This window comes from Trichosurus vulpecula, chromosome 3 (genome assembly GCF_011100635.1).
Source record: "Trichosurus vulpecula isolate mTriVul1 chromosome 3, mTriVul1.pri, whole genome shotgun sequence".
In the NCBI taxonomy this organism is placed as follows: Eukaryota; Metazoa; Chordata; class Mammalia; order Diprotodontia; family Phalangeridae; genus Trichosurus; species Trichosurus vulpecula.
Genome location: NC_050575.1, coordinates 277,961,883 through 278,449,469, shown reverse-complemented (window position 1 = coordinate 278,449,469; position 487,587 = coordinate 277,961,883). Strand labels below are relative to the sequence as shown.

Genomic DNA, 487,587 nt, shown 5'->3' with positions numbered 1-487,587 from the left:
AGTCAGCCATATTTATCAGCCATATTTAAACACATTTCTCCAAAAATGTGCTAAGTAGTTCTGGCTCGCATTATATGGCCAAATAGTATTCCCACTAATTTGCCCATAGAAACAATAGAAACAAATACACAAAAGCCAGGATTTCCTATATAGCTTCTATTTGTCCCGATCTGCAGCATGCTGATGAATCTACAATCTCCTTGATAGAAATACTCCCTCTAAGGATGCAGATCAATCCCCTTCTGTGCCTTCCAATCTTGTATAGCTTTCATGCATATTGACCCATAAATTTGCCACAGGAAGTCCACACACTCTTCAGGATGAGCTCGTCAGTCTTGGCTATGGGTTCTTGGACCTCCATATTATTGCAGGATGAGGAACTCAAGGAGACAAAAAAAAAAAGAGACCGACCTGAAATTCTCTCCCTCCTCATCTCTGTCTCTTGGCTTCCCTGGAGTCTAAGCTAAAATTCCACTGAATCTTTGAAATATTGTGAAGTTGATGAGGTTTGTGTTCAGCCCTATGGAATAGGGCTCTGTTAAAAAGTTTAAAAACACAAATTATTAATAAAACTCTTAAAAGCTTTGAGCCCCCAAGCAATTTTTGGCTACCAGAATGGAATCAAGCCTTTCCAGCTATTTAGATTCTTTGTAGTCAATTATATTGACTTTTGCCCTTATCTACACTCTGCCAAAGGCACTAACTTGAGATGCAATTAAAATTACCTTTATCAAGAAAATAAAATCCTTAAAATATAACCAGAAGACAAATTTAAAAGAACAGAAAAAGCACTTAGTAGGAAAAAAAGTCAACTGTTTATGTATGGCAATAAAATAAAAGGGGGACCCAGAAAGTGGATTCACCATTGTTAAGGTAGTTTCTTAAAGTAGGCATAGTTCACTTTCTGTTAGATTCTCTTAAGGTAAAGAAATGGACCAGGAAAAGAAAAATAGTCCAGCCAGTACAAAGCTTAGGAGTTCGTCAAAGCATTCTCCATTAGCTGTTGCTGCTTGCTGCTACTGTGGTTACCACTCCCTGTCCCTCTTGTAGTTTCTGTTTTTTATTGTCTCTTGCAGAACAATTAAAAAATGCCACTGTAGCAGAAAACTCCAGCTCCAGTTCTATGATAGCTCTTTCCTTTCCTTGGCCAGGGAAAAATCACAAATTCCAGGATCTTTTGCATGGCAGCCAGTCTGGGAATCACCTGAGTGACTGTGGCATATGTTAGGCAAAGGATCTAATTCATGCTGGGGGTGGGGGTGGGGGTGGGGAGGTGCCGGTAGGATATGTGTGTATGAAAAAAGAGTATAATTAGAAAGGAGATTTATCACATGTTTTTCTCAGGTGTTCTGCTTCCTTCCCTGATTAAGTTCTAGTTGCTGATCAAACTGTTGGAAGTGTATCTCATTATCCATGACTTTTTATCAGGAACTAGAATCCTCCGTACTCTAGTTATGGTAGATGGCAGGGAGCCTTCTATCTAGACCAGTATTTCTCAATCAAAACTAAGCCCATGGATCAGTAAAATATATACATTCTCTACTGTGATGCCATTTCACTGCCTCTGTTTTAGTGTGGTGACTCAACATCTCAGAGCATGGGAAGTTAGGGTGATGGAGGGAAAATTAAGCAACTGAGTGTATGAAGAGTAGCATATAAGGAGAAGTATGGGTCTTCTGATTCACTAAGAAGTCAAGATAGGGAAGGGAAACAAGTGTAGCTGATATACAGGTGATGGCCTGGGGTGGGGAGACTGACGTGTAAAGGGATTGGAAGTCATAGTATGGATAAAGAATAGATTTAGAAGTCATAAGGCAGAGGGAAAATGGAATGCTAAAAGGATATGATCAAATGAAGGTAATTCATGGTTCATAAACATGGAGGAAAAATATTTGTGGGTGATGACAAGCTAAAAAATAGGACTATCTATGTAGCTGAGGTAAAATGAAGGAGTATGTCATAGGAATTGAGTAGGTTAAAGAATTGGAAAGTTGGGGTATTTAAGGGAGTATCAATATGCATACTGAAGTCCTTTAGTAAGAGGAGAAGAGTTGGAGTGGAGAGAAAGACTGTGAGCTAGGCACTAAGCACTGAAGTCACTGAGGAAGGAATGAGAGTGCCTTGTGGATCATATCTATCAGAATCTGGTCTGGGTGATAAATTTGATTAGTATGAACTTTAAAGGAGGAGAGGTTGCTAAGTGATGGTGGTACAGGAAGAGTTTGGAAGTAATCATGGCTAACATTCCTTTATATGAAGTCCAGGATGTGGAGTGAGCTTCCTGTGTAAAGAGGTTTCTGTGGCATGGTAGAAAATTCCAGAGTCAGGAGTGCAGGATGAAGAGGAATGAAAACCAGTAAGTAAGAGGGTATGAGTAAAAGTACAAACAGTACTGGAAAAATGTGGGCAGGGATACACTGTCATCAGGAGGGAGCCAGAAGACAAAAGGAGTAACTCCACATATTTTCACAAACTATCTCACATGCCTATCTCACAAGCTAAAATTCCACCTTCTACAAGTAACCATTCCTAATCTCTCTTAACAATAGTGCCTTCCCTCTGAATTACACTCAATTTACCCTGTACTTATTTTATTTGACCATGGTTGTTTGCAACTGTTTTTACCTTTTACTCTCCAGTGCTTAGTGCAGTGACTGGCACATAGAAGGTGCTTAATTTGAAATGTGTTAATTATGGAGTAGGCATACCAGAGAGCACATGGAAGGGATAGTTAGATCTGGTGTGGGACACTGAATCACTGGGATGAGGAGAATAAGAGGGTTTGGGAACATAAGAACCATTGAGGAGTTTCAGTGGTTGAAGAAGGGAGGCATGTGGTTAGATTGTGGAAGATCCTCCCTCAGAAGAGGTAGTGAAGTTATGTCTTGGGAGGCCAGGCTTCCTCTCTCCCCCTAAAAGCAGGAGCAAGTGAAGGCATGGCTTGGGGCCATGTCAAAGGAAGAAGGTAAAAGTGTGAAGTAGGCCTAGCTGGGAGATATCCCTGGTATCACTAGAGAAGGTCCTGGAGAAGAGACAGAGGGCAGAAGAGGGTGGTCAGAATCAGGGCTGGTGTAGGAGTCTCAAGTAAGGTCCTGAGAGTCATATGGCATTGATCTCACCAGTGCCTTTTTCTCTCTTCCCATACCTGATACTAATAAGAAACAGTTTGCTTTTACCTGAGAAGGAGTTCAATATACCTTCACTGTCCTTCCTCAGGTTATTTAAATTCTCCTTCATAATATCACAGTTTGGGGGGCATGCTCATCATTTTATTGTTGATATAATGTTGACAGGACTAGATGAGGCCATGGAGGCAGATACCTACAATACCACCTACAATAGATGGTAGATGGTAGTAGAAAATTGACCTTAGAGATTTCAGGGTCCAACTCAGTCAGTTAAGTTTAGGGGGAACACAATGGAATAGAGAATCCTGATGATTCTGGATGTTGTCTCTAATAAACTACTTATAGTTTATAAAGGAAGCTCAGAGGCTTATTGGATTGTCTATATTCTGGAGAGCCCATAATCCCTACATGGGGATAGCCTCTATTTATTGAGTTACTCAAAAGTCTTCTTCCTTTGAATGGGGCCCAAAACAGGCCATAATTCTGTAACAGATGGACTGTCCAGCAGTTTCTTCCCCCGGTTATGATTCCATGGTGCCTATATTTTGGAGGGAACTAAAAACCATTCCCCACATGGTCAAAGGATATAAACAAATAATTCTCAAAAGAACAGCAAATAATTAACAACCTTATGAAAAGATGCTCTAACTCACTAAAAACAAGAGAAACGCACATAAAATAACCGTGAAGTTTTCCCCCACTCAACAAAGTGGCAGAGAGGTCAATGTTGGAGGGCTTGTGAAAAGACAGACAAACTAACGCACTCTTGGTGGAATTGTGAATTAGTCCAAACAATTTAGAAAGCAGTTTGAAATTCTATGGAGATAACAGCTAAAATATCCAAAATTTTTGACTCAAGAGATTCCACTGTAAGGTACGAATCCCAAGGAAGTCAAAGATAAAAAGATAGGGCCCACATACACCAAAATATTTCTGGTAATACTTTTTGTAGCAGCAAAGAACTAAAAAAAAAAGTAGATGCCATCCACTGTTGACATCTCATGTCTAGACTATCAGAAACGGTAGAATTCATGGGCCTTAACCACTAAAAGGTGGAAGATGTCCCATTGGAGGACTACTGGGTGTAGGGGGGAGAGAACTCCAAGAGTTGATGCCAGACATTACTGTAACTACTAAGCACTCAAGCCATTGGGCAATCATGACTGGTGGTAGGAGGGAATGTGCTAGGAACTATTGGGAGTAATGAGCTTTTAAGTTTTTTGCTGTTTTTGTTTCTTTGTAGCAATAACCTTGTAATGATTTCTTTCTTTTCTGCTCTGCTTTCAGCTATTTTTATTCTTCTATTTGGCTTATTTCTTGTTTTGAAGTATTTAGAGAGAAGTGGTCTTAGAGGCATTCTCTCACTCCAGCAAGTTGTTTGAAGTCTCCAGTAGTAACTGGCAGCATGTGAGTATGAATGAAGGTGGATGTGGGAATTATCCAGAGTTGAGATTTGGCAAAATCTGAATAGGACAAAAAGGCAAGGGAGTCAGGGTCTAAAAACTCAGGGTTAAGACCAAGAATAAAAAAAGTGGGGGGCATCTAGGTGACACAGTGGTTAGAGCACCAGTCCTGGAGTCAGGAGGACCTGAGTTCAAATCTGGTCTCGGACACTTGTGTGACCCTGGGCAAGTCACTTAATTTCTGATTGCCTCCAAAAATGAAAAGAAAAGTGTGACTCTATCCAGGGTGATGTATTGGGACAAGAAGAGCTGGAAATAAAACTGAGAATGAAAAATATGTTTAGGAGGAGTAAGACACATGAAGAAATGTAAGCATAGGAAGTCATATTTAAAGAAGAATTTCAGAGTTAAATATCCTGGATGTATTATAATTATGGATGATATTGAGACCTAAGATACAACTATAACTATGGTTTCCCAACGTAGAGTTAAGATGGAGGTCATAGGGGTCGAACTGGAACACTATGGTGTTGGAAGATGCATCAGTACATATAGTAAAGTCACTGAATATGAGATTAAGGTTTGGGCTTGAAATGAAGACTGAATCAGGTATTACACCCCTTGAGGAATGAGGACAAACAAGCTGGAAGCCAGTAGATGGCTGTGATAAGATTTATCCTGGGTGATCTAGATGAATGGAGTGGACTTCAAAGGAAGAGAGGCTGATGAGTGATGGTAGGGTGGCAAAAGGATGGTCTAGAAATAGCAGTGAGGATGGCATACCTGCTTCTCCTTCTGCTTTTTTGGAGAGCATGAGAGAAGCACTTGAGCCTGGAAAGGGTGGTTAGAGATGTAGCACATTCTACTGGGAGCTATATTTCCATTAGTACCACAAGATGGACAGATTATGAGAATATATATGATAATGCAAAGTTTGTTAATAATAGAGCTGGAGTTGTAGAAGGTACAGTGAAATGGTAGGATAGAAGAGCACATGGACTATGGAGTGGGCAGGATAGAGTGGACAAGAGAGAGGTAACAAAAAGAAAGGATTTTGGCCTTAGCATACAACTCAGATCACAGGGATCATAGGAATCACAGGGAGCTGAGTCTGTCCCCATCATAGGACGGGGAAAACAATAGATAGATAGATAGATAGATAGATAGATAGATAGATAGATAGATAGATAGATAGATGGATAGATAGATGGATAGATAGATAAATTATATATAGGTAGATAGATAGATAGATAGATACATGATACTTGCAACTTGCAGAGTAGGAGGATAACCTTAGAGAAGGCTTGAAGTAAGAACATGAAAAGCCTCATGAAGAAGAGGGTATTTGAAATAAGTCTTGGAAGAAGCCAGGGATGTCAAGAGGCAGAAGTAAGAAGGGAAGCCATCTCAGGAATAGGGAAGTCAGTGCAAAGGCCCTTAGATGGGAGATAAAGTGTTGTCTATGAGGAACAGCCGAGCAAGTAGGTTGGATTTAGAAGACTGGAAAGGTAGGAAGAGGCAAGGTGGTGAAGAACTTTAGATACTAACCAGAGGATTTCATATCTGATCTAGAGACAAAAGGGAGCCACTGGAGTTTACTAAGAAGAATAATGGAGTTTATTAAGAAGAATAATACTGTCAGATCTATGCTTTAGGAAGATCATTTTGGCAGCTGTGTAGAGAGAGGATAGAATAGAGTAGAGAGACACTTTGAGGCAGGGAGACCAATTAAAGGCCTATTGCAGTAGTCCAAGAGGTGATAAAGCGTGAACTAGAGTGGTAGTTGTATGACTGGAAAGAAAATGGGATGTGGTAAAAGCGGAAACAAGATTTAGTAACTGAATGAATATTTGGGGTGAGAATGAGGAGTCCAGGATGAAGCTTTGGTAGTGAACAACCTGGATTATTGGGAAGATTATGATATAAACAGTAACCCAGGTTCACTACCAAAGCTTCATCCTTTCATTCAGTAATAGGGAGATTCAGAAGGTGGGGGGAGGTTTTGAATTTAAGATGCTTACAGGACATTCAGTTCAAAATGTCCAGAAAGCAGTTGAAGAAGTAGGTTTGGAACTCAGAAGAGAGACAAGTACTAGCTATATAGATTTTGAATCTTCTGTACGGAGATGACAGTTGAACCCATGATTTGCTGATGATATCACCAAGAGAGATAGAAATACATAGAGAAAAGAGAAGGGCCAGGACAGAGTCTTAGGAAACACCCACAGTCACAGGGCTTAAGAAAGATAAAGATTCAGCAAGAGACTGAAAAGGGGTAGTCATTTAGAAATCCATTTGCCTTTTGGAAAAACATATTTGTCTGTTAGCCCTTAACTTCAGAGTGAGCTACTGCTTTTAATCTGCATGACAGAGATTGATTACACATTAAGCCAATAAGCGTTTACTAAGTACCTGTTGTACCAGGAACTACTAAGTGCTGGAGATAAAAAGTAGTCTAAAAAGGTCTCTGCTGCCAAGGACAGCTGAATCTAAAAGGAGAGACAACAAGCAAACAACTTTGTGCGAACAAGTTATACATAGGATAAATTAGGGGTCATCTCAAAAGGAAGTCTTTTGGTGGCAAGTGAGACTTCAGCTGAGACCTGAAGGAAGCCAGGGAAGCTAGGAGAGGAATGCAGGGAAGATCAGTGTTCCAGGTATGAGGGACAGCCAGTGAAAATACTCCAATTTGGGAAATGAAGTTGTGTGTGTGAGGAACAATAAGGGACCCAGGGTCACTGGATCGAAGAGTATGTCAGAGGGAGAAGGATCTAAGATTGGACAGGTAGGAAGGGGCCAGGTTATGAAGGTCTCTGAGAGACAAGAAGAAGATTTGATCTTAGAGATAATAGGGAATCATTGGAGTTTATTCATTGGGGAGTGGAAAGGTGACATGGCCAGATATTCTCTTTATAAAGATCGGTTTTTAGGTGAATTGAGGGTGGATTGGAATTAGGAGAGACTCGAGGCAGGGAGACCAACCAGCCAACCATTGCAATAGTTCAGGCATGAAGCGATGAGGGACTGCACTGGTCTCAGTGTCCAGAAGGAGTCCATACAAGAGCTGTTATGATGGTAGAAACAATAGGACTAGGCAATTAATTGGATGTGGGTGGGGGAGGGTGAGAGTGAGGAGTCAGGGATGACACCTAAAGTGAGAGGCCTGGATGACTGGAGGATGGTGGCATCTGCAATAGTAACAGGAAACTCAGCTGTAGCTCTTCCAGAAACCATTCACACATATATATCCAAATCTACAGGAATCTTGACACTTGGGTTTTTGTATCTTTAGCTAACATATGGTGGGAAGATGGCAGGATTCCATTGTTTTGATTAGTCTTATCTTAATGCATAACAAAGGTCTCTCTTATTTCAAGAGCTGTGTTAGATAAAAGACATGCATTTCCACGTATTACTAATAGGTTTTTGGTGATTTATTTTAATGTGGCATAGTGGAAAGAGGACAGGACTTGACATTAGAGGACTTAGATTCAAACCCCAGTGACTCTGCCCCTTGTTGTTGCTGTTGATTTCAGTTGTTTCAGTCGTGCCCGATTCTTTATGACCCCATTTTCCATTTCCTTGCTCAGTTCATCTTACAGATGAGGAATCTTAGGCAAACACAGTTAAGCCTTGCCCAGGGTCACACTATGTTGTAATCTCCTTCCTGGACTTCACTTTTAGCATCTGTATGTAACTAGCAGGTAGAGCTATCTGGCAAGGTTTGCAGGTTGACGGGGAAGGCCTACTTCTTTCTCTCTTAAGGTACTGTACTCTCTTAGGGTACTTACCACCCCTCCACCTGCTTCAACTACTCTCTTAGCCAGGCTTGATTCTCTTTTAGTAAATGCCTCTACTCTTGGTCAGTGCCTCACAGGGACAAGGAACACACATTAGCTTCAAAAGGAAAGGATAATGATTTATAGCTGAGGCTCACTGCCTCTGAGAAAAGCTTCCAACTTTTCTCCAAACCTGCTATACCATGTTAGTCTATTTACTCAAGACTTCTGCATAGTTTAGGATAATCTCCAATCTATATTTAATATCTCTAGCTACTCAGCAGTTTGAGTTATTAATAATAAAAGTCAAAACTGTAACATTACCTCATGATTTTTAGCTGGGAGATGGGGGAAAAAGAATTCCTTCTACCCTGGGACTGCCTTTTACCTTCCTTTGTATCTCCAGTGCTTAGCAGTTTCTGAAACATAGTTGGCATTTAATAAATGCTTGTTGGCTGATATTTAGACAGATTTGTCCTTTATTTCTACATATCATGCATCATTTACTAGCCTTTTCTGATTCAGGCCTTCTGTATACAATTAATTATAGACATGAAGTTTTATGTGAAAAATATCAGGGATTAGGAACTACTTAAAGAGAGATGTTTGGAAGTAAATCTCTGCCATCTGCACTCAGAGGGAGAAGTTAATGCACTTCCTCAACTTTTTGCAGATCCCAAGGAGGAGTAACAGTTCAACAAGTTTCTGCCACACCCATCAGTTTTTTTAAAAATAAGATTGCTGGGTCTCTGAAGCCAAGCCTGCAAATCTCTGAACTCACAGCACAAAGTACCTACCCGTTCTTTGATGGTTATTGAGCTATGTTCTGTAGAGGAAAACAAATGCTTATTTCAAAAGCCTCTAAGAAGAGGAGGAGAAAGAAAGGGTGCTGTCCTTTGGCACAACCTCATTTTAGGGCTCCAGTTGCTCCAGATAAACATGGTTCCAATTGATACATACATTAGAACAAGAAATCTAATGATCCATAGACTGAAACCTACCAAAAAAAAGACATTCCTTCTTTCTTAGGAAGGGTGAAGTCAATTTGGCTTAGTTGCTTGGGATCTGAATTTATTGTTCTCTTGTGAGACAGGCCGTCAGAGGTAGAAGAGAAGGCATCTTCATTATCGTCCACTTTCCAATGCGACCAGGAGTCTCCTGGGTGGAATGTCAAGTTCCTCTGGCTTAGTTGTAGAAATGACAGACGTGGACTAGGAAAGGGTGTGTTCTGAACCTGGACCTAGAAACCAAAGTTTTGATCACTGATTTATCTTGCTTTTTGTAGGAGAGCTGCCTATCTACTGTTGAGTGCATCCTTCAGAGAGAATATGTCTCCATGTACTCTGGCTGGTCTTTTTCCATCTTCCCTAGCAAACCAAGAAAACAAGTGGGACTACAAATTCCAGAATTCATGTCATTGGGTTTCAGAGATTTTCAGAACTGGGAAAGTCTGTTTGCATCCATAGTTATATGTAAAATGAGGGGGTTGGTCCCTTCCAGCTCCCTAAGATTCCATGATCTTATTTGGCCATCATAACCCTTTGAAATAAGTGCTGATTATACTCATTTCCAAACAAGTAAACTGAGGCTTGAACTTAAAAATCTTACTCAGGGATAGTTATTAAGTGTCTAAGGCAGGATCTAAACTCATACTCTAACAACTGCTTTTCATCTTGCATTTCAGTCATGTGTTTCTTAACCAATTGTTTTTAATGGTAGTTTATGAAAAAAAAAACACCTAATGTATTTCCGTGTGCTACTGGAATTTTCCTAGGTCTAAGGCAATTGACATTCATTTTTGTCTAAAATGGTCTCTAGGAGTTTATTTTTTTCTGTTCATATGTTCACATGCATATTTGCTATGGATGTACATTTATATTAAATATGAAGCAGTGTGAAATATATTTGATGTTTAAAATTTCAGATGATTTTTATCAAATTCTTTTAGCACATTATTGGAGGGAGGGGGCCAGGGCTCTAAAGTTTAGAACTTAATCCTGAAGAAAAGCCATTGGGTTGTATATCTTTATTTTGTAGTGTTGTGATCTTTCTGTACAATTCTTTTAACAGTAATGTCTTTGAAAGTAGGAGTATCAGGAAAAGTAAAAGAAGTCCTAACTAAAGAAATAACTTTCAATTGTCATTCTATTAATGAGCTGTCAGATACCGCTAGAAGAACTTGGATAGATAAAGCTATGATGCCATCGAGTATTTCTTAGTATTTGGGGAATTTATTCTCTAGAGACTTCTGGCATTACAAAAGGGACCACATGGATCATTAAGGCATTCTTCCCTACAATAGTGGTAAGTAGAGATAGCCAGGTGGGACAGTGGATAGGGCACTGGGCCTGGAGTCAGGAAGACCTGCATTCATATCAGGTCTTAGACACTACTTCTGTGTGCCTCAGTTTCCTCAACTGTAAAATAGGGATAATAATAGTATTTACCTCCCAGGGTTGTCATGAAGTTCAAATGGGATATTTGTAAAACACTTGGCACATAGTAGGCACTTAATAAAATGCTTGTTTCCATCCTTTCCTCTAGTAATGTCTGAACAAAGTCCTAAGCTTGAAAGAAATGCATTGGAGGCAAGTTAATGAATGAAAAGTTACCATTTGCATTTCCTGACTTTGTTTTTTCTCTCTAGAGTAGTAACTTCCACATTGATACTAAATTGTTTTAAGCAGTTGTTAGGGTTTGTTTTTAAACTTCTGGATCCTGAGGGGGCATTATCTGACAACATACATGGTATCAAAACGTTCTTCTGGTCTGTGTCCAAATTTCTTAACATTTTTATATTCAGTGATTCATTCTCTTCTTTCACCCGTGCGTGCGTGTGTGCATGTGTGTGTGTGTATTTTTACTATCTTTTTATCTCTTCCAAATTTTACTAAAGCCTGTTTCCTGGCAATTTGAGAAGTGAGAAATGTCTGCATGGGGGAAAAAGTAGAGACACATGTTATGTTGTAATTTTAAAAAGGAAACATTGCTCAATGGCAGGCAGATCAAGGAATGGTCTTGTGATGTTTTCTTCTGCTCACAACACGTTCTCCTGTTTTGATCTCTCCATTACATTCTATTATCTATCTAAGATTCTTTAGGCCAAGTCTTGAAATTCATTAGTTATTTCTTGACTAAATGCTATATTCAAGGCAAGGTTATTTCACCTTTGTTTTCTCATCTGTAAAGTGGGAATACAGATAAGAAAACAAATGCAAGCTCTAAATTCCTTTCCAGCTACAACATCCTATGATTCTACTTTTCACATTCTTTATGTTAATGAATGTTTCCCGAATTGGATGTTTTGAATGATAAACATGAATTTATAAATGATAAACATTAATGGTAGAAAAGATGTCATTTTACATTTGTCCAGAAGAGGGCATCCCAGTGCTGGAATCTCTAATACAGAGCCTAAATGTTACACATACAGCATGTCCCAAAAGCCTTAGGGCAATTTTGAGTTATTAAAGCTTTAAAACTACACTAAGACTTTTTGGGACACCCTGCTTTAAAAGAAAAAAAGTACATAGCAAAATAATGTTGATTCAGGGCTTGGGGACTAGGATTTTCATTTAATTTGTTAAATATTAAGTGTGAACACTTCAGAGGGTAGAGATATTAATTGGTGTAGAAACAAAAGCCCTTCTGAACACGTGCCCTGATTTTGAAATACTGCTGAACTACTTGTTCCTGAAATATAATTACTGAGATCATATTGACCTTTCATTAGATTTGTTTTCTGATGCAGTTCTGACCATAGATTTCAACCACTCTGGGAACTTCCAGGATACAAAGTCCTTTCATTGTCACAGACTGGCAACTCATCCATAATTTAGAGAGTTGTCCAAGGTACTGAGAGTTTGAATGATTTTCCTGTTGTCTCATGGCAACAGCCAAATATGTGTCTGAAAAAGGACCAGAACCTAGGTCTTCCCAACTCCAAGGCTAGGTAGCCCTCATTTCACTACAGCATACTGCCTCTTTCTGCGTACTGCATTTGGATTAATCATGATTTTCTATAACAATGTTAAGTAACGTAGTGAACAAAATCAGAAATCCTTTTGCATCCCAAGTTTTCCTTGAGCTCCTTCATTCCACATTTCCCAAATTCTATCTTTCCCCTATGTATACATGCTTCATGTGTTTTCTAACCACAAACATTGGAAAGGATTTCTGATCTGTTACATTTGTATGGTACATAGTTATGGCATATTGCTGAAGAAAATGAAGCAACCAACAGAACTATTTAAAAAAAAACCAAATTTCCACACATGACTATTTATATAGTATTAAAATGTATTATGTGCAAAATCCATTCTTTATCATTGACACAAGGGAACACAGAATGTGCTGAAGGTTTCAGATATGTGACAAAATCAATGTAAAAAAAAGGTACAGATCCTTCCAAGTAATAGACAGCTACAAATCTTTACATGTAGCAGAGTTTTCTTGTAACTACTTGGATTGTACACTGACAGAAGAACCATAACTGCACTCTTAAACAGGTCTTACGAGCATATGCAAATTTAATTTCAATGTACATTTTTGTAACTCAAAGGGATTTTTGCGATGGCTTTCTAGGTAGCCTTTTTCTCCTAAACAGCATCAATCAGTATGTGTCCTTATTTTCAACTCAGAACAATTTGATGCTGTTAGCTTTGATTTACTGGGACAGAACATTAGTGTTATCATTGATTTTCTTGGTTGGTTTCTGAAAATTCTTTATGAAAGTAAATTACATTCGAGATGGATATTGCCAAGTCACAACGCATATTTACAGTACTTTAAACAGACATGATTCCTTCCATCTCCTTCCCCCACATTCTGTAAGGAGCCTGAACCAGCAGACTAACATTCATTCCTAGGTTATGTTCTATACATTCTCCCTCTTTCTTTCTCTACATTCAGTTCTTCCATTACTCCCAGCATCATTTGTTGGTAAAAAACAAAACAAAACAAAACAAAACATATTGTGCATGAACAAAACTCAAGATAACAGTACATCAGACTTATCTACAGGCATTCAGAGGCCAGTGTCAGTGATACAAGTTGCTTAAAGAAACCCAGCAGTCTCTCCTTTAAAAAAATTGTCCAAATGTCCAGTTATAGAAAAGAGGAACTTCTTAATGCAATACTCTAAAACCAGCAAGAGATTTATTTTTTGTATATTAAATGTTAAAAATCACATGCATAATTATAGAATATTTTATAGTTACAAAAATATTTTAAAAACCAACCCTGACAGTTTACCTGCAACTGCTATAAAAATTTCTATGAAATATAAAAACAGAGGCTTTTTATAAAAAAAAAAAATTAGTTGTAGGAAAGGATGATGCAACCATCCACAGAACTGTGAGAGTTAATTGATGCACTGCATCGGACAGTCTTGTCAAACACCTGCTGGTGAAATCAAGAGAGTACTAGCCTAGACAACAACAAATTTATCCAGCATATACACATATGCTTACATCAAAATAAACCTGTCTAAAGGGTAGATAGAAAATAGACCTCACGATGCTGTGGAAATCAAGTGTCTGAAGGACACTGAAGGAGAAATCCTAACATTCCAAGAAACTCAGCTTGCTTTGCTTGCATACAGTGTAGCTGAAGGTAATCACAGCCACCACCACTGTATGCCTATTCACAATAAGCACTACTCACAGCTTGGCCACTAAGCAAGAGACTGGACACTACTCACAGCTTGGCCATTGAGCAAGAGACTGGAGCCTGCCTTTCTGAACCTCAGGCATGTGGCTGCCAAGAAAGTGACATTCCCAACAATAGCTCATGTGTACTACTGGGAAGAACCCTGCGATCTTCTATGATGTGGGGACGTTTACTTCTTCATTGTTTGGGAAAATGACTCCATATGGATCACTCTTGATTCGCTTGTAGACAAAATGGAAGACGTGAGGTTGTGGCCGACTGTGCAATTCGGCCTTGATTTTCTGGGGGTAAGTGTCTTCTGCCAGCTGCTGCCAAGTTTCATCCACGAAAAGAAAGAGGCTGTACTCCTCAGGGTCCTGTACTTTAAACTTTTCCGCACAGAGTTGGCACACATCCTCAGTAGTAATATAGGGCCTCACCAATAAGGTCTTTCCTGTGCAACCACTGTTAACCTCCTGGAAGGCAACTCGGAGGTAATTCTGTAGCATGAAAAAACAAACAAGCAGAAACAAAATCAGTTCAGGTAGAGAACATCAATAGCCCATTTTCTTAGCTCCAATTGTACAAAGCAGTCATTAATCATTAGACTAAACCATATCATGGGATGTGAGTGAAATGAGTTTGAATGTCAAGATGTGCCTGAGAAGTTCTTTCTACCAGGTGAGCAATGCTTTTCAGAATTTCAGTGTCTGGGGAGAGAAAGTATTTCACTAGAAGGAAAAGTATTTCTGGGCACACTTATGGCCTCGGTTATTTCTTTCCCATATCAAAACCTTAATTTGTAAACAGAATCAACAAAGGCAGTGAGACATTTCAAGGCCCTGCTTGGTACTGAACTCCTCACTTGTCAGACACTTGGTGCCCAAGTTACAGGCCTGGGAACCTGTTCCTATGCTGCCGCTTTTCTTTTTTTTTAAACTTTTTTCCCCAAATTTAAGTGGGGACCTGAGGAAATACGTTTCTACTTTGTGTACATTATGGCATAAAGTATCATCTGCAAGCCTTCTTAAACTTTTTGTACTTATCTCATTTGATCTGAAAACAGTCCTATGGTGTAGACAAGACAGGTATAATTACTGTTCTGATTTTGCAGATGTGGAAACTGAGGTTTTGGAAACTTTAAGATATTCATCTAAAGTCCCAGGGCTAGAAATTTGCAAAAACTGAGACCAAAACCTAGTTCTTTTGCTCCATTTTACTTGGCCAAGTTACTTTCTATTTAATAATAACATAAGGCTTCTGGTCAGGCTTATTGCACTTTTCCATTTTCTCATGTAAAGCACACAAAAATCATCTGGAGGCCTGTAATGATTGCATATGTAATGTCAGTGAAGTCAAAAGGAGACTCTGTGGGAGAAGTGGGTGATTCCACAGAATACAAATTGTACATGCTGTGTTTCCAAAACCTCAGTTTCCACATCTGCAGAATCAGAATCATAATTATACCTGTCTTTTCTTCACCATAGGATTATCGTCAGATCAAATGAGATAACATTTGTGAGAGTTTTTTGAAAAATATAAAACATTATCTAAACACAGAAGTGGCATGCCACAGTGTCTGTAAAGCCGGCCTTCGAGACAAGAAGACCTGGACTCAAGTCTCACTTCTGATCGATACTGACTTTGTGACCTTGGTCAGGTCACTCATCCTCTGAGTGCCTCAAGTAACTCTCTAAGACTATAAGTTGCAGAGATTGTGTAGACCTACGTAAGGCAAGGGGATTTCTTTATTAGTCATAATCTCCATCAATGAAATCATAGGCCAGATCAGAGAAAAAAAGAAAGAGATTAGTAAATGTTTTGTACTACCATCCAGACTAGTTTGTTAACAAAACAATTTAGAGGTTGTAAAGTGCTGCTTTTGCATTGAACTTTTTCCTTGTTGAGCAAGCTAAATCATCAAAACAGCTATTTTAAATCTAAAGTTTCACAGTCTCCAAATCATATTTGACTTCTCCAGGCTGAAGATGCTTTTCAAAGAATGGCAGGCTCTTCAGCTTCTCTGTCTGACAAAGAGCCGTGAAAGACAATTATAGGGAAGAAACACCAGATAATGAGAGTAGCGCTAAAGGCCGGGAATACATATGGGGAGGGGGAGGGAGCTTTACTCAATTCCTCTCTTCTTCTCTATGAAAGACATATGTCTTACAAGATGTAATCCCAGGAAGAAGAACATATTGCAAGATCGTGAGTGTGTTTCTTAAGTCATCAGACATTTGGAGCATTTCTTTTTGCGACCCTCAGGGGAAAAGATGTAGCCTTCCTTTTCAAATTCACGTGCCTGTTAAGAAATTTCTTAGAAGACAATTTTGGTATTTAACTTGCTGATCTTGACTATTAAAGGAGAGCCAACTCTGATCAAAAGTGAACTCTCAGCTATTTTAAGAGGGAGGGCAGGTCTAAAAAAAGAAAAAATAAGTGGGGCAAGAAGCCAGGGAAACAGACGGACAAAAATCTTTCATTCAGTTCAGTTCCATTCCTTAGTCTAATTTAGACGGAGCAGGGATAAATACAAATACCACCCCCTTAGGGAATTCTAGAATTCAAACTAAATCTCAAAAATACATTATGTCTGTATCTTTATAGCAGATTAAAAGTCAAAAGTTGACTCCCTCTTCCTTCCCCTTCTTTCAACATTAATTCCTCTCTTCCATTTTAATGCCCATGTTACCAGTTTGTTGTTTATGAAAAAAAATTCTAAACTAAACAAAAAGCCCAGTTTGCCCTTGATAATGGAAAATCCTAAACTGGAGACTGTAAGAAAATCTGGGGAAGGAGGTGTCTCAGGAACTCCCTCATCTATTTCCCATCACAGCTGCAACCACAGCTGTTACTCCCCCAACATCACCAACATATTAGGAAACTAGTCTAAGGTGTGGGAAGGCAAGGTGAGGAGCAATCACAGCCTGCTGCCAGCTCAAAGAGAGGGGATGGCAAAAGTGACTAAGTTTAGGTGCTGGCACCTTCAGAGACCTATCCCATCCCTCACGCACTGTAGGTGCCTCACTCAGTCTGCTCTTCAGCTAACACCCCAAATGAACCAAATTCTGCCTTAGCTTGACTTAATTTTTAAGTGAAGCAAACCCAGTATTTTATTTTTAACAAAGAAGGAAAGAGAGAAGTGAAACTCAAAGAGAGAGGGTAGCTTCAAATACTTCTTCCCTCTTGGGCATTTTAACAAAAGCCGGAAACACATGGAATTTAATTTCCAATGTACTGTGTGAGCCAAGCCCTGATTTAACACTGGCTGCCTCCCTAGTGGGCTGAAAATGAGACAGATAAGTAATCTATTTTCCTTCATCACCAGCCCCATACCTGGAAGTCATCAACAGAAGGGATGGTTCTATTCGTCGTTCTCCTCTTATGCCACTGCCTGAGGGTGTCTCTGGTCTCTGAGCTCAGCAGGCGAGCTGCTTGTTCCTCCTGGAAATTCTTTATTAAGGAAAGTGCTCCATAGGCACTGGTCAAGTAATAGCCTCCTGTGAAAGACAGCAATGGATGATAAAAATATATAAACTGCAACCAAAATGAGCACCCCCCCATTTCTTCGACAGTTCTCTTTACTCATATAAGTGGGGTATACAGGAGTTTGCCTCATTGAAAAGTTGCCCAGCAGAATCACTCACGACCACACACTTCTCTTGGTCACACAAGCCCCTTTTGGAAGGAGAAATGATTACTTATTCACTGGTTGTGGAATCACACATTCCCAAGAGTTGAAAGGGGCTAGAGAAGCCATCTAGTCTAACCTGGACTCAAGGGGTGTGGGAGTGTTTTAACAACTGGGTCTATAAAAATTCCTAATACAATTTTAAGTTTAATCTACATTATAATATTTTCTCCACTATTTTCTTAAGTCTAGATGTCAACAAAGCAACAAATCAAACCTTGATTTGTGACATTTGCTGATTTTTTTGGCCTAAACGTTCACACTGAAAGAGCCAGTTTAAGCTGGCTTCAGTAGACCCCTGTCCATACCTGAGCTAAGAGTCATAACAACAGGGCTAGCGCTTTCTCTGCACTCTTTTTCAGACTCTGGCAGCTCTTCCTGCTTGTATATTGTACTGTATTGTAAATTAAATGTTATTTTTTATCAGTAGGTATTTAATAAAAGATGTGCTAGATCTTGTATAATTGATATATTGACTCACCTCAAGGAATGGGGCAGGGAGAGCAAGGAAGGAGAGAATTCGGAACTCAAAATTTTTATAAATTAATGTTAAAATAAAAAAATGTAATTGGGAAATGCTTAATGAAATAAATAAAAATCTCATTCCCCCAAAATAACTTAACTCTAGACTTCCCTATTCTGGTGATAGCCCCATTCATTATTGTGGTCACCCAGGCTCAAAACCTCAGCTATTTTTAAGGTCTTTCTTTCCTGTTTCCCTCCCACTCAACCCTAATTTGGTCACCAAATCCCATCATTTCTGCCTCCAGAAGCACTCTCAAAGCTATCCTTTCTTTTCTGTTCTCATTTCCCGCTACCTTAGTTTTTGCCCTCATGATCTATTTCTTGACAACCGTCTCCCTGGCTCCATTACTTACAACCTCCAATCCTACATATTTCAGATTCATCTTCCCAAAGACACATTAGACTGTCCTGTTTAAAACCTTTCTCTAGCTCCAAGTCACCTGCCAAATGAAATTATCTGTACTTTCCAAATGTACCAACCTTCAAGGGTTTGAAGTCAGGGAACCCGAACAAATTCCAGCTTGATTACTGTCTGCTACCTTCATGATCTTTGGTAAGCTACTTAAACTTTCTGGGTCTGTTTCCTCATTTCTAAACTGAAGAGCTTGGATGAGATGTTCTCTGCAGTTTCCTCTTGCTCTAACTTCTCATGGAAGCCTATCCAGATCCACCTCAATTTGAGCTGATTATTTCCAGTTTACTTTGTATAGAGCTTGTTTGTGCATACTTGTTTGCATTTGTCTCCCCCACTAGATCGTGAATTCCTTGAGATGGGGAACTGTCTTCTGCCTTTGTTTGCATCCCCAGTGTTCAGCACCATGCCTGGTTCAAAATAGGTGCTGTTTACTATGTGTCTCTGACTTACAATTCCATGATTTTTTCCCTCTCTCATGTACCCCTTGTCATTCCTTAAGCAAGCTTTCCTGCTTGCTCATGCCATTCCCTATGCCTAGAATGCTCCTCTTTTCTTCTCTGCCTGCCCATCAAAATACATCCCCCTCTCAAGTCCCAGCTGTTACCTCTTCCATGAAGTCATTCCTGATCCTCTGAGCTAGAAGTGATTTCTCGTTCCTCTTAACTATTGCAATACTATGCATTTCTTTTGTATTCTATCCTGCCTTGTATCAGTTGCAGTTTTTTGTTTTGTTTTATTTTGGGGGTGGGGACTATATGCCTTGATAGATCCCTTTTGCGTAACATTCTGAAGTTTACAGTAATTCTGCATGTTAGGTAACATCTTATTTCCACCACCGGGATGAAAGATCTTTGAAGGTGAGGATCCTAACTTATTATTTTACTCCCTCCCCACTCCCCCAGCTCTAGGCCAGTGTCATCCATAAATGGTGCTTTAATAAAGGCAACAGAGACTGAGCCCCATCTCCTAAAGTGACCAGCACAGTGTCCTGCACACAGTAAGTACTCAAGAACAGTGAGTGAATCAGAAGGACCACATGGCACAGACCAACAAAGCTCTAGGAGTCCAGAGGATGAAGAAATGAGTGTGGGCTGTAGTAACCAGGAAAGACTTTGTGGAGAGGGTGGAACTTGAACTAGACCTTGAACCAGACTTTGGGTTTAGGGAAGTCAATAGGGTGGAGAGAAGCTGTTTTTCCCTCATGAAAAGTTTTTTTAAACTTCAAAACTTATCCAAGGAACAAAGGGGGATAATACAGCACAAAGGAACTAAGTTTGAAAAGCTTAAAAACAAAAAGGTTATAATTTCAGCAAAACTACTACCCTGACATTAGAATGTATTTTAAAAGGGATTTTTTTCACATGATATCTTTTCAATAAAAGTTCAGACATGCTTAATCAGCAGGAAAGAATTGTAGTCTGCTGCCCAACAAACTAATGAAAGGTTTAGCTTTGCAATATAAAGATTAGGATGAGTAATTCATGACCAGTGGCCAGCAGCCTTGAGCTCAAGCCTCTATTTTAAAGGAACTCTTGCTGTCTACAGTGGCTTCAACTAACTGCTCCTATACTTTAACCAAAATGAATCAGACAGCACAAGGGAGGGTAGCAGAAAGGTAGAAAGATAATGAAATGTTACTAGGAGGAAAGATGGGAGAGACAGACCCCAGATGAACAGGATACACTTTAGTAAAAGCACCCTCTAATTTTCTTCTCTTTCCAATTACTTCAACCCCCAATTTGAATACAGGAAAATAAATAAGAGACATAAATGTCCTTAAAAAAGAGAATGGCAATTTCCTTAGTGAATCTTTATTTTTTCACACACTACCCCCAACTGCACAAGAATCTCACTTTCCAAACAAACATTTTGAAGGCTACCCACTCCACACCCCCTAACTTGGCACTGTATTGTAGTAATGAAGTGGGAGAAGAAAGGAAATGGAATCATAGAAATTACTGTGTCTTTCTTTTAGTCCCTAGAGACAAATCCACATAGCTTTTTCCTGTCCAAAAAGGGAGGGAAGATGAAAACAGTGAGGGGAAGTCTCTTCATCATTCATCCCTGAATTTCTGATTCCAAAGTTACAAGTACTATTTGGGGTTGGGAGAAACAGGTGAAAGCCAGGTCAAGAGGAAGAAAGAGGCTCAGTATTAGCTGTGGAACAGGAACTAAAGATATTTATTACTAAGTCTGAATCAGTATAGGATGACTTCTTGCTCTCATCCTACTGTTAGGGTTAGCTATGGGTGAAGTGAAATAATTAGAAGGTTGTAGAAGAGGAGGAGTCCCACTTAAACCAAAATCAAAGGCTGCTTTCCAGCTTTAACTGCTTGAATTTGTGAATGTGTTTTGGAGGGTGGGAAGGAGCAAGCACATTTTGCAATGATGACAGATGCTATTGGCCCTTTTGGGCCTGGTCTATTTTCAGTGGCCCTTCAGTGCTGGTGTGACACATTTCCTAGCTACTGTGGAAGAATGTCGACATCTTTCCTTAACCAACCCAAAGCAAACCTCATTGTCACAAAGAACACCCTTTTAAAAACCACAGAGAACACCACATGGTTCTGAACTACACATATAGATAGAATTGAAATGGCTAGAGTAGAAACCTACCTGATTTCTGATCACTTACTAAAGACAGTACCAAATCAAGCTTTAGCGGTTACAAATCAATGAATTCAGGTTTTCAGGTGGTCCCTGTTTTAACTGTAAGATACCCAATCAATGTATAAGTGGGAATCCTATTCTGTCTAGGGTGAGGAGAATGCAGGAAGAAAATTGAATGGCCAGGAATATTTCTCCTGGTAGAAATAAGTAACTTACTTTAAAGCAAGGGTTCTTAACCTGGGATGTGTGAATGTGTTTTTAAACAATTTTTCTGATAGCTGTATTTCAATATAACTGGTTTGCTTTGTAATTCTATATATTTTATTTTGGGCATTTAAAAACATTACTGTAAGAAAGTGTATCTAGACTTCAGATTACTGAAAAAGTTCATAACAAAAAATGAAATTAAATACTTGTGCTCTAAAAGATGATCCTAATTTCTTCCTCATATCAAGCCCTGTTATTCTCTATTTTCTGCAAAGTATTTTCCCTTAATACAAAATATAGTAAGCCATCATGATTTAAAGAGCACCATCCCAAATGACTTTGTTAACAAGTTTTTACCTTCTCCATGCAACAGTGATGGATCTAACAGCTCCATCATGTACTCAATTTCTGTATCCAGTTCAAGCATGTCACATTGTGCTATTACATAGGTCAACACTGGTAAGAAGTCATCTGCACCATACATCCTCCCTAGGATGGGGAAGGAAGACAAAGAGAAAATCATTACCAAAGGTCATTTTTCCCCCTCAAAATGTATATGCTGCATATTGATTTTAATAGACTAATGTCATTTTGGGGAACTATTCCATTTATGTATTTGGTGATGGGTGTTTCTGAAATTCTCTGGAATTATTACACCCACACACATACCCACCCACCCACATATACACACAGAGTCTATATTCCCATCAGCTACTATTGCAATCCACAAATTTCACCAGGAGATTCTACAAGTGAATTAAAAAACATAAAAATGTGTTTTCTTTCTTCTAGGAATCTCAATTGAAAAGTTTTCTGGACTAACTTCATTCTATCAGAGAGAACATTCTGTATGACAGAAAACATAGCTGAGGGCTCTTTCTGCATATAAAACAGATAGGGTCCCATTTCTGTGAACTCTGACAATTATCACAGAGTCTTTAACATAATATGTGTTAGATAAATTCGTGTTAAATTGAAGAATGACACTTAGAGTTGAAGAGTCATGTAGATCAACTCCTATATTTTAAGGATGAAGAAACCAAAGTCCAAGGCTACAAAGCATAAGTAGCAGAATATGGATCTGAATCCATTCTGACTCCAAATACATTATTCCTTTCAATGCACCAAGACAGCTTTATTTATACACTTGATCTGGATAGTTGATATAGATGTCTATGTAATCTTTAGATATCTTTTCTTTAGAAGATCTCATATTATCACAAAATATTATTAATAACAACTAATACTAGATAGGCAATTTGGTGTAGTGGATGGAGTGGTTGGTCTAGGAGTAAGGAAGACTTGGCTTCAAATTATACACGGGGCTCTTGCTGGCTGTGTGACTATATGAACGTCACTTTACCTCTCTAGGCCTGAAGGACCTCCTTACAAAGTCTTGAGGCTACTAGTTGGAGCAGTGGATAGAGCACTGTGTCTGGAGTCAGGAAGAGCTGAGTTCAAATCCAGCCTCAGACACCTACTAACTGTGATCCTGGGCAAGTTGGTTAACCTCTGTTTGCCTCAGTTTTCTCAAATGTAAAATAGGTGATAATAGCACCTACCTCCCAGGGTTGTTATGAGGATCAAATGAGATCCTTGTAAAGCACTTAACAGTGCTGGCATAGAGAGGCACTTAATAGATGCCTGTTTCCATCTCTCCTTTCCATCTACTAAGTTATGGATAGGTTATGATTTACGTTCATGGAGATTCTGGATGATGACATTTATAAAGTAAGTAATCTTTATAATGACATTTAATACTTTCAACAACTCCATGGGTTGTACACAGTTATTCCCATTTCATATTTATTTAATATTTTAGTTTTCAGCATTGATTTTCACAAGAGTTTGAATTACACATTTTCTTCCCATTTCTACCCTCCCCCCCACTCCAAGATGGCATGTATTCTGATTGCCCCATTCCTCAGTCAGCCCTCCCTTCTGTCATCCCATTCCCCCCCATCCCCTTTTCCCTTACTTTCTTTTAGGGCAAGATAGATTTCTATGCCCCACTGCCTGTATATCTTATTTCCTAGTTGCATGCAAAAACTTTTTTTATTTGAACATCTGCTTTTAAAACTTTGAGTTCCAAATTCTCTCCCCTCTTCCCTCCCCACCCACCCTCCCTAAGAAGGCAAGCAATTCAACATAAGCCACATGTGTATCATTATGCAAAACCCTTCCACAATACTCATGTTGTGAAAGATTAACTATATTTGCTCCTTCCTATCCTATCCCCCTTTATTCAGTTTTCTCCCTTGACCCTGTCCCTTTTGAAAAGTGTTTGTCTTTGATTACCTCCTCCCCCTATCTGCCCTCCCTTCTATCATTCCCCCTTTTTTTATCTCCTTCCTCCTTTCCTGTGGGGTAATATACCCAATTGAGTGTGTATGTTATTCCCTCCTGAGGGCAAATCCTATGTTATTCCCATTTTAAAGATGAAGAAACTGAGGGCCAAAAAAAAAAAAAATAGGCAGCGTGCTCAGGGTCACAAAACAAATAGTGGCAGAGCCAGAATGCAACCTTTTATTATGTTCTGGCCAAGAATCACACATTTATGTTTTCTAATGTCATCTGGGTCCTCATTGCTATCAGACAATCCTTATGTGCTATTATGATTAACTATTATTATCTAAATCGCCTTCTCTTGACCCAAGCTCCTAGTGTTACCCTCATCTAGCTCTCAGTAAGGTATCCCACATTCTGTTTTTCTGATAAAAGAGATCATCCACTGTAAACTCTCTTATCTCTCCTACTCCATACCACAAAACCTGTTTATATCTTCACCCCTCCACCTATCCTTTGCTCCATTTTTAGAGGAAAAGGTGGCTCTTCTCCTACCCAAGGGGGAGCCCTCTCTACCTGTGTACCTTCCTGTTAACACATGCCCAGTTCTTTTCCTTAAAAAAAAAAAGACAAAAAAATCATAAACCTTCACCTTCCTTCACTGTTCCCTCAAAACATAGCCCTACACCTTTCACTGACAAATTATTAGAGTAGTCTATACTCATCGCTTCTGTTTCCTTATAACTAACTTACTTCTCATACCTTGCAACCTGGCTTCTGACCCTAATTTACTGACATTGGTCTCTCCAAGTTATCCATGTCTTAACTGCTAAACTTAATGGCTCTTTTCTTATTTCTTTTATCATTTCTGTGGATTTTTGATGGTATTGATCTTCCTTTTCTTCCTGTATACTCTTTCCTTGACTTTCATATATGGCTTTTTTTCTTATTCTAGTTTTCTTCATATCTGACTAATTTGTCTCAGTCTCCTTTACTAGAACATCACTCACCTACTGTCTCATAAGTATGTACACCTTTACCCCCCCACCCCGCTCCTCCCCTGCCCAGCTCAGTTCTCTATTCTTTTATGTACATTATCTCTTTTGGTGATGACATCTGCTCTGATGGATTCAATTTTCATCTTTGTGCAGGTGGCTCCCAAATCTACATATCTATCCCTAATACATCTACCGAACTCCAGTTCTACAGTGCTAACTGCCTGTAGGACATCCATACCTGGACGTCCCATCAACCTTCCCACACTAAACTCGTCTTAAAGTAGACATCATTTTCCTTCCCTAACCTCATCTCCTTTCAAACTACTACCATTCCAGTGACACAGGTTTGTAACCCTGGAACAACCCCTCTCACATTCCCCATATCCAACCATTTGCCAAGTCTTTCCCATTCTGCCTCTGAAACATCTCTCCTATTCATTTCCTTTTCCTTACTCACTTCCAAGGCTATCACCTTAGTTTAGGTCCATGTCACCCCTTGCCTGGTCCCCTAATTACATTTATTCTTTTCTCCATTATACCTTCCATAAAGTTGTCAAGTCTTCCTAAGTCATAGGTCTGACCATGTTATTTCTCTGCTAAAACCGAACCAAAGCGAAGTCTTAAATGCTTCTGTATTGCCTAGAGTATAAAGGGCAGATTCCTCAGATTGGTATATTCTGAATAGAACCTACCTTTTCCAGCTTTCGTTTTTCCTTCTACCAACCAAACTGGACACTAGCACAAACAATCCTGTCTCCTGTTTCCATGATTTCACACAAGTTATTCTCCATGCCTAAAATGCACTATTTCTTTGTCAAATTGAGCTATAGAATCTCCACAATTAAGAAACCTTTTCTTCCTTTCAGGCTTAGCTCAAGTGCTAGCTTTTCCATGAAGCTATCCCTGATTTACTTGAATTTTAGTGTTTTTTCCTTGCTCAAGTTACCTTGTAATAAACTTATCGGTATACTTCTAATTGTTATAGCATCCTTGTAATACAGCCCACGTATGTTCCCTATTTCTTCTGCTTAAAGCAACTTCACTACGTAGAAGTTTTGTAATGATATTCAGAATGATATTACATATGTAAATCAGGGATCCATGGCTTTGTTCATCTTTACTAATAAGTAAAATGAAATGCGTCTAATTTTAGACCCAATGTAAGCGGTGTTGGAAAAAATCTTAATTTGCCCATTTTCCAACTTTGTAATTCATAGAAGGTGGTATCTAATTTCTTTGCCACAAAGAGAGTTAGCCAAGAAACAAAAGTTTCAGGTTGATATCCCTAAGTTCATTATTTCCTCTGAATTATATTTGTAGTTCATTTCTTTGAATATTGAGATACATGATTTTAAATAATTAAAACAAATGCTCATTTGACAAAATATTTTACTAAGGCATATTTTGGAAATTATATAGCTTTGATCTATGTACAGTCCTTACCTGAGTTATTCTCCATGACTGTGTAAATTAGTTTACAGACCCTCAGCAGCAGCATGACTTTCTTTTCAGGTGAATACATCTTTTGCATGGTCATGAATTTGACCTTGATTTTTTCGACATCTACAAAATCTGGAGTTGGGGCAAACACACCCAGGTCCTGAGGGCTCCTCTGTCGGACCAGCTGTAGGTTCTCTTTTAACTGCTTCCATGAACCATCAGCAGTATGGAAATCCTTTAGCATGGCTTCCACATGGCTCTTCAAAGGTTTTAGAATACACTTGTGCATGGCCTTCTCCAGCACGACATCTGCAGAAGAAAATGCAGAGAAGATCAGTTTCATGGTCTCAAAAAGGAAGAGATGCCACACTATAGGGCTCTAGCAGAGACAGCTAAAACTTTTTCCATTAACAGGTAGAAACTAAACATTCTCACACAGTATTTACTAATAGACTAAACGTATTTAGTAAATACATTTTAAATGCACTCTTTTTTGTGGGGGGAGGCCATCGGGGTTACAGCTGGTAAGTGGCTGGGGCCAGATTTGAACTCAGGTACTCCTGACTCCAGTGCTAGTACTCTATCCACTGGGCCACCTCTAAATGTATTTTCAAAGTGAAATGAAAGATGAAAATAAATGCATTTGGAACTTAGATTATACTAGATGCTATGGGGATATATTCTATTTACAGCCAGGAAGTCCCTGAAAGCAAAGGAGATGATACATTTTTTGTTCTCTATCATTTTAGAGTTCACGCATACCCCACATAACATCTCACAAGACCTTTTCACAATCTCATTAATGCAGTATAACTGTACCTACTATCAAGACTATAAAACCATATGGTACTGTTTGGACAATCATCCATTTACAACACTGGTCCTTTGGAAATAACTGTTCCCTATACTGCTGTTTTACCTAATACTGTTCCCATGAAATCATTTGACAACAGCAGATAGAGTATCTGACCATAAAACAGCTCTCTCACTCAGGCAGCAGAATGATGATACTAAAAACATAGTAGGTGTCATATAAAATACTTATTCCCTTCCCCTACCTCACCTCGCCCCAAGTCTCTGGACTCCAAATTTAGTCCTCTTTCCACTATACCATGTGGCTTCCTTAAAGTCTAATTTATGTAATTTCAGGAGCTTAAGTTATAATATTCTATTAACTTGATTCCCCACAAAGTTGTGCCTCAGGCCACAGTATATAAGCCAATAGTATTAATATGAATTATTCCCACAAGATCACATTTGGTTGTTCTAGCTAGTGACTCTAACAACAGAGAAAGGAGGTGGACTAGAAGGCTTGACTAAGATGTCCAGTGTTTCTACGCTGCTAATTCAACTGGCCTCAGCTCTTTTTGTAAACCCCATTGCTCAATTCATAAAGCCTGAATGCAAACATTTTATTTTGAAAGTCAGCTTGTTCTCTTCATCCTGGGAATAGCTGTTGAAAATCACAAGTCCCCATGTTTGTGAAAGACTAAATACTATTTTTTAAAAAATCATCAGATTTAATATAATTTGACTATATTTATTGGGCAGTATTGGAAAATAATTTTGTTTTTGCTTCAGGAAATGTGAGTTTTATCATTTTAGTGGGGAGGGGGAACAGAAAAACAGACAAGACCACAAGAAAATGGTAAGAATGTTTTTCTCTGATTCTCTCCTCTTGAAAGCACAAAGCCTCACACTTTAATGTTTTTTCTTACCTCTAATATCTGGACACCAACATTTGTATTCCGTCAATGTATTTCAACGCCCAAAGTGTTCCTTGGCCAAATTGGTTTGGGGAAATACTAAACTAACAGAGATGGGACCTAATCAATAGGACTGATAAAAAGAGATAACACATATGGTTTTGTGAAATTTAAACTAAATGACCACAAGATTAATTCAAGAAATCACCCCAAAACTGAAGTAAAAACATTGACCACAGTTACTTTTTACTTTTTTAACTTAAGTTCTAACTTAGTGTTCTTTGGGTCTCTTGCTTACACCTGAGAACAAACTTTTCTCCTCCCAGTCTCAGAGGATATCCAACTTGAGAAAAGTAGGTCTATATATTATAAACCCTAGTGTTTGACATTAAAGATAAGCAGTTATTATAATTTTTTAAAAAATCCAAACTTTCCTCCTGACTTTATTAATGATCTATAGGTACTCCAGGCTATCACTGGTACCACCTTTATTAATCTCACTTTCCCCCCCAGCTGACTGTACTTAGTATTTCTTACCATATCTTAAGATTTACTTGATAACAATTATTTTAACAAAAAACTGAAATGTTTTTAAGGAAAAAGTTTTGGTAAGGAAAAAGTCATCATAGGGTTGAATAATAATATAACAATGCCTTCTATAGTTAAAAGAAACTGCTTGTTTATGGTTTTAACGTTCATTCATTCTTATAATGCTAATCAACCCATGTGATCGCAGCCTCATCCAAGATGTTACAATGAAACTAATGGTTGTAACTTCACAGATATAAATAGATTAAGTCTATAAAAAATGAAACAAAAATAATTCACTCTGGTTTCAGGTTGACTACACTGCTTCTGTATTAACTGTGGTCTTGTTTACCTTCAAAAGGGAATTGAAAATATTTTGATAAATGATTGAAAGGCAGTCTAGTTTCCTGTTCATATTGCTGCTACATTGTCTAGTTGTTTTTCAGTCACATCTAACTCTTTGTGACCCTCTTTTGGGGTTTTTCTGGCAAAGGCACTGAAGCGGTTTGCCATTTCCTTCTCCAGCTCATTTTACAGATGAGGAAACTAAGGCAACCAGGGTTAAGTGATTTGCCCAAGGTCACAACTAGTAAATATCTACAGCTGGATTTGAACTCAGTATCCACCTACTGCTATGACCTATAATGAAACACTCTTCCGTGATTCTTCAAAATCTTCCCAATTACAGGTGCTAATGCAGAAGACCCAAAAGACCAACTCTCATTCAGCATCCTTCTAGTTCTTTCTTTTCTAGAAATCCCTCTCCTGGGTTTTTTTTGGGGGGTGGGGTGGGAAGTTGTCTTGCTCCCCACTCTAATCTACAAAAATTGGCTGTTTCTTGAAAGATGCTGAGCTTCCCTTTCTCAGACCTGTCTCCAAACAAAGGGATACACATATACCTACACATACACACGTGTGTAAATATAAAAAATATATATGTAATATGTATGCATATGTGTATATATAGTCACACATATACATATATACCCACACATATTTATAGGCGTAACCTTATTTGATCCTCAAAACAAACCTTAAAATAGGTCTTGGGGATGATTATCCCCATTTCATAGACAAAGAAACTCCCAAGTCACCTGTCTAAGGTCATGAAGCTAATAAGTTTTCTGAGGTGGGATCTGAACACCTAACTCCCAAGTCCAACACTTAATCTGCTATACCAAGCTGCTTCCTGCTACACACTAAGATGAAGTACATCTTTTCTCAAATAACCATTGTGCAAACTCCTATAGTTGTCCAGGCCCTTTTAATCATACTCTCTCCCCCAGCTTCCCAGACAAAATTATAATAAAGGTAGGTGTGTACATGTGGGGGCAAACATATAATTTTCCTGCTTATCTCCTTTCTGTGCTTGAGGTATAACTATAAAGTAAGGAGACTGACAGTCATGGGTCTTTCTGCCTCAAGGGATAAGTCTTTTTACATTAGTCACCCCAGAAGTTCCAAGACATGAGGGTTCCTTCTGTATATCACAGAGTCAGTACATTAGAAGTATCCAGGAAGGAAAGACACAAGTTTATTGAACTTGTTCCATTTGCAGGCCTTCATCATCTTACCAAAGGGTCTGATGGCCAACTCAAGATTTTGTCTTTCTTCTTCAAATTGAGACCAATGGTCATGATTCATGAGTATTTTTACAGTAGAGAGCAAAACCTTCCAGGTACAGATGAGATATGACTGAGGATCATTCAACATAAATAGGGCCCCAAACCTAATATTTTGCAAACATAATGCTGATCCCACAGGAAATCTGAAAATAATGTTATCATACAATGTGTTCTTTAAACAGATTTTTATTTGCATTTTTGGCTTTTATATTGTTTCTATTCCTCCCCCTGCCCCCTACCCCAGCTCTTCTCAGAAAACCACCCCTTACAATAACTTTAAAAAAAAATGTGAGGAAGATAAAAACAAACCAGCAAGACAAATCAACATATTGAAAAATCCGACATATATGCAATGTTCCACACTTTCAGACTCCCATTTTCTCCAAGAAGGAAGGGAGGTGTCTTCTCGAACTTTTCTTAATGGGGTGAGTTCAAGCTGGAATCCACACGTTAGTTAGAGCCTGCTAATTTTCTCTGTGTGGACCATTGAACTGATTCTGATTTGAGGTAGGCTGATTTTGCAAAAGCTGGTGAAAGGCAGGTAGGAACAAACAAAAGGATTCAAATACTCCTCACTCTGATCTAATACGTGTGCAGAGTAAGAATTCTATGACTTCCCCCTAGCCCCCCCCCCCCCCAACCTCCCTGCCACTTAGAAAATATTCCTAGGAGTTAAAACAACCCAGCTCACCTTCTTGTTAAGAACAGCTACTATTTTATTTGAAGACTAAAATAGTCCAGGCTATGTCTCATAACTGACTCAGTTTACATGCAGACTATTTAAATAGGTCTGATCCCTCTGTGGGTGAGCCATTTTGCTTTGCTAATAAAAATAATAGCTAGCATTTATATATCACTCTAAGGTTTACAAAATGCTTTTCCAATATTATCTCATTTTATCCTCAACTCTGAGAGGCAGCTGCTATACAGATAAAGAAGTTGAAACAAAGGTTAGATGACTTGCCTAGGGTCACACAGCCATTTAAGTGTCTGGGGCTGGATCTAAACTCGGGTCTTCCTGATTCCAGGTCCAGCACTTACTGCCCTGCCTAGCTGCCTCTGTTCTTTTCTAGGACCTCATACACTTCTAAACTCTGCCATCCAACTTAATAATCCTTATTAATTAATCAAATAAATAAATTAACAAGGATTATTTAAGTAAGAACTATGTCCTAGGCTGTGGGGACACAAAAACAAAGAATGAAATAACCTTAGTCACAAAGACTTCCATGTACTTACAACAAGTATATACATGATCACACACAAACACTAAATGTAAAGTGAATAAAATAAATGCAAAGTAGTTAAATATAAGGAAGCTTGGGAGGAAGGGTGCTAGTGGCTGGGGATGGCAGGTGGCAGTGTCAAGAATCAATGATCACAAAACAGTCTGAGGAGTAATGAGTAGAAAAGATGAGAGCAAGTCTAGAAATACTCCACTTTCAAAGCAATGCACCCATCTTTGTTTGTGAGGGGAGAAGAGAAATTGGGGAGTACTCTACATCCTGTCTTACTTAAATGATGTGTTGGCTAGTTTTGCCAAATTGACCTTTTTCTCTTTTATCATTTGTTATAAGGGATGGGAACAGGAGGGAACATGCTGTGATGCAAGTGATGTAAAAACAAGATAGTAAACACACAAAACATGTGCCCTGTAATAGTGGGTCAGCAGTATCCCCTAAGATGAAAGAATATAATTATTTGTTATTAGTACGATCTAGGCAGCATGGAGTGTCTTATTTGGCTAATGGCTACAAACTGTCACAGTACCCTTTTCTGCTAAGTAGAAAGACTAGTTATTTAAGCAATGTGGCTAAATTGCCTGACGACAGAAATATATTTTAGAAATTAGATATAGGGTTAGAACACTACACTATTCTATATTGTCAGGCACACTTTGTCTTTCAGGTGCATGTGTACACAGAGAGATGTATCTATCTGTTTATCTCTCTAATGCAAAGTTTTCTTCTCTTAGAGGCAAGGCAGCTAGGCGGCACAGTGGATAGAGTGCTAGGCCTGGTGTCAGAAAGACCTGAATTTAAATCTGGTCTTAGTAGCTGTGTGACCCAGGATAAGTAATTTAATCAGTCTGCCTTTGTTTCCTCAATTGTAAAACAGGGATAGCAATAATACCTATGTCCCAAGGTTGTTGTGAGGGTCAGCTAAGATGTACCTGGCACATAGGAGATATTTTGGCAAAACCTTCCAAGTACAGATGACTTATGACTGAGGATCATTCAACATAAATAGGGCCCCAAACCTAATATTTTGCAAACATAATGCTGATCCCACAGGAGATCTGAAAATGTTATTCATATAATGTGTTCTTTAAATAGATTTTTATGGGCATCTTTGGTTTTTATATTGTTTCTATTCCCCACCCCGCACCTCCCCCTCCCATCCCTCTCCCCCAAATCTTCACAGAAAACCATATGTAGGATCATAGATCATAGATTTAGACCACTAAGACACCTTAGTGGTTATCTAATCCAACTTTATTTTATAGATAAGGAATCTTAGGCCCATACAGGCGAAATAACCTGGCTAAATAGGTAGCAATGCTGAAATTTGAACCTGGGTCTTCTGACTCTAAATCCAGCCCTTTCTCTCCTCATCTTAAAGACTTGCCTGCGGTTAAGTGATCTGCCCATGGCACACACAGCCAGTATGAACCGTAGGCAGCACTTGACGCTAGACCCTTTCTTAACATGACATTGTCTCTCAGTTCAAAACATAACTATAAACAACTAGCAGGAGTGATTTAAACTAGACAGTGATAAACAGAGCCCACCTAGAAGTGCATGTATATAGGAAAAGTGGACAGAGGGACAATGAGTGCCCAGAGATCTGTTCTTTCTGGTCCATAACACACCAAGAAAAATGTATTTGAAATATCTTGGGCATCAAATGCAAAAACAAGGCCTCAAAAAAGGTCTGAAAAGTGAAACTGAACCAAAATATCTTCCTACTCTGGCACCAAGTATATTACCTGCAATAACATCAGGGAACTTAGTTTATTTATCTAGATAACTAAAATATATCACTGAGGGGGTGGGGGAGGATAAGGAGAGAGCTATGGTGTTTTTGGTATGTGATGTGATCATTTACATCACTCATTCATCATCACCTGTCTAATGCCAGTCCTGTATTTCATGCCCACCCCTTTCAAAGAATTGAAAATTTACAGAATACAATGTCTGAGGGATGGATAAGATGAAATTGAAAATCAATGTGCCAGTATTTCAGAGTGGGAAGAATTTTGTTTTTCTTGAAATAAGACAGAAAAATGAGTGGAGTAACGAACTAAGTGGGATTTCATTTGCATATGATCACGACAATATGTATCTGCACTGAGTTTTTCTAGCATGAGATTCTACCGTTGGAACTTCTGGATTATTATTGTTTGTTAAATTAATAAAACTGAAGGCATAATCATATTATAGAAAGCCACAGTCACCTAAACTCAAAAGTTAGTGCTGCCAAGTATAATGATACATTCTAAACCTCATGTGTGCATGTAGCTGAAGTCATGCTAGGAAAACTAAAAGGAATATTAGTATTAATAATAACAGCTTAGTGCTTTATCACATCTTATTTCATTTTCTTGTCTCAACCACCACGTAAGATATGTAGCACAAGGGTTACCATTTTACAGATGACTGAAGTAAGGTTAAATGACTTAAGTGTCACAATTAGGCCTAAAATTCTTTGGTCTCCAAATCCAGTTCAATTTCCACCAGACCATGCTACTGATCATACAACTAATCCACTATCAGTTGGATATAAGCGTTGCTTATTTATTTTTTTTCCAGATGGTCTGGTGAGTTTCAATCCATTTAGCCACTCTTTCTTACCTGGGCCACATTTTGGAAATAGCTGGCTGGGTCTCAGGTGAAATTTATGGTCAAGGAATGATGGGATACAGAAGCATGGAAAGACTGACATGAAATGATGCAAAGAGGAATAAGCAGATAAAATCAGGAAAGTGCTATCTACTTCGAATTTTTTGATTCTTTTACATAAAATCTTGGTGAACCAAGTATACATTCTATAGCTATAAATAATTCAACCGATTAGAAAATTGTACCAAGATTATATTTATGCAGCTTTATTTTTTTTGGCTCCATATTCTACCATATTGCCAAAGTCCTTGGCACCATCAAGTGATTCTATATCAGAAACTGGTATCCCTTTATCAATAGAAATAACATTAAAGAAGAGGCACTGACATCTACTTTGCTGCTGATTCCTAAAGCCCATGGGACCTTCCTCATTAGAATGTGAGCTCCCTGACAGCAGGGACCTTTTTCTTTTCTATTTGTATCCCCAGAGGGTAGCACAGTGCTTTGCACATAGTTAGTGATTAATAAAAGCTTCATTCATTCATTTATTCATACCAGGAAAGGAAAAACAAACTGTGGCTTTATTAGAAATGCTCGACTGTTCCTAGATATGACCCAGATTACTAGCTCTGACAAATACAGAATATTTTCTAGGTAGATATTTCATTTCTAAAGTGGGGTAAGTTTGGTGGTCACAACTTATTTATTTTGGCTCAAATGGCTTTTTAAAAAAAAATCGAGCATGCCATTAAGTGGGAGAGCATTGAGCACCACTGGACACTTGTATCCTAATCCTGACTCTTTCACAAATTAACTGCAACTCACAATCTCCCTGGATCTCAGTCTCCTCATTTCTATAATTATGAGGGAGTATTAGATGGCTGCTTAAGTTCTTTCCAGCTCTAAAAATATTCTGTGAATCTATGATTCTAATGCTACTTCTCTTTCCCTCACTTCATTAAATTAGGGTTGAGCAACATAGGCTGTGTCTAGACAATTCTGACCAAACCAAAATTTGGTTGGTCTGATTTGCTGTGGTTCTTAATGTGGTTGTGTTACCCACCTGGGACTTGGAAGCACTGATTTATTCATCAGTCCAGTCAAACAGTCCAGCCCTTGCCATGTGTAATGAATGTATTACACTGACTTGGCTATAGGAATCCCAATGTCATAACAACAATAATAATGAACCTCACCTTTAAGCGATGCCTCCTATTTTTCATGTTATCTCATTTAGTCTTCATAAAACCTCTTCTCTGAGAATGGTTGGACTGCTTATTAGTATCCCCATTTTACAGAAGGAGGGCATTGTAGCTGTAGCTAATGAAACCTCCTTTTTCCCAGTCCATTCCACTAGATATGATATGGGAGGGGGGTGCAATGTTAACCTGTTCATATTATTTTGGGTACTGCAGCAAAATGACAACAACAAAAAAACAATAATAGCTTTGCTAACATTAGCAAGCACCTGTTTGGAATACATTTTGAGGCCGGGCATTCTTTGGATGGTTTGCAAGGTGAAACTATCTGCAGCTCCACTTGGGACATTCTCCATGCCACTGGAGAAGTGAGGGTGGGTAGGAAGAGCAATCAACAGGCTACTTGATGGTATTGTTAGGAGAGTCCCAACAGCTCACTTATGTTTTGGGATTGACTAATTATCTAAATGTTTTGGGTCACAAACTTCTTTTGCCATTGTATTCATCATGAGAAGGTTTTATTTTGGCTGGGTCTTGTCTACTCTTATTAATAAGGGCAGCATTTTCACTGTGTTTTAGAAGCTGGGCAAGTTTAATTCTTGAAGCAGCAGGCACGTGAACTGCCTGCTTTAATTAAGAAACAAACAAAAACCACCACCCCCACCAAATTGCATAGATTCCTGCTGGGTGCATGCTCTATAGTTAGACAAAGCTTTAATTTGGTCAGATTAGATAGAACTTTACAGATGCTTCCCAGGAATTCAAAGTAAGTTCTCTGTGTATCTGAGGGGAATCTAATACTATAATACTAGGTCTTAAATTAAAGACAGGGTTGCTTCTAAGATAAAGGTTTCGGGCATATTTTCTGCACATACTAACTCTGTAAGCAGGTAACATTTTGAGTTTCTGCTCGATAGAACGCTGACAGAAATGCTTCCTGAGGCAATGGCTTTGGTTGGTGTTCCCAACAGGAGCAGTGAAATGAAACACAGGCCAGAAGATCAGGCTGGGATCTTGGTTTCTTTGTAAGGATTTTCTGTGTAGGACGGCTCAATCAGTCTGCCACATAACTCTCTGCTTAGATCAGCCACAAGCTCTTACTGTTTGCAGGCAGGGTGAAGGAAACACACCGCTGAGATGCAAACTTCATGTTTCCTTAAACTGCCTCTCCACATAAACTATCCCTGAGAAAGAAGTTTGGGAGGCACGCAGAAAGAGGATGCTTGTCTAGGTACTGCCCTGCCTTCTCCTTGAATTCTTTCTAAAGAGTAACAGGGCAGCCTCCTTTTTAGCAACTTACTACAACTCATCATCTTTAACCACACCCTAACAAAGAACAGAACAAATCAAGATCCCAACTAGGCCAAACCACAAACAGGGAAAAAAAAAATCCACAATAACAATGCTTTAATTTCTTTGCGTGGAAATTGAAACTTTCGTTTCAATAAACAGAACTGCAGAAAAGACCTTGTGTGCCACACAATGTTTACTACTTCTTGAAAAAACAACACAGACCCTATTAAAGGAAGAGAGTTTTACTTTTATGAAATGCCTTATAGTGTTTGGGAGTCCTTTTCTCTGTTGCTGTCCAACAAATGTATTCCATGAAATTAGCATTTTTTGTACAGCTTTCTAAATAAAAATTTTCAATGCCACTGGCTTCACTGTATTAAAAAAAAAGGCAGTCTGCAAATTCTCAGTCACCTTTCCATACCTTGGCTCAAGCTGCCAACAGCAATTCAGCCTTGGAATGAGCTTACAAGGAAAGAATTTCTCCTTCAGAGATGTTTACCCTTTATATGAGACTGACAAAACATGCCGCTTACATAGTCAAGGCACAAAAAGGCAGAAGAAAAGATTCAGGCTGCCAAGTTTTCTTGCCTATTTTTGTGCTTAAATTATAACCTTATTTTTTTTTAGGGTGGGGGGTATCTCTTCCCTTTAGGGAGAGAATCCAGAAAGAGGTAATCCAAGAAATCACTGAATAGGAAGGGGACATTCCAAGAACAGGAAGGCAAAAATGCAGTCATTCAGACCTCAAACTAGAACTTGCTCTTCTTGGAGGCAGAATCCTTATCTGACAATGTTCACCAAATGCACCAGAAATCTTTAACAGCAAGCAGCATACACTTTTACCTTATTTCCAAACCTTCAATGTACTGACAGAAAATTTAGGCAAGTTTTATTTTAAATATTTTTTGTTGTTCTGATTTTCCCCAGAAAAAGGATAACCTATCTAAAATGTCCCACAGGGGTTGAGCCTAGCTAGAAGATTATAGTACATAAAATACAATTTAAAAACAAAAAGCAAACACAGTAAATTCTTACCTATTTGGTCTTCCGGAATCAGTGATTCAATTGGGGGATCCAGTTCTGAGCTCTGAGACAAATAGTTCTTTACTTGAGTCATGAATTGTCGGATGGTCTGTAGCATGTCTGTACTGGAAACGTGGCATTCCTTGTTTTCTTGCAGAAAACTTACATAGTCCTGTACAAGGCACCCAAAATAAGTACGCTTGTCCCGGGACAGTTCAGCAATTTTCTTGATCATCCGCTTCTCAGGGGTCATGAAGGAGCTGAAAACCCCACTCACTTTTCGTAGTTGAGATTTGACAATTTTGGGGAGGACAAACGAACTACTCCTTTTCTTTTTGGATTTGATGGGGGGTGCCATGCTCTCTTGGTCACTCTCTCCTTCATAGTCTTCCAGGCTGCTGTTGGTATCCCCTTCGTAGCCGAACAGTGGCATGCTCCGGTCAAACTCCAGTGAGTCGGATGAGGAAGTAGATATGCTCATGTCGCTTAGTCTCTGCCTGCCTCCATTCCACTGGAGTTGTGAGTCAGAGCTTGTAGGCAGAGTCTTTTTGCAGCCTGCTAGATTCTGCTCAGGCGGGGCATCACCTGGGCTGCCAGTAGTTCCCGACGTAGGCTCTTGGCTAAGACGAGGTCGAATTACTGTCAAGGTCTTTGCATTATTACCTTCTCCTTCCAAAGAAGAAGCCTGTTTCTTCAGACGAGGTGGAGGGATAGGGGTCGGTTTCTTTCCCAGAAAATCTACATTTCCATGTTTGTTATGGTTGACTGTTTCTGGCATGCTCGCCTGAGTTTCAGTCCTGGACAGCTGAGGGCTTGTGGGGAGACTATTAATAGATGGTGGTGGGGGTCTGGGTGGGGGAGAGCGAGGACTCTCAGTGCCATTCACTTCTGGAGTTCTTGTACTCTGCCTTTTCAGGCTTCCACTGAGGTCCTGGCTGTGCACTTTTAAGAAAAGAGGATTAATAAAACACAGGGCCCCGTTGGTCTGGCTGCACTCCAACTCTGAAGGCCTTCTGGTTCGTATAGAATGCACTCCATTTATAAGGCAAAGCTGACGCGAAGCTCGACAAACTCCGTCTGAGGGGAGAGGCCTATGAGGAGGTGGAGGATTTAGGGGTTTGTTGTCAGCCGGAGAGTTCCAAAAATCTGAAAGTCATTATTGGTTAACACAAGAATGTAAATATGGTGGTTCTTTTGCAAATTTAGAAAAAAAAAGGCACAGTGCAGCATAGCAAGCATCTCTTTGAGGCATAGGGCTTTTTCATTTGGGAACTGGCTTTTTTTACTAAATTTCTTACTGGAACTTGGAGAAGGATGCCAAACCCAGCTGCAGGCTCACATTGGGGCTGCAGAGTAGAGCTTTGCACCTATAAAGATTTAAATGTCCTGGGCCAACACAAATCATCAATGTGACTTTTACTGAGATAGGCAAACTTGAAAAACATAGAAGAATGATGCTATTACAAGTTCAGGCTTGAAATGAATCGTAAACTAAGCCCACAGCTTGACTATAAAATAGAAGAACTTGCAAAGAAACAGCATCCTTCCCAAATAGCTTTTTCTGCTGTGCCCCCAGGCAGATGTAGCTCTAAGCCAAATGATCATGTCCTCACAGTTCTTCTTTAAGTAGACAGGACAGGCAGCTGTGTGTGAGTGATTGTTACACAATTAGTTTGAGATTTGACATGCTCAGCACTAAAACTCCAAAGAGGAAAAAAAAAGTGTATGTGTATGTATATATGTATGTTCATAAGCTTAATCAGGGGCAAAAACTCCTAACCAATGGAAAAAATTGAAAATTTAAATGTAGATTCAACCATCTATTTTTGTGGTCTGGTAAACGTCCTTTCCAGATTCTGTAGCCTTCCTGCCATTGCCATAAGCATTCAACACTCTTCGGTTGCCCAAGAGGCAAGGGGATGGCTATTTATAGAATTTATACAGTCTATTGCCATTTACAATCAGTTCTCTACTACGTGTGTTAAGGGAGAGGAGTGACATAGATAATAAGCATTCAATTTGGGTTTTTTAGATTTTCATTTTTCCTCTGCTATACCAAATCTTTCTATGTTTTACCAGGTTGTCATTAAAATGGGCTTATATGTCTAGAGCACAGACTAGCTGGTAACAGATACTCTATGTTGGCTGGTGGCGAGAAGCCAGCAAAGGACCAGAAGATGAAAAGATTCTGTAGTTGATGGGTTTGGGCTGGATGATTTTCACATTCCTCTTAACTCGTAAGATTCTATGATCCCTGAAAATGTGTTGTATATAATATATCAAGAGTTACATGTATGTCCATCTTTACTAATGTTGCGTATCAGATTACCAGCCACACTTCTAAAGAAGTCTCTCTCTTTGGACAGCGTCAAGTACAGTTGAGTGTCTACTTCATGATAAGTTCTGTAGCAGGCACCATGGGGAAGTACAGATATATACAGAAAAGGAAAATCTAGTCTCTATCCTCCAGAAGGAGTTTTCAATTTAGATAGGACTCACTCAAGGTAGGTCTAGGTAGCATGAAGGAATGAGGGTTGACTTTGGGGTGAGGGGGAGGGCAAGGCACAGGAAGAGGAAGGGAAAGGATGAATGGTACCCTGCTGGCAAAACATGATGACTTTTTTGCCTAATGGGCAAGAACTGGATCACCATGGTACCAAGCTGTACTATAGCAGAGGAAGTAGGACAGATGTTACTATATAAACACATACTGGCATTTGCCTCATAGTGCAGACAAATGCTTTCAAAGCTTGTGCTTCACTAGAAATAGAAGAACTTGGATTAACGAATTGAGTGAAAATGGAGCCATTCCCTTTGGGGTCAAACCTTGCCCTTTTCCTTAGAAGGCACTATTGAAAAGGAAGGAAACATGGAATGTACAGAAAACTGCATTAGAGAGAGGCCAAGGTCAGCTTAGAGAGTTGGAATCTGCACACATCTCCACACAGGCTGGTAATTTTTGCTGCCTGATCCTTGCCAAAGTTTGCCAGAGTAGCTAATGGAGCAGCCAGACTACATTTGGCCCTCCACTTTCATTTCTTGCTTTTAAGGTGGGAGGTAATAATGGCCACAAGGCAGGTAGCAGGAGGAAGGACGAGGGAGAGGCTAGGAGGTTCAGATGTATGTGTATGTACCTGTATATCTATCTAGTCACACACATATACACATACACATATAGACGTACACGTGTATGTACGTCATTGTTTCTCCTACTGTAAGGATTGTTTTATTCATTGTATTTTTCTCCCCAATGCCTAGAATAAAGTAGTTGCTTGATAAGCCATGCAACCTAAAGCAGCCCACAGATGTTGATTTTTATCCATCATTTTATGTGACAATAAATATGTCCCAAAATCTGAGGAATGAAGCATACTTACTCAATCCCAACTGAGCTAGGTCTTCCAGTTCAGCCTCTGTCTTTGCTGTTGAAATGGCATGAGGCAGCTTCAGGGTGAATGGTAGGACATCCCTTTATTTTTAAAAAATGAAAAAAATTTGTAATTCTATTTGTCATCTTTTTCTTAAATTTCCAATGAGGCAAAAGCCCACGGTTCTCTGTGGTTTCCTTTTTCTTCTAGTCTCATTATAGCTAACTATGAATGGCAGTGGATCTTAGCACTTGCTGTCACTTACTGTCCCTGTTGCCACATTCAGAGTGGGAGAATCATCTATCGTTTCATTATCCTCTGGAGGGTTATTCCCACTACCAAAAGCTCTGGAGGAAAACGGTGGCTTTTCTGACAGTTCAAAAGTTAGTCAACTGACCAGAACTCTGAATATTTATGTATAAATTATGTATGTGAAAAACTCGTGCTCTTTTCCTGGGTGGAATTTTGGCACTGGGGGCTGGGGCATTCAGCTCTCTGGGCAGAACACCCTTCACCCTCCCCTTGCCCTGTCTAGTACAGCAGACACTGACTTGAACCTAGCTCGGTGCTGCTAAATATTTATTGATCTGAAACAAAACAGAACAATAACAAAAATGCCAGTCACTTCCTGCGAGCACATATCACCTTCAACATGATACGAAAACACAGAAGGAAAAAAAATAGTATTGGAGACAGGGTTATACATGCCTCAACACAGAATCAGAATTATTTTAGAGCATGTGGCATCTCATCCAATGCCCTCATTTTACAGATGAAGAAAACTGGGACCCCATGAGGTTAAGTGATTTGTCCAAGATCACACAGCTAATTATAGTCAGAACTCCAGCCTGGGTCTTCTGACTCTTAGGCTTTATTTATTTATACCAAACTGCCTCTCCAAACAATGATTGTTGCAGAATACCGATCTTTAGTGTTAGTATATAACATGCATTATGGACTTACAGTCATAACAATTTGCAAGAAGAAATGGTCCTGACATGGTAGTGGACTTGTAAGCTTATAAGTCACCCTTTCCAACCCTACGAGATGATGCCTTGAAGCCAAATCAGAAACAAGTGAGTGTTCCCTTATATAAAGATACTTCCTGGTCACCCCAGATGGCAGGGCCTCCTATTCCCCTCCCCACCACTGCCCCCAAAGACACACCCACCCACCTACCACCACCACAACCACCGCTCATATTTATTTTGTAAATGCTTGGTTTGTATGTACTTTACGTACAGGTTTCTTAGGATAAAATGTAAGAGCCAGGAGTCGTTTTATTTTTGTCTTTTTATACCTAGTAGGTGCTCAATAAATTAAGTGTTGACTGATTAACTGATAGAGGCAAATGGGTTAGGATCATCAGTCTTTTTTTCAAGTAGTCCTGTTGCTCTTCTACTGGGAAAGCCAGCTGGTACAACAGATAAAGTGCAGGGCTTGGGGGTTAGGAAGGCCAGAGTTTGAATCCTAGCTATGTGATCCTAGACAAGCCAATTACCCTCTCTATGCCTTAGTTTCCTTATCTGTAAAAACAGCAATAATATCAGCATCTATCTTTTGGTTGTTAAAATGATAAAATGAGATGACAACGTGAAGAGCCTTGCAAACTCAGGTTCTAAGTGTGAATAAAAATGTCAGCTTTTCTTACTTATTATGACCAACTACACATATCCGTGAGATTGCGCAGGCTAGATGAGAAGGCTGGGACGCATTCCCATAATGCTCTAACTGTGCAAACACGTCCTTACAAAGGCTAATTGAAATCGCCAACATTATCTGAAAACAGAGTTCACAAAACCTGAATCTTCTCCGGTGAATCCATTTCATGGCTTTAAGGTAGGACGAGTTTCCCTTTACAAAATATTGTAAGCACACAGCTTCTTATTCATAGTCAAGGCAGCTAGAGTTTTAGGGAGTGCCTAATTAAGCAATCACAAAGCCTGGGGCATTTGGCACTCTGGCCCTTGGTGCTTTTAACAATGAAAAACAAATCAGTAAAATGACAGGTAAAAGGATAAGTATAATCAAATTTAATATTTCCATATAAGGACCATATGACTGAGCCAGAAGTGACCTTAGAGATCATCTGGTCCAATCCTCTAATTTAATGGACACCCACAGAAGGGACATGAGTTATCCAAGTTGATAAAGGTCAAAAGTCACCAGAGCCTCTAATTAAACAAAACAAAAAACCGCACTGGGTTCTAGTCTTAGGTCTGCTGCTAACTGCATCTGAGTGATCTTGATCAAGGATCTTTCAGCATAATTTTGCATTTCCAGCCTCACAAGGCTGTTGTACAAATGTAAAATGGTCTTATAAGCCGGGGAAACTTCTTTAGTAGGATCTAGTGCTTAGGTGACCTTCTATCTAAGCCCTTCTGTACTCTTTCATTTCCTTTAAACCAGGGGCTGTGAACTCGTTTGAAAAAAAAATGGATAATTGGTTTCCTTTTTAATCCTACATCTTATTTTTATGCATTTAAAAACATTATTCTGAAAAGGGGCCCATAGGCTTCACTAGACCATCAAAGTAATAAGTGAGAAGCTTGTAAACCCCATAGTATCCGTGTTTTTAACAGGCTTGAAGTCCAAATCAATCTTATAAGATGTTACCAGCAAGACACTAAGCTGGAAGGAGAAACCATCCCTGGCCTCAAGGGGATTACATTCTACTGTACAACAGTAACTTACATTGATAGGGCATTTCAAAGTTTGTAAAGGGCTTTACAATCATCTCAATGAAGCATCACAACAGCCTCGTGAAGTAGGTTCTACAAATACCCATTTTACAGGTGAGGAATCTGAGGCTCAGAGAGGTTAGGCGTTTTGCCTATGGTCAGCTAGTAAGTGTTAGAGAGAGGATTTGAACAGGGATCTTTTTTAAAAATTAATTAATTTATTTTTAGCTTTCAACATGCACTTCCGTAAGTTTTAAATTTTCTCTGCCTCCCTCCCTTCCCCCTCCCCAAGATGGCATGCAATCTGACATAGGCTCTACATATGCGTTCTTATTTAACATATTTCACATTAGGCATGTTGTATAGAAGAATTAGAATTAGAATGAATGAAAAAGAAAAAAACAAAACAAAAAAAGAGAGCAAATAGTATGCTTTGATCTGCATTCAGACTCCATATTTCTTTTCCTGGATGTGGATGGCATTTTCCACCGTTAAGTCTTTTGGAGTTGTTTTAGGTCCTTGCACTACTGAGAAGAGCCAAGTCTATCAAAGTTAGTCATCACACAATGTGGCTGTTACTGTGTACAGTGTTCTGTTGTTTCTGCTCATTTCACTCAGCATCAGTTCATCTAAGTCTTTCCAGATCTTTCTGAAGTCCACCTGCTCATCATTTCTTATAACACAACAGTGAACAGGAATCTTTTTGATGCTAAGTCCAATAATACTACCTAATATACTAAGCTACCACTTTTTAAAAAATGTCCCTTTAAATCCTCTGCATGTCTAAGTTCGCCATGTGTAAAGTCCTGAAGAAACAGATAGTATCTTTGATGTGTCATTATAAAATGAAAACCATATTATTGTTCTCTGGTTGTATAATAACCCTTTGTGGCAGGAACAATATCTTCCATGTAGTCTAGGTTTTTCCTTAAAGATATTGCAACTGAGACTTAATTGGTTCAGGGGCTAAGACTTAGGCTGGTGGCCTAAGAACAGAGATGGTGGGGAGGAGGCAGCTGTTGCGACCCCTCAGTCTTAACCTGCACTCCAGTATGGCCAACAGAAGGGCAGCAGTGAAAGCTGTGCTTAGTTGGATCAATACTGTCTCCTTTTTCAGAGTCTCCTTTCCATAATATGGCTACGTAAACTTTTTATTAACTAGTAAAGGATCTGGGATTTAAAAAAAATCACAATAATGTTCCTTGCAAGATTCTTTACTATAGTTACTTAAAATGTCACATGATATAGTTCTAGTGTCTCTCAATAATTTATACTTTAACAGGAAACTATACCTACTTTTCTTAGGCCAAAATTTCATTCCATTTCCAAACTTGAAGCACAAGACAAGCCTGAAATAGGCATGGCCTACATACATAATACATACATACATACATGTATATATGTACATAGATACACACTCACAAAAAAACCCTACCAATATACATAATTTGAGTGTCCATACCAGTCAGCCCTCAGCTCTGACCCATAAAACAAGATGGGGCACAGTAGATGAGTCAAGAAGACCTGAGTACAAAGCCACCCTCAGACACTTGCTGTGTGACCATGACCAAGTGACTTAACACCTCTGTTTACCTCAGTTTGCTCAGCGGTAAAATGGAGATGTTTTGTTTATTTGTAGTGGCACCTACCTCACAAGGCTGTTACAAAGATCAAATGTAAAGGGCTTAGCACAGTGCCTGGCACATAGTAGGTACTATATAAATGCTTATTTCCTTCCTCACTCTCACTCCCTACCCTCATTTAAACATAACTGATATGAATTAAGTTTTTTTAAGGGCAAGGCTTTTAAAAATCCTGCTCATCTTTTAGGAGGGCATCGATGTTTGTTTACCGGTTATTTAATACCTTCCATCATGTAACTTACTATGTAGTTCAGTGGCCTAAAACTTAACATAATTCTAAGAGCAATTTATTTCCTTCTCTCTGGAATAATCTGGTCCATCAGTGTGTGACAGAACGCTGGACCCGAAGTCAGGAAAATCTGAGCTCCAGTCTTCCCTCAGACACTTACTGAATGACCCTAGACTAGTCACTGGACTTCTTTCTCCTCGTCTCAATTTCTTCATCTGTGAAAGGGGGGTAGTAACAGAACCTACCTCACAGGGTGGTTGTGAGAATCAAATGGAATTACATGTAAACATTTTGTAAACCTTAAGGCACTATACAAATATGAGTCATCATTTATAACTATAAGAAATTATTACAATTGAGAAATAAACTTCTCTTCACCCCGACTCCAATTAATCACTATTCTAGTGTGAGGCAACCTGCCCATAACTGAAATTCTATTCTATGCTCTCAACATCTGCATGCATCCTTCATGCTGGTCCTTATTATCTATCAAACAACATAAAATAAAGTCAAGATGAGTTCTGCATCACAAAGAGGAGTGCTATAAAATACTGTGGAAGAATTCACTGGGGAAAATATTTTGTTTTTTACAATCACTGATGTGATATTGGAAACTGGGGAGGCTGGTTTGTTTAATAAAAAAAAGACCCCTCCCCTTCCCACTTTGCCACCAAAAACATGCTCCCAATCTCTGGGCCTTAATTTTCTCACAACATGAAGCAGTTGAGCTAGATGTCTTTAAGGTACCTTCCAATTCTAAATACCTTGATTTATCAACTCAAGCTCTTAACCAGTTGGTATTTCAAGTTAGATAACGGGTGATGTTAAGTAATTCTAAAAGCTTTCTGGTTATGAGAAAAAAGAAGTGAATGAGCATCAAAATCCCCCTAAAGTACAGCCACATTTGAAGAATGATTTTCACCTTTTAATACAAGTATTCAAAAAAGGACCAGGGACTTTTAAACATACATCTTGATATCATTCATTCCAATCTCCTTTGGTTTTCCTGCCTTTTGGTTCTTGTGGGTAAAATTAAAGAAGGCTCAGAGTGATGGAAAGTCCCTTATGAAGCCACCATATTAGGAATTTACACTTTAGGAAGCCAAGGGAGAACAACTGAGTTTCTAGTTGGAACTGGTCAGACTTTCTTATTAGTCAGATTTATATTTATAATGACTTCTACTGGCATTTACATGTTTGAACAGCTGTTACCCTAACCTGTTTAATAACTAGGCAATCCTCAAATAGTGCGTCTCACATGCACGGTGGTCTGACTGATGCTACTCATGACCCTGAGGGGTAAGGAGAGTCTTACCTGCTAATGCAGTAGAAAGCAATGAGCCTGAATAAATCTGCAAAACTGATCCCAGAGCCTTCCAAGGAAAAAGCTAAAAAGAGAGATGAAAGAAACCAGGTCATTCCCCCAAAGTGCACCTTGAAAATGGGAAAGGCTCACATACAAAAGCCCTCTAAACATTGTACCCCGTAAGAAAGACTGCTTTTGCCATCTTCAACAAACTACTGTTTAGTTTAATCAAAACCAACTGTGCAGACTATGTGTGTCAGCCAGAAACAGACTAGAGAATATCTGGCCACATGAAGTTCCGGCCTTCCATTCCAAGCACATGTTCTAATGCTTGGTAAATAGATCAAAACAGATTCAATTGCACAACTTTTTACTAACAAAACAAGGCTGAGGTAGGGATGGAAAGATATGGTAGAGGGAAAAGCTGACCAACATCAGAAGAACATGACAGAGAATATATTGGGTCCCTCTACTCTTTCTGAGTAGACTGGGACCCATGGCTCCTTGGCAACACTTCTCAAAGCCCATTTCAGAAGGGCCAAAAATGCCCCAAGTTTTGTTACAGGCCCATTTTAAAGCTCTTGGGACATCAAAAAAGCTTTGAAGAAGCAGTTATCTGATGAACTCAGTGAGAATGACTCAGACACCCACATATTTAATATGCCCTCAAAACAGAGACACTTCCAAGTTACTGGAAAAAGTCTGAAATTTAATTGAATCCAAGGTGGATCACAAGATCATAGTCTGATCAAAGATTTACTTAGAGCTGGAAGCAACCTCAGAAATAGTTTAGCACCTTCCTTTTACAGATGAGTTGAAAAAGGCAGTGAGGGGGTTTAAGTCCTAGGAAATCATATTACCCAGATTATATATTGCAAAATAATTCTCTATGACAACATTTCCTTTTCACAGAAAACATCTTTCATTTAAGCAATAGCAGAGAACTATATGGAGATTGACTCGGATTGGACAAAACTATTTGGGCACAGGGTTGGGAGGAAGCAGAAATAGCACAACTACTAGGGACAAATGCTTCCCTTGTGCAGATCCATCGTATCCCTCTGAAAATTATCCTAGATTCTTATAGAGAAGCCTGGGAGTTAGTGACTACAAAACCACCCCTCCCCCAACAATATTCCAAATAACCAAAAGCAATTTATATCATATCCCTTTATAAAGAATTACAAGAGCCTCTCCAAATTCTTTTGTTGCATTAAGTGTTTAGAAATACCAAATATTGCTTAAAATAGGTTGACTGTCAACTTGACTTGGAAATATGTTTTGTAATGAAAATATTTTTGTTGTCATGGTGTTTGGGAGCCAGCTCAAATCTTTCTCACTCTCTTAACACCCAACATTCCTCAAAGGGCCATCTGGGAGACCAAGTTTCAAAGAAGCCAGTCTAGGAGGGCTAAAGTTGAGAGGTGACTTTTGTCTCTCCCCAAACAGAATACCGAAATAAAGTGCTCATTTCTTGAGGATCTGTCCACAGGGAGTCTGGGACAGCCTGTTAGAGAAGAAGCAGTATCTTATTATTGGCAGAGTTGTGGCCATATGGCCACTGAGACTGCAGCCAGTGCCCCCAGTGACCATGAACTAGTACAACTGAGTGATGTTTTCATCTCTAAAGATGAAGTAAAGAAAGAAGGGAAAGTTTGTAAGTTGTGTCTTTTGCTCTCCTTCCTTTTACTCCAAGTTATTCACCTGCTGTTGCCCAGAGAAGACCAACTTCTGATCAACTAATCCATAAAGGTATTAATGACTTAACATGTTTGTTACTCTTGTAGGCCTATTTACATTTTAATAGAAGAACACAGAAAGCACAAAGCACACTTTTGCCAAAGGGATGAATCTCCAATGATGGGGGTTGGGGGCACTTTAGGACTTCCATGTGAATCGAAGGAATAAATAATTTGTGGCACGAGATCTTCTAAAGTAAGGATTCATTAACCTTATTTGGTGTCACAGACCTCATATGCACTCTAAATGCAAGCCTATGGACCCCCTTCTCAGAATAACATTTTAAATGTATAAAAGAAAATAGGGTTACAAAGGTAACTAATTATAGCCAAAGTTAAATATATTTTAAAAAATGTTCACAGACCCTGGGTTAAGAAACTCTATAGACAGATTTCAAATCCCCAAACATAAAGTAGACCCTGGTTATTCTAGATCTATGTTGCTTGTGGAATAGGATAGAATAAGAGCGCTGGCCATTTCCAGGGAAAATTCTCTAGTCAACCTGATCAAACCCCTGGGGAAGTGTCATAGAGTATACTGCTCTTCTACTTTGTGCCATATAACCTAGTTGGGAAAAATGAGGTATCATGGGACCTCTTGCCAGCAGCATGGAATCTTAAAGAGCAAGAATTTGTATCTTCTATAAAACTCTAAATTAATTTACAGTAGGAATTAAAAAAGAATTTTTTTTGGCTAAATTCTTTTGGATATCGGGAAGGATATCACAGTTGGTAAGAATTACCATTTCTTGATTGGCTTATCTGGTGAACTTCAAACACTGATTCATATCTTCTTTCATTTTATATTGGGCCCAATATCATCACATTTGTTTAGCTAATACATCTATTTTCTCCATTATAAATAATAAATGAATCAGTGCTATTTCATTTAAGTTTATGCTCCTAATAATACTTTGCATGTATCTTTACATGTCAATATTTAACATAGGCGTGGTCTTATAAGATACTTGACATTTACAAATCACAACATTTCACAGCCAAAGTTGAAGGTCATTTGGTCAGAAAAAAGCTATAAACACAGAAGCTGAGTGTTCTAATCTCTACCATTAACTTTAGAAAAGTAACCTGATTCCCCGCCCAGAAAACTGACAAAGTTGGGAAAAATAAATGTTGAAATGTTGTGAAAAGGCACATGAAAATAATTGGTGGAATATCAAATTGGTACAACTGTCCTGGAAAGCAATTTGGAATTAAATAGTTACAAAAATGCCAATAACCTTTTACACAGAGGCACCCCTGCTAGGGAAACACCCCAAAGTGATCAATGAGAAAAAGAAAAATTATAATGACCAATCTTGGTTCCAAAGAAGATAAATGAGAAGGAACCTTTCCTTACTCCTTTGCAGAGGTGGGAGTCTACAGGGGTGTTATATTGTATGTAACATAAGACTTCTTAAGATGGTTGGTTTGGCTGGAAAATTTTCTTCTCTTCCTCTTTTTCAAAAACTTTTTGTATGAAGGAATGGTTCTGTAGGGTGAGTGGGAGCAGTACAAGGTGTAATGTGATGTAAAAACAAAAGATATCAAAGCAAAAATCTGTTTTAAAAAGAAAAAAAAACTTCTGTTTCTGAGGTAAGGTCAAACAATGGGATAGTGTTAAACTTTAGAATCTGAGTTTCTGAAGCTCTAGTGGAAAGATGAGATTACACCCATAGGACAAGTTTAGCCCTAAAAGGAAGGCTGTGGGACTAGAACCTGGTTGCTAACTTTACATATGATTTCAGCTCAGATGAATCTTCTCTGGTCTGCTCTATCTTGCCTTCCCTTTCTGGTGTCTGGCAGATCAACGGAACTATCTGTCCCCTCTTTATTTAAATCTGTGGCTTTTGTGAAGATGATCTATAATGAGGCTTCACATACCTAATAAGCAATAAGTACAAACCAAACAGAATCTCAGCTTTGTCTGGTTTAAATAGCTTGAAAAGAAGTTCAGGAAAAAGAGATAATTTCCCACACAGACCTTCAAGGATTGAATTCTACCTTTGATAAGCACCACTTAAAAGAGTAGAGGCTTATTGGGAGGCAGACTTCAGTCCCAGAACATCTGTGCAACTCCCTTTCACCTTAGATCACAAAGAAGTTAAATATTATGATAGTCATGCAGTGAACCAGCGTTAGATCTGAGAATATTTGATCACCCTGCGGTCCTATACTCCAGCCACAATTCATAGCCTCTCCTAAAAATGTTAGGGAAGCCCCCAAAATGGTGACAGAATTCACACAACTGATGACTAAAACACACACCAGCTACTTACTATATGTGCTTTCCTTTATTGTAAATTCCTTGAGATATGACCCAAATTCACTGGGCAGACGAAGCGAGAGGACTTTCTTTTGCATTTTAGAAGATTTTCGAACCAGGAAGATCTAGTTGTGAGGGGGAAAAAAGTTTTGTCAATTAAAAACACTCCAAAGGTCATACTGTACGTGACTTGCTTCATTGCAATTTTTATGTGAGAGGCTTAAAATGCTCCTTAGCAATGTATACAGCTCATAGATGAGCGTTTGAGGTCGGCTACTCTAAACTCATTATTTTATAGTTGAATAGACTCAGGACCAGAGGTTAAGTGACTTACCCAAGGCTGAACAGGAAGCAAGTTGCAGAGGAAACATTTACTCCACTTATTATTATTTATTCCACTATAATTTTTTAATGGTGAGGGGCTCATGTCTAGTTTCTGATATATAAGCTTTGTGACTGAGAAAAAGTAATTGAACCTCTCAGTGGTTCAGGCAACCTCCCTGAGATTATAAGTTACAGAAGTTTCCAACTAGGAGTTCCCCATACCATGAATTCACAGGTTTGAATCAAAATAAAATAAAGTTACGCTGACATCTCTCTTGAAAAACACCTAAATTCTATCCAATGTCTAAATCTTCTTTTTAGCTATATATATATATTATATATATGTTTTGAAAAATACAACTTTAAATTCTGATCCTTAGACAATCATTACCTCACAATCCCAAACTCCTTTTGTCCTGTCTTTTCTCCCTATTACACATGTTCTGACCCTTTAACTGTCTCTCATATTTTCTCTGCATGTAGCTACTTTACACTCCACTTCTCCGACATCCTGTAGACTTTCATTTTATACACTTTCCCTAATTTGAGTTAGTAAGTCCTTTGTTACTCTTTAAAAAACGGATGGCTGGTTGTCAGGAGTGAAATGGTGTTGCTGAGCGGTAGCAAGGTGTTAATGGGAATGGGAAGTACACTTGCACTGGCATCAGATCACAGTTCTAGTCTGTTTCTGCCACTTATTAGCTATGTGATGTTGGACACATGAAATGCTCTTAGCCTCCAATAGCCTTAGATTTTCCCTTAGTAAAATGAGGATAATATATGGAGGACCTATCTCTCAGGGTCACTGTAAGGCCTACCTCTAGGAAGGATGGATGGGGTGCAGAGCAGACGTGAAAAATTGCTGGAAGGCAGCTATGAAGCTGTAAGAGAGGAAATTAATTCTCTCTTCTCTCACATGTGGCAGGAAAGAGGAATCTACTGGACAGAAGTTTTAAGTTAATTTGATTTCAATTCAATAAACATTACTAAGCACGTACTGCATCCAAGATCTTGCGCTACTGGAGAGGAAGCATATGAATTGGGCACCATTTAGTAAATGACTTTCAGGGATTGATTATAATTAGCATTTATGTACCTCTTTAGGATCTGCAAAGCCCTTTACAATGTTATTTGATTTGATCCTGACAGCAACCCTGAGAGGCAGACACCATTATGTTCCCCATTTTCCATACGGTGAAACAGGCAGGCAGAGGTAAGGTGATTTGCCCAGAGTCACACAGCTAGTAAGCATCTGAATTCAGGTCTTCCTGACAGTGGGTCCTGAGCTCTGTCTGCTCTGCCACCCAGAGGTTGTTAGAATTCAGGGGTGGGGAACTTGCATAAATTACTAGATGGTAGTTAAATACCAGGGTTTCACAAAAGCTCACTGAACATCCCAGAAGCAGTTCCACCTGTGACCAGGCATCAGTGCACTGTCCCTAAGGCGTTTAAGGGTGTTTACTGCTAACTCTTTCCTATGAAAATTCCAAACCAGGCTAGGTCACATCTGCCATGCACTGGACTTGGTCAAAAGGCATATACTTTAAAAAGCAGAAAAAACTTCCCCACCTATTTTCCTTTACTTTACTATCAGAATACCGTGCTCATTTCTCCCCACTGCCCCCACCCCCACTCAATTTCACCTAGCTTTGGTGTCTCTTAGACACACCTGTAGAATAAGGCACAATTGTGAAACTGCAAGACATCTTACCTCCTTGCTATCCCATTCCTGCCAAGCTGGCCCGGCAGCTCTTCTCTCTAAGGACAAGTCACACCTGAGCCACAGCTTCTTCCCCATCAGTTATGGATATACATACTTGTCCATTAAGAGCCCGCCCCTCCCAAATGTTCTATGTCCCCACCAGCCAGGGCTGCAAGCAGGCTAGGCTTATGTTATGATGAGGTAACATGGAGAGTACTTTGTAAATCTGTATAAAAGTGCGACCTACTATGTAGGCAGCTATGTGATATAGGAGATAGTGTTGGAGTTGGAATCAGGAAGGTTAAAAGCTGTCCAAAACTTACTTGCTGTATAAGCCTGGTCTTACCCTCTCTCTCAGTCTCTGTTTTCTCATCTGTAAAATGGGGGTATGTAAAAGAACCTACCTCACATGGTTGTTGTGAGGATCAAATGTGATAAAGTGTGTAGAGTGTAAACGTTAAAATACCATATAAATGGAAGTTATTCTTTTTGTGTGTGGTAATGAAAGCAGTTTTCAGGCTTCAGTTCCACGGGCATTTTCTGTGCCCTGCACTATTCTGGGCACTTTGGCAGGGAAAAGGAGAATTAGTTTTCTCAAAGTTTTAGGGAAAGGCTTTCTATACATTCTTCCCCATCCTACTATAAAGTCTTTCATGATCTTCAACTTCCCAAGCTGTTAATTTTCTTTGGCTCTTGAAATTACTTTTTATTACACTAAATTGACATCTAGGCATATGAGTAAGATTCCCCCATCACAATATAAGATCTTGAGGGTAGGGACTGTCTTGTTTTTGTCATTTGCCAGAATGCCTTGCATTGCTTTATAAATATTGAATTGTTTTCTCAAACAACTTTTCCCTCTCTATAATTCACTTCCTTTTGCTAAGAAATATATTCCTTGGCCTTCCTCCATTCTCTGGCTATATCTGATACATATTTCCTCTGCCTTCACTCCAGCTCATAGTGTGCCAATGGTGGGGACCTCACCAAGGCCCACACCGAAGAGGGAAGAAAGACATCTGTCTGAAGGGCTGACAAAAGAGTCAGTTTGCCAGGGATACTCCTTACACAAGTCTCAGCAGGTGTGCACGCGCCTTCCTTACCTGCTGTAGGTGAGGGAAAGGGAAGGGCAGTGTTGCCTAGCAACTAGGCAAAACCCACTTGTTTGAAGGAATGCAGCACAGAACTATCAACTCCACGGGCAAGTGTAGGCGTCCACAATATTTTTTTTTCTGGGTGATTTTTTTTTTTTAAATTTCTTTATTTATTTTTAGTTTACCACACACGGTTCTACATAGTTTTGAGTTCCAGATTTTCTCCCCTCCCTCCCCCCTCCCTCCCCAAGACGGCATGGAATCTCATATAACTGTCATGTATAACTTCGTATTGAATTAATTTATGCACTAGTCAAGTCGATCCACAATATTTTTGATAAGAAATATAATACCCAAATTGGAGGCCCACAATACCATCTGCTACACAGGATTACTTCCTTCAAAGATAAAATCAACTATGATAACTGTGTTTTCAAACACAATTTGTGGTAAATTACTCTAGTAGATCTGGGTACCTCATCCCTTTTATGGATAGGAAAATCCAGCCTTTGATCCCTAAATCATTCTCTGCAACACAAATCACTAAGAGGCATTTTCAGGCTGGAAAAGGAGAGGTCACAAAGTTCTAGCAGGGGCATAACCAAAGAGGTTTAGAATCTCCAAAAAAAAAAAAAACCTCTCTACCCCTAGACTGGGGACCTGACATGCATTATCAGCCTCATGCCAGAGCAGCAACTGGGAAATTCAGAAGAAGGCTCATTCTGAATTCCAAGTCATGAAACTTTCAGTCCCTGCACTAAGGAGAGTGGGGAGGAGCATGCATTTATTAAGTGCCTACTATGTGCCAGGCACTGTGTTAATTACTTTACAAATTTAATCTCATTTGATACTTGTGACAACTCTAGGAGGTAGATGCTATTATCATCTCTGGGAAATTGAGGCTGACAGAGGTCAAGCAACCTGTCCATGATCACACGGCTAGTATGTATCTGAGGCTAGATTTGAATTTAGGTCTTCCTGACCCCAGGGCCAGTACTCAATCCACTGAGCCACCCAGCTGCACCAGCTCTTCAGCCTTCCCTATTCCCCTCCCCCATCCCAGGGCTAGAATCCTCCTTCAAAGTCATGTTAATTAGACTACTGGGATCTTAGCCTTCTTTACAGGGGACTCACATAGCTCTAGCTATCTGCTCAGACAGCTACTTACCTTCCATTATAGGGACAAGATTCACAGTTAACACACAGTTAACACAGCAAGTATCATTGTCTCTGAGTTACAAACCTAACATTGGTTAAAAAAAACAAAACAAAGACCTTTCAAGGTGACTAAGGTTTGAGGCAGTGTGGTACTGTGAATAAAGTGCTGGACTTGGGAGTCAGGAAGACCCTGATCCAGATTCTACTCCAGATACTCATTACTGTGTGATCATGGGTAAGTCACACCCTTGATGAGCCTGTGGCAACTCAGACTTTAAGTCACTGAATTAAAGTTGATATCTATGATAGTGCTGGGCATTCCCACCTTCCTCATGAAGTCACAGGACCTTCATGTATGTAAAAGGCAATGGGTCAACCCCTTTTGATCAGCAATCCAGATCATAAGAAATTCTTCTGCTGAAGCTTTCTTGCTTACCCCTGGAGGCTGGGACTGAAGTATTCCTGCTACCTCTTCATCACTTAAACTCAGCTGTAGCCATATGGGATGAGTGTGCAGAAGGCGATCCAATATGCTGAGTCTGTTGGAGAGGCTGTCGTAGCCAGAATCCCGGGGGCAGCTTTTTAAATCCTTTTTCTCAGGGCAGACATTATCCATGTCTTTCAGTATACTAGAGGGAAGAGGAAAAACAAATGTTTAAAGGGCTGTGATAGGATTTTTTTTTCTTCAAACCAAAACTCTTCACAGAAAGATAGAGTCTCAGAGTAGGAAGAGACCCCAGAGGAGAGGTTAGTCCAATCTGCTTCGAGTCTCTCTTCTCTCCAATACATCCTCCACATGCTGCCAAATTTATTTTCCTAATGCCAGCACTACATAGCAGCTGGGCAGCTAAGTGGCAAAGTGGATGGAGTGCCCAGCCTGGAGTTAGGAAGATCTGAGTTCAAATCTGACCCCAGACACTTACTAGCTGTGTGACCCTGGGCAAGTCACTTAACCCTGTTTCCCTCAGCTCCTCATCTGTAAAACGAGCTGGACGAGGAAATGGCAGACCACTCCAGTATCTCTGCCACAAGGAGTTGGACGCAACTGAACAACAAGATGTAGGGCCTACTATGTGCCAGGCACTGTGCTCATCGTTTTACAAATATTATTTCATTTGATCTTTTCAATAACTCTGGGAGTTAACTCCTATCATTATTGCCATTTTACAGATGAAGAAACAGGCAAATAGTCGCTAAGTGATGAATCTAGGGTCCTACAGCTAGTAAGTATCTGAGGATTTGAACTCGTATCTCCTTTACTCCAGGCCCAGGGCTCCATCCATTGTGTCACCTAGTCACAAATCTTAAAGCTTTATTTAAATGTGAGCTATCCTTATCTTAGCATCATATGGAGCCATAGAAGAATGTTGAATAGGGGAGTCACTTAATACTTTTATTTAAACCAGTAAAACCTTCATTTTAGGGAACTTAGGTTTTGGGTTTTTTTATTTTTATTTTTTTTTTATTTTTTATTTTTATGGTTTTTTTTGTTTGTTTTTTTGGAGGGGAGAAGGCAGGGCAATTGGGGTCAAGTGACTTGCCAAAGGTCACAGAGCTAGTAAGTGTGTCAAGTGTCTGAGGCCAAATTTGAACTCAGGTCGTCCTGACTCCAGGGCTGGTGCTCCACTCGCTGCGCCACCTAGCCCCCCCTGGGTTTTTTTAAACAAAGGCCACACTCTGTAGGACTTTATGTCACTCATACGGTGCCATACTGTCTTTGGCATACTTTAGAGGGAAAGGACAATCGTGGTGTTATGCCACTCTCTGTGTAGCTGCAGGAATATCATCCTAGGCCTGCTTTAATGAAATGAAAAAGGGAGAATACTGAAGATCTTGTCAAACCCTCCATTCTTGCTCACATTCATCTCTCTTCTATCTTTAGTAGGCAGAGGCTTATTGGGGGAAATGTCAAACCTGAAGTATCTCCAGAAGAAGAGTATGTTGGCATCTTCAACTTTTGCTCCTCATACACTATTTTGCTCTTGGTAATTTGAACATGTATCTGTCTTAGAAGCAATTAATTTCTGTCAGGCTCTGCTGGCTCCTATGTTTAACTTAGCCTCCCAATTTTAAAGACGTAACTCTAGGCTTAGATCAGTTAAATAAGCTACTCCTATAATTATACATCATAGACCGACGTGACTGGTCTAAATTGAGGGGTTCACTTAGTCATTTACAAAGGTAAGACCTTTATGGTTATTCCTTTATATGGCCTCACTTGCTGTCTGTCCTTTTCCCAACCCTGGATTTTATCCAAGTCCTTTGTATTTATTTGAAAAAAAAAAAATAAAGGATTCACTTCTTTGAAAAACTGAAAAATCCCAAGATGTATCTTAGTATGAAAGGGCAGCTAGGTGGCACAGCAGATAGATAGAGTACAGTGCCTGGAGTCAGTAAGACTCATCTTCCTGAGTTCAAATCTGGTCTCAGACAAATCTGGCTTGTGACTCTGGGCAAGTCACTTAACTGTTTGCTTCAGTTTCCTCATCGATAAATGAGCTGGAAAAGGAAGTGGCAAACCACTCCAGTGTCTTTACCAAGAAAACCCCTAAAAGGGGTCATAAAGGGTCAGACATGATTGAAAACCTCTAAACACCACCACCACCACGGTTTGAAATTATGAAATCTGCACACAATACAAGTAGGATCATAGGCAATGAGCTTCAATATTGACCATGGTTAAGACTGTCAAATTCAAGAAGGTAAATTACAGTGAATTCCTCAGAGCTTTCAGGTCCTTGTACCAGAGGTGACAGGTACCAAACATTTTACTCTTTGGCTTCTGTCTAAAATTTCTTCAGTGGCTTCTTCAACAATCAAGCACATAATTTACTAGACTTTCCTCCTTTCTTACAGTTCTATTAACAGTACATGGTGCAGTGTTTTGGAGTCACAGAATTTAGGTTTGAATCCTGCTTCTGGTACTTGCTACCGGTGTGACCTTGGGGCAAGTCACTTAAGTTTGCTGGCCTCATTTTCCTCATCTCTAAAATGAGAGTTTAGAATACATGATCTCTGAAATACCTTCCAGTCTAGCTCTGTGATTCTTGACCAGACTTGTATTTATTTAGAAAGGATAAATAAAGTTGCTGCTTAGATTTGGGTCTCACACCTAGAAATCCACATCAATTACACAAAGTACATTTTGCAACTTACGAGGAAAGTGAAAAAAGTTGGAAAGAGACAAGGGATATTGTTTTGCTCATATCAATGCCAAATAGGTGAGGCAGTGGGGTTAGGGGTTAAAATGACTGTGGCTCTTTCATTAGCTGCCAAATGTTACATTTGGGGTTAGTGCCTTCTGCTTCTACTCCCACTCCTTTTGGGTGGAGTTGTGTTCAGAAATATCACACCCTTTCATTTCTCAGATCTTGCAACTCTCAATTTATATCTCATTGACTCAGGAGCATTTTTCTTATATGTTCTGTAAGGTAACTTCATCTGGTTATTTGTGTTCATAGTGAATTTCAGCAGCTGGAAAAGAATCACCGTGTATCCCAAGCCCCAAGTCAAAACCTCCTCCTTTGAAGATTCAGTTCTTTGGAGCCTGAACCACTGCTATTTTGCAGCAGGCTGCCAGCAGGAATGACAGTTCTTGACAATTTTCAGACTCGTGTTGATAGCATTTTTTTTTCTCCGAGATGTAGAAAATGTAATAATTCTGAGCCAGTTTTGAATTTCAGATTTCCATCGGAAACTGCAAAAGCCAGACAGAAAGTCTCACAGAGTAGAATTTATCCCTTACCGATGGCAGTAGCACTGAGAGCCTGAGACCTGCTGTAATCTGGGAGTATGCCTAACAATAACAATAGCTAACAATAATGATAGCTGGCATTTACGTGGCAATTTAAGGTTTGCAAATTATTACCTAATTTTATTCTCATAATCACTTTACAGATGAGGAAACTGCAACTGAGAGAGGCAAAGAAATTTACCCAGGGTCACACGAAGTAAGTGTCTGAGGCAGGATTAGAATACCTGACAGGTTTTCCTGGCTCCAGGTCTAGCATTCTATACACTACATGACAAACCAACAAATGTACCACTCCCCCCCCCACCAAATAAAAAACAGAAACAAAAAACTTAATTTTTACAGATTGCAAGTGCTTGGCAATATAAAGCTGGACATACATTCTAGCTTATGTTATGGAGGCTGTCCTTAATAAAGTGAATGGTTAAATAATTTATGATCCTTGTGCCTCTACAGCAGAAAGTATCACAAAAATAGGATGCAAAGTTCTGTCCTAATAATAAGACTTATAACAAAAAGACAGAGGCCATCTCAGAAAGCAGAACTGTTGGAATAAAAGGATTGAGGCCATCTTAGAAAGATACAATTTCTTAAGTTTTCGTTGTTGTGAAATTGTGTTCATGGTTGAAACCAGTTTGTCATCAACAGTAGGATTCTGGATAAACTGGACTTTAGGGGGACTACTAGGACGGTGAGGAGACTGGAAACTATGACAAAATTCTGGAACTGAGGGTATTTAGCCTAAAGAAAAGATTCAGGATGGACATAATGAATGCTATCTTTACACATCTGAAGAGTTCTCATATTAAAGGGCTAAGATTTGGTTTTTTTTTTATGCTTGGAGGGTAGAATTAAGGTAGGAAGCTCCTGAAAACAAAACTTCAGCTAAATATGAGAAAAACCTTTCTGATTACAGCAGTTTAGCTAGCCAATCAATAAGCATCTATTAAGATTTTACTACATGCCAAGTACTGTGGTAAAAGCTTGGGAATAGAAATGCAAGCTGAAAGAATGCCAGTGGGGGAGAGGGGCACTAAGTAGGGGATGTCAGGTTGGTAAGGCCAAAACCAAGCAGAGAAGCTGGTGGAAAATGAAGAGTTGTTCCGGGGATGAAGCCAAGATGGTAGCTGGAAAGCAGGGACTAGCATGAGCTCCCCGCCGAGTCCCTCCAAAAACCTATAAAAATGGCTCTGAACCAATTCTAGAACTGCAGAACCCACAAAACAGCAGAAGGAAGCAGGGCTCCAGCCCAGGACAGCCTGGATGGTCTCTGGGTGAGGTCTATCCCACACGGAGCTGGGAGCTGGGAGCGGAGCAGAGCAGAGCCCAGCATGAGCGGCTCAGACCAACCAGACCAGGAGCCGGGTGGAGCGGGCCCTAGCGCCCTGAATCAGTGAGCTGCAGCAGTTGCCAGACTGCTCAACCCACAAACACCAAAGAGAGCGGAGAAGGTTAGTGGGAAAAGCTGTGGGAGTGGAAGGAGTTCGAGGGGCAGCGGAGGTGGGGCAGATACTACTGCTGTTGCTTTTAGCCCCAGGCCCACCTGGTGGGAGGAATTAAGTGGCAGATCAGAGCAGGAGTGAACAGCTTGCTGAAGATCTAAGCCCAGTCCGGGTTGGGGGTTCTTGGGGAAGGAGGAGTGCTGGTGTGGCAGAGCTGGCGCATCCCCCCCAAATGTGGAACATAGAACTCTTTAGTCTATAAGCAGTCATACCCCACTGAAAAACTCAAGGGTCAAGATAATTGGTTGGGAATATGGCCAGGCAGCGAAAACACACCCAGATTCAGTCTCAGACTTTGGATTCTCTCTTTGGTGACAAAGAAGACCAAAACCTACAGCCTAAAGAAGACAACAAAGTGCAAGAGCCTACACCAAAAGCCTCCAAGAAAAACATGAACTGCTCCCAGGCCATGGAAGAGCTCAAAAAGCATTTGGAAAAGCAAGTTAGAGAAGTAGAGGAAAAATTGGGAAGAGAAATGAGAAGGATGCAAGAAAACCATGAAAAACAAGTCAACGACTTGCTAAAGGAGACCCAAAAGAATACTGAAAAATAAACTGAAGAAAACAACACCTTAAAAAATAGATTAACTCAAATGGCAAAAGAGCTCCAAAAAGCCAAGGAGGAGAAGAATGCCTTGAAAGGCAGAATTAGCTAAATGGAAGAGGTCCAACGGACCACTGAAGAAAATACTACCTTAAAAATTAGATTGGAGCAAGTGGAAGCTAGTGACTTTATGAGAAATCAAGATATTATAAAACAGAACCAAAGGAATGAAAAAATGGAAGACAATGTGAAATATCTCATTGGAAAAACCACTGACCTGGAAAATAGATCCAGGAGAGATAATTTAAAAATTATTGGACTACCTGAAAGCCATGATCAAAAAAAGAGCCTAGATACCATCTTTCAAGAAATTATCAAGGAGAACTGCCCTGATATTCTAGAGCCAGAGGGTAAAATAGAAATTGAAAGAATCCACCGATCGCCTCCTCAAAAAGATCCCAAAAAGAAATCTCCTAGGAATATTGTCGCCAAATTCCAGAGCTCCCAGATCAAGGAGAAAATACTGAAAGCAGCCAGAAAGAAACAATTTGAGTATTGTGGAAACACAATCATAATAACCAAAGATCTGGCAGCTTCTACATTAAGGGATCAAACGGCTTGGAACACGATATTCCAAAGGTCAATGGAGCTAGGATTAAAACCTAGAATCACCTACCTGGCAAAACTGAGTATCATGCTCCAAGGCAAAATATGGACTTTCAATAAAATAGAGGACTTTCAAGCTTTCTCAGTGAAAAGACCAGAGCTGAATAGAAAATTTGACTTTTGAAAACAAGAATCAAGAGAAGCATGAAAAGGTAAACAAGAAAGAGAAATCATAAGGGACTTACTAAAGTTCAACTGTTTTGTTTACATTACTTCTTAGGGAGGGTGGGGGGGAAGGGAAGAGGGGACAGAATTTGGAACTCAAAGTTTTAAAAACAGATGTTCAAAAACAACAAAAAAAAAAGTTTTGCATGCCACTAGAAAATAAGATACACAGGCAATGGGGCGTAGAAATTTATCTTGCCCTACAAGAAAGGAAGGGAAAAGGGGATGTGAGGGGAGTGGGGTGACAGAAGGGAGGGCTGAATGGGGAACAGGGCAACCAGAATATACGTCATCTTGGAGTGGGGGGGAGGGTAGAAATGGGGAAAAAATTTGTAATTCAAACTCTTGTGAAAATCAATGCTGAAAACTAAATATGTTAAATAAATAAATTTAAAATAAAAAAAAAGAAAAGAAAAAAGAAAAGAAAATGAAGAGTTGGCTGGAAATTCCTGGCCCTCCCTTTACATAAAGGAGACTTTGGGAGGAGTTTTTTAACTCCACCCTCCAGTCCTCCAATCAGAGGGGCAGAGGCAACTGAGGGCTCCAGATGAGATGTGAATACCAAAGCTAAAACAATCTCTATGATGAGATTTCTGGTGATGAGCTTATCCTGGGGGACCTTGAGGTTGTCAGAGGCAGTCCAGGGGTAGAGTCAGCTTCCAGGGTGAAGGTTTCTATAGCATGGTAGACAAAGTCCTGTGGAAAGTCAGAGGCAGAGCCTGTAGAGGAATTCAGTCTAGAAATGGAAAGGGCTTCTTAGTGATATAAAGAATTTCATGATATCAGAGAATAAAAGGAAAGTTGTAGAAGAAATTTATGCTTCATGCTTAATGAACCTACTGTGTTCAAAGACAACATTTATTTTTTTGATATCCTTTTTTTTGTATTTAGTATTTTTCACCAGTTACATGAAAAAACAATTTTTAACATTTGTTTTTAAAACTTTAAGTTCCAAATTCTCTCCCTTCCTGCCTCTCCCCTCCCCCATTGAGGGGGCAAGCAATTTGATATAGGTTACTCATGTGCAGCCATGCAAAACATATCCATAATAGTCATCCTGTGAAAGAAAACACAGACAAAAAAAAACCTCAAGAAAAAGGAAGTAAAAAAAGTTATGCTTCAATCTGTATTCAGACACCATCAGTTCTTTCTCTGGGGATGGATAACATTTTTCATCATAAGTTCTTCAGATTTGAAAGACAACATTTATTAAGCACCTACTATGTTCCAGGTACTGTGTAAGAACTAGAGATACAAAGGGGGAAAACGACAATCCCTGATTATAATCACTTTCATAACTTTTCAAACCAAAATATCCTCCTTGGTCACATTTCCCTATTTCTGCTGTCTCTTCCAGTTAGAATGTATGCTCTTTGTGGGCAAGTAGTACTATTTTCCCTTTTGTATTTGTACTCCTAGCACTTAGGGCAATTGGTGCCTAGTAATTACTTTGTCCATTTATTCATTCATACAGATAAGCCCACGGTACCTATTGAATAGGAAGTGTATAGGAGAATTGCTCTATCTACTACTGCTTTCCTGTGCAGACTGGATGAGTTGTTCTTCAACTTAAACCTATAGAAAGCTGCCCTGGAAGACTCATTGCTCTATAAATGGTACAGAGTTCAGTCAAACATAGTTCCTTACATGAAACAGCACTAGAATACAAGCCTAAACTATACACATTTGTTAAGCTAAACAAATAGGTTATTTTTTCTCAAATTGGGAAATAGTTAAGATATGAAGTATGGATTCCCAATTGATTGTAAGGTCCTTGAGGACAAGGACTTTTAGTTTTTTTGTTTTTGAATCCACAGCACCTTAACATAATGTCTTATGTAACAGGGGAAGGGAGGAGTGGAGAAAAAGCATTTATACAGAGCCTACTAAGTGCTATGCTAAGCAGTATACAAATATTATCATGTTTAATCCTTACAATAGCTCTGCAAGGTAGGTGCTATCATCATCCTCACTTAGAATTAAAGAATCATAGATTTTGTCAGAATTTCAGGCAGTACAGGGAACTCTAGGCATTATGCAACTCAGACCAGATCTTTATCAGATTCCAGGCCAGGGTGGCTGCCTGAAAGAAGAAAGGAAGATCAGCTCACCAACACTTAAGTCCAGCAAAAAACCTAAAAATCACACTAGGCCAAATAATGATCAAGAAATCCAATGAGAAAACATACAGTGAGTGACTTATTCTACCCCAGTACTGAATAAGAAGTCAACAGGTCCCCAGACAGTGAGAAAGGGCTTCTCCAGCAAAGCCAGAGCCCAAACAAGCAGACAAGTCAGCAGCTTCCCAGTGCAACTAGACAGACGAGAAATGTGGATAGTCTGAAGGGTTCTGGGATGGGAGGCAACAAGAGCGGAGTGCTTCCTGAGAAAGTACCAGGTGGTTGGAAACCCACTGTGGTGGGGACCTTGCAAATGACTTAGAGCAATGGCAGTGCTCAAGTCAGTCGACACTAGGCCCTTGAGTTCTGGGACCCCTAGCATTCATAGGTCAGCTAGGTGGTGCAGTGGAGGGTGCACTATACCTGAAGTGAAGAAGACCTGATTTCAAATACAGCCTCAGACACTTACTAGCTGTGTGTCTCTGTGCAAGTCACTTTGAAGAAATGGAGCAAGATAAATACCAGAACAAAAACAAAAGATTAAAAAACAGAAAATTCAAGATAGCTGGTATCAAAACACCTAGAAATCAAAAAACCTGGAAAACAGGTCAAGGAGAAATAATTTAAGCATCATTGAACTCCCTGAAGACCATGCTTTTTCTAAAAAGCTTGGACACTATATTTCAAAAAATTACAAATGCCCAGATGTGTCAGAACCAGAGAGTACACTGAGGACAGAATCCACCTTTCACATTAAGAAAGAACCTTTCCGAATGCCTTGAAAGGCAGAATTAGCCAAATGGAAAAGGAGGTTCAAAAGACCACTGAAGAAAATACTACCTTAAAAATTAGATTGGAGCAAGTGGAAGCTAGTGACTTTATGAGAAATCAAGATATTATAAAACAGAACCAAAGGAATGAAAAAATGGAAGACAATGTGAAATATCTCACTGGAAAAACCACTGACCTGGAAAATAGATCCAGGAGAGATAATTTAAAAATTATTGGACTACCTGAAAGCCATGATCAAAAAAAGAGCCTAGATATCATCTTTCAAGAGATTATCAAGGAGAACTGCCCTGATATTCTAGAGCCAGAGGGTAAAATAGAAATTGAAAGAATCCACTGATCACCTCCTGAAAAAGATTCTAAAAAGAAAACTCCTAGGAATATTGTCGCCAAATTCCAGAGCTCCCAGATCAAGGAGAAAATACTGAAAGCAGCCAGAAAGAAACAATTTGAGTATTGTGGAAACACAATCAGGATAACACAAGATCTAGCAGCTTCTACATTAAGGGATCAAAGGGCTTGGAACACGATATTCCAGAGGTCAATGGAGCTAGGATTAAAACCAAGAATCACCTACCCAGCAAAACTGAGTATCATGCTCCAAGGCAAAATATGGACTTTCAATAAAATAGAGGACTTTCAAGCTTTCTCAAAGAAAACACCAGAGCTGAATAGAAAATTTGACTTTCAAACAAGAATCAAGAGAAGCATGAAAAGGTAAACAAGAAAGAGAAATCATAAGGGACTTACTAAAGTTCAACTGTTTTGTTTACATTCCTACGTGGAAAGATGATGTGTATAATTCATGAGACCTCAGTATTAGGGTAGCTGAAGGGAATACACACACACACACGCACGCATATACATATATGTAGAGAGAGACGGGGGCACAGGGTGAGTTGAATATGAAGGGATGATATATAAAAAAAAAATCAAATTAAGGGATGAGAGAGGAATATATTGAGAGAGGGAGAAAGGGAGAGATAGAATGGGGTAAATTATCTTGCATAAAAGTGACAAGAAAAAGCAGTTCTGTAGGAAGGGAAGAGGGGGCAGGTGAATCTTGCTCTCATAGGATTTGACCTGAGGAGGGAATAACATACACAATCAATTGAGTATCTTACCCCACAGGAAAGAAGGAGGAAGGAGATCAAAAGGGGGAAAAGATAAAAGGGAGAGTAGATAGGAGGAAGAAGTAATCAAAGGCAAACACTTTTGAAAAGGGACAAGGACATGGGAGGAAACTGAATAAAGGGGGATAGGATAGGAAGGAGCAAAATATAGTTAGTCTTTCACAACATGAGTATTGTGGAAGGGTTTTGCATAATGATACACATATGGCCTATGGTGAATTGCTTGCCTCCTTAGGCAGGGTAGGTGGGAAGGAAGAGGGGAGAGAATTTGGAACTCAAAGTTTTGAAAGTAGATGTTCCAAAAAAAAAAGTTTTTGCATGCAACTAGGAAATAAGATATACAGGCAATGGGGCATAGAAATCTATCTTGCCCTACAAGAAAGGAAGGGAAAAGGGGATGGGAGGGGAGTGGGGTGACAGAAGGGAGGGCTGACTGGGGAATGGGGCAACCAGAATATATGCTATCTTGGAGTGGGGGGGGGAGGGTAGAAATGGGAAGAAAATTAGTAATTCAAACCCTTGTGAAAATTAATGCTGAAAACTAAAAACATTAAATAAATAAATAATCCAAAAAAGAAAGAAAGAACCTTCCCAACAACAACAACAACAACAAAATATCATAGCCAAAATCTGGAGTTTCCATGTCAAAGAAAAATAATGCAAGCATTCAAGAAGAAGCCATTCGAGTACCAAGGATCTACTGTGAGGATCAAAGACCTGGTAGCTTCTAAAAGAAACAAGAGATCTTGGAATATAATGTTCCTAAAGACCAAAGATATGCTTGCAATGAATTATAACCTACCTTGCAAAGCTGATCTTCTTCCAGTGGGGGAACAATGGACCAGTAATGGAAAAGAAGACTGTCAAGCATTTTTGATGGAAAGCCTAGAGTTGAGTAGGAACTTTGAAAAACAAACAGTAAGAGTTATGAGAAATCTAGAAAAGTAAGTTTACTTGAGCAACTGAAGAGGATGGATGTATGATGATACAGTGCTAACATTCTAATGAGGAAGAAGAAACAGAACCATAATGTCTTCAAAGGTATTGTGGAAGTTAAATTAAAAACAAATGAACAACCAGAGGACCTGGGAGTAGATTGATTTTGTTCTGAGGATTCAAAGGAGCATAAAAGGAATACAGCAGCACAGAAAGGAGGATGAGGGAGTAGAACTTGATAGTTCTCATAATGGGAGAATGGGCATTGGATAAACCTAACTCTTACTTGAAACAGGCAATGGAGGCTTAAGTGTATGTGAATGTACAAGAGTTTTGTTTAGAAATTGTTGTAACAATTTGGCTAGCAGCTGCTGTAGGGGTGTAAGACCCACCAACAACCAGCACGCAGAAAGGTGCCAACACAGGTTCTTTTGATCTGCTTTACTAAGGAAAGTAGCGTTAAGGGGGTTAACAATCTTATTTCAATCCAACATACACATATCATTCACTTAGTTCAGGGGGAAAAGCCAGCACCCTGAACTTCAGGGAAATACAAACAAATTACAAACATCAACAGACAGACCTTGTCTGATTCAAATCTCAATGCATAGTTACCAGGGTTTAACAAAGTCCCAACATCTGAGTTTACAAGCTGGAGGGCTCTTAACTACAGCTGCCCAGAGTCTCCACATCAACACTCCTCCAAGAGTGAGAGTCCCAAGCAAATAGCTCTGTTCTCTCTTTTTATACACTCTTTAGCCATCATCAAACGACCAGAACTCAGGCTCCTAGTATTGGCTCTTGTCCTAGCAACTCCCCTTAGTACCCTGAAGGCTTCACGCCCACATAAGATAAGCACCTAGTAGATAGGGTTTGGTCCTGGGGTTTAGCACCTAGTAAGACTCTATCAAAGATACCCAACTTAATTGATATTACAGAAATACATCCAACTCAACAGAAAAATAAGTAGGCACAGGAAGGGGATTAGTTAAAAGGGAGGATAGTGCCAAGAATGGATTAATTACAAGCAAAACAAATTTCTTGATCTAAAAAAAGGAGAGGGGAAGGGGGGAGATTAAAAGAACTGGAATCTAAGGGGTGGTAATCTATCAATACAGGAATAGATGAACCAATTGTGGTACATGGATGTAATGGAATGATTATAGAGTAAGAAATAAGGAAAGAGAAGATTTCAGAGACTCCTGAGACTTATGAATTGAAACAGAGTGAAATGACCAGAAACAGGAGAAAAATTTACATAATTACAACAGTATAAAGAAAATCAACTCTGGAATATTTAAGACCTCTGATTAAAGCCATGATCAACCATATTTTCAGAAAACCTATGATGAAGCATGTGACCCATGCTTATTCATGCTCTATTTCATGACAGAGAGATGACAGACTCAAGGTGTAGAAGAAGCAAACATTTTTAAACAAGGGCATTATGTTGATTTGTTTTTGCTTGACTATGCTTATTTGTTAGATGGTTCCCGCCCCCCCCCCCCATCCATTTTTAATTGGGGATTAGGGGCTGGGTTGTGTGTGGGAGGCTGGGACAGAAAGAATGACTTAGCAATAGTGATTCCACAAAACACCGAACTGAAAACTGAAAAAACACTGAACATTAAAAAAAGATGAATAGAGAACATAAGCTCTGAAAGAAGAATAGACAAGAAAAACAGTCTTGAAAAATAGCATGTGATAACTATGATTACTTGAAACTGAAAAGCTTCTGCCCAGACAATATCAATGTACCTAAGATAAAAAGGGAAATGGTCAAATGGGGGAAAAAACCCTTCATATCAGATTTCTCTGTTAAAGGGTTGATATCCAGGATATACAAACAATTAAGAAATCTCTAAGACTAACAGCTATTTCCTAATAGTTAAATGGTCAAAGGGCATGAACAAACAGTTCTCAAAAGAAGAATGGCAAAGCATTCACAACTACCTGAAAAAATGCTCCAAACCACTAATAATAGGAGAAATGCAAATGAAAGCAAACCTGAGGTTTTACCTCACACTCTGCGAATTGGCAAAAATGACAAAAAAATGGCAACAGTCAATGTTGGAGGGGTTGTAGAACAATAGGCACACTAATATGCTGTTGGTGGAGTTATGAAATGGTAACAACCATTTTGGAAAGTAATTTGCGATTATGCAAATACAGTAACTAAAATGTCCCTACCCTCTGAACCAAAAACTCCATTACTGGGCTTATAACCTCAAGGAAATCATCCATAAGAAGAAAAGTCACCATATATCTCCAAATATTTATAGTAGCACTTTTTGATAGCTAAGAATTGGAAATATGCTCATTGATTGGGAAGTGGCTAAACAAATATTGGTATGTGCATATAATGGGATATTACTTTGCTGTAAAAAATGACATGTGAGATGACTGCAGAGAAGCATGGAAAGACTGACATGAACTGATGCAGAGTAAAGTAAGCAGAGTAAAGTAAGCAGAGCCAAGAAAACAATATACACAGTAACTATAATAATGTAAACAGAAATAACAATGACACCAAAAAAATCAAAAATAATTGTAACAAAATTATAAAAATGAAGACAAATGAGAAGAGACTCCCAACCTACCCTTTTGTGGAGGTTAGAGGTCCACAGGTGTTACCTATTACACATATTTTTGGACTTTTAAAAAATGTATCTGATGAGGTTTAGATTGTGGGAGTCCCCTTGAACTCCTCCTGAATCTTACTCTTAACCTAGCCTAGCCTAGCCCTCCATTGTCTGGCTATTTTCCATCCTTGATCCTATCAAAGCGTCTAGGCCCAAAACTGTTACCCTTAAACTAGCCTAGCCCTACATAGTCTGTTATCTCCAGGTAGCCTTCAGCTACTTCCCACCCTTAATCCCATTCTCTTGGTTCCTAGAGTCTGACCTCAACCCGGTCCCATCAAGCTCCTCCTTAGACTCCTCCTCAAGACCCTCCCTAAACCCCTCCTCCCATCACCCCAGGACCACCCTAGATCCATCCTGTATATAAGTTTCATCTTGCCTCCATGAAAGTGCTCAGATTCCATCTACCTCAATCTACCAAATCTGTAATAAACTTTGTCTCTCTGGCTGTGAGAAGGCTTGAGTCTAATTCATTCGAGCACGACCCAGTGTGTTGGTATTTTGGGGTCTCAAGCACCCCTAAAAGCATATAGTTCCCTGACCTCTTCATATCTATCAGTTACCCTGGGTTTTTTTCCCCTCTTCTCTAGAAAATACAATGCCATATAAGATGGGGGGAGAAAGGGGAGGAATACTTGGGATAACTGGTGATTCCTGGTCAACCCTATAGGAGTTAATAAGGACAAATAATGACTTGTAATCAGCCTGAACTATTCTTCCTCAATTAACTAGAGTATAAGGCTTGCAATAAGAATCAGAGAAGCTGAGTTTCTCAATTACTAGAAAAATTTCATCAGTGTCTTAATGAAAGCCCTGTGTCACAACTGCATGTGGCCTTTCGTTAAGGCCCATAGACAATAGGACCCAGCTTAAATCTAATGAGACAAAGGATTATTGTTTCCATGTTTAGTAGCAAACACCTTAAAAAATAATCAGCACTAAGAATGTCAAAGGCAACATTGGCTACTAGCCACAGTCCACAGGCCTAGGGCTAGAGAGGAAGGCCAGAGCATTCCCTCTGCTTTGATTCTTCACACCAGTAAAATCAGTGCCACTCAATAAGGAGGAGGAGGTCAGAATATCACAATTCTAGGCCTGAACACAACAACCATGTGCATCTACTATGTGCTTGGCACTGTGCTTGGTGCTAGGGATATGAAAACAACAAGAAACATTCTCTGCCCTCAAGAACCTTACATTCTATTGGGGGAAACAACATGTACAAAGAAAATTTAATATAAAATACACACAAAATAATTTCTAGAACTCTGAGTGGAACCACAGGAAAGTAGACTGGCCTGTCCTTCACAGTGGCAAAGGTAATGTTGATGTGATTACCAAATCTGATATAGCCCAGAGAGTCACCTCCCACAAAAAGCTCTGCTCTGTATCCACATGGACCTGGATTCTCTAAATCTGGGGATATCTCTAAACCAAAGCTTTTGGTTAGAGTCTCTCACTTCCCCTTAGATGCTGATGCCCAAGAGCACTAGGAATAGCAGTTGGTGTGCACCCCCTTTCCCCTACCCCCCACCATTAATCTTGCTTTCAACCAGACTCCCAAAGCCTTCATCCAGAGAAGCAACCCTTGTAGAGATGTGACCTGGCCACTGATTCTGCAGGTATTCTGTAGTCCCTGACTCTTCAGCAGCCACAGCCACTGAAGACTCAAAGAAAGCTCTGACCAAAGTCTTTGGTGCTATTGAATGGCTCAGCATCAGAAATGGAGATAGTTTTTACATTACCATCAGGTCGGTCACTGTTTCCTAAGGACCCTTCCATCTGACTTGTAGCTAAAACCTCCTCCCTATTTTTGTTTCACCCCTATAAGAATAAGAGCCACCTGAGAACAGGGATCATCTTGCTTTTCTCTTTGTATCTGCAGTCCTCAGCACAGCGCTTTGTGCATGGCAACTGTTTTATAAACCTTTTCATCCATTCGTTCTGTCACTACTGGGTGATCCCAGTGACAGCCATCTTTTCAACTGCCACTCACTGCACAGTGAAACTCACGACAGGATTGGGCAGCCAGGAGAAGTGTTACTCTCAATTTTCAGAAGACATTCTGTTCTATAAGGAACGGAATATTTGTGATATTAAAGGAAAGGTAGCCTGAGAAGTAATTGGAAAAAAGCAATAAATATCAGTCAAGTCAATAGGTCAGAAGCAGGAACAGGAGAAGCCTAAGACAGGTGGTCAATCGCTGGAGGCACCAAGAAGTCCCAAGCTGACCTGCACTCAAGAAGTAGCATATGTAAGGGATAGAAAAGAAGAAATGTGTGACTGGAAAAGAACTAAGTTCTCAACAGAAGTGTAAATCCTATATACATTACAGGTCTAAAATAAAGAAAGCGAATGACCAGAAATGCCAAACGGTGGTGAATTTTGTCCTCTGTCCAAAGAATAAATATAATAATAGCTACAACTTATATAGTACTTTAAGTTTTAAGTGTGCTTTACTTTTAACAATAATGATGATGACGATGATGATGACAGCTAACAACATTTAAGTAACACTATGTGCCAAGCACTTTACAATTATTACCTCATGTGATCCTCACAAAAATCCTGGGAGGTAGGTGCTTTTATTATGCTCAGATATAACAGATGAGGAAACTGAGGCAAACAGGTTAAGTGACTTGCCCTGGGTCATACAACTATTAAATATCTGAGGCTGGATTGGAATTCAGGCTTTCCTGACTGCAGGTCCAACACTCTATCCAGCAACAGATAATTATCGAATCCAGCTTTAGAAAAAAATCATTTTGAGGTCTCTGAAAGTTCTCTTGAATGATTAAACCAATTAATGCGGCCATGAGAATTTGTTTTTGTTGTTCATAATTCCAGAAACTACGGTAAAAGATGACAATGCAATAAACAAGTCCAAAGTGGATAGAAAGGATTTTGCTGATAATGTAGTTTTACATGTTATCAGACCATTGTCTATTTGTATGCTCAGTTTTATCACCTAGCCCATCCATGACCTTATTCCTATATGGCCTTATATCCTATAACAACAACTCACATTTCTATAGTGATTTATGGTTTGCAGAGTGCCCTATATGGATTATCTCATTATTTCATTAAAGCAGGTGCTATTATTACCGTCATTTATATGAAGAAATCAAGGCTTAAAAAATCAAGTGACTTGCCCCTAGGTTAATGTTTGAGATGGAATCTGAACTCAGACCTTCCTCATTCAAAGTTCAGAATTTGTCTGCTATAGCATGCTTATGCATCTTTAATCATTCACTCTCCCCCCTCAGCCCACAAATGTACTGTATCCCCTCTGAAAAAATATTCCTTTGATACTTTCATACCTTTAAGCTATATTTAACACCTACCTCCACTGCTCCACCATCTATTCCTCACCCCCTTGTAATCTGGCTTCCATATCTAACAGCAACCTGAATAAAACTGTCTCCAAAGTCACTAATCATTTCTTTAGCATCAAACCCATTTTTTTCTCTCATCTTCCTTAACCTCCTTGAGCATCTGACATTGGCTCCTTTACGATACCCTCTCATAGCTTGGAAGGAGGCACCTCCTCCTTCTCTGACTTTGATTTCCCATGATTCTCTTATTTCTGGGACTTTTCTCTTTCACTGGCTCCTCCTTTTCCCCTTGCCCCTGAAATACAAATTGTTCCCCAATGTTTTGAACTAAGTCCTCTTCACTTTCCTCTTTATACTCTTATCTTGAAAAAGACTTTCTACTTCCATGACTTCAATTATCACCTCTATGCATAGGAGTACCTTCTTTTTGGAGGCAGTCAGGGCTAAGTGACTTGCCCAGGGTCACACAACTACTAAGTGTCTGAGGCCACATTTGAACTCAGATCCTCCTGACTCCAGGGCTGGTTGCTCTATCCACTGCACTATCTAGTTGCCCCTTGCAAATAAGTTCTAATTCTATCTCCACCCCCACCCCCCTTACTCATTCTCCCTACTGTTCTACTCTTTTATTTCTAACAGCCTCTTCACTTTGATACCCCACTGTCATCTCAAACTTAACATGGTTAAAATGGAACTCTACATTTTTTTCTCCAAATCTGTCAATCCCACTAATTTCTTTAGTTTTGTTAATGGCACCTATAACGTTGCCCGTAACTTTCATGCTTGTAACTCTGGAATCAACATTTACTTTCGCTCTTTCACTCTTTACCTCTCGTTGATGGCTAAATCTGTCACTTCTACAGTATCTTTCCTATCTAACTCAATGGTCTACTGCTGCTGCAACTATATTCCTTCAAACTCTCTTCTGACCTAGACTAGTATAACATCTTCCTTTGGAGATTCCTGACTCTTAATCCATTCTCTTTCTAATTCATCCTCAGCATCACTTCTTGAATAATCTTCCTAACATATTACTATGACAACGTCATTCCTCTTGTTACCGTTGTTCAATTGTTTCAGTTGTATCCAATTCTTCGTGACCCCATTTGGGGTTTTTTCTTGGCAAAGATATTGGAGTGGTTTGCCATTTCCTTCTTCAGCTCATTTTACAGATGAGGAAACTGAGGCAAAGAGGGTTAAGTGACTTATCCAGGGTTATACAGCTACTAAGTGTCTGAGGTTGGATTAGTAGAGGAATGGCTAACAAACAGTAACAAAAACTTTCAGTGGTTCTACATTGCCTACTGAATAAATTATCAATTCTCAGTCCTAGTACGCACAATCCTTTCCAACCTGACTCCAACTTACCTGTCTAGCTTTATTTTAGTCAAACTGTACTACTCTCTATCTCTTCCCATCCTGTTCTATCCCATCTCTGTTCCTATATTCGTTCTGTCAGTCATGCTGGAAATGTACTGTTAAAGTCCCCAACTTGGACACTGCCTCCTACGTGAGGCCTTCTCTGGCCTTCTCTGGCTCGCACCCCACAACAGTGCTTTGTCTCTTACTTTCCCTTGAATGAATTATTTATGTACTTCTCTTTCCCCCAGTAGAATGAATGGTCTATGTCATGGCTAGCAGGGCCTATTCTATAGCTATCCTTTCCCAATGCCTTGTATGTTGTAGGCATTATTTAATAGTATATCAGTAATTAAGGTAGGAATTTTTGCTGTCCTTCTCTTAAGTGCTTTTAATGATTCTGGTCTTTGTTCGAATCGGGCAGATAAAGTGGGATCTTGTCTTGGAATGTTTCTCAGCACTAAGACAATCAGGAATCACTGACTAGTATTTAACTTTCCTTCACCCTAAATGGGGTTTTTCACTGCTCTTTATTTGAGTGCTTCTCAGCACTGAGGTAATCAAGTGCCCCAGGGCCCTGATATGGGTATTTAAGATCCTAGCTTGGTGTTTGACTTTTAGGGCTCTCACTCATTGGAAGAGGGTCGGTGTGGAGATTCTGGGTAGCTGTTAAGGAGCTCCCCACCACGCATCCCCCCCCCCACTTTGAAAGAACCCAGATGTTTGGTTTGGGGGCTCTCACTCATTGGAAGAGTGGCGCATGACTCTGCGCAAGCCATTGTAACTGCCCCCCCCTTTGCTAACCCAGATGTTAGTTTGTATTTGGTCTGTTTATATAATGTATGTTTGTAATTTGTATTTGCTCTGAAGTTCAGATTGCTGGCTTTTCCTCCTGAACTATGTGAGTTATATATGTATGTATAATTAAAGTGAGATTGTTAAGCCCTTGAAGTTACTTTCCTTAGTAAAGCAGATCAAAGAACCTGTGTTAGCAGCCCTTCCTGTATTCTGGTTGTTGTTGGACTTACACAGCCGCAGTAGCTGCTTGAAGATTGTTGCTACAAATACGATCACAGATCTGGCACCAGAAGGGACCTTAGAGGATGCTGAGTCCAATAATGGCTGTGGATAAATGAGTGGATAAATGGCTTGCCCAGGATAACTCAGCTAGTGTCTGAGGTGGGAGTTGAACCTAGGTTTTCCTTACTTCAGGTCTATGGCTTTATCTACTACCCCAGTCAGTCAGCCAGTCCAGCAGTATTTTTTAAGTGCCTACTATGTGCCAGGCACTTTGCTAAGTACTGAGGATACAAAGAAAGGCTCTCAGGGAACTCACAGTTTAATGAGGGAGATAACATGTAAACAGTTTTGTCCCCTTGTACAAATAAGCTATATATATATAGGATAAATCGGGGGTAGTCTCAGAGGGATGTCACTAAGATAAAGGATGACTGGGAAAGGCTTCTTGAAGAAAGTGGGGCTTTAGCTGAGACTTAAGGGAACCCAAGCTAGCCAGGGAGCAGAGATGAGGACAGAGAGAATTCCAGGGATAGGAGACAGTGAGGGAAAATACACTGAGTTGGTTGATGGAGGGTCTTGTGTCAGCATTGGATCATAAAATAGCTTAAGGGCAGTATGGTGTAATCAGAGTGGAAAGACAGAAAGGGGACAGGTTATGAAGGGTTTTACAGAGCCAAACAGAGGATTTTATATTTGATCTTGAGGACAAAAGGAGTCACTGAAGTTTCCTGAATGGGGAGTGTAGTGATATTGTCAGTTCTGTGCTTCAGGAAGTTCATTTTGACAGCTGAGAATAGATTGGAGTGGAGAGAAACTTCAACCAGGATGGTTGTAGTGTCAGGAGAGAAGGAGACATATCTGAGGGAAGTCAGTAAACAGGACTTGACAACTGATTGGATATGGGGGGGGGGACAGATATTAAGAAAGAGTGAAGAGTCAAGAGTGATACTTACATTACAACCCTGGGTGACTGGAAGATGGTGGTACCCCAGACAGTAATAGAGAATTTAGGAAGGGGGAGAGTTTGGGGGGAGGGAGAGATTCATTCAATTTTGGACACTTTAGTTTAGATATCATGTCTAATAGCTAGTTGAAAATCAGGAGAGAGGTTGGGTCTGGACAAGTAGATCTGAGTCATTTGCATAAAAATTGTGATGGAAACTATGGGAGCTGATGAAATCACTAAGTGAATTAGTATAAAGGGTCCAGGACAGAGCCTTGGGATATATCCCTACATTCAGTGGACATGACATAGACGAGGATCCTGCGAAGGAGAAAGAGAAGGAGCCGGCGGAAATTAGGAAGAGAACCAGGAGAGCAGTGTCATGAAAACCTAGAGAGAAGAGAGCATCAAGTCAACAGCTGCAGAGGGGTCAAGAAGAATGAGGAATGAGAGAAAGCCATTAGGTTTGGCAATTAAGAGATCATTAATGACTTTGAACAGCATAGTTTTGGTTGAAGGATGCTGAGGTCAGAAGCCAGACTACAAGTTAAGAAAGAGGTGAGAGGAAAGGAAGTAGTGGTACCTACTGTAGCCAGACTTCGGTAGGTAGGGATGGAGGAACGGAAGATTTTTTGAGGATGAGAGAGGCATGAGCATGTTTGTAGGTAGTAGTGAAGAGGCTGGCAGACATGCCACCTCCAATGTGTGCTGAACTGAACTCATGGAAGTTAGTAGCAATAGTAACACCTGACTTTTATTTAGTGGCTTAAAGTTGGCAAAGAGCTTTGCATTACATCATCTCCTTTGAATTTACAGTCTAGTAGGGAGGTCAGACAATAACAGATAACAAGAACATACAATCTGGAATGATGATAAGGACATTAAAGGAAACAAAGTACTCATAAAGACATTAAAGGGCACACAAAGTACTATGTGAGGCCCCAGGGGAGCCATTACTATTACTCATGAGACTTTATTACTGTCTGTATGGATTAAAACTTTCATATCCATTGCCCAACCAATCATCTGGATACACAGAATTTCCAGGGGTAAGGATGTAAACAGTTCTGCTAGGAAAATAAGATTTGTAAAGGAAATTATAACAACCTTTTAACAGCAGAAGAGCTCCCTGGGGCTGTGGTATCTCCCCCTCACACTACCTCAGCAAACAAGTCTGGCTGGTTTGAAACCTGCTAGAACACTTGGGTTTTTCTTCAGTGTTCCTCTTGCACTCCACTTCTCCCTACTGGTCAGAACATCCACACTCTATAAACCTGATCCTCAGGAGATGACCAAAGTGTCAGTACCAGCCCAGGCAAAAGATTCAGCTGCTGATCTAAGGGTACTGTCCAAGGAATCATGGTTACTAATATCTCTAATTCTAGTGTTTCCCCTTATTCTAATACGATTGTAATCCAGTTTCCTTCTTTACCTGGGGAGGATTTTACACTAGAAATCCAAAGAAACAAGACCTCCACTTCACATATTTCCATCACTAACAACACTTCAAATATCAACGGTGTGCTGCGGTATTCTAAGTCATTCCTAGCCATACTCGGTGCTCTCCAGTCCAAGCCCTGTACTGTTTTATTGGTAAGCAAACATTTTGGCTTTGGCTGATTATTCCAGGCAGACCACTAAATGATCTGTTTTGATTGATTCTGACCTGAAAATGCAAAAAGACTCCTCTTTGGGCTTTCCTTTAAATCCCCTCAGCATTAACAATAACCGGACTTAACTCTAATTAATTAGCCTGCAAGAACCTATCTGAATTTCTTCCCCCAAATGGACTTAATTAGCTGAATACTCCAGATGTAACTCATGATTTCTCTGTGCCAGTGCCAGGGAACATCGGCAGGGGGCAAAGTTCAAGTGTATGGAGGGCATTCAAAGCAATTAAAACAAATATACAACATCCATTCATAAGCCACTCCCACCTCCAAGGACTAATGAAAGCTGTATGGCTCCCAAGGAACACAAACCTAAACTCTTCCTAACTAAAGCTTTCTTTATTCCTTCCCCTCCATGAAGAGACTTTGGGGTCACCTGGGTATTTCAGTGGGTTCCAGTCCATCTTCCAGGCTGACATCTGTCTGCACCATCTCCTGTTTCAGTTCTCCAATCTCCGAGGCGATCGTGTCAATGAGCTATACAAAGACAAAATAGTATGACGTCAGAAAGTGAAAGAGGCGTGGACATGAGGCTTAGCCAAGTTGAGTCACTTCACCTCAATAGGAACTAGAAGGAGATTACAAATCTTTTCTTTTTTCTTTCCCATGGGCTATAGGAATTTCCTCTAACAACAGGAAAAACAAAGGGGTCTGGGCAAGCTTTAATTGAGAAAGGGTAGCTCTTAAATTTCTTCAGCTTTGTACTAAGCTGTATGGTGAATTTAAAAAAAAAATTCAACCAGTTGGGTTTCTCAGTAAGGAAAAAAATGTTTAAGATTGCAGTAAATATATTTCAAATCATACTTTGCCAAAGGAAAGATAGAATTTCATTTTCTTTATTACGATTTCTTAAATTTTGCTATTTCAGAAAAGCATTTAAAAATCCAGTGTGGTAACAAAACAAAACATCCTTTGGCTCATTATTAATGATTAGCCTCTAATTCTGGCATTTTCCTGGAGAGTGAAATACATTTATTTGGCATGTAATTAGGGAGATGCTCACATTTTGACAGTATAGCACAACAGTTAATGTAGGATAAAACAGAATGCTGACATCTCTTATAAATCTCATGGCAAAGTTAGAGTCATTTCAGTGAAAGTGGCCTACTACTACTAGTTCTCCAAACTGAAGGGCCTCTAAGCAAAGGCTTGACTGACTGCTTGTTGGATATGAAATAGAGAACTCTTGTTGGACAAGATATGGATAGGTTGGACTAGATGGTCTCTGTGGCCTCTTTCAACTACAAGATTCTCTGATTCTCTGAAGATTCTTCAGTTGAGGCATGGCGTATATGAAGTGTGGGACCTGGAATCATAAAAACTTGTGTTCAAATCTTGCTTTAGTTTCCTCATCTGTGTGAGAATGAGGACAATAATAGAACCTATCTCACAGGGTTGTTATGAAGATGAACTGAGATAACATATGTAGAGCACTTCATAAACCTAAAAGCGATATCTAAATGCTAGCCTGTTATACTTCTGAGTAGCTGGCATTACAGCTTAGGTAGCAATTATCCCTGCAGGATCTTCCTCAGGCTTAGAATATGCTCCTTCCTTGCCTCTGCATCTCAGCTGCAGGGCTCAGCTCAAGTGCCAAGCTCTTCCTTTCCATCAATCATCGAGTATGTGTTGACTTCCTATTTTTGGAGAAGCAGCCTGGCATAGTAGAGAGAGCTGGCCTTAATACTAGGAAGATTCGGCTTCACACCCTGCCTCTGGCAGTCAAGTAAAGGGTGGAGACTGGAAAGGGAGGAAGGTGAAGCCAAAGCAGGGATGATGACTTAGGAAAGTTCTTCAAGGTGGATGGGATTGGAGAGAAACAAAGATGCAATAATAGGTTATGAACAGACTTCTCAGTGCTGGTAGAAGGAAGTGTACTAGTAAGTAATAACACTTAGTAGTGACATATATCAATGAAATGAAGAACTGGCCCCTAATCTCAAGTACAAGGAACTGTTCAAAGTGTTGGATAGATAAAGGCAAAAATGAAATAATATCATTTCCCAAGAAACTTACACGCCATTCAGAGGAATCAAGATGTACATATATGTATATATATATATACACACACACACACACACACACACACATATGTACATGCATACACACATTATATGAGATTGCTATATTGACTAGACCTCTGATTTCATCAGTTTTTCTACCAATGTACCTTTTTTTACATTTAAAACCTAGAAGTTGCTTGAGTCACTGACAGTTAAGTGATTTGTCCAGGGTTTTCATACAGTTGATATGTGCCAAAAGTAGGAACTGAAACTAACTTAGGGGCCAGCTCTTCTACCCATTGGACTACTCGGGCCCCAATCGCAAAGTAACTGAGTGGGGAGGAGGCATTGATATTAGGGTGGAGGGGCAGGGATGATTTAAGAGCCAGCACTTGAGCTGAGCTTCTAAGGAAACCACAGATTCCAAGAAGGGGAGATGAGTGAATTCATTCCAGGCACAAGCAAAATCTTCCCAGATTCTTCTTCTCCACCCCACCTCTCCCAAATAACATTTTATTATACATATTATCTCAGAACTAGTATTCTTCTAGAAAAGGGGTGAAGAATCTGCAGTCTTGAGGCCACAGCCACACGTGGCCTTCTAGGTCCTCAAAAGAGGCCCTTTGACTGAGTCCAAGTCTTACAGAACAAATCCTTTTATTAAGGGGAAATATTTGGTGAAGTTTGGATTCAGTCAAAGGGCTGCACTTGAGGACATAGAGGGACACATGTGGCCTTGAGACCACAGGTTCCCCAGCTCTGTGCCAGTAGAATGAATGTCTTTTATCTTTTGATCCCTAGTGCCTTGAACATAACACATTTTTTGGAATTAAGGTGGCAGAGCCAAGATTTGACCCAAGTCTTCTTTCTACCTACAGCTCCAATATTTGCACCAAAACACCATTCAATCCCCCTTTATTTCCCTTCCCACTTTTAAAAAAAAAAATTTCCTTTTTAGGTGATAGAATAACGAAGAGGACAAGAGAAGAAAAGAAGAAAAAAAACTAATTCAAGGGAAAAGGGAAGGAGAGAAAGGAGAAGAGGCAGAAGAAAAGGAAATGTTCAATAGAAAAAAGTAGCGGGGAGAAGGGAGTGTATGGAAACATTTACCAAAATGAATAGGGATGAAGAAGAGGGCAGAGATGAGCAGGCCAATGATGATCCTGTGCTAAATTTAATATATACTTTAAAAACCCCAAATATATAGTTACATGCTTTTTAAAAAGCTACAATAGAGATTCATGGTCTCATATATAATTCTTTTTTTCTGTTTTCTATGGAAAAATTTACTGTCATATGATTCAAGAAATCAGAAGGGCAAACACTTCCTTTAAATGAGATTCTTTTATCATTAATAACAACAGCAGATGTACATTCTGTAATGTACATCTGCTGTTGTTATTAATGATAAAAGAATCTCATGGTTTTACATTTAATAATATTTCTACATTTATATAGCTCCTTAAAGTTTTACAAAATGCTTTCTTCACAATAGTTCTTCAAGACAGGTAAAATTAACACCCAAACTTGACATAGTACATAAAGTGCTGGCCCTGGGGTCTAGAAGACCTGGCTTCAAATCTGGCCTCAGACACTTAGTAGCTCAGACCCCAGAAAGCACTTACCCTCTTTTTGTCTCACCTTCCCCACCTGTAATGGAGATAAAGTCAGGGCAGCTAGGTGGTCCAGTGAACAGAACAATGGGCTTAGAAACAGGAAGACTAGTCTTCACAAGTTCGAATCCCATCACAGAACTTACTAGGTGTGTGACCCTGGGCAAGTCACTTAACCCTGCTTGCTTAGTTTCCTCATCTGTAAAATGAGCTAGAAAACGAAGTGTCAAATCACCCCAGTATCTTTGCCAAGAAAACCCCAAATGGGTTCACAAAGAGTCAGACAGGACTGAAACAACTGAGAAATAAAAATGCGAAGATAATAGCACCAGCTCATAAGTTGTTGTGAGGATCAAATGAGATATTTGTAAAGTGCTTAGCATAGTGCCTAGTAAGTGCTATATAAACACTAGCTATTATTATTATAAGCAGCTAAGTGGTGAATGGGTTAGCACGCCAAGCCTGGAGTCAGAAGACTCCTCTTCTTAGGTTCAAACTAGCTGTGTGACCCTGGGTAAGTCACTTAACCCTGTTTGCCTCAGTTTCCTCATTTGTAAAAAGAGCTGGAGAAAGAAATGGCAATCACTTTAGTATCTTTTCAAATTTTTTTCCCCATGTTTTGGTCATCTCTACTATAGTTTCAATAGCCTAGTACCTAGTTCAATAACCTTTTTGCTTAGACTGCTCTCTTGAAAAGTGATTAAGGTTATTGTTATGGTAAAGACAACTTTGAAAGAATCAGGAACTCTGATCAGTTCCCAGGCAACTCTTATCATGCCTTCCCCAGATAAACAGATCTCGGGAAATCTCATCACCAGGCCTGACGGCTCTGCTGGGTTATAACCCCAGCCCTCCCTCACTCAAATCAACGTCAGCTGCAAGTCATATCATCATTTCCCTGATGTCAAGGACAAACACAACCACCTACAACCCGTCTCCCTCCCAACCTCTTTGCCCTTTCCACTTTCCTTTTGTTATGTCTTTCTACGCTATGTCATAAGCTCCTTAAGGGCTGGAACTGCCTTTTCTTATTTGTATCCCCAGCAATATACTTGATAAATACTTATTGAATTGATCATTGCAATGACCAATCACAGAAGACTAATGATTATACATGCAACCCACTGGATAGACAGGATTAAGTGACTTGCCCAGGGTCATACAGTCTCACTGCAGAATAAGTCACCTTTTTTTTTTGACATGGCCATTGTGGAAATGTGTTTTGCTTGTTTTCTCCCCCTCAACTAGAGTGTGTGTGTGTGTGTGTGTGCGTGGTCAAGTGCAAGAGGAAAAAAGGATTTTTGCTAATTGAAAAGATACATACTTTTAAAAAGGTTATTGTTATCATTAAAGAGGTCACAGCAATTTTAATGAATATTCCTCACTATCACCTCTCCCATCTCCCCTAGTGCCTAGGACAGGGCCTAACACAGTGATCAATAAATATCTATTGGTTGATTAAATACCTTTTCCCCTCCTTGAACACAGTGATGTTAGTAATTGCTGTTAACCTACTCTCATGACGAACTCCTACCTTTCCCAAGAAAGAAGGCCTTGGTTTTGAAATCTTCTCCTTTGAAACTCTTCCCTTTTTACCTCCAGCCAAATTGTCAAGTCAAATAAACAAGCATTTATTAATTTTATGATATTCATTTACTATATAATTTTTCTATATCAACATTACTATGAGCCAGCCATTATGCTAACTACTGGAGAGACAAAGGGGCAAAAACAAAAAAAAAAACCAAACCCCCAAACAAACAAAAAAATTACCCCCCCCCCCAACAAAATAAGAAGTCCTTGCTCTCTAGGAGCTCACAAGCAGCTATATACAGAATAAGCTGGAGTTATCTTAGAGGGAAGGTACTACCACCAATAAAAGGGGACAGAAGGTGAGACTTTAACTGGTATTTGAAGGAGGCCAGGGAACCTCAGAAATAGAGAAGAGGAGAAAGAGAATTCTAAGCATGGGAATGGGATGGAGGGGATCCAGTAAAAAGTCCTGGCATTCAGATATGGAGTGCCTTGTTTGTTGAAACAGTAAAAAGGCAAGTATCGGTGGGTCACAGGGTCAAAAACCAATGGACCAGGGTTCTTAAACCTTGTTGTGTCACACACATCTTTCTCAGTCTGGTGAAGCCTATCAATCCCTTAGCAAAATGTTTTTAAATACATAAAATAAAATGCAATTATGATGGAAACCAATCAAATGAAAATAGTCATCAACATATTAAAAATAAAAGTTCATTGACCTGAGGTTAAGACTCTGAATACATAGTACCTTGTACACAGGGATTACTAATGTTTGTTATGTATAAATGAATGACTCAATTTTCATCCTAAGAAATACACAATTTCTCTTACTTGGTGGCATGCCTATACCAACTCCAAAGATGGTAACAGACCTCAAGACAAGGGTGAAAATACACATTTCAAGAGAACTTAGGGCTATAATGTATTTCTGGCAATAATGAACTTAGGGCTATAATGTATTTCTGGCAACAATGAACAATGAACCACTCAATAAACCTTGAGTGCAGGAGCTACATTTTATATAAACCTCATACCTTTTATGTAAACTTTATGTTTTTCCCCAGGTTAACACCTTGCTCTATACACAGTAGCTCTTAATAAATATTTGTTGAATTAAATTGACTTGAAAACACTTAAATTAAATTGAGTCCCAGACAGGAGCTGCCCGTAGCCTGCAGGCCTAGCTCTTCCAATGCCCAAATCTCTTTTTATTTCTAGCATCTAGCATTCCTTTCTCCCATGCTCCTATCTCTTCTTCCAGGATGGGGAATGATGCAACTTCTGTTGTTCAGCCACCATTACTTTCTCCTCTACTGAGAAACTGAGCTCTTCCTTAAGAAAAGCTCCTCCAAACTCCTCCCTCCTTTAAAGTATCAGCCAATGGCCTTCCCTCTCTAACATTCTGCCTAGCTATTCCACTTTGTAAGTAGTTTGTCTATCAGTCATTTCAATTTAAATTAAGTACTTAATCAGTTTGAGTCCATAACTCAACTTCTTAAGATCCTTTTTTACAACTAGTGGAGAGGTAGTAAAGTCCTCACACAGAATCCTCAATTCATCACTAATCTCCAGCTCTGGGCAAGGGCTGTGCTAAGCCCCGAGGGTACAAAGACAAAAATGAAACAGTGCCTGCTTTCAACCTCCTCACATTCTCTAGGAGGATACAAATAGAAACATCTAACCAAATAAAAGGCAATCTACCCTCTCCCTTGGAAATTACTTTGTATATATTTGGTGTTTATTTGTGTATATATTGTTACCACCCCTCCTAAAAGAATGTAACCTCCTTGAAGAAAAAAGGGCAATCAGGTAAGACAGGGCTGACCAACTTTAGGTTATCTTAAGGCCTCATTAAAATAAAATAATTATTCGAGGGCCGCACCTAGAATAAAAAATACAAGACACTAATAGAAAGTGGGGGAACGCCCATCATCAATATGTCAGGCAAAGGCCCAAAGCAAACAAAAAACAACAAAGTGACAACATAACAATATAAAGGTAGGTGCATACTGACTAGTGGGCATCATACAGACAGAACCTGTGATATGTTCCATCCATAACACTGCTTAAAAACACCAAAGGAAATTAACATCAATGAGATTATTTGTTAGCGATGGAATTAAAAAATCGAATAGGCATTCCGTGCAAATTATTATTCCCCTCCCCCCCCCCAGTGAAAATTAAAACCCACAGGCCGGCCCCATAAAATCGCACTGCAGGCTGCATGAGGCCCATGGGCTGTATTTTGGACAGCCCTGAAGTAAGATTTCTAGGAATAAATGCCACTTAGTCTGAGGCTCAAAGTAGTTTGAGAGGGGAAGAGATTTGTAGAAGGGAGAGAGTTCTAGGCATGGGGAGGTTCACCTGTGTGAATTCTCTATGTATTTGAGATTTACAAGTAAGGAAGGGAAGGAACATGTGCCTAGTATGAGCCAGGCATTATGTTAAGAAATTTATAAATATTATCTTCACAGCCATGTGAGGGAGGTGCTATTATCCCTACTTTACATTTGGGGAAACTGAGACAGAGGTTAAGTCACACAGCTAGTGTCTGAGGCTAGATGTGAACTCAGGTTCTCTTGACTCCAGGCCTCAAACTCTGTCCACTGTGCCACCTAGCTGCTTTAAATAGGGAGGGGAAAAGAAAACAGAAGAGGGTCACTTAAAAAAAATCCTATAATCTTTTCTCAGTTTCTCAAGGTGAGCTATATATGAAAAGCAATATATAAAGAGCAAGCAAGATTGCCAAAGCTTATTTTACACTAAGAAACAAATGATGACAGTATAAAGTGTTTCCCCTCCAAAAGCTATCTGTATTTTAGCTAGATCTCCAAATCTTGAAGATGAAACTCTGAGGCTGTTGTCTGAGTAAGCAGCCAGCTGTTGGTCAGAGGAGATGTGGAACCTTGAAGTCACACCAGTCCCTGTTAGAGCTTCAGGACTAATTACCAAATCACATAACACACTTTGTTCAATATAGTTTCACGTGTCTCCCCAGTGGACTCATAAACTCCTTGAGGGCAGAGACACTCTTCTGCATTCCCCAGAGCAACATACACCTTGGAGCATACAAAATGCATTTTCAGTAAATATTTTGATTTGATTCAATATTTGATTAAATTTATGTCCTAATCTAGACTGGCCACAAACCACTGAACTCAGACACAGCCATCTTCTATTTTCCTTTGCTTAGCAAAGTTCTTGGCACATAGAAAGCCTCTAATAAAGGCTTGTTGGGTGATTGAATATATTACCAATGACTTCAGTAGCCCTCCTTACACACACACACACACACACATATATGCACATGCACAAACATCCTCCAATTCCATTCCTCTAGAAAAACTTCCCTCAACTACAGATATAGACTAACATTAACTCTGTAAGAAATGGGAGGAGTTTTGTTTCCACAGAACTAAAGGTGTGCTTCCCTGCCCTCCCCCACCCCAGCTTTAGCAGAGACCAGGCCTCAAGGTCGGTCAGGTGAGAGGTCAGAGTCTTGTACGCATGTGCATACTTTTTGAGAAGGCAGTCTAGGGAATCAGAGGCCAAACCCACTTGAACCAGTTCAAGCTTATCTAGGTCTTGGTCAAGAATCCAGGCCTACTGATTTGCATAATTTGCGTATGTTAAAGAGGGAAAGTAGGGAAAGTAAAAGAATATAGTTTAATCCTAAACTAAGACAAGGAAAATCTAATTAACTTCACTTTTGCTTCTGTATCCTTATTATACTATTTATATAAACTGTATAACCTAGGAAAACTATGTAAAAAACAAAGATTGTAAACTAACCATGACTCTACTAGGAGTGGAGGGAATGGTTACCCCTGCTCCTGCAGCTGTATCAGTGTGAGTGTTCCTGTAAGCACTACACCTGCTCTCTCAGGGAACTTAATAAAATGCCTTCCTCTACCCACTCTGGTCCTGAGTTCTTTGGGTGTGAATGGGCAAATCAAATGGATTTTCCTAGGGCCAAGTAAAGGGAAGCAACAGGCAGCAGAAGCTTGCCTGTGGTCTGTGCCTCCTTGGGACTTCTAGCCCTGTCTTGGGAGCCTTGTGATCTTATCACCATCCTAAGGGGCCATCGCTTGGGTCTTCCTTATGGTCTGACCCCTAGGAGGCCCTGTGGTCCCCCCAGATTAAGGGATAGGTACCACTTGGTCTTCCTCTGGGAGTCCTGTGGTCTGTACAGCCTTCCCTAGGGATTATCACAGGGTTCTTCCTCAGGACTTTGGCCCTGCCTAGGAAGTCCAGTGATCCCCAAAACCACGTTTCTCACAATTCTAAAGAACTTTCTTTCCTTGATGGAAAATAGGGCACACAAGGCAGAAAAGGAAAAAGAAACCAAAACACTACTTTTGGGGGGCAGAGAGAGAGAATGCTTGTGCTTATCATAAAACGTAAGTTTTATAGGCCTGTCACATTCCTGCTGTTATCAGTTAGTTTGGGAGAAAAAAAGTAGAGCTGACAGGATATAGTCTTTAAAACAGGAGTGTGAGAAAAGTTAAATGGTGCTCAAGCATCTAAAAGTGAACTAGGGGGCCTTGCACTTTCTTCCACTCCTGCAAGTCACCCTATCTATATCTATTGCTTTTGAACAGGTCACCTTTAAGTTTAAGAAAGCCCAGAAAAGGATTAAAGATGATTGGTAAGAAAATTCACTCTCTCAAATTCTGGAGACCTGCCATTCATTTAGGTTTTATTAAGGAGATCATGGGGATCCTGCAAACTTTGAAAAGAAGACTTCACCTCAGAAATGATTAGGGAGAGAGGGTCCTTTACACTGATAAGTGGTGAAGGTGAGAGAATGCTGGCCCTTGAGTCAGGAAATCTTCAGTCATTTCCTGTTCTGTGACCCCATGTGGGGTTTTCTTGGCAAAGATACTGGAGTGATTTGCCATTTCCTTCCCTAGCTCATTTTACAGATGGGGAAACTGAAGCAAAAAAGGGTTACGTGACTTGCTAGTAGTGTGCTACGTCACACAGCTAGTAAGTACCTGAGGCTGGATTTAAACTCAGGTCTTCCTAACTTCAGCCCTGGAACACTATCCACTTCATCACCTAGCTGCCCCTGAGTCAGGAACACCCGAGTTCAAATTCAGTTTCAAATGCTTACTTGCTATATGGCTTTATGGTCATGCTACTTAACCTCTCTCAGCCAATTTCCCCATCTGTAAAATGGGGATAATAATAGCACCTATTTCCCAGGGTTGCTGTAAAGATCAAATGATTTGTAAATTACTTGGCACATAGTAGGCCCTTCATAAATGCTTGTTTCCCTTCCCTCTTCCCCTCTCTCTCATTTCCCCTTTTTCCTTTAAATATTTTGTTTTTTTCCAATTACATGTAAAAGCAATTTTAATATTCCTTTTTTTAAAAATTTTAGTTCAAATTCTCTCCCTCCCTCTCAACTGTCCCCCACAATTGAGAAGGCAAGCAATTTGATACAGGTTATACATATATAGTCATGCAAAATATATTTCTATACTGCTCATGTTGTGAAAGAAAAGATAGATTAAAAAATTAAATTAATTTTTTAAAAGTGCATCTGCATTCAGGCTCCACCAGTTTTTTCTCTGTGGGTGGATAGCATTTTTCATCTTAAGTCCTTTGGAGTTATCTTGGATCATTTGATTGCTGAGACTAGCTAAGTTATTAACAGTTGATTGTCATACAATATTGCTGTTACTGTAGGCACTATTTTCTGCTTACTTCACTCTGTATCAGTTCATGGAAGTCTTTCCAGGTTTTTCTGAAAAAGTATCCTGCTTGTCATTTCTTATAGAACAAGAGTATTCTGTCATAATCACATACCACTACTTATACAAACATTCCCCAATTGATGGACATCCCCTCAATTTTCAATTCTTTGCCACTACAAAAAATACTTTTGTATACATAGGTCCTTTTCCTTTTCCTTTTCTTCTCTTTAATTTCTGCTATTGTTGGGTCAAAGGGTATGCAGTATTATAGCTCTTTGGGCATAGTTCCAAATTGTTCTCCAAAATGTCTGGATCAATTCCCAACTCCACTAATAGTACTTTAATGTCCCAATTTCCCCACATCCCCATCCAATACTTCATTTCCTTTTTCTGTCATATTAGCCAATTTGATAGGTGTGAGAATATAACAAAACTTTTTTTTAAGGGATAGATTATAATCCAATTTGGCTAAATCACAGAGCATGTAAAGAGTCAGAGTCTGAGAATAGTTTAGAAATAAGACCAGGCAAAGAAATCTGAACTTCGTAGAGTAGGTAATTTTGTTGCCGTCCAGTCATTTCATTCGTGTATGACTGTGCGATCCCATTTGGGGTTTTCTTGGCAAAGATACTAGAGCTGTTTGTCATTTCCTTCTTCAGCTCATTTTACAGATGAAGAAACTGAGGCAAACAGGGTTAAGTGACTTGCTCGAGGTCACACAACTAGTAAACCATCTGAGGCCAGCCTTGAACTTTGGAAAATGAATCTTCCTGACTCCATGCCACCTAGCTGCCCCATAGTAGATAATAGGGAACCACTGAAGATTTTTGAGAAGAGTGATTATCATCAGATATATATCAGATATCAGTATGAAGGAGATTATTCTGGCTCCTAAGTGAAAAATGGATTGAAAAGGCATAAGTATAGGGGCCTCTGCACTTTAATTAGTGGGCACCAATAAAAACAGTTCTATTCATACCATCTTACAACATCCAAAGTCTCAATGACTGCCCAGGAGTGTTTTTGAGTAGCTACACCCACATTGGGTCACTTTTATATGCTGGCAGAAGCAATTCCTATTTTAGGTCTTTAAGAAGACTGTGTTTTTAAAGCTAACTATGTCTATCCTGAGCAGTATTTAACAGAGAACCAAAAGGATGTTACTGACTTCCAACTGTTGTGTATAAACAAAACTATTCACCCGTGTTCAGTGATCACTGAAATCCACCAAACACGATTTTAATTAATACAGTAATTTCATCTTCTTCCTACAGTAAATCTAGCAGTACTGACTAAAGGACTGAATTTTGACCTGGTCTATCCTTTGTTAGAGGTGCAAATTAGCAATGAGACTAATAGGAGAATAACCAGAAGCTAGGAGAGAATGAAAGCAAATCAATTTTTTGAAAAAATCCTGTGTAGAGAATGCACTATGACTAGAACCTGTGGCAGATAAAGAGGTAAGACCCTAGGCTCCAGCCTTAAGAAGATTATGTTTAGCAGGGATAATACACAATTTAAGAGGAGGGCACCGAAGAGCAATGGAACAGTAGTAATGGACTGTTTCAAATTCATGTCATTCTGGATAGGTCATTTTCTCTGTGCTTGTTTCTTCATCTGAAGAAAGAGGGAGATGGACTAGATTATCTCTAATGTCCTTTCTAGCTTTGAATTCTCTGCCTTGCATACATGAATTCTTCTTGGTAGATGGGAGCTGGGTTAAACATGCAAGATCTGAGACAGTAGTCATTGCTCTGGAAAATTTGGAGGGAAGCTTTGTGGAAGGGAAAACATTTGTGCTGGGCTTCAGAGGATTGGTAGGAATTCCCCAGATTCACTGAGACAAAGGAGAGCAGGAAGTCCAGGCACAGGAAGGAAACTGCCCCAGCCCTGACACACAGATAGGTATCAATGTTGGGCAGCGTCACTTAGTCTGGCCAGAGCATTGAATGTGTGGAGGGGGAGGGTCTGAAAGAATAATAATAGCTAACCTTCATACAGAGCTTCAAAAGTTGACAAACAACTCATACTCAAGCACTATTTGCTTCATAAAAAATTTGGATTTACACCAAAGTACATTCAACCAGCCTGTGCCATACCCTGCAATTGAGAGATCCTCTGAAAAGTTACTTCAAAAGGCTAATTTTCTTTTTCACAAAAGTCAGTCAGTCAACCAGCATTTGTCAGGCACTATGCTAAGGCTGGAAATATAAAGATAACAGGGAAACAGTCTGCCCTCAAACAGCTTACAGTATATTGGGAAGGACTTTTTTGTGGCCAAATATAGAAATAGAAGAGTATCAGAGTTGTCATTCTCAAAACAAGAGAAATCTGGTCATTTACCTTTGCAGGCTCATAGAACAATCCTTGTCAGCTATATTACTGGACTCATCAGAAGGTCAAGGACAGTGAATCATTCTAATTTCTAATATTTGGCCCATTAACAGGCATTTATTAAGCTCCTCCTGTGTGCCAGGCACTGTGAACTCCGTGAGAGCAGGGACTGTCTTTTGCCTTTCACAGCACTCAACACACAGCGGATGATGCATTGACTACTGACTACCTTTGCTACTAGGTGATGGGGCTACAAATACAAAATCAAAACCCTCCCCTCTCACAAAGTGATGATTGCCCAAAACAAGAGCTGTTACAGAGGTAACCCAGTATGGGAAAAGAGCAATGGCTTTAGAATCGGAGGGTCCGCGGTTCTGCCACTTACCATGGACAAGTTCTTTAATCTCTAAGGGCCTCAGTTTCCTGTAAAACTCAAGGAGTTGGACTAGATGGTCTTCTAAAGTCCCTAGCTCTAAATCTGTAATTCCTTGAACTATTTTCTCCAAAGGTATTTTTTGCTCTGTTTAGTGTCTGCTCTTCTTTTTGGTCCGTGTGCTTTCTTTTGGTAGGATTGGTCCAGATGTCAAGTGAAGGAAAGAAGAGAGAGAAAGAGGAGAGAAAGGAATGAAGGAAGTGAGGAAAGAAGGAAAGAAAGGAAGGAAGGAAGAAAATGGATGAACTAATGTTGACTAGATGCTAGGCACTGTTATGGTCTGGAGACACAAATACAAAAGAGCAACAGTCTCTGTCCTCATGGAGTTTGTATTTTAATAGGGGATACAACACATACTGGAGGGTGAGGGTGGCCAGGGAAGGACCAAGTCACAGGGATGGTAAGTGGAGCAAAGGGGCAATCAAATGATGTATTCTCTTCAGAAGCAATAGTAGGATTAGTTTGGTTCTTGTTCCAGGAGCAAGCCGTGGAGGGGGCGTGTGGTAGAGACACTTACAGTGGAACAGCACAAAGATGGTGAGGTGGCTGGGCCTAGCTAGATATAGTGAGTGCCCACCAATCAGCAGGGCTTCTTGGGTGGGAGTTGGAGGTCTGGTTGGAGAGTACAGGCTATAGTAGCAGGAAAACTCAGCAGGAAAATAACAATTAGGGATTTGGGGCTGACTAGAGTAGTGAGTTTCCACCAATCAGCATGGCAAAAATAACCGATTTTTTCTTCTAAGGTTTGTGTGTCATGTCCCTTTACCAGACAATAAGCTCAAAGATGGCATGGATTCTTCTTTATTCCTTCCCCGCAACTTCCCTCAGCATAGTCCCCTCTCCGCAGGGTGGGTGCAAACAGATGTTAGTTGAATAGAAGCCCAAAGGACCTGTCACATGAACAAATCCAATCGAGCTCATCTGTTTCAGTTCTAACTGGAAGGCTCTATGTCAGTAATGCTGGCTCCTGGGTCCCTTCCTACCTGACTGTTCCTTCTCAGCATCCTTTGTTGGGTCTTCCTATAGGTCACAGACATTAATCATGGGTCTCTTCTAAAGGTTTGTTCTTGGAACTCTTCTATTCTCCCTCTACACTGTCACTTGGTCATGTCCTCAGCTCTCATGGTGTTCAATTTATCTTCTCTATGCAGGGGATTGTCAGATGTTTTTGACCTATCCCTTACCTCTCTCCTGACCTCCAATATTGTATCATGCCTGACACAGCCACCAAGAAAGCCCAATGGTTTTGCATATACTGAAGAAAGGCTAACAGATTTCATTTATAGAATGCTCTACAGATTATGTAGGGTACATCCTTCACTACTGTGTGAGGAGGTTGTATAAGTTGCAATTGTTCAATCATTCTGTTGTGTACAACTCTATGTGACCTCATGGATATTTTCTTGGCAAAGATACTAGAGTGGTTTGCCCTTTCCTTCTCCATTTTACAGATGAGGAACTGAGGCAAATAGAAGCTATGTGACTTGCCCAGGGTCACACTGCTAGTAAGTGTCTTAGGCTGGATTTGAATTCAGATCTTCCTGACTCCAAACCTAGCTACCCATTTTACAGACACGGAAACTAAGGCTCACAGAAGCTCAGAAATGAGGTGCTGAAGACCTCACAGTAAATGGCAGAGATAGGACTTGGACATAGGTCCTTTGACCCCAATTCCCAGGTTCTCATATTCAAAGAGACAGGGATGTGACCCCAGTAGAGCAGTATATTCAGTTCCAGGATCACTTGTGATTTTATTGCTGAGAATCATCTAGGGGAGGTTAAGTGAGGAAATGAGAGGAAGGGAGGGAGGGTCAGAAAAGGAAAGGCCCAAGCTGATGGGCAATTGCAACATAAGAGCAGAATTCTGAAATGAAACTTAAAAAAAAAAGATTTTCTGTAAGTTGGGCATTACGGTATTTCTAGGGACATCAACATTTGGTTTGAGGAAGGAAGAAAACAAAGGGTGAAGAAAAGGGATTTTGGGATGAAAAAATGTAAAGCTCAGTCATTTTCATAGTCTTGTGAAGATGATTAGTGACTCTAGGATGACTCACTGTGGCTAAAACAGCTGAATCCCTTGAAACTTTCTAAAATGCAAAATAAATGTTCCTCATTCAGAAACGCTACCCTGGCTTAGATCTTCTCCGAAGTGCCCTTGGCTTGTTAGGACTCATCCAACATCCAATATTCTCTCAACAACTATGGGACCTAATAATTTGTTGTTCAGCCGTATTCGTGGTCTCTAAGACAAAGAAACAAAAGTCTGGGGCTGGGAAATGGCTAAACAAGTTGTAATACATGAATGCAATGGAATATTGCTGCCATGCACAGTAAGAGTTTGGAGATGCAGGAAAAGACCTATATGGACTGGTACAGAGTAAACTGAGTAGAAGCAGAAAAAACCAATATACCCAATGCCTGTGACAGTATAATTGGGAATAATGGCAACAAGTAAAACTTTATAGACCAAATGACCAAGAAGCATGGCCCAGAAAGAACAGAGACATAACACTTGTTTTCCTTTATTAAACAGGTTGGGGGACCATGGGTATGGGATGTTGCCTACACAACCAGACTCAGGTGACGTGTTCTTCCTTTTGCTGAACTGTTCCCCCATTCCACTTTCCTTTTAAAATAGGGAATGGCTCTCTGGATAGACGAGATGGGATATATTTAGAAATGGAGCTGATGGAAAAAATAGAAGGTATCAACAAAAAAATTAAAAAAAGAATTCTTAGAACCTCATCTCTCTCATCTCCCTGTCATTATGCGGCCATCTAGTTCAGGCCCTTATCAGTGCTAACATGGACTAGTGCAATAATCTCTTTACTGGTCTTCCTATCTTAAGTTCCTTCCTTTTTACTCCACCACCCCCCCCCACCCCAGCTGCCACCCACAATTTGGGTGTTGTCTTCCCCCATTAGACTGTAGGCTCCTTGAGAGCAGGGACTGTCTTTCTTTTTCACATATATACATATCCACATACACATGTGAATAGTATTTAGAATTTAATATATACACGTGTGTGTACATATACATACATACTAAATGCTTGCTTAGCACACTGCCTGGCACATAGCCAATATTTATATAGTGCTTCATCAATATTATCTGTTTATCCTCTCAAAAACCCTGAGAAGCAGGTGCTATTATTCGCCTCCTTTTACCAATGAGGAAACTGAGGCTGAGTGGATTAAATGACTTGCCCAGGGTCAAATGTCTACTAAGTGTCTGAGGCTGGTCTTAAACTCAGCTCTCCTTGAGTGCAGGCTCGGCACTCTCTCTCCCCACTCAGCCATCTGACTCCAAACAACCATTTCAGGCTTATTGTATGTTACTCCCATTCATGCACTGGACTGGGAGTCATGAGATCCTTGATCTAGCCTGGGTTCTCTCACTAATGAGATGTATGCCTCCTCTGTCAAATAAGGAGGGTGGACACTAAATGCTCTCTAGGGAAGGGAATAAGCATTTACATGACACCTACCAGGTCTCAGGCACCAGGCTAAGTGGTTTACAAATATTACCTCATTTGGTCCTCACAGCAACCCTGGGCTGTACTTAGCCTCATTTTAGAGTTGGGAAAATTGAGGCAAACAGAGATTAAGTGACTTGACACAGCTAGAAAGAGTCTGGTGACAGATCTGAACTCCCGTCTTGCTGACTTCAGGCCCAGCACTTCAGCCACTACGCCACCAAGCTCTAAAGCCTCCTGCACCTCTATATTTCTCTAGGTACCTGAATGTGATTGTGCATCGGGCACCCAGGCTCTCCTTTCATTAGGAAAATCCCATTCATCTCTTTTAGGAGAATGACCCTAAAATGTATTTTTGTAAAATCACAAAATTTAGAAGATAAAGGTTCCGGATGAAGATCATCTAATCCAATGCTTTCATATATTTATAGATGAGGAGAGAGATAGAAAGAGAGTGAGATCTAAGACACAGCTAGTTTGTGGTGGAGCTGAAATGTGAACCCACTTCTCTTGAGACAAATATTTATCGCACGTTTCCCAGCGACATTTAAATTAGAAAATGTTGTCATGAAGATGTACAACATCCACCTTGAACTGAACACGTCCTAGGAAAAGGTTAATCTGTAACAGTGGCGATGCATGTTTTCATCCATAGCACTCCAAAATTAGTAGGAGAGGAGAGGGGAAGGGGCAGAACAGCAGAACTGACCTGGATTTCAAAGTTATTTCATTCCAAGTAGCCAGAGGATTCATTCAAATGGAATTCTAGAAATATTCATTAAATATTACTATGTACTAGTTACTGGGGATAAAATGACAAGAGTGAAACAGTCCATACTTTAAGAATTTTAATTCTATAGGGAGTATGTCATACACACAGACTAATAAATACAAAGTCATCGAGTCAGTACACATTTATTAAGTGCCTATTATCGACCAGGTACTGTGCTAAGTGCAGGTGGGTGGGAAACAAAGAGACGGGCCACCTGGGCACCCTCCTTATGTGGAGACTTTGGAAGGAGCTCTTTGACTGCCTTCCAATTAGAGGGGCAGAGGGGATTGATGAGGTGTGAGATGCAATCTTACAAGATTATGAGGTTCTGGGGAACATGGTAGGGAAGTCCCAAGGCTAGGCTGGAAGTGAAAAGCATGAACAGCATCCTGCACAATGTTCAACACACAGACTGGGTGGCATAGCGGATGGCCCACTGGCCTGGATTTGGGAAGATCTGAGTTCCAATCTGGTCTCGGACACTACGAGTTGTGTGACCCTGGGCAAGTGACTTAATGTTGTTTGCCTCAGTTTCCTCTATAAAATGAGTTGGAGAAGGAAATGGCAAGCCACACCAATACCTCTTCCAAGAAAAACTCAAATGGGGTCATGAAGAGTTAGCCATGACTAAAAACTGTGAAAACTGAACAACAACAATAAAAGTGTTTAATAAAGGCCTATTGGATTGAACTGAATGAGGAGATCAGAAAGAGGTCCCTGAGGGAGCACGTGAGCTAAGCCTTGAAAAGTGAGAGACTCTCAAAGGTTAGGGGTAAGGAGGGAGCTCCTTTGAGACTGTGCAATGACATTTTGATAATTATCATCTATACTGTTATTACTGCCTTGCTGATACAGGGTACAAGCAGGCCAGTTTGGCCAGAACTTGGGGAGTAATATGAAGTGTCTAGTAGGGTAGGCTGGAGTTAGACTATGAAAGACTATATAAATGCCAAACTGATGGATTTGAATTTGATCCCAGAGGCAATAGGGAGCCACTAAAGGTTCTTGAATAGGAGAGTATCATCATCAAAATGGTGCTTTAGAAAATAGATTCCAGGTAAGGATTGTTTTTAATAAAATATTTTTGAATGCTAATTGAATGAAAGATGGGATTCCTAGTAGGTATCCCATGCCTGTATTTTCTGAACTCCATTCTCTACTCAATATGGTCAATATAGTTTCATCAGGTTGAGTGTTCAGAATCTTAGAATCACAGGACTTGGCAGATAGTGCAGTTACATGGCCCCACAGATGGCACACTGGGCCTGGAGTCGGGAATGCCCGAGTTCAAATCCAGCCTCGGACACTTGCTAACTGTGTGGCCTTCACTTAACTGCTGCTTGTCCCAGTTTCCTCAACTGTGAAACAGGTATACTAATAGTATCTGTCTCCCAAGGTTCTTCTCAGTCATATCCAACTCTCCGTGACCCCATTTGGGTTTTTCTTGGCAAAGACATTGGAGTGATTTGCCACTTCCTTCTTCAGCTCATTTTACAGATAAGGAAACTGAGGCAAACAGGGTAAAGTGACTTGCCCAGGGTCACACAGCTAGTCAGTGTTTGAGGCTCAGGAAGTATCTGAACTTAAGAAGACAGTCTTCCTGACTCCGGGCTCAGCAACCTCTCCACTGCAACATCTACCTATCCCAAGCACACAGCAGGCATTATATAAATGCTAGCTCCTATTATTATTGTTATTGTTAACTTGAATGTTGGAAAAGATCTCCGTGGCCATCTAGTCCCGCCTGTACACAAAAGGAAAACCCATTATGACACATTCAAAAAGTAACTGTCCACCTGAAGAACTCTACCTCAAGTCTGGTTATTCCACTTTTCTTTTACTCCCTCCACTGTTAAAATTTGCTACCCCTCCACAAGTTTCATCCTATGTGAATATGTCCATATCTTTCTATAAACCTCTCATAGAGAATCTACCAAGTGAGAGAGGCTTTCTGGAGGGAATTATTAATTTCTCAGGGGTATGAATGTGCCACTTAACTAGAGACAATACTCTATCTCCTTTTTCAGGTCATATAGGTTCTCTATAATCTCTTCTACACTATCAGTCCTAGATGTATGGGGTCCCTTTCCTGTTCCCCTTTCAGCTGATAAGGGTTCAGATGAGGGATCTGATAGATTATGGAATTTTCATAGGTATGCAGGTGATGGAAAAGAACAATGCCACATGTAAAGCGTGCCAATGAAGACTCTCTTCTAACCTGCCAAGGGAAATCGCAAAGGGAGATGAAAGTGCTAAGAAAGGCAGCTCCAAAGATCACAGTGTAAAAGCCAAGTCATCATATTCTTCTAGACTCCGAAAGGCTACAGCTTTGTCCTAGCTCCAACATCATATGACAGTGATTCTGCTAATCCAGGGTTCTTCTTTGACATCATATTAGCCCCTTTTAGAAGGGTGGCATTTCTGATAATACAGTAAAACACACATAAACCCATTGCCAGTAACCAATTCCTGATTCATCTTGATAATTGTAAAGCTTTGTAATTTTGCAACTTTACACTATTGGGAAACTCTGGCCACATCTGAGTCTCTTCTGATAAAAATGCAAGTACTTTTACTTAAAGCAGGGATTCTTAACTTTGGGCACATTAACTGTTTTTTTAAGTCAACAAGCATTTATTAAGTGTCTACTATGTGTTAGGCACTGGGATACAGAGAAAGGCAAAAGACACAATCCTTGCCCTCAAGGAACTTAAAATCTAATGGGGGAGACACATGCAAACAACTATGTACAAGGAAGACACGTACAGGATAAATTGAAGATAATCTCTGAGCGAAGGCACTAGCAGGGGAAAGGACCCTTTTTTTTTTTAATTTTTAGTTTACAACACTCAGTTCCACAAGTTTTTGAGTTCTACATTTTCTCTCCCTCCCTGTCCTCCCCCCATCCCCCCAAGACAGCATGTAATCCGATATAGGTTCTACTTATACCTTCAAATTAAACTTATTTACATAATAGTCCAGTTGTAAAGAAGAATTATAACCAATGGAATGAATCCTGAGAAAGAAGAAACGAAACCAAAAAAGAAGGAAAAATAGGAGAGCAAATAGTTTGCCTCAATCTGCATTCTGATTCTGTAATTCTTTCTCTGGATGTGCATAGCTTTTTCCAACATGAGTCTTTTGGAGCTGTCTTTGAACCTTGCATTGATGAGGAAGAGCCAAGTCTATCAGAGTTAGTCCTTAGAGATACCATGTATCTATAATAGTGTATAATGTTCTCCTGGTTCTGCTCCCCTCACGCAGCATCAGTTCATATAAGTCTTTCCAGGTTATTATGAAGTCCATCTGCTCCCCATTTCTTATAGCACAATAGCGTTCCATTACATTCATATACCACAACTTGTTTAGCCATTCCCCGATTGATGGGCATCCCCTTGATTTCCAATTCTTTGCCGCCACAAAAAGAACTGCTATAAATATTTTTGTACATACAAGTCCATTTCCCACTTGTGTAATCTCTTTGGGATACAGCCCTAGAAGTGGTATTGCTGGGTCAAAGGGTATGCACATTTTTATAGCCCAGAAAGGACCCTCTTGAAGGAAGAATAATTTTAGCTGAGTCCTAAGGAAACCACAGAAGCCATGAGGCATATATGAAGAGAAAGAAATAGTCTAGCATAGGTAATAGTCAGTCAACATTTCTGGCATCAAGCCAAGCTCTGGAAATATCAAAAGAGGCAAAAGATAATTGCTGTGCTTAAATAGCTAAGTCTCATGAAGTAGACAATAAGCAAAAAAAAAAAAATACAACAAGCAAATACATGATAAAAAGGAAATAATTAAAAGAGGGAAGGCAGCACAATTAAGAGGGGTTGTGAAAGGTTTTCTTTAGAAGTTGGGATTTTAGTTGGGACTTAAAGGAGGCCAGGGGAGCCAGGAGGTAGAGATGAAGTGGGAAAGCCTTCCAGGTCTGGGGAGACTTTATCAGAGAAAATGTGCAGAACCAGCACAGCCAGGAGGCCAGTATCACTGGGTCAAGTGTAAGTAGAATAAGATGTAGGAACTGGAAAGGAATCAGGTTATGAAGGGCCTTAAAAACCAAAAAGAAGATTTTATATTTGATACTGAAGGTAATAGAAGTCATGGCAGTTTATGGAATGTGGAGGGAGTGGCATACTTAATAAACCTGCAATCCAGGATGACCAATCTGACATGTGAGTGGAGGACGGACTGCAGTGGGGAGAGACTTTAGGCCGGGAGACCAATCAGCAGGCTACTCTAAGTGTCCAGGTATGAGGTGATGAGGGCCTGCCCCAAGGCGATGGCAGCAACAATAGAGAGAAGAGGCATGTGGGAGAGATGTCTCAATGGGAGAGTCCATGCATGACCTGGCAACAGATTGGATATGGGATGTGAGAATGAGGAAGTGAGGATGACACCAGGGGTGTGAGCCTAGGGTGTAGTGGTAGTGTCTTCAAGTGTAATAGGGAAGTTAGAAATGAGAAAAGTTTTGGGGAAGATGAAATGAGTTCAATTTTGGAAATGTTTAGTTTAAGATATGTATGGGACACTGAGTTTGAGATGTCCAAATGGCAGTTGGAGATGAGAGACTGAAAGTCAGGAGACAAGTTAGAGCTGAATAAACAGATAACTGTATTTCAATATGATTGGTTTCCTTTGCAATCCTATGTATTTTATGTACTCAAAAACATTATTCTGTGAAGGCTTCAGCAGATTTCCAAAGAGTGACACAAAATAGGTTAAGGACCTCTGACATTATGTCTACGGCTAAGGGATGTCAACTGCACTCTTCTCTCTTAAAAGGGTCATACCTTTTCCTAGTGTCAAGTTTGGCTTAAAAGTGGGAAATGAAGGCATAGCTTTCCCATTGCCCAGGAAGAGGAAAGATTATGTTCAACTAGAGAGAGCCTAGATCAGGGTTGCTCTGTTCCCTGCCATTATGGAGACATGATACTGGAGCAACTAGGAAATTAATCAATCAATAAACATTTATTAAGCACCTACTACGTGCCAAGCACTGTGCTAATTTCTGGGGGTACAAAAAGGGGCAAAAGACAGTCCCTGCCCTTGTGGAGCTTACAATCTAATGGGGGAGACAACATGCAAACAAGTAGATGAAGCAAGCTATATACGGGATAAACAGGAAGTAATTAACAGAGGGAAGACACTAGAATTAAGATAGGTCGGAGAAGGCCTGCAGTAAAAAATGAGGTTTTCAGTTGGAAGCTAGGAAAGCCAACAGGTGGAGCAGAGGAGGCAGAAAGTTCCAGGCATGATAGATAGCCAGAGAAAATGGCCTGAGCTGAGATGGAGTGTTTCCTTCATGGAATAGTCAGGAGGCCAGTGTCACTGGATCGCAGAATATGGGGCTGGCTGGGAATAAAGTGTAGGAAGACCGAAAAGGCAGGAGGGGCTAGGTGATTAGGGGCTTTGAAGGCCAAACGGATCAGGAAACAGCGTCAGGGTGGCTGAAAGGCAGTCACCCAGCCAGTCAGACATCAATTTGTGGTGAAGCATGAGGGAAAAAGATCCAAGGACAATGACAGAGCACAACTTACCTTGTATCACATATTATATATCATTCTTATTCTCTCTTCTGAATTACAAAGCCTTGAGGCCTGTCTCCTCCATAGAGCACCCAAGACAATCCTAGTTGGTGTTCAATAAGCCCTCGTTGAACTAAGCCCAAGATTTTCATTACAATCACCTTCTATTTCTTTACCTTGATTTGTTCAGTGGTGTTCCCCACCCCACCCACTAGTCGTATCTGACTCTTTGTGACACCATTTGGGGTTTTCTGGGCAGAGGTACTGGAGTAGTTTGCCATTTCCTTCTCCAGTTCATTTTACAGATGAGGAACTGAGGCAAACAGAGTTAAGTGACTTGCCCAGGTTCACACAGCTAGTCTGAGGTCAGATTTGAACTTTCAAAGATAAGTCTTCCCTACCCTAAGCCCGGCCATCTATTTACTGTGCCACCTAGCTGGCTAATCACCATCTCTGTAAATTTCTGGACCAAAGGGTCCCTCCATAACCATTATGCCCCTATGTGTGTAGTTTCCATTAGAATGTAAGTTCTTTGAGGGCAGGGACTATTTTTTGTTTAAGGGATCTATCTGTATCTCCTGTATTTAACACAATCTTGGCACACAGAAAGTACTTAATAAATGATAATTTATTCATTGCATTCCCCACCCTAAAGCCTCAGAATAAAGATAATCCTGATTAATTTTTTTAAAACTATTACATGAATGAGCCTCTTTTTCCCTCCTTTGTTTCTTTTATCCTAAGAGAGAAATGAGGAGGTGGGTGGTTAAGCTTATTGTCTCAAAAAATAAACAAATTCCTGTTAATGTGGAATTCAGACTATTTGGGTTCCAGTTAATCAAAGTTTTACTGTATCACAAAAGACTGACTGACAGACCACCAGGATAGGCCTTCAGGATGACCATGGTGCACAAGCCCACATTGAGAGCCACTGAGTGGAAGTACTGGCACACATCGCAGTCTTTTGTGGGGATAGACTTTCCTTGACGCCCTCCCTCCTTTTCCCCATCGGCATCAGTTCTTCCTGGAGCCTTGAATCTTTTCTGATTTCTTGGCTTTTTCTTCCTGTTTTGACAAACTGCGTGCAAGGACTTTCAAAGAGTCCCCTGTTTAAGGCTTGACCAGGAGCCAAGACTAATGGTTTAACGGGAAGTTTCTGTTGATCAGGGCCTGGGGTAATTGCCCTAGTTTTTATCCCTGGACAGACTCTGACTACATTATAGTCCACAGGTGGAAGGGGAGCAGCTGAAAAGCTGCCTTCACGGCATTCAATCAATAAACATTTATCAAGTATCTACTATGTGCCAAACACTGCACAGAGTATATATGTTCCAGCTAAATTAACAACTGAGCGTGAAGAAATATTCAGGGATTATAGCTGCAGTTCCCAAATTTAATGGTTTATTATTACACAAAGAAAAATGAGGCTTAGGATTAATGTTTACATCCATAGAACAGAATTTAAAAAACCCCCAAGTCCCTACCTTCTAGGTCATTTTTTAATAGTACCTGGCACAAAGTAGCCATTAATAAATGCTTATTGAGTATTAGCCTCAGAAATGGAGGAGTAAATGTAGAAACTATTTATTGACTGTTCTCTGAAGCTCAACAGAGGCATCATCTATTGATTTAGACATTTGCTGGAGGTTAGAACACAGGATCACAGACCCTCAGAGTTGGAAAAGACCATCAAGTCTGTCTTACATGTATCTCCTCTCCAAATTATCCAACAAGTGCTCATCCAGCCACTGCTGAAAGAACTCTAGGCAAGGAGCACCCCTGGCAGGCTGAGGTAATCCATTTGGCTTTTGGATAGATCTAATCATCCATCATTCACTTCTAAATTCACTTCTCTGCAACTTCTATAGTTGTTGTTTAGTAATTTTCAGTTGTGTCCAGCTCTTCATGACCCCATTTGGGGTTTTCTTGGCAAAGATACTAGAGTCGCTTGCCATTTCCTTCTCCAGCTCATTTTACTGGTGAGGAAACTGAGGCAAACAGGGTTAAGTGACTCGTCCAGGGTCACACAGCTGTGTCTAAGGCTGAATTTGAACTCAGGTCCCCTTGACTCCAGCACTGGTGCTCTATCTACTGCATCACCTAGCAACTTTCTCTGTTATCCAGGGCCACAAAAGAACATTTGAATTTAGGAATGACCAGATCTGAATCTGAATCCTTACTTTGTGTCCTTGGTTACGTTCCTTAACATCTCTGAGATTATTTCCTCATCTATAATATGAAAAAGTTGGACTGGATGACTGCTAAGGAGATATGTATATGCATACACATATATATGTGTGTATGTGTACATATACACACATATATACATGTATATATGTATATATTACATGTATATCGACAGAGATACATATTTTTAAAAATTTAATTTATAAATTTGTTTATATATAATTGTTTGCATGTTGTATCTCCCATTAGAAAGTGCACACCCTGAGGGAAGGGGCTGCTTTTTTTTTCTTTTTGGCCTTTCTTATATCCCTAGGCTTAGTACCATATCTTCTTTATGAGAAGCAGTTAATAAACACTTGTTTACTTTGCTAATCCCTCTTAAAATCCTTGAAGATAACTATTACCTCTCCCACTCTCTCCAGCCCACACCTCAAGTCGTCTACTGGCCATTCATTGAACTGATTCTGAGTCTGCAACATTTCATCTTGTTTATAAGACACCATGAGAAACTTTACTAAATGCTTCTCTGAAATCTCTCCCTATGTCATTGACTGACTGACCAATCTAGTGACCCTGTCTGAAGAAGAAAATGATTAGTCTGGTGTGATTTATTTTTGATGAATGTGAGCTAGCTCGAAGTAATCATCACTTCCTTTTCTGAATGCTCACAATCGATCCTTTAATAAGAGACTCCAGAAATCCTCTAGGAATCTAAGTTAAAGCTCAGTGGCCTGCAGCCTACATATGCTACTCTCTTTCAGTTTTGAAAATTGGGAAATTTGCCATTCTTTAGTCCTAAACACCTCTCCTGATCTCTAAAATTCCTCTGCTGGCTCTGCTTCTGAATTTTCAGACTGCCATCTTGCCTCAACTGCAGTCTCACCCTGGAACTTACTTTAGTATGTGGGGCCTCCTCATCCTGGAATACCATGATCCCCTAGGGAAGCTTTCCCACTCTAGAGCCCTATTCAATTGATCCCATTCCATCCTGTCTCCTCCAACAGATTGTCACTTATTTTCAATCTCTCCCTGTCTACTGGCTCCTTCCCTACTGCCTCCAAACATGCCCACGTCTCCCACCTGCATCCTTAAAAAACCCTCACTTAATATTTTCATCTCCAATAATTATCCTCCTAGATCTTTTCCGCTTTTTGTGGCTAAACTCCTTGAAGAGGCTTTCTGTAACAGGGGCCTACAAGTTTTCTTTTCACACTCTCTTCTCAGCCCCTTCCAACCTGATTTCAGCATTCCACTGAAGCAGCTCTCTCCAGTTACCAATGCTAAAATCCAGTGGCCTTTTCTCAATCCTCCTTTCTCCTGAACCTCTCTGCAGCCTTGGACATGGTTGATCACCCTTTCCTCCTTGATACTCTCTTCTTTCTAGGTTTTTGGGATACCATTCTTCTGGTTCTCCTCCTACCTATATGACTGCTCCTTCTCTGTTCTTTTCTAGATCCTCATTGAGATTACACCTTCTAATATAAGTGTCCCATAAAGTTCTTTCCTTGGCTCACTTTCCTTCTTCTACATTACCTCACTTGGTGACTTCATCAGCTACCATGGATTTGACTACTATCTTTGTCCTTTCGATTCTCTCTCTCTTTCTCTTTTTCTTTCTCTCTCTCTCTGAGGCAATCAGGATTAAGTGACTGGTCACACAGCTAGTAAGTGTCTGAAGATGGATTTGAGCTCAGGTCCTCCTGATTCCAGGGTGGGTGCTCTATTCCTTATGCCACCTATCCTAATCTAATCGCTCTGCTTACTTCCAATCTCTCATCTCTAATTGCTTTTCAGACATCTCATACTGGACGTCCATTAAACATCTTAAACTCAGTACGTCCAAAACAGAACTCCATCTTTCCTCTAAAACCTCCCCATCTCCTACCTTCCGTGTACAGGGCAACACCAGTCTCCTAGTCCCTCAGGTTTACAACCTAGGCTTCACTGTAGACTCACCATTATTCTCTCGCCTCCCATGTTGACAAGGCTGGTTGATTTCACCTTTATAACATCTCCCAAATATGGCCCCTTCTCTACCCTGACACTGTCACCTCTCTGGTGCAAGCCCTTATCCCCTCACGCCTGCACTATTGCAATAACCTGCTGGTTGGGTCTGCCTGCCCCAAGGCTCCCTCCAACTCCAGTCCATCTTCCAGTCAGCCACCAATTCGATTTTCTTAAAGAACAGGTGCAGCCATTTCACTCCCCTACTCAATAAACTCCAGTGGCTCCCTATACCCTCCAGGATCAAACGCAAAATCCTCTGTTTGGTGTTCAAAGCCCTTTCATAACTCTCCTACCTTTCGAGTCTTCTAGTATGCTACTCCCTGCGATTTTCTCTGGCACCATCTCTCCATGTCTGGACTGCTGTCCCCCATCTCTGTCTCCCAGCTTCCTTTAAGTCCCATCTTCTACAGAATCCTTTCCCAACTTCTCTTTGCTTCTAGTGCCTTCCCTCTTTCATTTATTTCCTATTTATTCTGTATATAGTTTGTTTGTACATACATTTGCTTATTGTCTGCCCATTAGATTATGAGCTCCTTGAGGACAGTGAGTATCTTTTGCGTCTTTTTTGTATCCCCAGACCTTAATGCAGTGCCTGGCACATAGTAGACACTTAATAAAGGTTTACTGACTGACAACAGCTCTCTGCCATGCTAGCTCCTTCAAACAATCAATATTAAGCATTTATTAAAGGCCTTCTCTTATGGCTGAGTTCCTCCTGGAACTTCCATTTTGGAGAGGGGTCCAGGATGGCCAGTCTTTTTGCTATTAACTTCCTGGATTTCACTGACATCATTCCCCAACATAGTTACCTTTCCTTCCCCACTTCAGCAGTTCAGACTCTCTTTTTGTGTATTGTCTTTCTCCATTAGAATATAATGAGGGTAGACTAGGGTATTAGAATATAATTGAAGATAGAGACTGTTTTTCTTTTTTCCTTTTCCTATTTATAATCCCAGCACTTAACACAGTGCCTGGCACATGGAAAGAATTTAATTAATTCATTGCCTAAAATTTTTAAAAGATCAATGAAAGTGATTCAGAATCCTTTCTGACAATTCCTTCAGTGCCTTTGGGAGTAGTTCACTTGGGTTTTGTAATTTGAAGTCATTCAAGGTAGCTAGATAACCTTTTAAGATCTTCTCACTTGGGTTTCAACTCCCTGTTAATGACTTTGTTCTAATGATCATTCTTTTTGGCAAGGAAAAGAGAAAAAAAAAAGTTCTGTCATCCATATTATTGGGCAGTAAGAAAAGATGATTTTTAAGGGAGTCAAAATAAGTATAATAATTTAAACAAAAAAATATTAAAAGGAAGGTGAAATCAGAGTAATTGTAATGACTAATCTTGGTCCAGAAAACAGATAATAAAACCTATCTGACTCATCTCAACAGAAAGGTGGCATGAGGGGATAACAGTGTATATACCCTCAGGGTCAGCCACTGTATTAGTTGTTAACTGTTTTTTTCTTTGTTAAAAGGGAGAGTTGAGTTGCAGGTAGTATATATCTGAAAATGACCATGATGCAAAAACAAAAGGTGTTAATAAAACTTAGTCTTAAAAATATATATGAAGCAGCTAGGTAGCACAGTGAATCCATAGAGCACTGGACTTAAAGTCATGAAATCTGAGTTTAAGGCCAGCTTTAAAAACTTCCTATTTGTGTGGCCCTGGGCAACTCATTTAATCTAACTGCCTCAGTTTCCCCTTTTGCAAAATGGAGATAATAACAGTACTTATCTCCCTGGGTTGTTGATAAGACAAAATGAGATAATATGTGTAAAGCAATAATTTGTAATTAGATAATAAGATCTGTAATGAGATAATATTTGTATTATTTGCAATCCTTAAAGCACCCTATAAATGCTATTATTATAAGCGCTGTTATCCATTACCTGGACTTTACCCTAATATCTCATTACCCCACGCAGTGGTATACTAATTCTTCTTTGATTATCTCATTATCCTCAATAGAGTTGGAGGGAGAACCCAACTTGTTCTTAATCTTTCCTCACCAATCTGAGTTCTTTCAAACTTTGGCACTCTTGACACTTTTTATAGGACTAAGCCACGATTTTATACTATTATCCGCCTTGAGTTCCACCTTCTGTACATGTCTGTAAAAATCTAAATTGATTGATGATTTCCTCGGATATACACACTGGCCCCTTTAGACAGCTCCTTAATTTCTTCACTGGGACTATTTCCCTTTGTGTCTTCAGAATTCTGTTCCGGAGAGCTTTACTTTTCTCTTGGGTTGCTTTCCTGTCCTACTTGAAGATGGCATTGCTATTTTTGCTTTGTAGGTGTCAGTCTGGTTGAAAAGATCAACGTGATATCAACATTCCTTTCTTTGTGTGCATGTCGCTCATCCTTTGCTCCGAATTTAAAGATGGCTTATGGTGACAGAGATTATTATGAATGTGTTTGGGTATTATCAATAGCTTCTTCTCCTTTTATATTTTAAAGGATTAATTTATCCCTTTAACATTATAGTTATCATTGTTTAGTCCCACTGTGCAGACAAATCACCGGAGTTTCTAAAGGGCTAAAATGCATTTGGGTAGGGCTATCTGTGCACTTAACCGTCCGGACGGATAGAGCATTGAACTTGGAGTCAGGAAGACCAGGGTTCAAATTCCACCTTGGACACTCAATGGCTATGGGATCCTGGGCAAATCATGAAAATTTGCAGAGCTTTAGTTTCCTCACCAGTAAAATGGTTATAATGTTACTAGTAGTACCAACTTCACAGGGTTGTTTGGGGGATCAAATGAAGCAGGAGATCCAGCATACAACCATTAGTTATATACAGATGGGGTGTAGTGGTCTTCATTAGTGACTGAGTGCAAACCAGTTCTCCCGGCCCACTTTATCTAGCTGGTTCCAGACACTAGGATATGCTTCACATCTCATCCAGACTGACACTAAATGTACCTTCACGCTCTCAGTTTTCGACTTCTTTCTCCGGGCAAAGTATTAATAATACAATTGCTTCTGGAGAGGGACGGTCTTATGAATCAATTCACCATCCCTTTGCCTTCCTATACCAAAAATCTAGATGGCGCAGTGGTTAGAGCACTGGGCTTGGTATCAGGAAGATTCATCTTCCGGAGTTCAAATCTGGCCTCAGACACTTCCTAGCTGTGTGACCCTGGGTGAGTCACTTAACCCTGTTTGCCTCAGTTTCCTCATCTTCAAAATGAACTGGAGAAGGAAGTGGCAAATCACTCTAGTATCTTTGCCAAGAAAATCCCAAATAGGGTCACCAAGAATTGGACATGACTAAAACGACTAAAGAACAACTAAAAATCTCTTTCCTTGAACACCATTCTCCTTTTTACGCTCCCTTCCTCTATTAAAAATGTAAACTCCTTGAGGAGGGAATCTTTTTGTTTTCTATTCCCAGAATGTAGTGCAGTGGTCAGCACACAGTGCTTAATAAATGATATTTCATTCATTCGTTCATAAAGGCTCATAACATTTAGCATTTATATAGCACTTTCAGATTGACAAAATGTTTTACAAATGTTCTCATTTAATTCACCTACATAGGAGGGAGGTGCTATTATTATCCTCATTTTATAGATGAAGAAACTGAGATGGAGGTTAAGTGACTTGCCTAGGGTGACACAGGTAGGAGGAATCTGAACTCAGGTCTTTAGGACCCCAGGTCTGCACTCTAACCATCCATGTTTGGATCATGTCATCCTCTAAGTCAGTGGTCTCTCAACTTTTTAAAAAAAATATTTATTTTTAGTTTTCAACATTCAGTTCCATAAGTTTTAAATTTTCTCCGCCTCCCTCTCCTCTCCCCTCCCCAAGACGGCATGCAATAGGCGCTACATATAAATTCTTTGGGTTTTTTTTTTTTTGGAAAGGGAGGACAGGGCAATTGGGGTTAAGTGACTTGCCCAAGGTCACACAGCTAGTAAGTGTGTCAAGTGTCTGAGGCCAGATTTGAACTCAGGTCCTCCTGACCCCAGGGCCAGTGCTCTACTCACTGCGCCACCTAGCTGCCCCTACATGTAAATTCTTATTAAGCATATTTGCATGTTAGTCATGTTATATAGAAGAATTGGAAGGAATGAGAAAGAAAAAACAAAACAGAACAAGATTGCCTTCAGATTCCACAGTTCTTTCTCTGGATGTGGACGGCATTTTCCATCATGAGTCTTTTGGAGTTGTTTCAGGTTCTTGCATTGCTGAGAAGAGCTAAGTCTATCAAACTCATCATACAATGTGGCTGTTACTGTATACAATGTTCTCCTGGTTCTGCTCGCTTCACTCAGCATCATCAGTTCATATAAGTCTTTCCAGGTTTTTCTGAAGTTCACCTGCTCATCATTTCTTATAGCACAATAGCACAATTCCATTACATTCATATACCACAACTTGCTCAGCCATTCCCCAACTGATGGGCATCCCCTCAATTTCCAGTTCTTGGCCACCACAAAAAGAGCTGCTATAAATATTTTTGTACTTGTGGGCCCTTTTCCATTTTTATGATCTCTTTGGGATACAGACCTAGAAGTATTATTGCTAGGTCAAAGGGCATACAAATTTTTATAGCCCTTTGAGTACAGTTCCAAATTGCTTTCCAGAATAGTTGGATCAGTTCACAACTCTACCAACAATGAATTAGTGTTCCAATTTTCCCACATCCAGCACTCCTAATTTTCCTGTTTTGTCATGTTAGCCAATCTGATAGGTGTGATGTGGTACCTAAGAGTTGTTTTGATTTGCATTTCTCTAATCAATAGTGATTAAGAGCATTTTTTTCATATGACTATAGATAGCTTTGATTTCTTCCTCTGAAAACTGCCTCTTTATATCCTTTGACCATTTATCAATTGGGGAATGACTTGTATTCTTAGAAATCTGACTCAGTTCTCTATATATTTTAGAAATAGGTCTCCCAACTTTGTTGATCATATACCCCATCAACAAATACTTTTGTTCATGAACCCCAATATGTGCATTTACTATTATAGTAATAATTATATAGATTATAAATTACAAAATGATGAAATAAAGATGAAATAATTTTTGATCCTAGAGTCCACAGGGAGCCCTTGCAGTTTATTGAATAGGGAAGTGACATGGTCAGATCTGAGCTTTAGGAAAATTACTTTGACAGCTAGATTGGAAAGGGGAAAGGCTTGAGGCAGGGAGACCAAACAGAAGATTATTACAATAGTCCAGATAAAAGGTGATGGATGAGTTTCTGAAACAGAGTGGTGTGTATGTAAATAAAGAAAAAGGGACCAATTTGAGAAATGTTGTGGAGGTATAATCTAAAACAGAGTTGTCCAAAATGTGGTCCGCGGGCCGCATGCAGCAGTACGTTTTATGCACCCATCTACAGGCATAGAAATTTACATAAATGCTTTAGTAAAGGAAGCCAAGCTAATGCAGGGCTCTCACTAAAATGGCAAATCAAAATACATCGTCTATTGTTTCAATAAAAACCTAAGGTTGGACAGCCTTGATGTAAAAGATCTACTAGCAAGTGATTGAAAATGCGGGGTGAAGGAAAGTGAGAAATCATAGAGAAGGCCAAGGTAGAGAACTAGCAGGATGATGGATGGTATGCTCCACATGAATATGGAGGTTCAAAAGAGAGGTGAGTTTGGGGAAATTATAACGTTATTTCAACCAGACCATGCCTCTTCATCCTGCGCTACTTATATCTTCTCACTAAAAAATTAAAATTGCAGCTGTGTATGTCTGTATTTGGGCAGTGAAGTGCTACAGTAGATCTGGAGTAAGGAAGACCTGAGTTCAAATCTAGTCTCAGACACTTACTAGCTGTGTGACCCTGGGCAAGTCACTTAACTCTGTTTACCTCAATTTCCTCATCTGTAAAATGAGATGGAGAAGGAAATGGTAAACCACTTCAGTATCTATGCCAAGAAAACCCCCAAAAAGGTCTCAAAGAGTTGGACATGACTTAAATGACTGAACAACAAATATGTATATGCATGTGTGAAGGCAGCTTACTTAATGGCCACTGTCTCAGAGCCCAGAGTCATTCCCCCATCCCCCACTCCCACATGTAGTGGGTGTGCATGTATGTGGGGGAAGGTTGGATGTGTGGAAATTTGACTGTTCAGCTATCTAGATTATATTAGGTAATAAGTGCTGTAAGGGGCTAACAAAGCCTGGTAAAGTGACTCAGGGCAGCTGTGAGACTGGGCACAGTAGGGGAATGTTGAAGGGGATAGTGTAGTTATATTTGGAGACCTGTCACTGTTGCTGTTGGAGGAAGGGTGAGATTCTATCCATTTCCCTGCCCTCTGATTAAATAATCACTTGCCCCTTTTGGGGTCAACCACAGATCATAAGGAGGCTCCCACCTCTACTTTAGTGACAACTACAATAGCCATGCTAACTATCTGGAATTCTCTCCTCCCTCTTTTCTATTAACATCCTACTGAATCTGTAAGACCCAGCTCAAATTAATCGCCTCCATTTATTGTTCTCTGGTTCTCCTGGACCCTCAAAAATTATTTCTCCTTCACTTTATGCATTTACTATTTCTAATCTTTATAATTATCATTTTTCTTAGTTACATATATGACTGATTCGTCTTTGTAGCTCTACTGTGGCTTAGCACCGTGCCTTTCTCATAGTAACAATTAAAAAATATTTGTTGAATGGATGAATGAAGAAATGGCCTGAGGTGGAAGACTGTTTTAGAACCCTTCAGGATCGCCGAGTCTTCCTTATAAAGCATCGCTCAAGTTTTTAAATGAATCACTGGAGAGTCAAACAGTAGGTAAAGAATGGAGGAGGCAGGAGCAGGTTTATGGACTCTTTGGGCAAAAAGACAGTAAACTATAATTTTAAACTTAGAGCCAAGTTGTTATCCTATTAAAAGGATGATAAAATTCTGGCTCTGCTTATTCTTTTGCTTTTTATGCTAACAGTCATATATAATTTTGAAACACAAACACTACTAGTCATTTGTTATTTACCCCTGAACAATAGTTAGGGGGCAGAAGAGTCACACACTTCAAGTCTCTGAATTTTCCTATAGGTATGAGGAGACCAGTGGTGATGTCATGTAGGCAAGGGGTGGGGTGGTAATTCCACTTCCCTCATTTATTCAAGATCTCTGACCAACTATGTCATCATATATATTTGAGGATGTAGATTAGTGTGTCTAATATGTTAATTAACATTAAAGAGAGGATGTGCAATAGAAAAAAAAAGATCAGAAGACATACTGAAACAACACTGCATCAGACAGTCATAATGACACTAAAGGCTTACAAAGAGTTTTAAACAATTTTCAAAGCACTGGATCAACATTCACTGATTGATGTTCATAACCTGGCTGGTGAAGTATTATTTCCATTCAATAGGAAGAGACTTGAAGATGGGAATAGAATGAAAAATTTCTTAACTTCTTAGCTTTGCTACAGACCACTGCTTTTCTTTCCTATCCAGGTTATCTAAAGTGAGTGTGTGTGTGTGTGTGTGTGTGTGTGTGTGTGTGTGTGTGTATGTGAGAGAGAGAGCGAGAGAAAGAGAGAGAGAGAGAGAGAGACAGAGACAGAGAGAGCCACAAATCCTGGAGACAGAAGGAATCTTAAACCTTATCTTGCCTAACCCCCTCCTCATACGTGTGAGGAAGCTGTGATTCAGAGAAATGATGTGACTTTTCCAAGGTAACATCACTTTCTAAACAGACAGAACTGGGACAAGAACCCAACCTCCCAAATCATAAAACAATGGCCCTTCCACTCTAGCCATTAAGGCTCCACCATGTAACATATAATAACCCAACACAAACCTTTTTTTCCCTTTGGCTCACAGGGTTGCTGGGCTTTATGCCTGGAAAGCTTCCCGTGTTTCTGTACTAGATAATATAGTTAAAGTACTCTGTACACCCCAGAGCACTATGTGTCAGCTATGACTACTGTTGTTGTTCTTGGGGTTGCCACTGGTGAGTCAGTTCACTTCAAAGAGGAAAGGGTGGGGCCCGAATTTATAACCCTGAGCTGGACCTTACAGGCAGAGTACTAACAAGAATGGCAGCGCCCACTGATGGAATGTTCTAGAGAGACAAAGTACCTTCTACACAATATTTCATTTGATCTTCACGATGACCTTACGATGTAGGTGGGGAGTATGTTATGACAGTTTTACTGAGGAGGACAATGAACTCAGAGTCTGAGTGACTTGCCTAAGGTTGTACAGTTAGCAGGGTCCCAGTGCTAGAGTTGGGATGAGGGATACACGGAGGTCATCTAATTGAGCCCTTCCCTTAATGAAAATTTCCTGTGCCCATCACAAGTGGTTATTCAGCTTTTGTTTGAAAACTCTAAGGAAGAGCCCCATTCTTCTTCTGGAGATCTTGGATAGAATTTTTAAGTGTCTGGGGCCATATTTGAACTTAGGTCTTCCTGACTCCAGGCCTGGTATTCTATCCACTGTACCACTTTAGCCTTTAGTACCTACCAGCTCTATTTTCCACATAATGTAGTACATGCTTATATTCCTTTGTCTTTATTTATTTATGGAGGGGGGAATGGCGGGCAATTGGGGTTGAGTGACTTGCCCAAGGTCACATAGTGTGTCAAGTGTCTGAGGCTGGATTTGAACTCAGGTCCTCCTGACTCCAAGGCTGGTGCTCTACTCACTGCACCACCAGGCTGCCCCTTGTCTTCTATTTATTTAGTTATTTCATGTATTAGTTTGATTTCCCCAACTAGATCCTAAGATTTTTGAGAATAGATATCTTGCATTAGATGACTTCTTTATTCTACATTGTGTTGGCACAGTGCTGAGCACATAATAGGCACTCCATAAATTGTTGCTGATTTATAACTTGTCAATGACTCAGTTTTTCTACTTGGGGAAGAGTGGGCACAGGTGGTATCCCTCTGCCTGATGTAGACAGGAAATCCCTGGGGATCTGGAGAATATAGGCAGAGTTGAAGCAGCTTTCCTTCCTTGATTTTCCTCCCTAACTTTAATTGAGTTTCTCTGATCTCACCCTTTTTTTCAAGATGTAGCTCAAGCCTTATTTCCTCCATTCATCTCCTACCCCTGCTCAGCCTTTGGTAATGACTTCCTCCTCTGACTACTTATAACACTAACTATCAGTACCATATTTGTTACTGACTTTTTTTTTTTCAAATATATAGCCTTTCTCCATGACTATAATAAAGCCTCCTAAGGGCAGGAATCATTTCAATCCATAACCTAGCGGAGTCCTTCTTGTACACTGTGTCACTGAATCAAAAGATCTCAGAGGTGGAAGGGACCTCAGAGGCTACTGAGAGCGGCCTGTACCTGATTAAGCTTTCCTTCTACCGCATTCCTAACTGTCCCCAACAATAGTCATTCAGTCTTGCCTTGAAGACCTCAAATGAAAGGCAGCCCATTCTACAGTGGATCATTTTCATTGTTAGGAAACTTTTCTTCCATTGAGCATGTACCCAAAAGAGGTTTGTCAGTGGTGACAATAAATTATCTCCATCTAGCTGAGCTTTATTTTGTGATGGTGTGACTATCTAAGGAGAAGACAAAGCTAAATGCTAGCAACGCTACTGTCACCCATGACATTATACAACGGCCATGTTTCAGACAGGCACCAACACACAAGCAAACAGACACAAAAGTATTGAAAGCAGATGGTCTCTCACTTCTTTCTGTACCCTGACACAGCGGGTATTTTTGCAAGCATAGAGAGATGTGTGGGCTTACAAGAGGAATGGGAACCGTTCCAATCCTAGTATCTGAGAATCCCAGACCTAAACTCAAAAAGCCCCACTGACAGCAACATAGGAAGGCCTTCAATAAAACTTACACAGACATCATCATCATCAATCATAGTTGCAGTTGACATTTATATGGCACTTTAGGATTTTTTAAAGCACTTAACACACACGACCTCATCTGACTTGTATATTCCTGCAACAGCTTCTTTACAGGTCTTCCAACCTCTAATCTCTCCCCTCACCAATCCGTTCTTTTAAGTATAGCTCTATCTGGTCATGTTACTGCTCTGATTGAAAACAATTTTTTTTTTCCCGTAACTTCCTATGGACCACTGTACAAAATTCACCACATCCTTTGCCTGGCATTCGAAGCCTCCTAAATCCAGGTACCTCACTACTTTTTCAGGCTTATCTCATATTACTTCCATCTATACATTCTAAGTTCCAGCTAAACTGGACTATTTCCTATACACTGGGCCTAGATTAGCAAAGGGTCATCTGTGAAAGTTCAAATCTGACCTCAGACTAGCTGTGTGACCCTTGGCAAGTCACTTAACCCTGTTTTCCTCAGTTTCCTCAAATGTAAAATGGACTAGAAAAAGAAATGGCAAACCACTTCAGTATCTTTGCCAAGAAAACTACAAATGAAGTCACAAAGAGTTGGACATGACTGAAATGACTGAAGAAATTCTATACTACAAAGTCTTTGCTTCTAACACATTCTATAGGAGAGAGGAAACAAAGATAGGCTAGCACACACTACCAAAATGTTACGACGTCTTATTTCTTTTCGGAAAAGGTACTGAAAGTTGTTTTTTCAATCATCATGGCATTCCTATACACCCAGAATTCTGAACACATGGCCAATGCTTGATAAGCTTAGAGCAATGGCAAAAAGAAATATTAAATCACAATCCCATTCAGTGAAACAAGCATTTATTAAACACTTACTGTATGCAGAGCTCTGTGCTGAAGATTAGGGAAATACAAAGTTTAAATAAGGCCTGGTCCCTGCCTGGGGAAATAAAAAGTTTAAGGAAGATTTGAAGAAAGGGATATGAACAGAGAACTCATTCAGATACGTGGTTTTTATGAAACCAGACAGAAGAAAAGGAAATGTGAGAACATCAGGGTTAGAACATAAGCTCCTGGAGACCAGAGACAGTTCTATTTTGGCTTTGGATCTGCAGTGTTTAGCATTTAGCCTAGAACACAGTAAGCACTTAATAAATGACTGTTGACTGAACATCAGTGAGGCAATGGCAGGAGACCTGAGTTCTCATCTTGGTTCTGCTACAAAAAAGCTCTGTGACTTTGGACAAATTATTTAACCTCTCCAAGCCTTCGTTTGTTGCTGTTTAGTCATTTCAGTTGTGGCTGTCTTCATGATCCCTTTTTGGGGTGTTTTTGGCAAAGATACTGGAGCAGTTTGCCATTTCCTTCAGTTCATTTCGCAGATGAGGAAACTGAGGCAAACAGGGTTAAGTGACTTGCCAAGGGTCACACAGCTAGTGAGTGTTTGAGGCTGGATTTGAACTCACGTCTTCCTGACTCCAAGCTGGGTGCTTTATCCACCGCACTACCTAATGTCTCAAAAGTCTCAGTATGTTCATCTGTAAAATGAGGGAATTTAACTACCTGATGACCTTTAAGGTCTCTCCTAGCCATATGATTCCTTGAAAATACAATAAAAGTTTACTTGGTGGAAAAAAGTCCATCAAAAATACCTGGAAAAGGCAAAAACATCTGCTGCTATATATGAAATCACTCAGAACTTGTAGCTTTATATTTCAAGATATAAAAAAAAATTAAAACCCTTTTTAGACCACTAATTCAGTTATGTTACAGTTACTTAGGAGGCAAGCGATCCACCAGAAAAGCTAATGCAAACGTAGTTTCCAAGGCTTGGAATCCAGAACAAGGAAGGTGAGAGTCCAAGGGTGCTGTTATTAACTTTTTGCCAATGAGGGGCAGCATGTCACAGTGGACAGAAGGCTGGACTTTATCGAAGAGGAAGCACCTACGTAGGAATATCTGGTTCAAGTCCATTTGTTTCTCTCAGCCCTAAATAGTCCCTACAACTTGCTTGGAAATTTTCCAGTTTTTTTTTTTTTTGACTAAGAATTCACTTCATTAGGTATGAAATTAGGAGACTGTGTTCATATCCTGGCTCTACTGCTAGTGTGTGACCTTGGATAAGTCACTAAATTTCTCTGGGTGGCAGCTAAATGACATTTATGGTCCTAATTTAGGAGTACTATGTTCAGTTCTAGATGTTTCATTTCCAAAATAACATTGGTAAGCAGAGATCATTAAAAAGGGAGTGACTAGGAGGAGTGGAGAGCCATTCCATTTGATGAAATGCTGAAAGAATTGAGTATGAAGGAGAAGACTTATGGGAGTTATGATGACTGTCTTTAAATATGTATGTATATATAAATATATATATATATATATATATGTATATGAATATTCCCCCCCCATGCATATTATCTCATTTGATCAACAACCCTGTGAGGTAGGTGCTATTCTTACCCTCATTTTACAAATGAAGAAACTGAGGCTGAAAAGTTAAGTGCCCAGGGTCACACAGCTAGTGTGTGCTAGAGGGAAGATTTGAACTTGGGTCTTCCTGACTCCAGTTCCAACACTCTAACTACTCCACCACCCAGCTGCCTCTTGTCTTTAAATATTTTCAGGCAAGCCATGTGGAAAAGGGATCAGACATTTTACGTAAGGGTAGAATTTGGAGAAATGGGCAAAATTTAAATAGAGGCAGCTTTTGGCTCAAGCATCAGAAGAATTTAACAATTTGAGCTTTCCAAAAATAGAGTTTCTTATGAGGAAAAATATTTTGGAAGGTAGACGACTAGATGTCAGGAAGAATACCTGCCTATGGTGGAAAGTTCTATTAGGTGATGTCTAAAGTCCCTTCCAACTTTAAATTCTTTAGCTGTATGATCTTTTGGCAGGTATTCTCTTTGGAGCATTGCTCAGAGTTTCTACAAAGGAAATAAAAAGAATTGAAAATCAAGCAAATCTCTTTCACTCCTTGGCGTCTCTGGGTAAAGATTTGGAAAGGAACGGAAGAGAAGCTGTTAGTAAAGACAAGTTTTTCATATTATCTACGAATTTCAGTCCCTTCTTTATGTCTGTTCCCTGGTAGCCTGAGTAGTTGAGAGTTAGCTATCTATACAATGAAATTAATTCCTCTTCAAAGAAAAACTTGAAGAGCTCCAAACAAGTTTTAGGGATTGCTTAGGTCTAACATAAATGGACTGAAGCTGGCATTCACACAGGGATACTTCCTCATCCACAAATGACTTCCTGAATTTTTGTAATTTGGATCATATTTTAAAGATCTTGAAGTGATTTGCCACTTAAAGAGATCCATAGGCTATAAAGTATATTATTACCCCACCCACTGCTAATTTATCTACTTTATAAATCTACATTGTCATTTGTTGGTAAGTAGGTCCATGTTCATTATCCAACTAAGAAATATTTTCAAAATTTAGTTGTTATTGTTGAGCTGTTTTTCAGTCATGTCTGATTCTCCGTGACCCTCTTTTGGTGTTTTCTTGGCAAAGTTGCTAGAGTGGTTTGCCATTTCCTTCTCCAGCTCATTTTACAGATGAGGAAACTGAGGCAAACAGGGTTAAATGACTTGGCCAGAGTCACTTAGCTGTTGTGTCTAAAGCCAGATTTGAACTCATGAAATCCTCCTAACTCTAGGCCTAGCATTCTATCCACGGTACCCTCTAGCAGCCCCATGATTTAACTGAAGCATAATTAAGCTTTTAACCAAATGGTGGTGCTTTTGGTTATCTAAGCATCCTATAATAACCAGAACAGCTCCCAAATGGAGATGCTGTTGCAGCTGCCTAAGCAAATCCTCAAATAACCCTGGTTTACTTGTGATACTATGAAGTTCAGAAATTTCCCAATAGACTACGGGATTGTGAGGCAGAAGAGGGTTGTTTTGGGGCAATATAGGCATACTTTCTCTCTGATCAGATAAAGCCAACTATTTGGATAACATAAAAGTAAATGAGTTCTAATTTGAGTCCATAAGACTGCCCAATTCTCCAGGATGGACCAGGGAAGTGAAAGTCAAAAACAGAAACATAGAAAACAGAAATAAAGAAACACAGGGTATCAAAACCAAAGCAAAAAAAAACCAACAACAAAAAAACAAAACTAGCCTTTTGTGTTGGTATAGTTAAAGAGCCCTCATTCTTGGAAGTAGAATTTGGTGATAGAAAGGCAAGAGAAAAGGTGACTTTGAAGATAAGGTGACCTGTGTTCATGTCCTGTCTCAGACATACCAACAAATAGTGTGACCATGGAATGTGGTCCAATGTGACAATCAGCGTACACCAGGAAATTCTCTTACACTGTATGTTACAAATGAGTTGTCAATCTGAATCGGTGTGGGGAGTTTCTGTGCTAGGAATTCCCAACGCTGATTAAATCAGAAGTACAGACTGGAAGGAAAAAAAGAAACAACTCATACTTGGACAATGTAAATTTCTCATTATAAAAAAGTCAGGTCAGAAACCAATTTTGTAAACTTAAACTTATCTGTCCAGTGGATTTGGTGCTGTTTCCTCACCTGTAACAGGCCTCTTTTACAGCTTTTAAGTTCTGATGCTATTGATTCTAAGATAAATTTCTCCAGGTTCATACAATTAGGAATTTTTCCATCTGCAGCCAAAATCCAACCCACAGTTCTTGGGATACACCCAACCACAAGTGTGTCAAGCCATCTTTTATGTTTCTCCTTCTGGCTGTTTCATGCATCTGTCCCCTACTGCTTTTACTGGGTCAGAGAAGGACCTTTCATCCACTTCACTTTTGACAGCTGTTCGTGGCTTCCGTTGCAACTTTCCTGTGATGAGACTGGGCCATAGCACATGATTCCAGGGATTCCCTGCTTTCCACCAACTAAATTTTGGGTTCCCTTATTGTAGCAAATCCCAAGGTTGATTCTTTCCATCAAAAGTCATACCCTAGAGTTTTAGGCTCTTTCCCCCATTTCTTTTCTAATTTATTTTAGGAAGGCCCAAACCTCCCTTCCTGACCGCTAAACTCTAGCACTCGCAGACATCCGTTCAGAACAACTAAAACTTTCTGCCCAGTAAAGGAGCTTCAGAGTACAAACCAGGCCCTGATGAAGAATATCAATACCATTTCATGCTATTCAGTAAGCTTAGCTCAAGTTGAAAAGCACTTAATCATTCTGCCACTGAGCTGATTTAAATGCATGAAGAGTCCCTTGTAGGTACCAAATGTCACTGCTCTTCCTTTATTCCCTGAGATGCTTTCTAGTTTGTGAAAAAGGCCTGGATGAGCTTTTGTACCTCTTCTCACAACCTCCTCCCTGTTCTGACTTTTATCCATTCATTCATCATTCATTCACTCTGCTATGCAGAATAAAATCCCAGCAGCACAAAGGAAATGTGAGATGTGCAAAGTGAGAGACATCTCCATCCCAAATGTTCAGATGGACTATTTGTGCCTGACCTGTGGTAGAGCCTTCTGGGCTCATACTGGACCAATCAGTCACAGTTGTGGACACACTGTACCTTGACCCCCAACTGCAGGAAGAATTCACTGGTATGACAAGGGGAGAAGGTCTATCACAGGAATATTCCAGAGCAAGCAGGCCACAAGGGTTAAGCTTAATCCCTAATCCTAGGGAAGCTCCAGGATGAGCTCTCAGTAGAGAAGGCCAGAAAGTCAAGGACAAGGTTGTAAGGGGAATGGGGTAATACTAGTGGTGGCAGTGAAAATGGAAAGATGCCAAAGACATTTCCAAGGCAGAACTGAAAGGACGTGGTGTGCTGGTGGGAAGGTGGAGGTAAAGGAAAGTTAAAGCTAGAGGCCGCCCCTTGGTTCCATGACTCTCGTGTGTTACTTATTTTAGCTGACGCTAAATATTGGTCTTTTCTCACCCTGGACACTATATTTTCTTATGAAATTGCTTTCGTGACAATATCTTACATAACTACAATTTATAATTAAGTCCCAAAGACTTATATTACAAAAACATGTGAATATTTCCTTATTGCTTACATGCTGAAACCCAACTTCCTTAACCTGGCATTCAAATCCTTCCACAATATGGCCCCAATTCCCCTTTCCAGTCCTATCTCTAACTACTCTTTGGTATGGAGTGTCCTCCACCCCTTTTTGGGGAAAGGAAATATTCTTTCTAGAAACTGATGGTCAGTGGGTAAGATTGTGCACATCTGTTTTAAAGTTTTTAATGTATTATTCTACCTGAACAACAGCTATGGTCAGTTATCCAAGGGAAGGTAATAGGATCTCCATAATCCTGGCCCTTTATGTATCTTCATTCTTTCAACTATCTCAGGAAGAAGGGGAAAAGGAGAAGTTGGATCATAAATCAATCTTTATAGCATTTGATAGGAGCATCGGGGAAAAAAAATGCTACATAGGGAAGGGTTCAAATGATCATCTTTGGATTTCAGAGATACACAATATCAGAAACCCTTACTGCCTAAAGCAGGAGATAAATGGACTGTGTAAATAAATGATAGAGATAATCAAAAAGCTTATGGAATTAATTCACCCTTGAATCAAAAACATAACTGAAAACATTTTATATATTGATATCATTAGTTTATCAAAGCACACCTGCACAGCATGAGAGATAGAAGAAGCATCAAAATATTATGATAACTAAAAAATTCACTTCTGACAAAGGGCATGGCTATTCTAGAATAGTGGTATCAACCTGCAAGCCACAAATTGATGTTGAAAATGACAATTTAACACTGTTTTGTTGTATTTTTATTTATTTTATTAAACAGTTACTAATTATATTTTAATCTGGTTCAACTTGGGAGTGTCGCTGGTGGATGGGCATGGGGTCTATAGGTCAGTTTTATATCTCTGTTCTAAAACATGGTTTTTCTTTCATGACAAAACATTTTAGCAACAACTACAATTTTTCATTTATGACTTTGACCCTGGAGTCTATTCACAACCCAAAACTGTGGCCTCAGGACCATTTTACACTCTTGAAAATTAAGCATCCCCTTGAGAACTTTTATTTATGTGGTTTATACTCTATCAATATTTGTTGTATTAGACATTATTATTATTATTATGAAAATAGCTTTGACCTCATTGACCCCTTAAAAGGGACTTGGGGACCTCTAGAGGTCCTGGACCACACTTTGGGAACCATTACCCAAGAATAAAAGCTACTTACTGTTTGAGGATTAAATAGTGAGTTCACAGGATAGTTAACTTTGAGAAAGTAATTGACTTCATCTTTGTAAACAGAGCCAAATGCACAGTGACAGTGTGTTAGCAATAAAGTATGCTTTATTTTATTTTATTTTTTTTTCTTTTTTTCAAGGGAAAGGATAAAGTTTATTAAGAGTTAGCCAAATAAGCCTGCCCCAAGAGATCCCACCCCTTGCGACGCCTGTAAGGAAAAAGGGCCAGACCCATCTGAGCTAGATTGGTTCTGACCAACCTCATGGAGGCAAGATGGAGATTATATACACAAAGGTTGTGGGAGGGATTGAGGGGTGGTCTGGGGTGACCAGAAGAGGGGTCTAGGGAGGGACTTAAGGATGAAGTCAGACTCCCGGGTGGGGGAAATAGCTGAAGGCTATATGGAAATGACAACCCATCAAGGGCTGGGGTAGCAGAGCTAGGGTATAGATATTTTGATCAGGATTAAGGATGGGAAACAGGATTAAGGGTGGGAAACAGCTGGATAATAGAGGACTGGGCAAGGTAGGCATTTGGGCTTAATGATTATAGCCTCAGGCCAAGGCCAGGTCGAGTGGGAAGATTCAAGGAGAGTTCAAGGATTCAAGGGGTTCCCAGAGACTGTGCCCTCATCATTCCCCCCTCAAACAAAAAATATGGAACGCTTCACGAATTTGCGTGTCATCCTTGCGCAGGGGCCATGCTAATCTTCTCTGTATCGTTCCAATTTTAGTATATGTGCTGCCGAAGCAAGCACCTTTATTTTATTTTTTAAAGAGAGATTTACTCTCTGTGCAGTACAAATCGGTAACTGGCTAGTAAAATCCTTGTGTTAACCTTCAGGGTTTAGGGACCTTGGTTTATTGCAAGATCCTGGTTGTGTTAATAGTCAGATAAGGTATCTTTGGCCAAGCGAGCAATGCAGAGACCTGGAAGACAGGTCAGGAGAGCTCTCTGATCAACTCTGTGTCCTGACTATGCTACACTTCCATTTTACCTATTTCATAGCAATGGTGTGAAAGTTAGATTGAAAAGAAACTAAATAGAAGAAAAATCAGTAACATTCTGGGCTTCTTAAGACCAAATAATGTCACTTAATCACTTAACCTCTTTGACATTCAGTTTCCTCATCTATAAATTGGAGAAATAATACAGTGTCTACTTGACAGGAATGTTCTTAGACTGTAATAACATAATGCATGTAAAGAATTCTGCAAACTTTAAAGGGCTATATAAATATAAGTTATTATTGGTACCTAAAGGAGGCATCAGAGCATTATAACATGTAGGATAGGCATAATAACTAAAGAGAGATTCTTTTTCTCAGCAAAGATGACAAACATAATAAAGAACAGTTATTAAAACACAAGCCACAGCTTTCTGAATTGCCTTCTAATGAGCTGATATCATTAGGTCATTGCCAAGACCTACTAATGACAGATTTCTTCTAAATATCTTCATTCTGAACTCCTGGTTAGACATGTCTAAATGAGCATCTTAAGTTTTAAAAAATAAAAACAAAAAAATCCACCTTGCACAATTCTTTGTTGCACAATTCTTAAAAAACAAATCCAAAAATCTCCCATTAAATAACCATTTTGTTTTTCATCTCATTAAACTGGCAGTGAAATTTGACAGAGCCACCATACTTGCCAGTGAGGGTAGCCCACATCTTTAGGTATGTAAGGACAGCTATATGTAAGTTGCTCATTGCCCAGGCATATATGAAGGAAATCCAGATTTTAAACAGACTCCCTTATAAAACTGTCAAACACAGGGGGTGGGGGGAGGGGGAAAGTCACCAGTTTACAAATAAAGTTTCATAGAAAGAATGTCATATACATTGCAGCATCCCTTTCAGCCTCAGCCATGTGTGTTATGTTTGTATTGATATATTAAATTATAAAAAATCCCAAACTACTGTAAAGCAGGATAACAAACAGCAGCTGTGTGAAGGAACTGAGCTCAGCAGAAAGCTCCGGGAATTCCTTTTGTGGCTGGGAGTCAGGCAGGGACTGCATGCAGACCTCCATTTACAGAGCAAAGGGAACCAGCCTGCAATGAGTGAGTTGAATCAAAGCTTCCCTTTACCTTAAAGAAGCTTCCTCTCTTGTCCTGACAACGGGCAGCCATTGTCAAAGAGGCCATTCTCCCGAGGCAGGTTCCTCTGCGCACTTCGGACTCCTAAGAGGAGAGACATTTTTAATGGTTAGTCCAGTCTGTAGGAAATTCCTTTCTAAGCCACAGGAACAGTCACAACAACAGCTCTGCCAAGATCTTTCTTCCGTCAACAACACAGTGCCATTTATTTCCCACCAAAGCCCTTCCATATCCTTTTCGTCTATTATTTCCTGTAACCATTCTGCTTCAAAAGGCACAACTACTGAGGACTGCTCCCCATCTCTCTACTCCTCCTCCTCCCCACTTTCCAATGGACACAATATGTCTCAGAGTACTTTTAATGTACTTGTTTAAAAGGAGAAAATGCCAAAACATAATGATGTCTTTGTTTGTTTGCTTGACCTCCATCTAAAGTACAAATATGACAAATGTTAGATGTCACCATTGACTGCTCCCAAAGATTACAGATTTAATGGGACTAATTTGAAGGGAGGAAAGGCTAAAGAATGAATGGCACTGTATACCTAGAGTGGGGGGAAGGGCCTACTTGATTTTAATTTGACAATCATTAACTCTACTTAGCCCTGAACTCCAGCAAAGTCCTCAACTTGGAAAGAAAATATCTTTATTTTCTGTTCAAAACTTGAGAGATTTAAGTGAAATGTGATCCTATACTGAAGTAATAAACTGTTTTCATTTACCAGCAAGTATGTGGAGCTTCATGCAAAGAGCCTTAATGGCAAACCAGGAGGAAAACCAAAGTTCTCACGAAAGTGTAGGGGGGGAATCTTAGATTTAGGATTAGAAGGGACAGATGCTAGGGGTCATGAAGTCCAAACTCTTTATTTTACAGATGAGGAAAGTGAGGCTTCAAGACTTGCCCAAAGCAACTCAAGTATAACTGCAGGATTTGAACCCAGGCCCTTCTCCAAGAGCTTTTCATAACCCATCACACAGCCCAAAGTAAATTTACAGGTAGGACAACCATACATCTCTGAACAACATGACTTCAGCAATTCTGGTTTAGAATTCTTCTAACCATGTCACCAGTTTAGTTTTCAAAAAGCTCTCAGTTTTCCTTCCTAACAAATACACAAACACGGATACACACAGTAAAACACATGTTTTCCCTCACCCATGTATATTTTCTTTGAAACTGGAATCACTTTTTTTCCCCCAATTCACTTTTTCCAATGAAATGCAGCAGTGAATCATGATAATGATAAAAAATGATGAGTATCACTTTTATTAATGACAAAAGTATCATTGCCCCATTGCCTATCCAAGTTGAGTCACTATGTGCAATCTGAGTGAATCCATTTGAGTCCTGATGAGCACAGTGGAGAGACCCTAAATATAATACAAACTAAAACCCTTTTAAGTTAAAAGTGTCCCAGCTGTAGTGGGAAAAGGGGCTTTCAAAGGCAGGACCAGCTGCATTACCAGTTGACTAAAAGGGTTTGGAACAGCTTTGTTTCCATTACTGGCAGTGTTAAGGAGAGCCAGGCAGGACAAAAAAGATGATGAAGGCAGAGTTAAGATGTTCCAAAGCACATAAAAGCAGAAATAAAGTTAATAGAAGACTGTCTCGAGAGTGAGAGATCAGTCAGCATGGATGACTTGTTGGGGTATCTGCCCCCTGCTATTGACATGTCCATTTTCATTTGTAGTTATGAGATGATAGGTGAACTCCCATTACGGAAATAAATAGAATCCACCCATCCATCCTTCCTGAACTTTCACCCATTTTTAGTAAACTAACTGAGTTTCTTTAAAAGTTCTGAAATGTCGTTCTGTATTTCTTTCCACTCGGTGATACAGCTGGGATAAAAGCCAAAGTTCCAAAAACCTCCTGAGAAAACTCGTTTAGATTTCCAGTCCAATTTTGCTGACTCCAGAGGTTCAGATTATTCAACTCAACATCTGAAACAAGACTAAACTCTGAACCCTTTGAAGTTCATCATTTAATCGAGGGAGTCCATATGCTGGAGAGATGCCAAAGAGAAAATGTAGCTCAAGATTAGAGCACGATAGGTTCCACCCAGTAACCTTCAGTAGCAAGGAATTATCCATTGACACACAGAGGCACATCAGTAAAGAGTATATACTCATTCCAACCAAGCTGGCTGCCTCTAATTTTTTTTTTTCCCCTGCAGACATTCGAGTGCTACTCAATTTAGGCCTATAAAGAGCCAAGTAACCAATGAGTAAGCCTGGGGTAGGGAATCATTTCTCTTCTAGATCTAAGTCTCTCAGGTCTGTTAAAAAAAATAACTTTTTTAATTACTAACTCCTTTTGATGAGGCATAAGCTGATTCACCTATTGGTCATGGGGCTATGTTTGTATTCGAGAAGTAAAATCTTTTACCTGATTTTAATTAAATAACTAAAAGATAAACACATAAGTTAAACCATGCCTCAGGTAAACATGTTGAACTTAGAAGTTTCTCTCTCATATCCTGTCTTGTTCAATTTAATTCAACAAGTATTTATTATTATTCATTAGCAATTATATTTATTAATTATTATCTATGTGTCAAGCACTGGGTATATGAAAACAAAATTGTAACAGTATTTGCCCACAAGAAACTAGAGGATACAAGTAAATAAACAAAAATAAATACAAGATCATCAGATGATGAGGAAGAGAACTCCAACTTACTAGAGTGATCAGGAGAAGCCTTCCCGGAGGAGGTGGCACATGAGTTGGCCCTTGAAAGACAAAAGGAAGTGCAGTGTGGGGAATGTTCTTCAGGCAAGGGGTACAGTACAGCCTGCCTAGGCACAGAAGCAGGAGATTAAAGGTCAAGTGTAATCAAGTAGGAAGAAAGGAAGATAAAGATAGGGACTGGAACTACACTGAGATGGAACTCCCAGAGAAGTAAATTCTCTCTATCAATGCAAGCTGGAGCCTTCTCTGAAATTTATAATCTCAAAGAGTGCCTACAGCACTGATTGTCCAAGTGACTTGTCCAGGATCACACCACCAGGATGAGTCCGTCAGAGGCAGGACCTGAAAACTGGTCTTCCTGTTTTTAAGGGCATCTCTTTAGTCACAGATGCATGAGAATGGAAGCAATGTGAAAAGAAATAAGTATATGAAGGTAAGCTGGAGCTGGATGAGGAAATTATCTGTGAATGTGTTTTGTTCTCTTAATAGGCTTTAAGCTCCATAACAGCAGGGGTCATGCTTGTCCCAAGCATCTAAGTACATCGCCTTCTTAGATAGTAGGTAATAAATATCTGATAAACTCAACTAAAAAAAACCTGATCCCAGCTATAAAGGAGGAGGAAATTAAAAAAAAAAAAAGGCCTCTGATTTTAGAGCAACAAGGTGAATCCCTAGTGAAACAAGAGTCAAGCTCAGTAGAATTTAAGGGAGATCAGGTCACAGTGAAAACAAATTCCTCCCCCCCCCCACCCTTTTAAAAAAAATGTGGCATTAGCTGTTAAAATTCAGGATTTGGAATGGAGAGGTTTTTAAGGAGGACTAGACTGTTAAAAGTGAAATTCTTACCAGAAACCTCAAGCTACTATGTTTTGGATCAATCATTAACAGGGACTTAATTTTAAAAGATCTCAGATTCTTCTCCCTTCCACCAGTGGCCCCAAATACTTTCTCCTAGAACTTTCATTTGAGGATCATCCAATAACGTGCTAGAATCAAGAATAAAAATGTAGCACGTTGGGAGTTCCTGTGCCAACTCTCCCCACTGATAACAGCATTTTACCTTTCTTTTTCCCTTAATTTTCTTTGAAGGGTACCACTAGTTCTTGAATATGGAACATGAGGCATTCAAAAGATTTTTCTAGATGCTAGGCATTAGCAAAAAATCTTAACCAGAGCTAAAAGACACCAAAAAGCTGCCATGTCACTTCCAATCAGGCTACTGAAGTAACCTAAACTGATCTTGCTGATCTGCTCTGATCCTAAGGACCAAGAGAGGAAGAATGCATTTGCCACCCTAGCCATTCATTCAATAGTCCCACAATATCTTCTCTCTCTGGCAAACCAAGCTATCTCTACGGACGGAGTGATAAAATACACCTAGGATGCAAAACACTGACTGGTTCCTTAAACTATGTAAAAAAAAAAAACCACACCGTGATCAAACTCCCCACTTCACTGAGGGTCCCTTGGCTTATTCTTTTTTGAGTAAGGCAAAGTCAGGAAGTGAGCCAAGGTTAAGTGCTATGCCTGAGGGTACCCAGCAAGTCGTGGACAGGCAGGGATTGGAACTCTGAGTTCCTGAATTTCTAGTTCACACAAATCAACAGACCGTGAAATGGTCTAAGGTTAAAACACTGGAATCTCTCCATTTTTCTCTCTCCTTGGCTGACTGCCCACCAACACTGAAAGCATACGGAGCAAAATGCCATGGAAGTTCTGAGTCAAATTAAGGTGCTTCCCTATCTTTTCTTTTTCAATTTTTCAAACTTCATCCTTTACCTACAATTTGTTGCAGCTTAAAAATACAAAATCAAATAAAGGTGATGGCTCAAATTATATTAAAAACAACAGCTTACAGGTCCCATCCCTATTTAATTTGAATGTAATTTGATGCAGGGGATGCTGGACCTGAGAGTCAGAAACCTGAGCTCAAATTTGGCCTCAGACACCTACTAGTTGTGTGAACCTATGCAAGTCATTTAACCTCTGACTTCCTCAGTTTGTTAAACTGTAAGATGGGGGGACAATGATAGCACCTACTTCCCAGGGTTAAGACTGTAAGTAACTTGAGGACAGGCAATGTCTTTTGCATCTTTCTGTATCCCCAGCATTTAGCACAGCACCTGGCTCATAGCGGGTGTTTAACAAAGATTTACTGGTTGATTAAATTAATGTTTGTAAAGTGTTTTCCAAATCTTATAAAGGCTATCCATACAAATGCAAGCTATTACTGGTTTAACGGTTAAGAAGCTCCATCTAAAGAATTTTCTAATCACTTTCAACAGCCCTTCACTTTTTGCTACAAAGCCTTCTATTTTCATTTCTACCAACCTTAAGCACACCCCCATATAAGATATAATAGGCTTCACCCACATTGTCGGTTTTCCTTGATCATAATGCAATGGCTTATTTCCAACCTCCCCTTTTAATAAAGTAAATTGATACTGAAGGCCCTTATATAGTGACTTCCTGAGACAAAGGTAATGTGTAAATACAATTACAAATATTGTCTGTCCGAGGTCGATGGAACAGAAGAGAGCAATTTACTCAGGCTGTCATATCAGAACCAAGTCTGGGAAATGAACATCTTCTTTCTCCATCTGTTCCTATAAACAGCCTGAGCAGCACAGCATGCACACATTTTCCCCTTTCACCCCCCGAATGCTTATGATTTGAAAGTTTAGGATTTTATTAAGTGAGGCAAAGCAAGCTAGGAAACGCTTTAAGTGCCTGTTCTTTGCACAGACACAGTTAAGGGTCTGTGAATGTTTCTGTGATTATCTTCCTATAACCATGGATTGTACAATTTGGACAGAAAAATTCATTCCAGGCTCAAGCTGAACATTCCAGTTATGATTCAAGTTATGTGAATGTGTAAAAAAAATCCTGTCTATCTGCAAATGGCTCAACATCTTTTTCTTTTTTTTCCATTTCTTTTGTTTTTAAAAGAAAGTTTGAAGCTAAATTCAAAACTTGTACAGAAACTTGGATAAAAACATTATTTGACAGATAACTAAAAGACAAGATTAAAAGACTTCTTTCTCAGCTCCACTGTTATCTCACTGGGTCTGTGAATATTTCTCCTACATTCTTAATGTCTCAGTTGTCCTAACAGTATGATGCAAACAGTAATACTACAGTGTTTACTCTAGGAGGGCAACAGTATTCACTAAAACATTCTGTGTTTTGGTTCCTTCTTTGAATGAGGAGGGAGTTAGGTACACAGGAACAATGTGCATCCATACATAGGACGGAATATGGCCATGACCAGCAGAATGACTCTCAGAGGAATTATCACTGGGGGGGCTCAAAGGCTCTTTGGATTAATGCCAACCCTCCCATCTTCTTATCAGGGGCTCAGCTCAGGGGTGCTGCAGAGCACTTCTGGGACTTTGCAATGGGCTTGGTTGTAGCCTATTAGAATGAAGTAACTGCACAATGACAACAACGGTCAGGATATTCTCTGGTATACAGCTCTCTAGCTGTCACATTTCACTTGCTCCCAAATGTTTCTGCTTCTCTCTTTATCCTCCTACCCCCCCAGGCATCTCTGAGGCAATTGTTGATAGTCTGGCAAAGGGGTAACAGCTCCAGTGCAATATTTCTGACAAGGGGGTGGTGATACGATATGGAACATGGCTACTAGTAGTTCACTCCCTTCCTTCTCGTGGGAATTTATCAAGCCGCTGTTACACAGAGGGCGCTGTGCTAGGCTCTAAGGAGATGCAAAATTTAGATAAGACATAGTCCCTATCCTGATGGGGACCATTTTAATTTTTTGTCCTTGTATTCTCAGCACCCAGCACAGTGCCACAGTGGCACATAAGTAGGCACTTAATAAAAACTGGTTTAGCTGCATCAAAGGAAGCAAATACAGATAACTATAATGGAAAGTATGATACAGTATATAATACGGATGTGGAGAAAAGTGCCATGTCTGAAGGGAAAGCCCATTGCCAACAGGAGGCATTAGGAAAAGACAATGCATGAGGGTAGGAGGATGGGAAAACAGGCATTGAGGGGGAAGGAGGACATTCCAGGTGTAGAGAACTAAGTAAGCAAAATTTTAAAGGCAGGAGAGCCCTGGACATGTCTAGGCAATCCAAAAAAAGTCCATTTTGACTGAACTGTAAATTAAAAAGATGAGAATGCAGAAGCAGGGTGTTGCCCAGGTGTGCAGTGCCTCGAATACCAGGAAGAGAAGTCTGAACTTCACTTAATAAGCAACAGGCAGCCACTAAAGATTTGAGCAAGTTAGCATGACTAGATATAAGCTTAAGAAAGAATAATCTAGCAACAGTACAAAGGATGGACTGCAGGGAAAAGAGGAGAGATGCATGAAACCATTAAAAAATTTAATTTCTGATATATGTAGTACTATGGATGATAGGCCAGGCATGTGTTAATTAGAGACTGCACCAGGGTGGTGGCAGTGGTAGAGAGGAGGGAACAGATGGAAGTTCAGGACTGACAGGAGTTGCCATCAGTTCTATATATGAAAGACAAGGAAAAAAGGGAGAGTCCAGGATAACATCAATACTTTAGAGATACGAACTCCTCACAAGTGAAAGGGGAACAAATTTTGGGTGAAGAGGAACAGTTTTGGATCTGCTGTATTTGAGGAACTAGTGGAACAATCATGTGGAAGTATCCTGTAGGAGTTTGGAAATAGATTTAGGACTGATTCATAGAGATGATAGTTATCATTGTGGGAATGAGTAAGACTGTCAGGGAAGATACTATGGGCCAGGAGGCACCGTGGTTGAGTGGGAAAGGTTCCGGATCTGGAGTCAAAGCATCTGAGTTCAAATGCTGGTTCTGCTACTTATTACCTGTGAGACCACAAGCAAATTATTTTATCTCTTTGGGCCCCAGTTCTTCCACTGTAAAATAAGAAGGTTGGACTAGATGGGCCACATACAAACCTGCAAGACATATTTATGTAGGAGATAAAATGAGAACCTGTAAATAGCTTTATAGCTAGAAATGTCTAGAATATGAGCTAGAAGTGCCAAGAACACACCCTTCCCTGGTGTGTGTGTGTGTGTGTGTGTGTGTGTTCATAGCATCTAAGTGGCTTTAGTGTATTGAGCTCTAGATCTTGAGTCAAAAAGACAAAATCCAGCCTTGGATACTTACTAGCTGTATGGCCTTGAGCAAACAACATAGAATCTACTTGCCTTGGTTTCCTTGTTTGTAAAATAGTACCTATCCCCAAAGGTTGATGTGAGGATAAAATGTGATACTATCTGTAAACCATTTTGTAAACCTTAAAACACAATATAAATCATATATGCACACATATATGTGTATGTATATATATATTATACTTCCCTCTTATACTTTAATATCACTGTCAAATAGAATTGTAGAATTACAAAGGACAAAAGGTATCGCGTAATGCAACCTCCTTGTTTTACAGATGAGGAAATAAAGAATACTGGAGAAACAGAGTGGCTTATGAAGCAGCCTATCACACAGCAAGCAAGTGGTAGAATCAGGACCATAACCTAGGCCTTTTGATTTCTAGTTCAATGCCCTTTCTACTATCCTATCTTTTTTTCCCCTAGGAGTAATGAAATGACCCACAGCAGGTAGAATACAAGAAATACCACATTTTCCAAGTGACTTAGCATCTTTATTTCAAAGAGGATCAGAAGGTTCAGACACCTCAAGCCACCACTACACATAGTGGTGTTATAACGATAAAGCGACAAACTCACCTTCTGTAGAAGTCAGTCAGTCAGTCAGTCAACAAACATTTATTAAAAGCTTACAATGTGTCAAGTACTGTGCTAAGCTCTGGGATAGAGATTGGCTGTTTTCTGTTAAAATTTTCATACTTTCCATGTAGATCATGCCCATATAAATCTTAAATACTTAATTCATTCAAAATTCATGCAACAAGTCAACAAACATTTTTTAGGCTCCTATGTGCTAGGTACTGTGCTAAGCACTGGGGATATAAAGAAAGGCAAGCGATAGTCTCTGGTCTCAAGGAGTTCCCAGTCTAATGGAGGTAACAATATTAAATACAGGATAAATTAGAGGTTATCTCAGAGGGAAGGCACAAAGATTAAGGAAGACTTCTTTCAGGAGGTGGGGCTTTAGCTGACACTTGAAGGAAGTCAGAGAGGCCAGAAGGTGATAATTCCAGCTGTGGAGACAGCCAGTGACAGCTGTGGAAAGCAAGTGCCCTGAGCTGAGAGATGGAGTGTCTTGTGTGAGAAACATGAAGGAGACCATAGTGTCACTGGATGACAAAGCATGTCAGGGAGAGTAAGAAGACTGGAGAGATAGGAAGGAGCCAGGTTGTGAAGGGTTTTAAAAGCCAAACTGAGGGTTTTATATTTAATATTAGAGGGAATGGGGAGCTACTAGAAGTTACTGAATGGAGGTAGAGGGCTGAGACATGCATGAGACTTGGGCTTTAGGAAGATCAAGTTGAAAGCTAAGTGGAGGATGGACTGGAGATAAGAAAGACTAGTGGCTGGATGACCAACCAGCAGGCTATTCTTAGGTGTCAGGAGATGACAGCGTCATCAGGCTGGGGGCAGCATCAGAGACGGGGCCACAAAGGTAACATTCCAAAGATAGGAATATTTATGAAGTGTCTCCTACGGGAGGAAACAATATGTATATAAAAAGTAAATGCAAAGTAATTGGGAAGAAGGCACTAGAATCTGGAGGGAATCAGGACAGGCCTCTTATAGGAGGGAGCACTTCCCAGGAGCTTTGAAGGAAGCTAGGTAGGCTAAGACACAGACCCAGATACCACCTTCTAGAAGAGGCTTCTCCTAATCTCCCAGTTGCTTGTGCTTTCTCTGCCTCTCCCCAACTCAAACTTCTGTATATATTTTTGGATTTTCTTTATGTGTATATGTCTTTACTCCCCAACAGACCTTAAGGTCCTTAAGGAGAAATACTCTCTCCTCTTTGTATTTGTACTCCTACTACCTAACATGGTGCCTTAGACCTAGCAATGATGTAAGAGATACGTGTTGAAACTTGGCCCTGAAGAAGAGATGAGAAAGTTTATCTCCCTTCTTCCTTTGAAATCTGTTAGTCAACAAGTCAAAAAGAGTTACTATGTGCTAGGCAGTGTGCTGAGTACTAGAGACACAAAGCAAGACAAAAAAGTAGGGAACTCTGGGAGTGTAGAACATTGCATATACGAGACTTGGGTGATGCACTGTTTAGTTTGCTGAACTGCTTTCCTCCCCCATCCTTTCTTTTTTATTCTTTATTGCAAAAACAGTTTGATGGGCAGGGGAAAGGACAGAGATATATGAAGAAAGGAAGGTGATGTAAAAAAAAAGATATAATATCATCTAGGAGAGGTCAAAATTAAATCAATCAGAAAGTCTCAAAGGAATCCTTGCAGGGGTAGTGGGGTATGAAAACAGTGTGTGAAACAATCCTATTTGATTTTTTAGAACTGAACTAGAAAAAATTGGGAACAAAAGACATTTTTCCTTCTGTGTCAGTCCAGCTCTCCAGTAAGTATAACCGTGCTTTTGTAAGCAAGTCATTTACACTAAAACAGAGAATTTTTTAAATTTATTTTTTCTCAAAGTTACAGTCAAGATCTATGAAATTTTTTTTAAATGGAATATAAGTTTGAATATCATGCAACAATGTATGTAATAAAGCTGACCCACATTCTAGATCTGAGAAACATTTTACGCATCATTTATGATACATGAAGAAGACTGGTCCAAGGAACCCTAGGGCTCCATTGATCTTTTCTTCAGAGATGCCTTGGAGCCAGCATGATATAGTGAGGAAAAGCACTGCTTATGAAGAATTAAGGAGAACTGACTGGGTTCAAATTCTATCTCTGCTATTTATGATGAAATTGGGCAACATGGAGTACCGGATAGAGAGCCAGTCTCAAACTCAGGAAGACCTAATGTCTATTCAATAAACATTTATTAAGTGCCTACTATGTGCCAGGCACTATGCTAAGCACTGGGCCTCTGAAACATGCTGGCTGTAATTCCTTGATCAAGTCACTTAATTGCTCAGTGCTCTAGGCAACTCTCCACAGCTATAAATGACAGGGAAGGTGCTGATCTACATTAGCAGGGGTAGTTTTTTGATCCAGACCTCCCCAGTACTAATTGAAATCATAGGTCTCGACTCTATCCCTAGCCCCTATTACAATGAGCAAGTCATTTTAACCTCTCAGCCTCAGCTTCCTTACCTACAAAATTAGAGAGTTGGACTAAATTAACTCCAAGCTCCCCTCCAGTTCTAAATGCTATATAGAACCCAACAACCCTTTGCCCAGCCCTGTTTTTTACTTCATAATCTCCTGTCCAACTACGCTGCTAAATTTTTACTGTATTCAAAATGCATTTTTAATGTCAGAGATCTCAAGGCACATGTAGAAACTATCAAATCACTATTTCATACGCAATAAACAAAAGAATGACCATTAAAATCAAGCCAGTCAAACAAATCAATTTCTCCCAATGGAGGTGAGCTCAAAAATTCAGATCTAAGCAAAAACCGGGGGCACTGAGATGTGGAATGGGTAAAAAATTCCAAAGAGTTATATTACTTGTGAAAAATGTAATGTATCTAGTTCTCCAAGTTTTTTGGCGCAGGAATCTCTTGGCAGAGTCACACTTACTGGTTGATTCCCAAACAAAATAAAAATAACAGGGCAATGTCTGTAAATGTTGTATAAACATAAAATAAACAACAAAACCCAGTAAACTGCCATGAGGAGGTAAAGGAAAAAAAAAAATATATATATATATTTTATGATATATATATATATCATGGCTATGAGAATACAGGTAATGTCAATATCCAGTAGTAATTACTTAGAAATATTTTAATATGCCAAACAATTTCATATTAAAAATAGGTCAAATTGCAGGTGGATCAAAGTACCAAGGAGGTGGGGATGTAGCTGGAAATCATATTTCCAATAATAGAGAAATAAAACATTTTAAAACACATATATGCCAGGCAAGCTGCTAAGTGCGAAGGATAAAAATACAAGCAAGACAGCTCCTACCCTCAAAGAGTTTACATTCTAATAAGGGGAAAACATATACAGGAGCTGGAAAGGGGAGCTGTGGAGGACTGGGTAAGGTATAAGGTATCTGGTGAAGAGATAGAAGAGTCTGGGAGTAAAGGGAGAGTGTCTGGGGCCTCTCATGAAATGGTGGTCTAGGCTAGGGGCTCAACCAATCTGAAGAATAGGCCTTAGAATCTGAATGACTTCAATAATGACCATCTAAAGAAGGAATAAAAGACATCAAGAAAACATGTGATGGGAAAAGGCACTGGGTTTGCCATGTCATGAGAGGGAAGGATGACAGATGAATGCTGCAACAGTGTCCATGAAATGCTAAAATAACTAAAAGAAGGTCTTTATTATGTTGAGGAGATCTCCACAGAGGAGGAAGGATATGGAAGATTGGGATAGGATTTGTACTCTACCAGTATAGGAGGGAGCCACACTGATGAGAGATCACAGGTTCATTTAAATACTGAAGAATAGAAAAGAGGCATAATACCTTCTATTTCACTACTCTGAGTCACTCTGGTCCCTCACAAATGACTTTCAATTAAAATCTTTAGTGAGGAATAATCCATTATCTGGGCAGCTAGGTGGCACAGTGGAAGTTTAGGCCTAGAGTCAGGAAGACTCTTCTTTTTGAATTCAAATCCTGCTTCAGACACTTACTAGCTGTGTGACACTGGGCAAGTCACTTAACCCTGTTTGCCTCAGTTTCCTCAACTGTAAAATGAGCTGGAGAAGGAAATGGCAAACTAGTCCAATATCTTTGTCAGGAGAATCCCAAATGGGTCATGAATTATTGGTCAAGTCTGAAAACAACTGAACGACAACAACAATCCATTATCTCCTGAAGTGACTCTTTCCAATTGGGGAGAATTTTGTTAGGACACCTTACGGAAAGACAAGATCTGTTTCCTTCCAAGGTTCTGAGTTCTGTCCACTGGGGTGGAATAGGGGCAGTCAAATCATGTCTAACCCTTTGCCCACAAGACAGCCCTTGAGATACCTGATAACAGTTAATGATATCTTCACTGTTTTCTCCAGGTTAATGTCCCTAGTTCCTTTAACTGACTTACATACAGCATAAACTTGAGGCTCTACACCATTTTGTTTACCCTCTACTGGAAAGTCTCTACTTATCAATGTCCTTCTTAAATGTGGCACCCCAAACTGAATACATACTCCATATGTAGTCTGACCGGGGAAGAATACAATGGGATGATCGCTTCCAGCATTCTGGATATGATAGCTCTATTAATTTAGTAAATGATTACGTTCACTTGTTTGGCAGCCTTGTACTAGTTGCGTGACATTGGGCTAGTTGCGACCTTTTTTAGCCTCAGTTTTCTCATCTGTAAAATAGGAGGAACCAATGAGAAAACATGTAAAGTACTTTAAAAATCCTAAAGTGCTATCTATATAAATACTAGTTTTTGTTCCATTTCGGTTCTGTCGCAGCTGTATTCTTCTTCTTCCATTTACATTGTTGTAGTCGTGAATATTGTTTTCCTGGTTTTACCTTGCTTTGCAATGAATTTTCTTATACTTCTCTATATTATTTATATGCACCATTTATTGTGGATCTGCCAGATTCCATCACATTCCGGCTATCGATTACTGAAACTAACTTAAGCATGGAGGCAACTTGGTACAATGAAAAGAGCCCTGGCTAGGAGTCAGAGGGCCTGGGTTCAAATGCTGCCCTGATATTTACTTCTTATGTCACCTTAGGTAAATCATTTAGCCTCTGTTTGTCTCAACTTCCTCATCTACAAAAATAGATTGGCTTAGCTGGCCCCTGAGGTCCATTTGGCTCTAGCTCTATGAAACTTTGTTCCAGACAGCTGGTGGCACAATGGTAAGAAAGTTGTTGTTGCTTAGTCATTTCAATCCTGTCCAACTCTGTCTAGATCCCCTTTGAGGTTTTCTTGGCAAAGATACTGGAGTGATTTGCCATTTCCTTCTCCAGCTCATTTTACAGATGAAGAAACTGAGGCAACCAGGGATAAATGACTTGCCCAGGGTCACATAGCTAGGAAGTGTCTGAGGCCAGATTTGAACTCAGAGAGATGAGTCTTTTTGACTCCAGGTCCAGTGCTCTATCCACTGAGCCACCTGGCTTACCATAGTCAGGAAGACCTAAATGTAAATCCTCCTTAGCTTCTAACTGTGTGACTTAGGTTTTGTCATTTAACCTCTGTCTGCCCCAGTTTCCTCAACTATAAAATGGGGATAATAATAGTACCTACCTCACAGGGTTGTTGTGAAGATGAAATAAGATAATAATTATTTTATTAAAAGTGAAAATTAAAACAATATTAAATATGAAAATGTATTATATTAAATTCAGCATTAAATTTATTATATCAAAAATTAAAGATAATAATTATAAATGTGCCTAGCACATAGTAGATGCTTAAAAAATGCTTGTTTACTTCCTTTCCTCCTTAAGGACAGGCACTGGGCTTTTTGTTTGTTTTTTTTATATACTTCAGTAGTTTTCTCAGGAAGAATAACAGTTGAAATTTGACTCTAATTCCAAATAAAAAAGAAAGGCGGTGCTTGAAAACTGTATGAAACTACCTTGTAAATCTAAAATAACTGCCCATTGTCTCCCAGCTTACCCAGCTATCCTCGAGGAGTTACTTGGGAAAGATTATTCAAGTGAAAGTAGCTTTCTTTAGTCCTTCCTAGGGAAGTCAACTCTACATGAAGACTCATGTTCAGGAGTTCAAATCTGGCCTCAGACACTTGCTGTGTGACCCTGGGCAAGCATTTAATCCTGTTTGCCTCAGTTTCCTCACCTGTAAAATAAGTTGGAGAAGTAAATGGCAAACCACTCCAGTATCTCTGCCAAGAAAACCCCACATGGGGTCATGGAGAGTCAGACAGGACTGAACAACAACAACAACAACAGCCCTTCTGGACTCCGGGCGGAGCCTTTTATCTTCCAAAAAGCTCCTTCTATCAATTAATCAAGTAATCAAGAAAACAAGCAGTTATTAAGTGCTTACTATGGACCAAAAAGTAATCAAAGTGCTGAAGATACAAAGACAAATGTGCAAAACAGTCTCATTCTCAAAGAACATGCACACACATTAGAGCACAGGGAACACATACAAAATGAATACAAGTTTGGAGAAGGGATACCCTAGCAGCTGAGGGGTCAGGAAAAGCCCCATGGGTTAGGTAGAGCTTGAACTGAGTGTTTGGAAGAAACTAGGGATTCCAAGATTTTGAAGGTGAGAATTGAATATTTTCTAAGATATGGGGGATAGCAAGTATGAAATCACAGACAGAACATGGAGAACCCATGAGGTCGGGCAAAGAAGTAAAGTATTAGAACACAGATACCTGCTGTTTCTGACTCTGTTTGGGACCAGCTCCAAGGAGGAAAGAAAAAGTATGGAAGTATAAATATGTAGAGGAAGCTGGGACCTTAACGGGCCTCTGAGTTTCAGGTGCTTCCCTAGAGACTTTGAGAAATTACCACTTGGCTGGTTTACCTATGGCTTCTATCTTTCCCGTGGATTTCCCCCCAGAGCATGACATCCCCACAGAGCATGACATCAGCCAAAGAGACTGAGTAGGTCATCTGTCTTTGCCCTTCCATGAGCCAGGGATCCAATGTACCCACCTGTGGCTTCCTCATTCCTGTCTTTCCAAGTTGCCCTTCCCAAGTTAGCACCAGATCCAAGGCCTCAGACCCTCTGATGTCAAATTATCAGCTCTTGTCTCCTGTCCAGAATCTTTGAGGCTACACCCTTGCTTGCTTCTATTGGCTGTGCAGGAGGCCTCCTAACCCTCACAGGACTCATCACCATCATGTGCACACAAGATCGGATATTTAGAGAGAGCCTTGAATAGTCTAATCTCCTCTTTCTCTTAGTGGACCTCTCTCAAGTCCCTGATAATCTGCCCAAACTCATTCCTCAATGGCTAGCATATCATATGTTTCCCATCCCAGGGATCCTGAAACCCTGTCACTGTACAAATCCCATTCCCCAACCAAACCCACTGTCCATTCCATTAATTCTAAATGTCCCTTGATCCAATTACCTCCCTCTCAAATACTCCTCTTGAGACCTGCCCACTCCTACCACTGTATGCTCTGGAAAACCCTATAGTTAACAAACTTGCTTTCATTCCTTTATCACTCTTTCCATCTTCTGGCATTTACTGAGACTTAGTTTCGTTCTGATTAAACTGTATCACTCACTGCCCATCCTTTTTTGTAATGGATGCACTTTCACATATCCCACACCACCTACTGCTAACAGTGGAGGAGTTAGGTTTGTTATCTATAAGCCCCCGCAAATATTATCCTTCCTACCCCAATTATTCCAGTGGTGAATTCACCTGCTTTCTTCCCACCCCAACTTTTGCCGTCATACTAGGCAACTTCAACATTTATACCAGTACTTCCTCAAACACTCTAATTTCCCAGTTCCTCAATTCCTATGAACTCTTCCTCCATTCATCTCAGCTATCCACGGAGATCATAAAAATGGAGATCACATCAAAGTCATACCCTTGATCTTGCCATCACCTACAAGTGTATTCCACATCTATGTTTATGAGTTCAGAAATGTCTCAATCAGATGAAAATCTTCCATCATTCCATCTTTTCCCCTGGCTTGTGACCTCTGACTCTGTTCTTTGTCCTCGCTATCACCTTCCATCTCTCCACCCCTCAGTTCTTCCCCAAACAATCATCCCCCTTTCTCTACTTTCACTCTTTGGGTAATCAGTTCAATTTTACACACTATCCTCTTCACTTGAATCCCTCTAATCCTATTCCCAGTCATGCCCCAACCTTAGATTACTCCCAATATTTACTATTTTTGTTGTTTTTTGTTGATTTAGTCCTGTTTTGTTGTTATTTTGTTGATTTATTCCTGTCTGACACTTGGTGACCCCATTTGGGGTTTTCTTAGCAAAGATACTGGAGTGGTTTGCCATTTCCTTCTCCAGCTCATTTTATAGATGAGGAAACTGAGGCAAACAGGGTTAAATGACTTGCCCAGGGTCACACCTAGTATCTGAAGCTGGATTTGAACTCAGGTCCTCCTAACTCCAGAGCCAGCACTCTCTCTACTGTGCCACATAGCTGCCTCATTCACTTTCTTTATTTCTTGAGAAACCATGTGGATTGAGTATACTCCAAATTTATGTTACATAATCTCAAAAGAGTCCTCGCTGGAGCAAGGCGATCTTTTTATACCTTGCTAATCAATTCACTATTCCACCCACCATGACAGCTCTTCCAAACCATTTTTTCTTTTCTTCAAACCTCTCATGGCATCCCTTCCCCATAACTTGTCAGTTGAGAACCTTGCTTCAAATTTTACAGCTAGGTCACACAGTGGATAGTGTGCCATGCCTGAAGTCAGGAAGACTGATTCTCCTGAGCAGAAATCTGGCCTCTGGCCTCTGAGTATAAAACTAGCTACGTGACTCTGGACAAGGCACTTAACCCTGTTTGCCTGTCTCCTCTCTATAAAATGAGCTGGTGAAGGAAGTGGCAAACTACTCCAGTACCTTCGCCAAGAGAACCCCAAATGGGGTCATGAAGAGTTGGACACAACTGAAAAACCACAAAATTGAGACCATTTGCCAAGAGTTTATTTTCCTCCATTCTTCATCTCCTATTGCTCATGTGTCTTCCCCAACTATCTCCTTCTTCACCCTTTTAAAGAGACAGCTCATTTCCTTACCAAGGCAAACCCCACTACATGCACAAACGATCCCATTCTAGTCCATCTTCTCCAGCAGATTGCTCTCTTTATCATCTCCACTCTTTCACTTATCTTTAATCTCTCCACATGGCTGTTTCCCTGTTGCCTACAAATATACTTTTTATTCCCATCCCCAGCTTTAATCCACCTCTCCCTTCTAAATCCAAACCCTCACCTGATCCATCCATCCCAGCTAGTAACTGTCTCCTAACTCTCCTCTCTTTTCTGTCTAAACTCTTTGAGAAGGTTATCTACAATAGATGCCTCCACTTCTTTGCTCTCTCTCTCTTCTTAATTTTTCTACAGTCTGGCTTCCAACTTCATCATTCACAGAAATTGCCTCCTCCAAAGCTGACAATGGTCTCTTCACTGCTAAATCCAATGGCCTTTTCTCAGTCTTCAACCTTCTGGATCTCTCTGCAGCCTTGGATACTTTCAATTACCCTCTTCTCCTTAGTACTTGCTCTTCTCTAGGTTTCCATGACACTCCTTGATCTCTTTTTCAGTTTTTCTTTGTTGGATCTTCTTTGGGGTTAAGTCCACTGATTGCAGATGGTCCCCCCCCCCCCCCAGCCCTATTCCAGGCCCTCTTCTCTTCTCCACTATGTCACTTGGTGATCTCATCAGCTCCCATTGATTCAACTACCATTTTTATGCAGATGATTCTCAGTACCCAACTCTAACTTCTTTTTTGTCTTACCTCTCCAACTGCCTTTTAGACATCTTGAACTGGATGCCTATAGATATTAAACTCATCACGTTCAAAACTGAACTTATCTTCTTCCTCCCCGCCAACCCCCACCAAATACTCTCCTCTAACTACTACAGAGATAGCTTGTTTTATTGTGCTTCACTACTGTGCTTCAGAGATACTGCATTTTTTGCAAACTGAAGGTCTGTGGCAACCCCGTGTCAAGCAAATCTATCAGCACCATTTTTCCAACAGCGTGTGCTCACATGATGTTTCTATGTCACATTTTTGTTAATTCTCACAATCTTTTAAAATTTTTCATTATTATTATATCCATTATGGTGGTCTGGCATCAGTGAGCTTGGATGTTAGTTACTATTGTCATTCTTTTAAGGTGCCACAAACTGTGACTGTATAAGACAGTGAGCTTAACTGATGAGGTTTGTGTGTGTTCTGACTGCTCCATCAACCATCCATATTCCCTCTGTCTCTCTTCGAGCTTCCCTATTCCCTGAGACACAACAATGTTAAAATTAGGCCAATTAATAACCCTACAATGGCCTCCAAGTGTTCAAGTGAAAGGAAGAGTCAATAATTGTGGCAAACTTAATTGTTATCTTATTTTAAGAAATTGCCACAGCCCCCCCAACCTGCAGCAACCACCACCCCAATCAGCCAACAGCCACCAAAAACGAGGCAAGACCATCCACTAGCCAAAAGATTACGATTCACCACAGGCTCAGATTATGGTTAACATTTTTAGCAATAAAGTATCTTTTAATTAACGTATAAAAAATTTAATTAAGGTATAAAAAAAATACAATTTAACACTTAATAGACTACCGCATAATGTAAACATAACTTTTATATGCACTGGGAAACCAGAAAATTCATGTGATTCACTTTATTGCAATACTCACGTAATTGAAATATTCCTTTATTGCAGTGTTTTGGAATAGAACCTGCAATAATTTCCAAAGTATGCCTGTACTGGTAAGTATGGTGCAGGATACCACAATCCTCCCAGTCACCCAGGCTCACAACCTTTGCCCCCAAACTCTCCCTTTTTACAACTACCATCCTTCCAATCCCCAAGGCTTACAACCTGAGTGTCATTCTTGATTCCTCACTATCTCTAGCCAGCCCCCCCACCCCATATTCAATCTCTTGCCAGGCCTGTCAGTTCTCCCTTTACAATATCTCTTGTATACACCCCTGACACTGCTGCCACTTTGCTACAGGCCCTCATCACCTTTTGATCTATTACAATGGCTTTCTGTTTGGTTTCCTTACATCCAACCTCTCCTTACTCCAGTCCAACCTCCACTCACCTGCCCAAGTGATCTCTGATCTTCCTAAAAAATAGTCTGACCTTGTCCCTCCCCTACTCAATAAACTCTGATTGCTCCTTCTTAACTCCAGGATCTAATACAAAATCCTGTGACCTCTAAAGCCCATCACAACCTGCCCCCTTTCTACCTTGCCAGTGTTCTCACATTTACTCTCATCTGTACATTCTGCAATCCAGCAATGCTGTCCTCCTTGTTGTTTCTCACACAAGAAACTAAAATCCTACTCTGCCCTTCTGCCAGCTGCCCTCCACGCTTGGAATGCTCTTGTCTCTGCCTCCTGGACTCCTTTAAGGTGCAGCTAAAACTTCAACTTCTTCAAGAAGCTTTTTCCAAAGCCCCTGTAGCGCCAATGCGATATTCAGAGCGCCTGCGGAGGCTGTGAACGTGTCGGCGTAGTTCCGAATCGCAAAATATAACAGACCCTCCATAAGAAAGATAGAACCAAAACATTTATTCAAACACCAGAAAGTTGAATCCCAACACCAGATCACAGCAACAAAGAAGTCTATACACATTAGCAATGCAGGGACACCACCCTCCCCAAGCCTTCCCACAAACAACACCCTCAAGCAAAACACTCCCTCTCTCACTCACGCTAGTTCCTCTGCCTGCTCTTGCCTTCCCAGCTCTGACCAACTTCCTCTCAGCTCTGCTCCGCTGGTTCAGCAAGCTCCTCCCACCACAGGCTTCATGTGACCCAAATTCACTGTGACTTAAGCAGGTCACATGGGCCTATTACTGGATGGGAAAGATCTTCCCATTTATATTACCATTAAGGAGAAAAAGTGCAGTCATCTATCATAACTGAGTTTAGCCACAAAATGCATAAGAGATGGAGGACAACAGCAGGGATGGAAGAACCAAGGAAGGACTTTCTGAGGATGGGGAGACATGGGCATGTTTGTAGGCGGTAGAGGAGCCAATACACAGGGAGGGACTGAAAATAAATGAGAGAGTAGGGATGACGGAGGGGACAATCTGTTGGAGGAGATGGGGATCACCACACAAGGTGATGATGTAGTGTATAAAATGCCCTAAATGGTGGGTTATAGTACTTTGCGTTAAAATGACATTTTCATTTTAAAAGTTGTCTAACACTAAGGCCTCTGGTTGACTGGAAGAATGATGATGCCCTTAATCAAAAAATAAATTTTAAAGAGGGGCCAGCCTGGGTGGGGATGACATACAACTCTAAATTCTGTGATTCTTACTCCAATGAGTACATTAACCATGCCTTGTCCTTAACTTTCCATCTGTCCTAATGACTACCACAGAGGCACAATACTTTCCTTATGGTATATTCTTTTAAAAAGTTTTATTGGTGCCTTTGTTTTCCATCACAGTGATTTCTGGGTATTTTCCCACTCAGTGAGTCTTTCCTTGTAACACAGAAAACGGTCAAGTAAAATCAATGGACATAGTGCCTGGTCTTATAGAATATGTGCCATTCCTCATGTATAAGTCTCCAACTTCTCCAAGAAACTGAGGAAGGCATATCTTCTACAGGGCCAAGAATGGTTGTTATAACTGTACAGCATGTGGATTGGTTTGAGTAATCTTTTTCTTACATTACTGTGGAAGATTATTTTCCTGTTCTGCTGACTTTGTTCAGACCTTTGCAATATGGCATCCAATTTTGCCACTCAAACCACTTTCTCTTAAGTATCCATTAATATCTTAATTGCAAAATCTGATGGTAGTCTTTCAGTTTTCATGGTTCTTGTCTTCTCTACTGTACTGACACTGTTGGCCACTCTCTACTCCCATTTACTCTCTCTCCTGGGTTTTTGTGATGCTAATCCTCCTCCCTCTCAAGCCACTCCTCAGTCTTCTTTGCTGGCTCATCATCTGTATCATGACCTCCAATGTGGATATGTTCCAAGTTGCCTTCCCAAAGCCCTATTCTTTATACACTCTGCAATCTCATCAGCCCTCGCCCTGGTTTATTATCTGTTTTCTCTCTGCAGGTATTATCACACCGTATTCTCTCTAAATACTTAAAAGTTTCAAAATTATTTTTTTTTCACTCTGAACTTAAGAAACATCAAAAAATGAATGTTTTCATATATAAAATAGAACAGAAAAAGAGAATTAGACATGAAACTGTGAATCTATTATATACAACTTTTTTCCTTTTAAGTATGTATGTCTTATTCTATACCTTGAGGCTATCACCTCTACCTCAGATGGTATGTTCTCTCCAAATACTAAAGAATAAATAAGAGTCAGTGTATCATACTCAGTGCTATCTTCATGAACAAAGACATTAGAGCATGCCATCCCTTTCTAAATAATCGTGCTAAACTTGCATTGCTCTGTTCCCTTCCTGAGTGATAGCATGAATTTTCAAGGTACACAGTTGAGGGGATTATACATTCTGAAAGAGCTGACCACATATAGATTAGTTAGGGGTAGGTATCTTTGTTTTATTTCCCAGATGAAGAAATCAACACAGGCCAGGTGTGGTGGCACATGCCTACAATCCCAGCTCCTGGGGAGATTGAGGCTGTTAGAGCTCTTGAATTCAGGAGTTCTGAGCAACAATTGATTAGGTGTTTGCACTGTCTGGCATCAATATTATAAGCCCCTGGGAAGGAGGGGAAGGGAAAACAGGCTGATTAAGGAGGTTTAATTAGCCCAGGTCAGAAGCAGAGCAGGTCAAAGATCCCATACTGGTCAGTATTGAGATTGGACCTGTGAGTAGCCCCTGTACTTCTGGCCTGCGTAAGACAGGGAGACCCAGTCTTTAAAAAACAGACAAACAAATAGACAAATAAAAGGAACCAATGCAGAAAGACTTCCCAGGCTTCCACTAAAATGCAGTGACAAAATCAGAACTGTTTGCTAGGCCTCCTGACTCTAACATGGTGCTTTTCCCAAAAACTATGTTGTCCCTACAGGCCCTTTTGGTGTTCTTTCTCCTTTTGTCTGTTTCACATCTAATTAGTACTTCTCCCTAGAGGAACATGAGATAAAATTCAAAGCTTTATTACTACTATTTCTTAACATTTAGGTAAAGTTTGGATGAAGGAAAGGGATTTTAAGAATGAGTGAATTATCTCTGGATTTCAATTTTTAAGTCATCTCTGATCCTAATCAAAATGAAGTTAGTTATAGCTTCTGTCTCTTCCCACTTGCTTTTCATAACTCAGAAACTGGTATCCATAAAGTGGTTGGGAGGGAATTTTAGGACTTATTCATTAAAATACTACCTCAAATTCTGATCTATGTCCTTCCTTTTTTTAAAATTGCCCTATAAACTAGCTTCCTCTTCTGACTTCCCTATTCCTATTCCTAATACCACCAAAGTCCAAGTAATCTGGCTTTTAAGATGAGTCATTTTCAACTTGTTTCTCCTTTGTTTCTAACATTCTTTAATTCTTTAATTCTCCTTTTTAGTAGGCAGGGTGGTGTTGCACAGTGGAAGGATTGTTGCATTGGGCATCAGGAGAATAAGGTTCAAATCTCAGTTCTGTCACTTATTACTTGTGAAATCTTGGGCAACCTCTCTAGGACTCAGCTTTCTTATATGTAAAATGATGGGACTAAACTAGATGAGGTCCCTTCCAGCTCTAAATCTATGAACCTAAAATGCTTCTTTCATCTACCCTTTTATTTCTCTTCTGTCATCACATAACTATTCATTTCAATGAACACTTATTAAGTGCCTATTTCAGGCTAGCTGCAGCGGAGAGATACATAATTTTGACAAGATAAGACCCCTGATCTGGGAGACTGAGAGGGTGATAGACACAAATACCTATAGTAAAGAATGATCCAATACAACAGAACAACCCAGCAAAAACAGAATGCTGCAATCAGAGTGCTTTGTGAGACAGGAGGAAGTAAAGGCTATTATTGCTAACTGGTAACTGCTAACTGGACAGCTTCTTGGACACTGTGGCTTTTCAGCCAGGTTTTAAAAGATGGGCAATAATACAACAGCAAAGAGGTGGGGGAGAAGAAATTTTAGGGGAAAAGGGAAGCGTATAAGTTAAGTCACAGACCTGTGAAAGTACAGGATCTACATGAAAAATTATGGAGGCAGAATGGTACAGCAGATAAAGCAACAGATTTGAAGTCCGGGTGCCTACATTCAAGTCCCAGCTCTGCTAGTCATTACTGTGTTAGCTTGAACAAATGGCTTGTGCTTTTAGAATGTCAATTTCCCTATCTGCAAAATGACTGAGTTGACTAGATGATTGCCAAAATCCCTTCTGGGTCTGTATCCCTCCATTCTTTTAGAGTGAATTGAGAAGAGTAGTAAAAGAAAAGTCTGAAAGGTGGGTGAAGGGGGTAAGAAGGGGAGCAGCAGCCTATGGAGGGGCTTGAATTCCCATCAAAGAAGTCAGAACTTGACAGAATGCCAAAAGTGGTCTTTAGGGGATTTTGAGCAGCAAAGGAGTAATATGATCAGGATTAAGCATAAGTTACAGTGTGAAGGACAGTTTGGGGACATGTGGGCAGAAAATACCTATTAAGAGGTCCCCCACTCATTCAAAATTCAGTGGACATTCAACAGCTATTGAATACCTAATATGTTAAATACAGTGGAGAATATAAAGATGAATAAGAATGATCTCTGACCTCACACTTTTTGGATGCTATTAGAGGAAATGAATGACATCTATGATGACATCCTTACTTACATAAACAAAACCAGAAGACATAAAGAATTTGTAGGGAAATGAACGGCAGGCTTTGTCTAGAAACACTTAAGAGATAGCCATTTCTTTAGAGAGCAACATTGCCAAGGGCCTGTGGGAGCTGTCCAGCTGCAACTGATTTAGGGGAGGCTGCAAGATAGGAAAAGACTCAAGAGGCCAAGCATAAAAATAATTTACATTAGATAGAACTTTAAGGTCCACAAAGGAGATAACCTCATTTGATCCTCACAGCTTTCATATATACTTCCCTTCCTACATTGTGGGTTCTAGCCAAGCTGGCCACCTCTGTGCCTTCTCACAGGTTGTCAGTCAATCAATAAGTATTTATTAAAACCCTACTATGTGCCAGGCACTGTGCTAGGCTCTGGTAATACAGAAAGAAAAAATTCCCTGCCCTCAATAAGCAGACATTCTAATAGAGGAGATGTATTAATAAATTGTTACATACAAGATACAAAGTGGATGGAAGGTGGCCTTAGAGGTGAGGACTATAGTAACTAGGGGGGCATGAAAAAAACCTCCTGCAGAAGATGGCTTTTCAGCTGTGTTTGGAAGGAAGCCAGGGAGTCTAACAGTTAGAAGTGAGAATTCAGAGCATTCCAGGCATGGAAATGCTCCAGAGCTGAGGTATGGAAAAATGAGATGGAGTCCTGAGGGAGCATCAGCAAGTAGTCCTATCTGATTGGTTCACAGGGCATGTGAAAGGGAGTCAAGTGTGAAAAGACTGGAAAGGTGAGAAGGGGCCAGGTTTTGAAGACCTTTAAATGCCAAACTTTATATCTGATCCTACAGGTAATAGGGAGCCACTGGAGTTTACTAAGTACAGAGTAGGAGGGAAGACATGGCGAGGCCTACACTTCAGGAAAATCATTTTGGCAACCGTTTGAAGGATGGATAGGAGTGGGGAGAGACTAAAATGAAGGAGAATCATGAGCAAAATATTGAAATGATCTAGGTGAGAGGTGATAAGAATTTGGTGGCTGTGTGAGTGGAGGGATGATGTAAAGGTAGAAAAGACAGTATCTGGCAACTGGGTGTGTTGATTGAGAGTGAAGAGTGGAAGGTATCATGGAAGTTACAAAGCTTGGTGACTCAGAAGATAATGGCTTCCTGGACAACCAAATCTAATAAACATTTATTAGGTGCCAACTATGTGCTAGGTACTGGAGCTACAATTAATAAAGATGATCGATCCATGCCTTCGAGAAGCTTATAATCTAATGGGGGTGGCGGGGCAAGGGAGAAGACAACACACAAAAGGAGGAAGGGGAGATGAGAGGATACCAGGGGGTAACCAAGGGCATCTTATTCTGTGGAGCTAAAGCCAGGCAGAGCAGCAGATGCACAATGGAGCTAGATAAAAACTCCAGTTTCTTCCCTTTATAAGGAAGGCTTTGAGAGAAGTTCAGTACACCACTCTCCAGTCCTCCAAACAGAGGGGAGAGGAGGCTCAGGGAGGTGGTGTCAAGCTTGAGTTAGCAGCATGGTGATGTGATTAGAGGTGATGAGCTTAACCTAGGTCCTTGGGTGAAGCCTGTTGACAGAGCCCAAGTTTTACAGAACAAATCCTTTTATTAAGGGGATTTGTTCTGTAAAATCTGAATTCCATCAAAGGGCTGCAAGTTCCTCAACCCTGGCTTAACCTGACAATAATAATTAAGAGGGAAGGGTTTGAGGGAGGGTGGAACATAATAAGTTTTATTTTGGACATGTTGAATTAGATGTCTATAGGATATCTGGTGGTCAGTTGGCTATACTTCATGTCTGGAAAGCATGCCTTCCTCACCTCTGTTTCTCAGAATCCTTAATTTCCTTCAGGGTTTAGGTTGAGTCATCTCCTAGGTGAAGCATCAAGTTCCTTCTTTTCTTCCTCAAATCATTTTCCTTTTTTTACATTTTGCGTCCTCCAATAGAATATATGCTTCCAGAGGGCGGAGACTACTTCTTACTTAATTTAGGTTTTGTTCATCAATGCCTAACATGGTGCCTTTCATACACTGTGCATTTAATGAATGTTTATTAAAATGAATTGTTTGTGCTTCTCCCCGTTTCACATTCAATTAGCCTGTCCCCTCAACTTTTATCTTTCCTTCTCAGTTGCTGCTTAAATTTGGTTAAGTGACACTTTTTAAAGAACCATCTTTTACTACTTTAGGAAAAGAACAAAAGGATCTATTTTAAATGTCTTCTGTACATCAGAGATGTCAGACCAATTTAAAATATCTAAACTGAAATTCATCTTCATACCTCAATCAGCTCTTTGTTCTGACTTATTGTAATAACAATGCTGCTTGCCACTACCATGGCTGTGCAAGGCCGATAACACCAGCACGCAGAAGAGCTGCCAGCACAAGTTCTTTGATCTGCTTTTCTAAGGAAAGAAACCTTAAGGGGTTAATGATCTCACTTTAATCAAACATACACTTCTTTAGGGTCAAAGGGTGTCACAACCATGTGACTCAAACCCATGTGAACTAGGCCTTACCTTGATGTAAGGAGGTCATCAAAGACTCCTGATTCAATCAAAGATTGCTCAGGGCTGAGAAGCACTCCAAAACAAAGACAACAAAAAGTTCCCTTTGCTTGCCATTACATTTGAAAAGCAAAATTCATCAAAGGTACTTGATTACCTCAGGATTCCAAAAGAGAAAACAGCAAAAAAAAAAAAGTCCCACCCTAATTACCATAACACTTATCTATACTTGTTAATAGCACCACTATTCTCTCAATAACTTGAGGCTCACTTTTAGTCCCATATCTCTTACGTATCACAAACTCTACAGTTTCTTTCTTAAAATATCTCTTATATTCATTTATTCATTTGCATCCTTATTGCCATTTCCCAGTCCATTATGTGTCCAGATAACACAATAGGCTACTACTGTTTCCCAATCTTTAGTCTTTCTCTTCCCCAAACCATCTTGCATAACACTGCTATATTAACCTTTGCATAAAGTTTAAATCCTGGGATAAGCTGAGCGAATATAATAAAAATGGCAATATTACATAAATTAATTTATTTATTCAGTCACATACCAATCAAAATACCAAAGGATTACTTTATAGAACTAGTAAAAAATAATGACATTCACCAGGAGGGACATACGGTCAAGAATTTCAAGAGAAGGGGAAGTAAAGCATGAAAGAATAGAGCCTAAGAGTACCAGATCTCAAACTATACGACAAATTAGTAATCATCAAAACAATTTGGCACTGGTTAAAATACTAGCTTGCTTAAAATTAGAAGTCATTAAGTGAAAATAGATTAGGTACATGATATGTAGTAGCAAACGAGCCCAGTAGCTCAGTGTTTGATGAACTCAAAGACCCCAGCTACTGAAGTCAGGACTTACTATTTGACAAAAACTGCTGGAAAAACCAAACAGCAGAAATTAGCAGAAATTGGCAGAAATTAGATTTGGACCAACCCCTCACACCATATACCAAGATAACCTCCAAATAGATACATTTCAAATCTATTAATAACAAAGGGTTTCATCACCACGCAAGGGATGGAAAGGTTCAAAGAAGATTATAAGGGATAATTTTGTTATTATATAACATTAAAAAAAGGCTTTGCACAAATAAATTCACGTCAGCAGTTAGAAAAGAAATGATTAATGATACAAAAATCTGTGGCAATTTTTATGATAAAGATTTCATTTCCAACATACATAACGAACGGATTCAAAATTATGAGCGTAAGAGCCATTCCTAAGTGATAAAATAGTCAAAGGGCATGAATGGTTTGTTCTCAATGGAAGAAATCCAAGCTATATATAGTGACATTAGAAAAAAATCCGAGGTCATTAATAATGCAAGAAATACAAATTAAAGTAATTCTGAAGTTCATTATCACAACTATTAGACTGGCGAAAATGACAAAAGAAAATGACAAATGTTAGAAGGGTTTCAGGAAAATTGGCACATATATTCACTACTGGTGGAATTATGAACGTGTCCCAAAGTTACTAAATTGTGTGTACCCTTTGACATGGTGATATCATTACTAGACTTATACCCCAAAATGATTAAAGAGAGAAAGGTCCTATACATATAAGAATCTTTATCATAGCTCTCTGGGTAGTGACAAAGAACTAGAGACTAAGGTGAAGCCCATCAATTGGGGAATAGATAAATTATGACATAAGGATGTGCTGAAATACTATTGGGCTGTAAGAAATGAGAAAAGTGTAGGTTTCAGAGAAACTTAAAAAGACTTGTATGAACTGATGTAGAGGGAAGTAAGCAGACCAGGAGAACAATTTATAAGCTGAAAGATTTAAGGACTCTGATGAATGTAATGACCAAGTGTGACTTCAGAGGACTGATGGTGATGAAAATTTAAAAAAAAAATCACAACTCCAACCAGTGCCTACAGCAAAAATTAAAAGTTCTTAGCTTCAAATTCAAGATCCTCAACAGCCTGGCCACAACCTACCTTTATAACCTCATTTTCCCACTACCCCCAGTATAATTCTTCTGTTCAAAGCAGGACAATGTTCTTGTTAATTTTCCAAATACTGCAAGCTCATTTTCACCACTATGCATTTGGCCATCCTCTTTCTCCTGTCATGTATACCTTCCCCCTCTCCGCCATTTACCTGACTCCTCTCTGAACTCTTATAGTACTTCCTATTTACTGGACTCAATCATATCCTGTTGTGGATTGTCATTTGCTTTTCAGCAGTGCTATAACCAGGGTCACTGGCCAACCCTTGGAGGAATAGTACAATGACCAACAGAGGCCATGGATCTGACTCTAATCTTAATTCCTGAATCCCCTGGGTGTCAAGCTTCCCCTCTGGCCTCAACAACTCATTCCTGATAAGGTGACCCTGCCAAAGGATACTATGAGTAAAAGAACCTGGTGATCTCTCAGTAAGGACCCCTCAAATCCCAAGGGGCGGGGTAGGTAGTGAGGTAGGAGGAATCAGTGATAGGTAGACATGAATTTCTTCGCCTTGAAAGACATCAGAGAATATTGTGATTATTAATCCTTTGTCTCCCCCCCATTAGAATGTGAGCCTCTTGAGAGCAGGGACTATTTATTTTTTGCCAATTTTTATATCTCTAGTGCTGAGCACAGTGCCTGGAGCTTGGTAGGCACTTAATACATCCTAGTTCATTGAGTAACTCTGAGCCCCGTCTCTGAGGCAGGCTTGACAGTACCTTGAACAAAGGGTGTTACAACTTTCCTTTAGGCTTGCTTTCCTACCTGGACTCAGATTGGAATGCTTTTACATTATCCATAACATTTAAATCCCTGTGACCTAAAACTAAAATCTTTAGCCCCCAACAGTGGATACCTAGCTACGATACCATGCAGAGTTATAAGTATCTCACAGGATCAAAGAACGGCAAGTTGAAATTTTAGAGGAGTCACTTTCTCTAATCCAAATAATTCATTTCACAGTTGAGGAATCTGAGGCCCAGACAAGCAGCAAGATTTGGTTCTTAGGATGCTATAGTTGGAATTAAGAAAACTGAGTTCATAGGATTATACCTCTTGAGCTGGAAGGGCATTCAGAAGCCATCAAGTCCAATCTTCTCATCTCACAGATGAGGAAAATAAAGCCAAGGGGCGGTCATTTGCTCCAAGTCACATGGATAATGAGCATCTAAGAAGGGATTTGAATTCTGGCTTATGATTACAGAGTCATTATTCTTTCCTCTACACTACCCTGCCTTCTTCGAATGCTAACTACTTGTATGATCTCAGGCAAATCATTCTATTTCTCAGTGATCTCAAGTGAAAATGGGGGAAAGTCTACACATACTACCTACCTCCATGGTATTTCCATATGTCAGTTTTACCACTGCCCTAAGATCACACTATTAGTGACAGACCTGGGACAAGAACCGAGGTTTCTCGAGGATAGGGCTCTTTTCATTCTAGCAGCAGGCTTAACATTTTTAAAAATCCCTGTCGGTGCCTACTAAAATAGTGAGATCGATAATTATTTGTTGAATTTAATTCAATAAAAGGTATAGCCCCACCTTTCCCATAGACAAGCACATTAAATTTGAGATGAGAAATACAACTTTTTCCACAAGTTAAAGCTCTGGGGGTAAAAGACCATTCTTTAATTTAGTCTGTCTGACATCATTAAAAAAATAACCTTACTTAATCTTTTCAATGTGTATATGTACTGACTTCCTGTTTTTCTCCTGAGTGTCTACCAGACTCGGTTATGTAAGGCAGGGTTTGTGGCACTGTATTTCAGGAATACTGGCTCAACAGAAATATTTCCTTCACTTTATAGTGAGGATAGTGAGGAAACCATAGAAAGGCCACATTGCACAAATATCCCATTACACAAATACAGTCTATGTACAGGGGAAATATCTCCATTCAGCAAATATTCTAAAGCCAGAATGAGTGTTAAGTTTCTGTGATATAACTTAGTTCAGCTTTTCACTCACCAAGGTCTACCAAGAGTTTAAGACGTACAAACACTAATGACTTTCACATACGTACACAGTTAAATAGCAGGGTTACTGATGCCTCTCTCTTGCTGGCCAGAAAATAGCTCACAAAGCTTATAGAGCAGCTTGTCTCATCCAACTTGATGGCATTTTCAGATGGACTGCCGAACTGCCATCCAGACGAGGTCTGAACAAATCTATCCTTTCTTCCATCTTTCTTTTTCTTCATACTCTTACCTTCAAAGAACCCCATACTTAGGATCATAGATTTGAAGCTAAAAAAACATTCTGGAGGCCTTCTAATTCAACTCTTCATTTTATTAATGAAGACACTGGAGTGCACAGAGATAAAATGTGCTTGTGTGCCAGTGGTCATTTGGGAGTACGGAACTGAGCTAGGACTTGAACCCAGTTCTTATGGTTAGGGCTATTCCTACTTATACCATACTGCCTCTTCTTTAAAATCTCTTATACTCTAACATTTATATACTTTGAAAGAACTGTGACTTCATCTGTATGCATACGCCTTCCATCAAAGCAGATTTCAACCCCTCCAAGCTTCAGTAGATGGCTTCCACAAGTTAATGCAGCCTTTTTGTACAAACAAAGCTAATGCAACAAAGATCAGGAGGGAAGCAGAAAATTGAGAAAGAATCTTTATAACCAGTGTCTCTGATAAAGGCCTCATATCTAAAATATACAGGGAACTGAGTCAAATTTATAGGAATACAAGTCATTCCCCAATTGAGAAATGGTCGGAGGATATGAACAAGCAGTTTTTGGAAGAAGAAATTAAAGATATCTATAGGCACATGAAAAAATACTCGAAATCGCTACTGATTAGAGAAATGCAAATCAAAACAACTCGTAGGTACCACATCTCTCCTGTCAGATTGGCTAACATGACAAAACAGGAAAATGATAAATGCTGGAGAGGATGTGGGAAAATTGGAACATTGTTACATTGTTAGTGGAGTTGTGAACTGATCCAGCCATTCTGGAGAGCAATTTGGACCTATACCCAAAGAGCTATAAAAATGTGCATACCCTTTGACCCAGCAATACCACTTCTAGGGCTGTATCCCAAAGAGACCACACAAGTGGGAAATGGACCAGTATGTTCAAAAATATTTATAGCAGCTCTTTTTGTGGTGGCAAAGAACTGGAAATCAAGGGAATGCCCATCAATTGGGGAATGGCTAAGCAAATTGTGGTATATTAATGTAATGGAATAATACTGTACTATAAGAGATGAGGAGCAGATGGACTTCACAGTAACCTGGAAAGACCTATATGAATTGCTGCTGAGTGAGAGGAGCAGAACCAGGAGAACATTATACATGATTACAGACACACAATATCTGTAAGGACTAACTTTGATAGAGTTGACTCTTCTCATCAATGCAAGGTTCAAAGACAGCTCCAAAAGACTCATGAGGGAAAAAGCTATCCACATTCAGAGAAAGAATTACAGAGTCTGAATGCAGATTGAGGCAAACTATTTGCTCTCCTGTCTTTTTTTTTCCTTCTTTTTCGGTTTTGTTTCTTCTTTCTCATGATTCATTCCATTGGTTATAATTCTTCTTTACAACTTGACTATTATGTAAATAAGTTTAATGCGAAGGTATATGCAGAACCTATATCAGATTACATGCTGTCTTGGGGGGAAGGAGAGAAAATTTGGAACTCAAAAAACTTGTGGAACTGAGTATTGTAAACTAAAACTAAAAAAAATTAAAAAACAGACAAACAAAAACAAGTGCCAGCAGAGTTCACTGTGCAGTGATCAATCTCCTGGTAATGAGCCTGAACAAAATTAGTCAGGCTCTTCCTCAGAGACAGACACATACTCCATATCCAAAAGAGTACAACAGAGTAGAACTTTGTTGGAAGAACTCAACTGTAGGTCTTTATTAAGAATACTGCCGGACACTCTGGGATTAATTTAAGGCTCTTCTTTCTTCAAACTACTTCTCTTTAAAAACAAACAAAAAACCCCAAACAAATCCAGAAGCTAACAAAAAATTATGTTCTAATTTCTGAGTAGGAACATTGTGGGTAAAATTCCTGCCTTTAAGGAAATGCTACCTATCTTTTTCCCCCTTTTGTTTCTTTCAGACTTTGAGTTTTATATGAAGTCTCATTCCCACGGTGAAGAACAAGAGAAGCAGAGGGCAGCCCAGTTGTTTACTTACCCTGTACTGAATGCCTTTCTACCTCCCTCTTGTCAGGTCACATCATTATTTCCTTGATGACTAACTAACCTCTAAAAAAAGAAAAGACCAACACTCTATCTTACTATTTATTTGCTCTCTTTGAATTTCATAGAATCTACATATAGTTTGATCTAAAAAAGAACGTCTCTATGCAAGGCCATGTTCTTGCTTTTCTTTACATTCTCCAACACTGAAGCACAGTGCCCGGCACACAGTATATGCTTAATAAATGTTTGTTGACTGATTGACTACGCTAGGCACTGGAGTGTATGCAAAGATATTAAGAGGCAGTCTCTAATCTCAAAAAATTTACAATCTAATAGATTGAAAGAGTTCCCCTTGGATAGTAGCTGAGTTGGGGAGAGAACGTAGGTACCCTGACTGCTAGGCCAGTGCTCTTTCTTTTTTCCACTAACATCTCTAGATTTTAGGTTCCTCTTATTTAAAAAGAACAGATAAAGTATTTGTTAAGCACTTACTAGGTGTCAGGCATTGTCCTAGGCCTGAGAATGCAGAAAGAAACAAGTAAGATAGTTCCTGCCCTCAAGAAGCTTACATTCTAATGGAAAGTGACAACATATAAAGGGGAAGTGAAAAGGGAATGAATGGGTACTCCTGCAATATCATGGTGTGGAGAGGATGGGAAGTGACATAGATGCCTGGCCCCAGGGAAAGTTGAGGCAAAAGTTTACCTGTCAGAGTCCAGCATCCCAGTGGAGTATCCAAGATCCAATGAGGATGATGCTGGGATAGCAGACAACATGGTGTGGAGATGGCCAGGGGTAACCTCTTAATATCCCTTCCAGCTCTAAAATGCTGTGATTCCATAAAATAACTATTACTGGTTGCTAGTAGTACCCCAGTGACCTAACAGTAAATGAAGCCTCCTAGGGCTAACACACACCAGGGGAGTAGCTTAAAGACTCCAATTATATGTCTACATCATACCTAATACAGGTGGCATAGTGCCCAATGTTTATTGTTAGAGAACTGATATTCTTAGAAAATTTATTGGTCTTTAATTTTTACATCACCTTCATTTTCTAACATAGCTTCTCTTCCCTAACCAAAGAGCCATCCCATAGAATATAATTTTAAAGATAGAAAAAAAAAACAGTTCAGCAAATCTAAGCAACACATCAACCAAGTTTGTAAATATATGCAATGTTTAACACCCACAGTTCCCCACCTCTGCAAAGAAGAAACTACATTTTCTCAACTCTTCTCTGGGGCCAAACTCGGTCATTATAATGACACAACAGACAGCTTAGATTCTAAGAGAAACAGGAAAAGCCATGCTTACCTTAGAAGGAATCTTCCAGAAGCCCTAAAAGCAAAATGAAACATGAAAGCACGTCATTTCTTAGCTAGAGGGGTGCTAAATATTTTCTTATAAGTTTCTGAGATGTCTGTTAAATATAATGATGTTGGTCGTGACGTCTCTTTCCAGCATTCAACGTGCTTTGTTCTTGAGGGGGGAGGACATCAATGTACTGCTCAGAGGATGGCATGGCCCCCTGTGGCTGGCTGTTCTAACCAGCTGTTGTAACAGAGAGCAGCTTACCAAGCCACACAGTTCTCAAACTACAACCAAGTCTAGTAGTAATAGGAGTCAGGAGAATCATAACCACAAACAAATGTATGTCTTGCCAAAAGTCGATCATACCCCTGGGCAAACTTAACCAAACAACACTGAACGTTCAACTCTTAATTCTCTAGTCCAGGAAATAGGGCATGAACCCAGCTCACAAAACACCAATGGCATGACCAAAAGCCAGAGTCACAGACATTGAGACTTTCTCCTTTCTGGTGCAAACTAACCATTTCTGAAGTTCTAGCCAGCAGAGCTCACCAAGGTTCTGTCTCCCAGGAAGAACTTCTAACAGCACTGTGGAGATGAGAATATTACAAAGAATACTTCCTGGACCATCATGGTTGAAGTGTTCCATTCACCCAACTAATGGAAACTAGTCTGCACTCTGACATTAACTGTACTAGATGCAGTGGCTTGGTACGGAATTCAAGGATATCCCAGAGTAGTGCAGCCAGGTGAGAAATAAGGGGCTGTTCTGAGTTATTCCTTTCCTCATCTCCCTCCTTCTAGACTGCTATCACTCAATCAAACAATCTAACAATCAATTAATAAGTATCTACTTAGTATCTAGGTTGGAGGGAAACTGGGTGACTAGAAGGATGGGGGTGGCCTCAAATATGGAAGCAGACTATGTTTTAGGGGAAAGATAATGAGTTCTATTTTGGAATTGTTAATCTTGAAATGCCTAAGGGATGTGCAACAGGAACTGTCCAATAGGCAGTTGGTGATGTGAGACTAGAAATAAAGAGAGGTTTTGCTGTCCTTCAATCATTTCAGTTGTGTCTGACTCTTTGTGACACCATTTGGGGTTTTCTTGGCAGAGATACTGGAGTTGTTTGCCATTTCCTTCTCCAGCTCATTTTACAGATGAGGAAAATGAGGCCATTTCCTTCTCCAGCTCATTTTACAGATGAGGAAAATGAGGCCAACAGATGAGTTAAATGACTTGGCTATGGTCACGCAGCTACTAAGTGTTTGAGGCCGTATTTGAACTTAGGAAGATGACTTTTCCTGATTTCAATCCTGGTACTCTATCCACCGAGCCACCAAGCTGCCCCAAAGAGAGAGGTTAGGGCAAAATATATAGATTTTTAAGCCATCTGCAGACAGACGATAATTAAACGTTCAATGTTCACTCACATTGACCACTTTTCGCACGAAACCACTGCCTTGCCATGCTTCTTCCATTCTGTGCTTGTGCAGCTGAATTTTTTTTAAAGCAAGCATAGGGCTTTACATTTATATTTATTAAATTCTATCTTATTAAAGTCAGTCAGACCTGGTAAGCCTGGAACCAGGAATGTATGCAGACTTGTCGGATTGGGCAAAGGTTGAGGATTTAAACAAGAGCGCACAACCAGATGTTGGCTATTTCTAGGTTCAAGTCAGAAGGCAGATCCAAGATTAAAATACTAGCCCAAGGGGAAAAGACTAGTATAAGTAACAATAACCAAGGTTGAAACAGAGTCCGAAGTCTGAGGTGTAAATCTGTTCAGTGGTAGAGCAAATAGTTATTGTCCTTCAATGAGGAAGACAATTGACTGGGCTCTAAATGGACATCAGAAGGTCATGGGTTTTAGGGATCTATTTATTGAGAGACTGACAGGGTTAGAAGACCAAGTCCATGTGGGGACAAAGCAGGGTGTCCAACCGCTGAGATATTGGGGTGCAAGGCAGAAACACCCCAAATTAAGGAACTGAAATGCAAATCAGGAAACCAAAGCACTGAGCACTGGGGTACAAATAAAGAACCCACTGCATTTCTTTGGTTGAAGGGGTTCCAGAGAAGAAGTGTCATGCTTAATAAGCTGGCTGTACTGGATAGAGTATAGAATCATAGAATTTTAGAACTAGAAGGAATCCTCGACATTAAACATATAATGTGTTATACAATATTATCGTTATTTTTGACATACATCTGTCTCAATGGGCCAATTTGAGCATAGGCTTCTGAAGTGTACAGAAGTGCCTGAGCCTAAAATGGGACCTTAAGGATCATGCTGAAAAGAGGCCAGTTAGGATGTACAAAAGAGGTGACAGCAGTGGCTGGGCTCTGAAACTAAATGTGGCCTGAGCCACAACAGCAAAGGTGAGAAAGGATCTGTTGCAACCAGTGCCCCCAGGCTCCTGGGGCTTCACCAAATTTGCATTAGTCTTTGCGGAGTCTATGTCTGGGGCTGCAAGGGAGTCAATAGAATGGGGTGATGGGGAAGGGATTCCTATTCTTTTTCCTCACAACTCACTTTTAAGCTACCAAACCTCTGCTATGATCCTAGGTGGCAGAGGACCGTAATAGCTTTTATATTGTTTCTGAGATTCTCTAGACTAAAAATCCACAGCTAGGAAATGTAGTTTGCTCATAATTCCTTGCCTAGGTTTGAGCCAAGTAAACATTTGTGAGAAGAGATATTTAGCATTCCTCCTTACAAATGACTATTGTTAATAAAAAAATCACAACCTACCATTTATAAAGCCAGAGAATCATACGAGAAGACAGCTGCAATAAAATCATTCCCACCTCATTATGGAGTCATTGTTTGATAATGTGTCTGGAAAAAATTATTGATGACCCGGCCAGTGGTATTCTAAGTTGCATTCCACAACTCAGGAAAAATGGTAGGGTTGTCTTAGTTATAATTGGTGAGGAAAGTGATCTGTATGTGTACTAAATTAAATCCATCTCCACCCAAGGGACAGCTGCCTGCTCACCACCACCTCTGGGACATTTTCTCAATGTCCAGGCAAGTTGTTAGAAGACAGTTTCAGCTATGGAATTCTATTTAATGGAAACAGTAACTTTGTTTTAAAAAAGTAGAGGTGAGGGGGGTGAGGGAGGAAGGGATAGAAGGGAATGCAGAACAAGTTAAAGAAGGAGAAACTTGTCCTCCTGAGTAAAGTGAAAGACAGTAAAGTAAAATTTCAAATCTTAACTCCCTTCTAAATAGCCAAATGTATTATACCTTCCATTTTCTTGATACTGCTATGTGGTGGGGCTAAGAGAACTGTATTTTAATATCCAAACCACAAAGCCCTGGCTTTTCTCTATGTCATGCCATTATTTGGCTCTTGGCAAAGTTAAAATTCTTCCTTTTGAAACTACTATTTCCTTTTGGAGGTCAGCTGAAAGCCCAGTTCAAGCACCACATTGATAAAGCTAAACACAGGACCACTCTCAAAAAAATCTATCATTTATGGGCTCCAGCATAAAAACTCCCCTTGGTGCCAGGGTTTAATAGACATCCTAGCTCAAAGGTGGCTTTGTGTTGGTGCAGCTGTAGCCACAAGTAAGAGTTAAAAGACTTATTTTAATGTCTCCCAACTTCCGTCAGTCCCCATTGCCTTTTCTGTTGTAGTTGTTTAATTTTTTACTTCGGAGAATAGGGCCTTATCATGCAATTGAAGAAATACTTAAAACCTGGCTTACATATTTATTTTTACACGTTCCCTGTTAGGAGATTTTTTTTTTCCCCAGTGAGCAGAAGCATTTTTAAATCCCAGGCCATCTAACTGTTTTCTAAGTATTAATGATTTTCCATCCAGCCTATAGCAAGCATTCAAATGTATTTCTATAAAGTAGCAACTGGCTAATAACCAGAGACTGAGATGGAAAGTGGTGTCTCAGTTGTTATCCTGATTATATACGATATTAAAATGCATTTACTCATTTTGCAGATGGGATGAAATAATTTAAATTTATTTTATTACTGAAATGGGGCAGCTTAAACATATGTGCTGTTTAAAAAAATGCAATTTGGGTATTCTAGTGAAACCACTCTCTTTTGACTATTTGTAGTTCTCCTAATGAATGCCAAATTGAACAGGCTGGCATACTATGATACAATATGTGGTTGGAAAGTCCAATTGGGTGAATGTCTCTCTTTCAAAAGTGCCTGGTATTAAAAGTTTCATTCTTAAGTGAGAAGTTTATAGATTCTGACTACATGAAGATTATTTATTCTATATAATTTGATTCTTCCATTATAATCATATCATACATTTATATAGCTCTTTACACAGTTGACGAAGCAATTTGACTATACGTATCCCACTGAAAGTAGATAGCTTTGCCACCTCTTCTATGAAGCCTTCCTTGATAAACCCAGTTAGGAATGATCCCTTCTTCATTTTAATATTCAGGACATTTGTGTGTCTCTTATGCACTTTTACACTCTGTAATATATGTGTGTGTGTGTGTGTGTGTGTGTGTGTGTGTGTATTAAATATATATATGTTTCTACTTGTATATATACCTTACCTCCTGCTAGATGGGAAGGCCCCCAAGAACAGGGACTGGGTCATCTCTGTATCCTCCATCCCCATTCTGGGGCTTAATGTAGTGTTTTTATATAGCAAGTGGTTAATAAAATTTTAATTAAATTTTTTTGACTATTTCATTTGGTCCTCATAATAACTGTGTGAGGCAGAGACCATAATACCCAAACTTTAAAAGTGAGGAAAGTACATCGAGAGTGGATGACTTGTCCAACATCAACGAGCTATTTATTGGTACATCTTTGACTAGAACCCACGTTTTCTGACCTCCAGTTCAGCAATCTTTCCACTACGCTATCACCTTCAAGTTCATTAACCAGTATTCCCAGCTAAAGCTGGATGATCACATGACCGTGTAATACATCTGCTCTGTGACCACATGCACAGTTTGTGATACTGACTTCTCTTATTTCCATTTTAAGGTGAAAATGCTATTTGACCATGACCGATTGGGAATGGTTAAGGTCATTTTTTTGGCTAGAACACTAGTTTACCAAGCAACTGTTTGTACTACATATTGGGTAAAATGATTCTGAGGCCTTTGCTTTCTTGCTCATGTAGGCGTGGGCTTGAGCATACACTAGAGTGTGTCTGAAATAGCCAAAGAAGGGAACACTAGGCATAGTGAGATATGTACCCTAGACATTAGGAAATAAGATTGGACAAGTTCAGAGAAAAATTGAGATTAAAAGCTTCATTTGGAGTCAGATAAAAGGCGAGAGAAACAGAAGAAATACTGTTGTGGTGGTAAACCACCGACCACCCAGCCAGACAGAGGACATGAGTCTTGGTATAATGAAAAGGTCACTGGGCTAAGGGTCAAAATTCTCCATCAATACCACTTGGACCTCAAAAGCTTCAGCACAGTGGCTCTGGGGTCAGAACCCTAACATCCGGATGGGAACTTACAAGTCCCCTTATTTTATAGGTGAGGAAATTCAGGTTTGGAGAATTGAACTGTCCAAGGACACACAGCAGGTGAGGGAGAAAGAGCCAAGATTTAAATCAGGCCCTTCTCCAAATCTTTCCACCACAGCACCATGTCTCTGTCACTAATTCACTATGTGACCAAGAGCAACTCTAATCTTCTCTGGGCTTTAAGCTCACCTTATCTGTAAAATAAGGGAACTGGGAAGTTTCTTTTTACTTTTCCTTTGGTAGTGATCTGGACACTAGTTCTACGCAAGGAAAACATTTCTAACAACTAGGACAATAAGCAATAGAATGACTGCCCTTTCAATAATTGCCTGTCACTGGAAGTGTTCGAGCAAAGGCTCAATGACTTCTTGTTAAGTATGATGCGAAGGGGTATTCTGTGTAGTATGGGGGCTGGAACTAAAGCTCTTTCCAGCTTTAAAATCCTATGACCAGAGGACCACTAAGGTCTCTTTCATCTTTTTTTTTTTTTTGTGGAGGCAATCAGGGTTAAGTGACTTGCCTAGGGTCACACAGCTAGTACGTATCTGAGGCCGCATTTGAACTCAGGTCCTCCTGACTCCAGAGCTGGTGCTCTATCCACTGCACCTCCCAGCTGCCCCTAGGTCTCTTTCATCTTAAGAAAAAATTACCTGATTTTATGTTTAAATTAAGCATGAGAGGCGGCACCATTTAGTTGAAAAACACTGGATTTATAGCCTGAAGATTTGGGTATGAGTCCTGGTACTGTCACCTGTAACCCTGGTCATCACTTAAACTCTCTAGGTCTTGGGGATGATACTCCTCAAATCACCTACCTCACAGGGTTGCTGTAACGAAAATGCTTTGTAAACTTTCGTGTGCTCAAGTAACGGAAGCTGCTGCTGGTTGTTATTATTATCATTATTATTATAGTCACAATCCCATGAGCCAATGCTGTGAAAGGGGAGACAGCTCAAGGAGCACCAGAGATTCTCAGAAGTGAAATTCTAACAATATAGTTAAAAATAATCCCGAAGAGGAAAAGAGTGACATGGAAGGAGACCAATGTGAGAGCACTCTGATGAGAGCAAACAAAAACCACAAAATACCACACCACCCTTTGCCAGTTATATAGCATTACGTAGTTTATAAAGCACTGTACATGTTAATCTCATTCAATTGTTACAAACACCCAATCATCATATTGGTAGGATAAGTGTTTTACTGGGTCCTTTTCAGATGAGCAAATAAAAGCTGGGAAAGGTTAAGAGATTTATTGCCACAGAGACACATGGCTGTGGGGTGGAATCTGAATAAGATTCTGAATCTTCTGATTTCTAGTTCATTGCTCCTTCCACTGCACCCTGAAGGGCACACGACCTGGGACAACAAATACAAAAGATTGGTGAGGTCATGTAAGAAGGATTTCAGGAAAGCTGGCATAAAGAATGAGCTAAGGCTTCCAGAAATGCCAGAGACAATAGGAAAGGCTTCCTTGTTAGGTGAGTTCGGAACAAAAAAAAGAGAGAGAGGTTCACTGCTTGAGGCGCAGGTAATGTAATATTGGAATAATAAGAAGAGCTGAACTACTCAAGTTCTTTTTTTGGTGGCTGTTTTCCAGCCAGAATGATTTTGAAGTTGTAAAGGGTAAAACAATGAAGGGGGTGGATGACCCAATTTCAATAGAAAAAGACCCCGAGTGGCTCAACAATGGACTGAAAATAAGATGATGAAATTTAATATGAATAATTATGAAATCCTATACTTATGTTCAAAAACTTCTATTGCATAAGTATAAAGTAGAGGAGACCTAACTGGATAGCTAGAAAGCACAGGGAAGAGAGAGCACTGGTCCTCGAGTCAGGAAGACCTGAGTTCAAATCTGAGTCCGGACACTTACTAGCTGCATGACTCTTGCCCAAGTCACTTAATCTCTGCCTGCCTCAGTTTCCTCATCTGTAAAATGGGTGTAACGAGAGCACCTACTTCCCAGGATTGTTGTGGGGATCAAATGAGATAATATTTATAAAGTGCTTTGCAAGCTTTAAAAAGACCAGATAAATGCTATTATTATTATTATCACTTGCATGCAAAAAAGAGTTTTAGTGGACTGCAAGCCTCGGTAGGTAGCAGAATGATGTAAAATGACTGCCCAAAAAAGCTACGCAAAATTAGATTGTATTGCTAGAAGTACAGTCACGAAGTCACAGCATTTGAGAGTAAGAAGGGTCATCAGTGGCTATCTAGCATTCCCACTATAACACAGCTGCCCAGTGGTCATCCAATTTTTGCTTGAACACCTCCAGCGAGGATTTCGAGGAGCAGGGAGACTAATACAGGCTCCGCTAAAGGCAGCTCATTCTGCTCTTTCATTGCACTAAAATTGGTAGAAAGTTTTTCCTGATAATAAGCCTAAATTTGTCACTTTCCAGCTTCTTATCTACTGCTCTTGTTTTTTACCCCCTGAAACTAAACATAACAAGTCTAATCCCTCCACTAAAAAAAAGCCTTTTCACAGATAGCTAGTGTACCTCCAAAATATTCTCTTCTCCAAACTAAACATCCATAGTTCTTTTCAACCACCCATCCCCATAATGCATGGACTTCACCATTGTATTTTTTTTCCCTTGCATGCTTTCCAGTTTGTCAGTGTGCTCTCTAAAATGCAATTCCCTGAACTGAATACAATAAGGTAAATGTAGTCTGAGCAGGGCATAGTACAGTGGGATTACCACCTCACTAGTCCTGGAAGTTATTTTTCTCTTAATGTAACCCAAGAACATAGACGCTTTTGTGGCTGCCATAGCACAGTACTTACTGACTCATAGTAAGCTCACAGTTCACTAAATTGTCTTATCTTTTTCAGATGAAAGGTTTTCCTTCCATGTCTCTCGTACTTGAAAAGTCTATTTCTTGAACCCAAGTGTAAAATTTTATAGTAATCCTGGTGAATTTCAACTTGTTAGATTCAGCCCAATTTTCTGACCTGTTAAGATAATTTCAGATTCAGGCTGTGTCCCCCAATGTTAGCTATCCCTCAAATCTTACAATCATTGGAAAGTTTGATAACAGTGGCATCCCTCTCAATCTAAATCAATGATGGCATTGTAAATAGCATATAGACCTAGGACACACCACTGATAAATGAATACCTTGCAAACTGACAAAAACTGGAACCATTTATGACTACTCTGTATCTGACCATCATCCAACTAGTTCCAAACATATCTAATTGTACTATCATCTAGCCCACAATACTTCACCTTTTCCATAAGAATAGCATTAGATATCTCACCAAACACTTTCCCAGGGAAACTATATTTTCAGCATTCCCCATAACAATGACCTTGTCAAAAAAGGACATAAGATTAGTGTAGCATGACCTGTTTTTGATGAAGCTGTGCTGGTTCTTTGTGATGACCATTTTCTTCTCCAGATAATCACTAACCACCTCTTTAATAATACAGTCTAGAAATTTTTTTCAGGAGTTGAAGTCAAACTCACTGACTTAGAGTCTGAACATTCCGTTCTCTTCTTTTAAAAATCAGGACAAATTCATCCTTCTTTTGCCTTAAGGTACCTCATTTGTCATCTATGATCTTTCAAATAATACTGATAGCAGTTCAACGATCACGTCAACTAGTTCCTTCAGTATGCAAGGATGATGTCACCTGGGTCAGGTGATATGAAGTGCTCTTTTATTAGCCATCTTTGGGCTATCCTTTCAGGTCCAAAGCTCATTTTCCTTGGTAAAAGAATAGAAACAAATAGAATTAAGCATTTATGCCTTCTCACTATTGTCGGTTATTGCCCCATTCAACCCAAGCAAACAAACGTCAATATTAGACCCTAAGCTCCAGCTGAGCAGGTGTGTCTTAACTAAACATTGGGTTCCTTTGTCCTCAGTGGCTCAATGGATAGAGTGCTCAGGAGATAGTGCACACAGCCTGGAGTCAAGAAGACCTGAGTTCAAACCCAGCCTCAGATGCTGTGTGACTCTGGGCAATTCTCTTAACTTTGTCTGCCTCAGTTTCCCCAGCTGCAAAATGGGCCTAATAATAGCACCTGCCTCCCAAGGTTACTGTGAGGATCAAGTGAAATAATATTTGTAAAGTGCTTAGTATAGTACCTGGCTGGAAGTACACTTAATAAATGCTAATTCCCCAGTGTCTAGAAAGTGTTTTGCACTTCTCAGAAGGTATTCAATAAGTATTTGTTTAATGGAACTGACTACAAGTGAGTTTCCACAGATAATATTAATTTAATTAAAGTTCCTTTCTAAATTTTCCACTCCATGATTGCATATAGCAAGGCAAGAATTATAACTAGATGCTATGTTATGAATTTAATTCCAGCTCTAACAGTAAGTTGTTTTATGTCCATTTCTTCAGGCATCTCAGTATTATTACTTGCCCATTTAAGATAATACTTAATTTCTTTATCATCATCAGCTGTCTATAAGACAGTCTAGTCATGAGAAATATTTCACACCCTTTAAGGTCTTCCTGTAGCTCTGAGTTATTGGGTTAAATATAAAGCAATTAAACAACTTTCTATACATGTGACACCATGAAATTATGTACAGGATTTTAGACCCCTTCCTTCTGTGACTCCTCAGCAATTCACCCAATGTGTTCATTTGATAAAGGGATGAATTCAGTGACTGTTTTCTTATCCCACAGGGTACTTGCGACCATACAGAACATGACACAAGGAGTTACTCCCTGTCCTGTGTTTGTTTATGTGATATTCACCCTAATTTCTTTCATGAAAAGAGTTGTGCTCTTGAGTCTTATCTCATAAAGAGTCTGAGGATGTGGAACTGGAAGAGACTTGGGAGATCATTTAGTCTAACCTCCACATTTGTACAGAAGAAGAAAATTAAGACTCAAAGATAGTAAGCAATTTCATACAGGATTTCACCTTCTGTGATAAGAACTGCTGGGAGAAGTGGAAAGCTGGCTTTCGAAAGAAAGTTGAAATTGGCATCTTACACTACATAAAATGGATACTCATGTTAGAGAATCGTCGCCAACGTGTGAGACAAAAAGACCTTCCTCACTAGAAATGTGGTCAAAGAATACGTATCAACAGTTCTCAAATGGAGAACTGCAGACTATTAGCAACCATATGAGAAAGACTGCTCAAAATGACTAATAATAAGGGAAATGAAAATCAAAATAATAACAGTAATGATGATGATAGCCAATATTTATACGACGCTTAGCACGTGCCAGGTACTTCACAATTATTATCAAATTTGATCCGCACAACAACCCTGGGAGGTAGATGTGATTATTATTCCCATATTACAGAAGAGGAAACCAAGGCAAACAGAGGTTAAGTGACCTGAGGCCAAATTTGAACTCAGGTCTTCCTGACTCCAGGACTGGCAGCACACTATATGCCACCTAGCTGCCAAATCAAAAGAACTCTGCTGTTTTCTCCAAGCAAATCACTAACAATTGAATAGCCAATGCTGGAGATACTGCAGGAAAGCCAGGAACACTTAATACATTGGTGATAGATCTGTGAATTAAGTCATTCTGAAAAAAATTTGGGATGATGCAAAAAATGTGACTAAAATGTCCGTACTTTTTTACCTGGAGATCCTAATGTACAGCATATATCCAATGGAAGTTAAATATAGAATGAAAGGTCCCATACGTGCAAAAATATTAACTGCAGCACCTTTTTCGGTAGCAAAAAAAAACCAGAAATAAAGTAGCTTCCTATCCATTAGGGAATGGCAAAGCAAATTTTGGTATATGAATATAATGTAACGTTAATACTCAGTAATAAACAATGAATATGAAGAACTCAGAGAAACACGGGAAGACACATGAAACCAGTAAACAAATCCAGGAAAACTAACACAGTTACTCTAACAATATAAAAACAGAAAGAATGATAAAATGAAATTGAGGATTGTGTAACTTTGATGACCAATCTGAAGAAAAGTTAGTAAGAAAATGCATCTTCTCTATTCATTGTAGAAGCTGGGGAATATGGGTATGTGACATTGCATATGCTATGGGCTAAGAGAGAAACGAAAGTTTATATTATATAATTCAACAAAAGTTAGTGATGCTGTTCATAGTGATGAGGATACAAAGCCCAAAACAAACACCGTGCCCCCCTGCCCAAGACCAACCAACCTAGAAGTTTATGTTCTACTGGGATGATAATGGAAAAAGACAGGTACATATAGAATAAAAAATGAAGGGAAAAAAGAAGGTAACAAAGAGCTCTAGTAATACTTAGGAAGAGGAAAAGCATTAATAACTGGGGGAGGTAGGATGGTTAAGAAAGGGAGGTAGACTTGCATACAATGTGAAAGAAGGAAAGTAAGATGAAATAAGACTGGAAAAGTCAAGTTGTAGCTGGATTGTTTAAAATTTCAAGTGCTACTTTGAGGAATAGGGAGCCACTGAAGGATTTTGAGCAACAGAATGACCTGATCATTCCTGTGCCTTAGGTAGATTATTTTACAGCTATGTGAAGAACGGATTAGAAAAGAAAAGTTTTAGAGATAGAAAAGATGGACCTTAAACTTGACAGGATATGAAGAATCAAGGATGAGGAATAGTTAGAGAATTCTATAAAGACTGCAAATCTGGGTCAACTGTAAGGATAGAAATAGGGATGAGCTTAGTGGGGAAGATGAATTCAATTTTGGACATAGTATATTTGAATGGTAGATGGGACATCCAGGTAGGTGGGACAAACATCAGGCAGTTGGAGATATGGGACTAGAGTTTAGGGCTGGATATATATATATATATATATATATATATATATATATATATATATATATATACTTAGATATAGAGAAATATCTATATATTTGGGAGTCAGCCAGATAGAAGATAAATGAACCCACAGAAACTGATGAAATCACCGAAAGAGAAGAGGAGACAATTGGGAACAAAGGATGGGACACATACATCCATCACAACAAACACTAAAAAGAATGGCAAGTAATACATATAGAGGAAGGTACAAATTAAAAAAAAATATCAAAAATCCAAACCAAGAAGGATTATTTCTAATTGAGGAGATCTAGGAAAGCATTTAAAATAAATCTTAAAAATGGATTTTAATAGGCTAACATTGGCAGGGATGAAGGTGGAAAGGAGAATCCAAGTACAGAGAATGGTGTGAACAAGGCCATAGAGAGGTACAATGGGAGACATGGGGTCCATGAATAATCCATCTTGACTGGAACATTAAAGTACTTTGTTGGGATTCGTGAAAAAATAAGGCTATAATTACACGTGGGCACCTACTCTGACAGGTTTAGACTTAGACTCATGAAATGTTAAAGCTAGGAGGTGACATCTTCTCCAACACTTTTATTTTAGTAATGAGAAAACTGAGGCCCAAAGGATAAGATGGCATTCTCAAAGTCCCACAGCTATTCAGTGACAAAGCATAGACTAGAACCAAAGTCCTCCTCCCCCCCGCCAGCCCATGTTATTTCCACTGCACCATGCCAATAATGCCCTATCCTGAACTTTGTGTACTTCTGGAAAGGAAAAAAAAAGATCAAAGATGAAATGGCAAAGGGCAATGAAATATAGTCTCTTTCTCTGGATTACTAAGGATTCATTCTGGTTTGAAATAAGTAGATATAAAAAGTTATTTCAACAGAAGACTTTAATACATTTAGAAATAGTATTCTAATTAAAGATGGTGACTTTTAAGAGAATATTTTCTATGCCTATAAAACAGATATTGTCTTAGATCATTAACTATTAAAGCTTTTAATATAAAACAATTATATTCATGCAACAAGCATAAACACAATTTGTCTCATTAACATTATTTTCTCCTGTTGATGGTCAAATTAAACTTCTGAAATAGGCCCAGATATAAGGTTATAATGCAATAAAACAACAGTCTAGCTGCTAGGAGTGATGTAGGTGGGGTATTTTTCCAGTTTGGCTGGTAAGAATGGAAATCCAGTGTAATGGCAATGTAACACTCTCCTTCGTGGTTGTGAGCTGCTCTATAAAATATGTCAGAATTTTAGAGGAGAGGAAAAAAAAATTACTCAGTTTTCAAATCTAAGAGCAACCTCATTCTTCTACTGTCCAAGATACCATGCTGAGAGTCAAACTTACTCATAAAATGTCAGCACCACAAATATAAACCTATCAGCTATTAGTTTTCACTTTGATTTAAAGTTTCTCACCATTAACAGGGTTCATTGGCAAGATATTGAGTTCTGTTTTAAGTATGTGGAGTTTGGGTTTGAAATGTGGGAGCACAGCTCTAAGGGAAGACTGGGGATAGATATATAGGTCAGTTGGTCACCTGGTAATACCTAAACCCATGGGTTTAATGAATTAATTAAAGCTAATGAATTAACTGAGGAAAATAGAGTGAAAACAGAGTCTATGACAGTAGGGGGAACACCTAGAATGAGGGGACATGATATTGATGAGGATCTAGCAAAGGTGCCTGAGAAACCACAGTCAAACAGGTAGCAGGAGAACCAGGAGATAGTACCCACTACACAAAGAGAAGATAAAGATGACAGAGAGAGAGAGAGAGAGAGAGAGAGAGAGAGCGAGAGAGAGAGAGAGAGAGAGAGAGAGAGAGAGCGCGCGCGAGCGGGGATGATTGCAGAGGCGATCTGATGGCCACAACAAGAAGGGATGGGACCAAGGGCACATGTAGAGAGGTCATCCTTGGCCAGAAAGGTCATCTCATTACCTGAGCCTGCAGGAAAGGAGGTAAGAGTGAGGAATGATGTTCTGAGATGAAGAGGAGGACAAAGAGCATATTTTTTTCCATAAATAAGAGGTGAGGCTCTCAGCTAAGAGGGTGGGATTAAAGAGAAGGAAAGGTATTGGTGGCTTGAGGAGAGACATTCTGAAATAACCTGTGTGGAGAGTGAGCTAGGAAAGCAACTAGGGAGGAATAAATGGATGGCGTTGCTGCAATGCAGGGATAGTTGAGTCTAGAAGACACAAATTTGTAGTATGCCCAGGTGGCACAGTTGTGTGACTTTTCCTAGCTTTGTTAAGCAGTGTATTAATAGGAACAGAGGAGGTGAAGGGTGGGAATAATCCAAGACTGGAGTTTGTCAAGAGATACACAGTACAATGAATGGGCAAGGAGTTAAGTGATTAGAATTTAGAGGCACTGTGGCCTCTTACCCCTTCATAAAAACTTCCCTATTAATTCCAGCCTATACCAATTTCTCCCCTCCAGATCACTTTGCTGGACTCCCTAGATCTTGTTAAAGGCCAGGCACTATACGACAAAAACATAATCTACGGTCTTTGTGGTACCTAAGTGAAAGAAGCATAGTACAGTGGAAGGAGCCCTGGATTTAGAGTTGGAAGACGTGGGTCCAAATCCCAATTCTTCACTTACTCTCTGTGTGTCCTTGGTCAAAGTCAGGGCCTCATTTCCCTCATCTGTAAAATGAGAGGATTGGCCTAGGTGACTCTGCATTGATGATTCTTTGCTAGGGCACTCATTAAATAGTTGTGCTACTCCTAGCACCTCCTTCTTTTACCAAAAACTGTCTATAGTTCGGAGCCTTCAAAGATCAAATCTATCACAATATTTGGTCTTCCATAATAAGGACGCACAATGTCCTCTTCCAAAGCAATTATTGACATTTATTAAAACAGAAGCCTCTGTCTGGATGGCTCAGATTACCTTACTTTTCAATTTTTCCTTCTATTTTATACACAGATGGACCCTTTGTTAAAAGAATTTGTCCTAGTGGTAAATGAAAACACAGTCTATTCATTTCCATATGGAGGAACAAAAGTCAACGTGGGATCTAGGCAGGGCTGACTAAAATTTACAAGGAGTTCTTACACAGTGCTTGGAAAACACTAAAGATTTTAAGTGTCATCCAACCATTTCTGTGAAACAGAAATCACTTTTGTGATTTTCATGATAACAATATCCAAGTCTCAACAAGAACAAAATATAGATAAGTACTTTAACCAACTTTAAAAATAGAAAATACAAAAATATGGAAGGTTCAGCGTACAGCTGTGCATTAATTGAAAAAAGACTCGATAAAGAAATACTTGTCTGGTGAACTCTGATGAATCCGACATCATTTTTTAGCAATATTCAGTTCTGTCATGATAGAATACTCTAGACAAAGCACTAGCCTGGAGCTCAGGAGATCTAGGTTCATCTGCGTTCTTCAGCTAACTAACTACATATCCTTGAGCCAATCCCTTCACCTTTTTGGCCTCAGTGACAATGGCCTTATTACTAGCCCTAACATACGGTTATCTCTCATAAGACACTCTCTCTCAGATCCAGGGATATTCAGTAGCTGTCCTCCATGCCTGGAATACTTTCCTCATCGCTGCCTTATAAGTTGCCTGGTTTCCTTTAAGTCCCAGCTAAATTTCCACCTACAAGAAGTTTTTCTCTATTCTCTTAAATGCTAGTGCTTTTCCTCTGTTACCAATCTCCAATTCATCCGGTACATAACTTGCTTATGTAGTTATTTACATGTTGTCTCCCCCACTAGACTATAGCCTCCTTGACATCAGGAACTGGCTTTCTTCCCTCCCCTTTTTGGGGGAGGCATTCAGGCTTAAGTGACTTGCCCAGGGCCACACAGCTAGTAAGTTTCTGAGGCTGGATTTGAATTCAGGTCCTGCTGACTCAGGGCCCACTGCTCCATCCACTGCACCACCTGGCTGCCCCTTTTCCTTTTTTTTTTTATCTTTAGCACTTTACACAGTGCCTGGTATATGATAGGTACTTAATAAATGCTTGTTGGCTTTAGGAGTTCTCACCTGTAAAAGGGTGGGACTGGACTGGACTACACAGAGCTTCTTTATGCTCTAATACGCTGAAATTCTATGTTCAAAGAATTATTTGGACATGTGATAGCATAAAATACAGATTTTTCTAATTCTATAAAGTTGGTATTGAAGCTCAAATTCAAATACTGCCTCTGACACATAGAGGCTAGTGATGTCAAACAAATTATTTAACTCCTCAGTGGGACAGGAAATTCTCTAAAAGTATAAGTTAACAAGTTCTGATCTGCAAATGTGGAAGGTGTTTTCCTCACTGGGAGTGCTCTACAACAATGAAATCACAGGTGCAGCTCCCCCAGATGTATCTATGTCGTATGTCTAAGCATGCTTGTTTTGTTTTTTAAACTTGAGGTGGTTCCCTTTACTGTATGACTACACTACACTCTGCACTGGTCAGACTACATTTAGAGCATTGCATTCAATTCTGGGCACTGGAAAGCTAGAGTCCATGCAGAGGAAAATGAATATGATATTGAAAGGTAGGAAAACTCCATATCAAATGGGAAATGGTGGGGAGATACAAAAGGATCTTTGGCATGCAGATGAGTAAGGGAAGAAGTAAAAGCCATGTCCTTGTATGTGAAAGGCTGTTGTATAAAGAGTATACACATCCCGCAGTGCTCTAGAAAGGAAAATTAGAACCAGTGGATCAAAGCCACGAGGAGGCATATTTCACCATAAGAAAAGACTTTCAATTATCTATCTAGGACTAATAATTAGACTGAATGGTATAGGAGACGAGGTGAAAATATTATCAGAGATGAAGGTCTGAAAAAGGAAGAAGTTTGTTCATGTGGCAGGAGCGAGGGACAGCTTATGGGCTGCCCACATGCTCCACTGGTTAAGGGACCCAGAGGAAGGCTGCTAGCACACTGGATCAATCATTTATGGGAGGACTTGGACAAGAAGAGCCAGACTGATAAGAAGATATGGCTGGGTTTTAATCTGCACCACTGGGTGAGAACCCAAACTGATTAGGGAATGTATCTATCAAATTACTGAAGTAACAACAGATGCCTCAGGAGACACTGAATTTCCCTGAACTGAAAGGGTCCAAGCAAAGCCTGGATGACTACTGTTCAGGACGCTACTGTACTATAGAAGAGATACACGTGGATTGGAAGGGGGGACCAGATAGCCTTTTAGGTCTCTTACAACTTTCAGGTCCCACCTACTTCTTAGTCTGCCTTGGTTTCAGTCAGTGAATTGACAATGATGATAGCATTTCTATAGCACAATAAGGTTTGCAAAGCACTTTACAAATAGCATCTCATTTGATACCTGCAACAACCCTGGGAGGTAGGTGCTATTATTATCCTCATTTTACAGTTGAGGAAACTGAGGCAAGTAGCGTTAAGTAACTGGTCCAGGGTCACACAGATAGTTAAGGGCATGAAGTGGAATTTGAACTCAGGTCCTGACTCTAAGTAAAGCTTTCAACTGTATCACCTAATAAGCACAAGCAGCAAAGAAAAAATCATTAAAAAGTCTATAAAATGCCTTCTTTGGTTGAGAGCTGAGATGAGTCCTTACAGTGCAAAATGGGTTAAGCAAAGAGGCCCTTCCCTCCAGATCGCTGTCTCCACTTCCGTTTCCTGCACAAATATTTATGTAATTTATAAGATGCAATATGCTGCTTTGCCCTGTTATTTCAGGCTATAGAAAACATGTGGGTGTGAAGGAAAATATATATCAAAAACCTTCAGCAAATTAATAACAAGAGCACATACAGGGCTGCAATGATGCATGAAGCACAAGATGGCTTAGCATCAGATCCGGACCCCTCCTTGTGGGAAAACAATGATGACTGACAGCCACTTATAGAAAGCATGCTGCTGTTAAACAGGGCAGTCCACTTCTTATGCCAATAGCACATTATCGCAGGAGCTTTAAAAAACTCATGAGCAAAAACCAGAAGATTCAAGACCAGCAAGTTAAGTGAATTTCCATGAGGTCAGGATACACAGTAAAATTTCCCAAAATCAGGAATCTCCTGTGAGTGATCTCTAAGGATGGGGGCAAAAAGGTAGGGCTGAAGGTAGAGCACAGTCACTAACCAGCTCTAGTAACCACCAACTACTCTCCACCTATGGAACAATGGCCCAAAGCTTGCCGGGATAGACTATTTCACCAAGATCACAAGCAGAACCAAACCTAACACATGAGAGACCTGACTGTACACTATGGAGGGCAGTAGGCTTACAAAAAAAAACAGAGGGATAGCCTTAATTTGAGAGTGCCAGGCTTTAAGGTGGGTAATGGAAAAGTAAGTGGGCAAAGCTTACAATTTTTCCCATTTTTCATTAGTTCCTACCTCAGATTTGCTCTGTCTAAGCATCTCCTACATTCAACTTCTCAACATCTGTCAGACTTTCCCCACACCTAGAATGTACTCGTATCTTCTCCATCACATTGTTCCCCTCCTTTATAGAGGTGCAGGATCTCAGAGCTGGAAGGGAATTCAGAGTCCAATCCAATCCAATCCATATCTGACCAAAGGGCACTGCAGTAAGCTAATCCTCCCTGAACACCCCATACACCCTGAACTCAAAAGGGCTGCTTATCCACCTTCAGCATCCACCCGTCACCCAGCTCTCACCTACGGCCTCAAGAACCTGTAGCACGTGCAGCGGCCACACCCCAGGAAACCATCTTGGCAGACAGGCTAAATGAGGGTGAGGGTAACCAACAGGCCTCAAACCTGTCCGTGAGTTAGAGAGAAGTCTAACCCCAGCACGTGAAGACTTTCTCCAGCAGAATGGGCAGATGAGAACAATTTGTTCCAACAGCCACGAAGGCAGCTGAAGCAGGCACTGTGGAGCGCTAAGAGCTTGGTTAGACATGGGAGATGCCAAGGTCACCCACTGCCTCCTGGGCCATGGACAGTCATCCTGATGTTTGTTCTGCCACTGGACTTCAATGACTGGAAGAGAGAGGGAGGCTGATGACTTTGCATAGCTCTGCCTCCCTTAAATCCAATTCACACGCAAGTCAAGTTATCACCCTGTGACGTCATCGCTGCTCTTTGAAAACAAAGGACAGAGAAGCTCAGTAAGCCCTCAAATTAAACGTATGTCATGCCCTGTCCCCTCTGGGAAACACTCCCTGACTAACCTTCTACTTCCCATCCCATTCCACCCCCAAAACATTGTGACAATACGCTATCTGCAGTGAGGGTTCAGGAAGTGGCACTACTGTTTAACTGAAAAACTTACCCTTCAGTTTCCAGTGCTCCTACTACAGACAGTGCCCACATTACGCCAATTAGCATCTGACTGCTCCACTAATGGACAGCTAGGTGGCACAGTGGACAGAGTGCCGGCCCTGGAGTCAGGAGGACCTGAGTTCAAATCCAGCCTTAGACCTTTTGCTATCTGTGTGACCCTGGGCAAGTCACTTAACCCTGTTTGCTTCAGCTCCTCATCTGTAAAACGAGCTGGAGAAGGAAATGGCAAACCACTCCAGCGTCTTTGCCAAGAAATCCCTAAATGGGGTCACAACGAGTCGGACAGGACTGAAATGACAAAACATTAACAAGCTTCACTAATGCTGCCCAGCAAAGACCCACAATCCTTTTTTTCCTCCCTGTAGAATGTGAGTTTCTTGGGCAGAAACTCTGCTTTTGCCTTTCTTTGTACCCCTAGCACTTGGCATAGTGACTGGGACATAGTAGGAGTTTAATAAATGCTTGATAATGATGATACAGAATTTTATTATTCATAAAAACATGGGAAGACTTGCATGAACTGAGAGTAGAACCAGAAGAAGAATATATACATATATATCCAATGACTATAAAAATATAAATGAAAACAATGTTCCAAACTCAGATTAATTCATTGCAATGGCCAGTTTTGACCCCAAAGAACAGAGGAAGCATACCTCTTTTTTTCCTTAGCAGAGAGGTGGGGGGTGGGATATAGAAAGACTGTCACTTGCAATGGCTTTGTCAGCTGAGCTTTTAACTTTTTCAGTGAGGTCCAGGGTGGTGTTGGGAAATGCTCTTTACGTTTAAAAAGTAGCATAAATGAAAGATATTACTTGGGGTAAGGACAGATGCAGTTTCCAGAAACACATTTCATCTCAAAGTAGATTTGTTTATTTCAGCAAGAAGAGTGACATTTTACCTACCAGCCAAGTGCTATAGCTAGAAGAAAGGTCAAATTCAGAAGGAAGGAAAAATAAATTGGAAAAGAAATTCCCATTCCCATTTAGATCAGCCCTGGCTGGTCATAATGAGAGCCCAGATGCACAGAACAACAGAGGAGTTGTTTGAGTTGGCTGCCTTTCTCATAGACGCTCCCTTGTGGTGACTGGGCTTTCACCTGTATAGATTATTAGGGGGTCATTCTGTCCTCTGCCTTACTTTCCCAAAGTGATCCATAGCAAGGGGGAGTATTAAGCCTCTTGGAATGAAACCAGGCCAGGCCAAATATCACTAACTCAGCCACGCTAGGGGGCTGACCTTCAGTACTATAAAAGGAAGAGAGGTCCATAAAAATAGCCAGAGGAACTTGGAAGGTCACACTATATTCAGTAAAAATTATCTGTGGCCTGGTTTTTAAATTACTGAACCAGATGACTGAGGTTCATAGCAGTCATTAAAAATAAAAGGTGAAGGCAACCTTCAGACCTGATGGTGTTGGCATGACTGGCCTTAGACAGAAAAGCAACTAGTAGAACTGGTTCCCAGATTAATGAAAATTTCCAAATAGATTAGGACTGTAGAATTTAGAGCTGGAAAAGACCTGGAAGAACATTCACTCTGAGCCCCTCCTTTTGTAGATGTGTACTCCCAAAGAGGATTAAGTGACTGATCCGAGGTCATTCAGGTAGAAAAAAACTAGTCAGGATTAAAACTCAGGCCCCTCTGGGCTTCAAGTCCAGTGTGCTTCCTCTTTCTAGGCCTCTCTATTATCTTACTTCCCAGATACAGGAATAATTGCTATTGGTTAGTCATTTTCCGTTGTATGTGACTCTTCATGAGGGTTTTCTTGGCAAAGATACTGGAGTGGTCTGTCATTTCCTTCTCCAGCTCATTTTACAGATGAAGAAACTGAGGCAAACAGGGTTAAGTGACTTGCCCAGGGTCACACAGCTAGTAAGTGTCTGAGGCCAGATTTGAACCTAGGTCTTCCTAACTCCTGGCCCCGCACTCTATCCACTGTGCCACTTAGCTGCCTCACAAGAATGATAGCTGCCGTGTAGCATTCGGAGTAATGAGAGATTTTACAGATGAGGAAACTGAGGCAAATAGGTTAAGTGACTTGCCCAGGGTCACACAGCTAGTAAGTGTCTGAGGACAGATTTGAACCTAGGTCTTCCTGACTCCTGGCCCTGTACTCTATCCACTGTGCTACTTAGCTGCCCCACAAGAATGATAGCTGCCGTGAAGCATTCAGAGTAATGAGGGGCAGATGTTTTAAATGTTCACCTGAGTCATCCCTGTTCAGCACAACCACTTTGTCTGATAATATCAGAGAACCTGGGTTCAAATCCCTACTCCAACATTTACTCCTTGTAGGACCTTAAACAAGAAATTGGCTTCAGTTCCCTTATTGGGAAAAGGAGAGGGTTGGATTAGATGGTCTCTCAGGTCCCTTTGATATATGATCCTCTGACTTAGGACTGAGTGTTGAATGAATAATTATCAGGTTCACAGTGACCACATAGGACACCTAGCTGATACGCCAAATTCATCAGTCCCCTGGTGAAGAGCAAACAATGGAATTTAAGAGCCCAAAGACCCAGGTTCAATTCATACCTCTACCATCTATTACTAGTCTGACAGTTAACCTATCCTCTCTGAGTCTGTTGCCTCATTTCTTTGTTTGTTAATTTTTGTTTCCAGTTCCCAGTTCTTGATGTTCTCCTCATTTGTAAAATGTGGGGGTTAGATTAGATGACTGCTGAATCTAGTGCTGAATCTCTGACCCTCGAAAACTCTCAGAAGTTAATTTTTCTCAAATTTGTAAAGAACTTTTCATTCCATTTTGTTCCTCTTATGCCTTTGGAAGCCAAAATGTACACGGATTTCCCTATGAAGCCAGGGATGCCATGGAAAAGTCACATACAGGAGCTCAGAAAGAAAAGAAAAGGCGTATCAAGCTTTCTGCTTTTGGGCTGTCTGGGGAAGAAAGGGGGTCCTCCCCACTGACTGGGGAATCTGAGGCAGGAATTCCAGCACATGCCTGTGAGTCTCCAAAAGGTAAGAATCTGCTCCTGAGATCCTGCCGCCAACTCCTTTACAAAGGCAATCTGTTGTTTTAACCAAAATGTTTTCTATTTTCTTTTTATATATCAAAACTGGGAAAATATTAAAAAAGGGAATGAACCAAAAAGGAAAATAAAAACATCATCTATGAGGCAGTATGATATGGTGAAAAGGGTATTTGCATTGGAATCAGCAGACCTAGGTTCAAACTCTACCTCTGATTCTTGTGTGATCTTAAGCAAGCCATTTAGCTTCCCTCAGCCTCAGTTTCCTCATTTGCAAAATTAGACAATTGGATTAGGTAGCCTCTGAGGTTTCTTTCAGAGGCTGTTGGGTGGCTCAGTGGACAGAGCACTGAACCTGGAGTCAGAAAGACCTATATTAAAATCTGACCTCAGATGCTTACTAGCTGTGGGACGCTGGCTAGTCACTTAACCTCTGTTTGCCTAGGAGGCAGCTAGCTGGCTCAGTGGATAGAGAACTGGGCCTGGAGTCAGGAAGACCTGAGTTAAGATTTGGCCTTAGACACCTATAAGCTGTGTGAGCCTGGGTAAGTCACTTACCCTCTGTTTGCCTTAATCCACTGGAGAAGGAAATGGCAAACCACTCCAGTATCTTTGTCAAGAAAACTCCATGGACAGTATTGGCATGCTATGATACACAGGGTCTCAAAGAGTCAGAAATGACTGAACAACCAAATAACAACAAAAAACGTCTCTTTCAGCTTTAGATCTACAACCCTGGGTTAATACTTCTGTATTTTCCTCCCAGTAATGAAATCTTTAACATAAAAACTTCTTCCAGTTAGGATCAAGTGTGGATAAAAAAACTTCACCGTATAAGCCAACGATGAGAAGTAACTATTGTATTAAATCAACAAGAAGCACTTTTTGCCATTTAAAGTCATGTTTAAATTCTAATTAGTGGTAACAATAATTCACGTATTAGATGGGCTATAAAAATGACCATAAATAATTAAAACTTAATTATCTTTATCCAATAATGTGCCTGGTTCCCCAAATTCCTAAATTTTTAATCTTATTCTCTAAATGAAACATTGATCTGCATAATTAGTTTGCCACCACTATCATTAGTGTGCATGAGTGAGTACCTTCTTGCCCTCCAGGTCTCTGTCATTCCGACACTTGTGAAAATTCAGGAATGTACAAAAGAAGTAAGAAAAGAAGAAACCTGAAACAGAGATGTATGAATAGGACACTAGACGTGGAGCCATACGAATGACCTGGCTCTGTTATGTGGGACTGTAAGAAAGTCACTTGATGTCTTTGGGCCTCAGCTCTCATCTGTCAAACGAGGGTGTTGGACTAGATGCACTTTAATATCTCTTTAGGTAGCTCTTAATCCTATAATTCCATGAAAACTTACCATTCTCAACAATGGGAGGAAGAGTTCAGAGATTTGATATATTTGCCATTTACTTTATAAATAATTGCTTCCTAGAAGGCACATTAATTATTAATTATTCAGGTGATCACTACTCAAATCCTCATTCAACCAACAGTGTGTTCTAAAATGCAAAGCCCATTCTCGAGCCAGGAAAACAACTTCTGCCGTAACATCACCACAGTAAAGACCAACAACTCTGAAAGACTTCAGAATGAACAATCATGATTCTAGAGAGCCACTGTTGAACTATGCTACCTTCCTCCTAACAAAGGAATAGATTCAAGATGCAGACTGAAGCATGTATTTTTGGGCAAGGCCAATGTGGGATATGTTTTGCTTAACTACAAATATTTGTACAAAAGTTTTGTTTTTCTTTTCTTTTTTAAATGGAGGTGGGAGAGGACGAGAGGAAGAGAAAAACAATGGGTGTTAACGGAAAACAAAAAGCCATACATTAGATTTGTAATCTATAGAGGTAGAAGGAATCTCAGAGATCATTTCTGTCCAACCACCTCACTTTAAAGATAAAAACAATGAATGCTTGTTATTTAATGGAAACTCAGGAAGTTCATTAGTGAGGGACAAAGCCAAGGTCCACTGACATCAAGTCCAGGACTCTTCCAACCACATTACAGGGCCAATACTAAATAATGAGAAATCCCTAAGCAAACAGATGATGTCGTTCTACATCAATAAGACCTTTCAGCTTATCATCAGTTGTAGGCAAGGTTTTAACTTTTCTGATTCAATTTAGAATTACCTAAACCATGGGAACAGGTCTCAGGAGATCTATTGGTATACTAACTTGATCAAAAACTACCATCAGTAATGTGACATAATGCTTTTTATTAGGGGCTTTTGGACTTACAGCTGTTTGTAACTCATTTTAATTTTTGATTGTTTCTGTTTCAAAGGGTCTATAGTCTCCCTCATCAAAAGTTCAAAGATTTTCATTTTTCTCCTAACCCTAAAACAGCATGCATTCATGAGAGATTTGATCAAGATTGATCCTAGTATGTACACACCTCAACCGCTTCTACTGTTCACCCAGGGTTCAGCTCTTCTACCTCTCACTTCCTTGCATAGGATAGTTATCACTTACAGTTTTCCTACAAAGGATCTTGATTATTGTTTTATTTTGGAATTGTAAGGGAAGACAAATGTTTGAAACATCTCTCAACAAAAGGAATCATTTATCTTTTTTAACATCAAAGTTATTTTCCCTTCACACACAGGAGATTAATAATACATAGCACAAACTAGCATCTTCATTACAAATCTCAAGGTAAAATTGATGGCAATCTTTTATTCTCCACTGAACATTCACTTTGTGTTTTTTCAAAAATTATTGTCTTTAAGATTCTTTGCAAAAACACAATTGGTTTCTCCCAGGTCACACATGCTTCTAAGGACACAGATAACTCTGTGTGAAGAAAATGAATCAGGATTCACTGACAGGAAAACGTAGCTATGAATCACACTACCAGAAAGGAGAGGTTCAGATTTGTTCAAACCACAGGCACGCACCCCAAAATGCCACACTGGGTATGTCACTCTAACTTCTGCTTTTTCATGGAAAAGAAGAAGAATCATTTTCCAGTTAATGAAAACAAAGTTTGAATGTTTCCAAACTTACCTAAAATGTCCTCAAAACAAACTTAACTAGGTTTTAATGATAGCACATTAGGGAGAAAGCTTTGACTTCTAAATTTTGTTTTCCTGCTTTTGTGCCATGAGACAACTAAATAAGTCAAAATGCAATTAAGAACTTGATACCTATCACAATGAAACAATACTCAATAAATCACTTATTCATTTTGCCTAGTCATAAACATCTATCTCCTCCATTCCCCTTCGGCCTTCAAATAACAAACTTTTAATCAACTTTTCAATTTCTAAAGTTTTATTTAAATCATATTTTTATCTTACAGAGACAACAGTGCTAAGTATGTGGGTGCTTAATGTGTTTGTTTTGAATATATTTGTTTTTACTTATGAGTGTGCAAGAATGAATTGAAAAAGCTTTTTTAGGAAGAGCTTACTAAATACTAGGCACATTCCTCTCCAGGCTGCACTCCTAACTCTACTACTGGACATGTCCCACAACGTCCCCTCACTCTCCTTCATCCTGCCCCCTCTCAACCTTTCAGTTTCTTAATATTGCCTTTTCCCATTAGAATGTAAGCTCCTTAAGGGCAGGGATTATTTATCTTTCTACTTGTATTTGTATTCCCTGTGCAGAGCACAATGCCCGGCACATGATAAGCTCTTTATAAATACTTTCTGATTTGACTTAAGTACCGGGATACAAACACAAAAATAAGACAATCCTTAAGCACCACACAATGAGGAGAATAATGGCAGGGGAAAGGAGTTGTGGTCTAGGAGTCACAGGGTTAACAGGTAGACCAATAAGGCAGTCCAAGGATACAACCTTTCTAGAAGTAACTATAGCCCATAGCCCTTAAGAGCAAAAGGTGGAAAGGTGGTAGGAAAGGGGGCACACTCATGGGCAAGCTGAAAAATGGCCAAGGTCAAAGAGCGTGGTTGGGTTTGGGACTGGCTAGACATAGTGAGGTTAAATTAACACCCTGTTACAAAATAATTGGCTAAATTTAAGCCTGGGGGCAACATAATGGCCCTACAAAGTTCATTTTAGATGAAAAGTTCTGCGTTCAGTTGGAGTCCCTGTGAACCCCTTGTTGAGAAGGTTTCTAGGCAGAGGTTGGGCTCTCTGCCTAACCTTACATTTATATCTGTCTCTAATTAAAGGCAGGTAGGTGTTGAAGTGGATAGAGCACTGCACCTGAAGTCAGGAAGACTTGAGATCCAGTCTGGACTCAGATACTCAGATACTAGCTGTATGATCCTGGGCAAGTAATTTCACTATTTGCTTCAATTTCATCAGGGGAAATTGGGGGAAGACTTGACTTGGGAATTCCTTCACCGTGGGTCCTCTTCTCCAGAATGCTGTTTGAGCCAATGATTCTCTTCAACATTTCTCTTCTGCGCCAAAGCTCAGTCCTTTCTAGCACCTCAAAGGTGTGCTAAAAATCCATGCTTGCTCCAACCTCCATCTCTTGACTCCTGGCATTTTCTCTTGCTGTCCCCCATGCCTGGAATGTTTTCCCTCCTCTACTCTGGCTCCTGTTAGTCCCAACTAAAATCCTACCTTCTGTAGGAAGTCTTCCTAACCTTTCTTAATTCTAGTACCTTCCCTCTGTCATTTTCTACTTCTCCTGAATATAGCTCACTTTGTATATATTTATTTGTATGTTGTGTCCCCCATGTAAGTTCCTTGAAAGCAAAGACTGTCTTTTGCCTCTTTTGTATTCACAGTCAAACTCACACACACTAGGAAGACAATATGCAAATAACTATATACAAATGAACTATATGCTGATATATCCTCACTCTCCTTTTATTGACGAGGAAAAGGAGGCTTAGCAAGGGGATAAAGTAACTTGCCCCAATGAACACAATTAGAAAATGTAGGAGCTCGGTCTAAATCCAGCTCTCTATCACACCACTGATGCCTCCAATTATGAATGTACTCACACAATCTCAGAGTTCTTTCATTACAATATAACCAATATTTTTTTATATTATTATCAAAAAGAAATATTACATGGTTATGATACAAAACAATGTGAAGTGGGTAATGTGATGAATGTAGACAACCAAACAGGTGAATCTAAACAAATTAAGACTCATAGCTTTTCAAAGTGAGGGGTCAAAATTTTAATTCCTGTTCTTCTGGCAGCACAGAGGGTTGCTGAAGTAAAGGGTGGAGATGCATCAGCTCTCATGACTGAAAGTAGCAGGAGACTATAAGATTGTCACTAGGATTGTCTTTAGAGAGATGGTAATGCAAAGGCAAATTAAAATTAAAATTAAATTAAAAGGCAAAGGCACCATTTAAAAATCAGTCCTGAAAGCTTTGTAATAGATTGCCAGTTTGTTAGGTAAAAAGTCCACTGGCCTTGACATAAACAGGTCTTGACAGGCCTTTTTTGGCCTATATTTCCTAGTTTAATTTGAACAAAACAAACTGACTAGATGTCTGATAAATTTCCTCTTCATTTTACCCACAGACACACTCCCTCCCCATTTAAAAAAAGTGACAAATGTCAACATTACTTTTTTTAGTTTGTTTTTGTCCTTGTCATTTCAACATTACAATTTCCTTTTCTAAACTGTTTAGCCGGTTTTTCAATTCATTAAGATTTGATATTCATCCTTGAAATGAATAACTCTTGGAAAGCCTTTTTTAAACAAGTCTGGTTTTCTAAACTGACATTTTTCATTTCAAACTTGGAAGATTCCTCAAGTGTGCAGAAATTATTGCCAAGAACACGAAGGGAAGGAAAGTAAGTGCTGGATTTGGAGTTAAAGGACCTAGGTTCAATTTTTAGATGATTATGACTGATTGTGTCAACTTGGACAAAGTACTTAATATCTTTAAACCCTTTTCTCATTTGTAAAATGGTATAGTATTTGCACATCTTAGCACACAGGGTTATTGTAAAGTAATAAAGTCTAATGGAATGAATACAGGATTTGGATTCAGAAGACCTAGGTTTTTATTTCACTTCTTCTAGGAGGTACAGTGGAGAGAGCACTACGCCTGAGTCAGGAAGACCTGTGTTCAAATTTAACTTCAGACACTTACTGGCTGTGTCTGGGTTGGACACAGTGACTAACTGGGCAAGCCACTTAGCCTCTGTTGGCTTCAGTTTCCTCAATTGTAAGATGGGGATAACAGGATAAAATGAGATATTTGTAAAGCCTTTAGTACAGTGCCTAGCATGTAATAGGTACTACATACTTGTTTATTCTCTTCCTTTCCCCTTCCCCAGAAAAGAAAACCCAGAGGGAGAAGAGTATGCAGGAGAATGTCACCAACCGTATCAAATGCTGCGGGGAGGGCAACCCATGATGACTGAGAAATGACCAGATTAAGAAATCACTGGAAACTTTGCAGAGAGCAGTGTCAGTTGTGTGAACAGGTCAGAAATTAGACTGCAGAAGATTTAGAGAAGGAGAAGCAAATGGAAGCATCCAGGATAAATAGCTTTCTCAAGGAGTTTAGTTGAGGAGAGGAGAGAAAAAGGGTGAGAACTAGCAGAGATGGAAAGATCAAGTGAGGTTTTTTTTTTTAACACGTAGGGAAGAAATGGCATAATTTTAGGCAGCAAGGAAGGAGCTAGTGGCCATGGAGATACTGAGTATAAGGGAGGGTCATCATACTGTAGGTGGTCTACTGGAGAAGATGGCAGAGGAAAGAATCAAGGATGTGGCCAAGCAGTTGACCTTGGCAAGAAAGGGCATCTCTTCATCCAAGGTAAGAATCAGGTAGGAGACAGTGGAGGAAGATGCCTGAGTGATAAGGGATGAAGGGGAGGGGGGAAGGAGCTCTCTTTGCAAACAGCATTTTTTTCAGTTTAATGAGGCTGAGTAGGTGAGGGCAGAAGGTGACATATGATAGACTAGAGGAGAGAGGTTTGTTAAAGCCGCTGTGGAAAATGGAATGTTGAATCAACCAAAAAGGAGTAGAAGATAGGTCTTGCTGCAGTGAGGGCCCAGTTGAGATTAGATAACATAAATTTGTAGTTAACCCCATCAGCATGGTTTTCTCCAGCTCCATTCAGCAGCACATGAGCAGGAGTGCAGAAGGATCTAGGGCTGGCATCTGGCAAGTTGTGATGAGCAATAAGACAAAAAGGCAAGGGATTGCAGAAAATGGTGGAGAATTAAACTGGTTCACCAAGGGCTCAAGACAGGGAAAGGAGAAGAGGATGGTTGGTTCATGGGTTGGGTGGCCTGGGAAAGACCTGAGAGGTGGAGGAAATGGAGGTGACGATGAAGACAAAAATAAAATTTGGAGGTCATAAGGCACAGGGAGAGACAGAATGATAAAAATTATGATGAGATAAAGGAATTTTAAAGTTCATGAATGTGGAAGTGAAATATATGTGGGTGACTGCAAAATCAAGTCTGACCATGTTTCTGTATGTAGCTGAGGTGGAATGGAGGATTAGGTAATGGGAAATGAGTAAATTCAGGAACTGGGAAGTTAAGAGTATTTGAGCGAGCATTCATATGCATCCTGAAGGCCCCTAGTATGAGGGCAGGAGTTGGGCAAGGGGAAGAAAAACTCCAAGTATGGTACTGAAACTCATTGGGGAAGGAAGGATGATGTCTTGAGTTTGAAAGATAACATCTAATGGGATCTGGATTGAGTGATAAATTTGAATAGCATCAACCTCAGAGAAAGAAAGTTTGCAATATGATGGTGGTAGAGGGACAGTCTGGAAGCGGCAATGGGGGGCAAGGAATATTCCAATTCCCCCATCACAATCAATGAAATGAGTGTGATATGAGGAGAAAAGTACTAGCTAACTGTTACTAAAAAGGTTGGTGAAGGAAGTAGTGTCATTAGGAGGGAGCCAGGTCTCAGGGAATGCCCCCCAAAACAGAAGGGGTGAAAGAAGTTTAAGAAAAGTTTATTAATTATGGAGCAGGCATTCTATAGGGGAGAATAGAAACGGCGGGCAGATCTGGAGAGGGACACCGAAGCAGCACTGAGGTCGATGGGAATAAGGCAGCAGCTGGAGATGGGGAATAGTTTACATATAGGCAGTCAGGAGTTCAGAATCACTGGGACAGGGTCAGTATAAGTGAGTACATTCACTATTGAGGGATCTATACAAGCAGAGTATCAGTGGTTAGAGAGAGATCTGTTGAGGGAAGCAGGTAGTAATTAGGTGGTCTTCTTTCAAGATCCACCCTCACAATAGGTGGAGAGGTTGTGAACTTTGAAGCCCTGGAAGACCCATTGCACGACAGACAAAAGCAGGAAAAAGCATGGCCCACGGAACCTGTGAGCCACGCCAGCAGGCAAGAGGTGGGAATTCTAAGTAAGCCCAGGCGTGGAGAAGGCCTCGAGGATGGACAGTAGCCAGTGGGTGAGTGGCAGGTTCTTATCTCCAGCAGCTCTGTGGGCCTAGCCCTGGGGAAGGCCAGGAGAAGTCCAACTGGGAGGTAGGTTATGAAGGTCTTGTCTAGGACATCTGAAATACGTATCTTTCTTCTCTCATGCATCATCACTCCTTTCTACTGTGTCTGTCCTTTGTGAGTTTTCACAAAAATCTGTGAGTTAATTCAGCATAGATGTATTCTCTAAACCTCATTATCTGGGGAGTCATGTTGCAGGAAGTGAGTTTGGTGGCCAGAGGATTATAGATGAGAGATGACAGCAACTATGTCACTGCAAGAGAACCAGATCTATAGTGATCATCAGAGCAGGTATACAGCCTGTTTCTGTCTATGTGTTGGGATAAAAATTGACAACAACTTTGTCAAGCTTCTCTTATTCTTGCAATATAAAGGACCTTATGCAGACAGATAACAACTATGCGGTAAACCAAACAAAGGGTAGAACTGAAGAAGTTGAAAACTCTTGAAATGACTGAACAAAAATGGCAATATGTTTTTCTTTAACTAACAGCTAGACTTTAAAAAAGTCACACATATTCCATTTTCAGAGGACAATCTGTCTCAACAACAACAGCTAATTCTTATATAGAACTTATCGTGTGCCAAGCACTGTGCTAAGTTCTTCATAATTATCTCATTTTATCCTCACAACAACCCTGAATAAAGAATAAGTAAGGAAATCATTACAGAACAATATATTTCTAGCTGAAGATTTAAAATGTACTGTGTATTCTTATCCCTATTCAGAGCATGATATATTTAGAACTGCAAGAGACTGTATGTACTCAATTGGTGTCTGTGAATTTAATTGCATCGACTCCAGGCCCCTCATTTTGCAAATAAAGAACTCAAAAAGGGTTAAGTGATTTGTCCAAGGTCACAGTGGTAGTGACTACTGTTACTACTACTGTTACTACTACTACCACCATCACTACTATCACTACTACTACTGCCACCACCACCACCACTACCACTACTACTTGGCATTTATGTAATGCTTTAAGGTTTGAAAAGAGCTTTATATATATTATCTCATTTAATCCTCATAACAATCCTGTGAGGTGGGCGCTGTTACTATTCCCATTTTACAGAAGAAGAAACTGAGGCAGACAATGATTAAATGACTTGCCCAGGGTCACAAAGCTAATAAGTGTCTGTGGCAGTATTAAAACTCGGGCTTCTGAATCCAGGCCCAGTGCTCATAACGCCAGCAGAGGATAAGTTATAAACAAAGTTCTTTTGCTGCGAATCTGGCAGTCTTTCCACTATAATATAACGTCCCCTCAAGAACAGAAGTACTTATATAGGAGAGACATGACACTATTGTAATTTTATGAGGCACGAATGTTTTGGTGTATGGTGGCCTAAAAAGGATTGTTAGTGTCTATGCAGGGGGGAGCTGGGGCTGGCTTGTAAGAGCTGATTGTTAAATTATCAGTGTGAGCGTTTACCTCTCAGGAACTGGTACAATTACATCTTAAGGACTTACCCCATCATAGAATCATATGTTTAGACCTGGAAGGGGCCTTAAAGATCACCTAGTGCTGCCTTCTCATTTTACAGATGGGGAAGCTGAGGCCGGGGAGTTTAAGTGAATTAACAAGGTCATACAGGTATTTATTTAGTAAGCAGCGGAGTCAGACATCAAACTCAGGTCTCCTGGCTACAAATTCAGTGTTCTTTAAAGGTACTATATACACGAATGACAATATATTCTTTCTGCACTTATTTACACCATTGCGATGAGCCTGAATGATCAATATCTACTGAATCCAAGTCAAGCCACTTTAGACAGCTGCTGAAATTGTAACGACTCGTCCCTGATGGAGGACAAAGTCCAATGACTTCAAATATTTTACAATTTTATGATAGACGGAGTCGTGGTAAAAGGTATTCAAAAGAACATTTTTTTTTTGGTACTTACTGGGGACCTGTGGCTTAAAAATTAATTGTTGTTGCTGATTTCCAGCCTAGCCCTCACAACATCTGGGGAGGTCAAGCCTGTGGAGAGGGCGTTAATTGCCACTCACCAAGCAGACAAGCCAGCCTAGTCGAAACATCCTTAGGGAAAGACAAGAGGCAGTATGTTCCAGGCAAGTCAAACCACCGCTACCACCTTGACCACCTTAGACCCTGTTGGAGGCAGCCCAGGATGAACTCAAGAGCCTTTGGAATAGCAATTCTTCCAGCCCAGAGTCTGAAGCCATCACCCTGGGAAACAACTTTATGGAGCTACTTGTCACATAAGCCCTTGGCACTATCAAATGGCTCAATGTCAGAAACCGATACGATTTTATCAATGAAGACATTAAAGAAAATGAATCACCATCTGCTTTACCACTGTACCCTAGGAACCATGCAACCTTTCCATTTTATCTCAGCTGAAACCTTCCATATATATAACATTCTCCATTAGAATGTGAGCTCCTTGAGAGCAGGGACTGTATTGCTTTGGTATTTCATATTTGCTTAGCTTTACGTATAGCATTAATGAATGATTTATTTATACATTCATTTGTTCCTAACTTACTTTCTACATTACCTTCTTTTCCCAAGATATCTCTCCTCCCTTCTACCCTGAGAACCATTCCTTATAATAATAAGGGTTCCCTAAAAAAAAAAAATAAAAAAAAATAATAAGGGTTCCCTTATAATCAGAATAAAAAAAGAAAGAGAAAAATAAAAGTTCAGCCAAACTAACCAACACTCAATCAAACCCAACAGTACAGGCCATGCTCCATAGTTCCCCCCTTACCTCTACAAAGAAGGGACAATATTTGCATTATTTATTCTTTGATGCCAAGCTTGGTCTAACACAGAGCTCAGTTTCAATGTTTGCTGTTCCTTTCATTTATAATGCTGCAGTCACTGTGCATATTGATTTCCTAGTTCTACCTGCAGCTTTTAATAACCGCTTCATATTTCATTCATAATAAATTAAGATTAAATGTAATATTTTGCCTAAAATGACCTTGGTAGATGTTTCTCTCATTTGTTTTTCTCAGTCTATGTAAAAGACTGTAGCATAGAGGAAGAAAAACCAGCTGCCATTTAGTTTTCCTCTTTTTTTCCTACCCATAAAAATAGGTAGCAACATAAAAGATAAGTTCAAAAATTTCCCATAAGCTTTAAATAATCTTCAAAAAGAAAATCCTGTAAATTTTGGTTTGGTTTATCTTTGGATCTAATCAATTCCTGTATCAAAGTTGATGTGAATCCCTTCAGATACCAAAGACAGGGGTGTCAAATTTACTGTCTATAAACTGAGCCAGATTAAAATGTAATTGGGAAATGTTTAAAAAATTAAATAAAATATAACACAACATAGATAATGTTAATTTGCGCTTTTCTAAGTCACTATGTGTCCCTCAGGGATCTGTTTCTATTTGAGTTTGACTCTATTGCATAGAGCAATGTAAAAAACCCAAAGAGCCAGAATTCTCACAAGAAGAGGCATTAAAAATTCTTCTAAGCCTTTTCTCCTAGGCAATTTAACAATTCAGCTGGGTGGCATAGCAGATAGAGTGCTGCGCCTGGAGTCAAGAAGTCTCACCTTCCTGAGTTCAAATCTAGCTTCAGACACTTACTAGCTATATGACCCTGGGCAAGTCACTTAACCCTGTTTGCCTCAGTTTCCTCATTTGTAAAATGAGCAAGAGAAGGAAATGGTAAACATTCCAGCATCTTTGCCAAGAAAACCTCAAATGGGGTCATGAAGAGCCAGACAAGACTGAAGATGACTGAATAAGAACAAACCACTACTTGCTAATTGTTTCATGTGTGTTGATCTTGTCTTTCCATGTAGATGTTAAGTTCCTTGAGAGCAACTATCATGTCTTAGACTTTTTTCTCATCCCTACAGTCTCTTACATAGGCTGACCATGGAGTCAATAAACAGCTGGTGGATGGGAGATCAGTGACTATGGATAGCAGGAATTAGGAGGCTCTAGTTTTCATTCCTTTATAAACCAAAGCCCCACATATAGGATCTCTACGGTCTCATTCTCAAAGAAATCTTTCTGCTTTTCACCAAAGGCTCAACATATTTAGAGTAAGAGAGCACTCAATTATTCCCACTTCTGAAGCAAAAAAAAGAGATATAATAACAGAGACAGGATAAGGTCTCTGTAGAAGTTCCAGAGTATTGTCCAGCTCTACCTTCTCACTTCTGGAGGCTAATTATCCTCTAAGTTTTGACAAGGAAAACTTCTTTCACCTCTGCAACCAGGCTTCCTGATAACAGTTGGTGGGACTAGATGAAATTTGAACAAGGGTAAAGAGTATTAGAAAAGTGAAAGAGATAAAAAACATAGGATAGAAAAACTCAGTGCTGGGTACAGTGACTTTAAAATTGTCAGCCAGATGATGGCAACATCTGCCTTCAGCTGAAGAGGGAATGCAGAGAACAGAGGAACTCTGAAAATTCTTTATCACTTAATATATCTAGAGAAATTTCATTTCAGGTGTGGGGGGGTGGTAGAGAAAGGGGGTGTCAGTACAGAAGACTAGGAACCACAGAATGTATAAGAAAGGAACCTAATAATAATGGCTCACATTTCTATAGAATTCTAAGGTCTGTAAAACACTTATCTCATAATTACCCATTAAGGTAAGTAATGAAACTAAGGCTCAGTGTGGTTAGTTGACTTGAGAAGGATCACAGGGCTAATAAGCATTGGGCTCAAAATTGAAGGCTAGGTCTCCTGATTCTAGGTTAGCACTCTTCAAACCCAGCAGTATCATAGTCTAGCACAAGATACCAATTGGGAAAAGGGGAAAGATGGTGATTTTAAACTCAGATGTCTGGAGCATGGGAATGATTTGGAAATCATTTTATACCAAGTATGATTTTATATCAAGCAAGAAACTATCTTAGGAGCAGAACATTAGAAGAGGGCTGTTGTTTCTGGTGTTACGTATATCCCTGGAACATTTCCTAGAGCCCATACTCTAGCATAAAGGGACTGGTAGAAAGCAGAGTTTGGTCAAAATTACAATCATCTGGGGGATACAGTTTATCTTGGCTAAGCTTAGATCTCTAACTCTGCTTTGGAGCAACCTGGCTTCTGGTGATGTAGCAGCGATTCAGAAAATTAGCTAGTACTATACCTGTAAATATTGCAAGCTACCAGACAGCTGGCTCATAAACACTCCTTCCCCTTCCCCCAATATCACAAAATAATGGGGGTAAGACTGTCTCTGACTTTTCCATATATTTCTTCTCTAACTTCTTTTCTTTTTTAAGGCCATCCTTGATATTCATTTTCTTCAGTGTATTTTTCAGTATTTTTTTGGGTCTCCTTTAGCAAGTCATTGACTTATTTTTCATGGTTTTCTCATATCCTTCTCATTTCTCTTCCCAATTTTTCCTCTACTTCTCTAACTTGCTTTTCCAAATCCTTTTTGAGCTCTTCCATGGCCTGAGACCAGTTCATGTTTTTCTTGGAGGCTTTCGTTGTAGGCTCTTTGACTTTGTTGACTTCTTCTGGCTGTATGTTTTGGTCTTCTTTGTCACCAAAGAAAGAATCCAAAGTCTGAGACTGAATCTGGGTGCATTTTCGCTGCCTGGCCATGTTCCCAGCCAACTAACTTGACCCTTGAATTTTTCAGCAGGGTATGACTGCTTGTAGACTAAAGAGTTCTATGTTCCACGCTTGGGGGGATGCGCCAGCTCTGCCACACCAGCACTCCTCCTTCTCCAAGAACCCCCAACCCGCACTGCACTTAGATCTTCAGCAGGCTCTTCACTCCTGCTCTGATCTGCCACTTAACTCCTTCCACCAGATGAGCCTGGGGCAGGAAGCAAATGCAGCTGTAGTTCTGTAGCTGCCCCACCTCTGTTGCCCCTGGGGCAGTAGCTGAACCAGGAACTCCTTCCACTCCCGCAGCTTTTCCCACTAACCTCTGTTGTCTTTGGTGTTTGTGGGTTGAGAAGTCTGGTAACTGCTGCAGCTCACTGATTCAGGGGTGCTGCCCGGCTCCTGGTCTGGTTGGTCCGCGCCGCCCACACTGGGCTCTGCTCCGCTCTGCTCCCAGCTCCGTGCGGATAGACCTCACCCAGAGACCATCCAGGCTTTCCTGGGCTGGAGCCCTGCTTCCCTCTGCTATTTTGTGGGTTCTGCAGTTCTAGAATTGGTTCAGAGCCATTTTTTTATAGGTTTTTGGAAGGACTAGGCAGGGAGCTCACGTTAGTCCCTGCTTTCCAGCTGCCATCTTGGCTCCGCCCCCCGCCCCCTCCCCCATATTCATTTTAATCTAATTTAGTCTGGGAATTATCTTTCTTTGATTCAGTGCCTCTATTACTTTGTCTCCCTCTCTCAATCACAGTACTGTAGATTTAGAACCGATACAGCCCTTAAGAGGTCACTTAGGTTGGTCTTCTTATTGTAGAGATAAAGAAAAAGCCTCACACGAGATAAGTGACTTGATCAGGGTAGCAAATGGAAAAGTCAGGATTTGAACAAGGTTATCTGGCTGCAAATATAGTATTCTTTTGACTATAACATGTTACCTTAATGACTCCCTTAGATTCATACCAATTTTTTTCCCCTTGACAATCCCTTCTAAACTGTAGTCAGAGTATGCTTTCCTCTTTTGTATTTGTGAGATTGGAACCATTTGAGGCAAGATACTTGCTCTTTGTGTATAAGAAACGGAAGAGAGAGTGTATGTTCACCAATATGTGCAGCAGAATAAGCATGGTTTTTGTAGCATCTTGGAATTTTGTGTATTTCAACTACGTATTTCCTGAATCTATTTTAGTATTTCATTCTGAAAATTTACCTAAAATAGAAGCCAAAAGATATTTTATAAGTATTTAGCAGGTCCCAAGTGCAAAGTAACACTTATTAAATTAACCAAAAAGCTCGTTAATTTTCTTGTTCTGGCACCAATTAAAATCTAGGCTTTAAACAGAGATTGTTCTATCTTGAAAGTTTTTGTACTGAATGCTGGAGCACAACAAAGATGATTATTGTGATGGAAAGAATACTAGACCAGCAATCAGTCGGTTTTAATTCAGGATTCCTACTTTAGTTCAAATTTGGAGTTCATTAGTATGTTGGCTGGCTAGTTAGTTGGTTGCTGTCCTTCGTTGTTGTCTCAAAGAGGACCAAAATGACATCATCACCGTGCTAGAGTCAAGTTACAATATGTCCAACTGTGGCTGATCGGACCAATACGAACTCGGAATGTTCTACCACAGGTCAGGCACAAATAAGCCATGTGAACATCTGGGGTGGATTCCCTAAAATTGTTACTGTGTTTGCTACTATGTGTGACCTTAGGCAAATCACAATATTGTATGGGAATAATCATAAGAGCTAACATTTATACAGCATTTATTACATGCCAAGCACTGTGTTAAGCATGCTTTACAACTTTTATCTCATTTGGTCTTCACAACAACCCCGGAAGGAAGGTGCAATTATCATCCCCATTTTACAAATGAGGAAACTGAGGCAAACAGAGGTTAAGTGACTTGCCCAGGGTCACACAGCTAGGTGTCTGAGGTCATATTTCAACTCGAGTCTTCCCGACTCTTGGCCCAGTGTTCTATCTACCGCACCATCTAGATACTGCTAGGGACTATCATTTCCCTTATTCTGGATATTATACTTTTATTAATGCAGCCCATGACTGAATTAGCCTTTTTTGACAGAATTAATCAAACAAGACCCATAAGATGCACGTCACCCTGAAACTCACACCCCCTTGTCTTTTTCACCTAATACTCCTTCCAGTCCTATCTCCCCTACTTCTATGTGTGTGGTTGACCTCTGAGTCCAAGTCTGCGTGTGCCCCTTGCTCTGATTCCGCATGCTCACCAAGCAGCTTTTAGACCTGCAATTGGGGTTCTGGAAAACAGACTGTAGAGTGGAGACAGTATAACCCACATTTATAGTGCAGTTAGTAGTACATATTTATAAAGGACTTGTAAAAGACTTGTAAAATGACCTCTCAATATTTCTGTTTTTTAGGGCCATTTTCAAGACCCACACCTTCCGTGATAATTACCAAATGTTTTTCTTTTCTTTTTGCTTTAATAATATTTTCCCCAATTACATGTAAAAATAATTTTTAACATTTTTTAATGTTAAGTTCCAAATTCTCTCCTTCCCTTCCCTCCCTCCCTCCCACTGGAGACAGGTAAGCAATTTGATATAGGTTGGGATAGTTCTTACAGATATCTGAAGATCTAGAGAGCTCAAGGGCTAATTAGACTCAGACAAAGAGATCTAGGGGTCATTTAATTAGGGATCATATTTGAAGCTGTAGGAACAAATGCATTTAATAAAAGAAAGAGTGTAAAAAGGGGAAAATGGAAGGACAAGGTCAGAACTTTGAGGAGTACTTACTGGAAGGAAGGAAAGTGAAATAGAAAGAATAAGAAAGAGAGGTAGGAACCAGGAGCAGGTGGTGGCTCTCATGCAAAGGGATAAATTATAGAATCATACAATCTTAGAATTGGAAGACACTTCAAAGTCAACTAGTCCAATGATATCTGAACAGGAATCACCTTTACACCATTTCTGGGAAGTGGCCAACCAGCCTCTAATGAGGGGAAACTCTCCACTGACCTTGGCAGCTCATTCTGCTTTTGAACAGCTCTAATTGGGAGGAAATTATTATTTGTATTAGGCCAAAACCTGACTTTCTAATTTCTATGCACTGTTTCTAGTTTTGCTCTCCAGGACCAAATAGAATAGGGTTACAGTGTCTTCTCTCTCAGAAATAACTTACTACCTAATTTTTTTTTGTTTCTGAGGCTTCTGAATTGTCTCTTTCTCTCACCACTCACCAACAGATGAACCACAAAACCATAACACGGTCTCTGGGCAGACTGAGAAAAATGGCTCATGCTAATAATTAACTTCTGGGAACCCAAAATAAATCTTGAAAAATGACATACTACAATAAAAGAGTCATATCACTTAGTCCCTATCACTTTAGAAACAGTTCAAACAAACAAGTAAATTATAACCACAACAAAAACCAGGTCTGGGGCTGAAGCTAATTTGGTTTCATAATTTGTTCCTTACATACCTGCTCATTCCTGCATCTCTCCTCCTGGTCTGCGTCACTCACAGTCCTGGATACCCTAAGACCTGTGGCAGGTTACTCCACTCTATCTTCTTCAGTGAGGCCTAAGTAGACAGGGATTCTTCTTTATGTACAGTTCACACCTTATTTTGGTCTTTCCAAGTCTGTAACACACAAAGGTAGGCATTTAATACTTTGTGAGGCTACAAACAAAACATACTTTTTATCCCACCTCTAGGGAAACTGACTAGTTTTAGTCTTGTAAATTCTGATATCCACTCTCTAAGCAAATGCGAAAAGGGTTTCTCCTTACAGAGTCTGATCGTACCCTCCCAGGTTGAAAAAACAAGCTCTCAAATGGTTCTTTCTATCAGGGAAAGGACACCAAAAATGTTTTCCTTGCTTTCTTCCATTTAGGTTAATTAGCCTTCCTGGGTTTTTCTTTTTTTCTTCCACTTTATGTTAGTTCTTATTTGTTTAAGGAAAAACCTATAGAAATACAGCTAGACCCTGTAGATATCCTATCCTATTTACATACTATTCCCAAACAACATTTTAACCATTTGCTTTACTTTCCTTTTCCACCAAATCTATTTTCACCAGGGCTGCCAGCAAATAATTTTCCTTCTAATGAAAGACCTCCTTTAATGAAATGGTTCTTAATCTGGGATCCATGAACTAGATTTAAAAAATCAGCACTTAATAGTTGCATTTCAATAGGATGAGTTTTCCTGACTCGAAGCCTAGTACTCTATCCACTGTACCACCCATCTTGTACTATTGGGGCACAACAAATAATCAGGTAAAAAAATACTCAATGAACAAAACTTCTTTACAGAAAAGTAGAATGAACTAATTGCAAGATTTAATTCTCTAAGCAGTAATTCCCAGAGAAGATTTTGATTTATTTACATTATCTTTGTAATCACTTGATGTTTGGAGGTACTGGGAATGAACCAATGCCAATAGGTGTATCATGTTATTACTTCTGTTTGCAGTACTTCCAACTTTGGAAATGGATCAATCTGAATCACTCTAGAATTTGTCAGAAACAAACATTCAAATGTTATAGATAACAATACATCTCTCTCTCTCTCTCTCTCGCCTAGGGCAGTGTCTGGTACGTAGAAGGTACTTAATAAATGCTTAGGGACTTATTGACAGGCATTAAATCATAGGATCATAAATTTAGAGCTGGAAGGGCCCTTAAAGGTGTGTTAATCCACTTTCCTCATTTTACAGATGAGAAATTAAAGCCCATAGAATTTGTAACTTGCCCAAGGTAATGTCACTCAGATACTAAGTAGCAATGCTAGAATTTGAACCCAGGGCCCCTGATTCCAGGACAGCTAGGTGGCACAGTAGATAAAGTATCAAACCTGATGTCAGGAAGACTCATCTTCCTGAGTTCAATCTGGCCTCAGACACTTACTAGTTGTGTGACCTTGGGCAAGTCACTTAACCCTGTTTGCCTCAGTTTCCTCAAATGGGAGAACGAAGAGTCAGACATGACTGAAAAAAACAACAATAACCCCTGATTCTAGATCCATCACTCTTTCCCTTGCCCCATCCTGCCTTCCTTCATGTTTTGAAGTCTTAGAAAATTCCAGAACTGGTATCAGAGTTGGTAAGAAAGGCTCGGGCTTAAATTCTGCCTCTGATATTTCATGGCTACAAGACCCTGTACAAGTCACTTACCCTCTCAATACTCTCAGGCAACTAACTCTAAAACTATAAACTGGAGAGCAGGTACAGATCAGCATTGGTAGAGGCAGTCTCCTCCTACACCAACAAAATAACAGTTCTGATAAAAATATTCACAGAAATTTTTACTTGGGAATATAGAAGAAATAACTGACCCCCAAGAGAATATCACAACAGCTGTTGCTTCACTGATACATATAAGAAGCTGAATTAAAACGGTTCTTACCTTCAGATACTTAAAATAATGAAACCATTTTAAGAAATACTCAGAATGTAAGGCAGATATAGCTCCATCTTAGGTCAATAAAATCACACCAATCTATAACACAGTCTTGGGGTGATGCCGAAGGTTCAGATAAGAAATTGGCTCACAGTTATACGGCTAGGAAATGTCAGAGAAGAAATCTGAATTGGGGTCTTCCAGGCTGGAACTCCAATTTTGTATTAACATGACTCATTTCAGCTTACGCAAATATTTTAAAACCAGATAGAAAAAAGACCCACTGCCCTGGCTGTGATCCAATAACTGCTACAACTTTTCACTTTTCTACTGCACTGACATTTTAGTAACAACCCGTATCACAACAACCAATTCAGTTCACTGCTTTTGTTTAGAACTGGTTGTTTCCCTTTAAAGTAGTTGAGTTCTTAAGAGCAACGCTAATTAGTTTTAGGTTTCAATTGAATTTCTCAACAAAGTACAATTTCTCTGGGGAATGGTTAAGCCTTCCTGACCTTGAGAAGGTTAAATGAACAAGTTTAGATCTAGCTTCCCCACTGGCAAAAGCTAAATCAGTATAATTACTTTGTCATAATTCATTAGAAGCTCCATTGCCTTGGCAACAATTATTCATTCAACAAATATTTATTAAGCATGTACCATATGCAAAGCACAGTGGGGAACACAAAGATGAATGAACTTCTAGATCCATCAACCAGTCTATGAGCCATGAAAAGAAAATTAGAAATGAAAACTTCTAAATAAAGACAAGCATAAAAGTTAAGAACTGCCAGATAACTTGGTGGCGTTCTTTTGGATTAACTCAACAGTGACAACACTAGCTAGAAACCTGCTCCACTTAGATCCTTATGTGCTTCTCTGTTCTTTATCAGAGAATCTTCCATGTTCAAGAACTATGCAAAGGACTAAACTATACCTGGAATCCCACTCTTGATAGAGCTTGTTTCTACCCAGAAATTCTCACTAGAGATTTTTTTAAAACAATTAACTTGAAGGTCATCTCTATGTTAAGAGTGGTAATGGGAGTAATGAAGGGGATTATTATGTTCTTTTTGGTTCAATTTGATTCAGTTTAATAATTTAACACTTACTATTAATTACCCACCCAAAACTGCAAGGCTTTAAATTTATCCTACTAAATTTCAACTTATTATCTCTGGCTCAACATTCTTTTTTTTGTTTCATGTTTTTAAATACAAATAGTAAACAGCATTATAAAACAAACCAATTATATTGAATATATAGCAAAAAAACAAGTTTATGGACCCCAGGCTAAAAACCCAGGTTCTAGTTCATCAATATCTTTTGTATGTTGACTATCATAAATTGCATTAGCCTTCTCCCCCAGCTTTATGCCATTTACAAACTTAACAGGGTATGCCTTTGTCTAAGACATCTGTGAAAAAGGTTAAGTGGAAAGGCTCAAAGACTGATCACTGAATCACCTCATGAGAGACCCCCTGCAAGTCTATATCAAATAATTAATGACTACTCTTTGTGGATAGTCATTCAATCATTTTGGGGATCCATCTAACTATGGTATTGTATATACTACATTGCTCCAACTTGTCCATAAGAAAATTTGGCTAAATCTAGCTAACCTGTGGCCTTTTTTTTTTGAAGGTCTGGACTCAAATAAGCAGGGTTCAAAAATGGGGGTTGTTTGCTAAATAACTCTTTCGCTTATACGCCCACCTGAGGTTTCCCCTGGGAGCATAGGAATTTTTGAGCCCAAGCCCAGGTCTTCACTAAACGAACAAATCAATCAATCAATCAATTAATGAATAAAAAGTTCAATGGAATTCAATTCAATTAGCTTTTACCGAGTGTCTATTATGTGTGTCAAGTACTACACTAGGTGCTGGGAATACAAGCAAAAAGGAAATATAAATACACACAAAATACATGCAGAAAAAATACAAAGTGATTTCACCGGGGGAAGAGCACAGTTGAGGAACTTGGAAAATGCCTCTTGTAGGATGCTCTGCAGGAACCTTGGTATCGGAAGAAGCTGAGGTGGGGAGGGGAAGTGAGGGACAAAGGTACAGACAGAAGTGGCAAACAGAAAGGAAAAGAGCCTTTACTTCCTACATTACCTACCCCAAGCTAACAAGGCATGAGCTAGAGAGCACATTCTATCTAACCCAACAAACACTGCAAAAGACTTCTACCTGAATCTGTAAACAGTGATGGTAACTTGTCCCTCCTCTTCAGTGGACAGTCAGGGTCATTGTTGTTCAGTCACTTTCAGTCCTGTCCGACTCTTTGTGACCCCTTTTTGGGGTTTTCTTGGCAAAGATACTGGAGTGGTTTGCCACTTCCTTCTCCAGCTCATTTTACTGATGAGAAAACTGAGGCAAGCAGGGTTAAGTGACTTGCCCAGGGTCACACGTGAGGCCAGGTTTGAGCCCAGGTTTTCCTGACTCTAGGCCCAGCACTCTATCCACTGTGTTACCTTGCTATCCTGGAAGTCAGGACACCTAGGTTCAAATCCTGTCTCAGGAACTTAACAGCTGTGTGACTCCAGTCTGACTATGCCACAGTTTCATCATCTTTAATGAAAGTGTTGGACTCCATAATTTAAGACCCCTTCTTGCTCTGGATCTGTGACCCTACGGATCCTCTGAGAGAGGCTTTGAAGGTTTTGTCAGGAAAATATTTCATTTATTTTCATCAGTGAGTATCAATCTCATCCTGTGCATTGTTCTGGATCTAAGGTATTTCCTCCTGTGGTTGACAACCAAAAACAGGTTACAAGCAGAAAAACAAAGTAGAAAGGCAGAAAAAATTACATTTGTCCTCCTTGTTAACTAGTGAGGGTAATATCAAAGTAAATATGGCAGATTCAAGAAAACATATACTTAGGTTCTTAGGTTATCCTGTTCCTTATCTATTTATTGTTTTAAATGGATAGCTTTCAAAAAAGAACAAAGGGTTTTTGCTGCTAAATTGAGAAGAAGCTATAAAATCTGGCATTTACTTTGAAAAATTAGAAATTTCCGTAATTCCATTCCCATTAGTAAATCTTCTCTGAATAGTAAACTCTATGGTACAATATTTTAAGAAATAAACAGTGTCTTTTTTTGACAGAAGTAAAAGGCCAACTTTCCAAGTGTAAATTGGGGGAGGCATGGCTAGACAGCAGTTCATTTGAAAAAAGATTTCAAGGCTTAGTGGGCAGCAAGGTCAACATGAGTCAGTGGTACGATATAGTAGCCAGAAAAGTCAAGAAAACACCACCTTATATTACACAAAGAGAATAACAACATCCAGGAACAAGGAAGTGACAGGCCCACAGCACTCTGTCCTAGTCAAACACTATCTAGAGTTCAGTTATGGGGAATACATTTTAGGAAGCATATTTACAAGCTGGAGAGTATCCAGAGAAGACAACCAAGATGTTAAGTTGTTGAATTTATGTCATATATGGATTGACTGAATGAAGTGAAGAATTTGGCCTGCAGAAGGTAAGACTTGGCAGGCAGTAGAGAGGGGGAACAACGGGACATGACAGCTGCTGCCTGCAAGTATCTGAAGGGTTGTGCTGGGGAAAAGGGATCAGACTTTTTCTGCTTAGCCCATTATTGTCAGTTCTTTGAGAGTAGGGACTGTTTCTTCACATCTTTCTTTATATCTCTAGTACTTAGCACAATTCCTAGAATCCAGGAGGCACTTAATAAATGTTTGTTGACTAACTGCTTGAGCCCAAAGTGCAGAACTAGGGGCAAAGACAAAGACTGAAAAGGGGCCAATTTAGCTTTGATATAAGGAAAAGCTTCCCAACAATTGTATCTATGAAAAAATGCAATGGGCTGCCTCAGGAAGTGCTAGTAGGTTCCCAGTCATTGAAGGTCTTCAAGTAAAAGCTTATTGACCTCTTGTCAGGTATGTTGTAGACTAGTGGTGTCAAACCCAAATAGAAATGAGGTCCACTGAATCACACATAAAGATCCTCTGGGACACATATTAACTTAGAAACTACATATGTTTATTGGTACAGATATAGGTAAAGAGATTATTACTATTTTTGTGACACTGGGTAAGTCATTTAACTCTATTTGTCTCCGTTTCCTCTTCAGTAACATGAGCTGCAGAAGGAAATGGCAAACTATTCCAATATCTTTGCCAAGAAAACCCCGAAAGGGGTCACACAGAGTCAGACATGACTGAAATGACTGAACAATGATTATTAATACATCAATACATTAAAATCAGATAAAAACACATTTTAATCTGGTGCAGGCTTAACTCGAGTGTTGTGTGCTCCTTGTGTTTGATGTGTATTGCAGAAGGCTTTCTATTCTTTCTCATGTACTTGCCAGATGACCTATGTCCTCAAGGTGCTCACAATTCCAAGTGTCCAGTTGAGTAACAATACTACTGTATTCTGCTAAGTCAAACCAGATTCAATCTCAGGAAATATTTTTCTAGTAACCTTGGTACTGATGCAGTGCTTGGGTGCCTGTCCTTGGACCCCAGTTCCAAAATCACATCTCTCTCTAGTCTCAAAATACTGTCCCTAGCAGTTTCTCTCTAACAAAACAGGACAGCATGCCCTAGCAACACGTTTATCTCTCTTCCTGATACAATGGCCAGCTGTACTTATAGAATTTATTAGTTTGAAGCAGCTGTGTACTGGATGAACTGGCTGTGTACTGGGTCATAGAGACATTTACTACTCACTGACCTATCACATGCATGCTAGACCTAGACATACTCCCTTAAATTTATCTTGTCTAGCGAGACATTGATGGGTGCAGCCTGGGTATTTCCCAGTCAGCCCCGACCATTAGTTGACTTAGTGACATTTCAGGCCTAAAACCACACCTTCATATAGCCCCCACTTTTGGCTATTTCCCAGTGAACTCTGGGTAAAATACCTGCCCAGTAGATACAAAAAGTGTATGTTCCTTTAAGAACTGACCACTCCTTAACCACCCTCTAATCCTGCCCTGAATCACCTAATTAACATATCTGGCACATGTCTTACTAAAATTTAACCTATATAAACTTTACCTGCACCCCTGTAAGGTTGCAGGTTCCCTAAGAACTCCTGCCCACTGAAAAGCATAATAAATCTTTGCCATCTTGACTTAAGCAATGTTTGAGTCCATAAATTCATTCCAGACAGCCTCAACCCTCTCCAACATTTCTGGTCCTTGAGGGGTACCCCACCTCAACGACCCTGTTTGGAAACTCCAATCTTGGGGTTAAGGGACTTTGTCTCAACTTCAACAGCATGGCTTGTATTCAGTCCCAACCCCCTCATCGCTCTCTCTTCCTCCTCTCTTTGCCTGTCATTTTCCCTCTCCCTCCTTCTCTCCTCCCCTCCTCTCTCTGTCATCTTAGATTTAGCTCGTTTTCTAGGATATTCAGTTCACCTACAAGAAATCAAGGCTTTCAACAGACATTTGAACACAATGTACATTTATTACAAACCACACAAGAAGTAACTCAACTCTGAGAGCATTAGCAAAGAAAAAGACATTTCCTTCCTCCCTTCCCATTAGAGTTTTTCCTCATCTCTGTATAAACAAATTTAAAACACCACCAGGGGAAGTCCCAGTAGCTTGAGTGGAACTGAGACCTGGGTAAAGGCATCATTTGCTTACATCTCTGCTCCAATCCTGCATTCCTGCTTATTATTCCCAGATTATTGTACCTCCTATGCTCTATTTGGTCCAGGTTCTCTCTGGCACTGCTCTAACAGTCAATGCGTCAGTGGTGGCTGCTGATGCTGCTGCTGGAACCATGTTCCTGATCAGAGCCTTTACTTCTTAAATTAAGTGCCATCACCATGTTTGTGGCTCATCTTCCCTCTCCCATCAATCCCTGCTCTTCTTCAAACAATACCCCTGCCTAGGATCCAGAGGAATTTTAGGAACTGGTTTCCCATCCCATTAGTGTATGTTCTTTATATGTCCCAAATGAGAATTCCTAATAAATTCCCAAGTGCTTAAATGTGACCAATGTGTCTTTTTAAAAGATCATGATAGTCCCTATTTTAGTGACCCTTTTCTTACCTTTTAGAACAGCTGATAATTCTAAGAATATATTTCTAATAGTATCTGTTATTGTTTCTGATTTTATTTACTCAAGTGAGTAAGTTAAAGTTGAAATAAATGACAAAGAAAATGTCAACTCAAACAAAAAATAGCATTTCTGAAATGGATGGCCCATACACATAAAATAAACAATAGGATATCCTTTTCCTGCATCACTGCCAGCTATTATGTGAACTTCCAGACTTTGCACGAACCCTTGACTTATTGGGCACATGCTTGTAGCAACATACTAACTAAAGTAACAATCACAAATGACCAGAAGTTAGTAAACTCTGCCACCTAAAAGAGGTTTCTATAGGTTACCACCACAAGGCTACCTCATACAAAGTTGGTTTTAAAGGATATTAGAACTTGTACAGACTAGGAGAGACTTAGAAACCAGGAATAAGAAGGTGATAGTTCCACATGCCCTGATAAGACCACATCTGCATTTTGTTCTGAGCACCACAGTTTAGGAATGATATTGATAACTGGTAAGGCTGCCAGAAAAGGTGATGAGGATGGTAAAGGATCTAGATTTAATGTAATATGAAAATCATCTGAAGGAAGTGGGCAGATATAACCTGGAGAAGAGAAGACTTAGGGAAATGATGCTTTTTTCGAGTATTTGAAGAACAATCACATAGAAGATTTGTTCTGTGTGTGCCTGAAGGACAGGAATGGGAGCAATAGGAAGATGTTGCAAAGAGGCCAAACCACCCCCGCCCCCTGCCTAACAATTAGAAACCGATCTAAAAGTGGAATAGGCATCCTTGGGATGTGATGGGTTCCTTCTCACTTGAAGTCTTTAAGCAAAGGTGGGATGGCCACTAATCGGGTAGATTTTATATGGAATTTTTCTTTTTTAAGAAAAGATATGGACTCTACTACCTGGTCTCTGAGATCTCTTCCATTTCAGATTTTGGGAATTCCAGAATTCCTGGTATTATGTGATTCTGAAATATATGTTCTTCTATAACAGTGTTGAACAGAATATGGCTATAGTAAAAAAAAAAAGATCGATGAGGATAGGAAGGAACTTATCCTGGATGAGGAAAATAATGACAGTGATGATGATGATGGTGCTAGTGGTGATGGTGGAAGTGATGATACTTCAGTGGAGCCATGATCTCATCAACGGTAGTATTCCTTCCGGTGATGCTGATAGCAACCTATCCATGACTTCTCGTCCTATGAGATACGTGGTATATCCTGCCACAGATCTAGGTGGATACTTGGGCTATTCATCTTCTATAACAAATCCTTCCTGATCACCCTGGATGCTAATGCTTTCCCTCTGCGGACTGTTTCCAATTTATCTCGTATATATTTTATTTGTACATAGTTGTTTACATGTTGCATTAGACACCCATTAGACTGTGAGCTCCCTGACAGCAGAAACTGCTTCTTTTTCGTCTTTTTATTCCTAGCAACGAGCACTGTGCCTGGTATGTATCAGGTGCTTAATAAATGTTTATTCACTGAATGACTCATTTTTGATGAGGAGAGAAATATAATATGAACTCACTCCACTGACCTCTGGATTGCCCATAAAAATTCAGCAATTGTGATATCACGCATATAACATCACTAGCACAAAATTAGTCTTTAAAAAGATCTAAAAATCATCATATTACATTCAACAGCAAGGCAGCGGAATGGATAACTGGGCCTGGAATCAAGAAGACTCATCTTTCTCATCAGTGTTTGTTGCTGGGAATGAAGAGGCAAAGAAAACCTTCAAATAACTTCACAAGAACTTCCAAACCGAATTAACATATACACATACACATGCATAATAGTATGCAGACATATAACTAAGCTTTTTAATCTATCCTTACCATTGAATAATATTTTAAAGTCACCATCCAAAGAAGTTTTTACTTTAAAAAAATGAGAAAAATGCAAAGAAGAACCATTGATTTTCATTTTCTTGTCAATGCTTGAATAATTATCTGGAATAGAAATGTAAGGTTTGAAGAACTCAGAAAAAAATATTACATTCAGGAATTATTTAAGTCCCAAAAGTCCGGCCAAATTTGCAAGCCCGTTGTATCAGTGAGAACACTGAGGCATAGACAAATTAAAAGGTACATAAAAAATTAAAAGGTTCACAACATAAAAATTGAGTCAGTAGTAGGGCCTTGCTTAGTAACTCAAAAGGTTTAAAGATTTCAGTCTTCATTAGATGGTAAATCTTATTCAAAGATTTCAGCAACAGATCAGTGATGTTTCTCTTTTGAGCAGTATGACAGTGGGGGTAGGTGCTTGTTATTGAGAGCAGATCAGAGGGGAAATGAGGAAAATGAAATCGGGGACTGGGTATTGGGCCAATCCCAGTTGAAATGCATGGCAGAAAGCCCCATGAATTAATCTTGGCACTCTGGCACTCTTTCTCGGTCAGATGCTTTTATACTTTACAAAAGTGCCTGGGTGGTTTCTGCTTATGCCCAAAAATTTAACAGCCATTGAGGTTACTTTATTTTATTATTGCCGAGAATGCTAATTGGGCTTGTTTGCCCACAATGCAACAAATTTTGAGAGCTAGTCTAAGAGCCCCATTACTCCACCTTGGTAATGACTGCTCTGCCCTACTTACTGTGTTGTTAACAGCCTTCAAGGACAAAGTAAACATTCAGCTGTCTCCAGTACTACCTCACATCATTTTCTTTTGCCAAAAGAAAGACATATATAAATCGTTGCAACTTAAAAAGATGATGAGCACCAAAAGTAACTTGTGTCTTTTCCAGTAAAAGTTACTTTGCAAGCTAAATTGAGAGCAAAACTCAATTCCCCTTCTCTAAGGGGATACGGTGTTTCATTTCTCCACATGAAAAAAATTCTCCAGAGAAACTACACAAAAGAAGACCTGGAGAGCAGAAACAGTAATAATACCTTGAAATAAGGTGGAAAGTATTCATTTTGTAGGTAAATAAAATGAAGCCTGGATTTTCAAGTTGGGAGGGGGAAGTTTTTTTCTTCTACCTCAATCAAGCCCTGATTTGATAGAAGTATACTCTCCTTACATCAGTGCATCCTGGGCAAAGTTTGTCTTTCTCTTCCTCATGATCTTATAGAGGGATATACCCCATACCTTGGTAGACCTAAGTCTTTTAACATTTTGTTGGTATCAATGTAGCACTTGAGCTATCATATTTTATGATTTATTGATTCCCCATGCTCTTTTAAAAATCTCTCTTGTATAATTATTCATATAAATCCCTCTTAGAGGGAACATGATACAATGCGGAGAATTCTGAAATCAGGTGACAAACCTGCCTCTAGCTATGTGACAACTTCTCTAAATCTGAATTTTCTCACCATTAAAATGGAGATAATGATATTTATACTACCTACTTACAGGGTCATCCCAAGATTCAACTGAGATAATGTATCATAAAGTACTTTTGCAAATCTTAAAGCACTATACAAATGTCTATTATTATTAGAAATGATATTTTCTCTATTCTTCCTTTTTCTCTAATACATTTAATATGCCATCTCTATCATGGTCTTGCTAAATACCATGCCATGCCAATACTTCCAATAAATAAACCACCTGGGGTGGGGCCAAAAACAGAAGTATAGTGATACTGAATTCCACATCATAGTGGATTATAGTCAGTGAAGCTACAGTTAAAGACTAAAAACGCTAGTTTTTTTTTTGTTTTTTACTGAGTTTTTTTAAGCAGTAATATCAAAAAATTATTTTATATTTAACCTATTCTCAGATCTCCTGGTAAGAGCTTGGGCCCTTAAAAACCCCATGAATTGACTAAAATAGTTTTCTGTGCCCACTGAGGGAGAAAAAGAAGGAGAAGCAGAGGGTAGAGGTTGTTGTGTCCTCAAAAGCTAGAAGGGTAAAATCCAGCTGATGATTTTCCTTGACCAAATAACATATTTTCTCATTTTCAATTTCCACTGTAGAGATTCTCAGAGACCACTTATTGCTCACCTGTTTTCACAAGTTAACCTTTGGAAAACTCAGAGTAAAGGATTCATGTCAATACTCTTCCACCATTACCTTTCACTCAAAGGTCAAATGGTCATCCTGGATAACTTATTAAATAAAATTCTGGTTTAATGTAAATAGCATCAGTGTAGTCAAATACAATATAGCACAACAAATTATACTGTAATCACCAAAGCATATAAATATATGTGCATAAACACATACATATATACATACATACATATACATGTGTTATGTATACATAGTGTCTGACATATAGTAGATACTTAAATGCTTCCTGACTTGACTATATGGTATACAAGATGGAGCTCATAAATCATTATTTTTATAAGGAACACAGAATGCCCTCTTAGCAGCAGAGCAAACTGAACCTAACAGGAGGGCATGGGTAAGACCCCAAACTCCAGTGTGTATAATTTCTGGCAAGTCCAAAGTATAAGACTATATTTCCTCTTCCTGATCCCCCTAAGATTTCCTGTGACCGTGGCTCACTTTGTTGACTGTGAACCAACAGATCTACTTCAGCATCCTTGTTGGTAACTAAAATCTTGCTTATTTCACATGGATTTTGAGAATTTAACTGTTATCAACAATAGATGAAACCATAAAAGTGTATAAAATGACAAACACAATGTCACCTTTATTCTCACAGCATTCCTAAGACGAAGGCAGGCACAGATTTTAAAATTCACCCTGTACAGAAGACACAACTAAAGTGAGTAGTGTCCCCTCACTCCTCCCCTCCAAATCCAGCTCTCAGGCCAGTTCCCAAAGCCATTATTCAGGGAATCAGCTCTTACAGAAAAGGGGCCAGCCATCCACACCAACTGCCAACCAAGTGCCACTGACAGGGCAGGCAAGTTAGCCTGGCTGAAGCAGCAGTAGAGAAAGACACAAAGACACACACACACACACACACACAGAAAGTGACATGTGCTGGGCAAGTCAAACCACTGTCACCATGTCATCTACCATTTCCCTCACCAAACCTGATGAAGAAAATTATTCAGGACCCTGAATCCCAAAGCCGCAAGAATAGCAACACCCCCTAGACCACCAACCCTGCTTCTATCTCAGCTCCCAAATCCATCATTCAGAGAATCAGCCGTATGGTGATGTGACCCGGCACCTGCTTCTGTACGTGCTGCAACTCCTACCTTCTATGGAAAACTGGGAAAAAGAAAGTTCTTGCCAAAGTATTTGGCACTGTCAAATGGTTCAAATTGGTATGCTATTATCAGTGGAAATAACATTAAAGAAGATTAAAGCAGATTAGTATCTGCTCTGCTGCTACAATCTAGGAACCATGAAGCTTTCTCATTTTTTTCCACATAGCTAAACCCTGCCCCTCCCCCCCCCCCCATTTGTGGTATCCTCATGCCAGAATGTAAGCTTCTTGAGAGAGGGAACTGTATTGTTTTTATATTTTATTCCTCACTGCTTAGTACATATTAAATGCTTAATAAATGCTTTTTTATTAATTGATTTGTTCATTAACAGATTAGTACAAGGTTGTATAAATTGGGGCTAGGATAAATCAGGTCTGACTCATAATCAGTATTTTGTCAGATTAATTTCACAACTTCTAAATTAGATATTCTGTAGAATGAATGCAAATGATCATAACACACATGCAATGCTATTCTATCAAAGTCTGAAGTGAGAATAATTTTGAGTCTTTGACCCATTGTGACCCAACTCATTATTATTCTCTTTCAAAAAAAGGGAATAGACTTGATTTTGCATAAAACATTAACATCACCCTGTTTCTTTAAAATAATATGTATTTCTACTGGAATTTAGAATGTGGTGGTGGAAAATTCGATTTTATTCTTTGCTGATGAAAGAAATACCATTTTATGAAATAAGTACTCACTTCCTCCATCAATGTGGGGGTTGATTTGTTCTATAGCTTTGGTGAATGGTTTCTTGTTTACCTTATCATGCTTCTCTTGATTCTTGTGTTTGAAACTCAAATTTTCTATTCAGCTCTGGTCTTTTCACTGAGAAAGCTTGAAAGTCCTCTATTTTATTGAAAATCCATATTTTTGCCTTGGAGCATGATACTCAGTTTTGCTGGGTAGGTGATTCTTGGTTTTAATCCTAGCTCCATTGACCTCCGGAATATCATATTCTAAGCCCTTCAATCCTCTTAACGTAGAAGCTGCTAGATATTGTGTTATCCTGATTGTGTTTCCACAATACTCAAATTGTTTTTTCTGGCTGCTTGCAGTATTTTCTCCTTGATCTGGGAGTTCTGGAATTTGGCAACAATGTTCCTAGGAGTCTTCTTTTTGGGATCTTTTTCAGGAGGTGATCGGTGGATTTTTTCAATTTCTATTTTACCCTCTGGCTCTAGAATATCAGGGCAGCTCTCCTTGATAATTTCTTGAAAGATGATATCTAGGCTCTTTTTTTTTCATGGCTTTCAGGTAGTCCAATAATTCTAAAATTATCTCTCGTGGATCTATTTTCCAGGTCAGTGGTTTTTCCAATGAGATATTTCACATTTGTCTTTCATTTTTTCATTCTTTGGTTTTATTATATCTTGATTTCTCATAAAGTCACTAGCTTCCACTTGCTCCAATCTAATTTTTAAGGTAGTATTTTCTTCAGTGGTCTTTTGGACCTCCTTTTCCATTTGGCTAATTCTGCCTTTCAAGGCATTCTTTTCCTCATTGGCTTTTTGAAGCTCTTTTGTCATCTGAGTTAGTCTATTTTTTTATATTAACTGTTTTTAATTTTTATTTTCATTTTTATCTTCAATTCCAAATTCTTTCCCTTTTCTTCCTCTCCCCCACCTATTTGGAAGGTAAGAAATATGGTACCAATTATACCTAAGAAGGCATACAGGACATATTTAGTATTATTAACATAAGCAAAATTGCAAAAAGAAAAACCCCATAGAGAACATAGGCGAAAAAACTTGCTTCAAACTACTCAGAAACCACCAGTTCTCTCTCTGGAGGTGGATAGCATTTTTCATCATAAGTACTTTGGAATTCTTGTGGATCATTGTGTTGATCACGGTTGCTAAGTCTTTCACAGTTGGCTGTCATTACAATATTGCTGTTACCTGGGATGTCTTTCTGCACAGTACAGGGGCACAGCCATTAGTCTATTTTTTAAGGTGTTATTTTCTTCAGTATTTTTTTGGGTCTCCTTTAGCAAGTCATTGACTTGTTTTTCATGGTTTTCCCACATCACTCTCATTTCTCTTCCCAATTTCTCCTCTACTTCTCTAACTTGCTTTTCCAAATACTTTTTGAGCTCTTCCATGGCCTGAAACCAGTTCATGTTTTTCTTGGAGGCTTTTGATGTAGGCTCTTTGACTTTGTTGACTTCTTCTGGCTGAATGTTTTGGTCCTCTTTGTCACCAAAGAAAGATTCCAAAGTCTGAGTCTGAATCTGAGTCCATTTTCACTGCCTGGCCATGTTCCCAGCCAACTACTTCACCCTTGAGATTTTTATCGGGGTATGACTGCTTGTAGAGTATAGAGTACTTTGTCCCAAGCTTGAGGGGCTGTGCTGTTGTTTTCAGAGCCTTTTCTACACAGCAAGCTCTGCCACACCAGTGCTCCTCCACCCCCAAGAACCGCCAACCTGGACCGTAACTCAGATCTGAGCAGGCTCTGCACTCCTACTGTGATCTTCCACTTAATTCCTCCCACCAGGTGGGCCTGGGGCCAGAAGCAACTGCAGCTGTAGTTCTGTAGCTGCACCACCTCCACTGCCCCTGGGGCAGTGGCCAAACCACGAACTCCTTTCACTCTGTCCCTGCAGTTTTTTCCCACTAACCTTTTCTGTTGACTTTGGTGTTTGTGGGTTAAGAAGTCTGGTAACTGCCACAGTTCACTGATTCAGGGTGCTAGGGCCTGTTCCACCCGGCTCCCAGTCTGGTTGGTCCAGGTGCGGCCCACACTGGGCTCTGCTCTCCTCCACTCCCAGCACGTTGCAATAGACCTTACCCGGCAACCATCCAGGCTGTCCTGGGCTGGAGCCCTGCTTCCCTCTGCTATTTCATGGGCTCTGCAGTTCTAGAATTTGTTTAGAGCCATTTTTATAGGTGTTTAAAGGGTCCTGGGGAGCTTTAGGTATGTCCCTGCTTTCTAGCCGCCATCTTGGCTCTGTCCCCCCCCCCCCCATGTTAACTTTTTAATAAAACTTTTAACTTAAATATTTAAAAATAAAATTGGTCTAAAATTTATACTAGAAAAATGAGTAAAATTCTAATTACTAGACAAGACTATGTTGTACAGTCGGATTGGAACTTCACTGAGGTAGTCCATCAGTAAATACGTCTAGAAAAGGCACTGCAAATGTATAATAATCTGAGGCAAAACTGAAAAGTGATGGATGTCCTGCATTTGTGAAACTATGGGCTCTTCAAGTTCCCACACTGTGCCATGACCGCCAAACTCATCTTTTAAATAGCAATATATTCCTAGTGAATACTATATGGTCATGTATCATGGAGAACCAAAATCACCAAAGGATCAAAAATGAAGGTGACTCAAAGGGCAATGGAGAGGCATATGGTGTGTGAAAGCAGACCAGTCTATTTCCAGTGATGGGTGACTTATGCATAAATGGATGACAGGATATCTTCCAGGAAAAAGATCAGAAAAGGAAGTGGGCCAGAAATCTGGTGAGAGCAAAGGATAACAAATGGACATCCTGAATACTGTACTGGTACTCATGTAAGAAAAAATCCTACAGAAAGCTTTTTACACATCAGGTAGACAGATGCATTAGAGAGGATTTGTGGAAGGACACAGACAAGAATCACACATGATGAGAAGGTATGGATGGATTGCAATCTGCTTCACTGGATGAAATAACACATCCATTCATATACTGAAGTATATAGTATATATGCCCATCCATGTTATGGTACAAAAAGGTCAGATTAATTTCTTTAGCTCTTATTTTTTAATTTCTTATTCATGCTCTTAAGTATTTAATTTCTATTGCTCTTATGTTTCAATAACATCCAAATTAAGAGAGGTAAAAGAACAATTTATATATCATGTGATATATGTTGAAGAAAAAATATATATATATACATACATATACTTTATTTTCATCATTGCTATGCTCAAAAGCTGGACCCAACTACAACCATGTCTCATACAACTTGTGGTTTAAAGAGATACTAAATGCCAAGACGAACTCATCCTAGGTTCCCATAACAGTTCATTAACTTATTAATTCTTCCTTTAGTCTATTAGTTTTATAAGGGACACCTCTGGTTAGAATAATGTAATTCCTTTATTGGAAAGAGTTCTAATAACTAGAGATGAAGACTGTGTGTACGATTAACTTTATATCTGACCATATATGACAACATAGTGTTGATAAGCAGTATGGTGAACTGGAAAGAGCTAGACTAGAAATTAGATGATCTGCGTTCTATTCTTTATTTTATCAGCTGTGTGACCTTTGGCAAGTCACTTAACTGCTCCAAGTTTAAAATCTCCTCAGCTGTAATAAAAGAAGGCCTCTTAGCTGGATGTGCTGTTTTATAAATGACTTAAGTGATAAACAGTTAAGTTAAACTGTTCTTATCAAGAAGAAGCATTCCAGTTATGGCACCCTAGTAAGCAGGGATCAAAATGGCCAGTAGGTGGCCCTAAAAAGTAGAAACCCCATTGAAGACTACAGCAGAGGTCCAACAGGTGGCAGCATTAAGTACAGCTCAATAGATAAAGATGGCAAAGACACCACTGCTCATACGTGTGGGGTAGCTACACCACACGTTTTCCCTATTTATTTGACCCCAACACGTAGTCTCTGTGTAGATCCAATCTTTCTACTGATGGTGTATCTTGTTAGACAGTATACCTAAAGTTTATGCTACTTTCTTTTTCTTACTATACTACTGCATTAAATGCTTAAAAAAAATTATACCTTCTGATTGACTAGTAAGAATAAACACACTGGGGGCCTTATGAACTATGTTTTAAGTGGATCTAGCCACACAGGGTACCCTGAACCTAGGGCAGTTTTTAATGAGGTGAAGCCATGTGCAATAGAGAGCCTCTGAATCTACAAAAATAGAAACTCCCATTTATAAAGTACTTTTGCATTTTGCAAAGTGCTTTCCTCATGCCAACTCTGTGAGTTATGTATGGTAAGTATTATCATCCATATTTTGCAGAAGAGAAAACAAAAGTTGAGAAAAGTAAAACGTATTGTCTTTGATTATACATCAAATGTATGCAGTGAGAGTGAATCTAAGTCTCTTCATTCCAAGTCCAGCTCTCTATCATCAATAAGTATTTGTTAAGCACCTACTATGTGTCAGGGACTGTACTAGTCACTGGGAGGTAATTACAAAGAATGAGACAATCCCACTTACATTCTAATGGAGGAAATGAGTACATATATAAATACATACAATACAAATATAAAAAGAATAAATACACATAAGTAATAACAGTCAAATACCAGGTTATTTCAGGAGAGAAAGCACCAACATTTGGGGGGAATTAGGAAAGGATTCATGTAGACAATGCTGCTTTAAATGCAACTTAACAGAAAAGAGAGACTCTATGAGGTACAGCTGAGGAGGCAATGGAATGTCACCTGTATGAAACAGAGAGAAATCCAATTCGGGTTACATCACAAAGTGTGGGAAGAAGAATAATATCCAATGATCCTGGAGAGAGAGGCTGGAGCCACTCTGGTTTGGGGCTTTAAAAGCTAAGAAGATGGGTTTATATTTTATCCTAGAGGCAACAGCAATCCACTCAAGGTGACTAAAGAGAAGGAATAACATCGTCATATTTGCACTTAAGGACAATTACTTTAGCAGCAATATATAGGATTGAATGGAGAAGTCAGAGACAGGGAAACTAATCTGGAGACCACTACAATAGATTAGGGGTGATGAGGGCCTGAATTAAGGCTATAGCAGTAAAGACTGGAGAAAAGGGGTCAGATTCAAGCAATGTAGTGATGGTAGACTTGGTAAGAATCAACAACTAATTAGATATGTGATATGAGGGAGAGGGAAGAATCCAGGATAATATTGAAGTTACAAACTAGGGAGACTGGAAAGATAGTGATGCCTTTCACAGAAGCAATGCTCTAACTGAAAGGGTTGCAAAAAAAGGGGGCTTTAAAAAAAGCTAAAGGGGAATATGAATGTAATGGACTACTATTGTGCTATATAAGAAATGATGAGCAGGCAGACTTTTGAAAAACCTGGAAAGACTTATATGAACTGGTGCTGAGTGAAGTGAGCAGAACCAGGAGAACATTGTATACAGTTACAGCCACAACGTGCGATGACTAACTTTGAAAGACTCAGCTCTTCTCAGCAATGCAAGGATCTAAGACAACTTCAAAATGCTCATGATGGAAAATGCTATCCACATCCAGAGAAAGAACTATGAAGTCCAAATGCAGATTGAAGCATACTATTTGCTCTCTCTTTTTTGTTTTGTTTTGTTTTGTTTCTTCTTTGTCATGGTTCATCCCATTGGTTATAATTCTTCTTTACAACATGACTAATGTGAAAATATGTTTGATACGAATGTATATGTAGAGCCTATATCAGATTGCAGGCTATCTTGGGGAGGGGGGAAGGGAGAGAGGAGAAGAAAATTTAAAACTCAAAAGCTTGTGGAACTGGATGTTGTAAACTAAAATAAATAAATAAATTTTTAATAACTATATAAAAAAAGCTAAAGGAAATGAGGCTATTTAACTTGGATGAGAGAAAACTGAATAGAAAACCCATAACATCTTCAAATATGTGATTATTATATATACCTACTACTGGTAATATGTAATTACCCATTTCCACTGGAGGCAAGAAAGAAATATGCTGTCTCTCCAACTAGATAGAAACCACAGGGTAGCTGGGAGGACATAGAGCCCAAGGGACATGACGAAGATTTTTTGGGGAAGATTTGGTCTATTGTTTTGGGAAAATATAGGAGAAGTAATCAAAAAGTAAATAGATAAGGAAGATTTGAATGCCTCTGACCTTAACTCCAGTGTCTTTCAGCCAGGAAGGATAAGAGCTGAATCACTGGAAACAGGGTCAAATGGTTGGGGTGACCCCAAAAATGAGGACACATGGTTTGACAATTGAAATTTATTCCTTATGCAAAGCCTCATTTATTTTAAAATTTTTATTCTGAACTTAACAAAACAAACATTTCCATAACGGTAGAACAGACAAAAAGATGATTGTATATGAAACTGCAAATCTATTACATACAGCTTACTTACTATTCTTTTTAAATATGAAACAGTTATCATGTAACTTTTTTCCTTCCCTCTCCTCTCCTCCCCCATCCCGCCCTTGAATAGAAGGTAAATGGCTACCATTAGACACAAATACGTATATATATGCAAAATCATTCTATACATAATTCTATTTATCAGCTCTTTCTCTGGATGCAGATGGCATCTTTCTTCATATGCCCTTAACAGTTAATTTTGGTATTTATAAAAGTCAAAACTACTTAGATGCTCAAAGTTGTTCTTAAAATAGTATTGCTGTTACTGTATACAAAGTTTTCTTAATTCTATTCATTTCACTCTTCATTATTTTGTGCAAGTCTTTTCTTGTTTTTCTAAGATCATGGAGTTCATCATTTTTCCAGCATAGTAGTATTCCATCACGATCACATACCACAATTTGTTCAGCTGTTTCCTAATTGACGGGTATCCCTGCAATTTCCAGTTCTTTGCCACCACAGAGAGGGACACTCTATTTTAGAACATATGTGTTCTTTTCCTTTTTCTGTGATCATCTTTGGAAACAGAGCTGGTAGTGGTACTGGCAATGCCTTCTTTTAAAAGTATGCTTACTTTTTTTGAAATTGGGACTATCCTTTAAAGCATGTACTGTTGACATACATACATACATATGGTAGAAAGAAGCCCTATGGAAATTGACTGGAATGGATGGTGATTCAGTCCAATTCCATTCAGTTCCTTTATAAAGAATCTACTATATTGTCTGGAACTATGCTAAGCGTTGGTGGGAAAAACAGAACCTGACCTCAGGATGTTTATGTTATAGGATAAAAGTACGTAATGGACAAAAATCTGTATTTTTGCCTTTCAGTAACAAGCATGCTTAGTTCCCTCCTTCTTGTTCTCTTTCCGCTTCATTATTTCTCCTCTTCATCCTACTTTTCCCTTCTCCTTTATTTCTGTCACAACCCTAACCTTTAGGGGATTTGTGTGTTTCATCTGAGAAATAAAAAACTTTTATTAGCTTCCCTGCACATTTTTCAGGAGAATATGAGTGATTGTATTTCCCCTGTAGCTGTGGTGGGAAATCTGTTCGCCTAAAATTATACCATGTAGAAAATAAGCCTTAGCAGGAGTTCCTTGGTGTGAACAGCATGTCTGAGGGCAGCAGGGACATCTTTTCCTTCAGGGCTAGCTGACACAGCTATTTGCACATCTTCCTTCCCATTCATTTTTCCTTTCCTACATTCTTCCACTCTCTCCTTATCTCCAAAAAGATATACTGTGTAACAGTATTGACTCCTCCAGTGAGTTTGCTGGATAGACTAATTATGATTTTTTGGTTTTCATAGCTCCCCTCTGGTGACTGAAAAAACTCTCAGGATTGCCAGTTTCATAAAATGAATCATGATATACAGTAATGAGCTAGCTAACTATGCGACTTGGGCAAGTTATTTCACTGGGGAGACTCTCATTTTCTTCACCAATAGCACTGGACTATCTTTAAGGACTCTTTCAGGTTTATTACTATATGATTCTAAAATTCTTCATTTTAGAATGAACAAAAAGGGATGTGCTCAAAGAACAGAGTGGCTAAAATGTAAATTTCTCAAGACTGAACAGGTGGTATAAATTATTTTATAGTGACAGAGCTTAGTTAGAAATACATCCAAAAACATTAGGTAATAATAATCTGAATAGTCTGGGAAGGTCTTAGGCTTGAATACGAACAAACAAATAATTAATCTATGCATCACATAAATCTGAGAAGAACCTAGCACTAGACAGACTTACTAGTCCTAGGCACAATCTAGAAAAATACATATTACTGACTGTTTTGTTTCTAGTAATTATTTGAGCACACAGTGTAGCAGACAGAGAGTATGCCTTATCACCAAGAAGATTTGGATTCAAGTCCTGCCTGTGGTACATTCTGGCTATTGGACCTTGGGCGACTGTCCAAGGCAACTCTATGAGTATAAGTTACTGATGGGTTGCCAGGTGGCATGGAGAAGGGAGTTCCCCAAACTAATGAAATTACGGGTCCAGATGAAAAATAATAACTAATATGCATAGTGATTCTAGTCCCATATAACCTTAGATTAACCTTAGCCTTGGAGTCAGGAAGATCTGGATTCAAATCCACCTCTAACACTAGTTATGTGACCATGGTCAAGTTAACCCCTTTGACTATAACCATAGTGAATGGAGTAAGTTCTTGCACAAGGGAGTCACGGGGCCTTTCTAGTCTTCTTATACCTTACACTTCATTCCCTTTCATATACTCTGTGATCCATTGGCACTGCTCTCCTTGATTTTCCATCTCCGGTTCTATGCATTTTCACTAGCACCCCCATGCCTACCTAGCATCCTCTCCTTCTCTGTTCCTGTCTCTTGGCTTCCCTCGCTTCCTTCAAGTCTGAGTTAAAATTCTACCCTCTGCAAGTGGTGGGGGAGGCCCTTCCTGGTCTCCCTTAATGCTAGTGTCTTCCCTCTGCTATCTCCAATCTATCCTGCATGTATCTTGTTTTTGCATAGCTATTTGCATTTTCTCTCCCTCCCCCACCCCAAGGGCGGAGACTATTTCTGCCTTTCTTTGTATCCCCTGTGCTTATTAGGGTGCCTTGCATATAGCAGTTATTTATTAATGCATGCTGACTTGATGCCAAATCTATCCACAAATCCTTCTCCACGTCCCAGGGGCTCTATCTCCTCCCAGCTACCCCTATAATTCCTGCTCAATGTCAGTGCTACTGACTCTACTGGGCATATTTGTTGTCTGTTTTCTTTTTACCAGCTGACTTTCTGCCATTGTTTAAAGGCAATGTGGGATAGCAGATGGAAATCTGGACTTGTCATAAAAGCCCTAGGTTCACCACCTCTGTCATTTACAAGCTATGTGACCACGGGCAAGCCACTTTGTTTCTTAGAATCCGAGTTTCATCATCCGTAAAAAGATCCTAATACTGCACTCTCTCTCTCACATGGCTATTTTGCAGAATCTACATCTTTAAAATTCTCTATAAACATGCCTAGTGACTAAGCGCTAAGTAAATGTCAGTGAAAATACTTTATGGATCAGACTTCTGTATTCCCCTCCAAGCAGCTCACCTGACTTACTTGGTCAGTACTGACCAATGATCATGGGTTTCTCCTGGAGTCCCTAGCATATGGAGAGAAGTTTTTAATCATTCAGGTCACTTAATAACACACATAGACACTAAAATAACAAGCATTGTTTATTTATAGAAAACCATAGTAATACATAGTGAAGGCGGAGTAACAAACACATGAATCCCATAAACCTCTCTAAATTTTCTAATGCAATACATGTTGTTATTTTTTAGCTTGCTGATAAAAAAAAAACTTTCAGGAGCTACCGAACAATTCTTTTGCCAGATAAAACACCCTATAAAAAACGGATGCAATGTGTACAAGAATCCCTGCTGCTTTCGCAACTCTACTTTCTAAGGATGAGTAAATCATAGGCACCATTAGTATGACTGTACAGTTCAACTTTACATCTCTGACTGTACATCTCAACCATACAAAACTGCCAAAGGTGTGCTACCACCTTTCATGTTACCAAAGATCAAAAACGTTTGTCTTTCATCTGTACCCCTCCACTCGGAAGAATTTAGGACAGAAGCTTGCAAGAATTTATCAGGACTCCTGACTCTGTCTTTGACTTGGTCTAGCCAATACACAACATTTAAAAGGTCTACAAGGCTCCCGCTGGAAGAAGCAGATATGCACCTGAGAGCATTCTATTAAGTTAAATGTCCCCTCTGTTTCCTTGCTCTGAATTCTCTGTAGCTATAGTAACACCACCAATAATATTAATAGCTGGCATTTATATAGTACCTACTATGTGCCAGGCCGTGCTGCTAAGCACTTTACAAATACTAACTCATCTGATCCTCACAACAACCCCCGGGGAAGTAGGTGCTATTATTATCCCCTTTTTACAGATGAGGAAACTGTGGCAAATAACTATTAAGTGACTTGCCCAAAGTCACACAACTAGTAAGTGTCTGAGGTTGGATTTGAATTCAAGTCTTCCTGACTCCAGGTCTGGCACTCTATTCACTGCCTAAGATAGCCAAGTAGCATGTATTAAGCTCCTACTTTGTTCCAGGCACTGCACTAACCATTGGCGATACAAAGAAAGGGAAGAAGGGAAAAGTCAAAAACAGTCCCTGCTCAGTCTAATGGGGGAGGCAGCATGAAAACAACTATGAACAAACAAGATATATATATATATGTTTATGTGTGAACACATAATATATACACATGTGTATACACGTGTGTATACACACAGTGTAACTGAATCATAGAATACGTGGAAGGAAGAAAGGAAGGAAGGAAAGAAGGAAGGAAGGTATAAGAAGGCTGGGAAGGTAAAAGGAAGCCAGGTTATGATGCCAGGAAGGCCTGGGTTTAAATCCCTTCTCTAATATATACTGTGTGACCCTAGGCATGTCAGTTAACCTCTAAGTGCCCTAGGCGACTCTCTAAGATTGAGCTGAAGAGAAAGGGCCAACTTGTACTATTAGAGTCTTCCCCCACCAGTTCCCTATACCAAAGACATCACAGATTCAGGTCACTTACCTACTCCATAGTTTTGATGAATCTTACTTGACACAATCATACAATCTGAGAGCCTGGCTTCAAGGCCAGCTCTCTATACACTACTTCATTCTGTCTCTCATCAAAACTGTAGGTTACTTAAAATTTAAAATCATATCCAGATACATAATTTTCATAAACTATAGGGGACAACCAATAAGTAAGGTGAATTTTCAGTTTTCACAGATATAATACCTAAACTTGAGGAATGTGACAAATAAAGTAATAAAACAACAACAAAAGGGAGAGAAAAAACAAAGTATTTCCCCACACTGAAATTCTTGTGCGTGGGGCCAATGAAAAGCTACATTAGGGGCCCACCACTCCTCACTACTTCCCCTCCCCTGTCTGCTTCCCAGGGTTCAAACTCAAGGTACTACACAGCTACAATATTTGTTGTTTCCTCTCAGTCTTTCCTGGTCCATGACACAAACTCACACTTCCACCCCTTACCAGAGAGAGATCACTGAATATTCTCCTAGCACTGGACAAGTAGGTGGCAATTATCTGCAAAAGAAAGAAAGAATCTCCTACCAAGACTTAGGCAAGAGAGAGGTTGAGAATAAGCCCAGATGCCACTAAGTATCCTCAAATAATTTTAAAAGTATGAAATAACTAAGGTGGGGGGGGCAGACAACAAAAACAGGAAAGACAAAAGGAACAATCGGCAAGATGGCTAAGTGAAAGGTCAGATTTAAGTACAAAATAGCAAGCAATAGTCCACAAAGAGTCAAAGAATAATTATAAACAGGAAAAAAAATAGGAAAGACCACACCAGGGAAAGGGCTCTAGAGATTAACTAATAATAAAACTGATAACAAAGGAAAAATAAAAAACAATATAGGAAAGTACATAATACAGTAAGTACTACAAAGAAAAGGAAAACTACTCAGAAATCCCTGTGAAAGGGAAAGCAGATAATAATACGTTAACGGTTTAGGACCTCTAAAAAACACAATCAAAGGCAACATGGTAAACTGAGCAAAAGCACAAAGGATGTATGAAGGGAAGCTATCTGCATTCAGAGAAAGAATTGATAAATAGAAGCATGTACAGAATAATTTTACATATATATGTATATATATATATACACACATACATATACATATATACACATACATATACACACACACATAGATGTTTGTGTCTAAAGAAAGCCATCTCTAGGGTGGGGAGAAAAGAAAAAAAAGGAAACTTACATGACAATTTTGTTGCATATTTGAAAGGAATAGCATATTGTTCATAGTAGATTTGCAGTTTCATATACAATCATCTTTTCATTGTACTGTGCTATGGAAATGCTTGTTTAATTCCATAAATTGAAAATAAAATTAAGAAAAAAAAGCATGAGGATGTCAAGAAAGCAATTGATTTTATACCTACAATTTATTTTACATGTGATCATGGGCAAATAAGTTGGCCTTCCTAACTTAAAAACTCACTCCACCATCTTTATGCTGCTATTTATCTAGTACCTACTAGAAACGTGACACCAAGGTAGGTACTATTCATGGAGAAAATGTACAGGTTTTTGGGAATGAACAGGATCTCTTTATCAGAGAGCTCCTTGATTACATATCTCAGAAAGTTATTTTTGTTATTTTTGGTTTGGTTCTAATAGCACAACTTGTGTGTGTTGCATCTCATATTATAGTTACAGTTTTGTCTGAAGATTTATGAACCACCCAAATGGTCGTTGGCATAAACCTTAACATGCTATTATATTCAGCTTCCTGGATATTACCCAACTCAGTAATGCATTAAGAGCTTTTATTTTTTACTTTTTTAAGACAGAAAACAGGAATGGTAAATCTAATATGTCTATCATAAGATAGACTGGTAGTCTATCAGAAAATAGCATACTGATTTCACAGGCTACTGAACACCAGTGCATTAATATCCTGACGACACTGTCTGAGAGAGGTCCCTAGAAATCTGTCTTTGATCCTGTGCCATTCAATAGTTTTATCAATGTTTAGGATGAAGGTATAGATGTTAATTGCCAAATCTACAGATACACGAATCTGTGAGGGAGAGTGAATACCTCCTACAACAGAGTTCACATTCAAATGAATATTTAATTGCTAGATTGATGGGCCAAATGGAAAAAAGATTAAATTTAATAAAGGTGTATGTTTTCACATTCGGATTCTCCTCTTACCCACTACCCATCTGACTTCTCTTTCTCAGTCTCTTTGGCTGGATTTTCATCTATGCGATGCTCACTATCTATGAGTGTCTTCCAAATGCCTGCTGACGGACTGACTCTGTCCTGGGACCTCTTCTCTTTTCTCTCCATATTCTGTCTCTTGGTGATCTCAATAGATTCCATGGATTCAAGTATCATTTCTATGCAAATAATTCTCAGAGCTATATATACCTAGTCTTAGCCTCTCCTATGAGGTCCAATTCCATATCACCAACTATCTACTGGCCATTTCAAACTGTGTGTCCTGTGTGTAGTTTAAACTCATTGTGTCCAAAAGAACATTATCTTTCTTCCCCAACTCTACTATTCCCAAGCGTACCATCATCCTTCTAGTCATCCTTGGTGTCATATTTGACTCTTTGGTCTTGCTCAGCCCCAAAATTCCAATCAGTTACTAAATCTTTCAATTTCTTTCTTCAGTCCTTTCTCTCCCATCACTCGGCTGCCACTCTACTTCATGACCTCATCACCTCTTGCCTAAACTATTGTAACAGACTCATAAGTGAACTCTCTGCTTTAAGTGTCTCCCCACTCCAATCTATTCTCCACATAACTGCCCAAAAGGCCTTCTAGTGTAAGTTTAATCACGGTATTCCCCCTATGCTATCTCCATTGCCTTCCTCTTTCCCTTTATCAAATATAAATTCTCCCTCTGGTATTTAAAGTTCTTACAATCTGACCCTTTCATCTCTTCCATTCGTCTTATATATACTGTCACATAGCCAATCTAAGGTTCAGCCATTCAGACCTACTTGGTGTTTCTCATAAAAGTGTTCCATCTTCCATGTCCATGTCTTTGTCCTTACTGGGTAATCCCTCATGTCTGGAACGCTAGATTCACAGCCTCTACCTACAAGAATCTCTGACTCGTGTTCAGCCTCAGCACAAGTGCCTCTTCCTTCAGAAATCCTGGCCTAGCTTCTTGAAGGCTGGGTTTGGGGTATTTTTTTGCTTGTTTTGCTTTTTATTTGTATCCCTAGCACTCAGCACTAGGCCTGACAGAGTAAAGGTTCAATAATACTTACTGATTTATTGAATGATTGATTAAAAAGATGTTCATTCTACCAGCTCTGGTCAGACTGCAACTATAGTATTATGTCTATCTCTGAGCAAGACATTTTAGGAAATTTATAGACAAGCTGCTTGAGCTTTCCAGAAGAAGGTGACTCGGGTGGCGGTAGGATTGGAGAACAGGGAACTAGGGATGCTTAGCCTTGCGGGAAATGATGATCATCTTAAAATATTTCAAGGGCTGTCATGTGAAAGAGGAATTAAATGTGTCCTGGTCAGTCCTAGAAGACAGAATTAGAAGCAATAGGCGGTTGTTGTAGAGGTCGGTTTGCATTTTAAAAAAAAGTAATAAAACGAAAGTGTAAGGGAAAACTTCCCCAAATTAGAAGCATTTAGAGGTAGAAAGGCTACCCTCAGAATTAGATTCTCTTCCTCATTAGAATTTTTCAAGCAAAGGCTAAATTTTTAATTCAACTTTGAATTCATCTTTGAATTTCAATATCTTGTTAGAGATGTGATAGGTAACCTTAATCAGATACAAGTTGAAATAGATGGTCTCTAAAATTCCTTCTAGTTCTTAAAGTTTGTGCTTCTATGAACTGATACTGGAACAATGATCAGAAATTCCAGGATGTGTCCAAAGAAAACATTTAAAAGTTAAAAGAAGAAATACGGATGGGATTTAGGGCAGAAACCAATTTTCTCAATGAAGAAATAAAAGATAAACAAGAATAAACAATTTGGAATATATGATAGAGAATTTCTCGCCCTAAAAATGCCAGATTTAGAATTCCAAACACAGAGGTGAAAGAAAATTTTACAGAATAGAAGCAAAAGCCAACAAAATTTTTTTAAGAGAATGTAAAGATAATCTAAGAATAATGGGTTTTCCAGAAAGTGAAAACATTCACAAAACAGCAACAAAACTCCTCAAAGTACCCACAAATAAAATTTAATAAACTCACAGATCTTCCCTTAATTTGAAATCCAATTACCTTCTAAGTACAAGACTCATTTTTAAGACATTGGGAATTTACCTATTCAAATGTGGCCTGCTGAACGATGCAGAAGCAGATCATATACATATTCCTAAAACAAAACTGAGCCTTTCTTTCCTCTGATGTGTTTACTACTCTTTGTGAACTTGAAGAAAGAAATAAAATCTGCACTAGCATAATTGATCAATCAAAAACCCTAACCTTATGCTGTGAGGTCTGGGCCCCATAATTATGGTCGAGATATAGTTCACTTCACAGTATTTATTCCTGCATGATTTCCCCCTAAGTTCCAATACAAGTCCTGGGAAGATGGGTCAAGCCACATAGAAACATTTCAGAACAGAATTTACCAAGAACAGAGAGTCTCAGTAGCAAGAATCAAGCATTTTGTTGGGGTTTCTACTTGTCTTTATTTTCAGGGACAAGGGAAGGGCAGAAAGCTCTTTCATGTATGGTAAAGACATTACAGAAAAATCCTTCAAGTACCATTCATTCAAAATGCAAACAGCATCATCACAAAGCTTTCATTCATTGCCTGCATGAACAAGAGACTGCCTGGTGTAAAGGATAGCAAGCTGGATGGAGGCAGAAAAATCTAGGTTTAAATCCCACCTCTGATACTAAACCATGTAACCAAGGATAAGGCACATAAGCTCTCTCAGTCCCAGTTTCCTCATCTATAAAATATTTATAGAGTGAATGACACAAAGTCGTTGTGAGGCTCAAATGACATAATATGTGTAAGGTGCTTTGCAAATTTTAAAACACTAGGTACCTATCAGCTCTTGACACATTATTCATGTGGCACAGGGCCATAGGAAGGAGTTATTTTCTATATTCTAAGCCAATAGGTTAAAAATTCCCATTGTGTGCATAAGATATAAAAATTCATCATTTGTCATATAACATAGGCTCTTGGAGCAGGAAGAGTCCTTGGAGACTACATGGTACCACAGGCTCAGAGATTTAATGCAGCTTAGTTACCGATCCCCTCTCCTAGTAATCAATTCTAGGGAGGTAAAAAACTGTACTGTATTATTATCCTTGATTCAGAAGCCCTGGAGTTGAATCTTATCTCTCTCATTTGTTAGTAATATAGAATTGGGCAAATCCCTTTGAATCTTAGAGCTTCAGCTTCTTCATCTGTAAAATGAGGTAGCTGGACTAGATAAACTGTAACCTCCATCCTGGCCCTCAATGTATAATCACATCGCTCTCTATATAAAAAACAAAACAAATCACTGTCAGTAGCTCATTACCTAGCAAATAAAGATCATGCTCTTTATCTGACACCCAAGGCCTTTCATAATATGTCTCCAACTCTATTTTCAGCCTTATCATACTACCACCCCACACAAATTCTATGTTCTTGGCCAGTGGTTCTCATAATGTGGGGTCCAGTCCAGTGAGGGTCTCCGAGAATTTTTCAAGGATGCTTGAGGCCAAAATCATTGTCATAATAACACTAAAATATTTTAATTTCTAATATGGCAAACACTGAGATATAACAAAAACAAAAAGCTCTTTTGGGTGAGCTCCTCAAAAATTTTTAAGAGTATAAAGGGGTCCTGAGATCAAACGGTTTGAGAACTGCTGCTCTAGTGAAATTCTAGTGAAACCCTTGTTAGTTTCTCAAACCAGGACTATGCTTTCATACCCCTATGTACTTGTTTATGTTGTTTTATGGAATTCCCCTCTCTCCCTTTTATTCCTCCAACCATGCCTGTTGACATCTTTCTCTCCAATCCAATAGCAAGGCCCTGGAGGTTAGTGACTCATTTCCTTGCCAACTCCTAAAACAACCACAGATTTTTAGTGTTAGAGAATCTAGTTTGGTTCAGTTCAATCAAACTCGACATACTTGTCTTAACTGCCTACCTGTACAAGACCCTGGGGACACAAAGAAAAAAAACAAAAGCAGTCCCAAGAATGCTAGATTTGGAACCAGAGGTCCTAGGTTGAAATTCCTGCCTATTTCATGTTGCCACATTTCACTTAAAATTCTCTGGACCTCAAGCTTTCTCACTTGTAAAATAAGGAGGTTGAACCGGATGCTCTTTGAGGTCTTTTCAAGTTTGAAATCTATGATTCTATGATCCATTCCAGCTCTAAATCTATGATCCTGTGATCAAGGAGCTTACATTCTTCTGAAGGACTTTAGAGATCATCTTTTGTCCAGTCCTCTATATACCAATGAAAAAACTAAGACCAACAGGGTTTTTAAAGAGTCAACATGCCCCAAATAGGATGTATTTTCTTTCCCTAGACTCTGTTCCTCCTTTGAACTACCCTAGCCTTCCAGTCCACCTTAGCATTACCCCTAGACTCATCGTTCTCACTAATCTGTATTATGCATCCAATCAGTTGTCAGATCTTGGTTTTTCTACCTCTCTCATATCTATCCCCTGCTTTCCACTCACGGGGGCCACTGTAGTTCAGATCCTCCTCCTCTCTTCCCCTGAGCTATTCCTCATTGTTAGCTTCCTCGTTGTTCTTCCTGCCTCAAGTCTCTCCCCACTGCATTCCATCCTTCGCAGAGCTGCCAAAGAGATCTTCCTCAAGTACAAGTCTGAGCAGGCCACTGAATAAACTCCAGTGGCTCCCTGTTGTAGATAGAATCAAATGTAAAAGCCTCTCTGGCTTTAGAACCCTTCACAACCTGGTCCCAACTCATATTTCTATTCTGTTGTATGTTAATCCTCTTCCTTTGCAGAGTAGCCCTGCCCTCTCCCCTCTCCCCACTTTCAAACTGGCTATTAGCTGCTCTAAGCTTAGAATGCAACCCCCTCCTCACCTCTGAGTCTTAGAATACCTTGTTTCCATCAAAATTAGCTCACAGGACACATTCTACATGAAGGTTTTCCTTCCTCTCTTCCTTTCATTTCTAGGGTCCTCCCTCTCCCGATTTACCATTTTTTAAAAATCTCCCCACCAACATGGAGAACTCAACACAGATAAGTACCTTTTCTGTAACTTAGAATTCTAGAGTACTGCACAGGGCACTAAGAGGTTAAGTGAGTTTCTTAGGGCACATAGCCGTGTGTGTCAATGGAGACGTGAACCCAGGTTTTTCTGATTCCTTGGTCTGCTCTTTAGTCACTATGTCACGCTGCTTCTCATATTTATTTTGTACAAACTTTTCAAACACTTTTATTTGTACATGTCTTCTACTCTGATAGAAAATAAGCTCCCTGAAGGCAGAGACTGCTTAATTTTCATCCTTGTATCCTCAGTACCTAGCACAGTGCCTGGCAGATGACTGGAACTTAGTAGGTGCTTGCTGACTGACTGATGGATTATTTCTAAGTGATTTTCCCAATGCCATACAAGCAGTTAGTGGCAGAGCTAGAAGCAGGGTCCACATCTCTGATCCCCAGTGTTCTTTCTGTATCCTCTATGGTGGCAGTAGAGAGCTTGGCCTAAGGACTCACTGACTATTTGTCAATTTTAATTAAGTTCTTCTGCATACTAAATAATATCTCTAATGTAGTCCTCCTCCAATGCCTCATCGTTTTGGGGGCAAACCTGGGATCTGGGAGGCTATAAGTACAAAATCTGGCAGATCCTACAAGATTGGAAAGACTTCCAGTCACAGCCTAGTGACATTCTACATCTGAGTGAATTGGTGCACATTTATTAAGTACCTACTATGTGCCAGGCACTATGCTAAGCACTGGGGATACAAAGAAAAGCAAGACAGGTCCTGCACTCAAAGAGTTCACAGTCCAACAGAGGAGACAACATGCAAACAATTCCGTACAAACTACATACAGGATAAACTGGAGAGAGTCAACAGAGAGAATGCACTAGAATTAAGGGGACTAGGAAAGGCGGATTCCTATAGAACAGAGGCATCAGACATGTGGCCCACCACAACACTCCTGAGTGCAGCCTGAACTAGATTAAAACGTAGTCCTATCTGATTTTAATGTGTTGATGTGTTAATAAAAAAAGAAATACATACACATGTGTGGTTTTCTAAGTCAATAAATATGCAGCCCAAAGGGACCCGTGTGTACAGTTCAGTGGCTCCTGTTTCTATTTGAGTTTAAACGCCACTGCTGGAGAAAGCGGGATTTTAGCTGAGACTTGAAGGAAACCAGAAAAACCAAGGGGCAGCTATCATTTGAGGATTAGCTAAAATTTGGAAAGATGCAATATCAGGTGAGGAATTTTTTTCAGCTAGAGCAACTCATGGAACCATTTACTGTGGCACAAAAGGGCTATAATTTGGGTTGGTGGAGAGGGGGAATACATCAATTAAATAACTGATCCTTGAAGAACTGAAGTACTTGGAGAAGTGAGCCAACAACAGCTCTCTTACTGAATTGGCAAGAAGCAGGGGGATGAAGGAGGGTTTTTTTTTTGAATCTGGAAGTCTTTTCCAACCACATACCAGATACTACAAAGAAATACAGGGGTCCCCAGAATCTTTTGGACCTTTTCATGAAGTGGAGAAGGGAGGGCACGGAGGGAGAGAGGGCAATGTTGGTAACTCAGAACCAATGAAGTGAATGGGGAACTTGCTTCATTCTTGGACTGAGAACAGGTTGACTTGACCCCACAAGGAACATAAAGGAATATTCTCTGGAATTTTTCTTATTAGAAGGAAAATTTTATAGAAGAGTTAACACAGGTGACACTATGATTTTATTTTTTTCCTTTTAAATGTTATTTTATTTTTTCTAATTATACATAAAGAAATTTTTTTAACATTTTTATATAAAAAATTTTGAATTCCAAATCTTCTCCTTCCTCCCCTCTCCTCCCACTTCTTTCCTAGCCTTCCCCTAAGACTGCAAGTAATTTGATATAGGTTATATATCTGCAATCATGTAAAACATATTTCCATATTAGTCATGTTGGGACACTATGATTTGCAAAGCATGGACAAAGAACTAAAGGAAGGTGAGGCTAAAATTCAAGCCCAGGAACTTGCTTAAAATTCATTAAGCACTTAAGCATCCAGCATATGTCTAGCTAACTGTGTCTAGCACCATGTATTAGCAAGGCAATAAACACAACATCAACAATAATAGTAAATATGCCTATGTAATTCTGTATCGAAAAATATGACAGATTCTCCATATAGAAGGTAGAAGAAGTAAAACATTTATTCAGACACCAGAGAACCAGATCCCAAAACCAATGAGCCCAACCCATTCAAGCAGCAAGCAACTCTCAAAACCAGTAAGCCCATTTTATCATAACAGCAAGGAACTTAAAGCACAGTATCACATCATGGAGCCTCGCCATCCCATAACATTCCACCCCCCTGCTGGGGCCTTGCCACCTACAATCACTCACAGCACAGCCACATCTGTTCTCACCCTCAGCTCTAACTGCTCTCCCTCTGAGCATTTCCTATGACACACTTTCCTTTTCCTCTCAGCAAGCTCCTCCTACCACATGTGACTTAGGCTTCCTATGATGTAAGCAGGTCACATGGGCCTATTAATGGATGGGAAAGATCTTCAAATCCAAATTGTCATTATGCACCATAAAAGGCCATCCTAGGAACCCACAATCCATTTGGGGAGAAACCACTTTCTATAAAACAATCCATATGGAATCTCTTCATTAGATATGACAGGGCCTGATAACCTGTGCTGGACATGAGTAATTTAGTTCTCTCCCAAATGAGGCAGCTAGATGGTTTGGTGGACAGAATCCTGGGTTTGTTGTAAGGAATACTTTACTTCAAATCCTATCTCAGACATGTAACTAGCTTAGCTGTGTGAACCTAGACAATCTAGGTTACAGTCTAAAGGGGGAGACAGCACACAAAAGGAGGTAGAAAAGGGAAGTGGGGATGGACACCAGGGGCCATTTTGTTCCATGGGGCAGAAACCAGGCAGAGCAGGAGTTGCAAGGTGGAGTGAGCTGAGAGTCTGGTTTCTGCCTTCTATAAATGGCATATACCTAACCTCTCTCAACCTCAGTTTCCTCATTTGTAAAATGATCAAGTTAGACTGGATGATCTGTTCTAAATCTACATTTCTATTATTTATTACCAAAAAAAATTACCCAGGAAAGACTGGGACAGAACAATTAGAGTACACTAATAAATTTAGTACAGAAGAAAACTTTAATTGATGGGGTCAAATGTCAGTTTTAACCCTATAGTTAAAATCTTGCCAAACTTTTACTAATAACCCTTTTACTCGGCACATTTAACAAACTTCTGCTGAACCCTAGAGTTCCAAGAAATGGTAATAGGATTCTTTGAGAATATTTTAATGTTAATGACATTTTCTTCTCTCAAAATATCTAATACGTACCATAAATTTGGGGCATGAAATAGGCCTAATCTGCTCCATTTGCACCAACATTTCCCTAATCCTTACTCCCAACCTCCACATTATCCAATTACTGAAAACCCCGAGGACCCATAGACAGCATTAATAGGTTCTGTCAAGATATTGCAAATCCCAAAGTGCTCGATGGCCGAAGTGGTTCAGAAATACTGCTTTAATCAATTGTTTCATTTCTGCTTTGTTCATTTCCTCTTTATTCCTTTTAGGCCCAGCATTACGACGCAGTGAATATTCAGGAAGCCATCTAGTTTTTATATATCTCGTACATACCCAGTTATTTATATGCTGTGTCCTCCCATTAGAAAGTGAGCTCCTTGAGGTCAAACACTGTTTTTCCCTTTCTTTGTTCCCCAGTGCTTAGGTAGCACTGTGCCTGGCCCAGAGAAGTATTTGATAACAGCTTGTGAAATGGGCAGAAGCAAGCAGTTTTCCATTGAGAACAAGGAAAAGATAGAGATATAGACTGGGTCTAGCACAATTAAGCCCCCACTTTTCACTGTTGCTTGATAAACACCTACAAATCCTTCACTTTTCTCATGCATTCCAAAGCTCTGTAGAGTTCCAACACTGCGGGCAATAATACAAGGACAGTCAGCACTTTGCCTTATAGGAACATAGGTGTCAGGGATCCCCTGAATCTAAAAACAGGGACCACATATACACTCTTGGATGGAATGGTCAGATGCTACTCCCTGTCCCTCCCATCATTTCCTTCTCACTCTTGTTAACCTAGCATAGGACTTATTCCCCACACCTTGATACCTGCAGTAACTTAACTACCTACAATCTCTTACTCCTCCATCCCATCTATTGATTGTGGAAAGATGAATTTTCTGAAACAGAGCTCTGATAGCGTCCCTTCCTCCAGTCCAAAACCTTTGATGATGGATCTGAGAATTTTAATTTAGCGCTCAAGGTCCTACACAATGTGTTGCAAATCTGCCTTTTCAGCCAACCTATTCCAGTAAATCATGGGGTCTAAACTTTTTTGGCATGCAGGACTCCTTTGGAAGCCTGGTGAAGCCTATGAACTCTTTCTCAGAATGATTGTTTTTTAATGCATATAATAAAATCCATAAGGTTATAAAGGAAACCAGTTATGTTGAAATAGTTATCAAAATGTTTAAAAGACAAGTTCACAGACTTTAAGTTTCTTAACTTGCATTGTAATACCTGCACTCGATTAAAGTTTGACAAACAGGTGTCCTCACCATTGCCTGAACATGCCTTATACTTTTCCACCTTTGTGACTTTCATGCCTGAAATGCTCTCTTCACAATACCCCATTTCTATACACATATGTATATATTTATGTAGATATGTGTCTACAAATACATATGTATAAGTGTATATATGCACGTATATACAGTCACCCCTTCTATATCGTGACTTTCCCTATCATGATACATTGCAGGTCGGCATAATAAATGGGAATTTTAGGGGAATTTTGCGGATTCCACAGACAACATGTGTAGGTGAATAGATGACACAGAAAAGGTATCTTTACTTAACATTAACCTACATATAACCTATGACCAAATACTTAACCCAAGTTTTACAATAAGGTACGGTAAAAACCTCAGAAAAGGAAAAAAATAGAGGACTTCTCTGGTATGCAGGGGCAAAAAAAATCTTATGTGGATTTTCCAGATTGCAGGGGCACCACACTCCAACCCCCCACAATGTGGAAGGAATAACTATATACACACATAGATGTGCGTATATGTATAGAAAACTATCTACCTCTATCTTTACCTCTATTTCTACCTCCTACCCCTCTTCTAAAGGTCAATTTAAGTTTCACCTTTCTCATGGGGCCTTCCTGAACACAAGTGGTTGTTTCTTCTTTTGAATGTCTAAAGTACATACTGTCATTACTGTTTACATGTACCACATTTTGTCTTGTATTTTAGGGTTGTTGGTTTTTTTTAATGAATCTTAATTCTCTTATTTGTTTAAAAGCTCCAGAAAGTCGTAGGGGTGGGGAACCTGCAGCCTCAAGGCCACATGTGATCCTCTAGGTCCTCAAGTGCAGCAGTCAAAAGGGCCACACTTGAGGACCTACAGAGTCACATGTGGCCTTGAAGCCCGTGGGCCAGGCCATGCTCTCTACTGCTTTGTATCACCCATATACCTTGAACACGGGAGAAATAATAAATTATTTATTGAAAGCATAAATTCATTACTTAGAATGTCCAATAATCTTTTATATCTTTATATTTAAATCCCAGGTACCAAAATGCTTATTTTTATACCGAAGATAACAAGAATAGGAATAATTAACGTTGAAATGTTAGGTTTCCTTTATTTAAGTTTCAGGAAAATAGATCCGGCATACAATTATACTACCTCATGGCCATATTATTCACCTATATAACATTCTTCAGATGCCCTAGAGCTGCACAAATTCCTATGGGATTAGGAGTATCTTTTGTAGTTAAGCTCTCTGATCCTGTGGGACTTTGGTAATGAAGCAAGGCAGGCAGAAGCCTAAACTGAGATCTAGGAATACTGTTTGTCTAGTTCTATGTCTCCTGGTGAGCAGGTAAACTCGAGCACTAATTTCTCTGGACCCCAATGCATGAGGGATGATAACGCTGTTATCCCTCATTTTACGTAGGAGAAGCATCCCTGAAAACTCATATAAAGATAGTCTTTGAAAAAATATTTTAAAGATTTGGCTATTTGAGGGAAATCTGCGGTTGAAGACTTCATTTTTGCATACTGAACAATCACCACTTTATATTTTGTAAATTCAGATTTGGGGATACTGAGTTTTCCTAAAGCAGGGCACACGTGTACTTAAGAAATGAGATCATGTATGAAGGCATATGCTAATCATTAAAACATTTCTGTCTCTTAAAGAGAGAGTTATTGCTGCAAAAATAATAAGGGCTAACATTTATATTCTAATTTGCATACATAATTTCCTTTGACTTCCCTTTTCAGACAGTGTACTTTTCATTACTTTGCTTCACACATGTTTCAGTCTAACCAAAATGGCCTTTCCCCCCCCATTTCCTCACATGCATCATCCTACTTCCCTTCTCCATAATTTTGTACAGGCTAACTTTATTGACCACAATATATTCCTTCTTGATCCCTACCTCATGGAATTTCTAGTTTCCTTGAAAGCTCAACTCAAATGCCATCTCCTGCATGAGCCTCTCCTTAGCTGCTGGCACCCTCCCCGCAAATGACCTTGTATTTAATTTGTATATGCTTATTGTATACATATTGTTTCTCCCTATAGGGTGAAGGCAGGGCTTGTTTGTGTCTCTCTGTTCCTGGTGTCACATGTAGTAGGTGCCTGTTTCTTGACTGACTGCTTCTCACAAATGCCTAGAGAAATAATCACTAAATGTATTATTACCCCCATTTTATAGATTAAGAAACTAAGTTCCAGAAGTTAAACGATTTGCTCTGCCCTGCTACCAGAAGGTGGGATTCAAACCCAGAGCTCTCCTGATTCCAAGTCCAGGGCTCCTCCCACTACATTATTTATGCTAATACAATCAAAGAAAACTGTATGCTATACAATCATACGTAACTTTTCTAAGTAAATCCTTTCAATGCACCCATTATTTTTAAGAAAGAAATCAACCAATTGGGGAGATGGAGTAGCAAGATTATTCTAACTCCTCCAGCCACTCTACCCCCACCCCCCAGTTCAAGTTAGGCTATTTTTTTTTAAAAGGAATGAAGACCTTACTCACAACTTGGCTGGCCCAGGGGACTGAAGGACATCACTTGTTCATCACTGAAGTATAAAGCAGTTACAAGAAGTTCCAGGAACTGTCAGATGTATGACTGGTGGAATACAATGTATAAGTAACTCAGACAAACTCAGCCAAGTCCAGGTGTCTGTCCTCAATGCCTATCCTCGTTGAAAATCCTCCCACTATAGCTAAGTAAATACTACTATCACTATGTAAAGGTTGACACTCAGCTGGAAGATGTGACTTGGAATAATTTAGCTATCCCTGATACCTAGTGCAGCAGAGAAATTGAAGAAGGCTGTCAAAGTCCACCAGGATTTATACATGGGTCCTGAACATCTGGGACTTAGCAGGTAAGAGCTAGGCTATGGTGGCTTTAATAAGGTAATGAGTCTCACAGGTAAAACACATTGTTATCCATTTAAAATGTTTAGGAAGTGGGTAGGGTAGACACGTGAATGGCTTTCCATGTTAAGTCTGAGGGCATTTCTTTTCTTTTTCTTTTGAGTGAAAAAAATCAAAACTCATAAAAAATAAAGTAGTTCATCTAACTGTCTGGGGTGGGGGGGGGAAATGGGGGTTGTTGGATGACCTAGTAAGGTCTCATTTTGTTCTAACATCAAATCCAAACTACCTTAGGACTGGTCTGAGTCATGCATAGCCCAGAAAGGAGATAAAAATGTTTCAGAGACTCTCTAAGTAGAAGACTTTAAGAGGTCACCTATTCCAAACTTTCACTTAAATATAAGAATTTCCTTTACAATGTACCTGGGACAGGGTTATCTGCCTCTACTTGAGCACTTCATAGGATAACTGCTTTAGACCTGGAAGAAACCTTAATCAAGTCAATAAATATTTATTAAGAACCTATTCTGTGTCAGGCACTGTACTAAGTACTGGGGCTATAAAGAAAGGCAAAAGACAGTCCATGCTCTCAAGGAACTCATGATCTAATGGACCTCAGAGGTCATCTCCCTCAAACCCTTCTTTTTAAAGATGAGAAAAACTGAAGCTTAGGTTAAACAACTTGCCCCAGGACTAGGAGCTCATCACTTTGAAAACCGGCCCATTTTATAGTTTTTTTCCAAGTCTTTGGAGTCCTTGACAATATCCTATGTAGGAGAGGAGGCAATGTGGTATACTGGAAAGGGCAATAAACCATGGAGTCAGTAGACTCAGCATTACCGCTAACAAGATGTGACTAGAGACTTTTAACTTTTCTAGGCCTCTCAGTTTTCAGTGTTATTGAATAAAAACAAGAAATTCTGTTTACATATTGCTTAATGGTATGTGTGTGTTTAGGTACATACATGCATTGTGTAAATGTAGGCATGTACATGTATTATATGTATATATAGATATATATGCATACATAGATATATGTGTATAGATGCATATACACATATGTATATGCATATGTGTCTGTACACACACACATATATATCTTGAAAATGTAAATCCAACCCCACCCCCATGCTTCCAAAAAACCACACTAAATTCATTCCAAGGGAATATGTACTTAAGACTGCAGGGATTCTTAACCTTTTTGGTTATGGGCCTCTTTGGCACTCTTGTAAAATCTATAGACCCCCTTTCAGAATCATATTTTTCAATGCATAAAATAAAATATGTAAGATTACAAGGGAAACCAATTACCAAGATATTTGGTTATCATCTTTAAAAACCCCATTTATAGACCTCAAGAACTCCTGACTTAGAAAATAAGGGGGGGCTAAAGCTCTCACTAATCCTTAATCCTCAACACGGCTTGAGGGAATGGAAGAAAGGTACAAGGCCCAAGAACCAGGTGGGGGCACAAGCTCACTGGAAGGGTCCAAGCAGGGAAGTTTTATACCCTAAAAATGGGCTCAGCTTAGAACAGGTAATTAATGCCAGATGCGGTACTCCTAACCAGACCTAGATGTAATGGGGAAATCTCGGGAATCACTTATCTATGCCAGACTTGGGTTGGGGGAGTTTCCTTATCAGCGCCAGAAATTGGATGAGGGTTTGAGTAGGCTTGAGGCAGCAAGATAAGGGCAGCTCGCAGGCCACTACAGTTGGCCAAAAATCATATCCAATCAGGAGCTTCAATCATTAACTGCTTGACAGGGTCAGAATGGGTCAGGGCAGTGGAAAGTGTCACTGCTAATATGTCTTATAGGCATTAGGACCACTTAGCCTAAGTGATCCATGGTGGAGTCTTATTATTACTACAGCATCAATCAATATATTAGTACAGGTATCAAGACAAAAGTGAATCAGTCCTGTAATCTACCATCTTACATTCTGAGGAGACAGACTTGTGCATATGAGTATTTACAAAACATGTATAAACCAAATACAAAGTAAACTGCATATGCGGGGGGGGGGGGGGAAGATCTTAGTAGCTTGGAGACCAAGAAGGGTCTCATGAAGAAGCTGGCAACTGTCACCTTGAAGTATCTTGAAGGAAACCAAAGATTCTAAAAAGAACTAAGTGAAGAGAAAGAGAATTCCCAGCATAGGTGATAGCCATTGTAAAAGAGCACTGAGAGATGATGGCGTGTCATGTGAGGAACTGTAAGTCTGTCATTATGGCTAGACAGTAGGTCCATAAAGGAGGGCAGTGGGCAGCAAGACTGGAAAAACAGGTTAGGGCCAGGAAGTGAACAGCTTTAAATATCAAAAAGAGGAGTCTGTATTTGATCCTCATGGCACTAGGTAGCCACTGGAGTTTATGGAGCAGAGAGAGAGCTTTAAAGAACATCTTTTTGAAACTGTATGGGAGACTGATTGGCATGGGAAGAAACCTGAGGCTGACAGAGCAATCAGGAGGTTATTGCAGTAGTCTAGGGTGGTTGTCTCCAAAGCACAGTCTAAGGCTCCCTAGGCCATGACACAATTCCCAAAGGGTATGTGTTAAACCATTCAGAAGGTGGAAAGATGGGGTTGATCCTCACTCTTTCTGCAACAGCCAATTGTGGGGCTTGTCACCAACACAACTACACTTAGCATTCACCCATTACCTCCCAATACACTTCCCATACAATCTCCCAACTTCCCCTTTTCTGGCCATCCTTCAGGACAATTATAATGTAACTGCTATGTGAATGCCTACAACAACTGCGTATGTATCACTGTGAAAATCCACAACCCCACCCCCAACAGTATATGAACATAGAATATTATTAAATCATAAGAAATGCCAAAAGGGATGACTTTTAAAAATTCTAGAAGTTATGAATTGATAAAGAGTAAAGGCAGAAGAACCAGAATGATTTATATAATTACAACACTATAAAGAAAAAAAAAACTTTGAAAGACTTACTAACTCTGACCAAGCATGATTCCAGAGGACCTATGGTGAAGCATATATTATCTACTTTATGTCAAAGAAGTTAGAGGATCAGTAAGGAAGAAGACATACTTTTTTTTTTGAACAAAGCTATTTTGTGTATTTGTTTTGCTTGTGTATACTTATTTGTTACAAGGGTTTTTTTTTTCATTTTTGGGATGGTGATTGAAGGAATAAGAGTAGCAATTGTGATGCTCCAAAAAATAAGAGAAGAAAAAAGAGATAGTCTAACATTTTAAAAAGTATACAGAGGAGAACAGAAAAAGATTCATAAGGAAAAACAGATAAGCAAAAGTTTTGAAAGTAATGCTAAATTTATTATATACTTTTTAAAAAATGTAAGTAGCATAGAATAAAAATTCAGTATTTTTCTTTTGGGGTTCTGCTTTTTGTACGGAAATATTTATTTTTTTGTTGGGTGTTTGTTAAGTTTAAGATAAAATTTTTTTAAAAAAACGGAAGTTCCTCTTCCCCTTCCAAACCATCTTTGTTCCTCAGATGACCTCATGACTACAGCAGTCACTTTTTGGAGTGTGGGCTCTGGGCTCTAAAATGCAGTAAGAGTCCCACCTCCCTTCTGATTTTGGGTAGGAGAGAGTACCTAATGAACATAAAATATATATGTAACTAATAGCATATGTATATAATTTATAAATAAATGTACATGCATTGGAGGAGAGGGCTCAAAAATTTACTAATAGGGGTACCCAATCAAAAACATCTAGAGATCAATCGTCTAATGTGATAAGGGCCTTAATGACAGTGAGTGGAGAGAAGGGTACATATGTGAGATGTGGAGACGGGACTCGCATTAGCTGGCAAATGACTAGGTATGTACGACGAATGAACGTGAAGATTTAAGATGATGTTATGGTGACGTTATGAACCTCTGTGACTGCAATGACGCAGGTGCCCTTAAAGATAAGGCAAGGATAAAGAAAAAGGCAAGTTCAGAAGAAAAGTCATCTTTGGAGAAAAGACAATGTATTCTGTTTTGGATGTGCTGAATTGAGATGTCTAAGGGCTGTATTGCCTAAGGCAGTGAATCTAATATTGAGAAATTTCAATCTTTTTTATATATGTTTATGCACATTTTGCCTGTGATGCCAGAAATCATATCATATATGTTACCTGGCTACTTAGTCTGAATAGTCCTGGCCATAAAAATAAATCTTAGCATTACACAGAAACTTAGAGATCATACAGTCAAACCTTCATTTTACAGATGGGGAAACCAAGGCCCAGAGATATCTAAACTAGAATATAACAGTACTTATCGGAACAACTCATGAATTGCCAAACCACAAACCATGAAACTTTGCAGTATGACTCAGTTTAGCCTTGCTGGTGTTTAAAAGCAACCACCACCAGCCTGTAAAATTTTCTACTAGCTTTTCTAACATTTCTCAAATTCCTATGTATCTAATGACGATGAGCTTGGGAATCTGCTCATTGTAATTGTTCATCCAACCTATCTTGTCGCCACCTTACTTTAGAAAAGAAAAAGTTCACATCAGGAGTACATCCAGAATGACCAAACTACTAAGTTCGTCTGTTCCGAGGATCCTCAAGTCACAGCATTTAGAGCTGGAGGAGCTTAGACATCCTCTAGTCTAACTCTCTCATTTTGTAGATGAAAAATAAAACAACTGAGGTCTTAGAGAGTTCAAGCGATTTGCCTAAGGCTGCACAGTGGTAGGTAGCAGAGCTGGAATATGAACCCCAAAAGAGCTCTGTTGAGTTGTGTGATGTTTTCTTCATCACAGGTAGTTCATTTTCTGTCTCTATAGCATGCTGCATCCTAGGACTGGAGAGATGGAAATCCTTCTTCCTCAAGGTAATAAGTGCCCCCACCTATCACCATGTATACATGATCCATATAGAAACAGAATTTCTGGAAAAGGCAACCAGTGTAAGTCTTCACTAAATGTTTTGAAATTAGCATGAAACTCAAATCAAAAACCCACTACTATGTCAACATGATAGTACTGGTGCACTGAAGGAATAAAAAAGATTATTTCACTGAACCGACCAGTGTTTCACTGACTTAAACTGTCACAACTCATTCTTAGTTGTGAAATTAATATAACCTCTCCATTTTAGTGAGAAGACTATAGCTAATCAGTTACATAATTTCAAAGAAATGATGTCATCCATATAGGGTTTGGTTGAAGGAAGTGGCTATATTTAACCTGGGATACTTCCTTTTAGGAGAAGACAATGGCAGATATCACTGTGTATTTTTAGGGCAGTTATGTGGAAAGGAGATTAGACTCACGCTCCTTGCCCCTCAAGGCAATTCTGCAGAGAACTTAAAGTGGCAAATTTTTCTTGTTATAAGGGGGAAAATTTCCTAACTATTAGAACTCTCCAAAAGTGGAATGGGTACCTTTGGAGGTCAGGGGCTTCCTTTCATTAGAGATCTTTAAGCAGAACCTGGATGACCATTTGGGAATGTTTGGAGAAGATTCCTGGTCAGGTATAGTTTGGGCTAAGTTTCCTTACAACTCTGAAATTCTTTAAATTTGGACTTTGTAACCTTACCTCACGATTATAAATAGAATGGGGTAGTCTGGAACATGCTACTCAGTGAAAGAATTTTTTCCTCTCCTTAGCTTTTTCCTGCTGTATCTGGAGAGTAACCAAGGGCATTACCCAGTAGAAGGCTAATAATAACCAAATAGTGGAAAGGATAGGAAAGAAACAATCTTTAAAAGATCAACAATAACACCCTTCTCAGGATTTTTTTAAAAATAAGAATTCTCTACAAAAAATAGTTTTATTTAGACTGTCAACCAACAAACCTTATGAAACCCAAATCTTCAATCACTAGTGAGGTTTTTAAAAAATATCTTTCTAAAAATGTGCTTACCATAGATTACTGATGTGATTGACAAATCATCTGTTTTTATATGAGCTGTTTTTACATGAGTTATGATTGATTTGTTCTGCTTTCTCCTTCATTCACTCTTTATTAAGTGCTCAGGTGACTAAGAGCATGCATTTGTAAGACAGCTCAGGTTAGAGATGTGACCTATGCTCATGGGGCTAGGATCTAGCAAATTAACCCACGTTAGATAATAGGATTTGGAACTAGGGAGAAACATTACAAATCTTCTAGTCCAACTCTTTGATTTTATACATGAGACTAGGCTCAGAGGGGTTAAGTGACTTTCCCATGGTCACATAGGTAGCAGGGAAACAGAGCTGAACTCTGAACCCAGCAGCTCTGGCTCCTACTCCCAAATTTTTTCTTTTATATTTTGTACCATGACAGAAGCAAGCCCCAAGTGAACAAAATTGTACAGAAAGGATTTCCACTACACACTTATTCATTCATTCCAGCCCCCAGCAAAGTACCAATGAACCTGTAGGTACTTAATAAGTGAGAGGCTGTGTGGTATAGTGGGAAAAACACTGGGTGCTACAGTCATCTCTGCTGAGCTAGGTGGCACAGAGGATAGTGTGTGGGGCTCAAAATCATGAAGACGTTCAAATCCAGCCTCAGATACTTACTAGTTGTGTTGCCCTGGGCAAGCCACTTAACCCTGCTTGCCTCAGTTTCCTCATCTGTAAAATGAGCTGGAGAAGGGAATAACAAATCACTCCAGTGTCTTTGCCAAGAAAACCCCAAATGTCATGAAGAGTCAGACATGACTGAAATGACCAAACAAAAAAGTCATCTCTGCCACCAAATACTTGTGTGACCTTGGGCAAGTCTTTAATTTTTTCTGGGTCTCATTTTCCTTCTCTATAAAAGAAGGGGTTAGACAAAGTCCCCTAGAGTCCTAGAAGGGAGCTGTTAACAGTCTAAAAGTCTCTTTCAAAATACTTTTTAATAATGATATTCAAATTCTTAATGAAAGATAAAATTAAATGAGATTTTTCCTTATTGCTCTACACCTGAACAAATGAAACATTTATTGAGAAAACCTTGCGAGAGGGCTATTTAGTAATACGTACAACAGCAGCTTCTGTTGCTTCTTTAAGGTTTATAAAGCACTTATCCCACAACAGTCCAGTAAGGCTGTATTACTGTTCCCATTTCATAGATGAAGACAGTGAGGCTCAGAGGGGTTCAAAAGACTTACCTCTCCAGAGTCCTCCGGCTAATAAGAGTGGAAGCCAAGCTTCCAGCTCAGATTTCCTGGCTCCCACTGCTGTGCCCTTTCCCTTGCATCCAAAGAGTGAATGCCTGAAGCTGAGTGGAATTAAATTAACTGCCATATGATAAGTGGAAAATGTATATCTGGGATAGGCAGTATCTGTGGACAATGAGTCGGGTCTGAGGTTGAATAGAAGAACGAGAGTGCCCCGGATTACCTGCGGGAAACTGTAAAGCAAAGGTCCATCCTTTTATTTATTTTCAAAAATGTATTTTATTTTCAATTCATGGAACAAAACAAGCATTTCCATAACACAGTACAATAAAAATGATGATTGTACATGACACTGCAAATCTACCAAGTACAACTTGCTATTCCCTCCAAACGTACAACACAGTTATCCACTTCTGTTGTTGCAATGCGAGGAGAAATTAAGGAAAGACTCTTTCATGTTGGGTAGATCATCCTGCCTGTGGTGAATTTATGGGAGGGGACTGACAAGAGTCACACCAGAAGGGTGAGATGCAATCTGAAGCAATGATGCAATCCATATCATTGGAGGAAACTCCTGAAACAATGGGATCACAGATTCGTTTGTGTATCTGATCTCTTTCCAATACACATATTTTAATTTGCATTATGCATTACCTGCCTGTTTTATTACCTTTGCTTAATTATACACTCACGCACGCAGAAGTAAAATGGTAGGGCCAGTAAGACGTAGATTCAAATCTGACTTTGATATCGACTAGCCATGTCGTCCTGGGCACAGCTGCTTAACCTTTCAGTTCTTTAGGCAACACGAGAAGGATATAGTACCTACTATGTGCATCTGTACCTCACATCCATAAAATGAGCTGGAGAAAATGGCAAACCACTCCAGTATCTCTGCCAAGAAAACCTCAAACGGGGTCATGAAGAGTGAGACACAACTGAAATAACAACTATGTGCCAAGTACTGTGCTAAGCATTTTTCAAATATCCCATTTTATCCTCACGGCAACCCTGGAAAGTCGCTGCTATTATTATCCCCATTTTAGAGTTGAGATTAAGTGACTAACCCAGGATCACAAGGCTAGTAAGTGTCTGGGGCTAGATATGAACTCAAGTCTTCCTGACCCTAGGCCCAGAGCTCTATCTGCACTGCACCATGAGCTGTCTCACAACACTGCACAGCTTACTTACTAATCTGCATGCATCAATATTGGTGGAGAGAGCTTCCCAAACTTACCAAGTCATAGAGCCTTCATATAATATAATATGCCACTGTTATATTATGAACTTTTTGAGGAGAGGGATAATATATTTATCATAAAACGCAAGTCTCCAAAGACTGCAAATGAATATCATTCACAGAACAGGTTGGAACAGGCCTATTACACATCATTCCTTCACTCTGTGTTCAGCCAAACTGGCCAATTTCCCCCATAAAAGACTTTCTAAGTCCTATTTCTTTGCCCTCGTCTAGACCGTTCCCTCAGACACTAGCTGTGTGACCCTGGGCAAGTCACTTAACCCTGTTTTCTTCAGTCCCCTATTTGTAAAATGGGCTAGAGAAGGAAATGGCAAACCATTCTAGTATCTTTGCCAAGAAATTCTCCCCACCCCATTCCCACCCTGAAAAAAAGGGCATCAGGAAGAGCCAGATAGAACTGAAATGACTGCACAAAAACAATAGACCATTCTCTATGCAGAGACTACAATCCTTCCTCACCTCCCTGACATGAAATCTCTGAGTCCCTTTAGGGCTCAGCTCAGGGACCATTTCCTACAGGAAACCTGTCCTAATCCCCCAATTGCCAGCACCTCCCCCAGAAGTTTTACCTTCTTTGTAGGTATTTTTTTGTATTTAATTTTCTGTGTACATATTGCCGTCTATATACATATTGTGTACACACCATCTTCTTAAGGGCAAAGGGCACTTTTTTCTGTCTTAAATTACTTACACACAGGTGTTTAATGTTTGCCAAAATGAATCAAACATAAAACAAATAAAGGATTATGGAGAACCACAATAAAAGATGACCTCAAAGGTACAGAAGATCAAGAAGATGGACTGGCCACACAGATCATGATAATGAGGTACAAGCAATGGAGACTCACGTGCTGCACTTTTCTCCTCTCAGTGTTAAAAGTAATCAAGGAGGACCCTCAGCACACTGGGCAGACCCCCTTGCAACTAACTAACCAGGGAGGGTGTGAACAAGAGTTGCAAAGAATGGGAACTTTACATACAGGGAATAATCACATTGTGAGAAGATAGATTCACTTGGGTATTTGAGTACACAGGAAATGCAACAGAAAAGAAGGATGAGTCAATCCCTGTTCTGCAAGGATGTCCACTAACTTTGAAAAAGACGGGAAAATTTCCAACAAGCTTTTGTTACCTTTGTACAGAATCTACAGGACAACATAACCAAGTCATAAAGGAAAAGAGGGCATGGATGGGGTTGCAATCTGCACTGTGGGAGGGAACATTCATATAGAGGAGACAGCAGATTCACTGAAGCATTGAATTATACCTCCTCCAGCTTATAGCACAATGCATTGTACACAAAGTAGAGGGCTTGGACATCCCTGTATTAATTCAGATTTTTGTCTATATGGTTGGTTTGCCAAATGTACATCCCAACTTTAACTTTGTATATATTTACACGTGTAGATGTTGTTTCCCCAGAAATAATGTAAGCTCTTTAAGGAAAGGGACTGTTTCAATTTTGTCTTTGTATTCCCAATGTCAGCCCAGTGCCCAGAATACAGCAGGTGTTTAATAAATGCTTCATTATGTAAGCCCTTGTTTCTCAAACTGTGCTGCAAAGAACACTGAAGGAAAAGTTTTGAGAACCACTAGTGTAGGCAACATAATTCAGTCAGCAACTACCTGATTGTCAGTTCACTATTAACACCTTACAGTTAATGATCAGAATAACTAACACCTGTTTCTCAGATCTCCAGCAGGAGAAAAAAAGGTGATAGTGGAGGCACAAGGGATTTCATACAGCTGAATATGCATAAAGTACTGTCAATCTGCAGAATGCCTGATGAACATTTTTAATGATTTTTCCTAAGAGAGGAGATCAAAGTACTGACCAGATTGCAATTCTGTAAGCAACTTAACTGTGACGAATTGTTACTGAGTTTTTTCAAGCGGCCTCTTCAGCTAATTGTGAAAAGCCTCAAAGTTCTGAACCTCCTCCTCCCCTCCCCTTGATAATGTTACTAAGCTTTTGGGGCTGTTGCAAGGTGAGCTTCCCCCAAAACTTCTAAAAGGCTGCCGCTTGGGAGCTCTGAAAATTTTCAAAGCCTGTAAAAAATAAATCTTGACTAAGGCGGAGGAGAACTAGCGAGTCACAGCAACGTGGGATCTGCCTCTGTGGCCCTGTCACGGTCTGTAACTGAAGCCCCTAGCCTTTTAGGACTCTCTCTAGGCCCCCCTAGGGCGGGTCGGGGTCATAGCCTCTGCACTTCGTGTGAAACCCTGAAACCAGGCACCAAAGCCAAGCCGCTGCGGGCGGGCAGAAAAAAATGCTAACCCCTGGAAGCCGGCGTAAAGAGGCGGACACCAAGCTAAGAAGAGGGAGTCGGATCCTGAGCCAAGTCCACAAGGTTGGAAGTGGCCCCTTCTGGGGATGGGAATCCGGAACAACAGAATCCTCTAGGAAGGAGGGGCCCCGTCGTCATCAATCAACATGACAGGGAAAGGAACTGAACCCAATCTTCGGACCGAGGCACCGACCTGCCGGTCTCCAGACTCCTCCGATGGGCAGAGGCTTCCAGCCAGCCCTAACGTAGCAACTAACCAGGAGGCTTCGGCCTCTCACTTCTTGGACATGTGCACCTAGACAAGCGTTCACACCCGTGCAACGTAGCTCCTGAGACTGGGATACACACTCAGGGTCCAGCCACACAAACGTAATCAGCCAACAGGCATTTAGGACACGCTATGCGCCAGGTGCCGTGCTAAGTGCTGGGGAAAGGCAAAAACAGCCAGTCCCTACCCTCAAGAGCTCACACCACAACGCGCAAGTAACTATAATTACACAAGATCTATATACACAGTAGATGGAAGGTAGTATCAGAGGGAAGGCAGTAGCACAGGCACAAAGACGTGAGTCTCTGAAACACCGCCCCCTGAATCCCGGCTCCTGGACCCTCCCTTCCTAAGGGTATTCCCTCCACCCCAGGGTGCCTGCGCACACTGGGCCATTCTCACGCGCCGCGAAGTCATCCCAAGTTCCCAGGACCTTTGCACACACTGCGACAGAAATGATACCTCGCCGTCTCTTCCTTAGGGATGCAAAGGGCCAGAGACTTCTCCCCCACCCCATTGCCCCGTACCAAGCTCTGCGGTTCTTCTCGACACCTTCCTGCAGCCCTCTCCAAGCCCTCCTTTGTATCCCCAGGAAAAACAACCTAGAATTTTGGTACCCCCCGCCCCCCCCCCCGCTCTCCTGGCCAGAGAAGGAAAAGGGCAGAAAGGGATAACAAGGGAGAGAAGAAAGCGAGCCCGAGCCGGGAGTTGCGTCCGGCCCCTTTAAAGAGGCAGCTACCCCGCTCCGAGCTGCCCTGCTGACAACCCCCTCTCGGCGCCCGAGCCCAAGGGAGCAGGGAGTGGGGTCTCGCGCTGTTGCTGCCCCTTACCTTGCACTGCCCTCGCTGCAGGTCGAGAGGTCTGGGTTGGGGTTGTTTGGGACAGGAGGAGAGCCTCGGCCCCGGGCTGACACCAGAACACGACTTCCGAGCTGAGAAGAGGAGGAGGAGAAGGACACGGAGGGGGAGGGCCCAGGCTTTGTGTCTGCCTCCAACCCTCCCTTTACAAGTGCATTGGCGTCCCACAGGAGCTGAGGCTCCGAGCCCCGACAGGGGATTGGGGGCGGGGGGTGATGGTAAGAGGTGGTGGGGAAGGCGCCTGCGCGACGCTAGAACACCCCCCCCCCCCCCGCCTTCCACACACCCCCATCTCCTACTCCTCCCCCCTTCTCCTCCTCACAGTCCCTACTCGCCCCTTCCTAGCCGGAGTGGAAAGCCACAGGGAGGAGGAACTGGGATCAGAAAGTTTATCTAATACCAGAGTCAACTTGGCTTCAAAATTCACATCACGCATTGGCGCCGCCGCTTCTCCCCGAGGGTGGTCTAGACAAGCATTTCAATTCAGTTAGACAAACATTTATTAATGTTTGCAAGGTCCTGTGCTAGCCTTTCTTTGGAACACCCCCCCCCCCGCCCCCATTCCCGTTTTATAACTTGAAAAACTAAACACAAACATGCACATCCTTCTGGCAAACAAACAACCTTGAGAGCTTTCTGGAATTTGAAGGGAAGGTACAGAAAGGGCAAGTTATTCTTGGAACGCTTCACATCCCAGTATAGCTCTCATCAATGTCCTGTCTTTGTTCTGGGTTCACTTTTTTTTTTTTTTTAAATAAAGATGCTGCATTCTCTAGGGATAGGGACAGGGTCAAGTTTCTAGCATTGTTGTTTTGCTTCGTCATGATCAATCTGTTTCCCCAGCAAACCTCAGCGGTGCCAGACACATGGTTTGCTGAAAAAGGCTGAGAAAACTTTAACCTGCTTTCCTGGGCTGTGCGAGAAACTTTTGACAACTCTATTTTATGGATCATGGGAATTCGAGGAAGCAGTAAGTAGCTGGACCAGAAAGTCATCAGAAAATAGTAAACACCTTTTGGAATCCAGGGCTATTCACGGAGGTTTAGCTCCGTTTTTATTGCCCTCGGTGCAAAGAGCCTTTTAGGAATTAGAAACATTATTCTAGTTAATTACTGTAGGATTTAGTCCCTCAAAGGTGTGTGAAAAGATATACTTCCATTCTGAAAGATACAGCCTGAAAGCCCACACTGAAGCAGAAAGACAAGTTAAAATTTATTACAAGATATTTCTCTTACAAATTTATCTTCTAGATTCTAACTCTCTAATAAAAAAAGACGAAGGCATAGAAGATGAAGATTTTACTGTAGTTTTCTTCCTACATGTGGAGGAAACTCCACTTCTAAAGCCAGCAGGTGACTTTATAATCTGCTCAGCAGCAAAGGCTATACTTCCGGTTTCCCCACCCCCCACTCTCACTGTCCTTTAGGAAAGAAGGAATTGGGCTCAAGGAAGACACACGTTCAGAAGTGAAAGCTGATACCCTCTCACTCTTCCCTCTTCTTTTCGGGCAAAGCAAATGCTTAAGAGTAAGGAGAAAGTTCATCTGAAGTAAATGCTCCATACATATTCTCCTATTCTCCTATTTTTTTTGCCTAATGTTTTCTCCCCCTCAATTTCCCTTCCTTGTCGCAGCTCAGCTTAATGACTTAAATTCCACTATGTCCCAGAGAGTCAGATCCACTCTAGATCATGGGGGTCTAGTTTGGTGCCTGGATTTAGAGTTGGAAGAGACTTTAGATATGATCTAGGCCAGTCCCCTCATTTTAAAGAGGAGGAAACTAAAACCAAGAGAAATTACCTGAGTCCCCAGTGTTTGGACCCAGGTCCCCTGACTCCAAATTAATTGGTTTTTACACTATTTGCTGCCTAGATGTGGATTTAGCCATAAGATGGCCATCATTCAATTAAACTCAACAGATAATGACTAAGTAGGCACAAAGCATAGGTGACTAGGCCAACTGAAGATACAACCTCACTACAGCACTGTATGTAAGTCCCCATTTTTCAGATGAGGGAACTAAGGCATTAAGTGTCATTGTTCAACTGTGTCACGCTCTATTTGAGTCTAATTGGGATTTTCTTAGTGAAGATACCAGAGTGGTTTTCTATTTCCACCTCTGGCCATTTTACAGATGAAGAAACTGAAGCAAACAGCGTTGTTACGATATTAGGAGACACCCTGTTTTCCAGAGCTAAGGCCCAGCAAGCAAGCTGTACCCTGAGCTTAGCATAACAACAATCCTTTGCACTCACCCTCTGGATGATCTCTCCTTCTGGCAAAGTTACATAATTATTGTATTACTTTGACCAGGACCAGATGTTCTCTGAGCTAGGACAAGCACCCGACAAGTACCCATGTTCCTGCCATGAAGCCTTGCTATGAATCAAACTTGTCCTATTGTTGCTGTTACCCCTCATGGTCAGGGCTATGGCTCACTTGGAAACCATTGGTACAAGTGTTGAGATTTGGCCACACTAAAGCAGGTCCCCCCACTAGGGGTGGCATGTATGTCTAATTTGCCTCCTTGCTTGGAAGCCCTTTCCCTCACTTTGAAATTAAACTTCTGGCTTGATTGCTGATTCTTCTGTCTCTAGCCTGTTCTGTTTGGCTCTGATCACCCATAGGTTAAAGGCTGGATTAGTCCAGTTGACAGGGTTAAGTGACTTGCCCAGGGTCACACATCTAGTAAGTGTCTGAGGCTAGATTTGAACTCATGAAGATGAGTCTTCCTAACTTCCCGTCCAGCTTTCTATCCACTGGGCCACTTAGCTGCCCCTAAAACACTGAAGAGCAAATGTCGAAGGAATAATTTATCTCTTCCTGACTCTGTCTAGGGCTCTATACACTACATCACCTAGGTGGTCATGAGCTCCATTGCTATTTGCTCGATCTTTTCTCATCCAATCTCACTTTAAATTCCTTGCCCAGGATATTTCCTGGGCCTTGCTTGATGCTTCCCTTGAAAACTGTTCCCCTCCTCCATGGAAAGACCAAAATGTTGTGAGGACATTAATAACTGGGGGGATCATGGTCATTTCTTCATCAAATATTTTCAGACAAATGTTTCATGCAACAAATATTTTAACTATTATGTGGAGAATCCTTATTCCCATGGAAATGGACTTGAGGGAACTGGGAACTGGATAAAGCAAAATACTGAGATATTTGAAAATATTAATCTTGAAAATTCTGTTTGCCTTACTTCATGTTTTGCTTGTATGACCTCTGACCTCGGTTACCCTGGTGACAGGAATGGCCAAGCAGGTCAGAAGTTGAGAGCCTCCCATGACACATCCAACAGCTGGTTACCAGCTTGGCCAAGAAAGTGTCATTTCTAAAAGAATAAATAGTTTTCTCTTTAAAGAATGCATAAGAATTTTAGGCAAATTCCAGAGAACTGATAGCTCAATAACATTTTTTTCCCTTTCCACAGCACAGGGAAGTAGTGGTGATTGTACTCATAGCAGGGTTCAGAGTAAAGAGAGTGGTGATGCATGGTGAGAATTGTATTCCTGTGTGGTACTGGAAAAGGCTATAATGTCATGCTCATAGTAGGCACTTAATTTTCAGTCTTTCTCTATTCACTAGTTCCTTCCCTACTGCCTGCAAACATACCCCTTTCTCCCTCAACCTTAAAAACAAAACCACTTACGTGACCCTATCATTCCCTCAAGTTCTTCTTTTCATAACCAAGCTCCTAGAAAAAAACCAATGACTGTCTCTATTTCTTCTCCTCCCACTTCTGAGCACTAACACTCAACTAAAGCTACTTTCTCCAGTGTTATCAAGATTCTCAAATACTAAATCCAGTGGCCTTTCTCCCTTGTCCTCCTCCTTGACCTTTCCAGCATCTGATACCACTTCCCACCCTCTCCATGTAGATTCTTGCTCTGAAGTTCAGGTTGCTGGCTTTTCCTCCTGAACTAAGTGAGTGATATTTGTATGTTTGATTAAGCTGAGTTTGTTAACCCCATAAAGTTACTTTCCTTAGTAAAGCAGATTAAAAGAACATGTGTTAGCAGCCTCCTGTGTGCTGGTTACTCCATAGATTTGGGTAAAGAGGTACCCAGGTCCTATACAGGCACTCGAGGTAACATTGCATATCAGGTACAGGACAGCCTTTATTTGACTACACACAAAAAATTGAGAAAACACAAAAAGCTCACAAAACAATCAATGTAATTAACTTCCTTCGCTAAGAAACTCAAACTTCCCCAGAGCCCAATCTCACAGCACTACTCTGTGGTTTGAATTCCCTCTGGCAGATAAACAAACTTGGGGTTGTTAGAGGACAACTCCTGACCTTTCTTATGAATTTCAGTTTCACTTCAGAGACCCATATATACATTCAAACTTGAGGTACTAAGTCCCCAGTGAGTTAGACTTCCCTGAGAAGGAAAATGGACTTGGGCTTCCCATCAGAATAATTCTCAGGTGGAGGGGAAGGTCTTTCACAGCCACTGTAGCTACTAGCCAGATTGTTGCTACACTTTGAAACATAAATTTAGAATCATGTAAAATATAGCATGTAAGTAGCAATTTAAAAAATGACATGAGGATCATGAAGCATCATTTGATTAAACATATAGTTTACATAGTATATTAAACTACTTAATATAAATAAGAAGTGCTAGAAGTTAGAATCATAGAATATTAGAGTTGGAAGAGGCCCTGAAGACCACCTAGTCCAACTTCCCCTGCAGTGAAGGAACTTCCACTATAACATCCCTGAGAAGTGATCATTCAGTCTCTCCTCAAACAGTCAGAATGACAGAGAGTTTACTACTCATTAAGGTAACCCTTTCAATTGTTAGATAGCTCCTACTACCTGAAAGTTCTCCATCAGTTAAACTAAAATGTGCCTTCTGTAACCCCAACCTAGTCCCTTGACACAACAAAGAAAAAGTCAATACCTTCCCACAGGTGATAGATCTTCAAATATTTTAAGATCCTCCACAATCCTCTTTTTTCCATACCAAATGATCAATAACACCGTCGACCATTCCTTATCTAGCATAGTTTCTGGTCCTTCATCGTTCTGGATACCCCCTCTCTAGAAGTATTCTAGTTTATTAAGTGTCTTCTTCAAATGTAGTATCCAGAACTAAACACAATAGTCTAGATAGAATCTCTCCAGTGCAGAGTATTAATGGTACTAAAACCTCTTTTTGTTCTTGACATTTTATTTCTTATTAATGCAGCCTCAGGTTGAATTAATTTTATTAGTAGTAGCATTATACACATTCTTGGCTCATATTGAATCTGGTGATTTGTGAAAGGAAACACTATCTTTATCATGCCAACCACAGTCAATTCAGGTCTTCCCCATTCTGTGTGTAATTGACTTTCTGAACCTAAATGTAGCACTTTACATTTATTCCTATTAAATTTTGTATTATTGGTTTCAAATCAGTATTCAAGCTTGTTACAATAATTTTGAATCTTGATTCTTTCATTTATATAATTATTCCTTCCTCCCAGGTTGTATCATGAAAGGAAATTAGTGTATTGGATAGAACACTGTTCTATCTGTGTTTGAGGTTAGGAAGACTTGGCTTCTCAATCCCACCTGACGATAATACCCGAATGACTAAGGACAAAGTCACTTTACCCTTCTTCCCTCCCTCTTTCTTTTTTTCCTTCCTTCCTTCCTTCCTTCCTTCCTTCCTTCCTTCCTTCCTTCCTTCCTTCCTTCCTTCCTTCCTCTCCCTAGTACCTAGCACAGTATCAGCATACAGTAAATGCTCAATAAGTGTTTAACTTAGTTGAAATTATTTAAATTTGCCACTCTCAACCTCTCTTCCTATTCAATCATACAATTCAGTTATACAATAACCAGGTTATGAGTGCTCATCCTGTGTAAAATGAAAGTCAGGTGGAATAGTGGTTAGAGAGCTAGCCTCAAAATTTGAAAGATCTGAGGTTAAACTCCTGACAAATACTAGCAATATGACTATTCAAATTACCTAAACTTTCAGTGCCCCAGAAAATTCTCTAAAATGATAAATTGGAGAATCATTACTGATTTACATTGGTAGAAGTTTCCTCACCAAAAGTTCTCTATGTCAATATAACAGAAAGGCAGGACAAAAAGTTTTTGCAAAGTACCACACTCATTAGTGTATGGGCAATATAAAAATAGTTAAGAAAGTCCTTGTTCTCATGGAGTTTGAAATCTAGCATGAGAGCTGTGATTTAAGGCTTCAGCATTCCTCTGCTGGGCAAGTCATTAACATATTTTTCTGTTTTCTAGCTTGTAGCAATGTGGTGATAAAACAACATACAGAGAGGAGATGAGTATATTTATAACTTCCTATAACTGGAGATATAGAAGGAGATAGTTTGCAAACTGGGTGATAGACATTTTAATTCCTTGTTACTTATTTTGAATTCTATTTCAAGTAAATATATTCCTTCCTTAATATAATTTCATATGTTTAATTCTGGTCAGGAGTTGAAGAGATCCAGTGTTAAAAAAGCTTGTCAGTAGTGGTTTTAAATAGATGACAGACATAAACAGATTCTAGGACCATAAATGTGTCAGTGGGGCACCACATTACTCTCTAGACCCAAATCTCTGCTCCAGATTGCGATATCCAATGGCAATCCTTTTCTTAATCCTCATCTCCGCAGCCTTTGACATTGTCAATCAGCTTCTTCTCTTCTATGTTCTCTTCTCTCTAGGTTTTCATGATACTGCTTTCACCTGGTTCTCCTCCCACTTATCTGATCAGTCCCTTTAGGTGAATCTTCATCCTAGTCACTCCTAATAATCATGGATTTTCCCCAAGCCTCTGTCCTGGGCCCACTTCTCATTTTCCTTTATCCCACTTGGTTTGATGTCCTCCTTAGCTCCTGCAGATTCAATTATCGTCTCTGTGCTGATGATTCTCAGATCTATTTGGCCAGGCTTACCCTCTCTCCTGATTTCCAGGCCTACTATCTTGACCTGAATGTCAAATAGATATCTTAAAATCAACATATCCAAAACTGAACTCATTATTTTTCCTCCCAAACCTTCCCCTTTTCTAACTTCCCTATTATTATCATTATCATCATTATTTTCTTTCTTCGTAACATTCCCCTGCCTCTTATCAACATTGCTACTAGCCTGGTACAGAACCTCACCACCTTCTGCCTGTACTATTGTAATGGCTTTCTGATTGGTCTCCCTGCCTCAGGTCTCTCTTCATTTTAGTCCACCCTCCACTCAACTGTCAAATTGATCTTCCTAAAGCCCAGGTCAGACCATGTCACCTCCCCTATTTATTAAATTGTGTTCCAGTGGTTGCCTGTTGCCTCCAGGATCAAATGTAAAATTCTTTGTTTGACTTTTGAAGTCTTTCATAACCTGGCCCCTTTCTGCCTTTCCAACCCTTCTTATGCCTCAATATTCTGATTCTGTGCATTTGTACTGGTTTTCTTCCATGCTTAGAATACTCTCCCTCATTACCTCTGCTTCCTGGCTTCCTTTGATTCCCTCAAGTCTAAACTGAAGTCCTACCTTCTACAAGAAGTCTTTCCCAGTCCTCCTTAATCTTAGTGTTTTCCCTCAGGGAATATCCCCAATTTATCCTATATATGTCTTTCTTGTTTATATATAGTTGTTTGTGTGTTGTCTCCCTCCATTCTATTGTGATCTCCTTGAGATCAGGAACCGGGTTTGGTTTGGTTTGGTTTTTGGCCTTTCTTTGTATTCTTGGTGCTTAGCACAGTGTCTGACATATAGCAGGCACTTAATAAATGCTTGTGGACTGACTGACATTCAAGCAAAAATCTTGCCATTGTAGGGGGTTAATCCAGAGAGTCATATGATCAACTCCATGAGTTTATAGGGCTTGCTTGGGAAATTGATTACATCTCCTTATGGAGGGTATAGATTACCCATTAGTGCCTGTAGATCCATGCATACTTCATTGAGGTTGTGATTTAGTGATTTAGTCTTTAGGACTAATTCAGACTATTTATGGGTCAAAGATACCCTGATAAACTAGCCTATAAGAAAGGGCATTTGCAAAGTTGGGTCCCCTCTGCCCATTTCAGACCAGAGAGCAGTGGAACTAAGAGCAGACCAGAATCCTGGAGGGATATCCCTCCTCCCAACTTCTATCCCAGGAGCCACTAATGGCTGCCTTGAGGCAAAAAGTCGTGTGCTCTCAACTACTTTTCCCAAGTAGAGGGTTTCTAGACCCTAAATTCCATTGAAGGAAGTGGGAGATTCTAGATAACACCAGCATCAGAACTGAACCCTTAAAATTGAAGAATACAGAGTAGAGACAAAGTCCCTATAACAGCCTCTTGGAGAGAAGAGATTTGTTCATGTGCCTCCCCCATCCCCACCAGCCGGAGGATCTACAAAGGACTGAAGCCATGACTTCAGAGAACAAAAAACTTTGATTTTGCCTTCCCTTCCACCTGAGAATTATTCTGATGGGAAGCCCAAGTCCATTTTCCTTCTCAGGGAAGTCTAACTCACTAGGGACTTAGTACCTCAAGTTTGAATGTATATATGGGTCTCTGAAGTGAAACTGAAATTCATAAGAAAGGTCAGGAGTTGTCCTCTAACAACCCCAAGTTTGTTTATCTGCCAGAGGGAATTCAAACCACAGAGTAGTGCTGTGAGATTGGGCTCTGGGGAAGTTTGAGTTTCTTAGCGAAGGAAGTTAATTACATTGATTGTTTTGTGAGCTTTTTGTGTTTTCTCAATTTTTTGTGTGTAGTCAAATAAAGGCTGTCCTGTACCTGATATGCAATGTTACCTCGAGTGCCTGTATAGGACCTGGGTACCTCTTTACCCAAATCTATGGAGACCAGGATATAAATCATATTTGGAAACTGCTGAGAGGGAACGCTGGGTATAGGCAAAAATAGGCAAAAAATTTTCTGATTCTTGGATCCACTCTCAAGATTGGATCTGCTTAATGTAAACTCAGAGATTATATCATTTTCCTGGGAAACTGTGGATTTATTCTCATTCCTGTTGATTGGAAGATGCTTTCCCCTCACCCGTATTGCTCTCTTCTATCATTTCTGACAGGAAATATAGGGAGGAGACAAGAGGGGTGTTTGTGTGTGTGTGTGTGTGTGTGTGTGTGTGTGTGTGTGTGTACGTGTACTATATGTTTACTTGGTTTACCTCACTTATGTGACTCAGGAAGCTACAGCCTTGTCACCAAATGTTTGAACTGAAGGGAATCTTAGAAATCATCTAGCACAACTCCCTTATTTTGTGTATGAAGACACTGAGGCCCAGAAAGGTTCTTTGGCCTACCTGAAGTTACATAGCTAGTAACTGAGTGACAAAGGCAGAACCAGAACCCAAGACTCTTAACTCTCAGGTCAGTGCTGTTTCCACCGTGATACAACTGCAAAGCAGAGCAAACTCACAGGCCAGGGATACTGAGGCAGGGATGGCAATCAGCAGAGTTTTGAGAGCCTTGCCCAGCCCCCAATTCTGGTCACATGCTGGCAATTACAAAATCCTCTGATCATGTCCAAATGCTAATCTAGTCAGGAAACATTGACCACTGCATTGGAACTGTGGATATGGGCACACTTGCAGGGGGTCCTTTAAGAAGATGGGGGTGGTCCTGACAGGACCAGGACAGCAGTCTTTTCTATATATATGTATAGAACTTTTTTTTAAAGCTCTGAGCTGTCAATGAGATGTTTCCTACTGATTAAAAAAAAGTGGGGCCTACTATATTCATGCCAGTTTCCATGACCTAAGTTATTTTTTCTGAGCAAGTCAACTTCACTTATCTGAACTTCTATTTCCTCATCTGTAAAGTCAGGATAATAAATTATCTACTTTCCAAGTCCGTGAGGAAATCACTGTATAAGATCTTTAATAACTATAGAAATATGAGCCAATCTATTTCTCTAACAAGGAAGTATATAGTGGCCTTCTTTAAATAATGTGATAATTAATTCTATTGGTGATTTCCATACAATAAAGGTCCACACCATACTACTTAATATTTGAAAAATCTTCCTGGAAGGATTCCAGATTACTTTATTGATTTTTTTTCTATGTACGGAAACAGAAACAAGGGAAGAGTGCCTTAAGACTTCAGAGTGAGTCAATGATAGCACAGAGCCAAAATTTTGAGGCCTTGAATAAATATTGCTGTATTCCCTTTTGTGATATAATCATATCCTACCCCTGATTGACTAGAAGTTATAAGAATGCTGTAATTTACTCTAGGTTTTACTAGGATGTACCTTTCCCACTTAGCATATTGAGTCTGATATAAAAGTTAACTTAATCTGCTAAATGTAGGATGTTAAAAAGATTACTCTTATGATGATAGGTAAATCCTTTCTCCTTTCTGGGCCTCAATTTTTTCACCTATAGATTAAAGAGTATGGACCAGATGACCTCTAAGGTCCTGTATACTTCTAAGGATCTATGATTCTAAATAATGCCATCAGTAGGACATTGCTTCCTCTTCACATATACCAATGTATATAATACGTTAATTTACTGGGTAGTAGTGAGAAATCAATAGTGTGTCCATTTTAGTCAAAGGTCAAACAGATCAAGCCTTACAACAGAGGCACAAAAATGTGATTCATATTATGATTTCAAAATAAATGATGAAAAAAGTACGGACCCAGCACTAATTTGACCACACGAACATTCCATTGTAATTCAACCCAATGACGTTCTGTTATCAAGAAAAGACGTCCTCCCGGCTGGTACACCAGATGGCATTGCTCCACAACATTAGAATATACTACTTCAAAAGAAATGACATCCTTATCAGCTAAAGCACACATGAATTTACTAGTCATTTTGAATGACAAAACTAAAGAAGATGTTCTGTCTTATGCAGGGAAATTTGATGTCATCATCCAAACCTGAATACTCCCAGTTCGTCCGCATTAATTCATCTGACTTGATTAATTAGATACGATGGTTTTTCATGGAGCCTGTCACACCCTATCATTTCTCTGCTATTTTACCTGAGAAATAGTGACATAAAAACAACAAATTTTGGAGCTGTCTTGAAGGTTTTGGGTAGAGTACTGGGCCTGGAATCAGGAAGACTCATCTTTCTGAGTTCAAATCTGGCCTCAGACAATTATCAGCTGTGTGACCCTGGGCAAATCACTGAACCCTGTTTGTCTTAGTTTCCTCATCTATAAAATGAGCTGGAGAAGGAAATGGCAAACCACTCCAGTTACCAAAACATGACAACACAGTCCACTTATAGCCCCTATTCAGTAAACTTGTTAAATATGGAAACTGGAATTAGTTGTGAAGTTTAAATTAGAGATCTGAACTGGATCAAGTTATCAATTCTAGTCAAATTTGATTAGGAAAATATTTTTTGGTTCCCCTTTTCATTAAGTTTGGTTTTGATCCAAATTGGCTCAGTAGGTATTTGATCTATTTTTTTTTTTAATTTGAGTTCAGTTTTAAAAAAATATGTAGTTTGATTTAGGCTTCGACACATTCAAATGGTTCATTCATTTTGTTTATAGTTCACTTTGTTTCGTGTTTTGAGTTCAATGGACTACAGCAGCGTGACAAAGTTTGAGTTAATTTAGGTTTATAGAATTAGAAAAATCACACAATCTGAGAATTGGAAGAGACCTCAGAGATAATTTCATCCAATTCATTTCCTGAATGAGTCCTCCACATAATTTATATGGCATATATCAGTCAGTCATTCACTCAACAAGGGAGTGAAGGAAAGAGAATAAGTATTTACTAGTACCTCTTATATGGCAGGTACTGTGGTAAGAGCTTTACAGTTATCTCATTTGATCCTCACAACAAAACTGGGAGGTAGGTGCTATTTTGATCCTCATTTTAGAGAGGAAGATGACCCGCCCAGGATCACACAGCTGGTGTGAGGTCAAATTTGAACTCAGATCTTCCCTACTCTGGTTCCAGTGCAACAAGCTTTTGTTAATCATTTACTATGTGTCAGTCATTGAGTTAATCACTGGGAACTGAAAGAAAGGCAAAAAGCAACCCCTGCCTTCAAGGAGTTTGTATTCTAATGGGGAAGACAACATGCATACCTGTTTGACTGTTCCTCCTCCATCTCCTTTCCTAACTCATCATCTATAACATATCACCTAAATGAGGGTGACTGTCTGTCTGTCTCTCTCTCTCTCTCTCTGTTTCTCAGCCTCCTCCACTCTATAGGTTTAACTATTATCTCTATGTTGAGTAGAAATTGGATAACATAAAATTTATAATGTGCACAATCAGCACGATTTTGTGATTTGGAGGAGGCAGACTGGTAAGAGTAAGCCAGGGCTGAAATTTGGCAAGAAATGAACAGTGATAGGATAAGGAGATAAGGTATTCAAGAGCAAAGGAGAGAATAAAGTTGAAAAAGCTATAGGCAACTATGGGGTCAAAATTTGAAAGTGACAGAAGTGATGCTCAAGCAGAGATAATGGCCTAGGAATGTACTCAGGGAGAGAGGGATTGGAATTCTCAACGAGGGTGAAGGATAGACTTATGAGTAATGAAGCACTGAGAGAAAAGGGAAAGTTTGGGGTAGGTTGTGTTGGGTGTGAGATAGGGAATCACTTAGGGAGGAATAAAAGGAATGCTTTACTGTAGTGAAGGCCTAGTTGAAGTTGGATATCATGAATTTATCATGTATCCAGTTAGCATAGTTGTGTAATTTCTTCTAGAAGGAATAAGACTATAAGGTAGGACTTCTTCAAGTGAATTCCAGGGAAATCTAGTTGTCAAAGAAAACTGGAAACTTGAAGTGTTATTGTCTCTCAGAGACATAAAAAAAGAGTGCTAGTCAATGAATGAGGAAAGTTAGGGACAATGTAAATCTGGCTCCTCCATTTACGAGTGAAAGAATAGGATTAGTTTTTAAGACTCCTGTAACCTTGTATACACATTTCCTTCCTTCTCCCCCCCCCCCCATTTAAATGCATCTATGTACTTGCCATAAAAGCCTATAAAAGACTTAAAGGAAATAATAATAGCTAGCATTTATATAGGTTTGCAAATATTGTCTCATTTGATGCTCACAGCAACCCTGGGAGGTAGGTGCCATCATCTCCATTTTATAGATGAGAACACTGAGGCAGACAGAGGTTAAGTGAGTTTCCCAAGGTCACATAGCTATTAAGTGTCTGAGACCAGATCTGAGCTCAGGTTTTCTTTAGCTCCAAAGCCAGCATACTCTCTACTCTACTACCTAGTTACCTCTAGTCATGTATTGTATGCTTATATCTGGACTGGAGGGGTTGGGGAGAAGATGGGAACCTGTGGTTCCTTCTGGCCATATGGAAGTGAAAGACATGAAGGACAGAGAGAAGATGGTGGTGGTATTTAAGATATGCCTAACAAAAATAAACAAAGGAGTCAGTAGAAGGAAGTCTCAGGCTTACAGGTCAACTAAATTGGGTTCTGGAGAGCCAGCCCAGGCTAAGGTTAGCTGAAGTTCTCTATCCTATTACCACACACACAAACACACCCACACACCCACACATCTGTATCTATATAGTTATTAAGCAAGGTTGGCCTTGGTCTATTGGAAAGTGCTCCACGTTTGAGATGAGAGGATCTGATGTTCCTCTTTATTATCTGTAAAATTAGAGAGTGATACTAGATAAACTCTAAGATCCTTCCTGCCTATAAAATTTGATGATATATGATGATACAAGAATCTTTGGTACTTTCCAGTGCCTAAAAAACCCAGGTTCCTTTACAGTGACCCCTGGATTCCCAGGACCACTGTAGATATCCTCCCCAAGCCAGGAAGTGACCCATGCCTTCGGCCTTTTATTATTCTCTGTCTCCAACCAAATGGAACTATTCTAGGCAGTGTTGGGTCTAAGCATAACTGCATAGTAGGCAAACATTCTCTTTGGTCCCCAAGAGCTCTTTTTGGTGGTCCCAGATGTCACTCTCCCTCATCTATCAAGGTACTCAATGCCCTTTGCATTCTCCCCACTACAAAACAAACAAAATGCTTTCAGAAAAAGATATGTTACTAATTATTTATACCTCAGTGTCAACCTTATTCAACTCTGAACGTCTTCCAAGGGATTTTCATCTATAACTGTGGAATGAAAAGCTTTATCCCCTTATTAGTGGAATTTCAGACATCAGCAAGCAGATAGGTATTAATTTGGATAGAGGGCATTCTTCATATACCCCTTGAAATCATACTAGACATTGCACCTATGTGTAATGCCAGCTTCAGTTTTGTATCTCATTTCTTTAGGGCTACTCTCACTTGTTAATTTATTAGCCTTACCTATAGTGAAGCCTTAATCTAAGGAGTCCCTAAGAGATCTTGTTATCTGCTAGCTCTCCAAACTGTTTACTATACCACACCCTACCCTATTGTCTTGATTCCAAGCTACCTCTTTTCTATAGAGTTTACTATCAGAGTTATCTTTGTGTCTCGAGGCTTCAGGGATGCGACAGGTTTTTTCTTCTCAAGAAAAGTTGGACCCCACTGTCTTAATCCAAAGGAATGACAATGGTACAAATTTCAGGATTTAGAAGAGCATGTTGTAGGGGACATTGTGGCACAAGGGGCCCTTTAAATCACATAGGTACCTGCTCATTTCATTTTTTATATAGCAAGCCTAATTCTAGTCCAAGTATAGAGACTCTAAAATAAACAGGACTACTGACCAATAGAAATTAATTTATTTTCGGGGGTGGTGGTTAGTGGCACTATATTTTCTTGTTCACCACGTATCTAGCCCATTTCTACTAGCTGTCCCTTTTAAGCTCATAGAATTTATATCTGTAAAGGACTTCAAAGATCGTCTAGTCATCCCCACCCCTCCCCTTACTAGAAATCCGAGGCTGAGAGTAATTAAGGGACTTGTCTCAGGTTGAGATTGAATTGAGGTCATTTGACTTGAAATTCAGGGATCTTTCTGCTATGTAGGGCTGGATCTCAAGCATTTCATCTCTAGTTATCCAAAGATATCCACTGTCTACCCTAGGTCCACAAGGCATCGTCTTTGAGCATCTTTTTCTGCAAAGATTCTTTGACAATTAAATTTATATTCAATGCCTCACTTTTGCTTTACATTTCTTGCCCCTTATTCTTCCTCAGGCCTCTCTACTCTGCTTGAGTCCAGCTAGTTAAAGGCCTCAGAACCACAGATTTAGAGCTGGAAGACATTAGAATGAGAAGAATCATCTAATAAGTGCTTCAAAGAATAGAATAGGAGAGATAGAAGTGACTTTAGAGACCCTGAAAAATGATTTATTCCAATCTCCTCTTTTTTTAGTGATCAGGAAAGTGGATTCTAAGAGGAAGGAATAAGCATTTATATATATAGCCTACTATGTGCTAGGCCCTGTGCTAAAGGCTTTTGACAAGTACTATCTCATTTGATTTTCACAACAGGGAGGAAGGTGCTGTTAATATGCCCATTTTACAGATAGGGAAATGGAGGCAGAGGGTTTTTTTTAAGTTACTTGCTTAGAGTCACACAGCTATTAAGCTTCTGAGGCTGGATTTGAACTCATCTTCCTGAGTTCAGACAGAGTGTTCTATCCATTTCGCCACCTAGCTGCCTCTAGGTAACAAGAGAGGTGAGACTTGACATCTACGTTCTTATAGTGTCAATGCCCTGCCTAGAACTCAATTATCCTGGCTCTCCCTGAGTGGCCCCCCCCACCCCAACTATCCAAAAAAGTTGTAGAATTTTAGAAAGAGTCTTAGAGAATACCTACTCCATCTGTTTTACAGATAAAGAAATTTGTTGTTGTTCAGTCACTTTTTCAGTCGTGTCTGATTCTTCGAGACCCCGTTTGGGGTTTTCCTGGCAAAGGCAGTGGTTTGCCATTTTCTTCTGCAGCTCATTTTACAGATGAGGAAACTGGGGCAAATAGGGATAAGTGACTTGCCTGAGGTCATGCAGCTAATAATTGTCTGAGGCCAGATTTGAACTCAGGAAGATAGTCTTACTGACTGCAGGGGTGGTACTCTATCTACTTTACCACCTAGCTGCCAAAATAAAGAAAAAGATATCCCTAAAAAGTGAAGCAGCTTACCTAAGTTTGGTCTGCTAGTGGTCAAACAGTCTAATCCTCATGGAGCTTTTCTTGAACAAAAAACTTCCATTTTGACTTAAACTCAGTGAATTTGGCATTGTTCTATCAGCATTTTTATAAACTAAAAAAAAAAAAAAAACAAAAAACCAAAACCTTTTAAAAGTGTGTCACAAAGAAACCTTTTAAAAAAATCCAATATTGGTTGAGATTCCAGGCCTGATCTTACCTGGAACCAGTCTTCCACATCACTTCCAGGTTATGTGTAGACCTTGTTGGTTGCACTCTGGCCATTCCTCCTCCCACTGGGGAACCACCTGTTTTCACCTTATCTTGCCCAGAACCAACTATATCACTTCCTGGCCATTTCCAAACCATATTGGTACCATTATACTTCCTTCCCCATGTGTTCTTACCCCATTAAGTTGTAAGATCCTTGAGGTGGGAGACTGATTTGCTTGGTTGTGTGTGTAGATAGGTAGGTAGGTAAGTAGATGGAAAGATAGATCTCTCCATCAGTCGACCTGTATCCCCAATGCTTAGCACAGTGCCTGGCATATAATAAACACCTCATAAATGCTTTACCATTCATTCAGGGTTCTTAGGGCTTACAATCGTTCGTAGAGCAGAGTGCTTACTATGTTCCAGGGATTATGCTAAACACCAGGGATAAAAAGACAAAAAAGGAATGAAGTGGCAGAAAATTGGAGTGTGGAAGAGAACCAGAGAGGCAGCTCAAGTGGCTATAATGGCCCAAATTCCATCTCTTAATAGCCTGCAGATCATGGACCCAAAGAATACCTAGAAAAAGAAAACCAACACGATGTATTATTAGATTGTGAGCTCCTTGAGGGCAAGGAGTCTCTTGCCTCTTTTTGTATTCCCAATGCTTAGCGTAGTGCTTGGCACACAGTGGGTATTTAATAAATGTTTACTGACTAACTGTGTCCCAGCAGCTTGTCTGAGGATGAGCCCCAACCTTATCACTTTTGTTAGATTTCAGCATTTTCTGGAAGGAGAGATTAGGTGGAGTATAGATGAAGAATTTGAATAAATGTGCAATTGGGTGGGACTGTGAAGAGGAAACAAAGGGTATTGGGGTATAGTTATTAGCCCAAAGTGTGAATGGTGGAATGTGAACTATACTCCTTACTCCTTGACTAGGGCCATTTCTAGTATACTAGGGCTTTGAGAACTGACTAGCATTTTGGGATTTGTATATTTGAGGGGCAAGCATTCCCTCTGGACCTGAGAGTGATTTGGGGCTTTCTCAATCTTTGAACCAGCAGGGAAATGTGAGTCTAGCATGGGATTTCTTAAAGGTACACTCGTAGTCTCTGTGAGAAGGACCAAGAGGAAAGGGTGAGAAGCATAAGGACTGAACAGCCCCAGCTGTGGGGAGAGGGTTCCCTTAGCCCTGCCTGTAACTTAACCAATTGAGCTACAAAGAATCAGGGGCACAGAGGCAACAACTAGAGAGAGAAGATGTAAAGGAGAAAGCAGAAGGTGGGCCTAACTGGGGCCAAGAAAGGAGAGACAGATGGGCCTTACAATAGGGTATTCAGATAGAAGCCATTGGTTGTACTGACCTCTTCATGGATTGAGGCAAGCCCCCCAAAGTCTGCTCTTTCCCAAATTCCCCTCCTTGTGCCTGGCTAGTAACAGATACTGTAATTGTGGAAGCTAGGTGGATATAGCGTTGGACTTGGAATCAGAAAGAACCAGGTTCAGGTCTTGCTTTCAGACTTTTATTATCCGGGCAAATCACTTAACCTCTCTGCCTCAGTTTCCTCCGCTTCATCCGTAAAATGGGGAAAATAATAGCTCCCACCTCACAGGGTTATTGTGAGGATCAAATGAGATGATGTAGTTAAGAGTGCTTTGCAAAATTGAAAGCTCAATATAAATGCTATTGATTATTAATATTAATAAAAACAAATTCTGCCCACTTCTTATCAAAATGTTTTCTTTATCCTGACTTTTGACTTAAACATAGATGTTATCTAGAGATACACAAGACTTTAATTTAGGACAGAGAGCCAACCCTGTCCACATGTCAGAAATTTCCCTAGCTGGAGGCTCTAACTTTTTGTCTGATAGAAGCTCCTTTAAACAGCAGAAAAAGGCCACACGGACCATCATAAGGCCTAGAAAAGCTGTTGTAACAGGTTATGGCTAATTAATCTCTAGCTTCCAACGTGAGAAAGAAAAGAGGGCCAGGTGGAAACAGGTCTAGGTGAATGGGTGAGGCCTAAATGAGATTCAGCCCTGCCCTTCCAGCAGGGAGGAAAGAGCAGAAAACTGTATCACCACTCTCTGGTGCTATACTAGTACCCCTATTTGTGCCACTATTGTATGAATGCCTTCTTTAGTTGTTTGTATTCTGTTTCCCTAAAATTGTACTGATAAATTGTCTAGAACTCAGCTAGTAGTGCTATCAGAACACAAAAGATTTTCTTTGACTCATATATGTGTATGTGTGTGTGTGTGTGTGTGTGTGTGTGTGTGTGTGTTTTCTTTACTATCATAGAAAAGGGTCTGTGATTTCTTCAATGTGGTGAATTCCCTCATCTTCCTTGGGAGATAAACCTAGGAAGTTGCCTGAGGCTTATGGAGTTTAAAATGGTTGTCAGAGTGAGTGAGATTTGAAAATATGTCTTCATAACTTCAAGAGTTCTAACTACTCTACTGCATTGTTAACTTTTTTCTTCACAATCATAGAGGATATACGTTAGCATCACTGAGGTTTGCTATGCATGAGATGTGTTCATTTGTACATTTTGCAGTTTTAATGTCTTCAATTTCATTGAGACTTCTCTAGCAACCTTGCTAATAGAACCATTCCGAACATCTAGTTAGGATCAATTAATAAGCCCGTTGGGCAATGACTCATTGGAGATATATGGAGTGCTTGGGGGTGGGTGTAGGAAAGTATTTTTTCATTCCTCTGGAGGGTGGGGATAAATGCCAACATCAGAGGAGATTTGTAAGAGGGATGGGAAAAGACAACTGGGTACAAAGCCTAGTGGCCTCATTGCCTGGTCTAATTTTTGCTTCTCCTCCTCTAGGTTTCCAAGGGATGAGTCTCCAAGAGTTCAGAGACATGATTCATAGAAATATATAATATTAGTGATGAATCATCTTCTAGTCCAACCCTTAATTTAGTGCTGGGATTGAGGTGGTGGAGAAAGTCCTCCAAGGTCACACAAGTAGTAAGTGGCAGATCTTGGCACAGAACTTAGCACAGTACCTGGCACATGGTATGCACTTAATAAATGTTTATTGGCATTTTGAAATCCAGGACTCAGACCAGGTTTTCTGGTTTCAAGTCTAGCTCTTTCCACTCCAGTGCAGCTGCCTCTATGGTTTTAATTTTCTTGACAGATAAAATGAAGGGTCTGAACTAAATGGTCCTGAAGGTCTTTTCCAGACTCAACATTCCTATTCTAAACATACTGAGCCTGTGTTTCCCTGTTTCTTGGCTTTACCTCAAACCCCTGTCAGGATAGTAGAACCCAAATCTTTTAGGATCTTGTCTACTGTATAATGTAAAGTAAAGAATCATGATTCTTTACATTTTTAAAGCATTTTCAGTTAAATTATCTCACTCAGAATAAACCTGTGAATTAGGTTGCAATAGTGAAAACAAACAAACAAACAAAAACAACACCCCTAGCGGTCATCTTTCTGGTGGTGAATCCTTCTGCATTTAGGCTGTGCCTCAGATAAGAGACAAAATTTGTTGCTAGTACTCTACTCAGATCTGTGACTGTTGCTGTTCAGTCCTTTTTTCAGGGACCCCATTTGGGGTTTTCTTGGCAAAGATAGTGAAGCAGTTCGCCATTTCCTTCTCCAGATCATTTTTCAGATGAGGGAACTGAGGCAAACAGGGTTAAGCGATTTGCCCGGAGTCACACAGCTAGTACATATCTGAGTTCAGATTTGAACTCTAGAACTGCGACTAGCACGAGGTGAATAGGGTTTTGCCCCAAGAAGCTGGCATAAGGGTTGAGGGTGGGGCCTACTTACACTCCACCAACAGAACCTTCAGTAACTTGGAGTGCCCTCCATACCATGGTGACACATCAGAGTACAACTTTTGTAGCTTAGTTATTGTCCCTATTAGACAGAGGAGAGTTCTGAGGCACGTGGAGGACAAATGGAGGATTCTGGGCTAGGAAGCAGTAGAATTGGGCTGCCAATGCAGGCAGTGTTTTTTCCATTACACGATACTGCCTCTCCAGCATGCATTATGGATACATCTATTATGAAATGACAACAGTAACATGGGGCAGGGGCATGGGGAGAGAAAACTTGTAAAACTTATGTGTGTAACCCATGGTGCAGGGCCTCTCTAGGACCCTGGGCTCACATGGATCAGGTCAGATGTTGGAAACTAGGATCAATTTCCCTCTTAGCGTTTTCCTCTGGCCTAAAGCTAATTCGAGAAAAATATCCTAAATTGAAGCTTACATGTGCCTGAGGTCTTGTTTTCCTCAAATAGGGGTAATAAAGTCCCTGGCTTTTACACAGGGCCCTCACTGTACAATATAGATACCAGACACTTTTTATTTTACTCCATGGAGAATACATAAGATGCTAAGGAGTTATGTCACTCAGATCAAGAAACATAAAGCTCTGGAATATGATATTCTGGAGGTCAATGGAGCTAGGATTAAAACCAAGAATCATCTACCCAGCAAAACTGAGTATTATGCTCCAAGGCAAAATATAGATTTTCAATAAAATAGAGGACTTTCAAGCTTTCTCAGTGAAAAGACCAGAGCTGAATAGAAAATTTGACTTTCAAATACAAGAATCAAGAGACGCATGAAAAGGTAAACAAGAAAAAGAAATCATAAGGGACTTACTAAAGTTGAACTTTTGTTTGCATTCCTACATGGAAAGATGATGTGTGTGATTCATGAGACTTCAGTATTAGGGTAGCTGAAGGGAATACACATACATATATATACATACATATGTGTATATATGTGTGTGTGCGTGTGTGTATGGACAGAGGGCACAGGGTGAGTTGAATATGAAGGGATGATATCTAAAAAAATAAAATCAAATTAAGGGATGAGAGAGGAATATATAAGGGAGAGATAGAATGGGGTAAATTATCTTACATAAAAGTGGCAAGAAAAAGCAGTTCTGTTGGAAGGGAAGAGAGGGCAGGTGAGGGGGAATGAGTGAATCTTGCTCTCATTGGATTTGACTTGAGGAGGGAATAATATACACATTCAATTGGGTATCTTACCCCACAGGAAAGAAGGAGGAAAGGGATAAAAGAGGGGAGATGATAGAAGGGAGGGCAGATGGGGGAGGAGGTAATCAAAAGCAAACACTCTCGAAAAGGGACAGGGTTAAGGGAGAAAATTGAATAAAGGGGGACAGGATAGGAAGGAGCAAAACATAGTCTTTCACAACATGAGTATTGTGGAAGGATTTTGCATAATGATACACATATGGCCTATGTTGAATTGCTTGCCTCCTTAGGGAGGGTGGGTGGAAAGGGAAGAGGGGAGAGAATTTGGAATTCAAAGTTTTAAAAGCAGATGTTAAAAGAAGTTGTTTTTGCATGCAGCTGGGAAATAAGATATACAGGCAATGGGGCATAGTAATCTATCTTGTCCTACAAGAAAGTAAGGGAAAAGGGGATGGGGGGGAGTGGGGTGACAGAAGGGAGGGCTGCCTGGGGAATGGGGCAATCAGAATATATGCCATCTTGGAGTGGGGGGAGGGTAGAAATGGGGAGAAAATTTGTAATTCAAAATCTTGTGGAAATCAATGCTGAAAACTAAAAATATTAAATAAGAAAAAAAAGAAACATAAAGCCCTCAGCCAGTGCCCCAACTTTTCCCAGAAGAGAATTGAATTAAGTATCGTTAGTGGGGCAACCTTCATCATCCTGGTGAGTCTCTCTTTCCCCCCAACTCCTCCATAACTTCCCCAAAACTTTCAGTACCATCCTGATGTTTAGATTCACTCTAAAAGTCAACTTACTTTGAAGTTTGCTGAGTAAGCACATCCCTTCTCACCAGAAACACTGATGAGTATTACCCGCACTGTCCATACCATGGGCCCTGCTCTCCAAGTAGGATGCTGTACAGGAACCACAAAGATTGTCCTCTTCTTTCTTCAAGGAGCACATTGCATCAGAAAATTTTACTTTTGAACATAGAATTTTCGACTTTTTTGTGTCATGGACGCCTTTGGAATTCTAGTGAAGCCTATGGACTCCTTCTCTTAATTGTGTTTTTAAGTCATTGGAGGACATGCTAAATTCCCATCAGAGGACAGTGAAAATTAAGATGTAATCTTTTTTTCCCCATCCAATTTTCATGAACCCTCTGAAAACTATTTACAGATCCATTCAGGAGCTTTGGACCCTGAGTTAAGAACTGCTCTGGAACATTTGATGCCCAAACTCAGAAACTCTCAAACTCCCAAAGCTGGTACTGTCAAGGATATGTTCCTGTTCTTGCTAAAAAGCTAAATTCTGGGATCACACTATCTATGGAGTTCAAACTTCCTTCTCTATACAGGAGGTTGGCTTTCAGGCATAGTGTCTTTGAACTCCTGTCTCAGGCTGTGACTCCATATGTTTCTGTTGTAAGTCACTATTACTGTTTCTTTCAAAAGGGACAATATTCTTAAATTAGTCATGTGATATGATAGCTTAGAATGCAGAAAGTGTGAGTTTGCCTTCAACCCTCAGAGGAATAGAAGCCTCAGGCTACAGATTTGGATTTGCTTTTATTTAACCTGACTAGACTGAAAATAGTGGAGAAAATGGATACAAATGTTTTTTCTTTTTCTTCTGAGATTGAAGCACCCTTCCTGGCTCTCTGCCAGACCAAAACCCATTCTGTGGTTTTTCTACAAGACCTTTGGCCAAAGCAGGCCACATCTTTTTTTTCACTTTCTCTCTTTTAGTCCATTGGTGTATGTGGGTATAGACTTTTTTCTTCCCCTCCCCCTTCTCTTTTCTGTTTGACTTTGTGACCTCATATGAAACAAATCCATTGTAGCCCCAGGAAAAGTATTAGTTTATAATAGAATTCTATTTTATTTGAATGAATGCTTATCTTCTCAATTTAAAAGGCATTTTGGATAGATTTATATGTTTGTGTTGAACTAGAAATTTTCCTGAAAGTTCATGTGTTCATTAGTCTTCATTAAATATTAAAAGTTATATCTATTTTATTGGGTGAGATTCAGTTCATTACAATGCTCAATTAGCCACTTGTCCAAGATCAGGAAAATTGCTGGCTAAGAAGGGGAATAAAACTGAGTTTTGATAGCTCTTCCCAGAGAAATGTTAATAGATCTCCTTTCCTGCTGAACTCCTCTGTCCGAAGTAGTAGTAGTTCCCTGCTATATGATTCCTGGCCTACAGTGTCCGGGATCAGACCTTATTTCTTCCTCCATCATGGCTCCCTACTCCTCCACTCCCACCAACCTCCAGATTTCAGGACAGAGCTAAAGTAAAGCAGAGAGAAAACTCAAAAGAAAAGAGATGAACTTTGTTTTTTTTTTGTTTTATTTTTCATAAAATTGAATGTGGTGGGAACAGCAAGATTGAGCTGAGCACAGTAGGTTGAATCTTAGGCAGGATTGTCAAATATTAGGACTTTGCCCTATTTTTAACTTTATCTTAATGGGTCTTTTCCTCCACTTCCCGGTGACATCCTGTCTTCAGGGCCAGTGTCCTCCTGCTTGCTCTTTGTCTATTCCCATTCACAGGAGAGGATTAGATACCTATGGTTTGTACCTTTGTGTGAATGTGGTCCCCAGTTTTTCAATTTCCTCTCTCAGGGATTCAGTACTGCATTTTAAATCTTATCAAAAATTGTGGAATATTAAAGAAATTATCTTCAAGGGAAAGGAAGGCTTATGCTCCTCAAATAAAAGCATAATTTGCTTACCTCTATAGCCAGACCTGGCTTTTTCTCAATCCTCTGATAGTCCCCTTGAGTTATGCTGCTCTGATTGGGGAGCGTCGCTAGTTTTAGATTTAGTTTCCTCATCTGTAATATGAGAGGGTTGGACAAGAGGACCTTCGAAGTCCCTTCCAGCCAGCTGATGCAGCAGAGAGAGAAGTGGGCCTGGAATCAGGAAGTTGTTGTTGCTGTTCAGTTGTGTCTGACTCTTCGTGACCCCATTTGGGGTTTTCTTGGTCAAAGATATTGGAGTGGCTTTTGATTTCTGTTTCCAGTTGTTTTATAGATGAGGAAACTGAGGCAAACAGGGTTAAGTGACTTGCCCGGGGTCACCCAGCTAGTAAATGTCTAAGGCCAGATTTGAACTCAGGGAGATGAGTTCTTTCCTGACTCCTGGCACTCTATCCACTGTGCTACCCAGCTGCCCCAGTCAGAGAATCAGGAGGAAGGGAGCTCAAATCAAACCTCAGATAGTTTCTAGCTATGACCTTGGGTAAATCACTTAATCTCTGTTTGCCTCAGGTTCATCGACTATAAAATGAAGATAATAATAGAACCTGCCTCAGGGGGTTTTTGCAATGGTCAAATGAGATATTTGTAAAGCACTTAGTGCCTGGCCCATAGTAGGTGTTTATCATTATTATTATTATTCCACCTCTAAATCAATACTTCTGTGATATAACTGAGTGGCTGTTTTTCTTTTAGGGCAGGACCAGCGGTTCAGAGTGGACATTAACCTAGGCCATCCCAGGGACTACCCTAGCTTTCTGGGAAGCTTCTATGATAAGGATGCTCAAAAACTTCCAATTTCTTCAATCTTCACTGTTTCAGACCCACCCCCAATGCTGGGATAGAATCAAACCCGAGACACTGAGAGCATCTTGCTTTTTTGCTGCTAACATTTATTCTCATTACAGTGTTTTCTACACATTGGGTTGCTGAGGCCGATGTCCTAAGTTGAAATAAATTCATGAAATCCTAAGGAATAGCTCTGCTCTAGGGGCAGCTTAGAGCATCCATCATTGTGAGAATCACATCTGTTGTGGTCTAATCTCTTTTTCCTTGATGCTTTTCCTACCCATAGCAGGTTCTCATTTCAAGACTGTTGATACAGATGGTGATGAGTTCATCAAGTTAGAAGCTCTCATTGAACCCAGATTTGAGAGGAACATGTGGCACACAGCCACGAGAACAGACTTGCTAGGAATACAACACACAGTGATGTATAGGTACTCTAGAGATTATCTTTTAAGTAGGAACACGACTTGTGAACAACCCACATGTCACTGGCCAGGACTTTTCCCTGGATACCTCTACCTGAGACAGTTTGGTGTGGTGAACACGGAACTGGACATGGAATCAGGACACCTGAGTTTAAATCTTGATTCTGACACTTGCTGTGCAATTTAGAATAAATCACTTAAACCTCTCTGGACTTGTTTCCTTATCTGTAAAATGAGAGGAATATCAAGGCCCCTTTTAGTTCTTATTTAGGTATTTATTATTTATTTATGCATTTATTTATTGTTTTACCTAATTTGATCTGCCCACAGTCCTCTGGCCATTGTTGCTTTGAGGGTCAGAACTGATGTTCCCACATTGGGTTCTCAGAGTCCCCCATTCTTTCCTCTCTGGGAACTCTAACAACTCCAGACTTACAACACAGCATAGTATGTAGGTGGTATGTAGTACTGGGATTATATATAGCATAGTATATAGATTTGGAGTCATGAAGACTTGGGTTCAAAGACTTACTAGCTATGTGACCCCTGGTTAAATTATTTGACCTTTTTATGCCTCAGTTTCTTTATTTGTAAAATGAGGGGATTAAATTTTATGATCGCTTAGGACACTTCTAGATCTAAATCCATGTTCCTATAGTCCTCACCCTGAGCCAATTAGAAATCCTAAGCAAAGTTTCTATAGGGAGTTTTCTACCTGCCTGCTCAAGTGGAAACTCCCTTGTTCAAGCTCCACTCAAAATTGCACCCAGAACCTTTGTGCAATGGAAAGTGTTTGCCCTCATATCCTCTCATCTGGAGTTGCCAGGGAGCTAGGGTCAAAGGAGATAATATTTGTAAAGCACTGAGCATGGTGCCTTAAATGTAGTAGGTGCTTAATAAATGCTTGCCCCCTCCCCCAAGTCTCATAGTGGGGATGTGGCATGGAGGGAGTGCCCGCTAGTGATGAGTGTTCATGAAAGCTTCTTGTCATTTAAGACTGGCAGAAGAAGTGTTTCTGGAACCCCAGCTGGTTCCAAACAAGCTCCCTATGGGGGGTTGGGCTCTTTGGTATCCATCATGAGCTAAAATTTTGTAGGCACCCTGAGAATGTATAGGGACCCTTTTTTATTTGGTTTTCAAGGGAAAAAATGTCTAAATTATTTCATAGTCCTATTATTATCTGTGTGATTTTACACAAGTGACTATCTTTCTGGGTCTCAGTTTCCTCATTTGTAAAAGGAAGCAATAGACTAGACGAACTCAATATCCATTTCTAAATCTATAAACTTATTTAGGGGCAAAGTTTAAAAGTTAAGGGTTGCTCGTAAACTTCTAGAGGGCAGAGACCCATATACTAATAGCTTTAGGTTTTCTACTATAATTCTAAAATAGTGAGAGATTTGTAAAGTGTCACCAGGGCCTTGGTTCTGTTATCTGATCCTTCCCAAACTCAAAACCAGAAAGTTGTCACTTGACCAGCAGTTAGTTCCCAGTTCACTCTGATTCTGTCATGTCACAAGCCCTAGGGGTTTAAGTTAGAGCCAAAGAGAGCTGATTTATTCATAAATCTGTATTATTTTTGAGTAGACGGCTCACACATTATCAAATCAAATGAAAAACCATGTAAAATAATTGAATCTAATAAAACTTTTTTTGTTTTTCTTTAGACAATGTCATTATTTTTTCATGTTTACCAATAGTTATAACACTTTAAAACACAGAAATACAAGTATCTAAATTCATAAGGTTATCAGAAAACAGAGAAATGCATGCTCTCAGTTCTGTTAAAGATCTAACTAACACAGGCAATTGGGACAGCTCTGCATACAAGTTGTACGTAGTACTTTACAACAAATTGCAAAACAAACATGGAGAAAGACAAACGGTTAATAATACTCATACAGGAATGACAAAATTAGCTGAACTCAGTTAAAAAGGTAAATTTTTTTTTCCTGTGGCTTCATCATTTGTACATTTCAAAACCACATGAAGGGAAAAAAAAAACCACGACCTATTAGAGAATAAAACCCCTTTATAAACTTTTAATTTCTCCGTCCCTTTGAAAACTGAAGAGTCCCAGAGTCTGTACACGAATAAGAACAGGATGGGCATTTTCCAATTGCACACTTCCGTCTGCACCTTCTTTGCCATAGCAGGAAGCATCATGGCACCTTTTGTAATTTAACAGACCAAACTCAGAAAATATTACGGCTTGACTCTGAACCGAATGCAAAACATAACTCAGCTCTGCTTTTATTGCTGCGTTCCCTGTGATGTGGTATTGGATCAGGGACATCCAAAGCTAGGCATGCTCACAACTGTTAGGATTATACTGAGAATGAAGCAAGGTTGACCCCCAAAAAGTGTGGGGAGGGAGAGAAGGACAAGCTTTTTAGAATGACACCTAGGATATCAAATGTATTCTTCTCATACTTCCTTTTGTACTAAATTCAATCTGTAATCTTATTCCAATCACCAGAGCATGTGCTATTAGTATAAGAAAAGCAAAAAGAGGACTTATCTTCACCTTTAAACATTTGAACGCATACTTAGGTTGTGAGCCCTGAATACATTTAGAAGCCACAATGTTATCCCAATGGTGTTGGACCCTTGCAAATACTCACAGAACCATATGGATCAAAATTATCTTTCTTTCTTTTCTTTCCTTCCTTCCTCTTTTTTTGCTGTCTCTTTCTTTCTTCCTTTCTTATAGTGTGATGTATTCTTTAAAACCATATTTAATATTTTATTTTTACAGAATAAAATTGATAATTTCCTCTTTTTTTTCCTTCATTCTAAGATAATCACCTTTTTGGCTTTTGTATCTAAAATAGGGCCTCATTGTTTTTATTAGATAGAAGGATGTGGGGCAGAGAGGTATGGAGAGTATATTGGTTTTCAAAATTGAACCAGTTGCCTGATTTCCTTATGACTACCTCAGTAGCAACCTGTGAGGATGAACCCTTTATAACCATCTTTTCAGTACTAGTTATGGAAGAGCCTAATTCTCATTCTAGTTCACATGGCCATGTTTGATGATGCCCACGCAGCAGATGACTTGGAGCATCCTCTAGGTTAGGAAATGCTCTCAGCCTCCCCATCTCCAATGTTGTGATTCATTGTCCACACTGCCCCCCCCCCCCAACTTCCTGCCTATGCTACTGGCACTGAATCTTGAAGGTATCCAGCTGTGTCCCAATTATCACTTCAGACAAATCCCAGCCTGCGTGCTATCCCTGTGGAACTTGCCCACTCTAATTACAGAAAACTGCTGCTATTCTCATTCCTAGTTACTAGCACTGTTTGCTATATGACAGGCATCTTTCTATATAGGCCCTTCTCTCCCTCTCCCTCTCTCTCTCTCTCTCTCTCACACACACACACACACACACACCCCACCACCACCACCACCACCACCACACACGCAGGATCTCAAAGGACTCAAATTCCAGGAAATTTTTCTGCTGTTTACTTTGAGGGGTTGAGGTGAAGAACATGGGAAGGACATTTAAGGAAGAGAAAAAAGAAATGCAAGTATCAAGAATGGAAAGGAGACTGATGTGTTACCTTTTTAAGTCCAAATCAATTATGATATCTGTAAGATGGTGAGAAACATCTCTATTGGTCACATCTAAATGCATTTAGCATTCTAGGTAGATGTGGTTTTTCTGGCCAGATTCTCTCCTCTTTATCTTCCAGTTCTAAGGCATTTCATTATGAAGAGTTGGATGGAATATATGCTGAGTAGTGATATGGCTTGGTCAAAGGGCATGCACGGTTTAGTAACTTTTGGGGCACAATTTCAAATTGCATTCCAGAGTGTTTAACACTTCATGACAGAGAGCTGATGAACTAATATGCAGAATGAGAAATGCATTTTTGGACATGGCCAGTGTGGGGAATTTGTTTTGCTAAACTATAGTTTTATGATACAAGAGCTTTCTTTCTCTTCCTTCCTTCCTTCCTTTCTCTCTCTCTCTCTCTTTTTTCTTCTCTGTGTCTCCCTCCCTTTTATCCTCCCTTTTTTCCTCCCTCCTTCCTTCCTCACTCTTTCCCCCTCTTTCCTTCCTGCTTTCCCCCTTCTTCCCCCCTCTTTCTCCCCTCTCTCTTCCCCCTCCTCCTATTTTCTCCCTCCCTCTTTCTTTTTTTTCTTAGTGGATAGGGCGGGGGAGGCGAGGAAATGTTTGATAATTGAAAAGAAATTGAATTTTATTTTTTAAAGAAGAAATGGGTGAGGTATTCTTGAATATTTGATGTGATCCTTTTCTGGGAGGATCATTAGGATATGGAAGAGTTCCCCTGAATTCATTATTTGCTTCTGCTAGAGGTCTGCTTCATTAAATTGTAAGCTTTTCCTGAACGAATTGCTAATTTTGTACTTCACTAGATTAAGTTCTCTCCCTCTTGTAATGTGTCTCTTTCACTAATCTGTGCTCTGATTGGTGGTTTCCGTAATGTACCATAGATATAAAAAACTATAAAAGTTACTGACCTCCTTAGGAAGAGAGGCATAACAGCAAATTGGTTTGCATTATCTTTTGAGTGTGGCAGATATTTCAGGGGATGACATAAAACATTTTTTCTGCATCATGACTTGGTAAATGTATGTGCTTCGCCTTGCCCAAAAGTAGCCACTAAAATAATCTATAGCACTCTTAATATATTTGTTCAGACAACTGATTCTCATCGATGGCACCCAGCCTGTCACTGGAGAGGGGAGGGGTAGTGAAAATGTCTTGGGGCTTGTCAGGGAAATGATGACTGCTGGGCTTTTGGCAGGTCTAGCTGCAAAGCTGGGTGGGGGACTATCTCATCACATTTGCATTCACTGCATGTCTTTTGAAGTGATGCCGATAAAATCAGCTTATATTTAACCAATGAAATGCCGGATATAAATACAGAAATACCACCTAAGCAGACCCTTCATTTGGAGATGAGTGAGGCACTGGAAAAAAGCCTTGGAAAATATTAAGAGGGTTTTCTGATATTTATGTTTTGAAGCTCCAGAATTTAAACTTGGGATGCTAAGCTGAGAAGAATTTCTATGCAAGACAGACAGGAGATAATAGGATCTCAGAACAAGAGGTAGCCCAGCATAGGAGGAAAACACTCTACTACCAACATGTGATTGCTTGGAGCTTCATTGATTTTCAAAGAGCTGCAAGGGACTTTAGACAACATCTATCCCATTTTACAGATGAGAAACAGGCTCAGAGAGGCCTAAGTTGTCCCTTGTTCACAAATTTGCAAAGATAGTAAGCATCTGAGCCAGGATCCAAACCCTGATCCTCTTAATTCCCAATTCAGCCCTCTTTCTACTGTGTATCACACACCTGCCCCGAATGGTTTAATAAGTGTCAGGCAAGTGGGCAAATGAGAATAACTAATTTGATAGGTTTCTCCCTGATAGAATGTAAATTTCTTGAGGGTAGGGACTATTTTGCTTTTGTCTTTGTAGACCTAGTGACTTGACCACAGTCAGCTCTTCATAACAGTTTGTTGAACTGAGTTGAACTCAAATTCTAGAAGTTCATAGGATTTAGAATTGGAATGGACCTTAGAGATCAGTTAGTCTAGTCTCCTTATTTACAGATGAGGAAATTAAGGTCCAGAGAAGGGAAATGACTTGCCTAAGATGTCCCAAGTAGTAAATGGCACAGCTAGGACCCAAATAACTCTTTAGATTTCAGGACCAGAGTGCTTTGCTAGGATAACTGTTGTTAGTGTGCAACTTATCTCCACTAGGAAAATAATACATTAGACCAGCTCATCCTATTTTAAATTCTCTAGATCTGCAAATACATAAAGTATATATAAATACTGTGGTGCACATTTCTTGTTTTCTATTTATGCTGGCGATACAAATGCAAGCAAGATTGTTCCTGAAACTTAAAATTAGGAGGACAACACATAGAAGGAAGCTTTTTGGGGGGTGGGGAGGATGGTGTGTAAAGTGTCATGGTATGGAGATGGCCAGGACATGGTTTAAAGGCCAGATTCCGGGCAATGTGAAAGCTCAGCTGTCAGAGTTGGGGGATCTGGGGAGCAGAGTCCAAGATAGGGCAGGAGGTGAGATGAAGGCTGGTAAGGAGATGGACAAAACAAATATAGCATAGAAAGAACAGGTTAGAAATGTTAGTGAATAATATAAAGACAGTTTAGACATGGGGATGAGATTGAAATTCAATTATTTAGGGATAACAGAAAAATTTGCTAGAAACAATCTTTTGTACGCACACACACACACACAGAGCTAGCCTAAATACTAATATTCATTATTATCTTTTCAATAGATTCCCTTTCTTCTTTTGTTGGCAGCCAACTACCATTGAGCTTTGCTTTTTAAAAACTTTAACCATATTAGGTATGTTGTAGCTGAGTATAAATCTCAATTTATCTCCGTCTCTAAAAATAAGAATTAAAATTTGTTAGAGAAGACAGGCTACTATTAGATGCCCATTTTGGCCCATAGTTGCCTATGTGATGATTGGCATTTCAGAATTGTGAAGATGATGCTTTTGTTATCTAACATTGGGATACCAATACACTAAAACACAAGTATAGGTGTGCTCTTCTCACCTTGGTTGGTCAAAAATAGGCTATTGGTCCCCCTCTGTACTTTATGGTAATCAGAATTTTATGATCTCTAATAAATCATATTGAAATCCCCTTAAAGTAGTGATCAAATACTGTATTTGCAGATTGTCATGGCTAAAGACCTTATTTTCTTTAGGAAAAATAACATAGAAAGAGCTTCCTAATGGATTGTCAATTTTTCAAAATGGTACCCTCTATCTGACACATCATTCGGTATGATTATGTTGCTAAATTGGGTGAATTGTATCCTATAGGGCCAAGGAACTAGCAGATTCACTCTTCAACCATCAGTCCTACTTTTCTTTTCAACAAATATTCCTGGGACTTAGAAACAAACTTTTAAAAGTCATTAGGTTCCTATGATGCTTGAGATGCATTTATTAAAAATCCAGGGGAAAAGTGACTTTGTGCTTGACCTTGCCTCTTGGTTTCAAGAGTTCAGTCCTCTCAGTTCACTTCCACACACACGAGAAACTGTCCCAGATCCTGTGCCACAAGTTGACACTATTTAGAAATGGAGGGGTTGTCTTGGGCATTTTTTTTCAGGGACTCAGCAACTGTTGAGTAGTAGTTATTGAAATCCCATACCTTTGCGATGTAGGGGAACAAATTCAATCAATCCCTTTTAAAACACGGAGTCCAGTTTTTGGCTCCTGAAACTCTAGTAATTTTCCCTGAGATTAATATAGGATAAGACTCTGGCAAATGTCTCTTTTTCTAAAGAGGACTGCCAGAAAGATAAGGATTCCAAGCGCAGGTGTACCAGTGATTCTAAACTACATGTTAACTATTGTGTCTCTCTATCTTTATAATTCACCTCTCTGGGAACATAGAGATAGTTCTACCCAAACATTTCACAAATGAAACTCAAGGAAATAAAATTACTTGCCCAAGGTCACACATCTAGCAAGTGGCAGCAAGCGCCCTGGTCTCTAGACCCCCAGGCCATCGCTATTTCTATCCTATCACACAGTCCTCACTGAATGCCTGCATTCAAGGGCAGAGGAATCTTTTTATTGCTACCATGCCTATCCAGCAATTGTGAGCTAGTACATAAAATTTTCTCCCCTCTTAACCCACATTGTGTTGGTGTTAAGTGAGCTATCCACCCACGCCAATATCCACTTTTGATTCTTCATAGAGACAGTCACTATTAAGCCTAGGCTGATTATCAGCACCAAGTAACAGTATTCTGCTTGGGTACCTTCAACTCAGTGCTCAAGTATCATCTTGGAAAGTTGGAAAAATCTGCAAAGCCGATTACATTGAGGTGTATCAGCACAACCTTCAGTGAGGCATGTGGTACTAAAGAGAATAAGGGAAAAGCAACGTATCAGCTTTTGAAAGGGGGAGATGATTACTTTCCAGACCTGCTGAATGATAAGCAATAACTCTGAGAAGAAATTATAATATAATTGACATCAATTTCCCTGAGAATGCACAGGAGAAAACTAACTACTGGCTCTAGACATAGTCTTGTCTTGGACTTAGTGTATACAACAGTAAGTGGTGTGTTATAAGTAGCCTGTCAACTAGTGTTAAAATATTTAAGGAACATAATTCCTTTCTGTTAAAAAAAAATAAAAAGAGTTAAAAATTTTGGTCAGTATTATACTCTTGGATAAATTCTTAAAAAAACCCCTATAAGTTGTTTTAAAATTTATTTCCATTTCCATTCAAAGGCACATTAGGTACAAACTTTTCTGGTTGGATTCACATGATTTTTAACTGATCTAGGTTTCTCCATAGAATTTCTAGGAGTGGGAATCTTTTATTGCCTTTTTGTTGTTGCATTTATTTTTTCCTGAAAGACTGCCATTATCAATGCTCTAGGCAACAGGGAAATTGGAGGATTATTCAAAAGATTACCTGTATCACTTTGGCCCATGGGAATTGAAATAACTCTTGGACATTTTAATTTTATGATGGCCAGCTTCTCAGGTTGGCAATAATTTCCAGGGAGTAGATCTTTTCCCCAGGGAATATGCTACTCTTAAGGGAAAGGAAATCATCAGAGCATTTTAGGGCTCAAAGAGACTTTTATGGATAACCTAGTTCATCATCTGACCTTCAGGCAGAAGGCTAAGCCAGGCCTGAGGATATTATATCCTGCTTTAAAAGACCTCTGCTTAAAAAAAATCCTTTGCTGATGCACAGCATTAACTAATTAAAACTCTCACTTTCATTTCTACCTGACACAGAGCAAATGATAATATGGATCACATCATTGTATCTCAGTACTTGAGACCTCTCTATAGTTGGTGAGACCATTTGGGCAGTACCCTTGCATGGTACACATCTGAATTATGGGCAGACCATCTGCAGCTGCAAAGTTCTACCTTTCCTCACTTCTTGTTTGAAGAAATCCTTTTCGATTTTTCCTCCGACCTGCTATTAAGCTTTCTGAGCAGCGGAGTATGTGTGTCTGGTGTGTTTACCACCAATGGCGAGATGAGCCTCATGACTTTGTGAATCATTTCGATCATGAACACATGGCCATTCATACAAACCATTTATTTTGTCATGGAATTATAACATCCCTGCCAAATAGGTTAACATGAGCATACCATTTTATATTGGAAAAGTACAAATGGTTATGTCATGTAAACAAGAAAGTTTTCCTGTGATTCATCTGAATGCCTTATGCAATAGCGTAAGTCCAAATATTTTCCAACGTGAATTAAGCTGATAACAAAATGCTCTATTTCTTTGCTCCGAAGTTAATCTACTGCAATTTTGCCTTTCCAATATCTTCATCATGCTCATATCTTTGTGGCTTCCCCCCCCCAACGTCATCAAACACAACAACCTTGAAGAGTTGATTTCTGCCAAAGAGGATGGTATTAAGATGTTCATAATCTGTTTGTACAATTCTATATAAAATGATGGTAATTTAATATTTCAGTAATTAAAGATGTGAATCATCAAGAATGGACCATACCTCCTTTTCCCACAAGGGAGTAATGCTACAGTTCACAGTAGACTAGAAGGTCCTTTAGGGCAGGGACTATATTTTGGCTTGTCTTTTCATACCCAGTGCCTGGAACATAGTAGACATGTAAAAAAATGTTTGTTGGATGGGATTGGATTTGCAGGCCTCAGTAAGTAGCAAGGAAAGATAATACACTAAATGTCCATTTTCTTATGAATCTATATGTGTATGGTCTGCCTCAGGTAGAATTTTTTATTGAAAAGTGAAATAATTTTTGACTAAATGTAAATAGAAAAGAATATTTAACTTTTCAGCAACAAGAGAGGAATATTATGGATGCTTCAGCAATAAAATTATAGCTATGATGGAAATCATATCTTACCTGCTCAGAAACTGTAGAGTGATTAAATATTTCTGGAAACAAACCACAGTAAATATTTTCTTTCAAGTACATGGAAGCCTGAAGGAATATTAGTGAGTATGGCATAATGGTTTGGTATTTAGCATTTGAAAAACAGGACTACCTTCACAAGCTATGATTTTGAAACAAAACTTCTGTTTTCAAAAATAAAGCCACGATGAACCTGAGAATGCAGTTTGGTTTTTTCCTGTTTCAAAAAAAAAAAAGATTAGTCCTGATACCAAAAACTCATTCTCATGCAAGTACACACTATCTTTTTAGTTATGAGCTCTAGGATTCCTCTTAAGAAACTTGCCTAAAAAAATAAGCACATGGATTCCATAAGTGCCCAAGATTCGACTCATTTCATTGCATGATTGATATACCATTCTACTGAACCAGAGTTACTGGGCTCCACCACACCCAGAAAACCAGACGAAGGTTAAACTACTCTCTGTTACCTAGGTCTGGAGGGGAAATTTACTAATCTAAACCCCATTTCTAATGAGTAGAAAAATATTTAACATATAAGCATAACTGTATGTACATATATAAGCTTAATTTTATGTACATGTTAATTGTTTATGAAAATCCAAGTAGGGAAATTATCCTTCTTTTAGATAGCAAACCCTTAAAGAGATCATCCTCTCCTTAACCCCTTACAAAAAGAGGCAAGAAAACTTGTAGCTCTACACAGCCTCCGAAGAATGTTTAATAAATTTCAGTAGTCTTATTCTCACAACATTCAATGCTGCATGCTCAAAATTGAGCAATTGGAAAGGGTGTAGTGGAATTTTAATGTCCTAATGTCTTCTGAAAATTTTTACTATGGGGGAATCATCATTTTATGCTGTGTAGTTATGTAGGTCTACCTTTCCACAGGATCAGTTCCCAGGTTCTCTCCTGCTTTGACTAAGATGCTCTGGGAAAGAGTTCCTATGAATTTAGGACTGTGCTTTTATTGGTTACAACTTTATGAGGAGAGGCAGTTTGGGGTAGCAGATAGAGGGCTGGCTTTGGGTCAGGAAGACCTGGGTTCAAGTCTTGCCTTTGACTCACAGTGGCTGTATGAGCATGGACAAGTCATTCAACTTCTCAATGCCCTACAAAACTCTCCAGGATGCTAAATTTGAGAAGAGTTGCTGATCTGCATTGAGGGAGAAAGCTTCCACACTGGAAGTCTTCTACTTGGATGAAATCACTGTCCTGAACATACAAATCTTTTGAGAAAATACTTCAAAATCTTCCCTACGGCAATAGTTGCATGATGCAATGCATCTGGATGCTTAGAAACAACCAGTATGATTGACCAAGTTTTAAGTTTTCACCCAGAGGTTTGGCATCTTATGAAACTCTGTGTGTGTGTGTGTGTGTGTGTGTGTGTGTGTGTGTGTGATGTTGTCTTGGAGATTTTAAAGGGAAAATGAGACTCACAATTCTAGACCATGCTGTTCAAAACACAATACTAATATGTCACATCTATTACAGAGTAGTTATTATGATGAAATGAACAATTAATTGGATCCACCCAATTCTTTGACATCAATAGAGTTAGTAAACGCATTTGGCACAGAGCAATATATTTGCTCCACACCCATCAAAACCATCCCCAGCTTGTATTTTTTCATTCTTACTACCTGAATATTTTTCATGAATAATTAAGCAGAAGTATATAACTACCCTTGATATATTCACTGCAAATTAGATATTACCCCTCTTTTATGTACCCCAAATTGACTGAGATAGTATGTGTTACTACCTGCATTGGTCTAAAATTTTCCATTTTCTTTAAGAAAAGAAACCAACAGAAATGCTTTGGGAATTTTCTTAGGCTACATGCTTATAATATTGGTTGTTTAACATATACAAAACCACAAATCCAGAGCATGCATACGCATGGCCTTAGAGCGCTTAGAATACAAAGGCCGAGGAAAAACACCATTAAAAAACATCCTTCACCCAACCACACTTCACCCCCATGTTTTCTGTTGTAAATACAAAACATGTATCTACAGAAAAGTGCACTATTTCTAAAAATGCAGGTACAGAGTTTTCCTTTGGTAGGGGCAAAAAGCTATCTAGTCCCTCTATCAACTTTCTCCTATCAGCTTCTTAATTCTTCCTCAGGGCCCAAATCCAACTGTCTATGTTTGTGACCACTGAAGGGGCTAGTTACTGGATCTCACATTTGGTTTAGCAGCTTGGTTGAGGGGGGCCAAGCACAGAAATTAAAGCATTGTGTTCTTCAGAAACAAGGAGCTAGATTTTGGTTTGTTGTCTGTTCTCTTGTTTCACTCTTTAGGGTTTTCTCAAGGATTTGCTTAGGAGGAAAAATCAAGATTTATAGGCCAGTATGTATCTCTTCTTGTCTGCAATGACCGAATTGTTTCACTTGTGGTCATAGCCACTTAAAGAGGAAAGTCCCCCAACAATCTTATCTGGAAATTTTCTCTGTGGGAATATTCTCAGTTTTAGGAGTTTAAAAAGGTTTCCCCTGCCCTGCCCCCTCCCCAAACAAGTTAAGAAGATGATGATCAACAGTCCATACTAATATTGTGAGCCTCCTGGGCTTTTTTTGATTGTTCCTCTAGCTGCATATGAGAGAGAGGCTCACATTTTGGCTTCAATTTTTGTGGTTAATTTTTCAAGTTTCCTGGGAAGGTGTGTTCAACCATTTTTTCAGATGGGAAAATTAAACTTTTCATTTTTACTCTGTGTGACCACTGTAGGATAGCACTGTCAGCATGAGAATGTGGGAAATGGGGATTAGCACTAAATTTTCCCATTGGGTGAGTTAGCATATGAATATGGTTTTTGATGGTTTTACAGTGACAGCAGACACATTTAGACAAAAACAAACCATATCAAGCATCTACCCTTCAGAGCAAAAGAACAACTTCTTCAAAGTGTACTAACCAATATATGGATTCTTCTAAGATAGCTCGTATAAGTACCAACCAGGAGACCTGTAACTGGAAGTTGGGGGTTTTCTCCAGGACATTGAAATTTAGAGGGCACTTGTTCATAATCTAGAAATAGTTTAGCACCTAATTAGTAAGTATAATTAGTTGAAATAGGAAGCTAACAGATGGGGAGCTTCCTTCCTATGGCCCCAGAACCCTAGCCTGCCCCTGACTTCCTCTCCCTTCCATCTCCAGTCTTCTCAGCAGCTCCTCCATGGTGTCTTTACATCCCTTTTCACTCTTAATTGATTTCCTCTTTAAAAGTTGGTCTGAGGGCATGTTCCATGCTGCTGCTTGCCTGGGGCAGTGAAAATGGTAATTATACCTTTTATAACAAGTGAAACTGAAATATCTTAAGTATGTACTACTTCTAGGATTCACGAATATGACAATGATGTCATTTATGGCAAACACTCAGAACAAAGGTAATAGGGATGCCATAGGGATGGAATATTTCCTAAAATAAGCCACATATTGCTGCTGTGAGATAATGGCTGTTTCACAGATAAAGCTCTAAACAGTCTTGCTAGACCCCATTAAGATGGATACTGGTAGACCAATAGCATAAACACTTAAATCAAACCTTGTTAATTTTTTTCCCCAATTATTTTTTTTCCCAATTGAGCTACATTGAATTTTAGGTGAGGAACAGGTTGCATGTTGAAGTTGGCCCAGGAATTCATCCTAAGCTCTTCAAACCCTAGGGAAATTATTCCTCCTGATCTACATCAGTTGCAAATATGGCTTTTTATAATGATGGTCTCAAGGTCTTTTTTTTGGGGGGGAACAGTTTTAGGGAGATGTTAGGGAGACATGAATCATGTCATAACTAAACACTGGCAGAATAAAACGAAATGGACTATTTGAACACAGTAAAAGTTCTAAATCTTATCAGTGTTAGAACATCATTTCCAATTTGCATAGCCACACAAATGGAGTGCAGTGTTAAACATACTGCCATGTAACAGTAGAGTTTAGAAGATAATGGGTATAAAGTTCCTTTATGATTTAAAGGTATCCAATCATCCATGCTGTTCACTTCTGCATTCTGCCACAATCACCACCATCTTGTTTATTTAAGGTTGCTAATTATATACATCTATTTCTGGGTAAATCAATATGGAAGGCAGTTGCAGATGTGAATATTTGTCCATATGATGAGTATGACAGCTTTCGCTAGTTGGTGCCAAACTAGTTGATGCCAAATGGATTCTGATCTGGATAGAAAGCAATGTGTTGTGCTTTATGAAGACTAAAGATCAGAGAAGTTTATTGTACACTATCTATCGAAAGAAAACCAATCTCAAATAATCAAGTGCAAATGTGCAATACAGTCGATAAATGCATCAGCTCTGTGAACAGGTTTCCTGTTATAATTAAAAATAAGTGATTTCTTTGTTTGTTTTAAAAAATAGGCCTTATACTCTCATTTACTAGTATTGGCCACTGTTTGTACCATAGACAAAGACATTCAATCAGTATGTAATATGCCATTACATTTCATACCAGAATGTGTATGGGGGGAGAATTGTGGGGGGTGGGGTGAAGAGAGAGAAGACTGTCCTGAATGAATTAGAAGTGATCAGTGCTTAAAGTAAATACAAGAATTGGCATGGGGAATGTCCACAGTTTCAATAAATACAAGTGTTACAAGCATAGGTGTTTCTCAACTTGGTGGAATTTTTCTGCATATTAATACAGTATCATACAAAATAGCAGGGCTATCAAGAGCAGTGATTGGCAAAAACTTTCACAAGAACTTATGCTCATGAGCGAGTCTTCATGGAACATATTCTGCATTTTAAGAAGTGCCATCTCTCTGTTCCTCTCATCCTCCCTCTGACCCTCCAGGGAGTGGTGAGTCAGCTTGGCAGTGTTCTGTTAGCAAAGTTCCCCCATTAGCAATCTGGCTGGGTCCAGTGTACTCATTACTGAGTGGCAAATTGCGACTTCATCGACAACGTCTGTGCAAAGTACGCTTCTTTCTTTTCAAAGAAACCAGTGTCTCTAACTCATTTACGAAAGGCTGAAGCCTTTTGTTTCTATCCGGGTTGCCCTGAATGCGATTCTAACAAGAGGAAATCACAAGTTAGGTAGGGGAGCTTATGACACAGACTGTACCTGGTACCTTGTGGATGGTGTGAGACAGGGCTCCCCTCATCAAAGGCTCAGGCAGGCTGGAACTATTGCTTGGAAAACTAGAAATATCCTAACAATAAATTGATGGCCATAACGGACACCAGAAAAGTGTTGTCTTCCCTCCAATGTGCTTTCCCTTCTCTGTTTCCTATAAGACTTTAAGAGATGTCTAATTCCGAGTAAAAAGTCATTCTCTGTTGCCTCATCAATTCCTTTTAATAAACAGTAAAGCCACTCATACTCCAAAGTACCTTGAGGTTTAGTTCCCATAAAACACTGCATTTATGACCTTTGGATCACTGATTGTAATCCAAAATGCAGGAGGAAAAGATGTAAGAGAGGCTCTCTGGAAAAAGGAAAAAAAAAAGAACAAAACAACCCCAAACCCAGAATCCCATAATTATCCTCAGAAAAACACCCCATACAATCAGTGTAGCCTCTTCTCTATGTCACCCACAATCTCAAGTCATAAATTAGATTAGTCTTCCATCAAATAACTTAAAAAAGAGGAGGAATTGGAACAAGTTCTGTCTGGCTCAGCGCCAGGTAGCAGCCAGTGCTTCTAAGATCCCAGTCACTGTTCGGAGAGATAGAGATTGAAAAATCATACGAACGTGGAAAGTCTTCACATCGACACAGGAGTTTTCCCGATGGGGGTGAACAGGGTGGAGGTTGGGAGTGAGAAAGAGGGAAAAATGGAGGGGAGCCAGGGCTAACCAGAGAGGAGAACAGCGAGCAGGATAGACTGTACTTCACGGCCCTTCGGAAGCACCCCGTGCTCTTGGTGGGGTGCCGGCCATGTTGAGTATTGCACAGAAAAAAGAAGGAAGTGGCACCTCAGCCTTGCCAAGTGGATCAGTGCTCCCTGCACATGGGCAAGTTCACAAAGGTGAAAACGTTGAATTCGGTCATGATGGAGAAACACAGGAAGATGCCATACAGGAAAAGGCACACAAACCCCAGCTTCTTGTCCAGCTTCCACTTGTTCATGTGGACACCAAATACCTGCAAACAGACACAGAACACTGGCTTTGACATGGGGAAGACATGAAAAGCCTTGGGTGGAATCAGTGCAAGTCTACTTTGAAAATCCCTCTCTTGGATCATAAATGATAAAATGACCAAAGACTTACATATCACATATAATAACCAAAGACTGAAATGATATTGGAAGCCTCATTCCTATTGTCATGATCTGGGAAGATTATGATTAATTTGCTATTAAAACAAGCAGAGTCGGAATCTTTATCTGAACTCTAGTTTTAGGCAACAAATTAGTAAGTATATTGCACATAGTGGGTACCCCAACAAATATTTTTTGAGCTGAATGTTTATTACATTTGGTTAAAAATACCAACTTTTTACAGCTTAGTGAAGATACAGTACAACTTTCTAACTTTATGGTACTGATCATTGAAGTTTATAGTGTTGACTTCAGGATCCTACAATGTCCTGAAGTACCTTCTGAATCTCCAGAGGAAGACTGAATTATTTTCAGTATCATTTTAGCGCATATGTTAAGCCTATCAATTGCATCTAATTCTTTAAGAGTTGGTTATCAGCATGTGCAATATATGAGCGTTCTCAGTTAACCAGAATATTCTACTAACTAAAGAATACCACCCCCCAACCTTTCTAGACAGAGGAATGTGCTGTCTTAAATTTCAGTGGGTGACTCGCCTATTTTCTTGATAAAGCTGTATGTGCCTGATGTGAGACAAGACCGCTTCCCTGTAGGAGGCCTGGCTTTATTTCAGGCAAGGATAAAAGATTGTTAGTGTGTTGCCAGGGCCTACTTCCAGAAAAGAATGGAAGCTGGCTGGGTCTTGAATAAGATTCCACCGAGTCACCATGAAGCACAAGACCATAAGGAAAATGCTCTCAGCAGAAGGCGTCCAAACAAATATAGGCATGAAAGGGTCAAGGGGAAGATGAAGAGAAACAGTCCATAGAGATGAAAATACTAACTGGGAAGTTGTATACATACCGTGACAAAAACCGAGGCTAAGAGCAAGCCAACAGAGTAGATCAGTCCCCTGCTATTCAGTCGAATCTGTAAGGAAGGAATTTCAAACTGAAACATGGTTTTATAAAAGCCATTTTCCCTTTCCTTGGCACACCGTCAACTTTAAAATAGCATTGTCTGTAAGAATCCTCCTAAAACAAAGAAAAGCGAATGGTCTTTATGCCTCTCCCAACACCCTCCTTCAGGCAACCTTGATGAGGAGAAGAAAGATTAATCAAAAGATTTAATTAACTAGAATTCTCTTCTGTGCTCTATTTCAATGACTTCTCTCCCATATTTCCCTAGAGTGGTTATTAGCACAGTCCTGGGCCCAAAATTAGATGCTCAATCAATACCTGTTGGTCTATTGATGACTTGTACAATATTCAGCGATGTTCAGAAAATTACTCTGCAGAACTAAAAGGTGTGCAATTGTTACAGAAAGATTCAAATGTTCTATTTACTAAGCCAGTATAGTAGAGCTTTTAGAAAGATCTTCAATAGTAAGTGTCTTCGGTTAGCCCTCGAAAAACTCAATAAATGTTATGATGTAGAAGGTGAAATGGCATAGTAGTAGAGATGGGCCTGACCTTGCCATAGGAGGACTTAGGCCTTAGTCCTTCCTCCTGACACACAGCAGTTGTGGGACCACCAGCAACATTTCAGTGCCCCAGGACTCTAAGTTACAGATGCATGGTGGGAATTCCTACACTGAGAGTTCATCTTGGTAGAATCACCCTGCCAAAAATTCTTTTTTACATGGCACTATGCTATGTGTTGAAGATAAAAAGATAAAATGGAAATGATTTCTGTCTTCAGGGGATTCACATTGTACAAGGGGATATATGCACACAGGTAAGTAAATAGAAAATTATACTAGGTAATTTCAAGAGAGAGGAAGCACTAACATGCACTAACAGGGCATGAGGAAATGGATCTCCTGGTGCTGTTAAAACTTGTGTCTGAGACTAGAACGATCCATTTCCAAAACTGGGTGGACTAATATCCCATTCTTAATTACTCAGTGGGGCTCTCAGATGATGTAAAGCTTCCACAGTTTAATAGAATACGATCATTGGTCCTTAACCATAAACAGAGGATGAAGAAAGTCTTGAGGTTAGCTGGTGCAGCTCTGGCAATATTTGCTGTTTTCCAACAGCTGGATTCCTTCTGGTTTTTAAGACTGCTATTAATGACACAAGAATTTCCATTTGGAATCTGGCTAAAGGCACCAGGGACTGAAATGCCAGCACGGGAAATATGCTTCTCTTGGGTCAGCAGCCAATGTGTTAGTTGCAATGTGGCTTTTCTGAAGGATGATAACCCAAAGCAAAGCAGAAAACTCTTGGTCTCTAACTCTACCATTAAGAAAAAAGAAGATGCCTTATCCCTGCTTGAGGTTGTGAGCTTCTAGAGAGACTGAGACTACCTTGTTCATTCTCCTGCGCCCTCAGTAAAGGGGCTTACAGAACTCAAACTAGAACTCAAAAGAATGTTTGTTGGGCTGAAATAATTGATTTAGCCAGGCCACAACAGTATCCCAGTGGCCTGAGGTGATTTGTAATTCTTGAGTCACTTGTGGTTGTCGTTCAGACTTTGAGTCTGTGTCTGACTCTTTGTGACCCTGTGTACCATACTGCCCATGGGGCTTTCTTGGCAAAGACACTGGAGTGGTTTGCCCTTTCCTTCTCCAGTGGATTAAGGGAAACAGAAGTGACTTGCCTAGGGTCACACAGCTAATAAGTATCTGAGATCACTTTTGAACTCAGGTCTTCCATAGCGACTTTTACCTGCTACAATTTATATGTATGTATATATGAGTATGTATATACATGCATATACATACCTACATATATATACCCCTTACAAATGGAAAGCCAATCATGGCAGCACTGTAATCATCAATTACTTTAACACCACATCTGGAAAAAGCAACATGTTTTCTAAAGCAATCACAGGTCACAGATTCCTTATTTTATATATACCACCTGCCCGAGCTCCAGGGAAATGAAGTAACGTGCCTAGATTAATAAAATCTCAGAATCAGAGAATCTCTGGAATGAAAAGGGCCATCTGTTCTAACCTATGCCTAGCCAAGAACACTGTCTGTACTATCCCTGATAGGTGGTCATTCAACTTGCCCTCTTAGCATTAGAACCCAGGAAAAGGAAATGAACAGTTCTCTTTGCATCTGGCACTAGGACCCTTAAGATTAGGTGCAGGTGTATTAAGTAGGCCTATCAAAAATTGGTAACAAACACAGCGCAGGTGGGGTAGGCAAAGAACTACTCAAAGTTCCCGTGTAGGCAAAGCCTCAGTTACTGCATCCTAGCTATTCTAACTTTTGAGAAAAGCTTGGGTTGAAGTCTTTGTCACTCTCTACTTAGGGTAAAGTCCTAATGGGAAACTTTTTTTGCCTTTGGAAGATCATGGAAAATAGAATATCTAAGGAAACATTCATTTTAGACATGGGTTTACACTTTAAAATTGGATCATTTTTAAGAGATATTTTTAAGGGGTATTCTTTATCAGCAGAGACATTTCATTAGGAAACCATTAAACAGACCTAAGTCTGTACTGTAGTGATTTGTGGAAAACCATTTAATCTTCCCAAAGGGACCTAGTTGAAAATATGAAAAGTTCTTTTATGAGTTTGATGGCATATTTAAATCTATTGTAACAGCCTAATTGATTTCCTTGCCTCAATTCTCTCTCCTCTTCAGTCTGTTTTCAACATAGCAGCAAAAGTGATGTTCTTAAAGTGCAGGCTTGTCATGCCTTGTCACTCCTCTGCTCAAAAAGTCTCAGTGGCTTCCTATCACATATATAATCAAATATAACCTCCTTTGTCGGGCATTTAAAGTCCTTTGCAACCTGGCTCTAATCTACTTTTCTAGGCTCTTTGCAAATTACTTGCCCTGTATCAATCGAGCCAAACTGGCTGACTTGCTGTTTTTTGTATGTGGCATTTAAATTTAATTTAAATTTGGGTCAGCATTTGGGTTATCATCCTTCGGAAAAGCCACATTGCAACCAACATATTGACTGCTAACCCAAGTCTGGTAGAGAAACACATTTCCTGTGCTGGCATTTCAGTCCCTGGTGTCTTTAGCCAGATTCCAAATCCTTGCATCATTAACAGCAGACTTAGAAACCAGAAGGAATCCACCTGTTGTCAGACTTTAATAAAAAATTTAAGATTTTTCATTTATGAACAGATTCTGTGCAATAAGGTCTCAGGAAAGGAAATACTTTACAATTCAAGAGTATGTTCATTAAAGTAAGGGGAAGGGGGATGGGGGGAGTGGGGTGACAGAAGGGAGGGCTGACTGGGGAATGAAGCAATCAGAATATTTGCCATCTTGGAATGGGGGGGAGGGCAGAAATGGGGAGAAAATTTGTAACTCAAAATCTTGTGGAAATCAATGTTGAAAAGTAATATATTAAATAAAAATTATAAAATTAAAAAAAGAGTATGTTCCTTATAGAATGAACAAATAATAACAGGTTGATATAAACCTCACTGTGGATGACCTGCCCCTAACAGTCTTGTGTCTTACTTGAAGTAAACTCATGATTTTGTTTCCATGATTTGAAAGGTAGTTATAGAGACACCAAAGGAGCTAGTAAAGTTTTGCCATTTCTCAGCTACCCACAATCTGTCGATTGCTGCTGTGTATTTTTTGGATTTCCATCTCCTGATCCAGTGTTTTTGAATAGGCTGCCTATCCCTTGTCCCAGCAGTGAATTCCTTCTAGAACCTCATTTTCTTAGAATACTTAGCTCCCTTCAGAGCTCAAATTCCATCTCAATTAGCCAATTAATAAATATTTATTAATAACCCAGTATGCCCATGACACTGTGCTAAGGGCTGAGGATATAAAGACAAAAAAGAAATATTTGAAGCCTTTTCTGATTTCCTTTCCTACTCTGCACCTCCAATTACTTCATATTAACTTTTTATATATTTGACATTTCCTTATACATGCACACGTTGTTCCCCCGATCGAATATAAGGCCATTGTGGGGGCTGTTTGTTGCCTTTTTGTCCCCAGCATTTAGGCACGGTGCCTGGAATACAGAGGGTACTTAATAAATGCTTGTTGAATTAATTGATGGGGAACTTCAAGGACCTGTATTTACTAAACTAGAATGCTAGATGTGGAATCAGCAAGACATGAGTTCAACTCCATCCTCAGACATTTATTAGCTGTATGACCCTGGGCAAGTCACTTAACCTCTGCCTCAGTTTCCTCATTTATAAAATGGAATAATGGCACCCATCTCACAGGGGTTGTTATGAGGATCGAGTGAGATAACATGTAGAGCACTTCGTGAACCTTAAAGGGCTGTATAGATGCTAGCTATTTATTATTATTACTACTATTAATGATGATTATCACTACTAATAGTTAGCATTCATTATTATTGCTGCTACTAGTGATATAACTCCTACTAAGAGTAGCTAGCATTTACATTGCCCTTTAAGGTTTGCAAAGTACTTTGCACATGTTATCTCATCTGATCCTCTTAACAGCCCCTGTGAGATGAGGTGCTGTCACCATTCCCACGTGTAACTTGGCCAGGGTCACACAGCTATTAAGTATCTGAGGCAGGATTTGAATTCAAGGTCTTCTTGACTCTAATTGCAGAGGCCATCTACTGCCACAACGACTACTATTGACACACTAGTCTCCCTGAAATCACTGGAAAAGAAAGGAGTAAAGGAAATGTAGTTGAACTACCATTATATCAACATAATCATGGGATAATTCTGAAGAGACTTTGCTGAATTGGATTGCGTTCACTTTGACAGCCAGACACACGCAGTTGCCTAATCTGTTATGAACGGATAAGTCTAAAAACAAAATTGTTGTTGTTACTGAGTTATTTCAGTCTTATCTGACTCTTTGTGGTCCCATTTGGGGTCTTCTTGGCAAAACATATTGGAATCGTTTGACATTTCCTTCTCCACCTCATGTTACAGATGAGGAAGCTAAAGCAAACAGGGTTAAGTGACTTGCCCAGGGTCACAGAACTAATAAGTGTCTGAAGCCAGATTTGAACTTCTGAAGATGAATCTTCCTCACTCCAAGCCCAGTGCTCTACCCACTGAGCCACCTAGCTCTCCCAAACACGAAATGGCCATCCTCTAATCAATATTGGACAAATGGTCCCTGGAGATAGACATTTCATAAAATTGGAGAGTTTCACGAGACACTAATTAAAATCATGATTTCATCATAATTTCTATTTATGTAGCTCTTTACAGTTTTCAAAACCCTTTCCTCCCAACAATCAGATCAGATCACTGCTGCAAATATTCTTATGCTCATTTTACAGAAAGAAAAATAGTTGATTTGGGATGTTCATCAGTATTTGTGAAATTCTACAGCTGGAATCACCTACAGAGATAATTTAGTCCCATTCCCTCATTTTACAGATGAGAAGGAGAGGATCAAAGAGTGACTTTTGTTCACTTAGTGTATAATAGAACAGAGACATGAACTCGGGTCTCCAGGGATTTTGTTCAGTGGTCATCCTACTATACCAGAATCATCCAGTACCAAAATTTCAGAGTTGGAAGGGAAGTCAGAAGCCATCTAGTCCAAGCCATTAAAAAAAAAATCTACGCTCTAACACCCCAAATGAGTCCTTATCTAAGCTTTTGCTCCATGACCTTGGGTGAAAGAGAACCTCTGGACAGTTTTAACTTAGCAAGGAAGTTTTTCCTTCCAGCAAGCCTGAATTAGCCTCTTTGTGATGTCTAATCATCGCTCCTAGTTTTGCCACAGTGGACCAGACACAATGGGTCTGGTTCCTCTTCCACACACCAGCTTTCACATACTAGAAGATAGATCTCTTGTTTCCCCTGTTTTCTCTTCTCCAGGCTATATACCAGCCTGGTTTCCCTTTGTTGTTGCTGAGTTGTTTTTCAGTCATGACAACAGCATGAACTAAATAAAGGCTCTTTATCAACCTGGCTATTCTCTGTATACTCTCAGGCTCACCGATAACCTTCCTAAAATATGGTAACCAGGACTGAACGCAATAATCTATATGTGGACAAAATACTGTGTAACTCTCATGTCCTTTTATTGTGGATTCTGTCTCTCTCCTAATGCAACCCAAATTTGCATTTACCTTTTTTGGCTACCTTATCAAATTGTAAATTCATATTGAATTTGCAGTCTGCCAAATCTCCTAAATCTTTTTCAGATTTATTGCTATCTTGCTGTGCTTTTCCCAATCTTGTACACAAGAAGTTTTTTTTAAATAGCTAGCTAACACTTATATAGTGCTTTAAAATTTGTGAAACATTTTACAAATATTATCTTATTTGATCTTCACAATTCTTGGAGAACAGAGGTGCTATTAAAACTCTTATTTTACCATTGAGTAAACTGAGACCAATAGAAGTTAAGTGACTTGAGTACAGTCACATAGCTAGTATTTGGGGTTGGCTTTGGACTCATCTTTCTGACTCCAGATTCAGCACTATATCCACTGTGTCATCTAGCTGACTCTTTAATCTACATATAAACCTTTACATTTGTCCCCATTAGATTTGATTTTATTAGATTCTGCCCAAAGTTACAGCCTGTCAAGATCTATTTGAATTCTAATTTGTCTTTCAGTGTGTTAGATGTCCCTCCCAGCTTGGGGTCATTTGTAAATTTGATAAGCCTGTCATCTATGTCTTTATCATTCATAAAAATCTCAACTAATCACAAATCACAGAGCAGCCTGTTACAAGCCTTCTTCCAAGCCAACACTAAACTATTAGTGACTGCTCTTTTGGTCTAGCTGTTCAGACAGCTTCATATCCACCTATCTGGGTTATCCTCTAACCCCATATCTATCCATCTTTTAAAAAAAACAAACAGCAATAGCTTTAGAGACTTTATTAAGTGATTTTCTAAATCACAGGCAAATTATATTATTCCCCATTTACTGGTATAGTAACTGATTTAAAAAAAAAGGAAATATGGTTAGTCTGGCATGATAGGTTCCTGACTAAACAATGCCACTTATTTGTAATCACCGTTTTTTTTTTTCTCCTAAGCATTCACTAACCAGAATACAGTTGAGGATTTTGCTAGGGAGTGAAGTGAAGATCGCTGATCTAGAATTTATAGATTCTTCTCTCCAACATATACACATGCAATATACACACACACGTACGCACACACACATATATGTATTATATATATGCATATACAGACATGTATGTATATATAGTCAATTAATATCTTTACATATGCATATATAATATTTATGGTCTCCCAAGCCAACACACAAACATTATGTTTTGCATTTGTGTGTTAACAGAAATAATTATGGAAATATTAATCATATTTACATAGTAATTTAATTCATAAAGTAGGCCATATGCATGATCTCATTTGATCCTCACAAAAGCCTGTAAGGCAGGTTCTACAGAAATCATCACCCCCATTTTGTAGGTAACTAAGGCCCAGAGGTGTTAAGTCCAAGATCAGGTGGTTCTTTAGTGTCAGAGCCAGGATTAGAACCTAGACCTTCTGGATTTCCAAGTCAGGGCCGTTTCTACTTCACCTGACTAGCCCCAGCAATAGTTGGGAGTGCTTATTCTCCTTCAGGGTCTCTTCTATTTTTGCCCAATACTCTGAGGCTTTCTGCATGCATGTAAAAAATGAACCACTGCTATTTCTTTATTTTCATAGACTCGTAGGAGCTTACATTTGGCAGTGATCTAAGATGTAATCGAGTTCAAATCACTCTGATAAATATTCATCATAGTTTCCCCATAGGAACAAAAGGAAAAAAATAAACCAAAAAGTAAAATCATGACACGAACATTGGAGAGCTCAAAGACGTAGCATGAGAAAGTGGGCGACTTGAAAGCATTTTGTATATTCTCTAATCTGCTAAACAAGAAATTTTGAATTCATTTATCTGAACACTGCACACTATTTAGATAGTCTCTCATTAGAGCTGCATGGCACAGTTAAAAAACCTTCCCTGTAAGCAGAAATAATCATTTCCTTGGAGAAATGAGGCTAGTACTTAAGTAGGAAACTGCTGGCTGACAGTATGGTTTAACTAGAGTAACAATCAACAACAAAGAATTATCCATTGAACACCATGATGTTGTGCAAAGCACTATGCTAGGCAGTATTGGGAACACGAAAGTTCAGAAAATTAGATTCTCTGTCGTCAGAGACTATATAAAATAGCTGGGGAGATGTGATATGAAAACGTGTCCTTCTAGGAAAAGAAAGCTAGCCATACAAGGTGGTAAATAAATTCTAGGTGACTGAGACCGTGAGGGAGGGGGGGGAAGAGGTGAAGGCAGAGAGAATGACCTAAGCAAAAGGCACAGAGGTAGAATAGTTAAGAGTGTGCAGGGAATAGTGAAGAGGCCATTTTGGTTAAAACAATGGCCATGAGAGATAAGGGCTATATTGTGAAGGGCTTTGAATGCTAGGGTAAAGAGTTTGGATCTCTATCTTCTAGGCAGTAGGAAAGCAATTAAGATTTTTTGAGCAAGGGAGTGTCATAATGAATTTTTTTTTGGAGAAAGATTAATCTGATCTCCAATTACTTTTTAGCCAATCACCAAAACCTTTAAAAAACACACATAATTAAACTCTATTCACTACAGAAATGTTAGATCTGAAAGAAGTGAACCTTTGGAAATTCAAGCCCTAAAAATAAAAACTAGGCCTCTGACCATAAATAGAGCAGGAACTCAAAGAGGTAGAGAGTCATGAAATCCTCTACTAAAAAAACTTATCTGAAGTCATTTGATGGATAAGAGTGCCTTGGGCCACTCAGGCACCCAAAGGTGGAATTTAGGGACAAATAGAAAGTGGGATTTGCATGTTTTCTCCCACCTGAATGCACACCAAAGGTGAAATGAAGCATTTGTCTACAGCCAGAGGAAGCTGTAGTAAGCTAACTGAATTTAGGGCATTGAAGAAGACTGACAGCTTGGGTTCTACTCTTTTTTGCCATCACGGAGTCTCCATCTATAGTGTGTGGAGCCCTCTATCAATTGGTTACTTGTGCCTTAAACACTAGGTCTGCTCCTGCCCTGGGGCCAAATTAATAGAAATGTGAAGGACATGACAATCCTACTGAACTCTGACCTGGTCAGACCAAACCTGGAGCAATATGTTCAGTTCTGAGAAGTCTATTAGGAAGGCTATTAATAAGTTTCAGTGTGTCCAGAGGAAGGAGGTGGGGAAATATTTCATTCCTTCTCTAGATACTTGTTTTGTTGTTAAAAATAAGGCCAAAATGATTTTGGGGGGCAGCCAGGTGGTGCAGTGTATAGAATAACTGGCCTGGAGTCAGGAAGGCCTGAGTTCAAATCCAGTTTCAGACACTTTATTAGCTGTGTGATCCTGGGCAAGCAACGTAACCCCGTTTGCCTCAGTTTCCTCATCTGTAAAATGATTTGGAGAAGGAAATGATGAACCACTGTAGTATCTTTGCCAAGAAAATCCTAAATGAGGTTAGGAAGGGTCAGCCATGACTAAAACAACAGAACAGCAACAACTAAATATTTGTTATAGTGATACATTGTCTTCCTGTAGATTTAGGAAGGCAGCTTACAGACCACCTTGGGGTGCCTATTCTGAAGTGCCCATCACATGATTTACACATAGAGTGTTAAAAACAGTCCACTGGTGGGGACTGGGATGGCAAGGGATAGCTAAGTGATGTGAAATTATGCTATGGCAGGATTGGTTGCAAGACCTGGAGAAGAGAAAGTTGGATGGACGTGACCTGATGGCTGTCTTCAAATCTTCGAAGCACCGTCATTGTTAAGGCTCTCTTGCATACACTTAGCCTCACTGATGTAAAACAAAACAAAACCTCTCAGTCCTCTTGAGCCCACTGACCAACTTACTCACCCACCTCATCTCTCACCACTCCTGGCCAGGCTACATATGACTGCCAAAGTAATTTTCCTTAAGTGCTCATCTGATTTTGTTACTGCCCTACTTAATAAACTCCAATGACTCTCTATTGCCTCTTGGATAAAATATGAATAGCTCTGTTTAGGTTTGAAAACCCTGGGAAGACTAGAAAAGTTAGCCATTTAAATGTAGATTCTGACCTGGTTTTCTCATTTGGGTTGCCCAATACTGGTATTGCGGTATTGCTCTGTGTGTGTGTGTGTGTGTGTGTGTGTGTGTGTGTGTAGAAGTACAGCAGAAGGACACCAAACACAGCCCAATCTTTCCACTCACATTGTCGTACCTGTTGTGTTATAGAACTAGTCTTTCCTTTTGACTTAACCCAACTCATCCCCTCACTTCTCTTTGTCTTCCATTTCCCCTTCTTTCTCATTCACAGGTTCACTGCTCCTCTACACTCATGCAGACATTTCTGACACTTTGTTACCCTTCCTGAAGGGACTCTCCTATTTATATTACCACCTTCTTTCTCATTCACTCTACAATTCTCTGCACCAACGTGGACTTGAACACTGACTGTATTCTTCACCACACTCAAGGGAATCATTCAACCGATATTTATTAGTTACCTACTATGTTTCAGGCACTGTGCTATGTACTGGGGACACAAGAAGGAATCCACCCCAGTCTGCAAGGAACAAGAGAGAAAACAAATATACATATAGCACACATATAAAGTATATAAACATAAGTATTAGAAAGCAAATACAAAGTAGTTACTATAAGGTAGTTTGGGAGGGAGAACATAAGCAATTAAGGGCAAGGAAAGGTTTCATGCAGAAGGTAGTGCCTGAGATGCATCTTAAAGGAAGACAGGCAATATATGAGGGAGAAGTAAGGAGGGAATGCCTTCCAGGCATGTCAGGTAGCTAGAACCAAAGGATGGAAATGGGAAATGGTGTGCTGATCTATGCTTAAAGAAAATCACTTTGGCAGTAGCATATAGGATGGCCTGGAGTGGTGAGACACTTGAAGCAAGGAGACCAATATTAGGAGGGAATAGCAACAGTCTGGGTGGGAGGTGATAAGAGCCTGAACTAAAGTGGTAGTGGTAGTGAACAGTGAGAAGGGGCTGGAGAGATATTGTGAAGGTAGAAATATCTGGCAACTGGTTGAATATGGGAGGTAACGGAGAGTGAGGAGTGAAAGTGATGGTGGTGCCTGTGATAGAAATAGGGAAGTTTGTAAGAGTGGAGGGATTGGGGGAAACATGAGTTTGGTTTTATACGTGTTGTTTGGGATGTCTCTAAGGCATCCAATTTAAAGTGCTTTTAGGCAATTGGTGACATGTAATAAATGTTATTGAATGAATCTCAGGAGAGAGACTAGGGAGGCAGGTGGGTAGGGGTGAGGAAAAGAGGGGGGTGGGGAAAGAAGGGGAGAGGGGGGGAGGGAGGGAGAGAGAGAGAGAGAGAGAGAGAGAATGAATGAGAGAATAAATGAGAGAATGAACCCGAACATGAGAACCTAGGACAATACCTTGGGGAATACTCACATTTAGGAGGCAAGACATGCATGATGATGAGTTAGCAAAGGAATTCTAAGTAGGAGTGGTTAAACAAGTGGAGGGAAAATTAGGAGAGAATAATGCCATGAAAACTCAGTGAGGAGAGACCATCTAGGATAAGAGGGTGGTCAACAGTGTCAAATGTAGCAGATATGCTACTAGTAAGGATGAGGACTGGGCTAACATCATCAGATTTAGCAATTTATCTTTTTTTTTTGGAGTGGGGAAGCCAGGGCAATTGGGGTTAAGTGACTTGCCCAAGGTCACACAGCTGGTAAGTGTGTCAAGTATCTGAGTCCACATTTGAACCCAGGTCCTCCTGACTCCAGGGCTAGTGCTCTACTCACTGCTCCACCTAGCAGCCCCAGATTTAGCAATTTAAAGATCATTAGTGACTTTGGAGAGAGCAGTTTCATTTGAGCAAAGAGGTCAGAAGCCAAACTGCATAGGTTGAGAAGAGGAGAGGAGGTTGAGGCAGAAAATGTAGACAGCTTTTTTAAAGATGTTTGGCTGAGAAAAGGCCATGGCGTGAAGACATGAAAAGGGCCTCTTTGAAGGCAGTAAGAAAAGAACCAGTTGATAAGGAGAGGTTAACAGTTCTCAAGGTAGGCAGATGATTGAGGATGCAATCTACTGGAGAAGATGGAAGACCAAATGCAAACATAGGAGAAGGGTTGTCTTTTTGTTAGGGACTTGGGGGAGGGGGGAGAGACTGGGAGATGACGTCAATGTGTTTTGAGGCAAAGATAATGGGAGAAGAGGGAGCTCACATTGTATAATCTCAATTTTCTCGGTAGAGTAGGAGGAAAGGGACTCAGCTGGGACAGTGGTGAAAGACCTGTGAGGCTTGAGGAGGGAAGAACTTCTTTTGAAGAGAGATAAGGAATGAATTAGGGCACAATGAAATAATAGCTGCCTTGCTGCAGTGAAGACCCAGTTGAGGTTGGATAATATAAATTTGTAAGCACATTATTGCCAAATCCTGTGAGGTAACACAAGTATTATCTTTAGGCAGCTAGGTGGTGAAGTGGATAGAGTGCTGACCCTGGAGCCAGGAAGACCTGAGTTCAGATCCGACCTCAGGCACTTAACCTCTGCCTGCCTCAGTCTCCTCAGCTGTAAATTTGACATAATTGTAGCATCTATCTTGCAGGGTTGCTGTGAGGATCAAGTGGGCACTTAACATAGTGCTTAGCACATAGTAGGTGTTTAATAAATGCCTGTTTTCTTCTTTCCTTTTAAAGATAAGGAAATGGGCATAGAAAGGTTAAATAACTTACCTATGCTTACACAGCTAGTAAGAACTGAAGGTGGGATCTGAACTCAGGTCTTCATGATTCCAGGGCCAACACTATCTAAAAAACGTTACACTACCCCTAATAGATAGATTGCTCCTTTAGCCATGGAATGATCATTTAATTTAGCAAGGATTTATTTTAGTACCTACTTTGTACAAATGACTGTGTTAGATGCTGGAGATACAAAGACAAGGCTTTAAAAACAGCCCCTCACAGGCTGCTGGGGAATGCTAATATGACTACAGGCATTTCCGTTAGTCTAAGATAACAACTTTGTCCAGAACGAGGTGAATATGTTTTGCCCTGGTCAGCCACATATGGAATATTGTGGTTTTTCCCTGCTGGGTGCTTAGAAAGGGCACAGACAAACTGGAATCATGTAGAAGAGTTTGACCAAGATGGTGAGAGTACTTGAAACTATGCCTTAGAAAGACCAGTTACTAGAACTAGGGATATTTAGTCTGAAAAATTAAAGACTGGGGTAGGGGTGGAAATACTATATCTGTCTTCAAGTATCAACTAGGAGAGGAATTAGAATTTCTTTGCTTGGCCCTGGGAAGGCAGAACTAAGAACACTGAGTGGAAACTGCAGAGTCAAATTTGGGTTTGATATAATGAGAAATTTCCTAACAATTAGAGGTCTCTAAAAGTGGAATGAGTTGTCTTGGTTGTGGTATATGAATGTAATGGAATATAAGAAATGATGAGCGGGTGGATTTCAGAAAAACCTGGAAACACTTACATGAACTGATGCTGAGTGAAGTGAGCAGAACCAGGAGAACATTGTACGCAGTAACAGCAACATTGTGAGATGATCAGTTTTGATAGACTCAGCTCTTCTCAGCAATACAATGATCATAGACTATTCCAAAAGACTCATGATGGAAAAATGCTATCCACACCCAGAGAAAGAACTATGGAATCTGAATGCAAATCAAAGCATACTATTGTCACTTTTTTTGTTTTTCCTTTCTCGTGGTTTTTCCCTTTTGTTCTGATTCTTCTTTCACATGACTAATGTGGAAATATGTTTAATATGATTGCACATGTATAACCTATATAAGATTGCTTGCCATCTTGGACAGGGGAGAGGGAAGGGAGTGAGGGAGAAAAAAATTTGGAACTTAAAATCTTGTAAAAGTGAATGTTGAAAACTATCTTTACATGTAATTGGAAAAATACTATTAAACAGGAAAAAATAAAAGCATTTATATTAAAAAAAAAGAATGAGCTGCCTTGGGAGTGAATAGGTTTCCCCTCATTGAAGGTCTTTAAGTAGAGGCCCAATGTCCACTTGCTGAGAATTTTATAGTGTAATTGGTCCTCAACCCTTTTCATATCATGCACCTCTTTGGGAGTCTGGTAAAGACTATGGAATCTTGTGTAGAGTTTTTTAGATGCTTAAAATAAAATAAATGGGATTACAAAGGAAACCAATTATACTGAAATTCAGTTGTAAACATTTATGTTTTAAAAGTTCCCTGACCCCAGGTTAGCTCTCGGGTTCTATGTGCAATTTCCTGGAACACCCAGAAGGAGTGAAAGTAAGGACAGGAAGCAGCAGTGAAACAACTGAGAAACACCAAGACATCTTCACCCTGGGGTCAGGCTGGGACCTCAGAACTTTGAACTCACCTTCTTGGCACACTACTGCTCTGATCTAGGGCTATTCTTTCACCTGGCGCACCCACCGATGGATGTTTACGGTGGTAGTTTTGTCTCCCTCTCGCTGATTCTGTGCCTACTTTGACAACCCAAGTCAGTTGCATTTACCTGAGATGTAAGAAGACCCAGTTATACCTGTGGCCTCACAAAAAGTTCCGCTTGGCCCCAGATGACAGAATTGGGAGGATTTGGTGTAAGTTGTGAAGAGGAGAAGGACTTGATTTAAGGAGCCATTTCTAGCTGTTCCAAAGTGGAATAATAGATTCCCTGGCTTTCAATGGAGGTTTTCAAGCAGGGGCTGGATGACCACTGTCACAGATCTGAGGTGCATCCTCTGAGATCCTTTCCAACTTTGAGATTTTTTGATTGTACAAAATGTGAAGGGAGTATAAGCCAACTGGCCACCCTTATAACTTAATTGGCCAAGAGGTTTGTGGCTTCCAGTATAATGAAGCAATAGGAATCACAGATCTAAAGCTGGAAGGCCATCTAATCTAACCCTCTCCTTTTACAGATTCTGGGCATCAGAGCAAATGTCAAGTCCTCCCTCTTGTTGCTCATGTGACTTAAAGTCCTTATTTTACATATGAGGGTACTAAGGTCCATGGACTTTAAGTGACTTGCCTATGGTCACACAGACTGTAAGCATCAGGTCCTCTGATTCCACAATCAGAAGTCTTTCTATTGTACCAGGCTATCTTAGTCTCTCCTGCAGTCTTCAAACTGAGCAATTGGCCCATGGCCACTTGCGGCTCTAGGCAGCTGGCTGGGACTGGAGGCCAATTCCAAGGTCTTCAAGAACTGTTAATAGTTGAATTGAATCCAGAAGGGGAAAGGGGGAAAGGGAGGGCAGGGGAAGGGCTCAGAGCAAAGCTGAGTTCAAGCCCTAAGTCATGTGTGGAAACCAACTCAGCCACACATGGTCAGCCTCTTTCTGAAACAGCTAGAGGTAGTCCTATAGAAACTTACCATCAAAGAATAAAACTTGAAAATCCTTTGCCTTTTAATTCCTACCCTGTAGCAACTCTTTCAAAAAATCAAGGCAGGTACTCTCTACTATTTGCATCTCAGAATCCTTCTCCCTTCACTGGCCCTCTCAAATGTCCTCAAAGCTTTACTCAGAATTAGCTTGGAGTCAGGAAGACCCAAGTTCTAATCTGGCCTCAGACACTAGCTGTGTGATCCTGGGAAAATTCCTTAACCTCCCTGCCTCAGTTTTTTCAACTTTAAAATCAGGAGGATAATAGCATCTACTTCATAGGATTGATATGAAGATCAAATGAGGTAATATTGGTAAAAGCATTTAGCACAATGCCAGGCACATAGTAGGCACTTAGTAAATACTCCTCCCCTTCCCTTCCCAACAATAACTTGTAATTCTGAATCTGGCCACTAACATTAGAGGCAGACTCTTGTGGAGCTTCTGAATGTGTGACTACTCTTTTCACTGCCTCTTGTCCATTTCCCTATGATCTCTCATTGTTATCAAAGTCCCTACATTTCTATTTGGTTTATACCAATGATTTCATCATTGTAGGATGGGGGTTCTTAAGCTGAAGCCTGTGAATAAATCTCAGGGAATCCATGAAGCTGGATGGAGGACAAAAAATGCAGTTTCATTTTTTACTAATCTCTAAATAAAATATAGCAGTTCCTTTATTTCAAAGCATTCTGAGGAAGAATGGGTTGTGCGTCCATATGTTTTATGTTGTGTGTCCGTAACACAAAAACAGGTAAGAACCTCTGGTGTAGGGAATTGCTTTGTGGAAATTCCCTTTGCTCATGCAGACAACAACAACAAAAACAGGTTTCTCAGAGCACTGAGAACTTACAAGGATCATGGGCCATAGAAGACCAAATGAAAAACAGTTACCTGCTTTCAAAGAATTTACATTCTACCGAGATTATACAAAAGGGTAAACTGATGATTAGGTAGGCAGATGAGTAGTGGATCTGAGCAGCTTCAGAGCTCTAACAACCAAGGGGATTTGAAAAGGTTTGCAGGGAAATCAGGGATTCTAAGTGGTCTGGGTACAAAAAGGGAAGCATAGCTGTCTCTGGCCCCAGGAAACATACATTCTACTGTTAGTACAGGGTAGCTTGGAACACAGAGAGATGAGAGGCAGGAGGGTCCTCGATAGCATTGGGCTGCTTGAGGAGGCAGGAATGGGAGATAGGAGGGAGGGCAGCGGGCTTCCAGTCACTGGAGGTCTTTAAGCAAAGACGATTTGTTAGTATTTTGTAAGAAGGCATCTAGGTGGTGCAGTGGATAGAGTGCCAGGCCTGGAGTGAGGAGGATTCAATTTCACGAGTTCAAATGTGGCCTCACACATTTTACTAGCTGTGTGACCCTGGACAAGTCATTTAACCTTGTTTACCTCTGTTTCCTTATCTGTAAAATGAGCTGGAAAAGGAAATGGCAAATTACTCCAGTATCTTTGCCAAGGAAACCCCAAATGGGGTCGAGAAGAGTCAGACATGATTTTTGTTAAAGACTGACTGAAGTAGGGAGGCTTTTTTTTTAGGTCGAGTCTTTTCAGAGATGGATCAGTCTAAGGTCCTTTCCAGTTATGAAATTCTGGAGATATTACATGTAAAACATAATAAGTACCAAAGTTTTGTTTTCTTGAGCAATACTAAGCTGACCAGAGAGCAGAATGAATGCATCTCTGGCTTGAACAGGAAAAGTTAAAACTGAAGAGAGATGAAGAACAGATTCTCCCCTACTTTCCTTTTTTTTTTTTTTTTTTGTCTTGGAGATACAGAGGACGCTAATATAAATGCCAAATATCTCCTTAGCATTTCTTAGCCAAGAGTGAGTGCTGAAGACTGCCTGGCTTGTATGATCTTGACATTTAACATTGTTTTTGTTTCTTCGTTTTATTTAAAAAATCATTTTCATTTTCTTTATTCTCCACTCCCTTCTCCTTTCCCCTCATTGTTGTGGAAGAAATAGGACATTGGCTATTTCCAAAGTCAACACTTTAAGCTTTAGTATACTTATGGTGTAAGTTTCTTTCTATATATGCCAGGAGACCACAAACATTCAGTAACTGCCTACCCAGATGCAAGACATATGCACAAATCCCTAAATTCATCTTTGCCTATGTATGTAGTATATGACATATACTCTTGGACTTCAAAGTTTACTGGCATCCAAATGCACCATGGCAAAGATCTTATATAGAGTTTCTTCCAAACTTCATGATTAATCCTCTGATCACTGCAGGGTCCAAGGTCAGCTCCACCCAACTAGTGAACTCTTGAAAGCCCAAAGATCTGGGAAGAGCCAACGGCAACTAGTCACCTCTCCACCCCTACAGATTATCACTAATTAAAATGTAATTAATTCAGAACACATGTTGTATGCCATCGGGCATTTCTTTGCTCTAGCTATTTGAATATTCTTCGGAGACTGGGCTCCAAATCCATGTGAATTTCTTTGTATCATTACTACTTAGGTTTGGAATCTGCCTCTAAATGCTTTACAGAATAGAATGAAGGTTGAATTTAAGAAAACCTACAATATTTTCCCTTACCTTTTTCCATCCCAGTGATAAGGATGGAAATGATGTATCTGATGGCAGTGGCCACTGGCAGCTGGGAAAAATACAATGTCCTGCCAACATCATGGAATTTTACTTCCTAGTTTTATACAAATACATTACAGTTGTGTGTTTTCATCAGTGTAGGGGCCTCACATGGGTACCTTCTTTACATATGACCTATGCATATCACAACCTGTCTGAGCCACATAGGGGCTAAGTGATTTATTTGGGATCACAAAGTAAACAATAGCTGGGGCCCTTTATCTGTTATGTGTGGATGCCTCTTTCTTATTTTTATTAATACACTATTTTTTCTCAAATCAATTAGGATCAGTTTGATTTCTTTGAGGACTTAGACCTTTGAGATATCCAGTTTCTCCCCAGCCACTTTAGGAGGAAAACCAGAATTTAGCATCCTATGTAATAATAATTTAATAATAATAGCTAGCATTTATATAGTACCTGCTATGTGCCAGGCACTGGGCTAAGTGCTTTACAAATATTATCACGTTTGTGTTACACATCATTGTTACATGTTATACATTAAAAGCTCAGGAAACTTTTTATTTACTCATTGAAAGACAGAACCCCTGCTCCCCTGTGCCATGATCAAAGTGAATTTCCTATAGACAGGCAGGGTCAAAAAAGAGTAGGTTGGTGGGATTAAGGGCATCCCACTGAACACTTCCTTCCTCAACAATATCATCCTCATCTTCCTGCCATAGAGCCTGAAATTCTGCCACTGAGATTTATTTTTTTTGGGATGAATTATACAAGGTAAAACAAATAATCTTGAGGAGTCAGTGTATTAAGACATAATAGGACAAAACAATTAAGAGAAAATTGGCTGCATTTTGTGTTAACCTCAGACCAAAGTTAATTTTCCCTATATGGTTGTAGTGCTGAGACAGGTAAGATGAGGAAGCCAGCTGGTATATTTAAAAAAAAAAAACTATAACTAGGGAGTGGTGAATGGGACTTTGTCTCAGGACGCTGAATTTGGAGAACTTCAAGATTCCTTCAGCAACCTCGAAATAAAAAGAGTTTAGCCCTTGGTTAGCAATAACATTTAGTGGATTCGGATAAATCTCCCTTAGCAAGATGCATACATTCTCTTCTTCTTCCTCAAAGATGGTACCCTTCATGCTGCCTGGCTAAAACATGGTTTATGGTGCTTACTTGCTACAAAATTCCTAGTTACAGCTTTGGGTTTATACCAGGTACAATTGAATATTATGTGAAGAGCAAATAGTCCTCTAGCTTCAATTTTCTCTTGTTTCAACTGCATAGATTCTGGGCCCAGGTCTTAACAGTATTGAAGGGATTGTGCTTGGGTGAGCAAAAAGGACAGATTTCCACCCCCCTTTTTTTCTACCCCACCTGAATCTGTTTTAAGTTTCTAAGCCCCAGGTCTGAAATCTGAATTCTGTTGTCACTTTCTAGAGCCTGTAAGATTATATATTTAGTTCTATTAAAGCATATGGAAAGGACTGCTCTTCCAGTAGTACGAGAGGCGCTTATTTCCAGAACTTTACCACTGAGAGAAGTGTTTTCTATTTGGGGTACTTCAGCAGGTAGCCAGCCTCCAAATGAAACCACAAAGGTCTGAGTAATGTTGAGTTCCATTCCTGTCTCATTACCATTGCATGAACCTAAGGTCATGAACAGAACAGCTGTCTCTATAGAAAGTAATTAGAAGATAATTATATCTTGAAAGTTACATCTATTAGAGATGGAAAACAGAAATATTACATTTTCAAGTTGGTTCCTTTGCCAGAGGAAGAGGCACTAACAAATTCCCAGCTGGTTTGATACCTACGTCAGAGATATCAAAAAAAATCATAGGGGTTAATACTATGTTAGATGGAATGAGCCTCTAAAGTGTTGTCTTAAAAAGGAATACTTTCTCCAGAGAGAAGCTAAAGTTTGTACATGCAGCAAATAAGTCATGGTAGATAGAATACGGCATTCAGAGTGAGGAAAAACTGAGTTTGAAATTTGCCTCTAATACTTATCAGCTATGTAATTATGGTTCAGACACTAAACCTCCCTGAGCCTGATTGCTCATTCATCAGATGGGCATAATATGACCTGTAGTACATACCTCACAGATTTGTTATAAGGATCCAACAAGTAAGGAAATTAAAATGCTTTGTGAATCTCAAAGTATTATTTAAATATAAGCTATTATTCTTACTGAGAAAATTGTTGTTTTTTTTTCCAGAAACCTTAGCTTAAACTTGTATAGGGCAATGTCACCCTGTGGGATGGTTTCTCCAAAGAAGGCCTTCTAAAAACTCAGATTCTCAGTTGGATTGGGGTAAATTGGTAGGTTTGGGCAATTTTCATGAATCACAATGAAACTTAAGCAAGGGTTAACAGATGGGCAGACCTAGTGTTGCACTGGCATTGAAAACTTCACAACCTGGCCCCCTCCTACTTTTCTAGTCTTCTTACACTGTTACTTCCTTCCCTCCACATATTCTCTGGTCTTGAGTATTTTTTCTTATTGGGTAAATTGTTGTGTTTTGCTGTTATTGTTGGTTGACTTCTTTTGGGAGTGAAGATAGAGAAAGAGAAGGAAAGTAGACATGTTGGTCTTTATTCTGCTCTCCACCTTCACATAGTCCTACCCAGTTGATTCTCTTTAACAAAGATAGACCATTGAAGAGGCCATCCCACCTTTGACAACCAGATCCAACATACTCCTTTAGAAAATTTGTCTTTGTTAAAGATTTTAGCTTTATTACTTAGACAATAAGGCCTGGGTTCTTAACTTGGGGTCTGTGAACTTGCAGTTTTAATATATTAATAGCTGTATTTTTATACAAGTGATTTCCTTTGGAATCTTAGGTATTTTATTTTATACATTTAAAGACACTGTCTGAGAAGGGGTCCATAGGCTTTTACCAGACTATCAAAGGGATCCATGACACAAAAAAAGTTACTACTACAGTAATCAGTAATTACTATAGTGATTCATTATAGTCGGAATTAGTAAATCATTAATGAGTGAATAGTAATGTACTAAATATTGAGTGGTGTTTCAGAGAAAGGGAAAAACCTGATCCTTGCTCTTACAAAATTTAAATCTAATGGAGAAAGTCATGAAAATAAGTTATAAAATTTCTTACCGTATTATAAATTTCTCATTGTATTATGACTGGACCTCTCTCCTTTGAACTTATCCTACTCTCGCTTGTATCTTCATATTTCTAACATATGCTCTGAGGCTCCTATTCCAAACCTCCATTTGAACTGTTACTGGTGGGTCCCTAGAATGTGGAAGGCTTCTCCTCTCAGGGCTCTAGGGGAGCTTAAGGAATGGGAGAGAGGTTTCTAGTACTATAGCAAAAGAGCCCCCACTGGTCTGTTTTCTGCAATGATTAACAGTTGATACCGATCAGCCAGCCAGATTTAATTAGCTTTTAGAAATGATTATTTACTAATGTGGCATAATATGAAGAGCTGATTAAAACCTCTCACCTAAAACAAGAGGCATACCCTCTTACAAGTAAACAAAGAGTCCAGGGAGGGGGAAGTGGGCTCAACTTTAGAGGGCACATACAGCAGAGGAGATAACTCACAGCTCCTAAGACTCCTTTTGCTGGGATACCTCTTCCTCTCTTTTGGGCCTTGAAGATATGGAATAGCTTTCTGATTTGCTCCTCGTATAGTCCCCAAAATACCTTTTCTCAATTATGTCTAGTTTTTCCTCAGCTCCACATGCAGACAATACCTCCAAATATTGTTATTCCTGGGATACCAAGGAGTAGTCCAAATCTTCCAGACCTTTTGAAGTTCCTAAAGTCTTTTTCTGGGTAGCTAAGTGGTGCATGGATAGAGTTCTGGGCCTGGATTCAGAAAGACTCAATTTTGTGAGTTCAAGTCTAGCCTCACAAACTTACTAGCTGTGTGACTTGGGAAAGTCACTAAACCCTGCTTGCCTCAGTTCCTCATCTGTAAAATGAGCTGGAGAAGAAAAAAGGAAGCCACTTCAGTATCTTTGCCAAGAAAACCCCAAATGGGGTCACATAGAATCGTACATGACTGAAACCACTGAACAACCACAAAGTCTTCCTTTGGTCAAAGCGGTGGGGAGAGGAGACAGAGGCTCTTTGCCTCTCCTCCCAACTTATTCCTTATCAGAGGCTTGGCTAAAACTGATCTTGTGTCTCACTAATGGAATGCAGAATCTGAAACAACTTGCTATTTTATACAAGCCTCCCCATTGGCTGCGATGAAGTCTCCTCAACCAATCCCATCACAGTTCTCGTGTAAAATCATTTCATTTCATCCAATAGCTGGAAGTATCTTATTGTTTCCTAACTTGACTAACAAGGTTGTTTGCACTTTATTTAATGCCCTTTGTTTGACTGCTTCAACAGATATGTCCTCATAGGATAAAAGTATCAGGGCATAGAGTCTTATTAATCACTTGGTGGGTGGAGGGTGATTGAGTGATGCAACCCACCTCCTTTACATATATATTTTTCCTTTTGAGTTCCTTGACAGCAGAGTCTGTGCTGTTTTTGCATCCCTGAGCCTAACATTGTGCTTTGCATATAGTGGAACTTAGTACATTTTTAATTAAAAATATAAATTAAGCTACATAACATAAATTTGTTGTGGTAGAGAGGTCTAGGTAAAAGACATGGAATTTGAAATCAGAAGATTGGATTCAAATCCCAACTCTGCTTTTTATTTTCTGTGTGGTTTTGAGAAAGCCATTTTTTTTTCCCTTTCTGGTCCTTAGTTTCCTCATTTGTGAAATGAGGGAGCTTGATAAGATAATTTTGAAGAATCTTTCCATCTCTAATTCTGTGATCCCCTCTAGCATATTAGAAAGTAAACTTCTTGAGAGTAGGTATTGTTCCATTATTTGTATTGATTTCTTCAAGCCCCAAGACAGTCCCTGGAACATATTAAGTACTTAATAAATCCTTGTTTGACTTATCGATTGGCAGCCTTTCGGTAAAGGGTATTTTCTTTCAGGGCTCAGAAACATGAGGCAAGGAGCCAGTCTCAAGCCACCACAAGGAACTACAGCATTTCTGCACATAGCTGTTCTTATTTTAATTCATCGAACATTTATGGTTCTTAATATGTGCAAGACCCTGTACAAGACAAAAGCAATAAAGAGACAAAATGGATCATAGATTTGGAAATAGTCCTAGCCTTCCTGGAGATTATAGGAGAGAATTTAATACAAAGGTGGGGGACAGGGGGAGGGAAGGGAGAGAGGGGGAGAGAAAGAGAGAGAGAGAATGAGAATAACCATGAGAACCAGAATGAAATGAGTATGCTAATAACAGGAATGAGGAAGGGCCTTTTGTAGGAGGTGGAGCTGGTAGAGCCTGTGTGTTGAAAGGTCGTAGGCTAAGAGGTGGAGGTGAAGGTGGGGTACACTTTTAGAAGAAAAATGTTTCTTCTTAGTAATTGGAAAACTTTCAGAAGATTCAAGGAGACTCCTGGCAAATCTAGATAAACTAGAAAGCCCAATGTATAAATATGACCAACTCTTAGAAAATGTGACCCAGAAAATGAAAAACTGACAAACAACCAGGAAGTGCTTACTAGCAGTTACAGAAGGGGTCTCTTGGGGGGCATCTTCAAACAGTAAAACACCCCAAACTTGCATTTGCTTACAGAACATTAGATAAATTTAAAATTAAAATATTAGGGGTTGTTAGCTTAAGAGGAATCACAAATTAGGGAAAAGCAACTCTGCAGTTAAGGACTCAAGACCATATGATTAAATTTTGATTGCATAAAGTAGGGCTAGGGGAGAGAGATGGAGATAACTTTGCTTTCTTTATAGCTTGTGTTAGATACCTTTGGTAGGACAAAAATAGACAACTACTTCTGACTTATTTCTTAATATATTTGATATAACTTGACCTATGAATTGGGAATGATCTTCAAACAAGACTCATAAGGACAAAGGACATAGTCACCCTATAGATGACCATCAGATTAATTTTCATGAGATACTGTGATCAGTGAATCCCTTTTGTCCTCAAAAGTCTTTGGTTGCTCTCTCATTGCCTATTGGATTAAGGCAGCTAAGTGGCACAGTGGAAAGGACTCTGGACCTAGGGTCAAGACGGCCTTAGACACTTACTGGCTGTGCAATCCTGAGAAAGTTGCTTAACTTCTCTGTGCCTTGGTTTCCCTACTTCCCAGGGTTGTTGTGAAGATCAAATGAGATAACATTGGTAAAGTGCTTTGCAAACTTTAAAGTGTTATGTAAATGCTAACGATTATCACTAAATCCAGTCTCTTTTGCCTGGAATTAAAAGCTATCTATAATCTGGTCTCAACTTCCACTAGATTTGGAGTTTGAGGGCCTGGGTTTGAATTGCCATTCTGCATGACCTTGAGGAGATCAGTTAACTCTCTGTGCCCCAATTTTCTCATTTGTTACATGATGGAATTAGACTGGGTAGCCTCTAAGGCCTCTTCCAGGTCTAAATTCATAATCCTATGATCTTGCCTTTCCAACTTTATGTTACACTGCTCCTTATAAGCCCTCTGCTCCAACTGAAGTGGGCTATTCTTCATTGCCCCCAGAGTATTTTTGTGCCTGTATATTTTTCTTCACACATAATAATTCATTATTCTACTTTTCTATAATATCTTCTTTCTCAGCTGTCAAGATCCAAATCCTATCCATTCTTTAAAACTCAGCTTGTGGTCCCTGGCTCCGTGAAGCCTTCTCAGATGCTAGTTCAATGTGATCTCTTTCATCTCTGTATTAGAGGTATAACTAAGGTGGGGTGACTGGAGTTTTATTTTAAGGTGCTAATATTGTGTGTATGTGCGTGTGTACACATGTTGGATGGATATTATTTTTCTGTATGGCAACTCCAGGGTCCCTTTCTAGCAGTATTCTTCTCTTAGGGCCTCCTACTCTACACCCTTTGTAGGGGCATGTGGGAAGGATTGTTCCCTTTCCCGATATAACTGCCCCTCATAACCAGAATATTTTCTCCATGGCTGTGACTCCTCGCCAGCTGCCTCAACTGAATATGTCCTAGTTTCCAGAATTCCTAGCCAAATCTCTACTCTGAACTCAAAATTCTTCTGTGTTGTCTCCTATTTTCATTTAATGCATGCACTGTCACCTATTTATATCTTGCTTTTCCATTGTGGGCAGTAGTCATGTGTTAGAGTTCTTTGTGTCCCCCAAAGCACCTGGAACATAGTAGGTGCTCAGAAAAGGTATATTCATTGCTTAATGAGCTTATTTCCTTTTCATAGGTGGAAATAGTGAATCAAGGATTCAGAGGGAGAGATGAAAATATAACCTAGACTCTGAACTGAATATTCTTATTCTTTTCGCCAGAATGTTTACTTCTGTATTCCTGTCTTTAGAGGCGTTCACAGGAGGAGTATATTTCTCTCCCATTAAATATACTGTCCCAAAGGAATCACTGATTCTGTGGTCCCTAATAATCAGCATTTCAAAGAATATTACCATAATATAGGAATGTCTTGAAAGCACTAAGGGAGACAGCCTCAACAAAGACCCAGAACATAAAAGGGCCTTAGATATTGGTTATTTGCATTTTTTTCAGCTGTGGCTATTGTAGAAAAATCAGTCCCTTTGACTATTTCACAAAATGAAATTATCTCTCCTCTCCATCTATGTATGGCTCATATTATTACAATTCACTCTGAGTTTTCATCTCCATTTTTATAGTGCATTACTAGAATGAACGAATGAAAAAAACATTTTATAAACACTTATTATGAATTGCTAGGGATACAAAAAAGAAAAGTGGAGATAATTCCTGCTCTCAAGGAACAGAAATTCTAATGGGGGAGAAAATACATATAGGAAGTTTCAGCCAGAAGTCTGATAGAAAGGCCTCATGGTCCTTAGCATGCAGTAGAAAAGCAGATGGAAACATAGCATCTTGAATGTCATTACCACTGATAATATTACATCTTTATCTGATGTCAAACCATCCATCCATTGGACAGTACTGAGAACCGTGGTACAGAGAACTCTACTAAATTTATATCCTTCAAAGAAAATGCTTATCTCATTGATTCCTAGAACATTAGGCCTGAGAGAGACTTTTTACCCTCATGTTGACTATTGTCACCAATGTATTATCGGTGAGTTAACACATCATGGATTTAGAGCTGGCACCTTAGAGGTCATCTTACTGCTTTTACGATCTTGGGCTCCAGTTTCCTCATATGCTCTAAACTCACAGAAATTAATCTCATTTTGTAGATGCATAAATTGGGACCCAGAAAGATTCTAGTGAGCTAGATGACTTCTAGGGGTCTTTTCAGCACTGAATCTAAGGAACTATATAGTACTATGATCTAGTTCCATCACTCCATTTTATAGCTGAAGAAATTGAGGCCCAGAGGGGGTTCAATTATTTGCCAAAGGCCACAGAGGAGGTAGTTAAGCTGTGATTCAAAACTTAGGTCCTTTGGCTAGAAATCCAATACCCTTTCCACCGTATTACAAAATCTCCATTTTACATTTGAAGGAACTGACGTTCTACTTTCTCGAATACTAGTTATAGGAAAGGCAAACATCAGGTTTGTTTGCTTATTTGAAACAGGAGAAATGTAGCATCATTGGTCAGAATTTCTAAGTAGCTCTCCCCAGAAGTACTTTCCCTCTTCATTCCATAGGCTTTAAATCATAATAATTAGAGTTTTTGCTCTCTTCGAAGTGTATGGGTGATCTTAAAACCACATGTGCTGTTTTGACAATTCCAACTGAATGACCGGAGGGACCGAATTATGTGCCTCGGCCACTAAAAATACGCATATGTGCCTGTTATCCAATTTATCTTGGATTTCTGTCTTCATTATGTCATCGTACTGGACTGCTTATAAACTGGTGGATTTGAAAAGGATATATTTTAATTTGTGGGTGGGATGCTCTGTTGAATATATTTATCTTCCTACTCAGATTAAAGGAAGCCAACTTGATAGAATAGAAGGAGCACTGGCCTTGGACTGGAAGAAAAATCAAAAGTAGGCTGAGGCAAGTGAGGTATTTGCCTTAGGGATACAGAAAATATACAAAATTTGCAACTACCCAAGCACGTTGTGCCTTTAGGATTGGGAAAGCGCAATTTTATATTCTGCTTCAGGTATAAATTTAGCTAGTTATGGTGCTAGTCAGTGACCTGGATTTAGTTCTTCAATCCAGTGCCTGCTGCAACAATTAGTGGCTGTTTCAACTTGGGAAAAGTCATTTTAAGCACTGTGGATCCCAGTTTCTCAATTTGCAACCTGGGAATAGTAGTGTTTCCACTATCTTTCTTTTTTTTTAAGTTCCACTGTGTTTCTCACAAGTTGTTGTTAAGTATGGTGCTTAGTCCATAAAGTGATATAAAAATATAAGTGGTAAGAAAGGATGGCATCATGGAAAAGCATGATCAAAGAAAGGAGGGACATGTGATGAAGTGGTAATAGTGAGGGATAACTGGTGGAATGTCTGTGTATGCCACTGGTTTTCTCATGATGTAAGGAGAAAGTAAGAAATGTTCATCCAAGTATGATGAGCGGAGCCTCTTGGGTAGACTTACAGGAGGATTTGGACTAGACTCATATTGGATGGACAAGCACAGATGGGCTGTACCACTTAAAGGGAGTATTCACACCAGTGACGAACATTCTCATTCCTGCTCATGCTCTTCACATCCCAGTGACTATGAACTCCTGTAGTTCCTCATCTATATCCCCTACCACCCAATTCCTCATTTTCACCCTCCTCAAACCTCGCACTCCAAAGTTTCCTCCTAACTTCACCCAGCCCTTCTGCTATGCTCTCTGGAATGCTTATTCTGTAGGCAATGAATTTCCCTTCATTTTAAATCTTTTCCTCTCCTATTCCTTCAGTCTTCTAGCAGTTATTGAAACCTGCCTCACCTCAGATGACACAGCCACCCTTTCCAGTATTGGCTGCACCTTCACTCATTCTCCTTGGTTGAAGTTTGGGAGTTGGAATACTTCTTGCTCCCCATTATCATTTCCTGGTTCTCTTCCTTCCTCCATCATTCTGTAGTCTCTTCCTTTCAAAATCCTGGCAGTTGTTGTTTACAGACCCCCAAGTCATTCTCCTTTCTTTCCTCAATGAGATTGACACCTGACTTGCAATTTATCTCTCTTCCCAACTCCTGTCCTCGTACTAGGGGACTTCAACATATATACATATGGATTCTCCCTCAAATACCCTAACTGCTCAGTTCCTCAACCTACTCACCTCCCCTAATCTATTTTTCCAACCCACCTCAGCCACACACAAAGATGGTCACACCCTTTATTTTGTCCTCACCCACAAATGTACCATCTCTATGTTCAAGAATTCTGAAATACCCTTATCTGACCATAATCAATTGGCTTTTCACTTCTTCCTCTGCCTTCCTTTACATAACCCTACTCTTCATCTGTAACATGACCCCCAATCCCTTGATCCTTCAATTCTCTCCCAGGCCATCTGCCCTGCACTAGCCACTTTCACCTTTTCTTCCCATTTTGACCCTTTGGTGAACCAATTCAACTCTATACTGTCCTCTTATAGTCATTAGCCCCTGAATATTGCCAGTTATATGTCTAGCCAAGCCTCAGCCTTGGGTCTCTTCCCATCATTAATAACCTTTCCTTCTATACACATGCTGCTTAATAAAGGTGGAGAAAATCAGGCAACCATTCTGACTAGGTCCCCTATAAATTTATGTCACACAACCTCCATTGGACCTTCTTGCTGGGCAATCCTATCATGACTTCCTTATCAATTCACTATCCCACTCTCTGTAGCAGCTGTTCCTTTCTCAACTTTTTCATCCCTCCTTAGACCTCCCATGCATGGCTCTCCTTCCCCCCACTCTCTCAGCTGAGAACCTTGCCTTATACTTTGCAGAAAAAAATGAGGCCATTTGATGTGATCTTCTTCTCCCCTCTTCCTCATTTCCTATCACTCATATGTTTTCTGCCACACTTTCCTCCTTTACCCCTGTCTCACATGATGAACTGGGCTTGCTCCTTACCAGGGCTAACCCTTCTACTTGTTCAATTGATCCCATTCCATCCTATTTCCTCCAACAGATTGTCCTGTCTGTTATCCCCATTCTTTCACTTATTTTTACTCTCTCTGTCTACTGGCTCATTCCCTACTGCCTATAAACATGTTCACATCTCCCTTGTCCTGAAAAAGTCCTCACTTGACCCTTCCATCCCTGCTAACTGTCATCCTATATTTCTTCTGCCCTTTGTAGCTAAACTCCTCAAAACGACCATTTACAATAGGTGCATCCACCTTCTCTCCTCTCACTCTCTTCTTAAACCCTTAAAGTATAGCTTCTGTACTTATCATTCCAGTGAAACTGCTCTCTCCAAAGTTAATAATGATCTCTTAGTTGCTAAGTCCAAAGGTCTTTTTCTCAATCCCCATTCTCCTTGTCCCCTCTGCAGCCTTTGTTACTGTCAATCACTCTCTTTCCCCTTGAATGCTCTTCTTTTTAAAAAAAATTAATTTATTTTAAACTTAGATACAAAACTTAAAACATACAATAAGAAAAGAAAAAATATAAGCTTAAATATTAAAACAAATACAAAATAAGAAAATAAAAAAGCACTGCCAGGTGCACAGCAGAGCTTAAGACAGGATTAAAAATATACAGCAATAAATTTCCATTTCAAGAAAGTCTGTATAATAAATACTACTTGTGTTCAGAGCTGTCCATCTTTTCTTTGCTTCCTTATAAGTTTTCTTTTGTTTTCTGCTGTACACTTTTTACTTTGTTCTTTTTTCCCCTCTTCCTCCCTCCTCTCCTCTAAAAAAGTAAAATTAAGTACGGATGTATACATACATACATACATACATATATACACATACATGTGTGTATATATATATACACAAAGATGTACATGCATACACACATACGTATACTTACACATACTTAGATATCTATAATCATACTCATATATGGACATATACATTCATACGCATCTGTGCAAGACCATGCTACATTTATTTGTCCTCTGTTTCTCTGAGGGTGGATAACCTCTTCTTTCATAAGTCCGAGTCTTTCCATATTTTCCTAAGTCCATCAACTCATCATTTCCTACACCATAGCAATATCCCATCCTTATCCTGTCTAGTTATTTTAAATAGTCTAAAACAATATTGATTAATATGACTGACATATAGTGTAGTTTCCCTATTTTTGTCTTATGATTAAATGTATTTTAGCCTTAATTTTGTCTGAGATCATGATTACTCTCTGCTTTTATTTTCCTTAATAAATTCTACACCTAATCTTTATTTTATATTTGTATGTATCTCTTTTTTCCTATCCCTCCTGACTCCTCTACTTTACTTCTACCTACTACCTTGCCCTCCTATTATATAACCTACCCCCTCCTCCAATAACCCCTCCATTATCCTCCCATCCCATTAATCTAAACACCTTTCTATTACCCACCCCCCCACCCTAATCCCTCACCCTCCCTTCTAGAAATTTATAACTTAACTGGCTTCCCCTTGCCCAATTCTAATTTTCAAGGAGTCATTTTCTTTTGTAAGATTCTAGATCTCCTTTTCTAGTTGGTTGACTTTTCATATTCTCCTTGTTTTTCTTATATTGTTTTTATTTAAGAAATTCTTCAATCTCTCTTTTTTATGAATTTATTTTGAATTTATTATGAATTCTTTTTGGGCAGGTGACCATTTGATGTTATTCTTTGGGGTAGAAGAGACTAAAAAAAAAATCTTCTCCAGTGTCCCCCTCTGAAGAGGGATCCCAGTCTTCTCTATTCTGTTTTTTTTTTTTTTTGCAAGGGAAAGGCAGGGCAATTGGGATTAAGTGACTTGCCCAAAGTCACACAGCTAGTAAGTGTGTCAAGTGTCTGAGTTTAGACTTGAACTCAGGTCCTCTTGATTTCAGGGCTAGTGCTCTACTCACTGCGCCACCTAGCTGCCCCATTCTTCTCTACTCCAATGGTAACTTTTCATGGTTGGATTCTTTCTCCTTTGCCTGCTCATTTTTTTTTTAATTTGTAGAAGCTATTTTTTATAATCACCCCTAGTCCTGGGGCATGGGGGATGGTGCCTCAGGCCTCAGATCGTCCTGTAGTTCTCCTCTCTCTAGCTTGGAACCAAAACAAGAACTTGGCCCTCCTGTTAAGTGTCCACAACCAGAGGCATCACGTCCCACGGCTTCTGCACTCATTGGGTATGTGCTGGTTCCTTCTCACCCAGGGTCGCATCTCTCTCGGTAGCGCGACTGGGGTTGGTGTTCTTTATCAGCAGAAGTTCCCTCAATTTTCCCTAGCTCGGATGCCCAGAGCTCCAACACTGTCCAGGAAGTAAAAGTTCCTGTGGCTGGGGCTGAGGCCATGTCCCAACCCAGCTAGCCCCAGGGCTGGCTGCTAGTTGTTTCTTCAGAACTAGCCTGGAGGCGTTTATTCTTCACAGAGACCAAACCTAGGTCCTGGGATTTTTCTTCACATCTGTGATTTTCCTAGGAGGACCACTCTTCTGCCCCAACTCTTGTTTATTTTTGGTGCTCTATGTTTGCCCTGAGGCACTATTTTGTCTTGTTTGTAGGGGAAATTTGAAGAACTTGGAATTTTCTGACCTACTCTGCCATCTTCCCAGAATCCTTTCTCTTGGATACTCTTTGCTCTCTAGGTTTTGGGGACACTAATTTTTCTTGATTCCCTTCCTACCTATCTTATTGCTCCTTCTCTGTCTACCACGCTGGACCCTCTTCTAGAATTATACCCTCTAACTATAGGTGTCCCTCAGTGTTCTGTCCTGGGCCCTCTGCTCCTTCTATACTACTTCACTTGGTGATCTCATCAGCTCCCATGGATTTAATTACCATCTTTATGCTGATGATTCTCAAATTTACACATCTTGTTCCAGTCTCTCTGTGGATCTCCAACCTCACGTCTTCATCTGTCTTTCAGATATCTCAAGCTCCACATGGCCAAAACAGAATTCATTATCTTTCCCCCTAAATCTTCCCCCTTCTCCTACCTTCCCTATTTCTGTAGAAGGCAATCACATCCTTCCAGTCCCTCAGAGTCACAATCTAGAAGTCATCTTGGATCCTCACTACCTCTCACCCTCCATATCTGAGGTTAATAAAGTCTATGGTTTCACTTTTGCAACCTAATATGTGCTTCCTTCCTCTGGTAGTGCCAGCCCTCTAGGGTAGGCCCATATCACCTCATGTCTGGATTACTGCAATAGCCTGCTGGTGGGTCAGCGTACTTAAAGTCTCTCCCCACTCCTTCTTCTATCCAGTCACTAAAGTGATTTTCCTAAAGCACAGGTCCAATCATGTTGCCCTCTACTTCCTATTGCCTCTAGGAGCAAATACAAAATGTTCTGTTTGGCATTCAAAGCCCTTCCATCCAGTGGCATTGGCCTCCTGGCTGTTTCCCATACCTGGAATGCTACCTGGCTTCCTTTAAGTTCCAACTAAAATCCCACCTTTTACAATAAACCTTCTCTAATCCCTCTTAATCCCATTACCTTCCATCTATTAATTATCTCCCATATTTCCCATATATAGCTTGCTTTGTATATATTTTTTACATGTCATCTCCCTCATTAGATGATAAGCTCCTTGAGGGCAAGGACTGTCTTTTGCTTCTTTTTGTATTTACAGTGCCTGGCACAAAAGTAGGTGCTTAATAAATGTTTACGGATAGATTGATGATATCATAGATTGTGGAAAGATAGGTAGGGACCCAGGATTTAACCTGAATCTGGCATGAAAAGTATTGAAAACATCAAAAGATTACTCTGTGAAGTGAAGGTAAGTCTTTCCTTTCAAAGGAATACATTATTTGATTGAAATGTCACCATCACTAACAAATTCTTTTTTTATGTCAATGGGTATGCGATCTCATCAATGCATATTCCTGTTCAACAGTGAAGATCCCATTCATTCACCCAAGCTCATCCTGTATAAGTATTGTCCATGTCTTCCTTTAAAACCTCCATAAAGATCTAGCCGATGTGCCAAAAGCCTTCTTTCCTTTTAACTTTTCAAGGATACTAGTGCAACCCCCAGGCTGTTGCTATATTATTCCTCAGTCTTACTACACGATTGACTTATCTCAATCAATCAATAGACTGGAGCATTTATTAAATATCTACTTAAGCCAGGTACTGTACTAAGCACTGGGGTTTCAAAACAAAAGAGAAAGAGTTGCTACCTCAAGGAACTTAGATTCTAATAGGAGATGTAACATGTCCATACACATATAGGCATATTTCAGGGAGAGAGAAAGCAGGTACAAGTTAAACTTGGAGGAGCAGACATTAGACTAGGAGAGTCTCTCTCAGAAGGTTGCACACCAGCTATCTTGAAGAAAACCAGACATATCCAGAAGTGGAGGTAAGAAAGAAGACAATCATAGACATGGGGGAAGGCCATGGAGATGGGAGATGGAATGTTATGTTTAAGGAACACCAAGGACACCATTGTGGCTGGACCATAGAGACTGTAAAGAGTAAATGTGTAAGAATGTGGGAAAGGTAGGAAGGTTGTGAGTTTTAAATACTAGACAGAGGATTATATGTAAAAACTTGGGGCTCAGTGGGTGGGTAGAGGGTGTCCTCTTCTCACCAAAGCACCCCAAAGCTGAGCTTAGGGACTGAGTTTAGATCTGGTGGAGCATGAGGTTTAAAAAAGAGTGTGTGTGTGTGTGTGTGTGTGTGTGTGTGTGTGTGTGTGTGTAGAGTTAGCCCTTTCTTTTATTCTTTGGCTTATTGTGTCTCCACTACAAAGATAACTCTGTGGAAAATCTCTTAGTCCACTTCTTGCCTACATGCTGTCTTGGACAACATGGGGCACCCAGCTTATACCTATCATATGTTTCTCCATTGACTTTTGGGCTGCCTGTGGTTTTAGTTGTATGGAAATTATAAACTTGTCCTTGCTAAGTAAATACACCCAAGTGATCCTCTTTAACCAATTCATCCACAGTAGAGAAGTGGACCTTCCTCTTTAGAACACAATTTTTTCCCCTTACGTTTCATTTTGCCTACCACCGTCCTCTTGTAATATCTTCTGCGTTACAGATAGATAATTTTTCCTGGGAGGCCACAACAGTTTTGTTTTTTTCCCTTAAGCATTTCACTTCTAATACAGCATTGTCAGATACAACTTTCCTGGTTGAGATTTACAATTCCTGTTAGTAAGAAGAATATGAAAACATCAATCATCTGATTAAATGAACCACAATATTTTCTGCAAAATATACAATTACTTACAACACATTGTACAGATGGACTAAATTAAGGCTGTGTGATACATTGACAAAAGCTAGCAGAACTGGATTGGATGGTAAATGCTTCTGAGGCATAATATGGCTTTCTTCACTAAGCATGAAGAAATCTTTAATTGCATCCTCTTGCTTATTCTGCAGACTGTTTCTAAGATAGCTTCGCTTTGCAAAATGAAACTATTTCAGTATGTCAGAAAATAGCATTGGGTCCTAACCCATCAGTCATTTGGTAAATTTACAAGCCTGATTGAAAGCTGCAGGAAAACTGGACTTGGAGAATAGTCGTGACAGGTAATTACCCTGAGTTTCTAACAAAATCAGCAGCAACATGGCTGGGAAGTACAATGCTCTCTCTCTGTTTTTTAGATTGATAGTCCCCAGTGAACTTTTCCCAAATGAAGAAACAACAGGATCCAATGGAAAGAGCATGGGTTCTGGAGTCAGAAGATGTGGGTTCAAGTGTCACCTCTCATGCCTGCTACCAAAGGCAAGTCACTTTACTTTCCTGGATCTTAGTTTCCTCATGAGTAAAATGAAGGAGTTGGACTAAATGGATGTGAAATTGTATACATTGGGGAGCTCACTGAAGACTGTCTGATTTCCAAAGGCTAAGAGCTAGGGAGATCTTACTCAAGCTTCAAAGCTGGGAACTCTATATTTCCTTAGTCCTGAGACCTCTGTTAGCATATCAATTTAAAATTGGATTATATATGACTCCAGTGCCCTTCTAATTTTGGGAAGAAAGAGCTAGGGGGTCTCTTTAGAGAAAGAACAGGAGCCGACCCATAACCATGACTTTTTGCAAATGGAGGTGGGATGGGCTTGCTGAGTTTGTAGGCATGCCCCATAGAAGGTGTGGCTTGGATTCCTTTGCCCAGTGGTTGCAAAATCCCGCCCCAACAACTTCGCTTGTGCCAGGAGGAGTCAATCACCCCCTAAAGAATCTGACTCATGTTTCAACAGCATAACTGGCAATACCCGTCTTGAAACATGAACTTTTGGGAGGAGTCTGGGGCGGGGGAGGCGATAGGTAGGAGAGTAGCAGTAGGGGAAGATGAGGCTTGGGATGTGGAGTACACGATAGTGACAAGACCTTGGGGAGAGTGGCCTCAGAACACAGAAGGGAGCAGGTGCAGCTACCCAGGGCCTGCGGAGAACTCTAAGACACAGTCAGCAGGCCAGGGGTCAACTGAGGAGGAAACACTCTCTGCTACCCCTTGTTTGTTTTTTTAAGACAAAAGCCTGCCCTAGGTGGAAAATATAATATTTAATTTCTTCCAAGCATTAAAAAGTTTTGTGCTATATCTAAACCATGGGGCTAATACCTGAATTTCTCCTTTTGTAATATTTTTACCTTTAGTCAAGGCAAAAACCAGAAAGGTTTGCATGGTGGTAAACATTTTATTATTATGTAGAACAAATTTAGTAAGTGGCCACCATGCTGGTATTGAGATTCATTGCACTTTATCCCTGGTTTGATTGGTCCTATGATAGCAGACATAGCCCGCCAATAGAAGGACATGGACAAAAGTAGCACAGGATGAGAAGACATGGATGAGTTTCAGTCTGTGCTGGTGGATGGAACACACCCATTGAAGATAGATCTACTGAAATATCAAAATCTTGATAGAGAAATCTTGGTTAGCTTCACATGAAGAAATAGCATTAAAAGAACTGCAGAATCTTACAGTTGGATGGGGCAGCCAGGTGGTGTAGTGGATAGAGTACTGGGCCTAGAGTTAGGAAGACCTGAGTTCAAATCCTGTATTGGGCACACACTAGTTGTGTGACCCTGGACAAATCACTTAACTCTGCCTTAGTTTCTTCATCTGTGAAATGATCTGGAGAAGGGAATGGCAAACCACTCCAGTATCTTTGCCAAGAAACCCCAAATGGGGTCAGGAAGAGCTAGACTTGATTGAAAAAGACAACAATAACAATAAAGATTTGGGTGGTATCATAGAGATCACCTAGGCTAGCCTTCCTTCCAATGCAGGAATCCCTTCCACAGCATTCCTGACAAATGGATGCCAAGTCTATGCTCAAATACTTTAAGCGATGGGGAGCTCAGTGTGCAAGGAGAAAGTCTGCTCCATTCGGGTAATCTCTTAAATTTTTAAGCATGAAGCCAAAATTTATCTACCTATGGCTGCCATCCTGTTGGTTCTAGTTCTGCCCTGTAGAGTAAGACTAGCCTTTCAGTTGTTTGAAAGATGCCATCATGTACTTGTAGGAATAGTGACATTTTTTTTTAAACTTTCCTGGACTTGAGGTGACCTTTGTGTTGGGATGAATTTTTTTGATTTTGAGAGGATGAGAAAAGTTCTAGTGAACCTACTTGTCTTTCCTTATCATCCCATGGTTGAGGTTGGGGTGGGAGGGGAGCTTAGATATCTAGATATTTATCAAAGTAAATTGCCAGAAGCAGTACAGTATAGTATGCTGAGTGCTGGACTTAGTACCAGGAAGATCTGGGTTCAGATTTTGCTTCTGACACTTACTAGCAGCGATCATGGGCAAGGAGTCACTTAATCTCTGAACTTTAGTTTCCTGATCTGTGAAATGGGGATAATATCTGTAGTCCCTAACTCCTAGGGTTGTTGTGAGGATCAGACAAAATCATGCATGTAAAAGCATTTGATAAATTTTGAAATGTCACATAAATGTCAATTATTATGATTAGTTAGATAAAGGATTGTGTGTTACTATGAGTGGGGTTATGCAGAAGCTTCTTGTTTGGCTGAGGTTCAAACAATGAACATTTAAATGCCTACTATGTGCCAGGTGCAATCAATCAATGAACATTTAAGTGCTTACTATGTGCCCAGTGCTATGCTAAGTATTACGGTTGCAAAAAGATGTAAAAGATAGTCCTTGCCCTCAAGGAGTCCACAATCTAATGAGAGAAACAGACAAATATGTACAAGCATGGCTATATGAAGGATAAATAGGAAATAATTAAGAGAAAGGCACTAGAATTCTGAGTGGTTGGGAAAGGCTTCCTGTAGAAGATGGGATTTTAGTTGGGACTAGGAAGTCAGGGAAGGAAGTAGGTAGAGATGAGGAGGGAGAGCATTCCGGGCATGGGGGACAGTCAGAGAAAATGCCTGGAGCAAGTTTGGAACTAGAATGATTAACCAAGTATTTTTAGTTCTGAAAATAAAACATTGTTCTTTCTCTAGGGCCACAAAAGAATTGGAAACAGTGGTGCCACTCCCAGGCCATGGCAAATCCAGATGTCCAGGCTAGGCCAAGGGGACCATTAGGATAGATGGGGAAATTTAAGGCTGTCCCATCTAAGATGGGGTAGATTTTTTTTTCTGCACTTCTTTTTTTTGTTTTTTTTTTTTAAATTTTTTAAAATTTTTAGTTTACAAAACTCGGTTCTACATAATTTTGAGTTCCAGATTTTATTCCTTCCCTTACCCCCTCCCTCCCCATTTTCCTGCACTTCTAATGGTCTTACTCTAATGTATTATTTTTGAATTTATATTCTCTTTTTCCTTGGGAATAAACCCTAGAAAATTCATTCTTATATTTGGAAATAGGGAGAAAGGGAAATGGGTACTTAAAAAGGCTACCCTTGGAATCAGGAAAAAAAATGAATTTAGATAGGGTCTCTGACATTTACCAGATGGATTACTAGAGATAAGTTGCTTAATTTCTCTGAGCTTCAGTTTTTTCATCTGCAAAATGAGTGTAATACCTGTAGCTACGTCATAGGATTGATGTGAAGCTCCCAAAATATGTAATTTATAAACTTTAGAGTGCAGTGTAAATGTTCCTTATTATGATCATCATTGTCCTCCTCATCATTATTACTGCCACCACCGTCCAGAGACATAAAAATGGCCGGGGGGATTGATGACCAACAAGTCAAGCATATGAGCATTTAGGAGGTGCCTACTGTATTCCAGTCGTTGGACCAGAAGTTAGCTTTTGGTTATGTGGCAGAACTTTGGACACAGGGACCCAGGTTCATTCAGGGACCCAAGGAAAGTCCAAGAGTTGGGTTTCAGGGATCAGGGGAGTTTTAGCAACATACATTAAGTCATTCAATAAGCGTTGGTCCAACGTCTACTGTTCCCGGGCAATGTGCTAGGCACTGGGGATGCAGTGACGAGTGTTGAAAGAGTCTGTGCCCTTGAGAAAAGGGCACCAATATTCCACCTAATATTCTACTGTGGAATACAAAAAGGCACTAGTGAAAAAGCCCACTAATAATAATAATGATAATAATAAAATAATGATTCAAAATTAATTAATATATAATAATGATAACAACAGCTAGTATTTTTATAGCATCTAAAGTTTGCAACGCACTTTATACACATTAACTTATATTTGGTCCTCAAAAAAAACCCTGTGAGAGATAGGTGCTATATTTATCATTATTTTATAGATGAGGAAACTGAAGCTCAAAGATGTCAGTGTTTTCTCCAGGCTCTCACAGCTGTTAAAGGTCTGGAGTCACAGTTACACATAGGAGGGGTAGCTGTTGTCCTGGGATGCTGATGAGTTCAGCAAGGCTGAATCCTGGCATCCTCCACATCCCCTTCACTCCTCCCCCTTCAAATTTTCTCTTTTCTAGTCCACACAACTCTCATTTCCTTCCATTACAACATGGTTTCTAGACCTTTCACCTTCCTAGCTACACCCCGTCTTGAACACACATGCCAGTTTGCCAATGTCTTTCTAAAATGTGGTGCCAAGAGCCAAATATAATATTTCATATGTGGCCCTTGAATTTTATTTTTTGATTTCCTAAGACAATAATCTTTCTTCTTTGACTCATTTATTTAGTTTCAAGCTTCTTACCATAAAATAGGAGTTCTTAACATTTTCAGTTTCATAGCTCTGTTTGACACTCAGGTAAAGTCTGTAGATCTCTTCTGAGAATGTTTTTAAATATATAAAATAAAATACATAGGATTACAGAGGGAACCAATTATATTAAAATACAGTTGTATATGGATATATGTGAATGCACATATATGCATATACACATTTATATACATATATGCATATACATGGATATACACATGTGTATGTATACGCATAAAATAAGTCCACATATCCCAGGTTAAGAACCCATGTCAAAAAAGGATATTCTAAACAATAGCTATAGAGAAGATTCACTCACCTGTGAATTGTTAAAAGCCACTAGTGCAACAGTGCATGGAATGTTGTTGAAAGTTCTTCAGTAAGGAGTTAATAAGTAAAAGAGAGGACATGTACAAACCCAGGTTCTGTGTACCACCAAAAAGTCATGGAGAATGCTACTTACATATGAGCCATAATCCACTGCTAGGGTCTGCAGAGCCCACGGGAGGCCCAGGCCAATAAGAATGTCAAACACATTGCTTCCGATGGAGTTGGATACAGCCATGTCACCCATCCCTGGAAGAACAAGAGATGACATATCCTCAGGGATGGGGGAGGGATTCCAGCAGGCCCTCGAGGCTTCAAAACAACAGACCATTCACAGAGTTTCTGCCTAGTTGTGTTTTGATTTTTATTTGTTTTTTCTAGCCAGACTATGTTCTCACAGCAACACCGATGGCAAGAAAATTGATGAAATTCACATTCTTTCCTTTACATTCCCTAAGCAAACAAGTGCCAGGTTCTGATGCTATTTTATTTGCATTGTGTTCAAATTAATTTAATTCTAGTCCCTTTATGATCTATGTGATATAGGTTCTCTTGTGCTCCCCAAATATTTTCTAGATTTATTTCTATTACCTTACTGATGCTTTCTTCCCCTCCTCAGGATCCAATTTATTCAAAGACACCTTTCATACCCCCTGAGAAATATAAACAAAAGCTCCCCACATCTAAACATTACTGGTATTACCAGTATTTTCATTTGCCAAAAGTTGGTAGATATACCAGAAGGTTATGAAGCAGTCTTAGAAAACAAATGGGGAGGGCAATTTAAAGAATTAGAAAAAAGCTTCTTAAGGGGGCCCAAATATTAGCTGCCTACCTGCTTTTCTTTGAAACTAACTATTCCTATTGCTTTTCAAATCCTCACACATTTCTGTTCTAGAGGAAATGTGGTAGCTGAGTGGATAGAATGCTGACCATGGATGGAATTCTGCAGTAAGACCTCATTCTGAATCCTGCCTCAGACACTTACTAGCTGAGTGACAGTATGGAAGTTACTTGATCTTTCTGCACCTGTTTGCTTATCTGGAAAATGGCGTAATAATGTCTACCTCACAGGGTCGTCGTAAAGATCAAATGACTGTGTATGTATAGTATGCTCTCATTTTTAACATTACCTTATAGATATTTCTATTGATTAACATTTATATACAATGATATACTTTATTTTAGTGAAGAGACACTTTCCTAAAAGGTGGAATGTAAACTGAATTTCTCCAAACTGTTATATTTTAAGTACGTTGAGGTAGTTTGTTACATAAATTTATTGCAAATCCTCCCATAAAGTTAAGGAATCATTCCTTTAATTTATCTTTTGGCACATAAAGATGAGTGGATGATGATGAGTGAACAACTTGCCAAGTTTAGTCACTGAAGGCTTCTTGGAGGGGGTGAGTTGTAATCTGTGTTTTGTAGCACATTCTAAAAGCCAGTATGTAGGAACAAGTCTCATCTGAAGGGAAAGTAAAGACCATTGATCTGGTGGCTTTCTGTGTTCTGAAGTTAGAAAGCAACTCTGGGGATTTCTACCTAGAAAGGCACTCTTCTTTCTCTAAGAGTAAAATCCTATGACTAGTTCATAATTTGTCTTTTTTATTTTTGGAAAGCATCTTTCTTATTAACATTGGATTTATTGACCTATGTTCTTATTCAAAGACAGTTTGCTTAGAAGTCACAACCCTTTATTACAATGAGTTTTGTGAGATTTCCCTCCTCCCTTCTTCTTCCTCCATTTCCCCTCTCCCTTTCCTCTCCTTCCTTCCTCTTTCCCTTTTTCTTCCTCCTTCCTTTTTCCTTCCTTCCCTCCTTCCTTTTTCCTTCCCTCTCTCCTTTCCTTTTCATTCCCTCCTTCCCTTTTCCTTCCCTCCCTCCTACCTTTTCCCTCCCTCCTTCCTTCCTTTTTCCTTCCCTCCCTCCTTCCTTTTTCTTTTCCTCCCTCCTTCCTTCCTTTTTCCTTCCTTCCCTTCTTCCTTTTTCTTTTCCTCCCTCCTTCCTTCTTCCTTCTCTCCCTCTTTCCTTCTTCCTTTTCTCCCTCCTTCCTTCCCTACCTTGTCTTGCAACAATGAGGCTGGCCATACAATCAGGCACACTTGTCCCAGCTGCCAGAAATGTGATCCCCATGATCACATCAGGAATACCCAAAGTATAGCCAATAATTGTAACCTGCAAGGAAGGAAAATGTATTGTTAGGAGATGTTTAGGAGAGGCTGGGTCAACAAAGAAAAGGATGCCTTTAGCCTGTATCTGGGTAGTTTCTCTGGAAGACTGCACTTACATCACTTTTCACTTCTATGATGATACATAAGGGATGGATACAAGATGTTAAATTTTCCAGGGATGTGGGATCATGGAAAAATCACAGTGTACACAACCCGTGTGCTATGGCCAGAAGGCCTCCAAAGAATGCATGATGGGAATTTACAAGTGGTAAAAATGGGCTGCTTTCTCTCTATCCCACCCAGCTCTACCCTACCTTAAAATCACCCCATATCCTTATCTATCTGTCTGTCTGTCTATCTCTCTCTGTCTGCCTATCTGTCTGTCTGTCTACCTACCTACCTATCCACCCATCCATCTATCTATTTATTTTGTCTTGAAGCCTAGTAGCGTGTAGACAGGCTGGTTTGCTCCTTGTCATTTTAAAGATGGAAACACATAGGATAGCAAATTATCAGAGAAAAGAAGGGATTTCATTGACTATTTCATCTAACCATACCTGAACAGGAATTGACCCTAGCAGGCCACTTCTTGATTACTGGAGACAATGTACATAAAAGAGATTTCAGCTTTGAAGAGTGGCAATAGGTGGCATCTGGGACATTTCAAAACATTGCCAAAAATTAAGTGGCAAATATTCTTATCCCCAATGGACAGACAGGGGAGCCGAGGCAGAGAACAATTATGTGAGGCAACATCACAGTGTGTACTAGTGTAAAATCCACATGAGATTATAAGACCAAAGCTTTAAAGAGGAAAGGAACTTTAGCAACCATTGAGGAGTCCAGTCCCTTTATTTTAGATGGTGTAGTAGATAGATCCCTGAGCCTGGCATCAGGGAGACCTGGGTTTAAATCTGGCCTCTGACACATATTGACTATGTGACTCTGGACAAGTCACTTGACTTCTGTTTGCCTCAGTTTCCTCATCTGTAAAATGGGGATAATAAAGCACCCACCTCTCAGGGTTTTTGTAAAGCTCAAATGAGATGATAATTGATAAGTGCTTAACACAGTACCTGCCACATAGTAAGCAATGTAAAAATGTTATATATGTGTATAGATATATATATAATTTATCTATTTATTCATTTATTTACTAATTATTACAGATGAGGAAAGTGAGGCCCAGAGAGGTTAAATGAATTGTCCAGGGTCACACAGCTAGTAAGTTTCTGAGGCAGGATTTGAATCCAGCTTTTCCTGACTCCAACTCCAAAGCCTTATCCACCAAATAGGAATCCAGGCAAATTCACTGTGGCTGCATGCTCTAGTTTAGGAGAAGTGGACTTGAACAGCTGAAACGGACTAGGTCATTTTAGGATAGCACTTTATTTTCCCCACCCTCTATGAAATTACAAGAAATGCAAACCACATGTTGTAAGTAGCACAGTTCTGTGTGGTTCCTGGTTCACTAGCGTCTGAAAGCCTAGAGAGGCATATATATGTACAAAAGCCTGACTGCTCCCTGAAAGCAGTTTGAGAGAATTGTTATTTTCCTGTTGAGAGAATTGGGAGAGTTTAGTTAAAGTCCTTTGAGATACGTTGGCCGTCATCCTTTTAAAACCAAAGAACATGTACAGCTTTCGCATTTAATGCTGAATGGCACTTGGTGTGGACTTGGGGCTCTCTGAATGCTTGCATTCTCCAAGGAGGAATGTACTTCTACTTAGAAATACATTTGATTCATATTTAGTGGCTCTGAAAAAGCCTTTTGTGAAATGGAGTTTGGTTTTGTTGGCCTAACTACAAATGCCCTGGCTAAAATTGACCCCCTTGGCCAAACCTTGCTTTTTCCTTCTAACCCTCAACTTATTCCCTGTAGCTGTCTGCTTTGGCTCAGCTGCTTTTGGACTAAAAAGGAAATGCTATTCAAGTTGCATCCTCATTGTTATTACTAATCCAGAAAAGTCTCAATTATCCAGCAGCTAATTATCCAGGTGGCCTGGACCAGGTCCCTATTTTTCAAGGCTCATTAGCACCTCAGCTGGAGGAAGAGGGAAAAGGAATGGTTAAGATAGGAAATCAAAGGGGTCAATTTGATACCCTTATTTGCCCTTCTGCCTCTATATTAAGAAAGGACAGGAGACAAACTGTTGGAGATACTTATTACCTCCATTACAAACAGATAAGTCATTTTTGAGCATCAGTGTTAAAATGATATCACATGCACCATTACATAAAAAAATTATCTACACTCAGAATTTAGTTCTGTACATGCATCCTGAAATGCTAAACAGCAGACACATGCTAGATTAATTGAGGCCTGTGAATTTAATAATTCTATTCAGCGAACATTTAATAAGCACCTACTCTATGCAGAGCATTGTGCTAGATGCTGTGGGACACAAAGATACATAACCCATGAGACCTGGGCTCATGGCATTTGTAATATTTCACATACACGTTAACTTTTTCCCATGTCCAATTCTGTAGTGTTAGATTAGGTCCTTTTCTATAGAAATATTGACTTTTAGGGCCAAAAGGGATAATCGGGTCTTTTACAACCATTGCGGTGTAGTGGAAAGAATACTGGACTGAAGAGTCAGATGACCTGAGGCATGAGCTTTTCAATCTGTGTGACTGAGCAAATCATAAACATCTCCAGATCCCAGTTTTCTCATCTAAAAAATGAGAGAGTTGAACTCTGAAGTTCCTTCTTTCTGACTCTAAATCTATGATCCCTTCATTTTCACAAATGAGCAGCCCAGGGAGATGAAACAGCTTGCTTAACCCACAGTAACACAGAGAACCAGGGGAAGAGGAAGGATCAGACCTCAACTCCTCCAAGGAAAGCCCAATTTTCTGAATTGCTTTGGGTTTTAGGTCTCTCTTAGCTATAGCTGCAGCCGCTAACATTGTCCACCCCCAAGAGGTAGTGACACAGTTGTCTGGGAAGCTTCAGGGCTAGTCAGGGACTGAGGACTGGGCATTTGGTGCAACACTCACCATCCAAACCATCATATAGGAGAAGGCTGCAATCCACAAGGTGGAGGAGGCAAATGTCACCATAAACCACTTCTCCCATCGGGGTTTGTTGCAGTTGGGGACAGTAAAGTATAAGACCAAACTCAGTGGCCAGGTGAACAGCCACTTCACTATTTCCAATTTGCCAGCTGGAGAAAAAAAAGGGAGGGGGAGGAAGGAAGAAGAAAATATCAGATGACTTAATTTCCCATCTCTCTGTCTCTACTTAAATCCTGCTTGGGTGGCTGCATAACTGATAGGATTTCTGGGTGTCTTAGAGATCTTGAACTTAGTGTGTCTAAAATAGAACTTATATTTTCTAGAAACAAAACCTTCTTATAAACTTCCTTGTTTGTGTGTAGGGCACCACTGGCCTTTCAGTTACTCAAGGTCCTGTTCTTAGAGATTTCCTTGACTCTCTCTATCCCCTATATCTAATTAGATGACAAATCTTGTCAATTCTCCCTCCAAAGCATCTCCCTCATTTGTCACCTTTTCTCCCCTCACATGTCACCACACTAATTCAAGCCTTTGTCAACTCTTTCCTAGACTTTTTTTAAAAAAAAGCTTTTATTATTTTTACGTCACTATAGTTTCTCCAAGTATCCCTCCCCCCTCCGTGTACCAAAAAGCCATCTCATATGACAAGTAGTATTTTTAAGACAACAAAAGAAAAAAAGTAAAAAATAATCAGCATAACTGATTAATACATAGAAAAAAATAAGGACATGTGCTACATATGATGCTTATGGATCTCCCACCTCTACAAAGGAGTCAAGTGGGGGTGTCTTTTTGTATTTCTTTTTTCAAGTCATGATTGTTTTTTTATAATTCTAAAACATTCATTTTTGATTCTTTTTGTGTTTCTCTTTACATTGATGTAGTCATTATCTCATCTAGACTCTTATGATGTCCTCTTAATTGGGTTTCCCACTCCTGGCATATTTATTCTCTCTCCAATTCACTGTCTTCATAGCTGCCAAACTGATATTTGCAGTACACAGATCTGACCATGTTGCCATTTAAAAATTTTTAGTGTCTCTCTATTATCTCTTGGAGATGATCTAAAATTCTCGGTCTAGCATTGAAAGCATTCCATAACATGGCTCTTACTTACCTTTCCAGGCTTGTTTCATATTATTCCCCTTTACAAGTTCTCCATTTCAATCCACATTGGCCTATTGGCTGCTCTTCATACACGATATTTCATCTACCATCTCTCTGCCTTATATTTGGAATGCGTTCTCCCCTGACCTCTGTTGCTCAGCGCGCTTCTCTTCCTTCAAAGCTCAGCCCAAGGGCCATCTCCAGTAGGAGGCTCCCTGATCCTTCCTTTCTGTTTCTTGATATCATTTTTGTATCACTTCGAATGTACTTTTACTTATTAAATTCCTTAAATGTTGGGATTGTTTTCATTTTTGTCTTTGCACTCCCAGCACCCACATTAGTGCATTGTATGTACTTAATAGGTGCTTAATATATGTCTGTTAAACTGAATTACTGTGTACTAATGTCTTCCCTGACTGTCCTAGAGAGCTGACCTCAGAGTCAGGAAGTCCTGGGTTCAGGAGGTGCCTCTGACACCGACTGTGTAGTCCTGGGCAAGTCACTTAACCATTTAGTGTCCCAAGTGATTCTCTAAGACTATATAAATTATCAAGAAGGTTCCAACCTACATTTGTAGAGGAGGTCCTTCATGAGGTGCTCCCTTCATTGAAGAAGTCATTAGCCCCAAGTACTCCCCATGGGCCAACTACAATATTGGGGTTCCAATAGAAAGAAAAGAGGAAGAAAGAAAATAATCTTCTGGTTACCTTCTTGTTGTTTTGCCAGTCCTTTAACACATGAAGCTTGAGGGTGTATGGGGTGGTGGGGAGGGATCACTTAGCAAATGGAAGGGTACAATAAAAGTCAAGTCAAAACTTTTGGTTGGAAGAAGAAGGGGTAAGGGGACAGGTAAGAAGGTCACTTGCCTTTTTTCAGTGTACAACAGGTTGATAGCTATTTTCATAGTTTGCTTTAAAGATATTACCCTTAATCGAAATTCATTTTAAATTATTTATTAAGTGACTACTATGAGTGAGGTATTGGTGATACAAAGGAAAAAAAGTCCCTGCTTCAAGGAGTTTACATTCTAGGTATTTTTAAACAGACCAAAACACAATATAATCTTCATGAAAATAAGGAGGGAAGAGAGGAAAGAGAGAATAGACTATATTTAAGTGGAGAAACTGAGACCCAGAGAGATGATTGGACCCAGGATTCATTACTAGGGTCAGGAGTATAATGGAGAAAAACAAACAAAAAATAAATCCTCTGGGCTATATCTACTGTACTTTGCCGGGTAAGTCACTAAATGCTTGAAGAATCAAGATCAAATAGCTTTCTCAGGATGTTAATACTCAGCCAGTAGGTTAGTGTGAGTTCCATCAACTCTTGCTTCTGTTCCTCTTTTGGGACAGGAAGTAGGAGACCCAGACCACAACTGCTGTCAAGTTACTTGCTGACTGCTGAGGCCAGTGGTATAGTTACAAGTCATTTGTTTAAACAATTAGGTGGGGAATTTTAATATCAACCAGGTACCTGGCATGGATGCACAAATGGAAAGGAAAATATGCACATCTCATTTTTTTTTAAAGAGGCCAAATCTTAAAGTGAATAGCTTATGTCTTTGACATTGTAACTTAAGAAATGTTGAACTCTTGAGTATGCAGTCTATTTTTGGGGAGAGTGCATGGCTTTCAGTGAACATAGTGCCATCTTGTGGAATTGTTTCACATTACATGTGACTAATGGGGACCAGTGAAGAGGTGGCCCTCTGCTCGCTGATTTCAGCATTTGGCCAAAAGAAAGACCACACGAAAGATATTTCTCCTGATAATGATAATGTAGGTTCACAAATTAACTTTGCCTCCATTATCTTGGAGCAAATGGGATTTGTGACGAGAGAACAAGTAGGTAATTTTCAAGTATGGCGCAACTGTGACAGTCTAGTCTCCACCACTGGGCTACTGGAGGGCATTAGTTGGGAGAAAAGTAAGAAAAATTGTGAGCCTGGAGAGGTACACGTAAAGGGAAGTTGGGGGTCCTGAGGACGGGCTTTGTCTGCTCCCCAATTTTGTCTAGGTCTTGCTTGCCCTTTCTTCTTCCTTCCTCCCAGAGACCACGGCAAGAGAGGTAACCTCCTTGTAGGGACAGGAGGTGCTGTAACATTGAAGAGACAAGGCATGGATAGATAGTGTATAAAGTCTGAAAAGTGGAAGAAGAAAGGAGAAAAAGGAAGAGGCTGAAAGATGGAGTCCTATATAAGACCTTCTCACCGACAAGAGTAGTTTTTGTTTACATTAGGTAGCCAAGAATTAGCTGGGGGGGGGGGGGAGACAACCCACCCTTGTGGGTTTACAAATTAACTCTTACCATGGAAAAGGTAACAGTGCTGTCAACAATTTCAGGGATCCCTGTTTTAATATCTGTGGAGTTTACAGCAGTCAAGCATATGCTAGCTTTGGTGAATGCATTTCCCAGCATTTCCTCAGTCACCAATCTGAGGGACATATTTTGTCTACATTTTGCCTTGATGGATGAGCCGTGTATCCATTTATTCAGTCTTCTTGACATGCACTGTGCATACATCCTCCCTCTACCCTCTTTGCTACTCTAGTTCTAAAAACAGTAATTCAGTCAACATTACCAAAATATTCCTCCCTGGCTACCACTCCCCTCTATGTGTTGTCTTCCCCACTAGAATGTGAGCACAATGTAGGTTTGGCACATTCTAGGTCCTTAATATATACAGGCTGATGGATTGATTGTGAGGATTAGATGACTTCATGTCTACAAAGCACTCTCTCAACCTTAAAGTACAATATAAATGTCAGCTATTCTGGCTATTTTGGAATCCGGTTGACCGTAGTAACATACTAATATCTTTGCTATTTAATCTTGGCTCCAAAAGCTTTGCAGCACCATGAAATGGTTGGTGACAAAGTGTTTCCCATTTCTTGATGAAATTTTTGTTTTCTTCTGTATTTGTAAGTGGAGATGCATGTGGGGAAGGGGAAGTTGTTTTTATCTGTATTATTCAGTTGAAGACTATACTGTCTAATTTTGACTCCCTATTTTTTGTAGAAGATAAACTTTAGCTAAAAAAAATTGTATTCTTTCTTCCTTAAAAAACAGTTTAATATTTTTCAAATCTTCTAAATTTTGGAAGGGAATGGGGTGGTTTTAGTTCTTAGTGAGCAAAAAGCAAACCAGTAAAAAAGATTTCTTATTAAAATGTTTTTCAGGACCTTTGTTTTTGCAGCCTCATGGAGTAAGAAAGCACTTAGCTCACAAAGAAGTTGGAGATGCAGAGGCCTTGTCTTAGGACTAATTGTGTTCACTGTGATGGCCCAAGCTTTTCCTCCTTTTGGCTCTCTTTATGCCCAGGCTTTGTCTTTTCTGTCCTGGTGCTTCCATTTACTGTTAAGCACAGTTTGAGGCTGGTTCCCTCATGCTCAAACACATTTTGTTTCATGCACCCTCAGCTTTGGACGCAAATCTGTGTGTCCTAAGGCTCACCACAAGAGGGCAAGTGGCAATAGGCAAAGATGATCTGGGAACACAGGACTGGGAGCTGGAAGGGACATTGAGTCTAAGCCATCATTTTACAGAACGGGAAACTGATGTCTAGAAAAGTGAAGTGATTTGTCCAAGGTCATCTAGGTCACTTGTCTCCCCCAAGCTCTCCCCATCCTCTTTATAGGCTTCAGGTACTGGCCATTAACCCTTATCTCTGGCCAAAGAAGAGAAGGGAGCTTCAGAATTTGCTTAGTGCAGCCTCTGACTGCTTCTCAGCAGCGTGTGAAAGCTACTAATCTGTGTTTGAAAATACCTAGGCATATCAAGAAATAAACCGACATATCAACAGGCAAAGGGCCCCCACCAAAACAAAACTTTTTTTCTCATTTCTTTTCCTGAAAGTGACCATTTTCTTTATCTATTTGAGACTGAAGGAGATATATAAGAAAATTTTATTTTTATTACTATGAAAATGATTTTTCCCTTTGTCAAACTTCTGCCTAATTCTCATAAACTAAGAGATCAACAAAGTAATCATTCAACCAGGGTTCGATAATTACCAACTATAAGCCAGACATTGGGTGAGGCACAGTGGAGTAGCTAGGTGGCACAGTGGTTAGTGACAAGCCTGGAATCAGGAAGATTTGAGTTCAAATGGCTTCAGACACTTGTTACCTGTGTGACCTTGGGTAAGTCACTTAACCTTGTTTGCCTCAGTTTCCTCATCTGTAAAATGAACTGGAGAAGGAAATGGCAAACTGCTCTGGTATCTCTGCCAAGAAAACCCCAAATGGGTCATGAAGAGTCAGATATAACTGAAAAAAATGACTGCCTGAATTCTTCGAGGCACCAGGGATACAAAGACAGAGATGAAATAATCTCTGTCCTCAAGTAGATACTGTCCAGGTTCCTTAGAGTTGTTGCTATATTATGTATCAACAACTAAGAACAAATTTGGATGTAAATTTATTAATATATTTGCAGTTCTTTTTTAAACTAGCTATGCCAAATATGATCATTATAGACCAAATAAAGATTTAAATAATACATTTTTGTTATTAAACTAACAATCACTTTAGATGCATAAAAGATGTTAAGAACGTATTACCTATATTAAAATTCTCCCCACTCTGTTTCAGCTTCCTGAATAAATGGGGTTGGGGGGGGAAGAATCCTATTAAAAATGCTGCAAATTGGATATTTTTAGTTTCATTTGGCCCAATATAACCACTGTGAAGCTATGATTTCATCGACCACGTGACAAGTTGTGGGGGGCAGAGAAGCAGCTTTTGATTCTCAGAACAACAAAAGATCTTTGCAGTTCGAGTATGACAGTAAATAGCAGAATGAATAAGCTCCAACTCCAGTTCTTGACCCCATGAGAGAAAGCTCTGGGTGACAGGCAGGGACACAGATCTGTGTGTCCTAAGGATCACCACAAGAGGGCAAATGGTGATAGGCGGAGATTGTGTGGGCTCACAGGACTGAGAAACTAGAAGGGACTTACTGACCATTGAGTAATCCATCATTTTAGGGAGCAGGAAACTGATGCCTAGAAAAGTGAAGTGATTTCACCAAGATCACCTAGATAATAAATAGCAGAACTCAGACTCAAACCTTGGTCTTCTGAATCCAGACATTATCATCCATTTAAATTAACAGGCCTTAGGGATGCAAATATACTTGATTTGTTAAAAATAATATCTCATAAAGCTGAGGAATGCATATTGAAGCACTTATTTTTCTTGCTTTTTTTGCAACATGGCCAATATGGAAATATGTTTTGCATGATTTCACATATGTAATGGGTATCATATTGCTGGCCTTCTTGATAAGTGGGGGAAGGGCTAGACTAGGAGAGGAGAGAAATTGGAACTCAAAATAAAAACATGAATGTCAAAAAAGGATAAAATAATAGCTCATATTTCTACAATTTTTTGTGGTTTACAAAGTGCTGCCCTCATGCAGTGAGTTAGGCAGGGCAAATGTTATGTATATTTTACAAATGGGATAGCTAGATGGCACGGTGGATAGAGTGCTGGGCCTGGAATCAGGAAGACCTGAGTTCAAATCTGGCCTTAGACACTTACTAGCTATGTGACCGTGGTCAAGTCACTTAACCCTGTTTGCCTCAGTTTCCTCGTCTATAAAATGAAGTGCAGAAGGCAATGGCAAGCCACTCCAGTATCTTTGCCAAGTAAACCCCAGATGGGGTCATGAAGAGTTGGACATGACTGAACAACAATAAGAGATAATGAAGAAAGTGATATGTGGGCAGACCTCAATTAACTTTTGGGGTCAGGTGCATTCTGCCGGCTTATAGGTTAGAGTTACAGAACCCGGGAATCTGGCTCATAATTTCAGGGACAATCATGCCTGGAGGGGGAAGGGTGTGACTTGAGAATGAGGCCTTCTTGCTTCAACAGCAAGATCCTGGGCCTAGAGGTGCTCTGATCCAGCTCCCTCAAGGTGCAGATGAAGAAAGTCAGGCATGGGGAACTTAAATAGCCTGCTCAAGTTCACAGAGGGAGAAGCTGGCAGAGTTAGAATTCGAATGCACAGTCTTAGTCTCCAAATCCAGGGCTTACTGCTCATTCTTTTCCTGTTCCTTTTATTCAGGAAGGATGCAAAGGCCCTAAAGATATGAGTGGGATCTTCCATTTATTTATTTATTTATTCATTCAATTTATTTATTTATTTGGAGGGAAGGCAGGGCCATCGGGGTTAAGTGACTTGCCCAAGGTCACACAGGTATAAGTATGTCAAGTGTCTGAGGTCACATTGGAACTCAGGTCCTCCTGACTCCAGGGCCCCATGCTGTACTCACTGCGCCACCTAGCTGCCCCGAGTGGGATATTTTAATAAACCATAGGGGTGGAATTCCCCAGTTGCTGTCCATCTTTGCTGATTTAGGGTTGACAAGAACCTGTGAACAGTGCCTAGGGTCCTCATTATTAATAATATCAATAGTTGAGTCAAATAGTGATTTAAGGTTTCCAAAATAACTTGGAACGGGGCCACTATGGCTAAATCTTTAAGACAGAACATCACCTAAAATTAGGGAGACAGAACTGAAGGTCTTGCTCAATCCTTTGCCGGCAGGATCTGTTCTATCATTGTGAGTAGAATTCATTTGTGGAAAGAAGCAGAAGTAATATGAGACAACACGATGCAAGGGCCTAGGCCTTGGGCCATCATTTGCTTGCCTTGACATATCTTTAAAGTCTGTCTGCTGGAATGAATGTGCATACTGCCTATGAAGGCCTTCTAAAATGGGTAACATGCACCAGCATATGGAAAAAGTACATAATTCACCTGTCCATTTTTTAATCAGAGAAAGACATCAGCAAAACAAGCATTGCCTGAAGCTCGGCTGCCAGCTCCCGTAATGGAATTCTAATAAAGAATTTCAGTTGGAGGAATGGAGCAGTATTTCAGATTATGGGAAAGAGAAGCAAGGTAGCAGAGTGTTTAGACAGCCTGCCCCTGCACGTATGGGCTTGGTAACTCCGGGCAAATCATTTAACCTCTCAGTTCTACTACTACGACTAGTTTACCACCACTTTTACTACCACCACTATTATCACCACCACTACTAGTCTACAACCACCGCTACTACTACCACTACTACTACTACTATTACTACTACTACTACAATTTACAGAGCGCTTTAAGGTTAGCAGAACACTTTACAAATATTATCTCATTTTATCCTGCAACTCTAGGAAATTGGGACTATCGTTATCCCCATTTTGCAGAGGATACTGAAACAGAGGTTAGGTGACTTGCCCACAGTTCCTTAGCTAGTAAACAGCTGAGACTGGATTTGAACTTAGGTGTTCCTACTGCAAGGCTAGCGCTCTAGCTACTGTACTACCTAGACAATAAATAATAATAATAAATAATAATAAAATAAATATGATAGCTGGTATTTATATAGCCTCTACTATGTGCCAGACACTGTGCTAAGCACTTTACAAATATTCTCTCATTGGAGACTCACAGCAATCCTGTTATCCCATTTTACAGATGAGGAAACTGAGGCTAAGAGACTTGCCCAAGGCCACACTGCTAGTAGTGTTTGAGGCCAGGTTTGAACTCTGGTCTCCCTGACTCCAGGCTCAGGGCTCTATCCATTTTCACCACCCAGCTGCCTCTACAAATGAGACTATGAGTGGCAGAAGATGCTGACCTACATTGGTAGAGGAAGTTTCCTCACATAGCAGTTCCCTATAATAATTAAAGCACACGTCCAGCCTCCTTCCCCACTAAGATATTTAAAAATATTATTTTTTTTCTTATGGCCTAGGAGGGAAGGAAGAAGAAAATAGATCAGTGAGTGTCAAGAATGGCTGATTTTTTCTACCATGAAAACACTGCCAACAAGTAAAAATTTGATAGTCCTGGCCCTGGTTTTCTTAGGGAAACTAACAAGTATGGAACTTCCTACTAATTCTTGGTTATCATTATTTTTAATGATAATAATGATGGTGATAAGTATGGAACTTCCTATTTATTTTGGTTATTATTATTTTAATGGTAATAATAAGTAACATTTATGTAGCAATTTGAAATTTCTAAAGCGCCATATATATGTTGTTTAATTTGTTTAGAAGTTGACCATGGAGCACATTCATGCGCAGCCCTCAGAGAGCTGTGGATTATGTGCTGCATGTTGTCCACTATGATCTGGTTCAGGTAGGAAAGAGTTAAGGCCCATGCCACTTTCACGTGGGCCCAGGACTGGCTTTTTCAATAATGCAAAATAAGCACTTAGCAGGACCACAGAATTTCAAAATGGAAAGAAACTCCAGAGACAATCTGTCTCTGGCATCCCCTTTGCAACAACCCTGAAAAGTGGTCAGCCATCTTATTTTTAAGATCTCTAGTGATGGGAGAACCCTGAAGCAGCAGCCCCATTCCCCTTTTTGCTAGCTCTAATCATTAGCACGCATCAAGTTTAAATATTCCCCTCTACAATTTCTACCCATTATTCTCCGTTTTTTCCCTCTAGGGCTAAGCAAAAAAAAAAAAATCAATAGGTAAAAATTAATAAAACAATTTTAAATAATAATATATAGTATTGTTTAATATTAATAACTAATTATGTAATGTGTGATTATATTATATAATATAATAATAAATTATTTTAAATAATAGTAAAAATTAATAAAAATTTAAATCGATAGACTCTTAGAAGCAACTTTAGAGATCATCTTATCCAAGCTTCTCATTTTACAGATGAGAAAACTCATTCTTAAAGGAGGACCTGCTCAGGGTTACACACACAGCGTGTAACAGAGCTATATCTCAAAGCCGGGCCTTCTGACCTCAAATCCAGTGTCCTTTCCACTACATCATGCTGAAATCTAGTCCCCTTTCCTTGTGAGATAGGGACCGGACTTTGTAATTTTGCTAGCAAGGGAATGCTTGCTTGAGGAAGCCTCTACCAATATAGGTTGATGCCTCCTCTGCAATGTAGAGTCTAAGAGAACTGTCTAGAGTCTTACCCAAGGTCACATAGCCAGCTCTTTACCCACTCCTTCATGTTGCCTTTGTCTTCCACATGACAGTCTTTTAAATACTTGAAGACAGCCATCATGTCCCCTTGAGTCTTCTGTTCTCCATGTTAAAGCATCTAGTTCCTTCAGTTGGCCTTTGCATTGCATCGTTCTCCCCATCGTGCCCCCAACCATACTGTTTCCTCATCTATGCACTTGTGCTAGCTTTTCAATGTCCTCCTTATAATGTTATGCCCAGAACTGAATACAATATGCCAGATATGGTCTAGACTAGGGGTTCTTACCCTTGGCTCCACGGATCCTCAACAGGCCCATGGATAGATTTCAGAGGGTCCATGAACTTGGATGGAAAAAATCAACAACAGCTAAATTCTAACTGAAATGACCATTTCCTTCAAATATTAAAAACATTATTTTGAGAAGGGGTCCCTAGGCTTCACTGGACTGACAAAAGAATCCATGACACAACAAAGGTTGAACCCACATCAGACAAAGCAGAGTACGGCGGAACTCCTGCCTCTAGGGTTATGGGCGTTATGCCTCTCCTAAAAGTGTCTAAATTTCCCTTCGTGGTATAATTTAAGGAGAAGAGGAAATCCTCGCTGCCCCAAAATAACTTTGCCACTCAGGTGGAATTCCGCCAGTAGGAGCCTTAGTCTCACTTTCCTCATCTGTAAAATGAGGATAATAATATGTATTGTAAAGAGTGGTTTGTAAAGCTCAAAATGAGATAATGTCTGTAAAACACTTTTTAACTTAAAACTGCTATATAAATGTCATTGTCATTATCCTGTAAGTACCAAACTCTCTTGGAAAACACTAAGAAAAGAATAGGGGAAGGACAACCAAAACTTCAACTAATTATAGACTTCATGACAAAGAGCCCCAATTACTACTAATGATGATGTGCCACCGATTAAGTCTTGCTGTCTGGAGGATGGAAGGGAGGCCGGAGTCACAGCATTTAGGCTCAGGTGTGTGCTTCTCCTTTCTACTGCTTGCTTGGCTCAAGGCCCAGCAATTTCCCCACTGCAATCATTTTCTCATGCATGCTGCTGGAGCAGCAGCCTGCCGTCTTCTAATTTGGCAACCACTACCTTGTTCAAAGCTGGTAGGTGGGCACATATCCTGCATGTGGGGTATCAAATCATTTCCTTCTCTGTCTCCTCCATCTTTCTCCTGCCTCCCAGTGGATTCCCCTGTCACTGTCTCTCTACTACCTGGAGACTCCAGTTGGAGTTCACTGGTGTGTGTGTGTATATATATATATGTATATATATATATAGCTATATGTACACACACACATATACACCAGTGTGTGTGTGTGCGCATACATATACACACACACATATACATATACACATACATACATGTATACATATATATTCTATATATAATATACAATATAAATTCTAACTGAAATAACCATTTCAGATATGTATATGTATATGTATATGTATATGTATATGTATATGTATATGTATATGTATATGTATATGTATATGTATATGTCTGGCCACTGGACCCAGATGACTCTGGAGGAGAAAATGAGGCTGGTGACTTTGCACGGCCCTTTCTCACTTGAATCCAATTCAATTGCAAGTTATGTCATCATCTTCCTGATGATATAGTCCTCTTTGAGAATGAAGGATAAACCACACACTGGTAGCCAAGCTCTGGTACTGTTTCAAATGACCATTTGATCGTGATTCACACTTGAGTGTGTAAGCATTTCTTTACTAGAGCAAGGCTTAATATATGTGATTTATTCGTTAAAATCCTATTCCAAAACTAGAGAATACAGCTTCTAAAAGCCTATCAGGATGCAGAATGATAGAGAGATGCTAATATTTAAACTCCATTAAATGATGAATAGTCCTTCGATCTGGAGTTAGTAATTTACATTCACATCCCTCACTCAGTATTTAGTAGTGAATGGAATTTAATGGAGGTGCATAATAGCCTGTATTTGCATGTTCAACATACATGTGTTGAGGCAGGTAGTGGACAGAACGCTGGGCTTGGAATCAGGAAGACACATTTTCATGAGTTTGAATCTGGCTTTAGACACTCTCTAGTTGTGTGACCTTGGGCAAGTCACTTAACCATGTTTGCCTCAGTTCCTCATCTATAAAATGAACTGGAGAAGAAAATAGCAAACTGGTATTTTTTCCAAGAAAACTCCCAATGGGATCATGGAGACATGACTGAAAATGACTGAACAAAACTATATATATATATGTACTGACTCGTTAGATGATGAAAATTATTCTTTGGCCCCATGGGTTTAAAATTATTCCCAAACACAAGCAAGGACTTAGGACCTCTTACAGGGTGGGTCGAATGGAGTGTAAGGTCCCTCATCATCATCATCATCCTCTTCTTCTTCTTCATCATTCTCATTGTTCTCGTTGTCCTCATTCTCATTCTCAGTTTCATTGCCAGCCTCAGTGACATCATCATCCCTTCGGGTCCCATTCGCACCCCTCTCGGGGGCATTGCTGGGTCCTGTTCCATTCTCCACAGCGTGCTTGATGGGGATTTTGATGGCCACCTCTGACTCTCCATTTGCATATGCTCTGCTGTTTATTAATCTTTGTCTCTGGAGGGGAAGAAGTTCACACATTCTTTACTTGGCTAGAGTAACTAAAAGGATTGTAAATGGTGCAGACTCTTGGTAAGTAAGGGCAAACCCCCAAGTGCAGGTTGTCAGAATTTATATAACCCAGTCATGAAGAAGTTGCATGGGATTTTCCAGCAGACCTTGGAGTCACTCTTAAATGAGCTACTAAATGAGTCCGGTGATTACTCAAACTAATAGCTAGCTCAGCAAGCCTTTTGCATGCCTGCAAAATCCAAAGTGCAGACCACATAAAGGTGTAAGTGGTTGTAGGATGATTGGGACAATGGAATATCTTTATATTAATTTCATCAACAGCCTCTTTGAAGCACTCAGCTCTCATAGTGCAAGCTTTCATGATGGTATACTGTTAAAATGGATGCTGAAAACTGCTAGGGAGCTAAGAGAGAAAGTGGGGAGCCAAGAGCTTAAATGCACATGCGCACACACGCACCCCAAAAGGGAGTTGAGAGAGTGTTCTAAAACCTTGTCTATATCACAGTTAGATTCCTATCTCACAAAATGTGATGGAAAGGATGGTGGGAGAAGTCACCTCTAGCTCAGTTAGCATCGGGCTTTTGGGAAATGGCTGTTGGGCAATTATTGGTTATATTATGATGGAGCCTGTTCTAGTGGAGAGTGTTGAACTTGTCATCAGGAAGACTTGAGTTCTAATCCTGCCTCTGACACTGAAGGAACATGGCAGGTTGCTTCTCAATATTTCAGCCAACTTCCCAAGATTTATCTACCAAGACCTATCTACTACTTATCTAGTGTCCATGATCCTTTATAGTCTCCATCAGTGAAATGACTTCCCTCACCAGCATTTTTGCACCCTCATGAAATCACAGTTCATTAATGTTTTGAATTTATAGGTAGAAACTTTGTACTCAGGTTCTCTGAAAACATTCCCTCCCCCTACCTCTTTGCCCCATTCCAGAAGAGCCGGGTATTACCTCATTAATCAACATGCGGCTGGCCATGGAGAGCCGAGTTTTGGGGGGAAAGTGGCTGGTGATCATGATCCGGAGTCCGGCCTCAGAAAAAGAGAGTTGATGTGGATATGCTGATAGTAGCTCATCCACCATGATCACTGAAGCTTTGCGGTGGAAATTTGCTGTGTAAATAGGAAACACTCAAGTCAAGACGGGGGAATAGCAAGATATGTCACTAGTGCCACTTAGAGAAGAGTGCAAATCACTAACCAAAAACCTTTATGTAACTGGTGAAAGGTGTTAATCAGTAGTTGTTTTAGAGGAAATTTGTATAAATTGGGCTCAGTTTTCCTATTGGTAACAAAATGGGGTTGGACTAGATAATCTTCAAAGTCCCTCTGAACTCTAAATCTGGAATGTGAGTCTGAGTGTGACATTCATCATTCACTTATGTGTTCGCTAAGCCATTAGAAAGTAAACCCTATCTTTCAATGGTCTCTTCTTGTTTCATTCAGATGTGCTCAGTAGAAGAATAGCTTTTTTCTTGATTTCCTCATCTTTATCTCTTCAGTTTTTTATATGTGTTTGTATGTGTGTATTCTCCCCTGCCTCCTGCCTCTCTCTCTCTCTCTCTCTTTTCCCCTTCATTTTCAGGAATGTTTATAATGATCTGTTAGTTACATCAGAATTCTCTGTAGTATACAGTTTCCTATACTAAAAAAGTCTAGTTATTCCTCCTATACTTGCCAATGAACATGAGATCTTTTGGCATCCCATATCTATACTCATGCTATCCCAGAGTTTTCCCCTGTTTTCTAAGCCACAGATTTCTGAAATAATCTTTTAAATATATTGAATAAACTTGGGCTAATTACTCTGGTTCTCTGGGAGTATTCCTTCTTTGGAGTACAGACAGGCCAGAATACATGTACTGGAATGAAGCCCCAGTACAGAATGGAACCAAATGTGTAAGTCCCAAAGACCTGGTCTTTCATGAAACATGAAAATATTTGCCAGGAAACATTTTTACAAGTTCTTTAATTTACAAAATGGAACGATCATCTGCAGACTTCAGTGGAAGGGCAGGAAAGAAATTAGAAGTAATCTGTATGTCTTAAAATTTCTTTTTGATCCAAAAAAAGCCTGTGTGAAACAGAGGGGGGAAAAAGTAAAACCTCAGCAATTCAAGGGGAAGCTTTTAAAAGGAAATTAATTAAGTCAGAATAGGTTCTATGTTAATGAAAAATAAAACATCACAGCTAGAATTAAATTGCGTGTGCTGCCATATAAAGAAACATCATTTGTTCAACTGAATGGAACCTCCATACTAAATTATTGCTGTTTAGTTTTTGAGTGAATTAGTTAAGTGCTCTAGTTGAGTCTCTTTGAAAAAAAGTAATTTTCTGTGCCCATTTCAAATACTGGAAACTGAGGCTATGTAGCCTGAAAATATATTTAGACTGTGGTATCACCTCACCTCACTAAATCACTAGCTGTTGATATTTGGTTTAAGAGCTTTCAAGAGTGTTTTTTTAAATTGGTTAGTCTCCAGATATGAACCTCTGTTCCTCCCTTGCGATTAAAGATGAACTGGGAATAAAGGAAGAACTGAACATCTTCTTTTTCAATCACTTGCCCCAGGAGACTTGCTCCTTTAGATGCCCGGTATAGGATATGCAATATAGGATGCTAGATCATAAAAAATGTTTGGTTGAATACCTGGCATTTTTAATCCTAATAATCATGATCAACTTCCTTGAGCAGTTGCCCATGCCCTCTGGGAAGCTTTGGAAATAGGCAGAATGAGTGATTTTTTAGCATTTCCCTCCTGGAGTTTTGTACCTTCGCGGTTACCTTTCTTAAGGAGCACTACCGTTGCATCACAATTGCTGTTGTCATCAATTTCAGCATTGTTGGCCAAGCCATTGACCATGTTCCCAGCACTCTTTGTCCTCCTTTCAAAGCACTGATGTATGCAAGCATTGTATCTAAAGGGAAAAAAATGAAACAAAAAAGGACTTCAGAGAGTTTGGGCAGCTTTTCTCCATTCCTGAGCACAAGTGTGGCTTTCCGATGATACCACTTCATCTGCATGACTTTTACTGGGCTAAGTACACGTGAGAAACACCTAAACTTTGTCACCCTACATTATTGCTATTTTTTAATGCCTATATTCCCTTTGGACTCTACAGCTTGTCTCACAAACACATAAACACTGTATATAAATACAACTGACTTTATTTACTACCATGTAATGGGAAAAATCACTAGGTTTGGAGGCAGAGGACCTGGATTCAAATCCTACCTCTGCTTATGACCCAGGATAAGTCACAGTTCCCCATCTCTACAAAGAATGTGAGAAGATTGAATTGATCCTGTATCATTTTCTTATTGATCCTATTTACAACTAAATGCTTTTGTCCTGTAACTGTTTAAGTCATAGCTTTTTGTCTCTGGATTTGGTTTTCAGAATCCAGCTGGTTTGTAATGAGTTAAGTTTAAAAATCCAGCTCTCCTGCTAATCACTGATCTATTCTTTCCTCGAGGAATTTAGCTGACCTTGGGGAATGCATGTGAACACAAGGGAGTTGGGTCTAATATCTTTACTCTTGCTATCTTTCAAGGATGTCTGGTTTGCTGTCCAAAAGTCTGGCCCAGTATCTTGCACTTGGTTTCGCAGGAGAGAAGGAGGGGGTCATTGCTAGTCCCCAGTACCAAAGTTCCAACCAGTCATATTGTTCAGCTCAGCTCCGTAACCAGTCATGTTGTCCTCAACCCTATGATGTCATCTACTCTGTTTTGTACTCCCCAAAACCTATAAAAAGGAAATTGTCCCTTTGCTTGAGGTCTTTGGCATAAATGGAGGCAATTCATTGATCCATTTATTGACAGGCAGCACATCCCTGTTAACACATGTTATCTTGCTCAGAGAAATGTGCCTTAGTTTATCTTTCTGTTAAATTTCAGCCATGACAAATGGATTGGGATTGATGTCTTCTAAGGTTCCTTTAAAGCTCTAAATCTATGATCTTATGACCTTTTCAGTGGGGGGATTATGTACACGGTTGGCTGCTAGGTTGTCAGAATATGATAATGGACTATGGCAACTCTGTGAGGGCAATATGATTTTTGAGACATTCATTTAAGCCTGTGCTCTGAAATTTCCAGCAATCTTTGGACTGACAAACCAAAAACTGCAGTAAAATGTAACAGCTGCTAAGAGTCTGCATCCTGTAGCTCTGGATTCTGGTGTCTTTACCATCAGAGCCTACCTGGGGGAAAGATGAACGACTTTAACCCAGGTAGTTATGCCTCACATTTTACTAGTTAAGAGTTGGCTGCCAGTCAAAGGAGCTGTTTGTTGGTGGTTTTCAGAGGTCATAGTATTTGCTTTACAGTAGTACAGCGTGAAACTGGATTTGTGCATTATTTCCAAACTAATAATTCTCAGGCCTGATATATTTATTTTCCAGGGGAAAGGAAAGCCAGCGGTATTCCTTATGGTATCTAATAGGGCACCATACAGTAATAAAACTGGTACATCATAGGAGGGGCAAGGCAGATACCTTTCTGTTAATATACTTGGGGAAGAAGCTTACTGCTGCCACAGATGAGTGCTTTGGGCCATCTGTCAAAGTGTTAAGGACGTGAGCTCTGAAGCCAGATGCTCAAGATTTAAATCTTGGCTTTGATACCTATCATTCGTATGACTTTGGGTAAGTCACTTAACCTCTAGGCCTAAGTTTCCTCTATAAAATGAAGGAGTTGGACTAGGTTGAGGTTGATCTGTATATCTCTTACAGCTTTAAATCCTATTATTCTGTGATCCTTCCCTTATGGTTTAAATTATTGTTGCTGTTCAGTCATTTCAGTCATTTCCGACTCTCCGTGACCCCATTTGGAGTTTTCTTGGCAAAGGTAATGGAGTGGTTTGCCATTTCCTTCTCCAACTCATTTTATAGATGAGGAACTGAGGCAAACAGGGTAAAGTGACTTGCCCAGGGTCACGCAGCTAGTAAGTATCTGAGACCAGATGAATCTTCCTGACTCTAGGCCTAGCACTCTATCCACTGAGCCACCTAGCTGCCCCTCCCTTATAGTTCAAAAGCCTCCAATAAATAAAACAGGTCTGAAAAAATTCATGGGCTACCAGAGCATTTGATAGAATTTCTTATGCATAGCGGGTCTTTGATATTCTCCCTACCCATCTTTGACTGTTTTGAAAGTGAAAAAATTCATATTAATTAAGAGACCACCCACCCACACACATCCTTTAATGGGCATGAAGCTATTGCTGTAAAATCCCCCACGTTCGTGGCCAGCTGAGCTTGTTTTTCGACCTTCAGACAGAATGTTAAGACTCATCCTTAAGTTGGTCTTCCCAGGAGGACACCAATGTGCTAATATGTGCTGTTTTTAACTGCTGCGTTTCTATTTTGTGTTTTTAATTGAGTGTTTTAAATTTTGTATGTGCACCCGAAGCCATTTAATTGTGAAAAGATGCAATTTTATAAATTGCGGGAAAAAGCATACACAACACAGTCCTGATGATTAAAGCCTTCAATTGTAGACATGAAACTAAAACAGCAGAATTAGCTCAATTTAGAACTCCAGAGTAGAATTTATGAAAAAATGTAAAGAGTGTGTGTGTGTGTGTGTGTGTGTGTGTGTGAGAGAGAGAGAGAGAGAGAGAGAGAGAGAGAGAGAGAGAGAGAAATAGAGATTGAAGCTTTAATCCCCATTTTATTTGGATCTTGCTAGTTAGAACAGCTGGAACGGAAGTAACATTGGAGAAGTCAGCATAGATAGAGACACCAATGGTTTTCATACTGCACATGTTTAGTAACGGAAGAGATTAGTTGCTCACTGTATTACGTTCATTTGCTTATGTTCTTTCTAGCCACTGATCATGGGGAATGATAATGGTGGGAAGGAGGGATGAGAATGGCCACACAATGAGAAGATGGGACTCACTGGAAAAGATCCTGATGTTGGGAAAGATTGAAGGCGAAAGGAGAAGGGGACAGCAGAGGATGAGATGGATGGATAGTGTCCTGGAAACAGCAAACGTGAACTTGGACAGACTTTGAGAGATAGTGGAGGATAGAAGGGTCTGGCATGCTGTGGTCCATGGGGTCACGATGAGTTGGGCGTGACTGAACAACAAGGGATGAGATGGTCAGTATAGCAACTTCTCTATCATCCTTTTTGCACTCCAACTTACTAACCCTAAGGAATGAATTAAAACCCATACTGAGTGGACCCACTGTTTCATCGGGGTAAAGATATTTAACCTTTATCTAGACTGAGCACTGAACCTATCATATCTTTTATTCTTATCATACATTTGCTTGATGGCATCTTTTACTTCGTTTTTCCAAAGTTCCTATGATAGGATTCCTGTGGTAGGAAGAGAAATATAGGCTGGTCACATGATGAGGACAAGTGATGACAGGTGGAAAGCTTCATTGCATGGCTGGGCAGAAGAAAGTGAGGAAGGCCTCATATCAAGTGGGTCCCTGGGGTGAACTTAGGGGAAGATGTGGACAAAAGTCATGAAGGATAGGCTGGAATGTCTGAGTTATGATCTGCATTGTCTGGAGGGAGCTCCTAATATAACAGATTGATTTGAATATTTGAGAGTATTAAATCAAGATATTGTTTCAACAATCCAGCCAGCAGCTGTTGTGGGGGTGAAAAACCAACAACAGTCAGCTCACAGAATGCTGCAAGCCCAGGTTCTTTTGATCTGCTTTACTAAGGAAAGCAACATTAAGGGTTTAACAATCTTACTTTAATCCAACATATAAATATCATTCACTTAGTTCAGGGGAAGAAACCAGCACCCCGAACTTCAGAGCAAATACAAACAAATTACAAACATCAACAGACAGACCTTGTCTGATTCAAATCCCAATTCATAGTCACCAGAGTTTAACCAAGTCTGAACATCTGGGCAAGCTGGAGGGCTCTCAACTACAGCCGCCTGGAGTCTCCACATGTGCAACCAAAAGTGAGAGCCCTAGGCAAATAGCTCTGTCTTCTCCTTTTATGCACTCTTTAGCCATCATCAAACTCGTCTGAGCAACCAGAACTTAGGCTCTTACTATTGGCTCTGGAGTTAGCACCTCCCCCTAGGACCTTGATGGCTTCACACCCACAACAGCTTAGTACCTAGTATTTAGGGGTTTGGGGCCTACTTGGGAGCAAAGATAGAATCAGACCTCCCTTCATTGGCCCCACCTGGAGCCCCACCTCAGTTACCAATTCACACCCACATAGGCTTAGCAGCTAATAGGTAGGGATTTGGGCCTGGGGCTTAGTACCTAATGAGACCAATCAAAGTCACCCAACTTATTATTTTAAAACATTAAGAAAGTCCCACCTTAACTGATATTACAGATACCATCAATGCTTTGAATAATAATAATAAGGATATTAATGAATACCTACCTGGATGGCACAATGAATAGTGTTAAACTTGGAGTCAGGAAGACTTGAGTTCAAATCCTACCTCAGACATTTACAAGCTTTGTGACTAGGGAAAGTTACTTAATGTCGCTTCCCCTCAGTTGTCTCAACTGTAAAATGTGGATAATGATAACACTTACCTAAAATAAATGAATATGATTTTTTTTTGATAAATGAAATGAGAAGCTACGAGATGGCCTAATTTCTCCCTTTGGTGGTCATACCTCATGTGAACTCTTTTCTGACGTGGCTCCACGCAGCTCCCTTGTTGTGAGGATAAAATGAGATGATGTATGTAAAAAGCCCTGAAAACCTTAAATGTGAACTATTATCATGATGATTTTCATCTCTAGAGGGCATGAGGCTGGTAGTGCAAGTATAGGATTCCCATTTTACAGATGAGGAAAATAGGCTCTGAGACATCAAATGAGTGGCTCAGGGTCACCAAGCTAGCAAGTATCGCAGGCAAAAACTGACCCATGGTGCCTCCCTACAGTCGTACTGACTGGACAGCCATCACCCAGTAATTACTTGCTGAGGAATTCCTTTATTGATCAGCATTCTCTGGAGGAAAGGTTTTTTGGAAAGCCAAACCAAAGCTTCTGTCAACCAGAGGTGGCACAAGCCATTTTGTTCCTTGGAATCAGCTCTACAAAGTCTGCCTAGGGCAAACAGCCAAGACTTCACCCTCAAATCAATATATGAATAGAAATTCAGCTGGGGAAGACAGAGACTCTGAGATATTGCAAAGTTACTGCTGGGGAGCTGAGTGGGGTCAAGTCAGGGAGGAGCTCCCGTGGGTACAGCCACCAAAGGGAGAAATTATGAAATCCAGTAATTTCTCATATTAGTTACAAAAAATTTGATTTATCTTAGTTTTACACTTATATTTCCCAATATGCCTCTTTCTCTTCCTCTTCCCAGAGAACCATCCCTTATAACAAAGAGTAAAAAGGAAAAAAATTTAGCAAAACTAACCAAAACTTGGAAGAAATTTGACATTATTTGTAGTCTTCCATACACATAGTCCCCTACCTCAGCAAAGAAGGTGAGAGAAGAGACTTCTCATATCTTTTCTTTGGGGCCAAGTTGGGTCATTATGATTTCACAGCATTTAGTTTTGATTATGACAACAACAAACAGAATTCTTGGTATTTGCTAAGCTCAGCTCATCTGTTTCTATATTGTTGAAGGGGAGTGCAAAGGCCTTCAGTACCCTCTAAATGTCAATGATCTAGAATAAAACATTAGTTACCTCATCAACCTCTCCTGCCAATTACTAAAGTTAAGCATTTTATATCTTAAAAAAATTATAAAAAGTGAAACTAACCCTGATCCCCTGTTCCAAACATACATAACAGTAATTATCCATATGGAAGGCAGATTTTTATCTTTTCATTGTTAAAAGGCAGAGGAATAGGGTTATTAGGATCAAGAAGACGCTCCCTTCTTTTGATTGGAAAAGTTGGAAGTTGGAGTTGGAAGGAGCCTTGTTATTGTTATTGCTATGGAGAAGTCTTGTTAACATTTGCAGTGAAATATTGCTCTGTGTAACGCTCCCCCCCGCAAGTAATTTCCCCAGAGTGTCACAATGCATGGAATCTAGAACTAGCTTTGAGAAAGAAACCAGGGAGAAAGTATATATTACTTACTTCATAATAATGATGTAGATAATGTACATTAGCACTAGCACTAAGGACTCCCACCTGCAAAAATAGTAAAAGCAAGTCACAATGTATACAGAGTTGGAACATAAATGCTTCTGCTGTAAAAAAAAAATAAACCTAACATTGAGTTAACTCCAACTGTTATTAGCATGGACAAGGTAATCTTACACAGGCTTGAAAATGTTTCAGAGAATCTCCAAATTGGAAGAAACTGCAGCTGCTATCTAATCCAACCTCTCCCTGAATGAGGTGTCATAGCTACAATAGCGAACATAGCTACAATATCAGCCATACTGTGGCTGACTTCTAGTGAGGGGGGAGCCTCTGGAGACAGCCCATTGCACTTTGGAAGAGTTCAAATGAAGAGGAAATTTTTAAAAAGTTTTTTATTTAAAATTTTTTTTATTTTTAGTTTACAACACTCAGTTCCACAAGTTTTTGAGTTCCAAATTTTCTCTCCCTCCCTTTCCTCCCCGCTTCCCCGCCAAGACAGCATATAATCTGATATAGGTTCTACATATACCTTTGCATTAAACTTATTTACATAATAGTCAAGTTGTAAAGAAGCATTATAACTAATGGTATGAGTCATGAGACAGAATAAATGAAACCAGAAAAGAAGGAAAAATAAAGAGAGCTTCAACCTGCATTCAGACTCCGTAATTCTTTCTCTGGATGTGCATAGCTTTTTCCATCATGAGTCTTTTGGAGCTGTTTTTGAACCTTGCATTGATGAGAAGAGCCAAGTCTATCAAAGTTAGTCCTCACAGACACTGTGTCTGTAATTGTATATAATGTTCTCCTGGTTCTGCTCCAAAGAGGAAAATTTTTACCTGAAATCAAGTCAGTATTTGCTCTTCTGAGACATTTACCTGTTGTTTCTAGTTCTGCCCTCTTGGGCTAAATGGAACAATCCATCAACAAACCTTTGTTGAGGACCTACGGTGGGCAAAGTTCTGGGGGTAAGATGAAAATGGAACAGTTCCTGTTCGCAAAGAGCTCATATTTTCTTGGGGGAAATGATGTATATGTGATACACACACACACACACACACACACACACACACACACACACACACACATATATACATATATATATATACACACACACACATACATATATACATATACATATATATATATGTATGTACATAATATCCATATATACGTATACATGATAGAATGATAGTCTAAACCCTTTCCCAGGTGACAGTTCTTCAAATAAATAATTGAAGACACTGACTTATTAACCTTCCTCCCAAGACTCCTTTTTGGAGGGGTGCTAAACCTCCCTAATTCCTTTAGCTGATGCCTCATATGGCAGAAACTCAAGGCTTTTCACTCTCTTGGTTGCCTCCTCTGGGTCCTCTCTGGTTTATTAATGTTCTTCCTAATTTGGCCCCCTACCCTCAGTTAGTCTTGGTCTACCGCAGTCTTGTGGGACTACATACATGAAGGGAGATATGATTCTTGATTGACTGAGATATTTCTGGGAGAGGTGGGGCAAGGAGAGAGAAGGCATGGACTTAGAATGATGAAAGGAAGATCCTCAGAGTAGCAGTAACATCCGAAAATGTCCCTCGATTCCCAGAGTCTTATTAAGGTTGGATTTCTCAGGTGAGATCTTTCTTTCTTCAATTGAGCTGATATTTCATTTCTGGGTTGTAGATCTCCCTTTGTTTGCCCTTGTGTATTCTGTAGCCTAAACTATTCTGTAGAGCTTGCCTGATTGAAGGATATATTTGTTTGCTATCTGTGATTGTTTTCTGCTTAATGAGTATTTGGTGGGAGGGGAGCTAAAGTGGCCAAAATTAAGTTAGCTGCTACCCATCAGGCTGAGGGCAGCTTAGGAGGTACAGTGGATAGAATGCCAGGCCTGGAGTGAGGAAGACCTAAGTTCAAATTTGGCCTTGGGTACTTACTAGCTGTGTGATCCTGGATAAGTCACTTAATCCTGTTTGCCTTAGTTTCCTCATCTATAAAATGAGCTGGAGAAGGAAATGGCAAACTATTCCAGTATCTTTGCCAAGGAAACCCCAGATAGGGTCACGAAGAGTTGGGCATGACCGAAAAATGACTGAACAATAATCGTTTAGGTCTGGGGTTTTAAATTGGATGTTATTTTTCCTTGAATTCAACAAACATGTATTGAATCTATTCAATAAATATTAATTCAATTTAATTCAACCTAAGGAAAGTCCAGTTATTAAGTCCCTCAATTCTGCTCCTCTTTCTGACTTCATTATTTCTTTTAGAGGCACCATCATTCATCTAGCTACCCATGAATGAAATCTTCAGTCTGTCTTGGTATTAGCTGTGCGACACTGGATAATTCATTTAACATCTCTGGCCTCAGTTTCCTCATTTGTAAAATCATGGGGTGGTGGGACTTGATAAACTATAGTTTCTTTCCGATCTGTAAATCTATGATCATGTAGTGTCATAGTCTAGTATGAAAAATAAAACCTGCTCACAAATATAAAACAAAATAGAACATGAAAATGTTTAAGAGATGTACAAAAGAGAGTTTACTTCAACATGCTGCTGAGTTTTCTAACTTCTCCACTTTCATATTCCCCAAACTATACTTTCACCAATATTCATTTGGCTCTCTCCAATTTCAGCGATCTGGCATCCTGGTAACATAGAGGAGAGGGATTTGTAATCCATTCTTTAAAAGCTCCCTATTGCTTGTAGAATATCAACCTAGCATTTAAAGCTCTCTACTGTCTGGCTTCCATTTCTATTTTCAGTAATATTTCATATCCTATCCCTGAGCAGTCAATTAAAACATCTGTAATGACTAAGAAACTTTAACAGTGCAATCTAAAGATTGAGTAATTTTAGTTATTCAAGATAAATTAGTAGAGATTGAAATGTAACCCTACTGGCGTATCAAATGAGAATCAGCAGATCTTAATCCAAGTTCACACTTGCCATAAAGAGAGAAAGCTCAGCAGAGATGTCTTTACTCATGGTATAGGGAAAGTATGTATGGGAGGGCTTTTGTGCCAGTAGGCCTCATCTTTGCCAAAGAGGTACTCACCAAATGAAGGTGAATCCTCTTTGCTGTGGGTGGAATTATTTCTTTAAGTCATAAAGGAAAAAGTCTTTTTTGAAATTTTAGTTGGGGAAGGGTATGAATTTAAATTAAGTCACCTGTATATTTCTGCACAACATATCATCGTTAATAGTAACTCATTTATAATGGGGTTTAAAAGTTACATAATACTTTCCTTGCAACAATCCTGTTAGGTACAAAGTATGAATATCCACTCAGTAGTCCTCAGTCTTATCTGACTCTTTGTGAGCCCATTTGGGGTGGTTTGCCATTTCCTTCTCCAGCTTTTTACAGATTTTACAGATGAGGAAACTGAGGTAACCAGGGTTAAGTGACTTTCCTAGGGTCACACAGCTAGTAAGTGTCTGAGGCCAGATTTGAACTCAGGAGGATGAGTCTTCTTGATTCCAGGCCCGGCATTCTGTCCACTGTGCCACCTGGCTGCTCCAGTATGAATATTATCATTTTTATTTTTCAGGTGAAGTAATTAAAGTATTGGAAGACAAATGACTTGCCTTGGGTTCCACAACTAGTTAGTGTCAGAGCTGGGATTCGAGCGAGGACGATCATGAGAATAGCTAGCATTCCTATAGCACTTGGCTTGCAGAGTGCTTTACACATGTTTTCTCATCTTACCCTCACAACCACCCTGTGAGGTAGGTGCAATCATTGTCACCATTTTACAGACAGGGAAACTGAGGCAGAGAGAGGTTAAATAAACTACCCAGGGTCACACTGCTAGTGAGTGTCTGAGGCAGGAATTGAGGCAAGTTACCCTGACTCCAGACCCCATACTCTACCCACCTACTTGCCCCAAACCTAGGTCTTCTGATTCCAAAGCCAATAAATACTCTCCTCACTACACCATGCTGCTTAGATAGGAGAATAGTAACAGAATGACCAGTGGCAGACATGTCACTAGGCCAGCTCTTTCCACACATCTGCGAGGCACTCATTTATCCTCAATGTGGGTGTAAATGTTCTTGAGAAAATGCAGTTTTAAGGTCATAGGATAAGCTTTTCTGGCCTTAAAATGATATTCTAATTAACAGGATAGTGGCATTTCCAAGTCCTGTTCCACATGTGCTGCAGAAACTAGGCTTTCTGTTTCATTACACTGACAGCTGATGATATTCCATATGTGAGGTCCCCTCACCCCCCATTCCCTTCTAGGAAAGCTGTGACAACAAAGAAGCCTTTTGCTTTCACTCAGGTGGTGTTGACATTTTGCACAGCACAAGAGGTGAGAAAGTTCCTACTACAAATTAGGGGACTTACAGGAGTCCTTTGGATACCACAAATGCTGTTGGCTTATAATTGTTCTATAATATAAAAGGTGAACACGGGCCTTCCTTGTATTCCTTCTCTTTGGTGCTGACGATCACCTGGGCCAAAGGATTTACACCTGTCAGTGTGATACTTGGGATGGCACAGTATTTTTGCCCATCCTACTAAAATAGAAACCACAAACATTGTTTTAGGTTGACTTGCCCAGTGCTAGAGACTTTCAAAGCTTTACAGCTGTTGGGCCTTAATCATAGTATGTGTAGAGGGGGGAAGGAGGTACATTTTCTGTTTTATTCTACTCTACAGTTGAGTTTTAATCATTAATAAAATTATAGCCTAACACTCAATGTATAGACCACTTATTTATAGTCTATAAATATTTTTCAAAAGAATATCATTTAATAAAATTTCCTTCAACCTAAAGACTAATAAAAACCAAAACTTTGCTAGTGACATCTACTGGAGCTCTCTCTCTGTGCCAAAAGGATAGGAGTTAGTAACTTCTTGACTTGCATTTTTGGATACTTTTATCTTTCAAAGAGTGAAGAGAACAACAAGGAGAAATTCTAGTTTAGATCTGATTGTCACTAATAGAGAGGGAGAAGGGAACAAGCATTTATATAACAACTACTCTATGTGCCAGGCATGCCTGTGTGAAGGGCTTTATGAATATTTCCTCAGGTTGCAAATGATGAGAACCTTGGGAGAAAGTGACCATACCATCCTACAGTTTAGGATAAATGAAAGGAAATATGTGTGTGGTCTGACATAGACCTTAGATTTCAGAAAAGCAGATTTCAGTGGGTTTGGAGGAAAGACAGGTTAGATACCATGGAGTAAAGTGCTTCAGGGGAAGTTAGTCCAGGAGGAATGGGAGATACTCAAGAATGAAATTCTGAAGATACAATGGGAAACTTCCTTCAAGGGGGAAAATTGGATTTAAAAATTCACTAATCAACTTAGATTTTTTTAAAAGAAATGTAAGATGGAAGTAAGACCAGGTAATAGAAGATGAGTATAAGAGTGAGACATGGTCCCATAAAAAGTTTCAGTAATGTTCAATAAGAAGAGGAAGAAGCTAAGACTAGTGAGAGAAGATAAGGGCAACAAAAAGGGCTTTTTATATAAAATATTATAGTGGGAGATAAAGGCAGATCAGAGGATGGATTCGAATTTTGCTAGCGATGGATGGGAAGATGATAACTGATGATAGAGAAAAGGTATAATTGTTCAATTCTTATGTGTTTCCCCCCTTGATTTCTCTGAAAGGATAATAATTTTGCTCTGGAAATGAAAGAACAAAAATTACTATCAGGGAGTTGTGACCCAAGACAAGTTACCTGGTTCAGATGAATTACATTCTTGGGTTCTTAAACAGCTGACAGATGTGATTGCAAACCTAGTGAGATTTGAAAGATCCTGGAAAATGGCAGGTGGTATAAGATCAGAGAAGGGCAAATTCCCCAGTTTTCCAAAAAGAGAAGACCAAAAGCATCTATAGATTACAGGTCAGTGAATTTGACTTCAATCTCTGGGGAAATTATTGAAAGGATTGTTAAGGAGATTGGTTGGCAAATATCTAGAAAGGGAAGCAGTGATTATCAAGAACCAACATGATTTCATCATGAGCAGGTCATACCACACTACCCTCATTTCTGTTTTAGACAGGATTTTTGATAAAGTATCTCCTCCTTTTCTTGTGGAGACAATGGTGTGATATGGATTAGACAATAATACCATCAGACAGACTCAGTAGGTTCATGGTTAAAGTTCAGTATCAATATGACAGGAGGTCTACAGTGGAGTATCCTAGAGTCTCTACTTGGTCCTGTGCTGTTTAACCTTTTTGTCAATTACTTGGATAAAGGGAGAGACGGTATGCTTATCAAATTTTCAGATGTTAAAAAGCTAGGAGTGCTAGCTAACATACTGAACGAAAGTGTTAGAATCCAAAAGCATCTTGACTGACGAGAACAGAAGTGTCAAACTCAGCTCAGGGGTGGCTGAACCAGATTAAAATGTAATTGGGAAATATTTAACAAATCAAATAAAAATACGACATGAAAAATGCTAATTTGTGGTTTTCTAAGTCAATATGCAACCTTCAGGGCTCTGTTTCTATTTGAATTTAACACCACTGGGCTAGAATATTGGATTGATTCTAATAAGATGACATCCAACAAGTATAAATGTAAAAAGTCTTGCATTTGGGCACAAAAATCAATTCCACAAATATAATATGGTGGAATCTTGCGTAGATAGCATTTTTTTCTGAAAAGAGAGCTGGGTGATAAACCCACTCATCTGCATCTGGAGTACTGTGTTCATGCTTTAAGTGTTCATGGTTTAAGAAGCATATTTAGAAGCTTCAGAGTTACCAGAGAAGAGTGATCAGGATGGTGAAAGACCTTGAATTTATGAGCTATGAGGATTGAATTGAAGGAACTAGGCGTGTTTGGCCTGGAGAAAAGAAGGCTCAAGGGGAAAGTGATAATTGTGTTCAAGTATTTGTAGGCTCTTCTGTGGAAGACTTGCTATGCTTGAACCCAGACTAGACACTAACAGAAATAGGAACAATGGGTAGAAGTGGCCAAAAGGCTGATTTCCTAACAATGAGAGATGGTCAAAAATGAAATAGCCTTTATAGGTGGTGGGTTTCTCTTCCTTAGAAGTCTTTGAGAGGAGGCTAGATGCCTTGGAAGTGTCATGGGGGGATTCTTTCATGTGTGGGTTTGACTAAAGGGCTGCTGAAATTCCTTCTACCTCTCAAGTTCTGTGATTCTGAGGTCCCAGAACCAATGCTTTTTCCATGAAGTGATGCTCCTTTCTATGCCCAGTTTCCTGGTTTCCTGCCTCTGAACCTCACTTTTTTATTGATACAGTCCCTTCTTCTTAATGCTGGATGTCTGTGACATTGTGTGTCTGCTTGGACATCTCTCAACTGCCACTGGAACCTCTACAGATCTATTCTCCTCATTTGATTAGAAATCTTCTATTTATATTTATAGAAATCATACACACACACACACACACACACACACACACATATATATATATACATGTGACTCTGTCTAGGGTCTAGTGCTTCTTAAACTGTAGGTCACGACCCTATATTGGGTTGTGAAAAATTTGGCAACAGAAAAAGGTTTTTGAACGTACGGCAACCAAAAATTAATTAAAAATCAAATGCATAACGAATCCGAGGTGTTTCAGGTGGCGCTTGCCTGTATAGCATCGCACAACTTCACTGCGGCCTTGGTTCTGAACACAAAGCATGTGCACATTGCACCTTGCATGCCCTCATGGTATACAGTGCCAACAAATGCTGCCAAAACATGAAAAGGAGTCACAAGTGGAAAAAGTTTAAGAATCCCTGGTCTAGACCATGGCTAATGGTAGTTAAGGGGTCCTTTTCCTTTAGATTGGTCAATTGGTTTTAGAACTTGTTCTCCATCCATGTTCCTGTTCCCTAGATCAGAGGTGTCAAACCCACCACCCCAGTCTTTTTTGGCATGGTCCATCTCCCCGTGTCTCAGTTCTCAGCTATGACATTTTGTTGGGGATCCCTGGCAGCATGAGGGCAGTTGGGATTTCTAGAGACATTGGAAGCATGCCTTGCCTCTTTCACAACTTTATAGTCAGGGCTAGCCCCGAAGGTTAGCACCACACTATCAGAGAGGCAATTATCTCCTAGTGGATAGAGTATTGGACTTGAAGACAGAAACAACAAGGTTCCAGTTCTACCTGTGACATTTACTGCTTGTGGGGGCAAATCACTTCACTGAACCTCAATTTTCTCATCTATAAAAGGGAGACAACGGTACCTCTACTACTCAGTTTAATGATTTCTATGAGGCTCAAAGGAGAGCGTTGTTCAGATGTTTTCGGTCGTGTCTGACTCTTCACGACCCCCATTTGGGGTTTTCTTGGCAAAGATACTGGAGTGATTTGACGTTTCCTTCTCCAGCTCATTTTACAGATGAGAAACTGAGGCAAACAGGGTTAAGTGACTTGTGCAGGGTCATGCAGCTAATAAGTGTCTGAAGCCAGATTTGAACTCATGAAGGTGAGTCCTTCTGACTCTAGGCCCAGCACTCTACCACAGGAGATAGGGCTCTTCAAATGTCTGTGATTCTCAGTATGAATTCCCAAGTGTTCTAGGAAGCAGCCCTGCAATTTTATTGAGACGGACTTGAAATTAACAAAAAAGCTGCTGTCTTGCCTAAGAAAATAACAGAAGCCATGATTTTTTTTTCTGTTTCTTTAAACAGAGAAGCTTGGAATTAGGGTTAGGGCATGATACACCTGGAATCAGAAGACCTGAGTTTGAATGTCAGCTTTGATACATATTTCTTGGGTGACCTCGGGAAAATTACTTGGTTTCTCTGAGTGTCGGTTTCCTCACTCACACAATAAGAGAGTTGGACCAGATGATGTCTGAAGTGCCTTCCCTCATCAGACGCTATGATCCTAGGTGTCCTCGTAACATATCCTCGGAAGGTAAATAACCTGTTTGGGGGCCTGGTAGAGGAGCTGATCACAAGCCGAGGGGCACTGAAATCTAGTCCTTTACCTTGGTGCTGATCACGTAATTCCCTTCAGCACAATCGGTTATTGCATACTAAGAAAAACTGGTAATGCATAACATATTGGCACGAGTTCAAAGGCGATGCTTTGGGCTGTCAAAAAGAGTAGGGGATTTGCACTGCATCACCAGATGGTTACCATGTACTCAGGAACACCTGCTTTGTTTTCCCATGTTAAGACAAGACTAAGCTGAATTTCTGATACGAGATGCCTATGACAGTACATTGAGCTATTGCGAAGTATTTCCTAATGATTCTGGAAGAGCCTGGAGCAATGCCTTGCTTTATGGCATCTGGAAACAGCTTCCTTTGACCAAAACACAGCAATGCTTTATATAAATTGAATATTGGCCGGTAAACATGTGAGATATATATGTGCACATACATGTGTCCATATATATACAGATGTATATAATATATACAGTTTTTTTTGATTGGTCCAATGATTTCAGCAGTATAGGGAACTCCTGAGGAGGAACTTTCTCTCCCAATAAGGACCAGCGTATGTTCTGCAAATTGTAGCCTTAGCATGTTGATCTGACCAAGGCAAAGAGAAGTGAAATTGCCTGGGGTCATACAAAAAGTCTATGGGAAAGGTGGGACCCAAACCTATTTGGAGTCCTTCTGAGTCTGAGGACAGTTGTCTATCCACTATATCATGCAGCCTCTTATCTACTATTTATAGATTGATAATTTCTGTGATGAATTGCCCCCAAATTCTTCATGCAGAAGGCCACTGATGTCAATCTCCAGTCAATTGTTGATTTTATGGTTCAGTTGTTTTTTGGTTGTTACCCTGTTCGAGGTTTTCTTGGCAAAGATACTGGAGTGGTTTGCTCTGTCCTCCTCCAGCTCATTTCACAGATGAGAAACTGAGGCAAACAGGGTTAAGTGACTTGTCCAGGGTCACGCAGCTAGTACGTGTCTGAGGCTGGATTTAAACTCACAAAGATGACTCTTCCTGACTCAGGTCTGGCAGTCTATCCACTGTGCCCAAATAGCTGCCCTTTCCAGTCAGTTATCCTGTCTCTATTCCAGCTAATGTAAGGGTGAAGCTGCCTTCTTGCATAGATTGCAACCCTGGGCCTCATCTAGCTCCGTGTTCCTCTATGATATCCTTTCTCCATGACGGCTCATCAGATTTGAAGTGTAATATCTGCTTTTCTACGTTGTGAGGAACATTAGGGCACAAACTGATCACACACAGGTGAATGACTATACAATCACGTAGTATAGTGACAACAACCAGGTCCAGCTTAAGAGATGATTCTGTATGCTCCTTTCTGAGCTTCCCACTCTTGTTCTGTATGGGTCATTTCCCTTGGTCTCAAGCCTTGGAAGAAACCACGATCTTTTTTGGTGAGGCTCTTTCAACCCTTCACTCCCTCAGCAAATGAAAAAGTGCTTTCGGCAGCTACCCCCTCACATTTCTGAGTGGTTTGTTCACTATTCCTGCATTCAATGACCAGAATTTACTGAACGCCCAAGCACACAGCCTAAGTTGGCCTCCATGAACTTCAATTTTTTTTCATCTTATGATATCAATTCTCCTTCTTTTTGCCTTTTAAACTTTTATTAATTCCCCCCAAGTTTTCCTAGGGGCAGCTTCAAGTTTTCCGCTTTACAATCCTTTTTCTCTTTGACTCCTAATTATTCAGGTTCTCTCAGATCAGGGTAATATTCCGCACAGCTCCCCCCCCCCCAATCAATTCACAATTCATATAAAGATTGCTCCTCTCACAATCCAATAGGGATGCACTCAAAAATAAACATACAGGATTTAATAGCTTAAAACTCCACAATGACTTTTAGGATACCCTGTATGATTGGGAAAGATGGAACTTGATCATCTATTTTGTTGGAAAAGATTTATTCATATTGTGAATGGCATCACTATCAAAATGCTGAAAGGATGTCATATTATCTCAGAGATGTAAAAACTAGGTCATTATAGACTCAGTGATTTTTAGTCAGGCAATAAAAAAACAGACAAACAGAACCTAACAAAATCAGAGTATAAACCACAGAGATTACTAAATAGCTCAAGACTTACTCTTCCACTTATAAAAGATTCTAATGGTTTGTAAAACTTATCAAAGAATTCTAATGTTGTGGATAGGCTATATCAGATTGCTTGCTGTCTTGGGGAGGGGGAAAAAAATTTGGAACTCAAGATCTTATAAAAGTGAATGTTGAAAACTAAAAAAAAAGTAAGTAAATTTGGTTTTCCTTTCCCCCCTAAGAATAAATAAATAAATACAAAAGAATCTTAAGGCTGGAAGTAACCTTAGAAGTCTTCTAATCACACTTCCCACCCAATGCTTTAGGAATCCCAGGAAAAATCTCTGAAAAGTAGTTAAACAGTTTTTCTGATTGAGTACTTCTAGTGGCAGGAAGTTCACTACCTCAGAAAGCAGCCCATTCTATTTTTTGATAGCTCCAAATGATGAAAAATCCTTTCATATATTGAGTCAAAATATGTTTCCCTGTAAATTACATCCACTGATCTAATTTCTGCCTTTCAGAACAATACAGAATAAGTCTATTCTCTGTTCCATATAATAGGTCTTTGAATATTCAATGGCAAACACTGTATCTCTCATTTTTGTCCTGACTACACCCTTTTAATACCCTCAAGTATTCCTCCTGTGACATGGTTTTAAGACTTAATCATCCTTGCCCCTCTCCTCTGAATTCATTGTGGTTTGTAAAAATGTTCCTTTTGAAGAGTGTTAGTCAGATATGTAAATTATATTCCAAGTGTCGTCTGATCAGGGCATACTGATAGGAAGGTAGGACCATTAATTTCCTTAATCTGGACACAATATTACTAATAATGGATAAGATTGCCTTAGCTTTTAGCAGCCAGATCACAATGATTTCATATTTAGGTTGTGATAACTATAAGCACTGTCCTTTTCATATGAATGGTGTGAAGACAGGACATCTCCAGTCCTATGTTTGAACAACTGATTTGTTTTTACCTAAAAACGGGAATTTATATTTATCTCTATTGAATTTCTTCTGTGATTGGAATGGTTGCCTTGAGAGGTTATAGGTTCCCCCTCCTTGGGGGTTTTAGAGGAGAGTGCTCCATTATTCGTTGAATATATCATGACATAGCTTTATTTCATGTTATGATTTGGACTGGAATGCTGCTGAGGCCCCTGACAACTCTCAAATTTTAGGGTTCCTTGATATAATGTTTCTCAGATTCTTCAGTGTGCTTCCATTTGGAACCTTTCTTCAGTTTGTGTCAATTTGTTATTCATCATTCTTATTCATCATTCATCTAGCTATGAATTCACCTACTAAATTATCATCTAGCCCACATTTCTTTATTCTGGTGACGAGGATACCATGGGACGCATTTTGTCAAATGTCCTGCTGAAATCAAGATGCACCATCTCACAGTATTTATCTCAATCTAATAATTGTATCATAAAGAATAAATAAGGTTACTGTGGTATGAATTTGTAGTGGTGACACAATTTGTAGTGCTTACTGAGTCCACTACAAATTTACGTTGTTTAATCTCATCTCGACGCAGCAAGGCAATCCTTTTACTTCTCCCTAATCGATAATCTTGCATTCCCCACAGGAACTGTTCCAAAACTTCTTTTCTCTCTTTAAGTCCCTTATTCTTTCTTGTACTTCATGTAGCCAATAAGTTCCCAAGCCTGGAAGATTCTATCTCTACATCATAAGCACCGACTATTCCCTTCCCTCTGTTGATATGCACACCATTTTATTTCGTGCTCTTATCACTTAAGCTCCCAGATAGCCTAATTGGTCTTCCTGCCTCAAAATCTCCCTCTTCCCCCATCTATACTCCACATTCTAAAAACATGAGTCTGATCATGTTATGCCCCTGCTCAATAAACTCCAGTTGTTCAGTTGTGTCTGACTCTTCCTGACCAATACTGTTAATGGGGTTTTCTTGGCAAAGATGCTGGAGTGGTTTGCCATTTCCTTCTCCAGCTCATTTTGCAGATGAGGGTAAAATGATTTGCCCAGTAGCTCAGCAAATAAGTATCTGATATTGGATTTGAATTCAGGTCTTCCTGACTCTAGGCCCAGAGCCTCTACCCACTGAGCCACCTAGCTGTCTCCACATCTCCATAAACTCCCACAGCTCTCATATCCCTATGAGGAAATACAAACATTTGCTTGGTATTTAAAGCCCTTTAAAACTTGGCTCCAACCTATCTATCCATTATTACACATTAGTCTCCTTCATATACTCTACAATCCAGCCAAACTGGCTTTGCTGTTGCCCGCACAGGACACTCTACCTTCCGTTTCATGGCCTTTGCCCAGACTGTTCCCCATGGTTGGGATGTTCTCACTTTTTAGAATCCCTGGTTTCCTTCAAAGCTCAGCTCACATGTCACCTCTGACATTACCTGGTGTTCATCTTACATAATCTTATTTCATACGTATTTATGTCTATACAAATTGCCTCCCCTGGTAGAATGTAAGCTCCTTGAAGGCAGAACTATTTCATTTTTCTTTGTATCTCCTGGGATTAGAATAGTGCCTGCCACATAATAGGCGACGAATAAATGTTTGTTGACTGCTTGACTAGTATGTTCTTGATGGTTCATAGTCACAGAGTCATCAGATTTAGAGCTAGAAGGAGTTCTGTACATCATTTATTCTGTTATCCTGATGAGGGAACTGAAACACATGAAGTTACTACCCAAGGCTGTAGCAGTAGGTAGGAAGTGATAGAGCTGGGAACCCAAATTCCTGACTACACATCCGATAAATTGTGGCTACTACTTTCTTTTATGGCAGCTAGATGGGGCAGTGTATAGGGTGCTGGGCCTGGAACTAGGGAGACTCATATCCCTAAATTCAAATCCAGCCTCAGACGCTTAGTAGTTGTATGACCCTGGGCAAGTCACTTAACCCTGTTTGTCTCAGTTTCATATGACATTGAACTGTAGAAGAAAATGGCAAGCCACTCCAGAATCTTTGCTAAGAAAACCCCAAATTGGGTCACAAAGAGTCAGACACAACTGAAACGACTGAACAACATTTTCTTTTATAGTCACAAATCATCTGTTTATCCCAGGATCTTACCAGCTATTCATGTAAAACCTGCAGGTTTGTAGTTTCTGCCATTTGGAATTCTATGCACTTCCTGCTCCACACTTTTTTTTTCTGCTTTTTGAAAACTGGAACAAAATTTGCCTATCTCCAATCTCTTGTCACTTCTCCCACTGTATACGATTTCTCACGATGATTGTCAACAAGTGCACCATGATTGCATCTGTACATTCTTTCAGTACACTGGTTTGTGATTTGTCTGTGCTTGGAGCCTTGAATTCATTTTAAAAGGCTAGGTGCGCTATTATTCTCATCTGACCTGTCTTGGGTTTCAATTTTCTCAATGATATGTGTTCTATACTTTTCAGAATGTAGGTCATTCTTCTCCTCATAGAAAAAGATGGAAGTAAAATGGAAATTGAGTAGCTTTTCTTTCTTTAGTCCTCAGTAACATTATATCATTTCCCCAAGAATTGGCCTGTTCCTTCTTTGTTCAACTTCTTTTTTTGAACAGAGTAATGATAACAAAAAAATCCCAAATGAAATTCTTTATTTTCCTCAGAACTTTAAAGAACATCAGGCCATTCTGAATTTTAGTCTTATAGATTCAGGGTATGATCTTTCTAAGTGTGAGATTATTAGAGACTGCTGTGCATCCACATTGGTTTCATACACCTTCTTTGTTACTGCAGGGTCAGAACTTAATTTTTTTGAGCCTCTCTCTTTTGATATCCTCATGACTTTAGGAAAATTAGAAGAGGATTTCTGTCAGTGTATTAGGTATATCCTCTGTTTATGGGAAAGCATGAACAAAAGTCACACAGAATGAGCAGGCATGAATGGGTTGAGATCTATACTATTGGACCCACTGCCTACATTGATGAAATCACAAATCTATTGGAGAATTAGAGAAACTCCAATTATCCTTTAGTTATGGGATTATACACTTTTTCCATGACACTTCTGTGAATTGCTTTGCTAAATGTTTAGAATACCCATCGGACTATGCTCAATGTTCTTTTCTAATGAGGTCAACTTTTTCCCAAGATTCCCATCATTTCCATATCAAGAAACAGTCTAAATCCCAGTACTGATGCTTAACTACCTCATTGACCTTGAATGGCATCTCCCCTCTCCAGACCTCCATTTCTTCATCTTTAAAATGAAGAGCTTAGACGAAATGATCTTTCAGGTCATCTCTAGTTCTAAATCCTTTCCAGTTCTAAATCCTATGAGCTTATGCCCTTTCTTGGTCAGAATTAAGCCCAGAATAGGTATTCTCATTTCTTCCTCTGTCATCTGAGCAATGAAATTCCAACTAGGTCATTAAGAAATTATCATATGTTTTATTTTTAGCATAATTGGACATTCAACGGTCATTTGAAAATTCGAGTTTTGCCACCATTCCTATATCTTGCCTCTGTGCTGGTTTTGATATAGAGATTATAGAATTAGAATTTGGAAAGCATCGTGCATGTGCTTTCCATGATTTGCTTACATGGTCTGTTGTTCTCACAATATCTCTTCTATTCCTCTCTCTCCTTTTAAACTCACCCAAGGAAGGGCTCAACACTTTGCTTCTTCCCTCAGGTTTGTGGATTATTATACATCTATGTAGCTCCTTAACATTCAAGTTTATTCCTGCCCTTTCTCACCTCATTAAATCTATTTCTTTTGAACAAGGTATAGCTTTTCAACACAATTATGCATCTGATCCCACACAGTTATCAGCTCAGATTGGATTGTGATACCTATGAGAGTTTATTTATTATCTCTTTGCTTTGAATTTGCAAGTTTGAGTTGTTTATTAACTGTAAACTGTGTACAGGTGCAAGCTAATTATCCAAAGTTATGCAAATTTCCTTTGACCTTCTTTCTTGTTATTTTTCTACTGAAAATTCTTAGGTACCTACCTCTGTTATGGTATTTAATTCTATGTAACATTCATCTTCCATTGTATTTGGCTTTACAGCTTTATCTGAGTGGTTTCTTTTTTCCTTTACCCTCAAATTTGAGTCATCTTTATTTTGGTTAGTTTCCTGCCAGACACAGAATCAGAGTTGGGAAAGACTTCAGAGACTATCTGTTCTAACTTGTACGTACAAATGAATCCCTCTCCAACATCCCTGACAAATAGTCATCCAGCCTTTGCCTGGAGACTTCCAATGAGGAGGAACCTACTACCCTCCTGGGACAGGACATTCCATTTGTAGATAGCCCTGATAAGTAGAAAGTTATTCCATATACATAGGCTAAAGATCCTTGCCAGTCATTATGAGATATGTTAGAAACCCCTAATTCTGCTCATACCAAAAGTCATACCATTTTGTACCATCTCAATGTCAGTTATTCATCCTATGATCATCCTTTCTATTCCAGTATTACAACCTTCAACTGGAGAAAAAGATGAAAACAGTATTCCTAGCCTCACATCCTCTAGTTTTTTAGCTATGGCTTTAGAATCAACATATATTTCAGATGTGGGCTGGTTAGTTGACTGCCTGTGCTCACAGGTTCCCTCATGAAAAATCCCCTGACCAATGTATCTCTCTGTGATATCAGTAAGTACTAGTTGGTACCCTGGCAATGATTTTGTGTTTGGGTGCCATGGAAACTACCCACACAGTTTTTCTCTGAAAATGACAGCTGTGCGTGCCTTATGATTCAAACACCACCCAAGCTAGAAAATGCGTAACCATGAATTGGCACTCCTTTGTCAGTTAAATGTCACCTGTTGAACGCCTACTGTATTGCTCATGCCAGGGGTTTTGTTTCCTCTTTTATCACAGAGAATCTGGAATACTTAGCCTTAGTATTGGGCATTCTATGCTAGAACTTTAACATTAGACTTTAGGATATGTCACTTCAAGAATGAAAGGAAATGAACACACTGTTCTTTTATATTCCAAGAAATATTAAATTCTCAGAAAGATATGATGGGGTTGCATCCTAGAGCTCTGGCTATGATAAAACCTTTTGATTTTCATCTTGGACTCTTTATAATGATTCGGTAAGGCCATGAATATGGAGGCAACACATGAGTGTTTCAGTTGTAGTGAAGATGGTTTCAAATGCCACCTATGACTCAACCTTTCTGAATCTCTTCTATATTTGTAAGATGGAGATAATGGGGTAGCGGGAAAGAGAAGAATACAGCATTCTAGGCATTGGGCTTGGGAAACCTTTTACTCAACCTAGGAAGTGCTAATTTACTCTCTTAGTCTTCTTTTCTTCATAATGAGAAAGTCTAATTAATATAGAAAGCTACTTTAGAGATTCTGGTTTTTTGTCCTGTTGTAATAGGTTCTTCTTCCTATCTTCTCTATTATTCACTTATAAACACATTACATTTTGAAAGTATTCATTGTTCATTTTGTTGACAGGGGCAATTGATAACTGACTTGGAGGTTTGCCTTTCCATAAAATTTAGAGTAGAAGGACTTGAAGATATCTATTCTATGCTTGTAATTTACAAGTTGGGAAACTGAAGCGCAGAAAGAATGAAATCTTTGTCCAGGTTTATGAGCTAAGTAGTGGCAAGAGCCAGGATTAGAACTCTTATCTCCTGATTTCCAATTCAGTGATCTTTCTACTACACCATACCTACCTTCCTTGTCTCTCTCATTTTAATTTTCTATTACTTCAATCTCAACTCCACATAATAACGTACTCCATTGACTATATTCATGGTGCCTTTCCATGAGAATCTGACATATTAGTGAAATGATATTTCTGGTAAGTCCACTTTGATAGACCCAATATTTGAGAAAATTTAATGAGATTGTACCATGCACTGAATTTCTATTTCCATTAAAGCATGTCTGACCTAGTTTAGAACCTACCTCAAACATGGGGATTTAAACATTTGACCCAAGTCCAATGTTTTTTACTTTCCCATTTATTTATCCTGGCTTACAAAGTGATTTCTGCCTTCTTTTTTGATGAAAAAGAAGAAAAAAGTGTTGATTTTTAAAAAAAAGCTATAAAAATATCTTGAGCATCAAGCAGCACTTTAATGAATTAAAGCCAATCAAATCCATGGATCCAGTTTCTTTTAAAATATACATGCATCTCCAAATAAAAAGGTATTTATTTCGTATAATGGTGAACCCCGTTGTTTGAAAATGCACTCAGGAACTTGAAATACCCAGGGTTTTCTTTGCTTTATATAGGGCCACAGGTTAGTAATCCTTACTAGGTAACCAATTATAAGAAGGATGACTTGAACATCTGTGTTATTATCCAATGAAAATATAGCCTGAAGCTCTCTCTTACTTCCTTCTTTTTATAAGATCTTCACTTCTTGAACAGGAAAGAGGGCTGCCTGAATGAATAATGTCAACTGTATTATTTCAATTCAACTCAACAAACATTTCTTAAATGTCTACTAGATATAAGGCAGCATGCTAGGTACTGATGATGGTTTTCAAAAATCCTGGCCTTAAGCAGCTTACATTCTATTGCGTTAGGTCAGAGAAGGAAGGTGGTACTACATGTATAGAGTTATATGAAATGTGAGGTCTAAGATGCAAAAACGTTCCTTACACTTTCTCTGCCTTTTACTTACTTGTTGATAATCGAAGAGGAGGAAATTAGAAGGTAGAAAATAATTCTACTTACCAAGAAACTTTTTCATCATATATAAACTGTGGAGAAAAGAAAAGATATCTTAGTTATATGAGGAAACATAATCAACCTTACAAATTATTTACTATATACTTTCTGTAAAGCAGCAATTAGAGCAGCACTATCCCAGGAGCAATGAACTGTGGGCATCCAGCTGTACTAGTCAACTCTAGGTGGATGGTCCTGGAGGTAAGGTTGGGAGGGAGATGGAGATTCAGCTGTCTATTGCTTTTGTATATCCTGGTAAGTCAGCCAGTCAGTCAATTATCATTTATTAAAAGCCTACTATGTGTTGGGCATTATGTTAAATTCTAGGGATACAAAGAAAGTCTCTGCTTACGTGGAACTTAGAATCTAATGGGGGAGACTATATGAAAACAACTATGTACAGATAAGCTGTAGACAGGCCAGATGGGAAATGATCAATAGAGGGAATGCACTAGAATTTAGAAGGATTGGGAAAGGCTTCCCATAGAAGGCGGGATCTTAGTTGGAACTTAAAGGAAGCCAGTGAAGTCAGTAGTAGCAGTGGAGGAGGGAGAGCATTCCATGCATGAAAGATAGCCAGAAAAAATTCCCGAAGCTGAGAAATGCAGTATCTTGTTCAGGAGGCAGGTGTTACTGGATAGAGGAATATGAAACAGGGCTTTGTATTTGATTCTGGGGGTGATAGGAAGCCACTAGAGTTTATTTTGAGTAGGGGCGTGCTGTAGTCAGACCTGTGCCTTAGGAAATTCACTTTGGTGATTGAATGGAGGATAGACTAAAATGGGGAGAGATTTATACAGGCAGACCAAGCAGCAGGTTATTGCAATAGTCCAGGTGCAAGGTGATGAGGCCTGCACCAGGGTGGTACCAGTATAAAAGGGAAGTGGGCCACATTTGATAGATTTTGCAAAGGCAAAATTGACAAGCCTTAGCAACCAATTGGATTTTGGGAGTAAGAGACAGCGAGGAATCCAGGATGGTGTCTAGGTTGTAAGCCTGGGAGATTGGTGGTACCTTCCACAGTAATAGGGAAGTCTGGAAGTGGGAAGGGCTTGGCAGGGGTGGGGCGGGAAGATAACGTGCTTGCTTTTGGACATGGTGAGTTTATCATGTCTACTCATCATCTAGTTCAAGATGTCTAAAAGGCAGCTGGAGATACAAATCTAGAGGTCAACAGATGGATTAGAGATGGACAAATAGATTTGAAAATTATTAGCATAGAGATGATATTTGAATCCATCGGAGCTGGTGAGATCACCAAGTGAAATAGGCTAGAGGGAGAAGAAGACTCAGGATGGAGTCCTGTAGGACATCTGGGGTACTAGGCATGAGCTGAATCCAGCAAAGAAGAGTGAGAAGGAGTGGCCTGTTAGGTGGGATGATAAACAGGAGAGAGCGAGGTCCTGGAAACTTGGAAGAGATGATTAAGGAGGAGGAGGATGTGTCAAAGACCTCAGAGAGATCATGAAGGGTGAAGATTGAGAAAAAAGCCATCAGATTTGGCATTAGTAACTTTGGACAGAGCAGTTTTGCTTGAATGATGAGGTTGGAAGCCAGATGGTAGAGATCTAATCAGAGAGTGACAGGAAAAGAAGTGGGGACATGTAGACAAAGAGTTTAATCACAAAGGACAAAAGCAATGTAGTCAGATAGCAGAGATGGAAAGATCAAATATAGTTTTTTTTCAGGATGGAGGATACGTAGGCATATTTGTAACAGGGTAGCAGGAGAGATTGAAGATAAGTGAGAGAATGGGGATGATGGAGGGGACAATCTGTTGGAAGAGATGGGATGGAGTGGAATTGCTTTGCCTTGGCAAGGAGTATGGCCAGCTCTTTGAGTAAGACAGGGGTAGAGGGGGGTGGCAAAAGGTATTGGAATGATATGAGACAAGGCAGAGGGGAGAAGAGGGAGCTCCTGGTTAATGACCTCAATTTTTTCAGTAAAATACGAGGCAAGGTTTTCAGCTGAGAGGGTGAGAGGAAAGGGATCCATGAATGATTTACCTCCTTGATTTATAGAAGTAGCATGAGCTGCTAGGGGTAACGTGAGTAGGCAATGTGAAAAGGAATATTAGAAGAATGAAGAGTAAAAAACCTGGGCATTGTCAACTCAGCAAAGTCAAATATGTATGTACATGCAATTATATAAATATACACACCTACATATATGTGTATATATGTGTCTACATACACATATCTGTATATATACACATATATGTGTATGTATATATATTTTGTATATATGTATGTATGTGTATATATATATATATGTATATATATATATATATATTCCTTCTGTCCTAGCAGAATTCTGAATGCACAGTTCACAGCCTCTGTTTTCCATACTCACCTTCACCAATAACCAAAAAAGGGCACCAGATTCGAACCAAAAAATGAATACTTTGAGTCTGAGTTCCATAGTTCCTATTTTTTTTAACTCCAGCAGGGAGTGCCCTATGGAGGGCTTATTAGTAATGGAGCCTCTACAAGAAGCAAGGGAATAGGATAGCCTTTTGGGACCCTTCAGTGGCTTGGAAGAACATGTGATTTCACCAGATGTGGACAGCTGTCCATGTATCCCCCATTGTTCAATGACTTAGGATGCCCATCTCAGCTAATAAAGGTTGTGCTATTCAATCACATAGGGAAACAGTCAGGGAAACTAAAATTAAAAAAAAAGTATGTGTGGTTTACAAGGGACCTAGAAAGGCCCAGCAGTTCTTCCATCTTTGGGGAAAAAAGATGAGAATCTAGGGGGAAAAACACTTTAGGAAAAAAAATCCCATATTTCCCTGTAACACTTCTCTCATAAAAGGGAAAGAATGAAAATTGACGTTCCTGAGCAAGTATTAGCTTTATGGTTTTTATTTCACCCTTGTGTTCACAAAGATTCAGTTGTATGGAGATGATGGAGAGAAGGATTTCTAGGATGAAACTGGGGAAGGTTCAAGTGAAATGGGGAGGCATATTAAAAAAATTCTGGATGTTGTCAAGTTAGCAAGGCCTGATAACATATCATTTAATACCCATAAGGCATCCTTAGTTGTTACTGTATAATCCCTAACTCTTAAGTTTGGAGAACTCAAACATGACTGGGGAGAAAAAAATGGCTGTAAAAATTCTAGTGGGAGGAGCATGCTCTAATAGCCAGAGAGCCAGCCTTGAGTCAGAAAGACCCAGGTTTGAATCTAGCCTCTGACACATACTGTCTGTATCACCCTGGGCAAGTCACTTGACATTTTTAGTGCTTCAGGAAACTATCTATGATTAACCATGAAATTGCAGAACAGCTCCTCATCTGCAGTGGTGAAGTGAGTTTCCTCAATGGGAGCTCCCTTCACATGTGAAATCATTACATCCAGACAAAATATAGTTCCATGTCAACACTTCAGTCTATAGTGGAAGAGATCAGCAAACCATCATTTTACGGCCATAGACATATGTGTGTGTGTATATATGTATATATATATATATATATATATATACATATACACACATATGTAATATAACAATACTCAACAGGCATACAATCCACATATACGATTTATACCATACATACATACATACATACAGTTGCATATAAAATAAAGAGCCAGAATTGAAGTCTGGGTTCAAGGTCTACCTCTGACACATAGTGGCTTGTGACCCCGCCTAAGTCACTGAAGTTCTTGGGACTTCATTTATTGTGGCTGTTTAGTCGTTTTCCATTATATCCGGCTCTTCTTGACCCTTTTTGGATTTTCTTGGCAAAAATATTGGAGCAGTTTGCCATTTCCTTCTCCAGCTCATTATACATATGATGAAATGGAGGCAAATAGAGTTAAGTGACTTGTCTAGGGTCACACGGCTAGTGTCTGAGACCAAATTTGAACTCAGATCTTCCTGACTCCAGGCCTGGCACTCTATTCACTGTACCACCTAGCTGCCCTTTAGAGCTTTAAGCAACTCCCTAAGACTTTAAGTTGCAGAGAAGATACCAACTTGCTTTGATAGATGGAGTTTCCTCCCTTGGGAGTTCTCTGAACAATTTAGAGGTCCATTCTCTAACCCTTTCTCTAATACACCCAAAGCCTTGGATGACAACTCATCATGGTTTTGTAAAAAGCAAATTCTGTTTGACCAACTTAATGTCTTTCTAGCAAAAAGACCTAAATCATAGGTAATGTGGAGTCTGAATAGGTGAGGGCACGTCAAAGACTATAGGAATACTTTGGCTTTCATTTTAGATGATGTTCTCACTAAGAAGCAGGAAAAAATGGGTCTATGCCATGAATCTCCCACCGATAGGTGCCATTGGGCTCCTTTGTATCCTCTAAGATAGATAAGATAGCTCCTTATGCCTTTATTTAGATGAAAGAATCATATTAGTAAGCCCTTGAGAAGAGAAATAGTGAGAATAGCTGGCATTGATTATTTATTTAGTTTTAGCTATTTTAAATAAAGCTGTTAGGAGTCGTTTAAAGAGATGAAGTCTATAAGCTTCAAAAACATTTGAAATTAGAATTAGAGAGCACTGACCTATGCCACAGAAGACTATTGTTAGGTGAGTACACAGGGGCACAGAGGATAACACCCAGTGTCTCAGGATCAACAATGTTATATTCTCCTGGGACTAGTCATGGCCCCAAAGCTAGGATCACAGAGATAGAGCTAGAAGGAAACTGAGAGACCATTGAGCACAACCTCCTCATTTTACATATGAGAAAACTGAGGACCACAGAGATTCAATGACTTGTTTATGGCCACACAAGGGTAAGTATCAGAGACAGGATTTGAACTCAGATCCTCTGAATCCAGAATCAGAACCACACTGCTGTTTAATATACTATTTAAGACAAAATAGCCACATTGATGAGATCAAAAGAAGTCTTAATAAGTTCTTAGATGACACTAAGTTAATACCTTCTTAAACCATGAAAACCTGGGTTCAAGTGTTACCTGACCCATTCTACCTCTGTTCAAGGTCCAATCACTTAACATCTCAGTGCTGCCACAAACCCTCAGATTGTAAATTACAGGTGAGCTACTGCTCAGATCAGTGGAGAGAGATTTAATACCAAGAGTTTCTCCTCAATGAAATCACATTTCTGGACTAATAACGCTAGTTATTATTATGAAAGCAGAATCCACGGTGACCTGAGTAAACTACTGAAATATTTTATGAAAAAACAGCATGAAGCTGAATGGGGGCAAAGAGCAGAGTCCAAGTTATAGGCAAGACACCCTACTATTGAATGGCAAGGGGAGCAGGGGAGGGAGAGGTAGCAGGTCTGAACAACCACTGTCAAAGATAAAGATGGTTTGGAAACATTCAGGTAATTGAAGAATTTTTTCACTTTCTGTCTATGTGTCTGGCATGCGGATCTGGCCCTCGGTGACTGTAAGGTGAATGTGAGTCAGGTGCTAAGGAAGCTGACAGGTTTCTGTATCTAAAATGGAATGCCTGAATGGCATTGTCTCAGACAGATCATAACACATGAGAGTGAGGAAGTAATCCTTTGTTTTTGCTTGGAATCAGCCATGACCTTATTAGAGTGCTGGTTCTATATTTTAAAGTAGAGCCGGAGGAGAAACTAATAAAGTACAAAAAAAGGAACCAAATTGATGGGATGGGAAGAGGTCATATTGAGAGGATATTTATGGAAGTAGATTTGTCTAGTTTAGAACACAGAAGGCTAAAGAGGCTTACTAACTACATTTAATTATATAAAAATGCTATTCTTATGAGGGGGATGTGGAAGTGCTCCACAGAAGTCTAAGAGGAAATTGGTTCAAAATGGCAGAAAGGAGGATTTTTCAGATAGGAAAAAAATAACATCCTGACTACGAGGGTGATTAATCATTAGGACAGGATACAAATGTAATTGTGAAAATGTTATGCCTGAAAAACTTTTAAAACAACATTTTACACACCCACACACACACACACATAATGTATATACATATACATGTCTGTGTATATATGCATATATATAACTAGATCTATACAGATAAGCTCTTACGTGTAAAGAATGTTTCACAAAGGTTGCTTTCACACACATACATACACATAATTTTATTTACTCTTCATAATAACCCTTTGGGTCAGCAGAGCAGGTACTGCCATCCTCATATTGTAGAAGAGGTGACTGTAATCTAGAGAGATTAAGGGTCTTGCCCAAAGTCACATAATCTGTAAGTAAAAAATCCTGAACTCAAATGATTTTCTTCTCGTTTTTCTTCCGTGATATTATGCTGTTTCCCCGTGAATCTATGTGTTGTTAAAAATAGATCGATGAGATGTTAGATCAGGGCAAGGTTATTCTTTCATTCATCAGTTATTAACTGTGGCTACAAGTACATGCTAAAGCAGTGCTACTAATAATCGGAGAGGAAGACAGGGAAATGTGTGCCATCTTTTAAGAGAGAAATGACTTGTACAAAACACTAGCCATAGTCACCACTAGATGGTGCTCATGTTCTACGTCTCCTTTTATTTCTTATCCTGAGACCCATGGTAGCACAATTTAAGTGGAGGTGTTCCAGGCTCTGTTTCTCAGCCCCATTAAGTCTCCTGTAGGGAGGGAGAGGCCTCTGCAATTTGACAGGCCCACCAGCTGGTTGCTCCTAGTCCCCGAGGGCTAAAAACTTCCTGAAATAGCCTTCAGCTAACCCATCAGTGTCACAACTAGATGTGACATTTCAGAAGCATGTCATTGTACAGGACATCAACCTTGGGACACAGACCCTGTATCTCACACTGATGTGCTCAATCATCATGTTCTCCTGCAAGCTTGTTATCTTATTTTTTTGGCCCAGTCAAATAACCCAGCCCTTTTTTGAATAGATTTTCAACTTTTGAAAACAAGTGTTGAGTAAGAGTCTCCACTCCTTGTACTCTCCTGGTAGTGTTTGGGGCTAGGCAATGAGATCAGCACATTTCAGTAGCCGCTGGGTTAGATATTCTGATACCACTCAGCGCTAAGGGTGAGCCAAGCCATAGGTTTTCTCCTCAAGAACTAAGGGTCAGGACATAGGCTCAAACTGTAAAAGACTGCTTAGTCCAAGCTCCTTGTTTTAAGAAATAGGTTATTGAGTTCCAGAGAGAAGAGGACTTTTCCAGGTCACACAGGTAATAAGAAGCAAAGTCAGGTTTTGAACCCAAGTAGTCCAACTCCAGATGTAGTACGGTCACCACCATACCACCCTACCTTCCAGGCATCCAATTACTATATCATCCCAGAGTCAAGTCTGTTCATTTCATTAATGTTCCCTTTTCCTCTTCTCCTTAGAGATTAGGGGTCCTGAAAAACCACATATCAAATTCCTAAAGTTCACTCAATCACTGAAATATATTAAGAAGGCCAGAGATGAAGTGGCCTTTCTTTCCTTTCAGAAGTTTATTGGCAGAGGGTAAAATGGTAGCTCTTTGCCTTGTCTATTCCTGAATTCTATGCTTCGCTAGACTAGACGATACCTAAGGCACTTATGGTGGCATTCTCATTCTCTATTGGCATGACAGGAGAAGCCTCTACTCCCATTCCCACCTGTTAGCTTTGCCTGATCCAGGGCAGATCATAGCATATGTATCATCTTGAACACACCGAACTGATCTTATATCGGCAACGTTGGGGTAAGGGAGGAGAAGCAATTCTGTGGAGTAGCAAAAGGAGCTCTGAAATTTGGGTCAGAGGACCTAGGTACTCTGGATAGCCTAGGACTGCTACCTTTGTGACTTTGGCTAAGTTGCCTCAGTTTTTTTTAAAATCTGTAAAATGATGATGAGTGGCTAGGTGGTGCAGTAGATAGAGTGCTAGGTCTAGAGTAAGGGAGACCTGAGTTCAAATGTGACCTCAGACACTTACTAGCTATGGGACCTTGGGCAAGTCACCTCATCCTGTTTGCCTCAGTTTCCTCATCTGTAAAATGAGCTGGAGAAGGAAATGGCAAACCCAAGAAAACCTCAAATGAGGTCATAAGGAGTTGGACATGACTGAAACAACTGAAGTGCAACAAAAATGAGGATGTTGAACTCTAGACAATAACTAAAGCTCTTTCCTTCCTATGGCCCATCTATTTCCCACCAGAGGAAAGCTGAATTTGGCTCCCTGCGGGCAAGAATCAGGTCTTTTGTCTCTTCATTATTCCCCACAGCACATACAACAATGAATTGAACGTAGTGCTTAATAAAAATTTACAAATTGATCCAAGTGGGTTTGTTGTTCTTCAGTAGCATCCGACTCTTCATGGTCCCATTTGGGGTTTTCTTGGTGAAGATGCTGGAATGCTTTGCCATTTCCTTCTCCAGTTCATTTTATAGAAGAGGGAACTGAGGCAAACAGGGGTAAATGACTTGCCCAGGGTCACACAGCTAGTAAGGGTCTGAGGCCAGATTTGAACTCAGGAAGATGAGTCTTCCCTGACTCCAGCCCTGGTGCTCTATCCACTGTGCAATAATGCATGTCACCAGAAGGGGTCACTCTCAAAGGCCATTATTCTTTGAGGTGAAAATGGGTTCAAGGAAGTAAAGAGCTATTCAATTCCATTACTTTTTTCCCCTCTTCCATCTTGCATGGTTGTTTTATTTTTCAGCTAAAAAACATTTATTTTCTCTCACCTCTTCTTCATAAAAGAAAAGGAAAAGCAAAAACCCCGTAACAATTATGTACATTCCAGTAAAACAAATTTCCTCATTGTCCTTGTCCAAAAATATAAATTCAGTTCAAACAAACACTTAACAAGGCCCACTATATGTCAAGAACTGTGCTGAGTGGTCACTGTCCCCTAATAAAAAATCTGATTTACAAGAATAAGTATTAAGTTAAGTAGAGTGTGATGCTTCAGCTTGTATCAGACACATCCAGCACACCTAACCCACACTTTGTGCAGCCTTTGTTGTGTTGGCTGCAAAGGAAAGATCCAGACAAAATGTAGTAGGGGTGTTGAAGGGGAAAGATAACACTATCAACTTGGGGTACGCAGGGAGGAGAACAAGGAGGGCTTTGTAGAAGAGAGGGCACCTGAGCCACATGAAAGAAGAGAAGGATTCAGAAAGGCCCATGTGGAGAACAGACTACAGCCTCTGCAAATGCAGGGAGGCTGGAAATAGCATTTCCTTTTTGAACAGCTAACTGTCCAATTTGGTGGGATTGTAGAATGTGCAAAAGTGAGTAATGTGAAGTAAGCCTGGAGAGGTAAGCAGGTACCAGACTTACATGTCTGGGCTGACAATTCAGTTGGTAGGACATGATATTAACGAAGCCAATGTGTCCTGATTTTGATCCTTCTGCGTCACTTTGACTTCATAAAGATAGGAATTATTCCACAGACTGTACAACTGAATCCATCCAGGTCTCTTGTGAATGTGTACCATTAATCACTGAATAAGAGATCTGTAGAGTTGGAAGAGAACTCAGCTATCATCTAATTCCACCCATGCATGAAAAAGAATCGACTCCCTACCCCCCACCAACTGTAATATACTTGACAAATGGTCATCCAACCTAAGCTTGAAAACATGAAAACCTCCAGGGAGGGAGAAATCACAACCTACCCAGGCAAGCAGATCTTGTTGGGGATTGCTTTCTTAGGAAGCTTTTTTGAATATAAAGCCTATATTTGTTTTTTTTTTCAACTTTCATCCATTGTTCCTAGTTCTGCCTTCTCCCCATTTCCCTACTGATATTTCTCTAATGTATTAAACACCCCCAGTTTCTTTGAGTAATCCTCATATGGCAAAAACTAAAAGCCTTTTGCCTCCTTAACCATTTTTTTCTGGACTGCAAATTTGCATGTGACGAGCATGTAAACTAATGTTCTGGCCATTCCACTCCATACCTGCAGTCCATGCAGCAGCTACTACCATATTTAGAGAAGCTGTCATTGTCTATGGTCCTTCTTCTTCTTCTAAGAAATTACCCAAAGCCTCAGCCTTCATGGAAATAGCTGAACACCAACTAGAATGCTGAACCTATCATGGGGTTACCTTGACTGATGTGTTCCTCTGTGCTCTTATTAGGAGTTTTCTATCAATTTTGTAGGCAGGAGGACTGCTGGGTTTATCACACACTTGGAATTGGCAGCACTGACAAGCTAGTCAGGTTTTAAAAATACCTGCATGGTATCCAACAGAAGGAAATGTCCTAATACCTTAATTTAGGCTTTCTTGTCAAAAGGCTGTCTCTCTGTGTGAATGTGATACTATTCATTCAGCATCCATAGGACACACTCTTTAAGTTGTTTTCTTCAGTAGTAATGATGAATTTGCACTGATGAATCCACAGTCTTTCACTTGGTCTTCCATATGACTAGATTATATGCCTAGCATAAAGGCATGATATAGGGATGGGGACTTTTAGTTATCTATTTGTATCCTCAGAGTGTGGCATTATAATCCTTCCTTCCTTCCCTGTTAGATGTCTTTCTGCCAAAAGAGAGTATTTAATAACTTCTCAACTTGCTTTAATGATAACTTCATCCTTCAAGATGTGGAGGACTCAATGAGGGAAAATTCTATTCTGGATCTGATTCTCACCAAGAGGGAATAACCGGTTGCTGGAGGAGAAATGGTAGGAACCTTAGAAAGAAGTGACCACTCTTTCCCAGAGTTTCTGAAAGAGGAGAGAAAGCTAGGCATAGTCTGAACTGTACTCCAGATTTTAAGAGAGTAAATTTCAAGTGCTTCGGAGGATGAATACATAGGATCCTATGGACTGAAATTCTGTAGAATAGTTCAGGCCTGGAGGCATAGAAAATGTTGAGAACCAAAACTGAAATAATTCCATTGGGGAGAACAAAAGGGAGTTGTCTGAAGGGAATAATATGGATATATACAAAATTCACCAAACAACTTAGATCTTAAAAGGATACTTATAGAACAGAAGTTCTTAACTTCTTTTTGTGTATGTCAGGGACCCCTTTGGCAGTCTGGGAAACCTGTTGAGTCTTTTTCAGAATAATGTTTTTGAATGCATAAAATAAAATGCTTAGAATTGCAAAGGAAACCAAAGATTCATGAAAATAATGATATAATTTTTTTCCATCCAAGTTCAATCCCCTCCCCAAATCTACAAAGGGTCCGTGGACCCATGGTTAAGAACCCCTGATAAAAATGGTGGAAACAAGGGCAGATCACAAGGGATGAGTACAAACACGCGGCATGATCTTGTAAGAAGGGTGTCAGCATATTAAAAGTCCAAAGAAACAGAATGGAAAGGAAAGCCAAGGGCAAGAACAGTTAGTTGTTGGTATTATTATTGTTGTTTGTTATTCTTGGGGAAAGAGAAAGATCAAAGAAGGGATAAGACTGCTGCTTGAGTTGGATAACACAATAATAACTGAAAACAGAGGGAAGGAAGAAGTGCTTAATTCTTAATTTTGCTCTTGTTTACCAAGGAATCTGACTGGAAAGAATCTAACAGTATTGACTAATGAAGAGTTGATTCCCAAGATAAGCAAGGGAGTAGTAAGATAGCATGTACCTACCATATCTCTCTGCTTGGCAAGGGGATGAAGTGTTTGCTGGCTAAAGTAGTTTCTAGGTTCTTTTGGTCTCCTTGTGGTGATTTATTTATACTGGTTAGAGACAGTGTGGTGTTGTAGACAATAGGACAGACTTAGAGTTAGGAAGACCTATTTTATTTCTGATACATTCAGAAGTAGTTATGTGACCAACAGCAGGCCACTTAGTCTCTCAATATTCCAGGCAATTCAATAAGATTATAACTTACAGATGAGTTGTTGATCTGTATCATGAGAACAAATTTCCACATTGAGAGTTAGTTTTCTACCTTGATGACCTCACAAGCCCATGCCAAAAACAAAACAAAACAAACCCTACCCAAAACTAACAGACAACAACAACAAAATAACACAGTGTTAATTTTTGTTCTTTAAATCCACTTCCCATTTTGTGGCAAGAAGAGCTTGTTTAATAAGCCTATTTGGAGTTGTTTTAACTCAACACCATAGCTTTACGTTTTATTCTTCTAATTTGATATTTATTCTGATCTTGGCTCTAATAAGTCAATGGCTTCATTTATTAATCTTTATATAATTCTACATATCTTATATGGCACAGATGTATGAGAAGATATGGAGAGAAAGTATGAGAGAACAGGTTAGGGAGGCACATACATTGAACACCATATCTACCTAACCTTCCTTGAACATTGACTAATGTTATCCTGCACTATCTCGTAGAACTCCTTATAGTTAACCTTTTGAGAGCAATATTTTCCCGATTCAGTTTTAAGCTTCTTGAAGTCAGGGATCCTGCCTTATCCTAGGTTTGTCCCACAACCTTTATCACAATGTGGAGCACCTAGCAAAAATGGATAAATATTTGTTGTTTGCTAAGTGCCTACATATATATCCGTATATTTATGGACTTAGATCCAATAGATTTTGGGATAGTTTAAATAAATAATAGTTAATTCTTTTAAAGTACTCTTAAGGGCAGCTAGGTGGTGCAGTGAGTAGAGCACTAGCCCTGAAGTAAGGAGCACCTGAGTTCAAATCTGGCCTCAGACACTTGACACATGTAGTAGCTGTGTGACCTTGGGCAAGTCACTTAACCCCAATTGCCCGGCCAAAACCAAAACAAAACAAATAAAGTACTCTTAAGTATTTTAAGCTTTCTCCCTTATTATTCTCATTTACTCCTCCAAATTCAAATACCGACTGTATGGTGAAGAAAATGTGCATTCAGGCCAGACCTCTCTTCTCTTCTGAGCTCCAGAACCCTATCTCCAACTGTCTACAGGTCATTTCTACCTGGATATTCCACCAGCTCTATAAAATCAATATGTTCAAAATGAAACAGATTATCTTTCCTTCTAAATCTGCTCTCAATATGGACCTCATTATTTTTGCTAGTGGCACCACCTTTCATCTAGTCTCCCATTGGAAATCTTACTGCCATTGTCGCCTCTTCCTTCTCATCTCTCACATGTAATCAGCCAGGAGGCAAGAGCAGTCCGCATGATTCAAAAGGTACCTTTTCCTGAGTTAATGGCAGAGTTGGACTAGAAAGTCCCCACTCTGAATGATGCTGGTCTTCACTAGAGCTCCGGGTGACGGGCAAAGGGAGAGAGATGCAGGTGGAAGAGAGCTTAGGGTCCAGCCCAGCTTGTTATTCCTCCCTTTCTAAACACCCGGAAGGATGGGAGAAAAGAAATTATAATTTAGTGGAATGAGTTCTAAGTTAAGAGACACGGCAAGCAGTACATCCCTGTCTTGTTGCTAGTTGTTAAGTGATGTCAGCTAAACGACTTTACCTCCTTCTACCTCAGAACTGTTGTGAAGATCAAAGGAGTCATGATCTGAAATAAATGTACTACTACCGGTCATGGGGGATAAAGTCTTATGGATTCCAACTTCTCAATACCTCCTGCACTGGTCCTCTCCTCCCTATGGCCATGTCCATCACCCTCTCCGAGTTCCTCATTATTACATAACTATTGCAAAAACTCCCTAATAGGTCTTCTTGCCTGAGTTCTCTCCCCTCTTTAATATGTCTTTTATGCCAGTGATGTCAAACTGAAGTTGAAACAGATTCCTGTGGTTTGCATACTAGTTTAGAAAACCACCGATGTATTGCATTTTTATTTCTTTTGTTAACTATCCACCAATTATATCTTAATTTGGTTCAGGCAGCACTCAGGAGTTTTGCTGGCTGCTGGAGGTCTGAGGGTCTCAAGTTTGACAGCTCTGTCAATTGGAAATAATCTTCAATATGCATGAATCTCTCATATCATTTCTCCGCTCACAAACTTCCAGTGGCTCCCTGTTGCCCACAAAGTTCATACTTCTTTGCCTGGGAGGCCTTCCATCTACTGGAGCTACTTATTATTGGAACCTTATCAGATGTTCCAAGATCATACTCTATGCTCTTAACATATTGGACCTACTCTATAATCATGGTGTATACTCCATATTCTTCTGCCTTTGATATTTGTTCGTGTTGTTTTCTGGGTCCTAAATATCCCTCTTCCTCATCTTCACTGTTTTAGTTCCCATCCATCTCTTTAAAGCATGATTCAAATGCTCTGAAGTTCCCATGCCCTTCAAAACCCTACTCCAACCTGCCTTTCTGGTCTTATTATATGGTCCCATTATTATTATCCTTCATCTATGGTCCAGCTAGATGCAGTAGATCAGGAGTAACTATTTCACTCTTGGCGTTTGGAAAGCATTTATTGAACACCTACTATGGGTCAGGTACTAAGGACACAAAGAATAGTTCCTACTATCAAGGAGGTTATTCTATGGTGGAGAAAAGACATGTACAAATATAAGTATATGAATATATATATGTCATATATATGTATATTTCACATACAACATGTATATGAAATAAAAATGAGATAATTTTTGAGAGGAGACACTGGCAGCTCAGAGGATCAAGAAAGGTGTCATGAACCAGGTAGAGTTTGAGCGGAGCTTTAAAGGAAAACTGGGATTCTGAGAGGGGGAAGAAGGAATGTGAGAAGGGCATGGGAACTTTTGGAGCAGCAGAGCAACATGGTCCGACAGCTTTAGAAATAACCCTTGGCAGCAGTGTGGAGGATGGAACGGCAGTCACAATCTTTCGGTCTAGATGTCATTTTCCCCAAACATGGCAGGCATGCATGACTCAAGAATTCCTAGAAGGTATCCTCTCCAGGAATACAACTAGGTGGAGGGATGCTTTCAGGATAGATGAAGAAAAAAAGACTTTTCAGAAGATTTCATGGTATAAAGCCAGAAAGTTAAGAAGGCTGAGCCTTGGTGCCAGGGCCCCACTTTAAATAGAAGACTGTTTAAAAATAGACCTGTCAATTCTTATATGTTTTGTTCCCTTATGGTGATATTTTACATAAATATGCAGCAAAGGGTGTCATATTTCTAAATCTAACCTTTTACAATGTACTTTACAGTCACAGGTTCTGCCAAAATTTAAAGCTATCAAAAATGATAGGAGACAAAATTGAACATCATTCTGACTCTTTAAGAGGCAGGAACTTTGAAAATACTTTCCTTGTACCATTTATCAAGGGGAAATAAACTCAGCAGGACACCACCCAGAGCATCCTCACATGGGTGGCATGGAACTCTTTGTAAATTCTGTTATCTGTCAGTCATTTCTCATGGCCTTTATCTAGCCAAATTAATGAGAACGAATTAACAAGAGGGGAAACATAGATAAATTAACTCCAGCTTTCCAGATTACATTTGAGGAGATGATTCCAAAGTAGAAAGCATGGGAGGTGATCAGAGAGTTACGCATGGATATGACTTCTACCATGTAGTTAAATTTGAATAAGGATTCCTGCCTCATGCATCAGTTTGGGTGCTGTAGAATCCTTCTGGCAAAGCAAACTAGGAAAAGAAAAGATTATGTAAGAGTCAAGGCTTGAGATAATGGTGGTCATCCTATAATAAATATAATAGGGGGAAATGATGATGGTGGAAAATGCCAAGGGTGCCAAGGGATGATTTTATGATCAAAATTAGGTTAAATGGTTATCTAAAGGAACTCTATTTGCTGAACCACTCAAGAAAGAGTTCCCAAAAGTATTCATTATAAACAGAGCAGAGGCAGTCACACTTCATTTTATAACAATACAGTTTATAACAAATGATTTGACTTTACTCACTCAAAAAGTGAAAGACTACCTAGTATCCCTGCTGTCTGGTTTACTTATTTTTTTAAACAGGAATCATTAATTCTAGCATAAATGACAATATGTATGACAAGCCTTATATTTATGTAGCTGATTTAATGAGAAATTTGAGATGTGAAAAAGCTTGAGTGAGCAAAGCAGGCTAAGGGATGCCTAGCTTAGAATCGGACACATATGCCAACCCATGGTGGTGATGGAAACAGGATTGGAACATGGTGCCAGGTCGTAAAATGGCAAGCCATTAGCTATAAAGGACCCCTAGGGATTCTCTTCTCCCTCAGAAAGGGTGAAAGAAAAAGGGATGCACGGTCAATTAATGACAGAAGTGGGGAGGGAAGATCTGCTTTTTTACTGAGAGGTGGTACAGTAGATTGTAACAAGGGTTGGATCTGGAGGCAGAGAATTTCATTTTAAATCCTGGCTCTGCCGTTTACTACCTGTTTGACCTAGTCAAAGTTGCCTGACCCCTTTAGGCCTCAATATACACATCTGTAAAGTTGAGAGGGGGGTTGGAATAATAATAGCTCACATTTACATAGTTCTTTAATGTTTGCAAGATACATATATGTATATTATATAATGTAAATTATAATACATGGAATATGTAATTATTATACATATTATGTCATTTTATCCTCACAACTCTGTGAGAAGTTAGCATTAACCCTATTTTCCAGATGAGGAAATTGAGGTTGAGAGAAGTTGTCTTGCCCACGGCCATACTATTGCTATTAAGTATGTGAGGCAGAATTCAAACTCAGGTCTTCCCGACTCTCATTTTAGCACTCTATCCATTATGCCATCTATTGCCTCTAGAACAGGGATTTTAAATCTTTTTTGTGTCATGGTCTCGTTTGGCAGTTCAGTGAAGGCTATGGACCCATTCTCAGAATCATGTTCTTCAGTATGTAAAATAAATTGCATAGGATTATATAAAGACTAATTCTATCAAAATAAAATTGTCAAAATATTCTTTTAAAAAAGTTCACCAAACCAGGTGAACGCTGAAAACAGGATCAAAGAATCCCTGTGTCTAGATTAGCTACGAGGTTCCTTCTGGCTCTATGTCTGTGAACCTATGTAAGACAGCCTAGGAATCCTACTTTGACAAAGGTCAAACTGAGATGCATCAAAGGAAGACCAAGTGGTGATTTAGTGGGGTGGAAAGGAAGCAGTGATAAAAGGTAAGTTTTGTTGGGGTCATTTAGGGTCATTTAGGGGGATAGGCAATGAGTGCCATACTAAGTGCTAGGGATACAAAGAAAGGGAAAAGATAGTCACTACTGTCAAGGAGCTTACAGTCAAATGGGGGAAGACCACACACAAAAGGAAGCTGGAAATCAAGGCTGGCAGAAGTAAAAGGGAGGAGGCATACAGCTTTTGGCATCAAGAATAAGTCCAGAGGAGTGCAGCTGTGGAAAAGTAAGAAATGGCTGGTCTGGAGGCCCAACTTACATACAAGTTCCTGGGAACCTCCATTCAGTGGGAGAGAGAGATCACATGGGTAGGGGGTACTGATGAGATATGAATACCAGGTCTGAACTGGCAATGTTGTCATTCCATTTTTTACAACTTACTCCAGTGAAGATATTCTCAATGTAAAATAAAACTCCGAGAATACCCACCAGGGTTATTTTTCATTAGACTGTGAGTTCCTTGAGAGTAAGGAATGAATTTCGCCTTTCTTCGTATGCTCAGTGTTTAGCACAGGGTCTGTCACATAGCAGACTCTTAATAAATACTGACTGACCAGTCAGAAACCATTTTCAACAATGGGAAGGAGGGTGGCCAGCTTATTTCTTCCTCTCCACTTCCTAGAACCCCTTTCATTCTTATTACTGAACTGATCAGGAATAGCTCAGTCATGTCTCAGAACAATCTCTTCACAAAGCAATGAAAAACAGGAAAGATATGTACAGAGTCTCAGTACCTAGCCTGGGGCCTTGCACGTAGTAGGCACTTTGCAAGTATTTGCTGAACCGGCTCAGTGGAGCCAACCGCCTTGTGTAGATTTCCATTGCTCATGAGTGCCAGTCACAGATCCTGTCTGTGGGCTCACATGGTACAGATCTAGTGTGGTAGTTAGCAGCTATTTATATTTGACAGCCAGGCCTATTCTCAGATGGGGTTATCTGGAGCTGGCCCACTGATTCCAACTGAGACTGCCTGATAAGCATATTTACTGTGGGCAATTTCCTGCATCTTAGCGTTCATAATGTCCCTTTATCTAGCAATAAGACCAAAAGGGGGAAAAAAGAAGGATTTTTTTTCCAGCTGTTAGACTGACTATGCAATGAAGGATTTGAGTTTATGTAAATTATGATTATGCAAATTGTAGTCACATCTCAGTAAATTAGGCTGGTACAGAGATACACTGGCAGTACAATATGAAAAAAAGCCAGTTGAGTTTAATGGTGGTAGTGGTAATAGGTCAATTTGTAATATGTGGGGGGCAAAGCTTCTGTTAGAGGTAGGGCAGAAATGGATTCACCGAATGCAGAGGAAAGTCCTTTTTGCAAAGAGTGGGGTAAGGCTGGTGGTGGGTAAGTATGGGGTTTCATATTCTGTAGTATGTGGATAGAGACTATCAGGTTAGGTACAGATAAATGTCTGAGGGGTAAGGGCTAGGAGGAAAATATTTGCCTGGGCTTTAGATTACTGCACCCTAAGAAGGGACTAGAGTAGCAGATTTTAGTAGCCTACCCAGAAAAATATACTGCAGAGTTTTGTATAAAATCCCCCTTTAAAGCACCTTAGAAGGAGATCTATTTTTAGGAAAAAGTAGGTGGGAGGGGAGCAGGCCAGAGAGGAATTCCTGTGGTTTTTACCTCAAAGAGTCCTTGGGCATCAGAAAAACCAGTGAAGCTTAGGAAATTGGGGGAGGCAAAAATCGAGTAGATCCAAAATACCATTTGCTGATGATCGGCTTAGGCCACAGGTGGGGCAATCATATGACAGCGGATACTTTGAATATTGGCAGTGGACCCTTACTCTGCCAGCCCAGGCAGTAAGGGACTATAGGGTAGCCCAGTGCCAAGGGCCAGACTTGATTTAGACTACTGAGACTAGTGAGAAAAGCAAGGGTTTATCATTCATATTACTGACCTATTTTTAAATCAATTTAAAAAATAACTTTTGAAGCATTTTGTTTTGACTCCACAATCCCTTCCCAATAACTCCTTTGTCTAGTACCTTCCCTCAAAAAATAAGCAAAAAATGCTAAATAAAATCATCTGTTACTGACAGAACATAGGATCATATAACATTTCATATTTTTAGTTTATCATTTCTTAACAGAAAAGGAGGAATTGTATTTGGATATCAAGCATCTGAAACCAGTGTTGATCACTGTAGTTGATTTGAATTCTGTTATATTTTTATGTTTTCTTTATTTAAATTATTGTCAACATGTATATAGTTTTCCTGTTGACTCAATATATATATATATATATATACACACACAATAATTATTATTATTGTTATTTTGCCCTACTTTTCCATGAATCTTTAAGTGTAATGGCATATATATATATATATATATATATATATATATATGTATATAGTGGGTCCACACACATATATTTTTCATATCTATCTTAACTATTTCTACATTTATTATATATACTTTCTATTGATCAACTACAAAATACCCCAGTTGGAGCAAAGCTTAAAAGAAAAATCTAAGTACAAATTGATTTCCTAGTCCTTAAATTAACTGTTACCAAAACTGTTGCTCTTAATATCTTTCTCCCACCTTTAGGCTTCTGGAATTGTCAGTTCCAACCTGTATTCAGAAGCTTTTTGGAATATTGATGCCTTCACATCTCTTTGCTATTTATAATGCACATTAATGCTCCTAACCGCTCTAATTTCTCTTTGTCTAAGCCGCTTCTCTAGCCAGTTATAGTTAGAAATCTCTGCATCTCTCTTTTTCTTCTTCTCTACTGTCTAAATGATCTGAGATACCTTTTAAAAGGGATATACTTAGCATAAGTGTACTCTAGCTTTTCCTAAACTACTTGCTCAGAGCCTCTCCCTCAAGAGTGAATGAATTTTTCATTTTACCATTAGACTTCTTAAAGGGGACAGAACCAAGAGTTACCTGAGAATACTCAAAGTGAAAGCTACTAAGTCTTCCTTATCATAACAGACATTCTCCCCCCTTAAAAGAAAATGTCTAATCATATTGACAACTGCTTTGTAAATACACACTCTAAGAGGTCATAGGTTAGTGACCATGGAACATTTGCTTTATGGCCATCTGAGAGAAATCTAGATCTACTTGAGCATTATGCATATAGAATATTCATGGACTCTGTAATTGATAACTTGCATGTTGAGGGTAGTTAAAGTGCCCAAGCACTCTGTGTGTGTGTGTGTGTGTGTGTGTGTGTGATTTTTCAGTTTGGAGAAGCAAAAGCCCCTTCCCTTCTTCATAAATCATTACTAGCAATTACATTTCTTTTATCTTGAAATGGCCTAGATAAAACAGACAAGAAAACAAATTATTTCACATGTATTCCAGAAGGTGTCCATGCTGAGAATAGAAAAAGAAACAAATTCAGGCAAATTTGCCATTGAAAGACAGTGAGGGAGAATAAAACTGGATGTTCTTAGGAAAAACTTGACCTGCTAGACTTCCTTCCTTCCATTTGTTTGCATTTATAAACTGCAGGCATCTTCTCCTTTTAGAATTCAACAGAAAAGAGAGTTGTATTTGGCTGCAAAATCTTCTACTCATATATATTTTTAAATGTAATTTTCCAAAATCAGGCTAAAATGCCCTAAAGACAGAAAACCATAATCCATAGTAATCAGAGTGAATTTACAACACAGGATAAAGCATTTCTGAAATGATGTTTAAGAACTCTAAGAGTAAAATAAATAGAGGAATCTTCCAGGGCAAATTTTCCCTCAAAAAATATGGAAAAACACCCCCCCTCCCATGCTTGTTATAACAAGGTCATCACTCATATTGTAACAGATTAAGTCTCCAAAACAGAGTTCTTTGACATCCTGGCTTAAAACTTAGGAAAACACGTTTCACCAGTGTCCTTAGATTAACTCCCTTAAGAGCCCAAGATACCACTTCAGCATATCACAATGCTTTTTTTGTCATAAAGTAATGAGTTCTCTGTCAATGGAAGTATTTAAGGAGAGACTGGATGGTTGTATACCTCTCAGGAATATTATAGAAGGCATTTCTGCATTAGAGTAGAAGACTGGACTGCCAACTCCTCCTACTACAAGGCATTCCATCTTCCTGATGTTTCTGGAAATCACTCCTCCTCACCCCTACTTCTTGGAATCACTGACTTCCTTCAATGCACAGCTCAGGCACTCTCTTCTTCAAGGGGCCTTTTTTGATTTTTCCAGCTATTATGTCCCTCTACCTGTTCAAGTTGCTTGGTAATAGTGTCTAATTAAATACTTTGTATTTATTGGTAAAAATGTTGTATCTTCCCCTGCTCCCACTTTGTACTCTTCAGTAGAATGTGAGCTCCTTGAGGGCAGTGACTATTTTGCTTTGGTCTTGAATACTCAGTACCTAGCATGGTACCCTGCACATAGTAGGAGCCTAAAAATGTTTATTGAATCAAGTTGAATAGAATTAAACTAGTCCAGTTGGCTGCTAAAGTTGCTTCTAACTCCAGAGTTTCTAGACAGTGCTCCTATACTTTTCTTATAATATTGGTCTCTGGCAGATTGACTTGTGCTTGTCCTTTGTTTTTGAAGAGAGCCAACGCATCAGGGAAATGATGACATGACTTGCAGTTGACTTTGACTAGAGTGAGGGAGGGCTGTGCAAGGTCACCAGCCTCACTTTCTTTTCCAGAGCCATCTGGATCCAATATTCGTCAGGATGACTGGAGATGGCCCAGGATGCAATGGGAGAGACCCTGGACCTTTTAGGCTAAGGTCTTTTCAGATACTCACTTAGAATGAGGTTATGCCCATTCAGTGAATAGGCCTCTTTAAGAAGTGAGTCAAGGGATGGCCCCTTTAATTAGAAAAAAAAGAAAAAAAATTAAGCTGGGAGGGGTAGACCCTCAGGGTTGCAGTTCCAAAGAGAAACATTACCATTGACATTCACTCTAAGCCAGGAGGGCCCAAAATACAGCCATTAAGTTGAGCTTGGGCAGGGACCTATTGTGGTCTAATCTATACGAGCTTCATCTTGAACTGGGTTTAAGGTTTTGTGAAAGAAGGAAGGAAGGAAGGAAGGAAGAAAGGAAGAGACAGACAGACATAAAGAAAGAAATCTAGCCAGGAAACCACAAATTCAGTGGGCAGCTTTTGGCCATCAAAATTTACTTTCCTTTGGAGAGGAGGAGAGGGAGAGGGAGAGCAAGAGGAAGAGCTGAGTTACCCAACTAGCTGGGTCCTCATTCAGGCAGCTTGGTTTACTCACAGGTTGTGTTTGTCCTTCATTTTCAAAAAGGACCATGGCGTCAGGGAAATGATTATAGAATTTCTAAGCACTGAGATAGTTCCAGAACTGGCTGAAAAGAACTGTATTTAGCTGTATTTTTTGAATGTCACTCTTCTGGAAAATAGCCATTACACCTGAAGACTCATGGTAAAGTGGCGCAAGATAACAATAGCTAGCATTTATTGTGCTTTAAGGTTCGCAAACTGCTTTACCTATGTTACTATATTTGATCCTCATAACAATCCTGAGAAGTAGGTGCTATTATCTGCATTCTACAGATAAAGAAACTAAGGTGGTATTGCTGTTCAGTTGTTTCAGTTGGGTCTGACTCTTCATAATCCCATTTGGGGTTTTCTTGGCAAAGATACTGAGGTGGTTTGCCATTTCCTTTTCCAGGGAAACTGAGGTAGACAGATGTTAAGTGACTGACCCAGGGCCACACAGCTAGTACGTCTCCAAGGCATAATTTGAATTCAGGTCTTCCTCTCACCAAGTCCAACACTCTCTCCACTGGGCAACCTAGCTGCCCCAAGATAGTTTCTAGTGATAGAATTCCAACACTTACCACAATGAGGGCAACAACAGATAGTGTATAGTAAGTTGAATCTCTCAGGAGACACCAAGAAGACAGAGCCACAACCTATAAGATAAAGGGAAAAAAGGTATATAAGGTTAATCAATGAGGTGTAATCTTTGAATTTAAATATAATTAAAAACATGTGTAACATTTCTACCAGGCCTAATCAATCCATAACTCTTGCAGTCTCAATGAATAGGGAGGGACAATGAACAGGGAGAGAATTTGGAACTGAAAAGAAAAATTGAATTAAAATTAAACCTCTGTAATCTGAAAAAAAGTCTACTAGATATCAAATAAAGCACCACACTAGGTATTACGAAGAATATACAAAAAGTATAAGATATGGTACTCCCCTCAAGGAACAAATTTAGCTGGAGACGCATGAATGATAAACACAATCAGTAAACCACATAAGACTAAGGGCTAAATGCTAAATTGAGTGGTACAGAATATAGTTAGTCTAGGTGTAGGACTTCAGAAAAGGGGGAGATCTATGAGGGCCTGGCATAGTCAAAGAAGGTTTGTGGAGGAGATGAGAAAAACTGAGAAGATCTGTGGTTTCAATGGTATAGGCACTCCCTTAATAGATGCAGATAGCAACCCACTCTAGCCTTAGTAGGCAGTCTTTATGAGTTCTTTTAAAAATAAAGAAATAAATTGTTTTTGAGTGATGAATCTCTAAAAACAGCCACTGCATGAAAGGTACACTGTTCATTTCTGGACATGTTCTCAAAAATCTTTCTAGCTTGGCAGTATTGGGTTTGGAGCCACAATTCTTGGATTTGAAGTCTGGCTCTCACACTGGGCGACATTGGCTAAGCCAATCTGGTCCTCAGTTTCCTTATCTCCAAAATGAGGGTATTGAAATGACCCTTAAGCTATGATCCCATGACATGTAGAGCTTATGCTCTGTACATCATCATCTCTATACCATGATGAAACACAGGGAAAAGACTCTAGTGGATGAGGACCAGATACATAATCCATACATGTCAGTCCATAAATATTCTTTGGGAAGGAATGGGAGAAGCTTTTAGTTTGATTTCTATTTGGCAGAGCAGGCCATTTTGTGTACATTTCTGGCAGAGTTGGGTAATTTGAATTGTCTAATTGAAAGAACACTGATTGGATTGAGAATCAGGAGACAGATGTTTTGGGTCTGGCTTTGTCATTAATTAATTGTATGATCATGGTCACTTTATCTCTCCGGGTGTCATTAAGTACCTGCTATGTGTCAAGCATTGTGTCAAGCACTAGGTGTTCAAAGAAAGGAAAAGTTTTGAAATGAGAGTATTGGACTAAATCTAAGGATACTTCCAGCTCTATGACTTCTATACAAAACTTCTATGCTGCCTAACTTCATGATACTCCTACAATACTATTGCTTTTTATGTAATTTCTAGGTAAAACTACCACCACTCTCTTGTTAGAGCTCTTCTCAAATTGTAGGTTAATCCACAGGCCACTGGACAAATGAGCAATTGCCCTTAGAAGTATTCTGACCCTGGTATCTGAGTATACTTGGAGGTATCTGAAAATGGGAATGTCAAATGTCACCTTTTACCAGGCTACAACAGGATGCTGTAATCAATCAATAAGCATTTATTTCTCAAATTCTGGCTGTGTCCAAGCACTGTACTGGGTGCTGAGAACCAATTCAAAGAAGACTACAATCCCTGTTCTCAAGGTGCTCCCATTCTGTACCAAAAGTATTCGATTTGGCATCAGGAGACATGGATTTGTCTTCAATCCTATTAGATGTTTGACTAGTGTTTCAACAATTTGGCTAGCAACTGCTGTGGGGGGTGAAAGACCAACACAAACCCAACAACAAGAACGCTGCCAGCTCAGGTTCCTTTGATCTGCTTTACGAAAGTGACCTTAAGGGTTTAACAATCTTATTTCAATCCAACATACAAACATCATTCACCTAGTTCAGGGGAAAAAGCCAGCACCCTGAACTTCAGAGCAAATACAAACAAATTACAAACATACATCATAAACAGACCAAATACAATTCATAGTTACCAAGAAACCAACATCTGAGTTCAGGAGCCAGGGAGCTCATAACAACGGCTGGCCCAGAGACACTCACCACTCCTCCTGTGACTCAGAGCCCCAAGAGAGAATGCCAACCTCTGGGTTTATATATCTTGTCCAGGGTCAAAGGTGAGTCACAAATGTGACTCACCCAGGTGACCTAAAAGCATCACAGAAGTGCGACTTAAACCCATGTGGTCTAAAAGCCTCTGATGTCACAAACATGTCACTCAAACCCATGTAAACTAGGCTTTCCTTTGAGGCAAGGAGGTTGTCAAGGACTCCTAATTTAATCAAGAAAACAAAGGCCAAACTCTTCAAGGGCAATTGATCGAACAAGTGTTAAAAGCCCATCTTAATTACCAATGCACTAGGAGCAAGTCACTTGGTGATCCACACTATCCTCATTTGTAAGATGATGTATTAAATTTGTGCATTAAAATTTGTAAAATGGTAATTGTAACTAAAAGTGTTTTGTAAATCTTAAGGTCTATAGAAATGGAAATGAAGTTGTTGTTTATAACAGGTAAATGTTAAGATCATTTAAGATCCAGACTCCTTATTATGAACTAAATCAGCGGTGAACTGTACAGGCTTGAGAAAGGGGGCAACAAATTGGAAAGCCCCTTTCTTTCATCTTCCCTTCTCAATTTTCCCCACCCATGCAATGCACAGCACAGCTTGAAAACTAGGTCAATGTTCCTGATTACTCTGATAGCTCATGAAGACCGGAGCCAGCACAGGCTTTCTGGATTCAAATAATGTGAAAGACACAGCTGAAATAGAAACATAAATGAATAATTAGGTTAATGCCTTTCCATTAATGGGTACTTCCATTTGCTATGTAGATAAGGGAGGTATTTTCTGTTGCTAATTTTACCTGACTTCTTTTCTTATTCATGACCATATGTCACTGGTAAAAGGATTTGAGGAGGAAGTAGGATGTAACAGAAAACGGGCTGGACTGGGAGGCTGAGAGACAGGGTTTCTAATAATGCCTCCAAACAAACTGGGTGACCATGGGTAAGTAATTTACATCTATGAGCCTTATTTTCCTCATATGTAAAAGAGGGATAATAACACCTGAAGTTCCTACCTCACCAGGTTGTTGTGTGGATTGAGTGAGTTCCTTGTAAACTTTCAAGGGCTGTGTAGGGTGTCCCAAAAGTCTTAGCATAACTGTGCTAAGGTGTTCAGGACACCCTTCATAAATGTCAGTGGTTGTTATATTCAAGGAGGAGGATAAATTCACAGAAGTAATGCTTGGGCCAAGCACAAAGCACCCTTTAGAATGGAATATTTTCCCTTCTTTTATTTTAAACTCTTGAGGATAGAGTCCTTGTCTCTCAGTCATTGTCAAGTGTAAAGTAGTTCAGAGACATTCGGTGAATACCTATCCAGTATATTAGAGCTGTCATAGAGGGATAGTGATCTGTTACAGGCAAGGGTTTAAGCACACTGGACAAAAAGATTCCCAGATCCTTGAAATATTCAAGTTTTAAAATTGAATACTGCATATTTAAACTAGTTAGAAAAAAATCACTAGGGAAAGGCATTAGATTTGAAGTCAAAGGACTTGGGTATGAATCCAGACACCGCTATTCACTCAAAATGCGACCTCTGACAAGTTCCTTAACATCTCTGAATCTCATCTAAAAAAAATGAGGGGGTCAATCATTTATCTCCTCTACAAAATAAAGGATTTGGCCTCTTATGATTATATACACAAAAGTTAGAAACATTTTTAGCTCATTAGAGAAAGGGGAGAATCCCATTGACTGATATTCTGCAGGAGAAGTCAGCCCAAGGAGAATGGAATGTTCTCAAGAATAAAATTCAGAAGTCAGAAAAACAAAGTGGATGAGAAAGATACAGACTTGTTCTGCTTGGTCCCAAAAGGCAGAACTGGGAACAATGGGTGGATTTTGCAAAGAGGCAAAGGTAAAGTTGCTATAAGGAAAAAAGCAAAAGAAAATAGTTACTCAGAAGTAGAAAGTTTCTGCCTTGGGAAGGTAGTGAGTGGGTTGAAAGACCCTGGGAAGGTCTTTAAACAAAGGGTAGATAGAAACTTGTTTGGTATGTTTAAGAGAACATTCTTGTCCAGATAACGGTGGACTAGATGTTCTCTGAAGTATCCTCTGATTCTGAGGTGTTCTATGCTTCTGGGATTACATGGCCTCTAAAATTCCTTCCAGTTCCAAATCTATGGTCCTATGTTTTTTTTGAGGGATCAATTTTCCTTTTCTTTCTTATTTATTTTATGTTTATACCTTAAGTCTTAAAAAAATAGAGAATACTACACAAATTTCCTATTTGGAATTGTTGGTCTGAGAAATATACTTCATATGATCAAGTTTGGGAATTATGGGATCTTTCTCTCCGTCTGTCTCCTTATTAAATACTACCTTTCCCCCTTTTGCCACCTCTTAGAAGCACCATGGATATGAAGATGAACCTGTGTTCTGGAAGCTTTTTTCTGACCACAGAGCCCAAACTTTGGCAAGTTCAACCAAGCTGGGTAGGCTTTGAGTATGATCATAGCAAGCAACTGTATGTCTATCATTTGAGAATCAACCTAGCTGGTTTTAGAGAAACCATAGAAACACTTGCTGCCAGATAATTATCCCTCTATTTAAAATAACTAGACAGTATAAGGTTGGAATATTTCTGTGGTGTAGGAAATGATGAATTGATGGATTTGGGAAAACATGGGAAGACTTGGATTTATGAAGGAAGAGGTTATCCACCCTCAGAGAAATAGAAAACAATTATAGTACAGTCTTACATAGATGCATATGAATGTATATGTCTATATATGATTATAGATATCTGAGTATATGTAAGGGTATATGTATATATATGTGTATATATCTACATATGTATATATGTATATGTATGTATGTATGTATGTGTGTATATATATACATATGTGTGTATGTATATATAAATATATCTACGCTTAATTGTAGCCTTCTGGGAGGGGGGAGAAGAACAAAGTAAAAAGTGCACAGTAGAGAATGAAAGAAAACTTACAAGCAAGCAAAGATGGACAGCTCTCAATACAATATGTATTTATTATATTTATTGCTATATAAAAATTATATATTATATATAAATATGATGTCTGAATACTCATCAAGTTCCAGTACCATTTCTATAGTCAAACCTATTCTTAGGAAAACCAGTTTCTCTGAAGAAGTGATAACTAGCAGAGCATGGAAGGGCCTAGTGTGTGAAATGTCAATATTTTCTGTAACTACTCTTCCTGAGGACATGGGAACATTACAATACTATGAAACTTCCCTTCAACAAGAACCTCTTTAAAGAAATTCTCTGCCTATTTCTTCTATACTTCAGAAATGAATGCCTTAGACATAGTAGGTCATTAATAAGTGCTGGTTTAATGGAATTGAACAGAAGGACCTCATTAAAAGTTACACATAGTTATTGAAAGGTAAGGCTGTCAATGACACAACAACTTTGGAAAATACAGAGGGGCTTGAGGCAGATAGATTAAATAAAAACTGGCCGTTGAGGACCTCTTACTGTATGGCTCGAACTGTGCTCCAGAGTCAGATACATTCCAAGCAAGGAGAAGCAACAATAATCAGCTATCATTCATTTAGTATGGTGGAAGATCTGAGAGGAAGCATGACATAGTGGATAGACAGTTAGCCTTGGAGCCAGGAAGACTTGGGTTCATATCCTGTTTCTGATAAATAATATCTGTGTAATCCTACCTAAGCCAATCACTAAAACTCTAAGTGCTTGAGGCAACTCTAAGATTGCAAATTGGTAGGGGGAAATGCTCCCCTCTTTTTTTCTCCCAGGCCGCCTCCACTGCACTACTTATTTTCTCCTCTCTTCCCCTTCTTGACCCGTTGGTGAACTCACTCAACTACAAATTTATGCTACACAACCTCAACTGCATCTTCATTGCTGCTAGGGCATCCTTACATTTCCCTGATGTCATAGTCCTCTTTGAAAACGAAGGACAAACACAACCAGTGAGTAGACCAAGCTGCCTGAATGGGGACTCAGCTAGTTGGGTAACTCAGCTCATCCTCTCCTTCTCTTTCTCCTCTCCAAAGGAAGGTAACTTTTGATGGCCAGAAGCTGCCCACTTAACTTGGGGATTACTGGCTAGATTTCTTTCTCTCTTTTTCTTTCTTTCTTTCTTTCTTTCTTTCTTTCTTTCTTTCTTTCTTTCTTTCTTTCTTTCTTTCTTTCTTTCTTTCTTTCTTTCTTTCTTTCTTTCTTTCTTTCTTTCTTTCTTTCTTTCTTTCTTTCTTTCTTTCTTTCTTTCTTTCTCTTTCTTTCCTTTCCTTCCTCCCTCCCTTCCTTCTTTCCTTCCTTCCACTCTGAAGCTCATAGATTGGATCCCAATAGGTCCCTGCCCAAGCTCTACTTAATGGCTGTATTTTGGGCCGTCCTGGCTTAGAGTGAATGTCCATGGTAACTGTTTCCCTTTGTAACTGCAACCCTGAGGGTCTTCCCCTCCCAGCTTGATTTCTTTCTTTCTTTTTTCTAATTAAAGGGGCCATCCCTCCATTCACTTCTTAAAGAGGTCTATTCATTGAATGGGCTTTACCTCACTCTAAGTGAGTACCTGAAAAGGCCTTAGCCTAAAAGGGCCAGGGTTTTCCATTGCATCCTGGGCCATCTCCAGTCATCCTGATGAATATCTGGTCACTGACCCAGATAGCTCTAGAGGAGAAAGTGAGGCTGGTGACCTTGTACAGCCCTCCCTCACTCAAATCGAAGTCAACTGCAAGTCATGTCATCATTTCCCTGATGTCATGGTCCTCTTCGAAAATAAAGGACAAATACAACAACAACCTCCTTATCAACTCACTATCCCACTCTTCACAGAGTCTCTTCTAAACCTTTTCATTCTTTCTCAAACCTCCTATTGGTCTCCCTAACTAAACACTTTCAGCTGAGATCCTTGCCTCATAGTTTGTAGAAAAAATTGAGGCCATTTTCTGTAGGCCCCTTCTCCCTTCTTTCTCATCTCTTATCACTCAGATGCCTTCTGTCACTATTTCCTCTGTCACCCTATCTCACATGATGGAAGTGGTCTTATTCCTTACTAAGGCTAGTATCTGTTCGAGTAATTCCATCTCCTCCTTCAGAGAAGATAGCCTCTCTGCCATTGCCACTTTATCACTTATTTTCTATCTTTCCCTGTCTACTGGCTCAGTCCTGACTGCCTACAAACATGCCCATGTCTCCCCCATCCTGAAAAAAAGTCTCACTTGATCCTTCCATCCCCATTAATTATTGTCTTATATCTCTTCTGTCCTTTGTAGCTGAACTCCTTGAAAAGGCTATAATCATCTATAATCAGTGTCTCCATTTTCTCTCAACCTACTCTCTTCTTCACCCCTTATAATCTGGATTTCAATTATATCATCCTACTGAAACTGCTCTCTTCAAAGTTATCAATGATTTTTTAGGTGTCAAATCCAACGGCCTTTTCTGAATCCTCATTCTTCTTGACCTCTCTGCAGTCTTTGACACTGTTGATCACTCTCTGTTCCTGGATACCACTCTCTCCTGGCACTCCTCCTACCTATCTGATGGCTTTCTCAGTTTCCTTTGCTGGATCTCTATCCAGATCATACCTCCCAACCATAGTTGTCCTTCAGTGTTCTGTCCTGGGCCCTCTTCTCTATTCTCTCTATATTACTTCACTTAGTGATCTCATCAGTTCTCATGGATTTAATTACCATCCTCATGCTGACAATTCTCAAATCTACCTATCCTGCCCAATTTCTTTGCTGATCTCCAATCTCACATCTTCAACTGCCTTTCAGACATCTCAAACTGGATTTCTAGTAGGCATCTTAAACTCAACATGTCCAAAAGAGAATACATTATCCTTCCTCCTAAACCTTCTCCCTTACTACCTTGCCTATTACTGTAGTGGGCAAGACCAGCCTCCTAGTCCCTCAGGCTTGAAACTCAGGAATTATCTTCGAGTCATCACTATGTCTTACCTACCATATTAAATCTATTGCCTGTTGATTTCACCTTTCTAAAATTTCTTGATTATTCCCCATGTCTCCTCTGAAACTGCCACCATTCTAGTGCAGTCCCTCTCACCTCACACCTAGACTACTGCAATAACCTGCTGGTTGGTCTGCTTGCCTCAAGTCTCTTTTCACTTTCCATTCACCCACCAAATGATCTTCCTGAAGCACAGGTCTGACCATGTCACCTCCTACTCAATAAACTCCTATGGCTCCCTATTGTCTCCCAGATCAAATACAAATGCTTTGTATGGCATTGAAAGCCCATCATAACTCAGACACACCCTACCTTTCCAGTATTTTCATACATTACTCCTCAACATGCACTCTTTCATCCAATGGCATTAGCTTCTTGGTTGTTCTCCAAATAAGACACTCCGTCTCATGCTCTGTGCATTTTCTCTGGCTGTTTCCCTTGCCTGGAATGCTCTCCCTCCTCAACTCCACCTACTGACTTCACTCTATTCCTTTAAGTCCCAACTAAAATCCCATCTTTAAGGGAAACCTTTCCCAATCCTTCTTAATTCTAGTGCCTTCCCTCTGTTAATTATTTCCTATTTATCCTGTATATAGCTTACTTTGTATATATTTGTTTGCATGTTGTCTCCCGTTAGATTGTATGCTCCTTGAGGGCAGAGACTTTCTTTTACGTCTCTTTTGTATTTCCAGTGCTTAGCACAGTGCCTGGCACAGACTAGGTAGTTAATATATGTTTATTGATTGATAAAAAATTTTTTGTGGGAGGAGACTAGACCTATATCAAATCACAAGTCCACCTCTCCATTCCTCTGCTCTCCCTACTAAATATGCTCTGTGCTAGGTATACAAGGTAAGAAATTAAATAGTCCCACCTCTCAAGGAGCTTACCTTCTATCAGGAAAGACAAAGTAAATATAAATACAAAGTATATGCCAAGTTATTGGGGGTACTGTTAATGGCTGAAGGAACCAGGAAAAACCCTGAAGTCGCTGTTGGCCCTTCAGTTGAGCTTTGAAGGGAGCTAAGGTGTCTAAGAGGCAGCAGTGAAGAGGGAGTGTATTCCAGAAACAGCTTTGTTTTCGTTAGTTATTATTTTTGATGGGGCACATTAAAAACAGTCACATTTTTGTTCAATCTACTGAGTTATGTTATCTTTGACTTCTAGCTCTAAGAATCACCCACAGTGGAAAAGCCATCTTAGATCTTTCTCTTCCATTTCTAGAATGCATTGCGTATATTTCATTTTAAATGCAATTGTTGTTCATACGCTCAGTTCACCTTTTTCCATTTTGGATCTGGAGCCTTGGACCCCTGGAGTCAAGAATACCCAAGTTCAAATTCATCCTCATACACTTACTGTCTATGTGATCCTAGGCAAGTCTTTTTAACTTGTCTGCTTTAGTTTCCTCATCTGTAAAATGGAACAAATTAAAAAAAAGCACCTGTCTCCTAGGGTTGTTATGAAGATCAAATGGGATCCCTTTTGTGAAAGTACTTTGAAAACCTTAAAGTGTTACGTAAATGCTAGCTGTCACTATTTTCATTGTTACTTATTTTCCAAGAGATTTCTTGAATAAATCCTCCTGTTTCAAGAGGAGAAAAAAAAATAATCACACTTTCAAAACAAAACCGTTTTCCCTTTTGCACAACGCTTAATAAGTAATCCCTATAATTCTGGCCTTTTCTAGGAGGCTGAAATAAATTTGTCGGAATTATGGGGGGGGGTGCATGTTTGCTTTATTTGTACCATCTTGGCATTTCCTTTGTATTTTAATGGACGTAAATACTTTCCATCCCAGAGTGTTTTTACTTTTGGCGACTGTAGCAGACAGTACACTGTAACAGTTACATGGAATAAAACATGAAACTACCAACATCTCAAAGAAATGTTGACATCTCACATAAATTTCTTGGGAAAGGGATTCAAAGAATCATAACACAAAGTCTGTTACCTTCCCCAAACACAGAGGCTGATCTAGCCAAACTGGTGTGACTAGCAGTTTCCCAAACTGTAGGTCTTCAAGCAAAGGCTAGACGACTGGTTGTTAAATCTATTTTTGCAGAGGAAATTCTGGTTCAGATATAGGTCAGCACTCTATGGCCTTGGGGGTGCTTTCCAACACTGGGCATTCTGGGCACTGGGCATTCCTTCTTCTGGGCTCTCTGCCTCCCAGAATCCTTCAAATCTCTGCTCCTGCTGCTATCGTCTACCCCTCGGTCCAGTTCTAAGTGTCTCCACCCTGCCCCCCAATTATCTTTTATTTATTTATCCATGTATGTGTTGTAGCCCCGGTAGCATGTAAGTTCCTTGAGAGCAGGGCCCGTTTTATTTTTGCTTTTATCATCCCAGCACATTCCCTTGCACAGAGTAGGCCTTAAATAACTGTTTATTTGATGAAGTGAATTGAATCTTTGCCGAAGACAATTTCTGCAGTCAAATTATTTTCTTAGGAAGGTGTGGTTATACAAATGTAAAATCCTGGACCTTTGTTTTTGTGACCATTGCTCTAGAATTAGAAGGGCCCTCAGAGGCCGTCTAGTCCAGCTCTCTCATTTTACAAAGAGGTAAACTGAGGCCCAAGTTAGGTGACTTACCTAAGATTACATAAGTGGGAAGAGGCAAAGACAAGATTTGAACTTCCATCCTCTGGCTCCAAAGCCAGCATTCTTGCTGCTATACCATACCCTCTCCTCTTGTTAGTTCTAGTGAAGAGATCTGGCACCACTATGGAGAGGAGACTGACCTGATTTTTGTGCTCATATCTTCTAGTCATCCACTATGCCCCTAGAGGTACACTCATCCTTATTAGTCAGCTGTATTTGTTAAGTATTTCCATGCTAAGTGCTGGGCAAGGTCAGTCAGAATCTACCATTCCTGCCTTTTGGGAATTTACCATCTAAAACAGACAGCAGTGGTGTACTGCATGTGAGAAGACATAAAGGCCATAGAATTATGCAAAATAGAGTCAACCAGAATCCAAATTACTGGCAAGTCCAGTACTGTTTTTATTAATAACAGTAAGTAATAATAATTTACATAGTACTTGTCAGTTTGCAAAGCACTCTACAAATACTAGCTCCTTTTATCCTTACAATAACCCTGGGAGGTTCGTACTATTATTATCCCTATTTTGTAGATGGGGAAACTGAGGCAGAGGTTAAGTGACTTGCTCAAGGTCACATAGCTAGGAAATGTCTGAGGCTTGGATTTGAACTCAAGGCTTCTTGACTCCAGGTCCACTGAACCATCTGGCTTTTTATTATAAAGAGACCAATGACAAATAAATAAGAAGAGATTTTTTTATATGTTCTAGGGGTCATCCATTGAAGCAGTAAAGATAAGGGTAGTAACAATTAACATCTATATAGTGCTTCAAGGTTTGCAAAGAGTTTTACAAATATTATCTCCTTTTATCTTCATAACAACCATGGGAAGTAAGTGCTATTATTATCTATATTTTATAGATGAGGAAACTGAGGCAGACAGAAGTTAAGTGATTTGCTCAGGGTCACATAGCTAGTAAGTATCTAAGGCTAGATTTGAACTCGTCTTCCTGACTCTGAGTCCAGAGTACTGTACAGTGCTCCATCAAACATAACCTTCTAATCTTCTAATTCTACAAGCGTCACAGCATCACATTTCAAACCTCAAAGGGACCTTGGATATCATTTTGTGCTCTGCTCCTCCTGCTCCACCCTCTAAACCTAAAGACCATACCTGAGTGCCACTGTTTACTTCCTAGGCCAAAGCATTTTTATCTTCATCCTGGTCTTTTTCAGTCCTGCCATGCCTACTTTTGCTCCACCATCGAACCAGATCATCAAAGGCCAAGCCTGGGAGGAGCTGAACCACTCAACTTTGGTCTCCCTGAGTCTATTTGTCTTCATTTTAAAATAGGCAATTTTGACCCTGTCTGTACTTTGTCCTCTCACACATGGCCTTCCTCTACCTCGTCCTCTCAGAACCGTCATCCAATCAATAGAACCATTGTCTCTGGAAAGGGTGCACCAGTGGACTGCTCTATAAGCATAGTCTCCCTCATTAAAATATAAACTTTTTCTGGGCAGGGATTGCTATGCTTTTGTATTTGTATCCCTAACACTCTGCTTTGCATACAGCAAATACTTAATAAATGCTTTTCATTCATTATTGTTTTTCATTCTATAATTTTCTTACTTGAGAAGATGGTACAGGGGCCTGTCCTGCCTTGCGTGTTCCCTGGGGCATGACCGAGGAAACCATTTACCTTGTCTTTCTGGGAATGTGGAGAAAAGTGTGGAAATTTATACAGAGTAGACACTGAGGGAAAACCAGTCAATGATAAGATAAATGCTTATGGTTTCTGCTACCTTTCATGAGTCTGACACTTGTCACTGAAGCCTTCCCTCTTGTCCTGAGGGAATGACTGCTTCAGAGATCTTGTTCTATGATACAAGAATGATGTAATATGGATTACACCTACCTGAGATGTGTTATCAAAATTAATTCTGTTTATCTGGGAATTGTTATGGCTTCTTTGGAATAGCAGATGTTGTAAGTTCCCAATAGCGTTCATATCAGGTATTAATTTTTATGAGCTTTCCCATGATATGAAGCTGCCTTATCTTTCTCAGTAGAAAATAATCTTTCCTTCTTAAGACCCAACATAACACTTTTATTTCTATTTCACCTTCACATTATAACTTGTGGTTATTTGTGTATGTGTTTTATGTTTCTTGTTTGACTGAAGGTTCCATAAAAGGGCAGAGATCATGTTCCATTCTCCTCTGTGTCCCTCCCACAGCACTGTACATGCTCCATATGTGTTTCCAATGAATGAACAGATGCATGAATTGAACAACCATCTTAGAAAAGGCGATTCAGGTATTGCCAGGATAAATTTTTTGTAACATAAGTTTGGAAATTAATTTTGCAACAAAAAGCCAGGAATTTTTCAGTTTATACTTGCATGGTATACTTGCCTGGTATTGTCTTACGTATAACAACTACCACTTTTTGATTTAATATAAGACTTTTGGCTTTAAAAATATTTATAAAAATTAAATTTTTTAATAAAATTTTAAGTTTATTATTTAATAACAATTTTAATAAATAAGAATTTTAAAATAGACATTAGATTTAATATAAGACATTTGGCTTCAGTTTTGGAAGAAATCTGTACTTGACAGTTATCTTTTTAAAGAATAGTAGTAGGTTAGAAACTTCTTTATGGGATTATTTGGAGAGTGACAGTTATTCAAGGGAAGACTTTCAACCTAGAAAAATAAAAGCAACTTCTACATATGTACGGCTGAGAGAGGCAACATGGTGTGGTAGATGGAGAGCTAGATTTGGAGGCAGAAACATGAATTTGAATTTCACTTTTGGCATTTACTGTGTGGCCATGATAAGGGTACTTCTTCAGACTTTAGGCAACTTCTTAAGACTCATTTATTTCAGACCCATTACAATTTATGTGGGTGGAGGAGGGTGTCTTCAGTATTGATTAAAACATAGGATGACATACTAGTTCATGTGATATGGAGGTCGCTTTCTTTCTAATTACTCCGATTTCGTGTATCTTGATTATTTTGCTACATAGTAATATCATAGTTATAAAATTTTAGAGCTTGGAGGGACCTCTGAGGGCATCTACCCTAATCTTCTTCGTTTACAAATGAGGGAACTGAGGCCAAAAGGAATCACACAACTTTTCTAAATTCACACACAGTCCATAGTTGGGGCTCTACCTCAGGCTTCTCAACACCCACTTAAGTACTTTTGCCACTATCCAAAGCTGTCTCCTCATAACTAACATTATGAAAATGCTTTATCGTTTATAGCAAAGGTTGGCAAACTGCTGCCAGAGGGCCAAATCCAGCTGCCTACAATTTAAGATTGATTTTTTACTTTTTAAAAATCTAATAAAATTTTATTTTAAATATTTAAAAAAATTCTTAGCTTGGGGTGTACATAAACAAGTGGTGGGCCAGATTTGGCCCCTGGCAATGTAAGTTGTCAACCCCTATTTACAGAGTCCTTTAAAACACTTTTATTCCTCATAACTATCCTGTGAATTGGGGAGGCCACGTATTATTATTATTCCCATTTCGTAGGTGAGACAACGGCTGCTCAGAGAGATTAAGGGACTTTCCTGAGGTCACTTTTATTACAAGATGAACAGGGAGCGGGGAGATGATATATGACTCAGATAAGTTAGTGTTATGCTTGCTAAGTCAATAAGAAGTTTGATAGGAAGTTGAAACTAACAATAACCAAAAAAAAAACCCTACAAAGTTCCCAGACTATCTGTAGATTTCTATTATTTGTGCCTTTGCTGACTCCATTATTATAGATAAAAAGTTGGTGATATTTCTGTAGAATTTCCTCTGAGGAGCACAAAGCAATTTACAGACATTACTTCATTCATTCTCCTATCTCAGAAAGACAATATGTACAGACCCAAAGTCTCCTCCTTAGAGCATTGAGAAGCTATCGCCACAGTTGCTCTGTGATTTTAGTGTGGAGTCACGCTGGTAAAAATTCTTCCAGATTAACCCTATGGCCATAACCTACTGTAAGACTCTCTCATTGTAAATACTTTCCACCAGGGTCAGTGTACTGTGCTTCATGTAATGGAGATGATCATGAAGAGATGACTGAGAGTCAGGTTCTGTTAATTAAATCTTGTTTCCATTGCTTTATATGCTAATTTGTGAGATGTTTTCCCTCTTAATTAATCTTTACCTAAAGTGGCACAGTGGATAGAGCACCAGGCATGGACTCAGAAAGACCTGAATTCAAATGTGACCTCAGATACTTACTAGCTGCGTGACCCTGGGAAAATCATTTAACCCTGTTTGCCTCAGTTTCCTCATCTGTAAAATGATCTGCAGAAAGAAATGGCAAAGCATTCCAGTATCTTTGCCAAGCAGTCCCCAAAAAGGGGTCACAAAGAGTTAGATACAACTGAAACAACTGACCAACAATATATAGTGTGTAATGCTTATTTCAAAGCTCAACTCAAGCATCGCCTACCTGAGGCTTTTCTTCATCCCTCCCAACCTGTGAATATGTTTCCATATTTGTTTCCATATTGTTTGCTTCCAATGGAATGTGAGTTCTTAGAGAGCAGAGGGCTATTTTGTTTTTTTTTTGTCATTTTATATCCCCAGTGCCTGGCACATAGTGATATATAGACCTCGGCCGCTTCTCCAACAAGTAGGTACTTCATTGTTGGTTGATCATAAGTGAGGTCTGAAGTGTTGTGCTAGTTCAGGAAAAGGAGGAACTAAATTCAAACTTCACAACTGCTCCTTAATTGAACTGTTTTGTGAGTTTGAATGAAGAAAGCATTGGCTCAGCACTTTCTATGTTCAAAGCTCTGTGCTGAGGGCTGGGAATGCTAACAAAAGCTGAGGAGACACATGGATGGAAGGTTTCATCTGCAAGTCTGATGGAAGGGTCCTATGGTCCTTCAGGTGGTGATGCTTCTTCCTTCATGTAAGTTCTACAGACTGACCCTTGGCAAGGTATTTAGCCTCTCTGGGCCTCAGTTTCCTCACCTGTAAAATGGGGATAACAATTGCATGTACTTCAGAGGGTTGTTGGGAGGCTCAAATGAAGCAATATGTGTGAAGTTATTTTCAAGCCTTAAAGTGCTAGGTCCATGCTAGCTGTTATCATCATCATCATCATCATCATCATCATCATCATTGTCATTATCATCACCATGACCATCACCATCATTACTACTACTACTTCATCCTTTACAAATCTTAAAGTACCATGGAAATGTGAGCTATAAATATTAAGTCATATGATTGAAGGTTTCATATTGGAAGAGACTCCAGAAATCATCTAGTCTAATCCTGTCATATTACAAAGTAGGAAACAAGAGACTAAGGGAGGTGAAATTCCCTGTCCAGGGTCACAATGATGGCAGAAGAACTGATATTTGAACCCAAGTTCTAATATTGTTCCTCGACCAACATTCTGCACATATACATACTGGTAAGAAATTGGTTTTGAAATAAATGTCTGTGTCAAGTTTCTTGTAAATTGAGAGGGAGTGCATGATGCTTTATAATTTGATTTATAAATCTTAAAATATTTTTCATTCTTTTCAAGATCAGTGTCCAGCCTTGGCAAATTAATTTCTTTGGTACCATGCCTCCCTAAAACAACTAGGTGGGTCAGTGGATAGAATGATGGGCCTGGATTCAGGAAGACCTGAGTTCAAATCTGCCCTCAGATCTTATTAGCTGTGTAATCCTGGGAGTCACTTCACCTCTGTCTGCCTCATCTTTTTCAGCTGTAAAATGGGAATAATATTGATAGCATTTATACCCAGGATTATGGTGAAGATCAAATGAAATAATATTTATAAAGTGTTTAGCAGAGTGCCTGGCGCATAGCTGACTAATCTGCCTCTTCCCTCCCACGGTTCCTGCCAGAATACAGACCCTGCTCTCAAACAGTTTGCATTATATTGGTAGTAGACTACATGTAAACAGATGAACAAATTCCCAATATGAAAAAGGGACAACTCATGGATGGATGCTAATGTATAATAAACCCTTTTAAGTAATAAACATAAAGTTTAGCAGGGGCTCCTCTGGAGACAGTTCCATAACTGAAAAAAGGAGAGAATCCAGTCATCCTCATAGGCCAGTGGGGGAGATATTTTGTTTTGGGCACCCCTTCAATCTTTTAGATGATAATAGATTGAGCATCTGTTATGTGCTCTACATTGCACTAGACATATGGAGGAATTCAAAAAAGTACGAATGATCTCTGCGATCAAAGAGAACACTGTCTAGTTAGAGAGGGAAACCTAGTCTATAGGGATAAGTGGATCACAGAAATGGGGCAATCAAATACAATGCCATGTATTGCTGGCTGTGAGTAGTTGAGAGAAGGGAGCAACCACTGAGTACTGGAATAGTTAGAAGAGGATTCAGGGAGGTAGTGGGACTTGAGCTGGTCCTAACGACTTAGATGTCATGACAGTGGGATAAAGCTTCTATGTATCTGAACCTTAAGCTATTAAGTACAAGGGAAGCTTCAGGACTCAGGCAAGCTAAGACCTATTTGTTGTTTGAGCTTGAGCTTTTGGAAGCAGCCAGTGCCTGGAATAATACATAAATTATTACGTTAAGCCTTGGTGACTGGAACATTACTGCAGTAAAGACCCTGACAGATTTCCATACAGACAAAAAACTGGTAACAAAGATAATGGGGCACAGATGTTCCATGTTTCTGTGATTCTATGTAAGAACTAAGATGTTCAAAGACTCCAAGTATAGAAGAAGCCAGTGCTTTTACAGTATAGAGCCCGGGAGACAGATTTGGTCAGAGCTCTGTTCTTTAGGTAATAGGGGAGCCAAGTTTCTTTGACTTCTGCAGATACCGTTGTCCTTTTATGTGACAGAGAGGGAAGAGGGGCTTTGGCGGCATTCCTTCTCTTAATTACTACTTGCACCTACTGTCTGACAGAGAATGAAGGTTCCACAATAGCAATGGCTAATTGCTAATTATTAATTAGAGTGGTGTACATGCTCCCAAAAAGATGGTGGGACGGGGAGGTTTCCTTTTAAGATGCCTTGTGTGTGTTTTTCTGGTTGAAAACTTGAATATAGGTCTCTTCTTCATTTCCATGTTCAGTGCCATGCTCTTCTCCTGGGAAGTTTTCAGGGAGCTTTAAGCACCAAAATGCTGGGAACTGAGAGTGTGGTTAATAAGATTATCTCAAAGGTCTCATCTGGCCTGAGCTACTCTGGCAGTCCCATTCTATTTTAAGTCCTTTCTGTGAATCGAGCTTGGAGTTGGATATCAAATTAAGGACAGTCACAGGTGCAAGGAATGCTCATGTATCAATTCCACTGCCATGGAGAATTAAACACAATAAAAATTATTTTAATGCTATGGTAGGATGATATTTTTTAAAAATTAATTTGAGATTTGGGTTTAGAACACATTGATTTCTAGGCCAGATCTTTTTTTTCAGCAAGAGAAGAGGTGAACTGAGGGAATTATTTAAAATAATCCAAGACAAAAAAAAGCACCACCCACTACCACCAACAAAACAAAGCAAAAGAGAACAAACCAACAATGACCCACTTGTATTTTAATTATCTGAACATTTATGGATGAAACAATTGGGGCTTAACTATTTGGCTGTCTTAATTTTCCATTTTGAAAATAAAAATTTGTGGTATGGCAGAAACTGGAATTAGACCAATATCTTACACTGTATACGAAAATAAAGTCAAAATGGGTTCATGATTTAGAAATAAAGGCTGATGCTATAAGCAATTTGGGAGAGCAGGGAATAGTTTACCTATCAGATCTATGGGAAAGGGAAGAATTTATGGCCCAACAAGAGATAGAGAGCATTACAAAATGCAAAACGGATAATTTTGATTATGTTAAACTGAAAAGTTTTTGTATAAACAAAGCCAATGCAACAAAGATTAGTACGGAAGCAGAAAATTGGGAGAAAATCCTACAACCAGTGTCTCTGATAAAGACCTTATTTCTAAAATGTACAGGGAACTGAGCCAAATTTATAGGAATAAAAGCCATTCTCCAATTGAGAAATGATCAAAGGATATGAACAGGCAGTTTTCAGAGGAAGAAATTAAAGATATCTATAGGCATATGAAAAAATGCTCTAAATCACTTTTGAATAGAGAAATGCAAACCAAAACAACTTTTAGGTACCACATCTCTCCTGTCAGATTGGCTAACATGACAAAACAGGAAAATGATAAATGATGGAGAGGATGCGGGCAAATTGGAACATTAATACATCGTTGGTGGAGTTGGGAACAGATCCAGCCATTTTGGAGAGCAATTTGCAACTATGCCCAAAGGGCTATAGAAATGTGCATATCCTTTGACCCAGCAATACCACTCCTAGGGCTATATCCCAAAGAGATCACACAAGTGAGAAAGGTACCCGTATGTACAAAAATATTTATAGCAGCTCTTTTTGTGGTAGCAAAGAATTGGAAATAAAGGGGATGCCCATCGATTGGGGAATGGCTGAACAAGTTGTGGTATTTGAATGTAATGGAATACTATTGTGCTATAAGAAATGGGGAAGATACGGACTTTATGATAACCTGGCAAGACCTACATGATATGATGCTGAGTGAGAGGAGAACATTGTACACGACGACAGACATTGATTCTGTGATGACTAACTTTGATAGAGTTGGCTCTCCTCAGCACTACAAGGCTCAAAGACAGCTCCAAAGGACTCATGATGCTACATCCAGAGAAAGAATTATGGAGTCTGAATGCAGATTGAGGCAAACTATTTGCTCTTTTTTTTTTGGTTTTGTTTCTTCTTCTCTCATCATTTCGTTGGTCATAATTCTTCTCTGCAACTTGACTATTGTGTAAATAAGTTCAAAGTGAAGGTTTATATAGAATTTGTATCAGACTACATGCCATCTTGGAGGGGCTGGGGGAGGTTAGGGAAGGCAAGAAAATTTGAAACTCAAGAACATGTAGTACTAAGTGTTATAAACTAAAAATAAAAACTCTAATTTTTTTTTAAAAAGAATACCAAACCTGTTTTCTCACTCAATTCATCGTGCCTTCCTCCAGAAAGTTATTTTGTATCTAATTTGTTAGGGCTTTCCTCCAGAAAGTCATTTTGTATCTAATTTGTATCTATTTTTTCCCATGTACATTTTATTTCACCCTGACATAATAAATATAAGCTCCTTGTCTCTGCAAAAAAAAGAAAATAAAAATTTGGCTATATATTCAGGATAGTAGTGTTTCTAATCACATTTCAGCAATCCATAGGATCCCAACACATAAGTGGTATCTATATAATAAAGAATATCAAACATTAATTTACAGTTTTGCCACTAATCAATTGTCTTACAATCAATTTGTTTTGGTTATTAAAACAGCTGGACTATTCAGTGACTGTTATTATATATAGACACAATTAGCATGTATTAAACTTATTCAAAATAATCTCTGTCCAATCAGTGATGAGACTTCTTAAGGTCCTACTCAAGGTCTACTTTGATTCTTCTTTGCAGTATCCGTCTACCGGATTCATGCTTTTGCCCTGGGCATCTCATATGCCTGTAATGTGTACCTTCCTTACCTCATAGAATCTTTTTCTTCTTTGACATGTAGCTCAGACACTGTCTCCAGCACGAAGCCTTTCCTGAGCTCCTCGACTTCTGGTGCCCTCCTCCTAACTGCCTTGCTTTTAATTACTTTGTATTTATTCACCTTATGCTTATGCTCTTTATGCTTATATATTTACTTGCCTTTCCCATTAGAATGTAAGCTTCTTGTGAGAAGGGATTGTATCATTCTTTGTACCTGGATCTTCAGTTCCTACCACAGTACCTGGTATATCATAGGCATTTAATACGTGTTGTAGATTAACCAATTAATGTTGAATTCTTCAAGATTCATCGGAGCTAGTGGAACAGAGGCTCTGGCAGGCTGTATCAAGATGACCTCTATGTGTACTGTCAGAGCACCAGGTTAGCTTAGTTCAGAAAGGCTCATCACTGGGTTGGCTACGGGGGCAGGGGGCGAATTATTTTTTACTCTTAGCAATTCTTGAAGACCATCTGGTCGGTTTGTGGACTAGGTATTTATACTAATGAAATCATAGATGTTTGAATTCTTAAAGACTGGGGTAGATAATGATAGCTAATATTTATATAGCACTTTAAGGTTTTCAAAGGGCTTTACATATATTATCTTGTTTTCACCACGTAACTATTCTAGGAGTTACATGCTATTATTACCCCCATTCTATAGATGAAGAAATTTAGGATGGAAGAGGTTAAGTGACTTTCCCAGGGTCACACAGCTAATAAGTATCTGAGGCAAGGTTTGAACTCAAGTCTTCCTAACTCCAAGTCCAATACTCTATCCACTGGGTCATCTCCCCATTATACATCTGTGTTTTCTAGGAAGAAGCCAAAGCATTAGATGGTCCATCAATCTAGTAGGACATAAGTAAGGATTGCCTCATTTTTGTATTTGCATCTCCCCAGGGGCTAGCGCAATGTTTAGCAAATAGTAGGCACTTAATAAATGCTTGCTGAACTGGATTGTATTGAATTTTAAGAGCTGATGTTATAAGTCAGCTTGCTTGACTTTTAATGTCCTTTTAGAGAGGAAATAAATATTTTCCTTCCTCTCTGTTGAATTACATTTAAAATTAGGATCATGGATTTAAATCTGGAAGGGACCATAGGTAAACCAGCCCAAAGATGAGAAGAGTGGGAGATCCTGATAACTGTGTACAGGTATTTGAAGGGCTGTATTGGGGAGAGAGATTAGACTTGTTCCATTTGGCTGCCAAGGGAAGAACCGAGTGCTTTGGGGGGAGGTGGCAAAGATGCCAATTTAGATTTGATGTCAGACAAAACTTCCCAATCATTAGATTTGCTTGCAAGGGGGTGGCTTGTCTCAAGAAATGATGGGTTTCTCTTTCCCTGAAGGTCTTCAAGGTCAATAGATGACAAATTACTGCATATTGGGGATTTCTTTGTATATAGGGTGTACTGGATAACCAATGAGGTCCCTCCCAATGCTCCAATTCTGTGATTCCATCAAAATGAAACTATTTAATAAATGCTTCTTGATTTGACTTTTTAAAGTCTTCAAACACTAAAACCTTCTCCAGGGGACCTTCACATAATGTGGAAGATGTCCCTACAACCCCTTCCTCTTTGTCCAATGTGTACTGATTACTGAATTCCTTCAGAAATTCTCAACTCACCCCATTCACAATACCACACACCTTCTGTCTCTCTTGAACTCTTAGCTGTCTCCGTACAGCCAGAGCTGATTAAATGTGTGTTCCATGGTTTCTCTTTTCTCTTCATATATATTCATCTATATTCTCCCTTGTTATTTTCTAAACTTGGTGATAATATGACTGTATTCTGATTATTGGTGGAGAAACAGTAATGGGGGCCAGGAGCAGGGAGGATACATGCATATTTTATTAATATGAAGCTTGAAATATCCAAAGATAGTCCCTCTGAGAAGGATTTGAGCACACGTCAACCCCATTAGGCTTAGAGGGGAACATGTAACAGGAACAAAATCCAAAATGAATGTCTGCTGTTGGTTGGTCCCAGAGTTAGTCTTTTACCAAAACCTTACCAACAAGCTGGACATGATGATGGCCCAGGTCCAGAAACATGGTGAGAAGGATACAGGAAATGATTCTGAGAAGAAAAACTGCTGGTAGTAACATGGGGACATAGCAGGCATCTCAAACTAGGTGACAGCCTCAGTGAACCAGAAACCAAGAATAGTACTAGCCATGCAACTGCTAGAGCAGTGGTTCTTAACTTGTTTCTGAAAGTATTTCAATATAGCTGATTTTCATTACAATCTTACATATTTTGTTTTATGTATTTAAATATGTTATTCTGAGAAGGGGTCCATTCCACAAATAAGATTAAGAACACCTGTATTAGAGGAATCACTCAAACTAACTAGGATAAGAAGGAGGGAGAAGGAATTTTCAATTGGTCAGAGTCCCAAGACCTGCCATAAAGGGGTGAATGCATTGTACAAGATTGGGGCATGAAGCCTAATCTCCAGAAAGAGAATTATTGAAGAAGTCAAATAAAGAAGGTTTTTCTTGTCCTGGGAGCAAGGACAATACTTCCCTCATTTCATAACAAAGCATCTATGACAAAACTATAAGCTTTTTTTTTTTGGAGGCAATGGTTGACTTGCCCAGGGTCACATGGCTAGTAAGTGTATGAAGCTGGATTTGAAATCAGGAACTTCAGAGCTGGGATCTATCAACTTCCAATCTATAATCTCTTTGAAAGACTGAAACCCAAAAGAAAGAACATATTTGGGATGTGGGGAAAAAATAGAGAGAAGGACAGTCATAGGAGTGAGGTACCTTTCCCCCAGCCTTATTTCCCACAGCTGGGAATAAAATTTGGGAGAATGTGGCCTAGAAATAATGAAACACCTATTGCTTTACCAGATTGAATCCACTGGCTTGAGACAGAACTGAGATAATACCTATTGCTAATTCTGGGGACAATGCTAAAAGAGGTGTGTTCTGGGCCACCTTCTCCCTCTATATTATTTCACTTGGTAATCTCATCAGCTTCCTATGGCTTTAATTATCATTTCTATAAAGATAATTCTCAGCCCTAACTTCTGAGTTCTAGCCTCTCATCACCAACCACCTCTTAGACATGTTGGACTAGATATCCCACAGGCATCTTAAACTCAACATGTCTAAAACAGAACTCATCTTTTCATCCAAACCCTCCTCTCTTCTGAACTTACTTATTACTGTCATGGGCACCACAATCTCCCAATACCTTAGGCTTCCAACCTTGAGCACTCAATTGCAGTCATCCTACACGTGCAGTCTGTCACCAGGTGGTGTTGTTTTTGCCTTCACAACACTTCTTGTATTTGTCCCCTTCTCTCTACTCACAGAGCTGCCCACCCTGGTGCAGTCCTTCCTCACCTCACACCAGGACTTTTGCAATCATCTTCTGGCTGGTCTCACTCCAATCTATCATCCACTCAGCTGTCAAAGCTATCTTTCTAAAGAGTGAGTCTGCCCATGCCACCCTCCCCTGCTAATAATATCCACTGGCTCCCTAACACCTCCAGGATGAAAAATAAAACCACCAGTTTGGTTTTTAAAACCCTTCATAACATGGCCCCTTCTTACCTCTCTGTAGTCTGCTTACACCTCAGTGTTTTCCACATGCTTCAAATGCTCACCCTACTCACCTCTGCCTCCTGGCTTCCCTTGATCATACTCGAGGACTCAGTTCAAATCCCACCTTCTGCAGGAGGTCTTTTTAGTCCTCTCCTCCTTCATCCTCTCACTCAACTACTGCCTTGTCTCTGAAATTACCTTTCATTTACATTGGATGTATTTTATACAATTTTTTTGGCCATTTGTCTCTCCCTATTAGAATGTAAGTTCCTGGGCAGTTAGGTGGCACAGTGAGTAGAACACCAGCCCTGTAGTCAGGAGGACCTGAGTTCAAATATGGCCTCAGACACTTGACAAGCTTACTGGCTGTATGACCTTGGGCAAGTCACTTAATCCCAATTGTCTTGCCTTCCCCCCTCCAAAAAAAACCAACCAAAAAGGATGCAAGTTACTTAATAACAGGTACCATACCGTTGTATTCTCAGTGCTTTAAAAATGCTTGTTGACTAACTAGTCAGCCAGAAAGGATTAACAAGGACTAAAAAAAAAATCTAGGCCTAGTTCCCATTGAGTTTTTAAAACGTCAGACTGATCAGTTTAGCTCACAGCAACTTGGAGCTCATGAGATCCACCACTCCGGGCAAGCACACACACATCTTACCTGTAAAATGAGGCATTTAGATTAGATGACCTCTAAGCTGAACAGGTGTTTTCACCAAGTCCAGCATCAATCTGGTGAGCCTCTAGGAGGGAGGGGCTAATTGGTTGCCTAAGGAGGGGCAAAATGGCCCAGGTGGAGACAGAGCAGGTCAAAACTACTGTGCTGATTAGTGGTGGGGTTGGGTTCATGAGTAACCCATGTACTTATAGCATAGACAAGATAGGAAGACCCACTCTTTTTTTTGAGACAATTGGGGTTAAGTGACTTATCCAAGGTCACATAACTAGTAAGTGTCTGAGGTCAGATTTGAACTCAGGTGTTCTTGACCCCAGGGCCAGTGCTCTATCCACTATGCCACCTAGCTGCCCTGCCTTTTTAAAGGCTATGGGTGTATCCATATAAGATATTAATGTCCACATGGGTTGACTAAATGTATAGGCATAGGTTCATAAATGTTACTGATAGATATCTCTATAATCTGGCCCATGCGGAGGGAGATTATGATTTCTGCCTTGAGGGAAGCAGGAAAAGGGCTGTGGCTAGATTCTTGCTCCCTCCCTTGCCTATCTCCAAGAGAATTATTGTTGACCAACTGGCTGATATCTGTGTACCTTATCAAATATCTGTTGGTATTGGAGCTCAGGTCTAGTTAAAAACAAAGCCATTTTCCTGGTTGCTTATAAAGGAAGTTAGCTCAAAGCTTATACCTGCCAGCCTAGCCCTTTGTTTCCAACTGCTGGGTTACATAAAAGACCATCACAAATAATGATTAATGAATAAAGCCATATCTCCAGGCAGAGTACAGAGAATTTATACAGATTATAATATAATTAAAATTTTATTATATATTTTATTATACACATTATAATATAATTAGAAAATACGTGAGTGATGAATGAGCTCTTCAGAGGGGAGCAAGGTGAGATCTCAGCTTAACCCAGAGAGGTGCCTCAATCTCACTCAAGGGAAATTCCTTCTCTAAAGACTCTAGGGACGTAAGCTGGAAATCAGCAACATGTCGAGGAAGTATCTTCCCCTAAACATTTGCAGATTCCAAAGTCTTTCTGCTGTCTCTTCTGAAGAGTGTCTGATACCAAACACGTCTCACCCCAAAGAAACTCTAGCATCAACTCCATCCAGGCCATACCCAAGTTCCCAGCATTTCTTCTGCCAATTCAGCAGTCAGTCTCCTTCTGCATAAGCAACAGAAAATAAAACATTTCCCATGCTCAATTAGGTCAGTTTACACATAGATGAGGCAACTGAGATCCAGTGAGGTTAAGTTACCCATGCAAAGTCACACAGGTGGTGTCCCACACGATGGTGGGACCAACAATTGAACCCAGATCCTCTGCCGGTAGATCCCCAGGTGTGGTCTAGAGCCTATAAATCGGGGTGCTATAAGGTCTTTGAGCATGTAGACTGTATTATCTTTATACCTTTCTACAGTACCTGGTACCATCTTCTGCTCTTATTCATCTATGAGTCAAAAGAAAGTAATCATTTATAAATATTAAGACTGGATATTGTGTGGTTTAAGGAGTAGAATGTAATTGACAAAATACCTCAGAGAGTACATGCTTGAGTATTGTTGTTGATTAATATGCCTGTTGTCCTTAACTGAAGCCACTCGATAATGTGATATAGTGGGGGAAAACAATGCCAGGTTCCTTCAACTGATCCTTGTACATCATGAACTCAAGGTCCTTTAGTGTCTTGGTTACCCTGCTCAGGTCATTCTCCAGCCTATCGACGTGCTCTATAAACCCTGGTGCCCACAGATAAGCTTGATACTACAGATGAGGTCTGACAAGGGCAGAGCTCAATGGGATTATTATTTTTAACTTAGAAGGCACATTTCCCCATGTTGTACAGTTCCTATCCTGGGACCTTAGGGTCCCTGACTTTAAGGAGTTTATTATGTAATTTAGAATATAATGTATAAACGTGAAATTACTTTAATTAGGTGTCTGATCTATAGTATTTCAGAAACATTTCTCTATTCCTACCTCTATCCTCAAGAACATTTTAAAGTAGAACATTTATTTATAAACACCTAGTATTTAGTTGAAGACAATCTAAACAAAATGTTGCTGTTTATATCTGTAGATCACTTGAGGCATCTCTTCTCCTACTTATACTGGTACTCAGAAGAGATACCCCAGGTCTGAGGAATTCTCCCCACTTTGAGCCCACATTCTTGCTTTCATCATGTATGTATGTAGGTCATCAGCAACAGTAACAACAAAACCCTTGGCTTTTGTGTTGTATTCTGGCCAGAATAAAAACCTCACTGCCTCCTTACATATACATATGTACCATTCTAAGCCAAAATGGTATAGGTGACAAGAGGGAGGAAGGTATCAAAGAATCCTATAGAGTTTCAAAATCATAACTTTTATCAGTTGAAGCTTTGTGTTTAGATGATGAGATTAGTAACTACCATTGTAGTTCAGTGTGCCAACGGGGTATATAGTGATGCACTTTCCGGCTGAATTTGACTCTATGATACTGATATGGTTATGATTACATTTCCCCATATGAATGCAGAATATCTAATATATTGTATTTGTATAACATGCTACATCTTCAAAGCATTTTCACATACTTGATCTTGTTTGGTTCTCACAATAACCTGTTAAGGTACGTATTCCCTTTATTGAGATGGAACTGAAATACAGAAATGAAAGGATTCACCTCAAGTCTCAGCATGTGGTTTATTTAAAACTGAGCTGTAAAAAGAAAATCAATGAGGGGGATAGTTTATTATCTAACAAGTTCCATTTTTATGGCCACTCCACTCAAAAGATAAAGTGGGTATAGCTAGATCTTCTTCCTCTTTTACAGCCATGCTGTTCCATTTCCTGCTACAAAGAAACTCTGCTCTGATTGGCTAATAGTATTGGGAAGTTCAGCTCTTTCCTTGGAAACCAGGATTTTCAGAATCTAAACCTTTCTAGGAGATCAAGCATTCTGTTGCTGGTCATGTGTGCTATAAGTATAAAGTTTGACTTTCAAGTTAAAAGCCTGAAATGTAACATTCACATGTACTTTATGGTGAGTCTCTGGAGATGATCAAGAAAGGGGAAAGCATGTTTTGAAATGAGTGATCCACCACAGCTCCCCCATGAGGGCAATCCATGGTTTTAAATCCTTCACATAGATATTTTCTTTTTTCTTGAGACCACAACACCTAGAGTATGATTGCATCGAAATGTGACTTTGCCCTGCAGGAGAAGGGCCACTCTTAGGGGATCGATTAAGAGAGATTTTGGAGCACAAGTTAGATCAAGATGTGCGTTGCTGAAGGACAAAGGTATTTTACCAAAACTTAGTGGGGGATGGAGGGACTGGGGAAAGGCTAGCGTAAAAAGCTGGGAAATCATTTGATGGAGACTGAAGATGGGAAGAGGAGCATAAAACCAATAGATGCTGGTGACACAAAGACAAGAATGAAGCAGGCTTTACCCTTAAGCAGCATACACTCAGAGAAGTAAATCCAAACTCTATAGAAAGTATTTGGGATAGGGGAGCATTAATAGCTAGCAGGATCTGGAAGGTCCTTGTTTAGAAGATGACTCAAGTTGAGCGTGGTCATTATTGAGAAACAATATAATATCATGGATCGAAAGATATTTTGGATGTCAGGGAGACATGGGTGAAAGTCCTACCTTTGATATGTAATAGCTATGTTTTGTTGCAGTGTTAAGTGCTGAGTTGTGTTGGTGGTAGACAGGGCTTCCTAATGCCAATGAAATCACAGGTCTTGTAACTCCCACCAAATCGTATTATAACAGATGAATAATGATGATTACACAATAACCATTTTTATATAAATCTACACAAGCTATTTTTAAATTGGTGGGATCAAGAGAACCAGAGACTGGATTTCCATAAGTTTCTCTCCATTTTCATCGTGGGGTTCAAGTAAAGAGACCACTGAAATTTGAAAACTCTGCACAGCTTTATTCAGTAAAAAGTGCTGAAGGCTCACTACCTACCATTCAGGGCTTACTAGGCATATGTAATAGACCAATTAACAGTGAAAGATAAAGTTTCTGCTCATCAAGAGGGTACAATCTGTAGCAGTGGATTCACACTCAAATAAAAATGGATCCTTGACTCACAATATTTACTTAGAAAACCACAAATAAACATTATCCATCCATATCTACATTGTGTCATGTTTTTATTTATTTTGTTAAACATTTCCCAATTCTGTTGTAATCTGTTTGGACCATGATTAGGGGTTTTGAAAGCACTGAGTTTGATACTTCTTTTCTACCATTATTATACAGGTGGAAGTCCACTGTATGATAATGATGATGGGCCTATGGCATTGGGTATAATTTCAGTTAAACATCTATTTTTTCCTGCGTGGAGGGAAGGGTGGCCCCAGATCACCGATTTGAATGTCTTTCCTCCATCCTATTCAGTCCGTTAGTTGTTTGGGTGTTGTATACATGAAACCTAAAAGAAAAATCTTTTCTTTTTCCTTTTTTTGAAAAATAGGGACCAAGCTAACCTTGACATAATTTCAGGCATTGGCTGAAAAAAGTGGAGAGAATACACTGGGGCCCAACATAAATGAGCAATACTCACTTTTGGGGGTTATCCTCTGAATGATGTGACTCTTGATTCCAGAAGGTACAAGAAATGAGCCTAGAAAATGAAACTATAGACTCCATCTCATAGGCTTTGAAAATCAAAGGACAAGTTGGCCCAGGCACAGTTTGATAATAAGTATTTCAAAGAGATAGCAAGCTTCAATTAAGTGCTGCATATAAACACTACTATTGTGTAGCAAAAGATTGAAAAAGGATTCCTTCTGACAGCCTCTCAACAAAGATGAATAGTTCTGCCTACAAAAATGAGAAAAAAGGCAAGGATTCTTTCTGAGAGAATGGAAGTAACAGGAAGCTGTTTTCATTCAACACCTGACATATTTCATGACATTATAGAGCTAAATTCAATTCAATTCCAGAGATATTAAGCATCTGTTACATGCATAACCTTCTCCACATAGGCTAGGTAACATATGCTTGCCAAAGCTGTTCTTTATCACCAGGGTTATGGAAAGTGTCCTATGAAAAATACAAATTGAAGAGGGACTCTTGAATGATGGAGAGGTTCTACGGATGCTCCTGTTTGTGGCTTACACTTTGCTGATCACATTAAGTTTTGATTACTACAGGGCCTCCTCAACGAGAGCCACAGTCACTCAAAAAATGGTCCAGCCATCTACGTAGAAGAAATAAAGTGGAGGAAGAACACATTTTCTCCAGATTATGATGTACAGTTGGATGGGCAAAACATTGAGTTAGCCTATAAGCATGCATGTCTTAGACAGGAGCTACAGATCGATAATGAGCAGGAAGAGGTGATTGCATTGGATTGATTTGGATAAACTGTGTATGGAGCATTTTCAATGATCATAAGCCATTGGCTGCTGAAAAAAAACTGATTAAAAAACTGGAATTTGCCCTGTGGATCTACATGGATGCAAATCATGGAGGTATGATCTCAAAGGACTTATGATTACAAGTGACCAAAAGGACCATGGAAAGTCACATGTTGAGTCCATAGTCTATTATTAGCGATCATTGGTATATGAGAAGTGGTAGGAAAGACATCATCATGGGCATATATGACAAAGGAAAGTAGGACATGAGGTAGAAAGATTTGGGCTACTGTTGCAACAATTTGCTAGCGGCTGCTGAAGGGGTGTAAGACCCACCAACAACCAGCATACAGAAAGCTGCCAAAACAGGTTCTTTTGATCTGCTTTACTAAGGAAAGCAACATTAAGGGGTTAACAATCTTAATTTAATCCAGCATACAAATATCATTCACTTAGTTCAGGGGAAAAAGCCAGCACCCTGAACTTCAGAGCAAATACAAACAGACCAAATAAACATGAATCAACAGACAGATTTCTGTCTGACAAAATCACAACATACCAGAGAAGCATCAACATCAAAGCCAGGGAGCTCATAACAATGGCTGGCCTAGAGTCACGCACCACTCTTGCTGTGGCTCAGAGTTCCAAAAGAGAAAGCCAACCTCTGGGTCTCATATATCTTGTTCAGGGTCAAAGGTGAGTCACACATGCAACTCACCCATGTGACCTATAGGCTAACTCAATGTGTTACCCATCCAACTGTATTATCAAAATCTGGAGAAAATGTGTTCTTCCTCCACTTTATTTTTTCTATGTAGATGGATGGACCATTTTTTGAGTGGCTGTGGCTCTTGTTGAGGAGGCCCTGTAGTAATCAAAGTCACAACAATGTGACTAAAAGCCTCTGATGTCACAAGCATGTCACTCAAACCCATGTAAACTAGGCTTTCCCTTGAGGCAAGGAGGTCATCACAGACTCCTAATTTAATCAAGGAAACAAAGGCCAAACTTTTCAAGGGCACTGGTTGAATAAGTACTAAGAGCCCATCTTGATTCCCAATACAGTTACATGCACCTATTTCTTGAGAGTTTCCATATTGAATACCCATAGCATCTCATTGGTTCGATGGAAGTACTGGAGTCCTTTGCTATGCACAAATTAATCTTGTTAGAGATTATCATTAGAGTACTGGACTTGGAGTTGGCAAGACACCAATTAAAATCCAGCCTCAGATATTTGCTAGCTGTGTGACTCTGAGCAAGTCACTGAAATTCTATGCGTCTCGGGCCATAGGATTTAGCTACTGAATCACAAACGTCATAATTTGTATTGGTGGAAGGAGTTAACACACCAGGAGTGCTCCAAACTAGGCAAAATCAAATTTTCTTCACCAGTTCACATATATCTACTACTCAGAGTTGTCTTGTGGAAAGTGATTTGTAAATTTTCAAGTACTGTAGAAATGTGAGGCATTTGTACTATTATATGAAATGGAATGGAAGACCTAATTGAAAGAGTCCAAGGGTTGCTTCCAGGAAGGACCATATTTGAACTGAGCATCTTTTTAAAGAATTCCTGAGAGGAAGATTCTACATCCTTCCCCAGTGTTAGGATACATATGGCCCTAGCTGAAACCTTTTCTACTGTGAGATAGGTGCATTTGCTCTTGAACTGTGCTCAGGGAAGAGATAGACAAGTGAATCACCTCTGTTCTTATTTCTTTACTTGTGAGAGTCCTTCACAGATTGCTATGGAATGCCATCAATCAAACAGAAATGATTTACTACATGTCAGACTACCACCAAAACTGTTTTCCAACATTTTTCAAAATAATAGGTCCAATTTTGCATCTTTTCTTCAGGCTAAATGAAACTCTGCTAGTCTTGGGCCTAAGTGAGGACCAAAGTGAGAACTTAGGCTGCCCCAACATAAAAGAGGCTGTCTGGGATATAGAACAAAGGAACTTGGCTGACCATACACCCTTATTTTCCTGCTGACTTATGACTACTTTCTACTTCTGAAAACATTTCATCTGTACCACTGGTTGAGACCCCTATGTGAGTATTTATCTCTGTTATTTACTTTGCTTTGATCTTTGCCTCATTCTCTCTGCTTAGGTCTGTCTCCTGGGACCAGCCCTTCAATTTTTCTCATAAGGCCCTTGAGGGTTAAGACTTTTCACTTTTGTCTTTGTATCCCCAGTGGCAAATAAAGTGTCTGGCATATAGCCGATACTTAATAAGGGCTTACTGATTGATTCCCTGAGCCACCCGTTGGGTTCCTGTTCTGCTTTGTTCCTGTCTTGGTGCCTAACCCTGGCCTCCTGGACACAGAGATAACCAAAGTAGTTTTCACATTATGCATCATTCCAAATCTTCCTTTTTTTCCTTTTAAGTTATGCTACCCTACCTGTCTAGGTAAAGGATTTTACTGCAAATATTTATATGATTCCTCGTGCTTAACCATGTTTCTCTCTTGACTCTGCCAAGACCAAAAGCTGCAGGAACTAGTGACTAATTTTCAACATTTTATTGAAAAGAAATTCTGTATCATTGATACTGAGGGTAAAGGAACCACAAAAGTGCCACAATTGCCCAGGGAGAGAAAACCTTGATAATGAAAAAAAATAGAATAATATGATTTAACTTAATAATTCCAATTTACCTTCTCCCTTTACATCAACAAACAAAACTAAAACCTGATATGAGGGACATCTGCAGCAGCCAAAACCAAAGAGGAGTGTGTTGGGGAATGGATACCAGAGGCCTGGACAATATGAATGATCATCTACTAAGTAAGAAAGAATTAGCTTTCATTCCTAAGAAGCTGGCTTCTTCTCTGCCATACATGGTGGCTCCTAGATGGCCAAAAGGGTATCTTTTCAACTCTCTTGTATAACACCTAGCAAATACTGTGTATGAAATTGCTTTTGGAATTTGGTTCTTTCAACACTTTTCCATGTCTGTTTGATTTTTTTAAAAAAGAACATTTTTAGTGCTTTATACTAAGTTTGTTTTGCTTGATGTGTTGTATGCAGGGTAGTTAGTTATGGAGTCAAATGGAATGGAAAGAATTTATTCATTCAACATTAAAATGCCTAAAAATTACATGTACAGTGCTAGGACTGGGAAATAGGCAAAGATAAATAATTTGGATCCCTGCCTTCACAGAGCTTATCATCTAATAGATTACTTCATTCCTGGCATGGAAAGTAATGACTCTTAGCCAGGGAATATTTGGGAGGGGGAGTATTTCATACCTCAATAATCTACTGAAATTTTTGAAAGTGATGTAGCATCAGAATCTGGCTATTTGTCTTTTACAATTTTTTTTGGTATTATTCTGCTTACCATGATGTAAACTTGGTCTTAATTTCCAGTTTATTGTCACTTCCATAGCAGTTTCATAATAAGGATAGAACTATAGGTCTACAGTAAGCAGAAGGCTGTCTGGTGGATCCAGGCATCCAACCCACAAAGTTTGAGTCAGGTGGCATAGAAAGCCAAGTCAAGTCATATAATCTATGTGGCAGACATCATTTGGGTATTTAAATAGGTTTCTTCATGCCATGAGATCCCTGGTGGTTGTTATTCTCTGTTTTTATGATAGCAATGTAGCCTGTTGACTGAATCTTATTTTCTGGCCTGGCTAGGTCTCTTGGTTCTTTAACTCTGATTGGATGAGTTAAAACAGAATCCATGCAACATGATTTTGAGGGGCTTTCTATGAGGCACTTTAAAAAAGGACTTTTTTGGAATAACTTTTCTGTATTCACTATTAAAATATTTTTCTCCAATTTGAAGGTTGAGAAAGTTTCCTTGAAACTATTTGTTCCTCTTGTTGGAGGATTAAAATGTTCCATCTAAGTTAGTCCAAAAAAAAAGTCCACTGATCAGAACTCTGGGCCAGAGAACATCCCCTAATGAAATCCCTATGGCATATCATTATCTAGTGCTTATCACTCTTCATTTAGTTTTCAATTCATGTGATCAGTAAATACTTAATAATTTCCTCAAATGAATATCTTCTAAAATGAAGACACATGATAGACACTATGTGCCTCTTGTTAATGTGGTAGAGTAATAGGAAAAAAAACAAGGGAAAAATCATGCTGGTCTGGAACAATTTAGCTTTTCTATCTCTGCTGTTTATTGTCTATGATTTCTTTGTCCTTTTTCAGATTTGTCTTTTTCCAGAATGCTCAGTTCTGATCATCCTGCTATACTTGCTGCAAATTAATCATGTTCCCCTAAGGTCTATAGGAGACACAAGTAAAGGCTCTCATGCGGAGCTGGATCAGCATTCACTTTAACTTTTAAAAATGAAAATCCTCTAGAGAAATTTTCTTTTCCGAGTAAAAATCTTGGATACTAAGAAATATGCTCAGGATGGGATGGTATATAAATGCTAAAATGGTATTTAGACTTATTCAGTTATGTCTGTTACCTAGCACTAGAAAGACCAGGGGTAATGATTGATTAAAATTTTTTTAATTATACTTTGAAATAAAAATTTTCATCCTATTTCTATTTTCTTTGCCTTATGGATAAAAAATTACAATGCATCAATTGATGTGGTTTGGTTCTTTGAAGTATTCTTAATATCTGGTACTTCTAAGAGTCAAAGGAAGTAAAGAAGAATAGGATGGGCAGATGTGGATGCACACCATTCATCAGTGAGAATCCAAACTACAAAACAGTACCCCAGTGACAGGGGAATATTGTATAAAGGAACAGTATAGGGGAAAATGGGGTCACAAATTTGTGTGTTATCTTTTATTTCTGACTGCTCCTTGTGTCTCCTTTACTAAGTTAATTACCAGTCTTGGATAGTGAAAAGAACACTGGATTTGGAATCAGGAGACCTGGGTTGGAATCCTTATCCTCACTATGAAATGTATTACATGTGTAACCTTGGGTAAATAACCTAACTTCTCTGGGCCTCTGTGAAATGACGGGAGCAGGGAACGACTAAGTGATGCTTGAGGTCTCTTTCAGTTTAATAGCCTACTCTTCTACGGACATGTTACTTCCTAATCAAAAACTCTCAGTGGTTTTAAATTCCATAATGAATTAAACTTAAATTGCTTAGCCTGGTGTTCACAGGTCACCATGCTCCGGCTGGTACCCATTCTCAATTGTACCGTTGTTGCTCTTTGGTATGTACAATGCCTGGCACATAGTAAGATCATAGGCTTGCACAGATTTAGTCATTGGTTTATAGATGTAGAAGAGATCTTAGAGGCTATGAAGTTCAACCCCACATTTTTCCAGATAAGGAAAATGAAGCCCAGTAGGAACTTAATTAAATTCTTGTTGATCAATTGATGGATATACCCCCTACAGTATATTTTTGCGTGTGAGGAAAGCACTTTGTAAACATTAAAATACAATATGAATGTGAGCTAAATCAGATTACTTCTTCCCAAAATTTTCCATGCTTTAAGACCTATGTTCCTTTGCCCATATATCTCTATTTGGCATGTATATTTGTATAAGTAATGATTGAACAATTACAGCCCATAGGAATATTAACAAAAAATAAGATAAATACCATTAGAAACTCCCAAAACATAGTCAGAAATGGCTGAGCTGATTGCCAGGTGGAACCAAACTTTTCTCATGAATAATTAGAAAGATAGTATTTGGGGAAGAATGGAAGACTTGCAATAAAGTTTTCATCTGGCCTCTTGTCATGACTGAGGCAGTGAGATGGAGAGGGGACTGGAGCATCAGACTCGGGATCAAGAAGCCCTGAATCTTTACACATGTAAAGAGCTTTACAAACCTTAAAGTGCTATATAAGAGCTACTGATTATTGTGTGGAGGTAGACCTGAGTTTGGGGCAGCTAGATAGGGCCATGGATAGAGCACCAGGCTCGGAATCAGGAAGACTCTTCTTAAGTTCAAATCTGGCCTCAGGCACTTACTACCTGTGTGACCCTTACTACCTGGGCAAGTCACTTAACCCTGTTTGCCTCAGTTTCCTCATCTGTAAAATAAGCTGGAGAAGGAAATGGCTAAGCACTCTAATATCTTTGCCAAGAAAACCCCAAACCTGGTCACGAAGAATCAGAGATGACTGAAAATGACTCAACAACAAGAAGAATCTGATTTTTTTAAGGTTATGTCAGAGGAGTGGGAAGCTTTGGTGTGTCCTATCAAGATGGAAAATCCCTTAGCAGGCACCAGTGAAAATCTGCCTTTTAAGAATCAGCCTATATCAAGTTCAGAGGTGCTTACCACTAGGAGCTTGGCCTCCCAGCCACAACAATTCAAGAAATTGTTTATTAAGGTGCTTGAAAGGTTGCAATCTCCCTCACTTGTGGAAATATCCACAAGTTGATATCTCATTAGGGGTAGAGATTTCATTAGGATATGTACCCTGGCCCAGAGTTCTGATCAGTGGATTTTTTTGGACCAACTTAGGTGGAACATCTTAATCCTCCACCAGGAAAAACAAATAATTTCAAGGAAATTTTCTTAACCTTCAAATTGGGAGGGAATATTTTAATAAAAAATACAGAAAAGTCCTTCTTTAAGATGCCCCATAGAAAGCCACTCAAAATCACGTAGCATGGATTCTATTTTTAGACAGTAATGAAGAAGCGAGAAAGGAATGCTGCAATTACTGAATTATTGTTTCCTAGTATATATCTGAAGCAATTTTTAAATGAGATTAACCTACTGTAATTAAGTGAAGCAGAGAAGTGTTACATTGGTAGATTAAGTGAAAACAAATCAAAGAATTGAACTCTATAAGGGAATAACTTAGAAGAATTATCATTTGTATTGTACCACTATCCAGATATTCTTGAATAAAAATATTCTGTGAGAATAAATGAGTAGTATATGTGAAGTTAAACACCAGGCAAAAATATAGTCTAACAACTTAATGTATTATTTCCAGTATTTCAGCTGCTGTTGAACAACTGTGTGCTCTGGCCTTCCAAGAGCAGCTGCCAAACAAGAGTAGACTCAGGATATATATCTGTGGAACTTGTCTTGAAAAATATGGGCCTAGTGAATTATCGTTGCTATTCATCTCATATTTGTGGAGTACATTTTGCTCATCAACATGCATTATTAGCTGTTACCACATTTTATCTTACAATACTATGAAACAGACATGGCATCTTACTTTAGAGGAGGAACCTCTTCTAAATTCCTAATCCTGATGCCTAATTGAGGCATGGAAGGGACCCTGGGCTCTTTTAGGATGTGCTAGTGGAAAATAAACTCTGCTAGGACTTCTCAATCTAGATCAGCCTAAGTATAGACCCATGGAGGACTATAAAGCTCAACCTAGTTAAATTCCGTGAAGCTTATCACCAAATTGGATACAGGGGGATTGATGTTTTTTATTTAGAGAAAGTCAAAAGGAATATACTTATGGAATCTGAAGATTCCTAATAGGAATACACAACATGTTGGATGGCAAACTAAGGATCTGAAAATATCCAAAATGACTAGAACAGGGGTGGGGAACCTGCAGCCTCAAGGTCACATGTGGCTTTCCAGGTCCTCAGGTGCAGCCCTTTGATGGAATCCAAACTTCACAGAATAAATCCCCTTAATTAAAGGATTTATTCTGTAAAACTTGGATTCAGTGAAAAGGCAGCACCCAAGGGTCTAGAAGGCCACATTTGGCCTTGAGGCCACAGGTTCCCCACTCTTGGACTAGAACATTGGTCTGAATTAGATTAGACTTAATTCCATAGATAAAATTGTAAAGACATATTTGTGGGGTTTTTAAAAACAACTTAAAATACAAGATAGGAAAGATGTGGCTACAGTTTTTTTTTCAGAAAATATCTGAGGGTTTTAGTGGACTGCAAATGCAATGCAAGCCCACAGTGTGGCATGGTAGCCAAAAAAAGCTGATGTCATCTTATTATGCATTCACAGGCCTAATGTCTTACTTTCATTGTACTCTGCTCTACTGAGACCACACCAGGAATATTTTGTTCAGTTCTGAGTCCCCTATTATAGAAAGGAGATGCTGGTGTACATCCAGAACAAGATGCCAGGAGGTTGCATGGCCTATGTTCATGCCAAAGAAGGACAGGTAGCAGGGACTGGGGATGTTTAACCAAGGGAAGAGAGGAATTGGGGGAAGGGTGTCTTTAAAATATCTGAAGGGCTGTCAAGTATAAGTAGTATTCAATTTATTCTCTTTTCTTCCCCAAAAGAAGATCTAGGAATAATGGATGAAATTTGAAAAGAGGCAAATCAAGGTTTGATGTAAGGACACATTTGCTAATAAATTGGAACTATCAAAAATCCTTTGGTATGTTCAGCTAGCAAACTCATGGAAACATGGTGTAATCCAGAGAGATTTATCTCATTTCAGAGCCTATACGATGTTTCCTGTTTAATTTCAACCCAACACATAGAAGCTTGGCGAGTCTCTGGCATGAGTGGGGTGAGAGGTTGGTATTGTGGAGTGACAAAAAGTCTTTTGGGTGGCTAAGGAGCCAAGTAGAATTGTCAGTAGAGACCATAGGAATTGATAACAGCAGGGAGCACCTCACCCAGAACGAACTTGGTGGGAACTCCTCAAAGAGAGAAAAGGAAAACCAGGCCCAAGAGGTTCAAGAGTCATTCTGCCCCCCACCCTCGTCCCTGAAATGTTCCCTCTACCTTTGGCTGGTGACTTTGCATAGCCTTCCCTCGCTTAAAACCAAATCTCTTGCAAGTCATGGCATCACTTTCCTGATGTCAAAGCCCTCTTTGAGAATGAAGGAACAAGAACAAACAGCCCATCACTTTAAGCTCAAGTCCATTTTTCCTGGGGACCTTGTGAATATAATGGCAGAGCATACCCTTGTGTGCCTTGGAGGATTCCCCCTCCCCAATTTCTGTTCTTGTTATAATTTCTCAGTAAATATCCCTTCATAAAAACGAGTTGATGTCAATTAACCAATTGAAATGGCTGAGTCGGGGCAGACCTGATGGAGGCAGGGAGTGACAATGTTAGAAAGTCTCCAACTCTTCAGATTAATCCATGATAGAAACCCAAAGGGAAGAACTATTAATTGCCCCTGGAACCCTAACCTGCTTGTCTAGTTCAAGTTGGAGGAATGAGCCCAGAGAGGGTGAAACACATGAGTACTACAGGACTATATCTGATCGGGGTTAGTATTCACAGCCCAAATAGGGTATACCTGTTAATAGATAGAATGGGATGCAGGAAGGCATTCAGGTTTCATATTGCCTATCATTCACCTTTTCCCCATGAACAATCCCCTCAGTGTGGTGTGTTCTTTTGCCAGTCATTATATGTCTTTAAGGACAGCTGAGTCATTCTCACCTTTGTCTTAAGGTAAGGTAATACCTAACTCAGGGGTATTCTCTGCCCAGCCCTGTTTACTCTGTGAGTCTCAATAGGTAGTAACCAATAACAGTGATGGGTAGAAAACTGGTAACTGCCCAGTTACTAAGACACTAACTTGGATAACTAAACTCTGGAGCATTCAGATTTTTATGTATCAGCTATGAAGAAGAAGAGGAGCAGGCAGGCAACAACTTCCACATATGACCGGGGGGTCCTTATCAAAACGTTAAGAGAAGGGGAGTGACAGTCACAACAGGAAGGAAGACTTTCCAAAGAACAGCAGGAGGAGTGGAAGCTTGAAGTGTAGCGAAAAATGAAGAGAAAGGAAAGTCTGCGCATAGGAGAGAGCCACTGGTAGCCTCTGGTAGGAACATAAGGAATTACCAAATCACTCAATTTGTGAGCTGCAAGGAACCTATGTGGCTATGCCTAAATAAGAAACACCCTGTGATAGCCCAAGTAGTCATTCAGTTTTTGTTTGAAGATTTCCACTAATGGGGAACTCGTTACTTCCAAAGGTAGTGAGGGGGTTCCACTTTTGGTGAGCTTTAATTGACAGCATGTTTTTTTCTTTACTTCAGTCTTAGTCTCTTGGTGGCTTTTGCTTATTACTCCTAGTTCTGCTCTTGGGGGACCAAGAAGAAAAGTTAGAATGCTTTTTCCATGTAATAGCCCCTTAAATATTTGAAGACCATCCTTATATTCTCCTAGATCTTCTATTCTCCAGGCTAAACATTTCTACTTCCTTTAGCTGATCATCTCATGTTATGACCCTGAGGTCCTTCATACTGCTGATGGACCTTTGGATACTACCTGGCTTATCAATGTCCTTCCTAAAATGCAGCACTCAGATATGAATTCACTGACTAGGTCAGAGTACAGTGATCCTATCACAATTAAAATGCTAGTGTCCCTTGCAGGACAGTAGAATCTAAAGTAGGCTGATATATCCCCTCTGTGTGACAAAGAGGAAACATACTGAGAGACACACTGAGAGGTAGATATTAGGGTATAGGCATCAAGGGACAGACCCTGGGGAAGCACCTGGATCCAATTATGCTCCAGTGAACTCATTAGGAACAACACTATTAAGGCCTGTTAGAGCTTAAAAAGGCACTAAGGCTTTTGAGACACCCTGTATAAGCCACATCTGATTCTGATGATGATCGCCGGATTGGCCCACTTAATTCTTAAGAAGTCAGAGAGATTTGATTATGCCAGTGTAGTAAATTATGGCTCAAGAGGTTAAGACAAGATTCTAGATCTCAGGAAAGTCCTATATATTGGCAGAGGTCTTGAGGTTCCATCTTCTTCAGTCTATAAGTGACTGTAACTTCCTAAAAATGATATTTCAATGAGTTCAGAGCCCAGACAGTTTTCCCTAAATATTTGTATTGAAGCAAACAGTGCCTAGTAAGCTCCTTGAGGAAAGAGACTGATTCACTTTTGTCCAAGGACCTGAGAAGAAGCATGTAATGGTGGGTTGCTCACTGGCCTCAGAGTCAGAAGGACTTGATTTCACATCTTAACTGACATATATTGGCTATGTGATTCTGGGCAAGGAACTTAACTTCTTAGTGTCCAAGGCACTCTCTAAGACTAGAAATTGAAAGGAAAGTATTGATCTACCTGGGTAGAGAAAGCTCCTCTTGAGGAGCTCTTCATACTGATGAAATAAGAAACCTCCAGCACCTAGGACAGTGCCTGGCAAGTGGTAAGTAATTAATGCTCCTTGACTTAGTTCAGGGACAAAGAAAACTTCTGTCTGAATCTATGGGTTGTAAGAGGACACCAGTGCCTTGTATGGCCTTGTCTTCATTTCATAGAGCAAACCAAACTTGTGAGGTGATATGGCCCTTGTGTCTCCTGATTAGTGCCTAATAAGTTTGACTGGCAAGTCATTAACATCAGAGGATAAAGTTGGCAAAATTTTGGAAAGGGGTGTGATTCTCTGTACAACCCAAAGCAATCTGTAAGTAGTCTAAAAGTCAAAATCAGTAATTTACAAATTAACAGATGTAGGAGAGTAACATGGAGTGAGGTTGAGACAACAATATATGTGATTCTGTATGTGTTCCTGTAAATGGTGGGATAGTATGTCTTCACAAGGCAAGGGAGGAGAAGAACTTAGAAGAGCAGTCCTTAACCTTTTTTGTGCCATGGATCCCTTTGGCAGGCTGGGGAAGCCTCAGAATAATGTTTTTAAGTGCATCAAATAAAATATGTAGGATTTACAAAGGAAACACATTATACTGAAATACAGTTATTAAAATATTTAATAAATGTGTTCGCTGCCCATCTAGGTTCAGAATCTTTGACCTCGAGAGATGAGCTTGGGGCATCAACTGAAGGTTATTTGTTTCATGCAAAGAAACAGCCCCTACTCTATCCTCCCATCCCATAACGATAAGACTGTGAACTTGACAGAAGCTTTTCCTCCTATCACCAGAAGGGACAGTGTTGAGCCTAGAAGAAAGCCTGTGAGAGTATGTAATGCTGATGTTACTTATCATTCTGCTCAACTCTGGCATCAGTAAATCAGCAGCAATCCTCCTTCTCTCCTGATGGTTACTTTCCCACAGAAGTGATGGGGACAAAACCAAAAAAGAAGAAAACGAAAAAAACCCCTCCAAAACAATAAGTGTGCAGTCCTTGATCCTGTGAGGTCTCCTCCTATTTAAACTCTCACTTTCTTCTAAGGCCATTTGCAGTACAGACTACATACAGCAAGCTTACTTACTATCCTGCTTCAAAGCCTCCTGGTTCAAAGCTGCCGCAGACTGCTACCACCAATAAACAAAGCTCTAAAGGTTAAGTTTCTGGTGCCAAGTTCTGCACATTTTGTGAAATGTTTTGTGGTGTGTGAAATACCACCACCAAAAATAAAATGGAAAGTAGAAACGCAGTTCTACAATGTTAGGTTTTGGGAGCCTGCAAAGAAATTATCCCAAGCACAGGACAGGGCATGAAGTGAGCCAGTATTGGAGACTCATTCATGCTTAGCAATCAAAGCTGAGGTTCTTAACCTGGGGCCCACGAACTTCAAAAAAAAAAAAGTATTTTAATAACTATATTTGCATGTAATTCGTTTCCTTTGTAAACTTATGTGTTTTATTTCATTCATTTGTAAACAATTTCAGAGAAGGAGTACATAGGCTTTATCAGACTATCAAAGGGCTCTACAACATAAAATAAAGGTTAAGAACTTCTGGATTAAAGCCTCTCTAGATCTAAGCCACTCCGTTTGTTAGCACTGCTCAGCATTTTCATTTTTAAAAGTTCTTAATTCTGAACTTACCTCTATATTCCCATGTAATAAAATAACCTGGCCAGAGGCAGAATGCTAACTTTATAAGGGACAGCTTCCCTCATGTATTCTATATACCAATTTGGATAAAAGAATGGTGTGGCTAATGGCCAATTCAGAAGGTAGGCTGCCCAAACTTTTCAAATGAGGGTGGAAAACATGCCCAACTCAGCTCGTTGAAACAGATTTTCCATTTTGCCTTCCCTTTTGGCTTGGATTACAATCCTAGTGGGTCAGGATTGGGGCTGCTGACTGTGGAAAAGGTAGGGAGCTGTTTTTGAGGTCTGTTATCAGCCTACTGGATAATCTTTCTGACACTGCTTAATAATAATTGCTAGCACTTAAATAGCACTTTATGGTTTGTAAAGCACCTTACAAATGTGATCTCAGTTAATCTTCATAAAAACTCTGGGAGGTAGCTGCTAATATTATCGCTATTTTACAGATGAGGAAACAGAGGTTAAGTGATTTGCCCAAGGTCACAAGTGGTCTGATGCCAAATTCCAACTCAGGACTCCCTGACTCCAAATACAATGCTCTACGCATGGCATCATCTAGCAGCCTCACCTTGATTTCCTTGCTTCGGGTTTTTCTGTGACTTGCTTATTGCTCACTATTCCACAACAGAATGGCAGGTCTTCATCCCATCCTGCACAAATGCCACACTTATTCTCTCCATATGCTATGGCTCATGGTGCCTCTTGCCCTGCTTCTTCCTCTACTTACCTTCTCTCCTCTGATCCAAATCCTACCCTTCTTTTGGTGCCCAGCCTAAGTCTTAGTTCCTCTTCCATGAAGCCTTCTCTGACTACGCCCTTTGTTGAATTCTTATAGCCTGTATTCTGAACCCTATTATTTGGTCCCTGTACCTCTTGGGCAAGATTATCAATTTCTCAAGGGCAGTTGTTTTATATATCCCATTACACCTACCACAGTGCTATGCATTGGGTAGATATCCAATAAACTCTTAAAGAAGGACTGACTAGGAAGCTTTTTAGATGTCTAACATTTGAAAGTGACTGGGGCTCCTGGGCATTCATAACATCATAGAATTTTATCCGTGTTCTGCCCTCCACTGCTGGGTGACCTTGGGCAAGCCTCAGGTTCCTCAACTATAAAAGGGAGACACTGGACTAGACAATAGCTAATGTTTCTAACTACTCTGAATCCATAATTCTATGGTCTCATGATCCTAAGGACCATCTGGCAGAGGCAGAAAAGGTCAGAGACTAGGGGACAGAAAGCTTTGGGCGGAGAGCATTTTTTTGAATGGAAAGGATGGGAACTGGTAGTTGTGGAGAAGAGAAAGGGAAAGAGAAGAAGCCTGGAGATAGAGTAGAAGTAAAGCATAAACATGTGGGGCAAGAGGATGGAATTTGGTGGTTGCCAAAAAGATCACTTGACTGAAAGTATTTGGGAATCAGATATTCTCCCTAAAATGTCCAGGCCCCAGGCACTCAGGCCAAGATTTTTAGGATCAATTTCTCTCCCCTGGGGAATAGTCTTAAGAATCTCTTTCAAGATAGACACTTTTAGGAACTGCAGGAAGCTGGCTGTCCCCACCCAGACTTCTCCCTCTTTACCAACATAATACACTCACCCAAAGTGGCTTATCCACTTGACAGAATAAAAGATCTGGGCAAAAGTTGAATAGACTTTGAACTGATTGGTCTAATTATCTCAGTCAGTGGAAGCACAACAAAAATATCTGATTCTTCTAAGGAAAGAGAGTAGAGAGGAAGTATAAAGTGTGATAAAGGCTTAAATTGAGGGGATCTCTACATATACTGAATCTGGTGCTCGCCTTTTGGGTTTTGTTGGAATGCAGTTTTTCTGTTTCAGCACCAGTTGGAGCAGGAGGAAAAAAAGGGGTGTAGTGCTTAAAATCAATATATCCTACCACTCTCTATCCCTTCTCTCTCCCTGGACTCCCACCCTTCCACCAGTCTATCCTGAGGCTGAAGGAGAGGGCCCTAAAGGTTTACTTTTTTTAGGGAAGAAGGCTTTCTGAGGGGGGTGAAAAAGTTGTGGGAGCCTTTTTACAGGTTTCATTGACTTTTATTATTGCAAATGAAATGAGAGCTTGAACGAATTCACTACTCACTGAACTCTCCCTGTCTAGGCACAACTGACTTGAAGAGGAGCCAGAACCCTAGTTTGGACCTTCAGGCTATGAAACCACAAAGCAAACTTTGCCTTCCTCTGGTGTAGAGACTAAGATTTGAACTCCCATCTCTCAGGTGAAGAATGAGCGATTAGTCTGTCAAACCACTAGGCAAACACAAGACAGCAGAGCTAATAACACCGCAGCAGGGGAACCTTATCCAATTTCCCACTTCAATGTGCTGTGTGACCATGACATCTGACAACAGCTGATGTTGAAATTTCAGCTGCCTCCCCTTAGGAGAATGTTCTCCCTGCTGCAGAGCTTAAATGGTAAACCACCAACTATTTGGCAATGTCGTTTTGTAATTCTTTCAGTCTTTTTCTCTCAGGGATGCTGAGTGCCCCGGGGTCTAGAGCTTGTTCCACAGAATATCACTGGCAGCTTATCTTGATTTCAGAGAGCTTCAAACCTGAGAGGCACATATCCCATAATTATCTTTTTAAGATCTTCACAAGAAAAGACAGACAATACATCAACTTTCAAGACCTCTCCCTGCTTCATCTTTCCTACCCCTCTTGAGCTTCCCTGTCCAGAAAGGGAAGGAATGAAGGAAACAAACACTTATATAGTGCCCACTATGTGCCAGGCACTGTGCTAGGCACTTTACAAATATAATCTCATTTGATCTTCATGACAATCCTAGAAAGCACTGTTCTGGAGTGGGTACAGGTGGGAAGGAGCGGAAGAGCTCATTGTGGGAAGCAGCCTGTCCTTTCGTCTTGTTTCTACTCTACCAGAGGACTCCTCCATGATGGAAAACCTCCTATAGCAGTATTCCAGAGGACACAATCATGCTTTGTAAAGATTGTGGACTCCATCTGCTAGAAGTTTTTTCTGGTGGCCAAGGGGAAAGTGAACAAGCATTTAATAAGCATCTACTATGTGCCAGGCACTGTGCAAAGTGCTTTCCAAATATTATTTCATTTGGTACTCGTAACAACCTTGTGGATTAAGTGCAATTATCACCTCCCATTTTACAAATGAGTAAATTGAGGGAGACAGAGGTTAAGTGACTTGCCCAGGGTCACACAGCTAGTTAAGTGTCTGAGGTCAAATTTGATCTCAGATATTCCAGACTCCTAGCCAGGTCCTCTATCCTCTGTGCTGCCTACCTAGCTGGATAAATCTTGATAGCAGAGTCAACTCCAGAATTAGTATTTTACATGCATGGAGAATATGCCACGTGATCAAACCAATCCAATTTTGGACTGGCTGCAGAGGCTAAAGACCCTAATCTTTCTGTACACGTAAGGAATATTGTTCAATATTCTTAGGGCCCTTGAAGAGAATGACTCTTTGCCCAGGTTTTTAAAGGCCATTTTCTTCCCTACTCCATGTTTTCTCCAAGTAGAGATCCCCACTCCAAGACTCCTGTATCATAATTTCACATCTGTAACATATTCTACATGCTCACACTTCCTGACCCCTATTCAAATTCCTTTCATAACTCACGTTGCAATGGACTTCCCATTCTCATGGAAGGCAGCATGGTATATGGGTAGAAAACTGATCCTGGAGTGAGACATCCTGGGTTCAGATCCTGCCTCTGCTGCTTATGATGTGTATGCTCATCAGTGAAGTTGGGCAAGTCATGAAATCTCCTTGGGCCTTAGATTTCTCACCAGAAAAAATGAAGGGGCCTGGATTTTGTGACCTTTTGGGTTTGGTCACATCTAGCTCTAGATCTATGATCCCATGACCTGCAAGATGGAAGAACTGGGCTAGATGATCTCTAAGGTCTCTTCCAGCTCTACGGCTATGGTTTTGTTTCACCCTTGGTTAAAAGGCAACAAACAAAAGCCCCATCCAGAAGATATATATGTTTATGTAGAATACTCATCAACCTTCTTCCCCACTCCTCACGTAGCAATAAGCTGCAAAATTCTCTTTCCCACCCACAAAAGTATGGGAATATGGTCACTTCATTATTCAGAAGTCTATAGAAGCACCTCATGAAGGATATTAGCAAGTGGTAGGAACTTCCTCCAAGCAAGAGTGGTGAGAGAGGTCATAAGGACACCATAAGAGAGAACTACAGAAGAGACCTGAAGGTCTAACCTACTTCCCCCCTACACACACTCCCTACTCTCCTTCAGGCAGCTGTTCTTTCTGAAATAGCAGTTTGTGTGCCTTTGGGCTGTGCACCATTGCTCCCTGCAGTTCAAATAAATGCCTCCTTCCTGAAGGGTTCTGCCTCTAAGAACTCTTTTCCATCAATGAGACGAAAGTAGTGGGAACTGTGACAGATAAATGATTTAGGGGTGGGGGAGCATTACCTCAGGAGTTCATGTTTGTCTCTTCCTTTGGTTTCTTCTACTGCTAAATATAAACCTAATTAAAAATAGCCCCCCAACTCTTTTCTTATCAATCTTAAGGTAGCTTGAAGTAGAAATACTGAGAGGAAGAACAGCTTATTTGGAGCAAAGAAGAAGAGAAAGAGGGGAAAACTGACACCAGCTAATTTTAAAGAGGTCAAGGGAAAGTATAAAAGCTCCCCAAGAGTCTCCTAGGAAGCCTAGGATCAAAGAGAAAAAGAGAAAAGTACATAGTACAGTGATAGCTCCTTCTCTTTTCATAACACCATAATTATGTAATATGGCATCTCCTTCTGACCTGTGGGACAGAAATTGTTTCCTTGAGCACTGCTGCTTTCCCTTTTATTAGATCCCTATATGTACACTCAGGTGTGTGTGTGTGTGAGAGAGAGAGAGAGAGAGACAGACAGACAGACAGAGAGGTGGGGGGGCAGCAGGAGAAAGCATGGGGGGAGGAGACTGGAAGTATTTAGCTTTTACCTAGCTTCTCTTGCAATTCCCTTTTGCCTTTATCAGCTGTCTGAAACAGGCACAGCTCTCTATCACGTTATATCTCTAAATGCACACATGTTTAAGGAGACTCCCACTGGAGTCTTCCTGTCATACATGAGGTTGCATGGATCTATTTATTGCTCTTCCTTTTCTGTGGCAGTTAAGTCCTAAGCCAATGCAAAGGGTGAGCACTTTATGTGCGGATGCATTCTGCAAAGCCTGAAAAGGCTTTCTAATCAGTCTTGGGCTAGAGCATTATAAGGGAATGGAACATGATAGGCAGAAGCTAAAATGAATAGGTAGACATTCACCTGCATCCCTTCGGTTCAGAATCCTAGAGAATAAACAGTACCATCCTCCTGCAATTAGCTTCAGGCTGCTGCAGCTGCTCTGACTTTGTGATGTCTCTACCCTGCTGCTCTATACAGTTGACAATATAGCTTGCTTTCTAATTCTCTGAGCTCGAGGTGGGTGTCAGATGGGGTGGAAAATATCCCAGCCTGGCTGGCTGAGATGAAAAGACATTTCCACTGAGATCAGCACCTGCAGAGAAAGGCTGTGGTATATAGTCCAAGGGACTGAGGCCGCTTCTGAAAATAGGACACAGAATCCATCACCCATCTGGTTCGGTAGGGAGAGGATGGTAGAGAGGAAGGGATGTATAGGGCCTTAGGGCTGCCCTGTGGTTACCATGGTCACATTCATAAGACTCGACACTTTTCCCCCGTAGCTCCTCTGTGAAGCAATGAATGCTGCTCAGGGGCTGGATAGTGGGTTACTTTAACCCCTTCCATATTTCAAGGTTCTAAGGTTTCATCTGTGTTCGTCTACCTTCCACAGAATTCAAGGTCTCCATGACTTGTGAAATAGCCTTTAATAGTTCACCATGGTCCCTACCTGGGACCAAGGAAGGCTACTTATTTCTGCTGGGGATTTGGATTCTCAAAGATCTCTTCAGATTGTTATGATCCAAATCAAACAAGAGTATGCCTGAATATGTCATGAGATGTAGGACTAACTATTAATTCCAATGAGATTATCAGAGAGACTGCTGAATATGGCATTAGGATGTTAGACTGGTGCCAAAATATTATAAAGAGCCTTATTTCTGTCTCCTCTTCTTTCCTCTCACCACAACAGGGAGGGAGAATAGATATTTAAGACTGCTAGATGAAACTCTTAAGAACCATTAACAGGGATCGGAAACCTGCAGCCTCGAGTCCACATGTGGTCCTCTAGATCCTCAAGTGTGGTCCTTTGACTGAATCTAAACTCCACAGAACAAATCAGGATTTGTTTGCAGTTGAGTACCTAGAGGGCTACATGTGGCCTTGAGGCTGTAGGTTCCCCACCCCGAACTATAACATTAAATCCTATGCTTTCTTTTACTGAAGATCTAACTGAAAAAAAACCTCAAAACAAAAAACCTAATTTTCTTTTTCAAAAACAAAACAAAATGAAACAAAAGCAGTACAAAAACACTTAATAGATAAGACCTACCATAGATTGAGAGGTAAGTACATGGATGCAGCCCAATCCCCCAAAAGATGAAGGTGCTGATGAGTGTACCCTAGGGATATATTAAGTAAAACAAGCCAAAAAGCCCCACAAAATCCAAGTCACTTCAGGCAATAATAATCCACCAGATTATTAATCACTCCTTTGAAAAACTCTCTTAGCCTTCCTGTTTGTTGTCCATATTGCATTTCTGGTTTGAGTGACAAAGCTTCCAGAACCATCTAGATCAGCCTCTAAGAGAAAGGTTTATGGTTCTCTAGAGACTGTAGAGTCTGAAACTACCTCTAGGCAACAGGCATCCACTCTGTCCCGTAAGAAAAATCATTATTGTATGGGCCAGTGACAAGAACCATTCCCTGAGGAAGTCTATGCAATTAGCATCCCTGGATCGATGGTATATTTATCTTCCCTTATTCTTCTACCCATTTTGAAAAGGAAACAGAATACGTATTTTTAAATCAATTGACAGGTGATAATTGAGAACCTACATTTGACTGAGGCTGTAATATGGAAGTATATGAGATGTGCCTTCTACCCTTCAGAAGCTTAGACTCTCCTTTCGAGGCTAGGATTGGTGCACATGGAGTAAGTGTAAATAAGAGCAGTGTCATATCAAATACTAACATGTACTCTGCAGATTACAAGTGCTGTAGAGCAGAGGTCAATGAAGGGGATGATGAGGGAGGTTTAGGAAGTCATCATGGAGGAAGGAGAACGTGAGCTGTGTCTTAAAATCTGAAGGGTGGGGAGAGTGGAGGGTAAATCAATGGAATTCAGGGCAGCTAGGTGGCACAGTGAGTACAGCACCGGCTCTGGAGTCAGGAGGACCTGAGTTCAAATCTGGCCTCAGACACTTGACACACTTACTAGCTGTGTGATCTTGGGCAAGTCACTTAACCCCAATTGCCTTGCCATCCCCCCTCCAAACAAACAAACAAATCAATAGAATTCAATTGTCACAGGGAAGGCACTATACTAAGGCATGGGGGATACAAAAACAAAAGTGATAATAATTTGATGATGATGATGAAGATGACACTTAGAGGTGGCACAGAGGATGGAACACTGGGTCCAGTCAGAAAGATCTGAGTTCAAATCCAGTCTCAGACACTTACTAGCTGTGTGACCTTGGGCAAGTCACTTAACGTCCATTTACCTTAGTTTCGTCATCTATAAAATAAGGATAATAATAACACCTACTTCACCGGGTTTTTGTGAGAATCAAACAAGGTATTTGTAAAGAACATAGCTTTACATACCAACATACACAGGAAGCATGGTATCAATGTTAGCTGTTAATATTGTTGTTATACTGAGGGTATAGAATATGTCCATAGGCATATACATATCAATACAATGTCATTTCCCAAGGGAGAGTACTTATAGACTGGGAGCTGGGGAAACAGGAGTCAGGAAAGCTTCCTAGAGGAGGTGGCGCTTGGGTCTTCCTTGGAAGAATGCTAGGGATTCTATGAGATGAAAATGAAGAGGGCAAACATTCCAGACATGGGGGACTACCTGTGAAGAAGTGAAGAGAGGTTAAGTGGAGATCAAATATCGTGCAGGGAACACCAAGTAGACTACATTAAATAGAATGGAGAATATATGAAGAGAAACAATATGAAATAAAACTGAAAAGGTAGGTGGAAGCCAGGTCATATAGGATTTTAAATACCAGGCTGAAGAATTTGTGTTTTATCTAGAGGCAATAGGAAGCCACTGAAGGTAGAGATGAGCTTGGCAGTGTTGGGAGTCAATGGCCAAGAATGGTCTGACTACAATAGAAAGGCATGTGTGTCACCAGTCCCTGCACAATCCTGTCTCACTTTGGGAAATAATAAATACCTCTTTACTTGTATTAGGCTGGTAGTGAAAACCAGGATAAAGGGCACAACAATCTGCTTCCTGGAATTGACAGTCATATCTATAAACACATGCTTGGTTCCCAACTACTACATTCTTTTAGTCTTTTTTTATCTGGGGTCACGTCACACCTGTGGGAATGTTTCTATTCTAGACTCTGGACCCTCTTCTGTTGCTGGGCAAGGGGAATATATAGGATGACAGAGGTCACTAATCACTCTTCTTGAGTTCTTGTTCTCATCTGTTTCATTTCTTGTTTCTGGACATTTTCTCTGGTTGTCCATCATGCCTGGAAGGCTCTTCCTTCTCATCTCCACCTACTGGCTTCCTTGGCTTTCTTCAAGTCCCAGCTAAAATTTCACCTTCTACAAGAAGCCTTTCCAGTCCCTCTTAATTCTAATGTTTTCTCACCATTGACTGTTTCTAACATAGCTTGTCTATACATAGCTGTTTCCATGTTGTTTCCTCTATTAGATTGTAAGCTCCTTGAGGGCAGGGGCTGTCTTTTGCCTTTCTTTGTATCCTCAGCACTCAGCACAGTGGCTGGAACATAGTAGGTGCTTAATAAATCCTTACTGACTGATTAAGCCCCTACCTTATATTTCATTTCCCCAAATTCCTACCTATTACCTCTATAACTTGGCTCCTATTCTATATTCCAGTTCTTCGATTTTTTCTTTGTCCCTTAGGAATTCTCTTGATGGATTGGATTAATGTACCCAAACTTATTATCCCCATGTCTGTGACTATAGCATTGTAACAACAATGTTGCTAGCAGTTGCTGTGGGGGCATAAGACCAACAAGACCAGCACATAGGAAGGCTGCTAGCACAGGTTCTTTGATCTGCTTTTCTAAGGAAAGCAACTTTAAGGAGTTGACAATCTCACTTTCTTTAAATGTATATATACCATTTACTTAATTCAGGGGAAAAAACCAGCATCCTGAACTTCAGAAAGAATACAAACAGAAATTACAAGCATACATTATATGAACAGAGCAAATAAACACAAATAAGTCTATCCATAGCAATACATAGTTACCAAAAAGAGAAGCACCAGCATCTGGGTTTTTAAAGCTGGGGGGTGGAGGGGCGCTGCTTCAATGACTTACCCAGAGTCTCATCACCAACACTTTTTCAATGAATGTGCCCCCAAAGGCAAAACGCTAATCTCTTGAGTTTATATACCCTGTTCAGGGCCGTGAGGGCTCAGAACCTACTTAGCAAAAAGGTGTGTGGCTTGGGGCCTCACACCTAGTTAGTGAAAAGGTATGGCCCTGCTTCTAATCAGGCCTCCATTTGTTGGCCCCACCTAAGGTCTATTGAGGGGATGGGACAAGTCTTTAATCCTTGATCAGCTTCACAAAGATGTGGGCCTGCCTCTAATCAGGCATCCCTTTGTTGGCCCCACCTGAGGCCTGTTCAATGGGTGACAAAGATCTTTCACTTACAGATTGGCCTTATGAGCATGTGTTGCCAGGTTTTATTAACTACTACCTGCTTAGACTTCATAGTCACTGGTTTACCCTACTGATGTTGGATAAGCACCCTGAAATTTTCACTAGGTTTGGATCTAAAATGGTGCTTGTGTCTTGCCTAGTTTTTCCCCCACATACTGATCTCAATATTCCAGACTTATCTTTGGATTTACATCCCTGTATGCCATTCAACCAATCCCTGGCCTTATGTTCATTCTGACACCAGCCCTTTGATTGAATGTTTGGGTCTACTCAGACTCAAATTTTGACAGTCCTTGCTTTAACCTATGCTACCATCATATACATTCTGATTATGACCACCGGGATCAGGCAAGAATATAGATATCCCATATTATGAAATGATCCCAATCTGGATCTCAGGTGCAGTGGATAGAATGCTGGACCATGAGTCAGGAAGACCTACATTCACATGTGGCCTCGAATACTTACTAGGTCTGTGAGCCTGGACAAGTCATCTAATCTCTGGTTGCCTCAGTTTCTTCATTGATCAAATGGGGATAAAAATAGCACCTACCTCACAGGGATGGTGTGAGGATAAAATGAGATAAATAATTGTAAAGTGCTTGACACAGTGCCTGGCACGTTATTATTCCTTTAGATTGTAAGCTCCTTGGACAGCAAAGTGATCAAATCAATCAATACTTAATTAACTTTGACTATTAATTGGAAGGACAAATATTGAAGCTAAAGATTAAATACTTTGGCCATATAATGAGAAGACTGGACTCATTGGAAAAGAATGATGCTGGGAAAGATTAAAAGCAGAAGGAGAAGGGGATGGCAGAGGACGAGATGGATAGATAGTGCCATGGAAGCAATGAACATGAACCTGGACAGATTTGGGGAGGTAGAAAGACAGAGAGGAGACAGAAGGAGCTGGCATGCTATGGTCCATGGAGTTGTGAAGAGTTGGACATATTTGGACAACAATTTCAGTATCAATCCTTTCTGTCTTGAGCTTTACCTTGTCCGCAGCAGCAACTGGAAGCAATTAAAACGTTTTAGCTCATCCACCTACTGTTCTACCAATAAAATATCTGCATTTCTAGAAAAAGCAGCAAACTTGTATATAGGCTACTTCCTAGGGCTTAGAGGCTTAAATAGATAGTATCTAGAAATATCTATTATCTGATCAATTCCTTCTTACTCAGAATCTCCTTGTCCTTTATAGATATCTTGCTTTTTCCTTGCTGTATACCAGGAGGTAAGTCAGTGACAACTATGACCTTCATTTTGTTGGATAGAGAAATGGTCAGAGGCCCCACATCTCACAATGAATCAGGGGTGGATGAGACCTCATTTTTTAACCTAAATTCAGTCCAGTAAATCCACTTTGATTTTGAGGCATTAAGTATACCAGTCCTCCAATGACCAGATTTACCCCAAGGGGAATGTGAGAGTAGTTCAGTGAGAATCTAACTGCAAACAGATTTGGGCCTGTCAAGATGCTCTAATGTCCCTTTCTGCCTGCAGCCCTCTTCTATTTCACCCCAATCTAAGATGCTCTTATCACATGGCAGTGGGAGAAAGGAAAGTTATCATTTGGAAAATCATTTTTGATATGAGGAAGAATTGGCCATTTGCTCTGAGACCTAGTCCCTGTGGTGCTCACTAACATTCTGTCTTTGCCTTGTAGCATTCACTTCCCTATAAGGCTGGCCTTACAAATAGCCACCTACATTATGTGATTTTATGGGGATGCCAGGCAGAGATACCATACAAATAAGAAATGTCATGACAGACAAAACTGTTGTCCACAATCCCCTGGGTATTACATTGAGTCATTAAAAATTTTAAAACATTTTAAATAGATACTGCCATGCAAAGTACTCATAACCTCCTGTCTATGTGACATGAAAAGTTCTGAAAATACAGCAGCCCAGAAAAGGAAATTAAGACCATAAAATGTTGTCCTGTTGCCCCATATGCTATTGGAATTCTCCTAAAGATTATAATAACAGCTAGCATTTATGCAGCATTGTAAAGTTTAAGTGCTTGACAAATATTAACTCATTTTAATCCTCACAATAACCATGGGAGGGAGTGCCGTTATTATCTTCATTTTGCTTATGAGGAAATTGAGACAGAGTTTAAGTAACTTGTGATGGGCTGCGCAGAAATAAATGTCAGAGGTCAAATTTGAATTCAAGGCTCTCTGACTCAAGGCCCTGCTCCAATGTGCCACCCCTAAAGATGTTTCCAGTGAGCCTACAGAAGATGAGCTGACATCCCAAAACTCTCATTAAGTTACAAAATGAAGTGAACGACTCCACCTGCATACTAATCCATTGAACTTTAAACTAAATAATAGTAGGATTGTGACTTGTGCCTAAGAAGGCCAGTTCCTAGGTCAACTCCACTGAATAAAAAGAATAAGAATATTATGACAACTATTACTACTACAAATAAAAACCTGCACAAAGCTCAACCTCTTGTCCATTTTGTGAGAGTTAGGAGGAGCAGCAAAGTGAGGTAATGACAGCCAGGTGGGGTACCCTGTATGCCCTTAGATCACTATGGTAGCTCCTAAGGCTTGTCAGGAATCCTGAAATGCCAGCCAGTTGAGTTCTGGTCCTACAACTCACTAGGTGAGCATCCTCATCAACATGATGAGATTGCCCCTACAAATCTGAGAAATGGGCTGTGTGGCATAGGGTTTGCAGCTGCCTCTACTTGGAACTGTGACGATAATAAGCTTGACAAGTAGGATGGCAGCACAAATGACATTCTTTCATATTTAGGTACTACAAGGGGGCAAGACGCACCAGAACAAATCAATATCAATCAATTAACAGACATTTATTAAGTACTTGTTACATGCCAGACGCTGTTCTCCATGTTGGGGATATAAAGGCAAAGAATGAAACAATACTGACTCATAAGAAGCTTGTATAAATTAGAAATATCCTACCTGTCTTAAGTGATCTGGTGCATATCACACTAGATATTAACATGGGCAAGTTAACGTGTAAGCAAAAGAAAAGGGAATATATGAATACTTTTATTATGCACCACTACTACATCAAAACAGAATTAGAAATATTTTACTAATTATCAGTAAGAGCTTCATATTGTCAAATTTTGTCTTTGTTTTTGCCAACAGTATCAGGTTAAAATGCAGGGCAAGACTGAGAAATAAATTCATTCCCAGATATAGTTTAGATGAACTAAAAGTGGAAACCAAGGTGTTACTTAAATCAAAAGAGGGAAGAGTTGAAGACTCTGGAGACACTGAAAAATCTACATTAACCACTCATTCTGAAAGGGGAACCTAATAACAAAATGAATGGAAAATGCTTATGTCTTGAATGACTTTGTAAAAGAGACAGGCATGCTTTGAAAGGAATTTCCAAAAGCTTTTTTTTGAGTTTTATAGCATAAATCTAAGTAAAAGGCCATTTATGTAAAAAGGCCACTTATACCAAAACACAGTAATTCCTCAAAGCTTGTATCTCCTCTAGCCATCATGAATATATGCATTTTCCTACAGTATTTGATAGAATTTAAAAAACATTTGAGGATCTGCCTACAACAGCATATGTCCATTGGCATAGAAAAGACCATAAGAGGAAGGCGAGAGCTATCTAAGGATACTCTTGAGGTCAAGTGACAAGTATCAGTGTGGCAGAAGCAGCTTGAGAAAATTATTGAAAACCCATGGAAATACAGTAGTAGATCACATTAATATCTAGTTAGCAATGCAGCAGAAAAGCTGAACACCACATCACTAATTAAAGGTGATTAAAAAGAGACATATAAAGGAATCTAGAAAACCCAAGTATATTAGAAATTCTTGATCCCTTAATCAAAAACTGAAAATGAAAGCCAAAAAGTTAAGGTGATATAAGGGGGGTTAAAAAATGACCCAATATCAATCGATAATTATACTGTACTTTGAGAAGCACAGGAATTAAAGGAGAGATAGAACCCCCTGAGAAAAAGTAGTATAACATTTCTAAAGATTAAAGAAGTGCAACAAGTCCACATCAAATTGAAATGCAAAATAGAAATCTTGAGTATTGTTAATGTAATGAATGATAAGGTGGTTACATTAGAATACAGGCTAGAAACTCTAGCTTCTGGAAGTTATATGTCCTAATAGATTATCAGCTCAAATGCTTCCCAATGGTCCATGAATTATGAACAAAGCACTTGACCAGCTTCTTCTCTGATGCATTCTTCTCTGATCCTGTCTTTCTTAGAATATTTCACATAATTACTAGCAAAAGATGAGACTACCTCTCTCCCTATAGGTTAATTATATGTTTATGTGCTTTATAGAAAGTATTCACAGCATGTGTTGCTTAAAATAGAGAAGCACTTTAAAATACTGGCCAAGGAGCAAAAAGGTGCTCATATATTCCCTTTTATGCGTACTCATGGTTTTCCCACGCTACTGTTTAGTGTGATTATGCATGGAATCATTTACAACAGGTAGGACATTTCTGATTTGTGCAATCTTCTTGTGAATTAGGATTCCTTGATTCTTTGAATTTCTATCCCCAACACCTAGTATGGTGTGAGAAAGTCCCAGGGGGTATGAACAACTCGTTATGAATTCAATGATTATTGAACATGCCACAATTTCACTACCTGTATTGATTATTGCAAAGGAATATGATTCTGTTCTGCCCTCATAGCTCAATCATATACTGCGAATATAAACGAGATTCAACCAGAGTAAGAACACTAGTGTTTGGTGTACTCATGGAAACCTATTTTCTGTTTAAAACACATCATCAACACAATAATGTCAAAACAAATGATCTAAAATGCAACATTTTTTTCAGAGAGATAGTTGAAGCATTTTATAATTCTGGCTAGCCTTAAACTTATCATCATTCCTAAATACAATTATCCCTTCCACATCGTGGGGGCTAGGGGTGTGGCACTCCCACAATCTGGAAAATCCATGTAAAATTTTTGACCTTCCCTTTGTATCATGGAAGAAGTTTGAATTTTTTCTTTTTCTTTTATGGAGTGTTTACAGTACCTTATTGTAAACTTTGGGTCATAGGCTCTGTGTCATCTTCTGGCTTTTGTGTGTCCTCTGTGGCTTCTGCAAAACTCCCAAATTCCCATTTAATTTTTTATTCTGACCTGTGATATACCGAAACCATGATGGGAAAAATCACAATGTGGAAGGGGTAACTGTAGAACTGAGCATGACTTTCAAGATAAAAAGGTGGGTAGTGCCAAACCATAATTTTAGTTACCTCATGTACATGAATAACATCAAGGTATATGGATCAACTGAAAAACTATTAAACATCTACTTCATCTTATGTGTAACTTTCTCCAACAGACAAGAGGGCCTGAGTTCACATCCAGCCTCAGACACTTACTAGCTGTGTGACCCTGGGCAAGTCACTTAACCCTGTTTGCCTCAGTTTCCTCATCTGTAAAATGAGTTGAGAAGGAAATGGCCAACCACTCAAGTATCTTTGGCAAGAAAACCCCAAATGGGGTCACAAAAAGCCAGACATGACTGAAAAATGACAACAACAAGAATTCAACCAGTTATTTTGGGGGCTAGGTGGCACAGTGGGATAGAGGGCTGAGCCTGGAGTCAGGAAGACCTCTTTCTGAGTTCAAATCTCGCCTCAAACACTTACTAGTTGTGTGACTCTGGGCAAGTTGCTTAACTGTGTTTGCTTTAATTTCTCATCTGTAAAATGAGCTGGAAAAGGAAATGGCAAACCACTCCAGTGTCTTTACCAAGAAAAGCCCAAATAGGGTCACAGAGAGTCAGAAACAACTGAAATGACTCAACAACAATATCAAAATGTCATCTGGACTTGATAAATGTAAAGTCTTTAATGTGCACAAAAGAAGAATACAGACTGAGTCTTTAAACTTAAATTTAGAGATGAAATTGAACTAATGAATTAACAGGATACTTACAAATACCTTGATAATTTCCAAACAATACATTTCAGGAATGAGACCAACAAAGAGATATCTGAGGCTAATTTTGAGAGAACGACTGCTATCCTGAAGTCAAAGCCAAATGAAGATGAATACATTTAGGACAATTAACACCTGGGCTTTGTCAGTCCTAATGTGTACTTATTGCTAAAATTGGCAATAATGGATCTGGAAGGTGTCCGAACAAAAGCATATATCATGTTAATTAAATACAGGTCTCAAAACCCCATGGTAGCTATAAGAAGATTAATATTTCCTTGTCAAAAGGAGAAAGATGAATGATAAATGTTCTTAGAGTGTATGATAATTAAGTTAATATATACAGTCATAATTTTGGAACAAACAACCCTCACTCTGAAAGCAATAGTAAAGATCGCCAACAGGTATCTACCTGAAAATGATTTCTCCCTCAATAGATCCCATGAAACCACTAAGATCTAAGAGTGGAATCAAATTGTTCTCTACGGGTAGCATCCACATGAACTCAATTAAAAATATGTTGACAAAGAAATGTCAAACAAATGGTGGAATTATGCATTTTTCTTAAACGGAAAGATTCATAGGTATCAATTCAAGATCAAGCCATTGCTACTGGAAAGTACAGAAAGGTTATTTTTAAGGTTCTCAGACTTATTGATCAATGAAGATTATGTTATAAACTGGTAAAAATTGTGCAATGTTTCATTACAGGCTGCCAAACTTTAGCATCTGCTGTATACTGAGAAAGACACAATCAGGGGACTGTAAGTTTACAATCCTTTGTAAACTAAAACAGGACAAATTCCTGTATTACAAATACAAACTTTAAAATATCCTTCAGAATTCATACAAACTTTGCTGGAACCAAAGCATGATCACAGACCAAACTACTGCCCATAATCACTTGGGCACACCGTAGCACTGACCCATAAAAATTTAAGGACAATTATTTTGATAACTGTCACCATTCCAGTACTCATGATCTCCAAGTTATATGGAATTAAAACCTTTAAAAACATAGATACTTAGCAGAGGAAAATAAAACCATGTGGGGAAAGCACAAACTACATATCATCCCTAGCTGTTGTCCTACTGCCATCTTGCCATCTTGAGGATGTTTTTAGTGATCTTACAGAAAATGTTTTCATCCAAATACTTTGTTTCAAATATAAAAGCAAACTTTTTTCCCAACCATTTGCACAACTGTCTACAGAACATAAAAGAATAATAGCAGGATGGTGACTTGTCCTTAGACCTTTTTCTATTTGAACTTCATAAAAAACATGAAAATTAAATAACATTGATAATATAAATTTTCTATCAAATTGGGAAGCAGAGAGATACAGTAGAAGGGATACTGGCTCTGGAATGAGAGTACCTAGGTTCAAATTTCACTTCTTATCTTTACTATCTACGTGACCTTAGGCAAATCACTTAAGTTTCTAGAGCCTTGGTTTCCTCACTGGTAAAATGAGGAGTGTAGACTAGATAGTCTCTAACATTCCTTCCAACTTTAGATATATGATCTTATAATTGGTTGATCAAAATTGGCATCACCCTATAAATTTACAGGACCTTATGTGGTATGTAGCACAAATATTATGATTTATAGATATAATAGCAATGGCAATTTAGCTAGTGCTTTAAATTTTGCAAAGAGTTTTACATCTGTTATCTCATTTGAGTCAGTCAATACATATTTATTATGTGCTAAACACTATGCTAAGTGCTGGACATACCAAAAAAAAAAAAAATCAAAAGATAGTCCCTGTCCTCAAGGAGATTTCAATCTAATGGGGAAGATAACATACAAAAGGAAGCATAAAAGCAGGGGAGGGGAAGAAGGGAGTGAAGAAGTTCCCCAGAGTATGATGGAAAAGTCCAGAGGATTGCAACAGGTGAGAATGAAGAGGTGGTTGACCTGGGCTCTTTTCTTAAATGAAGACAATGTCTTCACTCTAGTCAGAGAGAGGGGGTGCTCAGGGGCAGATGATACTGAGGATGCGTGTGAGTTCCACAGATGAAGTCATCTTACAAGATGAAGAGGTACCTGGGACATGCTGAAGAAATCTAGGAGGGTAGTCAGGTGGGAAATCTCACAACAGCCATGTGAAGCCATGAATACTACAGATATTACAATGCCCATTTTAAGATGGGAAAATTTAGACTCTAAACAGTAAAGAGACTTGCCTAAGATAATATACCTTATCAGTTTTAGAGCTGGGATTTAAACTCAGATTTCTTGACTCCAGGGCTCTATCCGTTATTCCATACCACCTAAAATATTGCATTACTTTGTGCTTTAAAGGCTTTCATGTCTTTAGGGACCTCTTATTAAAAGGAACCCTCTTATCCCCTACCCCAAATATGTTAAACTTTATCAGCTGATATCTTATGTAAGGCAACACCTTGCAGAAATGAGAAATTCTCATCCTTCTCTGTTAACCTTTTGTTCCACTGTATACACACAAAACATCCAAGACTTGCAGAAATTCCACCATATTTAGTTTGCTTTCCTGCCATTGCTTTACTTCTGCATGGGGTGGGACAGGTGGTATAGACATAATTTTCCCAACCTCATCATCGCTCACTACCACCCACATTTACACCCTCTCAGTTTTAAATATTATGTACAACATGGCTATTGCTTTCAAGCTGCTACTACTACTGGGCTAAGGCATGAACACAGGGTAGGGGTGAGGAGAGCATGGAACACCTCAGGCACAAAAACATGTCTTGACCTTTGCTACCGGAATGACACAGTTGACAACGGCTCTGATCCAGAAAGAGGGACAGAAGAAGAAACTGGAAAAGGAGAAAGGTACCTGACTACATAAATAAACATCCAAATCTCAGACATGGAAAGGAGACATTTAACTAGGGTCTCTTCAATTTACTTTTTCCACTGTGGTATCTTTCCCTGGTCATCCAACATAAATTATAAGAGCGTAAATACCAGACTGCGTCTGACAGCTCCAGGCTGAAAGTGATTCCTTGGGACATCTGCAAGGTTTGTGCAGACATAAAAAGAATGATAGGAACTCAGACAACGTGAAACCACCTGTGGCTGATCTATCCCAGACTGATAGCTCCAATTATAGAAGAGTGTGTAACTGAAACAGCTGCAACACCTACTCAGAACTGGTTGTTAGAAACTAACCGGGGCGATGAGTAAACTTAATTCCACCAAGGCAGCACAGAGTGGTATCACCATTATCCTCATTCTCTTTGTCTGTTTCTGATTCTCTCCCCTTCTCTCCTTTTTCTTTTTTTCTCTTTCCCTCCCTTCCTTCCTTCTGCTCTCTTTCTCCCTCTCCTTCTCCACCCTCCTACCCCTTGCCATAGTTAAATTTGGAAGGATGGAGATAAGACTCAGAGAATATGCTGGCAGAAATAGACGAAGAGTCAGAGTGGCAGTAGGGAAATTCACATTCCTTAGTCTGGTTTTCAAGGCCCTCCAGGACCTGACCCTAATCTATCTTCCCCTTCACAGCAGGCACTTCATGAAAAAGAGAACGATCCTGACTTTGTTGCTTACTCCAAGTCCCACTTATTTAATTTCTTCAAGTCTCAGATAAGAAGCATTTTCTCCACGAAGCTGTTCTTATATCTCCCTGGTAGGACACAATGGGTAGCTAAGTGGCACAGTGGATAGAGTGCCAGGCCTAGAGTCAGGAAGACTCATCTTCATGATTTCAAATCTTGTCTCAGACACTTACTAGCTGTGTGACCCTGGGCAAGTCAATTAACCCTGTTTGCTTCAGTTTCGTCGTCTGTAAAATGAGATGGAGAAGAAAATGACAAACCGCTCCAGTATCTTTGCCAAGAAAACCCCAGATGGGGTCACAGAGAGTCAGACAGGGCTGAACAACAACAGGACATAATCTCTCTTGTTGGTGCTTTATATTTCTTCCTCAATTTCCACTCTACCTCATATTACAATTACGATATATTTTATCTCTTCTATTAGACTCTAAATTCCATGGGGGTGGGGGCTTTATCTCACAACTATTTGGTTCCTCTACAGTGCTTAGCATATAGTCTTGCACAGAATCAGTACTCAATAAATGTTATTTGAATTGAAAACAGGTATATTAGAGTGTGAATTAATTCTCTGGATGTGGTATGAAAGTACAGTTCTCAGGGCAGCTAGGTGGTGCAGTGAGTAGAGCACCGACCCTGGAGTCAGGAGGACCTGAGTTCAAATGCAGCCTCAGACACTTGACACACTTACTAGCTGTGTGACCTTGGGCAAGTCACTTAACCCCAATTGTCCTGCCCTCCCCCTCCAAAACAAACAAACAAACAAAGTACAGTGCTCAATAAATATTTATTAGAAACGATTGGCATGGAGAACAAATAATCTCCTAAAGAGCATATGACCAGTTTCACAAAGGTGACCCTGTGCTTACTCCTGCTTTCTCCACATTTAAGCTTAATTGCCGCTATGACAAAAGTGTATTTCTTCATGTCAGCTCTAAATGATTGCATTTCTATACCAAATAGTTGCGCAAAATTAGTGTTTGGGGGATCAAACCAATCGCCAGATTTTAAGTGATGAAGAAACTTTGCCTTCTGTTCATTGCTCTGTATTCTCCTTGGCACATCAAATGAATTCTTAAGTAGAAGGCTGACAGACACAGGGGACTGTGAATTACAATAATAATGTTTTGCTTTGATGCTTTGAAGTTTCTGTGATGTCACTGGGGTGGGTACTCTTTCCACTGGTACACGTTGTAACCCCTTCTCACCCTCAGTGGAGTTTATCGTGTTCTTCAGCAAATCCTTCACATACATTAAATTCACCCAACCTGATGGAGGCCTCCCTCTGGTTTTTCTCATCTCTCAAGGATACCACTTGGGAAACCTATCAACTTTTTCTTACTCTTGATACATGAATGGTGCATCTGTTATGTTGATGTGTATCTTTGATGATGTCTTTTATGTCAGTTCTCACGCAGAAAACATAATTTGTTGCAGCCTACTTATATTCCACTATGCCCCTTAGATCAGTTGTAATTTTGCTTTTTTGTAGGTCATACTGTCCCATGATTCATAGCCACACTTCATCACTGGGAGAATATGTTAGCAGTACTGTAGCCTCCTCCTCCTCCTCTTCCTTGAACTTGGACTACTTCCTCTGGGACCCCAGGCTCTGATTGGTAAGCTTCACCTTATCTTGTCCAGCTTAGACTCAGCACTCTTTCCAGACTTTGACTCTTCCTCTATGTATCAGAACTTGGACTCATCCCCAAAACCCTAGACAGTGATTGCTGAGATTCTACCTTATCTTGCCTGATCTCAGGCCCATAAGGCTACTTCCCAGCCATAGCCTAACCAGATTCTCTGCCCCAGCTCCCCATTCTGGTGGCTTTTGAATTCCAGTGCCCCTATGTGTTATGTTTTCCCTCATTAGAATATAAATTCCTTGAAAGCAAGAGTTGTCTTGCTTTCTTATATCTGTATCATCTACCCTTAACACAGATGCCTGACACTTAGTAAAGGCTTAGTAAATGTTTTTCCCTCATTCATTCAGTGATTCATTGATTCATAAGAATAGATTAAAAAACTTTATGTGATAAAAGATACAATAGTCATGGCTTGCAACAATAGCTCCAAATTCCTTTGGATTTCAAAGGCTTTCATATACTTAAGAATCTCTAATTAAAATCCATTGTAAACATATAAATGCAAATAAAATACATGAAAATAAACATATACACTTATAAAGATATAATAGTAGTTAGGAGAGAGGTAGAGCTAAGAGAGTTGAGTAACAGGAACTAATTTGAATTCTCCCGAATTCTTCTCCTTAAAATAATGTCTCATTGAATTCTGGAGAGGTAGAATCAACCAAAGGTTGGAGTGAAACAATTTTCAGGCCCAAGACAACTTAGGGGGAAGTCAGCAGGAAAAGTCTGTCTCACCAGGGTGGTGATGGGTGAGTGCAACACAGACTGGGCTTGGGAGCAGCTGCAACAGTGGGATGGCAGCTTTGAGAATTCTTAGCACACAGACAGTAGGGGAGTTGGACAAGTGACTAGAAGGTTACAGGGGACAATTTGCTGGCACTGGGTGCAGGATTATGTTGCACTGCCCATACATGGTTCTAGGTCTCAGTACCAGGGCAAAAAGGTAGAGGAGTGATTTTGGTCATTCCTAGGAGAAGGGGGGCCCTTGTCTCAAGTCAAGGGTGGAGAGGATCAGGGCTCAAGTTGCATTTACAAGGCCAGAGTGAGTGAGAGAATTCTCAGCCACAGGGGAACTGGGGCCTTAGTCATAGTTTGGGAGTGTAGAGGAGTACTTGTGGAGGCTCATTGGGCAGAGCAGCTGGGAAACTAGTGACCACACTCTCCTTAGATCATACCACCTTGGAAAAACTGAAAATTTTCAGACATCCAGAACTTGCTCTAAAAACAGCAGTATAAAAAACCTGAAGCTTGGAATAATGCTTCCTCCATCCCAGGAGCAGAGCTGAACTTAAATGTAAAGTTAAAAGTCAAAAAAATAAGCAAACAATGAAAAGATAAAAGGACCATATAAAGTTACTGTGGAGACAGGGAAGATCAAGACACAACCCAGAAGAAGACAACAAAATCAAAGTAACTTTATGCAAAGCCTCAAAGAAAAATGTGAATTGAACGCAAGCCCAAAAATAATTCCTGGAAGAGTTCAAAAAGAGTTTTAAAAATCAAATACAAGAGGTAGAGGAAAAATTAGAAAAATAAATGGGAATGATGCAAGAAAATCAGGAAAAGAGAGTCACAGTTTGGTAAAAGAGGTACAAAAATAATGAAGAAAATAACAGCTTAAAAACAAAATTGACCAAATGGGGCAGAAAAACCTATTGAAAAGAAAATTTAAAAAGCAGAATTGGTCAAATGGAAAAATAGGTACAAAAGATCACTGAAAAAAAATAATTAATTAAAATTAGAATTGGGCAAATGGAAGCTAATAACTCCATGAGACATCAAGAAACAGTAAAACAAAATCAAAAGAATGAAAAAATAGAATAAAATGTGAAGTATCTTCTTGGAAAAATAATTGACCTGGAAAACAGACTGAGGAGAGACAATTTAAGTATTATTAGACTACCTGAAAGCTATAATCAAAGAAAGAGCCTAGATATAATAGTTCATGAAAGTATAAAGGAAAACTTCCCTAATATCCTAGAACCAAAGGGTAAAATAGAAATTGAAAGGATCCAGTGATAACCTCATGAAAGAGATTTCAAAATGAAAGTTCTCAAGAACATTATGGCCAAATTCCAGAACTCCCAGGTCAAAGAAAAAATACTGCAAGAAGGCAGAAAGAAAAAAAAAGATTATTGTATCACGGAGCCATAGTCAGAATAACACAAGATCTAGCAGATTCTACATTAAAGGATCAGAAGATTTGGAAGATGATATTAGGCAAAGAAGCTAGGATTACAACTAAGAATCACCTACCTAGCAAAATTGAGTATAATCCTTCAGGGGGCAAATGGACATTTAATGAAATAGAGGACTTTCAAGCAGTTCTAATGAAAAGACAGACCTAAATAGAAAATTTGACTTTCAAATACAAAACTCAAGAAAAGGATAAAAAAGGTAAACATGAAAGAGAAATTATAAGAGATTAAGTGAGGTCAAACCGTTATGTGGGAAGATGATACTTGTAACTCTTAAGAATCTTATCATTATTAGGGCAGTTGAAAGGAGTATGCATAGAAAGAGGGCACAGGAATGAATTGACCATAATGGGATGATTAAAAAAATTAAAGGGTGAGAAAGAGGGATGCACAGGGAGAAGGGAGAAGGAGTAGAAGAATGGAGAAAATTACCTCCCATAAAAGAGGCATGAAAGGAAGACACAGTGGAGGGGAAGATGGGGATAGTGGGGAATTCTTGAGCCTTACTCCCATTAGAATTAGCTCAAAGAGGGAATAATATACACACCATAGAAAGGTTGCATGGCAGAGCAAGGATTCAAACTTGACTTTCTGATTGTAGTTGACCATGTTCCTTCTACTGAAACCACCAAAACTGAAACAGCCTGAACCAATTCTGAGAGTACCCATAGGTACGTGTCCAAGAGATATGAGGACATAATGCCATTCTGGTAACATACAGTCCTGATGCTAGACATTTCAGTATGATCAGGTGACTTCAGTGGCATCTGGCCAAGCAAAGGAGAAAAGGGCTGGCTGAAAAATCCTAGTGTGTCTTTCTCTTAGTTACTTCATTAATTAGTTTGTTAGTATTTCAGTGGGGATAGAGAAAATCCTCAGGTCAACAGCAACAAAAACCATACAACACTTATTTTGCTGAAGATAGGGATGCAGCCAGTGCCAAGAAATTTAAAAAGAAGTGAATGATCTTCTACTTGAGTTCTCAAACATGCAATTTGAGTCCTCTCTTAGAATTCAGTGCTACCATGTTGGTTCATTAATTATAAACTGCGGATCGTGCAGTCATGGCCAAGGTAAAAAATGTCTATTTAAGTCAATGGGAAAATACACGGTGAATATTAGTACCACTGTTTCCATTTGTTACAAAGAAATATAGTGGCCCTAACCCAAAATGCTTGTGTACAAGAACCATCCTCCCATTTTTTTCCTGAAAATATCACTGTGTTAAGCAAATGTAGATCACAAGGTATTGTTTATGAAGTACATATGTTATTTTCCTTTTCCCCTGCTCTTGTAAGATTCATTATTAACCTTCACTTAGTACCAGGCATATAATTCTCAGATCCTAGGCAAAGGCCCTTAATCAGGAATCTCTAGTCCCCATCTAATCTGAGACGATCACATCTCACATAATACACTACAAGTTGAACATCACTCAGTTAACCGCAAATGCCAGAGGGAATAAGAAGCCATAATTTCATGTCACTTTTGTAATATTAACTCCTGACATGAGACAGTGCCTGAACTGCATGAGTGATTTGGTGAGTTATCACATCCTGTCTTATGACATCTTTCATACTGTAGTGAATTTCCACACATTTAATTAGGTGTTATCATACCAACAAGGGTATAAATCACATTTATTTATTCATATATTTGTGTCTTGTTTTCCTAACTAGACTCTATGCTCCTTGTGGGTAGGAATTCTGTCTTATTCTTCTGGGAATCCTCCAAAGCTTGGCATTATGCCACATGGAGGCACTCAATAAATGTTTGTTCTTTTGAATTGGGCCTCCAATTATTTCCTTAGTAGATGAAGGTTAGACCTGGGTTTACAAGTTAACTTGAGGAAGTCATGCAACTTGACTGACCCTCAGTTTGCTCATCTGTAAATATATGTTCTTTGTAGGCAGGGGTTCTGTCTTATACTTTTTTGGCATCTTCCAAAACTTAGCATTGTGCCATATGGTAGCTTTGGGGATTATACGCTTACAATACTTACCTTGCATTCAGTTAGGTGGTACAGTAGATAAACTGAGCCTAGAGTCAGGAAGACCTGAGTTCAAATTTTGTCTCAGACACTTACTAGTTGTGTGACCTAGGAAAATCACTTAAATTTCTCTCTGCTTTAGTTTCCTCAAGCGTACAATGAGGATAGTAATAACACCTACTTCACAGGAGGGTTGTGAGGATCAAACAAGATAATATTATCTGGCACACAATAGGCACTTAATAAATGCTTGTTCCCTTTTCCCTTTCACTGAGTTTGTAAGGAAAGTGCTATATAAATGTAATTATTATTATAGACCTGCCATAGTATGGGTACTATGTGAAAAGCCCACTGCACTAAACAGCTTTCTGTTTCCTTGACCTCTGTCTTTTCATCTTGCCCTATAATATCATTTCTGGTCATAAGGGATTCATATAAAAAGCACATAAAAAGTAGAGAAAGGATATAGTGATACACATCAGTCAAATAATGACCCTTTTCCTAGAGGGAGGAAGGGAGACAAGTAGACAGAAATAGCTAGAATGACTATTGGGTCCATAAAACACCAAAGAATTTTACCCATCCCCATGTTCATCCTTTATCCAGCCTGTTCATAATTGGTATGTTCAGAGATGCCTGGGGTCTTCTTATCCTAGACTGGAACCTTTGTAAAGGGATCTAGCTCTCTGGGGTATCAAACAGTCCTCCCCTAACCACTGAGGTTTACTGTAAGTTAAGCCTACATTTTAGTAAAGAGCTAGTTTCCTGGAAGTACAACGTGTGCTCTTTCATTTCGCAGCCACCTGGGGTAGTGACACAGTAGTTTAGGACCTGCCTCCTTGTATCTCTTTTGTGTGTGATCATTTGTATATGATCAATAAACCACAGTCATGGGAATAGCTGAGTATGAGGCTGGCTCTGTACCCTTGAAATCCAGGGCCAACTGTTGGAGAAGGAAAGGACCCAGTCTGGGTGATGCTGTAACTTGGGTCAGGTACATGAAAACCATCTTGAGTAGCAAAGCTTGCTAAGGCAAAGGAGTACAAGCTCATGGAGCAGCCGCTATAAGATGCATGAAGTATGATGAATTTAAGAAGCCAAGGACCAAAGAAATGTACAGGGATATCGCCAAATCCAACTTAAAATAAGGAGACAGCTATTTCCTGCTGAGAGAGAGAAGGATGCGGCTGAAGAATCGGAGAGGCAGACTTGACATCGATCACATTGTCAAAGCCCCCTCAGGCTAGGACACAGTGTGGGGTGGAGGGGTGAGGGGTGGTGCAGAAAGCTACAACCAGCAGCTACCACCAGTTTGCTTTGCTCTCAGTGTGCTAAGGACCCTTGCTCATGCATCAGTATGTTCCATTGTGTTCCCATGAATATGCACACACATACATTCCTCTGGACTCCCATCCTTTCTTCCTCACAGCATTCTTTGCTCTTCCCAATCCTTCTACCTTTCTGCTTTCCCTTTCGTTCTTATATACTCTCTCCATCTGGCCATTCTTTCTGCCCCTCTTAATGGGTAGTCATGAAAAGAACACTGGGGTTGGATGAAGAAAAATCTAGATTGGCATTCCAGAGCTGCTATGCCTTAAATCTTATGATTCCCATCTACCAAGCCTAGCTTTTTTTTTTACCTTCCCTCCTATCACCTAATACTCCCTGGACTTGTCCTTGAAATTGCTTTGCATTTTGGTCATAATTCTTCTTTACAACATGACTAATGTGAAAATATGTTTAATATGAATGTATATGTAGAGCCTATATCATCTTGGAAAAGGGAGAGACGGGGAGAAAATTTAAAACTCAAAAGCTTGTGGAACTGAATGTTGTAAACTAAAACTAAATAAATAAAGAACAAAAAAGAGATTGCTTTGTATTTACTTGGGATGTATTTTGTATGAGAGGCAGTATGGAGTAGTGGGCAGAGAGTAGGCTTGGAAGTCAGAAGAGATGAGTTCAAGTACTACTTCTAACCCCTGCTGGCTGTGTGAGCCTCTCAATGTCTTAGCCAAATCTCTAAGACTGTTCATTGCAGAGAAGGTGCTGACATGCATTGGTAAAAAGTTTCTCACCTAGAAGTTCTCTCTACTGAAGAAATCATAGGTTCAATCCAGGTCTTACCCTTGTTTTTTATATTTAATTTTGTGTACACGTAGGGTTTCCCCAGATAGAACATAATAAACTCCTTGAGGGCAGAGACGGTTTCATTTCTGTCCTGGAAGCCCCAGAAGTTAGCTCACTGCCTACTCCATGGCAAGTGCTTAATAAATGCTTCAGGTTGGGCTCCTTTGCATTCCTGGTTATGGAAGACTTAAGCTAACACACCGTCAAAAGGAAATCCACTAATCCAAATCACCTAAATAACCCCTATAAAGCGCATTTATTGGTGTTTACATTTTTTTAGCATTTTTTTATTTCAACACCAAATAATTTTTAAACAGACAGGCTCATGGATTTAAAAAAAATCAACATCAACCACTATTGCTACCAGAGACGTTGCCTGAACCAATCTTAGCCTCTGTTCTCTCCTCTACCCTGATATATTTTCAATATAGAAGGCACCTTTAGCCTTAGGTGAAAGTCTCCAAAAGATTAGAGCTAAAGATTGACAAGGTAGAAATTGTTGAATTCAATTCGATGCAACAAGAATTTATTAAGTGACTAAAATGTGTCAGCAATTGTGCTAGGGAAGAGGGATACAAAGACAAGAATAAAAATAGTCCTTGTCCACCATCAGCGTGTTTATGTGGAAAAGAAGCTGGCTTTCACCTTGATTGTAGAACTACTTCCTTAGACCTTTTCGCTTATGAGTACAGTCCTACGGACCAAGAGGCAAGCTGGTCCCTGGTTGGAAAAAGAGGAACAGCAAGAAGTTGGCCAGTTTGGCCACCATCCCACAGCAAATCAGGGACAGAATCACAAAGAATAGCCAGGGCTCTCCCCCAGCCATTACTATGTTGTACAGGGTCTAATTTGAGGAGTCTTCGTTCCAAATCCCAGATCCAACAACTCTTCCCTTGGTATGTTGTAGTAATAAAGGGCTTAGAGTGTCAGAATTGGCTTGAGAGGGCCGATGCAGCTGTTTAGAGTGGGGGTGGCAGGGAGAAGGAGGGTTTCTTCTTCTGCTTCCACTATCCCAATACCATGTTTCCATAGAGAAAAGGTTCTTGACCTGGGGTCTGTGAATTTGGTTTTTTTTCTAAATTTATTTTTGATAACCATATTTGAAAATAATTAGTTTTCTTTGTAAACCTAAATATTTTATTTTATGCATTGATAAACATTACTCTGAGAAGGGGTCCACATGTTTCAGCAGACTACCAAAGGGGGTCCATAATACACAGAAAAACCAGTTAAGAACCTCTGCCAGAGAAGAGATGCTTCTTCAGCTAGGACTGGAAGGGAGGGTTTAAAGGGAAACAATCTAATGGACTCAGCTCTACTACCTCTTCACTTTGGGGCTGGTGAGCTCAGTTCCCTTTTTCATCTGGATCAAGGAAAACCTTAAAACTGAAGAGGCATCTGAATCTAAAAATCTAAATTTGAAGGGGTCAGTCAATCAACAAACATTTATTATATGCCTATCATATGCCAGGCCCTCTGCTAGGTTCTAGGAATATAAAGAGAGAAATAAAATAAAAAGAGAGAAATCAAACATTCTCTGCCCTCAGTTCCTTTCTCCCTTATTCACTGGGGGAAGAAAACATGTACATAGGATATCCCAAAGGACTGTATATCTAAGTATACATGCACATATGTATGCATGTATACACACACACACACACACACACACACACATATATATATATATACATATATCAGAACACAACCTAAAATAGATATATGTATATATATACAGACATACATATATACATACATACATATATATATATTTTAGGTTGTGTTCTGACATACATACATACATACATACATACATACATATATATATACATACATACATACATATATATATGTTTTAGGTTGTGTTCTGGTTTTTGTTTGACTTGTGCCCAACTCTTTGCCACCCCATCTGTAGTTTTCTTGGCAGAGATACTGGAGTGGTTTTCCATTTCCTTCTCCAGCTTATTTTACAGATGAGGAAACTGAGACAAACAGGGTTAAATGACTTTCCCAGAGTCACACTGCTAGTAAGTGACTGAGACCAGAACTTAGGTCTTCCTGGCTCCAGATCCAGTGCTCTAACCACTACGCCACCTAGCTGCCCCAGCAATTTTTTTTAGATTGTACAACCATGGTTCATTGCTTTAGGAAACTTGCAAGGAGGGAACTCCCTCTACCCTTATGGACTGGTAACCTATGACCTGTAAACCTATAATCTTAGACATTTGCCTAGGTGGCTACAAAGGGCCATAACCATTATATATATAAGAAGTAAGGCTTGAACTTGGGTCACGCTGATTCCAAGTTCAGTTCTGTTATGATACACTGCCTTGCATATAGAAAAAACACATTAAAAAGGAATATAAGATACTTGGGGGGCAGAGGGGGATATATTAGCAACTGGAGGCCTGGAGGAAGTCTTTGTGAAGAAGGTGACACGAGCTAAACTCTGATGAAACTTGGGATTTTAAGTACCTGCCATTCAAAGAAGATGTAGAAAATTCAAGCTATTACAAAGAGCATTCAGGTAAATGTCAGGAAATATATGTTGAGACAATATCCTTCTGAAAAGGAGGCCATAAACTTTATTGCCCTAGTTAGATAAGCAAATCTGGAGATACTTAGACTGACAGGCTTTATAAATCACTGTCCATAACCTCCTAAAAGCCTTCAAAATAATTTAGTAAGAATTGTAAGAATTGGTTGATGTCAACCTTCAGAAACTCACATGTTGCTATTAAATTCTAACACCAAGGCTACATTTTATAGGAAACTCGTTTGGGGAGCAGGACTTTTTTTACAAGTCCTGATCAGAAACAGATTGTTTGGGCAGTGTCTCCAGATGATTTAGACTAGCCAAGAGAGAAAGATTTGAAATTAACACAATGTAAAGTTCTATAAACACCACGGTGTTGGAGCTGAATTGGATGTGTCTGGAGTTTGGATTGAATCTGGTCAGCTAGACACATTACAAGAGTTATGATGCTCATCTCTCTGGGCTGGCCTTTAACCAGCCCATCTTGAATATGACAGGGTCCCCAATTTCTGACTCATTGCAGGATTAAGTTAATGTAAGACATTACTCTTCCTTGACATGCCTTACCTTGTCAAAACCACTAAGTAAAATAATTGAGGTAGGCTCTAGTGCTGGTGAATTGCATTAAGACAGCTGTAGTATATTCAGTATAATTCAACACACATTTATTAAGGACCTACTATGTGCCAGACACTGCGCTAGGTGCTGAGGAAAGAATATTTGGTTTACAATCAGAAAACCTTATTTCAAGTGCTGGTTCTTTCATGACCTACTGTAAGACCTTGAGCAAATTAATCTTGGTCTCCTCATCTGTAAAATTAGGATAATGTTATTTGTACAAACTATGTTCCAGGGTTGTTGTGAGGACCAAAGGAGACAATGCATGAAAAGTATTTTGTAAAACATGAGGCTGCCAGATGGCATTGTGGATGGCATATTGGACCTGGAATCAGGAAAACCTGAGTTCAAATCCTGATTTAGACACTTCTTATCTATGTGACCCTAGTAAAATCATTTAACCGCTCTCAGCCCCAGTTTTCTCATTTATAAAACGGGGATAATAATGTAAACCAAAAAGAGCCATATAAATGCTCTAATAATGTACCTGCTATGGAGAGCTAGGTGGTGCAGTGGATAGGTTGTTGGACTTGTAGTCAGGAAGACCTGAGTTTGAATCCAGCCTCTTACTAGCTGTGGAAGCCTAGGCAAATCACTTAAATTCTACTAGCGCTTACCTCCCAGGATTGTTGTGAGGATCAAACGAGATAATAATTAAAAAGCACTTAGCATTGTATAAGAGCCATATAAGTGTTAGCAATTTATTATTATTGTACTGCACAAATAACTTACTCTAAATAGATTCTAGTTATCATGATGACGACAAAAAATGTCATCATGGCATTGTGGTAAGACCACTGGATGTAGAGTCAAGAAGCCATTGTTATGAATCTTGTCTTAGATTATTAGATTATTAACTGTGTGACCCTGGGCGAGTCACTTAAGCTCTGTCTGCTTCTAGTTCCTCATCTATAAAAGAGATATAATATGAGTAACTACCTCCCAGGGTTGTGGTAGGGATAAAATGCTTTACCAACTTTAAAGAGCTACAGAATTGCTAGCTGATGATGATGATGATGCTGATGATGACAAGTAACTCTGGGCAAATCACTCAACCACTCTGGGGCTCAGTGTCCTCATTTGTAAAATAGGGATAATAATAGCATCTACCTCCCAGGATTGTTGTGAAAATCAATTGAACTAATTTATGTAAATTGCTTGCAAACCTTAAAGATGACTATTTATGGTACATAATATTGGGTACCATGGAGACAGACAAGGAGAGCAGGCATCAAGAAAACTGTAATATAAATAGATGTGTAGCAGAAACATTGACATCAACTTCAGCACAACAGAGACATAGGTAAGAGCTAAGTAACCGGGGAAAGATGAAGGATTGGTGAAAGGCGCATGGAATAGTTGGAAAGATTTGAGTCACGTAGGGCTACTCTAGACTGGCTTCATTGTGGGGTGGTTCTTGATCAGAACCTTAAAGGGCAATAGAGAGCATTCTGTAGAGGAGAGTGGTAGGCAGAATATTGCCAGGGCAGAGAAGGCCATGTTCATTCCCCTGAGGGATAGGACAACAGTAAGCATGCATAAGGAATGCTCAGGAATCAATAGCAAACAAAAGCAGAGAGAATCATGCACAGTTGATATGGGCACAGGGGTTAGAGGAGGGGTTAATTATTGGAGGTCCTTAAAGTGCATAATGAGTTTGGAGTTGATGTATAATAGACTGGAATGTCAGCCAAAATTCAAAGGCGTCAGCACTTCTCAGGAGTGACTTACAGTAGGCACATGGCTAAAGCACATATGTTTGTACAGATGTGACTCCCAGTCACTTTAAAACCAGCTTGCTGCCCTGAGAAATCTGGATTAGAATCTGCCGGGTCATACTTCAGACAAAGGAACTAGGTGCACTTCCCCTTTTGCCATCTAATTAAAATTTCTTTATTCCCCTTTCCACCGAAAATTGAAAAAGAACAAATGTGATATTGTGCAGGAATCTGGCATAGTCTGGAGTGGTGTGGAGTTTTCCAATACTACTTTATTTCACCATGCTTTAGGATAGTCACTGAGCTTCTCAGTAAGTATCTGTTAGTATAAGCTACACACTTGGATATCCTTATTCTGATACACAGCGTGACAGATTCAAGGCTGGGAAAGGTCAGTCTCTTAGGCATCCTCCTAACTATCAAGATACAATACTTTGTTAATTATGGGTCACTAAATCTTCGACTGTACCAGATATCCCCAAGTAATTTTTAATTTCTGATTTCCTTTGCTGCATTTCATTCCAGATGCCCATTAAATCAGAGGCAACATGTTTCATTAATAAATGAACAGAGGGCTTTAGGGAGGGGAAAGAGAGAGAGAGAGAGAGAGAGAGAGAGAGAGAGAGAGAGAGAGAGAGAGAGAAAAAACCACCCTCAATCCCAACACCCCAGGAATCCTTTTTTTAAGATGGAAAAAAATAACTTCCTGCCTTTGAATGCCTGAGTAAGTGCTTCAACAACGACCAGCCCACTGAAGAAAGCAGCATACAGTGTAGGCAGTATTATACACAAATGTGAATGCATTTAGGACTATTTCTGGAGCACATTGATTCTGCTTTTGAAAAGACCGGCTTGATGTGTGAGCACATAAAAGGACGCAAAAGGCCCCAGGCACATTTACTATTGACTATCATAAGATAGACCTTCATTCCCCATTGATCTTTCTTTTTTTAATGTCCTTCAGAAACAGAAAAGCAGAATATGAAAGTTGATGAAAAGAACCCCAAATGGCCCCTCTACCAGGTTGAAGCTTAGAGACCTAGACCCATCTGCTTTTTTTAGCCAGATGTCAAGTATTTTTTCCATGGAAGTCTTACTCCAATGCCTCAGTTAATGTGGCATGAGGGTGGCCTTGGGTTTTCAAAGGCTAGGTGAGCAGAGCTCAAGCTCTGGAAGGTTTGATCAAGCTGGGAAAGACTGGAGGTTCACAGGGGATTGTGTGCCTGGTATTTGACAAGCAGGCTAGTCAAGTTCAGGCACACTCATTGCCAGAGCTGGTCTACCAGGTGATGAAGCCTTCTGGGTCCAGCAATGCATACTGATGATTTACCTGTTCAGACAGTGAGGGGTTGTGATCTGCACTAGAGAAAAAGGAGTACCCATGCTGATGAAATTGTTGATGCTTGATGTACATACATCATGCCTTGGCAATTATAGTGACTAAGGAAAGCTTAACCCCAGCCATCACCTTGGGTCCCAATCTGAGGCTTTCATCTCAATTCAATTCAGGTCAATAAACCTTTATTAAGTGCTAGCTGTATAGGCAAAAGAGTTTACAATCTAATGGGTAATCTCATTTGAGATCATCCTGTTGTTAGAGGGAAGACAGGGGGATTCAGAAGCAGGACATACACTCTGCAAAGCATCTGAAAACCTTTGGAATTGTTCTTGGGTTTAATTCTGAAGTCAATGATTTACACTGAATGGTGTTATATTTATTTTCTGAATATTTCTAGTTAGAGGGAGACAGAGTGGGCAGAGAATTGGACTGGGAGTCAGGAAAATGTGGGTTTGACTCCTGCCTCTAACACTTAGTAGTGGTATGAGGGAGGAGGGGCTGTGCAAAGTCACCGGCCTCACTTTCTCCTCCAGAACCATCTGGGTCCAGTGGCCAGATATAGATTAGAATGAGACTAGAGACAGCCCAGGATGCAGTGGTGGACCTTGGCCTTTTTAAGCTAAGGTCTTTCTGGATTCTCACTTTGAATGATGCAATGCCCATTCAGTGAATAGGTCTGTTTATGAAGTGAGTCAAGGGATAGCCACTTTATTAAAAAAAAATCAAACCGGGAGGGGAAGACCCTCAAGGTTGTTGGCTCAAAAAGAAGCAATTATTATTTACATTAACTCTGAGCCAGGAGGGCCCCAAAATAACTATTACGTGGTACTTGGGCAGAGACCTATTGTAGTACAATCAATGAGAGCTTCAAGCCATGTCATCATCTTCCTGATGTCGTGGTCCTCTTCTAGAACAGGACAAACCACAACCTGTGAGTATTCCGAGCTGCCCTAATGGGCAGCCAGCTGACCAGTTCCAGTTGGGTAACTCCTCCTCTCCTCTTTTCTCCTTTCCCGTCCCCATTGTGCCCTGAAGGTGTTCTGCCCAAAGGAAGCTATATTTTGATGGCTGAAACCTACCTAGTTATCTTGGGTTTTACTGGCAAGATCTCTTTCTTAAAGACCATGCCTTAAACTCAGTTCACTCTGGCTCTCATTGATTGGAGTGGTATGCCTTTAGGCAAATCGTTTGACCTCTCTGAATCTCGGTTTCCTCGTCTGAAAAATGGGGACAATAATACAAGTATGATCATCCCTACCTACTTCAGAGGATTGTTGTGAGGCTCAAATGGGATAGGTTTTCAAAGTGCTTTGCAAGCTTTAAAGAACTATATAAATGACAGTTACTGTTATATTGCTGGAAATGTTTCAGATGAGGAATTGGGGCTTTGCTATGTTGTGCCAAAGGAAAATACCAAGTCTGCTTGGTACATGGCGGGTTCCTCCTGAGAAATTCACCTCTCAGCATGAACCATGGCTTGGACAAAAGTATCCTTAGTTTGCTGATGCTCCAAATGATAGCATTAAGGGACTTGTTTATATAATGTAGTGGTTGGGATTTAGTCCTCTTACATAACAATCTGCTGACCCAATGCAGGACAGTGAACTTACTCCCCCTGAAAATGAGTACAGAAATGTTCCTAGTGGTACAAAGGTTTGCTAAGTCAAGATTTTGGTTCTGTATAAAGCAAACATACCTTCTGATTTCTAATATTCAGAGAGAGACTTTAATGGTGAAGACCGGGGGAACCCTTTATAGTACCAGTGTTAGAGAAGAGACTAACATCACCCTAGAGTCTACAGGGGTACTTCTACTTCAAGAAAACATGCTTCCTGAAAATCTTCATTTGTAGAGCCTATAATTCTATGACCTTAATGGAATTAAGGCACAGCATACCTTTATATAGTGAATGCATTTAAATTATGATTCTATTTACAAAAAAATAATAATCTCAACTTTACAGGAAAACACTTATCTTGCAAAGTGAAGCTGAAAGTTTTTACAATAGATTTGTTGATATCATCATAACCATAATAAATCTAAGTTGCTTATGATAAGCTACATTATAACAGATCTTGAAGTATCTATGATTAATTTCTTAAATACCAAAACCTTTGCAGGAACTAATTGTTATCATACCCTCACTGAGAAAGGTTACTGTCAAATGACTTTACAAATGAGAAACAGGAAGTATAAATGGGTCCAGAGATTTCCTTAGGTCCATGCAGCAAGGTGGATGGGTGACTATCAGAAATCCAGCTTAGTGCTGGTATCTATGTGACATATAAAGCAGGCAGATTGAGAAGATCTAGGCCTTTTGGATTATCTATTGATTTTAACATATTTAAATCCCATCTCAGCCTGAAGGTCAGAATAAAATTATCACCCCCATTGTAAACAAGGCTTGGGCAGAGAAATGGGGCAAACCTGTAAAAGATGGAAAGGGGAGTCAGCTAGAGGCAACGCGGTGGTACAACAGAAAGATCACAGAGGATCTGGGTTCAAATTCCACCTCCAATGCTTATCTACTATGTGACCTTAGGCAAGCAAGTCATTGAACCTCAGTTTTCTTATCTGTTAAATAAGCAGGGGAGGAGCTAGACTGGATGGTCTCTCAGGTCTCATTCAACTCTAGAGGTATGATCATATAAGATCCATATGGTGGCTATTTAGTTGTTGTAAGGGCCAGGATGATATATGAGTCCCAAAAAGGGCTATCTTAGATCAATTTGGGAGGTGGGGAAGGAGTAAATAGAGTGTAAGCATCATTTTCTCAAAGTCTAAAGTTGCAATGAGAAGAATACCTCATGCTTAGAAAATATTTTGCAGTCTGTGAAATACTTTCTTCAGATTAGCTTTATTAGCAGAAATGTAACTAGCAGATGAGATGCTTTGGGGCAAGCAGCTTTATGTATCAAGCAACAAGCACAAGAATTGTCAATATGTCAATTTTATAATTCATCATATAACAATACAAGAAGTAATCACAGCTTGGTTGAAGGGTGGCTTAGTAACCTCTGGGTTCCATGATGCTAGAGGAGTGCATGGCTCCCATTTTTGCACCCTATAAATTCTGATTCTCTTGGGTAAATCTCTTAATGACCCCAACCCTAGTTATTTACAACTCTGTGGGTTAGGCAGGTGGTGTAATTGTTAATCATATACTGAAGAAAACTGGGGTTACAAAAGCCTGAGAGGGATGGACAACAAGATTTACTCAGTGATGATCTGGTGAACATATTGATCAATCAATCAATAAACATTTCTTAAGCACCTACTATGTCCCAGGCACTGTGCTAAGAGTTGGGGATACAGAAAGAGGCAAAAGACAGTTCCTGCCCTTGAGGAGCTTACAGTCTAATGAGGGAAACAACATGCAAATGTTGTAATATAGTTTTTGTATATTGTAATTATATTTTAATATAATGTCTGTGATTTCTCATATCATAACACATATGATTTCCCATATCACCTCTTGACTCTAACTAGAGCCTAGAAGGATCACTGGCCCCAGAATTTAGATCAAGACTGAAACACAGAATCATAAGATCTCAAAGTAGGAAGGTACCGTTGAGACCATCTAGTTTAGCTTGCAATTTAGAGTCAAGTGGCACCAACTGCAAAGGTTATGGGGATATAGGTACAGGGAGCCATCAAGATGATTATAATCCCTGGGATACTGAGTGTCCCTTCTCTAGGTTGAAGACTATAATACTTTAAAGCCTAGCTCAATTCACAGCTTAGTGCCTTAAGCACTGAGGTATCCTCTGTGAATAAGAATTCTAAGTCTTCAGCCTCAAGTCTTGAGTCCAGCAGATATTATTAACAAAAGTACTAGCACCAGGGGAAACTAGAAAGAACTCCTATTCACACTGGAAAGGCGCTTCCAGAAATGGACTCAAGTGTTTCACAAAACCAAGCATGTCTGTGACCCTTTTGTCACACAAATTGGTACCCCTGGATGCTTATAATTCTAGTTTCTCTCCACTATGTTCCTGCAATAAATAGTACTGCACCCCATAAATGAGGGGAGGCTCTATTCTAGATCAGAAGGGAAAAAACATCAATTGGATAGAGGAACCTCAATTAACACATAACAGTGCTAAGATTTTGCCTCAGGTGATATTTCCAGCAATAGTTTATGATCAGTGTACGCATTGTTAACTCAGAAGAGATTAGAGCTATTTCTTAGGGGAAAAAATGAGTTTAGTTGTACCGGTGCTCAAGAAGATGACTCCACAATAAGAATTCTTAATGCGGGGTTCATTAATTTGTTTTTATAAATATTTTGATGACTAAAAGTGGTTTCCTTGCTAATCCTATGTATTTTATTTTGTGCATTTAAAAACATTCTGAGGGGCAGCTAGGTGGTGCAGTGGATAGAGCACCTACCCTGAAGTCAGGAGGACCTGAGTTCAAATGTGACCTCAGATATTTACTAGCTGTGGGACTTTGGGTAAGTCACTTAACCCCAATTGTCTCCAACCTCTCCCCTCCCCTAACCAACCCCCTCCCAAAAGAACCCAAAACATTCTGAGAAGGGGTCCATAGGCTTCACCAGACTACTAAGGAGTACATGACACAAAAAAGGTTAAGAAGCTCTGCTCTAAGAAGAAACCAAATATATAGAATCTTCCAGAGAGAAAAGTCCTTAGAGCTACATGAACTGCCTGCTCTGTTCACTTTAGGTCAGGATAAAATTCCTGGTAGTCCAGTATCTCTTCTCCTCAGGGTTTCCATCGGGGGATTTTTTGCTACAGCACTTCTGTTTGTCACCTGACATTCTAATCATTACTCAACTTAAAAGCAAAATGGATAATCACTGGGAGAAAAATAACTTTAAAACAGGAAAAAAAGGAGGCAGTCAAATGTAATATTAAATGTAAGACATATGTTTTTTGGACATTGCATCTTAATGATAGGTCAATAAAGGTAAGGCAAAGTTTCACTGTCCAGTGATTAAAGTGCTTGGAAAAACCCAACAAAAACCCCAAAACACATGGCTGGCTCTGGGCTTGCCATCATTCAACAGCTGCGCTGATAGTGGACCCACCAGCTGCTAGCCAGGCTACTTACTACGTACCAGGTTTCTTATTTTCTGTACCTATTTCTGTACCCTATTTTCTATGGCTACAGACACAATTGTCACTTTAAAAAAACCCACAAATCAATATGGCACATTGAGGTCAACTTTTCTCTCCAGGCTCTGTAGGAGGCAACTCAGAGATATCTCCATTTTGGGAGAAGGAAGTAAGAACATTATTCTCCCCAGCAAGGACAACTAGAGAGGTGCCTTGGTAAACTCACTGACATGATTCACCTTACCTGAGCCTGTTGAAATGGGCATTCAGGACTCTTTTGCTGTTTCCAAATGGTCTTCTCATAATAAATTCAAAAGGTTAATATGAACTACTTGCTTTTTGCTCACTACATGATTTAGGCCTTGGTCCCAGGCTCAGGGTTTGCCCATAAATACAAACACACTGCATTTCCTTACAAGAAGCAGCAGCTGGCCTGTGAGGAAATGAACCTCTCATTTCACATAAATAAAAGGAGGGAGGAAAAAGGAATAGTCCTGTGACAAAGCTAGGTATAAAAACATTCCCTTGGTTATTTCATTGCAACCTGTCTCCCCCCCCCGCCGCCCCGCCCCCAGACAAGTTTGAAGCTCTTTTCTAAACTTGTAAACAGAATCAAGCAATGCTTGGTTACTAAGTTTGGCAGTAGAGGCAAGCCAAGGTTCCTGTCTGTACAAACATAAAGGGTAAGGAGCTAGTTTGTTTGTTTCCTCTCACTTTCAGTATATGGCCAATGGTACGGTCATAACAGGTTCCTGGTTCCATGGATCCTGAACCATTAGGTTTTAATTGGTTCTAGTCCTCAAACTCCTTCAAAGAGGGTAGAGTTTGGGAAGAGAGGAATTGTGACATTTCTAGCTACACTAGTATTAAGGGTCATAGATTCCTGCTAATTGATTGATCAAATGAATTAAAAAGGCACTGAAGTGCTTATTAGGTGTAGTGATATAAGTACAAGCAAGAAAAGCAGTCTCTTCCCTGGAGGAGCTTACATTCTAACGGGGAAAGCCAACAGAATAGACATAGTTTGGATGTGGAAGGGAAGTAGGGGCCAGATAATGTGAAAGCTTCCATAACAAGACCCTGGGGGAGAGGTGAGGTTCTGGTGGGAGAGGGATGAGGAGAATAGCCAGAGTACAGGTGCCATGGTTTCGAAACGGACAGGATTTATGCCATGTAATAAGATGTATCGAAAACCAAAGTCTTGATGGAAAAGTTTAAGATACATGGTATAAGCCATCTAATCTGGGCATACCCTGAGGGATAATAGTTGTTTAGTGATGAGTTATGCTTATCTGTGACAGAATAAATCCGACTCTGATGTCCACCAGGAATGCCAGCATGACAGCTACTAGCCTGGTCAATGAGTTTGAGGAGAGGTGTTGATAAGAAAATGGGTCCTAGATGGAGGTCACCAAGCATCTGTCAAAGTTTTATTATCAAATATTCACTTGATGGGGAAAAAAAAATACCTGGGATGGAAGTACCACTTGCTCAAAGTTCAAACCTCCAGTAGTAATACTTGATAAAATAGTTATATAATATTTGTGGCTCACAAAGCACTCTCTTCACAACGCTACCTGTTAGGTAGTACAAACATTATTATCCCTACTTATGGGGACCTGAGTGAGGACCAGAGAAATGAAGTATCTTGCCTGTGGGTTCATAGTAAGTGACAGAACTGGAGCTCAAAGCCATATCAAGTGCCTCTAGATCCAATGCATGCTTCTTTATGTTACTCTAATTCTTGTCCAATACGTGGAACATATCTCAACAGGCCAGAGAAGCAAGAGAGGGAAGGTTAAGGCAGGAAAGGTCCATCTAGATAGCCATATAGTCAGCATTCATGAGGGGTGGCAATGGCTACCGAGAACTACTCTGGAGGCAATGTTGTTTAGAGGAAGCAATCTCAGCGCTGGGGAAGAAGGACTGGCTAGACAAATAGGGAACCCAAGTACTGTTGAGTAAAGAAGGAACTCAGTAGCAGCGTAAATATGGGAATTAAACAGTGACCCTCTTTTTTTTTTTTTTGGAGAGGGGAAGGCAGGGCAGTTGGGGTTAAGTGACTTGCCCAAGGTCACACAGCTAGTAAGTGTATCAAGTGTCTGAGGCCGGATTTGAACTCAGGTCCTCCTGACTCCAGGGCCAGTGCTCTACTCACTGCGCCACCTAGCTGCCCCAACAGTGACCCTCTTACTAGGAAACTGGGGCAAAAAATTCTGATGAAGACTAACAACAGAATGGACTGAGTGAGGTTCATATGAGGTTCAGCATCATTACATAATTTCTGGTACATCCTTGTAGCATATTTATTTTAGGGCAGACATATCACTTAACAAATGGAGTATTGCGTCCAGTTCAGGGGACTTCAGTTTAAGAGGAACATTGGAAAACTAGAATATATACTCAGAGAGGGGCAAAGAGGATAGCTGAGAAATCTTGAAACTTACATGATGTGGTAGAAGGAAGTGAGGACGGTAATGTGGAAAAGAGAAGACTGAACGGGGACATGATAGCTATCTTCACATATTTAAAAGCTGCAACATGGAAAAGAGATGAGACTTGTTCTGTGTTGCCCTAGAGATAAGAACTAGGATCATTTTTGGGAATAAACAGGCTAAATAAAAGGGAGAATTTCCTAATAATTATTTTTAAATTTTTATTATTTCTTAATAATAATTTTTGACAATGGAATGGGTTGTCTTGAAAGGTAGTGAGTTCTCTATCATTGAATGTGTTCAAGTAGAAGCTGAATGACCGTCTGTCATTCAGATATGATAACGCTGACATAACATTAAAGAGTCCTAGTGAAAGTGAGTTAGGAGTAAAAGCTCTACCAGTGAATTGTTAAAATTCACTGAACCGCAGTGTTTTCATCTGGAAAATAAGACAGATTAGATGGTCTCTAAGTTCTCTTCCACCGCTAATTCCTATGCTCCTGAAATTTGAATCCTACTTCCTTCATGTACTAGCTGTGTGACCTTAGACCTCAATGTTTCTATCTGTAAAATAAGGATATTCTCTCTCATTCTCTCTCTCTGCCTCTCTAACTCTCTGAGCCTCAATGTCTCTACCTGTAAAATAAAGATAGTCTCTTTGCCTCTTTCTGTGTGTCTGTCTCTCTCTCTTTGTGTCTCTCCCTCCTTCTCTCCTTGCCTTACCCCTTTGGTACTTTGCACTGCTACCTCACAAGGTTGCTATGAGGAAAATACTTTGCAAATTGTAAAATGTCTTATAAATCTGAGTCTGCTCAACATGGGTCAGTCTGTCTGCCCTGCCTCCTCTTAACATTGCTAACCGTTCACATTACGTCAGTGCCCCTGCCTTATCTCTCTCCTTGGTATAAAGTTTTGTCTACGGAGACACTATACATTCTTTCTATTGCTCTTGGGATTGTTGTGAACTTGTTCTCATGTTTTGAGTGGTTGACTGACATTCTGTACCATATTCCCTGTGAGTAAATTATATACCTTTGGAAATTCCTTAAAGTCTGACTCTGGCTCAAAATGTAATAGAACCAAATGGAAATAAGGGCGACAATTAGGAGAACGTGGGTGCTGATGAAAGGTGTCTTTTCCGTTTTCACATTTTCTCTTGCCCTGAATCACGGTATTCGCTTCCTGAAGAAGTCCATTTGAAATGTATTTATTTAGAAAGAAAACATCTTGATTTTGATGATCTTGGCTCAACATGGATAGATTGAAATTAGAGGAGCCAAAGCAACTCTTTTAATTGCAAAGATTGTGGTGGAAGGGCACACCTGTCATAGATCCCCTCCCAACTTGGTGTGTGAAGTATATATTTTGTAAATATAGACACGGTGCCAGGCACTATGCTAAGTGCTAGGGCTAAAAAAAGTGGCAAAAGGCAGTCCCTGCCCTCAAGAGGCTTACAATTTAATGGGATGACCTGTCAGGATACTGCCTGCATAGACAGTGCCTTAAGACCAGTAGGGCAGGCAGCCTTCTCTGAAATGATGGGAGCTCCACAAATCTTACCTAACTTATTTGCCATCATGGTCCTGTTCCCAAGGCACTTTGGTCTGCTCACCTCACTCCTGGTCAAAGAGGCTGATTATTGGAGCATGTTCCTTCAACATAAGAGCTCTTACTACAAAATGAATAGGTATAGAGACTGGACCTGTAATTTCCTTGATAAAAAGAATTCTCATTTGGAAAGACTCCCTCCACCAAGGCAAGTCAATTAATTCTCTGCAACTACTGGTTTGCCTGGACTGTAGCATTGAGAGGTTAAGTGACTTGTCCAGGGTCATATAGCTAGGATATGTCAGAAGTGGGCAGCCAAAATAAATAAAGACCAAAAAACTCCATTATTCTCTTGCTTCAGTTTCCTCTCTAATCACCCAGGCCTAATTCAGGCCCTCTGGATTATTGCAATAACCTCTTAATTGGTCTGCCTGCTTCCAGTCTTTCATCTCTCTAATCTGGCATTCCTTAACAAAGACCTGACTATGTCACTCTACCTACTCAAACAACTTCAATGGCTCCATATACATCTAGGATAAAATAGAAAATCCTCAGGTTGAGATTTAAGGCCTTCCACAACCTGGCTTTCACTCACCTAAACAGTCTTACTTTGCAACCCATAAGTTTTTCATTTTAGTCTAACTAGGCTGCCAGCTGTTCCCTATGCACAACCTATACTTTGCTGGTGTTATTGGGGTGTTTTAGTCATGTCCAACTCTCTATGACCCCATTTGGGGTTTTCTCGGCAAAGATACTGGAGTTGTTTGCCATTTCATTCTCCAGCTCATTTTATGGATGAGAAACTGAGGCAAACGGGGTTGAGTGACTCATCCAGGGTCATGCAGCTAGTAAGTGTTTGAGGCCAGATTTGAACTCAGGTTCTCCTGATTCCAGTGTCAGAATTTTATCCCTTGTGCCACCTAGCTGCCCCATAAACTATACTAGTCAAGTCAACAAGTATTTATTAAATGCCTGCTACAATAAATTAGGCAGTATACTATGTGCTGTGGATCAAAAAAAAGGCAAAAAAGCAGCTCCTTCCTTCAAGGAGCTCACAGGCAATACACAATAGGGGAAGACAAAGTACAAGCAACTATGTACAAACGGGATAAATTGGAGATAATCCAGAGGGAAGGCATTAGCATATTACCTCCGCTGGTGATTTCACCAGCTCTCATGGTTGCAATTACCACCTCTATGCAGAAGATTTCTGAGTCTATATATCCAGCCCTAGTCTCCCTCCTGAGGTACAGTCATGTATCACCAACTGCCTTTTGGATATCTCTGAATATTCAACTGGATGTCCTATAGGCATCTCAAACTCTCAAGCACGAAACAGAAAAGTCATTTTCCCCTAAACTCCACTCTTATAGTCATAGGTACTCCCATCCTCCTGGTCACCCAGACCGGTAACTTTTGTGTCATTCTCAACTCTTCACTTTTCTTCATCTCACATATCTGATTCATTGCCAAATTTTGTAGTTCCTACTCTCTCTCTCTTTTTGGAGAGCGTAGGGAGGGCAAGTGGGGTTAAATGACTTGCCCAAGGTCACACAGCTAGCCTGAGGCAGAATTTGAACTCGGGTCCTCCTGCCTCCAGGGCTGGTGCTCTACTTACTGTGTCACCTAGCTACCCCCTGTAGTTCCTACTCTCACAACATGTCTTGTATATATCTCCTTTTCTCTACTCACACAGCCACCACTCTAGTTCAGGCCCTTATCTTCTCTCAACAGAAAGCTAATGCAAGAGCCTTCTAATTGGTCCCTCTGTCCCATTCTAATTCATTTTCTACTCAACTGCCAATGTGTTTTTCCTCAAACATAGTTCTAACCATGACCATGACCTCCACCCCATTCAACAAATTCCAGTGGCTTCCTATTACCTTCAGTATCCTATTTGACTTTAAAAACCTATCACATTGTACCCGCTTGCTTCCCTTCCTGTCTCCTTACACACATTGCCCCTCTCTACATACTCTACAAAACCACATTTTCCTTCTTGCTATTTCTTAGATGCAATATTCCACATACTATCTCTTTGCCAACGCACGTACCTAGAATACTCTTCTTTCTCATCTCTGCCTCAGAGGCTGCCTTTCACAGGAGACCTTTCTGAGTCCTTCCAGATGCTAATGACTTCCCCTCTGAGATGACTTTCCACCTACTGTCTCTCCCACTCTTTATTATGTACACATGTGTATTTGTGTATATCTATCTATCTGTCTAAAATGCACTTATTTATTTACATGTTGTTTTCCTGACAAGAATATAAGTTCCTTGAGGGCAGGAATTGTGTTTTTGCTTCCCTTTGTATCCCCAGCTCTTAGCACAGTGCCTGACCCATAGTAAGCCCTTAGTGAATGCTTGTTGAAATTCTGTCTTTAGCCTCTACACCCTTGTCCAGGTCATCCTGGAGAGCACCTATCCTCTCTGTCTCTTGAAATCCTTTTGTTCCTTCTAGACAGGGCTCAGGTGCCCTCTCCTAGACAAGGCTTTTCTGGATTCCTTACAGTTAGGTCTGTGTTAACACACACCTTACTCTCTTTTCGTTTCAGATACTTAGTATTTACTCATTTGTGTGCATATTATGTGTAAGCCATAGAAGAGAATGTAGTCTCCTTGAGGAGAAGAACTGTTAAGGATATAAACCTAATAGGCTGTGAACCTTTAGTTTGAGATCAATGATCGATATTCTGTACATTTAAGGTTAGGGATGAATACAACAAGAAATAAAATTGACATAAGAGGAACTGATTGGCATTCATCAGGGATGGTAAAATCATGCCAAGTTTTCTGGCAGTTGTGGGAGCTACAGGGAACTATCATCTTCCCAAACTGGGATCCCTACAATCAGTGAACAAGTTGTATTTCAGTGATGTGTGAAGTGACCCTACAATCATATGTCTCTCTTGATTTCAAGGATCATCATGACCCTTAGTTAGCTGGAAATGAAGGTAAGGAAATAGAAATGTATATGGAGCCTACTATGTACCAGGCACTATGGTCAGCACTTTTAACAAATTGTTTGATCCTCATAACAATCCGTGATAGAAGTGCTATTATTATCCCTATCTCACAGATGAAGGAAACTGAGGCAAAGAGAGATTAAGGAACTTGCCAGGGTTATACAGCTCATAAGTGTCTGAGGCCAGATTCAAACTCAGGCCTTCCTGACTCCAGGCCCGGCGCTGTATCCACTGTGCCACTGGATATCGCTTCCAGTTGCCTGAGGCTCATGTCCTCTTCCTCACATTTCTTCAACTATATACCCAAGAGCAGAGTGACTACCACTTAAGGGCAAAATCAAGTAACTCTTTGATTTCCTACAGTTCTATTAAATGAGACAAAGTCCCATTCC

At 39.7% G+C, this 487,587-nt stretch overlaps 2 protein-coding genes and 1 non-coding gene across 5 annotated transcripts; all 3 read right to left on the bottom strand.

The window, feature by feature from the left end:
* Positions 1–12,589: 12,589 nt before the first annotated feature.
* Positions 12,590–249,524, bottom strand: RIN2 (Ras and Rab interactor 2). 3 transcript variants are annotated; one of them, XM_036751603.1, is made up of 14 exons: positions 249,314–249,524; positions 198,171–198,331; positions 158,229–158,252; positions 124,092–124,184; positions 77,805–77,905; positions 55,291–55,483; positions 50,590–50,701; positions 46,584–46,656; positions 40,725–40,816; positions 37,360–38,493; positions 26,135–26,440; positions 21,765–21,896; positions 17,296–17,459; positions 12,590–14,459 (listed from the first exon to the last, which is right to left on the bottom strand). In XM_036751603.1, exons 4-14 carry the CDS (start codon positions 124,146–124,148, stop codon positions 14,133–14,135), a joined length of 2,691 nt encoding a protein of 896 aa, XP_036607498.1. In that variant the 5' UTR covers positions 124,149–124,184; positions 158,229–158,252; positions 198,171–198,331; positions 249,314–249,524; the 3' UTR covers positions 12,590–14,132. The 3 variants fall into 3 exon arrangements, with proteins under 3 accessions (XP_036607498.1, XP_036607499.1, XP_036607500.1); XM_036751604.1 differs by lacking the exon at positions 158,229–158,252 and having other exon boundaries at positions 12,591–14,459; XM_036751605.1 differs by lacking the exons at positions 158,229–158,252; positions 198,171–198,331; positions 249,314–249,524 and adding an exon at positions 126,784–126,850 and having other exon boundaries at positions 12,591–14,459.
* LOC118845232 lies at positions 122,651–122,757 on the bottom strand. The gene has a single exon (XR_005010090.1). It is a non-coding gene; the product is annotated as a U6 spliceosomal RNA (small nuclear RNA).
* Positions 249,525–288,810: 39,286 nt separating the features above from the next.
* Positions 288,811–411,514, bottom strand: LOC118842481 (sodium/potassium/calcium exchanger 3). Its single transcript, XM_036749970.1, has 12 exons — positions 411,464–411,514; positions 399,218–399,292; positions 376,580–376,605; positions 357,956–358,009; positions 351,687–351,820; positions 349,854–350,014; positions 348,609–348,879; positions 336,175–336,341; positions 333,058–333,172; positions 331,131–331,243; positions 291,547–291,612; positions 288,811–290,564 (listed from the first exon to the last, which is right to left on the bottom strand). The coding sequence occupies exons 1-12, from the start codon at positions 411,512–411,514 to the stop codon at positions 290,415–290,417; spliced, it is 1,383 nt and encodes a 460-aa protein (XP_036605865.1). The 3' UTR covers positions 288,811–290,414.
* Positions 411,515–487,587: the final 76,073 nt, after the last annotated feature.

Bases quoted from the DNA above. Each gene is read 5' to 3' on its own strand.
- LOC118842481 (XM_036749970.1), bottom strand. From the start codon at position 411,514: ATGCCCCAGGGAACACGCAAGGCAGGACAGGCCCCTGTACCATCTTCT. The intron at 336,342-348,608 runs GTAAGAGGTCCT...TTTTTTCTCCAG, and splicing joins CACTCCATTCGACCCACCCT to CTGGCAAATTGGAAATAGTG. The intron at 291,613-331,130 runs GTAAGTAGCATT...CCTTCCTTACAG, and splicing joins CAGTGGATTATGGCTCATAT to ATTCGACTGAATAGCAGGGG.
- RIN2 (XM_036751603.1), bottom strand. From the start codon at position 124,148: ATGGCCTCTTTGACAATGGCTGCCCGTTGTCAGGACAAGAGAGGAAGC. The intron at 26,441-37,359 runs GTAAGAATTTAC...TTTCTTCTGCAG, and splicing joins GATTCCGGAAGACCAAATAG to ATGTCGTGCTGGAGAAGGCC. The intron at 21,897-26,134 runs GTAAGGACTGTA...TCCCCATCCTAG, and splicing joins AGTCATGGAGAATAACTCAG to GGAGGATGTATGGTGCAGAT.